This window comes from Oncorhynchus mykiss, chromosome 12, assembly GCF_057628025.1.
Source record: "Oncorhynchus mykiss isolate SJ-2025 chromosome 12, ASM5762802v1, whole genome shotgun sequence".
NCBI classification, from domain to species: Eukaryota; Metazoa; Chordata; class Actinopteri; order Salmoniformes; family Salmonidae; genus Oncorhynchus; species Oncorhynchus mykiss.
In genome coordinates this window covers 40,407,760-40,984,475 of record NC_143033.1, presented here as the reverse complement: position 1 = coordinate 40,984,475, position 576,716 = coordinate 40,407,760, and the positions used below count along the sequence as shown (strand labels likewise).

The following is a 576,716-nucleotide window of genomic DNA, read 5'->3' as shown; positions in this document are numbered from 1 at the left end:
TATACTTGGAGAAAATACTCAGTAATGGCATAAACAATATTCACAATACTAGTCTTACCTGTAATACCTGTAAAGTATTATACTCATTTAACCTTCACCAAATGTACATTGTGCGATTGCTCGAAATTCCGATAGATAAATGCCTGGTTCCTATTTTCCTTACACCATAGGTTCATGTACTTTGACGTGAAGCGGTCAAATTAAACAGAATGTTATTAGGAACTTATAAGGAGCTGTCATAAATCATTATAAATCCTTATCCTAGAAAGCAAATAGTTTATCTAAAACAGTTGAGGTGACTGTAAATAAACATCCAATGTATGAAGAATGTACTTATGTCAGCACACAATCTACATGGAACTACTACAACTACTAGGTTGCTAACGTTAGATCAAAGACTTATACCATATGTTTCCGATTATCTGGTAATCAAAAGAATTGGCACAACAATATATGTTTCTAATCCCTTAAAACATTTAGATTTGTTCAGATTTTGACATGGCAGAAAACCAACTTCATGCTTTCCTATACTTTCAAATTCAAGCGATTTAATTCATTCATTAGTAGGTATTTAACATTTCAGAGATTACACAGACAAGTTTTAAGTATCTGCAGCGTAATACTCGGACACACTATGTGAATGGCAAATGGACTATGTGAATGTCTAATGAGACACTTAATGCTATCATGAATATGATATGGATGCAAAGTTCATTTGTTTGAGGAGCCATTTTGTAAAAATTGGCTGTTCAAGAATTGTATAATTGTTGATCCATGTCTTGATATAAATCTGATAACTATTTGGTAGTACTGATAACAAATTAATTATTTCTGCCATTCTGTACAGACATGGTAATTCATTTTGTCCAAAACAGCAACCACCTTCTCTCGGTTCATATGCCTGATGAAAATGTTGATCAAAAACTTGATAAAAAATAAACTCTACAGAGACATGGAATCACAGTAGGCTAACGTTACCAACCATAACCAATACAATTCTTCATCATCTACCTTCCATGTGACATGACAAATAACCGGGGTACTGCAGGCTGCCTTTAGCAACTAAATTATCTTCTTCTGTGTGCTATTTTAAAATAATCGGTTCAATTCGAAGCAATTATTGGTACCATGATTGTCTTCAAAATATAATTTTTTTACACAAAGATTAACCACAAGGATTGGCATTTTCCCATTCACTATAATGGGTGATCCTGTTTTAGTTTTCGGCTAACAATGCCTGGAGTATCGCGGTCGGCCTTGAACTTCTGAGGCAACTTCTGTGGCTTCAATGAGAGTTGTTCTCCCCTGGTTGTAACCATTAGAGAAAAACTTCAATGACTACAACAATTCAATGGAGGAGAGGTAGGCTAATGTTCCACTGAATAAAACTATTGATTGACCTTGAACACATTTCCAAGTTATCAAAGCTTTTTTTTCACTACTAGCATTGATCAATGGAAACCATGTCGATTTAAGGATCAGAGACACTTATTGGATTTGGAATTGCCAACCAACTGAAAACAGAAAATGGAGAGTCAAATCCTCAGCTCATTCTCACTCACACTGGAAGCAGTGCCACAATCCAATCCTCTGCCTTCCTCTCACACCCACTCCATCTCACCAACAGATCCATAACAGATGGGGGAAGTGAAGCCTTTTGGTGTAGATGGAGTATTATTGGTTAAATCTCATAACCCTCTCTGCCCAACACCAGTTTATTGAATCCATTGATATCTTCTTATCATCAAAACACAGAGGATTCCTCACCTGAATTTGTTTTCCCCTTCCTCTTTCATTCATTCCTCAGTATCTTGCAGTGAATGCAGGGCCCTTCCTGGCTATACTAATGTAGAGAGTCGCCGTCAGTCTACCACTGAAAGAGGGTTACAAAATCATGTTTAATTTGCTGACAAGTAAGTAATAAGACACACATTATCTAAAGAACAGTTACATCTCCCAGAGGGTGGAAAGATAATTTGATACCACAATGAGTGGTATTCTCAATTGCAATATGATCACTATGGAGAGAGGAAGCTCTGGAGGGGAAGGGCTCTTAGACAAATTAAACCATATTGCCAAAAAGTTCTGATTTTAATTATTTCTGAAATTAGGCATATTCTGCTCTAGCCTCAGGGGTGAGTAAAATTATTTAATTCAAGCTCTTCAATGCAACCAGGATGATAGTATTTTCAGACTGATGGATGGCAACATTTTAACTCTTCTCTCAAAGGTCTGGCTATACAGATTAATTTGGGCTGATGGGACAGCCCCATCCACTCTAGACGTACACACAGCCACATCTTCATTTATATGCTATTCATCCTGGAAACCTGTACAAGCATCCTTAGTAATTGTCTCCTGATGTGTGGTGTGTGCCAAATACTGACAAAGATTTTAACATCCGCACATGCTAGACATACTGATGGGCAGACATACTATATAGTGGAAGGCCAGCTAATACAAATGGGCGCATGTTTGATTGGTCTCCATCGGGTCTATTGTGAAAATGTAATCTATTGTGCACATACCTTTTAACATCCCTCAGTGGCAGGGAGTTTAAACAACATTTTCATTATTGAGCAGCGTTATGCATGACACATGGGTGTGCCTCAACTGTACTTCTCAAATACTTTTCACAATATGCTGTTTTAGTTTTCTACTTTGTCCTGAGAGAGATTGAGGATGACCATACGCCTTGCTACATTTAAATTGACTTCACAGAGCCAAGGAATGATACCTGCCCCTAATTCCATATGCATTTAAGTTTGGGGTTTTAGGCTGGGTTTCTGTACAGCACTTTGAGATATCAGCTGATGTACGAAGGGCTATATAAATACATTTGATTTGATTTGATTTGATTTAAGCACTCTAGGATGGCACAATCGATGATAATCGGAGATCAAAAGGATACTGGCAGATACTTCCATTATCATTGCAGAATAAATTCCTCACCTCTTGACTGTGATTGTTTCCTATGCTACTCGCAAAATACCCTATAGGTCTACAACAAGTTAGGATTGGCTACCATTTGTTTCCCCTTTCTCAAATTTAATTAGACCAACTTCACAGTATTAAATAGATAAGCTATTTTAAGTATTTTGTTCTATGCAATTCGATCTGAAGCTCAGTTTAACTGTAGAACAGACTGTTCACCTTGTCCAATGACATTTGTAGGCTAAGCCTAAATACTTTAATGTCAAATTTTTCAAGCCAACAACAGTTCATTTATAAACATAATATATATACTGAATGCACAAAACATTAGGAACACTTTCCTAAAATTTCAGAAATACACAAAACTCCTTAGCCTGTTGCGAAATTGCATAGACTTCCTTGAAATTAAACTTCAAAATGAATTACAGATTTCTTGATATCTTGATTTATTCTGACGATGTAGTGGTGACTGTTGTTGCTAGGTAACATGATAAGATTCATGGGAAGAAGTTGCACCGAGTCGGCACAGGATGCCCACTCAATAAAGAGGCATCTGAAGGGTGCAATGGAACCCTCGATGTCTTGACAACTAGCGATTGAGATTGACTCAATTGATTCGTGAACATGCATATCGAGTGATCGAGTGCTCAAAGTGTTCGGTTTGAGATTCGGCCATGGTGGATTTTCTGAGCCACTTTTTGATATTATTTATTTATTTCACCTTTATTGAACCAGGTAGGCTAGTTGAGAACAAGTTCACATTTTGCAACTGCGACCTGGCCAAGATAAAGCAAAGCAGTTCGACACATACAACAACACAGAGGTACACTTGGAATAAACAAACATACTATCAATAATACAGTAGAAATGTCTATATACAGTATGTGCAAATGAGGTAGGATAAGGGAGGTTAGGCAATAAATAGGCCATGGTGGCGAAGTAATTATAATATAGCAATTAAACACTGGAATGGTAGAATGTACAGAAGATGAATGTGCAAGAAGAAATACTGGGGTGCAAAGTAGCAAGATAAATAAATACAGTATGGGGCTGAGGTAGATAGATGGGCTGTTTACAGATGGGCTGTGTACAGGTGCAGTGATCTGTGAGCTGCTCTGACAGCTGGTGCTTAAAGCTAGTGAGGGAGGTAAGAGTCTCCAGCTTTAGTGATTTTTGCAGTTCGTTCCATTGGCAGCAGAGAACTGGAAGGAGAGGCGGCCAAAGGAAGAATTGGCTTTGGGGGTGACCAGTGAGATATACCTGCTGGAGCGCGTGCTACGGGTGGGTGCTGCTATGGTGACCAGTGAGCTGAGATAAGGCGGGGCTTTACCTAGCAGAGACTTGTAGTTGACCTGGAGCCAAGGCTATGGCATGAGAGCGACCAAGGCTAAGTCTGTGAATGTGTTTCTATAGTAACATTTAGTTATGGACACATTCTTGGTCAGGTATGTCTTAAATATCCATATCCATCCATATCAGTGACATTTATAAAACATACAGTACCTTGAAACTTTCTCCACCAATAATGCTGTATTCTGTTTTGCTTTCAGCTCTGAATTAACCAATTAGACATTCCTACTTCACTGTCAGAAATGCTTTCAGCCAGCATCTTGTGTCTCGCTCTATTTGAAGCAGCTTTTGAATGGAATACAAAAATGGCATAGCTCTGGCCTCATGTACTCCATAGTCATTGATTCAAACATAAAAATTCTCAGAAGCAAGTATGAAAATAGCAACAACAACAAAAACAGAAATCATTAAACACCTATTCAAATGTGCTACAACGCCCAGACATTGGATTCAAATTATTCTTCTCTGTAATTAACCATCCATATCAGACAAAGAACTCTGACTTTGTGCTATATCTGCATGTGGCGCCAGTGGTACGCTCAGAACAATTTGTTGGCCTGGAAAAGGGACAGAAGAACAGTATCTACCTTATGGACCCAGTCCATCTTGAGTACACGCTGTGCATTAATGCGATACTGATTGCGCTCGCATCTCATTCTGAATGCATTACAATGTCACGTTTCCGTAGTCTATGCATTTCAATTAGCTTTTTGTCGGGGCACTAGCTTGGGCCAGATGAAGACAGCATTGGTTTCGGTGGATATTACTCCATATTGAAGGATGACACAGCTGTAGCCCAGCGGTCTTACATTAATAGGAGCTGTCAGTTCAGCCTCTCATGAACTCCCATGAGCTCCCATAACCACTAGGCTACCCAGCGGTTAGAGCGTTGGGCCAGTAACCCAAAGGTTGCTGAATCGAATCCCTGAGCTGACAAGGTAAAATATGTCATTCTGCCCCTGAACAAGGCAGTTAACCCACTGTTCCCCAGTAGACTGTTATTGTAAATAAGAATTTGTTCTTAACTGACTTGCCTAGTTAAATAAAAAAAATCAACTCTGGTTTTGAATTCAAGAGTACGCTACACTTTGAAATGGCGTGATATGTGAATTCTTCCACACAGCCATTACACAGTAGTGTAAAGCATAGCACGGAAATTTTTCACCAACCTTTACTTGGCAATACTTCCTCAATTCCCGACTAGGAAGACAACATGTCTTCTAAACCTCCATGTCTAGTTGCAAGGTATTGTCATTGACCGAAACAGATGAGTGTCATCATGACATGGGGCACTTGGGTGGACACCCACCTGTCTCAATCAATGAGAGAAGATTTGAAATACACAATATGGCAGCGTACAGAATGTTGGATTACTTCATGGAGCAAAACATCTATTTAATTTAATAATGGAGCATTTGCAATTACACAAGTCTTTATAATTAAGTGTTTGAATGGTTATGAGGTGGGTTGGATATTTAATTGGAAATGAAGAATGCAATTTGAGATTGAAAACGGAGGTCTGAGATCCTTAGTTTGCATTTCATATTCCAATGAATGATATGCGTCATTAAATTTAAAAATACATTAGAATTATTGTGGGAAATTGGTGATAGATTAGGCCCGTGCTTTTTCTTTATATATTTTAGCCAAAGGCAGTACAGTTTGGTGTCACTATTCCTATGTCAAAGCCAAAGGCACCCGCCTCAACCCACAAAGTTCACTGTATGATGCACATTATAGCTCTTGTGTGTCCCATATTCCAAGCATGAGTTGACTACATCAGGCTTGTGACTCTACAAACTTGTTTATAGTTCATTTTGGTTGTGTTTCAGATTATTTTGTGCCCAATAAAAATGAATAGCAAATAATGTATTGTGTAATTCAGTCACTTTTTCAGTCACTTTTATTGTAAAAAAATAGAATATCTTTCTAAACACTTCTACCATGGTTACGGACAATCCTGAAAGAATTGTGAATAATGATGATTGAGAAAGTCACAGAAAGTCCAACATCATACCCCAAGACATGCTAACCTCCCCTGCTATTAATTAATGGTGAGAGGTTAGCATGTCCATCAAAGTTGCCCATCACTGGTTTAGAGGGTATATTGCATTTGTTAACTTCAAGCAGGAGAGAGGCAGGCATGATATTTTATTTATGATAATTCTGAGTGGAGATTGACTAATTTCACTTTAACCTTTCATGCTTACCAATTTTTAAAAAATATGTTGCTGGTTATTATTACAGTAAAATTACTGTATTTTAAGTTGAAAATATTGTATTAAGTTTCAAACTATAGAGTATATAGAGCAGCAGTAGTAACAACCTGACATAGTGGAAGTGAGAAAAATACTACGAAAATACTCAGTAGCAGAGAAGGGTACAAAATTGTTGTTTAATTGAATATATCCACATTAACTCTTTGAGGGCATGGCAGATTTACGCCCCCTTTGGAGAAATTGGGTACCCCTAGTAAACTGAAAAAAAAAAAAATCAAAAATTGCTAATATATGCATATAATAATTATTATTGGATAGAAAACACTCTAAAGCTTCTAAAACCGTTGGAATTATGTCTGTAAGTATAGCAGAACTCACAGGGCATGCATTCTTCCAAACTAGTTTTGTGGTCATGAAAGTTGGAGCAACTTTGACGTCATCGCCCCCACCCTTCCCGACCACTTATGGATCTGGGGACACTTTCCATCTCTTCCACTAGATGTCCTCTTTCTGTAGAGCGTTTAATCGTTCAAATCGCGCGAGAATTGGCCCTATGGGAGTGATTTGAGTAAGTGCCGCGAGAAAAAAACCTGTGCGTTAGGGCGCGAATTGGTCACAGCCATTCCTTTGTTCCAGCACTCCTGGGAAGAGCAAACGATGCCCGGTTGAATTGAAATTTGTTTTGTGTGTTAAAAACATCATAAAGCTTGCTTCTGCACTTAGTTTGACCTGTTTAGTCGACATATAATATGTAATTTTGAAGTTTCCGGACCAGAGGACATTTTGGGTGCAGTCACATTGATATTTAGTACAGTATGAATGGCCATTGCCCTAAGACTGATTGGAATATACCAGAGTAAGTGCCCATCTGCAAGGGTTCCCTTAGCCTTGTCAATTTTCCAATTTGTAAGTATTTGTCTGTATCCTTTTCTCAAAAGGTACAAATTAATGGAGCATGTTGCAGTTTAAATGCAAGTTTGCTGCAATTCTGGGCTAAATGAGTGACTGTCAGTGACTAGCAGATTCCTTTATTGCAAAATAATCCCTGTTCTATATGTGCAACTTATGGTATTTTGGTTGCTATAACATTTAGTTTGAAGTGTTGTACCTCAGTTGGTAGAGCATGGTGCTTGTAAAGCCAGGGTAGTGCGTTCAATTCCGGGGACCACCCATACGTAAAATGTATGCATATATTAAATGGCATATACACTGAACGGGGTATGGTAGTAGGTGCCAGGTGTCTTGAGTTGCAAAACTGCTGGGTTTTTCACACTCAACAGTTTCCTGTGTGTATCAAGAATTGTCCACCAACAACTTGACACAACTGTGGGAAGCATTGAAGTCAACATGACCCAGCATCCCTGTTGAACGCTTTCGACACCTTGTAGAGTCCATGCCCCAATGAATTGAGGATTGAGGGTGGTCTGAGGTCAAAAGGGGGTGCAACTCAATATTAGGAAGGTGCATTCGGAAAGTAATCAGAACCCTTGACTTTTTCCACATTGTTACATTACAGCCTTATTCTAAAATGTATTAAATTGTTTTTTCCCCTCATCAATCTACACAATATACATAATGACAAAGAAAAAACTGTTTATTAGAAATTTTAGCAAATGTATTAAAAATATACGGAAATATTACATTTGCATAACCATTCAGACCCTTTATTTAGTACTATGTTGAAACACCTTTGGCAGCGATTACAGCCTTGAGTCTTCTTGGGTATGATGCCACGAGCTTGACACATCTGTATTTGGGGAGTTTCTCCCATTCATCTCTACAGATCCTCTCAAGCTCTGGCAGGTTGGATGGGGAGCGTTGCTGCACAGCTATTTTCAGGTCTCTCCATAATGTTTGATCAGGTTCAAGTCCGGGCCCTTGCTTGGCCACTCAAGGACATTCAGAGACTTGTCCCGAAGCCACTGCTGCTTTGTCCTGGGTGTGTGCTTAGGGTCCTGTTGGAAGGTGAACCGTCGCCTCAGTCTGAGTTCCTGAGCACTCTGGTGCAGGTTTTCATCAAGGATCTCTCTGTACTTTTCTCTGTTCATCTTTCCCTCGATCCTAACAAGACTCACAGTCCCTGCCGCTGACAAACATCCCCACAGCATGTTGCTGCCACCACCATGCTTGACCGTAGGGATGGTGCCAGGTTTCCTCCAGATGTGATGCTTGGCATTCAGGCCAAAGAGTTCAGCCTCATGTTGACATCAGACCAGAGAATCTTGTTTCTCGTGATCTGAGAGTCTTTAGGTGCCTTTTGGCAAACTCCAAGCAGGTTGTCATGTGCCTTTTACTGAAGAGTTGCTTTCATCTGGCCACTCTACCACAAAGGCCTGATTGGTGGAGTGCTGCAGAGAAGGATGTCCTTCTGACCAAGTCCCTTCTCCCCCAATTGCTCAGTTTGGCCGGGCAGCCAGCTCTAGGAAGTGTCTTTGTGGCTCCAATCATTTTCATTTAAGAATGATGGAGGCCACTGTGTTCTTGGGGACATTCAATGCTGCATACTGTTCTCCTTTCTCAGAGCTCTACCTACAATTCCTTTGACCTCATTGCTTGGTTTTTGCTCTGACATGCACTGTCAACTGTGGGACTTTATATAGACAGGTGTGTGCTATTCCAAATCATGTCCAATCAATTGAAACTGTTATTTTTATTTATTTACCCTTTATTTAACTAGGCAAGTGAGTTAACAACAAATTCTTATTTACAATAAGAACCTGGACGATGTTGGGCCAATTGTGTGCCACCCTATGGACTCCCAATCATGGCCAGATGTGATACAGTTTGGATTCGAACCATGGACTGTAATGACGCCTCTTACACTGAGATGCAATAGACCGCTGCGCCACTTGGGAGCCCTTATCACAGGTGAACTCCAATCAAGTTGTAGATCAATGGAAAAAGGATGCACCTGAGCTCAATTTCGAGTCTCATAGCAAAGGGTCTTGAATACTTATGTATTTGAGGTATTTCTGTTTTATATTTTGAATATATTTGAAAAAAATGTCTGCTTTCCCTTTGTTATTATGAGGTGTTGTGTGTATATTGCTGGATTTAAACAAATATTTAATCCATTTTAGAATAAGGCCGTAACATAACAAATTGTGTAAAAAGTTGAGGGGTCTGAATACTTCCAAAGGCACTGTATATTTTACATTAGTTCTGTATTTTTATTTTTTGGTTCCCACCCTTCAGCTGCCCTCAACCCCTCTCGCCTATCTCTAAAAACAATTCAATTTTGATTTCTAATTGCTATATATTTTTCAACTGAGCTGTGATGTTTCACAAAAGTTCAGAATCTTTCTATTCTCATAGTTTCTACAAATTGTAAATTAAAGATAAACATGTTTGCTAAGCGTACTATTATATTGTTGATCAATTGACTATGGCTTTTTAAGTCACCCAGCAGTGCTATTTGCAGAGTTAACTCCAGGTAAATGTTGCAATTCTTCAGCCATTCCTGAACCTGAGACCACAAATAGGCTAGATAAGGGCAGTACCAAAACATAAATAGACAGGTATTGTACTTTCCATGGTAGCAAGATATTATCTATTTTTTGCTGGCTTTCTATAAAAATCTATTGTAGTGAGATCCTTTCTTTCTTGGGATATGAATACCAAGTATATCCACTTCAACGTCAGACCATTTCATAGAAAAACTACACGGTAATGTAAAAGTTGTATTATTTTAATCCAATATGTAATATGGTGCATTTATAATAATTATGTTGTAATCCAGAGAGGTTAGACAAAGGATCTAGATCCTCTATAAGAATGTGCAGGGATCCAAATGTCAGATTTATAAGAAAAATATGAATTGTCGGCGTACAATGTTGACGTGTTTTTGTATTGTGTTTTGAGAATCTGCAGAGAAAAGAATGAGGTGGTTGTGTCATTATTGTTTTATTCTTGATTTTATACCTTTCAGTGTCCTTTGCTTGTTTTTGTCCCACAATCTTGTTGTGCTCCATAATCGCAAGGTGTGCCCCCTCCCTCAAAATGCTGCACCTTTGGGGTATTTTATTTTTGTTTTAAAAAGAGAAAAGGTAAAAAAAGAAAAGGGGTAGATTGATTACATGGTCTGGAAGGTACACTGTGGTCCTCAGGCTACACCTGTAACCCCATAACACAAACCCATACAAACACTACCCAATTCATATTTATGCCATGCTTACTGTAATATGAGCTCTTGTAAATATTTTTGACATCTTATTTGCTAATGTTAGCTAGCTTATGTTAGCTAAAGTTAGTCAAAGATACAACAACAAACATGTTTACTCTGCTGAAGGTATGGCAGTGACTACCATGGCATAGGACGGAATTGATTGACAGTGCGTATCCAAAGATAGCTAGCTAGTTATGTGATTTAGCTGATGGCTTTCAGAGTTCAATATGTAAGTGATAATCAATGATGGACTATGCGCTCTATGGAAAATAATGTGGAAAGTGTATTCCACAATGAGCTAGAGTTTCCAGAGAACGCATAGAGCCCTGAGTTGATTATCTATTTTATACCATGGCTATAACTTAACACATTTGCCGCTAGAATGATGTTAATTTGCCAGTAGTAATGTGTTCTACATCCACTGATAGCTAGCAAGTTTACTAGATAGTTACAGTAGTTGCCTTGGTAACCAAACAAACACGCTTGCTAGTTTAGCTAACTAAACCATCAGTCCTAGCTTGCTATTATGAAGTAGAATTCAACAATGCCAATAATGTTTTCAATCGACTTTTGCTTTCAAAGCAGCACAATCCTTGAACATGTAGGAATGAACTAGAGCCACTGAATTATACCGTGCTGATATTTTGTGCTAATGGGGATCCATAATAAATACAAATAGGGAAATAATGCACGCTCTAGAATGCACTTCAAAACAAAAAAATCAGAAATGAGTATTCCACAATGCCATGGTAAAATTAAGTGATAATGCCCAAGAAGCCGGTGTTTGGAGGATATATTGGCACGGGTGTTGTTAGGCCCGAGACACGTCGGTAGACATGAAGTGCTTTGAAAGGCTGGTCAAGGCTCACATCAACGGCATCCTCCCGGACACCCTAGACCCACTCAAATTCGCATACCGCCCCATGGCTACTGATGTGAGTGCCACGGGGCGGTAATCATTTAGCCAGGTTACCTTCGCTTCCTTTGGCACAGGAACTGTGATGGTCTGCTTGAAAAATGTAGGTATTACAGGGAGAGGTTGAAAATGTCAGTGAAGACACTTGACAGTTGGTCTGCGCATGCACCATAATTTGCTAATAAATTCATTAAAAATCCTACAATGTGATTTTCTTGATTTTTTTCTCATTTTATCTGTAATAGTTGAAGTGTACCTATGATGAAAATTACAGGCCTCTCTCATATTTTTAAGTGGGAGAACTTGCACAATTGGTGGCTGACTAAATACTTTTTTGCCCCACTGTATGTAAATATTTGTATGAAAATAACAAGATTCAACAACTGAGACATAAACTGAACAAGTTCCACAGACATGTGACTAACAGAAATAGAATAATGTGTCCCTAAACAAAGGGGAGGTCAAAATCAAAAGTAACAATCAGTATTTGGTGTGGCCACCAGGTGCATTAAGTACTGCAGTGCATCTCCTCCTCATGGACTGGACCAGATTTACCAGTTCTTGCTGTGAGATGTTACCCCACTCTTCCACCAAGGCACCTGCAAGTTCCCGTACATTTCTGGGGGAATGGCCCTAGCCCTCACCCTCCGATCCAACAGGTCCCAGACGTGCTCAATGGGATTGAGATCCGGGCTGTTCGCTGGCCATGGCAGAACACTGACATTCCTGTCTTGCAGGAAATCACACACAGAACGAGCAGTATGGCTGGTGGCATTGTCATGTTGGGGGGTCATGTCAGGATGAGCTTGCAGGAAGGGTACCACATGAGGGAGGAGGAGGTCTTCCCTGTAACACACATCATTGAAATTGCCTGCAATGACAACAAGTTCAGTCCGATGATGCTTTGACAAACCGCACCAGACCATGACGAACCCTCCACCTCCAAATCGATCCCTCTCCAGAGCACAGGTGTTGGTGTAACGCTCATTCCTTCGACAATTAACGCAAATCCATCATCCCTGGTGAGATGGTGGGTTTGTGCCCATAGGCGACGTTGTTTCCGGGAATGCCTGGTGAGGACCTGCCTTACAACAGGCCTAAAAGCCCTCAGTCCAGCCTCAGCCTATTGCGGACAGTCTGAGCACTGATGGAGGGATTGTGCATTCCTGGTGTAACTTGGGCAGTTGTTGTTGCCATCCTGTACCTGTCCCGCAGGTGTGATGTTCGGATGTACCGATCCTGTGCAGGTGTTGTTACACGTGGTCTGCCGCTGCGAGGACGATCAACTGTCCGTCCTGTCTCCCTGTAGCACTGTCTTAGGCGTCTCACAGTACGGGCATTGCAATTTATTGCTCTGGCCACATCTGCAGTCCTCATGCCTCCTTGCAGCATACCTAAGGCACGTTCACGCAGATGAGCAGTGCCTCTGGGCATCTTTCTTAGTGTCCTAAGTTTTCATAACTGTGACCTTAATTGCCTACCGTCTGTATGCTGTTAGTGTCTTAAAAACCATTCCACAGGTGCATGTTCATTAATTGTTTATGGTTCATTGAACAAGCATGGAAAATAGTGAAGATTAAAGTGAAGTTATTTAGATTAAAATTATCTTTGAAAGACAGGGTCCTGAAAAGGAGACCTTTCTGTTTTAGAAGTTTAGAAGCCAGGTATCAGATATTGAATGAAAATATGAAAGCATCATGCAACAAATGCAACGATTATACTCAGTTACAGTTCATACTGTGTAAGGAAATCAGTCAATTGAAATAAATTCAATCTATGGCCCACCCACTGGGGAGCAAGGCCCAGCCAATCAGAATGAGTTTTTCCACTCAAAAGGGTTTTACTACAAACAGTTTCAGATTCATCAGCTGTCTGGGTGGCTGGTCTCAGACGATCCCAAAAGTGAAGAAGTCAGATGTGGAGGTCCTGGGTTGGCATGGTTATACGCTGTCTGCGGTTATGAGGTCGATTGGACGTAGTGCCAAATTCTATAAAATGACGTTGGAGGCAGCTTATGGCAGAGAAATTAACATTAAAATGATCTGGCAACAGCTCTGATGGGCATTCCTGCATTCCGCTTGCCAATTGCACACTCTCTCAAAACTTTGACACATCTGTGGCATTGTGTTGCATGACAAAACTGCACATTTTAGAGTGGCCTTTTATTGTCTGCAGCAGAAGGTGCACCTGTGTAATGATTATGCTGTTTAATAAGCTTCTTGATATGCCACACCTATCAGGTGGATGGATTATCTTGGAAAAGGAGATATGCTCACTAACAGGATTGTAAACAAATTTGTTAACAAATTTGTGCACAAAATGTCAGAAAAATAAGTTGTTTGTGCGTATGAAAAATGTCTGGGATCTTTTATTTCAGTTAATGAAATCATGGGACCAACTCTTTACATGTTGCGTTTAAATTTTTGTTCAGTATATTTTAAATTGAGCCTTTAAAACTTCTCTGGTACAAGTGGGACGGTAGCGTCCCACATCGACAACAGCCAGTGACATTTCAAAAAGGCCTTACTGCAAAAGCACACCATGCGATTATGGTAGGTCAGCGCCTAGTCACAGAAAACCATACAGCCATTTTCCAGCCAAGGAGAGGGCTCACAAAAGTCAGAAATAGCGATTAAATTAATCACTAACCTTTGATGATCTTCATCAGATGGCACTCATAGGACTTCATGTTACACAATACATGTATGTTTTGTTTGATAAAGTTCATATTTATATCCAAACATCTTAGTTTACATTGGTGCGTTATGTTCAGAAATGCATTGTCTCAAACAAACATCCAGTTGATGATCTTCATCTGATTGCACTCCCAGGTCTCCATGTTAGACAACAAATGTTTGTTTTGTTTGATAAAGTCCATCATTTATGTCCAAATACCTCCTTGTTCGCACGTTTAGTCCAGTAATCAAAATGCACAAGGTGTGACCACAAAGTCTAGATGAAAAGTCAAAAAAGTTATATTACAGTTTGTAGAAATATGTCAAACGATGAATAGAATCAATCTTTAGGATGTTTTTATCATAAATCTTCAATAATATTCCAACCAGACAATTCCTTTGTCTTTAGAAATGTAAAGGAATGGAGCTTGCGCTTATGGCCGCGCGTGTGACTAAACTAATGGCTTTCAGCCAGACCCCTGATTCAAACAGCTCTTATTTGCTCCCCATTCACAGTAGAAGCCTGAAACAAAGTTCTAAAAACTGTTGACATGTGCTGGAAGCCGTAGGAAGTGCAATCTGACCCCATAGACACAGTATATTGGACAGGCAATCACTTGAAAACTACAAACCTCAGATTTCCTGGTTGAATTTCTTCTCAGGTTTTTGCCTGCCATATGAGTTCTGTTATACTCACAGACATCATTCAAACAGTTTTTAGAAACTTCAGAGTGTTGTCTATCCAAATCTACTAATAATATGCATTCCCTAGCCTCTGGGCCTGAGTATCAGGCAATTTACTCTGGGCACGCTTTTCATCCAAAATTCAGAATGCTGCCGCCTACCCTAGGGAAGTTAAAAATCACTAGGTCAATATATCCCCAAGCAACAGGAAGAGAGTTATACATAAAAACGAACCAATCTCTGAGTAAAACAACGCTGAGACTGGGACCCAATAAGCCAAGGCTTCACTTAGAGGAAAATACAAAGAACAACTTGGAGATGCAGAGCAATAAGAGCAACCAACAGCTGAAGGATATCCAAGAAAACATGGCTAAAATCCTCCCAATTCTCACAAAATAAACTGTTACAATCTGTTGTTTAAAAAAGTAGATTTGCTCGAAAGGAAAGTTGTCTATTGTGTCAGATATGCATACACAGGGTGGGCATTTAACAAACAGGACAACAAAATACTCCTTCTGGAAACAAAGGTGCAAACTTTAGAAGATGAACTGGACCAGCAAGATAACAGAATGAGACAAAACAAAATGAGAATATTGTCCCTACCAGAAGACGAAGAAAAAAGGGACCTTTCCACTTACATGATTAAGCTGATATCGGAGGAGCTTGGCATGGTACTCTTTAAGCTGTGGAACTGTCACACCAAAGTCAACATTCTAAGGGCACAGGGGGGAAAGGAGACCACGGTCCATGCCACGTCCATTTGATTCATCCAGGACCTGTCTGTTAGGTTGAGAAAAAACCTGCAAGCAATTTATTCCAATCAGAAAGTCATTAGAGAAAAAAGGAATCAACTCCCGATTCCCAGCAGAACTGTGGGTATGGAAGGGAACACAAAGAATGGAGTTCACAGGCGCCGATGAAGCCCTGAACTGGCTGCAGAGAACCTTTACAGTTGAAAGAGAGCTCAGTGCCCTGAGCAGAGGCACAAGCGGAAAAAAACAGATAAGCAAACTTGGTTACATACAGTGATGCCCAAAACCATCTTATAGTAAGTTTAGACAACATTCCTTTTCCCTCCCACCGAAACAATCTATTCTCTATTGTCCCCAAGTAATTGTTCACCTCTAGGAAGTAATAATAGAATTATCGGATGGCAATGATATACATGGACACTGACAATACCATAGAAAATAAGAAATATAGTACACACAGTGCCTTCGGAAAGTATTCAGACCCCTTGACTTTCTCCACATTTTGTTATGTTACAGCCTTATCCTAAAATGTATTAAATAAAACAAATTCCTCAGCAATCTACACACAATACCCCATAATAACAAAGCAAAAACAGGTTTTTAGAAATAGTTGCAAATGTATAAAACAACAAAACATAAATACCACATTTACATAAATACCATATTTCCATTGATTATCCTTGAGATGTTTCTACAACTTGATTGAAGTCCACCTGTGATAAATTAAATTGAAGGAAAGGCACACACCTGTCTATATAAGCTCCCACAGTTGAGAGTACATGTCAGAGCAAAAACCAAACAATGAGGACGAAGGAATTGTCTGTAGAGCTCCGAGACAGGATTATGTCAAGGCACAGATCTGGGGAAGGCTACCAACAAATGAACACAGTGGCCTCCATCATTCTTAAATGACAGAAGTTTGAAACCACCAAACCTCTTCCTAGAGCTGGCCTCCCAGCCAAACTGAGTAATCGGGGGAGAAGGCCCTTGGTCAGGGAGGTGACCAAGAACTCGGTGGTCACTGACAGAGCTCTAGAGTTCATCTATGGAGAGAACATTCCAGAAGGACAACCATCTCTGCAGCACTCCACCAATCAGGCCTTTATGGTAGAATTGTCAGACAGAAGCCACTCCTCAGTAGAAGGCCATGACAGCCCGCTCTGGTCTGATGAAACCAGGATTTAAATTTTGGGCCTGAATTCCAAGCGTCATGCTTGGAGCAAACCTGGCACCATCCCTACGGTGAAGCATGGTGGTGGCAGCATCATGCTGTTGGGATCTTTTTCAGTGGCAGGTAGTCAGAGTTGTCAGGTTTGAGTAAGGATGAGGCAAAAATGAACAGAGCAAAGTACAGAGAGATCCTTGATGAAAACCCGCTCCAGAGAGCTCAGGACCTCAGACTGGGGCGAAGGTTCACCTTCCAACAGGACAACGACTCTAAGCACACAGCCAAGACAACGCAGGAGTGGCTTCGGGAGAAGTCTCTGAATGTTCTTGAGTGGCCCAGACAGAGCCCGGACTTGAAGCCGATCGAACATCTCCCTAGAGACCTGAAAATACCTGTGCAGCAACGCACCCCATCCAACCTGACATAGCTTGAGAGGATCTGCAGAGAAGAATAGGAGAAACTCCTATTGTGCCAAGCATGTAGCATCATATCTAAGACCCTATGCTGTATTCACTGCCAAAGGTGCTTCAACAATGTACTCAGTAAAGGGTCTGAATTATTTTTTATACGTTTGCAAAAATGTCTAAAAACGTGTTTTGCTTTGTCATTATGGGGTATTGTGTGTAAATTGATGAGGGAAATATTTTAGAATAAGGCTGTAATGTAGAAAATGTCAAGGGGTCTGAATACTTTCTGAAGGGATTGTCAGTCAATAACTGTTGTGTTTGTGTGTGTGTGTGTGTGCGATGGGGCAGGAACATCACTGCCTGCTAAGCCCTCCTCTAGCCCGGACGACGCTGGGCCAATTGTGCGCTGCCCCTTGGGTCTCCCGGTCGCGGCCGGCTGCGACAGAGCCTGGACTCGAACCCAGAATCTCTAGTGCCACTGCGATGCAGTGCCTTAGACCACTGTGCCACTCGGGAGGCCCTTTTTTCTTTTTTTATGACTCCTAAATCTGTTATAAAATTAAAAAGAGTTCTGGACAGATAGGAAAGGATGCCACATTATTATTATGCCTCGTTTGTCATAACTAGGATTTAATGGTCGTTATTGGTGAGAATGGAGAGGGATTATATCTGGGGGATTGGGATGGGGTGACTGGGAGGGCATCAGATGCTTTTATGAGGTGTGTGGGGCCTCCACTCATCCCATTTCAGTCCCTCAGCGGACCCACTCAAGTAGACCCTCACAAGCCATTATACTTTAACTTAACTTATAAGGTAATACAAACCAACCACAGTACATAAGTGGCAGTCTTTCTTCAAATGTATGTACAATGTACAATACCAGTCAAAAGTTTGGACACAGCGACTCATTCCAGGGTTTTTATTTATTTTTACTATTTTATACATCGTAAAATAATAGTGAAGACATCAAGACTATTCTCTCAACCAGCTTCACCTTCCCACATGCTGAGCACTTGTTGGCTGCTTTTCCTTCACTCTGTGGTCCAACTCATCCCAAACCATCTCAGTTGGGTTGAGGTCGGGTGATTGTGGAGGCCAGGTCATCTGATGCAGCACTCCATCCCACTCCTTCATGGTGAAATAGCCCTTACACAGCCTGGAGGTGTGTTGGGTCATTGTCCTGTTGAAAAACAAATGATAGTCCCACTAAGTGCAAACCAGGTGGGATGGCGTATCGCTGTACAATGCTGTTGTACCAATGCTGGTTAAGTGTGCCTTGAATTCTGAAGCTGGTTGATAGAATGCCAAGAGTGTGCAAAGCTGTCATCAAGGCAAAAGGTGTCTTCGAAGAATATCAAATATAACATATTTTGATTTGTTTAACACTTTTGACATTACTATATGATACCATGTGCTATTTCATAGTTTTGATGTCTTCACTATTATTCTACAATGTAGAAAATAGTAAAAATAAAGAAAAACCCTGGAATGAGTAGGTGTGTCCAAACTTTTGACTGGTACTGTATTTATGCCTTAATTAAAAATATATATAAACTCTTAGCTTTCATTTGACACCAAATTGGATTGGTTGATAAGAGGGCTGTTCACCACAATCCCTGAGTAATGCCTGTTAGTAGTTCCATTTGAATTATTAATGCACATCGACTGTCCCACAGCCCAGCCAGACAATCTTCCCTGGAAAAAAACATCTAGACATTTTTCTAGCCTAGCATTTCGTTTGCAACATTTGAGGTATGTCTAAACCTTGCTGGCTGCCTCTCCAAAGTGTGCAACAATGTAAATTGTTGTTGTTGTTGTTGTGATTTCCGCTGTGCCATATAGAATGAACTTGTCCAGTAACAGGATCATTATAACGGATATATCCAAATAAATGGTAAAACAAACGAAAGGCACGTACTGTAGTCTGCTGTCATCCCCGGTTTCTCATGCTTTATTGCTTAAATAACACCACTGATGTACTATACGTTTTTTGTTGAGGACAGTGAAGGTCATGGACTGGTGCATGAGTCATTCTTGGATGAATACGGGTTTGGAAAGGAATCCAGGCTGATAGTACTATAATTGTATGTGGCTCTCAGTGGTACTACTCTCTAAACCTGCTCTTTGAGGTAGACACATCATATATGAAGATACCACACTTCTGTGACTACAAACAATGTTGTCTTCTTAACCCCGAGACATCTTATACAGTACCTGACACTGCAGGACATTGGACAGAGAGAGAGAGAGTATGTCAGCATTTCATCAGGCAGCCATGCTCAATAGGATCGAGTTCGGTTAGTGGGAAAGAACACTGTCTGTTGACATCATGACAGCTAGGGAGCAAGGAGCTGTGTTAGCAATTGGCTAAGATAAAGAATGATCACTTAGAGGTTTTCCCTGAAAGCGATAAAGGTCAAAGACACCCTACACTCTCCATGAGAAAAGCTACTATACTTACAGGGTTGAGTAGGTTACTTTCTAAAAGTAATCCATTACAGTTACTAGTTACCTGCCCACATTTGTTTTATCAGTAACGGAATTTATGGATCACCTAATCTCAGTAACGTAATCTGATTACTTGCAGTTCCTTTTGGTTGACCATCCCATTAAGAGGCATTAGAGAAGACAAAAATGATCCATTAAATGTATTTGGTGTGTCATCATAGTGGTCTCTGACTTGTGTTCAGACTCAATCAGGTGGAACAAACTTAATATTGCACCTTTTTTCAATGCTGAATTGAATGACATTCAGAAAACATTGTCATTGTGTATCCTTTTTAAATTGAAAAGTAATCCAAGAAGTAATCATCTAGTTTTTCAAAAGTATCTGAAATCTGACTGCAATATTTTTGCTGTTAATGTAGTTAATTACAGTTAGCTTTTTATAATCAGATTACATGGAACTGATTAATCAGTTATTCCCCATCCCTGTATACCTGACCAATTGTATTAACCCTGTGTTTTGATAGGTTCATGGTACCACACAAACACTGTTCCCTGGAAATGTCATAGGAATTGCTGATGAGTTTTGTCTATTCAGGAAATATAATCATATCTTAATGAATCTATTATTTACTAACTGAATACTGTACAATGATCAAGCTCCGCTCTCCAGACACCTCTTTGGACTTTCATGTTTGATTAAGCTCTTAAACAAAGGCATTTATGAATTCATTAAACCTCACTAAACGGGTATGAAGCATCTCTCACTAAACAGGTTTGACTCATCTCTCAGCAATTTAAAATCTGTCATTCACCTCTATTTTCCAAAGTGTACAGTAATACTCCAACATGCCTCTAGTCTTCTATTGCCACATCTGGTATACACTCCTGGGGTAGCATGTCTCAATGGAGAGACTTTTCTAAATACCTCCTAATATGTGTCTGAGACATCTGTCAGGAGCACGTGATAGGACTGTGGAGAGGAATCCCACAGCAGAGTATCATACTGTACCGAAATACTTCAGACAGTCAAAGAAACCTGACTCTTTCCATGGATGGATTACCCAGTTAGTCATTAGTGTTTTTCTTATTCCATCAGCCCTCTGCATCCCCTTACCATTATGCCACGTTGTACTGTATTCCGCCTCCTGTACATTGTTAGGCAGAGATGGAGAATGTTGGAAACAGGAACATTTTATAAATGGATGCTGTGTGTGCAAATGGCCAGTGGGGAGCAGTGTTCCCTCTGCACTGTAGTGAAAATATTGTTTTTTCTTTAATAATGAGGATCCTTTCACAGCGTTTCCATGTACAACCATCACTTTCAGAGATGTCTTGTCTATTCTTTCAGCAGTTTCATTGACTGACTAAGACACACCCATCCATATCCAAAATAATTGGATTTGAAGAATAGTCACTGTAATCCATTCACTCATGTAGTGTTCATATGTCCTTCCTGATTATTAAGCCAGTTTAATGCACAGACTTGTCAGATACTTATTCTACTAAGCAAGGAACTGCCAATTGAGAGTACGTTGAAGGTGATGGACTCCCTGGCAGTGCACTTTAACCTTTCAATTTAACAGGAACTTGATCCATCAGCGAGACAGTCTGGTCTGGGATCAGTAATCATTCAATTGGATTAGGCTGCCACAATTCCTAATCTAACTTGATTCCAGCCCAAAGAGCAATATTACTCACGGTAACGGCATTGCAAAGTGAGCTCACTAAAACAACTATGTGAACATTATAGCATATCTGATGACTGCTCTAAGGGATATTGTACATCCTTGCTAACTTGAGCGAAAACCCCCAGTGCATCTATTTTGTTCCACACAGTGGAGATTCTCTGCTTTGATGTACCCAATCCTTAGATCTACAATATGGCGCTAGGTCTATATGAAACATCCCCCATCTGAGGCTACAAATCGGTGTGCTTCCTCCAACACAGGACACAGAACACGTTTTTATTACACAAGGAATTTGTTTAAATGAAACAAACGAGGGCTGTGATCTACTAGATCAGCATTAGGATTAAATAACTCTGCAGGCTTTTGAAGCTCCAGAGCTTTGATTTACATTGAAAAAAAAACTGTTTTACTTAAGTGCAGAAATCCCACAAGGTATAAATCAATATCGCTGTTTCTGCAAATACAATGAGGGTAGGAAAAGCTGGTAAATTGTGTTCACCATTTCACTAATTTAACGTGACAAACCATTCTGAGATCTATGTCCATAGCTGATTATCTTTGAATTGTGGGAAGGGAAATGTATACTGTCAAGGTACAGTACCAGTCAAAATTTTGGACACACCTACTAATTCCAGGGTTTTTCTTAATTTTTTTTACTATTTTCTTCATTGTGGAATAATAGTGAATACATCAAAACTATGAAATAACACATATGGAATCATGTAGTAACCAAAAAAGTGTTAAACAAACCAAAATATATTTTATATTTGAGATTCTTCAAAGTAGCCACCCTTTGCCTTGATGACAGCTTTGCACATTCTTGGCATTCTCTCAACAAGCTTCACCTGGAATGCTTTTCCAACAGTCTTGAAGGAGTTCCCACGCATGCTGAGCACTTGTTGGCTGCTTTTCCTTCAATCTGCGGTCTAACTCATCCCAAACCATCTCAATTGGGTTGAGGTCGAGTGATTGTGGATGCCAGTTCATCTGATGCAGCACTCCATCACTCTCCTTCTTGGTCAAATAGCCCTTAAACATTGGGTCATTGTCCTGTTGAAAAACAAATTATAGTCCCACTAAGTATAAACCAGATGGTTGTATAGTGACACTAGAACTCTCACATGTCTGTCATGGGCGGATTTCAAAATGTATCGTAACGCAAAAACTTCCGTAGCTAAAGCGACTTACTTCAAAGTTTTATTCCCCTGGGAGGTATGTTATTACTTTGCAATTACTGCTTGCATAATATGTGTGCATGCCATATGCTCCTGGTTCAGAGGTGTGCTACAAAACAAGGAAACATTTCAATATAATTAATCTGATGTATGAGGTGTCTTTGTACAGCCTAATTGCATTATCATTTGACTGTAAGAAAAGTTAGGAAAGTTGTGAGCTATCTCATTTTCATAATAATTCTTGATAGCTGTGGTCAAGCTAGTCAAAGTCCACTGAATGATATAGAGCTCTCCAAACAAATCACATTTTTCAATTTAGAGCGGAGGAACCACTTTGCTAACACCTTTAAGTGATCATCTTTCATCTGCTCATAATTTCCTTCCACCTTTGGCCGCTAACGGTGTAATAATCCCATTACATGGCCCATATTACTTTACTGACTATATGCCTTTTAGAGCCCCTTAAAATGGGTCTGTCTAAATGTATTATTGGTGGAAAGTGAGAAGTTTCATAATCTAGAAAATATACACAGATTCTCATCATGCCACAGAAAGGCAGAAAAATACCTGATGCAGCATGAAATAAATTACATTTAGCAAAGTGGTTTGGGTACCTCGGTTCTCGATTGGCCATGGAGCTTGGCGCAGAAATCTATTTTCGTGAGAATAATCTTGCACTCCCAATTTCATATTTATGTATATTACTGTGGGGCACATTGTGTTCAGTGAATGGGAGGTACTCATATATTGTAACCTTATTGACAGAGTGAAAAGAAGGAAGCTTGTACAAAATACAAATATTCCAAAACATGCATTCTGTTTGCATCAATGCACGAAAGTAATACTGCAAAAAATGTGGCAAAAAATTAACTTTTTGTCCTGAATACAAAGTGTTATGTTTCCAACACAACACATAACTCTCATACCATATTTTCAAGCATAGTGGTGACAGCATCATGTTATGGATATGCTTGTAATCGTTAAGAACTGGAGAGTTTTTCAGGATAAAAAAAAGAAATGGAATGGAGCTAAGCACAGCTAAGCACACCTGGTTCAGTCTGCCTTCCACCAGACAATGGGAGATAAATTCACCTTTCAGCAGGACAATAACCTGAAACACAAGGCCACATCTACACTGGAGTTGCTTACCAAGAAGACGGTGAATGTTCCTGAGTGCCCAAGTTACAGTTTTGACTTAAATGGACTTGAAAATCTACAGCAAGAGCTAAGAATGGTTGTCTAGCAATGATCAACAACCAATTTGAGAGAGCTTGATGAATTTTGAAAAGAATAATGGGCAAATGTTGCACAATCCTGAAAGACTCACAGCTGTAATCGCTGCCAAAGTTGCTTCTACATCACCATGATCAAAGAGATATTTAATTTCTTTAATGACCCTTCAACCAATAGGTTCCCTTCTTTGCAAGGCATTGGAAAACGTATTTGGTCTTTGTGGTTGAATCTGTGTTTTAAATGTAAATGCTTGACTGGGGGACCTAACAGATAATTGTATGTGTGGGGTACAGAGATGAGGTAGTCATTCAAAAATGTTAAGCACTATTATACTCCTGAACTTATTTGGTCTTGCCATAGCAAAGGGGTTGAATACTTATTGACTCAAGACATTTCAGCTTTTAATTTTTAATTAATTTGTAAAAATGTCAAAAAAATAATTCCACTTTGACATTATGGGGAATTGTGTATAGGCCAGTGACCAAAATCTCAATTTAATCTATTTTAAATTATGGCTGTTTCACAACAAAATGTGATGAAAGTCAATGGGTGTGACTACTTTCTGAAGGCACTGTGTATTTCAAATGAGGTTAATATAATTTCAAATATTTGTGGGAAAAAAGTTGAGATTGTCCCGTCTTTAAAGAATCCCTGAGCTCTAAAACAGCAACATTTTCTCTCAGCCTTTTGGCAAAAATGTGTAAAATAGCATGAGATTAGCTATAAAAATCCACATTTTTTTTCTGTATGCCCCATGGTTTGGACCTTGCGGGGGACCCCGTAAAGCTGTTTTACACCATTGGAGTTAAGATCCATGTTGCATTGGGTCTGTCTAGAGCCTTGAAAAAGACACTCACCTTGGCATGTGGGAAGAATGGCGCCAAGGAGGTTTGCCGCTCTTAATTTGATTTCAATCAATTACTTGATGTTTTGGGGGATTTGTTAATGACTTAAAAAGCAGCAGATCTCATACTAATATGTGGGTATTAAACCTGTCCTTGTTTCCTGAACTATTATGTACCCAATGTTGCTATTTTGGTTCATATAATTATGTTTTCACAAGAGACATTTTTAATGACAGAATCTCAGGCGTATGGATAAATTCAGAAATTATATTGCTGATCAAGCACAATGTTACAACGTTGCCTCACAAACTATTATTTTGCAACTTTCAACACATTAAAACATTTTAAATAAAGGTAAAAAAGGAAATTAATAGCCTAATGTGGGACAGTTATGAAGAATTGGTGTGTGTGTTGCTATGCTATACTATACACAGTTTTTAAAGATCAATGAGAATTGGTGGGTTTGGTTGAGTTTTAATCTCAGTTGGCCCCTCCCCCTGAGGTGGGACAGTTTCCCTGAAGGTCAGACATATTAATCAAGCCCCGTCAGGAGTGAGCCATAATGCTCAGAGTGATCTCCCTATTCAGCATGTAATGATTAGATGTTGTTTTTAGAAAACACGCTGATGATGGGGATGATAATTACAACATTGTGTCGCATGATGGTAATGATAATGATCGAGATGATGATATAGGTGGTGGGTAAGACGATAAGGGTGAAAGTGGGGATGATGGTAATGTTAATGACAATTGTCGGCTGAAGAGAACACACAGTGTATGTATAGATTGAAACACCTGAGTACAATACAGACATTCTGAAATATGGTTAGTCGCCACTGCATGATTTATTTTTGAAGCACTGTGGGTTGTCTAGCCTTGGACAAGCTGTACATCATGCCGAGTACCTTGGAGACAGGATGCTCAACAACAAAAAGCAGATTGTGTCACCAACTCGGTTGGGTTTCAGCAACATTGTGCATTCGCAGGAATGATACTTCTCATTCCCCTCTCTGTACAGCACAGGAAATTCCTCTGGGTGAATACAGTGACAGCAACCTGAATGCAGTGGCTTGCTTATCCCCTATAACATAGAATATCACTACTGTGCATTTGAGGGTATCGTACCACATACAGTGCCTTCAGAAAGTATTCATACCCCTTGACTTATTCCACATTTTGTTGTGCAACAGTCTAAATTCAAGATGGATTTTTCTCACTCATCTACACACAATACCCCATAATGGCAAAGTGAAAACACGTTTTTATATTTGTAAATGTATTGAAAATGAAATACAGAAATATCTAGTTTGCATAAGTATTCACACGCCTGAGTCAATACTTTGTAGAAACACCTTTGGCAGAGATTACAGCTGTGATTCTTTCTGGGTACGTTTCTAATAGCTTTGTGGAACTCGATTGTACAATATTTGCACATTATTATATTTCTTTAATTCTTAAAGCTCTGTCAAGTTGGTTGTTGCTAGATAGGCATTTTCAAGTCTTGCCATAGATTTTCAAGTCCATTTAAGTCAAAACTAACTAGGCCACTCAGGAACATTCCATTTCCCGCCGAACTTTGAATTTGTCTCCCAATGTCTGTTGGAAAACAGACTGAACCAGGTTTTCCTCTAGGATTTTGTTTGTACCTAGCTCTATTCCATTTCTACTTATCCCCCAAAAAACTCCCTAGTCCTTGCAGAGCATACCCATAACATGATGCAGCCACCATCATGCTTGAAAATATGAAGAGTGGCACTCAGTGATGTGCGTGTTGGATTTGCCCCAAACATAACGCGTCTTATTCAGGACATTAAATTATTGTCTTTGCCACATTTTTTGCAGTTTTAGTGTTTTATTGCATACAGGATGCATGTTTTGGAATATTTTTATTCTGTACAGGCTTCCTTCTTTTCACTCTGTCAAAAAGGTTAGTATTATGGAGTAACTACAATGTTGTTGATCCATCCTCGGTTCTCCTATCACAACCATTAAACTGTAACTTATTTAAGGTCACTATTGGCCTCAGTGAAATCCCTGAGCGGTGCCTTTTCTCTCTGGCACCTGAGTAAGGAAAGATGCCTGTATCTTTGTAGTGACTGGGTGTATTGATACACCATCTAAAAAGTAATTAATAACTTCACCATGCTCAGAGGTATATTAATTAAATGTTAGCTTTTTTTACACATCTACCAATAGGTGCCCTTCTTTGCAAAGCATTGGAAAAGCTCCCTGGTCTTTGTGATTGAACCTGTGTTTGAAATTCACTGCTCGACTGTTAGGGACCTTATAGATAATTGTATGTGTGGGGTACAGATATGAGGTTGTCATTCAAAAATCAAATGTGGTAAAAGTCAATGGGTGTGAATACTTCCTGAAGGCACTGTAATTGGCGGCATGGATCTCTTTATGAGTTTGTCAGCTTGTTGGTGCTTTGAAGGTTTCAAAAATCCACAAATAGCGATTAAATATTCACTTACTTTTTGAAAATCTTCCTCTGATTTGTCATCCAAAGGGTCTCAGCTATAACATGTAGTGTCGTTTTGCTAGATATAAAGATGGATTTTATCCCAAAAAGTCTGTTTAGTTGGCGCCATTGATTTGAGTAATCCACTCGTTCAACATGCAGAGAAAGGAATCCAAAAATCTACCCCTAAACTTTGTTTCAACAAGTCAAAATACGTTTCTACTTACTGCTCAGATACCCTAAAATGTAATCAAACTATAATATTTCTTACGGAAAGAAGTATGTTCAATAGGAAACCGATTTTAGCAGGTGCGTCCTGTCTTCATGGTGTTTCGCAAACACGACTGTTTCCCTGTACTAAAACTGATATTTCTTATTCGTTTTTGAAGGTACAAGCCTGAAACCTTGAACATAGACTGCTGACACACGTTGGAAGCCATAGGAATTGCATCCAGGGAGCTAATTTTCAGTATGACCTTATACTTGCCATTGTAAGAGGATGGTTTCTCATAAAGCAATTCTGGTTGGTTTTTCTTTGGATTTTCTATTACATTATTTAAACATTTCTACAAACTTCCAAGTGTTTTCTTTCCAATGGTACCAATTATATGCATATCCAGGCTTCAGGGCCTGAGCAACAGGCAGTTTACTTTAGGCACGTCATTCAGGCAGAAATTGAGAAAAAAAAGGGCCTAGCCATAAGAATTAATTAAAAGATGGATAAGTAAAAAGAGAAAATAACAAATAACAAATAATTAAACAGCAGCAGTAAAATAACAATAGCGAGGCTATATACAGGGGGTACAGAGTCAATGTGCGGGGGCACCGGTTAGTTGAGGTAATTGAGGTAAGATGTACATGTAGGTAGAGTTAAAGTGACTATACATAAATAATAAACAGAGAGTATCAGCAGCTTAAAAGAGGGGTCTGGGTAGCCTTTTGATTAGTTGTTTAGCAGTCTTATGTCTTGGGGGTAGAAGCTGTTAAGAAGCCTTTTGGACCTAATGTAGAGAGAACAGTCTATAAACTTGGTTGACTGGAGTCTTTGACAATTTTTAGGGCCTTCCTCTGACACCGCCTAGTATATTCCCGTAGGTCCTGGATGTCAGGAAGCTTGGTCCAAGTGATGTACTGGGCCGTACGCACTACCCTTTGTAGTACCTTATGGTCGGATGCCGAGCAGTTGCCATACCAGGCAGTGATGCAACCGGTCAGGATGCCCTCGATGGTGCAGCTGTCAAACTTTTTGAGGATCTGGGGAACCATGCCCAATCTTTTCACTCCCCTGAAGGGGGAAAAGGTGTTGTCGTGCCCTCTTCACAACTGTCTTAGTGCGTTTGGACCATGATAGTTTGTTGGTGATGTGGACACAACTCTTTACATGTTGCTTTTATATTTCTGTTTAGTATAAATGACCCTGGCATCGTCAATGAAGCAGTTCACACGTTTGCTCGGCTATGATGAGAAATCCAGATGACCCAATGTCTGACAAAATACTTAAAAATCAACAGGAAGAAGAAAAACAACAATACTTATGAGACATGTGTTATTTAATACTGTAAGAGGCTGCATTACTTGTAGTGGTTATTGTTGAACTTTTATGAGACTTTCTAGTGTTTCGAAGAACCTTCATATTAATTAATGCTTAGAGTTGTACAAATGCACCCTTAAGTATTACTTTTGTCCCTTCGAATGTAGCATTGTGTGCGTTTGTTTTGATTTCTAGTTCATTATGTTGATTCATACATGCTTTGTACATGCATTGTAATTGCTTAGAGCCAGGGGTTTATTGATTTCTAACAACAGCACGGCTGACTCATTTATAACACAGTTTGGGGTTAAATCCAGCAGAAACTGCTTTGTTATATTTCAATATGAATGCATAATTAAATTTGAATAGCAAAATCTCCTACTCTCCAGTACTGAAAACTCTGTAGCACTGACACCTGTTGTTGTGAATGAGGTCTGTAAAAGGCAGTTACAGTATATTAAAAGTAATTTAGGCCAACATTTCTCATCTGCACTGTATGTTTTCGCTCACCTATAAGTAGTAAGGTTATGGTTATTTTAGTGCAGTGAAAAATCTTAGTTTTGGACAAGACTGACTGAATTAACCTATTTATACGTTGTTTTCCATTTTGACACTAGAATAAATATTTCTGACACATATCGATGCCACGTAGGCCATTTTCAAAACAAGAAGTTGCTTTATAGGGGAAGTCATTCTTTAATTATCACTTCGATTAGCCTAATCAAAATATCTCATATATTTCTACAAACAAACCCCTCTGGGGTGGTAGGCTATAACAGCTGTCAGTGCTCCTGGGCAACTTCACATCATTCCATCGCAATTTAATTTCTTAGAACTGCTAATTTAAAAAAATGTATTATTCCTTATTAATGTGTTCCTCTGTCCTATTCAGTGTTACTATTCAGACCAAAGCCCAGACAATGATGCATTCCCCCCATGTCGAAACTTTCTCTCTGTTGAGCACTCGGAATTGAAAGGAGCATCATGGCTAATTGCTCAAACGAATGTGAACTGTTCATGAACAACTGGAAAGGGTTTTGTCTGCGTGCTACACGTGAGTCATTTGGTAGGGTTTTGTCTGCGTGCTACACGTGAGTCATTTGGTAGGGTTTTGGAGGCCCAGGTTCAGTCATCTATGGCTCCAGACAGTCATGCAAAAAAATACCTCTGTTCTGTGGAGCTAATGCATATTTAATTTTCCCTCATTACACTGAAATGTGCTGTTAGTCCATGCTCGCTGTTTAATCATTTTCCATCAGGGTCCATTTGGAATAGTGGCCCCCACTTTGTCCCAATCCCCACCCCCTCAGACAGACGCTCACACAGCCACTTCCCAGGGACCTGGCCTAATGTTGTTTTAACCGTTCTTTGCAAGCCACATTGACTCATTAGAATGACTGCATTAATCAGTCACTTGGTTTGATGGATAGAGAACAGCCATCAGGACAATGCAGTGTGCTGCTTCAACACAGGAAGAAGTGTCAGACCAAGCCAATGGGTGTCAGTGATTGAATCCCGGCGGATCTCCTCACAAGGCTTTTTAGGGAGCATGACCTGGAAATTGCTTTAACCAAAAGTTTATGTAGGCTAATACATTTGAGCCTATTACTGCGTCATTTGCCGCCTGCCACATTTCACCATTCCACTCAGCTTGATCTTCATTGCCACAGAGCGTGACAGTTTTGAGGAAGACGACGGTCTAATTAAATGGATTTCCAAATCCGTTCATGTTGCTGGCAGTCTATGCAAACTAAATGACCTTGTTAGCTACAGTGTTTCAACTTACAGTCAGGTAAAAGTGTATGCATGATTGAGTCATATTTAAGTTAGTTAATATTACAATCCACCACTGACTAGTAAATGAGTACAGTGCAAGTCTCGAGCTGAGGGATATTACAATCATTTGCAGTAGTTCTTGCTTTTCTAGTATTTCACTGTATTCTCCTCTGGCCTTAAGCACAGGTATCAACCTGCACTCTACGATGTCTCTGCAATGAGTTTCGCATGTAGCCTAGAAACATAATAATGTCTTCATCCAGTGATCCCAGTATGCTCTGAACAATTTGAGAAGTAATAGAACGCCTTTTGATTTGTCTGGCTTTTTGTTATTCAGGTAACATCCTCTCCCATGTTGAGTTTGTGAAGGCCTCGGCATGCTATAGTTTCATTTTCAGCACACTTAGGTAAACCAACAATGATTAGCTGCTAGCTGCTGCAATATTTACAGCATCTGATCTTGTTTCATCATTTCCCCCAGATGCACACAGCAGCGGCTCGGCTGGTAAAATCACAGCTTTGCACTAATTGTGAATCTCACAGACGCTTTTCGAAAGGAAAGTACCCTTACACTCCTGCATCACAGTCTGCCCTGTGTGGCAGTGTGAGGCGCCACCATGAAAAGGATCAACATTAAATGAATCGTATTAGCATGACAATTAATTTGTGATTAATACCTTTAATCAAAGGCCCAAAGGGATTGGGGAAATCATACCTTAATGCCCAGGGAAATATGTTTCCATTTTGACAAGTGGACAGATAGGATATTTCCCTTCCAGCCATACCTTAGGACATTCAGCTGCAGGCAACATGGCGGATTCACCACCTGGCAATTCACCCTAACCCTCGGGCTTTTCTCAAGTTTCTCGTGGAGGGACTGTTTTTTTGTTATTGAAATGCCGAAGCAAAGACACATCACATTTGCCAAACACAAGTGCACTTGTATTGTATTGTATTGACTGTCAGCTGGTTCATGACAAAGTTGCTTGCTAGACAGTAAAATTACAGTAGTTGTAACTGTAGTGATGGACAATGCATGAGCAAGCAAGGGGGAAGGTGCAGTGGCATGGGGCATGTATACTGCCTTGACCTGTTGTATTGAATTGGAACAAAGAGTTTTGGAGATTAATATTGCCTCAATCTCTTTCTAGATTGACATTTTAGTGACATGAAGTCTGATGTACCATCGCCAGGGAATAGTTTAGCTAAATGTATTACACCCTGATCTGTTTCACCTGTCTTTGTGCTTGTCTCCACCCCCCTCCAGGTGTCGCCCATCTTCCCCATTATTCCCAGTGTATTTATACCTGTGTTCTCTGTTTGTCTGTTGCCAGTTCATTTTGTTTGTCAAGCCTACCAGCGGATTCCAGCATGCTGCTGTCTGTTTCCAGATTTCCCGGTTTTGACCATTCTGCCTGCCCTGACTCTGAGCCTGCCTGCCGTTCTGTACCTTGTCACACCACACTGGATTATTGATCTCTACCTGCCCTGAGACTGACTGCCATTCTGTACCTTTTGGACTCTGATCTGGATTACTGACCTCTGCCTGCCCTTGACCTGTCGTTTTGCCTGCCCCCTGTTCTAGTAATAAACTTTTGTTACTTCGACACTGTCTGCATCTGGGTCTTCCCTAAAACATGATAAAATGTGTACATGTCCATTGAAGCATTGTGAGATCATGTTCATATACAGTAGGTAACAACAGTACGTTCTGCAAAAGGACTGACGTGAAGTGAAGTGATTGTTGAACCCATTTCAGTTGCCCTCAAAGAAATTAACACTAAGTCATCTTATAATTAACAGAGTACTTTGGGTTTAATGTCATGTTTAAATCAATTTAAATAAGGTATTTGCATTTTCATATTTTTATAACTAGCATGTTTATATGTTAACACATGCATTTTTTTAAAAGATTTCATTTGAACCCTTTTATTGCGAGAACCATATTCACTTAATGTGTTCAGTACTACTTAATTAGAAGGTGAATAAGCTGGATGTGGAGGTCCTGGGCTAGCGTGGTTACACTTGGTCTGCGGTTGTGAGGCCGGTTGGATGTACTGCCAAATTCTCTAAAACGAAGTTGGAGGTGACTTGTGGTAGAGAAATTAACATTAAATTCTCTGGCAACAGTTCTGTTGGACATTATTGCAGTCAGAATGCCAATTGCATGCTCCCTCAAAACTTTAGACATCTGTTGCATTGTGTTGTGTGACAAAATTGCACATTTTAGAGTGGCCTTTTATTGTTCCCAGCACAAGGTGCACCTGTGTAATGATCATGCTGTTTAATCAACTTCTTGATATGCCACATCTGTCAGGTGGATAGATTATCTTGGCAAAGAAGAAATTCGAGAAAAATAAGCTTTTTTTCTGTGGTCTTTTATTTCAGCTCATGAAACATGGGAAAAACACATTTACATGTTCCATTTATATTTTTGTTCAGTATACATTTCCACTGAGTAATGTATAGAATGTATGTGTTCCCTAAATGTACATGCTAATGTACAGGTCTTTTTAGATCCATTTAAGTGCATTAGCCAAGCCACACAGTAAAGAAAAAATGAAGAAGGTCAGAATTTATTGTAATATTGCACAAAAAAGTGATGTTGGCTTAGCAAATAAATATAGCCCCATCTTTAGTTTACCTGTCAGGATGTCAGTGTTATCAGTTGACAGGTGAGCTTGCGTAGGTCGTGGTGGCTATTGTCTTGGTGTCTTCACACAGGGCTCTGGTTAATGAGGTCATAGGGCAGGGTTTAATTTGCCCCCCACCCCGTGTTCCTAAGTATTCCTATGCATATAGAAAGACACATGATCGTCAGTAGCAGTGCGTGGGTAAAATCACTGAGGAAGCCAAACCAGGAAAAATTGCATGTAAAAACCAGTTACATAACCTACAGGTCAATCAAGTTAATGTTTCCATCATTTTTGGACCACCAAACCACTATTGATTTAGAACAGCGGAGAGTTACCGCAAGTCATAAAGATACAGCAGCTGCCTCCACTATTCCAGCACCATTTCAACTTCAACATGTCAACATCAACAAATAACCTATGTTTAGTCTAATACAGTGACAACTAAAAGATTCCAAAATCAATTCAGTCCAATCAACGTAAGCTAAATATCATGTGCCTGTCCATGGTACTGACTTCTGTGTGTGAAAACACCCTACTTGTAGAGAAACGCCAATGCCATCATCCTCTCTTTCATGTTGGCGAAATGGTCTAAGACTGTCATATATGCTTTTAGTTTTAGTTTTCCTAGGCTACCTGGCTAAAAGGGCCACTTTAAGCTAGCTAGTTAGTCACTGGACGACAACAACACAACGAGATGCGATAATTCAAGTTATTTTCTGTCAATGACGTTTGGCGTGATGTGATTGGTCTGAAGTCAAATCCACACTGGCTTCCCTTCACACTTTTTTTTTGGTGTGCCAGAACCTTTCACAGTTGAGCTCACTCAGTTTAGCTCAACACTGATTGGCAATTTCTGCTAAAATAAATATATCAAGGGAGGCCAAATGCTTCCTGGCTCCCATTGCATTCAATGCTCCGGGTGGCAACAATATCATACTCTTTTTTCCAGACAGCATCAGATAGATGGGCTACCCATATAGAGACAGAGTGCTGCTGTTTCTCACACTCGGATGCTTTCTCAAGTGAGATACATTCAGACTTTTTCAAATTGAAGGACAATTATTAAACACAGAGAGACGAAAGATACATTATTTTAGATATTTTTCAAATTTTTTCTTGGTGCATTTTTGGAGATCAGTGGCTTCTTTTGGCATCCATGAATACACACCATTGGTGATCGTATACAAATGTAAGAAATGTTTAAAATGATTACGTTTTAGTCAAATATATAGCCCGCGGCTGAATCTAGTTGATGATCCCTGTCGTAAGGGTTTGGATGAGCTGTGTGGGGCTAAACAGGTGTGGGTATTCCTGCAGTCATCGGTGAGGAGAATCAATCACAGAAGCCTGTTTTCAAACGCACACACACACACATACACTTTACACATAATATGTCATCCAATGTCAACCTGTAGTGATTTACTATTTACAGATTTACTGTAAAGCCGCTCGCCGAGAGAGAGCGGCGGGTGGTGTGGCCAATTAATTTTCAATTAAGCCTAGACCAGGGGTAGAATTCTATCTAGCGGAGCAGTCGGCGGTGCTCATGCCTGTGGAAGACGCTCAGCCAAAGCAGAGAAAATAGGATTCGGCTAAATTTTTCAAGCACCGCTGTCGTAGTTGATCAATCACAGTAGAAAACGTAGCCTGTGTGGTGATACGTGAACAAGTACGTCCAACAGCAGGACCAGGTAACTTGCCCGCCATAGCTAGCCAGCTGGCTAACACTATCAGTCTACAGAGTCACATTTAACATCAAAAATCATTGTTTTTTTATGTATTTTTGGATTAATCATTTTTGTTGCATTGAAAAATGTTTTCATGCATGCTTATGATGTTAAAGCGATTCACTTTTAGCACATCCTATCTAATTGCTATGGTCAACGGCGGCTGTCACCCAGGTGTGTGAAAGCACTAGCCACTGACTAGAGGGACAAGTGGATACACTGTGGGGTACTCAGCGATATTCCGCTCGTTCTCTGAATTGCGCTTAATAGGTAGCATGAAGCTGTGGGGTGGGGCTGATGGCCAGCTAGTCATCAATACCACCTCAACAACAACACCTGTGCCTGCAATCAACTGAGGTTGGAATAAGTCTCCTCGGGGTCTCACAATTAGCTTTGGCCAAACAACACACAGTACTGTGTATTTCCCAGACCCTAAGTTAAAGGTAGACTCAGTTACATGACGTTCCCATGACCAGCAGCACAAATGTTGCAATGAGCAACATGCAAGACTATGCACTCACACAGTCACATACAGTCACACACAGTAGCTGTGCATGTGCACAGGTTTGCTTCACGCTGTTAGAATGTGGTAGCCAAAGGGCCAAAACAGTGGAGAAGTTTAGCATCGCGCTTCAAGTTGAGTTGTTTTGGAATAGTACCCACTATGCTATTTACTTTGTGCATCTACATCAAATCGCTGAGTCTACCTTTAAGCCACACACAGTCTGTCGTCATTGTTCAGTCAAAAGGGAAAGAAAACCTTTGAGTTATTTCTGCTCATAAGACGTGGTGTACTATCTTAGTACAATATGTGTTAAAGGTTCAATGCAACCGTCTCTTTATCTCAATATCAAATAATTTCAAGGTAACAATTAAGTACTGTACTGTGATTGTTTTTGGACCATTATTGATACACACGGGACACTGTTGAGCATGAAAAACCCAGCAGCGTTACATTTCTTGACACAAACCTCTGTGCCTGGCATCTACTACCATACCCCATTCAAAGGCACTAAAATATTTTGTCTTGCCCATTCACCCTTAGAATGGCACACAAACACTTCTCAATTATCTCAAGACTTAAAAATCTTTATTTAACCTGTCTCCTCCCCTTCATCTACACTGATTGTAAGGGATTTAACAAGTCAAATCAAATTTTATTTGTCACATACACATGGTTAGCAGATGTTAATGCGAGTGTAGCGAAATGCTTGTGAAAGTGTTGCACCGTTCCCGGAGGTACTGCAATACCGGGTCGATGCGTGGAGCGGACGGAGCAAGCCCCATTTCCGACTCCCTGTTCGAAAAATCCATTTAATATGTAGTCCCCCGATCGGGGACGTATCAGATATTAAACTGATAAGAACAGATACTACACTTGATCTGAGCCAAAAGGCCGAGAAGCGATGTGACACAAGTGACATCCATACGTGGTCATAGCATTCACCTGAGTTCACCTGGTCAGTCTCATGGAAAGAGCAGTTTGGTATACTCAGTGTATATAAAACACAGGCAAATCAGGTTTTTGACTGCACTCAGCATTTAAGAACTTTGAAGGGCTTGATATACTGCACTCTACTCTGTTTTTTGTGTATATACAGTTGAAGTCGGAAGTTTACATACACTTAGGTTGGAGTCATTAAAACTTGTTTTTCAACCACTTCACAAATGTATTGTTAACAAACTATAGTTTTGCCAAGTCGGTTAGGACATCGACTTTGTGCATGACAAGTCATTTTTCGGTTATTTTTTACAGGCAGATTATTTCACCTATAATTCACTGTTACACAATTCCAGTGGGTCAGAAGTTTACAAACATTAAGTTGACTGTGCCTTTAAACATTTTGGAAAATTCCAGAAAATTATATCATGGCTTTAGAAGCTTCTGATTCAATTGGAGGTGTACCTGTGGATGTATTTCAAGAGCTACCTTCAAACTGCTTGACATCATGGGAAATTCAAAAGAAATCAGCCAAGACTTAATAAAAATAATTGTAGACCTCCACAAGTCCGGTTCATCAATGAGCGCAATATCCAAATGCCTGAAGGTACCACGTTCATCTGTACAAACAATAGTAAGCAAGTATAAACACCATGGGACCACGCAGCCGTCATACCGCTCAGGTAGGAGACGCGTTCTGTCTCCTAGTGACAAACATACTTTGGTACCAAATACATTTCAACTCAGTTTTTCAGCATTCCTAACATTTAATCCTAGAAAAAGTTCCCTGTCTTAGGTTAGTTAGGATCACCACTTTATTTTTTGAGAATGTGAAATGTCTGAATAATAGTAGAGATAATGATATATTTCAGCTTTTATTTCATTCATCACATTCCTAGTGGGTCAGAAGTTTACATACACTGAATTAGTATTTGGTAGCATTGCCTTTAGATTGTTTAGCTACCTTATGGCCCATTCCTCCTGACAGCTGGTGTAACTGAGTCAGGTTTGTAGGTTACCTTGCTTAGACACACTTTCTCCATTCTAACCACAAATAGGACATATAGGATTAGGTCAGGGCTTTGTGATGGCTACTCCAATAGCTTGACTTTGTTGTCCTTACTTTGGAAGTATGCTGGGGGTCATTGTCCATTTGGAAGGCCCATTTCTAACAAAGCTTTAACTTCCTGACTGATGTCTTGAGATGCTTCTTCAATATATCTACGTAATTTTCCTTTCTCACGATGCCATCTATTTTGTGAAGTGCACCAGTCCCCTCTGCAGCAAAGCACCTCCACAACATGATGCTGCCACTCCCGTGCTACACGGTTGGCATGGGATTTTTCGGCTTGCAAGCCTCCCCACTTTTCCTCCAAATATAACGATGGTCATTATGGTTTTGGAGCAGTGGCTTCTTCCTCTGGAGCAGTGGCTTCTTCCTCGCTGAGCGGCCTTTCAGGTTATGTCGATATAGAACTTGTTTTACTGTGAATATAGATACTTACCTATTTCCTCCAGCACCTTCACAAGGTCCTTTGCTGTTGTTCTGGGATTGATTTGCACTTTTCTCAACAAATACGTTCATCTCTAGGAGACAGAACTCATCTCCTTCCTGAGCGGTATGATGGCTGCATGGTCCCATGGTGTTTATACTTGCGTACTATTGTTTGTACAGATGAACATGGTACCTTCAGGCATTTGGAAATTGCTCCCAAGGATGAAACAGACTTGTGGTCTACAATTTTTTTCTGAGGTTTTGGCTGATTTCTCTTGATTTTCCAATGATGTCAAGCAAAGAGGCACTGAGTTTGAGGGTAGGCCTTGAAATACATCCACAGGTACACTTCCAAATGACTCAAATGATGCCAATTACCCTATCAGAAGCTTTTAAAGCCATGACATCATTTTCTGGAATTTTCCAAGCTGTTTAAAGGCACAGTCAATTTAGTGTATGTCAACTTCTGACCCACTGGAATTGTGATATAGTGAATTATAAGTGAAATAATCTGTTTTGTAAACAATTATTGGAAAAATGACTTGTCATGCACAAAGTAGATGTCCTAACCAACTTGTCAAAACTATAGTTTGTTAACAAGAAATTTTTGGAGTGGTTAATAAAGCGAGTTTTAATGACTCCAACCTAAGTGTATGTAAACTTTCGACTTCAACTGTACGTCTGCTTTTCTCAAACCTAACATGCCTGGTATTATCACATTGTTCATTGTAGTAACTACCCATGTCCAGCCTACCTTCCTCACACCCCCTCCACAATGCTTGAACCGTCTGTGTATAAGATAAACTCTGGGTTTCCAACAGATGAACCATCAGAGAGCTGATCCAAAACCAACTCACAACAGTCGTGTTCAAGTAATGTGGTATCTGTAGGATACATCAGAGTAGCTGGATTACATGGTGTCTTTTCAATTATACCCATGTCCAATAGATATTTACTCACTATTTTAGTAGTGTCCATAGCTTCCTTGCTAATGGGATATTGTTTTGTGCAATGTGGGGCAACAACTGTCAAGCACACTAGTTCCATATCCACATTTCCACACTCATTTTTCTTCGTAGTCCAAATAGCATGGTTCTGAACTCTAGATTCCTGCATCAATGTTCATTGGACCAATATATGTTGATAATGGTTTGGCTTGTTTCATATCTGTCTTCCCCGCCCCCACTCCTGTTGCTCTCATCTTCTTGCCCATGTACTGAGGACATACAGTATATGTTTTGGATAAGATACGGGCAATACAGTGACATCAGCACCCGTATCTGCTAAAAAAATCTACTGCAAAGTTATTAACCATCATGTTCACATATGTTCCATCCGATTTCATATGTACACCAGCTGAGATGGAACGTAAAGAGGCGGTCTATTAGTTTATCTCCACAGCATCCAGAAACCTCTGCTGCTGAGAAGGAGAGATTTTCTTACATTTCTGCACAAGTATTGTCTCATTGGGGCTGTTGTCTTGATTCCATTTTCCCTTAGAAGGACCCTTCCTCTCCTGGCCACTTCTCATAAAATCACATTTTCTTGTCCGACATTCTCACTGCCAGTGACCAGAAATCCCCCAATAATGACATACAGTGGCTTGCGAAAGTATTCACCCCCCTTGGTATTTTTACTATTTTGTTGCCTTACAACCTGGAATTAAAATTGGTTTGTATTATTTGATTTACACAACATGCCTACCACTTTGAAGATTGAAATAGTTTTTATTGTGAAACAAACAAGAAATAAGACAAAAAAACTGAACTTGAGTGAGCATAACTATTCACCCCCCCAAAAGTCAATACTTTGTAGAGCCACCTTTTTTTGCAGCAATTACAGCTGCAAGTCTCTTGGGTATATCTCTATGAGCTTGGCACATCTAGCTACTGGGATTTGTGCCCACTCTTCAAGGCAAAACTGCTCTAGCTCCTTCAAGTTGGATGGGTTCTGCTGGTGTATAGCAATCTTTAAGTCATATCACAGATTCTCAATTGGATTGAGGTCTGGGCTTTGACTAGGCCATTCCAAAACATTTAAATGTTTCCCCTTAAACCACTCAAGTGTTGCTTTAACAGTATGCTTAGGGTGATTGTCCAGCTGGAAGGTGAACCTCCGTCCCAGTCTCAAATCTCTGGAAGACTGAAACAGGTTTCCCTCAAGAATTTCCCTGTATTTACTGCCATCCATCATTCCTTCAATTCTGACCAGTTTCCCAGTCCCTGCCGATGAAAAACATCCCCACAGCATGATGCTGCCACCACCATGCTTCACTGTGGGGATGGTATTCTCGGGGTGATGAGAGGTGTCGGGTTTGCACCAGACATAGCGTTTTCCTTGATGGCCAAAAAGCTCAATTTTAGTCTCATCTGACGAGAGTACTGTAAGGGTTTTCCTGTGGTGAAGGAGAGGTGGACCAAAATGCAGCGTGGGGATTATTCATGTTCTTTAATAAAGGAACTAGACATGACATAACTAACAAAACAATAAATGTGCAAAAACCTAAACAGTCCTATCTGGTGTAAACACAGAGACAGGAACAATCACCCACAAACACACAGTGAAACCCAGGCTACCTAAGTATGATTCTCAATCAGAGACAACTAATGACACCTGCCTCTGATTGAGAACCATACTAGGCCGAAACATAGAAATACCCAAATCATAGAAAAACAAACATAGACTGCCCACCCAACTCATGCCCTGACCATACTAAATAAATACAAAACAAAGGAAATAAAGGTCAGAACGTGACAAGTACCTTCTTCCATATGTTTGGGGAAGTCGACCACATGGCTTTTGGTGAACACCAAATGTGTTTGCTTATTTTTTGTCTGTTTATATGCCCGATTGATTTATCCTACGGTTTTGACTGTGTACAGGGAGAACACTGTAAGAACAGCCCATGTTCTGAGTTATGTTGCTGTACATTTCAAAAGTACTGAACAAATAGTTACATTGACTACGTCCGTTGATGCTTGCTAATTAATGTCTTAATCAAAATTACGGATTGCCTCTTATCCACTTGTCGTTCTCTTATGCCATAATTTGTGCATCTCAATTGTCAGTAGAAACAAGTCTGCCATATCAGCTATGTTATGGCCGTGTTCTCCTAGGTGCCGGGCGCACGGATCTTGTGGAACATCATTTCAACACCCGTCCAGGAGAAAAAGTGCGTAAACGGCCATACCGGATTCCAGAATCCCGGAGGGTGGCAGTCCAGCGGGAAATGGCGACAATGCTAAAAATGGGGGTACTGGAGGAGTCACACAGTGCGTGGTCTAGCCCCATCGTGCTGGTTCCGAAACCGTACGGAACCGTCCTCTTCTGTAATGACTTCCGGGGCCTGAACAAGGTCAGTAAGTTTGATGCCTACCCCATGCCCCAGGTGGACGAACTGATCGACTGCTTGGAGATGGCGAGATACATCAGCACCTTGGACCTGACGTAGGGCTACTGGCAGGTGCCACTGGTGGAGTACCTGGGCTATCAGATCGGGAGGGGAAATGTGAAACCCCAAGAAAAAAAATCGCTGCCATTAGGGGATGGCTGGTCCCTCGAACCAAGAGGCAGGTGAAGTCATTAGTGGGGTTAGCGGGGTACTACAGTAGATTTGTACCTAACTTTGCCGCAATAGCTTCTCCCCTCATAGACTTAACAAAGGCACGACTCTCCCAGACGGTGAGATGGACTGAGGACACAGAGGTGGCGTTCCAGGCACTGAAGGATGCGCTATGTTCGCACCCGGTACTTGTCACCCCAGACTTCTCGAAAAACCTCCTGGTCCAGACAGACGCGTCTGACACAGGGGTAGGGGCCGTTTTGTCACAAGAGCAGGAAGGCGAGGAGCACCCCATAATGTATGTCAGCAGGAAACTCCTCCCAAGGGAGAAAAAATACTCGATTGTCGAGAAGGAGTGCCTCGCCGTAAAGTGGGCACTGGACACCCTCAAGTATTACCTCCTCGGGAGGAAGTTCACCCTGATCACTGACCATGCCCCCCTTGTGTGGATGGCAAGAGGTAAGGACACGAATGACCGTGTCACCCGCTGGTTCCTGTCCTTACAGCGATTCTCTTTCTCTGTCATCCACAGGTTGGGGGCCCAGCATGGCAATATGGACGCCCTATCCCGGAGGGATGCAAACCTAGCCCTTAAAGTGCCTCCCTCCCAGTCAGGGCTAAGGGGGTATCCCAGGAGGTCTACTCCGGGGGATGGTAATAGAGGGGAGGTACGTGAGGCGACGTTGGCTTCCTCTGCTGGCAATACGGGAGCTGGGCACCCCAACATGGACAGCTCTAAGTGGAGGTAATTAGAAAGTGCCAACCAGTTGTGGAATGCAAATAAAAGGAGCAAGGTGGCTGAACGCAAAAAAGAACGGGGAGAGACTGACACCAAGCCACAGTAGAGAAGAAGGACCGAGCCAAACCTAAGTGATTTTCTTTTTTATGTTTATTTTCTGTCTTAGTAAAGTTGTTTTTGAGGACTAAGCCTCCCTGTCTCTGTGTCAATCTCTGCACGCTCAACCCAACACCCCACGGTTTACCACAGAATATACAGTGTATATTCATATTCTTATTCAATTGGAAAGGTAAAACATTTGTATTTCCATTTAGTCTATAGCTTTACTAAAGCTGTATCATTATTTAAACTTATGTGAATAAACCTCAAAATAAATTATCAAAGAGATCAAAAGTTGAACCTTTACAGCAAAAAAACAACAACATTTGAAATGCATAAGAGGAAAAGAGGAGCATGAGTCATTCACCAAGTCTACTAATTTTTTGCTGCTCTTGAATGATTCAAGCAGTCCTTGGTCCTTTTGCATAGCCAGAGAGAAGTCATTACATGACAAGTCACAGTTCACAGATGTTTGAAGTTCTGTGCTGTATCTGTTTCTTGACTCTGACCATTTAATGGTCATCAGAGAGAAAATCCTCTCTACAAAGGAATTTGAGCTGAGCACACTGAGGACAAATGAGACAATCCTGAACATGTTGATCAAGTTGGCTTTCCTAAGGTTTTGGAACACTGCCATCCACTTCTCATGGGTGGATTTTGTGGTATCCAGAATGGCTTTTGGGATTTCCTCCCGGCACAACACTCTTCATAGAGTTGGTCCATACTGACTGTCTCTGTCATTGAAGCAAAGCTCCTCATAGAGGCCTATCTGTTTCAGTTTCAACATGACATTTTTTGGTGAGAAATCAAACCACTTGTCAATTTATTGTAATGACAGTGTCATAGAACTTCACAAAGTCCTGCTGCTGCTTGGACCTTTGTGCTGACAATTGTTTGTCCATCAGCTGCTTGGTCTGGAATCCAAAAAAGCTGTCCTGTTTCCGCTGAAGCATCTTAATTTTGAACTTTTGGACTTCCTCGTAAACATCTGTGATGCAGAGCGTTGTTTCCTCCAGCTTTTTTTTTTACGAGTTGGTCAAAAACACACCCTACTTTGTGGAAAAAGCACAGATAAATCTCAGCAGCTTCCGTTTTTTCTTCATACTCAAAAATACTCTTCAGTGCCACAGGACAGGTCTCCCCAAGGGGCCTGAAGAATGAAGTAAGAGCTGGCAAGCTTTGCATGAGACGATCGACAGCTGGATGAAGAGAGAGCCATTGTGTGCAAACATGTTGCAGAATTCCATGCCACTAAATGTCTACAAAGGCACAAAATGCATGCAGTTCCTCTCTTCATTTCTGTGGATGCATGCTGAGTTAGGTCATTCTCGCCTCCATGTCCAATTGAGAAAGCCCGACGGCATAAAGTACAGAAAGCTTTCGTCGAGTCACCACTGACGGGCTTAACCCACGTCTTTTTTGCTTGACATTGTTTGTTGTAGCTGCACAGTCTTTTCTTTTGTGCAGGTTTATCCATATTTCCTTGATAGGCCAAACCGACCGAACAACAACAGAAATTACTTTGCAGGAAATGGGGCGTTTACGCTGTACTGTGATTGGATGAATATTCGGGACATTGGAGGTCCCATATGGAACAAACCAATTTAGCACAATATCAGGGACATCCCGGCTAATACGGGACAATTGGCAAACCTACATGCATCCAACATTTAATTTTTTTGCCCCACCAAGGTTTACATGCTAAAATTGCCACTGCAAATGTCATTGACAGAAAAACTTGAAGCAATAGTTGTTTAGTAGTCCAAAAATGTCGGAAACATTAACTTGATTAGCCATGTTGTAGGTTATGTAAATGTTTGTTACATGCAATATGCTTTGTGGACCCTGGTTTTGTGATGAAACAAAGGTGTGGTTGAATTTATTTTTCCACTGTGTCTTCTTATCGTCTCAGCCTTAGGCCTATATATCAGGTGGCAAGGCATATGAACTAACAGGTTGTAGAGCACAACACATAGTTTGGAATATGGATTTTCTTTCCTGGCTTGGCTTCCCCAGTGATTTTACCCACGCTACTGTTCCTGTATTGTGCAAAACGACTTAGGCTGTGACGTAAGCACTCGCTGTAATACCTGTGTTTGGTCTGCGATGTTAACACCCGGTTATCTCGGCAGACGTAATAATACATACATTATTAATTGTTCTCGACAAGACCCCGATTTCAAAAGGTCTCCCTGTGCTCTATTTTAACACTGGGATTTACGGCATTTACATATATTTCTGTTTCAAAGGTTGAGTGGAGAAAAACAGGGATTAGTGCGATATGAAACAGCGGGTCTCATCAATTCAGTTTATCTCTTCACAGGCTCCTTTCAGAGAGGCCCCTAATCTCGCCCCGCCTCACACAGTCTTCACATGAATTATCAACACTATTTAGATCAGCCTGAAATTGATGAGACAGTCTTTTGACTGAATAGAGAGCAATAGTAATGGCACCTTTTTGTAGGCACTAACTCTGCCGTGGTTCATTTAACAAAGCCTATGGGAAATAGATTTTTTTGGTGGTGAGGGGATAACAACCCATCAATCATTTTCTAGCCGAATTCAACTCTTTTCTCTAAGAATATACTAGAACATGGCTTGACCAATATTTTGTGACTAACACATTTATTGTTATTTAGCACTGTTTTCATAACTATTCCGGGGGGGCATGAAACTCTTATATGTTGTCTACTAAGCTAACATATGGAATTGTTTTAAGATGGTCATACCATGGATAATTTAGCTATTTGATTTGAAATTTTAGGACCCCTGCTGGTATCAAAATAAAATAAAAAATATTTGTTGAAATGATGAATTTGGCCATACTGCTATTAGCCCAGAGAAACGCATTGAATAACACATTCATACATGGAAAAAAAGATGTTTGTTTTGAAGTGACTGTCCTATATCTATGAGATATAAGCAACCTCTGACTCAGCTTTTTACAGTTTTGAATGCTGAACCAAAGCTTCCGAGTTCAAACTGCAAATATACAACAGTGCAATCATTTCCCAAAGCTATTTGTTAGTCTTATTAGCCTTGCACTGAACAGTACAACTATATAAAGATGCAACTTTAGTGTTGTCAAGAAAGTTTGGAAATCATGCTGTGTTGAGGGATATATTGTATATGAAAAGCCAACTGGTGGCCATCTCCAGTATAGATGCCAGTTTAGATTATAGGTGCAACTGTCCAACAGTCCCGATAAGAGGTCTGATAAACAAATAAAAAAGCATACATGTCAGTAGATATGTGCATCTTCCCCTTTCAAGATGATTCGAACACCTGCTCTTTCCATGACATACTGTAGACTGACCAGTTGAAAGCTATGATCCCTTCTTGATGTCATCTGTTAAATCCACTTCAATCAGTGTCGATGAAGAGAAGGAGACAGTTTAAATCATTATTTTTAAGCCTTGAAAGAATTGAGACATGGATTATGTATGTCATTCAGAGGGTAAATGGGCAAGACAAAAGATTTAACAGGGTATGGTAGTAGGTGCCACGCGCACCGGTTTGAGTGTTTCAAGAACTGCAACGCTGCTGGGTTTTTCACTCTCAACAGTTTCCCGTGTGTATCAAGAATGGTCCACCACCTAAATGACAACATTATCTGTACATGGAATTGTATTTGTTTAGATACATTAGCTCCAATACAATACATTTTAGGTTGAACCTAACCACACTGAGGATGATTACAGTTGAACAAGGCAGAGAATGTTGGCTAGCTCCAATATGGGGAAAATTCAGAGGTGGAAACTTTCCGTGGGAATTAACGGAAATATATGCAAATTAATAGTAATACCATTTAAATGTAGATGTTTTTTGCATTGGATATATTTGCCATATCATATGGAGACAGAAACAGAAACATTATGCCTTATCATAAGTAGACATACTTGCAAATTATAAAATCCTTCCAATAGAAGTTTCTAAAAAACTATTTAGTTACAAACTAAACTTTAATTAAATGAGTTGACTCTTCACATGGGATGATTTCATTGAACAACAAAAGAAAGGGATTATTGAATGATCCCCAATGATCCATCGCATCTCCCAAAAATGTTTTCAACATACATCTCTAAATTGATAGTCTAGAAACTAAAGTTTTGGTTGTCTTCCTCTAAGGCTTCCATGTCTTCTCCCTGGTCCTCATCAATGTCTACCTCTTGAACATCAGACTCTGAGGCCTCATTTTCACTGTCACTTTCCAACCTTGTTGAGGATGGCTTGTTGTCAGGCTCAAAAAGCCTTAAATTTGCCAGGATGGCCACTCATTTTTTAACCCTTGTATTTGTCAGCTTGTTGCGTTCTTTGGTGTGTGTGTTTCCAAACAAGGACTAGTTGTGCTCTGAGTCGCTTGAGGTTGGTGGAATTTGGAGGATGATGAGGCAACAGGGGAAGGAACCTTAGATACACATTCCCTTCCACCAGGTGGCTGATGAGATATGTTGGCACAACTGCCATATTGCATCTCCATCCCAAAGCCCTTGCATGGAAGTCTACTTCGCCAGACTGCCAATTTCTTGGAGACTCCTTCCCCTCCTTCCCCACCACCCCAACGGGTGTTGCTGAGCAGCTTAAATGTGGTGCTCTTATTCTTCTTACTTTGCTTGGTGAGGTAGATTGCTGTTTGATGACTTAACTTGATATGACCCTTCACATACCTAACCATTTCCTTGGCTCTTGGCTCTCTTGTAGAGTGTATCCATTGTTTTCAGTACCATGATGTCCTTGAGGAGCAGATTCAATGCATGAGCAGCACAGCCAATGGGTGTAATGTGAGGGTAGGACACCTCCACTTCAGACCAAGCAGCCTTCATGTTCGCAGCACTGTCTGTCACCAGTGCAAATACCTTCAGTGGTCCAAGGTCATTGAAGAGAGCCTTTTGCTCATCTGCAATGTAGAGACCAGTGTGTCTGTTGTCCCTTGTGTCTGTGCTCTTGTAGAATACTGGTTGAGGTGTGGTGATGATGTAGTTAATTATTCCACGAACATTCGACCACTCTTCAGAGATGATTGCAATACAGTCTGCTTTCTCTATGATTTGCTTGACCTTCACTTGAGCTCTGTTGAACTCTGCATCCAGAAAATGAGTAGATAAAGCATGTCTGGTTGGAGGGGTGTATGCTGGGCGAAGAACATTCAGAAATATCTTCCAATACACATTGGCTGTGAGCATCAGAGGTAACCCAGTTGCAAACATAGCTCGAGCAAGACATTAATCAGCATTTCTCTGACTACGTTCCTCCATTGAGTCAGGAAAAACTTCTGATCCCAGGAGGACCATGAGCTGTTGCTATCGATTCATCATTTGCACCTCAAATAGAAGTAGAGGGACTTTTGTCAGAGTTTGCTTGTTGTGAGCCGCTGAGGGAACTTTATGCACTTGGTCAGATGGTTCTGCATCTTTGTTTTATTCTTCACATATGATTTGGCACAGTATTTGCAGATGTACACAGCTTTTACTTCTAAATTAGCTGCAGTGAAATGTCTCCACACATCAGATAGTGCCCGTGGCATTTTCCTGTAAAGATTAGGATTTTTTTTATTTTTTAAACAACAAATACAATTCCATGTACAGATAAATAGATTAAACAACTTGTTTGTAAGATAAATGTTTTAAAATTAAACATATAATTGAAACAGGTGAATTAACACTCCTCAGTTAGCAGGTTCCAGCAAGCTAAAACCCACATGGTAGCAAAAACTAACTAGCAGAAATGGTTAACAAGTTAGAAATGATTTAAACACATTTTGCTGTAGGCTACTATTTACTAGCTAACAAAAAATAACGTATGTCATATAAAATATATTCACCCCACCCAGTATTGTAAACAACACTTACCAGAAAGCATGCAGTCCTTGGCTCAGACAGTGTAGTAGTGTGGGCTCAATAGTATCTCATTAGTTTGCAAGATCTTAAGAATCAGCTGTACATGTGATGGAAGAATGCACTGTGCATGCAGAGGGTTGCAATTCCATTGAATTAGGGATAGTTTAAGCAAAATATGCCACAAGACCTAGAATTGTGTATCACACAAAAAAAGGTCCACTGTTCACAGAAATTTACCGGAAAGTTTTCGACCCTTTGCAACCCTAGTGAGGAGAACTAGGTACAGCTTTGCCCAACAGCGACTGAAACGCTCATGCTTATTCAGAATTTGCACTGTGACCTGCAAGATAAGAAAGCACATAGATGGTCCAATGACTGCAAAATATACACTCCGGTCGTTTTTGACTGTGCGGTCGGAAAGCTCTCAGTATGCATAGTTAAGTGGAAGGGTACTGTTAGCCACGTGTGAATTGTAAGCTAAATGTAGTTGAGAGACTCATCAAGACAATCATAATTCTTCAGAGAAGAAAATTACCTCAATGTTTTTGTCAGTGAGGGCAGCAATGCCGAGGTGGTGGTGGAGGGCAAGTGTTCTGGAAAATACAAAGTAAGAAAGTTCATTATTTTTCTTTCGTTGTAGTCCAATTTCAAAATGATGCATCTACTATGAGGTGGAATCCAATTACATACCTGTTTTATGTCATCTTTGTCACCGCATACTCTGCCAGAGACACAGCACGGTATCAACAAAGATGCCACAATGCTGACTCATCGAGTTCCTGTGTCTCCACCAAAAGGCTGTGAACCTCGAGTCTGCCACCTGTAAGTCAGAAGAAACAATATGATTGAGTTGAACATCTTCATTCAGACCCGTTGGTTTAGAACCCGGAACACACAGGTTGCGTATTTAAATAAGGTGACGACTTATGGAGCAGACCAAGACTCAAGTTGTATGAATCCATCTGAGTCTGGCGCCATTGTGATGGGTACACAACGGTCCATTTACTCAGAACCCAGATGTTCCTGAAGGGAAGGGAAAGGCTTTACATTTAAGAGGACTATGTATTTTGAAAGATGAGATGTTGAGGATTATAGTATATACCGTTTTGATGTCATAAAGCAAGCCAAACACCAAATGTATACTTCACATTTCCATATCATAAAACTCATGTCATACAGTGTCAATGGTTATGAGCACTATATTTGATGTACAGTTACAAGATGACATGGCACAATACTCTGGGTTGTTCTGAACAGAATGAATGTTTGTCTATTGTGAAGAAAATTCACTGTGGAACACTCACCTGAATGCACTCATAATGACTCCTTTCTATGAGCAACAAAATGATTGTTTCCCTAAATTGCATTGTGAAAGACTAACACTGTAATATAATATGTTAAATCTTAGCTATATATATCTTATATCTTAGTCATGTTGGCAAAATAACAAGCTTTCAAATGATGCCCACCTAACCCAGATTGTGATTTATAATGGATCGTTTCTGGGTTGCATAAACAGTAATTGAGTGACGACAGGTTTGCATTTCAAACAAAACAACAAGTGTGCATGCTGTAGTTCCTCAATGGCACAGCTAGGAGAGAAAAAAAGCACCTTATAGTTGAAGACTCTTTTTCGAGTCATAAATGTGCATTGAAATTACTTAGGAACTGTGCACACTTTGGAGAGGTGTGGCCACCTGAAGACACCAGTTAGTACTCTCACTTAAAATAGATTTTTGAGGGTTTGTATCATTTGATTTACACAACATGACTACCACTTTGAAGATGGGGTCTCTATAAGCTTGGCACATCTAGCCACTGGGATTCTTGCACAATCTTCAAGGCTAAAGTGCTCCAGCTCCTTCAGTTTGGATGGGTTCCACTGGTGTACAGAAATCTTTAAGTCATACCACAGATTCTCAATTGGATTGAGGTCCGGGCTTCAAATAGGCCATTCCAAAACATTAAATTGTTAATTTAGCAGAATGCTTAGGATCATTGTCCTGCTGGAAGGTGAACCACCATCCCAGCCTCAAATCTCTGGAAGACTAAAACAGGTTTCCCTCAAGAATTTCCCTGTATTTAGTGCCATCAAACATTCCTTCAATTCTGACCAGTTTCCAGTCCCTGCCAATGAAAAAAAATGGCAGGGATGGTGTTCTCTGGGTGATGAGACATGTTGGGTTTGCACCAGACATAGCGTTTTCCTTTAGGGACAAAAAATATATATTTTAGTCTAATCTAACCAGAGTACATTCTTCCATATGTTTGGGGAGTCTCCCATGTGCCTTTTGGTGAACACCAAATGTGTTTGCTTACTTTTTTCTTTAAGCAATGGCTTTTTTCTGGCCACTCTTCCATAAAGCCCAGCTCTGTGGAGTGTACGGCTTCAAGGGGTCCTATAGACAGATACTCCAATCTCCGCTTTGCAGCTCCTTCAGGGTTATCTTTGGTCTCTTTGTTGCCTCTCTGATTAATGCCCTTCTTGCCTGGCCCGTGAGTTTTGGTGGGCATCCCTCTCTTGGCAGGTTTGTTGTGGTGCCATATTATTTCCATTTTTTAATAATGGATTTAATGGTGCTCTGTGGGATGTTCAAAGTTTCTGATATTTTTTTATAAACCAACCCTGATCTATACTTCTCCACAAGTTTGTCTCTGACCTGTTTTGAGAGCTCCTTGGTCTTCATGGTGCCGCTTGCTTGGTGGTGTTCCTTGCTTAGTGGTGTTACAGACTCTGGGACCTTTCAGAACAGGTGTATATATACTGAGATTGTGTGACACATAGATTGCACACAATTGGACTTTATTTAACTAATTATGTGACTTCTGAAGGTAATTGGTTGCACCATATCTTATTTAGGGGCTTCAGAGCAAAGGGGGTGAATACATACAGTTAAAGTCGGAAGTTTACATACACTTAGGTTGGAGCCATTAAAACTCGTTTTTTCAAGCACTCCACAAATTTCTTGCTAACAAACTATAGTTTTGGCAAGTAGTTTAGGATATCTACTCAAGTAATTTTTCCAACAATTGTTTACACACAAATTATTTCACTTATTATTCACTGTATCACAATTCCAGTGGGTCAGAAGTTTACAAACACTAAGTTGACTGTGCCTTTAAACAGCTCATTCCAGAAAATAATGTCATGGCTTTAGAAGCTTCTGATAGGCTAACTGACATCATTTGAGTCAATTGGAAGTGTACCCATGGATGTATTTCAAGGCCGACCTGCGTTCTGCGTTCTCTATGCGTTCTGTCTCCTAGAGATGAACATACTTTGGTGCGAAAAGTGCAAATCAATCCCAGAACAACATCAAAGGACCTTGTAAAGATGCTGGAGGAAACCATCACAAAAGTATCTATATCCACAGTAAAACGAGTCCTATATCGACATAACCTGAAAGGCTGCTCAGCAAGGAAGAAGCCACTGTTCCAAAACCGCCATAGAAAAGCCAGACTACGATTTGCAACTGCACATGGGGACAAAGATTGTACTTTTTGGAGAAATATCCTCTGGTCTGATGAAACAAAAATAAAACTGTTTTGCCATAATGACCATCGTTATGTTTGGAGGAAAAAGGGGGATGCTTGCAAGCCGAAGAACACCATCCCAACCGTGAAGCACAGGGGGTGGCAGCATCATGTGGTGGGGGTGCTTTGCTGCAGGAGGGACTGGTGCACTTCACAAAATAGATGGCATTAAGATTATGTGGATGTATTGAAGCAACATCTCAAGACATCAGTCAGGAAGTTAAAGCTAGGTCGCAAATGGATCTTCCAAATGAACAATGACCCCAAGCATTCTTCAAAAGTTGTGTCAAAATGGCTTACTGACAACAGAGTCAAGGTATTGGAGTGGCCATCACAAAGCCATGACATCAATCCTATAGAACATTTGTGGGCAGAACTGAAAAAGTGTGTGTGAGCAAGGAGGCCTACAAGCCTGACTCAGTTACACCAGCTCTGTCAGGAGGAATGGGTCAATATTCACCCATCTTATTGTGGAAGGCTATCCGAAACGTTTGACCCAAGTTAAACAATTTAAAGGCAATGCTACCAAAAACGAATTGAGTGTATGTAAACTTCTGACCCACTGGGAATGTGATGAACGAAGTAAAAGCTAAAATAAATCATTCTCTCTACTATTATTCTGACATTTCAGATTCTTAAAATAAAGTTGTGATCCTAACTGACCGAAGACAGGGAATTTTTAGAAGGATTAAATGTCATAAATTGTGAAAAATGGAGTTTAAATATTTGGCTAAGGTGTATGCATGCACAAATCACTTCACAGTTTTTTATTTTTCTACAATTTTTTTAAACAAGTTATTTTTTTCATTACACTTCACCAATATGGCTCAATTTGGTTCATCACATGATATCCAAATTCAACAAGTCAAAATAAACTTATTTCGGATCAGTGGGATGCTAGCGTCCTCGACAACATCCGGTGAAATTGCAGAGCACCAAAATCAAATTAAATTACTATAAATATTTATCTTTCATAAAATCAGAAGTGCAATACAGTCGCCGTGTCAGATTTCAAAAAGGCTTTACGGCAAAAGCAAATCATGAGATTATCGGAGGACAGCGCCCCGCATACCAACATATTTCAACCAGGCAGGTGCGACACAAAAGTCAGAAATAACGATATAATTCATACCTTACCTTTGAAGATCTTCTTCTGTTGGCACTCCAAAATGTCCCAGAAACATCACAAATGGTCCTTTTGTTCGATAAATTCCTTATTTATATCCCCAAAATGTCACTTCTTAATTTCTCAAAAGAAAAACATCAACCAATTTCTAAAGACTGTTGACATAGGAACTACAACCAGGTTCCTCATGAATACAGTTTCCCATAGAAAGCTATTGAAAACACAGTGACCTCAAAAAAACAAATCCTGGATGGTTTGTCCTCGGGGTTTCGCCTGCCAAATAAGTTATGTTATACTCACAGACATAATTTTTATCGTTTTAGAAACTTATATCTAAATCGACCAATTATATGCATATCCTAGCTTCTGGACCTGAGAAAGAGGCAGTTTACTTTGGGCACGCTTTCATTCCGGTTGTGAAAATACTGCCCCCTATCCTAATGAAGTTAAATTACAGGTTGTAATGCAACAAAATAGGGAAAACACCAAGTGGGATTAATAATTTTGCAAGGCACAGTACACTACCGTTCAAAAGTTTGGGGGTACTTAGAAATGTCCTTGTTTTTGAAAGAAAAACAATTTTTTTTACACATCAGTACCGGAGCGCCTGTCCTGTGCGGCCAGAGCCGCCCGTCAGTCCAGAGCTGCCAGAGCCGCCCGTCAGTCCGGAGCTGCCAGAACCGCCCGTCAGTCCGGAGCTGCCAGAGTCTCCCTCCTATTCGGGGCCCGCGGTGAGGATCCCCAGTTCGGGGTCGGCGGCGAGGGTCGCCACTCCAGAGGTGCCACCTAAGTGGGCCAAGACTAAGGTGGAGTGGGGTCTACGTCCCGCACCAGAGCCGCCACCGCTGTGAAATGCCCAACCAGACCGTCCCCTATAGATTCAGGTTTTGCGGCCGGAGTCCGCGCCTTTATTGGGGGTACTGTCACGTCCTGACCTTAGTTCCTTTTTATGTCTCTATTTTGGTTTGGTCAGGGCGTGAGTTGGGGTGGGCATTCTATGTTTTTCATTCTATGTTTTGTTCTGTGTGTTGTATTTCTATGTGTTTGTCTCTGATTGAGAACCATACTTAGGTAGCCTGTTCCCACCTGTGTTTGTGTGTAGTTGTTTTCTGTTTTGTGTATTGCACCTTGCAGAACTATTCATTTGTTGTTTTTGTTCAAGTGTTCGTATTTATTAAACGTATTATGAATACTTACCATGCTGCACCTTGGTCCTCTTCTCCTTCTCCCGATGACATTCATGGTGTCATGACTGTGTAAATTTCCTGGATCACATGCAATATAATTATAACAAGTTCAATGATCAACAATAAAAGTTTTCCTTGTACCCAAACATGAGGGGTGTCCTCATCTTCTTATGCTGAGGGCAGCATCATAGCCATAGGCTAGGCTGCGTGATTGTGCATGGATAGCGTACATGAATAATGAGCCAGTCATGGGGTTCCATCTGTCGGCTTTTCCCCTTGTGTATTGGGTTTGATGTGCTTCTCAAATACTAATTATTGAGCTTCCTTGGTAGAGGAAACCGTGTGTGTTGTGTACTGGAAAGCCAAGATAAGTTCTGCCATGTGATAAGGTTATCATGCGTGCTTGTTTTTCAAATCAGATTTGCTACTTTCTCAATAATGTTGAGAGCTCATTTGCTTGCCAGAAACATTATGCTTTTGAACAGGCCACCTATTGACATATCACACTGTCACATCCTGATTAGTTCAGACAAATCCTCTTAAAGTTCTTACAACCTTTGCATATCTTTCAGTATATGTAGACTATGAATTGAGTCTGGTAGTGAAGTGCGTATAAGGAGAAGTATGTGGCTATTGGCATTCTCTCAACCAGCTTCATGAGGTTGTCACCTGGAATGCATTTCAATTAACAGGTGTGCCTTGTTAAAAATCTATTTGTGGAATTTATTTCCTTCTTAATATGTTTGAGCTAATCAGTTGTGTTATGACAAGCTAGGGGTGGTATACAGAAGAAAGACCTATTTGGTAAAAAAAACAATTCCATATTATGGCAAGAACCGCTCAAATAATAGAAATGACAGTCCGTCCTTACTTTAAGACATGAAGGTCAGTCAATACGGAAAATGTCAAGAACTTTGGAAGTTTCTTCAAGTGCAGTCGCAAAAACCATCAAGTGCTATGATGAAACTAGCTCTCATGAGGACCGCCACAGGAAAGGAAGACCAGAGTTACCTCTGCTGCAGAGGATATGCTCATTAGAGTTAACAGTCTCAGAAATTGCAGCCAAAATAAATACTTCTCAGAGTTCAAGTAACAGACACATCTAAACATCAACTGTTCAGAGGAGACTGTGTGAATTAGGCCTTCATGGTCAAATTGCTGCAAAGAAACCACTACTAAAAGAAACCAATAATAATAAGAGACTTGCTTGGGCCAAGAAACATGAGCAATGGACATTAGACTGGTGGAAATATGTCCTTTGGTCTGATGATTCCAAATGTCAGTTTTTTGGTGAACGGATGATCTCTGCATGTGTGGTTCCCACCGTGAAGCATGGAGGAGGTGTGATGTGATGTGGTGGTGTGCATTGTTGGTGACAATGTCTGTGATTTATTTAGAATTCAAGGCACACTTAACCAGCATGTCTACCACAGCTTTCTGCAGCGATACGTCATCCCATCTGGTTTGCGCTTAGTGGGACTGTCATTTGTTTTTCAACAGGACAATGACCCAACACACCTCCAGGCTGTGTAAGAGCTATTTGACCAAGAAGGAGAGTGATGGAGTGCTGCATCAGATGACCTGGCCTCCACAATCACCAGAACTCAACCCAATTGAGATGGTTTAGGATGAGTTGGACTGCAGAGTGAAGGAAAAGCAGCCAACAAGTGCTCAGCATATGTGGGAACTCCTTCAAGACTGTTGGAAAAGCATTCCAGGTGAAGCTTGTTTAGAGAATGCCAAGAATGTGCAAAGCTGTCATCAAGGAAAAGGGTGGCTATTTTGAAGAATCTAAAAATCTAAAATAAATGTTGATTTATTTGACACTTTTTTGGTTACTACATGATTCCATGTGTGTTATTTCATAGTTTTGATGTCTTCACTATTATTCTACAATGTAGAAAATAGTAAAAATAAAGAAAAACCCTTGAATGAGTAGGTGTGTCCAAACTTTTGACTGGTGCTGTATTTGACAATGCTGAGCCATCTTTCACAAAGATTTTCTTTATATGAATTATACTGGTGACTCGTGCTATTTACAAGGGCAGCCAGTGTCACAGCCATGGCCTTTGTTTCTATGGAGACACAGGGCCCGCTGGTTTGTGACATCCATCACCACTGAACAGCCTTGTATGGCGACTCGGTTAGATACTATGAATGATTTGTGACCTCCCGAGACTCAAAACGCTCCGTCTGAGCAAATTGCGTCCTCTGTCCAAGGGAGTGCCAGATTACCTTCCACTGGCAGCAGCATCACCCACTCAGATGTTGTGACAGTGATGCTTTTGCCCAGCTAATATGACACCTCAGAATGCACTTCATGAAGAAGTATGAGGTGATTAAGAGGGGTGCAGCTGCAGCAAGTTATAATTAAGCAATAAGGCCCAAATGGGTGTGGTATATGTGCCTTATTGCTATTATAAACTTGTTACCAACATCAATAGAACAGTAGACAAGTATTTTTGCGTCATACCCATGGTATATTGTCTGATATACACACGGTTGGATTGTTGTTTCAGCAAATCAGCATCAGGGAACCAAACTAACCATAATGTGGGGTACTCACACTGTGTCTTTGGTACTGCTTAATTTTTGGGCCACGGCAGAGCAGATTTGAACAATTTAGCTGTCTTCTGCTTTAAGGCACTGTGGGACATCCCTCCCATTTGAAAGATACCAGTAGTTTTCTTAGACTTGATGAATAGACATCTACATACTGTGTGATAAGAAGCTGACTTTCGATTTTAGCCACCAAGATCCTGCCACTGCTTGAGTGTGTAGTGTATTGTAAAATTCACATGGAATATAAACCCATGTGTCATCCACTCCACAGATGGTTAAAATAATGCCAACATAAGGTCTAGTGGTTATTTGTTTGTGCAAATGAACCCCAATTAACATATAAAATATACTGTACATGTAGTACATATAGCATACCAAATACATTATTCTTCACACATGTCCTTTGAAATTGAAATTGAAAATGTTGAGTATCGCATTATTTTCTTTGACAATATTATATTGATACTCTGATTACAAGTCTAATTCCTTGCTAGATTGTTAATATTAGCTAGCGTTAGTCAGCTGTACCTGTGCCAACATGTAGGTATTTGTCATCTTATAGCTTTACTCAGCTTGTTCTGTCTTCTTTTTAAATGGTGAGCCAGCATGATTTCAGCACTTTTATTTGTGAGGTCCCTGGCAAATCTATCCCTAAGTGTCATTGACAAGAAATTCCATTCATAGTATTGCATTATAGCTTTCAGTACTGTTTTTCTCTGTGCAGTAGATGCAAATCATGAATAGCAATGGCTTATTTTTTTTGTTCCTCTGCCTTCTCCCAAAAGCACCACTCTACTCAGGAGAGAATGGCCTTGACTGTTTATTGCATAATGTATGGCATTTCTAATCCAGCATATGAAAAAAGCTTGACAGCAGGGACTGTATTTTCAGCCAGATTTAGCTTCCTTTGGATTTTGGCTGGGTCTCGGAGCCTCCAGTGTAACTGATTTTCTGATCATATATTTGATTACTGGAGGGATCTCTCTTTCTCTCTCGATCTCTCCCTCTCTCCCTGCAGACAAGTTTAAACCTGGCGCTGAGGGTACGATTTAGTGTCACAATATTGTCACAACATTTTTAAGACTGAGCTGAGCATTCTACTCTATGCAGTCTCAATGGGTTCTGATGAAGATTTAGTCTGAAGTGCATTACAGTGGCTTGGAAACACGATGATTTCAAAAGGAAGCATTATTAGCAGGACAAGTTAATGTCATCATTGGGATGTCGCCAGATTTACTTTAGATACAGCATAACTTTAGTTAGCTAGCTAAGATTGAGGGGAAAGCACCGGAATTGTAGCTAGCTAACATTAGCTTTGCTAGCTATTTCTGACCAACTTTGTTTGTTCATGGCAACATGGCCATCTCTCTAAAGTATACTGAATGGCATTGTAATGATGGCAAAGTTGTTTTCTACTAATTATTTGTTTACTTTAGCAATGTCATCGTATTTCCAGCCCACTACAATGTACATTTGACGAAACAGTCATTAGACCCCATTCAGAAAGATTGAGCATTAACCATCAGTCAGACATCAATATGATGTGGCATCTGTAGAACGTTGACAACACTGACAATGACGCGAGGTGCAACGGAGGTGCTACCCATGAATAGGAATTCACTGTGTAGTGCATCTGAGGCTAACTTTACTCATTATTTTGGAAAATAGCATTTCAATTGAACCAGGATCACTTACAGCACAACACCTTTTCAGTTGTTTGAAAGGGTTGTTTTTAAAAGGAAAACTGTAGATTTGGTTCTTAATTTGAAGACATTTATTTTCTCGGAAGAAGTGAGGAAACCCATGTGCACAACATTGTGACTTATTTCCTCCCTTTGAGTTGCTGGTTACAGTAAGATCAGTAGAATAGCTAATAAAAGCCTTCTTGTCTAAATTATATGCAGCATCACACTTAAAAATAACAGCATTGAGCATGCAACCTTAGTTAGAGCAAGTTTTATATTAATTTTGGTTCACAGGCTGACCAAACAATGTTCGACATACTGTATTGTGACACCTGCTTTTGACCTTTAGTTATAACCTATATGAATTGTTGAAAAAAGGAAAACCCATTTCAAGTGAAGAGTGCATTGTGGATAGAATGATGGCACAGAGTCCTTAGAGAACTATGCAGTATTTTTTTAGTTTTATGTATTATTTCTTACATTGTTAGCCCAGAAAATCTTAAGTGTTATTACATACAGCCGGGAAGAACTGTTGAATATCAGAGCTACGTCAACTAAGCAACATTAAGATCAGGAATATGACTTTCCCAAAGCGGATCCTTTGTTCGCACCACCACCATGGCTTTTGATCTGATTCCAGAGGCAGACCCAAAACAACGTTGCCGCAGGAGGTAGACGGAGCTGTCTTCTCGTCAGACTTCAGAGGTGTGTACACCACCCACCGCTTCTGAGTATATTATTTGCGAATGTCCAGTCTCTAGATAACAAGTTACATGAAATTAGGGTAAGGATTGCTTTCCAGAGAGACATCAGGGATTGTAACATACTCTGTTTTACGGAAACATGGCTCTCTCAGGATATGTTGTCGGAGCTGGTACAGCCACCGGGATTCTTTTATGCGTCGCGCCGACAGAAATAAACATCTCTCTGGGAAGAAGAAGGGTGGGGGTGTATGCTTCATGATTAACGACTCATGGCATAATCGTTCTAGAAGAAAAAGAAACGCACACCTATTAAGACAAGGTGCTGGCTAGCGGAGTAGAAAACTTGAAAATAAAAGAGAGCCGCACACTAGGAGCTCAGATGCAAAAATTTAATTACCAACGTTTCGACAGCCAAGCTGTCTTCTTCATGGTATAATCACAAACACTGCGGGATGACTCGTTTATATAGTGTCAAAAGACACAGGTGTCTGTAATCATGGCCAAGAGTGGCCTAATATCATTGGTTAATAATCAAATATTAAAATGTCATACAAAGAACAACATACAAACAACAAATGGATAGCATACGATCAAGCTTACCAACAATTACAATGGCAAAGTCACAATAATCACAAGAATGGCTTCAGATCAAAGTCTACGTTGAGACCGAAGGGCGCAAGGGTCTTTAAATTAAAGATCCAGGCAGCCTCTCGTTTTAACATTAAATTATCAAGGTCACCCCCTTTCCTAGGGAGGGTGACATGTTCGATGCCAATATAATGCAGAGACGAAATCGAGTGGCCTGCCTCCAAGAAGTGGGCCGCAACTGGATAAGTACATTTTTTTACACCTAATGGTGCTACGATGCTCTGAGATACGTACTTTTAATTCGCGCTTTGTTTTACCTACATAATTTTTACCACAAGGACAAGTTATAAGATAAATAACTGCCTTAGTGGAGCACGTAATAACACCTTTTATTGGGATCGATTTCCCTGTTTGTGGGTGTTTGAAGGATCTACATTTATAAGTGCCATTGCATTGAGCACAGCCATTACATTTGTAATTTCCATCCAGTAGGGGCGCAAATAGACAGGAATATCTTGGGGTGGTAAATCAGAGTTTACCAATTGGTCTCTGAGATTTCTGCCCCGCGAGAATACGACCAAGGGAAGGTCCGAAAACATATTACCGAGACTATCATCGGATTTTAGGATGTGCCAATGTTTGTGAACAATTCCCTTAATTTGTTCAGAGCACTTTGAATAGCGGGTAGTTAGAACGCAAGAATGCGTTGTTTTGTTTTGAATTTTCTCAATGGCAATATTAATCTGATCATTCTTGTAGCCCCTCTCCTTGAACTATCTTTGCGTCTCAGCCATATTTCTGTCGAAATCGGATTGTTTTTTGCAAATTCTTTTGATTCGACAGAATTGGCTGTAGGGCAAAGGGAAGTGGGTGACAACAATCAGCCCTCAACAAACTGTTACGATCAGTAGGCTTCCTGTAAAGATCAGTGTATAGAACATTATCTTCACACAAGATCAGTAGTAATCACTAGTTATAACTACTAATCCAGTTTAGCAGGCAATATTAACCAGGTGAAATTGTGTAATTTCTCTTGCGTTCATTGCATGCAGAGTCAGGGTATATGCAACAGTTTGGGCTGCCTGGCTCATTGCGAACTAATTTGCCAGAATTTTACGTAATTATGAAATACATTGAAGGTTGTGCAATGTAACAAGAATATTTAGACTTAGGGATGCCACCCGTTAGATGAAATACCGAACGGTTCCGTATTTCACTGAAATAATAAACGTTTTGTTTTCAAAATGATCGTTTCCGGATTCTACCATATTAATGACCAAAGGCTCGTATTTCTGTGTGTTATTATGTTATAATTAAGTCTGATTTGATAGAGCAGTCTGACTGAGCAGCAGCAGGCCCGTAATTATTCATTCAAACAGCACTTTCGTGCGTTTTGCCAGTAGCTCTTTGCAAGCACGGCGCTGTTTATGACTTCAAGCCTATCAGCCTAATGGCTGGTGTAACCAATGTGAAATGGCTAGCTAGTTAGCTGGGTGTGCGCTAATACTGTTTCAAACGTCACTCGCCTTTAGATTTGGAGTAGTTATTCCCCTTGGACTGCAAGGGCCGCGGCTTTTGTGGAGCGATGGGTAACGATGCTTCGAGTGTGGCTGTGGTTGATGTGTTCCTGGTTCGAGCCCAGGTAGGGGCGGGGAGGGGGACGGAAGCTATACTGTTGCACTGGCAATACTATAGTGACGATAAGAACATCCAATAGTCAAAGGTATATGAAATACAAATGGTATAGAGAGAAATAGTCCTATAAATACTATATTAACTACAACCTAAAACCTCTTACCTTGGAATATGTTAAAAGGAACCACCAACTTTCATATGTTCTCATGTTCTGAGCAAGGAACTTAAACATTAGCTTTTTTACATGGCACATACTTTACATGGCACACATTTTTACATGGCACATATTACTTTCTTCTCCAACACTTTGTTTATGCATTATTTAAACCAAATTCAACATGGTTCATTATTCATTTGAGGCTAAATTGATTTTCTTTATGTTTTATATTAAGTTAAAATAAGTGTTAATTCAGTATTGTTGTAATTGTCATTATTAAAAAAAAAATTGTAGAAAAAATCGTCCGATTAATCGGTATCAGCTTCCTTGGTCCTCCAATAATCGGTATCGGCGTTGAAAAATCATAATCAGTCGACCTCTAGTAGTGAGGTATGCACAACGCATCACCGGGGGCAAACTACCTGCCCTCCAGGACACCTACACCATCCGATGTCACAGGAAGGCCATAAAGATCATCAAGGACAACAACCACCCGAGCCACTGCCTGTTCACCCCGCTATCATCAGAAGGCGAGGTCAGTACAGGTGCATCAAAGCAGGGACCGAGATTGAAAAACAGATTCTATCTCAACGCCATCAGACTGTTAAACAGCCACCACTAACATTGAGTGGCTGCTGCCAACATACTGACTCAACTCCAGCCACTTTAATAATATAAAAATTCATCTAAAAAATGTATCACTAGCCACTTTAAACAATGCCACTTAATATAATGATTACATACCCTACATTACTCATCTCATATGTATATACTGTACTCTATACCATCTACTGCAGCTTGCCATCTTTATATAATACATGTATCACTAGCCACTTTAAACAATGCCACTTTTATATGTTTACATACCCTACATTACTCATCTCATATGTATATACTGTACTCGATACCATCTACTGCATCTTGCCTATGCCATTCTGTACGATCACTTATTCATACATCTTTATGTGTATATTCTTCATCCCTTTACACTTGTGTGTATAATGTAGTAGTTGTGAAATTGTTAGGTTATATTACTCGTTGGTTATTACTGCATTGTCAGAACTAAAAGCACAAGCATTTCGCTACACTTGCATTAACATCTGCTATGTGACAAATAAAATTTGATTTGATTTTGATATTTTTCACATTTTTTTAATACATATTTTTGATACTTCAAGGGATCTTAAAATTCAAAATCAAATAACAAGCTGATCCTTGATATGACCCCCCCCCCCCCCCCCCCCAGACCAATGACAGTTGTAGGTCTAGGTCATACCATGTAATGCAATTTATGGTGGAACTCAGTGGAGGTTGGTGACTTGAAAAAGTGAGGAGGATGGGAGACCCACATATAGGATAGAATATAGGAGCTGAATGCACGGACATGTTAAAGTCTGTTTCAAAAGTTATTTTAACCTAAAGCATTTAATAAAGACATTTATTGTACAATATTATGGGTAATGGGAATGAGAGGGCTACTTACACAGTGTTTGGAAGGGATCACAGCAGGGATTGAATGAGGGTTTGAGGCATGAGTTGAGGTGTTCAAAGGCTTGACTTCAGTAAAGAACAGGATTTGTCTGGGAAGACAAAAAACAAATACACAATACACTACACAGTTCGACCAAAGAGCTAAGAATGAGTTAGTCCAAGCAAGGAGTAAAATCATTGATGTGTAATAATGTAATTGTGTTTGTGTATGTGATTGACTCTACATAGAGTAATGAAAACAAATTGATGGGGGTACTCACAGTGCTTGGAGAGGAAACATTCAATGTGCCAGTGGATGAGCGGGCACATGAGACGTAGCTTCGGTTCATATCAGAACAGAGTTGACAATAGTACTAGAGTCATCACCTTTTAATCAGGGAACAGGAGGGAGGGGACAGCTGGAAATACAAATAGCAGATACATTCTATTCCAGCTGTGCCATCATGGTTTGAACAAGTTTCTCTGTTAAACACAGAGTTTACATCTCTCCCACTTGACACATGAAAGTAGCCCAAGAAACATTCCTGAATAACACCCTGGGGGGGGGGGGGGGGGGGGGGGGGGTGATTCTTCCACCCTGGGGCTTTTCCTTATCTGTTAACCTAACCAGGAAAACTCTGGACTCTGTAAGGTATGACAGTGATTAATCAGTTGTAAAAAGGTTTTGTAAGGGCAATCAGTTCACATGGTTTTAAAAACTGAAAACAACTCCTGGTCCTGGGGGGGATGAAACCCCTGTCAAGTTGCAGCAACCTTATACTTGTTCATATGAATTATGTTTAGACTAGATTAGGAAGGGGATTTCCTCTACCCTGACACAGAGACAACAACTGACAGACAATAGAACTGACAGTTGACCTTGCTTTATGAATGTTTGCATCATGTCGTTCTATGCAACTGTAGGCTTTATTACAAAAATGTACTCACATCTGTCATCATCATTATGTTGATTGATTAATTCCAGTTAATAATTTGGATTAAAAAACGTATTGGCAGCCTAGCCAGCCTAATTTTTAATATAAACCAAATTTGATCACATTCACATTTTCTCCTGACACACAAATGGACTATAAATACATAACGTTACTAAATACTTAACCCTGCCCAAATGGACAGTGCACATAGGCTGTATGCATCTGCTCTTATTAGAACCCTACAGTTGATCAGACTGAAAAATGGTCTAGTTTTCATCCCATACAGCATGTCAGATCTCTAATGTTTAGGTGTAGCCTAGGCTGCTGCAACATTTAGCTTGTGCCTGTCCGGAGTGATTATGTATTTTCATCTTTTCTAAATAAATACCAGAAGAAAGTGGAAAGCCTACTTGAGCACACGCAGAAAAATGCGCTGCAACAACCTCTCTCTTTAATCTAACTATTTATATTTTTTATTGAACAAACACAAGTATGGTGTATAGGTATTTTGTAGAAAAGACAAGTGTGCAATACTTATCTAAACATAAAAGAGCAGGCCTCTCTCATCTTTTTAAGTGCACAATTGGTGGCTGACTAAATACTTTTTGCCCCACTGTATGTTCCGGTCAGCCTCAGAGAATAACATCGACCTATACGCTGACTCTGTGAGTGAATTCATAAGGAAGTGCATTGGAGATGTTGTAACCACTGTGACTATTAAAACCTACCCTAACCAGAAACCGTGGATGGATGGCGGCATTCGCGCAAAACTGAAAGTGCCGACCACCGCATTTAACAATGGAAAAAGGTCTGGGAATATGGCTGAAAATAATCTGTGTAGTTATTCCCTCCGCAAGGCAATCAAACAAGCAAAATTCCCGATACAGGGACAAAGTAGAGTCACAATTCAATGGCTCAGACATGAGACGTATGTGGCAGGGTCTACAGGGAATCATGGACCACAAAATGAAAACCAGCCACGTCACGTGGCCAACTTGAGTAAAACATTAAAACTTGTTAAGCCTCGCAAGGCTGCTGGCCCAGACGGCATCCCCAGCCGCGTCCTGAGAGCATGCACAGACCCGTAGCACTCACTTCTGTCATCATGAAGTGCTTTGAGAGACTAGTCAAGGATCATACAACCTCCACCCTAGACCCACTTCAGTTTGCATACCGCCCTAACAGGTGCACAGACAATGCAATCGACATCACACTGCACACTGCCCAACCCATCTGGACAAGAGGAATATCTATGTAAGAAAGCTGTTCATTGACTACAGCTCAGCATTAAACACCATAGTAACCTCCAATCTCATCATCAAGCTGGAGGCCCTGGGCCTCAACCCTGCCCTGTGTAATTAGGTCCTGGACTTTCTGACTGGCCGCCCCCAGGTGGTGAAGGTAGGAAACAACTTCTCCACCTCGCTGACCCTCAACACTGGGGCCCCACAAGGGTGTGTGCTCAGCCCCCTTCTTTACTCCCTGTTCACCCACGACTGCGTGGCCATGCATGCTTCCAACTCAATCATCCAGTTTGCAGATGACACAACAGAAGTGGGCTTGATTATCAACAACGACGAGACAGCCTACAGGGAAGAGGTGAGGGCACTCGGAGTGTGGTGTCAGGAAAATAACCTCTCACTCAACGTCAACAAAACAAAGGAGATGATCGTGGACTTCAGGAAACAGCAGACGGAGTACCCCCCTATCCATACCGAAGGGACAGCAGTGGAGTAGGTGGAAAGTTTTAAGTTCCTCGGCGTACACATCAACGACAAACTGATAGGGTCCACCCACACAGAGAGTATGGTGAAGAATGCGCAACACTGCCTCTTCAACCTCAGGTGGCTAAAGAAATCCGTCTTGTCACCCAAAACTCTGACTAACTTTTACAGATCCAGAATTGAGAGCATCCTGTTGGGCAGTATCACAGCCTGGTACGGCAACTGGTCCACCCTCAACCGCAAGGCTCTCCAGAGGGTGGTGAGGTCTGCACAACGCATCACTGGGGTGCAAACTACCTGCCCTCCATGACACCTATAGCACCTGATGTCACAGGAAGGCAAAAAATATCATCAAAGACAACAACCACCCAAGCCACTGCCTGTTCTCAATGCTCCCATCCAGAAGGTGAGGTCAGTACAGGTGCATCAAAACTGGGACCGAGAGACTAAAGAACAGCTTCTATCTCAAGGCCATCAGACTGCTAAACAGCAATCACTAACTCAGAGAGTTTGCCTGCACTTTAACAAATGTATCACTAATCACTATAAACAATGTCACTTTAAATAATGGCACTTTAATAATGTTTACATATCTTACAATACTCATATCATATGTATATACTGTATTCTATTGCAACTTGCCTATGCCGCTCGGCCATCACACATCCATATATTTATATGCACATTTTCTCATTCCCCCTTTTTAGATTTATGTGTATTAGGTAGTTGTTGGGGAACTGTTAGATTTCATGTTAGATATGACTGCACTGTCGGAACGAGAAGCACAAGCATTTCGCTACACTCGCATTAACATCTGCTAACCATGTGTATGTGACAAATACAATTTTATTTTATTTGGCTAGATAGGCTCAATGGTGGAAATACTACCCAATTGTCATACTTGAGTAAAAGTAAAGATACCATAATAGAACATGACTAAAGTAAAAGTGAGTCACCCAGTAAAATACTACTTGAGTATTTGATTTTAAATATACTTTAGTATCAATAGTCAAATGTAATTGGTCAAATATACTAAAATTATAAATGATTTCAAATTAATAATATTAAGCAAACCAGACGGGACTATTTTGTATTTAATTTTTTATTTACGGATGGCCCAGGGGCACACTTCAACACTCAGACATCGTTTACAAACAAAGCATTTGTGTTTAGTGAGTCCTCCAGATCAGAGGCAATAGGGATGACCAGGGTTGTTCTCTTGATAAGTGTGTGAATTGGATCATTTTCCTGTCCTGCTAAGCATTCAAAATGTGATGAGTACTTTTGCATATCAGGGAAAATGTATGGAGTAAAAAGTATATTATTTTCTTTGGGAATGTAAAAAAGAATATACTTTTTACTCCATACATTTTCCCTGATATGCAAAAGTACTCATCACATTTTGAATGCTTAGCAGGACAGGAAAATTAAGTAAAAGTAAAGTAAATATTCTCTGCAACTGCGCAAGTGTGTGAGCTTGAGTGAACGACAGGGAGATCAAGCCAGAGAAAAGGGGAAAAACTTGACAAGACTCACCAAGGGATGTGTCCGTTGTTGGGTTGGCAGGACACAGGTTTTGCACCTGAAAAAAATAGGAAAGTTGAAAAAGGATGTATTTGCTTTATGAAGTGTACAGTCATTGTTAATATATGAATCGTTAGTGGTAAATACAACTTAATCAATCCTAGTATCAATCAAAGAGATTTCCTTAGTGGTGCTAATGATGATGACATACTGATTATCTGCTGTGCTTGTTTTGGGATAGTGCCTCCTTCACAACTGTGTTGGTTTAGTTGGATGCATTCCTCTCATATGACCATTTACACTGTGTCCTGGAAGTAGAAAGGTAAAAAATACTTGCCCTTCCCAAAAGAATGTGTCTGAATACAACAGTGACTTTATATTTGGACGTTCCAGTTTGGTAGAGCCAGGTGTTATACTGCATTGAAAACCAGACAAGGACAAATCAGGCTCTAATGTCTGGCACAAAGACAAGAAATGGGTGTAATTTGCCTCTGCAACTGTGAACTTGTGTGAGTAAAAGTGATTTACCTTGACAGTAGGGTTGATTTACTTTACTTTTGTATTTAGAACAAACTATTAATCTATTCTCAATGATTACTTGCTAATACTGTTGTTTATATGTATTATGTATCACTACAGATCATGTCATTCATAAATTTGGAGTTGACTCTGGACAATTTAAGGCAGCGATCCGGACGAAGCTGAGCGATCAGGGCAGGGTGTTATTTATGTACGTTTTCATGTTATTTATTTATGTCATTACAATTAACCTTGGAATTTTGGGAACAAAGTAAGTCATTAATTTCACATTTCCAATCATTTTTATTTTGTTTATTGCATTTAAGAAAATACACCCCATATATTTTAATTATGTGCAGAATCAGTAGTAGTGATGTCAAATTAAGCTTCAGATGGTAAGATTTTTAAGGCCACACATACACAGTTCTTCATATATGGATTCCTCCAGTCTTATTTTGGATTAATAGAGCTATCTCAAATAACTGTTTTTTTTCTCAACAAAGCCTAAACATTTCTAAATATCAGGTTAATGGCAGGGTAATTAGGAGTGAGCTAAATTTCCACAGTAATCAAACCTGCTTTATAGGTAAGGGTTTTTCATAGGAAGTTTGATTGCCGTTTATTGAGCTTTATTGGAGTTTATGCTTGAATTCATCGCACACCTGTTTTCGCACACCTGTTTATCCCTTGATGTTTGGCCTAGTAATAGCCAGCTGTTTCACATCCCATGAGTCATTGATGACTTCCCACTAAATATGTGAATGTCAAATCAAATTAAATGTTATTTGTCACATGCGCAAAATACAACAGTGAAATGCTTACTTACAAGCCCTTACCCAACCATGCTTTAAGAAGTTTTAAGAAAGAATTAGTGTTAAATAAGTAAAAATAGAAAATAAAAATAACAAATAATTAAATAACAGCAGAAAAAGAACAATAGCGAGGCTATATACATGGGGTACCGGTACAGAGTTAATGTACAGGGGGCACCGGTTAGTCGAGGTAATTGAGGTAATATGTACATGTAGGTAGAGCTAAAGTGACTATGCATAGATAATAAACAGAGAGTAGCAGCAGCGTAAAAGAGGGATCTCGGTTTTCAGTCTCCTGAGAGAGAATAGGCTTTGTTGTGCCTTCTTCACGACTGTCTCAGTGTGTTTGGACCGTGATAGTTTGTTGATGATGTGGACACCAAGGAACTTGAAGCTCTCAACCTGATCCACTACAGCCCCGTCGATGAGAATAGGGGCGTGCTCGGTCCTCTTTTTCCTGCAGTCCACAATCATCTCATTTGTCTTGATCACGTTTAGGGAGAGGTTGTTGTCCTGGCATCACGCAGCCAGGTCTCTGATCTCCTCCCAATAGGCTGTCTCATCGTTGTCCGTGATCAGGCCTACCACTGTTGTGTCATTGGCAAACTTGATGTTTTCCTGTTTGCTTATGGCCATATACAGCTCATTGAGTGCGGTCTTAGTACCAGCATCGGTTTGTGGTGGTAAATAGACAGCTACGAAGAATATAGATGAAAACTCTCTCGGTAAATAGTGTGGTCTACAGCTTATCATGAGATACTCTACCTCAGGCGAGCAAAACCTTGAGACTTCCATAGATTTCAAGCACCAGCTGTTGTTTACAAACATACATAGTTTTACCAGAGGCCGCTGTTCTGTCCTCCTGTAAAAGCTTAAAACCCACTAGCTGTATGTTATTCATGTTGTCGTTCAGCCACGACTCTGTGAAACATAAGATATTACAGTTTTTAATGTTCTGTTGGTAGGATATACGTGCTCGTCTATTTTATTATCCAATGATTGTACGTTGGCTAATAGGACTGATGGTAAAGGCAGATTACTCACTCGTTGTCGGATCCTTACAAGGCACCCCGATCTTCGTCACCGATATCTCTTTCTCCTGCTAATGATGGGATGAGGGCCTTGTCGAGCATCTGAATTAAATCCTTCCCGTCTGTCTCGTTAAAAATAAAAAGTATTCCTCCACTACGGGGTGAGTAATCACTGTCCTGATATCTAGAAGCTCTTTTTAGTCATAAGACATGGTGGCAGAAATATTATGTACAAAATAAGTTTCAAATAACGTGAAAAAAACCCACACAATTGGTTAGGAGATTGTAAAACGGCAGCCATCTCCTCCGGCGCCATTATCATCAATATGTTGTTAATGCATTTAACCGAGGCCCTGATGTGAAATTTCTAGGCCGTTAGTGCTAAAGTCACAATTTAAAACAATTTGTTACATCAAAGGTGTATTTAGCATTAATGAATGAGTAAATGACGGGGATAGTTCAGCTAAATTAAAAATGTATTTGTTAACTTACCTTGAAAGCAGTCTATGGACAAATATAGACTACAATTCACACTTTTATTTTCTTATTAAAATAGCCATGGCCACCAACTGCTAATATTAAATCCATGTAACTCAAGGTCCCCAGTTACAGTAGTATGCTTCAATGGTAATGCCTGAATCATCTCAAAGTAACTAAGTCACTGAGCCACACAATCCCTTTCAAAGATGATTCTGACAAGAAGAATTTCCTCACATAACTGTTTACAGCATTGCGTACATAGCTAATCTAGTTAGTTTATGGCTTGTAGCTTAGTATAATCTTTGTTTATTCTTTCTCACCCTTGTTTTCAAAGGAAAAAAGTAAATCCTCATCAGAGGGAAGACATTTTTATTCATCCACTTAAGGGTTTCAAGACATTTCAAAGGGTGAGCATCCAGAATAACTTGAATTGAAGTACCATGTATCTAATTGGACTGGCTAACCCGAATGTCCAGGCAGTCATATTCCTAAATTCAAATACACATTGGATGTGAACTTTCAGAAATAGATGGGTACAATAACATTTATTCCCAAGGACTTGTCCGTGGGAAAACTAGTGAGGAGGAAACTCTGGGGACAATCTGTGAGAAAATAATATCAACAGAGCGGTTTATACAATCACTCAGCAAAGATGGAGCTTAGGCCTTATCTCACAGGGTGATTTATATGTATGAGCCCATATGAAGTGCTCAGATGTCCCCTTAACTAAATACAAGATAAATATGTGGTCATTATCATAAATATACACGAGCAGTATTTTACATCAGATATCAATCAGAATTTTGTGTAACTGAAAAACTTTTTTTTTTTTTTCAGTTTTACAGTTTTGACTGTCAGAGAACTATACAAGGTCTCCACCCCCAACCACAGCTGTAGCTTTACCCCCAAAGAAAGCTCACAAGTAATTCAATACAACTTATCTAGGGACATTTTCTTGAAACCAGTTTACTTTTGACTACTGGACAGTTTTTGAAATACAAAACTGTGTTCTGAAAAATGCTTGAATGGAATTAGGCTACGCCTCAAGATATGCTAAACGCTTTTCTGCCATATATTCCGGCCTGGTGTCCAGTTATACTGCTTTGAAGTTTGGAAAGCCTTTGCCTCTATCCATCTGGATTTCATTTTCTCTCAGAGAACTACAGACCCACAATTCATCTCCTCAAAAGCTATCTCACAAAGTGACCATTTTTGATTCACAGTGCCATTGACTTTGAGGTTACATTTCATGTTGGTTGGGTTCTGGGCTACTGGCTCTACCATGTATCTGACATTTCAAAGGTATTAAAATATGGAGAGTTCCATTTGCTACGAACTATCATTTTCATGACACATTGCTCAAGGACAACCAGGATTTCAGTTGGTCTCTTATTCAATCACTTCACAATGCGTAAAAAAAAAATCTCTTTGGAAATTGAACTTTTTGATAAATAAATGCCATGGACATTTGTCTGTGTCTTATCATATGACCTCTTATTATGATTAATTCTCGAAGAGTCGGATTGAGGCTTATTAGTTTTTTGCACTAGATGTCATTTTAATTCAAAGTTACTTTATTTGGATTTGTGCTGGTATTAAATTGTATAAAACCTGCTGAAAATACATGTCTGGCACACTGGCTCGGTTTGTTCATGCATTTTACAGCATCTGGTTTCTCCTCATCTCTGGCTGGATTCTTGTCATTTTTCTTCTATCCAGCCTTTTGCACTTTCAACAATCCTCATTCTATGTTCCTACCAAGGTTCACCAAAAGCCACTGATCATTTCCACTAGCTAGGCATTTTGGGAGGGGGGGCTCGGGTTTCAGGGTTTGAACTTGTGTGTGGGCTGTAAATGTGTCGTTGATGAAGTGAACCCTGATCCTTGGGTGTGTCTATTGAAAGAGAACTTCATATGGGCCAGCTACCATCCTCAGCATGCATGTTCTTTCTCCTCAAAGTAATATGGTTCAAAGCCAGGTCACTCTGTCAAACTTCCGCCTGTCAACATAGTGGGGTGAACGTTTTGTTATTTTCAGTTTATACAGAAAAGAAAGGATCTTTTCGGTTCTTTGTGTTTTAAACCTCGGTGAAATAATACCCAATAAGTGTCAAGTGTTTTATTCTTATCTCATGAAGGGAAATGCATTTGCTTGTTGGGAGTTGAGAGGCAGTGGTTGAAAAAGTAACCAATTTTCATACTTGACTAAAAGTAAAGATACCTTAATAGAAAATGCCTTGAGTGGAAGTCACCCAAGAAAATACTACTTTAGTAAAAGTCTAATAGTATTTGGTGTTAAATATTCTTAAGTATTAAAGTCAATTTAATTTCTAAAATATACTTCAAAGTAAAAGTTTAAATTATTTTAAATTCCTTATATTAAGCAAATCAGACAGCAGAATGTTCTTGTTTTTTTTATATTTACGGACAGCCAGAGATGTTCTGTTGATACGTGTGTGAATTAGACATTTTTACTGTGCTGCTAAGCATTCTATCAGGATAAAGGTAAGACCCACACGCAGACCGTGTCGAAGCAACAATGTTTATTACAGCAACAGGGGCGAAGGTACAGGACGGCAGGCAGGCTCAGGGTCAGGTCAGGTAGAGGTCAGTAATCCAGAGGTGGGGCAAAGGTACAGGACGGCAGGCAGGCTCAGGGTTAGGGGCATGCAGAGTGGTCAGGCGGGCGGGCTCATGGTCAGGATAGCCAAGGGTCAAAACCAGGAGGACGAGAAAAGAGAGACTGGAGAAAAGCAGGAGCTGATACAAAAACCGCTGATTGACTTGGCAAACAAGTCGAACTGGCAACAAACAAACAGAGAACACAGGTATAAATACACAGGGGGAAAATGGGTAAGATGGGCGACACCTGGAGGGGGGTGGAGACAATCACAAGGACAAGTGAACAGATCAGGGCGTGACATGTTCAAAATGTAACGAGTACTTTTGGGAGTCAGGGAAAATGCATGGAGTAAAAAGTACATTATTTTCATTAGGAATGTAGTGAAGTAAAAGTACAAGTAAACAAAATTATAAATTGGAAAGTAAAGTACAGATACCCCAAAAAATGACTTATGTAATATTTTAAAGTGTTTTTACTTAAGTACTTTATACCACTGTTGAGAGGTAAGAACTATATCCATAGATAAAAGAATCACATTTTCTAATCAAATAATCCTTTCTCCATCTTGACTCGACTTAAGCCCTTGGCTCGGGTGCCCTTCATCTCACTTGGTTTGTGAGAAGTTAATCTAGGTCGCACCATTTCTCTCCATCCTGGCCCATACAGTATGTAAAATATAAATATCAAAATAAACAAAAACAGTCCTCTTGGGTAATATTTCTTTAAATACAGTATTTAGACACATATCCCTAGAAATGGAATGCAAGCTGTCATGATTGAGGCAATCCTTTTTGGTGGATATACTGAAAACCAGCAAGTGATATTAGCAAAGAGATAGCAAAGGCATGCTTTAGTATCAGGATTTTCTCTGCTGTGTCAATTACTTAATGTCATCCTATTTACTACCAGATTTTGAGTGTGAATTAAGCTTTCATTACAATGGAGTTACCCACATCCATCAACGTGTTCTAGAAAATCTACATAGTTCTGAATGCACCACTGATCCTTTGGGTAGCCAGCAGGTGTGAACTCTTTTTTTCCCTGCAGAAGTGTCTGTGTCGGTGTGAGTGTGTGTCCTTGCCTTCTTAAACAGTTTAGTTGCCAGAAGACATCAATTGCACTTTCCTAACCCTTTCCAGCATCGATCCTTGAATTTTCTACAAACTTACTCCGCTTTTGACAGGTTTCAGCTTCATCACTCTGCTTTTGAGTCATGCACTATCTCACTTTTATGTATTACCAGTCGATATCCAGACAGATGATCCGCTGCATTGCCTCTCAGCTCTGCTCCATCAGCCATTGTGAGAACTTATGCAGAGGCACGACTCCATATTGAACTGGGTGATAAGTAAACTTGGTGAACATAATGTACTATATAATGCATTATTCCACCACTAAGAGAGATCCCAAAACATGAATAGTTTTGATTGGTAAAAGAAGCTTTCTGAGAGATTTTTTTCTAATGATATTTTCTTTGCTTACATCTGACTACTCTTTTAGAGGCACATGGTTTAGGAAAAGGCTCTTAATAGAGACAGTCATTAGATCATTTATTTTGGTACTGTCCATATGTAGCTTGTTTTGGTCACAGGTCAATGGCTGAAGAATTGCAACATTTACCTGGAGCTAACTCTGCAGATATCACTACCGGGTGATTTGTAAAGTCGATCAATAAAAGAATAATACTTTAGCAAAAATCTTTATCTTTAATTTACAATCTGTTGAAACTATGAGAATAGAAATGTTCAGAATGTTTGTGAAACATCACAGAACAGATGAAAAATATATGGCAAATAGAAATTCCATATGGATGGTGTTAAGAGATAGATGTTAGGGGTAGAGTGGAGCTGAAGAGGGGGACAATAACAACAACATAACTAATGTAAAATATACTGTGTCCGTGAAATATATATAGGTTCAGAAAATTTGTGAAACAGCACAGTAAAAAAGATATGGTAAATAGAAATCAAACTGGATGGACATCAGAAATAGATAAGATAATTTAAGGGTAGAGGAAGGACAGGATAAAATCTAACTATTGTAAAATAGATAGTATCTGTAAAATGTATATAGTATGTATAAGCTGGAAGTAGAAGCTTAAGAAGTGTTGGTCATTAGTTTACTCCAATTAGGGGAGGGGTGGTAGGGTTAGTGGAAAATAATAAAGGAAAAAATATTTTTTAAAGATATGTATGTATATAAACATTACCAGTCAAAAGTGTAGAATAATAGTGAAGACATCAAAACTACAAAATAACACACATGGAATCATGTAGTAACCAAAAAAGTGTCAAAATAGATTTTATATTTGAGATTCTTCAAAGTAGCCACCCTTTGCCTTGATGGCAGCTTTGCACACTTGTGGCATTCTCTCAACCAGCTTCACCTGGAATGCCAAATAGGTCTATCTTCTGTGGTGGCATATTTCTGCTTTACCAAATGAGGAGAGTTACAAACTACACACCAGTCAGAGTTATGCTTAAACTACATATTTAATAATAATAAGCTTTGCAATAGCATTTGACTTTCAACAATTCACTATTTCTAATGAACCGTTGAGAAGAGACTACAGAAAAGTACAAAGATATTTTATCGCCAAGATACACCCATCTCAACTTGCACTGATGAACCACAGATCTTAGGAACAGTTCACAAAGGTTAAGATTTGTATGAAAGATATCTAAAAACTAAAATATATTTTGATTTACTTACTACATGATTCCATATGTGAGGTTATTACTGCATTGTCGGAACTAGAAGCACAAGCATTTCGCTACACTCGCATTAACATCTGCTAACCATGTGTATGTGACAAATAAATGTGATTTGATTTTGATTTGATGTCTTCACAATTATTCTACAATCTAGAAAATAGTAAAAATAAAGAAAAACCCTTGAATGAGTAGGTATGTCCAAATTTTTCACTGGTACTGTATATGTATTTACAAAGAAATATATGGCTGATTGGAAAAGATGCACACAATTACATTGATGGAAGCTACAATCTCTCTGCAATATTAAAGCTGATCTACCCCCAAAAAAATTAAATTAAAAAAATTATGAAAATTATTAGAGACAGACCAAAGATGCTCGAATCCAAGTCGGATGTCACCTAGAGGCCGTCATGGCCCTCAATTTTGCTGTCGGAATTTAGGGGGCATCGTAAATTCCACAGTGATCAAATGTGTTTTATTCCTCTGTGTTTCAGAGTCTATTCAATGTTTTATTGCCTCCAAGATCCACATCATAGGCAAGGGGGTCATTACAAAACAATCCATTATGCCCCTGAAGAATAAACTTGAAATGACAGATACATATTTCAAATGAGGATGTTTGCCATTGTAACTGTAATTTGAGAATAACAAAGGCTAAAATGGCCAGGGAGTTGGGCTATAATTATTGACAAAAGTGCTGAGCAATTTATCTGAAATTGAGTTTACTTTTCTACTTTTGACAACTAATTGACCAACATGGGTTATTTGAATACCATTACATTAGTTTTCTTTCTGTGAGCTCAATGCGCATATTGCAGTTCCTCCAGAGATGAATCAGATCCTACCTGAACTGTGCGATGTATTAAGGCATTGTAGTTTCCAACAGGCTAATATTCTACATAGTTTAGAGCATAAAACTTGGTAATTAACTACAATGACCATAATCCACTGCACATCTACTTTTCCGGACTGATACAGAAGAGACTGAAAAATGCGGGATCATGAGGTTATATAGAGAGCAGCTGTTGCTTGGCGAGGTATCTCTACCTAAAAATAAATGTTCTAAGTGATTGATAGTTGATATTCGGCAGACATAAAAGTAAGCTTTATGGACTTTGAAGAACTACAAAATAGTGATTTTGTCAGACAGCATAGGCAGCCGCTCTATAGAGATGAGATGATGACTTGGAATGAAATAATAAAGTCATCAACTAGAACAAATGTAATATACATAACAACTGAAATATTTTATTAAAATGGTTGCTCATGGGACTTTTTATTAATTGTTTTATTTTGTGTTGTTACAGGATTCAACCCACATAATGCATAGTGCATTTAATGTAAAATTGTTTTTTTGAAAACCAAACCGACCTCAAAAAGCACTAATCGCACTACTGAGCGAAGCTTACTTGTGGAGTGGCGAGAAATTCTGTTACTGTAAATCTGCAACTACAAAAAAAGACCTAAGTTCGCCACCTGTCATATTCAATCGTTATTAGTTACTAAACAGACCCTTCGGCTCAACAATATGATACTTGGAATGGAACACTAGTGAAATGGTCCACCCACAGACAGGAGGCTAGTCACTTGAATAATGTTTACATCCTGCTTTACTCATTTCATATGTATATTCTGTATTCTACTGTGTTTCAGTCAATGCCACTATGACATCGCTCGTCCTAATATTTATATATTTCTTCATTCCATTCTTTTACTTTTAGATGTGTGTGTATTGTTGTGTTGAGGCTAGGAACACAAGCATTTCACTACACCTGCATTAACATCTGCTAAATATGTGTATGTGACCAGTAACATTTAATTTGATTTACCTCTCAAACAATATTTCACTACACTACATTACACTACAATACACTTTTGGAGATACTAGTAAACTAGTCTTTAGCGAGATAGTCTTTGAAACAAATGGGTGATTTTCTCCCCTAATTTGCCCCTTCTCCATCACTATCGGGTAAAAAAAAAAAACATTTTGAAAAGAAACGGCATTTAGCTGAAGAAATGAGGTCAGTTAATTGGGACATCTCATAGATTGAAAAGGACACACACCTAAATATTATAACCAATATTCACAATTTTCCACATCAGCTGGAGCAAAATAAATCTCTCAAAGTAAATATTCCAGCAACAGTGAGATGGTAAGAAGCCACTGGGAAGCCAAAGAAGTGCTGGAAGTGTGTCTGTGACGATTTGGAAATTAAATCAGTCTTCAGCATGCCGACTGGCACACAACCTGCATTTCACATTCAACTTTGGGAAATGTCTATGCTGAGGTGCCGTTGATGTTTATTTCACTGTAGTTCCCTGGAGCCCTACCATCAGTCACACAGTAAACAGTTCTGTTCAACAACAGTTGGTGGCCTGATTATTATCTTTTTGAGATAATGAGAATTAAGATGACAGTAATCCTCTCGCTCTCAGGTTTTTAGCTCTGAACCGTCTTATCGTCCACAGAGGTTTAGGCCTGTATATCATTCCCAATCCTAGCACTGCACTGATAATGTAAGGTAGGCCTGTATGGTAAAAAATAGTTCAATGAAGAATGCAAAACCCTGCCATGTCCCACTCATTATAGTGGCAGGTTTATGGTAGAGGGCAGGGTCATGATGAGTTCACGACCGATAAATCTCAAGTAGCTGTATTATTAACGATAACCCTACATGCCCTCCCGCTGTGACAGTACAATATCCTGCAGTATAATGTTACCATGGTTACACATGTCATAAGGTCAAGATCTTTGAGAGGGTCAGATGTTTTTTTCTAATTTGCAGTCAGAGACATGAAGCTTCTTGATTTTCATTAGACCTTAGAGTCAAAGTCATATTCAATATGTTTTGAACAAAAACGAGGTGATCTGCTCCATTTAATCCTCTTGTTGAACATGTCAGCTTGGCTACAACATAGCCATCAGGTTTTCCTTGTATCCAGTAAGCCAATTCAAATCATTTCTGTAAGGCATTCATGTGTAAATAGAGCTGACGTTCAACCCAAAAATGTGAGTGGCACAGTTTCTAGCAACTTTCAAAGTAGCCTACAGTACATGCCAATTCAATCTGAAAAGCTTATCATTGTAGTCCTTTTAATCCTTTGAAATCCAAGCAGACAGAGCAAGTTACAGCCTTGTTTCCAAAATGGAAATGTTCTGTTAATTTGAACTGTCAATTATGCGAATTAATTACAATTAATTGTAATGACATTGGGCCTTTTTTTCAATGAGGATTTGTTCAAGTGGTGAATTGACCAAGACTGTGAAGGCCGGGACCATCTTTCCCTGCGCAGGGTATCACAGCAGCCAGGCAAGGACAGACCTCTTGGGTATATGTTTTGCTGTCATTGATGATTTCCTCGGGGTCTCTCAAGCATTAGATGGGAATCTCCAAATCCACTGGCTCCTGTCGACCAGAAACCATTCATGCTCGCAGGCCATAGTCCACAAAACTTTTGCACTCCATTTCAAAAATGTATGCCTTCGACTATCTCTTTCTCGCTGTCACCTTAAATCGACATCGGTCAGGTCAGTTTTTAGTACTCTGTATAGTTTGTTTTCAAACTGAGATTGTGTGTTTTGGATAACCTGACAAACTACTGTCAAGAGCTTAAACATGGCTTATGTGGCTTGAATCCAGAAACGTTCAGTCCCTGTCTTGAACATCACATTGACAACTTGCCAGTGGGGAATTTTCATGAGACACATGGTTCAATCAATGAAAGGATTTGAGTGGGAGCTTACGTTCTCTGTTTGTGTCTGCAATTTTCTGTTCAGGCAAAGTAACAGATGCAGTTGACAGGGAAATATTTTTCTTTGGCAAGAACATGACATGACAACAAGATATTACACAGAGATAAGGGGTTATTGGAGGAACACTTAGTAGGCTAATCATTTCCATTTTTATGAGCTCATAATAAAACATTGTAAGGGCCCTTTGGTTATAACCAGTCATATATTTAAATACCACCTGTCGACCGGATGTAAAGCAAGCTGTCAGCAATTTATGATGCAATATTCGTGGGCAGATCATAGATTAAATAAAATAAATAAAGCATTATAAACCATAAATTATTGGTGTGTCAGTGTCCTGAGTGAATAAACTTAATTAATGGGTTGTTTCACCCAGCATATAACATGTATGTAGCCTAGCAAAAGTAAACTCAGCACAGGACACAAACTAATTTGGGGTTGTTTATTCTGTCGAAGCTTACATTTAAAATAGGATAATGTAGGAGGTAAATCCCCATGAAGTAAAGTTCAGTCTAAATCACAATCAAGTGAAATACATCTGTTTAGTAAAGTGCATAAAAACAATCTGAGTACAATAAGAACAAAGGGAAATGCAAAAGCGGTAGTGGCTCTGCTTTTAACACACTGTCTAGGTGATACCCTTACCCCACATGGAACAGTAGATCCTCATCTCACCCATAGAGCAGCTTCAAATAATACACTGCTCAAAAAAATAAAGGGAACACTAAAATAACACAGCCTAGATCTGAATGAATGAAATATTCTTATTAAATACTTTTTTCTTTACATAGTTGAATGTGCTGACAACAAAATCACACAAAAATTATCAATGGAAATCAAATTTATCAACCCATGGAGGTCTGGATTTGGAGTCACACTCAACATTAAAGTGGAAAACCACACTACAGGCTGATCCAACTTTGATGTAATGTCCTTAAAACAAGTCAAAATGAGGCTCAGTAGTGTGTGTGGCCTCCACGTGCCTGTATGACCTCCCTACAACGCCTGGGCATGCTCCTGATGAGGTGGCGGATGGTCTCCTGAGGGATCTCCTCCCAGACCTGGACTAAAGCATCCGCCAACTCCTGGACAGTCTGTGGTGCAACGTGGCGTTGGTGGATGGAGCGAGACATGATGTCCCAGATGTGCTCAATTGGATTCAGGTCTGGGGAACGGGCGGGCCAGTCCATAGCATCAATGCCTTCCTCTTGCAGGAACTGCTGACACACTCCAACCACATGAGGTCTAGCATTGTCTTGCATTAGGAGGAACCCAGGGCCAACCGCACCAGCATATGGTCTCACAAGGGGTCTGAGGATCTCATCTCGGTACCTAATGGCAGTCAGGCTACCTCTGGCGAGCACATGGAAGGCTGTGCGTCACCTCAAAGAAATGCCATCCCACACCATGACTGACCCACCGCCAAACCGGTCATGCTGGAGGATGTTGCAGGCATCAGAACGTTCTCCACGGCATCTCCAGACTCTGTCACGTCTGTCACATGTGCTCAGTGTGAACCTGCTTTCATCTGTGAAGAGCACAGGGCGCCAGTGGCGAATTTGCCAATCTTGGTGTTCTCTGGCAAATGCCAAACGTCCTGCAAGGTGTTGGGCTGTAAGCACAACCCCCACCTGTGGACGTCGGGCCCTCATACCACCCTCATGGAGTCTGTTTCTGACCGTTTGAGCAGACACATGCACATTTGTGGCCTGCTGGAGGTCATTTTGCAGGGCTCTGGCAGTACTCCTCCTTGCACAAAGGCGGAGGTAGCGGTCCTGCTGCTGGGTTGTTGCCCTCCTACGGCCTCCTCCACGTCTCCTGATGTACTGGCCTGTCTCCTGGTAGCGCCTCCATGCTCTGGACACTACGCTGACAGACACAGCAAACCTTCTTGCCACAGCTCACATTGATGTTCCATCCTGGATGAGCTGCACTACCTGAGCCACTTGTTTGGGTTGTAGACTCCGTCTCATCCTACCACTAGAGTGAAAGCACCGCCAGCATTCAAAAGTGACCAAAACATCAGCCAGGAAGCATAGGAACTGAGAAGTGGTCTGTGGTCACCACCTGCAGAACCACTCCTTTATTGGGGGTGTCTTGCTAATTGCCTATAATTTCCACCTGTTGTCTATTCCATTTGCACAACAGCATGTGACATTTATTGTCAATCAGTGTTGCTTCCTAAGTGGACAGTTTGATTTCACAGAAGTGTGATTGACTTGGAGTTACATTGTGTTGTTTAAGTGTTCCCTTTATTTTTTGAGTGGTGTATTATCAACTCCACAACATGGTTCTGAGAGCACTGGTATTCAGCTAGCAAGAAGCTAACATCCTCATGTCAATCCATCTAAAGTAATGTTGGACCCACTATGAATTACAACAGCTTTCCAGTGTAATACTTGCTCTCACTCTTACACACTGCGCAGGCGCACACCCATAAGCGCTTGCACACATTGTTTAAGGATCTCTTAAAGAGACAGTGCCATCTAGTGGATATAAATTAATACAGCTATGTGTTTTTACCACCTGGCTACACTTATATTAACTGTGGCGGGATTAAAGAGAACGTAACACCTATTTCTCAATGTCATAAATTTAGAGCACCCCAAGAAGACATTCCCAAATTACACATTTAAATGAAATGTTATAATATTGTAATGTTGTTCTAGAAGTTTGGTTTGAGGTTTTCTCCAAATCAGCTCTAACTTCGGAAACAATGCCCTGCGGTCAGTGTCACATGGTGAATTAAAAACTTGTGAAAAAGTGGGATAGTATATCCTGTATATGCTGTCCCTACCATTAAGGTGGCATATCAAACAGACAGCAGCATCAGCGGAGATGAAGCTTTATCACTGTTATGGAAGTGAACCGTGTAGGTGGAAGAGCTAGCTTGCTACTGCTCTACTAACGTAAGCTAGCTATAGAGCTACCTCATTTAGCGCAAGTATTCCATCTAAATAACACTGATAAAACTAACCAAATGTAAACATGTCTGCCAGATGCTGGTTGCTAACTGCTGATGCTGTCATAGCCCACCTTGTACTGTACCAGTCAAAAGTTTGGACCCACCTAATCATTCAAACGTTTTTCTTTATTTTTACTCTTTTCTAGTGTCACACCCTGATCTGTTTCACCTGTCTTTGTGCTTGTCTCCACACCCCTCGAGGTGTCGCCCATCTTCCCCATTATGCCCAGTTTATTTATACCTGTGTTCTCAGTTTGTCTGTTGCCAGTTCGTCTTGTTTGTCAAGCCTTCCAACGGTTTTCCCTCGCTCCTGTCTTTGTCTAGTTCCTGTTTTCTAGTTTCCCGTTTTCTGCCTGCCCTGACCCTGAGACTGCCTGCCGTTCAGTACCTCATGTGCTCGGATCTGGATTAGTGATCTCTGCCTGACCCTGACCTGTTGTTTTGCCTGACCCCTGTTCAAGTATTAAACTTTTGTAAATTCGACACTGTCTGCATCTGGGTCTTCTCTTGAAACGTGATAAATAGTGAAGACATCAAAACTATGAAATAACACATATGGAATTATGCAGTAATCAAAAAAGTGTTCAACAAATCAAAAAAATAAGTTGATTTTAGATTCTTCAAAGTAGCCACACTTTGCCTTGATGACAGCTTTGCACACTCTTGGCATTCTCTCAACCAGATTCACCTGGAATGCTTTTCCAACAGTCTTGAAGGAGTTCCCACATATGCTGAACACTTGTTGGATGCTTTTCCTTCACTCTGCAGTCCAACTCATCCCAAACCATCTCAATTGGGTTGAAGTCGGGTGATTGTGGAGGCCAGGTCATCTGATGCAGCACTCCATCACTCTCCTTCATGGTCAAATAGCCCTTACACATCCTGGAGGTGTGTTTTGGGTCATTGTCCTGTTGAAAAATAAATGACAGTCCCAATAAGTGCAAACCAGATGGGATGGCATATCGCTGCAGAATGCTGTGGTAGCCATGCTGGTTAAGAGTGCCTTGAATTCTAAATCAATCACAGACAGTGTCACCAGCAAAGCACCCCCACACCCTCACACATCCTCCTCCATGATTCACGGTGGGAACCACACATGCGGAGATCATCCTTTCACCTACTCTGCGTCTCACAAACACCCAGCGGTTGGAACCAAAAATCTCAAATTTGGACCCATCAGACCAAAGGACACATTTCTACTGGTATAATGTCCACTGCTCGTGTTTCTTGGCCCAAGCAAGTCTCTTCTTCTTATTGGTGACCTTTAGTAGTGGTTTCTTTTTAGCAATCTGACCATGAAGGCCTGATTCACGCAGTCTCCTCTGAACAATTGATGTTGAGATGTGTCTGTTAATTGAACTCTGTGAAGCATTTATTTGGGCTGCAGTTAATTGACCATTTCTGAGGCTGGTAACTCTAATGAACTTATCCTCTGCAGCAGAGGTAACTCTGGGTTGTCCTTTCCTGTGGCGGTTCTCATTAGAGCCAGTTTCATCATTGCGTTTGATGGTTTTTGCGATTGCACTTGAAGAAACTTTCAAAGTTCTTGAAATTTTCCGTATTGGCTGACCTTCATGTCTGAAAGTAATGATGGTCTGTCGTTTCTCTTTAATTATGTGACCTGTTCTAGCCATAATATGGAGTTTGTCTTTTACCAAATAGGACTATCTTCTGTATACCAACCGTACCTTGTCACAACACAACTGATTGGCTCAAATTCACAAATACATGTTTAACAAGGCACACCTGTTGAGTGAAATGCATTCCAGGTGACTAACTCATGAAACTAGCTGAGAGAATGCCAAGCGTTTGCAAAGCTGTCATCAAAGCAAATGGTGGCTACTTTGAAGAATCTCAAATAGAAAATGTAACACTTTTTTGGATTCTACATGATTCCATATGTGTTATTTCATATTTTTTTATGCCCATGTAATGCTTTGTAGGTTTGCAGTAAAACCTTGAAATCAGCCCTAGCCTTAACAGGAAGCCAGTGCAGAGAGGCTATCACTGGAGTAATATGATCACATTTTTGGGGTTCTAGACAATTTTCTTGCAGCCATGTTTAGCACTAACTGAAGTTTATTTAGTGCTTTATCCGGGTAGCCGGAAAGTAGAGCATTGCAGTAGTCTAATCTAGAAGTGACGAAGGCATGGAAACATTTTTCCTAATAATTTTTGGATAGAAAGTTTCTGATTTTTGCAATGTTATGTGGATTGAAAAAATATGTCCTTGTAACAGTCTTGATATTTTTTTCAAACGAGAGATCAGGGTCCAGAGTAACGCCAAGGTCCTTCGCAGTTTTTTTTTAGACAATTGTTTCTTGGGACCTAGAACTAGCATCTCTGTTTTGTCCGAGTTTAAAAGTAAAACATTTGCCGCCATTCACTTCCTTATGTCTGAAACACAGGCTTCCAGGGAGGGCAATTTTGGGGCTTCACCATATTTCATTGAAATGTACAGCTGTGCATCGTCCACATAGCAGTGAAAGTTAACATTATATTTCCGAATGACATCACCAAGAGGTGAAATATATAGTGAAAACAATAGTGGTCCTAAAACGGAACCTTGAGGAGCACCGAAATGTACAGTTGATTTGTCAGAGGACAATGATCTAAGGCAGGCCATAACTTGTCCGTGTAGACCAATTTGGGTTTCCAATCTCTGTCCGATGGGATCCACACAGACTCGTTTCACCAAAAACCCCTGCAATGCAAAATTCTCTCTCATTTTATGAGGGAACATTGGCGTTATGTTCGAAGAAACCCACTGAGCACAGGCATCAGTTCAGCGTCTAGTTTTGATTTACATTTGGTTGAGTCAACTAATTAGAATTCATTGTGAAATCAACAAAAAAATGTTAGGTTAAAAGTTACCTTAAAAAATAGAAAATTCCCTTAGGTTAATGACTTTTCAAATCCAAATCCATTAATTTTTTGGTTGAAATGATAGTTTGACCCATAGGTTGGATGAAGGCGTCAACTTCAATCAGCTTTCTGGTTTATGTTCAGTGGAGAATGTTGTAGCAAAAGGTTTTGAAACATATATAATACACAACTGACAAAGCATAGATCATATTAAGAAGGAATAGTCTATCATCCCAAAGTTCTTGAAATCGAATTTGTGGCTTAATTGATTTGGATATGAATTGAAAAACTAATATCAGGAATATTATCAGGAATAATATCAGGAATATTATCTTTATTGATGCTAAAACATTTGGAGACCAGGTAAACAAAACCAAAGCATGGATTGCTGTCTTACCTTGTGTATACACTGAATGTACAAAACATTAGGAATACCTGCTCATTTCATGACATGACTGACCAGGTGAATCCAGGTGAAAGCTCTGATCCCCTATTGATGTCACTTGTTAAATCCACTTCAATCAGTGTAGATGAAGGGGAGGAGACAGGTTAAAGAAGGATTTTTAATTGAGACATGATTGTGTATGTCTGCTATTCAGAGGGTGAATGGGCAAAACAAAATATTTAAGTGCCTTTGAACAGGTTGTGGTAGTAGGTGCCATGCGCACCAGTTTGAGTGTGTCAAGAACTACAACACTGCTGGGTTATTCACACTCAACAGTTTCCTGTGTGTATCAAGAATGGTATCAAGGTGTTCCTAAAGTGTTGTACACTCAGTGTAGACTGCTAATCTTTTGTGGACAGACTATATAACATAAATGGTATCGTAACATCTGTCAAAAGACTGTTCAATGCAATATCTAGCGACCTATTGCCCACCTTCCATTTCTTGTTCTATCATTTCTCATTCATCTCCTCTCAGTACTTAATCAACAGTGGTGTTGTGGAAGGTAAAGGCCATTTACATATTTATTTTGCCTGAGCGCTTACCTACCTATTGTGGAAAAATGAATGGAAAACATAGGGAGCGTTACTGTATTTACCGCGGACGTGAATCAGATTTTATTCACCGCTTATTTTTTTACATTGTTTTACACTATATTGCTGTCAATTGGGTAGGTGGCGCAACAATTTTGTTCTGGGTTGATGAGATGAATAGACTGCTTACAGGGTAAGAAAACCAAAATGTAATTTTGTAATTTGGGTGACCTCTTTAATGACTTTTAAGAGGCCACACAGTTTGAAGAGTGCATGTGGTTCCTTACAATTTCACTTTCAATTAAGCATCTGTTGTTGTGCAGGTTAGTGGAATTGTATTCCCTCCGAGTGAAATGAAACGGGTTCATGCCAGTCCTACCTCAAGATGAGTCATCCTAGTTAATTAAGAAACTTCAAATTACCCCCTGTTTGGATGAATCTATTAAGATATCGGCTAATTAAAAGGATAGGCAATCCAAAGGTTACTACAGGATGATTGATTGTAAAACCTTAGAGAGTTTCAAAGACGATCATAGGTAGTCTGCAAGAGTTTTATTTGTGTCATTTGCATGGCTCTGTACAGTGGCTCTAAGGGGCTAAATAGTTTCCCCTGACTCAAGTCATGCTGAGTTGACAATCATCATTCCACATCATTAGTTGCCAAATTTTAAGGTAAAATCAGCAATATGACATCATTATAGACAGCAGGATGACTTCCTGCTCACAGACATCAACCACAACATAATGCAAATCTTCCAAAACGGCCTATATTGCCTTTCCCAAAACACTTGGAAAGTGGAGATGTCACAAACCGCATTAATGTAAACAAAACTGCAGACACCTTGTCAGTTTTGGAGACAGACTTTGCTTGCAAAGCGAACTAATGGTAAATAGCTAAATGTCTTCTCCCCACAGTTAGCCAAGATGGTTAGTTATCTATCTAAGGTTGTTTACATTTAGCAATCGCTCATACAGTCTTTTGCTAGCTATTGAAGCATTGTCGTATCCAAAAATGATGAGATGGTTCCAATTGTTAGTTTAGTGATTGTGACACAGCCTTCTTTCACTTTCCATGCGTATTTGTGCCCTTCCTTGAGGCATGTCCACATTGGGGAAGAGCTAGTAGTGGCAGTAGGTTTGTAATTATTGTATTGTTAGTAGGAAGTCTCCCCTGCTGTGTATGATGATGATTTGAATTTCAGACAGATGTTCTCTCTGTACCCAATCAAGTATTACCTGAATTTGGTAGAGAGACTTTAAAGGACCAATGCAGCCGGTTTTATTTCAATATTAAATCATTTCTGGGTAATAATTAGGTACCTTATTGTGATTTTTTTCTATTAAAATTGTCAAAAATAAACTAAAATAGCTTCTTAGCAAAGAGTCATTTTAGCAAGAATTTTGCTAGGACTGTCTGGGTGTGGTCTGAGTGGGAAGGGAAAACTGAAAACTAGCTGTTATTGGCAGAGAGGTTTGGAACTCCTTTTCTTATCGGTCTATTAACTAGGCTGGCCAAAACTCCATCCCCCCGAAACAGGCTGAAATTCCAGGCGGTCTTTTCAAACAGCTGTTATGTCATAGGGTTGACTTTAGCTCCTATATCAATAGAATTTACACTGACATTTGCATGCTCTCACAAATTATTTTCCTTATTTGGGCTCCCAAGTGGCGCAGCGGTCTACGGCACTGCATCTCTGTGCTAGAGGCATCACTACAGAGCCTGGTTCGATTCTATTCAAAAATCTAATGTATTTATATAGCCCTTCTTACATCAACTGATATATCAAAGAGCTGTGAAGAAACCTAGCCTAAAACCCCAAACAGCAAGCAATGCAGGTGAAGAAGCACCTGTATCACAGCATCTGTATCACAACCGGCCGTGATTGGGAGTCCCATAGGGCGGCACACAATTGGACCAGCATCGTCAGGGTTAGGGTTTGGCCAAGATAGGCCGTCTTTGTTTATAAGAATTTGTTCTTAACTGACTTTCTTAGTTAAATAAAGGTTAAAAAAAATGGATAGCATGTGTATACTGTGACATGGAGATTTGCTGTGTTTAATTGTATTAACTTTTTTAACCACCCTCCTCCTGTGATTGGAGCATCCCCTAAACTATTCCCTCTCTTTAATTGCAGTTCACACCCTCTGCCTCCTTTATAACCTGTGGCACACCTGTGTTCGAGCCAAGCACCTCTGTTAGGGCAGTGTGGGGAGCAGGAGCGCTTCCGTGATTTTAGACTGTAGTCCTGGCAACTGTAACCCACGAGATACAGCCAACTCAGAAAGATGAAAGCTGGAGCAGGTGGTAAACTTGATGCTGGTAAAAGCAAGGAAGATTGGACACTAGTCCAAAATAATGGAAAATGGACAAAAGTAGTGCTTGAAAACAAAACCGATAGTTCTGCTAATGCCGCTTCTTATCTTGCAGGAGTGCGGTTTGTTGAGGAGTGGCAGATCGAGTTGCCAAACCAAGGAATCCATTTGAAACATTAATAGCTGGTGGAAAGAGTGATGGGCATGCAAAGAGCATGCAAAATGCAGTGAGGATTACGAGATGTTTTGATTTTGTGTACTTCTGAGAAGCAGAAAGAGCTTGTGTTGCATTGTACACGTGTCGTGTGTAGCTCTTCGGAGCAGGGCACCCCTCAAGGGGGTAATATCTGGTGTTTCCTGGGAAGTCAAGATAGAAAAAATACAAAATATCCCTGGAGTGACTGATGCGTGTCGGATGAATCGTGTAGTTAATGGAGAGAAAGTGAAGTCTATCTGTGCTTTTGTTTTTGTCCCCAGATTGCTGTAGAGTGAGTGCTTTAGGACACGTGGCACGTGTATGTAGAAAAAAGAAGCAAAGGTGTGAAGGTTGTGGAGAAGATCTTATTGAGTGTAGTTTGAGTTTTGATTGTGTGAAATGCTTCAATTGTTGTGGGAACCATGTTGCTTCATCTTTAGAATGCCCGATGAGGGTGAAGGAAAATGTGGTGGCTAAAGTCAAGGCCAACCAGAACATCTCATATGCAGTGGCTGTCAAGAGTGTTGAGGGAGCGAATGTTTCGAAAGGGCCCATGGTGGTGGATAGGTATTGACTGCAGCCTCTCATCAGAGCAAGATCCAGATATTCTACAATATCCTACAATATGCAGCAGAGGTTTCTGGGATTGGAGGACTTCTCGGCGAAGGAGTTACATGAAAGGCTGTCATGAGCCGTACTACCCTCTCAGGCCCCAGAGCCTGAGTGGGGAGATATGGAGCTTCGAAGGAGGGAAGAAGTGGGACTGTTTTGTTTTGTCGACTATTTTAGTTGTGAAGAGTAAGTTAGTTTTCCCCATGAAGTATATTTTTATTGTTTACTTTGAATCCAGTTGTGGGTAGCAATACAACTTTTAGGATGTAGTCCACCCTAAATCCCCACCAAAGATGAATGAGCGCATCCGTGGAGCTAGAGTACAAGATGCAAGTAGTCGGTCCAAACGACAAAGGTCTGTTTGGAGCTATTTCTTAATGGCGCCCGTCTTAAACATAGTTTTCTCTGCATTAAGGGTTGTCGGCTATCGTTTGTTATTTTATAGTTCTTGCTCCAAGTGACATGATTTGATTTCCTAGGTATTTACTGAGTAGCATGCAAGCCACCATCCGGGTATGTATTGATTGATGATTGTTGTGATACTGGCTTGAAGAAAGAAGATTTCCAGTTGGTTTTTAACCTGTAAATGAACAGAGTTTATTGTAATAAAATGTTATATTTTTGATAAAGTTTTGCCTGGTCCATTGTATTGCTCATGACCCAATCCAATAGATGGCCTGTCACAAATGTGTGTCTTATACTGGTTGAGGTGTTCCCCTCATTTAACAAGAACTGGCATAGTCTGGTAGTTGAGCAATTTTAGTCACTGCCCCTCTTGGCCAGGGTGTGACACTTACACTAAAAGGCCCTTATTATTATTTCACAGTACTTTTCCAACCTCAGTGTGGAAATATAGTATATATAAAACACAGAAAAATCACTTTTTTTCTCTGCACTGGGCCTTTAGATATTTAGATTGTGCTTGAAAAAAAAATGTACGTTATCATACTTTAAACTTATTTTAATTTACTAGAAGACTTTGAAACTCAGATGAAAGCACTGCAGGGCACTTTAATTCAAAACATGAATGAAGTTATTAAAAAAGATAAATACTGAATACATTATGATACAATATAACTTTATTATCCCTCATGAGGGAATTACCTCAGACTACAAAAGAAAAACGAATGGAACATGTCATAAGTTGAAGTAATTTGCTCAGTAGGCCTACATATTTTATCTATCATGGCATACTATCCCAACTAATAGGAAGCCTTGCTTCTTATCATGCACTGTAGACAGCACTACTTTAAAAAATTAAACCGAGTGTGTTGTTCAATCGGGGATTGCTGTTCAGTAGTGCGAGAACAATGAGATGGCAAATAACAAGGCATACTCATACCAACCAATTAGAGAGGGAGAATCACATCTCCTCTTTAAAGAAAAGTCAATAGACTGCATTATATGGTGATGATATTAAACTCCATCACTAGGACTCTGGGGTGTATTGTATTATCCTTAATTGAAAATATTTGAAAAAGATGAGCTGTGAATCATAAGCATGCCCACTGTGTCTACTCTCTGACCAAGTTAATCAATTGACATGAATAAAACACAGATCCCACACTAATGGCATTAAAATGATGGCGACCACTGTTTTCATATTCTGCCTTTTCACCTTGTGCTATATTGCATTGCAGATTCCACTGTGCAGTTTGAACACGATGGTGAAATGCACTGATAGAATCATTTCTGAACCATCTATTCTGTGCATGTACTGACCAGCCGTCCTACAAACAGTCCCGAGTGTTTCATTGTTTTTCTTCCCTCCAGACATTGAGACGCAGGGCAGGGTAAATTGGTCATGGTCTGCACAGAAGCCATGGGTATAATACCTTGATTGCATGTTGCAATATATTTTTTTCTATAGAATTAAATGAAGTTATTTGCTTTCCTCCCATCACAAAATGATAGTATTCATAAGAGATTTGCCAAGTGCTTAGGTGCCCATCTCTGTTACTCAATCGCACAATCTTTCTGATGTGGTGGTTGTTTTGTTCAAGAGGAGCTCATTAGGGCGGTTGCAAGTTGAAACTACTCATCCCCCTACAGTGTCTGTCACAAGTTGTCCTGAAATGTATAACACAGAGATCCAGCACTGTGTAGCCTAGGCTATATACTTTTTATAGACTTGTTCTTTTGACAGGGTATGATATTATACATTATAGTTTATATATGATATAATAATTGTATATATAATATACAGTACATGCCATTTAGCTGATGCTTTCATCCAAAGTGACTTAGTCATGCATGCATTATTTATTTGACTCGTTTGGGTGGCCCCAGCGGGAATCGAAACCACAATCCTTGCAAGCACCATGCTCTACTAACAGAGCCACAGAGGACCACAAGATAATGATGAAAATGAGAGAAATAACATTTTAGTCAAGACTGACTGGATTTTCTAAATGTAATTTCTGCAGTTAGAATACACATAGATGTTGTTTTTTTTTTACCTTGGTATTGTACAATTGTCAAAACACTTGTCAGAAAGTTAACCACAGTGTTTGGCAAATGTAAAATTCTTATTTACATTTTTTGCACTTCAGAGGGATACTAACAATGTGGAAATGCAACCAATATTATATAAGGGACTTTGCAAAGTCTGTTCACGATGATAAGTCCCTTATATAATATGACAAGGTTGTTGCGTTCAACCCTGCCTTTTTCAGCGAGGACTACTTCTATCACCATGGCCTTGATATCCGCCTAGTGAAATCAGTCCCTAGCATAAAGCATGACATCAGATGTTCGTTAACATCGCCCCAGGAGAGGTCGGGAAGGTTCCCGTCAGACTCTATGATGGTATACCTTCCCGGATGCTGTAATGGTTCATAGGCCACAGGCTACAGAGAGTCACCAGAGACAATGATGAGAAAAAGGGCAGGAGAGAGAGGATACTCCAAGGCCATGTTGTATTTCAGTGATTTACTATTAATCATGGGTCTCCACATGCCTGGCATTGGGAATAGCTTTTTCAATTACCGTTTTGGTCCCAGTTGTCTTGGGTAAAATGTGATGCAACATTTAGAGTAAATAAGTGTACATTAAATACACTTGGTGCTCGTTGAGAATTCCTCAGTCAATAAATAGATCAACCACCAATCACCTGAACTGATTGAAATACTGTAGCTTACCGGTATTCATCTGAAGATATAAGCTTGGAGTTTTACCCTGACCACGGACCATAACTTTTAACCGTTATCTATCAGTGTTGCAAATCTCTGGGCTTCACCTTTCAAAACATAGAGGCACTTCTAGGCTCTTAAACCCATTGTAATTATATACGCTACTGTGATACCATCAGCCCTACCTCTGCACCAGATGGATCTTTAAAGGCCCAGCACAGTCCCCCCAAAAAATGTCAGTGTTTTTTTACCCCTCCCCACTCAGACCACTCATAGACAGTCCTAGCTAAATTCTTGCTTGATAAATAGTTTTTGCTAAAAATACATTTTTGCTCATTTTAATGGAAATCTATTAGAGTAAGGTACTTAAAAGGTCCAATACAGTCATTTTTATCTCAATATCAAATCATTTCTGGCTAACAATTAAATACCTTACTATGACTGTTTTCAATTAAAATTGTAAAAAAATAAATAAAAATAGCGTCTTAGCATAGGGCAATTTTGCTAGGACTGTCTGCAAGTGGTCCAAGTGAGGAGGGGAAAACTGAAAACTAGCTCTTATTGGCAGGTTTGGAACTCTTTCTTACTGGTCAATTAACTACACTGAATGGAAATATAAATGCAACATGTAAAGTGTTGGTCCCATGTTTCATGAGCAAAAAAAAATAGCCTGAAAAATGTCCATACACACAAAAAGCTTATTTCTCTCAATGTGTTTACATCCCTGTTAGTGAGAATTTCTTCTTTGCCATAATAATCTGTTCACCTGACATATGTGGCATATAAAGAAGCTGATTAAACAGCATGATCACTACACAGGTGCACCTTGTGCTGGGCACAATAAAAAAATGTCACTATAAAATGTGCAGTTTTATCACACAACGCAACGCCACAGATGTGTTTTGAAGTTTTGAAGGAGCATGCAAGTTTTGAAGGAGCGTGCAATTGGCATACTGACTGCGGGAATGTCCACGAGAGCTGTTGCCAGATAATTTAAAGTTAATTTCTCTACCATAAACTGCCTTCAATGTCGTTTTAGAGAATTTGGCAGTATGTCCAACTGGCCTCACAACCGCAGACCAAGTGTCACCAAGACACCCCAGAACCTAATGAATGAATTTAAATTGACTAATTTCGTTATATAAACTGTAACTCAGTAATATCTTTGAAACTGTTGCATGTTGCATTTATATTTTTGTTCAGTATAATTCACTGCATGGTGATGGAAGGCCACAATGGAAGGCCAAATCTCCATCCCAAAATCTCCATGTCTCATTGTCTTTTCAAACATCTCTTACAATTTCACATCATATTCCAACCTCAGTATGGAAATATATATAAAGCACTGCACTGGGCCTTTAATTGTTAACCAGAAATTATTTGATATGGATATGAAAATGGCTTCATTGGGCATTTAACACACAACATTTACTATGTCCTGAAGATTTATGTCAGCTAGGGTACTTTCTCGTCCCTATGAAATGAATACTCACGTTATTAGGTGCAGCAATAAATTGTGTAGGCTGAGAGATCCACTGTAATGGAAGGCCTGGTCCAATGTGCTTAATGGTTTACAGATGCAAAATGTTGGTCTTTAAAGCCCTAAGATGGAATTGGAGGGGAAAAAAGAGTTGAGTGCACTTTTGTAGCAAACGTGGGCAAGTCTCACAGCTTGTATTATTGAATTGCTCACTTCCTCACATAATTGTTTAATTCTGTCCATCTCTAACTTTCACGGCTGGCTGTCAACTATACATTTCTTGTTAGGTGTTAAACAGGTTTTTAGAAATTTTTACTAATGTATAGTTAAAAAAAAATAGGAATACCTTATTTGCATAAGTATTCAGACCCTTTGCTGAGACTTGAAATTGAGCTCCGGTGCATCCTGTTTCCATTCCATTGATCATCCTTGAGTTGTTTCTACAACTTGATTGGAGTACACCTGTGGTAAATTCAATTGATTGGTCATTATTTGTAAAAACACACACCTGTCTATTTTAGGACCCACTGTTGACAGTGTATATATATCAGAGCAAAAACCAGGACATTCAGAGACTTGTCCCAAAGCCACTCCTGCGTTGTCTTGGCATTGGGCTTCGGGTTGTTGTGCTGTTCGAAGTTTAACCTTCGCCCCAGTCTGAGGTCCTGAGGACTCTGCAGCAGGTTTTCACCAAGGATGTCTCTGTACTTCCCCTTTCCCTCGATCCTGACTAGTCTCCCAGTCCCTGACACTAAAAAACATCCCCACGGCATGATGCTGCCACCACCATGTTTCACCGTAGGGATGGTGTCACGTTACCTCCAGACGTGATGCTTGACATTCAGGCTAAAGAGTTCAAACTTGGTTTCACCAGACCAGGGCTGTTTTTCATGGTTTGGGCAGGGAAATCTTAACATTACAGCATACATTAACATTCTAGACAATTCTGTGCTTCCAACTTTGTGGCAACAGTTTCGGGAAGGTCCTTTCCTGTTTCAGCTTAAAATTCCCCAGTGCACAAAGCGAGGTCCTTACAGAAATGGTTTGTCGAGATCGTTTTGGAAGAACTTGACTGGCCTGCACAGAATCCTGACCTCAACCCCATCGAACACCTTTGGGATGAATTGGAAAGCTGACTGCGAGCCGGGCCTAATCGCCCAACATCAGTGCCTGACCTCAATAATGCTCGTGGCTGAATGGAAGCAAGTCCCTGCAGCAGTGTTCCAACATCTAGTGGAAAGCCTTACCAGAAGAGTGGATGCTGTTATAGCAGCAAAGGGGGGACCAACTCCATATTAATGCCTGTGATTTTGGAATGAGATGTTCAACGAGCAGGTGTCCACATACTTTTGGTCATGTAGTGTATCTACCTCAATTACATCATACATTGATTCAGTACTGGTACACTGTGTATATACCCCAGTTATTGTTACTCATTGTTTATTTATTATTACTTTTGTTATAACACATTTTACTTTTCTATTATTTCTCTATTTTTTTCTTTCGGCATTTTTTGGAAAAAAATGTAAGTACACTTTAAGTCTACACCTGTTGTCTCTGAAGGTCCTTGAGTGGCCCAATCAGAGCCAGACTTGAACCCAATCGAACATCTCCGGAGAGACTTGAAAATAGCTGTGCAGCAACGCTCCCCATCCAACTTCACAGAGCTTGAGAGGATCTGCAGAGAAGAATGGGAGAAACTCCTTCCAAATGTGCCAAGCTTGTAGCGTCATACCCAAGAAGACTCGCTGCCAAAGGTGCTTCAACAAAGTACAGAGTAAAGGGTCTGAATACTTATGTAAATGTTATATTTCAGGTCTTTATTTTTAATACATTTGCAAAAATGTGTAAAACCTGTTTTCGTTTTGGCGTTATGGGGTATTGTGTGTAGATTGCTGAGGGGAAAAAACAATTGAAACAATTTCAGAATAAGGCTGTAACGTAACAAAATTTGGAAAAAGTCAAAGGGTGTGAATACTTTCCGGATGCACTGTATGTCATTGCCAAAGTGAATAACAATGATGTGATTTCGGAATTACTCTGATATGGAAAGTTGGGACGTAAAACAAATCAAATTGTTCCGCAGGACTCCGGACTTGAAGTAATTCAAAATTAGTGTTTGCTGGATAACAATGCAAGCCTTTGGCTCTGAGACAGCTGTTGATAGCTCTCCCAGAAGCCACTGACAATAGCTGACATATTCTGTGCCCTTTTCCACAAAGTATATTAAAGCAGTAACATATAGCAAGCCTTGTAGTTGAGCAATGGTTCCACTTATCGAGGGGGAAAAAATAATTTCTACGAGTGAGCTATATATCAGTGCCAATATACAGTGGTGACAACACTGGAGAAGAAAGAAGAAAACAACATCCACTCAATGGAATGAGACACTAGATCATGGTGAATAACAAAATCTCAAAAGCCATATCTGCATTGAAAACTGATTGGATATGGATGCAGATTATTTTGATCCACTGCGGATGAGTTCATAAAAGGCCTGCTTATGTTGAATCCTCAAAGAGTGCCACAGACAGTGAATGGTAACAGATTTACTTTTGAATATGTCTAACTTAGGAAGATTTATTGGAAATAAACAGCAAAACCAAATGTGACAACGTCAACAACAATGGACCCAAACAAAATAATTTAGCTTTTCTCTCGGTCCGTATTTACTGTCAAATTACTGGTTGATCGCTAAAGTGTGGTGCGCAGCCACCAAAAATAATTTAAAATGTACTTAATTTCCCAGGATGCTCGTGGGAAGTCGCTGTGATTGTCACGTTGCTTTCAGTCTTTCAGCACGGCGTCTGGCCATTGATTTTGAAGGACCTGTATTTGATGTTTGCCCTGAATGCAAACTTGCCCAACTGTTTCTGAGCTCTATAAGTGACAGGGGGATAAGGCGAGAGTTGCTGACACAATGAGCCCCTTCTGGACGGCTCTGGCTGACCTCAGATAGACAGAGAACCTGTCTTTTCCATTCTCTCTGTCTTTTTTTCTTTATTTCTTACACTCTCGTCTCTCTCTCCTGCTTGATTCACTCTCATCCCCTCGCTGTCTCTCTCCCCCCTCTCAAAATATATTTCCCCTCTTCCTCCCTCTCTCTCTCTGTTCCAGTCTCCCTCTGGTCTTGTTTCTCTCCTGTCCCTCTGTCTTCCCTTCAACCACTCTCTGTCCTCTCCTCCTCACTGTCCTCCTCCCTCACCCCTCTCCCAGTTCTTCTGCCTCCACCCCTCCTCCCAGTCCTTCTCCCTCTTCCTGGCCATGTCACAGCGGATAAGGCCCCTCTGTGTAATGTAGTGAGCTGCGGCTGCACTCCAGTCACCTGCCCTTAATCCCAGCTTCAAACCACAATCCAGGGGCTCACTGTCACAGCCAATCTCCTCTGCCAGCAATGACTCCCTCCCAACTCCCATCCTCCCGCTTCTGACTCCTGCACAGCAGCTAGCACCTGGTTTATTCCATCTCACCCTTATCATTTGTCACATACTGTATACTGCGACAGACTCCTCTGTCTATAGATATCACTGATATCACACCTACAGTAACAATGTCACACTAACTGACACACACATTTACACACGCACACACCCCATACTGCTATACAATTACACTTTTTTTTCAGCCTCACACACACCATTCCCAATCACACACACACTGTTCCTGTTCACTCCACCCACACGTGATACAAACTTATCCACATCCCAACCTTCCTCTTTGTGTGTTTCATCACCCTTCCCTCCTCCCTCCCACCCCACCTCACAGAGTACCAGTGAGTGAGCGGGTTGTTTACTGTGGCTTGCCAAACTTGTCACCGGGTAGGCCTGCAGGGACTGTGCAGTAAATATGGTGACAGACAGAATAAAGGCTTGTCTTGTCTTGTCACATACAGAGACAGCTCGGAGCTAGGAGGAGGAGGAGAGGAGTAGGAAGGGGGCAGGACTACAAGGCAGAGAGTGAAATAACTGGACGTGAAGCCATTCCCCTCAGGAGGGCGTGTGTGCTGAGCCGGTGGTGCTCTCCTACAGCCTGTGCAGCATGTACCACCACGGGTGGTTTTTCAATTGATATGATATCTAATCCATTATGAAAATGCTCAGCAGAACCACTCATTTTTCTCATGAGGACACCACTGTAATATGGATTATGGTAAACACATTTGCCTTTATTGATGGAACAAGAAAGGCGACAACTCTTTCCGATTTGTGCTGACGTGCACTGATGGAGAGGAGGGGGAGAAAATACCGAACTCAGCATGAGGGTCTGCCCACTCTCTACTTAAACTCTGATTGGGGGAGGCTGCAAACGGAGGACTTTGGGAAAGTGATGGACTATGAAGTATGTCCGTGCAGAGCCCAGTTGCCTAATTTTGGAATGGCATTTTGGCAGTGACCCCAGTGGATAAGCTATATTTGCAATTTTGTTTCCCATAACAGAAAGTAGTTAGTCACATGGGTAACGTGACTGATAATGGTGCAAGAGCATCTCTAAAAGGTCATTTTCAGTCAGTATACTTAGCCGGGGTTAGAATGGAAAAACAGTCCTTAAAATTGGTAGCCTGAGATGGGAGATACACCATACTAACTGTGTCTGATCCACTGATCCAAAACCACGACCGACACTGGAGAGGCCAAGACCTAGGCCATGAGTGTACTTATGTGGCCATAACTATAGTTTTATTGTCCAAAACCATTTACCATGCAATACGAGCTTTCACGTCATTTGGGGGAAATGCACAGAGAGGAATGTCGGTAGGAAAAAGTAGTAAATACACAAACAAAAACATAGACAGGTGCTGGAGGAAAACTGGACTAAAGGCAGGGTCAAAGGTCGAAATAAGAAATGGAAGGGGCAGTGCAGTACAGTTGATGGAGTGTATATTACAGAAAGCATGGTTACAGTCTCTAGCATCCAGTCACCTGTTCTTATTCAAGGCAGAGGTAAAATAACTTTGAAGTGGTAACTGTATACATCATGGAGGACCAAATACAGTAAGAAGAGTTTGGCTTTGGGTTGGCTTAGCTAAATAAGATCAATTACGCTTCAGCAGCCCAGGCCTAAATATGATATAGTATGTGATAAACAGCAGCATCTTTCTATATGAATGAGGCATAGGGGATGAGAGGGCTGAGCATTTGGGTCTGTTAGTGGTATTTCCATGTCCCTTGGCACCGCACATACTGTATGGCAGGCAGCATTCTGAGTTTCCCGGTAAACCCAATCCTCTGTTTGATATGCCAGGGTCACTGCAATTCAGCTCAGCAATATTCTCGAAGGCAGTGATCAGTACAACATAGGCCCCATCTGTATCCACACGCTCCTAGCCTCCCAGCTACAGCACAGTCCAAGTCCAATTCATCTTTGTTGCAGTGCATTATTTAAGAAGCATTATTTTGAAAGTAAAGGGAGAGAAAGCATTGGGTGTGAAAGCACAACATGTTTTTTTATGCATATTTATAACGATGGCCTCGCTTTTCCGCTTCTTTAGCTCTGCACTTTAAATCTGTACGTTGCACATCCGCCACCTCTCGTTTGCTTGGGCCCTTCCATGCATACCAAAGCCTATGATTAACAAAAAACAAGAGACTTGGATGTGATCCAAGCAACTCTGTGCCAACAATGCACTAAAGTCATTGTTGTAATCTTCCTCCCTCAGATTGAAATAGGTTTTTTTTGATTGGCTTTTTGTCATGGGCTAACTTTTTGCTGATTTATTTTCAATGTGTGTCCATTCGAAAACAACAGCATAAAAACCTTGAGATTTAACCGCATTAGGTTGTTCACAGGTGTTCACTAGTTGTTCAATAATACATTTAGAAAACAACCTGAAACGTTTTTTTGTAATGCAATAAGCATGTAAGAGGAGGAATTCCTTATATAACGGCAAAATGAATGACCAAGTCGGCACTACCTGGAGAGAACATGCCTCATGAGGATGTGATGATGAAAGAGCAAAGCAAATCCACACATTTCTCTCTTGGTCCCCAGGCTTACCTACCTAGTCTGTATGGAGAAAGATTAAGTGCACCTCTAAACAAAGCAATAAGGCAGTCTTGTTCTCAGTATGGGGAGAAAAAGCAATTCATGCCAGCCTGATCCATCATAACCTTGTTAGTAGGAGTCCGGAAGCTTACTTTGAGTTGTGCCGGTGAAAACTAAAAGCACCTAATTCAGATTGCTCAGCAACACCGCCCACTCGTAGTCAGGAAGTCCAGTGTTTTACATTTCCAATTTACACACAGATATATGAGCAGAGCTTGTTTTACAGAGGATCTCCAGAGTCACCCTGTTTTGCAGAAGGGCAACATGAACAAGCATGGAATAAAACCTTCATGAATGCTCCCTGAACCCTTAAGAAATAAAGATATGAATATATGAAGAAAATGTATTTCAGAATAAAGCTCAAGAAAGGAATGAAGAAGAGAGAGGAAGAGATGGAAAAGCATGGTGGTGAGATATTCTGTAGCTTAAGTCAGGTAATGTGTCAGCCTATTAATTGTGAAAATATAAAAAAATGCCCCATTACTAGGCTATTCAAAACCAAATACAAATTCACTATAATTGTAGGCTAACTCTGTAAGCCAACCTGCACAATCAATGAACCAACAGCAGCAATGAAACAACAGCATCGCCTATGCCTATACTGTAAGGACAGACACTTGGAGATGAGAAGAAAGTACAGGGATTGAACATTTAATTAATAAACAGACATGAAACAGGACAGCGTCTGGACATGAAAAACATAACGATATTAATGCCGACACGGGGTAGAAACTGAGGAAGTGACAGATATAGGGGAGGCAAACAATAAAGTAATAGAGTCCAGGTGAGTCCCATGAAGCAATGATGCCCGTAACGATGGTGCCAGGTGTGCGTAATGATGGGCCACCTGGCACCCTTGAGCGCCAGAGAGGGGGAGCAGGTGTGACATATACATTCCTTCCCAGACTCATGTATATAAAGTTTGGAGCAAAGCATAAAGTAACCAGTCCTTCCAGTATGCATAATAATACAGTCTACACTCAATGCTGCTTACTAGAATTTGTTCAATTTTGGAGTATAGGCTAGAGACCAATTATGTACCAAATACATCTTAAATAAGTTTTTTATATGTTTTTCTGACTTGCATAATATTCGGTAGGCTATGTATTGTATAACTGCACAATCATTATTTGAATTCAGGGCTTTTTGGGGGTTTGGGCTCAATAATAGGCCTATGCATATGCATAAGCTCTATGAATATGGCTGTTTTGAATTAGTCATCACCTTAGAAAGCGCTGTCCAATTTGTAGTATTAGGCTTTGAAACAACATCCACAACGACCATGTTTTCCACTCAGTTTCAACCTGTTGGTGAACTTCACAGTGAAGTCACAGTGAAGTGAGTTTCAAAAGCACATACTGTTTTGATGATGATTTTTGATTGCATTTGCATTGATATCAGAGTGGTTAGAGGGACAATAGAGCCATGAGTACCAGTCCATTAGTGACCTGATGATATTTAACAAATGCATGTCCAGGGTGCATAAGAGGAGATTACAATGACTCAACGGTCACGTGGAAATTACTCATGACTGCCGGTGTGGCGGTAATCAATCAAATGTATTTATAGAGCCCTTTTTACAGCAGCAGTTGTCACAAAGTGCTTATACAGAAACCGAGCCTAAAACCCCAGAGAGCAAGCAATGCAGATGTAGAGGCATGGTGGCTAGGGAAAACTCCCTAGAAAGGCAGGAACCTAGGAAGAAACAAAAAAATGAACAAGGCTCTGAGGGGAGGTCAATAATAACATGGAAATATAGTCAAACGCAACAGCCCTACTTACGGTTCAAGCTGAATTTCCTGAGGTTGACGAGGTGCTTTTGTGCCTTCACCACGCTGTCTGTGTGAAGGGACCATTTCAGGTTGTCAGTGATGTGCACGCCGAGGAACTTGAAGCTTTTGACCCTCTTCATTGCGGCCCTGTCAATGTGGATGGAGGCGTGCTCTCTCTGCTGTCTGCTGAGGTTCACTATCAGCTCCTTTGTTTTGTTGACATTGAGGGAGAGGTTAATAATGGTTAATAAACAACTGAAAATTGTATATTTTCCACAAATTATGTTTTCTCAGTTGTATTTTTCCTGGATTTAGATTTTTGGGGTTTTTCACTCTCAAAATTACAATTGCTCATAGAAAACAAAAAAAGTGGATGTTCTGTCAATGGTTAAATCACATCAGAAGAAAACAAACATTTATTTTTAAGTGTAATTCCCCTTTAATTCTGCATCAAGCCCTTTAATTGCACATCTAGCGAGTGAGGAATGTGCCCTCTAGGTGTGTGTCGGTCTAGTGATGGTTCTGAACCGCTGCTGCTCATTTCAATGCAAAGTGTGCAAATAACAAATAATATATACAAATTATATACTTACTCAAGATCAGTGGAGGCTCATCAGAGAAGGAAGGGAAGGACCATCCTCAGTGAAATGTCATTAAAAAAATAAAAACATTAGAAACATTTTAAAAAGTAGTCATTTTTAAAATTAAAATATACTAAATATATTCATGTCACCAAATAATTGATTAAAATACACTGTTCTGCAATGAAGGTCTACAGTAACTTCAACAGCACTGTCTGGGGTATCACCATGGTGTAGCTGGAGGACAGCTAGCTTCTGTCCTCCTCTGGCTACATTGACCTCAATACAAAACCTAGGAGGCTTCTAGGCCTCGCCACCTTCCATAGACATACATGGTAATTATGACCACTTCCAGAGGATGTCTTCCAACCAATCAAAGCTTTTGCAGTATGAACTGACATGTTGTCCATCCAATCATAGAATTAGGATCAGAGAATGAACCTAGTGTGTTGTATTGAGATAGAACCCCATAATGCTTGTGGTACAATGTGTTGAGAACCTTGCTGACATTGTAGGATAGAGATTAAGAGTGAAGAGTGATAGTTGAGCATTTTTGGGATATTATTCAATTCAAATGAGTTTTTTCAAATTACAGAAGGTATATTCTAAATTGTTTTCTTGGTTTTAGAACTTTATTTTTGTGTCCAGTTAGTGCAATTTATTTAAAAATGTTTAAATGTTAGCCTTGATAACTTCAGTAGCTAGCTAGCTACCAGCATTAGTGTGCAGTTTTCTCCACCAGAATGGTGGAATGGCCAATGTGTCACATCGTGTATGTAGGTGGCAGGGAAGTCAAGCGCAGGAGAATCAAACTTGGTATAAATAGAGTATTTTAATAACTTAAAACAAACTCCAAAACCAAAATCCATAATAAAATAAATGTGGGTACAAGAACCCGTCGCACACCAATCCATAAAACATGACCATAACAATAAACAATCTCTGACTTGAGGGGAAACAGAGGGTTAAATACACATCATATAATGAATGGGATTGGAACCAGGTGTGTAAGAAGACCAGACAAAACCAATGGAAAATGAAGCATAGATCAATGATGGTTAGAAGACTGGTGACTTTGATCGCTAAGCACCGCCCGAACAAGGAGAGGCATCGACTTCGGTAGAAGTCGTGACACAACGCTGCCAAAAATGTTATGGGCTTTTTGTTGAAGAACCCCTTTTGTTCTCTGGGGTACATAGAACAAGTGTGAATTAAAAGTGAGGGTCGACCTCTGTCTGAGATCAATTTCCTAAAGAATGATGAAAGGTGAGGGCATTCAATATCAACAGGTGTCAAAAGTATAGCTGGTTAACAAGGAGCCTTTCATCAAGCCGCCTGTATTGCTGGTCTTGCCTGCTTTTTGGAAAGTCTGAGCCTTGGTTGAAAGGTGGGTACAGTGACCTGAAGAACATCGATCGTTCAGCTAAACAGCAAAACAAAAGCAGAGAGCATATAAATGCACACATCAGATTCAAGCTTCTGGGAAAAAGCTGCATTGATAGAGGACACGACTAGAGGGAAAGTTACCGCCAACAAGGTCAACAACAATGAGCTTGCAGAGGTAATTATGACGCTTTACTTGCTGAACATATCAAACTTTCGACTGTCTTTTCTAGGATGTCACAAACAATTCAGAATGATTTGATAGCTTCCATCGCATCATCCATTAAAATGTAGATTAAAGAGAGAGGTTGACGCAGCACTCAAGCAGGCTTTCCACTTTCCTCCGGTATTTATTTAGCAAAGATGATAACACATAATCACTCTGGACAGACACAAGCAAAAACTCTACACCGAAACATTAGAAATCTGACATGCTGTATGGCAGGTATTCCCAAACTGGGGTACGCATGGCGTTTTTTTTTTTTTTCAAACAGTACATTTATGTTTTCAAACTGGGCTATACATTTGGGTAAGTTTTTTTCTCTCGCCTGAGGAGCCTCACTTCACAGCCAAAAATACAAAAAAATAACAACACATTGTCAAATACAGATAGCCTAGTCAAATAATCAACATCTAATCACGTTAAATGTTACTCTCTCCCAGGAAACCTTCACTCTTGCACATACATTTAGAGTGGGAGTTTTTTGAGCGAGAATAAAGACGACTTTTGAGTAGTAAGACATGTATAAAAGCAACAAATACCATTAATAAGAAGGGGCTAGATGCGTCGGTGAGCTAGCGAGTGGCTAGTACAGGCAACACCCAGACTATTGTGCAGGATTTCATTATTCCTTCTGCCACAGATATGGCTGGGACAATGCTGGGGGAAAAGGCCAAAAAAACTATACAGACAATACCTTCATCAAACAACACTGTTTCACGATGCATCAGTGACATGGCGGGAGATGTTTTGTAACAATTAATGCCAACACAGAGATGGCACTAGTGGGGCACCTATCTAGAATATATAAACAGGTGCATTACGAGTGTCTGATTAGGATGTCGTGACCTGCAACATGTTATACCTGAGTAAAGGATTATGCTTGAACTTTACCAAACTCTCAGACGTGAGTTATTCACAAATACATAAAAACATGGTGTCAGAAGTGGGATTTGAACCCACACCTCCAATCGGAGATCAAAAACATGGTGTCAGAGAAATTAACCCAAAGTCAAGTGCTGTGGAAAAAAGGATACGGTATGTGGGCAGGGTAATCGTTGTCGGATAAATGCAAATAAGTGTGTCGTGCCTATGGCATCATTAAAGTGAAGACTGTTATTTTATCAAATCAATTCTCTGAAATTATTGTATTATTAAACTAATCATGTAAATGTAATTAACTAAGAAGCCAGGGCACCATGGAAAATCTTCAGTTTACAAAGTTATAATTTTCCTAATATAACTCTTCAGATATTTTAATATCTGATCAATAATTCTTCTAATTAAGGAATTATTCTTTACCTCACGTTAGTCTCATTCCAAACATTGTAAATTGTTGGTTATCTGCAAGACCTCTTGAGGATAGGGGAGACACTAGCATCTCAAGTGGCCAATTTCCAGGCGAAATGCAGAGTCTTTACTTTTACTCAAGTATGACAGTATCGCTTTAAATGCTGCACGGCCAATGCACACGTTGGATTGACCATGCGGCGCCTTTTACAGAGTGCATACATTTTCACATTTGTTAATCCTAGTCCCCTGTGGAAATCGAGCCCACAACCATTGCGTTACAAGTGCCTTGCGCTGCCAACTGAGCCACAATGGTTTCTTTCCTCTCCGACAACTGAGTTAGTGACTCTTTGTAGTGACTGGGTGTATTGGCCTACACACAATACCACATCATGTCAAAGTGTAAATATTTGTTTTATGTTTAGTAGAAAGGTTCGTCTGTAGTTATTTTGGTCTAAGGTTGTGCAAACAAGTACAAGCTCCAGGGTGCCAATCATTTTGTGCATGCCATTTATCTTTATTTTCACATTTTAAATTGTAAATGTAGGTTAACAAAAATAAAATTGGTTCTGCAATGTTGAAAATCCAAGGTGTGGTGAATTTATTTTAATTTCTATTTATTTTAGAAGAAATAGGGAATTATTCAAGAAAAGTGGAAGGGTGCCAAGGTATATTGTCAGATACTATGTCTCCATCTCCCCCTTCCATTCAGCTAACCATTAGTTTATTGCTAATGGGAGTAAGACCCGGCAAAGACTTATAAAACTTAAAGCCTTTCCCTACTCATTGAACATCAGCAAGCAGAAGTTATTGCACACTGTTAATAGTATAGCCAGATTGGCTGATGGAAGGGTTAGCTGTTGAAAGAATATTAAGGTGTTGACTGTAACGTCTGAATGATAATGTGTTATGGTACAATTTTTCCCTTCCTATAAATCAAAGCCAAGCAGCGGCATAGATTAGCATATTATTTTCACAAAGCCTGTATAGCATAAGATATGACATGTTCAGTATTTGAATTATGTATTAGTTGGACAGTGTCCCCAAGCATGCAGTGGGCTTTCAGGTATTTCATATCATAGCATCAGGCTCCTTATCCATTACAGGGAACATTTTTAGCTGATGTCTGGAAATATCAGAGGCAACCGTCTGAAACAGCTCCTTAATTAAATGCATTTATCTGGCTGCAGAAGGAAACGTTTTTCCTGTCCATTTCTGTAACGGGCAAAATTATGACCTACAACACACAAAAAGACAGATATGCCCCCTGCTAAAATAAAACTTGGTTTGCGCAATGTTAGTGATTTTAATTTTTGCAGTTGATTCGTTTAGTAAAAAACATTACCCTTGATCATTACCCTGTAAATATGTGGGTGCAGTGACCATACTGCATGTTTGACAAGTGATACAATTAGGTTAGAATGGCAACAGCTGTTATTAACGATGAACTAAGGCATAAATTCTGATTTGTACCTTCATTATTTTTTAAGTGAATGCCACTGGACATTTGTCTGTGACTTTGAATGATTGCAGTGTGCACATCACATCTGAAACAGCGACCAATGTCTCATGAGTTAAATGTTTTGAATCACAATGTACAATTCAGGAGACTGTTGTACTGGGGGGTATAGGATTATGGATATCAGAAAAGCCATTTTCTCTCTGTTGGTCAGGCAAGCTGCCTAGTGTATGATGTGTATGTATAATGTGTAGAAGATAGTAGTGAAGTGTAGTGAAATGTGTTGAGAATACTCCACACAACACCCAAACACACACACCAACACAAGCATATTATTGTAGTATTGAGTATTTAAGAGTGAAAGCCTTGATGATTGTTCTGAGTGAATTCATAAATCCACTTAAAGGTTTTGATAACTGAAACTGATAACCATCTAAGAGTATTAAAATTGACTGATTTCAGTGCATCGTCTAAACAGCTAATTAAGAACACAATTACCATAGCCAGCACTTCAAAGGCACATGAAAGAGGCATTTATAACAAAGGCAAAAGGTTTTGACGTATTCCATCTGTCTTTGTTCTGTTGATTTTCATTAATGCACTCTAAGTCATTATGTCTAATTGGTGGTGCAAGGTGGCCTTCAGCGGAACTGTAGGGAGCTTGGATGTGGTCCCAATTAATATGGCTTCGGCAGATTTGTTAGAATAAGTGCACGAGGCACATCAAATTGGTAATTGATTTGCTTCTCGTGGTTCCACTAACACTTTGCCGCCATCATGCAAGATTGTCCCTGTCCCTGTGCTATGCTATTATCGGGAGGACCAATTGACCACACTCAATCAAAACCGGACCAGGACAGTAAGAGATTAAGAAATTATGATAATTTTACCCCTTTAATTCAAACATGCTGTCTCATAGTGCAGTAATGACTATTCCTAGGGGTTCTGACCCCACCTTATGTAAGCACTTAGACATAAATGTAGCCATATCCTTAATGACATGTAATAATACCTTGTGATCCAAGAGTGGACTATATTTTTACTCCAGTCCCAACTATTTCCGCTGGGCGCTATTGGTTTCAGAGAGTTAAGAAATATAAGAATGTTGACACTTTGGGCAGTTAAGATTTTACACTTAACGTGCCTGAAAAAATATTGCGGAATCCATTGTGTGTGACTTTCAGACACCTGAAAGGTGTTTTTGACTTTCCACTACAAGGTGTTGATTTCCTAAATCATCCGAGGAGGGAAAACTCCTAAATCCCAGTAAATATTTGCCGGGGATGATCACTGCGCTATAACAGCGGAGCTGGAAACGACTTGGGGGAAATTCTCCTTTCCTGCACATGGACCTGGTCCAAAACCATCATAGTCCCATTAATCTGATAGAGCTATCCTGACTGACAATCTGAAGTGCAAGGGGGCTAATGCATTTTAAATTTCCCCTCAGCAAACACTGATAGGTCAAGCATGAGTCACTTTGGGCAATAAATAATAAAGCTTCAATATCATTCAATTAGAAACGCCAAACCTCTGATTATGCAGATATGACAGGGTTTTCTGTATTGGCTTTTGGCCTTCTGCTCCTTGGAATGCCCAGGAATGGACCTTAACCTTTCTTCCTGATGCCATTATAAATTAATTGTAAATGATAAAAGGCAATGGATTTTATCTGATAAGGTAAAGGTAATTTATAAATAATTTAGAATTTCCTGGTGTTTCTCCATATGAGAGATGCATAGCTAAAATAGAAAGAGATGAAAAGGCAAAGCGATTTGAACACAGTTCTGTTTTTGTCTGGCATCAGAGAGTGTCTGGGTTTGTTTTTGTGTGCCAAATGTTTTTTTCCCCATACAAACAACACCCGTCACTATTAACTCCAAAATTAGGACGAGCTCTGAAAGGACATCGTTGATGAAGATAAAACACAATCTGTCACTCGGGACAACATTAAGAATTGAACATTTCACAACGTATTACGCTCAACCAAGGACAAACAACACTGTTTGGAGTGTATTGGAACTCTGCACACAAGGCAAATACTATTATTAGCACTAAAACAGCCAACTGGATTTACTTTTAAAACAGACAGCTCCACAATTTGGGTTTGGCAGCCATCTTTGATGCCAAAATGTCCAAACCTCTGTTGGGAAGTCTGTTTTTGTCCTTATGAAGAACACATTCTAACCAGTCTAACACTGAGTGGTGGTTAGAAATGAGCACATACAAATGATTTTTCCCTCACAGTGGTTCATCACCTTGACAGCAATGCAATCCACAAACAACCTTTGATTTGAGCGCTGTCCATCTCAAACTCAACCACACTGTATGCACAGCAATTACAAAAATGGATTTACTCGTACATAGTTGTGAGTTTTCTGTGAATACTAAGGGTGTGTGTGATCTACATGACTCCCTCCAACTGAAAAAAAAATTGAGGTGTAATTTAGGACATGCTGTTTATTTTTTTACCATTATTTTACCAGGTAAGTTGACTGAGAATACATTCTCATTTACAGCAACAACCTGGGGAATAGTTACAGGGGAGAGGAGGGGGATGAATGAGCCAATTGTAAGCTGGGATGATTAGGTGACCTTGATGGTATGAGGAACAGCTTGGGAATTTAGCCAGGACACCGGGGTTAACACCCCTACTCTTAAGATAAGTGCCATGGGATCTTTAATGACCTCAGAGAGTCAGGACACCCGTTTAACATCAAATCCGAAAGACAGCACCCTACATAGGGCAGTGTCCCCAATCACTGCCCTGGGGCATTGGGACATTTTTTTTAGACCAGAGGAAAGAGTGCCTCCTACTGGCCCTCCAACACCACTTCCAGCAGCATCTGGTCTCCCATCCAGGGACTGACCAGGACCAACCCTGTGTAGTAGCTTCAGAAGCAAGCCAGCAGTGGGATGCAGGGAGGTATGATGCTGGCATAAATCGCTATCAATAAAGCTAACTAACCCCAGCACTTCTGGCTACCACATATCAGCCCTGATATTTTTGCTACCTGTCACATCGACACCCGCTCCTCCCCTCCAGTGTTCTCTGTCGCCGGTTTACTAACCACCGGTCCTGGTAACCATCATTACGCGCACCTGGCATCAATCATTACGCACACCTTCTCTTCATCATGAGGCACACCTGGAATCCATTACCTCACTCATTACCTCGCTTTACCCTGGCAGAACCGTTTCTGTGTTTCATGTCAAAACGCTACTCCTATGTTGTATGGTTCCATGTTCATCGAACAGCTCCGTGTGGCCCGGTTCTTTAACAAATTGGACCTGCATACAATCTCATCCGCATCCTGGAGGGGATAAAAGGAAGACAGCTTTTAGCATGATGTCTGGTCAGTACGAGTACTTGGAGATGCCATTTGGCTTAACCAATGCTCTGTCAGTGTTCCAGGCATTCATCATTGAGGTGTTCCGGGACATGCTCGGACACTAGGTGGTCGTGTATATTGACGACATCCTGGTCTACTCGGCTACCTTGGAGGATCACATCGCTCAAGTCTGAGTAGTCCTGGAAAGCCTCCTGGATAACCAACTGTTTGTCAAGGCTGAGAAGTGCCAGTTTCCTCAAGAGGCTGTCTCATTCCTAGGCTACCAAATCAGCCTGCAAGGAGTAAAGATGGACCTCAAGAAGGTATATGCAGTCAGGTCATGGCCAGTCCCAACCACCATAAAGGGGCTACAAAGGTTTTGGGGGTTTGCCAACTTCTACTGCCATTTCATCATGAACTTTAGCACCACAGCCGCTCCTCTCACCTCTCTTCTCAAGGGTGGTCCCCGTAGGTTGGTGAAAAGTCCAGCAGCTGACGAGGCCTTCCGCCTACTGAAGGGATGTTTTACCCCCGTCCCATTGCTCAAACACCCAGATCCCACAAAACCCTTTGTGATGAAGGTGGACTCTGTGTTTGTGATGGTTGTTTAACAATCTGATGGCCTTGAGATAGAAGATGTTTTTCAGTCACTTTATCCCAGCTTTGATGCATCTGTACTAACCTCGCCTATTTGGGTACAGGAACAATGGTGGTCATCTTGAAGCATGTGGGGACAGCAGACTGGGATAGGGAGAGATTGAATATGTCTGTAAACACACCAGACAGCTGGTTTGTGCATGCTCTGAGAACGCAGTTAGGGATGCCGTCTGGGCCGGCAGCATTGCGAAGGTTAACACGTTTAAATGTCTTACGCATGTCGGCCACGAAGAAGGAGAGCCCACATCCCTTGGTAGCGGGCTGCATCGGTGTATTGTATTATTCTCAAATCGGGGAAAGAAGGTGTTTAGTTTGTCTGGGAAGCAAGACGTCGTTGTCTGAGACGTGGCTGGTTTTCTTTCTGTAGTCCGTGATTGTCTGTAGACCCTGCCACATACGCCTCGTGTCTGAGCCGTTGAATTGCGTCACTTTGTCTGTGTACTGACATTGCGCTTGTTTAATTCGCTTGTGGAGGGAATAACTACACTGTTTGTATTTGGCAATAATACCATTAACCTTTCCATGGTTAAATGCGGTGGTTTGCGTGAATTCCGTCATCGTTCCACCCTTTTCTGGTTAGGGTAGGTTTTAATAGTCACAGTGGGAACAACATCTCCTATGCACTTCCTTATAAACTCACTCACCAAATCAGCGTATACTTCGATATTGTTATCTGAGGCTACCCGGAACATGTCCCAGTACACGTGATCAAAACAATCTTGAAGAGTGGATTCCGATTTGTCAGACCAGCGTTGAATAGTTCTTGACTCGGGTACATCCTGTTTTAGTTTCTGCCAAAAGGAGGGGAGGAGCAAAATGGAGTCGTGGTCAGATTTGCCAAAAGGGGGGCGGGGGAGGGCCTTGTTTGCATCACAGAAGTTTGAGTAGCAGTGATCAGAGTTTTGCCAGCCAGCGTACTACAGTCAATATGCTGATATAATTTAGACGAAAGAGGCAAAATGACAGTACAGGGACAAAATAGAGTCACAATTCAACGACTCAGACATGAGACGTATGTGGTAGGGACTCCAGATAATCACAAAATATAATGGGAAAGCCAGCTACGTCGCAGACACTGACACCTCGCTCCCGGACGAGCTAAACACCTTCTTCACCAGCTTCGAGGAAAACAACATTGAGCTGCCGACACACGACCCCGGCGCTCACAAAGAACGTGTTCCCTCATTCTCCTTGGCCGATGTGAGTAAGGCATTTAACCTTTTTGGGATAGGGGGCAGCATTTTCACTTTTGGATGATTAGCATGCCCAGAGTGAACTGCCTCCTACTCTGTCGCAGATGCTAATATATGCATAATATTATTAGTATTGGATAGAAAACACTCTGAAGTTTCTAAAACTGTTTGAATGATGTCTGTGAGTATAACAGAACTTATATGGCAGGCGAAAACCTGAGAAAAATCCAACCAGGAAGTGGGACATCTGAGGTTTGTAGTTTTTCAAAGCTTGGCCTACCAAATATACATTGAGATATGGATGAGGTTGCACTTCATAGGGCTTCCACTAGATGTCAACCGTCTTTAGAAACTGGTTTGAGAATTCTACTATAAAGGAGGGGCTCATGAGACCTCTATGAGTCAGTGGTCACAATCGCAGATTTTAGAGAAAGATCAAATGTCGATACATTTAAGTGTCTTATATCGGCTGAAAGCTTAAATTCTTGTAAATATAGATATATATATATATATATTGATTGTAATTATTCCTGAATGAGTGAGTGTTCATGTGCAAAGGATTAGCATTTCAATTACTAACTCATCATTTTATACAGTTCGTTCAAAAGGGTGGTTCCGTCAGGCTGGCAGGCTCTCTGACCTCACTCAAGGGGGAAGTGATTACTTACTGTGCACAATTATAGAAACAATTTCCTCTTATAGTTTCTAAAATGACATCCGTCTCTTAACAAAAATACTTTCAGAATTTTTCATATAGCATGCACAACACAGATGGAAACTTTGTACATGTAGTGTGTATACTTGTCAAGTTAGAGTATTTCCTTTATAACATTTTTAATAACATCACAAAATAATACACAACATGACATTGTTGTTTTAGGTTGCCTCTGACCATTTCCCACGTTCTATGTTAGAAATATTGTTCCAGTTGTTACATTTGAACGTGTCAGAGTTTCAGCGGGAAAAGAGTTCTTAAAACAAAGAACATAGGGTGAGACCCAGATGCAGACACGGGAGGCAGATGGTTTGAGTCTCTGATATTTATTAAAATCCAAGGGACAGGCAAGAGAATGGACAGGCAAAAGATCATAACAAGGTCAGAGTCCAGGTGGTACAGAGTGGCAGGCAGGCTCGAGGTCAGGGCAGGCAATATGGTCAGTTAGGCGGATTCAGAGTCAAGGCAGGCAAGGGTCAAAACCGGGAGGACTAGAAAAAAACTGAGAAAAGGAAAAAGCAGGCGCACAAAGTAACTCGCTGGTTGATTTGACAAAACAAGAGGAATTGGCACAAACAGACAGAAAACACAGGTATAAATACCCAGGGGGTGGAGACAAGCACAAGGACAGGTGAAACAGATCAGGGTGTGACTGAACATTTCTTTGGTGAATTTGGAGAGGGATGTCTGAGTGTTCTGTCCTTGATTTACAATAGGGAGTGAGGTGTTAACCCCCACCAGCACTCCTCCCTCTGCAGGTGAGAGTTATTTATTGCTATGCTGATCTGACCTATTTGGATCCTCACAGGACAGTCATGACATCAGACTGCAAAATGTTATTGTTTTTTTTAAATTTAAGGATAGCCAAGAGCACACTTCAACACTTTGACAATAATTTACATAATTATAATTTAATAATTTAACTAATTTAGTGAGTCAGCCAGATCAGAGGCAGTAGGGATGACCAGAGATGTTCTATTTATAAGTGTGTGAATTGGGCAATTTTCCTGCCCTGCTAAGCATTAGAAATATAACGAGTAGTTTTGGGTGTCAAGGAAAATGTATGGAGTAAAATAATATTATTTTCTTCAGGAATGTAGTGGGGAAAAGTAAAGATGTCAAATATATAAATAGTAAAGTAGCTTAGCCTTTTGTTAATCACCCTGTCATCTCAGATTTTCAAAATATGCTTTACAGCCAAAGCAATACAAGCATCTGTGTAAGTTTATCGATAGCCTAACATAGCATTTTGTCCAGCTAGCAGCAGGTAACTTGGTCAGAAAAGCAATCAAATTAAATCGTTTACCTTTGATGAGCTTCGGATGTTTTCACTCACGAGACTCCCAGTTAGATAGCCAATGTTCCTTTTTTCCAAAAATATTATTTTTTTGTAGGCGAAGTAGCTCCGTTTGTTCTTCACGTTTGGCTGAGAAATCGCCCGGAAATTGCAGTCACGAAAACGCCGAAAAATATTCCAAATTAGCTCCATAATATCGACAGAAACATGGCAAACGTTGTTTATAATCAATCCTCAAGGTGTTTGTTTTTTCAGTAGAACCGATTGGAATAATGGCTACCTCTGTATTTTACGCGAGATTCACTCTGGGAGCATCAGGTGACCACTTGCGCAATGTAGCCGCTTACGGGTATTCTTCAACATAAATGCATAAAACTACGTCACAATGCTGTAGACACCTTGCGGAATATGGAGAAAAAGTAATCTGGTTGATAGCCCATTCACTGCTCAATAGGGACGTATTGGAATGCAGCGCTTTCGCCTGCAATATCAGTTCTGTTATACTCACAGACAATATTTGTACAGTTTTGGAAACTTTAGAGTGTTTTCTATCCTAAGGTGTCAATTATATGCATATTATAGCATCTTGTCCTGACAAAATATCCCGTTTCCCACGGGAACGTTATTTTTCCAAAAATTAAAATACTGCCCCCTAGTCACAAAAGGTTATTAAGGGGTTGAGAAATGAGACACATAATTAATAAATTACTCCCCTACGATAATGGTTTCCTGAAGACTTGTCATTAAATACTTTAATGGTGACTTTGGCCATTGATGTCATCGAGATACTGCAGCGTGGCAGTTTCTAGCATAGCTTCAATAAAAAAAACGAGGCCCTTTGCTCCACTAAGAGCTTAAAGGAATAGTTAATGTCGTCAAATTAAAAGCTTTGGTTGAAATTTGAAAGTTATATATTGTTCAGGGTCTGTGATGGTCATTGTACACATTTGGCAACTGAATTAGCTTATTCTTGATTGATGTGATCAAATGATCTCTTCTACGTTACAATTAATGTATTGGTACAGTTTTATAACACTTATTTATTACTACTAAATATTTGGTGGTCATCTTATCGTGGACTGAATGTATGTAATGCACGTTTTGTTTGATCCTTCTTACTGCATGACACACTTGGGATGTCCGTAAATCAGATATGCACATAAGTTATCTATCCATTTTAGCATTATTAGTTTACAATCCTAATTGTGTTATATTGAAATATTTGAAATTAGTTGTTTTATTTTCAAGGTGAAATGAGTTGTTTCATTGTCAGGTAAACAAATGGCTTTAAAATATATTTTTCCAATCTGGCTACGATGACAATTAGATTGCGAGGGCAGGAAAGGTATACAATCTACCATTTGAATAAATTATTCTCGCTCTATGTCACTCTTAACTTTCCAATCTGGAAAAACAGAAAGTTAACAGAGGGGGAAAATCTATAAGTATCCCCTGGAGAGACACTAAGAAACCCAATGGTAATTTACTTTAGACCATAGTCTCATAAATTACCCAGCGTCCCCTCACTAACTTTGCCCCGATCAGAGTGTTGTGGGGCCTCCCCTGGTGTGTGCATTTTCAGCTCCACACCAGCACTGTGGCTCCACACCCCTCGCAACCGGAGACATCTGGAAGGAGAAGGATATGTGTGAGGGGATGGTGTTTAGGAGGGAGAGGTGGTGTGTATGAGTGTAACAGACTCCCACTTGGCCTCCCTGACAGCCCATTGACAAGTTGCAGCTGCTGGGTAGACTCTCCCACTGCTCTGGGGGCTACTGTTGCGCACGTGCCTGGAGTCAAGAGTCCTCCGAGTTCCATCACTTCCTGGCCAGCCAAGATTCCCTGCATTCCACTTTCTCTTTCTCTCCATTCATGGCTTTTTGGTGGCCTTTGTTCCCAAAAAGCCTTGCTTTGTTGAAGCGGGGAAGTTTCCACCAACTGCTAAAGTTAGCACTTAACAGCATTCAACATATTTTGTACTTAACTTTTTTGTTAGACGGGCCCCGCATGCTTGACGATCCATAATGTTTGCTGTTTTACTTCCTGAAGAAACACGTTAATAATCTGGTGTACAAAACATGTTAATGACCTGGTTTAAACATATTGAAGGGTAATAATAGGGGTTTAACTTGCTTTATGCATCTCCTCTCAGACCCACACAACTCAAACGAACACACACAAGGTGGTGCCTCCTATTTCACTTTATGGAACTTGAAATGACATCCCACACACAGTGCTATATTTTATCCTTAGTTCAAGTAGTCGAGCCATCTGTCAGATGCCTCTCACTTTAATTTCCTGCTTAGTAAGAGCAGTGCACTGGAGAGTCGCTCGAACCAGTGGCCCAGAGTTAATTTATGTATTATGCAAAATGGTCCATTTCCCTCTCTGTGCCACAGTTCCTGCATGTCACATTTGATTCATTCTTCGTCTCCATCCTAGGTCTGTGCAGTGCCATTCCTCCTGTGTGCTTGGCAGTTTTCGACATCCATCTTACTTGTGCGGGCATTAATCACCTTAGCCCATGGTTGCAAATCAGCAGGCTGGGGTTGAAGTAAAGTGGGCACCCTTTCAATGGAATAGGGCCACATACACTCATCTCCATGCTAGTTAGTTTATTGTTAGTTAGTTTCTTTTTGGAATGCGGAACAACCCAATGGGTGGTGTGTGTGTGTGTGTATAGTTGTACCATATCGTTTTTTTCTCTAGGGTTATTCTTGACATTACTACATTTTCACATGTAATCAAAGGCATTCAAGAGGGGTTACCGAGATACACCATTGCAATCTCCGATATTACATTACCAAGGTTTTTTCTTTTAGTGTTAAATGCTATTCTCCTGCTGCACTACTAGTTGTATCACTCCGTAAATGTGAAAATCACCAAATCCAAGGCTGCCCTACCATACCTCCTTGCCTGTCCAAATTAAATATTGAAATGTCAATGATTTATTTGACCGAGAGGAGAGCCAACAGAAAGAAGCATCAATCTCAGATAAAGCATCCGAGTGACCGAAAATGTCTGCACCCCACTGTCTCAGTATGTGTAGACCATGTATCTGATGCTGTCGGGGCAAAAACAATATGACATGTAAATACTATTTTTTGGCCAGACAAAGATCTCTGGTATCAGCTACTTGCAAATTGGAAAGGACAGTTGGCATGTGCACTGTTCAGATGCTGGTTTCCCCTAAAGTAAATGAGATTTTTTGTCAAAATGATGTAATAACTCCTGTCTAAATAAAATCATTTTAAATACTTCACCAGAGAACATGAGCATTAGCATCTTTAAAACCTCTCAAGGGTATGTGGGACAGTAGCGTCCCACCTCGTCAACAGCCAGTGAAAGTGCAGGGCTCCAAATTCAAAACAGAAATCCCATAATTAAAATTCCTCAGACATACATGTATTTTACACCATTTTAAAGATGCACTTATTGTAAATCCAGCCACAGTGTCTGACTTCAAAAAGGCTTTACGACGAAAGCAAACCAAACCATTATGTTAGGTGAGTGCCTATTCACAGAATAACACAGCCATTTTTCCAGCCAAAGAGAGGATTCACAAAAAGCAGAAATATAGATAAAATGAATCACTAACCTTTGATGATCTTCATCAGATGACACTCATAGGACTTCATACATGTATGTTTTGTTCGGTAAAGTTAATGTGGTCAGAAATACATTGTCTCAAACAAACATCCGGTGAAAGTGCAGAGAATCACATAAAATGACAGAAATGCCCATCATAAACATTGATAATCTATACAAGTGTTTTCATGGAAATATAGATAACACTCTCCTTAATGCAACCGCTGTGTCAGATTTTAAAAACGCTTTACTGCGAAAGCACACTTTGCGATTATGTTAGCTAGCCACAGAAACGCATACAGACATTTTCCAGCCATGGAGTGTCACAAAAGTCAGAAATAGCATTACAATTAATCACATACCTTTGATGATCTTCATCTGGTGGCACTCCCAGGTCTCCATGTTAGACAATAAATATTAGTTTTGTTCGATAATGTCCCTCTTTATGAGCAAAAACCTCCTTTTTGTTTGCGCGTTTTATCCAGTAATCCGAATGCAGAAAGCGCGTGCACTAATTCCAAGACAAAAGTTTTTATTAAAGTACAATAAAAGTTAGTAGAAACATGCCAAATGATGTTTAAAATCAATCCTCCAGTTGTTTTTGTCATAAATAATCAATAATATTTCAACCGGACAAAAGCTTTGTCAATAGGAAAGGAGAAACAAGAAAGGCGCGTTCACGATCAGTGCATGGCTGATGAATGGAAATTTCCACTGGCCACTGATTCAAAGTGCTGTATCTCCCTCATTTTTCAGAGTAAAATCCTGAAACAATGCCTAAAGACTGGTCACATGTAGAGGAAGGCACAGAGCTCGTGAACTGGGTCCTAAGTCTTTGTATGGAGGATAGGCGTTCAATGGAAAAACAGCCTTTCAAAGTAATAGTACTTCCTGGTTGGATTTTCCTCTGCCAAATCAGTTCTGTTGTACTCACTGACATTATTTTAACAGTTTTGGAAACTTTAGAGTGTTTTCTATCCAAATCTACTAATTATTTGTATATCCTATATTCTGGGACTGAGTAGCAGAAAGTGTAATTTGGGCATGCTTTTCATTCAAAATTCTGAATGCTGCCCCCTACCCTAGTGAAGTTTTAAAAAATTGCTGTGGATTGTTTCAAATCACAAGTGCGTAGGCCAATGCCTAATTGAGAAGCCCGCAATTTGGGCAGCGCACGTGGCAATAGGCCTAGCTGATCATTGAGTTGCCACTGTCAGTGAAAAGCATCTAAAATATGTGATAAGATAATGTGTCTTGAGTATAATTTAAAATGTTGAGACAAGAAGAAGGGGAGGGTATGTGGCGAAGATATGACATATCTCTCTCCAGAATGCATCCACTCAGCTCTCCAGAATGCACACAGCTGTCTCCCGCCAATTCTTGCGTGAATTGTTCGCTGTTCGATTTTTTGTTTTTATCAATTTCCCATTACATACTGTACGTATGTCATCAGCTGTAAATGTACCATTAATCCCCGTTATTTGGTTACATTCATTTCTAATAATGCATGTATTAATTACAGTAATTTACCGTTCTCATTATCGGAGTTGGCAGAGTTCACAACCTGCTACACCTGTGAGAATACATGTTTTGGTTTATTTCTTAACCATAATTTACGAGTTTTGCCAATCTTTTCATTGTCTTTTGTTTGGAAAGCTCCATGTGAGCAATGAGCATGTGCCTGGTTTCTCTTTCGTGATAATGTTGAGGGAGTGGGCGAAGCTGAGTACGCATAGGAGTACTCATAGAAGTAGGCCTACCTGGCATGCTGCGCAAATGTAGGAACGTTTCCATTTAGGGGATGTTGAATTTCTAATCGTGTTAACTCACAATGTCCACCACAAATAAGCTGAGCTTCTCAGTCATTCTTTCTTCAACACACAATAAATCAATGAAGTCTGTTTTTTAACATCCATTGTAAATGATAGACTAATAGTTCCTTACAGCAATTCTACACATTTTGCCATGACTTATACCATGTTAATATCTGAGTGAGAGTGACTAACAAAATCAATGGGGTCCCCTCTAGGTCAGGGCCCCTGGGCATGTGCCCAGTCGCTATTTGGCCTTGATTAATACAAGTTAAGATAGCTGGCTAGGCTAACTAAAAAATCTAAAAATTGTTAGCTGACATGGCTAATTGAGTGGCTGTCAGTGATTGACATAACAAGAGAAAAATTGCTGATGCACAACCACATTTCTAACTTTCACCTTGTGTATTCTACTATTCTAACTCTAAGTTGAAACCCCAACTGAGTTCCTTTTCTTTTTGGGACCTGGGTCCCTAAGCGACCCCTTATATTATGTAGCTTATGCCTGGAGACGGCCCTCGGGCCCTGCCTCACAGTATTCCAACACTCTCCTGGCCTTGATAATCACCAAAATACTGTGTGAAAGAGCACAATATTATGATCTGATGATCCCCTAAATCCAGTGGAAACGTCTTTTCCAAGCTTGCGCAAAAATAGCTGCTGTCCCAAGCTCACTGACGCAGGAAACTCTGAGGGCCCCGAATAGGCAAGTTGATACAAAGTTTGCTAGTGACAGCTTCGGGCCATATCCATTTGATTGATTTGATACAATGTTGCACTTCACTAACGATAGCTCAAGTCGAGACTTATAGAAAGTGAGGCAGACAGGTGAAGAAGAGAGATTAATGCAATTTGAAAGAACATGCATTTTCATCAGGATATTTTCTATAGTTTTTATGTTGGCTTTAGGCCTACTATGTAATAGACTTAGTTGATGATGGAAGTTATAGGCCTGCTGCTACATTGGCCTATAGTCTATCTCTGAGTTCCATGTGCTCATTTATTTAGCCTCCAATGGATCACGGTGTATCAATGTGTCCTTATGGTAGGGGCTGGTGCTCTCGTATTAGTTGAATGGACTTTACTATAACACCCATGAAATAAAAAAATTGCACACGTCGGCCCTACTCAATTTACAGTACTGCAGTATTGTTGTCAGAGAGACAACAATCCGGGTATTACTACTTCCATTGATAATTGCATTTTCACAGTCTTCTGTGCACAGACAAGCATACGGTACAGTCGGTCTTTGGATAGGAGATCAGATTCTGCTGGAAGTGGTGTTGGAGGGCCAGTAGGGGTCCCTCTGGTCTAAAGATCAAATCCCAACGCTCCAGGGCAGTGAAGGGGACATTGCCCTGTGTAAGGTGCTATCTTTTGGAGGCAACGTTAAACGGGTGTCCTGACTCTCTGTGGTCATTAAAAATCCAATGCCACCTAATCATCCCGCTCACTCCTAATTGGCATATATCACTCCTCACCTCTCCACCTCAAAGCTGATGTGTGGTGAGCGTTCTGGCACAAATTGCTACACATTGGTGGTGGATGAGGTGAGCATCCCCATTACTATGTAAAGCGCTTTGGGTGTCTAGAAAAGCTCTATATAAATCCAATCAATTATTATCATAAGTCTGTGTATGACCTCACGTAACATGAAGAGTACAGTTGAAGAGAGACAGGCCAAAATATTCCAGCAATTACTTGCACAACCTCTAGTGACTCCCCATCCCGCATAAGGGAGCGTAATGATCGACTGACACTAATTAGCATAACGCAACGGACATAAATATTCCTAGAAAATATTCCTATTCATGAAAATCACAAGTGAAATATATGGAGACACAGCTTAGCCTTTTGTTAATCACCCTGTCATCTCAGATTTTCAAAATATGCTTTACAGCCAAAGCTAGACAAGCATTTGTGTAAGTTTATCGATAGCCTAGCATAGCATTTTGTCCAGCTAGCAGCAGGTAACTTGGACACGGAAATCAGAAAAGCAATCAAATTAAATCGTTTACCTTTGATGAGCTTCGGATGTTTTCACTCACGAGACTCCCAGTTAGATAGCCAATGTTCCTTTTTTCCAAAAATATTATTTTTGTAGGCGAAATAGCTCCGTTTGTTCCTCACGTTTGGCTGAGAAATTGCCCGGAAATCGCAGTCACGAAAACGCCGAAAAATATTCCAAATTTGCTCCATAATATCGACAGAAACATGGCAAACATTGTTTATAATCAATCCTCAAGGTGTTTTTCAAATATCTATTCTATAATATATCCACCGGTACAATTCTTTTTTCTTTAGGACCGATTGGAATAATGGCTACCTCTGTATTTTACCGAGAATCTCTCTGGGAGCATCAGGTGACCACTTGCGCAATGTAGCCGCTTACGGGTATTCTTCAACATAAATGCATAAAACTACGTCACAATGCTGTAGACCCCTTGGGGAATACGGAGAAAAAGTCATCTGGTTGATAGCCCATTCACTGCTCAATAGGGACGCATTGGAACGCAGCGTTTTCAAAACATGAGGCACTTGGATTTTTCTCAGGCTTTCGCCTGCAACATCAGTTCTGTTATACTCACAGACAAAAATGTTACAGTTTTGGAAACTTTAGAAAATGTTCTATCCTAAGGCGTCAATTATATGCATATTCTAGCATCTTGTCCTGACAAAATATCCTGTTTACTACGGGCACGTTATTTTTCCAAAAATGAAAATACTGCCCCCTAGTCACAAAAATACAGCTTTCAAGCAACGTTAAATCCACTCGCCACACCTCCCACTTGGGTTGAGCTCTCCTATTCCTAATGATGGTGTATTTTCCATCAATTCACCCTGACATCCCATTATCTTTTAACCTAAGAATTATATAGTGACTTTACCGAACCTAATAAACTGTTGTAAAACATGGCTTTGTATTAGCTGTAGGGCCTAAACTGACAACACTGCTGCACTGCACATTTTTGTGGGGGAGCTCAAGAACATTTCCAAGAAATTATACTACTTACAGTATATAATGTTTACATTTTTAAAAAAGTCAGGAAGTGGTTTCAAGCTAAATATAAATATTTTTGTTCAAATGCTATACCTCAACCGTGAGGGGATGTCCCGCACAAACTCAAAGGATTTCCCGATACTTGAACTATTATAATAGTATAGGGTGTCTATATTAGAACAGCTTCAGAGTACCTGGAGATAAGTCTAGATTTCACATGATGTCTTGAATAATTTAGTGGATATTACACAGTTGTAGGCCTATGCACTAAAGTAGTGACAGACAACTGTTACTTTGCCAGAACTTTAACAGGCACCCAGAAGCAGTCCACTGGTTCGATAACTCCTGGGAGATTCACATGATCCAACCTACTGTAGCGACTCATCTGGAAGCATTTCCCCTGGTGGAGTTGCAGACCCCAGTCAAGGAAGGTCATGTGCGAATATATGATTTACGTTCACACGTGAACGCTTCCCAGTTTCAGCAGCGGCCATCAGACTTCCGTCTCTGACAGCCAACCCATTTGGTCCTGAAGTGTGGTAAAAACAGATCTAGAGAGATGGGGGAGGTAAGAGAGACAAAGAAGGAGGGAGGGAGGGAAAAAGAGAGTGAGGGGGCAGCAGTTTGTTGATGAATTGACAAAAACACACAGAAGCTGTCTGTCTGTGTCCATATCCTAGTGAGCAAAATACCTTCAGTCCAATTCTCCTTGGCCTGACCTGTCTCCCTGGTTTAGAGATGGGGAGTGGAAGGGAGGTGGGGGAGGTGGAGGAGGTAGGAGTGGTGAACTTCAATAGAGTGCATATGAGGAGGATGTTTTCTATTAGAGGGGCATGAGGCACATGTGACAGGATAGACAAGACGTGTTGGAAGGGAATGGGGGGGGGGATCTCCCAGATGGAGGGGAAAGAGGGAGGGAATGCTGTCAGATGGTTCTGATTTCACAGCCCAGTGAGCAGCCTCTCCGCAAACACACAGAGCCAGATCTGTTGTGAGGCAAGGCGGAGAGAAATAACAGTCCCTCCATAATTCATTCTAATTACCTCCGCTGTCAGACCTGGTTACTTATCAGTACAGTGAAAGCTTATTATTCCCCCTTATACTTTTATCCCTGGTTCCCAGCAGTGTATTGATAGTCACTTTTAACACTCTTTATTCTACTTTTCAACAGTGCGACGCTCATTCCACTCATTCCTCCTTCCCCATGACAGTTAATTACTATTTGAATGGTTAATTTGAGCAATGTGTTGTTACATTCCCTAAATTGTGTTTTAAATTGAAACGTTGTCAATTTAGCATTTGTGGGAAAAGTAATTACTAATTTAAAAGATGTGAGTTATGGAACTTAATGCAGAGCATGCAGGAGGATCAAGGATTGTTATTTGACTGAATGATTTGCATGATTTACTGTTTGAAATCTGATGGTCATTTTGAGAAATTGTAATAGGGGATAGGATTCGCCCACAGTGTGTAAATTAGCAACAATGTTTGACCACATTACCTTACAGCTCAATTTAGTCATTAGCACAGCTAGGATACCTGCTCCGTGGACAAAAAAAAAAGCAGCTAAGCACACTCAATATCATCTACCTGTTGCCATATACTGCAGCAATAATAAGAGCATAAAGTGTAAACTGCAGGTAAATACTGAATGAAAATCAATACCTTAAACAGGACCATTGAATATGTGAATACCTTTCAATTAAAGTAGTTAACTGGCCCGTTAACAACTCTCAGCTTTAAGATGCTGACTAGACCATTCTATTTTGAAACGCATAAACTATTTCAAGTGTTTTAATGCATTATGAACGGGGAGCACCTGATGGAGTGAGGTAAGACAGCTGTGCCATCCGCCCTCTCAGTTCTGGCATGCACCTGTACCTCCGCAGCAGAATCTGGCTCTGTTCATGAGGGCGCACTATAAAAGACAGCGCAGGTGTTGCACAGTCCGTGACACCGACTTTGTCTGAGGGGCAAACTGTAAGGATACACAATTCTGGACCCTCATCAAGTGTTGTTACCTACACAGCACTGTGGGAGATGGAGTGTAGGCACAGAGCTGTGGCTACCACTGCCAATCCCAGGCTCTGTCACACATCTTCATTACTCTCAATTAACCTCGATTAGCAGCTTTGGAATGTGCGGGGAGGCTGGAATCAGTTGGGCTTTCAAAAAACAATATTTCTCACTGAATGAGACAAGACTGTATTCTGTCTCTTTGAGTTGAGTGCATGTCTGATGAATATGTGAAGCTGTGTGACAGGTCTGTTTCAATCCAAACTAACATTGTTGGATCATCACTTGGGCCATTTCCAAAGCAGTGCACCAGAATCATTGGATGTTTAAGACAGCGTGTTATAATCACGCCACCAATTGTACTATAACACCTCTAAGACGTAGCTGAAACGAGCAACTGTGAAATGTTTTATTTATCCCAGTGAGTATGCCAATTCAATAAAGGTATTCAACATGTTGAGAAATTTGAAGAGTGCCTTGGAATTTTTCCAAATATGAGTTCTTCAAAACAAATAAAAGGTTTTAAAGCATGTTGATGTAGTATCCAAAGATGCAGCTGAGGAATTTGTGAAAAGAATGCACAGGTGCAGACCCTGGACCTTTAGCCTTAACCCAAGCTGGAGCATCAATAAATTATTCCCGTGGGAGACTGGACCCCGTACCACTTGAGTGAAATGACTACCAGATACAAAATAAGTGTCACGTTCTGACCTCTATTTCCTTTGTTTTTGTATTTATTTAGTATGGTCAGGGCGTGAGTTGGGTGGGCAGTCTATGTTTGTTTTTCTATGTTTTGGTCTAGTTCTATGTTCGGCCTGATATGGTTCTCAATCAGAGGCAGGTGTTCGTCATTGTCTCTGATTGGGAACCATATTTAGGTAGCCTGGGTTTCACTGTGTGTTTGTGGGTGATTGTTCCTGTCTTTGTGTTTGCACCAGATAGGGCTGTTTTTGTTCTCACGTTTCTTGTTTTCGTTAGTTTTGTTCATGTATAGTGTCTTCATTAAAATACGATGAACAACCACCACGCTGCGTTTTGGTCCGCCTCTACTACACAACAAGAGAACCGTTACAGAATCACCCACCTACCAAGGACCAAGCGGCGTGGTAAACAGAGGCAGCAGCAACAGCAGCAGCAGGAGCAGCAGCAGCTGCAGTGGGAGAGGCTGCACCACCTGGAGAAATGGACATGGGAGGAAGAACTGGACGGTAAAGGACCCTGGGCTCAGCCCGGAGAATATCGCCGCCCCAAGGAAGAACTGGAGGCGGCGAAAGCTGAGAGGCGCAGATATGAGGAGGCAGCACGGCGTAGCGGATGGAAGCCCGGGAGTCAGCCCCAAAAATTTCTTGGGGGGGGGCTAACAGGGAGTATGGCTACGCCAGGTAGGAGACCTGAGCCAACTTCCTGTGGTTACCGGGGGGCTAGAGAGACCGGGCAGGCACCGTGTTATGCTGTGGAGCGCACGGTGTCCCCAGTGCGGGTGCACAGCCCGGTGCGGTACATTCCAGCTCCGCGTATCGGCCGGGCTAGAGTGGGCATCGAGCCAAGTGCCATGAAGCCGGCTCTACGCATCTGGTCTCCAGTGCGTCTCCTTGGGCCGGCTTACATGGCACCAGCCTTGCGCACGGTGTCCCCGGTTCGCCTGCATAGCCCAGTGCGGGCTATTCCACCTCGCCGCACTGGCAGGGCGACCGGGACCATTCAACCGGGTAAGGTTGGGCAGGCTCGGTGCTCAAGAGCTCCAGTGCGCCTGCACGGCCCGGTCTATCCGTCACCACCTCCACACCCCAGCCCTCCGGTGGCAGCTCCCCGTACCAGGCTGTCTCTCCGGCCCATCCGTCCAGAGCCTTCCTCCTCTCCAGCTCTGCCGGAGCCTCCCGCCTGTCCGGCGCCTCTGCCGGAGCCTCCCGCCTGTCCGGCGCCTCTGCCGGAGCCTCCCGCCTGTCCGGCGCCTCTGCCGGAGCCTCCCGCCTGTCCGGCGCCTCTGCCGGAGCCTCCCGCCTGTCCGGCGCCGCTGCCGGAGCCTCCCGCCTGTCCGGCGCCTCCCGCCTGTCCGGCGCCTCTGCCGGAGCCTCCCGCCTGTCCGGCGCCTCTGCCGGAGCCTCCCGCCTGTCCGGCGCCTCTGCCGGAGCCTCCCGCCTGTCCGGCGCCTCTGCCGGAGCCTCCCGCCTGTCCGGCGCCTCTGCCGGAGCCTCCCGCCTGTCCGGCGCCTCTGCCGGAGCTTCCCGTCTGCCCGGCGCCTCTGCCGGAGCTTCCCGTCTGCCCGGCGCCTCTGCCAGAGCTTCGCGTCTGCCCGGCGCCATCGGAGCTTCCCGTCTGCCCAGCGCCGCCAGTGCCGCCCGTCTGCCCAGCGCCGCCAGTGCCGCCCGTCTGCCCAGCGCCGCCAGTGCCGCCCGTCTGCCAGGAGCCGCCAGTGCCGCCCGTCAGCCAGGGGCCGCCAGTGCCGCCAGTCAGCCAGGGGCCGCCAGTGCCGCCAGTCAGCCAGGGGCCGCCAGTGCCGCCAGTCAGCCAGGGGCCGCCAGTGCCGCCAGTCAACCAGGGGCCACCAGTGCCGCCAGTCAGCCCAGCGCCAGCGCCGCCAGTCAACCAGGGGCCGCCAGTGCCGCCAGTCAGCCAGGGGCCGCCAGTCAGCCAGGGGCCGCCAGTGCCGCCAGTCAGCCAGGGGCCGCTAGAGCCCCTCCGCCCGGAGCAGCTGTCCCTCTGTCCCGAGCAGCTGTCCCTCTGTCCCGAGCAGCTGTCCCTCTGTCCCGAGCAGCTGTCCCTCTGTCCCGAGCAGCTGTCCCTCTGTCCCGAGCAGCTGTCCCTCTGTCCCGAGCAGCTGTCCCTCTGTCCCGAGAAGCTGCCCCTCTGTCCCAAGCAGCCCCTCTGTCCAGTGGGGTCATTGAGAGGGGTGGGCATGGTGAGTAAGCCACGGAGGCGGACAATAAGGCGGACTGAGACAATGGCGAAGTGGGGTCCGCGTCCCGCGCCAGAGCCGCCACCGCGGACAGACGCCCACCCAGACCCTCCCCTATAGGTCAAGGTTTTGCGGCCGGAGTCCGCACCTTTGGGGGGGGGTACTGTCACGTTCTGACCTCTATTTCCTTTGTTTTTGTATTTATTTAGTATGGTCAGGGCGTGAGTTGGGTGGGCAGTCTATGTTTGTTTTTCTATGTTTTGGTCTAGTTCTATGTTCGGCCTGATATGGTTCTCAATCAGAGGCAGGTGTTCGTCATTGTCTCTGATTGGGAACCATATTTAGGTAGCCTGGGTTTCACTGTGTTTGTGGGTGATTGTTCCTGTCTTTGTGTTTGCACCAGATAGGGCTGTTTTTGTTCTCACGTTTCTTGTTTTCGTTAGTTTTGTTCATGTATAGTGTCTTCATTAAAATACGATGAACAACCACCACGCTGCGTTTTGGTCCGCCTCTACTACACAACAAGAGAACCGTTACAATAAGCCTTGTGGTTATGGTAAAACTCAACGATACGGAATTACTTTGTTTGCGGAAAGAATGACACCCACCATCTCAGATTGTTGTAAAATTATATCACATTTAGTAATGACTGAATGCATTTTAAATGTACAGTAACACTTTTGTGTGATTTAATACAATTATTTAATCGATAGGAGTGAGAAAAAAGGTGCTTAGGACCCCAAAGTCAGAATTAACGATAAGTAATAAAATAGATACGGCACTTTATTTTAAAAGCCTATTTCACACCATGGCCTGCTGAAATCGCAAGATTTCGGCACAAATTAAAATGTGGCACTGACCCCCTCATGGATTGTCTCAATGAAGAGGTCAGTTTTCGAATAGCCATGTGCGATATGCATGCACAGTTACAAGCCTGTTAGAGTCAACAGCAGGCGGACAAGCAATATCCACCGTCGTAGTATGGATGAAGCCTGTGCTGGAATATGATGCTAACTGTATCTGGTTAGCTTTAGAAAACTCCAAAAAGTTAGCATTTGTAACAGTGGCCAGGTAAACAAACCAAAGCATGGTTTCTGTCATATCTGGTCCATAGACTGCTTACAGGGTAAGAACACCAATATGTAAGTGTGAAATAATGGGGGGGGGGGGGGGAATTCTTTAAAAAAAACTAATAGCATGAACAGCACCATCTAGTGGTCAGAACCTGGTCATATCAGCATGTAGATTTGGACATAAACCCAACAGCTTCAATTACTAATTTCTCTGAACAAGGGGGGAAAACATCACCAAATTCACTGAGAATACATTACATAGGATGAAGAATACTCTGAATTGCAGCTCTATACTACTTGTCAAACATAGAGAACTGGTACTTTATACTCGTTGTTGGGGTCCGTGGATGGCTTTTATTATTAGATGTCTTACTCATTATTAGAAAAACGTTTGGTCCAAATCGGATGTTACGTACTATAATTATTGAATATGAATACAATATTCTATTAAAATGGCCAATTTGGGTGCAATCGATTAGCTTAATTTCTCAGAGATCAAATTCTATTTCAGCAAAAGAATGCTTCAGGAATGCTTATTTTATCGATATATGACACCCCAAACCGCACTTCTTAACACACGCCCGCTTAACCCGGAAGCCAGCTGCACCAATGTGCTAGAGGAAACACCGTTCAACTGACGACAGATGTAAGCCTGCCACAAGGAGTCGGGAGCCACCTTATCTGTTTCTAACTACAGAAACGATTTCAGAACAATCTGAGTTCGTGGGTGTCATGTTTTGCTGAAATGACATGGAACAAACGACCCATGTTCTATTTTGCCAGGGGACAGGTTTGCATGTCTCAATGAGAAAGCTCAATGTATGAAGATTTTATGGTTTCAGAAAATACATTTCTCCAAGTCTCCAAAGAGCGTTTTTAGACTTCCGTCCTTTATGATTTTACAGATAAAGTCGCCGTCATTTTTTGAAGTTTGAAGACTTCCTTAGTGCTTTCAAAAAGGACGAGAAAATCAGAAGATAATTGTAATGATAATGTGCTGGTTTGTGCAAAGTTTCAAAGTCCTGCAACTCAAAGTAAAAAAACACTGTGATGTTTTTTTATCTAACAAAATCCTTTCATGCGGTGACTCCAGAAGCAGGTCCCATTTCCAGTAATCTATTGTGTCCTCTAGGTGTGCACTGATTGCAGAAAATAATCTTGTTTGAAGTGGCATGTCACAGGCAAAGAAGTTTTCAGCTCCTGGAAACTGCCAGGTCAGGTCTTCATCAGAAAATTGGAGATGGAATTGTTTCGTAATAAAGGATATGCATATTTTGGACAGAGACATACTTACAAACATTGTTCTGTGAAAAAACAAACATTGAGTGACACATATAATACAAAGAAGAAGAAAAAGCTCCATAAAGTGATTATTTTTTACAACGTCACCTTCATAGCAGACAAATGTTCCCTGGCACACGATGACAATCCATGACCTCTTTGGCTGGAACACAGAGGGGACTGGCACTAGGGGTGATGTTCCGTGTAGAGGGTGTCAGTCAACCGAAGCATTTCACGGTGTCTCTCCTCTCACCCGTGCCAGCCCTTTACTCTCCAGAGCAAGGTTATTATAGTAAACGAAAACGAAAACTAATCATGGAAAAACTATTTAGTAAACTGAAATAAAATCATTAACAAATCCGTTTGAAAAACTAAAACCATACTAAAACTATTATCTTTGACTCCAAAACGAAATGAATTATGTTTAGTCTTAGTTTTTTTCCCTAAACTTTGGACCAAAGCCTAAGCAGGTCAATGGGGGTTTCAAGTTTTGTGGGTTTTAAAGCTACGGAATCGAATTGGTAAATGCTGCCAGGAGATGGCGACGTATCAAATAGGCATAGTTTGTATCACTATCACTAAAAATGGCTAGGTAGCTAACTTGATTCTTCTTACATGTACTACTAAAGTTAACAAGCATTGGATTGGTGTAAACATGGACGAGAGTTCCTTTCAGAATGTTTTTTTTTTGCACAGGTCTAAGCACTATTCATTTTAAATCCAAGTCACATTGAGATTGCCTTTATAATTTAAACCTAACCTATATATTACTACCCCCCAGTGGCAAGAAGTGACATCCCAAAAACACACAAAAAACTGTACAACACAAATGGCTCCTAGCCTCCCACGCATGCTTTCTCTCACTATCACTAAAACAAAAACATAAACTAAATTATATAAAAACGAAATATAAATATTTTAAATAACCAAAACTAAACAACGATTTGCAAACGAACTGTAGACTAAACTGAATTTCAAATAAACATCGAAAAACGAATAGAAATTTAAAGTAATAGAAAAAAACAAAAGTCTAATAACCTTGCTTACAGTGGTTCCTTCTTTAAAAGCTGCGAGCTTGCACCGCAGGACTTAGAGGTACCCAGCGTCACGCTTCATTGCTCCAGACTACCACAAGGGGGAGTTTTGAGGTGAGCCACCTGTGTTGTTTTGGTGTTCTTCAACAAAGATGACTGACAAAACATTACGGTGGAACCAAATGTAAGTTGTTATAACGTCATAACGAGTCAAGCAAAAACATTTACATTTGAGAGGAATATGTTAGTTAATGTAGAGACAAACATTTGTGCATGTCTTTTTGTCATAAAGTTAATTTATAAAAAATCGCCAGCTAGCTAGTGTTAGGAGATTTAATTTGTAATTCATGTTGATTAATGTTTTAGGGACTCCTGAGAAAACCAGCAAACTAGGCTGTTGTCTTGTGAAACTGTGGATGTAAAGAATCTAGCTAGCTAAAGCATTTACTGCAACTTGAATGTACAATTGTGTAAGCTTGCCTTGAATGGCAGCTGAAGTAACATAGCTAGCTAACTATTTACATGCTTATTGTGTAGTGGAGGATAAAAATAACTGTATGCCTATGGATGTGTAGCTAGCTACAGTATATAGCTGATCTGTGTATGGACCCTAAAACGTTAGGTTCTAAACTAATATTCAAACCAATCTATGAACCTAAGCTATCATAGTCTGAATGGCATTAATGAAGCCTATGGATAGAGTAGAATATAATAACTTAATTGTGCCAAGGTTGCAAGTCCTATATACACATGTACTGTAGTTATTACCATGCATGACATTCCCACATTGAGGCCTGTACATTGAATATATTCACTGATCATCTACTCTTCCTTGGCAAGTAAAGGTGTGGTTCAGGTATGAATCTCTGAGACATTATTGTTCAGTCATATCAAACTCCATTATTTGAATGATGCTGTGTCTGCATGTATGTATTACAATTATATATTTCAACAGTTGTGATATTGAACAATAAGCTGGGAATAGAATGTTCGGAAGGCAAGTTGGTGCCACAGTGCTCAATAGAACTAATAGGAGCTGTCAGGGTGACACATGCACTAAAATAAGGCCTGTTTTTGTGATTACTTCAAAACGACGGCAAGCAGCTGGGAACTATGGTCATATTATGAAACTGGGCTCCACGGCAGATGCAATGAACTAGTTTTTATCAGAAAAGAACATTGTTTAAAATGTCATGTGTCCAGCCTACTACAGTCAGAAGTTTACATACACCTTAGCCAAATACATTTAATCTAAATTTTTCACAATTCCTGACATTTAATCCTAGTAAAAAATCTACACATTTTCTTCTGAGGTCTTGGCTGATTTATTTTGATTTTCCCATGATGTCAAGCAAAGAGGCACTGAGTTTGAAGGTAGGCCTTGAAATACATCTACAAATATACCTCCAATTGACTCAAATGATGTCAATTAGCCAATCAGAAGATTTTAAAGCCATGACATAATTTTCTGGTATTTTTCAAGCTGTTTAAAGGCAGTCAACTGACTGTATGTAAACTTCTGACCCACTGGAATTATGATACAGTGAGTTATAAGTGAAATAATCTGTCTATAAACAATTGTTTACATTCAGACATATACAGTGGGGCAAAAAAGTATTTAGTCAGCCATCAGTTGTGCAAGTTCTCCCACTTAAAAAGATGAGAGGCCTTTCATTTTCATCATAGGTACACTTCAACTATGACAGACAAAATGAGAAAAAAAAATCCAGAAAATCACATTGTAGGATTTTTAATGAATTTATTTGCAAATGATGGTGGAAAATAAGTATTTGGTCACCTACAAACAAGCAAGATTTCTGGCTCTCACAGACCTGTAACTTCTTCTTTAAGAGGCTCCTCTGTCCTCCACTCGTTACCTGTATTAATGGCACCTGTTTGAACTTGTTATCAGTATAAAAGACACCTGTCCACAACCTCAAACAGTCACACTCCAAACTCCACTATGGCCAAGACCAAAGAGCTGTCAAAGGACACCAGAAACAAAATTGTAGACCTGCACCAGCCTTGGAAGACTGAATCTGCAATAGGTAAGCAGCTTGGTTTGAAGAAATCAACTGTGGGAGCAATTATTAGGAAATGGAAGACATACAAGACCACTGATAATCTCCCTCGATCTGGGGCTCCATGTAAGATCTCACCCCGTGGGGTCAAAATGATCACAAGAACGTTGAGCAAAAATCCCAGAACCACATGGGGGGACCTAGTGAATGACCTGCAGAGAGCTGGGACCAAAGTAACAAAGCCTACCATCAGTAACACACTACGCCGCCAGGGACTCAAATCCTGCAGTGCCAGACGTGTCCCCCAGCTTAAGCCAGTACATGTCCAGGCCCGTCTGAAGTTTGCTAGAGAGCATTTGGATGATCCAGAAGAAGATTGGGAGAATGTCATATGGTCAGATGAAACCAAAATATAACTTTTTGGTAAAAACTCAACTCGTCGTGTTTGGAGGACAAAGAATGCTGAGTTGCATCCAAAGAACACCATACCTACTGTGAAGCATGGGGGTGGAAACATCATGCTTTGGGGCTGTTTTTCTGCAAAGGGACCAGGACGACTGATCCGTGTAAAGGAAAGAATGAATGAGGCCGTGTATCGTGAGATTTTGAGTGAAAACCTCCTTCCATCAGCAAGGGCATTGAAGATGAAACGTGGCTGGGTCTTTCAGCATGACAATGATCCCAACCACACCGCCCGGGCAATGAAGGAGTGGCTTCGTAAGAAGCATTTCAAGGTCCTGGAGTGGCCTAGCCAGTCTCCAGATCTCAACCCCATAGAAAATCTTTGGAGGGAGTTGAAAGTCCGTGTTGCCCAGCAACAGCCCCAAAGCATCACTGCTCTAGAGGAGATCTGCATGGAGGAATGTGCCAAAATACCAGCAACAGTGTGTGAAAACCTTGTGAAGACTTACAGAAAACGTTTGACCTCTGTCATTGCCAACAAAGGGTATATAACAAAGTATTGAGATACACTTTTGTTATTGACCAAATACTTATTTTCCACCATAATTTGCAAATAAATTCATTAAAAATCCTACAATGTGATTTTCTGGATTGTTTTGTCTGTCATAGTTGAAGTGTACCTATGATGAAAATTACAGAGAATGAAATTACGTGCCACAGAATGCTGCAGCAGCACGCAATGTGTGCCACAGTAAGATTCAACTTTTGAGGAACCACTGTATGCAGAAGATTTTAAAAGTGCAGTGCAGTTAAAAACAACATTTTCCTGTTTTTTACACTATGTGGTTGACATAACGTTCTGAAGTTGTGAAAATAATAATAATGCCCTTTTTGTGTAAGAGCTGTTTTAAAATAATTCCTCAAATTTCAGCCTGTCCAAGTGGGATGGAGATTTTGGCCCAGATCATGACTTCAAAATCTGATCTGATTATAATAGACCAATGACAGATAGTCTTTGATATGCACATATACTCCTAGTCGATATTCATGTAATAATAAGGAATTTCTCTCGACCACACTAACGTACTGGGTGGAGTGGGTGAGAAGTCAGGTGCAGGAAGCAGAGAGTTCAGGGTAGTGCTATATTTAATGCACAAAACGGCGAACATAAACCAACCCCACGAAAACACAACAAAACAAATGCCCGAAATACGGGGCCTTAAACTGTCCAGCAAAACCCACAAAATGGGAAACACAAAACCCACAGATGTGCACACAAGTTACACAAAACAATCCCTAATCAGCCTAAAACACAAACACAAACAATTAGACTAATCAGCCTAAAACACAAACAGGTGAAACCAATAAACAGAAAGGGGAAAAAGGATCAGTGGCAGCTAGTATGCCGGTGACGACGACCGCAGGGCGCCACCCGTACAGGAAGGGGAGCCACCTTCGGTAGGAGTTGTGACAGTACCTCCCCCTGAAGCGCCGACACCGGCCTCGAGGGTGACCCGGAGGGCGAGGCGCAGGGAGATCTGAATGGAGGCGATGGAAATCCCTCAACAGTGACGGGTCCAAGATGTCCCCCACCGGTACCCAGCACCTCCCCTCCGGGCCGTACCCCTCCCAGTCCACGAGGTACTGCAGGCCCCTCACCCGGCATCTCGAGTCCAGAAAGGCACGTATCATGTAAGTCCAGAGGGGGCGGAGGGACCTCCGGTACCTCACCTTCCTGCAGGGGACCAGCTACCACCGGCCTGAGGAGAGACACATGAAACGAGGGGTTAATACGATAATAGGAAAGGAGTTGTAATCTATAACACACCTCGTTTATCCTCCTCAGGACTTTGAAGGGCCCCACACACTGCGGCCCCAGCTTCCGGCAGGGCAAGCGGAGGGGTAGGTTTCGGGTCGAGAGCCAGACCCTGTCCCCCGGTCCCCCGGGCCTCTGACTCGGATGCCAAGGTGCCAGGACTGGCTGGTAGCCCAACACATACTGAAATGGTGATAGGTTCGTAGAGGAGTGACGGAGTGAGTTCTGGGCCAACTCCGCCCATGGGACGTACCTAGACCACTCCCCTGGCCGGTCCTGGCAGACATGGGTAAATAGCACCTCCACAGTCTGTAGAGCTGTAGGGAGACCGGGCAACGGGAGGAGACGGCAGGACTTAGAAAACCGATCCACAACAACCAAGACCGTAGTGTTCCCTGAGACGGGGGGAGATCGGTCAGACAATCCACTGACAAGTGAGACCATGGCCATTGTGGAACGGGGAGGGGCTGTAACTTCCCTCTAGGAAGGTGCCTACGAGCCTTACTCTGAGCGCACACCAAACAGGAGGAGACATAAAACCTAACGTCCCTAGCCAAGTTGGACCACCAATACTTCCCCCTGAGACCCCGCACTGTCCTCGCCACACCAGGATGACCCGAAGAGGGAAGTGTGTGAGCCCACCGAATCAGTTGGTCACGAACAACAAGCGGCACGTACTTACGACCAGCCGGACACTGAGAAGGTGCAGGTAACGCCCGCTCGATGTCCGAGTCCACCTCCCATACCACTGGTGCCACCAGCCTAGAGGCTAGAAGGATGGGAGTAGGATCGGTGGGCCGATCCTCCGTGTCATAGAGACGGGACAGTGCATCGGCCTTCGTGCTCAGGGAGCCTGGTCTATAAGACAGAGTGAATCTGAATCGGGTGAAGAACATGGCCCACCCTGTCTGACGCGGATTCAGTCTCCTAGCTGCCCGGATATACTCCAGATTCTGGTGATCGGTCCAGATGAGAAAAGGGTGCCTAGCCCCCTCAAGCCATTGTCTCCACACCCTCAGGGCCTTTACCACTGCTAACAACTCCTAGTCCCCCACATCATAGTTACACTCCGCCGGGCTGAGCTTCCTCGAAAAGAACGTGCAGGGGCGAAGTTTTGGTGGCGTACTCAAGCGCTGTGATAGCACGGCAGCACCCACCCCAGCCTCGGACTCGTCCACCTCCACTATGAATGCTAAAGAGGGGTCCGTGTGCACCAACACGGGTGCATCTGTGAACAGCGCCTTCAACCTATTGAAGGCTCTGTCAGCCTCTGCCGACCACCGCAAACGCACCGTTCCCCCCCCCTTCAGCAGTGAGGTAATTGGGGCCGCTACCTGGCCAAAACCCTGGAAAAACCACCGGTAGTAATTGGCAAACCCTAAGAACCGCTCTACCTCCTTCACCGTGGTTGGAGTCGGCCAATTACGCACAGCCTTAATGCGGCCACACTCCATCACCACCCCCGAGGTGGAAATGCGATAACCCAGGAAGGAGACGGCTTGTTTGGAGAACACACACTTCTCAGCCTTGACGTATAGGTCATGCTCCAGCAGTCTTCCAAGCACCTTGCGCACCAGAGAAACATGCGCGGCGCGGGTGGCGGAATAGATCAGAATATCATCGATATAGACAACCACGCCCTGCCCGTGCAGGTTCTTGAGAATCTCGTCTACAAAGGATTGAAAGACGGCTGGAGTATTCTTTAACCCATATGGCATGACGAGGTACTGATAATACCCGATGTCGTACTAAACGCGGTTTTCCACTCATCTCCATCCCGAATACGCACCAGATTAAACGCGCTCCTGAGGTCCAGCTTTGTGAAAAACCGTGCTCCGTGAAATGATTCCACCGCCGTAGCGATGAGAGGTAGTGGGTAACTAAACCCCACCGTGATGGCATTTAGACCTCTATAATCAATGCACGGACACAGACCTCCCTCCTTTTTCTTCACAAAAAAGAAACTCAAGGAGACGGGTGAAATGGAGGGTCGAATGTACCCCTGTCCTAGAGATTCCGTGACGTGTGTCTCCATAGCCAACGTCTCCTCCTGCGACAATGGGTACACGTGACTCTTGGGAAGCGCAGCGTTTACCTGGAGATTTAACACACAATCGCCCTGTCGATGAGGTGGTAATTTAGTCGCCCTCTTCTTACAGAAAGCGATAGCCAAATCGGCATATTCAGGGGGAATGCGCACAGTGGAACCCTGGTCTGGACTCTCCACCGACGTGGCACCGATGGAAACTCCCATTCACCTCCCTGAACACTCCTCTGACCACCCCTGTCTCCACTAAATCCTAGGATTGTGACTAGCCAGCCAGGGAACCCCCAGCACCACTGGAAACGTAGGCAAATCGATAATGAAGAGACTAATCCGCTCCTTATGATTCCTCTGCGTTACCATGTCCAGTGGAACCGTGGCCTCCCTGACCAACCCTGACCCTAATGGCCGGCTATCTAGGGAGTGCACGGGGAATGGGGGATCTATCGGCACTAGCGGAATACCCAGCTTGATGGCGAGTCCGCGATCATTAAAGTTCCCCGCTGCGCCTGAATTGACTAGCGCCTTATGCTGGGAAGAGGGAGAAAAGTCAAGAAACAAAATCAATACAAACATGTAACCAACAGGGGGTTCTGGGTGAGTTTGGTGCTGACTCACCTGGGGTGACCGAGAATGTTCCGCCTGCCCTCTCGACTCCCAGACGGGCTCCCCCAGCTCCGATCGGCCGTGTGTCCTCTCCGACCACAGCTAGTGCAGGAGGAGCCTCCTCCTCCGGTACCCCTCGGCACGGCCCCCCCTAAATCCATAGGAATGGGAGCGGGAGTGCTAGGTGTTGGAACAGACAGGACCCTCTCAGAATGCCCGCAGGCAGCCAGCAGATTGTCCAGCCGGATAGACATGTCTATTAGTTTGTCAAGGGAGAGTGGCGTCCCGACACGCTAGCTCTCTGCGGACGTCCTCCCGGAGACTACACCGGTAGTGGTCTATCAAGGCCCTGTCATTCCACCCAGCCCCAGCGGCCAAGGTCCGGAACTCCAACGCGAAATCCTGCGCGCTCCTCTTCTCCTGCCTAAGATGGACGAGTCGCTCACTTAATTCTGGGTAGTGCTCCTTCACCGAGTCTGTGCCATTCCAGACCGCGTTGGCCCACTCCAGAGCACAACCCGTCAGGCAGCAGACGAGGACACTCACACTCTCCTCCCCCGATGGAGTTGGCCTCACGGTAGCCAGGTACAGTTCAAGTTGGAGCAAAAACCCCAGGCACCCACCCGCCGCTCCATTATAATCCCTCAGGAGCGCAAGACGGAGAGTGCAGGAGCCGGATGCGGAGGGAGGAGAAGGTGGATTTGTCGGAGGAACCGGAGGTGAAGAGAGGAGACCACTCCTCTCCCATCAGTCCATTCTCTCCATCATCTGATGCATCGCCGATCCTATCCGATGGAGGACACATTCCTCCAGCGATGGAAGGGGGTTGACAGCTGCTCCTGCTGACTCCATTACAGGGTGCGGGATTCTGTAACGTACTAGGTGTAGTGGGTGAGAAGTCAGGCGCAGAAAGCAGAGAGTTCAGGGTAGTGCTATATTTAATGCACAAAACGGCGAACACAAGCCAACCCCACGAAAACACAGGGTGCACAACAAAGCAAATGCCCCAAACACATGGCCTTAAACTGTTCAGCAAAACCTACAAAATGGGAAACACGTAACCCACAGACGTGCACACAAGTTACACAAAACAATCCTGCACAAAGAGCAGGCGGGCCTACTGGTAAATAAAGCCCGATTAATCAGCCTAAAACACAAACAGGTGAAACCAATAAACAGAAAGGGGAAAAAGGATCAGTGGCAGCTAGTAGGCCGGTGACGACGACCGCTGAGCGCCACCCGAACAGGAAGGGGAGCCACCTTCGGTAGGAATCGTGACACACACCCACAAGGAAAACAAACATTCTTTCCCATTGACCCCCGGTGTAAAAGAGACAACTTCATAGTCTCGCCCTGTGAGAAGAGCCCTGTTGTTTTGGACTATTCGGCGTGGGAGAGTGGGACATTTTTTGCACCTGATGTGCAAGTAGGCTACACATAGCTATGTGTGTGGAAAACATTTCATCACAGGTAAGACATTTAACTCGTTTAGTATAGTCTGTTTGTAACTCCACTCAGTATTTGCATCTGTATAGTGTATTGTTGGCCTTGGCTAGCTTTATATTTTGGTCGGTAGCTAGCTAGCACTCACTCACGCACCGGCATGAGGAATGTCCTACAATAAAAAACAAAAACAAGTAGTGAGAATGCAAGGGAGAAGGCGATGTTGAAAATTCATCTTTAGACGTTGGATTTTTCTTAAATGTTTTGTTATTGACTTAAACAAGCAGTCAACAAGAAAACTGCATTTTAAAAGGGTGAAGTTCTTTATGTAAGTCAATGAGTTAACCAAGATGACCATGGGTTATTTTCACCCAAGGCTGGCGGGGCCGAAACGTTCTATTTAATACCGACGGGGACTATCTTCATACACTTCTGCTGGCCCACCTTGGTCATATTGACATTACATTCCTAATTGTTGGCAACATGCAGAGTTAGGTTACCAAAGGCCTAAATATTTCTGGAGTTAGGCCTACTTCTTACTCTAAAGCAATGAGCAAAAGCAAGAGAGATTGTGCAGTAGCTGGCTGCCATCAGAGCAATCACTTTGTCTGATTTGGCATATGCACAGCACACTTCAACAAGGTAGTTCGCTAGCCACACTAGCCAGTGGATTTGCTAGCAGCATCCTGCATCAAGGTTCTATCCCATACATCTTGCATCCGGCAGCAACCTTTTAAGAAGTAAATCTACAGTAAATAGTTATTGTTTTCTCTATTTATTATTAAAAGGAAAGGAAATACTATTGTGCTGCGTCTGCTAGCTAGCTGCTACTATCCTCGATCGCAACTAGGATAGCTTTCTACTGATGTGACATGACATGACAGTTAGCTATATAAAAAGTAATGTCAGAATCATAAAGGGGAAACGCTGCCCTAGGGCCTAGGCAGACGTTGCCTCCCTCAATGTAAACAATGTACCCACATAGCCAACTACACTTTTCCCCTATGTCTGGGATTCAGCTAGTTAACATTGGATAGTATGTAGCTTGCTAGGTAGCTAGCTTCTACTGCAATAAGTGACATGTATCTACATTTCCGATTCTGACATTTATTTATTATGTACAGGTAGCTACCTAGATAAATGTATGTCATGTCAGTATCCTATTTGCGGTCGACGCTACCTAGGTAGCTAACTAGATGCTTGAATGCTCAGTCAGATTATATGCAACGCAGGACACGCTAGATAATATCTAGTAATATCATCAACCATGTGTAGTTAACTAGTGATCATGATTGATTGTTTTTTATAAGATAAGTTTAATGCTAGCTAGCCACTTACCTTGGCTTACTGCATTCGCATAACAGGCAGTCTCCTTGTGGAGTGCAACAAGAGGCAGGTCGTTATTGCGTTGGACTAGTTAACTGTAAGGTTGCAAGATTGGTTCCCCCGAGCTGATAAGGTGAAAATCTGTCATCCTGCCCCTGAACAAGGCAGTTAACCCACCGTTCCTAGGCCGTCATTGAAAATAAGAATGTGTTCTTAACTGACTTGCCTAGTTAAATAAAGGTATAAAAATAAAACATTGGCAAAATCGGTGCCCAAAAATACCGATTTCCGATTGTTATGAAAACTTGAAATCAGCCCTAATTAATTGGCCATTCCGTTTAATCGGTCGACCTCTAATCACAACTAGAGAGACAGCACTACATAGAGACCTAAGACAACAACAGAGCAAGGCAGCAACACATGACAACACAGCAGGGTATCAACACAACATAACAACAACATGGTAGCAACACAACATGGTAGCAGCACAAAACATGGTACAAACATAATTGGGCACAGTCAGCAGCACAAAGGACAAGGAGGTAGAGACAACAATACCTCACACAAAACAGCCACAACTGTCAGTAAGAGTGTCCATGATTGAGTCTTTGAATGAAGAGATTGAGATAAAACTGTCCAGTTTGAGTGTTTGTTGCAGCTCGTTCCAGTCACTAGCTGCAGCGAACTGAAAAGAAGAGCGACCCAGGGATGTGTGTGCTTAGGGAAGCTTTAACAGAATGTGACTGGCAGAACAAGTATTGTACGTGGAGGATGAGGGCTGCAATAGATATCTCAGATCGGGTGGAGTGAGGCCTAAGAGGGTTTTAAAATAAGCATCAACCAGTGGGTCTTGCGACGGGTTTGCAGAGATGACCAGCTTACAGAGGAGTTTAGAGTGCAGTGACGTGTCCTATAAGGAGCATTGGTGGCAAATCTGATGTCCGAAAGAACATCTAGCCGCTCAAGAGAACCCTTACCTGCCGATCTATAAATAATGTCTCAGTAATTTAGCATGGTCATCTGAATCAGGGTAAATTTGGCAGCTGGGGTGAAAGAGGAGCAATTACAATAGAGGAATCCAAGTCTAGATTTAACTAGACTTGAGACCTTGTTCGTCTCACGGTAATTGACCGTTAATTTAACATAAACACATTTAGCATCTCCTGGCTTCCACAAGCCACTGAAGCAGACCTTTCGAACATCTACATTTTAAAAAGTCTGATAAATGTAATATATCCATGTAATATAGCCTACACCTTGACAATAAATGTTGTCTATTTCAGAAGAACAGAATAGCACACTGAGTTGTCCTTGTGTTTGGTCCTGACCTGGCTATGCAAAATGGCTGTGCTCTACACTAGTTCATTTAGCAGACAAGATTTACTTAGAATTCCGTGGCATTATTTTATAGTATGAAGAATACAATTGAATAGAAAGGATATTTTCTCCAAACAATTTGATGGAGTGCACACACGCGGCTATTCTATGTTGAGCGGTAAATAAAGAAATAGGTACTCCTATATGCCTAATTTAGAGTTATTAATATAACTTTAGTTGTTCTACGAACATTGGGCTATATGTTTTGATTTTTAATACGTTGTAAGGCTGCATGATGCAAGTTTAATTATGATTTGAAAAAATTGCTTGACAGGCATGAGCTCTGCTTTGCACAGACTGTACACACTTCATCGCTTGATAATGCCTCGAATTCCATGGAGGCATCCCCTTTGTGTGGCCGTAATGGACCCTAAAAAAATCCATGCCCTTTGCGGCAAGTGGCCGGAATGCTGCATGGTGCCCTTCTCCCTGAGTGCTCGGGTCATTCTCACAGGTTACAAGTGAAGACAGACACATCAGGGGACGCAATTGCGCTCATCCTTATCCAATTCCGAGGTGCATATTGAAGATATTGGATGAACTGTCCACATTTACTTCTTGTCAGACAACAAGATGAGTAGGACTTATGAACAGCAAAAGCACTAGCCTATGTCAATCTACTATCTCCCATAGTACAAAAGTTGACCTATTCTGTGCGAGAAATCTATATATATATATATGAAATTTGTTTTGATTTAGAATAGACCATTATCATGCACCTGTCTCGAAACATGGGAATCGGGGAAAAATACATGTCATCTATGCACTTATAATAGCGAATGGAGGACGCTTTCTCGTAGTTCATTTTCATGCTATCCAGACAGGCTATACTCCTGTTGTAAAGATAAGCAATGTGATTAATATTAGGAAAGTTGAGAAATAGCCTATAGAAAGCTGATGTAATTTCACTCTGTTTTCTTGCGCAATTGCATAGCCTATAGAAATGTTGCACAACATGCACTTATGGGCTCTTATGAAGTGTTTGATTCGATTTTTGATTACATTTGCATTGATTTCAGAGTGGTTAGGGGGACAAAAGAGTGCTGGACCCAGGGAGCCTGTGTATGGCCACGGGAACCCTCCTTCAGATGATGACGACTGCTCGAGGCTCTCTGTGTTCCTAGTTCACTGGGATCATTGAGAGAGCTTCTAGGCTTCTGGGAATTCCTCTTCCTCTCCAGGACAAACCGGTGGTCCATCGGATTATTTCTCTCTCTCTCTCTCTCTCTCTCTCTCTCTCTCTCTCTCTCTCTCTCTCTCTCTCTCTCTCTCTCTCTCTCTCTCTCTCTCTCTCTCTCTCTCTCTCTTCTGGCAACACGACGAACCCCTCCCACTATAAGGTGTGCAAGTGTGTGCTCACCCTCTGCACTGTTACTGTCCCTCTCTGTGCCTCTGCTTGGTACTGGTGCTGATGTTACAATGGTAACATATTCCCTTTCGCACACTGCCACAGCAACAGAACAGGTTCAGCCCTCACACATCACAGCCCCCAACGGTGGTGCGTCAATTTATGCTTTTTGCATGGGTTTGAGACGGCCCTCTCGTAAACGCTCTCATACTATGTGTCCCACTCTTTCTGCACCCCAGCCTCTGAACACGGCAGTAACTGGGGAAACAGGGCCTTCTAGGTCACTGTTCCACTCTGTGCCTGTACCCAGTGCTGGAGCTGATGTTACCACAGCAACAGCCCAGGCTCAGTCTAACGGCGCCATGGCTGCCCACGGTGGGTCAGCCAATGATTACCTGACGCACAGGGTGATGGCGCACTCTGTCATGTCCGTATTGGGCTTCATGTCGGCGGCTAACACTGCTGGCACTTTACACATACACTGGCTTCACTGGTAGTTTGCCCACCTACGGCTAGACCCTCTGCGTCATCGCCAGCTGGTGATACCCTGCTCGCTCAGAGCAGATCTGGACCATTGGCAAGACCCACACGGCGTCCCCTTGGGCAGTGTGACCTCTTACATCCCAGTCTATATGGACGCGTCTCTGATGGAATGGGGAGGGACATGTCAGACTCTAGTGATGGGAGGTGTGTGGCCTCCGTCAGAGTGCCACATCAACCTCCTGGAGTTGGAAATGGTACTACTGGGTACTACATCAATTTGCCCCCATATTTGCATTTCCACCAACATCCTGCATTTTCACACTGCTGGCAAAGGTGAGGATGTCTTTCTGATAGCATCCGACCACCCGGGTGCTCCATGGTGCACCAAGATGATTAAATCTTGACTCTTTGGTCAATTCCACAATTCCAGTATGCTCTGTCTCAGGCTGGCCACAACCATAGGGCTGTGGCCCATACTCAGTGGCCAGCCTCTGAGGGCTTGGTCCCTGAGAAGGACAGTCTAGCGTGCCATGGCTTATCATCTGCCGTTATCGGCACGATACAGGAAGCGCAGACTAGCTCCATGTCCAAACAGTACTCTAGTAAGTGGAACGTGTTCACACGCTGGTGCGACAGCGAGGCAGTCGACCCACTATGTTGCCGAGTAGAGAACATTCTCTCCTTCTTTCCATCTCTCTTTGACAAACAGCTGTTAAGGTGTATACCTCTGTGACTTCAGTTCTTCAGCCATCCGCTCGTTAAGCGATTCCTGTTGGGAAAAACGGGCACTTAGCTTTAGTGCTCAACACACTCTGTGAGCCACCGTTTGAGCCTCTAGCTCAGGTCTCCTTGAAAATATTGTCGCTTTCCCTGACCTCTGCTAAGAGTGTCAGTGATTTGTGCTCTCTTTTAACGCATCCCAACTGCCTCAACATTAATGAGCAGGGTGGTGATGCATCCAAATCTGGCATTTCTGGCAAAGGTTAACAAGAGCTCATACACCACAGATCCTTGAGCTGTCTGCTTTCCCTCTCCTCTCTCTTGAGGGGGAGAGAGATGAGCGATTACATCGCCTGTGCCCCGTGCACGCTCTGGCGCACTATGTAGAACGCAGAGCAGCGTTTTGGTCATCACCTCAGCTGCTGATGTGCTATGGTACTGTGGTGCTAGGTAAGCCACTCTCCAAGCAGCGGTTGTCTCACTGCCTTTGCTATGGAATCAAGTTAGCATACGAGATGACCAGTGGTCATGCCTGTTAGCCTCAGGGCTCATTCCATCCATGAAATGGTGGCCTCCACTGACCTTTTTTGGGGAGCAAGGATCGAGGACATTTACGCAGCAGCGTAATGGTCGATGCCGTGCCGCTTTGTCCGTCTCGATCTGTTATGTCCTCCAACTCTCTCGCACAGTCTGTACTCAGCGGGGCCGGCGGGGCGTCTTAAACAGGGAGGAGGGTTGGGAGGGGGCCGACGATTTCGGATGGCCCCCTTATGGGAATTGTAGCCACAAGAATTGAGCCGGCCACCAGAATACTATAGTCACACTGAAGAAAATGTTCCGGGAAGCTGATTGTGTGGTGTAGCCCCCTCATATTGGGCTAATGTGTTCCCATTGGCAGGGGATTGTGTATTGTAAACCACAGTCACAAAACTCCATTGACAATTCCTACTAAGTCTGTCAAGGAGCATGGTTTAGCCACTATATGTACTGAAAAACAGTAATATATAGACCCAGGATTGCTCTGCTAAGGGGACAAAAGTGATATATACCGTATATGACTTTTTTCAGAGAGTGTAGTGGTTGAACCATGCCCCATAACCGATTAGTAGAAAATGTCAATGGGTAGGGGCTACGGATCTATCTGTGATTGACTGTATGACTATTTGAAAACACATCTGTAGTGTGTGTAGGGGAAGTGGTCACCAATCATCCTCCTGGAGATCTATCCTTCATTAGATTTTCAGCCCAACCATAGAAAAACAATATATTGAGGCCTCCCGAGTGGCACAGCGGTCTAAAGGCACTGCATTTCAATGCTTAAGGCATCACTGCAGATCTGGGTTTGATCTCGGGCTGTTTTGAGGCAACGCACAATTGGCCCAGCTTCGTCCGGGTTAGGGGAGGGTTTGGCCGGCCGGGATGTCATTGTTCCATTGCGCTCTAGTGACACCTGTGGCGGGCCGGGCACATGCACACTGATATGGTCGCCAGGTGTACGGTGTTTCCTCCGACACATTGGTGCGGCTGGCTTTCGGGTTAAGCGAGCAGTGTGTCACGAAGCACTGCGGCTTGGTAGGGTCGTGTTTTGGAGGACGCATGACTCTCGACCTTCACCTCTGTCACGCCCTGACCTTAGTTATCTTTGTTTTCTTTATTATTTGGTTAGGTCAAGGTGTGACAAGGGTGGTTTGTTTAGTTTTTCATTGTCTAGGGGTTTTTGTATGTCTAGGGTTTTTCTGGGTCTAGGTGTTTATATGTCTATGGTTGCCTAGATTGGTTCTCAATCAGAGGCAGCTGTTTATCGTTGTCTCTGATTGGGAACCATATTTAGGTAGCCATATTCCTTGGTTATTTTGTGGGTTGTTATTCTATGGTTAGTTGCCTGTTCTTTACTAGGCATATTGTGTCACGGTTCGTTTTGTTAGTTTGTTTAGTGTTTCATATCAATCATATTCATATTAGTATTCATATCACGCTGCGCCTTGGTCTCCTCTTTATGACGACTGTGACAACCTCTCCAAAGTCTGTACGGGAGTTGCAGCGATGGGACAAGACTAACTACCAATTGGGGAGAAAAAGGGGTAAAACATATAAAAAATAAATAATTGCCATTATTTATACTTTCATTATTACCTTGTTATATGATCTGTTTATTATGTTATGTAAATAACTGACAAGAGAATTTATGAAAAATGACAACCTTTTTATTACAAAAAAAAAAGTGTTTCACTTTTATTTAACCAGGTAGGCTAGTTGAGATCAAGTCCTCATTTACAACTACGACCTGGCCAAGATAAAGCAAAGAGTTACACATGGAATAAACAATAAACCAGCCAATAACACAATAAACAAGTAAAAAAAAAAAAAGTCTATATTTATTTATTTTTATCTTTATTTAACCAGGCAAGTCAGTTAAGAACAAATTCTTATTTTCAATGACGGCCGTCATTGAAACCCACAGTGGGTTAACTGCCTGTTCAGGGGCAGAACGACAGATTTGTACCTTGTCAGCTCGGGGGTTTGAACTCACAACCTTCCGGTTACTAGTTCAACGCTCTAACCACTAGGCTACCCTGCCGCCCCATATACAGTGTGTGCAAAAGGCATGAGTAGTTAGGCAATAAATAGGCCATAGGAGCAGATAATTACAATTTAGCAGATTAGCACTGCAGCGATAAATGAGCAGATGATGATGTGTAGTAGTCGTAGAGATACTGGTGTGCAAAAGAGCAGAAAAGTAAATAAAAAGTATGGGGATGAGGTAGGTGGATTGGATGGGCTATTTACAGATGGACTATGTACAGCTGCAGCGATCAGTTAGCTGATGTTTAAAGTTGGTGAGGGAAATAAAAGTCAGATTTTTGCAATTCGTTCCAATCACTGGCAGCAGAGAACTGGAAGGAAAGGCGGGCCAAATGAGGTGTTGGCTTTGGGGATGATCAGTGAGATATACCTGCTGGAACGTGTGCTACGGGTGGGTGTTGTTATCGTGACCAGTGACCTGAGATAAGGCGGAGCTTTACCTAGCATAGACTTATAGATGACCTGGAGCCAGTGGGTCTGGCGACGAATATGTAGCGAGGGCCAGCCGACGAGAGCATACAGGTCGCAGTGGTGGGTGGTGGGTGGCGAAATAGAAAGCCAATTTTAGATTTGATTCTGGATTGGAGATGTTTAATATGAGTCTGGAAGGAGAGTTTACAGTTTAACAAGACACCTAGGTATTTATAGTTGTCCACATATTCTAGGTCGGAACCGTCCAGGGTGGTGATGCTAGTCGGGCAGGCAGGTGCGGGCAGCGAACGGTTGAAAAGCATGCATTCGGTTTTTCTAGTGTTTAAGAGCAGTTGGAGGCCACAGAAGGAGTGTTGTATGGCATTGAAGCTCGTTTGGAGGTTAGTTAGCACAGTGTCCAAGGAAGGACCAGAAGTATACAGAATGGTGTCGTCTGTGTAGAGGTGGATCAGGGAATCAACCTTTCATTGCAGTCTGGTTTATTTATTTACTTTCAACAGCAGAAAACATTCCAAAATGTGTAATTCAACAGTTTACTCGTTAGAATTGTTTTTATAAATGAGATTTTCTCCAATATCATCACAAAGTCTGTTTCGTATAAAGGGTATAGGCCAGAATGGTCCACCATGCAAACAGGCTGTTCTGGACCTGCATTTTCTGGTGACCTATTGAAAACAGTACAACAATTACACACCAAATAACGATGCATTATGTATGCCTTTGGTTTTGATAATAAAACAAAGTAGCCTACACACCTGTGGAAGTTCGTTGCTTTCAGGGTCCAACTCCAGCTCCATCTGGTAGGTTGAATACCATGGGCCTTTGTTGATGATTTATTTGAATGGGTAAGGGGCTGGACTAGACTATTCTAGACTATTCTATCAGTCAATCAGGGCTGTATATGCAAATATATTCACATTTGTATCCCCACGCCCACACAGTTGGACTGAGCATTTCAGTGGCTCAGGGAAATAAATTATTGAAAATATATACACTGAGTGTACAACACATTAAGAAAACCTTCCTAGTATTGAGTTGCACCCCCCTTTGCTATCAGAACAGCCTCAATTAGTCAGGTCATGAACTCTACAAGGTGTCGAAAGCGTCCCACAGGGATGCTGGCCCATGTTGACTCCAATGCTTCCCACAGTTGGGCGGATGTCCTTTGGGTGGTGGACCATTCTTGATACGCACGGGAAACTGTTGAGTGTGAAAAACCCAGCAGGGTTGCAATTCTTGACACACTCAAACTAATGCGCCTGGCACCTACTACCATACACCATTCAATGGGGTATGGTAGTACCCCATTCACCCTCTGAACGGCACACAGTCCATGTCTCAATTGTCCCTTCATCTACACTGATTGAAGTGGATTTAACAGGTGACATCAATAAGGGATCATAGCATTCAAATGGATTCACCTGGTCAGCCTGCATTATTAAATAGCAGGTGTTCCTAATGTTTTGTGCACTCAGTGTATTTTGGAGTTATATAAAAAAAAACACACCCAATGATTTATTAAACATAAAGTGATGATTTAAACATTAAATTAAAAAGACTGCATGGGGGCTTTAAAAACAGAGCCTGAGACTAAGTACCTCTCGAAAATAAAGCACTCTCAACTGACAGCCCCTTAACTTATTAAAACCTCTAGGCTGGGCTAGGCTGTCTGAGACTGCGGCTAAATAAAGAGTGAGCGCTATCGAGAGGCTGGATATAACGTAAATGAAGGAGGGAGAAAGAGAGAGCATTGTAAGGATATCCGTCCCTATCACAAAGACACGGCTCTTTAGGGAATTCACAATGCCCCGCCAATGTGTCTGAATGGCAACTAGCCAGATGTCGTGCCTCAGTCCAGATGCCACAACAGACACCTTTGTAACTCTTAGTGTCTGACGAGGAGACATTGGGTACAACATTTATGTGCTTCAAGAGGGCAGCTGAAATGCTGGGATTTTTTTGATTGTATTCTTTGGTCAGAGACAGTCCATTTTATGAGTGTGGGAATATAGTCCTAACAGTCAGACAGTCACCGTCTATCCCAGTGGCCCAGAACGTTCCCTGGTAATACTTGACAATAGCAGAGGACATGCCAGCTGCAAGCCATAGAATTCATTTTATTTGTTGTTTACAATAAAACATGTAGGCCTAGAAGTCTAACACGTTTCCAGTCCTACTATAACACAGAAAATGTAAAGGGGCAATTTCAAAAGTAGGAGGTGTGGTGGGGGGATATGACAAGGGACTCAAATGCAATCACTCTAGCTCTCAAAAAGAGTCATCTCCCATTTGACATCAGTACTGTATACCTCATGTCATAGCACAAAACTCTTTGTTTTTACAATATGTTCCCCCGTTGTATTAAATGTGCATTTCTTGCTGCTCTGCTGACTGTCAGGGTTTTCTATTTACAGAGCTGAGAGTTAGTGTCTGGGACAAAATCAAAGCTCTTTTTCTCCAACTGTAATCCAGCTTTCGGAGCTAGCGGTTTATATGATGACTGCCCCAGATGCCACTGTTGCATCATGTTATTGATATCGTAAAAGATCTGTACCATGCTGAATAACAGTAAAACACCTCCTACACAGGCATCTTCCTCATTCCCAAACCTTTTATTGGGCTCTATGTTTTACAAAATACTTTTAAAGATGCAATATGCAGAAATTCAAATAGTTTGCCTAATTTCGGTTTGTGACAAAACTATCTGCCATTGTCTAGCAAATCATTGTGCCATCTAAACAATATGTGAAATATATTTTCCATAACCAAAAATATTGTATTTTCAGCTTTGAAGCTGGTGTACAAAACTGAATGTCAAAAAGGCCAAAATGAAACTTAAGAATGAATAGAAATTGCTTACATAGGTCTACTGCTTCTTATACTTGCTTTCAATGAGTGACAGATCTGTAACACAAATTTCTATGTGAATTTGGTCGGTTTGCCCAAAAAGTAACATATTGTAGCTTTAAATGAGAATCACTAATGTGTTTTTTAATGCAAGATTTCACATTTCTTTTTTTGAAAACCATAACCCTGTTTGGATTTTGTTTTAAATTAATTCAACACTTGCCTGTAAAAGTGAATAACTACGCTATGTATGAAAGCTCTGTGGGCTCCATGGAGTTCAAGCTGTTAGAGAAGGGAGTGAAAATAACCTCTTCAAAGCAAACAGCCTTATCTGGATAGTAACTTAACAAGGTCCAGAATGGCAAAGGGGGTCCATTTTAAGTGTCAAGGCAAATTCATCAATCTCTCTCTGTCTCTTGGTAGCCAGGCCCATAGGTGTCACGTAGTCAGCACAGCGTTGACAAGCAATGCATTAACATTGTTTTCCAGGCAAAGTAATTGGCCTGATCTGTATCTTGCTGCTCGTTGGCCACGTTTGTTTAAGGAACATGTAAGGTTTTTTCCCGGAGGATCGGGTCAAAACGTTCATCTTGTACTGAGAAGTAGAAGGGCAAAGGTCGATGTGGGGGAGATGAACCAACCTAAAGACTTTAATTTCAATTAGTTTATTCTTCCTTTAAACATTCTGTAAGGGAGGATTAAACAGTGCACTTTATTATTTGTGTTGATCCTTAGGGCCTAGTTTTTATGTGTTCGGATTTCGGCAATCGGATAGGATTAAATGCATAGAAATAGAATGAATAGAACGTGGCATCATTGACTTGAATGGGGATTCCCATCCTATTCATTAAATTGTTTTGCATTTAATCCTATCCGATTGCTGAAATCCGATCAGATAACTGTTGAAAAACTGGGTCCTGGGAACGCTGACAATATTGTAGCAAAGGCAACTCCCGAGTGGCGCAGCAGTCTAAGACACATCATCTCAGTGCTTGAGGCATCACTACAGATCCTGGTTCGATTCTAGTCTGTATCACAACCTGCCGTGATTGGGGGTCGGATAGGGCGGCGAACAATTGGCCCAGTCTGGTCCGGGTTAGGGTTTGGCCGGGGTAGGCCGTCATTGTAAATAAGAATTTGTTCTTAACTGACTTGCCTAGTTAAATTAAGGTTAAATAAAAAGCATACAGATTATGACAGTAAGGTCTGTGGGTTGAATAAAACCAGTGCTTCTGTACACAAGCACATGAGTTCACAGCATAGTTTTTTATGAATCAGTGAAAGACCTTGATATTCTGGACATGTCATTCTATCAAATAGAAAATCATTATTTGATCTGTAAGGAAGCAGATCTTGTCACGTTCTGACCTTAGTTATTTTGTTGTGTCATTGTTTTAGTATGGTCAGAGCGTGAGTTGGGTGGATTGTCTATGTTCCTTTTTCTATGATTTGGGATTTCTGTGTTTGGCCTGGTATGGTTCTCAATCGTTGTCCCAGCTGTCAATCGTTGTCCCTGATTGAGAACCATACGTTGGTAGCCTGGTTTCACTTTTGAGTTGTGGTGTGTTTGTGCCACACGGGACTGTTATGTTTATTTTGTTCTTTCACTTTGTTATTTTGTAATTTTGTAGTGTTCAGTTTTACAAATTAAAATGTGCAAATTGGTCCGATATCCCCTTCACGCTGCAAATTGGTCCGATATCTCTTACTCCTTGTCAGAAGAAAAGGACGAGCGTTACAGAATCACCCACCACCAAAGGACCAATCAGCGTGGTAACGGGCAGCAGCAGCGATCTCCAGACTCTTGGACATGGGAGGAGATCCTGGATGGCAAGGGACCCTGGGTACAGCCGGGAGAGTATCGCCGCCCCAAGGCAGAGCTGGAGGCAGCGAAAGCCGAGAGGCGGTGGTATGAGGAGGCAGCCCCAAAAGCCTGAGAGGCAGCCCCAAAAATGTCTTGGGGGGGGGGAGGCACACGGGGAGTGTGGCTAAGTAAGGTAGGAGACCTGAGCCAACTCCCTGTGCTTACCGTGGAGAGAGAGGGACCAGGCAGGCACCGTGTTATGCCGTGAGGCGCACGGTGTCTCCGGTGCGCAGGCATAGCCCGGCGCGGTACATAGCAGCGTCTCGTATTGGCTGGGCTAGAGTGGGCATCGAGCCAGGTGCCATGAAGCTGGCTCAGCGCATCTGGTCTCCAGTGCATCTCCTCGGGCCGGGGTACATGGCACGAGCCCTATGCATGGTGTCCCCGGTTCGCCAGCACAGCCCAGTGCGGGCTATTCCACCTCGCCGCACTGGCCTGGCTACGGGGAGCATTCAGCCAGGTAGGGTTGGGCAGGCTCGGTGCTCGAGACCTCCAGTGCGCCTTCACGGTCAGGTCTATCTGGTGCCACCTCCACGCACCAGCCCTCCGGTGGCAGCCCCCCGCACCAGGCTGTCTCTCCGTCTCCTCCCTACAGGTGCTCCCGCCTGTCCAGTGCTGCCAGAGTCTTCCTCCTGCCCAGCGCTGTCAGAGTCTTCCGTCTGTCCCGAGCTGCCAGAGTCTTCCGTCTGTCCCGAGCTGCCAGAGTCTCCCGTCTGTCCCGAGCTGCCAGAGTCTCCCGTCTGTCCCGAGCTGCCAGAGTCTCCCGTCTGTTCCGAGCTGCCAGATTCTCCCGTCTGTCCCGAGCTGCCAGAGTCTCCCGTCTGTCCCGAGCTGCCAGAGTCTCTCGTCTGTCCCGAGCTGCCAGAGTCTCCCGTCTGTCCCGAGCTGCCAGAGTCTCCCGTCTGTCCCGAGCTGCCAGAGTCTCCCGTCTGTCCCGAGCTGCCAGAGTCTTCCGTCTGTCCCGAGCTGCCAGAGTCTCCCGTCTGTCCCGAGCTGCCAGAGTCTCCCGTCTGTCCCGAGCTGCCAGAGTCTCCCGTCTGTCCCGAGCTGCCAGAGTCTCCCGTCTGTCCCGAGCTGCCAGAGTCTCCCGTCTGTCCCGAGCTGCCAGAGTCTCCCGTCTGTCCCGAGCTGCCAGAGTCTCCCGTCTGTCCCGAGCTGCCAGAGTCTCCCGTCTGTCCCGAGCTGCCAGAGCCGCCCGTCTGTCCCGAGCTGCCAGAGCCGCCCGTCTGTCCCGAGCTGCCAGAGCCGCCCGTCTGTCCCGAGCTGCCAGAGCCGCCGTCTGTCCCGAGCTGCCAGAGCCGCCCGTCTGTCCCGAGCTGCCAGAGCCGCCCGTCTGTCCCGAGCTGCCAGAGCCGCCCGTCTGTCCCGAGCTGCCAGAGCCGTTCGTCCGGTGCTGCCGGAATCTCCCGTCCATTCGGGACCCATGGCTAGGGTCCCCAGTCCGAGGTTGGCGGCGAGGGTCGCCGCTCTAAAGAGGCCACGGTGGCGGTTAAAGAGGCGGAGAAAGACTATGGTGGAGTGGGGTCCACGACCCGCGCCAGAGCCGCCACCACGGACAGACACCCACCCGGACCCTCCCCTATAGGTTCAGGTTTTGCGGCTGGAGTCCGCACCTTTGTGGGGGGTACTGTCACGTTCTGACCTTAGTTCTTTTGTTATGTCTTTGTTTTAGTATGGTCAGGGCGTGAGTTGGGTGGGTTGTCTATGTTCCTTTTTCTATGATTTGGGATTTATGTGTTTGTTATTTTTTATTTTTTTGTAGTGTTCAGTTTTACATATTAAAATGGACACTTACCACGCTGCAAATTGGTCCGATATCTCTTACTCCTCGTCAGAAGAAGAGGACGAGCGTTACAGATCCCTTATTCAGCTTTGTTTGATTTATGTCCATGAAGCAGGAGTGCTATACATAGAAGGTCACTTTAATTTATCTCTGTAATGGAAAGTTACGTTTTTTTGAATTTATGTGACAACTGTGGTTGTGTTATATCTAAATGTTTATTGTGTTATTTCATTTCTACAGTATGGCATCACCAGATGTTGTCAACCAAAATAGTTTGTTTTGAAATACCACATTCATAAGAGGCTTGAGAAAATGTCTGTAGTGCCTCTATTCTCACATTGGCAAACTATGCATTCACACTAGATCTGTTTTTGACCAGATTCAGAGACATTACATGCCATTATGAATCATGCTTCCATATTGTAACAGCCTAAAAGGGAGTTTGAGCAGCTGGCTTATCGGAGTCATTGTGAGTTACATATTTTCATATGTCACCTTTGACTTGCTGTTGCACTCCTCCATCTGCCCACAATGAAGGCCCTTGACCCCTCAACCATTAGTAATATTACACAATCGGAAAAGGCCTATTTGTTTTGACCCGAGCCACACTTCAGTAAATTTCACTCTTTGCACAAATGGCATAAAAACACCAGCTACAGTTTCGTGTGAAGGAGTCTACAATTCCACAAGCAATTTACCACTAACCACAAAACTAGAGCCAGCCTCGGTTGTATTTTACTAGGGTCTTGTTGCTAATCTTATGTATTTTCCAAAGGAATACCACAATATATATCCCATGCATTTCTCACCTTTACAATATCTGGCATAAACAAACTCGAAAATCAATGAGGATCAGAGTGAACATGAAAGTGAGAAGGCGAATGCAGCGGGATCAAAGCGAGCTTCCATGTACATGCTGGGATGAAAGGGGGTGTAAACATTCCTATTTATCTGGATAGACTGACTCTACTGTGTACCAGAACAAGAGGAAAAGTTGGGTGCACGATAACAAAGAGTGCTTGTCAGCTTCAGTATAGAATTACTGTATGTTGCCACTGTAGATTACATGGAGAAGAGGAGCAAGCAAAGTAGTGTGGCCTAGTTGACAGGTTGTGAGATACAGTATGTGGTGGCACAGAGATATGGAAGGAGCTCATTGTTCATTAACAGCGTCTCACCGGCTCACCCCGGCTGGCTTTGTGCCGCCAAATTTCCCCTTGCTGAGTTGCTGAATCGGGCATATGCAAAGCCTTTGTTTTCCTGTTGGGATTGGGGGGGATAATCCTGCCTGAAAATGGCAACCATGCAGTGTTGCCACAACCAGGATTCTGGTGAAAGCAGGCTAGCTGAGGGAGCATTGGGTTTCTGTGGTGGATTTCCTAGAAGACAGGCCACGAGTGGCCGTTTGACACAACATGTGACCTCCATAGCAGGGGAAATTAACACATTTATTTCCCCTTTGGAAGAGAGTTGTACTGTATGGGCTGTATGCTACCGTGAGCTGAAAAAAGGCCTGATATTATTGCTTAAACATCAGGTCACTGCTCTGAGTGAATGTGGAGGGAAGTGGGGGTGGATGTTTCATCAAAAAATGGCTTGCCCTCACATTGTTAGTATCTGCCATGTACAAATGGTTCCACCAAGCTTTGCATTTTTATTGAGCCATCCCTTCACTGTGAAAATGAAGTGTCTTTTCAGCATCATAAATATGTTGACGTGTGTCTATCAATCAGAATTTCATTATAGTTCATTGCAGAAACAGAGGGTCAACAGAAAATGTTTTATTGTACCTAGTTTCTTGAGTTCATGACTTTGGTTGAGAGAGTTTGGCTTTGAGGGCACAGTGGTCTTTGTTCAAATCTTAATTGCTCTAAAGTAGAGTTAAAGGTCAACTTCCCCTTAGAAACAACTTCTCTGGTTTTAAACAGACTATGCATAAGTCAGAAACATTTAATTATAGTGTCAAAATTGACTACAAGGTGTAAATAGGATAATTTTGTCAATAAAGTAATTCTCGTCCAAAAATGAATTTTGTAAATGAGTTTGTCACGACTTACTGGAGGGGATGGATTACTTACATGCCCACTTTTTCCAATGATGCCAAATTGCCCAGAGACAACACATTGTGGTCAGCCCCCAGCTGCCATGTGAACATTTGTTGCCAAGGTTGTGTATGGGTGCAACGCACGCACTTTTCGCTCGACAAATAGAAGTGAAAATGGGCTTCCATATTGGTCACTTCTACCGCCTGTCACCATTAAACTACCGGTGTTGGTGAGTACGTTAGCAAAGTAAATAGCTGGTACTAGCTAGCTAGTAGCTACTTAAGAAATAAGGCCCGAGGGGATGTGGTATATGGCTAATATACCATGACTAATGGCTGTTCTTATGCACGACGCAATGCGAAATGCCTGGATACAGCCCTGAGCCGTGGTATATTGGCAATATATCACAAACCCCTGAGGTGACTTATTGCTATTATAAACTGGTTACCAACGTAATTAGAGCAGTCAAAATAAATGTTTTTATCATACCCGTGGTAGACAGTCTGATATCACGGCCTTCAACCAATCAGCTTTCATCCAATCAGCATTCAGGGCTCGAAACACCCTAGTTTATAATTTTGGTTATACAACCTTATTTGATCTTTCTAGTGAGCCAGGCTAGCTATGATGCCACAGACGAAAGGGAAATGATACTGTAGCTAGCTAGCTATATGCATCTGGCTAATGTGTAATGTCATGTAGCATCTGAGGAAGATGTGCATAGCTCTCATAGCTAGCCACCTTGCTTACACCATTTAGCTGTAGCCCATTGCCAATTAGGGTCAATACATGGCAGGCACTTGGATACTAGCTCCCTAGCTCAAATCAAATTGTATTCATCACATGCTTTGTAAACAACAGGTGTAGACTAATAGTGAAATGCTTAGTTACAGACCCTTCCCAATAATGCGAGAGAAAGAAAATAGAGAAATTATAGAAAAGTAAAACACCTAATAAGTAATAATAAATAACAATGAGTAACGATAAACTTGGCTATATGCAGCTAATCATAGGTAATCTATGATTAGCCGTACAGTAATGTTTATACTCGAACTGGCTAGCTAACATTAGCTATCTACCCAACAAATGTAATCTTTGAAATATATATGATAACTAACTCAGATTTCCAAGTTAGGTAGCTAGATAGCTAGCAAGCATTTGGGGGCTTTGTCTGCTAACCCAAAACAACCTTACCTTATCTCATAATCATGTATTTACTAGGGCAAAAATATAGCTATAGCTATGGCTGCAAATATATGTAGCAAAACGTATCAGCAATCATTCAGCAACGTATACTGCTGGTTGTATAGTAATGGCGTCAGCATCACCGGCCTGAATCTATTCCGTAGTTACAGTCCGTCTACTAGCATATAAATGACTAGAAATAGTTATTTTTCTCGCTATATGTACAGTATCAGTCAAAAGTTTGGACACACTTACTCATTCCAGTTTTTTTTTACAATTTTCTACATTGTAGAATAATAATGTAGACATCAAAACTATGAAATAACACATGAAATCATGTAGTAACCAAAAAAGTGTTATATATTTTATATTTTCGATTCTTCAAAGTAGCCACCCTTTGTCTTGATGACAGCTTTGCACTCTCTTGGCATTCTCTCAGTCAGCTTCATGAGGTAGTCAGTCACCTGGTATGCATTTCAATTAACAAGTGTGCCTTGTTAAAAGTGAATTTGTGGAATTGTATGTTGAGAGTTGTATGTTGAGTATTTATTGACATTCCTGTCGTCTAAACAAGAGCAAAGCAGCTGCCAAAATAATGCAAACACTTAAGTAAATGAGGGATACAAAGTACATCGATAGCAGGTGCTTCCACACATGTGCGATTCCTGAAAATGTACTAATTTAAAATGGAGATAGCGTCAATGGCACTGCCCATGCTGTCACAGAAGCTATAATGTCACAGCTACAAAGATGATTCCTCTATCTCGCTCTGTCTATCTCTGCCCTCTTATTGGCTAGAATGGTCCATCCTGATCTTGTCTCACCTTCCATCTCTGAGGACATGTATTTCCATTGTTAGAGCATTCACTCTAATATGAAAACGATCTAAACCATATGCCACGGCCATCTTAGTCACCAGATCTCAACCCAATTGAACATTCGGAGATTCTAGAGCGATGCCTGAGACAGCATTTTCCACCACCATCAATGAAAAACCAAATTATAGAATTTCTTGTGGAGGAGTTGTGTCGCATTCCTCAAATAGAGTTCCAGACATTTTGTATAATTTATGCCAAGTTGCATTGAAGCTGTTCTGGCTCGTGGTGGCCCAATGCCCTATTAAGACATTTTATGTCGTTGCTTCCTATATTTTGGCAGTTACCTGTAGATTGGCAATGTGTTTGAGCACTGTGACCATTAAGCTGCCCCCCACATACAAGCCTGGCAGGACAGAATTATCGGTGTTGTCCCTAAATCCCTTTATTTTTCATTGCGACAATAAGAGCTCCAAACACAAAAATGTATGAATAAATCATACCTGCATGTAGAAACACTTGAGAGAGTCACTGCAGGGAAGGACAGGGCTAACTGCAGGCTATTAAAGTGTGACTGCACTTCCTGATTTGGCCTTGTTTTTCCATCAATGCTCATTAAGAAATGCTAGCGGCCGTGACTGAAAGTAAACGAGAGTTGTCTTGGGGGTGTGGTTTAATGTTGGTGTTTCTTGGGTGTGTCTTCGCCATTCAATCACAACAAACAAGGGCAGTAGTGAGTACAGTGAGGTAAGCTAAGCTAGCTTTGCTATGGAGAGAACTGGAATGGCATTTGCTATGTCTAACCAGAACTAGAATGGCATTCTTTTTAGCTGTCTAACCACAAACTGACATGCGCAGCTCTCTGGGTGAGGTTCTGTCTTCAAGTTTCCAGTGGGTGATTAAGTCCCTTACATCTATGTAGTGTATTACAGGTTATGGGCAGGTGCAGTCAGGTGGCAGGAGGGGTGGAGTGCATGATACTCCATCCTGACCTGGATATGAAAGCGTTTGCCCCAAGTGTTACAGGCAGATGTGTGACGCAAGAAGATCCAGGAAGAAGCTTTGCATCGGGCAGTAGCTGACTCACAGCTAATTCACAAGGGACAGGTGCCAGCATGGCACTGGCCGGTTGGCATTACTCACTCAGGCCCAGGAGTAGTCCATTGGCACAATGGAAGAGGGCACCTTCTTACAACATACAAGACACACATATAAATACAGCACTGATTATTATCAATGGGGGTGAATTTCAGGATAGATAAGCTTCCATGACTGGACAAAATAGTACCTGTCCTGGAATATAACGTGCCTCCTTTTCTGTGTTTTTTGCACCTGGTAGTTAACAGGTAGGCCAGCTACTCACTTATACCTGCACCTATATATCTATATGAAGAGCATACTCTACTGTATACTCATAGATTTTATGCATTGATCAGTTCATACAATACAGTACATCGTTGATCTTTCTTCCCATGAGGGCTGGAAGATAATCAGCAAGAGTCTCCAAGGTTGATGGTTTGAGGACTGTCTAACTGTCTGTAGCCTGTCATGCCAGTGGAAAATGAAGTATACAGTGCTTTGAATCAAAGGAATTAAAATCTCCTCTCAGTGCAGCACAAGTTTAACGATCTCATTTTGCCGGTTGTCATCCGATTACCTTGACAACTTATTGAGGGCTGCAGACATAAACAGGATCATTTCAACTGCAGTCGTGAGCTATCCATAAAGGGGGGCCATGAAATTATTGTCTAGAGCCTCCGATACACATTATTGCCATGACAACAAATGGATTCTCCTTCGTTAATATCGATTTATTTGTGTAGCCCATGCCCTTGTCCAAGGTGATGTTAAATGCCCACAATGAAATGGTTGCTTATGCAATCAAGCAATGTAACTACCGAGGTCATAGCTTTATATGCTTAAATGGAAAGAGACAATGTGTCTGGATGAGCTGTATGGGAAATTACACTGGTTCAGATTCTAAGAGACCAAACTTTTGTTTCTAAGGCCCTGGGTGTAACAACCTACTCAGACATAAGTGACCTAGCCTAGGTGAACTCCTTTGCGAGAGAGTGACTCAAGATGGTCATTTTCTTTTTTTATATGAGAAATTAAAAGGAATGAGAAAGTATGATAGGAAAACTAACTACAATCTCTAACATTGCAATTGTTAAATGAATCAGAGGAGGAGCAGACCTGGGTTCAAAATACTATTTAGGGTATTTAAATGACTTTCAACGACATTTGGAAGGAAGTATTTCTAAATGTTTTATTTGGAAAGACAAGTAGTTGAATATTGGAATGTATACTCCCTTATTTATTTATTTGTACAGTGAAGGTAAACCTTTTAATTTGACTCAATACTCCAACATTTTGGATTTGAGATTTAAAAAAAATATGTATATAAGTACCTTTTTATTTTAGGGTATGTTCATATATATCTGTTTACCGTTTAGAAAAGAAAGCACTTTCTCTATCCAGTTCCCCCATTTGAAGGTGTCATTAGTATTTGGATATAATTAAACTTATATCAAATCAAAGTTTATTTGTCACGTGCGCCGAATACAACCTTACAGTGAAATGCTTACTTACAGGCTCTAACCAACAGTGCAAAAAAGGTATTAGGTGAACAATAGGTAAGTAAAGAAATGAAAACAACAGCAAAAAGACAGTGAAAAATAACAGTAGCGAGGCTATATACAGTAGCGAGGCTACATACAGGCACTGTTACGACTTCCTCTAAAGTCGGTCCCTCTCCTTGTTCGGGCGACGTTCGGCAGTAGACGTCACCGGTCTTCTAGCCATTGCCGATCCACCTTTCGTTTTCCATTTGTTTTGTCTTGACTTCCCACACACCTGGTATCAATAACATGTTGTGTATTTAACCCTCTGTTCCCCACATGTCCTTGTCCGGTATTGTTGATTGTAAGAGTTTGTGCACGTTATGTCTGGCGTGCGAAGGGTTTCATCCCATTGTATTTATTTCTTGTTTTTGTTCACAGTGATTTTATTATTAAACTTGTAACACAGTCTTTGCTCTCCTGCGCCTGACTTCTCTGCCGCTAGTACGCACGCATTACAGAACCCCCGACCAAACTTATGGAGTCAGCAGGAGCAGGTACCCCGGGTATAGGGGTGGAGGAGCATGTCCGGGAGCACGCAGCAATGCTCCACCATCTTGGCACCGCCATGGACCTCGTTGTCCAGACAATGGACCGCTGGGAGAGACAGGGAGTTCTCCCAGTGCCTCCACCAGCACAGCCGGGATCTCCACTACGTGCCCCTTCTTCTCCTGGTCCCAGTGGGATTAATCTTTCCCTTCCCTAGGAATATGATGGGAGAGGGAGTCCAATGCCACATCATTGGACCAGTCTTCGACCACCCGCCCGAGGGTAGAGCGGCGGGTGAGCGCCTCTTCCATCTAAGGCAGGGGCTGGAGCGACAGGGCCCTGATCAACCATTATCGTTGCAGTCTGCGCGAGGACGTCCGTCCAGAGGTGGCCTGCAGAGACACCACCCTCACGTTCGACCAGCTGGTGGACCTGTCCATCCAGCTGGACAACCTGCTGGCTACCCGTGGACGTTCCCGGGGTCTGTTAGTTCCATCCCCACACACCCCCTCTCCGATACCCATGGAGCTGGTAGGGGCGGTGCGCAGGGAGACCGGAAGGGGTTCCAGCTCCTGCACCATCTGTGGCTGCAGAGGTCACACTGCCGGTTGGTGCCGGGTTGGTTCCTCCGGTGAGCCGGCACCATTCTCACCCAGAGCACTCTATTGCACATATGTTTGTGTATGTCACTTTCCCTGAGTTTTCCCCACATTCCCAGCATAAGGCGTTCGTCAAATTGTATTGATAGAGTGTTCGCCCATAGTTTAGGGATCCTCATTGTTCCTGTGGCTGTGCCCTTCCCCGTTCACGCATTAGATAGTCGACCATTATGGTCAGGGTTGATTAGGGAGGTCACCGCTCCTCTGGAAATGGTGATGCAGTGGGGTCACAATGAGAGAATTAGTCTCTTCCTTATTGACTCTCCTCCGTTTCCCGTGGTGCTAGGCCCACCCTGGTTAGCTTGTCATCACCCCACTGTTTCTTGGCCACAGAGGGCTCTCACGGGGTGGTCGCGGGAGTGCTCGGGAGGTGTTTAGGGGTTTCCGTTGGTGCTACTATGGTGGAGAGACCAGACCAGGTCTCCACCATGCGCATTCAAATCAAATTTATTTATATAGCCCTTTTGTACATCAGCTGATATCTCAAAGTGCTGTACAGAAACCCAGCCTAAAACCCCAAACAGCAAGCAATGCAGGTGTAGAAGCACGGTGGCTAGGAAAAACTCCCTAGAAAGGCCAAAACCTAGGAAGAAACCTAGAGAGGAACCAGGTTATGAGAGGTGGCCAGTCCTCTTCTGGCTGTGCCGGGTGGAGATTATAACAGAACATGGCCAAGATGTTCAAATGTTCATAAATGACCAGCATGGTCAAATAATAATAATCACAGGCAGAACAGTTGAAACTGGAGCAGCAGCACGGCCAGGTGGACTGGGGACAGCACGGAGTCATCATGCCAGGTAGTCCTGAGGCATGGTCCTAGGGCTCAGGTCCTCCGAGAGAGAGATAGAAAGAGAGAATTAGAGAGAGCATACTTAAATTCACACAGGACACCGGATAAGACAGGAGAAGTACTCCAGATATAACAAACTGACCCTAGCCCCCCGACACAGAAACTACTGCAGCATAAATACTGGAGCCTGAGACAGAAGGGGTCAGGAGACACTGTGGCCCCATCCGACGATACCCCTGGACAGGGCTAAACAGGAAGGATATAACCCCACCCACTTTGCCAAAGCACAGCCCCCACACCACTACTATATTCAACCACCAACTTACCATCCTGAGACAAGGCCGAGTATAGCCCACAAAGATCTCCATCACGGCACAACCCAAGGCGGGTGCGCCAACCCAGACAAGAATATCACATCAGTGACTAAACCCACTCAAGTGACGCACCCCTCCTAGGGACGGCATGAAAGAGCACCAGTAAGTTAGTGACTCAACCCCTGTAATATGGTTGGAGGCAGAGAATCCCAGTGGAAAGAAGGGAACCGGCCAGGCAGAGACAGCAAGGGCGGTTAGTTTCTCCAGAGCCTTTCCGTTCACCTTCACACTCCTGGGCCAGACTGCACTCAATTATATGACCCACTGAAGAGATGAGTCTTCAGTAAAGACTTAAAGGTTGAGACCGAGATTGCGTCTCTCACATGGGTAGGCAGACCATTCCATAAAAATGTTTGCTTAGAAATTCTAGGGACAATTAGGAGGCCTGCGTCTTGTGACCGTAGCGTACGTGTAGGTATGTGCGGCAGGACCAAATCAGAGAGATAGGTAGGAGCAAGTTCATGTAATGCTTTGTCGGTTAACAGTAAAACCTTGAAATCAGCCCTTGCCTTGACAGGAAGCCAGTGTAGGGAGGCTAGCACTGGAGTAATATGATCAAATTATTTGGTTCTAGTCAGGATTCTAGCAGCCGTATTTAGCACTAATTTAGCACTAACTTAAGTTTATTTCCCCCTGAATGTGCCGATTTGGCTCTCGCCTTCTCTAAAAAGAAGGCGACTCAAGTACCACCCCATCGACGGGACGATTGTGCGATAAATCTCCTGGTAGACGCTGCACTTCCCAGGAGTCCCCTCTCACAGGCGGAGACGGAGGCTATGGAAACATATGTCTCCGAATCCTTGCGTCAGGGGTACATTCGGTCCTCCACTTCACACGCCTCCACGAGTTTATTTTTTGTGAAGAAGGAGGAGGTAGGTCTGCGCCCGTGTATTGACTATCGGGGTCTGAACCAGATCACTGTGAGGTATAGTTACCCGCTACCGCTCATAGCCACAGCATTGTGTCAATGCACGGGGCACGCTTCTTCACCAAACTAGATCTCAGGAGCGCTTACAGCCTGGTGCGTATCTGGGAGGGAGACGAGTGGAAGACGGCTTTCAGTACCACCTCACGGCACTATGAGTACCTCGTCATGCCGCATGGGTTGATGAATGCGCCATCAGTCTTCCAAGCCTTTGTAGACAAGATTTTCAGGGACGTGCACAGTCAGGGTGTAGTGGTGTATATTGATGACATTTTGATATACTCCGCTAGACGCGCCGAGCATGTGTCCCTGGTGCGCAGTGTGCTTGGTCACCTGTTGGAGCATGACCTGTACGTCAAGGCTGAAAAATGCCTGTTCTTCCAGCAGTCCGTCTCCTTCCTAGGGCATCGCATTTCCACCTCAGGGGTGGAGATGGAGAGTGACCGCATTTCAGCCGTGCATAATTGGCCGACTCCCACCACGGTAAAGAAGGTGCAGCCGTTCTTAGGGTTTGCCAACTACTCCCGGAGGTTTATCCGGGGTTTTGGTCAAGTTGTGGCTCCCATTACCCCACTGCTGAAGGGGGGCCCTGTATGCTTGCAGTGGTCAGCTGAGGCGGACAGGGCCTTTAGTCACCTGAGAGGTCTGTTTACCTAGGCTCCCGTGCTGGCCCATCCGGATCCCTCTTTGGCGTTCATAGTGGAGGTGGACGTGTTCGAGGCTGGGATAAGAGCTGTGCTCTCTCAGCGCTCGGGTACGCCACCGAAGCTCCGCCCCTGTGCCTTCTTCTCGAAGAAGCTCAGCCTGGCGGAGCGAAACTATGATGTGAGGGACCGGGAGCTGTTGGCTGTCGTCAAGGCCTTTAAGGCGTGGAGACATTGGCTTGAGGGGGATAGACACCCTTTTCTCATCTGGACTGACCACTGTAATCTGGAGTATATCCGGGCGGCGAAGAGACTGAATCCTCGCCAGGCAAGGTGGGCCATGTTTTTCACCCATTTTGTGTTTACCCTTTCCTTCAGACCAGGCACCCAAAACGTGAAGGCAGACGCATTGTCTCGGCTGTATGACACAGAGGAGCGGCCCATGGATCTCACTCCCATACTCCCCACCTCCTGCCTGTAGTGTGGGAGCTGGACACGGACATTGAGCAGGCGTTACGTGCGGGCGCTCCCGTCCAGTGTCCCGATGGGCGTCTGTACGTCCTGTCTGCTGTTCGTGACCAGTTGATCTATTGGGCCCACACGTCACCCTCCTCTGGTCATCCAGAGATCGGTCGGACAGTGCGCTGTTTGAGCGGGAGGTACTGTTGGCCTACCTTGGCTAAGGACATGAGGGTTTATGTTTCCTCCTGCTTGGTGTGCACCCAGTGTAAGGCTCCTAGGTACCTACCCAGAGGTAAGCGACACCCCTTACCCATTCCACAACGACCTTGGTCGCACCTGTCGGTAAATTTTCTGACCGATCTTCCACTCTCACAGGGTAACACCGTGGTCCTGGTCGTTGTGTATCATTTCTCTAAATCCTGTCGTCTCCTCCCTCTGCCCGTCTCCCTATGGCCCTACAGACTGCGGAGGCCTTGTTTACGCATGTCTTCCTGCACTACGGGGTGCCTGAGCATATAGTGTCTGATCAAGGTCCCCAGTTCATGTCTAGGGTCTGGAAGGCGTTCATGGAACGTCTGGGGGTCTTGATCAGCCTTTCTTCAGGGTTTCACCCCGAGAGTAATGGGCAGGTGGAGAGAGTAAACCAGGATGTGGGCAGGTTTCTGCAATCCTATTGCCAGGACCGGCCGGGGGAGTGGGCGGTGTTCATGCCCTGGGCTAAGATGGCACAGAACTCGCTTCGCCACTCCTCCACAAACCTCTCTCCCTTCCAGTGCGTACTGGGGTACCAGCTGGTTCTGGTACCTTAGCATCAGAGTCAGACGGAGGTTCCTGCGGTGGACGACTGGTTCAGGTGCGCGGAGGAGACATGGGAGGCTGTCCATGTTCAACCTTCAGCAAGCCATGATGCGCCAAAAGGAGAATGCAGTTGTCCCGTATTGTTGATTGTAAGAGTTTGTGCACGTTATGTCTGACGTGCGAAGCGTTTCGACCCATGGTTTTTATTTATTGTTTTTGTTCACAGTGATTTTATTATTACTGCACCATTGTAACACAGTCTTTGCTCTCCTGCACCTGTCACGCCTTGACCTTTAGTATTCTTTGTTTTCTTTTTTATTTTGGTTAGGTCAGGGTGTGACATGGGAGATGTATGTGTTTTTGTCCTGTCTAGGGGTATTGTTTGTCTTTGGGTGAACTAGTCTAGGTGTTATGTATGTCTATGGTTGCCTAGATTGGTTCTCAATTAGAGGCAGCTGTTTATCGTTGTCTCTGATTGGGAACCATATTTAGGCCGCCATATTCCTTGGGTATTTCATGGGTTATTGTCTTTGGTTAGTTGCCTGTGTCTGCACTTGTTAATATATAGCGGCACGTTCGTTTTGTTGTTTTGTATACTTTGTTTAGTGTTTCTTCGTTAATAAATAGAAGAATGTATTCACATCACGCTGCACCTTGGTCTCCTCCATTCAACGAACGTGACAGCGCCTGACTTATCTGCCGCCAGTACGCACGCATTACAGGTACCGGTTAGTCGGGGTGATTGAGGTGGTATGTACATGTAGATATGGTTAAAGTGACTATGCATATTTGATAAACAGAAAGTAGCAGTAGCGTAAAAGAGGGGTTAGCGGGTGGTGGGTGGCGGCACACAATGCAAATAGTCTGGGTAGCCATTTGATTACCTGTTCAGGAGTCTTATGGCTTGCGGGTTAAAACTGTTGAGAAGCCTTTTTGTCCTAGACTTGGCACTCCGGTACCGCTTGCCATGTGGTAGTAGAGAGAACAGTCTATGATTGGGGTGGCTGGGGTCTTTGACAATTGTTAGGGCCTTCCTCTGACACCACCTGGTGTAGAGGTCCTGGATGGCAGGCAGCTTAGCCCCAGTGATGTACTGGGCCAGACGTACTACCCTCTGTAGTGCCTTGTGGCCAGAGGCTGAGCAATTGCCGTATCAGGCAGTGATATAGTGTATTGCATTTAGTCAAAGTATAATAGTTTGTCCCATATTCCTAGCACAAAATTACTACATCAAGCTTGTGACTCCACAAACTTGTTGAATGCATTTGCGGTTTGTTTTGGTTGTAGTGTGTGTATTGTTATTGTATTGCTAGATATTGTTAGAGCTAGAAACATACGCATTTCGCTGCACCTGCGATAACATCTGCAAAACTGTGTATGCAACCAATAAACCTTGACTTGATTTGATTTGTTTATATTCCACTAACCTGAGGGATGCATCTCTAAGTATAGTTTCAGGATATTCTATGTAGCCTACAGTAGGCCTATATTTGGATGTAATTAGATATTTAGAGACACATTGCATGTCCCTGATCAGTTTATTGGAATATATTATACAGCGACTAAATTGAACAAATATTATAAACAGATAAAACTAAATTAATTAAATATTTTGATTTGACAGGACCTGGCTCTCAGAAGGTCATTACAGTTATATTTTAGTTTTTAATGCAGAATGAGCTGGCGCGATCCACAAATACCAATCTCTCCCAGAAATAGGTACGATTTTTCTTTTAGATTAGCATTTCCCATCCAAAAACCATTGAGGATCCCACTCTACTATGAGTGTCCTGACAAGCTACAAAGTTCTATGTAACTATGTTAACCTAGATTGTAATTCCACAGTACTTGCCTGTGTAACTAACTACCATGTAAATACATTGGTATTATGGACATTTTGTATTTATTTATTGAACCTTTATTTAGCTAGGCAAGTCAGTTAAGAACATATTCTTATTTACAATGATGGCCTACACCGGCCAAACCCAACGAGGATGACGTTGGGCCAATTGTGTGCCTATGGGACTCCCGATCATGGCCGGTTGTGATTCAGCCCAGGATCAAACCAGGGTCTGTAGTGATGTGTCTAGCACTGTGATGCTGTGCCTTAGACTGCTGCACCACTTGGGAGCCCCTAAGTATAACGAAATCATAAAACGGCTAATTAAAAACATTGACAGGTCAAGGAATCAGCCTCAAATCTTCGTCAATGATTTAAAACGCCAATCGGGACAAGTTCCTCCAATTAATCTATTTTGTAAGGCGTTCCAAGCCGATGGCGCAGAGTACATAAAACCCCTTTGACCAAATTCAGTTTGGACATTTGGAACAGTTAGCAAGATGAAGTCCTGCGAACTTTGAGTGTACCCACCACATTTCTGAAGAATAAAAATGGTAGTAAAAAAAGCCTAAATGGCTTTGTAAATAAAAGTATACCAGTGATTGACAGCCTACGAGTGACTAGAGGAAGCCAGCCAACATTGGAATATAAAGTGCAGTGGTGCATAAGGGTTTTGCAGTTTAAAATAAATATCAATGCTCCATGGTAAAGGGTGTCAATTGATCTCAAACACTGAGCAGAAGCATTCACATATAAAATATCACCCTAGTATAGGCAGGAAGGTGGCGTGGCGGTCCTTCTTGTGGACAAATTTTGTCATCAAACTTGGTCATCAAAGTCTGGCATTACGGATTTGTGGTGCTTTTAAGACAACTGGGAACTCAGAGAAAAAAGGAGGAGTTCTAGAAAGAGGCCCAAGTTCCCGACTTGGAATTCCGAGTTGGATGACCGCTCAAAACGTGTTTTCCCAGTCTGAGCTCGATTTGTGTTCCCAGTTGCCTTGAACTCACTGAAGACTGATATTTCCCAGTTCCGAGTTTCCAGTTGTTTTGAACGCAGCAGAATTGACAGCATGGCCAATCTATTCAACCTTTTTGGCCCTTGGCATGTGTATGTATATCCTTGTAAGCTTGCAAAAAGGACTCTTATTCCCAGACTTGGACCACACACCTGCTCCACTGAATTGCAGGCTAGTGATTGCTGTCACGCCCTAATCTGTTTCACCTGTCCTTGTGCTTGTCACCAACCCCCTCCAGGTGTCGCTTATTATCCCCAGTGTGTTTATTCCGGTGTCCTGTCTCTCTGTGCCAGTTCGTCTTGTTTTGCCAAGTCAACCAACGTTTTTCCTAGCTCCTTTCTTTCCCAGGCTCTGTTTTTTCCTAGCCCTCCTGGTTCTGACCTTTTGCCTGTCCTGAAGCCGAACCCGCCTGCCTGACCACTCTGCCTGTTCTGACCTTCATTCTGCCTATCCCTTTGTACTGTTTGAACTCAGACCTGATCTCTGAACCCCTGCCTGTCCTGACTTTGAGGCTGCCTATCGCCTGGTACTGTTTGGACTATGACCTAGATTAGGAACTCTTGCCTGTCCCCGACCTGCCTTTTGTCTACCCCTTTTGTTATAATAAATATCAGAGCTCAACCATCTGCCTCCTGTGTCTGCACTTGAGTCTCGCCTTGTGCACTTATAGTACGAACTGGCCATGACAGACCCAGCAGACTTGGACCAGCTCCGTCACGCTGTCTCCCTGCAGGGAGCCACCTGAATCCGGAGGCTCTGTTTGACACCTTCCTCCACAGACTGTCGGAGGGGATAAAGGACGAGTCCCCTAATTACAATCACCCACCCACCTTTTTTGTGAGTCTGCTGTGGGGAGACCAGTCTAAGTCTCTCCGGGTGCTCATTGACTCTGGAGCTGATTAAAGTTTTATGGATGCTACCATGGTTTGTGAATTAGGTATTCCCACTTGACTTCTCTCTTTCCCAATGGATGCTAGGGCACTGGACGGCCGCTCGATTGGAAGATTCACCCATAGCACAGTGCCGTTCATATACAGGTATCAGTAAACCACAGTAGACCATACAGTTCCTCCTCATCGATTTAAAAAATAAAAAAAATGTATATTTTTTTCCCCCCCATGTTCCTGTGGTTTTGGGATTTTCTTGGCTCCGGAAATCCTGTTATTGACTGGACCACGAGCTCCATCCTGGGTTGGAGACCATTTTGTCATTCTCGTTGACTTAAAGCAGCACAGCCATCCTTGAGACATCCCCCTGAGGACGTAAGCAAAGCCTCTGATGTCTCTGCCGAACCCTTTGAGTATCATGGCCTCCTGTGGATCTTCAGTAAGGCACATGCTACTTCCCTTCCCCCGCACAGTCCTTATGATTGTGCAATTGATCTCCTCCCAGGCACCACACCACATCGTGGTCGGTTATATTCTCTATCAGGCCCGGAGACCAAGGCCATGGAGGAGTACATTGAGGATTCTCTGGCTACTGGAGGCATCTGTTCGTCTGCATCTCCTGTCGGCGCAGGGTTTTTTTTGTGGAGAAGGCCAAGACCCTGTGTCTGTGCATTGACTACCGGGGTCTGAATGATATAACGATCAAGAATCGTTACCCCCTACCTCTCCTCTCCTCGGCTTTCGAACCTCTCCAGGGGGCCACCATTTTTTTCCAAACTGGACCTTCGGAATGACTACCTTCTGGTTCGGATACATGAAGGAGATGAGTGGAAGACAGCATTTAACACAGCCATTGGACATTTTGAATACCAGGTCATGCCGTTTGGACTCACCAATTCCCTCATGTCTTCCAGGCTCTGGTAAACGTTGTTCTCTGGGACATGCTAAACCATTTTGTGTTTGTCTACCTTGACGACTTCCTGTTTTTTTTCTGGTCGGCCCAAGACCACGTTCTTCATGTCAGACAAGTCCTTCAGCGCCTCCTGGAGAAACAATTGTTTGTGAAAGCCAAGAAGTGCGAGTTCCACCGCTCTACAATCTCCTTTCTGGGATATATCATCGCTGATGGAAATGTCCAAATGGATCCTGAAAAAATGAAAGCAGTGGTAGATTAGCCTCAACCTACGTTCAGAGCGCAGTTACTATGTTTCCTGGGTTCGCTAACTTCTACCCCCATTTCATTCAGGGCTACAGGCACTCAACTCTCCAAAATTACCATTCACATGATCTCCAGCCGTCGACAGAGCCTTCGTGGACCTGAAGCATCGGTTCAACACAGCACCCATCCTCGTCCATCCGGATCTGTCCTGTCATTTTTTAGTAAAAGTTGATGCTTCTGATGTTGGAGTGGGGGCCATGCTGTCCCAGCGATCTGTCCAGGACCAAAAGCTCCATCTCTGTGCTTTCCTGTCCCATCGTCTCAATCCTGCTGAGAGGAACTATGACATAGGCAACCGAGAACTCCTGGCGGTCAAGATGGCACTGGGAGAGTGGAGGCACTGGCTGGAAGGAGCAGAACAGCAATTATTGGTTCTTGGTAAAAATGTGGAATATCTCTGTAAAGCCATGTGCCTCAACTCCAGGCAGGCCCGGTGGGCTTTATTGTTTACAAGATTCAACCTCACCATATCCTACCGCCCAGGGTCCAAAAATGTGAAGGCTGACGCCATCTCCCACATATACAGTTCCTCTGCCACACCCTCAGTCTCTGAAATCATTCTCCCTACCTCATGCCTTGGGGTATTGAAACCTTGGTCCACAAGGCACAACGTTCCCAGCCTGAACCTGAAGGGGGCCCGGCTAACCGGTTGTTTGTCCCTAACTCAGTCCGCTCCTGGGTCCTGGAATGGGCTCATTCCTCCAGGCTGACCTGCCAACCAGGTTCCCATCGTACCCTAGCCTTCCTCTGACAACGTTTCTGGTGGGCCACAATGGTTCCTGTTGTCTCTGTCTTCATCGTCGCGTGCACAGTGTGTGCTCAGAACAAGACTCCACGGCAAGCTCCTTCTAGCCTCCTTCAGCCACTAGCTGTCTCTTATCGCCCCTGGTCCCATATCTCTCTGGATTCCCTCTATCTGATGGTAGTGGATCGGTTCTCCAAGGCCACCCATTTCATCCCTCTCTGCAAACTACCCTCTGCCAGCTTCTGGTGCAAGTATGTCTTCCGGATCCATGGACACCCGGTGGACATGGTCTCTGACCAGGGTCCTCAGTTCTCGTCTCAGTTCTGGAAGGCATTCTGCACCCTTACTGGGTCGTCAGCCAGCCTGTCCTCCGGATTCCATCCCCAATCCAAAGGCCAGTCGGAGCGAGCTAACCAGGACCTGGAAACCACCCTAAGATTCCTAAACCTCAACCACGACCTGGAGCCGACAACTGGTCTGGGTAGGATATGCCCGAAACTGTTCAGCCACAGGACTCTCCCCTTTTTGAGTTCTCTATCATCCTCCGCTCTTCCCAGGTACGCCGCTGTCGACGTACCTGGAGAAGAGCTCGGGCGGCACTTCTCCAGACTAACTCCAGGTATCCTCGACAAGCACACCGCCACCGGACTCCAGCTCCTCCCGTCTTGTTTTGCCAAGTCCCTTTCTTTCCCAGTCTCTGTTTTTACCTAGCCCTCCTGGTTCTGACCTTTGCCTGTCCTGACGCCGAACCTGCCTGCCTGACCACTCTTCCTGCTCTGACCTTGAGCCTGCCTATCCCTTTGTACGGTTTGGTCTCTAACCTGATCACTAAACCCCTGCCTGCCCTGACCTCAAGGCTGCCTGTCGCCTGGTACTGCATGGACTGTGACCCGGTTTATGAACTCTCGCCTGTCCCCGACCTGCCTTTGTCCTATCCCTTTTGTTATAATAAATATTGGAGCTTAACCATCTGCCTCCTGTGTCTGCATTTGGGTCTCGCCTTGTGCCCTTATAATTTCTTTGCAAAGCTTGCAGTTAGACACTGATTCCTTCCAAACCACTCATTGTTGAATTTGCGATTTCCAACTTGTTGTGTATTGTTAATGTCCAATAGCCGATGAGCATTGATACGTTTTTATCTATACTTTCTCTTCATATGACAAGGATTTAAAAGAATTTGCCAGTAGATTGTTGACTTGATTCATGATGGTGACCGTTTACTAGCTTGCTTAGATTCTACTTTTTGCCACTGCACTTGAAGAAACTTTCAAAGTTCTTTAAATGTTCAGGCTTGACTAACCTTCATGTCTTCAAGTAATGATGGACTGTCATTTCTCTTTGCTTATTTGAGCTGTTCTTGACATAATATGGACTTGGTCTTTTGCCAAATAGGGCTATATTCAGTACTACCTTGTCACAACACAACTTATTGGCTCAAACGCATTAAGAAGGATAGGAATTCCACAAATTAACTTTTAACAAGGCACACCTGTTAATTGAAATGCATTTTAGGTGACTATATGAAGCTGGTTGAGAGATGCCAAGAGTGTGCAAAGCTGTCATCAAGGCAAAGGGTGGCTACTTTCAAGAATCTAAAATGTGTTTTGGTTATTACATGATTCCATGTTTTGATGTCTTCACTATTATTTTACAATGTAGAAAATATATAAAAAAAAAAAAACTAATGAGTAGGCGTGTCCAAACTTGAGGGTAGTGTAAATATTTTTGTTTTTTCTTTTTATTATTAGCTAAACAGGTAGGGATCAACTGAGTGACAGGTTGCCACTGACTGTGCTCTACATGTTAATGCGTAATTACTGTAGGCCTAGACCCCTTTATCAATCTGTTAGTAATGATAGCAATAAGTTCCATTGATCAAATTCACATCACTGGTGTGAATATGAGAATGTCTGCTCATGACAGATAGCTGTAAAAATGGCGTAAAATGCTGTTAAATGTAGCCAGTGTAAAATGCTGAGTAGCCTATTTATCAAATGGCCATAGAAATGCAATTCTCGGTTTTCTATGGACACCATCATGTTGTTGCACCTGCTATAATGATTTATTTGCTCTAGTCACCTTTGAAACATTAATAAATTAAATGTGGTTTGTAGACTCAGCATAAAGAAAGACTCACCACTTGAGGGATGAGGAGTCTGTTTTGTCCATTACTGCTTATACGGGAATACGAAACTAAAAATATAGTTAAGAGGGGACGTTGATGACACAGTGAAGAGGACACCTTATTTCTCGGGAAGAATCTTATAAATCAGGGCGCCGGCCGAGTGTCGTTGTCATGACCAGATGGTGAAACTGAACACAAAATATTTAATACGGACTGCAGGTTTCACGATTCATACCATTTATGGTCTAAAGCAGGTAATACCGTGTTTTAACTAGGTGTATGCTAAATACAAAACGTGGTAACCAACCAACAAGCTGCTTTAGGAATGCATGCATGCATTATGAGAACGGAGAATTAGTCATTTGGCGAGTCACATGCCCATAAATAATAGGTCGACTATGCGCAATTACGCACAATTGCACATTGGACATCTCATCTGGTGCAGATATTTTGAATGGCTGAACAAAACTGGGCAAAATAATGTTGGTTAAATATCTTCTCAAAATGCACTTCTATGTTGTACGGATCAATAGAGATTTCGTGAGATTCCTAATCCGAATTACTCCCAGTGGAGAGCGACTAGCTGAGCGCACTAGTTTGTGCCTGCATCCATTGCCCCTCTTGAGTGTGTGAGCACGAACATTTTGCCCAGGCGGATTAATTCGTGTTGTGTGTGTGCTACGGCTGCTAGTCACTCATTCTGCGAGCTGCTCTCGTGCGTATTCGGGTAGCTGCAAGGACCAACTCGAATATTGCTATCAGAATACAGTAGTTGGAAAACATACATTTCTTCAGAACACTGAAATCGTTGTCAAGTCTGTCCATCTATTCTTCAAGGAGAATATCTTTGAGATATTGCAATGCTTCAAACAAGGTATCTCATCTGGGCATTGCTCTTTGGCTATGCAGGTAAGATTTGTTTTTTTTTATGTTTTTTTTTCTAGAAATTATTGGATATTGCCAACTCATACATGTTACAATGCAAATTCTTTAAATTCTGAAAGTGCTTTGTTTTGTTCACAGTATAGCAGTGTCCGTATGTGTCCCATCCGTGCTAACTGCGTCTCAGCGAATGGACAGTTAGATCTATCATATTAGAGCTGTCGCTTCGGAATATAAACAGGCAATGGAAACCTGAGTTTCTCATAGATAAGAGACGAACGGGAAAGTATGGCTCTTCTCTCAGTAATGGCTGTGAAGCGAAATAAACGATATTTGAACCTTATTTCATAGTCGTATAGACTAAATCACAAGTAGGCTCTGTCTGTAGTTTACTGTTTAGGCTTCTAATTTTCTGCGTAATAAGATATCACTTGTCCGTTAATTGAGTCGTTGCATTGCCTCGTGGTTTGAATATACATGGTTTGAGCAGTTGGACAAACTGTTTTTCCTAACCTTGAGCTTTGTTGTTGCGGAGGAGTGGGTATAGCGCCAAGGAGGAGATGGATGCGTTCGGTCTTGGGAGGAGAGTCAGTGAAACAAGTATTGCCTTGCTGGTCCTTTGTGTCAGCAAAATCACCCAACAGTTAATGTGTTTGAATTATTGTCCATCACATTTCATTCATGGAACCAATAGGCTTACCCTTTTTTACAGTAGGCTAATACAAAGAGTTTGGTAGCTTTATTTATTTATATATATATATATATATAAAGCTACCAAACTCTTTGTATTAGCCTACTGTAAAAAAGGGTAAGCCTATTGGTTCCATGAATGAAATGTGATGTGTGTATATATATATATATATATATATATATATATATGAGGTGGCGCGCATATTGTGCTCTCAGCGTTGGTTGCCGATGGGGATGATTTGTTTCGGTCCTCAAACCTAGCACCTGCAAATATAATTTATGAACGCGGTAACTACGACACTTCTTGTTTGCGTAATAGTAGTCTAGGTTAAACGCGAAAGCCTAATGTTTTATTTTGTTTTCAATTAAACTTGTTTCAACATTTCTTTATCAATTCATGCGTAAATGTGAAAGCTCTAGGCTGATTCTCAATCGCAAAGTTGAAGCCTTCCAATAGGCTACATTGTATTTGATGCGTAGAGTCTACTCAGTGCAGACTGTGCGTGCTTGTAACGTGAGCCACATAGGGGCATAGTTAGCTATATCAATACATTTCACATGAATACATACATACCTAGCCCTTCTAGACAGGCTTATATATGCGACAAAGATTTTTTTCATCCCCGAACTGAATAGGCCTATAGATTTTGGGAGAGATAACAGAAAACAGACCTCCATAGACATAAAAGTAATTGGTAATATGCTACTATTATCTATACAAATATCTAAAGAAATGGGTCAGTCGTCATTATGAATCCCATGGTAAACAATGTTATCCAACCAGAGAGCGCGGACTCAGGCGGGGACCCGTTATATTGGATCAGTCCCCCCCCTCCCACACACACACACACACACATGCACACGCAGATACACACCACAAACAAACATATTTTTTTTCTTCTTCTAGAATGCATGTGTTTTTGCATAAAGATGTCTATATGTAAAACAAATGTATTGCTAAGCAAACACAAAACACTCCTTTGTCTTTGGTTGAACTAGGGGCGTGGCATTGATCTGCAGGGAGGTTTAGAAGGGAAGCTCCACTGGCAATGTGGGGAAGAAAGTTGTCATGAGGACTAAGCAACAGTAGGGGGAATATTAAGAGCACCTCAAAATCAGTAGCCTACTTCATTCAGTGTTCACTATAAATACCCAGAGACTGCTTCAGTTCTTTTTTGAGGAGGGAAAGTGTAATGGACTAGACAGAGATAATTGAACAATCGTGAATAACTAAGTCCTAACCCATTGCAAGGGAGTTAAAATAAGAAATTGATCACATTATTTGATTGGCCTGGGAGGTATTAAGTGAGTAATGACAGTACGGTGATGTTAGAAAGCAAAATAATTGTTTTTTTTCAGAAACAATGTAATTAAATATATTCATTTCCAGTTTGCTGACAATTACATTTCAATGCCAAGGGCTAATAAACTTAGAAGAAACCATGGCCACTGTCCAAGAAAATGCCCAATCACCGCTAGATTCTTTGCTGGATGAAATTCAATACAATTGTTTGAGAGAGAAACTAATTGAATATGAAAAGTGGCTTATAGTACTGCCTTGACATAAAGGCAGCGAGACAAAGACTTTGGCTGTTTGGGGGAGTATGAATAGTAACTGGTTCTGTGGAATGGAGGTGCATCATCACATCTGTTACCATCGGTGTATAGCCAGAGAGAAACATGGGGGTTCCAACCAGACAGACTGGGAGCTGTTGCTGGTTACATTCCATTCTCTGACTTAGTCAAGTACAGATGTTGGATCTTCATTTGATCACTATTTTGTTGCTGAGAATTTTCCTGGCACTTCAGGAAATGCAAACGTCTAGTGTATTTGAGTTTTAAAAAGGCTTCTAAAGTTTCATTTCCACATTGACATTTCAGACATGATTTGCCCTAATGAAAAATGTATCAACCCCAACAAAAATGTCCATTACTTATAATCCACATAATAATTCGTATTTCCTGCAAACTGGCTCCAAATAAGATCCTACATATGTAAGAAGCACATTGAGGACCACCTCCATTCTTTCTTCCCTCTTTTTTTATACATCACTTTTGTCCACCAGAGCTGTTTTAAGGAGGTTGTATAGTTGACTCCTTTCACAGTTTGAATATATATTACATTTGGGCGATGAGATTTGTGAAAAGGGGTAATGGTGCAGAAACTCTCCCTGTGCGGTTGTCATGTGTTGACATGTAAATGTTAGCATGCAGCTGCTCCTGCAGCGCTCCTTACCATTAAGTGCATGTGTGACTGCCAGCCAAAAGATGGCCCCGGGCCACACATTCCCATCACATTGGCGACATTCTCTGGGAAGCCCCTGGTGCTTTTTGCCAGGTTCAGGTCCCCATCAACATCAAAGAAATAAATCCAGGAGAGAACGCGCTTCAGGGAGTTCTTTAAAGTCAAGCAAATAAATAAAAGGGAGTGCAAAGACTTTCCAAAAAGCGTGTTTATGTGTGTCCGGCGTAGAGTTCACCTCAAGAAGAGGGCGAAGTTTAAGATTAGTCAACAGTTGGGGAGAAAATAAACAATTCCACAATGGTTAACATCTGGGACTTCAACTTCTGTGGCAAGTTCAAAGCCACTATGAAAATAGGATTGCCTATTTTTGAGAGGCGGAAGCAGTAAAAAGCAGCCTAACAAGGGAAAATTATAAGTCTTTCGGTCTGTTGCTTGGAATGGGATATGAATAAAACATCCAGCTGGATACTTCAAACCCCATCCCATTCTAGTTGGGTGAGAGGCATAGCGTTTAAAGGGATATACACGGTTTCAGACTTCTCTGTTGCCTTAACTCTGCAATAATGTAGCATTGTAAATATTATGGCCCTTGTTCCGGATTGCTATTGTTAGCACCTCCACTTTATGGTATAACCTAACTGTGTGTATCCACATGGAGGATGACTTTATCCCACCCAGATTGGAGGTAAATTATACTTCAAATTTGGCATAACATTGTTAGTCTTCAATGTAACACTACTGTTGTTTGTAATGATTGGCTACATCTGTGCGTATAGGTTATTCCTCCCGTACATAATGGCACGTCCGCCCTTGATCTCCCGGTGTGGGCCCAATGAGGCATTAATAGCAACCTCTTTTAAAGTTTATCATTCCATCTGGCAGCTGTCCCTTAGCAGATTTTGCAGTCAAGGCTGATTGTGTTCACCACAACATAGGAGAACCACTGTGTGTCTAGGATTGTTCAAAAGACTGAATGTGGAAATGGGCGGCAATTCAATTTAGTAAGGCGAAATGTGTTCATAGATAAGCTACATTTGGAAGAATTGATTTCATCCCAAGGATGAGTGTTCATGGAACATAAACTAAAGAGATCCCCTTTGAACCAATCCAGTCAAAAAGTATAAATTCCGCTATATTTAATTAGAGTAAGACAGCAAGTGCAAAAATAGACTGAAAGTGAAAAGGCTTAAATTATTTGCTCAACTGGCAGGCTAAAAAGTAATATGATTAACCATAAAACAGAATCCCATCGGTGAGTAATTTATTGCAGCGCCACTTGTTCCATTTGCTGAAACCTGATGAGATTGCAGATGTTTTTTTATTTATTTAACTAGGCAAGTCAGTTAAGAACAAATTCTTATTTTCAATGATGGCCTAGGAACTGCCTTGTTCAGGGGCAGAACGACAGATTTTTACCTTGGATTTGATCTGGCAACCTTTCGGAAACAAGTCCAATGCTCTAACCACAAGGCTACCTGCCGCTCCAATGTTATCCAACACTCTAAGAAAAAAGGGTTCCAAATTGGTTCTTGTGTAGCCCCATAGGAGCACCTTTTTTGGTTACACGTAGAACCCTTTTTAGTTCCAGGTAGAACCCTTTCCGGTTCTACCTAGGTTTGGGGGGGTATACTGTATATACTGTATACCGGGGTATACAGTATTGAAAAAGCCAATGCATAGTTTTTCAGTACCGTCAAAACTATTTATTTGAAGTGTTTCAATACATTTGAGTATTTGTTCTCTTAGGGGAAAAAAGGTGCTAGAACCTTAAACAGTTCTTCGGCTATCCTCATAGGATAACCCGTTGAAAAACCCTTTTTGGTTCCAGGTAGGACCCTTTTGGGTTCAATATAGAACAAGGAACCCAAAAGTGTTCTACCTGGAACCAAAAGGGTTATCTTATGGGGACATCCAAAGAACCCTTTTGGCACCCTTTTTTCTAAGAGTGCAGCTACTTAAGCTATTACCTGTTGTCAACTTGTGCAGTTCCTTAGGATTTGAAGCAGATTGTGTTCTTCATTTCACCTGTCACATTGTCAATTATGAAGCTTACCGTAGTTCCCCAGAACAGTTGAGCCAGTCACGTGTTTGTTTGTAAATGGGAAAAAGCAAGCTTGGTGAGTCCATAGCATTCTATCTCTCTCTGCGAGTCTCTGTTGTGCGGCGCACATCACATGATGAAGTTACACTTGTATGCAATTCACTACAAACATTTTGCCATCAGATATCTTATAATGGTTTTAAGAGCTTTGGATGAGTTATCTGTACAGCTGCCATTTTTTCGCTGTGCTTCCTACTAGCATTTTTTTCCCTCCTCCGTTCTTAACCCATCTGCTCCATCTATACATGCTGCTCTTCCTTCAGAAAAGCATACATAGAAACTGTGCAAATGAACAAAGTTCTCGTTCACTTTAAACATCCACACTCACCCAAAATGACATTCGGTAGCTACTAGCTATGCTTATATTACTTTATGAGCTGGATTTGCCTGTTTTTGCAGTTAGCTAAATTCTAACAAGCAAAAACAAACTAACAGTCTGTGATTTCGCTATTAGTTTGTAATAATTTTGTTAGCATTCTGGTAATAGAGGCCCAATGGTCTTTTGTTGCGTTTTTAGCGGCCCCTTGTGTGCTATGCCGTACGCCAGTAATACCGTAAATCCCGGAATGAGAGAAGGACAGTATGACAATATGAAACCTGTAACCGAAAGGGTTCTACCTGGAACCAAAAAGGGTAGGTTATAAATAGCACCTATTTTTCCCCAAGAGTGTAAAAACTACACTAATGTGTTCAAGTCAATGATATTTCTGTGGCTCTAGCGTAGTTGTAGGCCTGCATGGTGCATTGGAGTAGTTTGACTGTGAGACAGATATTGGGGGCTAAATAACCAGTATGTGCCAAAGATTCTCAATACCATGGTTTTACTGTCTCATAATACGATTAGTGAGTTGGAATAATTGTCAGAAACTGCAAAGTTATCATCAAAACGAAATGGTTTCATATTTCACTACTTGAATGAACCCAAAGAGCAAATGGATGAAAAATTCTAAATGACTACACTGGCAGCTTGTGTTATATTTTTCCATTGCTGACTGTTTGATAAGGATGGGCCGCCTTTGCATATTAATCAATCCATGAAAAGGGACTCATACTGATTTGCATTGTGTACGCTCTGAAGGCATCCTATAGAGTATTGGAGGAGAAAAAAGAAAGAGAAATGGGTTCGGGTTTGTCATGCTGAAAAGCAACCTCTCCCTCCCCTTGCCTCCCCGTCTCTGAAAGGATTTTTTTTTTTTAAATTGAAGTGGAAAGGCCTTCGAAAGTCGAGAGGACCTATAAAAGGCGACCCTGTATGGGACCCAGGACGTGCGGACGCACACACACACACGGCTGTTAGGGGGGGACACAAGGAGGACTGGGGGCATGTGCTGTACCCCAAGATCAGTGAATGACTCATCACTCTGATGTATTGGCACTTAATGGCACTTAGCTCATCCTGTGGGTTAGATGCATGCCTGCTGATTGGCTAGGTTGGTTTTATAGGTCCTATGGATGATGCTGCAGCATCTTTGTCTGAAGCTAAGAAAACATGGCCTCCACTGGGGGAGAAGAACATGACAGGATGTGTGCTAGTCTCTAGAATTGTTTACTCCTTAGTAGAACGGTGCTGCTATCGCCACACCTTAAGCACAGGCAATGTCAATGTTGATGCAGGACTATTCTTAGGTCATCAGAAAATAACTGATTGCTAAATGATCCATGATAGATTACTTATTACTAACAACAAGCCGGGACGGGACGATACCAGTATTGCGATAATGGGGAAAGGATACAAAACACGAAGGGGATTTAGCTTCTTTAGGAAACCATCCTTAATGTCAGAAACAAACATCATTATGTCGTCATCCGAGTCACATTTATTTATTTCCCAAGTTAGAGCACACAATATTTTACATACAGCAGGTTTTTAATCCTTTAGAATCCAAAGCTGCCTTCAACGGCCTTTCTTTAAATTGCTATAGCGGCTGCGAACGGCCTTGTTTTTCTAACTATAATATCTGTGTCAATATCGCAAAATGAATTTGCTAAAAACCTGTTGTCATCAACCAGAAAGAGGGTATAATGTCATTTGACTTTTAAAATAATAAATTACTTCATTACTCAATGACAGCAGCGAAGCGGCCACGTTGGTTGGTGATATGGACTCGGACATGTCCTTGCACTGTGGCAGCCCAGGGGAGTCAGAGGGTAAACTCACAATGAAAAAAGACAGCGGGAGACCGTTTTGCGGTGGTCAAACAAAAGTTGTTCTTTAGTAAAGGTTGGGGAGAACAGGGCAGGGAGAAATACAACTGAAAGGCCTCTCATGTAACTGGTGGGTCACTCCTTTGACCGCCTGTGTGAACGAACAAAAAAGAGAGAGCGATGAGTCCGGGGTTTCAATACTGTCCCGTATACACCCTCTCCGGCTTCTAGGTCATCAGGCTGCTGATTGTCCCACACACCTGTCACCATCGTTAAGCACACCAGCGCCTCACGACACTCACCTGGACTCCATCACCTCCTTGATTATCTTCCCTATATCTGTCACTCCCCTTGGTTCTTTTCTCAGGTAATCATTGACTCGGTTTCATGTCGGTGCGTTGTTTGTTTCGTTTTTATTAAAACTCACTCCCTGTACTTACTTCCCGACTCTCAACGCACTCTTTACAGAATAACACCTCACCTAAGGGAAGCATCAGGGAGTGTTTTTTTTGTATTAGTGTAAATGACGTCGGGTCCGGAAGCCGCTACAGGCTCTCCTGCCTCAGCCAGCTCGCCAAGCTCCCCTGCCAGCTCGCCAAGCTCGCCAAGCTCCCCTGCCAGCTCGCCAAGCTCCCCTGCCAGCTCGCCAAGCTCCCCTGCCAGCTCGCCAAGCTCCCCTGCCAGCTCGCCAAGCTCCCCTGCCAGCTCGCCAAGCTCCCCTGCCAGCTCGCCAAGCTCCCCTGCCAGCTCGCCAAGCTCCCCTGCCAGCTCGCCAAGCTCCCCTGTCAGCTCGCCAAGCTCCCCTAGCTCCCCTGTCAGCTCGCCAAGCTCCCCTGTCAGCTCCCCTAGCTCCCCTGCCAGCTCGCCAAGCTCCCCTGCCAGCTCGCCAAGCTCCCCTGCCAGCTCGCCAGGTTCCCACACTTCAGCAGGGGTGAGCGGTCCTCTCCTGATTCCCGGGTTCGTCCCCTTTGCCGGCGTCCTCCGGCTGGAGCCGCATGTCGGGGAGGGGGTACTGTCCCGTATACACCCTCTCCGGCCTCTAGGTCATCAGGCTGCTGATTATCCCGCATACCTGTCACCATCGTCAAGCGCACCAGCGCCTCATGACACTCATCTGGACTCCATCACCTCCTTGATTATCTTCCCTATATCTGTCACTCCCTTTGGTTCTTTCCTCAGGTGTTATTGACTCTGTTTCATGTTGTTGCACTGTTTGTGTTTCGTGTTTGTTTTGTTTATTTAATAAAACTCACTCCCTGTACTTGCTTCCCGACTCTCAACGCACTCGTTACAAATACTTTCAGGAATGGGTCCTCTTCTCCAGTTCTGAGGTCTAGGCGTACCAGTCTGACTGCACCTATACCCATCATAGGCTATACATTGCCTTGTTTTCCTATTATTTGACAGCTTAGCTGTCATGTTAGGGTAGATGCCCACACAGTGGATCTCAGATGATATTGAATTGCAGTGATATTTGTTTACATAACCTGCTAATTTAGCTTGTTTTGTCCTGTTTCTACCGGTGCAATTAATTTGGAAACTGTCCCAGCTTCGCAACTAATCAGCTAACTTTGGCGAACTCTGTAGGTCTGTCAGGCAAGAAAACGAGAGTTGGAGGCAACATTGTGCTTCGCTCGCAACGCTGTCACTTGATCGTCTCACTCCCTACAAAGACAATCAGCTAACTATGCCCATCTAAATAGGTGAAGAATTATTCTATTGCAAATAGTGTCATCTTAGGAAATCTTTTACTTTCAGCATCCTAAATAAATAGTTGTGTTGAATCTGTAAACCGGTGTGCCACAAACTTGACTTCTTACTAGATATGAAAACTAATCTGACCATGGGTCTATTTGTGTGCTCTATCCAGTCTGACATACTGTATATATGCACACCATCAACTGAACTAGCCACTAAGGACTTCATAAAATAAGGTTGATTGACTGAATGAAAGTGCTGTATAGCATCATGGTAATACTGTTGTGTGTGAGTGTGTGTGTTGAATGGGAGGCATGCAATTATATCACACAATTTATTATGGAAACTTTCTGCTTTTGAGAAAAAGAGAGGAAGGAAGAGAGCAACTGTATGAGAGGGCGAGAGAGATGTTCCTGACCACAATTGTATCCTATTTGTTGCTCTGCTCCTTTCTGTCTCTCTCTCCCTCTGTTAGTATGTTCCTCTAGGTCAGTTAAAGTGAGGGAAGTGATATGGAGACTCAGGGCTCAGCAGCCAAAGGCAAGGTGGAAGGACAGGAGGGATAGAGATGTCAAGCAAGGAGGAAGAGAAGGGAGGAGTGGAGCGAGAGGAGAATGGAGGGAAAAAGGAAGAGGCGAGTGAAGAGGAGTGGAGGGAGAGGAACATGGAGAGGAGAAGGAAGAGAGGGAGGAGGAAGAGGGAGAGCACATCCGAGAGGGGAGCCTGTTTCCATGTATTGCGTTGGCCCACCATTCACAAGGTATTGCCTGCCTCAGTTAGAGTACCTCATAATAAGCTATAGACCACACTATCTAGCAAGAGATTTTTGATCTATATTTTTCGTAGATGGTAAATAAACATCACAAACCAATGCTGGCACTAAGAAACCACTCAACGAGCTGTTTAAGGCCATAAGAAAACAAAAAAAATGCTGATACAGAAGCGCCGTTCTTAGTGCGGAGGATTTTAATGCTGAAAAACTTATATCCGTTTTACCTCATTTCTATTTAAAAAAACTCTAGATCACACACAGAGATGCGTACAAAGCTCTCCTTTGCACTCCATTTGGAAAATCTGACCATACATTTTATCCTCCTGATTCCTGCTTACTAGCAAATCTTGAAGCAGGAAGTACCAGTGACTCAGATGACACGATACTATACTACAGGACTGTTTTGCTAGAACAGACTGAAATATGTTCCGGGATTCATCCAATGGCATTGAGGAGTATACCAGCTCAGTGTGGCAGAGCTTGCAAACTATTGCGGACGACAAAGGGAAAGGGAGCTTCCCAGTGACGCAAGCCTACCCGATGGGCTAAATGCCTTTTATGCTCACTTCGAAGCAAACACTGAAGCATGCATGAGAGTACCAGCGGTTCCGGATGAATGTGTGATCACTCTTTCCGTAATTGATGTGAGCAAGACCTTTTAAACAGATCAACATTCACAAGGTCCGCAGGGCCAGACGGATTACCAAGACGTGTACTCAGAGTATGCACGGACTAACTGGCAAGTGTCTTCACTGACATTTTCAACCTCTCCCTGACTGAGTCTGTAAAACCTACGTTTCAAGCAGACCATTCTGTATACTTCTGGCCCTTCTTTGGACACTGTTAACAACCATCCAGGCGAGCTTCAATGCCATACAACTCTCATTCCGTGGCCTCCAATTGCTCTTAAATACAAGTAAAACTAAAAGCATGCTCTTCAACCGATCGCTGCCTGCACCTGCCCAACATCACTCCTCTGGACGGTTCTGACCTAGAATATGTGGACAACTACAAATACCTAGGTGTCTGGTTAGACTGTAAACTCTCCTTCCAGACCCACATCAAACATCTCCAATCCAAAGTTAAATCTAGAATTGGCTTCCTATTTCGCAACAAAGCATCCTTCACTCATGCTGCCAAACATACCCTTGTAAAACTGACCATCCTACTTATCCTCGACTTCGGCGATGTCAATTACAAAATGGCCTCCAATACCCTACTCAATAAATTGGGTGCAGTCTATCATAGTGCCATCCATTTTGTCACCAAAGCCCCAGTGCGACCTGTATGCTCTCGTTGGCTGGCCCTCGCTTCATACTCGTCGCCAAACCCACTGGTTCCAGGTCATCTACAAGATCCTGCGAGGTCCCCCCTTATCTCAGCTCGCTGGTCACCATAGCAGCACCCACTCCAGCAGGTATCTCTCTGGTCACCCCCAAAAACAATTTCCTTTGGCCGCCTCTCCTTCCAGTTCTGATGCCAATGACTGGAGTGAACTACAAAAATCTCTGAAACACTTATCCCCCTCACTAGCTTTAAGCAAACTTAGCCCAAACAACTACCTCTCCCCCTACTGTATTTATTTAGCACCCCATTATTTCTCTCTACCTTGCACATTCTTCCACTGCAAATTTACCAGTCCAGTGTTTTACATGTTATATTGTATTTACTTCGCCATCATGGCCTTTGTTTTGCCTTTACCTCCCATCTCACCTCATTTGCTCACATTGTATATAGACTTATTTTTATACTGTATTATTGACTGTTTACTCCATGTGTAACTCTGTGTCGTTGTATGTATCAAACTACTTTGCTTTATCTTGGCCAATTCGCAATTGTAAATGAGAACTTGTTCTCAACTTGCCTACCTGGTTAAATAAAGGTGAACTAAAAAAATAAAGACCACCATAGTCCCTGTGCCCAAGAAAGCGAAGTTAACCTGCCTAAATGAATACTGCCCTGTGGCACTCACGTCGGTAGCCATGAAGTGCTTTGAAAGGCTGGCCATGGCTCACATCAACTACATCATCCCAGGAACCCTAGACCCACTCAAAATCACATACCACCCGAACAGATCCACGCAATCTCAATCACACTCCACACTGACCTTTCCCACCTGAACAAAAGGAACACCTATATGAGAATGCTGTTCATTGACTACAGCTCAGTGTTCAACACCATAGTGCCCTCAAAGCTCATCACTAAGCTATGGGCCCACGACTACGTGGCCAAGTGCGACTCCAACACCATCATTAAGTTTGCTGACGACACAATGATGGTAGGCCTAATCACCGACAACGATGAGACAGCCTATAGGGAGGAGGTCAGAGACCTGACAGTATGGTGCCAGGACAACAACCTCTCCCTCAACGTGAGCAAGACAAAGGAGTTGATTGTGGATGTTACGAATCCCTTTTGGCCCGACAGTCTAGGGGAGATGGTAACGAGACCCGTAACATAACTCATGCAATTTAGAATAGTGACAAAGTAAAAGTGAGAACGAAATAACCACGACAACTGAAATCTACCGTCAAACTCAGGGTTTATTAGTAAACACACGGTAATGGGGGAGAGCAGGAAAAGGGGCTGAGCTGGACCCAAGGAAAGAAACAATAAGCATCCAAAAACACCCCTAAGCTAGACTAGCCTATTTCAACAACAGCTAACTAACCAAAAATACAGTGGGTGGTCCACCCAGTTCTAACTACGGTATTTAACAAAGTTTACCTACAGGTAGTGTATCCCCATGGGCGACTTGTCTTAGTTTCCCCCTTTTCCCACCAGCAAACAAACACCATAACCAAAAACAATACTCACAGGTGAGGACAGTGATATGGAGGTGCTCAAACAAAAGATAGCTCAATACATAAAGAGAGAGTGAAAACAGAGCGATCTACAGACATAGCATTTACAGAGAGATTGAGCTCCAGAGCAAACAACTGACAGGGTTTTTAAACCAAGGGAAAGGAACTGTGATTGGGTAGGAAACAGGAGGAGGTGTGTCTTCTGATTGATTATTGATTAGTGACTGATTGGGGAGTGATAATTTTCACCTGTGAGGGGAGAAGGAGAGAAAAGAACACAGGATACATACACACACACAGTGGACTTCAGGAAAGGAGGGCTGAACATGCCCCCATTTAAATCAACTTGGCTGTAGTGGAGTGGGTCAAGAGTTTCAAGTTCCTTGGTGTCCACATCACCAACAAACGTTCATGGTCCAAACACACCAAGAAAGTCGTGAAGAGGGCACAACAACGCCTTTTTCCCCTCATTAGACTGAAACGTTTTGGCATGGGTCCCCAGACTCTCAAAAAGTTCTACAGCTGCATCACCACTGGATATGGCAACTGCTCTGCATCCGACCGTAAGACGCTACAGAGGGTAGTGCGTACAGCCCAATACGTCATTGGGGCTAAGCCTCCTGCCATCCAGGACCTATATACTAGGCAGTGTCAGGAAGGCCCAAAGAATTGTCAGACTCCAGTCACCCAAGTCATAGACTGTTCTCTCTGCTACCGCATGGCAAGCGGTACCGGAGCGCCAAGTCTAGGTCCAAAAGGCTCCTTAACAGCCTCTAACCCCAAGATATAAGACTGCTGAACAATTAATCAAATGGCCACCCGGACTGTTTACAGCAGCATTTTAGAATTATATTTGAGTCTAAACGGTTAAAGGACCAAATAGTTGAGTCTGCTTTGTGTTTTGATTTTTGCCATTGAAAAACTATTCCCAATAGTTTTCCAATGTATTTTTTTTTACCTTTTCTAGAGGACATTCTGCTATGTACATTTAGCGTATTCTTTAAGCACATTATTTTCTGCACCTATAGTCAGTGCTTGACTTGGACTGAAATAGGTTCCGGTACTCATTTTGGGTGCCGGTATTGTTTATGTTTAGGTGAAGGAGCTCCACAATACTTTTGAGCTGAGAGGAATAGGAGCTCAAGCAGTAGAGCATTTTAGGTGCCAGTACTCAGCTCCAATTGAGCTCCTGCTCAAGTCAAGCACTGCCTATAGTAGGCTACATAACATGTTGCCAAAGGCTTCTCTGTATTCAACTGGCATGTTTTGCTGGGTTCTTTTTCAGAGCACAAGATGAGCTGAGAAGTTGAATAAGAAGTTAACAGCTAACCCAAAAGTAATTATTTGTATTTTATTTTATTTCACCTTTATTTAACCAGGTAGGCAAGTTGAGAACAAGTTCTCATTTACAATTGCAACCTGGCCAAGATAAAGCAAAGCAGTTCGACACATACAACGACACAGTTACACGTCGAGTAAAACAAACATACAGTCAATAATACAGTATAAACAAGTCTATATACGATGTGAGCAAATGAGGTGAGATAAGGGAGGTAAAGGCAAAAAAAAGGCCATGGTGGCAAAGTAAATACAATATAGCAAGTAAAACACTGGAATGGTAGATTTGCAGTGGAAGAATGTGCAAAGTAGAAAAAAAAATAATGGGGTGCAAAGGAGCAAAATAAATCAAATAAATACAGTAGGGAAAGAGGTAGTTGTTTGGGCTAAATTATAGGTGGGCTATGTACAGGTGCAGTAATCTGTGAGCTGCTCTGACAGTTGGTGCTTAAAGCTAGTGAGGGGGATAAGTGTTTCCAGTTTCAGAGATTTTTGTAGTTCGTTCCAGTCATTGCCAGCAGAGAACTGGAAGGAGAGGCGGCCAAAGAAAGAATTGGTTTTGGGGGTGACCAGAGAGATATAACTGCTGGAGCGCGTGCTACAGGTGGGTGATGCTATGGTGACCAGCGAGCTGAGATAAGGGGGGACTTTACCTAGCATGGTCTTGTAGATGACATGGAGCCAGTGGGTTTGGCGACGAGTATGAAGTGAGGGCCAGCCAACGAGAGCGTACAGGTCGCAATGGTGGGTAGTATATGGGGCTTTGGTGACAAAATGGATGGCACTATGATAGACTGCATCCAAAAGTCGAGGATTGGTAGGATGGTCAGTTTTACAAGGGTATGTTTGGCAGCATGAGTGAAGAATGCTTTGTTGCAAAATAGGAAGCCAATTCTAGATTTAACTTTGGATTGGAGATGTTTGATGTGGGTCTGGAAGGAGAGTTTCCAGTCTAACCAGACACCTAGGTATTTGTAGTTGTCCACGTATTCTAAGTCAGAGCCATCCAGAGTATTGATGTTGGACAGGCGGGCAGGTGCAGGCAGCGATCGGTTGAAGAGCATGCATTTAGTTTTACTTGTATTTAAGAGCAATTGGAGGCCACGGAAGGAGAGTTGTATGGCATTGAAGCTTGCCTGGAGGGTTGTTAACACAGTGTCCAAAGAAGGGCCAGAAGTATACAGAATGGTGTCGTCTGCGTAGAGGTGGATCCAAGACTCAGCAGCAGCAAGAGCGACATCATTGATGTATACAGAGAAGAGAGTCGGTCCAAGAATTGAACCCTGTGGCACCCCCATAGAGACTGCCAGAGGTCCGGACAGCAGACCCTCCGATTTGACACACTGAACTCTATCAGAGAAGTAGTTGGTGAACCAGGCGAGGCAATAATTTGAGAAACCAAGGCTGTCGAGTCTGCCGGTGAGGATGTGGTGATTGACAGAGTCGAAAGCCTTGGCCAGATCAATTATTGAGGCAACTAGAACAGAGATATATTAATGAGGTCTTTCATTTGATGAGGTAAATATTGTCTGTTAAAGCTTAATGAAATTGATATTGAGTTTGTGTCTACATGCAACGATTTGGATAGCCTGGTAATATCTCTCTTTCACCTGGATATATACACTACAAAAATTGCATCCATCTAAATTAATTCAAGTTGGAAGAGATAATGCTGCAATAGCCTCCCTTTTATTTACTTTTGCAGCAGCGAGCAACATTAGCAGAAGATTTGGCAAGGTTACTAAATCCATGCCTAGTTATCCCCATACTGTTTATGCCCCTTCAGCAGGCTGTGAAAGACATCTTTAAAAGCATTATCTACAATTAGACACATTTGCTGGCATTGCTGTGATGTTCAATCCATGCATCTCTGTATCAATGTTCTGTGCAAGCCAAGATTATGTTAGTAGAAGCCAAACAATAGATTTACAGTGGTGGTGGTGATGGGTTGCTGAGGCGCTACTGTCAACACGGAAATTTGGACACCTTAATCAACTCTGATTGGCTAAGACGAATGGTGGTGTTGTGTTCGGGGGTAGCAGGTGGTTAGTGGACTGATGTGTTTGATTTCCTGAGAGAGATTGGTAATGTCCCTCCTGTCCCAATGAATTGTCCTTGAACGACACACAATTCAACCAATGTCTGGGAAGAGTCCTATTTTTTACATTCTAAGATCTTGTGACCAATTTTTTACAACGTGTACCTTTGCAGACAATTTACAGATAAATTATACAAACTAAAATAATAAATAAAACAACATGTTACTAACCAACCAATCTGAGATCACATTCCATCATACTATATGAGGAAACCTTTGAAACAGTGTGAGACTTTCCCCATTTGACCCCTTCCAAAGACCATGAAGAAGGGCTTCTCATTATGTTGTTTATGGTCAAGCCGCAGGACTTCACAAGAATAGGGGAGCCTGTGATTTATTAGGGTTGTGGACTAAAAACAATATCAAAGAAGACCTCTTAAAGAAAAACCTGGTGCCCCTATATGCACCCAGTGAGAGAAAAAAAGAGAGGCAAAGGCAAACAAAGGTAGAGAGACAAGGTGGGGGGAAGGGGCGGAGGAATAGAAAGAGCGAGGGCACAATGGAGAGTGTCATCGGGGAGGGGCTGCTGGGCAGTCGAGTGAGCGTGCAGCTGAATTGATTGTGGTCCGTCGCTGTGTTTACAGCCCATCATCTGTAATATGCCTCACTCTAATGGTAGTTAAGGCTTTTTTCTCCGTACAACCACAAATCCCTTTATATAATCTTGGACCATGACCAATCCAGGCCTATTAAGATGCTTACTCTTTCATATTCCCTATATTAACTTGACCACATTTACACATGGACAATTCCATGTTAACAGAGTGACAGTGAGACTCATATTTTTCACTTTAAAATGTATATCATACAAAAACACAATGATTGCAAAGTTATACAAACCGTACAACTCTATGCACAAGGACCACTTCTAACAATATCCACTGAAAATTTGACAAAAACACATTTATTTGAAGAACACCGCACAACATAAGTTTGGTAACAGAATAAGCACAAACTGTCATTCTGTTACCAAACTTAGCATCTGCACTTTTCTTCAAGTAAATGTGTTTTTGTAAAATGTTGTATGGTTTGTTTAACTTTGCAGTCATTGGTTTTTGTTTGACATGGGCCTACATTTTAAAGTGAAAAATCTTAGTCTCAGTTTTACCATGGAATTGCCCACATCTGAACAAAATAAATGGTATAATGAACAGAAATTGTAAACCAATTTGTGTAACCAAAAATAGTGTAGCCGAGATGCTCAGGCATCAAATCTAAACCAGCAAACTCACTTGGCTGGAACATAAGGATTGATTATCTTCTCTAACTCGCTGCTCTTAAGCCAGTGTATAATGTTCTGATTACACCACAGCAAGTGTAGAACTGCTCAGATGACTGACAGCTGTCTCGTTTCATCTGCAGTGGTTGCTGATCAGTTAGCCATTGCAGCAAGGTTCTGCATCTGTACACATAATTAGTCTAGTAAGTGGGCTGAAAATATTGTATTTTCTGAAATAGTATGTTTAGCTCCAGGAAAACTACACCAATGTATTAGTGTTCCTAAACATGTACTGTAAGAGATGTATTACACTACATTGCCAAAAGTATATGGGCACCTGCTTGTCGAACATCTCATTCCATAATCATGGGCATTAATATAGAGTTGGTCGCCCCTTTGCTGCTATGACAGCCTCTAGTCTTCTGGGAAGGTTTTCCACTAGATGTTGGAACATTTTTGAAGGGTCTTCCCTAAACTGTTGTCACAAACTTGGATGCACAGAATTGTCTAGAATGTCATTGTATACTGTAGTGTTAAGATTTCTCTTCACTGGAACTAAGGGGCCTAGTCTGAACCATGAAAAACAGCCCCAAACCATTATTCCTCCATAGTGCCAATGGAAACCCATTGGCACTATGTGTTGGGGCAGGTAGCGTTCTCCTGGCATCCGCCAAACCCAGATGCATCCGTCGGACTGGCAGATGGTAAAGCTTGATTCATCACTCCAGCGAATGCATTTCCACTGCTCCCGGGTCCAATGGCGGCGAGTTTTACACCACTCCAACTGACGCTTGGCATTGCCCATGGTTATCTTAGGCTTGTGTGCGGCTGCTCGGCCATGGAAACCCATTTCATGAAGCTGTATGTAGCAACAGTCTTATGTAGCAACAGTATGTTCATTACATCATCTATCTAGGTGATGAAATCATTAAGGTAACATATTGACACCATAGGTTTATATCAGTCAGAGTTTGATCATAGAATTCATTATCTTTTCGCACTAGATATAACACTGATTTTGATTAGTATGCTAATGTAATAAATCGGCTATTGTAAGAACACAGGTGAGAAACGATGGAAAAACAGGAGTGATCTTCCTTTCAGGACATCATAGCATAATAGTCTATAATTTACTGTTGAACACAAGCATCAATATGCACAAAGAATTGTGCTTAAGTGACAAATGCACTCCCTAAATTCCTCCCCTTGTAAGTACATCTGACCAAAAGTTTGAGATCACTTTACTATAAATATATTCTGACCCAAGTTATCTGAAGGCCCTGCAAGAACCCGTTTAGATTTGAATTTAATGTCAGTATTAATTTATTTCATACCAAGGGGCCTTACCGGCAGAGAGAGAGACCTGACATTTCCCACTTGCTTCAAATGGGAATGAAGGTCTGAGCAGCACAGAGAATATTGTTATTCTGGCTTTTCATAATTCCCCACCACAGGGAATCAGAAACAATCAATCCACTTCTTCAGCAGACCTGCAATTTGAGTCACAAGCTCATGGCACACCTCTGATTGTACCTGCTCCTTTCATTGCTTCTGGTGCCTATACATGTCTTAGCCACCCTTCATCAGAAAGCAGTTCACTCTACTTATTCTACATATCATTTGGCTATCCTGCCAGTGTTTGCCAAAAAAACATTGAGTCATTGCAGCCAACCAAGTTCATCTTCAATAGGGCGCATCAAGCTTTCAGTTAGCCTCTAGTTAGCGGTTGACAAGGGACAGAGGCTGAGCGAGCTCTAGGCAGATTAAAAGGTGATGACCTCCATGCGCATTGCCATATCGGTGTATATTTGGGGCATTAATCTAGCCGCCAGCTGGAAACGAGTAAGCCGTTTTATTTCCCACCACATCTCCCATCGCTCACCCAATTCTCTTGACTAGGAAGGAGATGAGATGAGCAGGAAGGCAGATGTGCCGCTTCCTCAGAGAGTGGAGGATACCTCCAAGAGCTGCCGGCTCCCAGGGAGTGTAACAGATTAGAGTTATTTGCAGCAAAAATAGTCTGCGCCACCTTGTCTGTGAAAAGGGCTGCAGTCCACTGACCGAACCGAGCTGAGAAATAGATTTGGCCAAATTCACCATAGATGCCAAGTTGATGTCTCTTGGCATCTATGGACAGGAATAGACTAGTGGATTTGAGTCAGATTTTTTTTTTTACTCAAGAAAAGCCCTCATTCCTCTACATAACTTGCGACAGACTGATTGTAGAGGGAATATCAATGGAGATCATTCCGTCGAGCCCCTGAGGAAAGTTTACATTGTTTACATTGGAGGAACAAAGGGGGATGTCAGGTCACATATGATTGATACTTCCCCGCAATATGTACAGCTAGTTGGGCTGCACTCTGTGAAGTCAATAGGGGGGCGGGGGTTACCCTTTTACCAAAGCCAAGAAGGTCTGCTTCAGTTACTCAGTTGATAGGCCCAGGCCCAAAGATTTCAGATGTTTTTGGCAGGGCTCATTGGCTTTCTTGCCTCATTGATGTTGTAGTGAGTCTGCACATCAACGAGATTGGCTCATGATCCATAACATGATCAATATGGCATACAGTGCCTTCGGAAAGTATTCAGACCCCTTGATTATTATTATTTATTTTTTTACAGCAATCTAAACAATACCGCATAATGACAAAGCGAATTTTAGAAATTTTTGCAAATGTATACAAAAAATACAAATAAAAACAGAAATACCTTATTGTCATCGTTTATAGACCCTTTCTAATGAGACTTGAAATTGAGCTCCAGTGCATCCTGTTTCCATTGATCATCATTGAGATGTTTCAACAACTTGATTGAAATCCACCTGTTGTAAATTAAATTGATCGGACAAGAAAGACACACACCTGTCTATATAAGGTCCTACAGTTGACAGTGCAAAAAACGTTTTTCTCCCCAATTTCGTGGTATCCAATTGTTTAGTAGCTACTATCTTGTCTCATCGCTACAACTCCCGTACTGGCTCGCGGCAGGAACTGGGAGACTAGTCAGGATTGAGGTAAAGATGAATGGAGCAAAGTGCAGAAAGATCCTTGATGAAAACCTGCTCCAGAGCGCTCAGGATCTTAGACTGGGGTGACGGTTCAACCTTCCAACAGGACAACGGCCCTAAACACACAGCCAAGACAACGCAGGAGTGGCTACGGAACAAGTCTCTGAATGTCCTTGAGTGGCACAGCCAGAGCCCAGACTTGAACCTGAAAATGGCTGTGCAGCAACGCTCCCCATCCAACTTGACAGAGCTTGAGAGGATCTGCAGAGAAGAATGGGAGAAACTCCACAAATACAGGTGTACCAAGCTTGTAGCTTCACACCCAAGAAGACTCAAGGCTATAATTGCTGCCAAATGTGCTTCAACAAAGTACTGAGTAAAGGGTCTGAATACTTACGTGATATTTTTATTTTATTTTGCAAACATTTCTACAAACCTGTTTTTGCCTTGTCATTATGATTATTGTGAGTAGATTGATGAAACATATTTTAAAATCTATTTTAAAAGAAGGCTGTAACCTAACAAAATGTGGAAAAAGTCAAGGGGTCTGAATATTTTCCGAAGGCACTGCATATTGAGTCTCGCTAATCATTGTGTTCTGCTAATGATTTGTCAGATTCGTATTTGTCGTTCTTCTTATTGATATCTTCATGGTGTCGATTGTTTTCAATCCACGCATACATACCCTCATCTACCCTAAGAATGTCCAACTGGGGCCAATGACGCATAGTGAATCTCCCATGAAGATAAGTGTTTGTTGAATGATACAGCAGTTGAACGTTAATTAGACACCGTTGAACATCAGATCTAGTATACCTCTCCTGAGGTAGTGTAAACAGTGGAGAGAGGATGGGAAGCAACAGAGCAATAATTTGTGAAAGGTACCATGGTAAGTGTGTCCGTTACAGGACATGAAAAGGTATCAATTAGCAAAGTGTTTAGACCTAATCACTCTGCCATTTCCTGGTTGAAAAATGTCTAATAGTCTAATTTCTGTTTATGTGACAAAACAAGCAAGTATAGTGAAGAGAATCATTGTACCATCTTAACTTCTTTGTAATATATTTCCCATAACCAAAAATATTGTGTTTTCAACTGTTTGAAGTGGGTGTACAAAACCGAAAGTAAAAGATGCAAAAACTTTTAACTTAAGAATGGGAAGCATAGAAATAGCGTACATAAAACATATCTACCACTTCTTAGACTCACTTTCAATGTGAATGACAGATCTATAACACACATTTTGTATGTGAATTTGTTCAGGTCTCCCAAAAACGTACATATAGCAGCTTTAAATGCCTTCTGCAATACCTTCGGTTTGAAAAGGCAATAAAATAATCTTAGTTCACCCTTCTGTGAAAATGGGAATCTGGACTCGGGTGTCATTGACAGCTGTTTAAAACTAAACCAATGAATCTGGATGCTGAGAGCCCCTAAAATGGCTTCTGGACACATTGTTTATCTTTATGGTGGTGGATGCTCCTCATTTGTAAATCTATCGTGCAAGAGGACAGATGGTGGGTTGTGGGCGATATGTGGTGTGTGTCAAAAGACGAACCACTGGGATTGTTTTGTGTTAGTCACCCTCCCTTTGCAGCAGAATGTCCAACTTTGAAACCTCTGTCACACGCTCTCATATCTTTTCACCTGGCTTTGAAAGCATTGTCACGGTGTACCTTCCTCACATGTTCATACAAATTACCAGTTCTATTGCAGGAATGCAATACCTATGATCTTGCACTCTTATCGTCACATTATCACTGCTATCATTTTTCCTCTTTTATCGGACTGTCAATAGGCTCACTTATCAGCTTTTAACCTATTGCCAATTTAAAGACACACTTGAAATGCCACATCAGAGATATTTTCCACTAATTCACTGAAACTATTTCTTCCCCTTTTTACGAAAGCTTTAGGAAGCATATCATACTCTGTGAAGGCCAAGAAACACACTCAAAGTATTGACTCAATTGTTTTGTCAGCACCAATGCACTTTAATTGCATAGTGCATCACTTGGATACCATACCAGACACCATGTTCCATAGAAACCTCGGACTGTTGATTCCCAGGTTCTTTCCTCATTCTCTAGAAATGGGGACCAGGAAAGGCAGAGTCCTCATTAATCATTGTGTCAGATTTACCCTCGGGCAATTATAACCAAAATCATCCCCAAAGTGTCAGGAGGTAAAAAGGATGGTGTACATTGGAAATAGACTACTAGTAAATGAGAGATGGAGAGAGAAAAAGAGGGAGTGAGAGAGAGTTGCTGAGAGGGCTGCAAATGAGGCCGGATTTCTCTCTGGTGAGAATGGGCTGGTTGTTAGCTGTGCTGGCCTGCTTGCAGGAGACTGGGGAAGATGCAGTAGGCAGACATGGCCAGGTTCCCAAGGACAGGGCCTTTTTGGAGGCTCTCCTCCTCATTAGAGGAACAGCTTCTATTGTTTATGGACCGTAATGGGCTTCGCCACTACCAGGGAGAAAAATAAAGAGGAGTGAAGCGGAAAACACAGACATCGCCACCGCTCAGAATATAACATGTCTACTCTTCGAGAGGAGAGAGCTCCAAATCTCACCCCTTCCCCCCTGTTTAGTGTCGATGCAGACAGACACCTCTCGGGTCTGAAGGCTGCTGCCTCTCTCTCTCTCACTCTCTTTCCCTCACCGTGGCTCCCTTTCTTCACCTCACACACTCTCTCTAGTTTATTCTTTCTCATTACTGTTATTGGGACAGTCTCAGGGTACCATTTTGCCGAGGACATTTAAGAGCCTTAATTAGTTAATTCCCCAATATGGTGGTTCTTACTAGTTCAATGGTTTTTAATGCCTCCAGAGAGCCTTAAATGTCAAATTCCCTCTCACAGACAGAACCCTTAAACACAAAAAGCTAATACGGAGGCACCCTCGCAAATGGTAATGTTCAGTCTGCGGCATGCATTTATTTATAACATCTGTGCTCTTTTCCTTGGACAGATTCAGTTCAATGTGTGGTGCGCACAGATTTATGTCTCTTAACACTAGTAGGGACAGAGAAAGAAAAATACAGCAATTAACTTGGCAATGTATATTGAAGGGAAGTAGGGGAGGCTGCTGCGGGATCTGCATGAATACCCCAGGGGCTCTTCCTTTGCAAAAGATTTATCGCTGTGATCTTCGTTCTTGATTTGCAGTATTCAAAACACTGGGTAAATGCGGGAGGCTTGTAGGAGGGGGGGATCAAATGTTGAAAATGGGGGATACAGAGAGCAGGGTTAAAAGGTAATGAAAGAAGTTCCTAGATGAGTCTACTGTTTATATTCCTTTTTCTTTTTTTGCAGCAGCAGACAAACTGGACCGAAAACTTTGGTACAATTAGCATGGGTTGTTTCAACTTTCATTGACATGATGTCACGCCCTGACCTTAGAGCGTTTTTTATTTTATCTATTTGGTTAGGTCAGGGTGTGATTTGGGTGGGCATTCTAGTTTGTATATTTCTTTGTTGGCCGGGTATGGTTCCCAATCAGAGGCAGGTGTCTATCGTTATCTCTGATTCGGGATCATACTTAGGCAGCCCTTTTTCCCACCTTCAGTTGTGGGATCTTGTCTTTGTTTGTTGCATGTTTTTGCACTACGAAGCTTTACATTCATTGTGTTATTCATTGTTTTAAAACAATGAAGAAAGAAAATGTACTCCTACCACGCTGCACCTTGGTCCACAACATGAGTTGTGATGGTTTCTGAGGCGTAGCTAGAATTCAAGGCACAATCAAGCCTCTCCTATCGGTTGGATTTACTCTGGAAATTAAATAATGTGAAGCATAGAATGATGTTAGTTGTCTGATTGAATGGGAAATCTAGTTTGGAGGCTGTGACCGTCTCTGGGCAACAAGAGTGACAGCTGTGCATGCCTTTGTAACGGAGGGTGGGGGGCACTGGGATGAAAGCCCTGTGTCCATGGGAGCCTGGGCCGGGCCTATCGATGCAGCTGTGTTTGAATAGCCAGATTACACGTCGATCACAGGCCCCAGGGACCCCGTGTGTGATACAGTCTGAAGTAAAGAAAGAACTTTATAAGTTTCTCTTCTTGAATATTGCAAGAGTGAGGCAGTTGGCATAGCCCTAATTATCTTCAGAGAGTCAGGGGAAACAGGGGAGTGTGAATGACAATTAGACCAGGGGGGCTGGTATAAACCCTGTCTTTGAGAGATGACAATAGGCAGCAGATAAAGAATGTACGTTGCTTTGTCTTTAAAATGTAGGGGGGAGCCGAGCAAGAACCCAATCTAGGAAATGCTCACTGTCTTTTTGTTTATCGATTTGGATGGTCCAGGAGAGATTTTGAGCCTAACAGCAGCAGCAGCATGACGAAACAGGAGCTCACTGCAAGCACAACCTCATTAATCACTGACCTTTATGTCATCCAAATCAAATCAAATCAAATGTTATTTGTCACATGTGCCGAATACAAAAGTTGTAGACCTTACCATGAAATGCTTAATTAACAAGCCCTTAACCAATCATGTCGTTTTAAGAAAATTGAGTAAAGAAAATATTTACTAAATAAATATAAAAAAATTAAAAAAGTAATGAGGCTATATACAGGGGGTACCGGTATCGCGTCAATGTGCGGTGGTGCAGGTTAGTTCATGGCTGGACAAGGTGGTGATGTGAGTGGACGTGGGTGGGGTGTGGGGGACAGGATTTTGAGATGGGTGGTCGTCTGTACTGGGGTGTTCTGGGGGAATGGGTCATTGAGAGTTTGTGCCCCAAGCTCTAATGCCTGCCCTTCATTTGACATGCCATTAAGCCCTTTTACGCTGTGCCTCCTCATCAGTATCAAAACGAGGGGCCATTATCTGCATGGCACTTACGCCACATCAGCTGCCTATTTGCCTGTGGGCAAAAGGGTGTGTGCAGCAGGGGTCTGTCTACTTCTGAGTGACTCTCTATCCTAGTAGCCACAGGGGACATTGTGTGTATAATACAGTAGGCAAAATACTGTATATACAGCGGGTATAGAAAGTCATGAACCCCTTTCAAAATGTTCACCTTTTGTTGCCTTACAGCCTGAAATGAAAACATCAAATCAGACTTTTTACGCACAGTAACCCACAATATCCAAGTGGGGGGACTCAATGTATCAGAACTAGAAGAGTAAAATACCCTATTTGGATAAGTGAACACTTCCCTGAGTTAATACTTGGTGGAACCACCTTTTGCTTGAATTACAGCCATGAGTCTCTTTGAATACTTCTCTCCTTGCAGAATTGTTCAAGCTCAGTCAAATTGCATGGTGACCGCTTATGGACTGCACTCTTCAAGTCATCCCACAGATTCTGGATGGGATTTAGGTCGGGGCTCTGACTAGGCCACTCAAGGACATTCACCTTCTTGTCCTTCAGCCACTATACGGTTGCTTTGGCGTTGTGCTTTGGGTCATTGTCATGTTGAAACATGAACCATCTTCTCATTTTCAACTTTCTGGCAGAGGGCTGCAGGTTCTCCTCAAGAATTTTCCCCTCGATCCTGACAAGTGCTCCAATCCCTGCAGAAGAGAAACACAGCCACAACAGGATGCTGCCACCGCCGAGCTTTACTGTAGGAATGGTGTTCTTTGGGTGGAAAGATGTATTAAGTTTTCGCCAGACATTTCCTTTTGCGTTCAGGCTAAAAAGTTCTATTTTGATCTAGTTTGACCACAGCACCTTTTGCCACTTGGCCTCGGAATCTACAGTGTGCTTTTTTGACAAAGCTCAAACGAGACTTGATGTGGCTTTTTCTGCAGGAGTGTTTCTTTTCTTGCCACCCTCCTATAGAGGTCAGATTTGTGGAGCGCTTGTGATATTGTCCTCACATGCACGCATTGACCAGTCTTTGCCATAAAGGCCTGATGCTCCTTCAGTCGCCATTGGCTTCTTGGCAGCCTCTCGGATCAGTCTCCTCCTTGCCCGGTCATCCAGTTTGGAGGGACGGCCTGATCTACGCAGGGTCTGGGTGGTGCCATAAGCCTTCCACTTCTTAATAATGGTCTTGAAGAGTGCACTATGAATGAGCAGTCACTATGCAATTTGACTGAGCTTGAACAATTATGCAAGGAGAGAAGTATTCAAAGAGACTCGTGAATGTTTAATATGACTATTTATGTAGCGATCACCGTATGTTGTCGAATTTCATCCCGCTACCGGGTTCGGTGCGCAGAGAGGTTTTGACTGTGCTCTGAGGGACAAAGCCTTTGAAATCGTTTTATATCCATCCGCTGACTTGTGCCTTTCCACAATTTCATCTCGTAGATATTTTGAAACTACCTTTCAGCCCATAGTGGATTATTTGCTTTGAATTCCACTACTAAGCAGTGGAGTCCTCTATCAACAACTGCTTTTATTCTGAACTAGTCAAAGTCACTACAATTGATCACAGTTGGAACCCAATTAGCTTGTTTTGTGATCTGGAAGGTGGTTGGTTACACCTCAGCAAGTTTGCAATTGCAAATCTAAGGGGAGGGGGGGGGGGGGGGGGGTCACTTATCCAAATAGGGTATTTTACTGTTTAAATATTTAAAAAAATAATAATAATAATTTCACTTTAATTGTGGGTTACTGTGTATAAATAAAGCAGGAAATGTCAAATTGTATGTGTTTTCATTTCAGGTTGTAAGGGAAAAAAAGATGAACATTTTGAAAGGAGGTGGTGACTTTCTATACCCACTGTATGGCCTGCACAGTAACAGTTTTCTTTCAAACCCTAGACAAGTCAAGTCACTTGTCAAGCGCACCAGCTATCGCTGTGTTAAGATGTTTTATAATGGCACAGATTGTAGGTCAACTACTGTATTTTTCCCACATCAAAATCCAAAGCCCCTACTGTGATAATTGCTTGAGTGTGTAACTGTTTTCACATTCAGAGACAAGACGTTTGAAAAAGGGTTGGGATTATGTGATTATGGTTATTGAAAAGTATGAATGGCCACCACAGCATGTACTAGAGCTTGTGATTACGTACAGTTCAACTGTGAATAGTCCCATTCATAACCATCCACCATTTTCAGAAAATGTACACCAACCACACACCGATTTCTCCTAATCCTTTAAGGCTGAGGTCAACCAAATGCTTTGGTTTGTGAAACCTATATCGCATCTTAGTGTCTCAGAGACAACCTTGTGGTACATTTAATTTGGCACATTCACCATTCACAAATAATATTATATGCTTTTGTATGTTAAGATCGATTACATTAAAGAGCAAAATTGGTTTGACATGTCAGCTTGAAGACATGTTCAGAAGTGGGTAACAGATGAGTGCTAATAATGCTAATAATCAGTTTTGAATTATCAGAGAAGCCAGTAAACAAAACCAAATTCTAAAACAAAAAATGTTCCCCGTGGACTTTAGAACGGAGGCGCCATCTATCCCGCTGAGATGCCAGGCATCTCGGGGGGGGGGCAACAACGGTGTGATAAATAATAAATACAGAACCCGGTATTCCCTGTTCTGATTGAGGCATTTAGCCTGGCTAGGGTTATGGAGAGCCCCATTGTCACTGCGGCAGGGACTGCCAGTGCCAGAGTGGCGCCAAGCTGGGAGGCAGGGTGTGGCCACCATGGGGGTGGCTGGTTCCCCCTAGTGAGGTGAGGGTGGCAGATGGCGAGGCGCCAGGCTGGCGTGCGACAAACTCCCAGGAGCAAGCACAATGTAGCCCCCCTGTGGTGGGAGAGAGGGGCCCCACCACAGACAGACTGCCTGAGCCAAGCTAAGGGGCTCCCAGGAGCAGCCATCTTCTGCTTGAGACTCGGAGCCAGCCTAAAGGATTGAAGCAGAAAACGTACTGGAGGTGACACTGAGCCAAGAGACAAAAACAGCATGAACATAGGACCACACACAGACACACACACACCCAAGAACACACTCTCCCTTGAGCCAGCACTCATCAACATCCACTCATTATCTCTCTCTCTCCCCTCTCTCTCCCTCCCTCTCTTCCTCTCTGTCTCTGCGTCTCTCTCTTCCTCGCACACACACACTCTCTGGCCCCGGTCTGTCATTCTTTTTAGATGCCTCATTTTGTTCATTAGGGGGATATGACCAATTCCAGGAATCAAAATGAAATATATCTACCAGCTAAACCTGCGTACCCCCTGCTGTAGTACTGAGTCAGAGTGAAAAGATGTTCCTGTCATCGGAGTAAAGCAGCAGCTCGCTACTAAGAAGCATTAATGTAGGGGCTAGTATTGAATCAGCCTTGCTGACTGAACGAAGAGGTGTTTCACTGGGACCGTCCTCTCGAGGCTCTGCACATTGTTCTTGTTAGCCCTGTCTGGCGCCCCTTCCTCTCTAATGTCAGGTTCTGTCTCCTCTAGTAGAGCGCTGTTTGCTGCTGCTGGACTTCATCCAGAGTCCAGCATGTGAAAGATTACCCAGGCTTCTTTTGGCTACGATGTCAAGACAATTCCTAGTGAGGTACTATGATCGCAAAGGGATGTGATACTAGCCAAAAGCTTCCAATGGGGAACCTGACCCCTACTACTAGCATCAATGGTGATGACTTTTGCACAATTACTTAATGTATTAATCATTTGCTTGGCAGCAGCGGTTGTTGCTTTAAAGCGGCAATCAGAAACAATAACAAAGCACATTCCCCACCACTGTTTCAGTAAATAACAGGGGGATGGGGCAGGAGACATGTAACCACTCTCAAAGACAGCGCTGTGGATTCAAGGATTATTTTTTTTTATACCTTTATTTAACTAGGCAAGTCAGTTAAGAACAAATTCTTATTTTCAATGACGGCCTAGGAACAGTGGGTTAACTGCCTGTTCAGGGGCAGAACGACAGACTTGTACCTTGTCAGCTCAGGAATTTGAACTTGCAACCTTTTGGTTACTAGCCCAACACTCTAACCAGTAGGCTACCTTGACCATCCATGATATCAAAATGATATTTTTAACCATGTTTTATAGGTTATATCGTGTTTGTTTGCATGTACTCTGTTTAGAAACACTGGAGTAAACAAGTGTATAGTTTGGGTTCTGATGGGGTACGACAGATTTTTATTTTATTTTTTTAGTTCACCTTTATTTAACCAGGTAGGATAGTTGAGAACTAGTTCTCATTTACAACTGCGACCTGGCCAAGATAAAGCATAGCAGTGTGAACAGACAACAACACAGAGTTACACATGGAGTAAACAATAAACAAGTCAATAAAACAGTAGAAAAAAAAAGAAAAAAAAGAGTCTATATACATTGTGTGCAAAAGGCATGAGGAGGTAGGCGAATAATTACAATTTAGCAGATTAACACTGGAGTGATAAATGATCAGATGGTCATGTGCAGGTAGAGATACTGATGTGCAAAAGAGCAGAAATGTAAATAAATAAAAACAGTATGGGGATGAGGTAGGTAAATTGGGTGGGCTATTTACCGATGGACTATGTACAGCTGCAGCGATCGGTTAGCTGCTCAGATAGCAGATAGCATATGTTTAAAGTTGGTGAGGGAGATAAAAGTCTCCAACTTCAGCGATTTTTGCAATTCGTTCCAGTCACAGGCAGCAGAGAACTGGAAGGAAAGGTGGCCAAATGAGGTGTTGGCTTTAGGGATGATCAGTGAGATACACCTGCTGGAGTGCGTGCTACGGGTGGGTGCTGCCATCATGACCAGTGAACTGAGATAAGGCGGAGCTTTACCTAGCATGGACTTGTAGATGACCTGGAGCCAGTGGGTCTGGCGACGAATATGTAGCGAGGACCAGCCGACTAGGGCATACAGGTCGCAGTGGTGGGTGGTATAAGGTGCTTTAGTAACAAAACGGATGGCACTGTGATAAACTGCATCCAGTTTGCTGAGTAGAGTATTGGAAGCTATTTTGTAGATGACATCACCAAAGTCGAGGATCGGTAGGATAGTCAGTTTTACTAGGGTAAGTTTGGCGGCGTGAGTGAAGGAGGCTTTGTTGCGGAATAGAAAGCCGACTCTAGATTGGATTTTAGATTGGAGATGTTTGATATGAGTCTGGAAGGAGAGTTTACAGTCTAGCCAGACACCTAGGTACTTATAGATGTCCACATATTCTAGGTCGGAACCATCCAGGGTGGTGATGCTAGTCGGGCGTGCGGGTGCAGGCAGTGAACGGTTGAAAAGCATGCATTTGGTTTTACTAGCGTTTAAGAGCAGTTGGAGGCCACGGAAGGAGTGTTGTATGGTATTGAAGCTCGTTTGGAGGTTAGAAAGCACAGAATCAATGGATATATATAATGAATTTTTAAGTCCAAAAATGGATGTAGCAAGTAAGGATTCTAGCTTTAACCCGTGGCTATTATGAAGGTTTGATGTCCCAAGCTTACAATCAATGCATTGTTTCTGTTCCTCTTGTTCTGAGATTAATCATCACATTTGATATGTTATTTGTGCGGCTTGTCTCAGTCTTACAGTAAGAAGAAATAAGAAGGCCCATCTTACCGTTCCATCTTGCTGTTAAAGCCAGACATTAAGTTAGATAAGATCAGGCTTGGCTCTCAGTCCCACAGAGGACTCCGTGCACCAGCTCCCCCACGTCCTGAAGATCCCAAAATAGCGCCAAGGAGAGAACCCTGAAATGTGTCAAGGTTAGAGATTGGAACCGGCTGATCCCACCGAGATTAATCTACGTGACTTCTTTTTCCCGGGGTGATGTGATAAATCATAAGAGAGGGAAATATGGAGCACGGGATATTTGCGTGGGCTGCAATGCAGTTTGTCTCCCCTTTACTCTAATGAAAGTGTGAGTCATCACAGTTTATTGTGTTGGGAAGAGGGCATTATGACAATTGCAAGAGTGCTTGTTTATAGTCATAATATTAATCTTCACGGATGATTGGCTGTGCTATTTCTCTATTTTCCCAATTTAGGCCATTGCCTAGACTTTAATAAGCCAATATGAGAATATTAATAATGATAGTGGGAGTAGTAGTAGTAGAGATACAATTGTATCATTTTAGAGGCTTATCTCTCAGAAATCTATTCCAATTCATATTCACGTCATTATAAGACTTGAATATGACTCAAATACACATGGTAGGGATCATTATCTTGAGTCAGTTCTCTAGATGCCTGGGAGCCTTCAACCTTGTGAGTGTGTGTGCGTGTGTGTGCGTGCATGAGGTGACTGATTCCTGGATGAACCACACAGTTGTTTTAACAGTTTACCCTCTGTTTACCCGCCAGGCTCCAGGGGTACATACAGTGCCTTCGGAAATTATTCAGACCCCTTGACTTTTTCCACATTTTGTTAAGTTACAGCTTTATTCTAAAATGGATGAAATATGATTTATTTCTCAGCAATCTACACACAATACCCCTATAATGACAAAGCGAAAACAGGTTTTTATACATTTATGCAAAAAAAAGAAAAATTGTTTTTTTACATACGTATTCAGACCCTTTGCTATGAGACTCAAAATTGAGCTCAGGTACATCCTGTTTCCATTGATCATCCTTGAGATGTTTCTACAACTTGATTGGAGTCCAGCTGTGGTAAATTCAATTGATTGGACATGATTTGGAAAGGCACACACCTGTCTAAACTAGGTACCACGGTTGACAGTGCAAAAACCAAGCCATGAGGTCGAAGGAATAGTCCGTAAAGCTCCTAGACAGGATTGTGTCGAGGCACAGATCTGGGAAAGGGTACCAAAAAATGTCTGCAGCATTGAAGGTCCCCAAGAACACAGTGGCCTCCATCATTCTTAAATGGAAGAAGTTTGGAACGACCAAGACTCTTCCTAGAGAGAAGGGCCTTGGTCAGGGAGGTGACCAAGAACCTTGATGGTCCCTCTGACAGAGCTCCAGAGTTCCTCTGTGGTGATGGGAGAAACTTGCAGAAGGACAACCATCTCTGCAGCACTACACCAATCAGGCCTTTATGATAGAGTGGCCAGACGGAAGCCACTCCTCAGTAAAAGGCACATGACAGCCCATTTGGAGTTTGCCAAAAGGCACCTAAAGACTCTCAGACAATGAGAAACAAGATTCTCTGGTCTGATGAAACCAGGTTTGAACTCTTTGGCCTTAATACCAACCGTCACGTCTGGAGGAAACCTGGCACCATCCATGATGCTGACACCACCATGCTGTGGGGATGGTTTTTAGCAGCAGGGACTGAGAGACTAGTCAGGATCGAGGCAAAGATGAACGGAGCAAATTACAGAGAGATCCTTGATGAAAACCTTCTCCAGGGCACTCAGGACCTCAGACTGGGGTGAAGGTTCACCTTCCAACAGGACACCGATCCAAAGCACACAGCCAAGACAATGCAGGAGTGGCTTCGGGACAAGTCTCTGAATGTCCTTGAGTGGCCCAGCCAGAGCCTGGACTTGAACCCGATCGAACATCTCTGGAGAGACCTGAAAATAGCAGTGCAGCACCTCTCCCCATCCAACCAGAGCTTGATGGGATCTGCAGAGAAGAATGGGAGAAACTCCCCAAATGCAGGTGTGCCAAGCTTGTAGCATCATACCCAGAAAACTTGAGGCTGTAATCGCTGCCAAAGGTGCTTCAACAAAGTACTGAGTAAGGGATCTGAATACTTAAGTAAATGTGATATTTCCAGTATTTAAAAAGAACATAAATTAGCAAACATTTCAAAAAACTGTTTTTGCTTTGTCATTATGGGGTATTGTGTGTAGATTGATGAGAGAAAAAATCTAAATGTTATCAATTTCAGAATAAGGCTGTAACGTAACAACATGTGGAAAATGTCAAGGGGCCTGAATACTTTCCAAAGGCACTGTATGTCATTTTGGCTGAGATTCCGGACATTGCGAAAAGTTACAGGTGTATAGTGGATTTGTTATCACTCCAGCCCCAGATTGAATTTCAGTAAGAGGCTAGTAAGTGAGGCTAGTAAGGAAGAATAAGACTGAGATAATTTAGTAGTATGTTCTATCAAGGGACAATTAGACTGTACTGTGAGAAACAGTAATTGGATGAGTTTTTTTTACATAAATATTTTATCTTTTGCTCTTTTATCTTTTTCTGAAACACTGTTGGAACACATTACATCCAGTTAGGGCCAGCTTATCCGTATTCAAACGGCCTGTTATGACAATAGACCAAAAAAAGAGGATTCTTGCTGAACTTGGGTAGCATGCTGAGATTTTAGAGTGGTCCTTTCAAACCCCTTTTGCTCTAACCCTTTGAATGACAGACCAGATAGAGAGTGAACTCTCTTCTCTCGTATTCCCTGTGCTAGTAGCCTTTTTTACAGCCCTCATGTTACTTTGCACTTCTGACACCAATCTTCAACTCCAAATTGCTACTGACATTACAGCAAAGCCCTACTGGGTTGCCTCTAACCGGTATACCCCTAATGATACCTTCATGCCTGTTATTCGTTTTATGGACAGATGTATTTGGAATTTCCGGTGCATTTGGATTTGGAGTATTCCAGCAGTTGAGGAGAATACAGTAGCCCCCATTATCCTCAGCTGAAAGGAATGCTACTATTTAGCTTTTCACGCTCACCGAGCAGAAATAATGCAGAACATTATTTATTTACTTTTCGGTGGATGGAATAAACCCTTCCCGACCTTCCTCACCATCCACCCCAAACGGTTTTAAACATTTAGAATGCCCAGACAGTGGCACTGTGTGTTGCTGTCACACTGGCTTAAAGTAATTGCTTTTTCTCCAGCAGCACCCTGTACTGCATAGAGCCGATCACTGAGTATAAATCGCCTGAACTGGTGACACAGTCTATCTAGCTGGGAAGGATAACAGCTAGTCCTATTCCATTAAAGATGCATGGAGAAAACCCCTTGTCCCTTCAAAGAGAAGACCAAAAACAGCGGCGCACACAACCCCCCCCCCCTCCCCCATTTACTCTGCACATGTCTGCAATACATACAGTCGTCATACTTTTTGACATTCCGATATCTTCTCTACCGCTTTTTTTTACTTCAACTAGGCCTGATTTGAAACAGCCCACGTCTAGTTTGCTATTCACGATCAGCCCCTCCCCCCTACATAACTGCCAACTCTTGCTTAGCTAATTCATTTACATTTCTGTTAGTTCGAATTTATCATTGCGATTTCTTTCACTCTTAGCAAATTGGCTAACGCCAGTCTAACACTACATGTGACTTTACTGAGTGAAATATTGTGAATGTGGTGAGAAAGGTTGAATTTGCCCATGAACCCTTTTGGGCGTTGAAAAGTCGAGAGTGTGAAAGCTTGTTTGTCTAAGACCTGCATAAGCACACAGAATTGATATTGAAAAATGTCACTTAGAAAAGTTTGCCTGCAATGTTTGCACAACTGTCGGGGGTTGTAATTGGAGATTATAGTTGCAGTTGGTGGTCCTCACCATAGAAATTCCAAAATGAGGGGCATGCGTTGAGATCTCAGAGAGTTAATGTTGGGGAAGTGGGTTTGTGGATGCAGATGTTAAATTTCTTAGTGGAATGCACCATTGGTATATTTATGCTGTACTTCTGGAAAATGTGATCATGTGTAGTGTCATTTTTTGTTGACTCTTCATGCATCAGGTTAAGATGTTTGTTTCTTTTGTTTAGTGTCTTTTAATGCTTATAGACAGATTTCTTTTTTGTGTCAGGGCTTTTAGCATGCAGTGTTTATATTGTAGCATATGGTGTTGAAATCAGTCTACCCATTGTCGCCCAAGACACTATCTGTGTGTGTGTCTTTTAAGAGTTTTTGGCAAAAGGAAGTGCTATGAGATTTCACAAAAACATGTCCATATGCATGGTCTCATCTTAGACTATATTTCTTGGGTAGAGTCCCAAAACAAACTCTCAGCGGGCTGCCTGAAAATGAAAAGCCCCGCAGCCCCACACTTTGAGCTAGTGATGGTGAAGATCTTTGACGACTCGCAAAGAATGCTAATAGAAATCCGATTGAACGCTGAAGGGCAGATTGTACAAGGTACAATATCTGCTCTCATGCTGCTTTTGAAAGCAGGCCAGTCTTTCTTTGGGGATTCTCCTCCACTCACTGCTCATGTTATTTGCAGTAACTTATAGATGGGTAGTAGGCCCCGCTTATCTGTGTGTTTCAGCATTTACAGTAGTAGTGCTGAAGACAAATGGCATAAGGATGCCTTTGAGATGCAGGACAACAAAGGCACCATTGAGAAGTTGTCGGAAGTCCTACCAAGCCAGAGCAATGGACAGTCTCTGTGCAGCTGTTATGGAAACCACTGATGGTTGCCAGTTGAAGAGTTGGACTCTGGACCGTCTTGGACATGTTTCCTTCAATGTTAAAACCTTTTTTTTCAATAGCTGTTCATGTCTGGTCTGTGAATGTGGTTGCCTCACCAACACTGTCAGACTTTGTCATTAATGCCAACACTGTCAGACTTTGTCCTTAATGCCAACACTGGCAGACTTTGTCCTTAATGCCAACACTGTCAGACTTTGTCCTTAATGCCAACACTGGCAGACTTTGTCCTTAATGCCAACACTGGCAGACTTTGTCCTTAATGCCAACACTGGCAGACTTTGTCCTTAATGCCAACACTGGCAGACTTTGTCCTTAATGCCAACACTGGCAGACTTTGTCCTTAATGCCAACACTGGCAGACTTTGTCCTTAATGCCAACGCTGTCAGACTTTGTCCTTAATGCCAACGCTGTCAGACTTTGTCCTTAATGCCAACACTGTCAGACTTTGTCCTTAATGCCAACACTGTCAGACTTTGTCCTTAATGCCAACACTGGCAGACTTTGTCCTTAATGCCAACACTGTCAGACTTTGTCCTTAATGCCAACACTGTCAGACTTTGTCCTTAATGCCAACACTGGCAGACTTTGTCCTTAATGCCAACACTGGCAGACTTTGTCCTTAATGCCAACGCTGTCAGACTTTGTCCTTAATGCCAACGCTGTCAGACTTTGTCCTTAATGCCAACGCTGTCAGACTTTGTCCTTAATGCCAACGCTGTCAGACAAAGAGAGCACCTATATGGTTTGCAAAGAACACAACAGTCGAGCAGACACTGAATGCTCCTTCTTGTTCCTTGTTTGTTACTGTGAATTGGAGCGCAGCTAGTTCCAATTAGGATTGATTCCCTAAATTTAGGTCCTGCCAACAATAATAATTCATGCATAAAGTGAAATGTCTCCAATTTGACGACCAGGGAAATAGTGTGTTCTATTGACTGCACTATTCTGCATTTATTAATATTTCCATTTGTAACCTTGTGTTCCTGTGCTGATTTCTATATCCGCTGAATGCTCAGAATGCTCAGGATCGTCAGCACAAAGCCCAAGAAAGGCCTGCCTGCGTGTTCTGTAATTGGGAGATGCCTTCATCTGTCAAACAGGCTTGTTTCAAAATGAAGGACAGACCATAATACATTGCACTCCAGTCGTGTCATTCTTCCAATGATCAATCTTTAGCGTCTTACAGGGAATCATTTCCCCCCATGTATCTGAGGAGAAAAACAGAAAGACAGATTCTGTACATTTTAAGATATTCCAACTGCCAGTTCTTGGGGGCTTGCAGATCAAAAGCATACACTCGATCCTGTCATTTAAATTATTAACCATGATTTGAGGTGAGCTATTTATGGATTTGTTGAATACTTGAAGCTTAACTAGTTTACTGGAAACAACTGGAACATGTGGAGTACTCAGTTGACCACAGAATGCAAATTGACAGACATTGTTCTGAAAGATGATAATAAGGGTAATTTATGGTTGAGTAGGACCACTCATGTTCTGTTTCTCGAAGCAACACAACCGAAAGAATCCTATCATCCTTAGCTTCATAAAAACGTTTGGGGCAGGAGGAGAGGAGTGGATGCAGCCCTTTATTTTCTGAAAACGCAATGCATTATTAAATAGTTTGTTTAAAATGTACATACAAGAGAAAATAATTTGTCATAAAGAATGTTTGAGCAGCATCAATAAGAGAAAGTAACACATTTCAAGCATAAATGAGTCCAATGCACCATGATATGTGAGGGGAAAACTTGACTATCAGCGTCATCAAACTGTTATTTAAAAGCATGATGGATGGTGGCCATTTTGTAACTCATCATGAGGATCTTTCATAGGTGAATCATGGAATGGAATTGGAGGTCTTCTGATGGTTGCCTGCTGCGTACGGCGGCTCTGCTTGCTTCATCCTCACTTCAGCCCGCTAAGTGCGATTGATGTCATCTTCCTGCCTGACCTGTGTGCTGTTGGCTCTGCAGCAGGGCAAGGACTCAATGGGGGAGAGAAGCGAAGGGGAGAAGATGCCCACTTGAACTTTCTCAGAGTCACTGCAAATCAGTTTGCACCCCAGGAAGCATTCAGAGTGTACTGCTCACCCTTTGGCGCAGTGCCCACCAGGGCTTTGAGAGCCTGTGGGTCGGGGGCACTGTCTGGAGATCCTGCTCTCCACAGGAAGTCAGAGAGGCGCTGGATAATGGTGGGGGCTTTGTGTAGCATGTTTATCCCGCAGGCCCAGAGAGCAAGCCCATACATCCACCAAAACTCAGACTCGCCTCCTACTGGCTGGACTCACCTCTGGGGCAGGATAGTCATTGAGAGCCTCAGCGATGATCATAAGCAGTTAAAGGTTCTGTGTTCAGTGGTTAGACCCATCATAATTACCCAGAAGCCCTGCCCGCCTCCGCTCAAGGAGGCAACATAAGCTGAGTGACTTCTCAGAGCCGCCTGCCTCCCCAACCTTTCTGTAAACACTGGGGGAATGTGGGAGAATGCTCCTTCCCTGACCCCTCTCTGTGAGGGACCAGAGGGACACCTCCACAGCATGTCAGCGCCTCCACAAAATCCATTAACTTTGCAATGGTACCACAGGCTGACTTCGTATTTATGACATTTGAAATTGAACTATACATCTAGAAGTTTTCGAGCCTGCACCCCCATATCTCTTGGTAGTGAGTGTAATTTGCTCCCAGCCGACTTTAGGATGCAGCACGGAGAGGCCCGGTAGTAAAGTTTGTCATTCAGCCAAGGTTGTTGATAGTGGGGACACAACTTATTGGCCTTGTTAGAAGCTTGGGTTCAATTTCAGTACGATCAGCACAAGTCGTTCACTCTTAACGGCAAGTAATAGCAAGCACTTTTCAAGGTCCTGATCCGTATAGATCTGAGGAGTAATTCTTGTCTGTGGGGATGGCAAGAGTCAACGAGTGTTATTAGACTACAGCTTTTTGGGGAGTTCATTTCTGATGATTATAATGCAGTCAGGAAAATCCCTGAGGCTGCGATTGTGGACTGGCACAATGATTACTGAACATGTGGATATTGAGAACACACATACACCGACCGATCTTGGTAGTTGGATTCAAAGCCTTTGCAGTTAACATCGTAAACCTGACCATGCACTATAGGAAGTGAGTTTCCCAGAAACATTGTACGTCAAATCAAATGAAATGTATTGGTCACATACACGTGTTAAGCAGATGTTATTGCTAGTGTAACGAAATCCTGTGTTCCTTGCTTTGACTGTGCAGTAATATCTAACAAGTAATATCTAATCATTTTCCAACATGTAGGGAGAGCTGATCCCATTCACATTACATTGTCCTGTGTAACTCTCAACATTGGTGTACCGTAGATCTCCAATCCTGATTGGTTTGATGTTATGGTGTGTGTACGTGTCACGGGTGAGGAAGAGGGCAGGGGTGATAACTCACTGTCATGTTGACCAAGTCATCATAAATTTAGCTTGGTCAAGCTCCGAGCACAAGATTTTTGCTGGGGAATTATAGGACAGCTAAGCTCTCAAATGTTCCATCTTCTGTGGCTCTAATTAATCAGGGCAGGACTCTACCGTGGGGCTTTAACGTTCTCTCGTCAATTTGCAGCTCTCGCCCTGAGCACCCAATGCAGTTTGTCTAGTCCTAGTTATCATCCACTATGGATTTCAGACTCTCAGATCCCATTTGAGATACATGTTGATCAATCAAGGTGTCCAAATACTGTTTTGGATGCAATTAAATGCTATATTTAATTTGATGGTCCATAATCGAAAGAAAAGAAAACACACACACACACGCTAACAGCGCTTTGTAACTTGTGGTCCCAGGCCCTTTGTATGTGAGGGAGCTCCCGAAGGACATATACAAAATTTAAGCTCACTTATCTCGGAAGAGGAGTTGCTTCAACTGAGTGCTCAATTTGTGAAGCCTAATGTGGGAATGCGTTAACTCAAGTCACTTAAAAGGTCCGTCAGACACATTAATAGCCTTGTTTTCAGGAGGACTTGAAGCTAGTGCTAATCGACTGGCAGCTATGCCCCACTTCCTTTATCTTTTAATGAACTGCACTGTCACGGTCAGCTCGGTTTAAAATGGAGGCCAGTTGTTGTTATTGGTCAACTGCTAGTCATAGCGATGCCACAGACTACATGCCTCGAGCAGTGCTGTGTCCATTTTTGATTGACTATTGTGTGCGCTCATCTTCAGCTTCCCCCACCACCACACACATGCGTATGCACATACACATGCACACAAATTTCTTCCTGAACACTTCAAGGCTCACTGTAAAGGTAACATCTTTAGCCTTGCAGTGGGACTCGGCTTATGAGAGTCTCCGTGTCCCTGAATCGATACATCAGTGCTTTTTGAAAAGACCAAATCAAAATCGAATAAAATGTTATTCCTGTTGTGTTACTAATTTATGTATAACTCTGCATCGCTGGAAAGGACTCATAAGCAAGCTTTTCATGGTAAAGTCTACACCAGTTGAATTCAGCAGGGGGAGAGTGGGAAGCACACTCAGGCCAGGGCAGAATCCAAGGTACGCCATGATACCAATCACCTCATCCGCTTTTTTTGTTCTCACGATATACAGTACCAGTCAAAAGTTTGGACACACCTACATATTCAAAGGTTTTTCTAAATTTGTACTATTTTCTACATTATAGAATAATAGTGAAGACATCAAAACTATGAAATAACACATATGGAATCATGTAGTAACCAAGAAAATAATATAATATATAATATAATATATTTCAGATTTGAGATTCCTCAAATTCCCCAATTTCTTCCTTTGTCTTGATGACAGCTTTGAACAAAACTCTTGGCCTTCATGAGGTAGTCACCTGGAATGCATTTCTTTAAAAAAAAAATTAACATTTTTTATTTTACCCCTTTTTCGTGGTATCCAATTGTTGTAGTAGCTACTATCTTGTCTCATCGCTACAACTCCCGTACGGGCTCGGGAGAGACGAAGGTTGAAAGTCATGCGTCCTCCGATACACAACCCAACCAGCCGCTTCTTAACACAGTGCGCATCCAACCCGGAAGCCAGCCAATGTGTCAGAGGATACACGTGCACCTGGCAACCTTGGTTAGCGCACACTGCGCCCGGCCCACCACAGGAGTCGCTGGTGCGCGATGAGACAAGGACATCCCTACCGACCAAGCCCTCCCTAACCCGGACGACGCTAGACGCTAATTGTGCGTCGCCCCATGGACCTCCCGGACGCGGCCGGTTACAACAGAGCCTGGGCGCGAACCCAGGGACTCCGATGGCACAGCTGTACAGCGCCCTTAACCACTGCGCCACCCGGGAGGCCCCGGAATGCATTTCAATTAACAGGTGTGCCCTATTAAAAGTTAATTTGCGGAATTTCTTTCCTTCTTAATGTTTGAGCCAATCAGTCAATCTGGAAAATTTCAAGAACTTTGAAAGTTTCTTCAAGTGCAGTCGCAAAAAACGTCAAGCGCTATGATGAAACTGGCTCTCATGAGGACCGCCAAAGGAAGACCCAGTTAGAGTTACCTCTGTTGAAGAGGATAAGTTCCTTAGAGTAACCGGCCTCAGAAATAGCATCCCAAATAAATCCTTCACAGAGTTCAAGTAACAGACACATCTCAACATCAACTGTTCAGAGGAGACTGCATGAATCAGGCCTTTATGGTTGAATTGCTGCAAAGAAACCACTACTAAAGGACACCGATAAGAATAAGAGACTTGCTTGACCAAGAAACATGTGCAATGGCCATTAGACTGGTGGAAATCTGTCCTTTGGTCTGATGTGTCCAAAATGTAGATTTTTGGTTCCAACATGTCTTTGTGAGACGAGAGTAGGTGATCGGATGATCTCCGCATGTGTGCTTCCCAGTGTGATGCAAGGAGGAGGAGGCTTGATGGTGTGGGTGTGCTTTTCTGGTGACACCATCAGTGATTTATTTAGAATTCAAGGCACACTTAACCAGCATGGCTACCACAGTATTCTGCAGCCATCCCATTTGGTTTCCTCTTAGTGGGACTATCATATGTTTTTCAACAGGACAATGACCCAACACACCTCCAGGCTGTGTAAGGGCTATTTTACCAAGAAGGAGAGTGATGGAGTGCTGCATCAGATGACCTGGCCTCCACAATCACCTGACCTCAACCCAATTGACATGGTTTGGGATAAGTTGGACCACAGAGTGAAGGAAAAGCAGCCAGCAACAAGTGCTCAGCATATGTGGGAACTCCTTCAAGACTATTGGAAAAGCTTTCCAGGTGAATCTGGTTGAGAGAATGCCAAGAGAGTGCAAAGCTGTCATCAAGGCAAAGGGTGGCTACTTTGAAGAATCTAAAATCTAAAATATATTTAGATTTGTTTAACACTTTTTTGGTTACTACATGATTCCAAATGTGTTATTCGATAGTGTTGATGTCTTCAATATTATTCTACAAAGTATAGCAAAAATTAAGAAAAATCCTTGAATGAGTAGGTGTGTCCAAACTTTTGACTTGTACTGTATATACATTATCGTTCAAAAGTTTGGGGTCACTTAGAAATGTCCTTGTTTAAAAAAAAAAAAAAAAAGTCCATTAAAATAACATCAAATTGATCAGAAATACAGTGTAGACATTGTTAATGCCGTAGATGACTATTGTAGCTGGAAGTGGCAGATTTTCTATGGAATATCTACATAGGCGTACAGAGGCCCATTATTGGCAACCATCACTCTTCTGTTCCTGTGGCATGTTGTGTTAGCTAATCCAAGTTTATAATTTAAAAGGCTAATTGATCATTAGAAAACCCTTTTGCAATTATGTTAGCACACCTGAAAACTGTTTGATCTGATTAAAGAAGCAATAAAACTGGCTTGGTATGTGGTATGTGTTTGTAAACAGAGAGGAAGAGGCTAAACGAGATGTTTCACTCTCGCCAAAATCCAAAAGGCCAATGCATTTCTATGGGCTTATTTTTGATCTAGGCTTGTCGCCTGCCTTCCTGCCTTTGGGACAACGACTCCCATTGTTAGAGCGGAGACATGAGCATCTCGTCATTATATGCAGATCTGGTGAACCTTGAGAAGGTGCACACAGCACAGAAGGAGTGAAAGAGACGAGACCAAAAAGACAACATGAAACCAAGCGGACATAAACGCTCAGTAAAACGATTAAATAAAACAAACCTTGCAATACAGGCATTTGGAATATCGCTCAAAAACATACATTCTAATTAATCGAAGGAATTCGATATATCGCCCAGCTCTAATGACAGGACCACTCTAAAGTGCTGGATGAACAGACATTACCCATTATAGCTCCTCTACTGTGTGAGGAGTGTGTGTATAAATAAACTACCGTTTAGTCCGGTGGTAATGACACTTGAGTATTTGCAATAGGCTGCTGTGACGAAGGTTGAAAGTAGAAGCAAAATAAAACAAGCTACTACTAACATCTCTTAAGGTTCATTTAAGTTTCAAACCCCCACTCTATCCACCCATACATAACCTCACCTCAGGCAGACCGATTGTTGGATTCAGAAGTCAGCCACACTACTATCATTGGCAATATAAATCATCTCAGTGTTCTGGATGCTTTCAGAGGGCTTTCATTGGCTTCTGTACTTTGTGGACTGGCAGGGCCACTCACATCTGGAAGAAAGATGGACAGGTGGCGGCCAACGTTGAAATGATGATAAAAGAAGAAAAGAGGGATGATTCAGCCTGACTAACCGAGGTGGAAGGCACAAGATGGTTAAGAAGAGATAAGCCAAGGGAGAGAGCACTCTTGTTTACCAAAAGGATAGAGATATGGTGAGAGGCTTAAGGAAAGGAAGGAAGATGAAGGGATTTAGTGGCAATCTTCAGATCAACAAGGTTGGGGAGACTGATATTTAACCCACAATGGGTTTGGAGAGAAATAGAGTGTAGTGTAAAGAGGTTTTGTCTACGAGCAGAGCGCCATTCATTTCCTACCAGAAGAAGCAGGGCTTTGTTTTATCATTTCTTGTTGTCCTCTAATGATTGCTCTGAATTCATTGCCAAAGTGGAAAATGTATCACAGGTGGTGAGCTTGATTCAATTCACTGTTACCACCACTCAGACCTCTCCTGGATACAAAACTGTTGGTTGTTAAAGACTTCCTCAATAAAAAGTTATGTATGTGGCTCTCAGTACAATCATAGAAAAAATTGCCTCGCCAAACAACAGTAGGTCGGAAATGGGGCTTTTAAATCAGAGTTCTCCATCTCACCATAGCAGATATTGCTTGTCTGCCTCCACCAGCTCCTTTTGTGACAACAGGGCATTTGTCACCACACAAACCTGTTAAAACATGGTGCACTGAGCATGCACTTTTAGAGCGACGCACCATTAAATGTGTGATAGGTGTATTGGAGAGGCGATTTTATCACCCCAGGGTTCAGAACCCTACTCTTCGTGTTACATGACAGGTGACTGATGGGAATCACAAATATCTCTCGTCTGTCTTGGGGTAAATGTATTTTTTGTGCCAAATACAGCCCACGTCTTGTATTTCTGGCCATGGCAATTGAGATAGGAAGGTGCTTTTTTTCCTTGGGTTATTGACAAAGATCATGTGTTCCCTGCCGAAGCCCTAGCAGTGGGGTAACACGCATGGTCACTCCTTCGCTTTGTAATTTGGTATTTGGCTGGTGTTGACATTAGCTCTATCACTGTAAGCCAAGCTCCTCAACCAAACAAACTATAAAAGAGCCGAGTCAAGGGTCGCTTTCATCTGCCAGAGAAACAAAGGTGTCATTTTGCCCTCTAAATATTTAGATAATTTGAAACTGGTGCTATTTGTTTTCTCAAGTCATTCAATTCCTGCACATGTTGCATAGTCCCAAATTAAATCTCATAAATTCTGCGAACAAGTACAGTAGGAGGATGAAAGTACAGCAGGAGGATAGCAGCAGCAATGCTGTCCTCCATTAAGCACATTGGAAAACCAAGCACATGTCTGCTGGCTGAATAGATTAATCCAGTCTGTATAATGATAATAAAGCTGGACTCCATCTAATGGAGTGTTCGATGAAGAAATAGACTGGCCTCTTAAAGAGCAACGTATGTGTATAGGGCCTACAGATCAGTGGGCTAGGAGACAAGTGGACTAGGGCCCAGATGAACCACAGATAAGGAGTTAATGATGATGGTTATAATTCAACTCATCATTGAGCGAAACAAAAGATAGCAGGGGAGATAGTGTCTCCCATTAGGGTTCTGACAGTCTGTTGCAGCAAGGATTGTCTGTTCATGGGTTGAAGGGCAAAATGCACCGTGGTATTGATTCAAGTAATTGCGTTTTCGAGGTTCAGATTAGCATAGTTTTCAAAATGACCTCATACTTCAGACACATGAATTGGTGTAGACAATTTGTGTCAATTTTTTTCTCCACAAAAAAAACTGTTTATATTCTTTATATTTCATTGCCCACCTTTCTTTCCCTGGTAGCCTAGAACTTATTTGCACCCAGAGCTCATACATTATGTATGATGTAGGGAGCTCCACTCACTTTGTAGCAGGAGGATATTCCCTGGATTCTGTGTTGGAAATGGTTAAATAAAGCTGTCACTGGATTGAAACATGAGATCTTAATAGAGTGTGCCGATATGCCTCACCAGATATAGGTTTACTACCAAGTTTTTGTTCATTTCTGGTTAGAACGAAGGATTATCCATATTTCACGATTGGCTATGGTAAGGCACCATTCCGACTGTCACATTATGACACTCATGCGGTAACATCATACATTTATTTCCTGTGTTGTTAAATGACGTTCAGTGAGCTGTTAGCCAGTGTGCTTTTGGCTTGACATAAAACATTTTTAGCTTACCTTACCTCAACTTGTGCTAGTAGTGATGAAGAGGTGCCTCAGTGGGCCATTGTTGGGGCTCTTCAATCAATTTTACAAATGTATTTCATAAAGCCCTTTCTACATCAGTAGTTGTCACGAAGTGCTTATACAGATACCCAGCCTAAAACCCCAAAGAGGAAGCAATGCAGATGTAGAAGCACAGAAGCTCTTATCTGTTTGTAACTGCTTCTTTGGACTGTGCCTTGCCGGGCTAGCCCGCCCCCTTGAACAGTTGTTTTGGCATGGCCACAACTCAAGGAATTTTGCAGACACGTCTTCAGCAGTCAGACAGGAGGTTCATTTAGAGGCTACAGATTGCTATTGTTGACACAAAATAACCCCAGATGCTGAGATTGTCTCGAAGCAGAACTTCATTATTCCCTTGTTCCTACAATATCACTACTCTAAATGGCTTATGCTATTTCTCCACATTAGAAATGCTACTCACTTACAGAATCTGTTCATATTTTTGGAGTGCACTGCTGTGGAGAGACATATTCATGTTGAGTTTCTTTTTATCCAGTTCTAGAGATGGCACTTCAAATGAAAACAAACAGTTTGGCTACTTTCTCAGTGGACAAAGATCACAGACGTAAGAGTTGTGGCTCTGATAGAGAATTCCAGCCTCTGAACAACAACACCACCTCCAACCTGCCCAGTCAAGCCTTACACAGCCTCACACTGACCGTATTCCCCTGAGATGTTTTATTGATGTCTAAGCCTCCACCCCTACTCCATTCTTAGCCCCATCTTATATTGCTGGGTGGTAAAGAAAGAACACATGGATCCAGTATCCCCAACCTCCACTACACACACATCTTGTAGAATACCTGCCACCAGCTGCCAGTTCAAATTGACCCAGGTTTCTTTTGTGGAAGTGCATCCCGAGACGTTCACAGTTTAAGCGGCCTCTCTGCTAATCGACCCCGGCCAGGCAGTGTGTGTAAGTCCCCGCTGCAGTCTCCAAGGCCAACTCTGTCGGGGTTCAGTGCATGGCATAAGCTATTTCGAGGAGCGAGGCAGCACTTGCGGGTGACACCAATACAAATTTCTGCTCTTTGGCACTCCGCTCCGCCTGCTGCAAAATGAGATTGCATTAAGTGAGCAGTATCCCAGAGCATACAGCTCTCTCCATTAACCTAGGTTGATGGGTAGAGAGTAAACTACTGGAGAGCAGTGCAGACTGAGACCTGCTACAACCCATGAGGAGCTCATACGGATGTACATGAAACATCGATTACATCAGCTTAGCTGAAACAAACTGCTGAAGGAGGACAACACGAGGGGTTTCCTACTATGTAAATGTTAGTTAAGTTGAAAGAGAGAGAGAGAGACAAGAGAAAGGACTAGTAGCTGTTGATTATTCAAGCATATTTTCACATTGCTCAGACGGGAAGAAATTGCCCTCCCACATCGTGAGAGGCAAATGTGCCAAATGTTTATCTTGGTGGAACTCGATTCTCCTCACATCAGCGAGCCGCGCCGTCCTCTCAGATCCGAGCGGCGGGGAAGCTGCTCAGCATTCAGGAACCCGCCGTGTCACCGTTGAGAGGGACGGGGGACTCGGCACTCTCCACTGAATCAACCACTCCAAAGTTCACACAGTCCGACACTGAGAAGAGGCTCTCAGCTTTTACAACATTCATTATCATTAGTCAGAGATATGGAGAAGTGCACAGCTGCCTCTTGCTATGGCACTGAATATCTGAGCTCAGATATTAGAAGTACCAATCCAGATTTTGTTACTTATGGACAATGCCCAAAATGTCATTTTTTCTCAATTTTGGACAAAATTATTTCAAGTGCATATCCAGGTTAAAAGGGAGTAGAAGATCAATATGTTGCTAAATGTTAGCTTTAAAAGCTTTGGTCCCAGAGCTTTCAACGTTGGGCTGGCAACGTACAATTAAGACAGCGGGTGGTCTCTTTAAAGCACTTTACAGTGAATATCAATGATCTGTGTGTGTCAGCTTATGCCTCCATCTGTAAAGTAATTTGTGTTTTTGCTTGGCCCTTTGTACCACTATATCCTGGCAAGCACTAGAATAAGCTGTGCTAACTGCCACTTACAACGTTAAATGGAAAGTATGCTTTTTCAGAGATACAGTAAAACCTGGCATTTGTCACAGGCCTTTAGTTGTGCAAAATGCTATGTGTCCGATTGGCTCGGCAGCCGAGTATTCATTGTGAATCTGAAGTTCAGAGGATGAATGAGCGAGTGTTCTACGGTGTTGTTAGCTGGACTTTAGGAAGTGATCTGGAATGGACAAGGCTAATTGGCCAAGGGGCCTAAATTAGTCCCAACTCCCACCTTTTCCTCAATAATGATCCCCAGTGTTCTTCTGCAGAGCCTATTGGAGCTTTGGGTTATTTTGAATAATTTTCAACAATTAATAAATTAACAATAGACCAAACCAGACAGAGGAACTCCACTCTGAGGAAAGAAACATACAGCTGTGACCTTTGCACAAAGAGAACAAGAGCGCTTCTCAAATGACGTTCTCAGTGAAAACTTGCGAACGCTGAGCCAAAGTCTATGTTTGTTATTGTCGCTTATTGTCGCTTATTGCTATGCGCGGATCTCTGATTATAGTGTGACCTCGCCGCTGAAAGGATGCCATGTAACCTGAGATAGCGTTAATCTCTTAGACCAACACAAATTCAATTACTGGCAAGCAAACACTGGTGGTTTAGCTGCAGTGATTTTTACCATTCAGAGATGATGTATATCCATGACAACACCCTTCAAACCCGTCTAAAAGACACAGCTTTGTAATTCAGACAGTACGCCATGTCCTTCTCCTATGCGTCGTGATAAATGTGAGAATATGATTAACCTTGGGCGCACAGTCTTGATTCACTTCCATTCATTCTCACATGATGATGAACAATCACAAGATATGAGGACAGTATCTCAGTTAGCCATTCGATTTGAAAAGGCTACCTGAGACTCTCTTAGGAAGTTTTCTCATGAAGATGACCAGTGAACTTTGTTGTTTAATGGTACTGTATGTAGATATTTTCCGACCATTACTATCGTATGGAAATGTTTCGCAAACTGCACACCCGAATCAATGTGATTTACAACTTGTATGTTACCATTCAAATCATAAACCAATGACTAATTCAGTGTTTGGACTTCTCTCTTTCTCTCCTGTCCTCTGGATCCTCTGGTGTCTTGATGGGGTTTTCTTGGTATTCTGTCTCTTTCTCAAGGTAAGTCATTTATTGTTTACTAGTAACTTTGAACCTTTTAGTTTAGGTTACTTCTAAGGTGTATCCTACTATTTCTACTACTGTTTCACATCACTCCTACTTTTAAAAACAATCACGCAGGAAACTCCAGTGAGATGGATCCTTCATACACACTATTAAATAATGTGAATGATCCAGCGACCCCCAAGCCAGGTGGTTTAATGGGTCAAAACATAATGAAGCCCAGAAAGAACACACATATTCTGACACATTCATCCAAATCCCCTTTGACAAACACACACACACACACACACACACACACACACACACACACACACACACACACATACACACACACAGATGCAATTAGGCTTGCATCTTAAGACCCATAAACTGTACGAGCTTTTGGAGTTTTGTTTTCATCTTAATGCTCCAAATCTGGTTACGATTAAGCAGCTCAGCGAGACTCTCAGGAAGTCATCCATGCACTGCCTGTTCTTTCTAAATGCTCCCGTCTGCTCACTCCACTCCACCATTCACCATGGCACATTTCTCTAGAGGGGCCTCCGGCCTCCTGTCAGGGATGGGGCCTTACGTCTGAGCCATAGGGGAGAATACAGTGGCCACCGCTTGTAGGCTAGGTGATGCACAGCCTAGCTTTGTCCATAACACTCAAGTTTCACCCCCAGAATTTATCATTGTTTTCCCCAAGGGCTCGTGCAGGGCGGCTTTTCCCCCCTCATTTTTAGCTCTCCTTGTGGGAACTTCCAACATCAGTAAATGTAGGTATCATAAAATCTGCCTTGCATGTTTTTAATTGCTCATAATTCACACTTGGTCATAATAACCCACTAGTTACTCCTAGATTCACCTCGTTTATATGCTTAGCAATTGATTTGTATCTTTGATGATTTTCAAGTGCGGTGGTGCAGTGGAACACTTATTACCCCACATAAAGTCATTGTAGGTTAGAAACCTGCTGTTGTTGCTCAGTGACGGGGTATTGGATGATGGCAATATGAGAGTTGCTACAGACCTATATCTATCCTGCTACAGACCTATATCAAACTGCTACAGACCAAAATCTATCCTACCCTGCTTTTCTAAGGTCTTCAAATGCCAAGTTAACAAACAGATCACCGACCATTTCGGATCCCACGTTACCTTCTCCGCTATGCAATCTGGTTTCCGAGCTGGTCATGGGTGCACCTTAGCCACGCTCAAGGTCCTAAACATCAATGATGTCGCTCTTGCTGCAGGTGATTCTCTGATCCACCTACGCAGACGACACCATTCTGTATACTTCTGGCCCTTCTTATGACACTGTGTTAAGTAACCTGCAGATGAGCTTCAATGCCATACAACTCTCCTTCCGTGGCCTCCAACTGCTCTTAAATGTAAAACTAAATGCATGATCTTCAACCGATCGCTGCCCGCCCGTCCAGCATCACTACACTGGACGGTTCTGACTTAGAATATGTGGACAAATACAAACACCTAGGTGTCTGGTTAGACTGTAAACTCTCCTTCCAGACTCACATCAAGCATCTCCAATCCAAAATTAAATCTAGAATCGGCATCCTATTTCACTCATGCTGCCAAACATACCCTCGTAAAACTGACTATCTTTCGGCTTTTACAACTTCGGCTTTTACAAAATAGCCTCCAACACTACTCAGCAAATTGGATGCAGTCTATCACATTGCCATCTGTTTTGTCACCAAAGCCCCATATACTACACACCACTGCTACCTGTATGCTCTCGTCGGCTGGCCCTCACTTCATATTTGTCGCCAAACCCATTGGCTCCAGGTCATCTATAAGTCTTTGCTAGGTAAATCCCTGCCTTATCTCAGCTCACTGGTCACCATAGCAGCACCCACCCATAGCTATCGCTCCAGCAGGTGTATTTCACTGGTCACCCCCAAAGCCAATTCCTCCTTTGGCTGCCTTTCCTTCCAATTCTCTGCTGCTAATGACTGGAACGAATTGCTAGAATCACTGAAGCTGGAGACAGATATCTCCCTCACTAACTTTAATCACCAGCTGTCAGAGCAGCTCACAGATCACTGCATCTGTACATAGCCCATCTGTAAATTGCCCACCCAACTACCTCATCCCCATACTGTTATTTATTTTTCCTTTACACCCCAGTATCTGTACTTGCACATTCATCTTCTGAACATCTATCACTCCAGTGTTTAATTGCTAAATTGTAATTATTTTGCCACTATGGCCTATTTATTGCCTTACCTCCCTTATCTTACCTCATTTGCACACACTGTATATAGACTTTTTTTCTATTGTGTTATTGACTGTATGTTTGTTTATTCCATGTGTAACTCTGTGTTGTTGTTTGTGTCGCACTGCTTTGCTTTGTCTTGGCCAGGTCGCAGCTGTAAATGAGAACTTGCAACCAAATAGCCTACGTGGTTAAATAAAGGTGAAATAAAAAGAAAAAGAGGGGAGTGGAGACTCGGCAATAGCATTTCTGTCTGATGTATTATACGGAACAAAAATTTAAATGCAACATGCAACAGTTTTAAAGAATTTACTGAGTTACAGTTCATAGAAGGAAATCAATCAATTGAAATACATTCATTAGGCCCTAATATATGGATTTCACATGACTGAGCAGGGGCACAGCCATGGGTGAGCCTTGGAGGGCGTAGGCCCACCCACTTGGCAGCAAGGCCAACCCACTGGGGAGCCAGGCCCAGCCCATCAGAATGAGTTTTCCCCACAAAGGGCTTTATTACAGACAGAAAACTCCTCAGCACCTCTTCCCTAAAATGACAATGGAGGCAGCTTATGGTAGAGAAATGAACGTTCAATTATCTGCAACAGCTCTGGTGGACATTCCTGCAGTCAGCATGCCAATTGCACGCTCCCTCAAAACTTGAGACATATGTGGCATTGTGTTGTGTGACAAACTGCACATTTTAGAGTGGCCTTTTATTGTCCCCAGCACAAGGTGCACCAGTGTAATGATCATGTTTAATCAGCTTCTTGATAGGCCACACCTGTCAGGTGGATGGATTATCTTGGCTAAGGAGAAGTGCGCACTAACAGGGATGTAAACAAATTTGTGCACAAAACGTAAAAGAAATAAGCTTTTTGTGCGTATGGAAAATTTCTGGGATTTTTTATTTTAGTTCATGAAACATGGGACCAACACTTTACATGGTGCGTTTATATTTTTGTTCAGTGTAACTCTAGTCATTAGATGGACTTGGCTAAGTATCTCTGGGACTGCAGAGATCCAGAGATCCCTCTAGCCTGTGTGGTGTTGTGTTGATACCAGCCAGCAGGTTGTTTGTTTGTGTTGGTACACACACTACATGGCCAAAAGTATTCGATTCGGCTATTTCAGCCACACGTTGCTGACAGGTGTATAAAATCGAGCACACAGCCATGCAATCTCCATAAACATTGGCAGTAGAATGGCCGTACTGAAGAGATCAATGACTTTCAACGTGGCACCATCACAGCATGCCACCTTTCCAACAAGTCAGTTCATCAAATTTCTGCCCTGCTAGTGCAGGGCAGAAACGTCTAGGAGCAGCAACGGCTCAGCCGCAAAGTGGTAGGCCCCACAAGCTCACAGAATGGAACTGCCGAGTGCTGAAGCACAATAACTGTTTGTTGCAAACTTCATGAAATGGGTTTCCACGGCTGAGCAGCCTCACTCAAGCTTAAGATCACCAATGCCAAGCGTACGGCTGGAGTGAAGTAAAGCTCGCCGCCATTGGACTCTGAAGCAGTGGAAACATGTTCTCTGAAGTGATAAATCACGCTTCACCTGGCAGTCTGACAGACAAATCTAAGTTTGGTGGACGCCAGGAGAACACTACCTGCCCAAAAGCATAATGCCAACTGGAAAGTATAGTGGAGGAGGAATAATAATCTGGGTTTGTTTTTCATGGTTGGGGCTAGGTCCCTTAGTTCCAGTGAAGGAAAATCTTAACGCTACAATATACAATGACATTCTAGACAATTCTGTGCCTCCAACTTTGTGGCAACAGTTTGGGGAAGGCCCTTTAATGTTTCAGTATGACAATGCCCCTGTGCACAAATCGAGGTCCATACAGAAATTGTTTGTCGAGATCGGTGTGGAAGAAATTGACTGGCCTGCACAGAGCCCTGACCTCAACCCCATCGAAACCTTTGGGATGAATTGGAACGCCGACTGTGAGCCAGGCCTAATCGCCCAACATCAGTGCCCAAACTCACTAATGCTCTTGTGGCTGAATGGAAGCAAGGCTCCACTGCAATGTTCCAACATCTAGTGGAAATCCTCCATATTAATGCCCATGATTTAGGAATGAGATATTCGAGAAGCAGGTGTCCCTACACTTTTAGCTATGTAGTGTATATATACCCACGTACTGTACATGTACCAACCCATACAAACACATCTCCAGCTCTAGATAGTGCATCTTCAGCTCTGGATGGTTCCACTGATAACACATTCCTGTGGTGTTAGAGAGGAGGATTAAGTATTGCCCTTTTAGTTTGAATGATCTGTACTGTATCATCTCTATCCTCGTCTAGCAGTGATATACTGATATTGAGATTACTGAGATTTATCCAAGGATAAGCTGTCAATGTAGCTTTCCAATAAAAAAAAGATATTACAGAGATGGTACCCTAGGTTACAAAACTTAGGGAAAACAGTATCTAAATCCAATACGTTAATATTATTGAATTTACTGTACACATTCATGAGTATGACAGTCACTTATTTAAGGGGTGTTCAAACATTTATTTCCAAGAGATAGTTAAAGGGATAGTTAGAGATTTTGGCAATGAAGCCTTTTATCTACTTCCCCAGAGTCGGATGAACAGGAACAGCTAATATAATTGTTTCTTTTTGGGGGGGCGGACCCCCTGCAATACCTTCACGGACGGTACTCTGCGGACCCTACTGATTGAAAGTCTACAGGAATAGTTAGCATGCTAGCTGTTCCTGTTCTTCTGAATCTGTGTAATTAGATGAAGCGCTTCATTACCAAAATCTCAAACTATCCCTTTAATATGGAGGAAATTACCATCATTAGAGCTAATTACAATTTTTTTCCTGTGTAGACAATTCTTAGGGGGGCCATCTAATTTGGTAATTTTTGGGATGGAAAAACAGTTTCAGTGTCAACATAAATGACCAAAATGAGATAGAAAGCATGCAGAAAAGATATTGAACAACTCAACTAACTCAAATAATACTAGGAGTCAGTTTGAATCCCCCTTGCTTCGTTAACTCAAAATGGCTGGCTTCATAAGGAAACTATTAGAAGACACTTTTGAGAAAACCAATCAAGGTAGCCTTGGCTGAGGCATAGATGACCTGGCAGGCATGCTTATTGCTATTCTTAACATGGGCGCTCTTTAAATGCTCATTAAATATACTTTTTTAATTAGGGTAGAGCCAGGATGGGAGGCTCCTGGTGCGGTAGGCATCATCACTGAGATGTCTGTTTGTCTTTTCAGTTTCCTGCTGGGACACTACTTTAAAGACATGTAAAATGGCAGAACTGTAACGAGATTAGAGGAGATTCTGGACATGATATAATTGCCGAGACAGAGTATCCGAGGCGCACAGAGCTATCAAAAAAATATGGAGGAAAATGCACTTAAAGGTGTTGAACAGCATGGCACTTTTCAAATGCCAAATGCATTATTTAACAGTTTTGACAGCTGAGGTATCTTTAGGAAAGGAATATAGTCATGATGTCTGGTGCATCTGAAGTGGAGTCATATGATGAAAACACTGACTTCCTAGCAATAGAAGGATTGTGTGTTCAAGGCCAGTCTCTCCTCTCGGTTGTTAATTTATTTACAGCTCTTGTCTGAATCCCGGCTCCTCTGCCTCCACAACATACCTCCGGAAGTTCACCTCTCTTTCCTTCCCTCTCTCTCTCTTCTTTGGATACTTTTTGACTCGATTTTGCCTTAAGTGTGAATACCTGAAGTGCTAAGAAGAGCCAAATAACCGCTAAGAGTAGAAGGTCTTAGACAGCCACAAAACAAAACACCCCTCTGTCGGTGTGTCAGCGCTGCAAGCTAAGTCTCGTCTGCCAGTGTCAGAAGGTCTGGGAGAGCTGGCGTAGCGATGAGGATGTTTTCCCCGCTCCACATTCCCAGGAAAAACGCTCCGCTGTGCTCTACTCACGGCCTGCTAGTCTATTTCTGTAAACCCTGATTGGCTGGCTGGGAGGGATCGGTGTCGGCAGGCTGGTTGTGGCACATGGCATTCCCTATCATCTGTTGCCCGTGTGTTGAGCTGGCTGGCAAGCAGGTCGACCCCCTTTGCAGCTCTGTTTGGTAATGACTCCCCAACCCTAAAGACATTTCAACAATTTCCAAGATACTCCTTGAGTTGGCACATCCTGCACTGGCAGCCAGGAAATGCTCCAAAATGGATGTCAAATGTCCAAAGACCTAGTGGTATTTCCAAAAGGTCCAGGGTTTTTAATGACTACGAACCAGGCCTGGTTCAAAGCCAACCACACTACTCACACTCCAAAAAAAGGGGCAACAGAGGGCCGCTGCCCTCGAAATTACCCTGGAGCAGCCACAATTACAACCTTTAGAGCGAGGCAGAGTTTTAAAAAGAGCAAAGAGGGGAGGAGAGTTCGTTTTTAAAAAGAGGTCAGATGAATGTGAATCAGGGATTTGACTGGTTTTGTGAAGGCTTTCATCTCCACGGCTATTTTAAGAGCATGTCATTTAAACACTGAGGGAAGAGTATGCCATTTGAAAAAAACATATGCTTAAGCTCTGTGTTGTGATGGCTGTTTGTTTACTTTTTTATTTCATGAAAGCCTGAGATTACCATGGCCTAAGCATCTTAAAAACATCACGGATGGAATGCACGTATGAAGAAACCTAGAAACATGGAATCGTTGCATTCAAGGCGTGAACACAGCAACTTCCCGCATACATAAAACAATGTTTCCTAACGGTGTACCCCATTAATTAGTTGATAGTTAATTGCTTTACAGATGAAGCATTAATATCTCAGCTTGAGCTGGCATTTTTTTTAATCTTCTGGACCTTTTATGTACTTATACAGTGGGGCAAAAAAGTATTTAGTCAGCCACCAATTTTGCAAGTTCTCCCACTTAAAAAGATGAGAGAGGCCTGTAATTTTCATCATAGCTACACTTCAACTATGACAGACAAAATGAGAAAAAAAATCCAGAAAATCACATTGTAGGATTTTTAATGAATTTATTTGCAAATTATGGTGGAAAATAAGTTATTTGGGTCTTTGGCCCATTCCTCCTGACAGAGCTGGTGTAACTGAGTCAGGATTATAGTCCTTCTGCCCACACATTTTCTATAGGATTGAGGTCAGGGCTTTGTGATGGCCACTCCAATACCTTGACTTTGTTTTCCTTAAGCCATTTTGCCACAACTTCGGCTTGCAAGCCTCCCCCTTTTTCCTCCAAACATAACAATGGTCATTATGGCCAAACAGTTCTATTTTTGTTTCATCAGACCAGATGACATTTCTCCAAAATGTACGATCTTTGTCCCTATGTGGAGCTGCAAACCATAGTCTGGCTTTTTATGGCGGTTTTGGAGCAGTGGCTTCTCCCTTGCTGAGCGACCTTTCAGGTTATGTCGATATAGGACTCGTTTTACTGTGGATATAGATACTTTTGTACCTGCTTCCTCCAGCATCTTCACAAGGTCTTTTGCTGTTGTTCTGGGATTGACTCACACTTTTCGCACCCAAAGTACGTTCATCTCTAGGAGACAGAACGTGTCTCCTTCCTGAGCGGTGTGACGGCTGCGTGGTCCCATGGTGTTTATACTTGCGTACTATTGTTTGAAAAGGCGTTTGGAAATTTCTCCCAAGGATGAACCAGACTTGTGGAAGTCTACAATTCTTTGGGCTGATTTCTTTTGATTTTCCCATGATGTCAAGCAAAGAGGCACTGAGTTTGAAGGTAGGCCTTGAAATACATCCACAGGTACACCTCCAACTGACTCAAATGATGTCAAATAGCCTCCCAGAAGCTTCTAAAGCTTCATTTTCTGGAATTTCCCAAGCTGTTTTACGACACAGTCAACATAGTGTATGTAAACGTCTGACCCACTGGAATTGTGATACAGTGAATTATAAGTGAAATAATCTGTCTGTAATCAATTGTTGGAAAAATTACTTGTGTCGTGCACAAAGTAGATGTCCTAACCGACTTGCCAAACTATAGTTTGTTAACAAGAAATTTGTGTAGTGGTTGAAAAACAAGTTTTAATGATCCAACCTAAGTGTATGTAAACTTCCGACTACAACTGTACATACTTATAAACTACAAATTGGTGGCTAATATGTGTACCTTAAAATGAAGTGTTACCAATTGAGTATTGAATGTTATCGATGGACGCAGCTTTGGGCTGTGATGGACACAAAACCTAGGATACACAGCCTGCTTCTGCTCAACATTCAAACTCGAGAACGAATCAGGGGGCTCCTGCAGTTCGAGAACGATATGTGCTTATCTCCCTCTCGTCAGTCAAGTCATTCCACAAAGAGTCATTCACAATCTAGTTTGGTTACGATAGCACCATGTTTTCTAAGAGTGTAGACATTGTTTCAAAGGTAGCAATAAATACTATTATTTATATGCTTAGCAGTCACAAATGTACATTGTTTGAAGTACACTTTTATAAGTCTCTTAGTCACATCTCTCCAACCCCCTATGGCGAGAATCACGACTCTTTCGAGTTTTGAGTTCATCGTCCGCCAGTAGGGCTCTGGGCATTTCTGAATCAAATGAAAATGTGTTATTTTGTTGAAAAGATCAGAGTCAGTAAAAAAAAAAAACTGAACTTCCCATCACTACAGTGTTGCCTCTTCGCCCTATAACATAGTAGGGGGAACTTTATGGGGTCAATTTAAATGGCCACCATAAATCAAGGATTCCTGGTTACTAAATGGGTGGGACCCTTTATGCAAATGAGTCCTTATAAACCTTTTCTAGTGTCACGACTTCTGCTGAAGTCAGCCCCTCTCCTTGTTCGGACGACGTTCGGCGATCGACGTCACCGGCTTTCAAGCCATCGCCGCTCCATTTTTTTCGTGTATCCATTAGTCTTGTCTTGTTTCCATACACACCTGGTTTACATTTCCCCAATTAAACTACTTGTATTTAACCCTCTGTTTCCCATCATGTTTTGTGTGTAATTGTGTTCATGTTAGGTAGTATTAATTTACACGCTCTACTTTTATGTTACGTTTTTTGAGCACGTTTGTTTCATGTAGGTGTGCCCTCGTTTTTGGAACTATAATAAAAGTGCGCCTGTTCATTGTATCTGCTCTCCTGCACTTGACTTTGCCTCCAATACACCATCCTGACATCTAGAAAAGATGCTTCATCTGTAGATGCTATTATATATGTATTGGTCTTTATGAATTCACAAACTAGTATGTCTGGGCTCTACTGTAAGGCTTCAGTGTGCTTGTAGGAATTCAGCCTTTCAGTAAAAACTGATAAAGAAAACATATTCAGAGTGGCGCAGTGGTCTAAGGCACTGCATCTCAGTGCAAGCAGGCATCACTATAGTACCTGGTTAGAGTCCAGGCTGTATCACACTTGGCCGTGATTGGGGAGTCCGATAGGGCGGTGCGCAATTGACCCAGCGTCGTTGGGGTTTGGCCAGAGTAATGCAAAGCAATGCAGGCCGGAACCTAGGAAGAAACCTAGAGAGGAAGCAGGCTGTGAGGGGTGGCCAGTCCTCTTCTGGCTGTGCCAGATTCTTGTAAATAAGAATTTGTTCTTAACTGACTTGCCTAGTTAAGTAAAGGTTAAATAAACCATTTTTTTAAGGGCTGTTGGCTCATTGATAATGAGGAGGTCAATGGGCCAATTCACCTCTAATGAATTGTCCTCCACTGTAAACATGAATGGTGGAAATTTTAGTAGACCACAGGTCAGGATGACTATCTATTATGGTGTCTGTTGACAGAGTGAAACAAAGAGAGAGAGAGAGAGAGAGAGAGAGTTGAGCTTCTTTAGCTGTCAAGACATTGCAGATCCAACCGCTCAGAGGGGTACCTCTGCTCTGAGTGTGGCTCAGCCAGGCAGGTTTAATTGTATTGAGGCTAATATCAGTCTAATGCAAAGCAGCTGCAGAGAGGGCTGACTAACATAGAGATGGTTTACATTAAGTACTTGGTCACAGGGACGCCTTGCCTTCTAACACTAACATGCATGTCTGTGTCTCGGACTGCCAGGGGTAAGCAGCTCAGTCAATATACTTCTACATCACATAGAGAAAAAAACAATTTGTTGGAAGGAGAAGAGGAGTGAAAGCCAAGGAAGCTCCAACTGCCTTCCAGTCCCCCCCCCCCTTCTCACAGGGAACTGTGTATGAGATTCTCAATAAGCATTTCATCTTTTTTGCTTTCTTGTTCTCTCTCACACTTACTGGTTTACTGTACAATTCATCTGAGCCATTTGGTGTTGTGTACACTGAAGTGGTAGAACATTTGAGCTCTCATCAGAAATATGGGCTCCTGTTGAATTAACTGAGTGTTGATCCACAAGCACAGTATTGGATCGAAAGCCCCCCCTGAACAGCCTGGTAACAGCCTGAAGGTCTTATGTCGATGCTTTCTCCACATTTGCTGCTTGAGTTACCATGAAAAAAAGACAGCAAAGGAACGAAAACAGAGCAGACTTACGGCGCTGAGGTAGGCAAGCCAATCTTCCTCTTGAAGAAGTGTAAGTATTGCAGAGGCTGGCAGGGGCTAAAGTGATTGCTGAAGCCATATGGCTCAGCCAGGCGCCAGGCAGAACGGTGGAGATCAATGTGTTCAGGGAGCCTCTCAGCTGCCATTTTGTGTCTGTGCCTCAGAGAGAGAGAGTAGGGGTAGTAGACAGGCCCCATCCATCCCATCCAACACATTGCATCTAATCAGATCCCTGCTCGAGTGTCGCAGAAAGTATCCCATGCTGTAATGCTTATGTGTTTATTGCTACTGCTGTGATTCATTAAGGCACTACTCTCTCATTCTCCTCCCACCCCCCACACTCTTAACAATTTCTGCCCATGAACGGGTACACCATGACTGGATTGTAGACCATGTGAGAGCTGGGTAATCGAGGGAGCCAGGATGCTTTTTTAGAAGATTCCCCAGGTGCCTAAGTGCCATTGTTTGTGGAATTACCCTTGCAGTTGTCCTTTTGAAAATGAGGGTGAGCCCATGCCAGCTTTCACTGCAGACAGTAATCAGGCAGCTTTTGATGTGCACCCCTGGTTTTACCCTCTCCTAGGTTTTTTCCTCCTGTCTAGACATTGTTGTGTGCCAGACAATCACCATTGTCGAGTCCTTTACAACACAGTTGTACTATGAGGAGCGTCAACAAGCACATTTTATTAGGACCATTTATTGAATTGCAGCTGCTATTCATCTGTCCAACAAATAAATTGATATGTTATCGGCTCTACTGAATCAAAACCCCGATTTGTTGGAGGGTTTTCAATACCACCACTTCAATAAACATATCGAAGATATCTCAGACTGCCTTTGGTGTTAGACAGTAAAGTACAGCAAATGAAAACGACACAATTGTGTTATATTTCAGTTGTATTTGAAATAAAAATGATTCCATCTGTTTGAGTATTAAGGTGATTGACAGTTACTGTGGCTTTAACGTTTTTAATGCTGATGAGCTTGACCATTGGGACATTACATTATTATGCCAAGAAATGCAATACCCATTAAAAAAGTAGTCTCGCTGGATTACTTTAATTCAGGGGAATACATGTATTGATTTGCTGTCATAACTAGGCCAACTGTAAGACATTTCAGCCCATTACACATAATGGCCCATAGATTAAGTTAATCAAATGAATTGTAATGACTGCACCGGATTTGGAGCAGCTATGAGAGCAGGTGGCATAATGTTGTGCCAAGTGTCCAAAAGGCAGAAATAAAGTATCAAAATTGAAATTGTTGTGCCGAAATCTAAAACGTTGTTTGAACGGCTTGAACTGTCTGTGAAGAGAGAAAGTGATCTCTCAAGACATATTTTGGAGCGGCTGCATCTTTCAGCTGTGAAGAAATTGTTTCTATGTAAATCGAATTCTCTCTTCGAAATTGCAATCAAGTGCAATCTAAATTGCCAAGTGTTTGCAGTTGAGATTTGGAGCGACAGTCAACTATCCACTCATGGTTGTGCTCACAGCTCGGACAATGTGCGCAGTATATCTAAACGCTGTACTTCCGTAGATGTTGCGACTTACTAGCTGGAGCCACAGAACCAGACAATGCTTTCAGTGACTAGATTACTGGCAGTTGTGGTCTGCTGATAGTCAAGGTAACCTGAACCCCCAACAGATTGCCTGGAATTGAGGCTTCTGAAATCTTGGGAGAGGTCATTAGCATATATCGGATGTAACCTTTGTTTCTAACCTTGAACACTTCCATGATAGATGGAATAAACCAGAGAAGAGGGTGCGTTGCAAAGCAAATGCGTGCAAAGCAAGAAGAGCATATCTACTCTTGGTGGGTGTTGGTTGTCATGGCAGTATCTTAGGACTGGGAATTGCCAGGGACCTCCCGATATGATATTAACACGATACTTAGGTGCCGATGCGATATGTATTGCGATTCTCACAATTCTAAATGTATTCGCGATTCAATACTGTGATTCTATTGTGATTGCATGGTCCAAACTTATTTCTCACGATATGTCTGCTGCAGAGGGACAAGAGAGAGCCATTAGAAAATTTGTATTAATCGGTCATGAAAATAAAAGTGATGAAAACAAATAGGTTTATTTTGGTGCAGGTACAGCCAACTACAGAAAACATTTTCTTGCGATATTGTCAAAACAATACAATATATCGTAAAAAATAATATCCTGAAATGTAACTGTAGCAATTATTTTCCCTGCATCACTACAGTATCATGGCTAAAAACACAACAGCAGTTCATGAGGAGGCAAGGAGAGGTATTCACCCAAACAGTCAGCTTTTCGAATCTAGTATGTGTGCCGTGTGTTTGAACAACTTTATAGACTCAGTTCTCATTGGAGGACCTCGCCAGTAATCTAGTGGTCAGGGTGAAAATAGTGTCACATGCTGTCAACTGGGTCGTATTCTATTTCCATGGCAGTGTATGATAATCTTCACATACTGAGAAATGAGCATGTCTTAGACCAGTGTTTCCCGACCCTGATCCGCGAGTACCCCTAAAAGTACAAGTTTTCATTGTAGCCCTGGACAAGCACACCTGATTCAACTTGTCAACTAATCATCAAGCCCTCAATGAGTTGAATGAGGTGTGTTTGTTCAGGACTACAACAGAAATGTGTACTATTGGGGGTACTCGAGGACCAGAGTTGGGAAACACTGTCCTAGACATGTACTTGAGACTCATGGTCTGTCGCTGAAACATCTCTAGGTCAAACATCCAACTAGGCTTTACATGATTATGTTCATTGATCCCATCTAATGAATGATCATGAAACGATCTTTGCGATCGTGGCACTGCTATTTGTGTGAAAGGTGAGAAGACATTCACTGAAAGGCCTCTTTAGAATGCAGCAAATAAGTCTTCCCTTATTTTATGTTTCTACACTGCTCTGTCCCATTTTAATGGGCCCAATTCATCTCTTTGATCCTTGAAAGGCAATCTACAAAGACCTATTAGCACTCCCCTAAATCTGCTTATTCAAGGGGAACATCCTCACACGCAGAAAAGCCCTGTTGACTGTTTCAGTACCATTCATTTGTAAGTAGCAAGTGTTTTCTTTCTCTCTTTTTTTTTTGCTGCCAATTTATTTATTTATTTTCCCAGAGGCAGTTGACATACGAGTCTGTCTAATTGGCAGGGGGGTAGGGAGGAGAGAAGACCCCCCAGACAGTGAGATTGCGTTAAGATTAAATAATTGTATGCATAAACATTAAGCCGAAGGCTGCTCATCGATTGCTGAATGAGATTTCATTAGCATGAGTCACGCGTTGCCCTGAACACATTGAGACAGAGAATTGAACCCAGTGTGCTGAGCTAGGGTGTAAAAAGAGAGAAGAATAACAGGTTGGTAAAGCCCCCAAAAAATACTTCATTAGACTTCTGGATCTCAATCGGTGCATATTAAATGAGCTGGCTACACAGTGTACTAAGAGTTTACTTTAACTGACACAAAACAGTGACCCATAGGCTTAGAGAGGTGAAGGTGGCAGCCTTTTAGCTCCTCATCACTTCTCTAGTGCTCGGGGTGGGTCAAACCCGGAGGATTTAGCAACCAACCTCTGAGATCATACTGTGAAGGATTGTGCTATAACTCAACAAGTACGATCAGGGCCTTGTCAGCAGTACTATTAGTGCCCCCTGCACACTCAGCAGTTTTAGAAGAGAACTACCCTCTTAAGCAAACTGGACTTTCAGAGTTGAAGGCACCCCCAAGAACAATAGCAAATTCCTTTAGTCGTGAATCACCTATTGCTACTGAGTACACATGGATCATATTCCTAGATTCTGTTCCACAAATACTCCTATTTTAAGTCTCAGCACAGTTCCCCTCCAGTGGTCATCTGCATGGTGTTTTTTTCCAGCTGTGGTCTCAGACTTGGCAGTGAATAGATTTCCCTCATGTGCTCTACTAAAGACATTCAGATGCCTTTTCCCCCTCTTGGCTCGGTGAACAAAGCAAAAGAAACCTTAGCTCCTCCAACCTTGAAGTTGCCCAGGAGTTCAGGCTTGATAGTGTATCTGATAAACATTTAAAACCTTGAAGTTGCCCAGGAGTTCAGGCTTGATAGTGTATCTGATAAACATTTAAAACCTTGAAGTTGCCCAGGAGTTCAGGCTCGATAGTGTATCTGATAAACATTTAAAACCTTGAAGTTGCCCAGGAGTTCAGGCTTGATAGTGTATCTGATAAACATTTAAAACCTTGAAGTTGCCCAGGAGTTCAGGCTTGATAGTGTATCTGATAATCATTTAAAACCTTGAAGTTGCCCAGGAGTTCAGGCTCGATAGTGTATCTGATAAACATTTAAAACCTTGAAGTTGCCCAGGAGTTCAGGCTCGATAGTGTATCTGATAAACATTTAAAACCTTGAAGTTGCCCAGGAGTTCAGGCTCGATAGTGTATCTGATAAACATTTAAAACCTTGAAGTTGCCCAGGAGTTCAGGCTCGATAGTGTATCTGAGAAACATTTAAAACCTTGAAGTTGCCCAGGAGTTCAGGCTCGATAGTGTATCTGATAAACATTTAAAACCTTGAAGTTGCCCAGGAGTTCAGGCTTGATAGTGTATCTGATAAACATTTAAAACCTTGAAGTTGCCCAGGAGTTCAGGCTCGATAGTGTATCTGATAAACATTTAAAACCTTGAATTTGCCCAGGAGTTCAGGCTCGATAGTGTATCTGATAAATGCTTAAAGAGTTTAATCAAGCTCCCGCACGGACAGTCTCTTTTTGTTCTGAGGAGCTCAGAAAATGAAATGAAGTGACAATACTTAGCCACACGCCTTAACTGATGTCTTTATCTCTTTCCTTCTGCTCTGGCAAAAGTTAGTAACTACAGAATTAGTTAGAAAGAAAGTGAAAACTGAGGAGAAGTGTGCTTTCCCGGCTATTGTCATGGAAATATGCGTCCTAACCAAATGCTTGTGTATATCCATCCCATTAAGCACGTTTTAGTAGTGAGAGACAAATTGGTTTGACACTAGTAGAGACACACATCCTCTTCGCTAAGTGACAGACTCTGCAGCTTGATCGATGAAGGGAAATGGCCAATCCAATTAGATTTGGATTGGTTTAACATGAGCATTATTGAATTAAAAGTCTTTCAGCTTTCCCATTGATCCTGCCAGAGCTTAGGCCGAGTAGGCACTGTACATATCTAGGCCACGCCCTCTTTACAGGACAATACATGTGGATAAGAGCCCGGTGTAAATTGTAGTAATGGGTAAAAAAAGCTATACAGTTTACATATCGCAATAGTTTTGGGGGACAATATGGGACTCGTTTCAGGAAACTAGGCATATGTCGCAAGCCACTACTTCACAGAAGAGGCATTAGAATGTTTAATTTTTTTTATCAAAATGATTTTTTTTGGGCAGAATGCCTTCTGGACCACGTGAACCTTAATAAGAAACTTGCATGCCATCTGTAAATAGGAATTAAAAAAAGAATAATCACAAGCCTAGATGTTTTTAGCCACAGAAAAAGGAGGGAACCTTCCCGCTAGACATGATTGGCTGAGATAATGAATGGGCTGGACAAGCGATGAGATGATTTCGGATTGATCGACCATGTAGCACATTCTGTCTATAACATAGCCTGCTCGCTATGTGTAGATACTCCTTTCTACTGCAGTTTTTTTTAAAGATATTATCGAGGTGTTTCTCCAGATTACATATTCAAACTAAGGGCAAAAATGGAATCCGTGACAGAGGGAAAAAGATCTGATGAATCTTATGGCATTGCACACGGTCAGTGTGAACCAGAGCGATTTGACACAACGGGCCAAGCAAGCTGTACAAATGAAACGGAAACGACACAGGACGTCCAATTTAATGAAATGGGTTGCAGTCTGCCGTGAACCGTTCATCTATGAATACGGGTAAGAGTCCAGCTACATTTTCAGATATTATACATTTCAGGAATTTAGTCAGGAAGTCGTTTTCATTGCAAGTTAAAGCCAGCTAGCTAACATTAGTTGGCTGACTCACTAGCTAACATTACGTTTATGATCTGTGTATTAATATTATCTCATGAAGCCATTTGCATTGCTACTTATAGCCTAATGTTAGATGGCTAACTTACTTTGAACCTAGTTCGTTAGCTTTAACTAGCTATGACAATCGGTTTGTATTGCTTGTACTCTATGGGTTGGGGTTATGGGTCATTGTTTAGCTACCTACATGTTTAAACAAGACTCCACTTCGGCAGATGATTACATGACTAATCAAGTTAGTCAGGTGTGTTTGGCGGTGATTACGGCTATCTATTGTATAATAATGCTAAGATATTTGTATCTGGAATTTGTCTTTCAGCATCTGTAGAACACGCCAGACTCTCTTCCACCAGTCATACAAGGAGAATGGTCTAATGCCTCATCAAAAAGAGAGCTGGTCCAAGCAAGCGCAGGTTACACCTGAAGCATGAGGACTTGCAGCGAGTTGTGAACAACAACTATGCCGAGGATAATGCAATAGTATTGCCACGATGCCACCCAGGACACAAACACTTTGGTGGAAAGCTGCTGCCATCCCATGTGACAGAAGCAGCAGTGTGGTGTCTCTACAAGGAATCGATGACAACACTTGGTATGTAAAGCATAAATAACCCATATTTTTATTATTTAATTTACCTCCAACATGATTGGCACTACTTTTATTAATCTCGCATTATTTGTTTATTTTTCAGAGGTACGTGTATTCGGGCTTTCTTCCTTCAGGAATCTGTGGAGAGATTGCTGGTGTGGTGAAGGACAGCACTGTGACGGGACAACATCCCACTGTTGGTTGGACTGGAGGTTGGTATGGTGCTGGTGTAAGGCTGTGGCTGGCAACAACACCTGACTCCTTACTTCAGGTGGCTGCCACAGATCAAGCAGTACCAGCACTTCAACTGAATATCATTTTCATTGCATTGTATGAGGTTATTCTTCTTATCTAAACTTGGGAGGTCAATTGATGTTATGCAAGGTTGTAATGTCTTAATTTTTTTTGGGTCTATTTTCCTGTTTTACAGCTTTGATGCTCTGGAGCCTGGTGTTGTTGTCGCCAAAGGAGCAGCGACCCAGTCGGGACCAGGTTTCAGCTGCTGCGCAATGCTGATGTCCTTTCTCCCATAGATGGTCTGCCTGTACAAGCACCACCTGGACACAACTAGACAAAGATATATTTTTGAGAAGATTAGGGAATTTTGCGACAAGGAGGCCATGGACATCAAATGTCCTGCACCAAAGTAAAGGGCAGGACAGAAACAGGCTCTCCAAATATAGATGCCCTTGTTCATGCGTGGTGCTGATGGACCAGTTCATCACTGGAGGCCGAGTTCCCATTCATCCGGACTCTCTCTAGTAGCAGCACATTCACATCACTCTCCCCCTAACACACAAACACGCATACGATACGTTGCTGCTACATTTAGTTTTTATCACGCTGCTCAGCCACTTTACCCCTTATTGTATGCATATAACTTCATTGTCTATCAAAAGTATCACTGATATCGTTATTGACATTGTTCGTGTACATACTGTATATTTTGTTCTTTCTCTTACTGGCACTTTGACACTTTTGTTTATTTATTGTTTATATTGACACTTTCTATTTTTGATATTGCTACTATGCAAGTAACCATTTCACTGTATCGTGTACACCTTCTGTACACTTAACAAGATGTGACTGGCATTTATAGCATTTCATTCACAGGACCCATCAATTTAGACATTTGTCTGCGGTAAGCATCATCTAATATTTATAAAATATATTTTCTGGACACCTTTTTTTTTATATTGCTACTTTACAAATATGCATGTAACCATTTCACTGTACCGTTTACACCTTCTGTATGTGACAAATAAACGTTGATTTTGTTTGATATAGTGTGTGTTTACGAGAGACGGTAATGGGAAGACCAACAAGACCTGCACCTACAGTAAATCAGATTAGGATATAGGCCAAGGACTAGATAAAGTGTGTTTTTACCTGGAGTTTTTCCTTATTGTAGGCTACTACTTTTCATCTTGAAATATTTGGTTGTTTACTATACTATTTAGCACATGGCCTTACATGTGATTCCTTAAAGACATGGGTGGGCTAAGGCTTCACAGGGTGTGAATATGCTGAATGTGTTGTCAAAGAAGAACTCTCCAGTAGGTGTACCAAAAATTCAAGGGTTCATTTCACAAATGGGGTTACAAGTTTCTCAACTTCCAAAGCAGAATTACTTTCCCATTGTTCCTCAACAACAGTTTATTATATACCATATTCTAGCTCCAAGTCTCTACTTTTATCCATTGTAAAAGTACAAAAGCAAAAGTTCCTCTGTCCGGTGTCTGCGTTCTTTTGCCCATCTTAATATGTTATTTTTATTGGCCAGTCTGAGATATGGCTTTTTCTTTGCTACTCTGCCTAGAAGGCCAGCAACCCGTAGTCGCTGCTTCACTATTGATGTTGAGACTGGTGTTTTGCGGGTACTATTTAATGAAGCTGCCAGTTGAGGATTTGTGAGGCTTTTGTTTCTCAAACTAAACACTCTAATGTACTTGTCCTCTTGCTCAGTTGTGCACCGGGGCCTCCCACTCCTCTTTCTATTCTGGTTAGGGCCAGTTTGCACTTTTTAGTGAAGGGAGTAGAACACAGTGTTGTACGAGATCTTCAGTTTCTTGACAATTTCTCGCATGGAATAGCCTTCATTTCTCAGAGCAAGAATAGACTGCCGAGTTTTAGAAGAAAGTTATTTGTTTTTGGCCATTTTGAGCCACAAATGCTGATGCTCCAGATACTCAACTAGTCTAAAGAAGGCCAGTTTTGTTGATTCTTTAATCAGATCAACATTTTTAAGCTGTGCTAACATAATTGCCAAAGGGTTTTCTAATGATCAATTAGCCTTTTAAAATGATAAACAGCTGACACAACATGCCATTGGAACACAGGAGTGATGGTTGCTGATAATTGGCCTCTGTATGCCTATGTAGATATTCCATAAAAAATCAGAACTTTCCAGCAACAATAGTCATTTACAACATTAACAAGGTCTACAATGTATTTCTGATCAATTTGATGTTATTTTAATGGACGGAAAATTTGCTTTTCTTTCAAAAACAAGGACATTTCTAAGTGACCTCTGACTTTTAAACGGTAGTGTATATCTGTTTTTTGATGTTTAATAATTTTGCTAGCATTTCTAAGAAACCATTTTCGCTTTGTCATTATGGGGTAGTGGGTAGATTGATGAGGAAATTATTTAATTTAATCAATTTTAGAATAACGCTAACGTAACAAAATGTGGAAAAAGTCAACGGGTCTGAATACATTCCAAATGCACTGTATAGTGTGCAATGTTTGGAACATCAAATGGCAATAAAATACACTATTTAATCACAATACATCTAGAATCGTGAGAATCGCAATACATATCGTATCTGCACCTAAGTATCGTGATAGTATCGTATTGTGAGGTTCCTGGCAATTTCCAGCAATAGTAAATTGCATTTGGCCTGCTTGCAATGCTTAAATCAGAATGCACTCTGCCAGAGGGTAAAGTGACCCAGTTTTAAAAATGTCCGATACGGTTGCGTTGAGCACTTACAATATTTATTTTTTCATGAGAACCATCAGGACATGTTATTGCTCAATGCTCAAGCTAATTCATAAAAATAGTTCCTTGGCTGAACCCGCCACTCGTGTTACAGTTGTTCCCTCACAAAGAACCTGTTGTTCTTCGGTGCCTTTCGCCACTGAGTTTTTGTTACTGTGTTTCATAAGTGTCATCGCCAAGTCAAAGCTATTCTATTTTCTTTCATGTCCACATCTGAGGTGGCTGGAGTGCTGTGTTAACACTGGCCAGTTGCCCCTTACAAACGCCCTCACCCTTATCCCCTGCATACAGGAACCTTTCGAAACGTGTTGGGGAATAAGGTTACATTACTGAACTATACCCCTATGGAGAGCTAGAAACTCTAAAGAAAGCTGACTCGGATACATAATTAATGCTGAACTTAACTTGGGACAGGTTATAGTTGTAGGATATTGCTTCGCTCAACAAAGTGGCTCTAAGTTTGTCCTTCATTACCTCCCTCCTGCCATTTAAAGCCTATATGGCCTGTCCTTTTGTGACGGAAGCCTGGTGTCCAGTTCTACTTCTTTGGCTTTACCCTCCATTTTGTGCCGCTTTTGTCTAGACAGCTGTGGGCAGCCGGGGTCTTTGTGTTCTTGCATTGAGCTACCATACGTTACAAAGTGAGGGGAGATTCCCCTTATGCTACCAGTTGCCAGAAACTCAGCTGCCACTGTAACTGAATCAGTGGCCGTCCCAGCAATTGCCTGATTGGTTAGATAGGATTCAAAAAGCATCTCTTTATTTGGGAGAAATGATGACCGAAGTTGGGAGTGGGCTAGGCTCCCTGGCTTTAAAGTAATTCAAAAAAGTGGCTTTACATATTTCTCTGCATTCTTATCTTATTGTTGTGAGGCTGACTGGAGATGTTTAATATGGTTTAGTCATGCTGGTGGGCTATGCATCCATTATGTATGACTGCACTATATATGGTCGTATTCACAGCCTGTTCGTTACAAGGGAATAATCCCCAGCCCAGCTGCATGGACCACACGCTCGCCCTTTTAAAGAGGGTCCTTTATGGTAGAAGGCCTCTCTTAATTTATGGCTCCTGGTGGGCCTCTTAAATAGCGTATGAACCTGAGAAGAGTAGACAGAGACGTGGGCAGTACATTGTGTCGTCTCATTCCCCACATAGATTTAAAAGCCCTCCTTGGCTATCTGGTGCAGACGGACAATCAGTTGGAATGTCTGTCCCACCAGCACAGTATGGCTCGGTCACCCAGCTCTCGTTTAGTATCTAATTCATGCTGTTCTTCAACACCCATTTACGCCCAACACGTTTTATTAGATCTTTACATATTTCGAGGCCTCATTTGGGTCCTTTTGGTACTATTCGCCAGTCCAGACTCCAAGGGGGCTTTATTTGGCTTCCTTTCTGCCTGTGTTAAAAAACAAAAACAAGACCTTAATCAAACCCCACCTTGAAGGTTTGAACTCACAGCCTGCATTCAGTTCTTCCTGATTAAAAATATAAATATTCTATTTTGATATGAGCCATGATCCCTACTGCGAGAACCATTTATTGTAATGATTTCAAGCCTGCCATAAAGTGTTTGTATTTCCATGCCAATTCTCATTTCTGCATGTGGGGAGAAAATATGCTCACCTCGGTTCATTTGTTTTTAATATCACAGATTGTGGGCCACTAACCTAGGCTAATGCTGGTGAGCTATAGATGTTTGCCTCCCATACATTTTGCACGAAGCAGCGTTGGTCCTTGTGCGTCCCTGGATGGGAGACCAGATACTGCTGGAAGTGGTGTTGGAGGGCCAGTAGGAGGCACTCTTTCCTCTGGTCAAAAATAAAATATCCCAGTGCCCCAGGGCAGAGATTGGGGACATTGCCCTGTGCAGGGCGCTGTCTTTTGGATGGGACATTAAATAAAAGATCCCATGGCATTTGTTGCAAGAGTAGGGGTGTTAACCCCTGTGTCCTGTCTAAATTCCCAATCTGGCCCTCATACCATAATGGCCACCTAATCATCCCCAGCTTCCAATTGTAAATGAGAGTGTTGTTAGTCAACTTACCTGGTAAAAAAAGGATATACTGTATATATATATATATGTATATATACAGTACCAATCAAATGTTTGGACAGACCTACTCATTACAGTTTTTTTTTGTTGTTGTTGTATTTTCTACATTGTAGAATAATAGTGAAGGCATCAAAATTATGAAATAATGCAGTAACCAAAACAGTATTAAACATATCAAAATATATTTTATATTTGAGATTCTTCAAAGTAGCCACCCTTTGCCTATTTGGTCTGGCTAGACTGTAAACTCTCCTTCCAGACTCATATTAAGCATCTCCAATACAAAATTAATCTAGAATCGTCTTCCTATTTCACAACATAGCCCCCTTCACTCACGCTGCCAAACATACCCTCGTAAAACTGACTATCCAACGAACCTCGACTTCGGCGATGTAATTTACAAAATATCCTCCAACACTTTACTCAGCAAACTGGATGCAGTCTATCACAGTGCCATCCGTTTTGTCACCAAAGCCCCATATACTACCTACCACTGCGACCTGTATGCTCTCGTCGGCTGGCCCTTGCTACATATTCATCGCCAGACCCACTGGCTCCAGATCATCTATACGTTTTTGCTAGGTAAAGCTCGGCTTTATCTCAGCTCACTGGTCACCATAACAACACGCACCCGTAGCATGCGCTCCAGCAGGTATATCTCACTGGTCCTCCCCAGTGATTTGGCTGCTTTTCCTTCCAGTTCTCTGCTGCCAATGACTGGAACGAATTGCAAAAATTGCTGAAGTTGGAGACTTATATCTCCCTCACTAACTTTAAGCATCAGCTATCTGAGCAGCTCACCGATCGCTGCAGCTGTACACAGCCCATCTGTAAATAGCCCATCCAACAACCTACCTCAGCCCCATATTGTTTTTATTAACTTTTTCTGCTCTTTTGCACACCAGTATTTCTACTTGAACATCATCATCTGCACATCTATCAATCCAGTGTTAATTTGCTAAATTGTAATTACTTCGCTACTATGGCTTATTTATTGCCTTGCCTCCTTACTCCATACTGTATATAGATGTTCTATATTTAGTGACTGTACTTTTGTTTATCCCTGTGTTGTTGTTTTTTGTTGCACTACTTTGCTTTATCTTGGCCAGGTTGCAGTTGTTCTCAACTTGTTCTCAACTGGCCTACCTGGTAAAATAAAGGTGAAATAAAAAAATGAAACAAAAAAATGACAGCTTTGTACACTCTTGGCATTCTCTCAATCAGCTTCATGAGGTAGTCACCTGGAATGCACTTCAATTAACAGGTGTGCCTTGTTTAAAGTTAATTTGTGAAATTTATTTCCTACTTAATGTGTTTGAACCAATTAGTTGTCTTGTGCCAAGGTAGGGGTGGTATACAGAAGATGGCAAAATACCAAGTCCATATAATGGCAAGAACAGCTCAAATGAGCAAAAAGAAACAACAGTCCATCATGAAGGCCAGTCAATCTGGAAAATTTCAAGAACGTTGAAAGTTTCTTCAAGTGCAGTCGCAAATACCATCAAGCACTATGATGAAACTGGCTCTCACAAAGACCGCCACAGGAAAGAAAGACCCAAAGACCCAAAGACCTCTACTGCAGATGATAAGTTCATTAGAGTTACAAGCCTCAGAAATTGCAGCCCAAATAAATGCTTCACAAAGTTCAAGTAACAGACACATCTCAACATCAACTGTTCAGGCCTTCATGGTTGAATGCTGTAAAGAAACCACTACTAAAGGACACCAATAAGAAGAAGAGACTTGCTCAGGCCAAGAAACACGGGCAATGGACATTAGAACGGTGGAAATCTGTCCTGCGCTTAGTGAGACTATAATTTGTTTTTCAACAGTACAATGACTTGTGTAAGGGCTATTTGACAATGAGAGAGTGATGGAGTGCTGCATCAGATGACCTGGCCTCCACAATCACCCGACCTCAACCCAATTGAGATGGTTTGGGATGAGTTGGACCGCAGAGTGAAGGAAAAGCAGCCATTAAGTGCTCAGCATTTGTGGGAACTCCGTTAAAGACTGTTGGAAAATAATTCCAGGTGAAGCTGGTTGAGAGAATGCCAAGAGTGTGTAAAGCTGTCATCAAGGCAAAGGGTGGCTACTTTGAAGAATCTAAAATCAAAAATATATTTTAATTTGTTTAACACTTTTTTGGTTACTACATGATTCCATATGTGTTATTTCATAGTTTTTATGTCTTCACTATTATTCTACAATGTAGAAAATAGTAAAAAAATATATATAGAAAAACCCTTGAATGAAAGACAGGTTCTGAACTAATATTCATACTAAATGTTTTAGGATCCATACACAGATCGGCTACATACTGTAGCTAGCTAAACATCCATAGGCACACAGTTATTTTTATGCTCCACTACACAATAAGCAAATAAATAGTTAGCTAGCTATGTTACATCAGCTGCATTGCATGGCAAATATAAGCAAGGCAAGCTAACACATGTACATAACATTTTCAGGAAATGCTTTCGCTAGCTAGATTCTTTACATACACTGTTTCACAAGACAGCAGCTTGGTTTGGTACTTTTCTCAGGAGTCCCTAAAACATTAAACAACACGAATTACAAATTCTTACTCATGTCATAACACTAGCTGGCTAATGTTACCTCTACGTGTAAGCTCGCAACTTTTAAAGGAGGAACCACTGTAGGTGTGTCCAAACTTTTGACTGGTACTGTATATAGTAGGCAGACAAAGTGAGCATTTGCACTCCACATTACCTTAAATCAGAGCCATATCTGTCTGATATTATTCAATCCTTTTTTAGAGAGGTATTCTTTTTTCCCCTACTTTCAGCAGTAGTACTTTAAAATAGATAATGGAGTAGCATTCTATTTCCATACCCAACCCCATCTAGCTAGGATACCGAAGTGGGAAATTACATTGAAGCCTTGTTCTGTCACCATCAAATCGGCCATCACTGAAGAATGAGATCATTACAAAGCAGCATTGGTTTGTGTATCTTTGGGCGATTGGACATGGTGCACAGTTTGTTATAACACTGTCAATGCTTGTACAAATGCCATTCAAACTATACTGAACAAAAAATATAAATGCAACATGCAACAATTTTTTACTGAGTTACAGTTCATATAATCAAATCAGTCAATTCGAATAAATTCATTACGTCCTGTAAAATTAACTGTAACTCAGTAAAATCTTTAGAATTGTGTTTTATATTCTTGTGCCGTATAATATACCAGACAGAAATGCTATCCCCGGGTCACCACTCCCCTCAGCTCCTGTTTATTAACTTGATCTGGTGTCACGATCATCCATTGGCATGTCAATGAGCAACAATAGCAGGTTTTTAACCTACAATGACTTTATGTGGGGTAATAAGTGCACCCCTGGACTTGAAAATCATCAAAGCTACAAATCAATTGCTAAGCATATAGACGAGGTGAAACTAGGAGTAACTAGTGTGTGTTCGAGCGGAAAGGCACATTTGATTTTTTTTAAATGATGATGAAATTAAAAACATGCAAGACCGATTTTATGTTACCTCTGATTTTTTCCACCACAAAAGGGGTTTTTACAAACAGAAATACTCCTACTTTACATGTTGCATTTATATTTTTGTTCACTATAGCATGTCATTCCTCACAGCCAGAATGAATAGGGATCTGTGTTTGTGTAGCTAGATTGCAAATGCAGGTATAATGCTGCTCATTTAGCAAATTTGTTTGGAAACTAACTGAAATTATACTCAAGGGTATTTCACAATAATGATATGGAATGCACTGTGCAGCAGCACTAGAGTGCAGAGAGATGTTTACTTTCTACTGCTTCTGACTCAGATAATGGTTTTATACACTGAGTGTAAAAAACATTAGGAACACCTTAATATTGAGTTGCACCCCCTTTGCCCTCAGAACAGCCTCAATTCGTCGGGGCATGGACTCCATAAAGTTTTCGAAAGCGTTCCACAGGGATAGTGGCCCATGTTGACTCCAATGCTTCCCACAGTTGTCAAGTTGGCTGGATGTCCTTTGGGTGTTGGACCATTCTTAATACGCACAGGAAACTGTTGAGCGTGAAAAACCCAGCAGCGTTGCAGTTCTTTACACAAACCGGTGCGCCTTGCACTTACTACCTGTCACGTTCTGACCTTAGTTCTTTTCTTATGTCTTTGTTTTAGTGTGGTCAGGGCGTAAGTTCGGTGGGTTGTCTATGTTCCTTTTTCTATGATTTGGTATTTCTGTGTTTGGCCTGGTATGGTTCTCAATCAGAGGCAGCTGTCAATCGTTGTCCCTGATTGAGAACCATACTTAGGCAGCCTGTTTTTCCCACTTGAGTTGTGGGTAGTTGTTTTCTGTCTTTGTGTGTCTGCACCAGACAGAACTGTTTTAGTTGTTTTCTTTGTTGTTTTGCTATTCAGTGTTCAGTTTAGATTAAAAAAGATGAACACGTTGCACCTTGGTCCTCTTCTTGCACCACCAACGGCCGTTACATACCATTCCCCGTTCAAAGGCACTTACAACTGTTGTCTTGCCCATTCACCATCTTTAATGTGTATATTGTCTATTATGTTTGTCTATACCTGCCTGTCGTATGTGCTTGTTTTTGTATTTTGGATGCTCATTTGTAAAAGAGATTTTAGTCGCAATATGACTTCCCTGTTGAAATAAAGGCAAATAAAATTCACCTGGTCAGTCTATGACATGGAAAGAGCAAATGAAATTAAATCATTTTTCAACCTCGTGCCCCCGCAAGGCTCTGACATACAGAATTCTGACGTCTGCTCAGCAACAGACGACACACAGTAAATACCAAGAAGACCAAGCCCCCATTTAATCTTCAACTATAGTGGGATATTATTTGCTAAGGTTTTTTACATCTCTCTTAGTCTCATTGACTTCACAGCTGTGCACACTTAACCGGATCTCACGTCATCTTCCAGATCGCGCAGACGTGGTTTTATATCACAGAGAAGAATTCTGGGATAGTGTGAAGACTTTAACAGATGACACGGTGGAAATGAAATATGAGTCTGCTCCGTTGGGCTGGGGGAACTTCAAACGACAGACCTATAATCATTTATCCAGTGCTTTACGGCGTGGCGGGTTGACTGTTCCAGGTTCCGCCTTGCTGCAAGGCAGGCAGGCAGCCCTCGATCCTCCTCTTCCACAGATAGGCCAGTGCCAGACCTCATGGAGTATATAGAGTTTGGTCTAGTGAGGGGTCAGGCAGGGAATGGGGTGGAGGTGGAGAAGAAAGGGATGTCCCTCCAGTCCACTTGAAAAAGAGTGCTTCTTCCTAACCTCTGTCTAGACACAATTAACATTCCAGACAGTCAGCCCCTGATATGAAGGAGGGTCATCCGGAATATATATGCACCTCTCACGTGATCTAATTGGGATTTGAGGCTCCGTTTTCAACCCTGTTAGATAACTATAGGTGTATATTTGCTTCATTGATAAATAACGTTTTGACTAGGTCACTATGCGTTCTTGCGGAGGTGCTTGTCAGTTTAAATCTGTCGATTTCCCTCCTGTAGTTGTCACTCCTTCCACCACCTCATGTATGATTTAGTCGGTCTACAAGGAGCAATAACTTTGCATCATGCATCATGAAAATCTCCCCCCTGTTGTTTAAAACTATTTACAGAACAGACGCTTAAGAAAACAGATTGTTTTAAGATATGTAGTGGCTCTAAAGTGAATGTTGCCATATTCTCCCCATGTAGACTTCTAAGGAGAGTTGGTTGTGTTAAAAGAGACTCCCCGAGGCACAATTTCAAAATGCTCCCCCTCCTTTAAGACATTATGAAACAATAACAAATAAAGACACAGGAGGAGTTCCCAGGAGCATTAGCGCTTGTCACGCTTAAGTCTTAGCCTCTCTCAAAATTGCCGGCAGAGTAGCGTCAAACTAAAAAAAAGTGTGTGGAGGCTTCCAGTACCCTGGGCCTTCTCCTCTCCCCTTTATCTTCCGAGTAGACACAGAGGAGAGGAGAGGCCAGCTACCTACAAAAGCTCCCTGAGAACCACAGAGGAGGAACGGGGTCACCTGGAGGTTAGAGCAGGGACCCCCTGAGCAGGACGACGCCAGTGTGCCCTGGGAAACAAAAACTCCAGCGATCATTTCACCTCAGAGGAGAGGAGTGGGGGAAAGACATAGTCAGACATGGCCATTTCTCACCTGGAGACACTAGTGCATGACTTGGTGCCAGTTTGTTTCAGAATTGCCAACGGAAACAAAATGGTTGGCCTACATACACAGTGAAGGCAACACAATTGAAATCCTTGTTCCACATTATCATGAATAGCCAGTCAATATTATCTTGTGGGATTGCAATAGCGGGACCCCACACAGATCACAATTGCGACGGACAGACTGTGTCATTGGACGGTGGACCTTTGAAGCATAGTGTGCTTGAATGAGGGTCGCGACCCCACAATACCGTCTGAATGTGAAGCCTCATGAATTGTTAGTGGAATTGGCTATGCAGCTTTGCAGCACCCCAGTGAGCACATACAGAGAACACGCTGTGGTTCCAGGCTCTCTAACCCTCATACTGTTGTTCGGCCAGCATTTTTACATGCAAAGCCTGACAGTTGGAGGGAGAAAAAGTGTACTTTACAGCGGCAGCCCTGATGTGTAAAGGCTGGCTGAACATTTCAACAATGGATCCCATTGTGGTTCCTCTTCCCTCCTCCATTTACAGGACTCAAGGCAGGGTACAGTTCATGTTCGCTAAGGCTACTGAGCCCTCTGACTCATTCTAGTTGGCTGTCTATGGACCCTGAGCTACGTGCGAATGCAGATTTAATGCAGCATGTAATTAAGGGACTGCTTAAGCATGGACATTTGAGCATTCAGCATTCAAGCCCGGGAGCGGTCAGGGAATCGAAATAGTTGCGCAAGGACAGGCTTGCCTTTCTCCCAAAACAGAATTCTATGTGAAAAAGCCTGTCAGAAAACTGGCTGCCATTATTGTGACCGTCTCAGCTAGACGGAATGTGATTCGTGTCGGTCAGCTTCTTTTCTTCTCCAGACAGGCCTCTTCAGATGACAGACCCTAATACGGCTGAGGATGTGCACAGTATGGCAATGGAAAGGTGCCTATGCTGTGTGCATGGTATTTTGGTCTCCATGCGCAGTCATCTATTGCGCTTCTTGATGTGGTACATGTTGAAAGTGCTGTGATATGGGAGAAGGTAGAGAGATCCGGATTGTGAAAGGTCATCGATGTGTGCAAATGTTTGTTAGCGGTTTGTTGGACCACCAACAGTTGTAATTCATTCACATTTTACTCGGACACATTTTTTGGGCTTGCCAGAAGGCCAAGGGAATTTATTTCAGGACGCCATCACATCTTGAGTCTGCAGCATACATTCAGTCTGAAGTGAAATGCCTATCACGTCCCAGTGTTTATGCTGCTGGTTGCCATACACTCAAGAGGTAAATAATCTCTTGTAGAGGATTACTGGCAGCCTCTATGTCGTGTCATTCATTGAGAATGTGTCAGGCCTCTGGTGTACTGGGCTTTACGGCCACCTGTTGTATTAGAACCCAAGGATTTTAGAACCTCCCTCTGATGGCATGGCATTTACCTCAACAGACAACCTTTTCCTTTCTACTTTTCAGCCATGCCCAGATGATGCCATTTTGTGGCACTATGGAACTGGTTAACCCATATTAAGGATTGTAATTGAAAATGTCACCGCTAATAAGCTATAGCATGACCTTTCTATCAAGAAATGCATGTATGAGATGTACCCTTTATGCTTAATGCGATAATAGCCTGTGAGGAAACTAGGCTTTCCCTTAGTCCACCTCTATAACAGTAAAGAGCCGGAAGTAGAAGTAAAAAAAACAATGCAAATCTGAACTTCACCTTTTGCTGTTGCTAAGCTATCTATCACGTCGCCCACAACCCGCAGTCCATGAGACGTGCTCGCCAACAGATTAGCAGGCCCCTGGTGGTTTATAAATGAGCGATGGAATGGAGGCTCAGCGAATAACACTCCGTGTTGGACATGGACGCCTTATTTCAGCATGCTTAGGAGCGCTGGAGTTTATCACTCACCATCAGTGACATGTACACTCCACTCTGAGATAGATCCATCTCTTCTGACAGGACGGTTCTGGATGGGTGAGCTGTGGTGCAGGCTCTACAGTGTGATTCTTGGGCTTGCTCGAGGAATTGATGTCATTTCCCTCCAAGTCTCTGTCTCCCTGGTTAATGGGTAATTAAGAAGACTCCAAAGGTCGATGAGACTGACATAAGCTAGACTTACTGATGACAAAGAGGCATGGCTATTTTTAGTTTTTGAAAACAATTTGTGTGAAATTTCCCAGATTTTATTTTCATTGTTCTATCTTGATAGCATTTCCTACTGATGGTAAACATACAAAGAACATGATGCAATGGGTTCAGGGAGTTTTGAGGAACTCTGGAGTTCTTAGATAATCATTTTACATGGTGTTCTCTTACCCTCCCTGTCTACATAGCTGCTTCATATTCTGCCCATTTATTTTGGGGGTAGATCTCAAGTGTCCGAGTCATGACACCGGGGGTAAATAGCACAATAAAGGAAGCAATTGAACCCGTGAACTCTGCTACCACACACCGCATACCTAACCTAAACCACAGAAGAGCCATTTCTCAGAAGAGCTCTCTAGACAATAAGCCATGGCTGCAGAACAATACTTACAGTTGATGTCGGAAGTTTACATACACCTTAGCCAAATACATTTAAACTCACTTTTTCACAATTCCGTACATTTAATCCCAGTAAAAATTCCCTGTCTTAGTTCAGATTTATTTCAGCTTTTATTTCTATCATCACATCTCCAGTGTGTCAGAGGTTTACATACATTCAATTATTATTTGGTGGCCTTGCCTTTAAATTGTTTAACTTGGGTCAAACATTTCGGGTACCCTTCCACAAGCTTCCCACAATAAGTTGGGTGAATTTGGGCCATTCCTCCTGACAGAACTGGTGTAACGGAGTCTTGTTTGTAGGCCTTTTCAGTTCTGCCCACAAATTTTCTATAGGATTGAGGTCAGGGCTTTGTGATGGCCACTCCAATACCTTGACTTTGTTGTCCTTAAGCCATTTTGCCACAACTTTGGAAGTATGGTTGGGGTCATTGTCCATTTGGAAGACCCATTTGCGACCAAGCTTTAACTTCCTGACTGATGTCTTGAGATGTTGCTTCCATATATCCACATAACTTTCCTGCCTCATGATGCCATCTATTTTGTGAAGTGCATCAGTCCCTTCTGCAGCAAAGCACCCCCACAACATGATGCTGCCACCCCCATGCTTCACGGTTGGGATGATGTTCTTTCTCCAAAAAGTATGATCTTTGTCCCTATGTGCAGTTGCAAACTGTAGTCTGGCTTTTTTTATGGCGGTTTTGGAGCAGTGGCTTCTTCCTTGCTGAGCGGCCTTTCAGGTTATGTCAATATAGGACTCGTTTTAATGAATATAGATACTTTTGTACTCGTTTCCTCCAGCATCTTTACAAGGTCCTTTGCTGTTGTTCTGGGATTGATTTGTACTTTTCAAACCAAAGTATGTTCATCTCTAGGAGACAGAACGCGTCTCCTTCCTGAGCGGTATAATGGCTGCGTGGTCCCATGGTGTTGATACTTGCATACTATTGTTTGTACAGATTAATGTGGTACCTTCAGGCATTTGGAAATTGCTCCCAAGGATGAACCAGACTTGTGGTCTACAATTGTTCTTCTGAGTTCTTGGCTGACTTCTTTTGATTTTCCCATGATGTCAAGCAAAGAGGCACTGAGTTTGAAGGTAGGCCTTGAAATACATCCACAGGTACACTTCCAATTGACTCAAATGATGCCAATTAGGCTATCAGAACCTTCTAAAGCCATGACATAATTTTCTGGAATTTTCCAAGCTGTTTAAAGGCACAGTCAACATAGTGTATGTAAACTTCTGACCCACTGGAATTGTGATACAGTGATTCATAACTTAAATAATCTGGCTGTAAACAATTGTTGGAAAAATTACATGTCATGCAGAAAGTAGATGTCCTAACTGACTTGCCAAAACTATAGTTTGTTAACAAGAAAGTTGTGGAGGGGTTGAAAAACGAGTTTTAATGACTCCAACCTAAGTGTATGTAAACTTCCGACTTCAACTGTATGGGTGTCCACCCCCATACTGAAGACTTGATACATACAACTATTTTACGACCACTTAACATTTATCTGGGGTATTTGGTAAAATCAATATTTGGCTTTCAAATAAATAAAAAATAACTGGCTGTACACAGGGAATGTTCCCTATTGCTTTATTTTCGGGAAGATAATAAATATTTTTAGAGGCCGCATTCCACGGAGTAAAAACACAAGAGCTTTAAGAAATTGTCTGATTTTAATCAGGGCTATGAAACTTTGGATAACCTTAAATCCAATCTGAATCGGTGCAAGCTTTGACTAGACAGCTTTATTTAGTATGAAACTATTTCTACTGAAGGAATACACTATAAAATGTCTCTAACAATTAAGTCCCCATTGAGGTGAAATTTCTAATTGCTGTGAACTCAAAGTCCTCTTTACTAAAGATGCCTTCAAGCAAACAACTTTGTGGGCTGTGTCCAAGCCGTCCAAGTGTTGTCGTGATTCGAAACATTTTGTTTAAACAGTTTCTTGAATGCCTCTGGTATTGGAAGCCAAATATTTGTGGTGGAATGCTGTCTCCTCTCCCAAATTGAAATTGATCATCATTACATTGTGGTTAGTCTATGCTGTTGTTGTTTTTTTTACACTGATATGTTGGTTCTCCACTCTGCTGCAACCTTCATCTATTCTTGTCCTTGATATTTGGCAGTTAGTTCTCTGTTTACTCCTTATTTATTTAATCTTTATTTAACTAGGCAAGTCAGTTAAGAACACATTTTCATTTACAATGACAGCCAACCCCAGCCAAACCCTAACCTGGACGGCGCTGGGCCAATTGTTCACCGACTCCCAATAATGGCCAGTTGTGATACTGCCTGGAATCGAACCAGAGTCTTTAGTGACGCCTCTAGCACTGAGATGCGGTGTCTTAGACCGCTGCACCACTCGGGAGCACCTAATATAAAATCACACAAACCTACTTACTAGTTTTGGTATTAATGACATTTTGTAGGGAAAATGCCTTCCATGGAATTGTACTCGTCAGATGTATTTGCCTTGTAAATACAGCTGATTTTAAGCTCCTACATAATATTTTAGGGTTCTACCTCATCACATTGCCAAAGAAGGGCTAAGTTGACCAGTTAAGATAGTATTGTAACAACAGTCAGCTCTCGTGCCGTCCTGCACACATGCCAGTATTCATAAAACTTTTCCGTGACGAAACGTTGAATAAACATGGCAGTCTTTTGTCTTTGTAGTGACTGGGTGTATTGACACACCATCCAAAGTATAATTAATGACTTCACCATGCTAAAGGGATATTCAATGTCTGCTTTTTTCTACCAATAGGTGCCCTTCTTTGCGAGGCATTGGAAAACCTTGCTGGTCTTTGTGTTTGAATCTGTGTTTGAAATGCACTGCTTGACTGAGGGACCTTACAGATAATTGTATGTGTGGGGTACAGAGATGAGGCAGTTATAAAAAATATTGTTCAACACTATTATTGCACACAGAGAGAGTCCATGCAACTTGTTAAGCAAATGTAACTTATTTAGGCTTGCCATGGCAAAGTGGTTGAATACTTATTGACTCAAGACATTTCAGCTTTTCATTTTTTATTAATTTGTAAAAAGGTCTAAAAACATACTTCCACTTAGACATTATGGGGTATCAAATCAAATGTATTCAATATACGTTTTTTCAACTTGGTGTGCGCTGTCCTTAAAAAACATAAGAGCTAATGGGCTTTCTTGAGTGAGTGACCTGCCCGCCTGACTAGCATCACTACTCAGGACGGTTCTGACTTAGAATATGTGGACAACTACAAATGCCTAGGTGTCTGGCTAGACACCAACATCTCCAACATCTCCAATCCAAAAATAAATCCACATCGGCTTCCTATTTCGCAACAAAGCCTCCTTCACTCACGCTGCCAAACATACCCTCATAAAACTGACTATCCAACCGATCCTCGACTTCGGCGATGTCATTTGCAAAATATCCTCCAACACTCTACTCAGCAAACTGGATGCAGTCTATCACAGTGCCATCCCTTTTGTCACCAAAGCCCCATATACTACCCACCACTGCGACCTGTATGCTCTTGTCGGCTGGCCCTCGCTACATATTCGTCGCCAGACCCACTGGCTCCAGATCATCTATAAGTCTTCGCTAGGGAAAGCTACATCTTATCTCAGCTCACTAGTCACCATAACAACACCCACCCGTAGCACACGCTCCAGCAGGTATATCTCACTGGTCATCCCCAAAGCCAACACCTCTTTTGGCCGCCTTTCCTTCCAGTTCTCTGCTGCCAATGACTGGAACAAATTGTGTTATTGACTGTACTTTTGTTTATCCCATCTGTAACTCTGTGTTGTTGTCTGTTGTCGCACTGCTTTGTTTTATCTTGGCCAGGTCGCAGTTGTAAATGAGAACTTGTTCTCAACTGGCCTATCTGGTTAAATAAAGGTGAAATAAATTGTAAAAATGTAAAATAGGGCGAAGAGGCAATACTGTAGTGATGGGAAGTTTAGTTTTTTACTGACTCTGATCTTTTCAACTCATTCATTCAAAATAACAAATATTTTGACTAATTCTGTTAATTTGATTCAGTAATGCCCAGAGCATGCAGGACCCCCTACTGGCGAACCATGAATTGAAAACTCGAAAGAGACAGGATTCTCACCATAGGGGGCTTATTGTTGGAGAGATTTGTGACTAATAGACTTCAAACAATGTTAATTTGTGATTGCTAGGCATACAAATAAGATTATCTATTGCTACCTTTGAAACAATGTCTACACTCTGAGAAAAAAAGGTGCTATCTAGAACCTTAAATGTTTCTTCAGCTGTCCCTATAGGATAACCTACATGGAAACCAAAAGGGTTCTCCTATGGGGACATCCAAAGAACCCTTTTGGAGTGTAGTTGCGGCCACAACTGGACTAGATTGTTTACGACTCTTTGTGGAATAACTTGACTGGTGTGAGGGAGGTTAGGACATAATTTATTGAACTGCAGCAACCCCCCCCCCCCCCCCCCCCCCAAATGATTAATTCTTGAGTTCAAATGTTGAGCAGAAGCAGGCTGTGTAGCCTAGATTCTGTGTCCATCACAGCCTATAGCTGCTTCAATCGATAACATTCAATAATCAATTGGTAACACTTTATTATAAGGTACTCATACTGTATTAGCCACTAATTTGTGGTTTATAAGTATGTACAGTACCAGTCAAAAGTTTGGCCTCACTACTCATTCAAGGGTTTTTCTTTATTTATACTATTTTCTACATTGTAGAGTAATAGTGAAGTCCTTCAAACCTTGAAATAACACATATGGAATCATGTAATAACCAAAACAGTTATAAATCAAAATAAATGTTATAGATTCTTCAAAGTTGCCACCCTTTGCCTCGATGACAGATTTGCACTCTTTTGGTATTCTCTCAACACAAAAAAGGCTTTATAAGTTACTTATATACATAATTATAAACTACAAATGAGTGGCTAATATGTGCACCTTAAAATAAAATGTTGCCAATCAATACATGTCATTCTTGCACCATGTGATCAATTATCAGTTCTAAACAGTATTTTTCTGCCTGCAGCATGATACATTTTTCTGTGCGCACACATGATAGACAGTTGGTGGTAGGAGCATGTCTCCAGAGCCGGTGAGTCGGGAGGAGCACGTATTCATCCTGCTGTTGAATTAGTTGCGGCCAGCAGGTCAAACAATTACTAAAATTAACGAGTCACTCGGAAGAACGAACCATGACTCTTGAGTCAGTAAAAAATAATTTTCCAAAAAGCACATCACTTCAACAATGAGAGAAAGAAACTGATTTGTGTAGATAAAGATTTCTCAGAAGAGTAATGGGAAGTTTAAAGACTACGTCATAGTTATCTACTGTATATATTTTTTTATCTATTGAGGGGATAGGCCTACCCTTAAATTCCATTTATTCTACTAAGAATACCCTATGTGTGTGTATTGTCACAATATAGCCACCACACTGAATTAGCATGTTGGTCTCATTGACTTTGTTCATAATGCCCAGTTTTTAGTAATGAAGTTTCAATTGTTCATCAGCTGGAGGGCTCAGATAACACCAAAATGCTAACAAATGGTACAAGCACACCGAGACACTCGTGAAGGGGGCACGACAAAAACTATTCACCCTCAGGAGAATGAAAAGATTTGGCATGGGTCCTCAGATCCTCAAATGGTTCTACAGCTGCACCATTGAGAGCATCCTGACTGGTTGCATCACTGCCTGGTATGGCAACCGCTCAGCCTCTGATCGCAAGGCACTACAGGGGGTAATGCGTACGGCACAGTACGTCACTGGGGCCACGCTTCCAGGACCTCTATACCAGGCGGTGTCAAATTGTCCAAGACTCCAGCCACCCTATACATAGACTATTCTCTCTGCTACTGCACAGCAAGCGGTACCGGAGATCCAAGTCTAGGTCCAAGAGGCTTCTAAACAGCTTCTACCCCCAAGCCATAATACTCCTGAACATCTAATCAAATGGCCACCCAGACTATATGCATTGCTCCTCCCAAACACTATTTTACACCGCTGCTACTCTCTCTTGTTATCATCTATGCAGAGTCACTTTAATAACTCTACCTACATGTACATATTACCTCAACTAACTGATGCCGCCGCACCGGTACCGCCCTGTATATAGTCTCGCTATTGTTATTTTATTGCTGCTCTTTAATTACTTGTTACTTTTATTTCTTATTCTTGTTCACTGCATTGTTTGTTAGGGGCTTTTAATTTAGCATTTCACTGTAATGTCTACACCTGTTGTATTCGGCGCATGTGACTAATACAATTTGATTTGATTTGAAATGTCATGGGAATACTCAGCCATTTTGTGTCTTGTCCTGCGCTTGTAGACATGTATGTGGTGTGAGTTGAGGTAATGGTGGCTGGGTTAGGAGCTAATGCAGAGCGGGGGTCTCTGTGATGCTGAGCAGCCCGGGCCAGTGTGTGCCTCCCAAAGACCAAAGTAAATCAGTGAACTCCTGTGGCAGATCTGGAGAAAGAAATTGAATAACGCTCCACTCTCTCCCCTCTGGCCCTATTAATTTCACACTTGATCGCCTGCCGCCGTAACATGTGGCCTAATCCTCCCCAGCCTTCAACTTCAGGTATCAATGGCTTGTACGTTTTGTCAGAGCTCCACACTCCCTCCGCCTCGCACCGAAGGTCCTTCGCATCAAGTGCTGTCATTTGTGGGGAGGTGTCGGTGGGGATGCTTCAGTGAGCTCAATAACACCTAATGACTTAATTACCCTACACTCTTGTCACATTATTTACTGTCCACGTGTGGAGAGACAGAGCAACTCCTCACTCAGTGAGGATACTGTTGTCTTGCCTCCCTTGTGGCTCTTTAGCTAATGCCAATGCATGGTGTATAGGTTAAAGATGTTTTTTGGTACTTATCTTTTTTTCTCTTCTCTTTTCTCCCATGGTGCTGTGTTGACGTTGGCTGTACTTTTCATCATTGTGATAGGTAAGAGACATATTCTATTCAACATCATTACATAGACATGCAAGGTGTTTCCTTGCTGTCAAACACAACAGCTCATGAAATTCAGTACTATTGATATATACATTATAGCCTATTGATTAGCAAGTTATCTTAAATTCATCATTTGATCATGAGTTATGCAACTCCTATTGTGAAGACCATCTTTGGTAATGTGTTGTCAACATCCAGGCTGTATCACATCCGGCCGTGATTGGGAGTCCCATAGGGGCGGCGCACAATTGTCCCAACGCCATCCGGGTTTGGCCGGGGTAGGCCGTCATTGTAAATAGGAATTTGTTCTTAACTAACTCGCCTAGTTAAATAAAGGTTCAAATAAAATCCTAAAATCCAAATAATAATCATAACATACCCTAGTTTATCATTCAGCATAGGATTATAGCGACTATGACATTCAAGACACAGAAGGTATGTCAGATAAGCACGGAGGAAGTAGGCCACGGGCTCTATACCCAGCCTTCTGCCTATGCCCTCATCACAGGTTCAGTAGCAATGACAACTCTGGGTTCAGGTCTGGGGTTAGCTTTAGAAGGATCCTTGAACATCCTCCTCCCACAAGCTCCAGGGAAGGTTTGATGTTCAAAGGATCCCCCTGAAGCCTACTGCTATACTTCCACAGAAAAGAAGGAGAAAATGTCCCTCTTTCATTTTGTTTTTCTAGCTGTCACACTTGCCTCATATTCTGCCGGGGCTGAGAAAATGGACACTGGGGTGGACACTGGGTTTTTAATTTATCTTGATACTGCTTGGCGTACTGGTGAATCTCCTGGAAAAGTGTTGAACAACGTTTGTGTGTATGTGTCTGTGACAGCCTCTGTGTGTGTGTGTGTGTGTGACAGCCTCTGTGTGTGTGTGTGTGTCTGTGTGTGTGTGTGTGTGTCTGTGTGTGTGTGTGTGTGTGTGTGTGTGTGCGTGTGTGTGTGTGCGTGTCTGTGACAGCCTCTGTGTGTGTGTGTGTGTGTGTGTGTGTGTGTGTGTGTGTGTGTGTGTGTGTGTGTGTGTCCATCCGCTCAATCCCGATGAGTGGAAGTGAGAAATTCAACAGAAGTGTTTGCCCAAGGCTATATCCATTGTCATCAGCGAGAAGCCACACATGGCGTCAGAGCCAAGGCCATTGTTCCAACATTGTTTCAGCTCCAGCAATGCAGCCAGATAGCTTTGCTAAAAGGCACTTCTATGTCCATAGGCTTGTTTACTGCATCACAGCCTTTTCTAATGCTCTTTTATGTCTCCACGTGCAATAACTGAACACAAAGACATTAGTGCTACCAATCTATTTCCCTGTCTTTCCCCATTGCTCCCTGTTCTCACTAGTTTTTTCTCCTCTATTGGATTGCACTGTGAATAAGCTGAGGTCTAGTCTTCTGTGGATTAATAGTAGTGCACAACTGTGGAGTCTGATGGGAGGAGCTATAGGAGGACGGGGTCATTGTAATGGCTGGAAGTAAATGGAAGGGAGTCAAACATGTGGTTTATGTTTGATGTGTTCAATACCGTTCCATTCATTCCGTTCCAGCCATAACAATGAGCCGTTCCTCCTATAGCTCCTCCTGCCAGCCCTTCTCTGGTGCACAGAGATACAGATGTAAGCATAATGAATTGAACAAAAACAAACAGACAGTTAGCTAATATGTGCTCCCAGTCATGTCGCAGGTGGGAGCTTAGGGCCTGTCTCGGGAGTCTAGAGTGGCTGCCTCTCCTTGTGTTCTCTTACATTCATCCCTTTTTTCGCATCAGCGCAGACTAGGGAAAGAACACAAGGAGAACACACTTACTTTAGAGTAGACGATCGAGAAGCACTCGCACTGTCTGCTTTCCTTACACGTTCAGGGCTCTCTGCTTTCCTACCCTTAGCCATGCTAGTCACGCTCCCAATGAGCTGATAGCACAGGAATTTGAAACGTTGAAACGGAACTGATATATTTATTTATTACCATCGTTTTTTTTGTCATGAAGATTTATGACAGGACATTTACAATATTAATGACGGTGTTTGCCCAGGTAGGCTAGGGACCTCGGCAGAGGATGTCGGCAGTGAAAAGATTCCAGGTTCTCTTATTACTCCTGAACGGTTAAAATGCCAGGGGAGCAGGAACGTCGACGAGACCACTACTACAGAGGATAGATTCCTCAGAAGAGGAAGTGGTGGGAGGGGGTACACACATTGCCTTTAGTGATGTTTTTGTGGCTAGGCGGAGTGTAGGAAGAGCAACACCACAAGTGTTAGGGACATTTCTTATCATTGCAGGCTCGTTTTAACTCACTGAGCCGCCATTTTGGATGACGAAGAGAAGACACTAGCAGGGTTGTGTACTACTGTACTAGAACACATCTCTCTGTACTGTAACATTTGTCACTCCTGTACACTGGGAAAGTCCTTGTCCCTGACCTTGTTCTCCATTCCCCATTTCTCTGAGGTGCTGTGGAACAGAGGAGTGGGGCCGAGGACATCTCCTCTGGTCTCCGAGAAACAATAGGCCAATTCTGTGCTAGACATACCGAGCATTATCCCTCTCTGTCCCATCTCCACCCCTCCCCTAATAAGAGCTCTCCCCTTCCCCGCTGTTCTAGTGGATGAAGGGCCCTCATTGCAGATGTTAGTAGTCTATTGTTGAGCGTGATGTAGTGTCTGCTCAAGAGGGGGAGAGTGGTGGGGATGCGAGCCAGCCAGACATAGACAGGCGAATGGAGGGGGAGGAAAGGGGAGGGATAAACATTCCCGCTGAGATGGCGTTACCTCATTCTCACCCCTCCACCCTCCCCTCCTCCCCTGCCCCCGGGCACCCAGACAATGTTTTGCCATGCATATGTGCCTCCCCTCCCCACCACTCCCCTACTCTTCTCTTCTTCTCCTTATATCCACCAACCCTAACCCCTTCCACCATTACCATCAACAACGCTCCTGGTCCTCTGGGAAGAAGGGGAGAATCAATTAGAAAATAGAATGGAAGGAAGAAGCGGGACAAAGAAGTCTGTAATGCAATACTAACAAATTAAGCACTTTGTAATGGGGGGCTCCCCGCTCTCCCTCCCCTGCCGGACTCCTATTGAGCCAATCCAATTGTTTCATTATCTAGACTGGCAGTGGTAATGGGGAGAGTGGGACAGCTTTGGCTTCCTTAATGGAACACTGCACACTAGTATAGAGCAAAATGTGGCAACAGTCCCAAAGTCTACCTTGACAGGGGTCTGGAAAAGTACCCTGATGGCTCTACTAATGATGGTGCTGAGCACAGGAGCTTATCTTGTGGCTGCTGGTCAACAAGTTAAATGGTCACAGCTCTCCTGGAATGTGATTTGAGAAGGATATAGGACACTGCTCTTTCCCTCCCATTAGGGAAATGGTATGTGATTATCATCCTTTCTGGATGTCCATCTTAAACAACTGCCACAGGGCGACCAATGGCCATCTGATGCTACAATCATGCCACTCTGGTGGAAGCATGGATAATCTGATTATTATTGCCGAATAAAAGCATTTGCATTAATTTGGAGTTAGTTGATTATTCTGGAGTAAAGGCTTGCTGAATGATGACGCAAACTTTTTCGTTGTTTGCACATCTCCCCTCAGTTCTATCCCGATAATAACCACATGAATATGAAATATTAGATTTAGTAAATAAGCTCAGTTTCTACTCAAGTAAAATGTACTATGCTATTGCTTGAGGATCTATTATCTTTAAACGGAATCTGTTGCCAATCCAGTTGGTGATTTCTTAGGACTGCAGCCAGAATAAATGGATTTCCAGTGGGAATGGAATAAAGTATCAGAGTTATCTATCCAGATTAACAATAACCCGGTTTATCATTGCCCTCCCATTTGAAGCATTGCAGGTCATGCATTCCACCAGGTTAGTGTGTCTTTCTAAACACAGGATAAACAGAGGAATTTATTGTGAATTCCTTTATGTGTTTATGACCTAGCAAGAGATGCTTGATTTATAGTGGGGGGGAAGTATTTAGTCAGCCACCAATTGTGCAAGTTCTCCCACTTAAAAAGATGAGAGAGGCCTGTAATTTTCATCATAGGTACACTTCAACTATGACAGACAAAATGAGAAAAGCAAATCCAGAAAATCACATTGTAGGATTTTTAATGAATTTATTTGCAAATTATGGTGGAAAATAAGTATTTGGTCAATAACAAAAGTTTATCTCAATACTTTGTTATATACCCTTTGTTGGTAATGACAGAGGTCAAATGTTTTCTGTAAGTCTTCACAAGGTTTTCACACACTGTTGCTGGTATTTTGACCCATTCCTCCATGCAGATCTCCTCTAGAGCAGTGATGTTTTGGGGCTGTTGCTGGGCAACACAGACTTTCAACTCCCTCCAAAGATTTTCTATGGGGTTGAGATCTGGAGACTGGCTAGGCCACTCCAGGACCTTGAAATGCTTCTTACGAAATCACTCCTTCGTTGCCCGGGCGATGTGTTTGGGATCATTGTCATGCTGAAAGACCCAGCCACGTTTCATCTTCAATGCCCTTGCTGATGGAAGGAGGTTTTCACTCAAAATCTCATGATACATGGCCCCATTCATTCTTTACTTTACACGGATCAGTCGTCCTGGTCCCTCTGCTTCACAGTAGGTATGGTGTTCTTTGGATGCAACTCAGCATTCTTTGTCCTCCAAACACGACGAGTTGAGTTTTTACCCCAAAAAAACTCAACTCGTTTTACCAAGTTATATTTTGGTTTCATCTGACCATAAGACATTCTCCCAATCTTCTTCTGGATCATCCAAATGCTCTCTAGCAAACTTCAGACGGGCCTGGACGTGTACTGGCTTAAGCAGGGGGACACGTCTGGCACTGCAGGATTTGAGTCCCTGGCAGCGTAGTGTGTTACTGATGGTAGGCTTTGTTACTTTGGTCCCAGCTCTCTGCAGGTCATTCACTAGGTCCCCCCGTGTGGTTCTGGGATTTTTGCTCAACGTTCTTGTGATCATTTTGACCCCACGGGGTGAGATCTTGCGTGGAGCCCAGATCGAGGGAGATTATCAGTGGTCTTGTATGTCTTCCATTTCCTAATAATTGCTCCCACAGTTGATTTCTTCAAACCAAGCTGCTTACCTATTGCAGATTCAGTCTTCCCAGCTTGGTGCAGGTCTACAATTTTGTTTCTGGTGTCCTTTGACAGCTCTTTGGTCTTGGCCATAGTGGAGTTTGGAGTGTGACTGTTTGAGGTTGTGGATAGGTGTCTTTTATACTGATAACAAGTTCAAACAGGTGCCATTAATACAGGTAACGAGTGGAGGACAGAGGAGCCTCTTAAAGAAGAAGTTACAGGTCTGTGAGAGCCAGAAATCTTGCTTGTTTGTAGGTGACCAAATACTTATTTTCCACCATAATTTGCAAATAAATTCATAAAAAATCCTACGATGTGATTTTCTCTATTTTTTTTCTCATTTTGTCTGTCATAGTTGAAGTGTACCTATGATGAAAATTACAGGCCTCTCTCATCTTTTTAAGTGGGAGAACTTGCACAATTGGTGGCTGACTAAATACTTTTTTGCCCCACCCTATGTATGGCACATTTTATACCAATACATATAAATGCTGTTTATTTTTCCTATTTCAAATTTTACATGTGGGAAAAAAAACGTACATCTGAACGGTTGTAGAAATTCTATACCTGTAGCAGACAGTAGCACCAGGACTAAACAAGCAGATCTGACATTTTCATCAGCCAGTCATGATGGATGGCCTTGAAAAGCATCACTCATGTCACTGCAACAACATTTTGAAACCAGGACAGTCCAGATTCTTTCTTTGTTTTGCCATGGCTGTCTTGGAAGGTAAGTCAGTTTCAGGTCATAAATTAACATCACTGTAAGGTGAATCCATTTCAGACAGCCAGGGCCAGCATCCCCTGACGCCTGTGACTGGTCAAAATAAAGAGTGTATTTGTAAACTGTCAAATCCCCCTTTGATGGATGCAGAAGTGGGAACACAACTGATGGACGCAGAAGTGGGAACACAACTGATGGATGCAGAAGTGGGAACACAACTGATGGACGCAGAAGTGGGAACACAACTGATGGATGCAGAAGTGGGAACACAACTGATGGATGCAGAAGTGGGAACACAACTGATGGATGCAGAAGTGGGAACACAACTGATGGACGCAGAAGTGGGAACACAACTGATGGATGCAGAAGTGGGAACACAACTGATGGATGCAGAAGTGGGGAACACAACTGATGGACGCAGAAGTGGGAACACAACTGATGGATGCAGAAGTGGGAACACAACTGATGGATGCAGAAGTGGGGAACACAACTGATGGACGCAGAAGTGGGGAACACAACTGATGGATGCAGAAGTGGGAACACAACTGATGGATGCAGAAGTGGGAACACAACTGATGGACGCAGAAGTGGGAACACAACTGATGGATGCAGAAGTGGGGAACACAACTGATGGACGCAGAAGTGGGGAACACAACTGATGGATGCAGAAGTGGGAACACAACTGATGGACGCAGAAGTGGGAACACAACTGATGGATGCAGAAGTGGGGAACACAACTGATGGATGCAGAAGTGGGAACACAACTGATGGATGCAGAAGTGGGAACACAACTGATGGACGCAGAAGTGGGAACACAACTGAGAGGGACGAGTCTGCTTGCTCTCTCTCTTTCTCTCTCCGCCGCTGTCTCCTAGAGATGAACGTACTTTAGTTTGCAAATCAATCCCAGAACAACAGCAAAGGACCTTCTGAAGATGCTGGAGGAAACAGGTAAAAAAGTATCTATATCCACAGTAAAACGAGTCCTATATTGACATAACATGAAAGACCGCTCAGCAAGGAAGAAGCCACTGCTCCAAAACCGCCATAAAAAAGCAAGACTACGGTTTGCAACTAACTGCACATGGGGACAAAGATTGTACTTTTTGGAGAAATGTCTTCTGGTCTGATGTAACAAAAATAGAACTGTTTGGCCATAATGACCATCGTTATGTTTGGAGGATAAAGGGGGAGGCTTGCAAGCCAATTAACACCATCCCAACCGTGAAGCATGGGGGTGGCAGCATCATGTTGTGGGAGTGCTTTGCTGCAGGAGGGACTGGTGCACTTCACAAAATAGATGGCATCATGAGGCAGGAAAGTGATGTGCATATATTGAAGCAACATCTCAAGACATCAGTCAGGAAGTTAAAGCTTGGTCGCAAATTGGCCTTCCAATTGGACAATGACCCCAAGCATACTTCCAAAGTTGTGGCAAATTGGCTTAAGGTCAACAAAGTCAAGGTATTGGAGTGGCCATCACAAAGCCCTGACCTCAATCCTTTAGAAAATCTGTGGGTAGAACTGAAAAAGCGTGTGCGAGCAAGGAGGCCTAGAAACCTGACTCAGTTACACCAGCTCTGCCAGGAGGAATGGACAAAAATTCACCCAACTTATTGTGGGAAGCTTGTGGAAGGCTACCCGAAATGTTTGACCCAAGTTAAACAATTTGAAGACAATGCTACCAAATACTAATTGAGTATATGTAAACTTCTGACCCACTGGGAATGTGATGAAAAAAATTAAAGCTGAAATAAATCATTCTCTCTACTATTATTCTGACATTTCACATTCTTCAACTAAAGTGGTGATCCTGACTGACCTAAGACAGGGACTTTTTACTATGATTAAATTTCAGGAATTCTGAAAAAATGTGTTTCAATGTATTTGGCTAAGGTGTATGTAAACTTCCGACTTCAACTGTAACTGATCTCCAAGCAGCAAGTTTCTTCAATGCGGATTAGTAAGTAGTACTGTTGCGCTGCACATTATTCTGCTCCAGTCTACTGTGTATCCGGCGTGGTATGAGTCACCTGTCAGTATGATTTTGAACTAGTTATGTTGTCATTGCACAAAGGCTCTGTAAACCTACTCAGTCCTTCCTTTGTGAAACACAAGGTAGCATGACTGATTCATGTTCAGATAAAGTAATCAGAGTCAGACATTCTGTAACCTTAGAGGTGGAGTCACCACCACTGTATAGCCCACAGGTCTTCTCTTCCTCTCGAGGCCAATTCCGAAACAGAGATCGTCTCAGTCCAATTAGTCTCCCTCCGTCACATACAGTAGATCCCACATTGTTTTTGGTTAAACGGGCCCTGTAAAACCAGCCACACACATTTAATTGCAGCTTTATTGTGGTTAAAAAAGCTTGCCTTAGTTTCTCCTCAGTGTTGGGGGAGGTGTTGAGTGCTGGAAATGTATGTATACAAAACCCATCGATTAGATGGGCTGTAGCCAGCTTTCCTCCTCTCCTCCATTCGCTCTGACTACTGCACGAATTACCTCTGCCTGGCAATCACAATAGTCATCCAATAGTCTCACAATCACTGTGTGTAGGGAAATTATCTTGAAGAAACACACCCACCTTACCATGACAAGTTCAGAAGGCCTCCTTGTTATTTATTACTCTGCCATTATATGCCTCGATTCATGTTATTAGCGGTGTACTGCACTTAAAGTGGATGAGAATATTCAATTTCTAACCCTATGACACTACAGCTCCATCAACATGAAAGGGTAAACTCTGCATTTGTTACATTACGAGTTACATTACGTTAATTAACAGTTTGGCATCACCAAAATTAAATTAGGCTGCCTAGGTAAGTCTGAAACAGCCCTCATTTCAGGGGGCTTTGTAAGTGGAGGTTTCTGTGCAAAATCACAGCTAATATACTCCTCGTTCAAACAAGTTGTAAGGACGTGCCAGTAATTCATCGGACTGGTAAATCAGAGTCAGCCTTTCAACCTTGTAAGAAATCTTATTAACCTAAGTGCTACCTGACACCGTCCTTGTCACCATGCCCGCCCGGGTGCGTCGGCGAGTTAAAGAACCTCTCACTCTCGTCGAACCATACCTTTCCTACACGCAACAGCCCAGCAGCCCTCCAAATCTGTAGCCTTTGAAACGTTTTATTACAATAGCCCTCTCATTTATACACTTCGCTTAGTCTGATAGCGTTCAAGAAAAGACTGTTTCGGTGCGCTTGCCACCTCACCCGGCCTCTATTAACAACGGATTCCGTTGACACGCTGAGTCGCAGTTGTTGAAAAAGCAACAAAAGAGATCATCTTTGTTTATGTCTGCTGTGTAAGATGAGCAAAGGTGTAGGATCATGCTGTAGCACAAAGGCTGGTGGGCAAAAGGTAGGATGAGTGACAGTAGTAATAATTCCTAGGTACTTTCTGTTCCTGTTTTGAGCTCTATAATATCATTGTTCTGATATTTGACATTTTGACTGTTACTTTGGTACATTGCAAAAAGCACATAAGTTAAAAGGTCTTTCTTTAGTACTTAGAAGTGCAGCTTGGAAAATAAATAACATTGGATATGTTTTAACCTCTGATAAATATAGGCCTAAATAGCCAAAATGGAGAAAAGATCGCCCAGAATCGCTCAAAAGGTCCTGCCACAACAGGATAGTGAGCGCAAAAAATGATTAGTCTGGTGAAAAACTTCCCACCATTCTCTGTCAGCACTGCCCCCAATTGTTATTCAGCAAGCGTGTTCCCGGCTCTCTCAGCTGCAGAAAGTTACCATGGCAACCAGCACAGCCTCCTGTTGCTGATGTTGATCAAAATCTGTGTGCGCGAATGGTGAGGAGTTCTATCCTTTTACGGCCTAGCCCAAGCCGGAGGCCCATCGAAACCACTTTGATTGCCAATGATCTAAAACAATTGATGTCTCCAATAATCTCGGATTAGGATAAAAAGGATTGTGTAGAAAGAATTGTATCATTAACACTCGAAAGAAAGAGACAGATATTATTTTTTTTAAAGGACAAAAAAAGCTCTGATACAACAGCGACAAGGCTAAAAAATAGCCTACACCTGAAAATCTCGCATGCATTTGCATGTGTGAGATGTTTTCGAGATGGTCTCTTGTAGAGCGCTCTGGTTATGTTCCCTAACCTGTCTGCTGCTAATTAATTTACTCTCGTAAACAGAGCGTTTTTTTATGAGCTTTAATTTGTTGCGTCTGCACCTATTAACCGGTGAAAAATCGGAATATGTTTTGTCCAATGAGACCAGATTGGTCTGATTCATGCCATTAGAGGCCAATGAAACCTGAGCGCTGACACCGGGTCAGTGGAATTCAAACCAGACCTCTGGGTTTCAGACTCTAGCTGTGGCTATCTCTCTCTCTCTCTTACCGTTGAATGGAGAGGCTACTTTTAATTCAGCCCATTTTCCTCCAATGCCCACTTGGTATGTTTTATCTGTCACCAGGACAGCTTCCTGCTGAGAGCTGTATGAGTTTAAGGACAGGCATTCGGAGCATAAGCTTTCCAATAGAGCCATAGCCCGGGCCCTATAACCAATAGCAGATGGTTTATTTTTAAAGTGACAGACGTGGCAAGATTGACTCGAATATGGTATCTGTTACTCCTTTAATGTAGACATCATGTACAGTGCATTTGATTGTGTATTTCTAAGGGGTGGATGTAGTCACTCTGTACTATTTTTGAGGAATTTCCTCCGTTGAAATACTTTTTGTTATAGAAAATAATTTTCTTGTTAAATTGTAGCCCCAAACTCCTGTCCTTAGGTACAATGTCTAAATGTAATAGCAGCATTACAATAATGAGGAGGATGTCTACCTAGTGTTTATCTATTTGGCCTAGAGGTAAAAAGTTATGCTAAAATCAGAACTGACTGAACTCTGAAAGTTTATGGTTAAATTCAATAATTGAGCTGAACCCATCAGGGTGTTTCGAGGTCTCGTTAGGGTTTAGTGGGGGGACTATAAATGGTGGTGTCTGTGGTGGAATATGGCTCATAAGCTGCAGGCTAGCCCTCCCCGGCCTGGATCAATGGGAACAGGGCAGCACAAGCCCATTAATGGATTACCGCTAGCTACCTCACATCCTCCCATCTCTCCACTCACCCACTTTATTTATCTGCTCTGTCAGATCAATCAATAGCTACTGATTCCCAGTCAGAGGTGCAGCCGCCCCCCCTCCCGGCATTTATGAACACGCTGCTGAAATGAAATGAGTTTTTGGACTAGGCTAAATGAGCCGAGTTTTCAGTATCATACAGACTGGAGGCGGTTGACTTAATCTATTACGCAGCGAACAATGTGTTACTTATTAAGGTGCTATGAAGTACTAGTCAACTGCCATTCTCTCAGGTTGCAGGAACTTCATAACCTTGGTTATGCCCTTTGAGGTTGCTTGAACCCCTTAACCTCTGCACTGCAGTGTCTCCTACACTCACATGGTAGAAGAGGGAGAGTTGAGTGATTCCCCTTTACCCCTGCATACCCTAGGAACTCCTCTACCCCTTATGTGTTTGAATAATGTCCCTCACTTAGCATGCGCCGCTACAGTGGTGGGACACCTCAGTGTTGTGGGGTCAGTCCAGAGAGCAGACACCTTACAAAACAGGCAACAAGCACCATCAACAACAACACGCCATGAGAGAGACTATACCAGGCAGCTTATGTGAGACACATGCTGAATAATGTTTCTGCTTGCTTCTTCATCTCATCCTGTGTAGAGTCTAGTAGTCTATCTCCAGGGCCCCGCTTTGGCCTTCAGTCTGAAACTTTTCTGCTGAGTCATGAATAACTCTGTGCTGAGTCATGGATAAGACCAGGACAGCATTGTTACACTCCCATCTGCATAGATTAGATTTGTAGATATATGGACAATGACAAGTAAATAAGGTTTTGATTTTGCTGCCGGCCTCAACCCCCTTTATCGATCAGGCCCCTGTTTGCTGTGCTTTTACAGCTCTTTAAAAATGTTACCATACTACCATACTATTACCATACGAAACAGGGATCACAAGTCAAGCAGAAAATGTGGAGTGGCCCAAAAATGGCACCTGTGTGGGGAGATTTTTAACACTGGGCTGATAAGTGCCCTCAAGGTTAACTTTTGACCACTAATTGAAACAGCCGAACTGTATGATTTTTGGGGGTTTTTCCTCCCACATATCTGTTCACTGAGCTGTCTGTGTGTGTTAGGTGTGTGTGTGTGTGTTGGAGACAAACTCTATTCCCATGCCCAAACCACATTGGTATGAAGGTCAAAGACTGTTTTTAATTTAATTTTATCTCCCGCATTCCAACTCAAATGAAGATCAGAGTCACTACTGATCGTTAAAGTAGCCCAACTTCAGAACCTAATTTATTCCTCCCATCTAATGCATAGGAGATTAGGGCTGAGTCAGGGCACCTGAAACATCATGGAGGGCAATGGCAGGGACAGTTAATAGTGTTTGTGAACTTCTATTCCACTCACATCTGGCCCAGAAACAAACATGTGTGTAGTAGAACCATGTTTTAGGGGGCTTTGTAGGTTCAAACTTCAGAGGGTCGGCTGCTCAAGCTTTTGAAGTTATGCCTGAAGAAATTTGAAAGCACAGGTACAGTAGCCAGGCAAAAGGAAACATACATCCCATACAATGCCTCACTGTTAATGTAGGACGACATAGCAAGCCAGTGTTATTTTGTCTCTCCCTCTCATTATCTATATCCCTGTCTCTCTTCCTGTCTCCCTCTTCTCTCCCTCCAAACATTATTTCTACAAGAGACCCAGAAGCTCCCAAATGTTGTGCTCCAGATTTTATGCATCTCAGTTCAAATCATCCTTCTATTAATTTAGTGACGCAATCTTTTATTTATAGGCCACGCAGCTCTGTTGGTAGATTGTGGCACTTTTTAAGTAGAAGCCATGTTGCTTTTATGGAAAACTGTATCAAGAAAAATCATTCTTATCTTCAAGGACAGATCTTTTCAAATCTAGAACTGTTCCACTCATAGCACAGAGCATTTGACATTTTCTATTTGAGTTGCATTAAAACAGTGATCACCAACCGGTCGATCTCGATCAGTCTATCTTCAAGGCATTCCTAGTTGATCACTAAAAATGTCTGTAGAAAAGCCGATGATGAAGCCCTTCGCGTCCTATTTTGTCTTGCGCTGCTGGCGGTAGGTTTTTGGTATTTTATTAGGATCCCCATTAGCTGTTGCAAAAGCAGCAGCTACTCTTCCTGGGGTCCACACAAAACATGACATAATACATAACATTAATAGACAAGAGCAGCTCAAGGACAGAACTACATCACTTGATTCAGAAGCCCTGCATGCCGGGTAGGCAAAGTGTTCCCATTTTGAACCATTTCATTTGTCTGGAGGGACAAACTCCGGCGTACCAGAAGAGCTAAATCAAGTGCGCCTACTGTGCTGGTCAATCGGATGGCTCAAATCACCAATCACTTTTGTCCATTTTGGCTATTTAGGCCTATATTTATCAGAGTTTAAAACATATCCAATGTTATTTATTTTCCAAGCAGCACTTCTAAGTACTAAAGAAAGACCTTTTAACTTATGTGCTTTTTGCAATGTACCAAAGTAACAGTCAAAAGGTCAAATACTGCTTCCATGACCCTACTGCAAAATGTTATACTAGCCTATGTGAGACATCATAACTTTTAAAACCATCACTGTCAAAGAATACAGCAAAGAGCTGTTTATAAGTTTTTATTCAGCACTGTCGACAATGTTTTTATTCAACACTTTTACAAAACATAAAATGTGCTTTTCCCTACCATTCACGCTACAACCAACACTGCAGCTTTCTGCAATGAATAAGTAGCCAAGTGTATCAGTAGGCCTGCATTTTTATTATTAGCAGCTATTCGTGTAATATTTCACTTTGTCTGGTCATAGGAACAACATGAATTTGTGCATTTTTATTTATTTAACCTTTATTTAACTAGGCAAGTTAGTTAAGAACAAATTCTTATTTCCAATTTCGGCCTACCCCGGCCAAACCTTCCACTAACCCGGAAGATGCTGGGCCAATTGTGCGCCGCCCTATGGGACTCCCGATCACAGCCGGTTGTGATACATCCCGGGATCGAACCCGGGTCTGTAGTGATGCCTCTAGCACTGTGATGCAGTGCCATAAACGGTTGCGACACTCAGGATCCCTTGAGTGCATGAGGCAGAAATAATGTTGTTTGACTCGAGTTTCGCCATTAGGTTGGAAGACGGTTTCCCCTCTCTCTGGTCAGTCTCACCGGAGGAAAGTAGAGAGCAGGGACTATGACAGGCTGACCCTCTATTGCTCTATCCCTCCCCTCGCTGAAACTGACCCTCAGATGCAGGTACAATCAGTCCAGTAAAATAAAAAAGCCAATTATTTGTCAATTATTTCAATTTATGCTCAGCTGTCCCTTGCAAGTGACACAACACCTGATCTATTTTAACAAAGCTTCAAGCTTTTAACAAAGCTTGAATTTTGAAATATAATATGGTCTGCGAAGAACAAAATTGGCAGGCCAAGCATAGACAATATGCTGTGATAATGTATAAAGCCTACTGCACAAACCACAATCCTACAGAGTTGTGTTTATTAGGTTAATGTTGCATAGGCTTAAAACAAAATCATGCTTTTTGACTCCGAAAGTGATCTTGACTCAGAAAAGGTTGGTGACCACTGTATTAAAAAAGTACACCGCCAGTGTGCCAAACAAAGACAAAAGTACATTGTGCTAGATTCTACTCTCCCTGTCCAGCTGTAGAATGTGAATTTCATCTGCTAATGTGCCTAACAGAGACAGTAAAAGCACACACCATTGACCATCCCTGTCTCCCACCACATGTACCTTCTTTGTTCAATTTTTTTTATAGTTTAAATATGGAGCGATCAATATTTTTCATTAGCAGCAGCACTGAGATTGGATGATTGTGCGTGGGTCACAGATGGGCACTGTAACCAGAGGAGTTCCAGGGAATAAGAGCAGCTGCTCCACTGCTAACACAGAATAGATCACATAGCCCCAGGCCATTTTTACCTTGTACTAATGCTAAATTATAGGGGTGTAAGCCCCACCCACCCACACACACACACACGCGCACCCACCCACACACACCAGAAAGTGCTTCTGCAAAGTGCATAATAATTTAATTAAAACAACAGCTGCCCAAGGTTATAATATTACCAAGTAGCAAATGTACAGGCTGGGGGAAAAGTGGGAATCCTCTCCTCTAATACTCAATCACAATGAATTTATGGCACGCAGGGACTGCCACATTAGTCTTAAAAGCAACGGTCTGATATTTAAAGCAGTAAATTTACTTTAAACTTGTATATATTTTCACCTAGTAACGGTGCTGGATGTTGCGTGCATGGCTCTTTCCTGGGGTGGAGGATAAATTAGAGACGCTGTCTGAAGTCCGTATAAGGCTACAGAAGGAGAAACAACCTTATTGAAACAACCTTTATTTATTTCCAGGCCTGTCCCGCAGCCATATGAAAGCCAATGAGACGATGACGCACCTCTAATCCTGCCCAATGGGCATTAATAAAGTGAAAGTAAAACTTTTCCGGGGCGTAAGTCTTCACAGAGGAAATTTCTAGTTTTATTAGTCGTATTTATGGGATACACATGGTATACACTGTCCAACCAAAAGGCTTACTTGCAGGTTCCTTCTCGATAATGCAACAACAATAACAAATAATAAAGATAACAATACGAACATAAAGTAGAAAATAATAAACATTTAGCATTAGTATAGTCCAAGTCACAATTTATAGTACATGTTTTACACATGTTTGGGGGAAGGAGGGATTGGGGGACAAGTGTTTTAAATTAGGCAGTATTAGCAATAGTAAATGCGTGTGTAGCATAAATGTACAAATGCACTTTATTAGGTACCCCACCCCGTTCATGAAAATGGTTTGCTCCTACAGATAGTAAGTCATGTAGCCGTGGCTTGCTTTATAAAGCAGGCAGACAGGCATCGAGGCATTCAGTTACTGTTCGATTTAATGTTAGAAGAGGAAAAACGAGTGACCTAAGCCAGGCTCGCCAGTTCCAGTATCTCAGAAATGGCCGGCCTCCTGGGCTTTTCACACACGACAAGGTCTAGGGTTTACAGAGAATGGTGTGACAAACAAAAAACATCCAGTCAGCGGCAGTCCTGTGGGAGAAAACAACTCGTTGATGAGAGGTCGAGGGAGAATGGCAAGAATCGTGCACGATAACAGCCAGGCAACAAACAGGCAAATAATATCTTAGTACAACAGTGGTGTGCAGAATGGCATCTCGGAACGCACAACTCGTCGGTCCTTGTCATGGTTGCAGCAGTTTTCTACAGCCTGCTGTGTGAACATGTTGAAGATACAGTATCATTAGGGCTGTGACAATTATGGCATTTTTGTTAACAATTAATTGTCATGCAAATGTCTGTGGTTATTTTCATAATTGTCATTTTTGTAAAAAAAAACATTGTTGGGGCTTGTAATGTATCATAATGCATATTTGAAAACTAGCTATGGCACACCTAATAAATACAACACAGCTTTGGTGAGACCAGTGTCTCAAAAACGGTTTTGAAAATGAAGCTTTTCCTCCCAACCCTGCCATTCTGCTCATAAAATGATTAACTTTAACCACTTCATGTAAAAATTAAAAACTGCTATTGGGTAAACTATATCTATCTAGTGGTTCTAAGGCACTGTATCGCAGTGCTAGAGGTGTTGCTACAGATCCAGGTACAATACCGGGCTGTGTCGCAGCTGGCCGCGACAGGGAGACCCATGAGGTGGGGCACAATTGGCCCAACGTTGTCCGGGTTAGGTGAGGGTTTGGCCGGCCGGGATTTCCTTGTCCCATCGCGCTCTAGCGACTCCTTGTGGCAGGCCAGGCGCCAACTGGACGGTGTTTCCTCCAACACATTGGTGCCACTGGCTTCCAGGTTAAGCGAGCAGTGTGTCAAGAAGCAGTGCGGCTATGCAGGGTCGTGCTTCGGAGGACGCATGGCTCTTGACCTTCGCCTCTCCCGAGTCCGTACGGGAGTTGCAGCGTTGTAACTACCAATTGAATATTACGAAATTAGGGAGAAAATGGGGTAAAAAGTACACAAAAAAATGTTTACATTTAAAAAATGAGTCTTAAGACGATTATGATGAGTATTGTTTTAAGTTCACGGTTTTTGTCCATTAGTAGTGCTTTGCTTGAGACTGGAGACTGTTTTGCCGCATTTGCTATCAAAGGCCTTTATTGTATTGGATACACTACAGGATAGTACATGGATAAGTCATCATACTTGCAGTTGGATGATTGAAGCTGATTTACTGTAGATGTGACGTGAATTTTAAGGCCCTCTTATTCCAAACAGGTGTATCTGACACTGACACCCCCGGGGGACAGAGGAAATTGCATAAAATACATACAGATAAAAGTAAAAGGGAGAGAGTTGAGATATTGAAAGTCAATAATGTAACTCAGTGCCAGACAAATACAATTTGTTATGGGACTATATGCTTACGTTTCAACCCCTGAAAGATCTACTGAAATGTATAGTATAGCCTATTACATGTATTGTGATCGTAGGCCCACATTTGAATCTAGTCTCTCACTTGTAAACATTAAGAGACAATCCAAATAAACATGTTTGTCCTAGAGCACGGACAAAATGGAGAACATGGTATTATTGTGGCTATTCGGCGATATGTACATATGCTATCAATAAGAAGGAAAGACGTGTGTGTGTGTGTGTATGTAATCAGGTGTATGTAATGTGGTGAATAGTCTGTTAGAGTAGTTCAATCTGAGTATGGAGGCGCCATCGGTTCATCCATAAACTCCAGAGAATGGGAAGAATGGCAGGGGGACGGGGATCATTAAAATATCTCTGTAGTGAATGAACCGCAAGTCTCTTTTCAGAGGCAGTGTGCTGCTGTAAATTAATGTTGGCATTTGCTGACAATGGAAAAATCGTCTCCTAATGTCGGCTAGATGGGGCTGACCTGGGACAAGAGGTTTGCAATTGGGATTCAGCAGTGCCAGCAGTGACAACACACACGCTGCTCATCGCCAAATAACACATAATTGTCTCTCTCTTCCCTATTATTCCCTGTTGTCAATTAAATTTGTCAAAGTTTGTCGCTGAAACATGCAAAAATGGTGGCGTACACTTCCTTCCAACGTCGCTTTTTGAAATATATGTGGATTGGTGTGAAAACAGTACGTGCTCTACCCCCTCCGATCCGTCTCGTATTTCAGCAGAGACGTACTTGGGGTCGAGACGCCACACAGCTAATACCTCCATCTGTTAAAATACAGTTCCTGGAGTTTTTTTGTTTTCTCCCTCCAGACTTCTGTTGCTCTAATACCCGTATATAAAAAGCAGATGGGCTTAATTAGAAACAAACGTGCAAAATTTAGGGAGGTATAGGAGCCGTAATCCAACGGTCTGAGAGAACTGAGAGAACCTAATCCTGAGACAAAGAATGCCTTTTATCAGCCATGCATAAGTACGGGGGGATAATGTATTCTGTTTGTTTATGTTTGCTGTCCGTCTGTTGAGAACGAAGTGAAGGCCCCTCTTCTGTTTTGTGGGCTCCCTAGCTCCATTTACTTTTCCCTGACTCCATTTACCCCAAGCAGGATGGCCTTTGTTTCCTTGCAGCAAGATCCACATGGAGCCTTTGTAGCAAAGACACAAAGTATAAAATACATTAATGGGAAGAGTTTGAAGGAGAAAGAGTAGGCGTATGGCTAGTGTGACTAGGAGAAAGAGTAGGCGTATGGCTAGTGCGACTAGGAGAAAGAGTAGGCGTATGGCTAGTGCGACTAGGAGAAAGAGTAGGCGTATGGCTAGTGTGACTAGGAGAAAGAGTAGGCGTATGGCTAGTGCGACTAGGAGAAAGAGTAGGCGTATGGCTAGTGCGACTAGGAGAAAGAGTAGGCGTATGGCTAGTGCGACTAGGAGAAAGAGTAGGCGTATGGCTAGTGCGACTAGGAGAAAGAGTAGGCGTATGGCTAGTGCGACTAGGAGAAAGAGTAGGCGTATGGCTCGTGTGACTAGGAGAAAGAGTAGTTTTATGGCTCGTGCGACTATGATGACGCTGATGAAATTGACAACCATTAGGAAAATAGAAATGACGTGCAACCGTCACCTACATAATGATTCAAAGTTGATCAATCTTAGTGAAGCATGTGGTCAATGCTGACCACACATTTTTATTTGAGTGAGTACACTCTGGAAACCGGCTGAGATTTATTCTGTCTTGCACAGTGCGGATGGTTAATTCACTGCTGTATTAGACCATATATTTACCCTACGAATGAAGGTTATGAATGAGCTTCTATACTGAACAAAACTATAGCAACATGCAACAATTTCAATGATTTTACTGAGTTACAGTTAATAAATCCCTTAGGCCCTAATCTATGGATTTCACATGATTGGGCAAGGGCACAGCCATGGGTGGGCATAGGCCCACTCACTGGGGAGCCAGGCCAAGCCAATCAGAATTAGTTTTTTCCCACAAAAGTGCTTTATTACAAACAATAATACTCAGTTTTATCAGCTGTTCAGGTGATCCCACTGGTAAAGCAGCCAGATGTGGAGGTCCTGGGCTGGCGTGGTTACACGCGGTCTGCGGTTGTGAGGCTGGTTGTAGGTACTGCCAAATTCTCCAAAAATGGCATTGGAGGTAGAGAAATGAATATTCAATCCTCTGGCAACAGTTCCAGTGGATATTGCTACAGTCAGCATGCAAATCGCACACTCCCTAAAAACTTGAGACAGCTGTGGTACTGTGATGAGTGACAAAACTACACATTTTAGAGTGGCCTTTTATTGTCCCCAGCACAAGGTGCACCTGTGAAATTATCATGCTGTTTAATCAGCTCCTTGACACACTTGTCAGGTGGATTAATTATCTTGTCAAAGAAGAAATACTCAGTAACAGGGTTGTAAACAAATGTGTGCAAACAATTGCGAGAAATAAGCTTTTTGTGCATATGGAACACACACACACACACACACACACACTTTAAACCACCTATGTTCCATTGAGACCCTTCTTTCAAAGTCACATTAGATCTCTTCTTCTATACATGGTAGCCAAAATAATGGGCAACTGGGCATTTTTATAGATGACCCTAAGCACGATGGGATGTTAATTGCTTAATTAACTCAGGAACCACACCTGTGTGGAAGCACCTGATTTCAATATACTTTGTATCCCTCATTTACTCAAGTGTTTAATTTATTTATGCAGTTACCTGCATGTCTGTCCTCACTGTTCTCCTGCACAATAATGCACCTCCGCTGGCCTTTCAGCTACTCCTAACCTCTTGGTGAGTCGCAGGAAAACTTGTTGGTAAATTATCTAGATTTTTTTTTTTTTACTGTTTGCCTGTTCGAGACAGAAGCAACCTTGCTTTTGCATGCTGAATGTAAAATACAGCATAGTCCAAATTAACTATCAGGAAAAGTTTGAAATGAGAGCGATCACAATGGTGTGATCACTTTGCTGGTGATGATGAATGCATACATTGTTGCCCTGACAGGATGCACAGGACAGGCAGAGATCAGTATGGCCTGCTATGATAAATAAGATCAAAAAGAGGTTACAGCCATTAGAAAAATAGAAATGACCTGCAAACCCCTTGAGCAATGAGCATTAAAGGCTATCATAAATCAACATTCCAAAATTGTTCTGTCCCGTCAGTGATGTAATAATGTGAACAAAAAAAACATGGTGATTTACAGTTAGCTGGCTTTCTAGAATCTAGTTTTTCTGTTCCCCTTTAACTGCCCCGTTGGCAGAGAAGAACCTGACGTTGAAAAACAAGTATTGGAATGTCTACAGAAAGTTAAGTGTGAAATCTCATCGATCCAAGAATCTTTGGGCTTATGAATATTCAACAAACCTATGTGATAATGTTTCTTGAGCTTCCCAGCATTAATCGGCTGATAATGGTTTCCAAGATCCTAGTAATTAAGTATTTCACTTGGCAAGGCTCATGTTAGATTATACTCCACTTATACCCCACTTTTTCCAGTATGCCATCAATGCACATTTTAAGTTTGCACCCACAACAGAGAGTAAGGAACACTATAGGCTTCAAATAACTCAAGGCCTTTAGATCCTAGTCATAACTGTCAGAATCATTACACATCTGGACCAAAGGAAATTAGTTTTGACCAGTAGAGTGCTTATGTTTTATTTTTCTGCCATTGGCCAATACATTGAGGGTATGCAGGAAGGAAACTTTGAAGCCTGAAATATGGCAGCTATGATAGTGCGTTACACCACAAAAATTCCATAACTATATTCAAGGCTGAGTGATTAGCATATATAAACGTTTTAACACGAACAGTTCTACTGTAGCTCTAAGACCTGTGTAGGCTATGCAGTGTGAGGATGTGACTCATGTGTCAGTGAAGCCACAAAAGCTGTATTTGTGGCACGTTTTAGGAAACTAGGCGTAAATTGCACATCACTACTTCACAGGAGAGGAATTTGAAAGTAAACATGTATTTTTTAATCCAAATTATTTTTTTGGCATGTGCCTTAATAAAAATGTGTATGCCATCCTATAAATAAAAATACAATTGTTAAATTACGAGCCTAGTTGGTTTAGCCACGAAAAAAGACAGGAACCTTCCCGCTAGCCATGATTGGCTGAGGTAATGGATAGGCTGGACATGCCGAGAGTGAGTTTGGATTGGTCTACCATGTAGCACGCTTCTGTCTATAACATGAGCTGCTCAGTGTAGGTAATCCTTAAAATATCACGAAGAACTGCAAAAGTGTTGCTAATGCTCTTCACATTCTGGATGACCCCGTTTCGAAATCAGTGGAGTGCCTGGTGGAAGTGTAACAGTTTAGCTTCTGTTCCTCTCCTCGCCCCTACCTGGGCTCGAACCAGGGACCCTCTGCACATATCGAACCAGGGACCCTCTGCACATAACAACCACCCTCGAAGCATCATTACCTATCGCTCCACAAAAGCCGCGGCCCTTGCAGAGCAAGGGGAACAACTACTTCAAGGTCTCAGAGCGAGTGATGTCACCGATTGACATGCTATTAGCGTGCACCCCGCTAACTAGCTAGCCATTTCACATCGGTTACAGAAGCAGAGTATGATAGCTAAGGAGATGGAGAAAATTCTGTTGTTTGATTGTAAATATGCGGAGGGAGTCGAAAAGAGAACACACAGAAGGCTGTTGTATAAAACACCTGTCTCCGGAGTACGTCTTCAAACTAAGGGAAACCATGGCATCCATGACAGAGAGGGAGAAGCATCTATCCATGTAAATCCATGTAATCCATGTAAGAGAGTCTACCTAGCTATTATAAGATATTATAAGTTTCTAATTTTGTCAAGTTCGTTTTCATTGCAAGTTAAATTGTGCTGTTGGCTAGCTAGCTACATGTATAAACTGTATAAAAATATTATTCTTATCTTAGAGCCATTTGCATTCCAAGTTATAGCCTAATGTTAGCTAGCTAGCGAACATTGAACCTAGTTGGTTATCTTTAGTTATCTTTGGTTATCTTTAACCTAGTTGGTTACGAGTTGGGATTATGGTTCATTTCGAGTAACCAATCCACTATACCTGTACACCTTCTATATCCTGTGCATGTGACAAATAAACTTTTTTATTTTATTTGATATAGTGTGTTTACCAGGATGGCAATGTGAAGAACAACATGACCTGTACCAACGTCAAATTAGGATATAACGTTAGGCCAACGAGACAGTGTCCAAGTTCTAAAATAGAATGCCCTGTTTTTATTTTGTCACATTAACAACTGTAAGCTATTTTCTGTAATTAGCACGCCATTAACTTGTAAATAATTATATTTGTGTGAGTTCATTTTTCTGTAATAATGAGTACAATATGATATGGTCATTATTTGAACTGGCTAGCCAACTAATTTAACGTTAGCTAGCTAGCTGACAAGCTAGCTTTTAGTTGCCTGGCTTGCTAGATTAACACATGATAAATTCATTTTTAAACAGATTGGATTATTGGTGTTAAAATACACCACCATGCTGCTGATGTCAAGCAGCCTGTTTTTTTGTGTTCATACTTTATCATAATGACAACGACAAGTTTGCTGTCGGACGACAATAGAATGTTCATGATGCCACTGCGACAACTGTGACTCGTTTCAGGGAACTAGGCATATGTCGTGCATCACTACTTCACAGGAGAGCCATTTGAACGTAAACTTTTTTTTTATCAAAAAAAGCATGTGCCTTAATAACAAACTTGTATGCCATCTGTAAATATGAATGCAATTGTTAAATTACAAGCATCGTTGGTTTAGCCACAGAAAAAGACAGCAACCTTCCGGCTAGCCATGATTGACTGGGATAATGAGTGTGGTGGGCCTGCTGAGAGATGAGTTCGGATTGGTCTGCCATGTAGCACGCTTATGTCTATTTAAGCTGTTCAGTATGTGTAGGTAATCCTGTCTAATGCTGCTTTTATTTTATATTGCGTAGTAGAACTGCATAAGTGTTGCTCTCCACTTTCTGGAGGACCGAGTTTTGAAATCAGCAAACATGGCATCTGTGACAGAGGGAAACTCGTCCATGTATACAGGTAACATAGTCTAACTAGCTACATTTTCAGATATTACACGTTTCTAATTTGGTCAGAAAGTTGTTTTCATTTCAAGTTAAAGTGTACTGTTAGCTAGCTGGCTAACATTGTGTGTATGATCTGTGTAGTAATATTATTCGTATCTCAGAACTATTTGCTTTGCTAGTTGTTAGCTAGCTAACATAGAACCTCGTTGGTTAGCTACCTGCAGATTCATGCAGGGTAGAAATGTCATGAGATTATGGTTCATTATTTAGTTAGCTAGCTCCATGTCTTAACAAAAGACTCCACTATGCAAGTATCCATTTAAATAGAACGTTCATGGTGTCACTGCGACACGACAGCTGTTGATAGACGTAGCTGGTAAATTCACTCTGGCTGTCTACTCCGATTTCAGAGCACTCTCGTCTGAGTGTGCCAGAGCGCAGAACAACTGATGAATTTACAAACGCTCAACACCTGTTGAATATGGTTGGTGTCAGTAAACTTTGCCAAAAAAACGTAATTCAATTGTTGCCAGCAGTACAGTTGCAGTCACCAACGCTCTGGATAACATAAAAACAGCCTATCCAGCTTTGCTAGGGTGAGTAAAATGGTCAGTGAGCTGTTCTCTCATTTGTGTCTTTAATTAGTTAGCAAGCTAGCCAACGTTAGCCATTTAGCTTGGGTGCATGACTGCTGTTAGCACAGAAAGCTTGGATCAACCCTTAAAGAGATGGGTGGAGGCTTAAGAGGGTGTGAACAATGTTGAATGTGTGTAGACAAAGAAGATCTCTCCAGTAGGTGTATCAAAACATTCAAGGGCTATTTTCTCAAAGTAGGGTTACAAGTTTATCAACTTTCAAACCAGAATTTTTCTCCCGTTGTTCCTCAACTGTAGTGTATGATATACCAGACTTTTATCCGATGTAAAAAAAAAATTGAGTTTTGCTACATAATATTGAGTCGGTCGGTTACATTTAGGCTTTGTCTTTTTTGATACACAAAAAGCCTGATGTGGAGTTTAATCTGATTTTGAAAGATGGCCTGAAAACACCTCATGCCATCAGGATCCCCCTATGCTCAGTTTTGCTGTGTGGGCTTTTCCAGTCAGAGAGCACGAGTGAGCGCTTTTTGGAAATCTGAGCAGGCCAAATGGTGACCAAAGCTGGGAGAATGCTGAGCCAACGGCAGTGCCCTCATCCTTCAGCAATATGAAACTACATGAGCCAAGCTGTCAGGCCTTGCTCTATAAAGAGTCATTAGAATCAGAAAGTCTAACTATTTACAAAGGTTGAATGGGAGTGCAGCTCCTATAGGAAATGGTCTCATCACATAAATGCTTGTACAAGGCTTGCCTTAGTTCAGCTATAAATTGGAAGCAGATTCAGACCACTTGAGCTAGTTGTCAACATCAGACATCGGGCTTTGCCATTTGGAGAAGGCTCCACACAGCTGTTGCAGATGGACACTGTTTTTGACTGACATCTCACTTGTCCCCATGTATGCCTGCCCATCCTATATAGTTTCCAGTGCATTTGGAGGGAAAAAGATTCCAGTCATTTTACAACATTTGGCTGTTTGGAATCTGAGTCAACTAATTTGTGTTCCCTGACTTATGTAATCAATGTGAAATGACTTGTGTTATCGGCTTGTAAAAAAAGACCGTCTGGAAGACTGCCGTTTTTGTTGAAGCCAGCAGTAAAGATAAGTGTTGTCACTCCTGTTCCTCATCATTGTTGGGCCTCTTTATTGGGCTTTAAAATCTGATATGCCAACATCGGAGAATGTTTACCGTACTCTGACAAGACTTTTGCTGTGAAATAGTGCATTGCGAGTTGTTTTCCAATTAGTTTTTGCATTAATGTATTTATAAACCTCATTTGCAATTCAAATGAGGCATGATGCACAATCAAGCTATAGTCAAAGCGAAAGCCAGCAGACGGACTATGAAAACTCTTCTGTTTTATTGCATTTAAAAAAAAAACATAAATATGCCCACCATGCACTCTCATAACAAGATACGTGTTGTGCTTCATTTTTCAGTCGCTCATCCAACAATTGACGAGGCAGTTGTTAGAATCCAGACATATTGCCTGGTCACCAGAGGTTGTATCATCTGGCCCTTGCCTATGTTCCCTTAGCCCCACTTTGTCGTGATGGCAATACACTGCATTTAAACTGTAATGGCTTCCTCCTTCATTTGTCAAAATGTCTCTATCACCCCAAGTGTTAGCCTCTGCAATAGCTCAAAGCTAACGGCTATCAATTAACAGTGATGAGTTAAGAGCGAGATGTCAGTGAATTAATATTTATCTTGGGATGCAGTTGTGGGAGAGGTGATATTCTAGAAGGAAAACAATAAGCTTTTGATTCATTGGTGCAAGTTTCTTCTTCAAGATTCTTCAAGTATTATAACCAGTCTGCGTTCTAGGACCGTCCTCCTAGTTTCTTGAGCTTTCAGGTGAATCTTAGGACAGCTCGCTGTTCTCGTTCCAGGCACCAACAAAAGGCAACGAGTGAGATGGTCCAAGAGGACCCAGAGGAAGTGATGACCATGGAAGTGTTTGGCACTGTTCTGTGGTGAATAAAAGGCCCCAGCTGAGAAGGGGGACTGACTATGTTTCGTCCCAGGTGAAGGGCAATATTTGTCTTTCATGCCAGGGAGGCTCAGCAGGGGTGTGACAGCAAGGTGGAGGGAGGGAGCGTGTGGGGGATAAGAAGGGAGGGGGGGGGGGGAGAAAGACACTTCACTGATTCACACAGGCGATGGTTGTATTTGTCTGGAGACTTCCTCTTACAACCTCCCTTCACAAAGAGAGCTAGCATCAACATGTTTTCATCTATTGATTTCTCAGATTTGAACATCTTGTCAGGTAAAAGTGTACACCTAAAACAATGCAGGGGTGATACCTCCAAGTCAAGACACTCCACTCTTGACTCGACAAGGAAGGCAACATGAGTATAAAATGCTTAGCTCATTGATTACTTCAGGCACCTTTCCCTAATTTTCACCAGGAATAATTAGCTCCGTTGCCATGGCCCCGTCGCGAGGCCCTAACGGTTTGTAACCGAAGCAGCATAATGACATCAGCTCCGGTGTCCCCGAGGGGTTGGTGGTCCAATGAAAGGTCTTTGTTTTACCAGTTCATTAGTGCAGTGGGTGGCAATCTGGGTCCCTGAAGGACTTCCACGGTTGCTTTTGTGACTACGGAAAAGTGGATTTGAGACTACCTGCTGCCATACTTCAGTAAGGGTCTGAGCTCCAATAACAAGGGGACCAGGGAAGTATGAAAAATGTAAAGGAGAGCCGCACACTCTAGGAGCTCAGATGCAATAATTTAATAACCTAATAACCAACGTTTCGACAGACAAGCTGTCTTCATCAGGGTATAATGACAAACACTGCGGGGTGACTAGTTTATATAGTGTTAAAGGACACACACAGGTGTCTGTAATCATTAACATTGGTTAATTCCCAGAAAGGATAGCATACGATCCTTCAAACACCCCCAAACAGGGAAATCCCAATCAAAGGTGTTATCACATGCTCCACTAAGGCAGTTATTTATCTTAGAACTTGTCACTGTGGTAAAAATGATGTGGGTAAAACAAAGTGCCAATTAAAAGTATGAATCTCTGAGCATCATAGCACCCTTCGGTGCAAAAACTCTGCCCACTTTTTGGAAGCAAACCACTCGATTTCGTCTCTAAGTTATATCGGCATCGAACATGTCACCCCCCTTGGAGAAGGGGTGACCTCAACAATTTATTGTTAAAACGAGAGGCTGCCTGGATCTTTAATTTATAGACTCTTTCTCCCTTCGGTCTCAACGTAGACTTTGATCTGAAATCATTCTTGTGATTACTGTGATTTTGCTATTGTAAATATTTTGTAGGCCTATGTAGCCAAATTGTATCTATGATCGTATGCTATCCTTTCATGTTTTTGGTATGTCTGAGAATCTGAGAATTATCTGAGAATTAACCAATAATTTCAGGCCCCACCCGGCCATTATTACAGACACCTGTGTGTGTCCTTTGACACTATATAAACTAGTCACCCCGCAGTGTTTGTCATTATACCCTGATGAAGACAGCTTGTCTGTCGAAACGTTGGTTATTAGGTTATTAAATTATTGCATCTGAGCTCCTAGAGTGTGATCTACTCCACTAGCCAGCACCTTGCCTAAATACTGTAGGTGTGCGTTTCTTTCGTCTCTAGATTAGCCAGGGAAGTATGGCCACTCCTTGGTTGCCAGTCAAAAAAAGTGTTTATGCTGTGAAAAACATGTTGCATTCGTGCTGTAGAGATGGCCTTTCACAGGTGCATTACACAAACGTTACATAAATAGTCCCTAGTGGCGCTGACGTGATTTGTTGCTCAATGTGTATGTCACATCTTCCACAGCTCACGAATCTCTCCACCAATTATCTGCCAGAGTATTTATAGACACTCCAGCTATTTTTCCTGTTGAAAAACAATACCCCACATATAAACACAGTAATGTACACACACTTAAGGGTAAAAAAAAGTGCCTCCTCCAGTACAGTCAGTAAAGTGCATTGGCCCCATATTTCACCTGTTACAGAAAATAAACTTGCTGCACCACAAGTTTGAACCAAACTTGGTATTCACATTGTACTTAATACATACATTGCACTCTATTTTTGAAAAAGCAGATAGCGCTCTGGGACTTTTCTTTTGAAAAAACAACAACAGATAGCACGCTGACACTCAATTCCTCATTCTCCACCTGTCGCGTGTGTGTGTGTTATCAGAGGAGGACCTACATCCCCCCCCAATCCCAAGTGCTCTGCCCCCTTTTCTCCCCGAGAGACAATGGGGTGTAGGAGTGTGGAGACAAAGGGAATTAAATCTCTCTATCTCTGGGGCTCCCTGGAAGAATGACAGATATACAGTACACAGTACCACAGAGCCGTGTAATGGAGGCCGCTGGACGCCAGATGTGAGAGAGGATGTGTCCTTGGGGGTGTTAAATAAGTCTGTGTATGTGAGTGAGTGAGTGAGTAAAGCTTAACATATGCTTCCCAGTTGAAACTATTTGCGCTTATATTATGACAACATGTTACGTTTTTGTTTGTTTTGGCGTTCAGCAGCGTTCTGCATTTTTGGTTTTGAGCACATCTTTTTCTTCAGATAAGCCGAAGTTCGGCAGCCGAAGTCTATGTCCCTTTGTTGGTGATTGATCAAGAGTAGGGATTCTTCAATGACGTGTGTGTCATTCAACGTCAGACGATTAATTTTCATGCACATTTTTTTCACTTGAGAAATAATGCACCAAGCATCGTAGATGTAAAATTGACAACCTCTGCAAAAACTTCAAAATGAATTACAGATTTCTTGAGTTAGATTAATTCAGACTATTTTGAGGAAGTGTACTGCTATGGCGTCTCGAGGGACAAACAGTAATATTGCTGCTTTTTTCTCATTTTTCAAGCGAAGGTATTTTAAGGGAGTTCTGCCTGCGGCTATGGAACCCTGACCTGTTCATTGAACGTGCTACCTGTCCCAGACCTGCTGTTTTCAACTCTCTAGACACAGCAGGAGCAGTAGAGAAACTCTGAATGATCGGCAATGAAAAGCCAACTGACATTTACTCCTGAGGTGCTGACCTGTTGCACCTTCGACAACCACTGTGATTATTATTATTTGACCCTGCTGGTCATCTATGAACATTTGAACATCTTGGCCATGTTCTGTTATAATCTCCACCCGGCACAGCCAGAAGAGGACTGGCCACCCCTCATAGCCTGGTTCCTCTCTAGGCTTCTTCCTAGGTTCTGGCCTTTCTAGGGAGTTTTTCCTAGCCACCGTGCTTCTACACCTGCATTGCTTGCTGTTTGGGGTTTTAGGCTTGGTTTCTGTACAGCACTTGGAGATATCAGCTGATGTAAGAAGGGCTTTATAAATACATTTGATTTGATATACAAGCACAGACGTTCACTTCGCTTAGGTTTGGTTTGCACCGAGCAGAACCTGGCTTTGTATGTGGATGTCTTAAGTGGAGTGAGTGTGTTAGGGTTAGGCAGCATCCAGATTTTCATATACTAATACCGTCCTCTCTCACACCAGGATTTATGGTATTACCGGTTTAGTACACAAGGGGGCACCAAAAATATGCAAAAAAGCCCATTGGGTGTCTATTACCAGAACGCTAACAAAATTTTCACAAGTAATAGGAAATTTCCATGGAGGCTGCTAGTTAACAAGCGCAAATGAAAATCAACAAATTGCAAAGACAGGCAATCCAACTCATAAAATTATACATATATAGGTAGGAGCTACCAAATGTAATTTCTCCTGAGTTTGGACGTTTTACAAGCGAATGTGAACGTGAGGCATTGTACAAATGAACAGTTTTGATGCATGCTTGTCCGAAGGAAGAACTGTACTGTGGACCTGCTTGCTGAGAAAAACGCTAGGAAATCAAGCTGCAGTGGCAGCTGTACAGAACTCATCCAAAGGGCTTTGACTTCTCAAACACGGCGAAAGCTAACACAATATGATGCCCCGTGACTTTATTAATTCAGCCACTTACTTAGATAACTAGCAAGTTAAGGGTCGCCCTAATACAAAATTGTGTTTTCCATGCAGAAAAAAATATGCCGCATAAGAAATATCTTTCTGTATTTTGTAAACGCTGATCTAAAATGCTTATTGTAAATTCTGCTCAGCATCACACATTTTGTGCTTCAGACAGCGTTCTGACTGATTTGCAGATACTTTTCTCCTGTATTTTTCTAGGTGTAGCCAGCCTACTTTTCTCCTGTAAAATGCAAGATTAACTTTAATAAACATTAGTAATATGATTGCCATGCATCGTTTTATTAAGCTGCCAGCAAAACAGTGTTGCGCTTTATTCATACAGTACATTTCAGACAAACACATTGTGTTGCATTCCATTACAGGAAAAAAACAATCAGTGAAATAAAAGCTGAAATATGTGTGTAATAAATGAGATTTTTTTGATGTGAAAATGACAAACTGAATAACTAAAAAGCACCCTAAGGAAAATGAAAGCTAAAAATGTTTTAAAATATGTCCACAGTTTCAGCCCCCCTCAGGTTCTCTGGCAGGCTATTACGGAGGCTGGGGGCATAATAAATAAAGTCTGCCTCTGTCACATTCTGACCTTAGTTCTTTTGTTATGTCTTTGTTTTAGGTTGGTCAGGGCGTGAGTTGGGGTGGGTTGTCTATGTTCGTTTTACTATGTTGTGTTTTGCGTTTGGCCTGGTATGGTTCTCATTCAGAGGCAGGTGTCGTTAGTTGTCTCTGATTGAGAATCATACTTAGGTAGCCTTTTCCTACCTGTGTTTTGTGGGTGATTGTTTTATGTCTTTGTGTATGTCACCAGACAGGACTGTTTCGATTTGTGTCATTCTCTTTGTTCTTTTTGTTTTAGTGTTCTGTGTTTAATAAATTAATCATGAACCGGTACCACGCTGCGCATTGGTCCTCCGATCCTTCATACTCCTCAGACGAGGACGACGAACGTTACAGTCTCTGTTACGGTTTTCTTGCGGTGAAGGAGAGGAGGACCAAAATGCAGCGTGGTTATTATTAAACATCTTTAATGAAAGATGAAAAATACAAACATACAAAACAAGAAATGTGAAAAACCGAAACAGCCTTATCTGGTGCAAACAAACACTGAGACAGGAACAATCACCCACGAAACACTCAAATAATATGGCTGCCTAAATATGGTTCCCAATCAGAGACCACGATAAACATCTGCCTCTGATTGAGAACCACTTCAGGCAACCATAGACTTTTTTAGATAACCCCACTATACCACAATCCCAATACCTACAAAAAAACGCCAAGACAAAACACACCACATAATTAACCCATGTCACACCCTGGCCTGACCAAAATAATAAAGAAAACACAAAATACTAAGACCAGGGCGTGACAGCCTCTCCATGCCTCTTGGTCCTAGGCTTTGGGATAGTTAAAAGGCCAATGCCAGAGGACCTGAGTGACCTACTGGGTACATAACTTAAAAGCATGTCTGGCATGTATTGGGGTGCATAATTGTGGATTAATTTAAAAACCAATAGAACAATCTTTAAATTAATTATAAAACAGGCAGCCAGTGCTGGTCTTGGTCAGTATCTGTGCTGCAGCATTCTGTATGTTTTGCAGTTGACCAATGGCTTTCTTGGGTAGACCAGACAGGAGAGCATTACAGTAGTCAAGACTGCTTGTAATAAAAGCATGGATGAGTATCTCTATATCAGCCAGAGAGAAAAACAGCCGCACCTTGGTAATATTACTCAGGTGGTAAAAAGCTATTGGTCACATTGCTAATTTGTGAATCAAAATTTTGTTCAGAATCTATAATAACATTTAGTTTTTTTATGTGGTGTTGTATCTTTACTGCCCGTGAATTAAAATGTGCAGCTAGATTCTCTCTCTGCTTTGACTCCAACAATAAGTACCTCGGTCTTGTCTTTATTTAGCTGGAGAAAGTTGTGAGCCATCCAAGTATTTAAATCACTAATACGGTCTAATGATTTATCCGTGGAGCTAAAATATTCTGGTGACACAGAAATGTAAAGCTGTGTATCGTCTGCGTAGCAGTGAAAATGCTGCCAAGGGGTAACATATATATATATATATACAGTGCCTTGCGAAAGTATTCGGCCCCCTTGAACTTTGCGACCTTTTGCCACATTTCAGGCTTCAAACATAAAGATATAAAACTGTATTTTTTTGTGAAGAATCAACAACAAGTGGGACACAATCATGAAGTGGAACGACATTTATTGGATATTTCAAACTTTTTTAACAAATCAAAAACTGAAAAATTGGGCGTGCAAAATTATTCAGCCCCCTTAAGTTAATACTTTGTAGCGCCACCTTTTGCTGCGATTACAGCTGTAAGTCACTTGGGGTATGTCTATCAGTTTTGCACATCGAGAGACTGAAATGTTTTCCCATTCCTCCTTGCAAAACAGCTCGAGCTCAGTGAGGTTGGATGGAGAGCATTTGTGAACAGCAGTTTTCAGTTCTTTCCACAGATTCTCGATTGGATTCAGGTCTGGACTTTGACTTGGCCATTCTAACACCTGGATATGTTTATTTTTGAACCATTCCATTGTAGATTTTGCTTTATGTTTTGGATCATTGTCTTGTTGGAAGACAAATCTCCGTCCCAGTCTCAGGTCTTTTGCAGACTCCATCAGGTTTTCTTCCAGAATGGTCCTGTATTTGGCTCCATCCATCTTCCCATCAATTTTAACCATCTTCCCTGTCCCTGCTGAAGAAAAGCAGGCCCAAACCATGATGCTGCCACCACCATGTTTGACAGTGGGGATGGTGTGTTCAGCTGTGTTGCTTTTACGCCAAACATAACGTTTTGCATTGTTGCCAAAAAGTTCAATTTTGGTTTCATCTGACCAGAGCACCTTCTTCCACATGTTTGGTGTGTCTCCCAGGTGGCTTGTGGCAAACTTTAAACGAGACTTTTTATGGATATCTTTAAGAAATGGCTTTCTTCTTGCCACTCTTCCATAAAGGCCAGATTTGTGCAATATACGACTGATTGTTGTCCTATGGACAGAGTCTCCCACCTCAGCTGTAGATCTCTGCAGTTCATCCAGAGTGATCATGGGCCTCTTGGCTGCATCTCTGATCAGTCTTCTCCTTGTATGAGCTGAAAGTTTAGAGGGACGGCCAGGTCTTGGTAGATTTGCAGAGGTCTGATACTCCTTCCATTTCAATATTATCGCTTCCACAGTGCTCCTTGGGATGTTTAAAGCTTGGGAAATCTTTTTGTATCCAAATCCGGCTTTAAACTTCTTCACAACAGTATCTCGGACCTGCCTGGTGTGTTCCTTGTTCTTCATGGTGCTCTCTGCGCTTTTAACGGACCTCTGAGACTATCACAGTGCAGGTGCATTTATACGGAGACTTGATTACACACAGGTGGATTGTATTTATCATCATTAGTCATTTAGGTCAACATTGGATCATTCAGAGATCCTCACTGAACTTCTGGAGAGAGTTTGCTGCACTGAAAGTAAAGGGGCTGAATAATTTTGCACGCCCAATTTTTCAGTTTTTGATTTGTTAAAAAAGTTGGAAATATCCAATAAATGTCGTTCCACTTCATGATTGTGTCCCACTTGTTGTTGATTCTTCACAAAAAAATACAGTTTTATATCTTTATGTTTGAAGCCTGAAATGTGGCAAAAGGTCGCAAAGTTCAAGGGGGCCGAATACTTTCGCAAGGCACTGTATATACATACACATGCTAATTCAGGGGGAATGACAACCAGGTATGCGTAATGAGACAAGACAGTCCGGGGTTGGTGGTAATGAATCCAATGCAGTGATGTCTAGAAGGCCGGTGACAGACCTCTGGAGCTGGTGAACGGAATGAGCAGCAGTACCTGGGGGATCCATGACAGAGCTTAAAAGATTAATAAATTAAATGGCCTTGGGGTCAGTCTCTTTGTCAACATGAATATTACATTTGCCCAACACAATGATTTTATCATAGTTCTCAAGGACAATAGACAATAGTTCAGATAGATCAGTAAAGAAAGTGGGGCAGTGCTTTGGTGGTCTATACAGGGTTATGGCCCACACTGGTGACTGACATTTAAACAGTTTATCACGATGCTCAAAAGACCCAAAGTTGACAAACGAAATGTCCTTACAACCGAGAGCATTTAGTACAATCTTTAGAAAAAATTGAGGCTGTCCCCCCACCCTTTTTCCCAATTCTAATATAGTATGAAAAGCTGTAGTCTGGCAGAGGCTTCAATAAGAGTGGCACGACAGTCTGATGACTGAGAAGCAATCAACTTTGTGCTCAATATTGAGATCATTCACCGGAAAGGTTTTACCTGTGATAGCGCTAACATTTAAAAGCACCATATTCAATGAGTGTGGGCCACTCTGCCACCGGGGCATCTGCCTCGAGGTAACCAATGGAATAACAACCAAATTATGAACGTTACCACCACGTTTTCTGACCGTCTCCAATCTCTATCACAATGGTAGGAAATAAGTTTGTATAAACTCACTAGAAGGCAGAGTTAACCCTTTGACGGGTACCAACACACGGGTGTGATCATTCCAAATTGGCCCCTGTAGCATACGCTCAAACCGGTGTGATAAGAACGCTTATTTAGAACGCCCAGTTTTGATCGACGCAACAGTCTGTGTTTGGCTGGTAACATTGTTTTTCACTGAAAAGTTTTGCACAAACCAGTTTATTTCTGGATGCAATGTTCAGACATTCACAGTAGTGGTGACAGCATAACCCAATCATCCAAACTGGAAAATGTAGGCTACATTAATCCAAGCGCTAACTGAGGAAAGATTTGACAAGGCTAAATGTGACCACTTGTGTTAACTCTCAGCTGACAGACACCATAATATGAATTTCCTAATAGAAATGACTATTTATAATTCATCACATCACGGGTGAGCTCACCATTGATCAAAATAATTGAGTTAAACACAAACACTCAAAACATCTGAAGTAATATGACGATGGGTAGTTTGTGCGTGCCGCCATATGTGACACCCAGAATGCATTGTATAATGTCAACAAACATGGCGCCACACATAGCTGGCAAATAGCTATGTGTGTACAACCTTTAAATAACTATTTTACACACGTGTCCATTACAATCTATGCAAGAATAGGTACTTGAAAACATGAAGGAAACAGTAAATACATTATGCTCCATACATACGGTATGCTACAGTAGAAACGACAACACAATATACAGAAAAAAAGGCACTTACTTTGATTAGAGCACACACATGTTCAAAGTTATTATTTGTAAAGAAAACAACAATGAACAGCAGCCAGAAAATGTGCCAGTGTAAGGGATTTCCTCCTCTTCGTCTGAAGAGGAGAGGTGAGAAGGATCGGAGGACCAACATGTGGCGTGGTAAGTGTCCCTGGTTCTTTTAATAAGAAATACTTAACATGAACACAGCGGAATACAAAAGCAATAAACGTGGAACGAATGAAACCCAAAACAGTACCGTGTGGTGAAAAACACAGACACGGAAACAAACACCCACAAACAAACAGTGAAACCCAGGCTACCTAAGTATGATTCTCAATCAGAGACAACTAATGACACCTGCCTCTGATTGAGAACCATACTAGGCAGAAACATAGAAATCCCCAAATCATAGAAAAACAAACATAGACTGCCCACCCCAACTCACGCCCTGACCATACTAAATAATGACAAAACAACGGAAATAAAGGTCAGAACGTGACAGCCAGGGGAAAAATGTTTGTGCTAGACTGCGCAAATGTCTGCATACTTTATCTGGGGAAACACTGGAGAGGTGCTTGGGCAAGTTGAAATATAGCCTATGGGCCTCCCAATTGGTGCAGCGGTCTAAGGCACTGCATCGCAGGCAGTGTCATTACCAGCCGTGACCGGGAGTCCCAAAGGGCGCCGCACAATTTGCTCAGCGTCGTCCGGGTTAGGGGAGGATTTGCCCTGGGGGGCTTTACTTAGCTCATCACGCTCTAATGACTTCTTGTGGTGAGCCTGGCGCCTGCACGCTGACTTCGGTCATCAGTTGAAAGATGTTTCCTCCAACACATTGGTGTAGCTGTTGTCGTGTCTTTGGCTATGCCGGATTAAGTGATACGACATGCTATTCTATAAAATAATTTCTCCATAATTAATATCACCTGATTGAGCTAATCATGTAAATGTAATTAACTAGAGAGTCGGGCACCACGAAATAATATTTATAGAGCTGGTATCTTCCCGAATAAACTCTTAAAGACCTAGTAATATTTTACATCAATAGCAGTCAACATTAATCTTCATCTTACTTCAGTCTCATAATCTGAAAGTTGTAAATTCTTGGTTATCTGCAAGAACCCTGGCTAACAATTTGAATCAGCAATACAAAATTGGGTTTAATTATTTATTTACTACATACCTAATTAATCACACAGAATTCACATACACACAATGAATCATAACTTGATTACAAATTACGTCATAAAGGAAAACGTCCCTAGCGGACGGAACAGATATAACCGCTTGTTACACAAAGGAAAAGGGGATGGGTTGGAGTGAAAGAGCGGGAGACTGAGGAACAAAGGGAAAAAGCTGTGCTATCGTAAATACAGTATCTTATGCATTCTAAATTACCGGCCATTTGGAAAAGGAAAATGCAATAAATATTTACTCTGAGCTGCGCTTCAGTAGGTTGGTGGTAGATGGAAGGCCATGTTGCCAAACCTAGTCCTCTGTCCTTTGAAGAATGTCTCAGGTTGTCAATTGGATACGTTGTAGTAACGTCGTTGTGTGATAGACGGGATACTCTGTCTGTTCCTTCCTAACCTGCGTTTGCAGCTGCGGTCGCTAACTCAACAGCTAGGAGGTATCACTTCTGTAGTGAATAAGAGTTCAAAAGTTCATACCATTCGCAACCAAAGCTCATGCTGATGTTGGCTTCGTTCTGTAGTTATTATCTGAACCATTCTGACATAGGACCGTCATCCTACCTCATCGGAACAGGAAGTTCTGGTGTCATCAAGGCTTTATATAGGAAGGGAGAAGAGGGAGAGTTTGAAAAGTTTTATAGCCCATGTCCCTACACAGAGGCGGGCCACTGATTGAGCAGCCTTTTCTTCTGAAAATCCAAATCTCTCATTTTAGAAACTAAAATCATTTCATCCCATCACAAATAATTTCATATTCAAACATTTAAATTGAACTCCATGTGAATCCGATAACTGATGTGTAGGCTTTCCACTGTAGAGTTTGTCATCTGATCATTGATGAGAATGTCTCAGATGACAACCAAACTGACATCATATTCATTAAGTACCCCTGCATATGTTCAAATGTTCGGATTACCAGAATATAGTTCATTTCCCCCCACATTCTGACGTTCCCAGAATCTCTATGGTAACCAAGGGTTTTGCAAATGTAACCTCAGTAGGGAAAAAGGGGGGAAGAGGTATTTATGACTGTCATAAACCTATCCCCCCCAGGCCAACGTCATGACACTGTCTTCCGGGTTAAGCGAGTGGGTGTTAGGAAGCGTGGTTTGGCGGATCATGTTTCAGAGGGTGCATGACTCGAGCTTTGCCTCTCCCGCGCCAGTTGGGTAGTTGCAGCGATGAGACAAGATCGGAATCACAACATTTGGAAGAAATAAGGAGGCATAAAAATACTCATGCTGGGGTGACCGTAAGAGATATTTGGAACTCACACGTGAAAACATCAAAGAAACATAAATTAGGTTACTCACAATAACCGTAGTGCCATTTCTACAGGAGTTGATGTGCTTTCCAGGACCTATGTTGCTTATTCTGACAGGGAGAACTGGAGCACTACCAGACCCTGTCCATCAGTCTCTAAAACAGTTTACGATGTTGCAGTTTGCCATAAAAACGTCTTGGTGCACCTATCCCTTTAGTGGGATAATTGTCATCAATTTCCACTGAATTGCAGAGCGCCAAATTCAAATTAAATACTAAAAATATTAAATTTTCATGAAATCACAAGTGCAATATAGCAAAACACAGCTTAGCTTGTTAATCCACCTGGCGTGTCAGATTTCAATGTAGCTTTTCGACGAAAGCATAACAAGCGTTTATGTAAGAACATCTCTCTCAGTAGACAAAATATTACAAACAGCTAGCAGCCAAGTAGATTAGAAGCGAAAGTCAGAAAAGCAATAAATTAAATAGCTTACCTTTGATGATCTTAGGATGTTTGCACTCAAGAGACTCCCAGTTACACAGCAAATGTTCCTTTTGTTCCATAAACATAATTTTTATATGCAAAATACCTCCATTTGTTTGGCGGATGTTCAGAAATCCACAGGCTTGAGCGGTCACGACATTGCAGAAGAAAATTCCAAATAGTATCCATAAAGTGCGTAGAAAGATGTCAAATGTTTTTTATAATCAAACCTCAGGTTGTTTTTACAAGATGTAATCGATAATATGTCAACCGGAATGTAGCTTCTTCCATAGGCGAGAGGAAGAAAATGGCTGTTGAGCATGAAAAACTCTGCTGGCACCCAGCCAACCACTGACGCAATGGGTTCTTTCTCGCTCATTTTTCAAAATAAAAGCCTGAAACTATGTCTAAAGACTGTTCCCAGCATGAGGAAGCCATAGGAAACGGAATATGGTTGATATCCCTTTAAATGGAGCGAAGGCAGGCTATGGAACATGGAGCTTTCAAAATAGAAGCCACTTCCTGGTTTGATTTTCCTCAGGTTTTCACCTGCAATATCAGTTCTGTTATTCTCACAGACAATATTTTGACAGTTTTGGAAACTTTAGAGTGTTTTCTATCCTAACCTGACAATTATATGCATATTCTGGAATCTAGGCATGAGAAATTGGCAGTTTCATTTTGGGTACATTTTTCATCCAAAAATCTAAATACTGTCCCCTAGTCTCAAGAGGTTTTAATCTATTTCCTGCCGAATATGTTACACTAATGTATTTTCTGTGAAGGAAAACTATAGTTGCACGTCCATGATCACTCTACTGACGTAAAAAAAATACTGACTTTCAATATAAAATGCGACCCCTGTCAATACACAGCTGGAGTCATCTGCTCACGCTTTCTCCCATTGTGCTATTTGTGACCCACAACCTGGATTCAGGCTTTTGTAGCAACATTTGAAATTGTGTTTTTTACATTAGATAAAAGTAGAGACTCAGATCTAGAAAATAGTATATCATGTATGCAGATATGGAACAATGGGAAAGTAATTCTGCTTTGAAGTTGGTCAACTTGAACCCCCCCCCCCCCCCTTTTGAGAAAATGACCCATAAATGTTTTGGTACACCTACTGGAAAGCTCTGCTTTGTCAACACCCATTCAACATCGGTCACACCTTCTTAAGCCTTAGCCACCCCATCTCTTTAAGGATTTAGATGTGAGTCCATGTGCTAAACAGAGTAAATACGCTAGTGTAGTAAACAACAAAATATTTCAAGAGTAAAAGTGGTGAAAGTAGTAGCAAAAAGTAGTAGTAAATATAAATAAAATCACATTTTTATTTTTCACATACACATATTTAGCAGATGGTGTAGTGAAATGCTTGTGTTCCTAGCTCCAAATGTCCAGTAGTATCTAACAATACACACAAATCTAAAAGTAAAATAATGGAATTAAGAAATAAATATTAGATTGCTCAATGTTGGAGTGGCATTGACTAAAATAGAATAGGATACAGTATGTACATATGAGATGAGTAAAGCAGTATGTAAAAATTATTAACCTCTCTGGCGCAGACGTTCCGCTAGCGACCCACCTCGACAACATCCAGTGAAATTGCAGAGCGCCAAATTCAAAATGAAGAAATACTCAAAATAAACATTCATAAAAGATATGTGTTATACATCGGCTTAAAGATGAACTTCTTGTTAATCCAGCCGCTGTGTCAGATTTCAAAAAGGCTTTACGGCGAAAGCATACCATGCAATTATCTGAGGACAGCGCCCCGCTTACAAAAGCATATTATCATTTTCAAGCCAAGTAGAGGAGTCACGAAAGTCAGAAATAGCCTTTACCTTTGATCTTAATCTGGTTGCAGTCACAAGAGTCCCTATTACACAATAAATGTTTGTTTTGTTCGATGAAGTAGCTCTTTATTTCCCAATAACTCCGTTTTGTTGGCGCGTTTTGTTCAGTTTATAATTAATCCTCAGGTTGTCTATTGTCTAAATAATTGCTAATATTTCAACCGGACATTAGCGTATTCAATAGAAAGGACAAACAAAGAAAGGGCGCACAATCTGTCACGAGCGCAAACCAGCTCTGCTTCATTCTACAGTCCACTAACAAAATGTTCTCATTCTTCCTCATTTATCAGAAAACAAGCCTGAAACCATTTCTAAAGACTGTTGACATCTAGTGCAAGCCATAGGAAGTGCAATCTGGGTCCTAACCCATTACATGCTGTATAGGCATTCAATTGAAAACTACACACATCAAAAATATCCCACTTCCTGGATGGATTTTCCACAGATTCTCGCCTGCCATATCAGTTCTGTTATACTCACAGACATTACTTTAACAGGTTTGGAAATTTTAGAGTGTTTTCTATCCAAATCTACCAATTATATGCATATCCTAGCTTCTGGGCCTGAGTCACAGGCAGTTTACTTTGGGCACGCTTCTCATCCAGATGTCGAAATACTGCCCCCAAGCCATAACAAGTTTTAAAGTGACAAGTGTTCCAATATTAAAGTGGCCAGACATTCCAAGTCTATGTATATAGGCCAGCAGCTTCTAAGGTGCATGGTTGAGTAACCGGGTCATAGCCGACTAGTGATGGCTATTTAACCGTCTGATGGCCTTGAGACAGAAGCTGTTTTTCAGTCTTTCGGTCCCAGTTTTGATGCAGCTGTGCTAACATTGCCTTCTTCATGTGTACGCCGAGGAACTTGAAGCTTTCCACATTCTCCACTGTGGTCCCGTCGATGTAGATAGGGGCATGCTCCCTTTGCTGTTTCCTGAAGTCCACGATCAATTCCTTTGTTTTTTTGCCGTTGAGTTGCGAGGTTATTTTCCTGGCACCACACTCCCAGAGCCCTCACCTCCTCCCTATATTTGTATTTATTATGGATCCCCATTAGCTGCTGCCAAATAAGTAGCTACTCTTCCTGGGGTCCAGCAAAATTAAGGCTGTTTATACAATTTTAAAACAAACATTACATTACAGGTTGTCTCGTCATTGTTGATGATCAGGCCTACAACTGTTGTGTCATTTGCAAACTTGATGAATGAGTTGGAGGCGTGCATGGCCACGCAGTCATGGGTGAACAGGGAGTACAGGAGGGGGCGGGGCCCTAGTGTTGAGGATCAGCGAAGTGGAGATGTTCTTTCCTACCTTCACCACCTGGGGGCTGCCCGTCAGGATGTTCAGGACCCAGTTACACAAGGCAGGGTTCAGACCCAGGGCCCCGAACTTGATGATGAGCTTGGAGGGTACTATGGTGTTGAATGTGGAGCTATAGTCAATAAACAGAATTCTAGGTATTCCTCTTCTCCAGATGGGATAGGGCAGTGTGATGGTTATTGCATCGTCTGTGGATCTATTGGGGCGGTAAGCAAGTTGAAGTGGGTCTAGGGTGTCAGGTAAGGTAGAAGTGATATGATCCTTAACTAGCCTCTCAAAGCACTTCATGATGACAGAATTGAGTGATACGGGGCATTAGTAATTTAGTTCAGTTACCTTTGCTTTCTTGGGTACAGGAACAATATTGGACATCTTTGAGCAAGTGGGGATAGCAGACTGGGATAGGGAGAGATTGAATATGTCCGTAAACACTCCAGCCAGCTGGTCTGCGCATGCTCTGAGGATACGGATAGGGATGCCGTCTGGGCGGCAGCCTTGTGAGGGTTAACACGCTTAAATGTCTTACTAACGACGGCCACGGAGAACGAGAGCCCACAGTCCTTGGTACCGGGCCGCATCGGTGGCACAGTATTATCCTCAAAGCAGGCGAATGTGTTTAGCTTGTCCGGAAGCAAGGCGTCGGTGTCTGCAATGTGGCTGGTTTTCCCTTAGTAGTCCTTGATTGTCTGTAGACCCTGCCACATACGTCTCGTGTCTGAACTGTTGAATTGACACTCCACTTTGTCTCTGTGCTGACGTTTTGCCTGTTTGATTGACTTACAGAGGGAATAACTACAGTGTTTGTATTCTGCCATATTCTCTGTCACCTTGCCATGGTTAAACGCTGTGTTTCGCGCTTTCAGTTTTGCGTGAATCCTGCCATCTATCCACGGTTTCTGGTTTGGGTAGGTTTTAATACTCACAGTGGGTACAACATCTCCCATCTTCCTGATGAACTCAGTCCCTGTAACTGTGTATTCGTCAATGTTATTCTGAGGCTAGCCGGAACATTTCCCAGTCCGCGTGATGAAAACAATCTTGAAGCATTGATTCTGATTGGTCAGACCAGCTTTGAATAGACCTTAGCACGGGTACTTCCTGTTTGAGTTTATGCTTATAGGAAGGGAGGAGCAAAATGGCATCGTAGGCCTTGTAGGCATTTCGAAAAGTTGAATAGCAGTGGTCCAATATTTTACCAGCAATGTGTTGGTAAAACTTTCTGTAGCGTTTTCCTTAATTTGTTTTGTTAAAATCTCCAGCTATAATAAATGCAGCCTCAGGATATGTGGCTCCCCGTTTGCATAGTCCAGTGTAGTTCTTTGAGGGCTGTCGTGGTATGGGCTTGAGGGGAATATACATGGCTCTTGGGAGATCATTCGGTCTGCATTTGATGTTGAGTTATTCTTGGTCGGGTGAACAAAAGGACTTGAGTTTCTATATGTTGTCATGATCACACCATGAGTGGTTAATCATGAAACACCCTAGCCTTTCTTCTTCCCGGACAGTTCTTTATTGCTGTCTGTGCGATGTACTGAGAACCCAGATGGCTGTATGGACGGGGACAGTATATCCCGAGAAAGCCATGTTTCCGTGAAACAGAGTATGTTACAATCCCCCGCAGGCGGTGTTTTGGAGCAGCCTCTGTAATAAGTTCAATTGCCCTGGGGGTACGACCCAAGGATCCAATTATGGAAAGTCGTATTCCTGGTCGTAATGACGGTGAGTTACCGCTGCTCTGCTATCCAAAAGTTATTTTCCGCTGAATGTAATAACACAAAACATTTTCTGGGCTAATGATGTCAGAAATAACACAAAAAAACTGCAAAGTTGCTGAGGAGCTAGAAGCAGAGCTGCCATATCTGTCGGTGCCAGAGCTGCCATATCTGTCCTTGGCCTATATCCTAATCTGACTTTGGTGCAGGTAATGTTGTTCTTCACAATACCGTCTCTGGTAAACACACACTATATGTAACCGGTGTGAAATGGCTAGCTAGTTAGTGGGGTGCGCTCTAATAGTGTTTCAATCAGTGACGTCACTCGCTCTGAGACCTTGAAATAGTTGTTCCCCTTACTCCGCAAGGGCTGCGGCTTTTGTGGAGCGATGGGCAATGGGTAACGATGCTTCATGGGTGTCAGTTGTTGATGTGTGCAGAGAGTCCCTGGTTCGAGCCCCGGGCAGGAGTGAGGAGAGGGATGGATATAATACTGTTACATTGATGCTATTCACCCGGATCACTGGTTGCTGTGTAAAAGAGGGGTGAGCGTAACCGGTGTGTAATGGTTAGCTCGTTAGTAGTTTAGTGTTTCAATTGGTGACGTCCCTCGCTCTGAGACCTTGAAGTAGTTGTTCCCCTTGCTCTGCAAGGGCTGTGGCTTTTGTGGAGCGATGGGTAACGATGCTTCGTGAGTGTCAGTTGTTGATGTGTGCAGAGGATTCCTGGTTCGAGCCCAGGTAGGGGTGAGGAGAGGGACAGAACCAAAACTGTTACATATATCAAATATAATCGAAGTTGGTTTGTCACATGCACAGGATACCGACGGAGTAATGGTTACTTGCATAGTGGGGTCTTTTGTTTAGACATCTAGTTTATACATAAATTGTCCATAGAGCTCCTAGACAGAATTGTGCCGAGGCACAGAATCTGGGGAAGGCTACGAAAACATTTCTGCAGCATTGCAGGTCCCCAAGAACATAGTGGCCTCCATCATTCTTAAATGGAAAAAGTTTGGAACCACCAAGACCCTACAGAGAGCTGGCCGCCCGGCCAGACTTAGCAACCAGGGTAGAAGGGCCTTGGTCAGGGAGGTGACAAAACCTGATGATCACTCTGACAGAGCTCCAGAGTTCCTCTGTGGAGATGCGAGATTCTTCCAGAATGACAACCATCTCTGCAGCACTCCGCCAATCAGGCCTTTGTGGTAGAGTGGACATGACCGACAATTTGGAGTTTGCCAAAAGGCACCTAAAGGACTCTCAGACCATGAGAAACAAGTTTCTCTGGTGTGATGAAAGCAAGATTGAACTCTTTGGCCTGAATGCCAAGCGTCACATCTGGAGGAAACCTGGCACCATCCCTACGGTGAAGCATGGTGGTGGCAGCATCATGCTGTGGAAATGTTTTTCAGCGGCAGGGATTGGGAGACTAGTCAGAATGAAGTGAAAGATGAATGGAGCAAAGTACAAAGAGATCCTGCTCAGGACCTCAGACTGGGGCGAAGGTTTACCTTCCAACAGGTCAACGATCCTAAGCACACAGCCAAGACAATGCAGGAGTGGCTTCGGGACAAGTCTCAATGTCCTTGAGTGGCCCAGCCAGAGCCCAGACTTGATCGAACATCTCTGGAGAGTCCTGAAAATAGCTGGGCAGCAACGCTTGAGAGGATCTGCAGAGAAGAATGGGAGAAACTTCCCAGTTGCAGGTGTGCCACACTTGTAGTGTCATACCCAAGAAGACTTGAGGCTGTAATCGCTACCAAAGGGGTTTAAACTAAGTACTGAGTTAAAGGTCTGAGTATTTATGTAAATGTGATTTTTCTGTGCCACACTTGTAGTGTCATACCCAAGAAGACTCTAGGCTGTAATCGCTGCCAAAGGTGCTTCTACAAAGTACTGAGTAAAGTGTCTGAATACTTATTTAAATGTGATATTTTTGCAAAGATGTCTTAACCTGTTTTTGTTTTGTGTGTGTGTGTGTGTTTGTCCTGTGAGTGGACCCTGACCAGGAGATCCGATCTGTATACTGTTAACACATGAATTAATGAAAAATAAAGACAACTTAACGGTGGCATATCCATTTCTTGTTTAAAGCATATGGAAATGAGTGTACAGAACATCATGAGGTTAAGTAGACACAGATGAGGTTGGCTGGGAGCTCCGTTCTGGTGGTGTAATACGCTCTGATTAGCTTAGCGCTATGCTAACGGAGGGGAAACAACACTGGAAGCTGTTGGTGCTGGGGCCCGACCAGTCCTGACGGAGTCTCACTATTCCCTCAACAGTCATAAAGTGACTAAGGCCCAGTCCTCCCCTCATATTTCATACTTGGTCCCATGTTGCATTTTAATTCTTGTTTAGTGTACTTTACACCACTGTAAACGGCGTATGGTCAAGAACCGTAATGCTGCTGGGTTTTTCAAGCCCAACAGTTTCCCATCTGTATTAAGAATGGTCCACCACCCAAAGGACGTCCAGCCAACTTGATACAGCTCTGGTAAGCATTGGAGTCAACATGGGCCAGCATCCCTGTATCCCATGGGCCAACTGTGGAACGCTTTTGACACCTTGTAGAGTCCATGCCCCAACAATTGAGGCTGTTCTGAGGGCAAAAGGGGGTGCAACTCAATATTAGGAAGGTGTTCCTAATGGTTTGTACACTCAGTGTATATGCCACTGTTGTTGTTGTGTACATAACTGTCCAGGACTTTTGTGCCGAATCAAAGTCTGCCAAGTACTTAAAGGACTTCTTATTTCATGCAGTTTATAATACATAAGGTTGTCGTCCTAAAGAATTGCAATGCTACCCAGGATGTTGCTCAGTGTTTGTTTGTGGTAGGGGGGTATAGTTTGGGGTTGCTGTTTGTGAGAGAGACAATGGGTAGCTGGGGATTGTAATACAGTGTGGGTTTGTTTGTGGCTGTCAAGCTGCCTTATGGAGAGGAAGTCCGGGGGAGGGGGTAATTAACTAAAAACAACACCCCAGTCGCAGTGCTAGCTCAATTGTTTTAAGCTGACAGCGTTAGGAGGTAAAAATCTATCCTGAGACCTACTGTACTGTGGAGGAGGACATGGTCCGTGATGCCTGTCATCATTACCCAGGGAGCACCTGGGCCATTCTGACATGCCATCAATGATTACGATCATAATGAGAGCATATCTAGCCTACGACAGATTATTTGGATGTCAATTTGCATTATATATGACAGGCATGAATTTCAAGGGCTTTCAATTTATTTTAAATGTGGATCCATTAAAATTATATGATACTTAGATGCAGGCTTTCTGTCGTTATTCGATTTTGGCTTGATAAATGGAATGCTCCCTTAGAATTGGGTGCTTTTCTGTCATTGCATGATCTTGCAGAGTATCTTGCAATGGCATGCAAATGAACTGCACTGAGATTATTATTATTTTTGTACCTGTAATTTAGGCCTACTGAACACAGTGGAGCCGTTACCTTGGTAATGAAGAGAGATGCTAGGTAAAATTGTGGGGGTTCTATAGTTTAAAAAAAAATACCACTTGACTAGTCCGTTCAAGATAAATAGCATGTGCTCACTAAATTTTCACAATGTACAGCTTCAGTGGACTAAAGAAAGATGATGTTGTCTCTTGGTTTAGGAATTATGTTATCTTTTTTTCACAACGTCAAGAAGTGGTCTCTGTCAATGAGAGGAACACTGTGGGTTTTGCTCTCCCCGCTATGACAATTGAAGGAACACAATGGAAAAGAATGGAACTTTCCGATAATGGAACAGCGATGTCGCTACTCCGTAACCCATTATGACTAGTCAACCAGGGCACTGCTCCTCCAACGTGGCTCACTCACTCTGCTGGCTGGGAAGCATCTGTCTCTCTGGATTGGGATTTTTCCTTTTTTGTCTCCCATTGATCCCCTTCCTTGTCAAGTCTCCAGCCTCTATTATCCCCCACCAGCACATCACACCATCCTCCATCTCTCCCTCCCTCATCCTTCAGCAGATTCCGCCCTCCTGTTGCCTATCGGGAGAGACATGATCCTTGGACTTCCTGCCAACGTGGAGGGAAAAATGGGCCTGGATTTTTGGGCAGAACATCTTGTGCCAATGTGGGCATTGTGCCTGGGCTTTTTCCTTCCTCTCTCTCTCTCCGTTTGTCACAGTGGGTCTGCCGGGAACACGGCCTCAGACGAGAACTTGGAGAGGAGTGTGGTAATCTCCTTCATAACGGTGTTGTTCTAGCAGCGTGTTGGGACCAGGGAAAGAAAGGGTTGGAAGAGATGACAGGGCAGTAGTTGCCACCTCTACCCCCTATTCCACAAGGACAGTCGGAGACTCGCTATTGTTGTTTAATCCCAAAGATGGGAAGATTTAAGATTTTGTAGACAACAAGTGCTTGCCAAAATGTTTAATACCACAAATACCTACAATTTATACCGATTATACTGTATATTATGAGTATTTGAAATAATTTAATTTGAAGTCGAAATCCTGAACAATACCTATGTATATTCAGAGTAATGTAATTTATCACAAGTCCAAAGTCCTTCAATGTCCCTGGTGTATTTGCACATGTAGTCATTGGTAATCAGTAGTTATTGGTCAGAGTGCCTTTCTTTAAAGATATATTTCTCCTGCATATTACGAAACATTACAATGACATTACAATGACATTGAATTACATTCTGCAGGGCAGTGCCCTGCTTTTCCAACCTCCTATAGATGCCGGAATTCATCTCTAACCCTTTAAGTATGAATTGATTTTAGGCTAGGTGACTATCCCTGTGTCAAACCTACAAAAATATAGCACCAGCCTCATTCAGTCGATGCAGGAGCCATAAGATGAAAAATATTATTCTATATTTACTGAGAAATATATTGGAGTCTGAAAAGCCCGATAACAGAACCTGCCGACGCGGCTTTTGTCTGGGGTGACCGGTCTCTTCCAGCGGAGGAGAACACCATCCATCCATAGTCATGAGAAGACTCGGGACACACACACACACACACACGTGTTCTACACATGTTGAAACATCGCCGACAGTAGTAGATCTCTGAGACTGATATTTCGCCACAATCGTTGGGTTAATATGCGTTTTCAACGTGACCAAGATGAAGTATGTAACCCATGTCACTGCATAGCAATGGATTAGAAATTAAAATGTCAACAAGACATCATTCAGTTTAGGAGTGTGTGACAGGGGACTTAGTGTCTTTTAAACTTGTGATGGTTGCAGTCATAATTCACAGTTGATTAGTGACCTATAACTTAAGTTGCCTATAACCATAAAAGTTGCCTAAAAATAATCGGTTTATTTCATCCATCGTTGATTGATGGCACACGGTAATCCGAATAATCTCACCCACTTTAAAGTTAATCAAAAACCTCATATCTACCAAAACTCTCGATTTGAATTATAGACTCATCAGCAAGCCCGCAGTATCCTAAAGACGGCTAATGGGAGTGAAAAGTGAATGGGAGTGAGTAAGGACCTTCTCCACCTGTTGCTGGTGAGAAGCTAGCGCTTTGAGAGAGAAAATTAATTGGAGGTATGGGAGAGAGGAGCCTGCTGTCTCCAATTGTCCTGATTAATTCATTAGTGCCACAGTTGTAAGGTGTACTTAGGAGGAGTGAACCACTCTACTATAGGGGGAGGCTCTGCTTAGCACATGGGGCCTGATTTACTAAGCAGTTCAACTAGTGCAAAGTTCTCACATGGGTCATATTCATTAGTGAACAAAACGTTTTGAAACAGGAAAAGAAAATTGTGTTTCCTTTTGGACGAGCTCAGATAGCCCCTCCCAGTATCAGCCAGTTTGGTACCTAGTAAATATGACCCTGTTGATCTAGGATTAGAGACTGCTCAAAAAATGTGAATATAGGTGAGAACAAGGGATGAGATTTCCAGGTATTGTTTAAATCTTTGTTTTTGTGTTTACTCCCTTCTGAATATAAAACCTGCACATTTTCCACAGGTGTGAATGCTTTGTAAATCAGCAACCTGTTAAATCCAGTGGGGCTTTCAGGGGGGTTCACATATTACTCAGTACATACATTTAAGCATGTGTTTCCCAAGGCAAGTTTTTTCCTACCTGTTAATTTTCTGCTCTCCATTATACTGAGAGAAGTTAAAGATAGACATACAGTGCATGTATGTCTATCTGAAGTCTCAATCTGAGAGCTAAGAAGAGCTTTTTGTTGTTGTCTTTGATCTGCCAGTGTCTTGTCTGCTAAGTTGGCTTCCCTGCGCAGTTAGGGGCAGAGGCCGGCGGGCGTCTGCTGAGCAAATTGACTGAATATGGTCAAGACTAGCTGGCTCCAGGCTGGTATTAGAGCTGCATAGCCGGTGGTTGGATTTTGAGGGAGGGGGGGGGGTTAGCGCAAGAATTCTTCTTACACTTTGATTCTGCAGCTTGAGGATTCCCAGTAACGGACAAGGCTGCTTTTCCTCAGTTGGGCCGGCCAGTGGAATTTATATTAGTCTCTCCGTTTGGTCATTCAAAGGCTCCGTCAAGGGTTTTTGAGCGAGCTCATCGACAACAAACTGCTTATGTCATTGCACAGTCTGACACCCAACCACATATCAGCCATATTACCATCTCATATCTAATGTATGACACTATATCTCTATTATTGCAGCATTATTTGCAGACACACACTGGCAAATTGTAATGGGCATAAACCCAAGCAGCAGCCCTAGTCAGTTTTTACATCCTAATAATCCTGCAGGTCCTTCTCTTCCCTGTAAAATAACAAGTTACAAATCATCCTTGATGGGACAGCATTTCACTGAGAGATGTTTAGACGGCTGACGAGGAGGCAAAGCAATGAAATCCTGGGGGCAGAGTGAGATATCCATGGCAACGGCAGTACCTAGACTCTCCTACTAGGGCCAGAGCACGTGGATAATGAGGTATTAATATTTTCAACACGACTTGGTAAACAGATTAACAGGACGCTTTATGTTAATTAATCAAGATTAGTTGATACAACGCCAAGGAGAACAGTTTTCAGAATTCAGCACTCGACGACCTCTACAATCTGCAATATTTGTCAGAATTCCAACTTTAGCCCTGAACCTGCCTAGCTGCATTTTGGATGACTCATTCTCTCCATTTAAAGTGGCTGTCGAATTACACGGTGACCCAAAAGCAATCGCAGAAAAAAAGAGGTGGGAACCTTTTTTTAAACAAGGACGGTCCTCGTGCTAAAAGGCCAATCAGGCAGTGTATCCCTAAAATGGAAGAACTCAATAATTCAGAGGGAAATCACTCCTGCGAAGCCATTGTGAATAATTCAAAGTATTATGACTTAAAAGATTTACCATCTGTATTGAGAATGGAGAGAACAATGATTAATTCAACATCTGGATTAATAGAGTTTCAGTCTGAAGTTTTGATTTACGTTGGCCCTCTTACTGTCTGCTCTCCTATTATATTACCTACTTTGACGAGAGAAGAAAGGGCTTTGCCCGAACCTATATTTCGACTGCGCAGCAGGCATAGTGCCCGTTTGTTCATTCATTCCAACAGCACTATTTAAGAAAAAATTTAAATTGTGGGTGAGCTTAAAGTATGCGTCTCTGCAAGCATGGTTTTCTGTGGGTAATGGTGAGTTGGAGGCGAATTTACTGTCTGTCACTGAAGACAGATATGAGGTTGAGATAATTGGAGAGGACATGAGTCTCAAATGGCACCCTATTACCTATGTAGTGCACTAGTTTCTGGTCAATAGTGCACTACATGCAGTAGGGAATAGGGTGCCATTTGGGAGGCAGCCTCTACACAGTACAGTATGGCCCTGTGGTTTGTGAGAGAATGTTGAAGAAAGTGACTCCATTCTTTGTCGTGAAAAAACTCTGCAGCCGCACTGGCCACCTTAGTCGGTTTGTCCAGCTATTTTCGATGGCGCAAACATATTTTACAGTTTAAAACGCTGTAGACGCTGGGGTACAGTATGATGTGACTACAAGGAATGGCAAATGGAAATCTTGGACGTCTGATCATAACGAGGCGTGGAGTACGGTGTCCATATTAGGAAAGTATCTCAAATAACATATCGGAGTAAGCGTTTTATTTTTGTCCAAAGTCATTGGTTTCGTGTTGAGTCATTTGTTTGCAAATGTTGGTTAACCTACTAATAAATTGGATAATCCAGATGGTTCTGTGTGGAGCATTTGAGGTCATGCTGTCTTTGAAACGTCTGCGCTCACTCTCCTACTGATGCAGTCACATAAGATACATTTGGTTTTTTGGAGACCATTTCGTAACCTTGGCACCCAGCTTGTATTGAGTACACCCACAACTCAAATCAATACAAGTCAATACAAACAATGCAATCAACTCCTATTTTGGCATAATATCCATGTACTGGTTTTGATCCAATGTATCGATATGTCAGTGAGGGAATGTGTGTGAGCGTTAGGGGTTGCATTTGCGTGCAAAGGTTCAACTGACAGATTTAGTTTACTCCCCCCCCAAAATCAATGACTCCCCTGCGCACACGCAGACACACATAATCCATGATGTGTCACGTGCAGAGTGCAGCCAATGACAAAGCTCTTTCCCACACTTCGCATGGATCCCCTGTTTCTTCTCAAGGTCGTCTCATGCCATGGGCTCCTTAGTGTGTGTGCGTACAATTCTTATCAGGGCAACTCAGATCTTTAACTGGTCATTAGGTGCAGTATAGCCTCTGTCGGTGGACTCATTCTCTCACCTATACAGTAGCACTGTCTTCACAAACAATTCCACCCTCTCGTAGATTAGTCAAGTTCAAACACACAGCTATTCCACACGGCCAACTTTATCAAACTGACTCCTACAGACTTGGACTGCCCTGGTTCTGCTCCTCTCCGTGCAGTCCATTGTTCGTTCATAGCTGACAAAACTGCTGTGACATTTCAGACCCAAAAAAGCCCAGAAAGTAGATGATCTTGATCTTGTGCTGTTGTTGAACACGCCCAGCTGGCTGTGTGTGTGTCTTTGTGTGCAGACAGGAGCAGGGTTCTCCTCACAGCGTATTGTGTTGTTACCCATGCTGTATACTTGGGCAGAACAGGGAGAGGAAGAAAGGAGTAGATGGGAGACCCCGTGTCAGAGCCAGCCCTCTTTAGATGAAATGAATGCAGACATGCATACGTAAATAAGGATGGGGGCCCGGGGCGGCTCTATTCACAAGGCAACCCGTGTTGACATCCCTCCCTCCCTCAAGTCTCTCTCCCCGACCGTTGCTGTAGCCGAGTGCTAACCGATTGGAGCGATACAGGAGGGGGAAATGAAAAGTATTTTATTTTCTCCTCTTTTCTTATTTCTCACTTTTTGTTCTTTATTGTCTCGGAAATCGCTCGCTTTGCGCTATCGCTTTTCTCTCGGCAGACCAAGGCTTTATGTGCATCAGTGTCTTGATCCGCGCGGGTATAACCCTCACTTTTATAATGAGTTCACTCCCTTTGTCACTATTGAGATCGGCTGAGATATATATATATATATGTTTTTTTTTTAAGGGAGATCGTGTTGCAGTGAACACAGTCAATTCTCCGTGTCCTCCAGTGCTCAGGCCATGCTGAGATTATAGAACCATAAATTGGATTTCTCATGGATTACAAGTATTGCTTTGCAGAGTTGTTTTTTTTCATGACCTCCTCAGAATAAATAGAGAGGGAGAGAGACGGAGGAAGGAAGAGAGAGAACAAGGACCACAATGGAAATAAGGCCCAGACTTTGTTATCCTCTGATTTTACTTATGTATATGTATGGCTTTTTTAAGTATTATGTGAGCTTGTTTTTTAAAATGGTCAAAAAGAATCAACTAAACTATACTAAACAGTTATTTGGAGCAAGTATTCAACATTTCTATATCTTCTTCCCCTCGTCTTTTTCTGTTTAACTCTCCTTTTTTCCACCTTTCCTTTTCTCCCTCTCACCCCTCTTCTCTCTTCCTCTTTTTCCCTTGCACTCTCTCTCTCTCTGCTTCTCTTTTTCTATCTTTTTCCCTGTCGTAATCTCCCTCCCTCTCGCGCACTCTCTTATATCGGTCAGATGTTTAGCAGCTGAGGAGGCGTGGCCCTGTGAGCATTCCAGGTCGATTCGACCGCTGTTAGATAATACTGAAATCACATTGGTGGATGAGGCTTGTTAACCACAGGGGAAGGCAGTACAAGCACTTCACATGTCTATTCCTTCCCCACTCTTCATCGGCCTACGTTCTTGATGTTGTTTAGCACTCCATCCATTACACACATGTTCTTTTACACACAGATGGGCCCAACATCAATATCCACTATTGATGTGGATGTGGGAAATCTGTTGAACATCTGCGACTTGTATTTGCTTCAAAAGAGCCGTCTGTGCTGCAATTATATCATAACAGCGAACAAATCGGTGTATTCTCAGAGTAACAAATATGGCTGCCCCAGGGTTCAGAACATACTCGGATGCAAGGGGTGAATTTAAAGGCATGCGCTCCTTAGAGAGTAGAATATTCATTTGAGAAACCCTTTTCCCCTCTTCATTCCTTACATTCAAGGATGTTTATCAATGAGGTCTATTGGGAAATCCTTTTTTGTATTTGTTGACTTGTTTATTTTGTGTGGATGGGTTAAATGCTGCTTATGGTGACTTTGGCCTACTGTTTCACAGAGGCTATGTTGTTGTTGCTTCTGTCTGAATAATAAAGGCACAGCGACCACCCACTGGTAACAATGACACCACACAGTAAAGCCTCAGTTTATACACAACATTATGAACACCTTCCTAATATTGACTTGCACCCTTTTTTGCCTTCAGAACAGCCTCAATTTGTCGCAGCATGGACTCTACAAGGTGTCCAAAGCGTTCCACAGGGATGCTGGGTCATGTTGACTCCAATGCTTCCCCCAGTTGTGTCAATTTGGCTGGATGTTGTTTGGGTGGTGGACCATTCTTGATACACACGGGAAACTGTTGAGCGTGAAAAGCCCAGCAGCGTTGCAGTTCTTGACACACTCAAACCGGTGCGCCTGGCACCTACTACCATACCCTGTTCAAAGGCACTTCAATCATTTTTTGCCCAGTTTTGCCCATTCACCCTCTAAATGACACATATACCCCAGTCTTGGCCTCAGTCTTGGGGGCGGCGTGTAGCCTTGTGGTTAGAGCTTTGGACTAGTAACCAGAAGGTTACAAGATCGAATCCCAGAGCTGACAAGGTACAAATCTGTTGTTCTGCCCCCAAACAAGGCAATTAGCCTGCTGTTCCTAGGCTGTCATTGAAAATAAGGATTTGTTCTTAACTGACTTGCCAAGTTAAATAAATAAATAAAAAATACACAATCCATGTGTCAAGGCTTAAAAATCCTTCTTTAACCTGTCTTTTCCCTTTCATCTACACTGATTGACGTGGAGTTAAGAAGTGACAAAAAGGGATCATAGCTTTCAGCTGGTCAGTCTATGCCATGGAAAGGGCATTTGATAACAAGCTATACATTTTTATTGATGCCTCCAACACTGTCTTCTACCTCATTTCTATCTTAACCTTAAACTCTGTTGCTTCAATGAAGCCTTGCGAAAGTATTCGGCCCCCTTGAACTTTGCGACCTTTTGCCACATTTCAGGCTTCAAACATAAAGATATACAACTGTATTTTTTTGTGAAGAATCAACAACAAGTGGGACACAAGCATGAAGTGGAACGACATTTATTGGAAATTTCAAACTTTTTTAACAAATCAAAAACTGAAAAATTGGGGGTGCAAAATTATTCAGCCCCTTTACTTTCAGTGCAGCAAACTCTCTCCAGAAGTTCAGTGAGGATCTCTGAATGATCCAATGTTGACCTAAATGACTAATGATGATAAATACAATCCACCTGTGTGTAATCAAGTCTCCGTATAAATGCACCTGCACTGTGATAGTCTCAGAGGTCCGTTAAAAGCGCAGAGAGCATCATGAAGAACAAGGAACACACCAGGCAGGTCCGAGATACTGTTGTGAAGAAGTTTAAAGCCGGATTTGGATACAAAAATATTTCCCAAGCTTTAAACATCCCAAGGAGCACTGTGCAAGCGATAATATTGAAATGGAAGGAGTATCAGACCACTGCAAATCTACCAAGACCTGGCCGTCCCTCTAAACTTTCAGCTCATACAAGGAGAAGACTGATCAGAGATGCAGCCAAGAGGCCCATGATCACTCTGGATGAACTGCAGAGATCTACAGCTGAGGTGGGAGACTCTGTCCATAAGACAACAATCAGTCGTATATTGCACAAATCTGGCCTTTATGGAAGAGTGGCAAGAAGAAAGCCATTTCTTAAAGATATCCATAAAAAGTGTTGTTTAAAGTTTGCCACAAGCCACCTGGGAGACACACCAAACATGTGGAAGAAGGTGCTCTGGTCAGATGAAACCAAAATTGAACTTTTTGGCAACAATGCAAAACGTTATGTTTGGCGTAAAAGCAACACAGCTGAACACACCATCCCCACTGTCAAACATGGTGGTGGCAGCATCATGGTTTGGGCCTGCTTTTCTTCAGCAGGGACAGGGAAGATGGTTAAAATTGATGGGAAGATGGATGGAGCCAAATACAGGACCATTCTGGAAGAAAACCTGATGGAGTCTGCAAAAGACCTGAGACTGGGACGGAGATTTGTCTTCCAACAAGACAATGATCCAAAACATAAAGCAAAATCTACAATGGAATGGTTCAAAAATAAACATATCCAGGTGTTAGAATGGCCAAGTCAAAGTCCAGAACTGAATCCAATCGAGAATCTGTGGAAAGAACTGAAAACTGCTGTTCACAAATGCTCTCCATCCAACCTCACTGAGCTCGAGCTGTTTTGCAAGGAGGAATGGGAAACAATTTCAGTCTCTCGATGTGCAAAACTGATAGAGACATACCCCCAGCGACTTACAGATGTAATCGCAGCAAAAGGTGGCGCTACAAAGTATTAACTTAAGGGGGCTGAATAATTTTGCACGCCCAATTTTTCAGTTTTTGATTTGTTAAAGTTTGAAATATCCAATAAATGTCGTTCCACTTCATGATTGTGTCCCACTTGTTGTTGATTCTTCACAAAAAATACAGTTTTATATCTTTATGTTTGAAGCCTGAAATGTGGCAAAAGGTCGCAAAGTTCAAGGGGGCCGAATACTTTCGCAAGGCACTGTACATGGAAGCCAGCTAGTAGAGTACTTTTAAATTAGCACACATCAATCAATATCTTTCAGACCCTTTGTAGCTGTCTGTAGTAGTTTTATAGCATCACAGAAGTGCTCATCAGTTAATCAAGGCAAAGCATAGAGAATACTGTTTCTATGGGGGAGAGTGTTACATAACAGGGAGCACTGAGTTGTCATGAAGGCAGTGACCTCACATACTGTGTTCTCACATTCTGCCCTCTGGGATGACATCACTCTCCATCACCATAGCATCAGCAGCCTGTATCTGTAACACTGCCTGGCATATATCACGTTAGCCACAGCTTCATCCTCCCACAATTGATCTCTGATTGTGTCTCACGGTGAGAGATTTGATTCTCACTGCCTCTTTCAAAAGAACATTTCCTATGTTGTATTAATGATTCTCTTCCCCTCTCTCTCTCTCTCTCTCTCGCTCTCTTTCTCGCTCTCGCTCTCTCCTTTACTCCTTCTCACTCTCCTTTACTCCTTCTCGCTCTCCTTCCTTTGTGGCCTGGTGATTGGTGCATTCCCTTTCCCTGCCGCTTCGCCACGTCTGGCTGAAGGTAAGAGTTGTGTGCTTTTAATCGGCTACATAGACAGTAGAATCCCCTGCAGTAAATACCTAGCCCTGATCACAAGGAGACATAAACCCACCCCTTTTTTTTACAAAGGAACTGATTTCTTAATATAATGAAATACTCTTGTCCAGTCCCCTGTGACTGTGTTATTGCTACGTATCCGGCTTATTTCATTAGTTTAGCCGCACAGAATGACAGGAATTCATAAACAAGACTGAGAGCTCCACTGCCATTGCCAAGTTCTGTTAGGCCCCCATTGACTGCAAGCTGAAATACACACACCACAAAATATCCCACAAACACTTCCTTCCTCTTGGCAATGCATGACATTTGTCACTGTATTTGCTCTCCTCACTCTCTCTTTCTCGTTAGAATAAACATTATGTCGGAGAAAAAACAAAGCGTAGACTTAATCAGCCCAATGCAATTGGAACGAGAGAATATAAGAGGAAGAATATGGTAAAAGGAATATGGCTTCCCTTTGTACCTTATCTCCCCAGAGCCCGCTGTAGCGATCCTCACGCTAATCTTCTTTTTGTTTTGACACTTTTTTTATTCTGCAGTCTTTTCTACTTCACTGCATTATCTCAGATTTAGGGAAATGCACACAAAACACCTTACAGAGAGAGTGCGTATTGAAAACAATGGATACGAAATGTGTTTAGCCATCGGGTATAATCGTCCCTTTCACTCGCTCACTTGTTCATTCTCTAATGGCCTGTGGTGGCTGAGGTGTTTAGTTTTTAAGGTGAACAAAATGGCTACATGGCTAATTAGTGAATTATTACCACCACCCACACCTCTCTCCACTTCCTCAACCTCCCTTCTCCTTGCCCTTCACGTGAACACAGTTGACGTGATGATGCAAGGTACAACTAGGGGTCACATGACCCCGACCGTCTCCTCCCATTCGCGGGATTGATTGGTGTCATGGTAATAGCGGGTGAACACAGGGTGGTAATGACAGAGGGGGAGAGCTCCTAATGACAGCACTCTGTGGCAGCACTACTGAGGCCCTGACTAGCTACCGAGGCCCTGACTGAGTGGCTCTTACTTGGCACTGACACCTGTGCGCCAAACCTCTCATAGCAACCCAACCAACGGCTACAGTACAATACAGGAAATAGAGTGCATCTGGGGTTACATTGGAAACAGCCCCCCTTCATTTCCATACCGTGACCCATTGATAAGCACTGTTGTCGGCATTGTAAACAATGCCCAATGCTTCTCTGAATTAGTCCTGTAAATGTAGTTTTTTTTCTCATAAATAAGCACCCTGTGTTTGGGGTATGGATCCTGTTTGTTGAGCACTTCTCCCCTGATTGTTCTAGTGAATTAATGCTGAGAGCTGAATCCACCTTTAATTGTAATATGTGAGCGGTGGAAGCGAAGTTAGATAGAACCTGAACGGAGCAACCTTGGTGGATTGAATCAAGAATCTACAAGCACAAAATACATTTGTGTTTGTAAACACACCCAAAACCTTGACTCTCCACCTCTCCTCACCCCCGTTATTTGTTTTTGATGGGATCCTGAATATTTAAAACCCTCTTAAAAATATATATATATTTAAAAAACTGGTGGCACGCCAGTGTGTTTGTTTGTAAGGGGGCCTCCTGAGCGTATAACATGCTTCAGCTTGCTGCCTCCATGCTAAGCTGTTTTCCCCCAAAGCTTTGCTCTCACATCCTATTCATAGTAAGATTACCAGCAAGGAGGGGGGAGAGAGGAGAGTGGAGGAGAGAGAGCGGGAGGGAGGCAGGTGTTTCCATAGCAACCCTGAGCAGGGAGTACGAATGCAGTTTCTGCAACAGCATCATCAGCAGCAGGAGTGTGCAAGGGACACAGGGCCTTGTCTTCACAACTAACCTCTGTTCCAGTGTTGCTGCCTAGCACTACGGCTGGATCCTTGCATATGTCTTACCACTCTCCTCCTCACTTTGTCTCTCTCTTTCACTCTCTCACTTCATTTATCTATCTCTCAGGCCCTTTCTGTTTTGACAAGCATTTTCTATATATTCTCTGTCTGCTTGTATTATCTTCTGAAGGAAAACAAGGGTTTCTCTAACTCCAACATGTTGATTTGTTTCCCGATGGTACCTATGAATTTTTCATACAGCCGCTTTGATTTCTTTGTCACAACCAGTAAGATGTTTAGAATCGCAGTTAGAGACGCTTCCAGCAAACTGTAAGCTACCTCCGGCCCCCATGCTGTTCCTTCCCAGGCTTTCTGCTTCCTGTTTCCTGTCATGTGACTGTGACCGCTAATGTCACCTCTCAGCAGGTCTCAGCGTAAGCATGCAAAGTGCTAATCATCTTAGTCCTCCACTGGTCACGTTTGCCAGCAGAGGTGTATCTGTCACTCATTGGAGTAGATAGTGAAGGCAATCCCCTTCCCTGAAACCTCCAAGGCAGCAGCCAGAGAATTAGCAAACCCATGAAATCATTGTGTACGGTTTTAAAGTTGGTTATGTTGGCACACTAGTGGTAATCAAATTACCGGGTCTGTTTTGAATTGGGATCTTCTCTCTAATTAATTAAAAATGTTGTATAACACGTTTCCAAGGAGGTCAGGTTACCACTAAGCAGATAACAGATTGTTGCAATCAAGTGGATGTGAAAGTAATGGAGATTGGGATAATGAGCCGGATGTTTCATCCAGTCATTTGGTGTTGAAGCCAGAGATGGTGTTGGATAGTTCAGTTGAATGTTTTTAAAGGAAGGAATTTATACTGAAGAAAAATACACTACATGACCGAAGTATGTGAACACTAGGGCTGTTGCGGTGGCCGTATTACTGCCACACCGGTGGTCACGAGTCATGAAGGCAGTCAAATAATTATGCTTCTCCAGGCTCTGATGCTGCTGCTGGTCATTAGTAGCCTACCAAACTTGCTAACTGTTTGGCACTCAGAACTCTATTGTCCCTCCAATCACTCTGACATCAATGCAAAAGTAATAGAAAATCGAATCAAACACTTCATGAGAGCCCAGGAGCTCATGTTGCGCAACATTTCTATAGGCTATGCAATTGCGTGAGAAAACAGAGTGATGACCTCTATTAAAAAGAGATGGATCCCATCAGCTTTCTATAGGCTAGGCCTACTATATTTATTTCTAAACTTTCCTAATATAAAGCACATTGTTTATATTTACAACAGGAGTATAGCCTACCTAGCTGGCATGAAAATAAACCACAGGAAAAGCGTCCTCCATTTGCTATTTAAGTTCAAATGTGACAGTCTGGAGACGCTGTGGAGAACGTTCTGCTGCCTGCAACATCCTCCAGCAGGACCGGTTTGGCGGTGGGTCAGTCATGGTGTGGGGTGGCATTTCTTTGGGGGGCCGCACAGCCCTCCATGTGCTCGCCAGAGGTAGCCTGACTGCCATTAGGTACCGAGATGAGATCCTCAGACCCCTTGTGAGACCATATGCTGGTGCGGTTGGCCCTGGGTTCCTCCTAATGCAAGACAATGCTAGACCTCATGTGGCTGGAGTGTGTCAGCAGTTCCTACAAGAGGAAGGCATTGATGCTATGGACTGGCCCGCCCGTTCCCCAGACCTGAATCCAATTGAGCACATCTGGGACATCATGTCTCGCTCCATCCACCAACGCCACGTTGCACCACAGACTGTCCAGGAGTTAGCGGATGCTTTAGTCCAGGTCTGGGAGGAGATCCCTCAGGAGACCATCCGCCACCTCATCAGGAGCATGCCCAGGCGTTGTAGGGAAGTCATACAGGCACGTGGAGGCCACACACACTACTGAGCCTCATTTTGACTTGTTTTAAGGACATTACATCAAAGTTGGATCAGACTGTAGTGTGGTTTTCCACTTTAATTTTGAGTGTGACTCCAAACCCAGGTCTCCATGGGTTGATAAATTTGATTTCCATTGATAATTTGTGTGTGATTTTGTTGTCAGCACATTCAACTATGTAAAGAAAAAAGTATTTAATAAGAATATTTAATTCATTCAGATCTAGGATGTGTTATTTTAGTGTTCCCTTTATTTTTTTGAGCAGTGTACTTTTGTGTGTGTGTGTGTGTGTGTGTGTGTGTGTGTGTGTGTGTGTGTGTGTGTGTATATATATATATATATATGTCTTTAAATGCAACATGAAGCAATTTCAACGGTTTTACTAAGTTACATTTCATATAAGGAAATCAGTCAATTTAAATACATTTATTAGGCCCTAATCTATGGATTTCACATGACTGGGCAGGGAAGCAGAGAATTACAGACAGAAATACTCCTCATTAGCTGTCCAGATGGCTGGTCTCAGACGATCCCGCAGGTGAAAATGTCGGCTATGGAGGTCCTGGGCAGGCATGGTTACACGTGGTCTGCGGTTATGAGGCCGGTTGGAAATGCTGCCAGATTCTCTAAAATGTTAGCGACTTACAGTAGAAACATACAATTTAAATAACATAAAATGACCTGGCAACAGTTATGGTGGACATTCCTGCAGTCAGCGTGCCAATTGTACCCTCCCTCAACTTGAGACATCTGTGGCATTGTGTTGTGTGACACAAAACTGCACATTTTTAGAGTGGACTTTTATTGTCCCCAACACAAGTTGCACCTGTGTCATGATCATGCCCTTTAATCAGCTTCTTGATATGCCATACCTGTCAGGTGGATGCAAGGTCTTGGTAAAGGATAAATGCTCATTAACAGGGATGTAAACTAATTTGTGTGTGTGGAACATTCATGGAATCTTTTATTTCAGCTCATGAAACATGGGACCAACACTTGATATGTTGTGTTTATATTTTTGTTCAGTATAATTTGTTTGTTCTCTAAAATAGGCTGTCGTTGTGTGTAGTTATTAGATAACCTTACTATTTTAAGCAAGTTTAAGGTCATCAGCCAATAGCATAAATGTGTTTCCAAAACGAAAGCACTGCTGAACTGTACTTAAAAACGTGTTACTGAAAAACACTTTTATAGCCCCCTTCTTCAACACAAAGACATTTTGTTTTATTCTCATGTGCTGAAAAGTTACACAAAAAAATTAAGCTGACCTTGTTTCAGGAATATTCCTCCGCAGGATGTTAGGAGCAGATGTGAGCAGACAAGCTGTCTCCTCCACCGAGATTGATGAGGTGTATATTCTTGAATATCAGATCATTCCTAACCAAGGGCCTGACTTTCTCTCTACTATGCTGGTGGAGACTCTGCGGCTGTGCATCTCTGCTCACCTTTATCTCGCTAACTGATATCCAAATAGCAGATAGGAACCAGGATAACTAAGATTGGAAAAAAATAACCAAATCAGATTTGACACGATATTGACACCTGGCTGAATGTCATTTTTTCCTCATGCTGACAAAAAGATATTGGGCCTTGGAAGATTGTGATCAAACAAATCTGTTTGTAACAGGATATCTGTCATAGTTTTAGCAAAAACAGAAGGGGTAACCCAGACACGTCACAGACGCTATATTGCTGAAGCATCCGTTTTAGAATGCTTTCTCACCACCAAATATGGTAGGGTGAAGAAGTCCAGTTGCTGGTAGTGGTAGAGGATGGAACTAGGTGAAACTGGGTCAACGTTCTGCTAATTTCCGCATCAATTGAATCCTACAGACGAAGAACCATATATGTGACAATTTTTCAATTTTAAGATAATCAGTTATTTTTATATTATTAATTGTGTGTACCACATTAGGTGTTTTATGGTTGACAAATAATTCACCATACCATATCTTCCAACAACAATTAATATTTTTTTGTTATTTATATCTCCAGTGATGATTTCAGTTTGTAGAAGAACAGTATATCTCCAGTGATGATTTCAGTTTGTGGAAGAACAGTATATCTCCGGTGATGATTTCAGTTTGTGGAAGAACAGTATATCTCCAGTGATGATTTCAGTTTGTGGAAGAACAGTATATCTCATCACTGGTGATGATCTCAGTTTGTGGAAGAACAGTATATCTCCAGTGATGATTTCAGTTTGTGGAAGAACAGTATATCTCCGGTGATGATTTCAGTTTGTGGAAGAACAGTATATCTCCAGTGATGATTTCAGTTTGTGGAAGAACAGTATATCTCGTGATGATTTCAGTTTGTGGAAGAACAGTATATCTCCAGTGATGATTTCAGTTTGTGGAAGAACAGTATATCTCCAGTGATGATCTCAGTTTGTGGAAGAACAGTATATCTCCAGTGATGATTTCAGTTTGTGGAAGAACAGTATATGTCCAGTGATGATTTCAGATTGTGGAAGAACAGTATATCTCCAGTGATGATTTCAGTTTGTGGAAGAACAGTATATCTCCAGTGATGATTTCAGTTTGTGGAAGAACAGTATATCTCCAGTGATGATTTCAGTTTGTGGAAGAACAGTATATCTCCAGTGATGATTTCAGTTTGTGGAAGAACAGTATATCTCCAGTGATGATTTCAGTTTGTGGAAGAACAGTATATCTCCAGTGATGATTTCAGTTTGTGGAAGAACAGTATATCTCCAGTGATGATTTCAGTTTGTGGAAGAACAGTATATCTCCAGTGATGATTTCAGTTTGTGGAAGAACAGTATATGTGACATATTTGTTTTTAATTCATTCAGATTAAAAAAGGTTCAAATGATCACACACAAAATAATTCTCAACAGAACACATTGTACATAACATTTTCTACACTAGGAACAACATCTTAAAATTTAATTAATTCAATATATTGTGCTGGTTCACACATACACAAAATGATTCACATAGAAAACACCAACTATACATTTCATTTCCTACAATATGGGTGACATGTCTTCTGAAATGTATTCAGATTCAACATACTACAGTATACAGGTTCAGGGGATCATAAACTCACAGAAAAAAACGGTTAATTATGTAGCTTGGTTTAACAACAAATTATTCACTCTGCAGTGATTCATAAAAAGAGTGTGCAGCAGCTGGCAAGTAGTTGAGCAGGTCATCAGATCTTGGTACTTGTTTTTTTTGATGGGCAGAGGACTCTCATATGCTCCAGGGTAGTGGCTTGCAAAATAGGGAGGTTGAGGTGTAGCTCCTTGTTTTGGTTTGGAGATCAGCCACGACTTCCATCCCTCAAATAGACTGTGGCTCTGTCTGGCGTACAGATTCCAAGGATCCTCAACTGAAATTAGAACAGAAACATTTTAAGTTCCTGACATCAATAAACAACTTTCACACTCAAGCATTAGTATATTTTATTGTTAGAACAACATGTTGCATGTTGATGGGATGTTACCTATTGCTATGCTTCCCTCTTCCATCTTCTAAAGGAGACCTAGCCACAGTAGCCTAATCTGGAGAACCTGCAACCTCACCTGCCTCAGCTAACTTTTCCTGAATAACCTGACCAAAACAATTACATTTCAATTAGCAGGTTATTAAAAACTAGTACAGAGAATACAAAATGTTTGTAATTGATATTCATATAGACATTAATTCATATTTTCACTTGCCTGAAGACGGCTGTTGGTTAGCTGGAACACAGACATGAAAGTCACCTTGCACACATTCAATCTCTGGCCTGCTTGCTGTACATGGTATTTGAAGGTTTGTTTCCGTCGTTTGTTCTCCTTTGTATCCTCAGGTTTACGTCTCCGTTTCACCTCATGCTGCAATAAAAATTGACAATGATGAATTCAGAATTTAATATACTGTAGCACATTCAGGATATTGCTTGATCAGGACCTCCATCTTTCACACACTCCCAACCTATACACAGAATGAGTTTGTATTGCACCATGCTTGCGCTCATCAGTCAATTTTCCACAATCCTTTCTGCACGTCGTGGAACACGCTCTTCCCTGCAGGATACAGTGTAACGAGCTACTGTAGCCATGTCGAATCATCCGGTGGATGGAGAAAAAGTAGCTAGCTATGTTTCTTCTATAATCTAGCAATAACATTTGTAACGATAATGTATGAGTTAGTAGCCAACGAACTTTAGCTAATATGTTTTCTCTATAGTTACAAATTAGACAACCCAGAACATACATGTTAGTTACTGTACTCTATAGCTAGCTAGCTTGATTGTTTGATATACGGTTCTTCCACATACCTCTTTTGGAGAGCTTTTCCCAGTTTTTTCTTGACCCTTACGATTTGTATAGGGTTTTCCCGCATCCCGTAAGATCTTCCTTTGCCTGTCTTTCCATTCTTAGTTTTGTTTTACGTTTCTTTCCCACATTTCTGCGATTTTCATCAGCAACAGAAACGTTGTGCGCTTGTCCGTCCATTCTGAGTGGTGCACATAAACGGTTATTCCACCAGAGCCTATCTTTACATTTAAAATGATTGTTAATTGGCGCGCGGAAAGCTTGTGAAACCGGTTCACTATAGAAAAAGGGTGTCCTATAATGATTTTTCATGTATATCTCTTTTTTTTAAATGTCACATATATGGTTCTTCGTCTGTAGGATTCAATTAAACATCTGATCTCAATATTTTTCTGTTCCCAAAAGTAGAATCTGTTACGAACACTGCCCACTGAGTTTTATAGACTTGACAGTTTGCCAAAGTAAAAAAAAAAAAAGTTTTTTTATAGAAGGAGTGCAAAGTTAAATTGAGTTTGTGCAAACGCGCACTTCAGAGGAGGCGTTCCCTAATGGAAATATGCAAATACATGCTACAACGTGACAATAGGAGGTCACCAGCTCATGCTTGGCCCACCTTCTTGCTTGTTCTGCCCATTTATGCTTCACAGATGAACAATCTTGGCTTAGTTTTAAATATCTTTGGTTTTAGTGAAAGCTGTAGAACAGAGCAATAGCCTACATACTGTACTGTGACGCCATTTGTTATGTCACAATGTAAAGTTGGCCTCAATGTTCTTTGTGCACCAACCATGCATTATTAGTTTAAATCAAATTTTATTTGTCATATACACATGTTTAGCAGATGTTATTGCGGAATGCTTGTGATGTGTAGTGGATGTGTAGCAGATGTGTAGCGAAATGCTTGTGTTTGTAGCTCCAACAGTGCAGTAATATCTAACAAACACACAACCTAAAACTAAAATAATGGAATTAAGGAATATATATAGATTAGGATGAGCAATGTCGGAGTGGCATACACTAAAATACAGTAGAGTAGAATACAGTATATACTCGCCTTGCGAAAGTATTCGGCCCCCTTGAACTTTGCGACCTTTTGCCACATTTCAGGCTTCAAACATAAAGATATAAAACTGTATTTTTTTGTGAAGAATCAACAACAAGTGGGACACAATCATGAAGTGGAACGACATTTATTGGATATTTCAAACTTTTTTAACAAATCAAAAACTGAAAAATTGGGCGTGCAAATTATTCAGCCCCTTTACTTTCAGTGCAGCAAACTCTCTCCAGAAGTTCAGTGAGGATCTCTGAATGATCCAATGTTGACCTAAATGACTAATGATGATAAATACAATCCACCTGTGTGTAATCAAGTCTCCGTATAAATGCACCTGCACTGTGATAGTCTCAGAGGTCCGTTAAAAGCGCAGAGAGCATCATGAAGAACAAGGAACACACCAGGCAGGTCCGAGATACTGTTGTGAAGAAGTTTAAAGCCGGATTTGGATACAAAAATATTTCCCAAGCTTTAAACATCCCAAGGAGCACTGTGCAAGCGATAATATTGAAATGGAAGGAGTATCAGACCACTGCAAATCTACCAAGACCTGGCCGTCCCTCTAAACTTTCAGCTCATACAAGGAGAAGACTGATCAGAGATGCAGCCAAGAGGCCCATGATCACTCTGGATGAACTGCAGAGATCTACAGCTGAGGTGGGAGACTCTGTCCATAGGACAACAATCAGTCGTATATTGCACAAATCTGGCCTTTATGGAAGAGTGGCAAGAAGAAAGCCATTTCTTAAAGATATCCATAAAAAGTGTTGTTTAAAGTTTGCCACAAGCCACCTGGGAGACACACCAAACATGTGGAAGAAGGTGCTCTGGTCAGATGAATCCAAAATTGAACTTTTTGGCAACAATGCAAAACGTTATGTTTGGCGTAAAAGCAACACAGCTCATCACCCTGAACTCACCATCCCCACTGTCAAACATGGTGGTGGCAGCATCATGGTTTGGGCCTGCTTTTCTTCAGCAGGGACAGGGAAGATGGTTAAAATTGATGGGAAGATGGATGGAGCCAAATACAGGACCATTCTGGAAGAAAACCTGATGGAGTCTGCAAAAGACCTGAGACTGGGACGGAGATTTGTCTTCCAACAAGACAATGATCCAAAACATAAAGCAAAATCTACAATGGAATGGTTCAAAAATAAACATATCCAGGTGTTAGAATAGCCAAGTCAAAGTCCAGACCTGAATCCAATCGAGAATCTGTGGAAAGAACTGAAAACTGCTGTTCACAAATGCTCTCCATCCAACCTCACTGAGCTCGAGCTGTTTTGCAAGGAGGAATGGGAAAAAATTTCAGTCTCTCGATGTGCAAAACTGATAGAGACATACCCCAAGCGACTTACAGCTGTAATCGCAGCAAAAGGTGGCGCTACAAAGTATTAACTTAAGGGGGCTGAATAATTTTGCACGCCAAATTTTTCAGTTTTTGATTTGATAAAAAAGTTAGAAATATCCAATAAATGTCGTTCCACTTCATGATTGTGTCCCACTTGTTGTTGATTCTTCACAAAAAAATACAGTTTTATATCTTTATGTTTGAAGCCTGAAATGTGGCAAAAGGTCGCAAAGTTCAAGGGGGCCGAATACTTTCGCAAGGCACTGTACATATGAGATGAGTAAAGCAAAAATATGTAAACATTATTAGAGTGATCATTGTAGCCAGTGATTTCAAGGCAGCAGCCTTTTTTATTTTTACATTTTTTATTTCACCTTTTTTTAACCAGGTAGTCAAGTTGAGAACAAGTTCTCATTTACAATTGCGAGTTGGCCAAGATAAAGCATTCCAGTTCGACACATACACCAACACAGAGTTACACGTGGAGTAAAACAAACATACAGTCAATAATACAGTAGAAACAAGTCTATATACGATGTGAGCAAATGAGGTGAGATAAGGGAGGTAAAGGCAAAAAAAAGGCCATGGTAGCAAAGTAAATACAATATACCAAGTAAAACACTGGAATGGTAGATTTGCAGTGGAAGAATGTGCAAAGTAGAAATAAAAATAATGGGGTGCAAAGGAGCAAAATTAATAAATAAATAAAATAAAATAAATACAGTAGGGAAAGAGGTAGTTGTTTGGGCTAAATTATAGATGGGCTATGTACAGGTGCAGTAATCTGTGAATTGCTCTGACAGCTGGTGCTTAAAGCTAGTGAGGGAGATAAGTGTTTCCAGTTTCAGAGATTTTTGTAGTTCGTTCCAGTCATTGGCAGCAGAGAACTGGAAGGAGAGGCGGCCAAAGAAATAATTTGTTTTGGGGGTGACCAGAGAGATATACCTGCTGGAGCGCGTGCTACAGGTGGGTGATACTATGGTAACCAGCGAGCTGAGATAAGGGGGGACTTTACCTAGCAGGGTCTTGTAGATGACATGGAGCCAGTGGGTTTGGCGACGAGTATGAAGCAAGGGCCAGCCAACGAGAGCGTGCAGGTCGCAATGGTGGGTAGTATATGGGGCTTTGGTGACAAAACGGATGGCACTGTGATAGACTGCATCCAATTTGTTGAGTAGGGTATTGGAGGCTATTTTGTAAATGACATCGCCGAAGTCGAGGATTGGTAGGATGGTCAGTTTTACAAGGGTATGTTTGGCAGCATGAGTGGAGGATGCTTTGTTGCGAAATAGGAAGAAAATTCTAGATTTAACTTTGGATTGGAGATGTTTGATGTGGGTCTGGAAGGAGAGTTTACAGTCTAACCAGACACCTAGGTATTTTTAGTTGTCCATGTAGTCTAAGTCAGAGCCGCCCAGAATAGTGATGTTGGACAGGCGGGCAGGTGCAGGCAGCGATTGGTTGAAGAGCATGCATTTATTTTTACTTGTATTTAAGAGCAATTGTAGGCCAAGGAAGGAGAGTTGTATGGCATTGAAGCTTGCATGGAGGGTTGTTAACACAGTGTCCAAAGAAGGGCCAGAAGTATACAGAATGGTGTTGTCTGCGTAGAGGTGGATCAGAGACTAACCAGCAGGAAGAGGGTGCATTGATGTATACCTTTAACCTCTAGCGACGAGCAATCCCGTATCCGGGAGCGTAATCATAGCCTCAAGCTCATTACCATAACGCAACGTTTCCTATTCATGAAAAACGCAAATGAAATGAAATAAATATATTGAAACACAAGCTTAGCCTTTTGTTAACAACACTGTCACCTCAGATTTTCAAAATATGCTTTTCAACCATAGCTACACAAGCATTTGTGTAAGAGTATTGATAGCTAGCATAGCATTAAGCCTAGCATTCAGCAGGCAACATTTTCACAAAAACAAGAAAAGCATTCAAATAAAATAATTTACCTTTGAAGAACTTCGGATGTTTTCAATGAGGAGACTCTCAGTTAGATAGCAAATGTTCAGTTTTTCCAAAAATATTATTTGTGTAGGAGAAATCGCTCCGTTTTGTTCATCACGTTTGGCTAAGAAAAAACCCGAAAATTCAGTCATTACAACGCCAAACTTTTTTCCAAATTAACTCCATAACATCGACAGAAACATGGCAAACGTTGTTTAGAATCAATCCTCAATGTGTTTTTCACATATCTATTCGATGATAAGTCATTCGTGGCAGTTTGGTTTCTCCTCTGAAGCAAATGGTAAAATACACGCAGCTGGAGATTACGCAATAATTGCAATGGAGGACACCAAGCGGAGCACCTGGTAAATGTAGTCTCTTATGGTCAATCTTCCAATGATATGCCTACAAATACGTCACAATGCTGCAGACACCTTGGGGAAACGACAGAAAGTGTAGGCTCAGTCCTGGCGCATTCACAGCCATATAAGGAGACATTGGAACAAAGCGCATTCAAAATCTGGGGCATTTCCTGTTTGAAATTTCATCTTGGTTTCACCCGTAGCATCAGTTCTGTGGCACTCACAGATAATATCTTTGCAGATTTGGAAACGTCAGAGTGTTTTCTTTCCAAAGCTGTCAATTATATGCATAGTCGAGCATCTTTTCGTGACACAATATCTTGTTTAAAACGGGAACGTTTTTTTATCCAAAAATTAAAAGAGCGCCCCCTATATCGAAGAAATTAACAGTACCTACCTGGCAGTGACGGTTTCTTATATCATGGCCCAGTGGTTAGCCTTGAGATTGACTATCTGGACAAACCTCTGGGCCAGTGTTGGTACTGCTGGAGATTGTAAAATTGTCTAACCAGGAGTGTGGACATACCTGCCACACTCCTGGATTTACCTGCCCCTGTTCCTCCCGTCTGACGCATGAGAACATTTCATGGATTAATGCAATGTTATAAAGGAAAGATATGTACTTTTCAACCATTTTGAGCATGGAGACTGATCCGAACTCACTGACTCTGGTGGATGGGATACCTCCTCGGTGGCTCAGACAGTTGATGGTTCCAAAGTAATTTAGAGAGGTAAATTGAAGAGGTACATTTTTATGAGCTCAGCATAACTACCATTTCTTGCTTTCTCAAATGTCAACCAAAGCTTAACATACTTTGTCTCACGGGCTTCACCGAAGTGTTGTGTGTCAGCGCTTCCAGTGGTCGGCCATCCAACTTCTCCAACTGGAGAAGATTGTTGGCTTCCACCAAGGTAACCCTTATGAAGACATAAAGATAAAAATGTCAGTGTTAGGAAAATTAAAACATGCTTCAGGTTATTTTGTGTGCAAATTCATATAAACTCAGCAAAAAAAGAAACGTCCTCTCACTGTCAACTGCGTTTATTTTGTGTAAATATTTGTATGAACATAACAAGATTCAACATTTGAAGCATAAACTGAACAAGTTCCACAGACTTGTGACTAAAATGTAATAATGTGTCCCTGAACAAAAATCAAAAGTAAGTCAGTATCTGACCAGCTGCATTAAGTACTGCAGTGCATCTCCTCCTCATGGACTGATTTGTCAGTTCTTGCTGTGAGATGTTACCCCACTCTCCAACCAAGGCACATGCAAGTCCCCAGACATTTCTGGGGGGAATGGCTCTAGCCCTAGCCCTCCGATCCAACATGTCCTAGACGTGCTCAATGGGATTGAGATCCTGGCACTTCACTGGCCATGGCAGAACACTGACATTCCTGTCTTGCAGGAAATCACGCACAGAACGAGCAATATGGCTGGTGGCATTGTCATGCTGGAGGGTCATGTCAGGATGAGCCTGCAGGAAGTGTATCACATGAGGGAGGAGGATATCTTCCCTGTAACACACAGCGTTGAGATTGCCTGCAATGACAACAAGCTCAGTTCGATGATGCTGTGACACACCGCCCCAGACCATGACGGACCCTCCACCACCAAATCGATACCGCTCCAGAGTACAGGTGTGACGCTCATTCCTTGGACGATAAACGTGAATCCGACCATCGCCCCTGGTGAGACAAAACCGCGACTCCTCAGTGAAGAGCACTTTTTTGCCAGTCCTGTCTGGTCCAGCGACAGTGGGTTTGTACTCATAGGCGACGTTGTTGCCGGTGACGTCTGGTGAGGACCTGCCTTACAACAGGCCTACAAGCTCTCAGTCCAGCCTGTCTCAGCCTATTGCGGACAGTCTGAGCACTGAAAGTAACTCGGGCAGTTGTTGTTGCCTTCCTGTACCTGTCCCGCAGGTGTGATGTTCGGATGTACCGGTCTGCCACTGCGAGGACAATCAGCCATCCGTCCTGTCTCCCTGTAGCGCTGTCTTAGGCATCTCACAGTACGGACATTGCAATTTATTGCTCTGGCCACATCTGCAGTCCTCATGCTTCCTTGCAGCATGCCTAAGGCACGTTCACGCAGATGAGCAGGGATCCTGGGAATCTTTCTTTTGGTGTTTTTCAGAGTCAGTAGAAAGGCCTCTTTAGTGTCCTAAGTTTTCGTAACTGTGACCTTAATTGCCTCCCGTCTGTAAGCTGTTAGTGTCTTAACGATCATTCCACAGGTGCATGTTCATTAATTAACACGTCTCTACTTCCTTTCATCATTCTTCCAAACCAAGTATTTCGCCAGGATGTCAAAGCTCTTGGTCATCTTCTTGATTCTTCTCCGGTAGCTCTCCTTCTGCTTATCCTGCTCCTTTTCTATGTTCAGTCTCACCTTGATTGATAACAGTAATAAATGAAAATATATTTAATATTATTACAAATATATCTCTTGGAGGGCCAGAAAATAAATGAACAACAGACAATTTTTACCTGCTCAAAAACCTCCATGTCCTTCTCAGCCCGTGCTGGAACGTGGTCCTCGAAGGCATTCTGATCTTAAGTCAATCACAAATTTGAATGACTGCAGTATATGATTTAATTGTATATACAATTTCATTGCTTACCTCAGTCAACAGCTGCGGCTCCCGTCCATACAGCAGGCGGTAGGGTGAGTACTTGGTGAAGGCCTGGACACTGCTGTTGTGTGCAAAGAGAATTACCTTCAGGTTGTCCCACACCGTTCCTGGCACTCGTCAAGGGCCTTGCCCATGGCAGTCTTCAGGGTCTGGTTGGTCCATTCATCCAAACCTGGAGGAAGGGGTAGGAAAGGGATATTTATTGACAATGTAAGATATTGAAATCTGTCTGACTATGTACCATGGAAAGTCAATAAAAAAAAAAAATTGTTAAAAGAAATTTAAAGAATAAAATACATTGGTCTGTGGATGACATGCAGCGGACACCCGGTGCTTCACCCCCCAGTCCTCAAACATAGCTTTGTTGGTCTAAAGAAAATCCCACATCAGTAAATAAACTTGCCTATTTATATGGTGGTTAGAGCGTTGGACTAGTAACTGAAAGGTTGAAAGTTCACATCCCCAAGCTGACAAGGTACAAATCTGTCGTTCTGCCCCTGAACAGGCAGTTAACCCACTGTTCCTAGGCCGTCATTGAAAATAAGAATTTGTTCTTAACTGACTTGTTAAAGGTAAAATAAATATAGTTGTTGACAGAATATAGCCTATAATATTACCCTGTTCCAGAATTCATGACCTCGGTCACTCAAGATGACCTCAGGAGCATTGTGGGTGTTGAAGATGTCCATCATTGGAGGTGGCCTCACCAGTCTTGTCCTTGATGGGTATCATACAACATGAAATTGCTTTTTTGGTTACAAGCACCCTTTTTAATGGGTTACAGAAGACATTTAGAGTTAACTTCTCTGGTATAGGTGGCAGTATTTTCAAATCCGGATGAAAAGCGTCCAAAGTAAACTGCCTGCTACTCAGGCCCAGAAGGATATGCATATTATTAGTAGATTTGGAGAGAAAAAACTCTGAAGTTTCTAAAACTGTTTGAATCATGTCTGTGAGTATAACATAACTTATTTGGCAGGCGAAACCCCGAGGACAAACCATTCAGAAACAAAACATTTTGAGGTCACTCTCTTTTCATTGGGAATACAGATTTCTAAGGGACTTTCTTGCAGTTCCTATCGCTTCCACTGGATGTCAGTCTTTAGAAATTGGTTGAGGTTTTTCCTTTGAGAAATGAAGTAGCACTGTTCAGAACGAGGCTAGAGAGAAGTTTACTCTTTGTTAGAGGCGAGTGACCTGAAAAGCATGCTCCACTTTGTTTTCCTCTGGTATGGAACACAGTTAATCCTGTCTTAAATTTTATTGATTATTTACATTAAAAAATACCTAAAGTTGTATTAGGAAAGTAGTTTGAAATGTTTGGACAAAGCTTACAGGTAACTTACGAGAAATTTTGTAGTCATGTTGCGCGAGTTGGAACCGGTGTTTTTCTGTATCAAACGCTCCAAATAAATTGACATTTTGGATATATATCGACGGAATTAATAGAACAAAATGACCATTTGTGATGTTTATGAGACATATTGGAGTGCCAACAGAAGAAGCTCGTCAAAGGTAAGGCATGAATTATATCTTCATTTCTGCGTTTTGTGTCGCACCTGGAGGGTTGAATTATGGTTGTCTGTGTATGTTTGCTGGGGTGCTGTCCTCAGATAATAGCATTGTTTGCTTTCGCCGTAAAGCCTTTTTAAAATCTGACACATTGTCTGGATTCACAACAAGTGTAGCTTTAATTTGGTGTATTGCATGTGTGATTTCATGAAGGTTTAATTTTTATAGTAATTTATTTGAATTTGACACATTTTCACTGGATATTGGCCAGGTGTGACGCTAGTGTCCCACATATCCCAGAGAGGTTTTAAGTACATTCTCTTGTTTTACTGACCTTAATGTGTATTGCCTCCACCCACTTGGTGAAGTAATCGGTCGCCGTCAGACACCAGCGTTTGCCATTTCTGGATTTCGTGAAGGGTACGATGAGATTACTTTATTCTTACCCGTATTTGTGTCATCCAGTATGCAGTTTTCATATTTGTATGGATACTGACACACACACACACATATTGAACTTTGCTGTCGTCAAATAAAGCAACCATTGAAAAACAACTTATCAATGCAAAATTTGAATTGTGACACACCATGTACCATGGTGAACCACTTTGATGGGCTTCAACTCCGGCGCCACAGTCTTCACCCTCAACTTCTGGCAGGCTAGACAATAGGCTAATAAACCTAAAGTGACAAATTGAAACACTGTGTGCGCTCTGACATTCATCAAAATCACAATAATTTCAAATATAATAGCATGTGATTGATAGACAAAAGGTTATTTCACTTACCCAGCTGTCCACATCCTTGAAAATCCCACACCAGAAGAAGAGTAGGTTGATTTTGGCAATCATGCGCTTCACTCCGAAATGTCCAGCATGCATCTCTGTCAGCACGACCTCCTTCTCCTTCTTAGTAAAAATCCCCCTCCTGTGTGGCTGGCCATCCTTCCCCTGTAGGTACATGTGATTGCCTAACAAGTTGGAAGACGAGATGTTGAAATACTAAAGTCTAAGTAAATTTGCACTGCAAATTGGAAGTTTACATACACTTAGGTTGGAGTCATTAAAACTCGTTTTTCAACCACACCACAAATGTATTGTTAACAAACTATAGTTTTGGCAAGTCGGTTAGGACATCTACTTTGTGCAAGACACGAGTAATTTTTCCAACAATTGTTTACAGCCAGATTATTTCACTTATAACTCACTGTATCACAATTCCACTGGGTCAGAAGCTTACATAAACTAAGTTGACTGTGCCTTTAAACCGCTTCGAATATTCCAGAAAATTATGACATGGCTTTAGAAGCTTCGGATAGGCTACTTGACACAATTTGAGTCAATTGGAGGTGTACCTGTGGATTTATTTCAAGGCCTACCTTCAAACTCAGTGACTCTTTGCTTGACATCATGGGAAAATCAAAAGAAATCAGCCAATACCTCAGAAAAATTGTAGACTTCCACAAGTCTGGTTCATCCTTGGGAGCAATTTCCAAATGCCTGAAGGTACCACGTTCATCTGTACAAACAATACTATGCAAGTATAAACACCATGGGACCACGCAGCTGTCATACTGTTCAGGAAGGAGACGCGTTCTGTCTCCTAGAGATGAACGTACTTTGGTGCGAAAAGTGCAAATCAATCCCAGAACAATAGCAAAGGACCTTGTGAAGATGCTGGAGAAAACAGGTACAAAAGTATCTATATCCACAGTAAAATGAGTCCTATATCGATATAACCTGAAAGGCCGCTCAGCAAGGAAGAAATCACTGCTCCAAAACCGCCATAAAAAATCCCAACCGTGAAGCATGGGGGTGGCAACATCATGTTGTGGAGTTACTTTGCTGCAGAAGGGACTGGTTCATTTCACAAAATAGATGGCATTATGAGGTGGGAAAATTATGTGGATAAATCAAATAAATAATCATTACAATTATGGATATTAAATATTTAGGTACATGTCTTATATCGGTTAAAAGCTTCAAGTCTTGTTCATCTAACTGCATTGTCCGATTTACAATAGGCTTTACAGCGAAAGCTTGCCAATCGATTGTTTTGAGGACAGCGCCCCACATCAAAAACATTTTTAATCATAAAATAAAATCACAAATAGCGATTTTAAATATTCACTTACTTTTTGATAATCTTCCTCTGATTTGCAATCCAAAGGGGCCCAACCACAACATGCATTGTCGTTTTGTTAGATAAAATCCTTTTATATCCTGAAAAGTTTAGTTGGCGCCATCGATTTGAGTAATCCAGTCGTTCAATATGCAGAGAAAGGAATGCAAAAAGCTACAGCTGAACTTTATGCTGGTCATTTATGAATATTTGAACATCTTGGCCATGTTCTGTTATAATCTCCACCCGGCACAGCCAGAAGAGGACTGGCCACCCCTCATAGCCTGGTTCCTCTCTAGGTTTCTTCCTAGGTTTTGGCCTTTCTAGGGAGTTTTTCCTAGCCAACGTGCTTCAACACCTGCATTGCTTGCTGTTTGGGGTTTTAGGCTGGGTTTCTGTACAGCACTTTGAGATATCAGCTGATGTACGAAGGGCTATATAAAAACACATCGAATCCCATTGTGACGCAGAGGGACACTATTTAGCCAGTGGACACTATTTGGCATGACAGGCCCACAAATCAAAAAGGCAGTGTTTTTTTATATATTCACTATCCATTTTCCTCAATTAACAGCCTCACACTTTTGTTGGGGATCAAAGAGAAACTTGGCCAGGATGTGAAGGGTTTGGGACGCAACGAAGCACAAAACACAGTCCATAGGACTGTTCTTTCTAGTAGTATAGCTTTTTTTATGCCAGTGTCTTTGAAATGTACACATTGTCAAAAGAATACTGGGGCACACTCTCGTGTCTGGGGGGAGTACATGGGCTTGAACAGCAAAAAATATATTTATTTATTGTTTTATATGCCTACATATTTAATTGGTGTAGGGAGTTGCCACGGCAACAGCTATGACCCAGAGTAATTCCTGACAGGAGCCGAGTCGAATGGCTCTGAGAATTGGGGAGCGCTCCACATAGCCATGGAAAAGGGTAAATTTAGCTGGTCTGAAAAGAGGGAACAGTGAAGGGAAATAGCACTGGCATAGAGCGCTCTCTCTTTCTCTCTTCTAGGCCATCTGTGCAGAGAGAGAACTCCTATGTTGGGCGCCTTGTTTATTGGTCCACTATAACCAGAGAGGAGTACAAGGCATTCTCCATAAGATGACATCTCCCACACGCAGCCACTCCACTCTACAAATGTGCTATATACTTGTTATTGCCGAACATGGACGGTAGTGCTCCTTTTGCTCTTTTCACATCATGGGCTGGAAAAAATGTGTAGTGCTTGGGCGAAAATGGCCCTCCTAGCGTGCAGGCAGTGTGGTTGACAGTGTTTTGTAAAGCTATTGTCCCAGTTTCCCAGATCAGTTGTTGTTGTTTGTCTACTTGCTTGCGTTTTCAACCCAGGTTTATTTCACCACAACCATAAGGTGCAATACATTTCACAGATGAAAAGACCTGCTTTATCCTCAATAGCAGCTACTGGATGGTACTCTTTGTTGATGCTTTTCAGATAAGGAGAACGTTTTCAGCTGTAGAAGATGGAAGCAGAGGGATGTTTTTGATCTAGCTATATCTGGTTACCTACCCCCTCAGAAGAAGGGAAAAGGGGGTGGGGAGTGTGTGTGTGTGGGTGGGGGGAGGGGGGGTAAGGGGGGTGTTCCGTGACAGACAGGCAGCATTTGATGAAATGTTCTCCCTGCTTTCGTATGTACATCTGGACTGCTCAGTCCCCTTTGTCCCTGCGCATAGGAAGACAATGGCCACTAGCTAGAGCCTGCACCACGGGTCTCCACTTACCATGACAAAAGCTGGGGGCATCAGAGGGCCACTTAAACCTCCAATCCACACACAATACTCCAAAGCAACACACTCAGCAAACCACAGATATGTTGTTGCACACAAACACACACACAGAACTGAAAGACAAAACAGCTTTCATCCTCAGGAGATTAGCAACATATGTCTGAGAGGCAACTTAGTGTGACATTCATAAACATTTGAAAAAGGAGGAGTTATCCGCTAACGTCCGCACAACTCTCGCTGATGGAGGCTTTCTGACACCGCAGTGCCATTTTCCCCTTAGTCAGCGATATTTGGAGAGGGGCTAATGCAACTCTATCGCCGCCACCTCTCTCTGATTTACAGTTTCCCATTGTTCCACCGACGTGCCTCGTTTGATAAGGGCAGCATTGTATTGATGATCCCCGCCGCCTCATGCATTTAGTTCGGAAAATAAATGGACAAAATTAACTGATGCCACTGGGCGGACTGGGACTGCCTATTTTCTTATTTTCTCTGTTTTATCACACGCTCTTTGAATGTTAAATCCTCCATGACTGCGTGAAGACTAACTGGCCTCATTTGTCTCTCTCAGCACGGGTTCTCTTTCCACCAAAAGCAGCCATTGTACACACTTTTCAAAGCCCCAAAGTCTGAGGCGCAAAGAGAGAAGAAACCCAAATCTCCTCCTCCCAGCAGCCCCACGGTAAAGATTTGCCTTGAAAGAAGATGGGATGGGGGGGGAGAGGGGCACCAGATAGAGATTGCACAGACATTGTTAAATGGATTACAGAGGCAATTATAGCTGCCGGGCCTACCTCTGCTAATCTGGAGCTGTCGCTCTCTTGGTGTCAGCAATTTGACAGACAGGTGTAATCTGGACCAGGGCTAAAGTTCACCTCTACTCTCCAGTAGCACAGCACAGCACGGTTAACAGTCCAACCACCTCCACTCCCGCTCTATACTAGAGCTGGGCGATATGGACAAAGATCCATATCACAATAAATTGACTGAATTATAATGATACATTTAATGATAAATTTATAACATGAATGTGCAACACATTTTTATTTATATTACCATTGACATTGCTACAACTACTTTGTTAATGGGACAATTGATAGCTACAACATTCAATCACCTGTATTAGCAAACTTATTTAATTTCAAGCTTCACATTTCTCAGTAGGGCCCTATAGGTTTTTTTTATTAGAATGAACGATACCAGCAAAATGTCCACAATACTGTAAGTGGTCGGTTTGGTCAGTGTCGATCATTTTTGGTTTATTGTACCAGCTCTACTCTATACATTGAGAGAAACCATGTTTCATGTCTTTTTCCAATACTAGCTCATGCTATATTGCTGATAGTATTGTATCAATATACTTGTGTGTGGATGCACTGGTAATCTCAATTTCACATGAACCCAAGGTCATTTCATTATAGTGGATCATTTTCTATTCATCATCGCTATGTGGGAATATGTAGTTGCTTCGAACAGATATTGGTTTGTAGGCGTCAGCCCTGGAATTCCTGCTGACGTATCACCCACCTCTGTGTTAAGAAATGGAGGCGTTGAAAGTCCTTCAGAAAAAAATAAGTGGACGAGCTTATTTTAGCTGTTCTCCTGCCTTCTGTCACTGGTTACACTGAGCCATCTGCTCGCTTATCTTTTGATGTAGCACTGTGTGATAAATAGTTCTTCCCTTTGGGCCCTTTTCCCTCTTGTAACAGTATTTTTTATTGGAATTTCGCAATTTTCACCCATATTAAGAGATACAACAACAGAGACAAAGCAACAAAAAAACAGCCCTCACTTACACATACCTGTGTGTATATATATATATATATATATATATACATGCATACACGCATACATACATACATACATACATACATACACACACGCATACATACATACATACACACACGCATACATACATACACACACACACAAATACATACATACGCACACGCATACATACATACATACATACACACACGCATACATACATACATACATACACACACACGCATACATACATACATACACACACGCATGCATGCATACATACATACATACATACACACACGCATACATACACACACGCATACATACACACACGCATACATACATACATACACCATTTTCCTCTCGCCGCTCGGCGCTTCTCTCACCACATCCCCATCATTGCATCTCTCAATACATACATTTTAAATAAACTTACAAACAGAAATTAAACAAAAAAGCTCAGTTTAAACCAAAAAGTTAGGTTCCACACATGGAACGTACAGTGTAATTCTGAAATACATAGATCCCCACCATTCTAAGAGAATCCTTGCAGCATAATAGCTGATACCTCGGGTTCTAGGGAATTTAGATAAGGTTCCCATACTTTGTAGAACTGATCTGTTTTAGAATGCAATGTACATGTCAGATATTCCAGAGGCACCCATTCAAATAGTATATTATGGCAATTTTTAATAGAAGGAACCTTATCAATAATCCACTGTAAAATGATGTTTTCCTCGCTGCGAAGGTAAGGATGTTGTAAAGCCTCCTCTCCTCTTAAGTAACATGCCTACTAGGGAGACCCAACAGTAAAGAAACTAGGTCCAATTCTAGATCAACCCCTAGGATCTTTTCAATTTCTTGCAGAACACCAGACCAGTATCTTTGTATTTTGGTACATGACCATAAACAATGTGTTAGGGTGCCTGTATCAGTTTTGCATTTAAGACACTGAGGAGAAGTGGGGCTAAAAGCATGTCTGCGATTTGGGGATATATGCAATCTGTGTATTATTCTTAATTGGATTACTCTAGTACGATTACATATAGATATTGTTTTTGCATATCTCCAAATGTCCTCCCACATCTCTTCGTCAATAGTAACAGACCATTCTTTCTCCCACACTTGTTTCACTCTCTGTGTGTTGACAGCAGAAAAGGACCTTAAAGCATCATAAAACAGACTTACAGACATTTTCCTTTGTGGGAAAAAAAGCATTCTTCATTCTTTCAATGACAGACATATCGGGGTTACCAATTAAGGTGGTGCTCTTCAGAATATAATTTCTTACTTGTTGGAAGCGGAAAAAGTCCTGCTTTGGGAGTCGATATTTCTTGACCATCTGCTCAAATGACAATAAAATCTTATCAGCAAATAAGTCATTTAGTCTGCATATGCCCTTATTAAGCCAAAAGGTAAAGCCAGCATCCAGCAATCCTGGAATAAAATCTGGGTTGTTAAGAATTGGGGTAAGAGCAGAGTTTGGACCTTCCCAGGAAGCGTTGAACTGACCTCCATACTTTGAGTGTGTTAAGTGTAATAGGATTATTGCAAGTTTTCTACAGACTTGAAACGTCCGAAAAATGAAAGATCATTTAACGGGTGTTTTGAAAGAGAAGTCTCAATGTCTAACCAAATAGAGGAGTCATCGTTTGTGATCCAGTCAGAAATATAACATAGGTGGTGGGCACACCATTGATAGAACCTGATATTAGGCAGGTCCAAGCCGCCCATAGAACTTGGCAGCTGCAATATTGCCATCTTAAGTCTTGGCTTGCGTTTACTCCATGTAAAGGAACTTATTGGAGAGTACTGGGATCTGGGATCATTTGGATTGGGTAAAGTAGTCTTGGTAAAATGTTCATTTTCAAGAGGGATATTCTACCCAAACAAGAAATCGGGAGAGAGTTCCAGATCCTGTCTTATTGTATCAAACAAGGGAACAAAATTGGCTTTGTACATTTGCTGGAATTTAGGAGTTACAAATATACCCAGATACATAAAACCTGGGGGAGACCATTTAAAAGGGAAGGGGGAGAAGTATTAGGTACAGAGTGAAGGTTACCAAGTGGCATAGCCTCTGATTTAGTTAAGTTAATCTTGTAGCCTGAGAATTCGCTGAATAATTCAATAATATTAATAAGAGATGTAATTGAAGTCTCGGGACTAGAGATGAATATCAGGACATCATCAGCATACAAGCTTATTTTATGACAAGCTTATCACCAATGAGCAGCCCCTGTATAGCAGGTGTTACCCTGATGGCCTCGGCCAGTGGTTCCATAACGAGTGCAAATAGGAGAGGGGACAAAGGACAGCTCTGTCTGGTACCTCTGTATATTGAGAAGATATTTGACCTTAGACCATTAGGAAGGACAGCAGCATGAGGGTCATCATATAAAACTTTCACGCATTTTATAAAGTTGTCCCCTAGACCAAATTTATTTAGAGCAAAGAATAGGTAAGACCACTCCACAAATGCTTTCTCAGCATCTAGGGAGAGCACAAGACCATCCATAGCGCTTTGTTGGTAGGCTTGAATTACATTAAGAAGCCGCCTGACATTGTTGCATGACTTACGGCCCTAAATGAAGCCAATTTGGTCTCCTTTCACAATTAGTGGCAGTGAGTCCTCTAATCTTGTGGCTAGAATTTTAGAAAGCAATTTTCTATCCACATTCAGAAGGGAAATTGGTCTGTACGAGGAACAAGACTCCTTGTGGGACATTTTAAAGAATAAGTGATATGTAGGCTTCTCTCAGCGTTTGAGGGAGCTGGTCATTTGCAAATGAGTGGTTAAACATATCACGCAATTGCTCAAGGATCAGGCCATGGAACTCTTTATAGAACTCACTACAAAACCCGTCTGGTCCTGGGGCCTTACCATTTTGCAGATTCTTAATTGCGAACATTATCTCTTCCTCGGTAATAGAGGCATTAAGGAGAGACCTCTGTTCTTCGGAGATAGTAGGGACCTCAATCTTAGAAAAGAAGTTCTCCATTAATTTGGGTGCATCATTTGGCAGTTCTGAGGCATAAAGGTTTGCATAACATTTCTTAAATTAGTCATTTATCAATTTATTTTCATATAAATGATTGCCATCAGAATCAGTAATAGTAGCAATTGACTGAGAGTCAGCTCTCTTTTTAGCTAGGTATGCCAAGTACTTTCCTGGCTTATCGCCATGTTCATATAGCTTTTGCCTGACAAATCTAATTTTCTTTTCAGCGTCCTGTGTCCAACATTGATCTAAGGACTGATATTTCCTTTAATTGGGCAGGAGTGGGAGTTTTTAATGTAGTCCTTCTCTTTAGTTCCTAATTCACCCTCTATTGTTTTTGCTTTTCACGCTTTTTCCGTCTCTTAGTGGCTGTGTATGACATAATCAGACCCCTGGAGTACGCTTTACAGGTTTCCCAAAGGAGTGAGGGGTTATCTGTTGATTGAGAGTTAATAGAGAAAAATGCTTTAAACTCTGTAATAAAATATGATGTGAATGTATGGTTGTATTCAACCTCCAATGTCTTGACCGATTGAATGCCCCGTTGAGTTTTATGTCCAGTTTTATGTGTCAATTATAAATATCACTTATTTATGTCCAGGATCACCTCCGCATGATCAGATATAACTATGCTTCCTATCCTAGCGGATAAAACAGACTGCAACGACGTCCTGGGCATAACAAAGTAATCTATTCTAGTCTGACATCTATGAGATGCAAGAAACAAGTGAACTCTATGTTGGAGGGATGAAAAGTTCTCCAAACATCAGCATACCCCAGATCATCACAAATAGCTTTAAGTGACTTAGCTTGAGGAGAGAGTGAAGCTATACCGCTGGGAAACTTATCAATAAGGGGGTTCAACAAACAATTATAATCTCCTCCAACCACTGCAGTGTCTGAGTTTAATTCTGAAAAGTCTAGAAATACCTTAGTGAGGAAATCAGGGGGGGTGGGCAGGGGGGAAGTAAATATTCATTATGGAAATGTTCTGCCCTTGTAAAGTACCATTAATTATAACAAAGCGACCAAATTTATCTTTCACACAATTCAAGACCTTAAGTGGTAAGTTCTTTTTCACAAGAATTGCTACACCTCTACTTCTGGATGTAATTGATGAGAAAAACACTTGACCAAACCTCCCTTGTTGTAATTTCAGGTGGTCCTTATCATCCAAATGAGTTTCTTGCAACAGGGCAATATCAATATTTTATTTTTTATCACTCCCTCTAATATTCCATGTACGCAGTCTGTTACCTGCCATTACACGTTGACCATTCAGTATCCAGACTGAATCATACTGTAAAAGTGGGGTGGTACCTTTTTCCATGTGTTGAACTCTCTTCTATCTCACCCAGTATAAACAAACGATATGAACCCTGAACTCGAACTATTCTAAACCCCAAAAATAAACATGTAAAGATCCAAAAGGGGGTTTTCCCACTAGCTAACATGCAGGGGATTTCAACTTTCCAAAGTAGACTTAGGTCCGCATTGCCACTCAATAGCCTCATCCTTTATATACATGGAAATGAAAATCAATAGAAGAAGATTGAGGCTCTTCCACCTAAAACCAAGCCTGGGCACCAATATAGATTCACACATATCTCAGCCTGAGCTATAGCGGCAGTTACTTTAGCAAGAAAAATAATAAAGATACGAATATTACTGAACCGGAGCACGTGAGAACTCACACCACTGTTTCATGATCAGATTCAAATAAAAATAAAAAAGTTATCCAATGCTGCGGGGGTGCAGCTTAAAGTTATTTACCCGAGAGAGTCAATAAGCGCAGCAGTCTCTTCAGGTGTGTAGAGTTTTCTAGGCGATCAGTTGATCATAATCTTCAATGTGTCATGTGTACAGCAGTGCGTAGTCCATCTTCATTCTCTTGAGTCGAGCCTTCGCCTCATCAAACGCTATGTGTCTTCGTACAACCGCTGTGGAATAATCATTGAAGATTGAGACCTTTGGACCTTTACGTTGACTATCATCAGAACCAATGTTTCTAGCCGTATCCATGATGCGCTGCTTGTCGGTGAAGTTGTGGAACTTTATAACCACTGGCCATGGGCGTTGGTTGGGACCGGGTATCGGTGCTTGAGAGCGATGGGCTCTGTCCAGCTTCACACGACCAGCCTTAGTGTCCATTTGTAGGTAGCCAGGGATCCATTCCTCAAAAACAATTACTGAACGTGTCCCTTCAGAATTCTCCGGGAGTCCCACAACACGAATATTGCATCTGCGTCCTCGATTATCCAAGTCGTCAATGTGCTCCGCCATTTCGCGCACCTGTTTCTCAAGTGCCTTTATCTTAGTGTCCATAGATGTAGTTGAAGTTTCCACTGTAGCAATTCTTCCTTCCGCCTCATCAACACGTTTCACAACCCTCTGTAGTTCAGCTGAATGGCCTGCTATTGCTTCCAAGACCGTTCTTATCTTAACATTACTGAAGTGATCAATGTTATCAGTCATCTTTTGAATCACCAGTTCCATTGTGCCTGGATCCGCAATAGTGTTAGCTTCGCTTACGTTAGCTAGCTCCTCCTGCACATCTACAGGGATGGTGGTTTTGGTCGAGTTCTTAGTAGTTCTGTTGGGCATGTTGTCAGAGATTTTTGAGAAATAGCCATCAAGACTCATTGTAGGATAACTTATTTAGCCAATTCTACCACTTTTTCAAGCTAATATAAATTTACAAATGCCATGGGAGCTCGCTGAAATACAGTGTTCTCTCTACGGCGCCATTTTGTCCCCCCTTTTCCCTCTTAATGAAGCACTCACGCTCCTGTTGCAGCCAGCTAAGGCGCGGTGCATGGTAACTTGTTAATTTATCGCAACAACCCGGTGGGGATGAGGCGATGAGCAATAGATAGGTTGGTGGCTTTGTTGATAGCGCTGGCCAGTGTTAGGGGCTAGTTGTGTATTAACACGCAAGATCGGGGTTTCTCAAACTATGGGTCGGGACCCATGAGAGAGATATGAGAATACATATATAATAGCACACAATTTATTTTTAATTGGAGGATGATTTGGGTCACAGGATGATCAATCAATCAAATGTTGGTCTATTGTGGGTCTCAAGCTCAAAAACTTTAAGAACCCCTGCACTAGATCACAACATCAGATTAAGGAGATGCAGGGCAGCCAATCCAGGAACAATCTGTTGTGACGACACAGGTGGTCCCTTGTATCTGACAGCATCCTAGGATTTTATCAATTAAATGCCCTTTCAGGTTCTCACATACAGCACATGCCTGTTTCCTCGGGGTCAATTAAAGAGCAGCCGATTCAAATCCCTTTTATGTGGTTAAAGCCGGCATGAAAGGTTAAATTACAACATTTCTTGTTAACTTTTTATGGAACTTCTGTTTAACCCAGAAATCTCATTGAGGTAAGAAGACCTCTTTCTTAAGGGGGACCTGGTGCACAACTGAAGCTAGGTCCAGAACAGGAGGGTCTCCTTGAGTCATGCGTAGCACATTGAGTGGCAGCAAACAGCTTTGTGTGTAAGTGCGTCCCCTGCAGAGGTCAACTATCCATGATGGGTGTCCTCACCCCCAAAGCCATGTATGGTCAATGGGCTGAAAAAGGTTGAGAATACGTGGTTCTGAGCCCAATTTGCAACTGAACACAGCTGTCTCTACATTTGAGAGAAAAAGTACTCGTCATTACAGGAGACAATGGTATAATGGCGATAGTCATTCTCCTCCAAAACACATCCCCTAATAATACTCTCCACACAGTCTCTGTAACACAGGCTCTCTGAAATCGATGTGGCACGCTAGCCCCCTAGTCATTGCTATATATATCTGGATGGGGAGTGAGTGAGCGAGCCATCGAGGCAATGATTGGGCGCTCAGGCACTCTGCACTCGCCCACCGGAGTTGTCAGCCTAGTTCTGGACTCCCGTTTTTCAAGGACAAGGCGCCTGGTAAACAGCTTCTTACACCGCTGCCAGTGGAGCCGACAGGAGTGGCTGCCGCTGCCTCCCTCCCTCCCCTCTGCTCTCCTCCTTCCCCCTCTCCTCTGACGCGGTGTGTAGTCTTCCCTACCCACTGCCAGGAGGCCATGTCATGGTGGCCATGTTATGTCATGAATTATTTAACAAGCAAAAAAAAGGAGAGAAAAAAATGAAACTTGGCTAACAAGCAAATCCCCTCCTACAGTACTCGGGGAATACTGATGGTAATGGTGATCTGTATTCAGGGGATGAGTGTCAATACATATTCATGAGGACAGACGTGTCATGCAGCACAGTGGGGTTGGAGATGCAGCACCGTGGGATTGAAAATCAGGTAAATAAGTGGTGTCCTTATTGTTTGTTTGCAGACATTGCTACATGATTCAAACATACATGTGACCGACCAACTCGATTCTGTCTTAGGTAGCAAAATTTGAAATTGTGTTTTTAACATTGGACAAAAGTAGACTCCGAGCTAGAAAATGGTGTATCATACACTACAGTTGAAGAACACTGGGAAAGTAATTCTGCTTTGAAAGTTGATAAACTTCTAAACCCACTTTTGAGAAAATGGCACTTGAATGTTTTGGTACAGCTACTGGAGAGCACTTCTTTGTCTACACCTATTCAGTATCGTTCACACCCAGCCTTAGCCCCACCCATCTCTTTAAGTATTCACTTGAGGCCATGTGCTAAACAGAGTGAGTACAGTAGTGTACTGAACAACCAAAGATTAAGACTAAAGGCTGGTTTATACTACGTCTCTCTACATGTCTGTAGACAGTTGTCGCAGTGACATCATGAACATTCTATTGTCGTCCAACATCGTACTTGTTGTTATGAAAACGTATAAACACAAAAAGGACAGGCTCCATAACTTCAGCAGCCTGGTGGTCCACAATAGCATAACTGGTGTATTTTAACACTAATAAACACCCATCCGTTTAACAAATAATTTAGTATAAGTCAATCTAGCAAACCAGGCAACTAAAAGGAACTTTCTAAACAATGGTCAATGTTTTGGTTCATTTCCAGCTTGTTTGTTAGCTGCCTAGCCAGTTCAAATAATTACCATTTTCATAGCTTTAGCAACAAACAAAGAAAATATTATTACAGGAAAAGAAACTCACAACAAGATCATTATTTACAAGTTAATGGGGAGCTAATTACATAAAATAGCTTATGGTTGTGAGTTTGGCGAAATAATAAAAGCAGGGCATTCTACCGGATATTTAAAAAAAAAACTTGGACACGGTCTTGTTGGCCTGACGTTAATCCTAATTTGACTGGTGCAGGTCATGTTGTTCTTCACATTACCGTCTCTGGTAAACACACTACATCAAATCAAATCAAAGTGTATTTGTCACATGCACAGCATACAAAAGGTGTAAACAGTACAGTGAAATGGTTACTTGCATATTGGAGTGTTTGATTGATTTTCAGAGTCAGAATGGCATGATCATCCTCCAGAAAGTAAAGAGCATTAGCAACACTATAGCAGTTCTTTGTGATATCTTTCAAAAAAGCTGCGTTAGAAAGGATTACCTACACATACTGTGCCGCTCATGTTACAGACAGGGGCATGCTACATGGCAGACCAATCCGAACTCATCTCTCGGCATGTCCAGCCCAGCCATTATCTCAGCCAATCATTGCTGGCGGGAAGGTCCCTATCGTTTTCTGTGACTAAACCAACTAGGCTCGTAATTTAACAATTCTATTTGTATTTACAAATGACATACAAGTTTGTTATAAAAGCCAATGAAAGTTCACATGTTCCAGAAGGTATTTCAAACAAAAAAAAACTAATTTTGATAATAGAATAAAAATGTTTTCGTTCAAATGCCTCTCCTGTGAAGTAGTGACGTGACTCATTTGCCTAGTTTCCTGAAACGAGTCACATAGTTTTTTTAGTCCTCTCTCAAATGTATTTTCATACAAAGCCTGTTGACTGGCCTTGTCTAGATGTTATTACTGTCTCCCTGTATAGTTTGACATAGGAAATATGGTACATCACTATGCACTGCGTGTCCAGGATGCTTGAAGCAATGCCACTTTCATCTGAACCTGCAGTAGGAAGAGTCTGAGGAAAGCGAGGGTTAGAATGTGTCTCATGCTTGTTACACTGTATCTTTGATATGTAGCTACACCAGAATGATACATTTGTTTATCTCTTCTGCCGACGGCAACCATGTGCCTCATATTCCTGACCTATTATACAGTATATCCTTGACATAAAATCTAATGCATTTTTTATGTTCTGCAATATCCTAATGTAGTCAGGTATCGGTAACATCCTCCATAAAGGTCACTGAATCATATCACACAACCTTGTGTCCCGAGAGCACAAATGCCCCATGATCCTAGGCAACAGAACAGGTGCCCTTCACTGCATTCATATAGACATGACACTCACAAACATATGTGAACGAAACTCTCACAGGTTATAACCTTAGTGGTTAGATTGTTGGGCCAGTTACCGAAAGGTTGCTAGATCGAATCCCCAAGCTGACAAGGTAAAAATCTGTCGTTCTGCCCCTGAATAAGGCAGTTAACCCACTGTTCCTAGGCCGTCATTGTAAATGAGAATTTGTTCTTAACTGACTTGCCTAGTTAAACAAAGGTTAAAAAGGAGAAAAAAATTAGCAGAGAGCAGACTCAAAATAAAAGGTGCTTCTATTATTTCTAACATTTCCATACATTGCCTTCTACTGGCTTTTTTTCACGCATGTTTGTGAACGGAATAAAAAAGTTAATGTAGTTGCCTTTCCCTATTTGATATTCATGAACCTAAGAGTGACATTTGCAGTGCACTCAGTTTAAAGAGCTTTCATAGGCTGTTGTAGCCCTCCTGTAATGACAATGGAGCGTGTCAAAGTACGGAGCCGTGTGTGAGGTACTCTGCCGACATGGGTGGTGACACGATATTGACTCCAAGTTGAGCAGGTCGAGATAAGTGACAGGGAGCCTTTGTCAATACATGCCCGGTGACAAGGACACAATTTTCCCTTTACAAGAGTTGTTGTCATCTGTCATGATGCTGTCTATAGGGGCATTTGCTAGCACAGTGTACAGTGGTGCTATCAAAATACTGAAGCTCATTTTATCTGAAGCTCCTTCCATTTTTAACAGGCATTCAGAGAATATACATTTGTTGTTCGTACCATAATGTAGAACATGATATCAACTATATGCTAATAGAATACTGTCTGTTGCTGTAGAAAATATATAATGCTATCAACCCCGATTCCAGAAAATATCAACTCCAGCAGGAAGTGCAGCATCTGTGCGCATTGCACTCTTAATTCATCCTCCATCTGTAATAGACTGAAACATCCATTATGTTCATGATATATGCCTCTCCAGATATGAAACATTCCCTTTTTCTGAATTACTGTTATTACTTCTCCATTAGCCACAATTAGTTACTGACGGTACAACTAGTAATGTATTCACTTCATCGTTTTTTGCCTTTTGATATCTGAATTTGTGCGGGGGGGGGGGGGGGGGGGGGGGGGGGCTAGATTTAGAGTAATTGCCCCAGGTAAGGAGTGATTATTATATTCTATCAAGTTCATCAGACTGTGCCAAGGTATTGAACAGGCAGCTTTTACTATCAGCGCTATGTTCCGCAGTGGTCTCTTTACGTTGTGTAGTTGGGCTTCTCATGTTCTGCGGATGGGGAATTTCTTTTGTCAGTCACGGCACATTAAAATCATGCTTGAACATGGTGGAAATCAGATTGGACATGAAAGAAACAGGCTTGAGTCGTGAAAGATTCATTCAAATTAGTTTCATAGCATTACAATTTACAGAACGAATCAGCCTTTGTCTTTGACAGCAAAGAGATTTATCGAGTACAATATAATCACAAAAAGATATGCTGTGGTGTTGGCTTACTTATATCTATCATATATATAATATACTGTATGTGATATATATATATGTATGTATATGTATGTATATATACATATGTATGTGTATATGTGATTATTCTTGAACTAGCATGTATTTAGGACACAGCCAGTGCCGTCAGCAATTTTTATTGGTATAAACAGGCCCCCCAAGCAGTCTTGAGTCTGAACCAGCGATGGATGCTGTCACACAGGAGGAGTGAATAGCAAAGAGAAATCCAATTGGAATCAAATGTCTCTCAATAACAAAAGTCTGTTGATTGAATACGACGGGGCAGGCAGGCTCTCTTCGACTCACCAGGTGACTTGCAGATGGTCGTGCACTGCCGTTTCCACGCATGACAAGACAAACTCATCTATTCCCTGTCTGTCCTCCACCCTGATGTGTCATCGAGCTGTAGGGGAGACCGTGGGCAATTGTTACAGGGGGTAATTGTAACACCTCCAATTTCTCCAAACAGGAACAATATAGAGTGATAATCATTCAGTACATTTAGGTTATCTCCCTGCTTGAACAGTTTCAGACAAATATCTCACAATTTTTAGGGGTGAAAGTAGTTTTTTTCACCGGCTATATTTTTCTTATACTGTCCTGACCATTTATGTCCAAGAATTCACACCAGCATAATTTTTATTACTATATGTTGGCTAAACATTTACACTATTGTTGTCTTTTGCTTGGCACATGAGATTTTGTCATGGCTGCTGGTGTTGGGGGAAATTGTAACGCAATGTTAAAATGACCCTGAACCAAGCAGCCAAATTATGAAAAAGAGATTTTAACATAAATAAATTACAAGAAAATAAACTTTAAACTTTAAATAGCCTTCAAGTCCTGTGTAGAAAAAGTTGTAAAAATATATAATCTGGGCATCGTCAGACTATTCAAGATATTATGAAAGGAACCAAATGGTCATGCACAAACAAGTGTTAGTGTAAAAATTGGTTACTTATTTGTATATTTCTTACAAAATCAGTACATATGTCTCAAATCAAATTTTATTGGTCACATAGACATGGTTAGCAGATGTTAATGCGAGTGTAGCAAAATGCTTGTGCTTCTAGTTCCGACCGTGCAGTAATATTGAACAAGTAATCTAACAATTTGTTAGACAACAACTACCTTATACACACAAGTGAAAAGGAATGAATAATATGTATATATAAATATATGAATGAGTGATGGCCGTGCGGCATAGGCAAGATGCAGTAGATGGTATAGAGTACAGTATATACATATGAGATGAGTAATGTAGGGTATGTAAACATATAAAAGTGGCATTGTTTAAAGTGGCTAGTGATACATGTATTACATAAAGATGGCAAGATGCAGTAGATGGTATAGAGTACAGTATATACATATGAGATGAGTAATGTAGGGTATGTAAACATTATATTAAGTAGCATTGTTTAAAATGGCTAGTGTTACATTTTTTACATCAATTTTTCTGTTATTAAAGTGGCTGGAGTTGAGTCAGTATGTTGGCAGCAGCCACTCAATGTTAGTGATGGCTGTTTTAATGGCCTTGGTCTTGAGATAGAAGCTGTTTTTCACTCTCTCGGTCCCAGCTTTGATGCACCTGTACTGATCTCGCCTTCTGGATGATAGCGGGGTGAACAGGCAGTGGCTTGGGTGGTTCTTGTTCTTCATGATCTTTTTGGCCTTCCTGTGACATCGGATGGTGTAGGTGTCCTGGAGGGCAGGTAGTTTGCCGCCAGTGATGCGTTGTGCAGACCTCACTACCCTCTGGAGAGCCTTACGGTTGTGAGCGGAGCAGTTGCCGTACCAGGTGGCGATACAGCCCGACAGGATGCTCTCAATTGTGCTTCTGTAAAAGTTTGAGTGTTTTCGGTGACAAGCCAAATTTCTTCAGCCTCCTGAGGTTGAAGAGGCACTGTCTGTGAGGGTGGACCATTTCAGTTTGTCCGTGATGTGTACGCTGAGGATCTTAAAACTTTCCACCTTCTCCACTAGTGTCCCGTCGATGTGGATAGGGGGGTGCTCCCTCTGCTGTTTCCTGAAGTCCACAATCATCTCCTTTGTTTTGTTGATGTTGATTGTGAGGTTATTCTCCTGTCACCACACTCCGAGGGCCCTCACCTCCTCCCTGTAGGCCATCTCGTCGTTGTTGGTAATCAAGCCTACCACCGTAGTGTCGTCTGCAAACTTGATGATTGAGTTGGAGGTGTGCATAGCCACGCAGTCATGGGTCAACAGGGGGTATAGGAGCACGCACCCTTGTGAACACGCATCCTTGTGGGGCCCCAGTGTTGAGGATCAGCAAGGTGGAGATGTTATTTCCTACCCTCAACACCTGGGGGTGGCCCGTCAGAAAGTCCAAGACCCAGTTGCACAGAGCGGGGTCGAGACCCAGGGACTCAAGCTTAATGACGAGTTTGGAGGGTACTATGGTGTTAAATGCTGAGCTGTAATCGATGAACATCATTCTTACATAGATATTCCTCTTGTCCAGATGGGTTAGGGCAGTGTGCAGTGGGATTGCGATTGCGCCGTCTGTGAACCTATTGGGGCATTAAGCAAATTGGAGTGGTCTCCAACTCGTCTCTTGACTAGTCTCTTAACTTAAAGCACTTCATGATGATGGAAGGGAGTGCTACCGTGTGATAGTCATTTAGCTCAGTTACCTTAGCTTTCTTGGGAACAGGGACAATGGTGGCCCTCTTGAAGCATGTGGGAACAACAGACTGCTGTGTCCGTAAACACACCAGCCAGCTGGTCTGCACATGCTCTGAGGACGCGGCTGGGGATGCCGTCTAGGCCTGCAGCCTTGCGAGGGTTAACACATTTAAATGTTTTACTCACGTTGGCCGCGGTGAAGGAGAGCCCGCAGATTTTGGTAGCGGGCCGAGTCAGTGGCACTGTATTGTCCTCAAAGCAAGCAAAGAAGTTTTTGAATTTGTCTGGGAGCATGACGTCCGAGTCCGCGACGGGGCTGGTTTTATTGTGTAATCCGTGATTGACTGTAGACCCTGCCACATAGGTCCTGTGTCTGAGCCGTTGAATTGCAACTCTACTTTGTCTCTATACTGACGCTTAGCTTGTTGGATTGCCTTGCGGAGGGAATAGCTACACTGTTTGTATTTAGTCATGTTTCCGGTCGCCTTGCCATGATTAAAAGCAGTGGTTCACGCTTTCAGTTTTGCGCGGTTTCTGGTTGGGGAAGGTTTTAATAGTAACCGTGGGTACATCACCACCGATGCACTTGCTAATAAACTCACTCACCGAATCAGCATATGCATCAATGTTGTTGTCTGAGGCTATCCGGAACATATCCCAGTCCACATGATCAAAGCAATCTTGAAGTGTGGAATCCGATTGGTCGGACCAACGTTGAGCAGACCTGAGCATGGGCATTTCCTGTTGTAGTTTCTGTCTATAAGCTGGAAGCAACAAAATGGAGTCATGGTCAGATTTGCCTAAATGAGGGTGAGGGAGGGCTTTGTATGCATCACGGAAGTTAGAGTAGCAATGATCCAGAATGCTGTCTATGATAATTACAGTGCCTTGCAAAAGTATTAATCCGCCTTGGCTTTTTTCCTACTTTGTTGCATTACAACCTGTAATTTTAAATAGATTTTTATTTGTATTTCATGTAATATACATACACAAAATAGTCCAAATTGGTGAAATGAAAAAAATCAGTTCTAAAAAAATTCTAAAAAACAGAAAAGTGGTGCGTGTATACTGGATGTATTTACCCTTTGCTATGAAGCCCCGGTGCAACCAATTACCTTCAGAAGTCACATAATTAGTTAGATTGCACACAGGTGGTCTTTATTTAAGTGTCACTTGATCTGTCACATGATCTCAGTATATATACACCTGTGCTGAAAGGCCCCAGAGTCTGCAACACCACTAAGCAAGGGGCACCACCAAGCAACCGGCACCATGAGGACCAAGGAGCTCTCCAAACAGGTCAGGGACAAAGTTGTGGAGAAGTACAGATCAGGGTTGGGTTATAAAAAAATATCAGAAACTTTGAACATCCCACGGAGCACCATTAAATCCATTATTAAAAAATAGAAAGGATATGGCACCACAACAAACCTGCCAAGAGAGGGCCACCCACCAAAACTCACAGACCAGGCAAGGAGGGCATTAATCAGAGAGGCAACAAAGAGATCAAAGATAACCCTAAAGGAGCATGGTGGTGGCAGCATCATGCTGTGGGGATATTTTTCATCGGCAGGAACTGGGAAACTGGTAAGATTTGAAGGAATGAATGACGACGCTAAATACAGGGAAATTCTTGAGGGAAACCTGTTTGTCGTCAAGAGATTTGAGAATGGGACAGAGGTTCACCTTCTAGGTAGGACAATGACCCTAAGCATACTGCTAAAGCAACACTCGAGTGGTTTAAGGGGAAACATTTAAATGTCTTGGAATGGCTTAGTCAAAGCCTAGGCCTCAATCCAATTGAGAATCTGTGGTATGACTTAAAGATTGCCGTACACCAGCGGAACCCATCCAACTTGAAGGAGCTAGAGCAGTTTTGCCTTGAAGAATGGGCACACATCCCAGCGGCTAGATGTGCCAAGCTTATAGAGACATATCCCAAAAGACTTGCAGCTGTAATTGCTGCAAAAGGTGGTTCTACAAAGTATTGACTTTGGGCAGGGTGAATGCTCAAGTTTTTTTGTCTTATTTCTTGTTTGTTTCACAATAAAAAATATTTTGCATCTTCAAAGTGGTTGGCTTTGTGGTTGGCAATCAAATGATATAAAGCCCCAAAAAAATCTATTTTAATTCCAGGGTGTAAGGCAACAAAAGAGGATAAATGCCAAGGCGGTGAATACTTTCGCAATCCACTGTAATAACCTTGAATGTTTTTTCAGTTTTTGGTTTATTTTGTAGGTCTTATATTTGACCCCAGCTACTGTTATAATTGCCCCTGGCACAGGGGCAAATGTAACGTCAAGACTGTTTGGATTCAAATCAATATTGTGATCGAACAGTCTTATGTAAAGACCTATAAATGGTATGAATGATTAGGAGACATATCTATTTTTCTTATAAAAAAATAATTCATGGCCTAGTGCAAGTGGTCTCTGAGCAATCAAGTAATGCCAGTCATACACTACCCGATTTCGCCACGGGTTTGCTGTCCCAGATTAATTTTCATGATCGGGGTGAAATCCTTATAATTTGTGCCAGGATTAGTACGTCAGGCTCGCGTTGTTTGAGCGGGTCAAGGGCGTACCAGTGATGGCTGTTCCGTTCTCCAGACCCCTGTCGAATGTACCAATAACTCTCTGACAGGTCAGAAATGTTGGTTGTGCATCTTGTAGTATGAGCAGTGCTATGATGTGATTTGGCAAGGACTACTGCCAATAGCCAATGAGCACTCATCATGTGAGACCAAAACAAAGATGGCTAAGAGAAAAGCTACAACAACATGCACTGTGTGGACCAGGTGATGGAAGACAGATTGGTGAATAACATTGTGAGGAGAATAGAGTCATTTGTCTTTGTCTGAGACGGCGGGACAGGATGTAGGGGAGACCGGGGGCAATTGTTACACTTTTTGTCAACCGAGAAACACAGGGCAGGATCAACTAGGGAATCATCGTCTAATGTGAGCACCCCACGTCCTGGGGTTGAGGATGGACGAAATTAAAGATTTGCGACAAAGAAATCGGGAAATGTGAGCACGTCCAAGTTGTTACTATTTTAGAATCGTGTAGTGTATGCCCTAAAAGACGAAAACTGTTACAATTGCCCCCAGTCTTCCCTACATCCTGTCCCTGAGGTCAGGAGGATGCCCGCCATCTCAGAAAAAGACAGATGACTCAGTGAGGAAGATAATGTTATTGTGTATGTTTAATCTAGACTTCTAATCTCACTTTTGTTTTTTGGTTTAACGTACCCCAAATATTATGGAAAGATTGGGTATGACAGATAAAAAGACTTTGACAATGAGCTATGTTGTTGTTACTTTGATCAAATACTGAAGTAACTTTATAGTTGTAACTGTTTTAGCCATCTAATGTTCCCTCATAAATGTACAGGCCCCAAGAATATCTGTAGTACAGTATACTCGAATCCGAGCCTTAAGGTCGGAAGAACTGCTGTCTTTATTTTCTAAATGTGTAACGATTTTCGTTGGTGGAAGGAGAAGAGGACCAAAGTGCAGCATGGTACGTATTCCTAATGATTTTAATATAGATGAATACTGGAACAAAAACAACAAACCGACAAATGAACAGTTCTGCAAGGTGCAAAAAAAACACTAAACAGAAAATAACTACCCACAAATCATAGTGGGAAAACAGGCTACCTAAGTATGGTTCTCAATCAGAGACAACGATCGACAGCTGCCTCTGTTTGGGAACCATACCAGGCCAAACACAGAAATACAAAACCGATAACAAAAACATAGAATGCCCACCCCAACTCACGCCCTGACCAAACTTAAACAGAGACATAAATAAGGAACTAAGGTCAGGATGTGACAAAATGGTTATTTCATGGACCTGGAGGCACAGATTTGAGAGGGGGATCTCTACACGATACAAGACACATGGCAGCCCACAACTGACCTCGTTAAATGCAAAAGTTGGTGCTTGGCTGTTACACTAATCCACCCCAAATAATTACTCCCACTCCAATGTAGATTCTATCTGCAAAAGAGGATTGTGCAGATGGGGAGTAGAGCACTGCACGGGCATTAACTTTAAGCCTGAGCACCACACATGCCCGTGATGTTCAGGCCCTGCCAGGGCCCGATTTGCTTCTGTCAGATTTAAGGCCTGAAACCTGAAATAAGAAATAACTTCCTCCGTTAGTAAATCCATTAGCTGCTCCTCTGTCTGTCACTTGCTCCCTTTGTGCAGATCGCTCTGTTCATGACGGCTCTGAGAGTATCCGTTAGTAAATCCATTAGCTGCTCCTCTGTCTGTCACTCGCTCCCTTTGCGCAGATCGCTCTACTCATGGCTGCTCTGAGAGTATCCATAGCAACAGCTCCGCTTGGGCTGCTCTGCTCAATGAAGAGACATGAGAGAGCAGTTAGTTGATATTAGCTACTTTTCATCAATAAACTCAAGGAAAATTATTTTCTGTGAAATAATCTTGTCTTCTATTTGACGAGGTTGAAGCACTTCTACACCATGTTATGAATCTTAGTCAGATATGACTGTACTGTGCAGCAGAGCACAAGGAAATGGCACAGCTTTAAAATGTTAGTGATCAATTTAGTGATAACTGAGCCCTGCCCGTACCCTAGTTAATGATGAAAAAACAGGCTGGCCCTAACCCAATGTATAATGTCGGGTAGTAGAGCTCTAGTGGGAAGGTAGCCTATTCTATAAATGCACTTTCAAATTTAGACTTATTCATTTGAAGAAAGGGGGGGCTCCAAGCATGTTGATAGATCTAGGAATGATGTGCGATGTAGATCTAGGAATTATTATTAGCATAGTAATGATTAGTGATTTATCCATCAAGCTTTTACCCCTCTCTTGTGTGTGTTAGCAAGTACTGTACACTTGAAGACAGACAGTCAGGGAGAAAACATTGCATAACAATACATGGTTGTGTCTCAGCAACAAATCAATGAAAGATGTCATCTTTGCTAGTCAAGGTGACATGGCTTGCCACCGTCATGAAACTGTGCCAGGCAATCGGAGTCAGAGCAGCTCTACATGACTTAACAGGCTATTGCACACCTTACTACTGTGTTAGTGGAGCTAATTTAGTCCCCTAAAATACTGTAGTACTATTGAAGGCTATAATGTTCAGACTAGTGCAAACCCATTACTGCAGGTTGATACGGAATGAATGTCTAATAGACGGGTTGCCTGACAACATCACGAAAATGATGCACGCTCATCGATGGGACAGAAGGCTGTGTGGTGTTATGATTCTGAATGGTCAGATAGCTAGCAACAATGACAAGAAGCTGCAATGTGGGAATCGTAGGTGATTTGTTTAATCTTGTTCTTAATTAATTAATTAATTAATAATTAATTTCTTGTTCTGACTGATGTCACGTTTACGCCAATATGGCAAAAAAATTGCTAGCTAGCTAACCAACAACAGTAACAATGTATTTGAGAGACAACACATGCTCATTTGGTTTTTCAATAAACATTTGGATACAAAATATAGTTTACATGTTGTTAACAATCTAAGCGAACCATGTCTGTTTTCCCCCAAAATTGCACATGCATCAGTTTTGTTGCTTAACAACCAACCCATCTATAGTCTCTCTCTTTCTCTTTCTCTCTCTCACTCACTCATATTGCAGTTTCCAGGAAAGGTGATACTCAATAGTGATATTGGATTATGTTTTAGGCCAATACCTCACTTTTAGTCATATTAGTGAGTAACTGTTGTTTCTGCTTCAATATTTTTGGCTTATCCCTCCCATTACTGTAATGATCAAAAATTATGTATTTTCATTTGTGCCTTGGTCTCCTGGTCAGCAGTAATGTGTTCATCTGATTTTAAATTGTTTTGCTCTGAATGTGCCCGAAATTACACCACAGCAATATTCTGATTCTCCTGATGAAACTCAAAAGGAGCAATCGATGGGGGTTCAGCCATGGCTAGTACAGCGAGGATCCATTTTGATTTTCTTTTGCCACTCGCTTTAAAATAAGCTTGGACAATCTCATTCAGAAAGCAGTTTGAGGAGGAGTAGCACAAATCGTTGTTCCTAATGTTAGTATAGTGCCAGCTTAGCATTCAGGAGGCCCAATACTACCTGCCTAAGGAAACCCCTCGATTAAAATCATTAAACTTCTCAAATTAGCTACCATTGGCAACTTGTCATTTGGTTCTTGTGTAGCCAGAAACAATGTTGTTATATCCAAACAATTTAATGTTGATGTATTTTTTTTCTAATTCGCATTACTTCCTCAGGGACAATAGTCTGGACAAAGCCCACATTCTCCTCTTGATAATTTTTTCTTAACCAGTTCCAGGAACATCTAGAATGTGCTCCTCAGGACAGCAGTAGTTTTTTAGCGGGCCTTAGTGGGTACCTTAAGAAAACATGGCACACACCTACAGCGTCATCTCTCTCTCAGCACACCATTACGCCATCACACCATCACACCGGGCTCTGGGGTGATTTAATGACATGGAGAGCTGCCAAAAACGCCAGCTCCCCACATCCACAGGCGCTGATTGATGACACAGGGGCCTGGCTGGCGGAAGCAATCATTTTTAGGAATGGTCCTACAAATCACAGCAGAGAGCACAGCAGAGGAGGTGCAACTCACTAGGAGACCGGCCATCGAAGAAGCACCACCACAAATCTTTCACCAAAAATAAAATAAGAAATCTAGATAGTCACTCGGTGGCATTTAACTGCTCTCTCTTAATTCATCCCTGTCCTGCCCCCAAAAATGCCATCAGAGCTCACTAGGTACTGGAAGTCTTGGAAACCCCATGAATTACCCTGGCATGAATTCATTTAGGTTGTAAATGTCACCGGGGTGTAATTGTATGACACCTGGGTGACTCATAATACAACGAGGGAGGAAGATCTGTTGTTTGGTTAATGTTGTTATGAGGTAGTGTCTCCTGACAGGCGCAAAGTACTTTTGTTTTGACTCATGGACTCATCCTCTAGTCTGTGGCATCGTGTGCAGACGAGAGTGTCACAGCAGTGAAATCTGTCACTCTTTATTCATGTCAATCACGAGTGATGCTGCCACATAGCCACATCTAGGTTAATGCTCATACACATTCAAAACAAACTCAAGAAAACTCGAGATTTGGCTGAATGCATCTGATAAACATCAACACAGCTGCATCACGTTGCACCAAAACACCAGATCTCACCTTTGCGTAAAGCGTACCCATCGGAAATCCTTTGTTTCCGATCAACAACCCCCCTTCTCAACCTGATTTGAAAAAGTATTAAAACGTACAGTGCCTTGCGAAAGTATTCGGCCCCCTTGAACTTTGCGACCTTTTACCACATTTCAGGCTTCAAACATAAAGATATAAAACTGTATTTTGTTGTGAAGAATCAACAACAAAAAGATATAAAACTGTATTTTTTTGTGAAGAATCAACAACAAGTGGGACACAATCATGAAGTGGAATGACATTTATTGGATATTTCAAACTTTTTTAACAAATCAAAAACTGAAAAATTGGGCGTGCAAAATTATTCAGCCCCTTTACTTTCAGTGCAGCAAACTCTCTCCAGAAGTTCAGTGAGGATCTCTGAATGATCCAATGTTGACCTAAATGACTAATGATGATAAATACAATCCACCTGTGTGTAATCAAGTCTCCGTATAAATGCACCTGCACTGTGATAGTCTCAGAGGTCCGTTAAAAGCGCAGAGAGCACCATGAAGAACAAGGAACACACCAGGCAGGTCCGAGATACTGTTGTGAAGAAGTTTAAAGCCGGATTTGGATACAAAAATATTTCCCAAGCTTTAAACATCCCAAGGAGCACTGTGCAAGCGATAATATTGAAATGGAAGGAGTATCAGACCACTGCAAATCTACCAAGACCTGGCCGTTCCTCTAAACTTTCAGCTCAGACTGATCAGAGATGCAGCCAAGAGGCCCATGATCACTCTGGATGAACTGCAGAGATCTACAGCTGAGGTGGGAGACTCTGTCCATAGGACAACAATCAGTCGTATATTGCACAAATCTGGCCTTTATGGAAGAGTGGCAAGAAGAAAGCCATTTCTTAAACATATCCATAAAAAGTGTTGTTTAAAGTTTGCCACAAGCCACCTGGGAGACACACCAAACATGTGGAAGAAGGTGCTCTGGTCAGATGAAACCAAAATTGAACTTTTTGGCAACAATGCCAAACGTTATGTTTGGCGTAAAAGCAACACAGCTGAACACACCATCCCCACTGTCAAACATGGTGGTGGCAGCATCATGGTTTGGGCCTGCTTTTCTTCAGCAGGGACAGGGAAGATGGTTAAAATTGATGGGAAGATGGATGGAGCCAAATACAGGACCATTCTGGAAGAAAACCTGATGGAGTCTGCAAAAGACCTGAGACTGGGACGGAGATTTGTCTGCCAACAAGACAATGATCCAAAACATAAAGCAAAATCTACAATGGAATGGTTCAAAAACAAACATATCCAGGTGTTAGAATGGCCAAGTCAAAGTCCAGACCTGAATCCAATCGAGAATCTGTGGAAAGAACTGAAAACTGCTGTTCACAAATGCTCTCCATCCAACCTCACTGAGCTCGAGCTGTTTTGCAAGGAGGAATGGGAAAACATTTCAGTCTCTCGATGTGCAAAACTGATAGAGACATACCCCAAGCGACTTACAGCTGTAATCGCAGCAAAAGGTGGCGCTACAAAGTATTAACTTAAGGGGGCTGAATAATTTTGCACGCCCAATTTTTCAGTTTTTGATTTGTTAAAAAAAATCCAATAAATGTCGTTCCACTTCATGATTGTGACCCTCTTGTAGTTGATTCTTCACAAATAAATACAGTTTTATATCTTTGTGTTTGAAGCCTGAAATGTGGCAAAAGGTCGCAAAGTTCAAGGGGGCCGAATACTTTCGCAAGGCACTGTACGAAATGCACTCACTACTGTAAGTCACTCTGGATAAATGACTCAAATGTAATGTAAATGGCTGAGTATCCATTATTATCCATTGTCCCTGAATTCCAAATGTTCTGGTTAATTACACAGCACAAAGCACGGACACATCTCTTCAAGTCTGGGTTCTCTTGATTTTTCTTGTACTTGTTTTCTAGTTTTCTTGATTTCCAGCTTTTTACTAACTGAATGCATGTCAAAGCATGGGCATGTCTTACAGTTGCTGCTGTCTTACAGTAGTTAGCTTGATCACTGGCTTTTTATGAGTATGCAAATGTTCTCTTGCATCTAGGCGCGACAGAAAAAGACATAGACGGGAGACGGATTAAGATGGTTTCTCACAGCTGAGGGATAACCAAGTTGCAGCTGTTTGTGCGTGATATTGACAATGTCTCTGCCGTTAAAGAATATATTTTCTCTAAGGGGATTGGTATCATAGACCAGCACAGCGATAGGCCTCCAGTATCATTCAATAAGAGACAAGTTCCTATTTTCTTGGCCAGCCTTCTGAAAGACACATTGACTGTGTAAGAAATACTAACTCAACAGCCAAGTGTTCCTTGGGACTAAAGTATCTCTGTTTGGTCTTAACGTACAAAGACCTTGTGCTATAAGTTCATGGTCAGTGTGTGAGGATTGAGAAGGGAAATTGTAATGAGCCAAAGAGCTTTGTGCTATCTCAATCAACCAGGATGGGTTCCCATCAGATTTGCTGCGAGCCATTCCACACACATTGGTTATGAGTTCTCCATAACATTCTTCGCCTTCATTATTCTCGCAGTGCTATGTCCATAGAGGGATTAATTGGAATGCACCCGCGCTCTTAAGTCAAGTCTGTTTGTGAGCGATATAGAACATCTTGCCGAAGCGTCTTTGGTATCTTTTGAAGAATGGTGTGAGAAAAAATGTTGAAGAGATTTACTTGGATTTAGAGTTACCTTTGCTTCATCCTGCAACGAGCCATTGTTTAGACTCATTGCGGAAGCTTCTGTAGCCTGGCATCCTTAATCAACCAAATATAAACTATTCGGTTCCACCAATTAAGGTCCATTCTAGAGCAAGCAGTCACGTGAGAGTAGGCTATCACGCAATCACCCACTTCTACAGGCGGAATAAGGGAGACCCTGGATAAAAACGTGTTTAAAACGATTATTTGACAGTGAAGGACACGTTCAAGCCGACAAATCGTAAGTATTGTTCCTAGAGATATTGGCTATGCCTCTAACGTTAGAACGGTATTTTAGTGAAACCGAATAGTTTAATTAAGTTTGTTTTATGTCTAAACAATGGCTTGTTGCAGGACAAAGCAAGAGTTACCTCAGACAGTGTATGCTGTCACTGTTTGAGTCTATGCAGTGAGCCTACTATTGCAGACCCCTGTCTGCTGGACATAGGCCAAGTGTTATTCCTCTGCCAAGCAGAACAGGTAGCTGGTGCTAATAGGGAATCAAAGTCTGGGCTTCCTCCGGGGATAGCAGGACAAATTTGGCACCGTCTATAAGAGCTAGCTTGAGCAGCTCCCATTTTTCAAAACTAAAGTCATTTTCTATGGCTAATGAACACATCAGAGACTTGAGGAGATTAGGCCTGGAGCTGGTTTCATAATTCTCCTTGGAGAAAAGTAGGCGCAATCCTCTATTTCTCCCTCCCCTATCTTTGAGATACCTCCCATCAATACTCAATTTGACATACCCCTCACGCACAGCAACCATCGCACTGTATGGCATGTTGCTAGGCAACAAAGGAAAGAGAAAAAGGCTCCTAGACCCGAAAGGTCAACCTTAAAGAGGAGGCCATCGGCACATGGATCTATCGGGCTGATAATGGAGAAATCTTCTCCCGAGGAGGGCTTTCCTGCCTGGGAGAGAGAAGATGAATAGATAAAGACCCTTCTTACAGTTTATCCCCCCCCCCCCCCCCCCGCCCCTCCTTCATGAACTGTCTGATTATTCCCCCATTGATAGAATGCTCATACGGAAGAGTCAATTCACCGCAACGCCCAGGTTTTGTATTGGAATTACAGGTTACCACATTGGTATTAATGGTTTGGATAGAATCGACTTTCAAATGGCAGTTCTCCAGGACATTACAGAAAAACATTATCCCTTGGTACCTAGTGTCAGCAAAACTGTGCATAAGGTTGCCTGCAGATCTCCAAATCGATTATGTCAAAGTAGAACTCTCAGTTTCTGACAGAAGAGTTGCCTCTGTATCTAGGGATGCTTTGGTTCACATGTGAAGGGAAGAGGTTTTCTTCAAAGAACTAGCCATGCTCTGGTGCTTCTTCCATGTTCACGCTGTGCTGGGCTGCAATAGATACCCTCTTGAAGGGCTCATGATGACAAACTGTAAATTGAGCTTCTTTTATGCAGGCCTTGCACTCGCAGCACAACTTCCTCAATTGCAGCGAGTTTACCTTAGCCACTCGCTGCCGAGACAGCCGCTCAGATCATTTAGCCACTGTCAACATTTGGATGAGATTGCTGGCCCATGAAGGATAACACAACAGTGTCTCCCCCAGCCTCTTATCACGCTTGGAAACATTTTAACCGAGAGGTACCCTTGCATGTGAATCGGTAAACACTCAGGCCAAAGTGGTGCTACCAGTTCACACTTTTGTATTAGCGTAATTTGTCTCACTCATGTTATATTCCTGGTGGAACACAAAGACCTCGGCACAAAGATTTGGAGGATACTTAAAGTCCCAGTGCAATAAAAATATTAATATCGTATTGTACAACAGCTGATGAACTAACACTAAAAGTTGCTGGTTGAAAATACAATCTACACAATACCTTCTAATCAGTACGTTTGCATGGGCGGAAGTTTTCTTTCCATGATATCCCCATGTGGTAAATTTGTTAAAGGCCCAATGTAGCTGTTTTTTATATCAAATCATTTCTGATTAAGTACCTTTAATACATTTTTATATAAAAAAAACTATTTCTCAATCAAGAATTTTGTTAGGACTCTGAGTGGTCTGAGTGGGGAGGGGGAAACTCAAAACTACCTGTTATTGGCAGAGGTTTGGTACCCTTTTTGTTATTGGTCTATTAACCAATTTACCACTTGGGGATGTTACCAGGCAAGCCAAAACTCCTGCCCATGCAATCAGGCTGATTGAAGAAGATCCGGTAAAGATTGTATTTTCAAAGAGCAACTATCAGGAAATAACACTGATCAAATTTGTACAGTGTAAGTTCCATCAGCAGTTGTACAATATGATATAAAACACAGAAAACCAATACTTTTGACTGTACTGGACCTTTTTAATAGGACAATAACAAAGTGAGTTCCAAAACTTCTGCCAATAGGTTTTTTTTGTTGGTATTCCCCTCCCCACACAGAGCACTCCCAGACAGTCCTAGCATTTGAATGGAAATCTATTACGGTAAGGTACTTAATTGTTACGCACAAATTATTTGATATTGATACAAAAACTGCTTCATTGGGCCTTTCATGGGTTATCACTGCTCCCCTGAAACACACAGAAAGCCAGCTCAAGTCAGCCAGATGCACTTAGATTTGGTTGATTCTCATAACATACTTCTTCTCTCAAGTCCACACTCAAGCATGTGATGTGGCTGCAGAGGGAAGAAATGGTCTCATCTTGGTCAAATAGACAGATGGAGGGTTTAACTACAAACATGATTATGGGACTATTCTTGGCCCTTAGCAAGATTTACATAAAATCTCAACATATTCAATTACGCATATATAATGTGCTCTCTTGGAGGCAAATAAATCTCCTGAGGAACAAGCCTGAGGGAAAGATGGGAACAAGCCCCAGGAGGTGCCAGCCTGGCCAAACTCAACCTCTGCCGGGCATAACAGTCACAGGAACGAAAGGCGGTGACTGTGGGGAACTCTGTGTCCCTGGTTTGAGCATGGAATTCTAATAAGGACACAGGGCATGTCCAGCCAACCAGGGAGGGGGGTTGGGAGTCCATTTGTTCATTAGTTAATTAGAGTGCAGGCCTGAGATTTTGTTCACTCACACAGACACTTTGTACCGGCTTACCCTGTTCCAGAGAGAGAATGCGAAAGAGAGAGAATTGGTGAGAGTGAAAGAGAAAGTGAAGGGAAAAAGACAGAGGGGACATGCACACACTCTGGGCAGTGTTACTGATGAGGTGACATTCCGAATGCTGACACCATTGAACTCCAGGACCAGAGTACCTCAGTTAGGGTCATATGGATGGCCTGCAGCTCTTACATCAGCAATTCAATGTGCCATCTCAAGTTCACTATGTACACTGTTTCTAGTTTCCTTTCTTGAAATGTTTGGTATGGCAAGTTGGAGCATGTAGTGAGCCACAGTGGCGTTGGAAGCAATGATATTTACCCATTGATTAACATCTCTTGGAAGTTGTAAAATAAAGGGGTCACTGCAAAACATGTTTAACCAAGAGCCATAATTGACTTTCACAATGGCATGTTTCTTTCTGACTTCACTCTTACAGGGCATTTAGAGACTCTTTTCAAAGTGAACAGTCACTTCAGAGTTGCTGGCGTCACCAGACTCCCCCCTCCCCTGTTGCTCAGCATGGCCGTGTTCTCAGGCTCTTGGATCGCCTTCTGTCCTGCATTTTGTTCCACCTAGGCCATTGTTAAAACGCTTAGACCCAACAACCTGTTCTAGCACACATTGCATCTGTTAAGTGCCCTTGTATTTAATAAGGCTTTGACATTGGTCCTCTGTTAAAAGTCAGTGACCTCATGTCAAACCAGATGAACGCCAGCTTTTACCATCAGTCAATTGTTAATGCATGAACAGTTTAAAGAATGGAAGCTTCACTATTTGCAATGCATGTTTGAGGATCACTGGAAGAGTTAGCTGATGCTTTTCCTTTACATTTTGTTAACTGTGTTAGGTCCAATGCATTAGTATATAATTCTAGATTCTACAGATGCTGTACCTACAGTCCATTTGCATATCTTCAGACTAAAGCAAAAAAAACATGTGAAATTGAGTTTGAGTAGGCTATATCAGGCTTTGGTTTGAATCTCCATTGGGCTCTGATTTGGATCCGTAAAGCCCTACGGAGGAGAGGGGCATCAGTATTCGATAAGCTGGCCAACATCAAAAGATGTGTACTGGTGCAGGAGTCTTTTTAATTAGCTGGGCATCGATAAGGTAACGGATTCTGTGTGACTTAATTTAAGAGATATTTTTTTAACTTTAGTGGGGTTTTAGTACTGATAATTTTTAAAGGTGGGTCTTTTCCCTTTTTCCCAGTAGATTTTGGAATAGATGTTTATTTTGTTAACATAATACCTAGGCAAAAGCCTTCCTGGCCGACATACATTTTAGAAATTCATTGAATGTTTTTTAATGTCAGACAAAAAAATTAAGCTCCTCATTTCAGTCGTTGGTATTTTGTAGAATGGCTGTGAAGATGAAACTTGCACAGTATGTCTACAATGCGCATACCATAATTTAGAAAGAGATATGAAGATTGTGGAGTTGAGGCTACTCCAGGAGCCTAATGCCTCATCACACGAGGGGAAAAGAGAAACTGATGGCTTTGCTAGTCGCCTTGGCCTAACCCCAGGGTCATACAGCGCTTAGGATTCAGGCCCTGTCACCATTTTCCCCTGTACATACCACCCATCATAATAAATATGTCTCCAAATGTGTTTTTCCTTGTCTCCTTGGGAGTTTCCTCCATGGATATGGGGACCTTTAAGATAAGCACGTAGCAATCCCTCATGGCTTCGTCTTGAGTGGAGTTTCATTTTTTCTCTCAGCTGACCTTGACATATGGTATTCCCCTCACATGCTTTCCACCCATTACAAGGTGAGAGACCCCTGACCAGAGGCCCACGGGGAAATAGTTTGGGTTCCAGGTTGAGATATTTCCGTGCACAAAATTCTTCAAGGTCTGTCAAATTGGTTGTCGATCATTGCTAGACAACCATTTTCAGGTCTTGCCATAGATTTTCAGGAACATTCACTGTCTTCTTGGTAAGCAACTCCAGTGTAGATTTGGCCTTGTGTTTTAGGTTATTGTCCTGCTGAAAGGTGAATTCATTTCCCAGTGTCTGGTGGAAGTGCACTGAACCAGGTTTTCCTCTAGGATTGTGCCTGTGCTTAGCGCCACTCGTTTATTTTTTATCCTGAAAAACTCCCCAGTCCTGTACGATTACAAGCTTACCCATAACAAGATGCATCCACCACTATGCTTAAAAATATGGAGAGTGGTAGTATTACTACCACTATTGCAGTATTACTTTAGTGCCTTGTTGCAAACAGGATGCATGTTTTAGAATATTTTTATTCTGTACAGGCTTCCTTCTTTTCACTCTGTCAATTAGGTAAGTATTGTGGCATAACTGCGTAGAATGTTGATCCATCTTCAGTTTTCTCCTATCACAGCCATTAAACTCTGTTTTAAAGTCACCATTGGCCTCATGGTGAAATCCCTGAGTTTTTTTTCCCTCTCCGGCAAATGAGTTAGGAAGGACACCTGTATCTTTGTACTGACTGGGTGTATTGATACACCATCCAAAGTGTAATTAATAACTTCAACATGCTCAAAGGGATATTCAATGTCTGCTTTTTCTATTTTTACCCTTCTACCAATAGGTGCCCTTCTTTGCGAAGCATTGGAAAACCTCCCTGGTCTTTGGTTGAATCTGTTTGAAATTCACTGTTCGACTGAGGAACCTTACAGATAATTTTATGTGTGGGGTACAGAGATAAGGTTTGTGACGACAATAAAAAAATAATTTTAAACCCTATTATTGCACACGGAGTTCATGCAACTTCTTAAGTGTATTATATATAATATATTTACTGCTAAACTTATTTAGGCTTGCCGTAACAAAGGGGTTGAATAATTATTGACTCAAGATATTTCAGCCTTTTAATTCTTTATTAATTTGTAAATGTCAAGGCGTGTGAAGACTTTCTGAAGGCTGTTCCACTAACCCAGCACAGAGCATTTTTTGTTTGTTAGCTACTGTAGGGTTATACTGTGTCTTCATTGTTTCAAACACAACTCAGAAAGTAGGCCTTCAACATATCGGAGTGGGTGGGCTAGCAGTATTCTGTACGTAGTGCTTGGCATACTTCCCTGCAAGCTTCCAGACGGCCCTTGGCTGTCAGGTCCTAATCAAGCTGTAGGAGACGTGTCAGCCCTAAGCCTGTGTAATGCCAGAGTCCTTCACTTGTTCACTGCCACTTTGTCTGGATTACCGCCTGTACCATCACTCTCTTGGCTGTAACAAGTACAAAACTTAAAGGCCCGATTTTTATAGTCCTCTCATCAAAAGGAACAATCAGCTTTAGTCTGAGGGCTTCCAGGAAGTAAAATGTAACTTTGTCGATTGAGCCAACTACAAGAAGCTTCAGGTCATTAGTTGGTCTCGTTCTGCCCCATGTTGGAATGCTAATTCTTGTTGTATTGAAAGACGCAGAGTTGAAAGCCAGTCTCTATATTCTGGTTATTGTTAACCGATTTGGGATTAACACTTCAATCAAAACATTTCTGATTTGAAGAGGAGATTCTGTTACCCTGTCTGTGTGCGGCGGAAACTATAAACTAATTTGTAGCCAATGCAATGCTACTCAGTTGTCTTGTGAAGATCAAAAGCTGGATGAAATTGGGGAGAAGCCATGAAATTGGGGAGAAAAAGGGCAACAACAAAACATTTCTAAAAATGTTTTATTCAGGTTAAGCTCCAAATCGCTTCCTATGTAGAATGCCATGTAGAGCGCAGGTTGAAAAATGGCCGAGGGGGCCCAGGGAGAGGGGAGGGGGGAAAACAGGTTATTTTAAGCAACCTTCAGGGGAAACCTGCTTTGGATTAACCTTTTTCTCAATTTTGGCATTCTGGCCACCAGTCTCAATGACTTTCAATAACGAGTCAATTAACCCTAATTATGGCCCCCTATGTGGGGGCCCCATACTGAGAATTCCCTATTAATCTGGTTCCACAGCTTCTCCCCCTCCACATCTTTATCCACACAAACAATCTCTCTGGTACTGTGTTAATTAACTATTCTCACAATGTCATTATCTATATCTTGAGTTATCAGGAAGGAGGAAAAGCTCCCCTTGCCTCGGCTACATAAACCACACTATCAAGCTAGCAGGAAATGCTAAGCGCTCACCTAAACTCTGAGTTTGAAGCCGGGGTTGTTGTACTGTTGAAGAAGAAAACAACACTTAGGTTCATTTGTTTAAGTCATTTATTATTTAAACTGCTGTGGGAAAATGTGCTAGTGCTGTGTTATTGACAGAACCATACCTCACACAGACAGAGCTTGACGTCGCTAACTAGCTCCAGTGTCTGAGTTCAACCACCTAAATCTCCCCAACTCTCTGCAATTAGAATCCCACAGGATCCCCAGACTCGTGTCAGTGGAAGGAAGACACACTTCCATTGAGTGGAGAGGGCAAACTGCAGAAATCATGATCATTAATGCTAATATTACGGAGGCAGTAATTTGGGAGGAGAGGACTTATTAAAAGATATTGTGAGAGAGCGAGAGAGAGGAAATAAGTGTCTTAATTAGGACGAGAGGAAGCATTCCCTGAAATTTTGGTCACCCAGAACGTTTTTTGATGCTTTGAAGGACAATATTGCCATCGCACGTGTGGTAATGATATGTCAATGATGTGCACTAGAAAGAAGGGGGGATGGGGGGGGGGGAAGAACAATTTGCCGTTTATAATCGCTGCTTCCCAAAGCCGGCAAAATGACTATTAGGCATGTTAATGAGACAAGGGCATTGACCCCAAATGAGAAGTGCTGGTTTCAGCTTGATTCAATGACTGAAGTGGATGCCATCGTTAGCTCCAATTGCTTTTGCGTTATTCATTTGCAACCCATTTTGTGGTTGTTGTGCAACCCAGGAGTTTTAAGTGCATTCTCGACAGATTAGCCATTCGAGTGCTACACAATTTTTGCTCTCCTTTTCTTTTCTCCAGTAGCCTTGGATTCATTTATTACATCTGATTGTTAGTTTCTTGGTCAACCCTGGGCCTCTCAACTCATCCGAAATTGCATCAAAACCTGACGTGCATCCAAACAGACAGAAATGTCACAATGAATCGGTCTCTTTTCGCTCGACCCGCCTCTTCCCTTGGCACCCCCATCTCTCCCTCTCTCTCTACAGCCCAGATCAGAACGCTGTGCCTCCAGCCACTCCTCACCCCCCACTTCCCACCACCTCCCACTGCCATCACTTTTATCTCTGTGCTCCTCCAACGTGGCGGAAAGCCTATCTCCATCAAGTGAGAAGAGTTTTTGGCTCTCTTCAGAGAGACTCTTTATCTCTGGGTTGCTGATGCGTCCACTGTGACTCGTCAGTGTCGGGGAACCCCGAGGGTCCCTGGCTCTCTGCCCCCTTTCCAGTAGCTCCTCTATCCTTTCTGCCCCAGTGGCTGACTGACACATGCCATCCACACACAGAGCACTGATGGTGGGATAAGGTCAAAAACAACCCCTCAGATCACCCTCTGATTTATGTTCCCCTTGGGTGAAACTGGCCTCTGATCACTGGTTTAAAGTTCAAATGCCTTCTCCTAAACAACAAGTGGATATTTAAGCCCTCAAAGGCGTTGGTGGGAATTGTTTCAGGGGTACAGACGAGGCGCTATATTCAACCGTTGTTTAAAGGAAGTGTTGTTTCAGTGACATGGATTATATTTTACAGTATTATAATCCATTTAGACCTGTTACGGATTCATTAAACCACATATCTGCCATTAGAAACACACAGGTTCCATCTCCTCAATTTATTTATTCTTGTGGACTCTGTTTCTGTGTGTGTGTGGGTGCGCATTATAAAGTTTAGTGAAAACCTTTTTGAAAAGGTCATTTTCATTGACCTCAGAGAGAACCTGCGCACATCCATAACAATTAGTTTAGTTTGAAAATGCTCATTTTCACAATTGTCTTTATTGGCATATTCATTAAGGTGCAATAATGCATGATGGTCATCGCTCCCCCTCGCCTTCATTGATCCCCTCCATTTCTCATGCTGTAATTGTGCGGGCCTCCTTTGACAGGGGAAAGCGATTGCCATTGGTGCGCTTTATCTCCACCAGCTCTTGCCTTTGATGCAGTTAGTCAGGCTTGACGGTGCCTGAAAGTAGTCTGGATGGGCCAAGTATAACACAAAGTTATGAGCGCACTAGTAATTGCACCGAAGACAGAATTGTGGCAGTCCCTCCATTGTGGTGACTTATTCCTGTTAAATGAAAAGAGGAAAAACAAAACTCCAGACAGCATTGCATTGTGGGAGCTCAGAGGGTGATAATAGGAGGGCCCTAGAATGCAATTATCAAGAGATGTGAGTGGATGGATGGTTGGGAATCGCTGGCTGTATCTGTGGCTATAGTGCCTCTCCTCCTCATTATCCTGTCTATAATGGAATAGTATAGCGATAGTGCCAGCTACACTCACACAGTGTACAAGTGGAGAAATGCATAGCTGCCTTATGAGCTTGACCGTTTCTATCGCGGTCAGTGTTCTTTCCGATTATCAACTTTTTCACTCAGGCCCCACTTCCAGCATCGGGGAACATCCCGTCCACCACGTCTATTTCTATGGACATAAGCACTGTTCACGACACAAACTGTTCACACCCCTCTTGTTGGCGGAGAGAACATTTTACAGGTTTAAGCTAATTTCCTGCAATTCTATACATTTTGCCATGTCTAATGTGTATTCATGTGATATATGAACGAGTCGAACATTACAACAAATCTATGGGCTTAAAAGCATAGCTAAAAACTTTAGCTGACATGGGCTAGTTGATCTGGACATTTCTGACAAGTTATAGATGGCTTTCTAAGGTATTAATTGACTGACAAAACAAGAGAAACTCATGATGCACTACGCAATTTCAAAATTGCACCTTGTGCATTCTACTATTACAACTTGCAATAGAAAGACCCTTTTGAAAAGCCCCTTTTGCCTTCAGAACAGCCTCAATTTGTCGGGGCATGGACTCTACAAGGTGTCGAAGCTGTTCCGCAGGGATGCTGGCCCACGTTGACTCCAATTCCTCCCACAGTTGTGTCAAGTTGACTAGATGTCCTTTGGGTGGTGGACCATTCTTGATACACACGGGAAACTGTTGAGCGTGAAAAACCCAGCACTGTTGCGGTTCTTGACACAGACCGGTGCGCCTGGCACCTACTACCTACCGTACCCAGTTAAATCTTTTGTCTTGCCCATTCACCCTCTGAATGGTACACAATCCATGTCCGAAGGCTTATAAATCCTTCTTTATCCTGTAGGGAAAATAATACATTTGTGTGCCAGTTTTAAGCAGTGTGAGACAATATCAACGGGGTAAGACTATTACCAGCCCTATTGTCAACGCCGGCTCCTTTTTCTCCCTTGTCTTTTCCAAGGATACGGCATGTTGCTGCTGCATGGTTGGCGCATCCCGCACACCTAGTTGAAGAGGAACAGTGGAAGTGGAACAGTTGGGAAAATATCTTATTGGGTCGAGCCCTGCCAGGGAGGCCGTTAATGAGGGCAACCCTTTCCCCCGTTACCCCACGTGGCCCTCGCTTCCTGCCACCTGACACCATTTTTTTTATAAATGAAAAAGATTGCCCACTCTTTGTTCTCTCCTCCACCACACTGACCTACCAGTTGCCCACAGCTCATTGGTTTCTATGGTAACCTGCCAGAGACTCAACCCCCCCCCTTCCCCACCTGTTAGTGCGTGTGTGTGGAAGTGTTGAGAGCTTCAGTGATGTGTGTGTATGTGAGGACATGACTGGAATATTAAGCTTCAACAGCTGGCTGTTGTGGAGTTCTATTGTAATGAAGCCTGTCTCAGCAGCTGCCAAGCTCAAATTAGGCATGCATACTTCTACTGTGGCGATGGAAAACACAGTCTGGAACTCCAGTCCATCCCCAAACTGGCACTGGACGAGTTCTTTCACCACAGACCACAAGGTTTCTGACATGCCCACTGTTGCTATCTTTTGACAGGTGATTGTTCTGAAGATTAGCAGCACCACAGAACTTTGTTCCTTCTAAAGAAGGGTTCCCCAACTGGCGGCCCGTGGGCCTTACTTGGCCCCTCAAGTTTTCTGACCAACTTTTTTAACATAAGTCAGTGATTTTGAAAGGGGAGTGCTATTCTAAGCTAAGTTTTTCCATTATTCCAGCCAAATAAATTACTTAGGAAAATGTGTGCTGTAATGAAATGTTGCAGGGCAGGTGCACTTGAAGGAGAAGAAATACTGTGTGTAAAGTAGACAAACTTGGCAGTGGTCACTCGGCAGCACGTGTTGGATCGACTACTAGCTGTATAATGGCATACTGGTGAACTAATATGGACAGTGAGTAGTGTTTACTCATAATTAATGGGGATTACCAATTCAGATAAGTGGAGACTCAGTCCATTTAGCAGTGAGTGCCTCCGGGGAGGAGAACCTAAATGTACAATTTGGAAGTGCATGAAGTTTAGCATACATCAGAATGTATTTGCTAGGGGTGTGTGTGTGCTTGTATATGTGCGGGGGTGTGTGTTTGTCTGTGTGTTTTTAATCCTGTGATGGGAAATCTACGCAGGATCTTGCCCATGCTCTTTGATCAGTGCATCGTGGCCTGTCTGGCGTAGCATTCTAAAGCACCACGTTCCCACCTGAAAACAATGCCGAAGTAAATTCTCTGGTTGTTTGTTTTGAAGTGTCTGTCATATATCTGAGAGATCTAAGAGAGGGCAGGAAATTATTGGGAAAAAAAATTGGCCCATATTTAACCCCTTTTTTTAAGGCACTAAACTGGTACCAGGCTGCCTTTAGACGAGTCTTGTGAGGCTTGATTTGCTGCCTCTGATTTGTACATTGCCAGAGCCTCCTGTCTGGCAAAGCTTAATAGGTCATATGAGAGAAAGGATTAAAATTTAGCGACCAAATTACATCATTGTATCATGAACCAAATCTACCCCTCCCACATTCATTATGTCATGTCAGTGCCGATCATTTATTCCCAACCGTGAATATTGTTGTTCATCTCTTGCTCTCATACACCTTTTCTGTGTTGACTTGATTGTTTTAGCATGCGTCGAATGTTCCATAAGTGAATGGCGGGTAGAAAGAATGGTGAAGGCCAATTGAACAGAGATATGTGAAAATCTTAAGAGTTTGTTTATGTCAGAGTTGATTCACGTGAAAACCTTGATGATTACTTATTTTCATGATGAATTGATATGGCTGTCTCCGGTGGAAAATATGCTCTGTGCGATGATAAACAGGTATGAGCAAAAGCACACATGGGCTCATGTGAATTTACAGGTTCACTGTATGGCCTGCGTTCATTTGGTACCCAAGATTAATGTTCTTGCTTTGTAGTAAGGTTGTCATCCAATGTATATGAAATTAAAAAGGAAACGTGTACACAGGAATGACTAGTGTGTGAATGATATGTTTGTAACATTCTGTAGTGTAATATCTCTTTCACCATGATATAAGGAACACCATGGAGAAGTTGCACCTGTTTCATACTTTAAATGGAACATAGTCTATGTCCTGGTTTCCATGTTGACCACATCATTCTCCTAAGAATGGAGACACAGCCCTGTTTGATTACAAGCTATTAGCAGTTGAACATATCTATTTTTTGAAGTTAAATCTCATTTAATTGACCTTGAGTTATTGAATCTTGTTTAATGGAAATGAGGAAGGCTTACAACGTGTTTAAATCATAAGCTTTTATTTAAATTGGTAGGGCAACTTTTATAGGCAGTCTCAGGTGTGCTCTTTTCACCAATATGGATATCTTCAGGGGGCTTCCTCAACATTTACAGCTGTCCAATAAACTGCCTTATTGTATCTGCTCCCTGCTCCAGCAATCAGCTTTTACCACACTTGTACAGCCCATGCCTGTGTGCATATTATGTTAGGAGTTTTTTCCTAGGCCGTCGTCGTTCAGAAATGCAGATCCAGGATAAAACGCTAGAATTATCGCTTCATTAAATTATGGGCAGAATTGCTTGGTGTACAGGGACTTTGCTCTGGGCCCTATGTGCCAGAACATTTAGGCAGAAACAGGAGCGGCAGCAGCAGTAGAGGCTGAAGTGTTTAAAATGTGTTTTGTAATTAAGCTTATCGATATCCCGCCCCATTATGTTTTGTGTGCTTATTTGTTTGCTATGTGCTTTCAGCAAGGACACAGCAGCTCACTTTTTGCTGTGTCGACGGTTGGTAGTGTACGTGGGTCAGAAACTTTACTCTGTTACCGCATTCACTCTGGAGTTTCAAGCTTCAGCCTCAATTTAAAGAGTTTGAAATCCAAAACACTAAAAATAGCGTTTTTACCCACTTGGCCTGAAATACATTTGTCCTCAGAATTGGGATCTGTGGTGAGGTTTCTCCTATGCCCTACTTGGTAAGAGAGGAAATAGGAGCTGTTATTTTTGTTCTTGTGTGGTACCTCATACCAGGCACAGCGAACATGCTTTAGACAGCTCAAATTTCACTGCCTCTGATGATGGCTCCATCTTACAAAGCACCGATCATGTTTATGGCAGAATCCAGGATTTTTCTGAAAATATACAGTGGGGAGAACAAGTATTTGATACACTGCCGATTTTCCTACTTACAAAGCATGTAGAGGTCTCTAATTGTTATCATAGGTACACTTCAACTGTGAGAGACGAAATCTAAAACAAAAATCCAGAAAATCACATTGTATGATTAAGTAATTAATTTGCATTTTATTGCAGGACTTAATATTTGGTACAGAAACCTTTGTTTGCAATTACAGAGATCATAAGTTTCCTGTAGCTCTTGACCAGGTTTACACACACTGCAGCAGGGATTTTGGCCCACTCCTCCATACAGACCTTCTCCAGATCCTTCAGGTTTCGGGGCTGTTGCTGGGCAATAAGAACTTTCAGCTCCCTCCAAAGATTTTCTATTGGGTTCAGGTCTGGAGACTGGCTAGGCCACTCCACGACCTTGAGATGCTTTTTACAGAGCCACTCCTTAGTTGCCCTGGCTGTGTGTTTCGGGTCGTTGTCATGCTGGAAGACACAACCACGACCCATCTTCAATGCTCTTACTGAGGGAAGGAGGTTGTTGGCCAAGTACTCGCGATACATGGCCCCATCCATCCTCCCCTCAATACGGTGCAGTTGTCCTGTCCCCTTTGCAGAAAAGCATCCCCAAAGAATGATGTTGTACTCATCCTTCTTCTTCCTCCAAACACGGCGAGTGGAGTTTAGACCAAAAAGCTCTATTTTTGTCTCATCAGACCACATGACCTCCTCCCATTCCTCTTCTGGATCATCCAGAGGATCATTGGCAAACTTCAGACGGGCCTGGACATGCGCTGGCTTGAGCAGCGGGACCTTGCCTGCGCTGCAGGATTTTAATCCATGACGGCGTAGTGTGTTACTAATGGTTTTCTTTGAGACTGTGGTCCCAGCTCTCTTCAGGTCATTGACTAGGTCCTACTGTGTAGTTCTGGGCTGATCCCTCACCTTCCTCATGATCATTGATGCCCCACGAGGTGAGATCTTGCATGGAGCCCCAGACTGAGGGTGACTGACCGTCATCTTGAACTTCTTCCATTTTCTAATAATTGCGCCAACAGTTGTTGCCTTCTTACCAAGCTGCTTGCCTATTGTCCTGTAGCCCATCCCAGCCTTGTGCAGGTCTACATTTTTATCCGTGATGTCCTTACACAGCTCCCTGGTCTTGGCCATTGTGGAGAGGTTGGAGTCTGTTTGATTGAGGGTGTGGACAGGTGTCTTTTATACAGGTAACAAGTTCAAACAGGTGCAGTTAATACAGGTAATGAGTGGAGAACAGGAGGGTTCTTAAAGAAAAACGAACAGGTCTGTGAGAGCTGGAATTCTTACTGGTTGGTAGGTGATCAAGTACTTATGTCATGCAATAAAATGCAAATTAATTACTTAAAAATCATACAATGTGATAGGTCTATAATCAATAATAACGCTCCCTTTTCTTTATATCCTTCTTATTGTTATTATTACTATTGCTATGATCCTAAGTAAAGTCATTATCATTAGTAGGCTTAATATAGCAGCCTTGTATAACCAGCTGTAGGCATAAGAGTGCATCCTGTTTAGTCTTATAGGCTACTGTATCAATCAATCATTCATTCATGTCATCACACAGCATACGAGTCATTAATGATTTAAAATACAATCAAGCATTTTAGTTTTAAAATAAAGCAATCCTTGAATAAATAGCTTAGTCGTTGCTATAATAAAGGCTTAACAACAACAACAAAAACTTTATAACAGACTCTGGTACGGTTAAAGTATTGTTGTTTACATTGCTCCAAACGATCTGGGAAATTATATTGTAATCTACACAGCACCTGTTTGACACACATATCTACACAGCTCTTGCTCCTTACCTTCTTTTTCTTGATCTCCATTATTTTTCACAACTAGTTAAATTTATTCCACACATCTGACTTTCCCTTTGCCTCCTGAGCAACCACAAAACATTCCCCCGTTTTGAGATTATTTGTCAGGTCCTCTACATCTACATTTGAAGTCGGAAGTTTACATACACCTTAGCCAAATGTATTTAAAACCTCTTGGAACTACCCATCCCGGATCCGGGAGAATTGTCATCAACTACACTAATTAGCATAGCACAACGGTCAAAACATATTACTAGAAAATATTCATATTCATGAAATCACAAGTGAAATATAGCGAAACACAGCTCAGCCTTTTGTTAATCACCCTGTCATCACAGATTTTGAAATCATGCTTTACAGCCAAAGCAAGACAAGCATTTGCATAAGTTTATTGATAGCCTAGCATAGCATTATGTCCAGCTAGCAGCAGGAAGCTTGGTCACGAAAATCAGAAAAGCAATCAAATTAATAATTTACCTTTGATGATCTTTGGATGTTTTCACTCACGAGACTCCCAGTTAGACAGCAAATGTTCCTTTTGTTCCATGAAGCAAATTGTTATACCCAAAATACCTGTTTGTTGGTCACGTAATGTTGAGAAATCCACCCGAATTTGCTGTCATGACAAAGCTGAAAAAAAGTTTTTTATAATCAATCCTCAAGGTGTTTTTCAAATATCTATTCGATAATATATTTCAGTATGAGCGAGAGGAAAAATGACCTCTGCCTTTTACATTGTTTAACTTGGGTTAAACGTTTCAGGTAGCCTTCCACAAGCTTCCCACAGTAAGTTGGGTGAATTGTGGTCCATTCCTCCTGACAGAGCTGGTGTAACGGAGTCAGGTTTGTAGGCCTCCTTGCTCGCACACGCCTTTTCAGTTCTGCCCACAAATTTTCTATAGGTTTGGAAGTATGCTTGGGGTCATTGTCCATTTGGAAGACCCTTTTGCAACCAAGCTTTAACTTCCTGACTGATGTATTGAGATGTTGCTTCAATATATCCACATAATTTTCCTGCCTCATGATGCCATATATTTTGTGAAGTGCACCAGTCCCTCCTGCAGCAAAGCACCTCCACAACATGATGCTGCCACCCCCTGTGCTTCACGGTTGGAATGGTGTCCTTCAGCTTGCAAGCGTCCCACTTTTTCCTCTAAACATAATGATTGCCATTATGGCTAAACAGTTCTATTTTTGTTTCATCAGACCAGAGGACATTTCCCCAAAAAGTACAATCTTTGTCCCTATGTGCAGTTCCAAACCATAGTCTGGCTTTTTTTATGGCAGTTTTGGAGCAGTGGCTTCTTCCTTGATGAGAAGCCTTTCAGGTTATGTTGATATAACACTTGTTTTACTGTGGATATAGATACTTTTGTACCTGTTTCCTCCAGCATCTTCAGAAGGTCCTTTGCTGTTGTTCTGGGATTGATTTGCACCTTTCGCACCAAAGTATGTTCATCTCTAGGAGACAGAATGCGTCTCCTCCCTTAGCGGTATGATGGCTGAGTGGTCCCATGGTGTTTATACTTGCATACTATTGTTTGTACAGATGAACGTGGTACCTTCAGGCGTTTGGAAATCTACCATTTTTTTCTGAGGTCTTGGCTGATTTATTTTGCTTTTCCCATGATGTCAAGCAAAGAGGCACTGAGTTTGAAGGTAGGCCTTGAAATACATCCACAGGTACACCTCCAATTGACTCAAATTATGTCAATTAGCCTATCAGAAGCTTCTAAAGCGATGACATCAATTTCTGGAATTATCCAAGCTGTTTAAAGGCACAGTCAACTTAGTGCATGTAAACTTCTGACCCACTGGAATTGTTATACAGCGAATTATAAGTGAGATAATCTGTCTGTAAACAATTGTTGGAAAAATAACTTGTCATGCGGCGGGGTAGCCTAGTGGTTAGAGCATTAGACTAGTAACCGGAAGGTTGCAAGTTCCAACCCCCGAGCTGTCAAGGTACAAATCTGTCATTCTACCCCTGAACAGGCAGTTAACCCACTGTTCCTAGGCCGCCATTGAAAATAAGAATTTGTTCTTAACTGACTTGCCTAGTTAAAGGTTAAAAAAAATAATAATAATTAAAAATGCACAAAGTAGATGTCCTAACTCACTTGCCAAAACTCTAGTTTGTTAACAAGATATTTGTGGAGTGGTTGAAAAACAAGTTTTAATGACCTAAGTGTATGTAAACGTCTGAATTCAGCTGTATTTTGCTGTCATGTGTCAGTGTTTAAAGTTTGTTATAGCCTATTTATTGATGTGATTATAATCTGCTATAGGTCAGGCCCTATTTGTAATGTGCATGTGATGCATTCATGTGTCACGTAAAGAGAGCAAAGATTGAGGGATTAGGGAATGTTTTTCATAAACAAGGGATTTCAGGAAACAGAACTTTTTAGTCAGAAATGGCTGTAATTATTTTGCAGCTTCAGCAACACAGACAGAGCGATAAACACTTTGATGTTCTGTGGTGGTCTCTGTAGCAGGGAGGAGAGCGAAACAACGGGTGCTTGTCACACAGTCACTCCTTGTCTTTTTTTATTTAACACAGTGCAGCAAGTCCGGCCCGGCACAATCAAATCAATTGCTGGTCGCACTCCCTCTAGTCACTTGTGTGTCTTAGTTATTTAATCAAACAGTGTGCTTAAGGCGTCAGACAAGCTCAGTGAATGTAGTTGATTTTATTAAAACACATAGGGTGTGTCAATATATGGAAAAAATACATGTTTAAACATTTTGACAAATGAATTGGTCTAAAGAACCGACGACTCTTGATCGACCAAGATTTTTTAGTCGGGGACAGTCCTAGTCCAGTGATTCATTACAAAGTAAGAAGCCTGAAGGGCATTTTGGAAACCTGTCAGGTAACACTTTATTTGACACCTAGTGTCATAACACTTTATATGACACGCTCATTACCATGTCATAATATCAACAGATGACAACGTGTCATAACCTGTCATAATATGATCATAACGCTGTCACGAACCATATTTTTACACCTGATATGCATTATTTTTATGGCTGTTATGACACCTGCATAAGTATGTCAAAACCCACATTTATTCAAATGTGTTTTTTCCCTGACAAACTTTAGTTTGAAAGTGAAATCCTTTGTTGGTGTAATGAATTCGCTAAAGTAATGTTTTTACACATTATGACACTGTCAAGAAGCATTATGCCCATCAGAATCATATAAGCCAGATAGGCCTATCACGTACATGCCCTTATGTCAGATATCTGTCAAAAAGAGGGTGTCTTGTCCTGCTCCTGAAATATGCTCCTGCATTCATCTCAGTCATCAGCAAGAGAGCATTTGGGGTTGGTGCATGTTTGACATCAATGTGTGCGCAATTACAGTGATAATTCAATATGGTACATTTCAGGAAAAAAAAGTAAAGGGTTACCAAATGTCACAATGTATAATGTAATGGACTCTGTTAGATACAAGGAAAGGTATTTTCTTGTTTTTATTAAAGCTGCAATATGTAACTTTTGGATGACCTGACCAAATTCACATAGAAATGTCAGTTATAGATCTGTCCTTCTCATTGAAAGTAAGTCTGAGAAGCAGTAGATCTGTTCCATGTGCGCTATGTCTATGCTTCCGTTCTTAAGTTGCGTTTTTGCATCTTTTACTTTTGGTTCTATACACCAGCTTAAAACACCTGAAAATACAATATTTTTCTGTTATTGAAAATATATTTCACAGCGGGTTAGATGGTACAATGATTCTCTACACTACATTGCTTATTTTGTCACATAAACTGAAATTAGGTTAACTATTCTAATTTTAGCAACCAGGAAATGGCGGAGCAATTTCTGCATATTGCACCTTTAATGTCTGTTCTCCCCTGTTATTTTAGCTGAAGTTTAACAGCCCTGTCAGTCTGCCATACTGTGAGGGAGGGTTTAAAAAGCACAGCACAGACAGCCACCGCTGTGTCCCTCCTAGTCGACTATGTGTTAGCTTTAGCATTATGCGTTGGTGGTTGCTGCACAGCCAGTTTGAGGTACCAGCCCAGAATCAGGTCAGTTGAATGCAGCTGAGCTGAGTATCACCTGGGTTCAACCTGACATCTATCAGGGTTGGTAGAGAGACAATGTATGAATAGTGTCATCCTAGTCATGGTAAATCTTATGTTAAATTCATATTAGGATTCAATGTTGTATCGGCTTTGCACTCTGTGCTTCACTCTTGAGGCACAGATCTTGGCAGAGAGAGTGCCTGACCTGTTTTGTGAGGAGACCATTTCCAAAATAGGCCATGGCAGATCAGAGCACTTTTGAAGAAAGAGTCCTCTGCTGTCGTCCCGGCACACCTAGGGTTAAGATTATGTAAATCTTTCAGGTATGAAAATGTTGAGTATATCTCTCTTGTCTCTCACCAAGTTTGGAGTTGATTCCTCTTTAATTTATCCAGCAAAGCAGAAGAGAACAAACAACAGCTGCTTCTCTCCGGTACATTCTAAATCTCATCTGTGTCACCTGCTTTAGCTGATGCAGAAAGATGAAATGTATTAGGTAGCATCTCAAGAAGCTAATACGCTATGATTTATGGAATTACACTTCCTGAGTGTGCAGTCTGTGAAAGATGAAAAAGAGATAACACTGGGATACCTCAGTTAGGTGACTTTCATTAGTCTTGAGTGAAAATCGAGGCTTTAGGTGCCATTTTAGATCAGCAGGTAAGGGTGCTCTCGAGCAGCTTGATGTTCTTTACCATTCGGCCATCAGATTTGCCACCAATGCTCCTTATAGGACACATCGCTGCACTCTATACTCCACTGTAAACTGGTCATCTCTGTGTACCCGTCGCAAGACCCGCTGGTTGACGCTTATTTATAAAAACCCTCTTAGGCCTCACTCCCCCCTATCTGAGATATCTACTGTAGCCGTAATCCTTCACATACAACACCAGTTCTGCCAGTTAAATTCTGTTAAAGGTCCACAAAGCACATACATCCTTGGGTCGCTTGTCTTTTCAGTTCGCTGCAGCTAGCAACTGGAACGAGCTGCAACAAACACTCAAACTGGACAGTTTTATCTCATTCTCTTCGTTCAAAGACACAATCAGGGACGCTCTTACTACTGACAGTTGTGTAATGTATTGTTGTCTCTACCTTCTTGCCCTTTGTGATGTTGTCTGTGCCCAAAAATGTTTGTACCCTGTTTTGTGCTGCTGCCATTTTGTGTTGCTACCATGCTGTGTTGTCATGTGTTGCTGCCATGCTATGTTGTTGTCTTAGATCTCTCTTTATGTAGTGTTGTGTTGTCTCGTCATGATGTGTGTATTGTCCTATATTTATTTAATATATTTTTAATCCCAGGCCCCGCAGGAGGCCTTTTGGTAGGCCATCATTGTAAATGAGAATTTGTTCTTAATTGACTTGCCTAGTTAAAGGGTTAAAAAATGAATAAAATATCATCAAGTCGCCGGACCCCTGAGTAATTGCCACTGAGGTATAAAAGAACTGGAGACTGCGTCCAAGATGTCCGTTGTTTTCAACTAAATCTACTCACGTTTGCATACGTCGATTCTTGGGCCGTCTAGAGTATATCCGGGTTGCATCTGGTTTACACAGCCCAATATCACATGCGCACTAGCAATGCTGGGACCTTGCCAAGTCTCTGACAATTTACACATCTAGAGGTCCAAAAATACATGCTACTGTGGCCTACAAGCCTACAATGTGGGTTTATGTGTTTCCATTTGTTGTCTTGGCATACCAACTCTGACTTTGTCATGCAAATAATAAAATGCTTGTTTGTCAACAAAATCCAAATAACGGCATAAATGCAGCATCATATGGAAAAGTGAAAGGTGGGAAACGGCTCATCTCAGGTTGATCAGCAGCAGATGTTCAGTCAAATTGTTGATGCATTCAAATGTGTGTCTTGCCTTGCCTCACTGTGCTTTGCCCCTGTGTCATCCTGTCATAGTCGTTCTCCCCTTGAGCACAACTGCTCTAGGACCTGCTCTTTCTAAACAAATGTTTACTTTAACTGTTCTGAGACCTGCTCTCTGTGTTTTTCTCTTCCAGCCTCCCTGCAGGTGGAGATCACCCCGATGCAAGGAGAGATCAGTATGGGGGAGTCAAAATTCTTCCTCTGTGAAGGTAGGTGTGGTACAGATACCATCGCCTCCACAACAGCAAACCCACACTTAGCTACTGTATTCGGGCAGAGGATTCCAAATAAAGTGCAGGTGCTACAGCAGTTTTCATGGATGCAGTAGCATGGGCTTCCCGGGATGCTAACCTGCAACTGTGGTTGTTACAACCCCCCCCCCCCCCCACTCCTTCTCCCCCACACACACACTACTGGCAGACTGCTGCAGGTCAGCGTCCTGTTGTGGAATAGCAAAGACAGAAGAGAGGCTCAACATGTCATGGTAGAAAGATGAAACCATCTCACTTTAATGATGTTTCCTTTGAATGAAAAGAACTGTGGCCAGCTGTGTACTTCTTTTGCAGTAAAAAAGTCTGCAAAATACTGTTTTTCTCAACACTTCTTTATTCCATTATGAATGAGGAGGGAGTGAAAGAATCCAGGACACGTGACTTTGCTTTGCCCTTTCAAAACATCAATGGTGGAGAATGCGATAGAACTTCTCAAGTTTTCATTTGTAATTTTATTTTATTTGAGGTAGTACATCATCTGAGCAAATATGTAATAAAAAATGCATGGAGTCCTTGAAGCAGGTAGCCCTAGGGAATGCTGGCCTAGTATTAATCCATTTGTACCAAAACAACGTTTACTCGGTCTAGTTTGTCAGGATATTCACGTCTTTGTTAAGAGTGAGATGTTGTGACATTATGCCTACTATACTTTTTAGGTTTTATCTCATGTTCATGACAGATGACTTAAACAGCATTAGGATGGATGTTATTTTGCTAAGTAGAGAAGCCTGTTAACCTTAAAAAAAAGCTATAATGCATACCTCAGACACATCTCGCAAAGCAGCACATTCTTCTCTGTTGTCAATCATATTAACTGCTGTAGACACATAAACAGTGCATTCGCACTCTACTCACACGTCCACCCTGCCTCTATTCGTCCCTCAGTTGTCGGAGATGTAAAGGACATTGATTGGTATGCCCCGAACGGCGAGAAGCTCCTACCGAACCGACAGGACATCCTCGTGAACCGCAACGACGAGTCCTCGTCCACTCTCACGATCTATAACGCCAACGTGGACAATGCCGGCATCTACAAGTGTGTTGCCAAAAATGGAGACAAGGAGTCTCAGGGCACCGTCAACGTTAAAATCTTCCGTAAGTTCCCTCTCAAACTGCTTGAAACAAGGTCCTATTCTTCATTGTACTTTAGCGGATTACCACTAAAGGAAATCCTCTCACTGTATATTTGTGCATATTTGTGGAGTGCACAATGTAATTTTGAAGAATGTAATTTAAAATGATCTGCATATTCTGTTCATATTTGTTTACTTCAATTGGCCTCCCACATTATTTATTTACCTTTATTTAATCAGGGAGTCACCATTAAGACCAGTGTCTCTCTTTGTGAGGGAGCCCTGCATATGCAATTGCATAAACTGCATAAAAAAGCAAATACAATATGAAACAAATTATAATAAAGCACAACACATATTGCACAGACAAAGACAAATATACACAATACACAGAAAACACATTCAACTAAAACAAACACATTCTTCATTATAAAAAAATCCTCTGTCCTCTGCCTGAACTGCCCTAGGGACACTAAAGCATCTATTCGAAATGCGTTTTGGAGATCATTCAAAACATGTGGATCAAGAAATCTAAAGGATAACTTACTTAATTCTGTGAACGCCAAAGGGGTGTCCAGAGTTAACCAACCTTGTGAATGGGTTTGATAACTTGTCATTTTAAATTTTAACAGTGAAGTTAGGTAAGTCAGAAGCTTGTGGAGCAGGGCATTGTAAACAAACAGAGCATAATTATGAAATCTATGTGAATTCAAAGGTTCAGCACAACATTTTGGGAAAGAATACAGTGATGAGTAATAAAACTGTCTCCTGTAATTAAAAGCAAAGGCCGCTATGAAAAACATCATCCAGGAATTTAAGAGTAGACGCAACTGTACTTTGATAAATAGTATCACCATAATCAAGAACATACAAAGGTTGACTGCACCATCTGCTTCCTACTAACAAGAGAGACTAGATCTGTTTCTCTAAAAAAAAAAGCCCACTTTAAATCTTAGTTTCTTAAAACCTGTAAGGGATCGATGTCCCTATACTGGGACGATTGAGTTAACGTGCGCTGATGTGATTAACACATCAGTAACAGCAAACTTTCCAGGACATAGACATGTCTTACATGGGCATAAAGCTTCAATTATTGTTAATCTAACCGCACTGTCCAATTTCTTTAGGATTTGGCCGTGTTGGCACAGTTATCATCTGAGACAGGTTTAGCTCAGAGTAAATATATTTCAGCGTATCTGACCCTGGAGTCTTCTAATTAATATTAAAATTGACCATAATGAATAGTTCAGATTACCATACTTAAATTTCAGATGAATTGGTTAAGAGCACATGAGGGAGCAGAGGGAGGGTGATACACTCCTACTAGTGTCTGCTGGTTATTATGACCACGGCCCACATTAAGAGCGAGCCGATCAAAACGCTTAGGGACAGAGGTAGCAAGAAATACAGAAACATCAAAATTGTCCTTTGTAAATATGACAACACCCCCACCCCCAATTCTGTCTAATCTGGAAACATTATAAACTGACAGACACATCAGCAAGTTTCAGAAATGACCAGAATGCCCACATTGGATCGATTCCACCTTTGAAATCAAACTTCTTGCATTTACATTAACAAATCCAAGACCGCAGCTGCGGGACTTAAGGTCAGATGAAGTCTCTAATACAAGCATGCTATGATCAGTAGGTAACCCCTTATTTGAAAATGCCATAGGATTGGTTTGAATTGGTATAGGTACAAGATTGTCTAGAACTGAACCATTGGGCTTATGCATCGAGCGAGGACGTGAGTTAAAACAAGAGTCAATGAGGGTTACCTGTTGCAGGTCTGCAGTATGCTGATAATTTATTGTTGGGATTACCTGATACTGACTTGGAGTGGTGAGCAGGTCTTGGAAAAATAATATACGGTATTGTTGATTGTATCTTTGCCCTAGTATCATTGTAATGGTATCCAACATTGTATCTTCATTTAGAGAACCAGCATATACAACTATACTAACTGTATAGTATGAAGTATATTCTTTCTGAACAGATGGAATGCCACTACAGTTAGCACTCTTTCAAATGCATAGACTGGGTAACAAAGAAAGTGCTTGCCATAGAACATGTTGGTTAATTAAGTTTGTTGACTGGTTCAGGAAATCCAGTTGACGGTGGACTTCTATTCTTCTCCCCTACAGAAAAGATAACCTTCAAGAACGCCCCTTCCCCACAGGAGTTCAATGAAGGAGATGACGCTGACATCATCTGTGACGTCGTCAGCTCGCCTCCTGCTGACATCATCTGGAAGCACAAAGGCTCAAAGATCCAGGTTGCAAAAGACGGTAAGGCTTGTGCACAGTTCGATGTGCCAATGTGTGGGTTGCCTACTGCCAGAGTCATGCGGCTCTCCCCTTTACCATTTTTTTATTTTTTTATTTGCTTTCATCTATCTGCCAACTTTTTTTCATTCACCCCCCCACTCACTTGCTCCCTCCCTAAGTGCACAGCCCTGCCTTTTGGTAATTCAAGTGTTCTGACATAATGGATGAAGAGAGAACAGGAAACAAGATATTTTTTGATCAGGAGGAATGGTTGTTGTCGGTTGTGAAATAATTTTTGAAGGGTTCATATTTAGACTATTTAGTCAAGTCGAGTGGGATGCTGCCTGAAGGATTTTGTTTCTCTCCATATTGCACTATTTTAACCTTAGAGCACCCCTCCCTCTTGCAACCACTGGGAAGCAAAGGGTGACCGCAGCGCTCTGGTGTGTGGTGTTTTCTTGGACCCTGGATGGGTTGTGTTTTTCACTGGAAAACCACTAATTGTAGCCCAGATTGAAACCCATACTGCTTATGTATATACCATTTTCCACATTGCTCCAGTTAACCTTTTCCTTATCAAAGCTGCATGTGCTTATAGCTCAAATTACAAGTATTTTTCATGAAAATATGTGTTTCACAGCTCAGAGAGCTATTTAAAAAGTCGAATTCAAAGCTTTTGCCCAAATACACATTCAGTAAACCAGATATACATCTGGCACCGCTTCAGAAGAGGGTTAACAGAACACAGTTGCCATACAATATTTATACGCTGGCTGCCAGATGTTTGAACTTAGAGGGTTCATAGAATATTTACATAGTAGAGCTTTGATGACGCAATTCAAGAAGTAGTAGTGGTTTCAGCATCTGTATGTTTACATTGCCATGTTTTACCACATTTACTACAGTATGGATATAAAGGATATAGAATTAGACACGTATTCTCGTATACAACGCTGTTAGAGGCACCATGTCATGGCAATGCTCTGTGGAGCAATGTAAAGAAATATCACAGTGAAAAGTATGGCATTTAATTTTTCTAAATAAACATTGACATAGGTAAATAGACATTATTTCAGTTGATGGAGCTTTCTTTTGATGAATTTATGCCACTAATATTACAGATCAATCTATTTCTGATGGTGAGTTATGTACCCTATCATATGGTCCTATTTAAAAAAGGTATGTTCTCTCCACCCCTCCTTATGTTTCCAGCCACCAGAAATAACTCATGCAATGCATTTACATTGTTAGCTATATTGCTGCTGAGGATACAGCATTCCTCTGTAACGGAGACCATGCCTCCTGAAGTCGCACAGTATGTGTGCTTTTACCATGTTGCCTTGTCTTAAACCTACACCACCCACTGTTAAGGATGAATGACCCTTCTCTGTTTCCTTCTTTTGCGGTTTTTCAAAGTTCGATTTAAGATCCTGACCAACAACCACCTCCAGATCCGAGGCATCAAGAAAACAGATGAAGGGGCGTACACCTGTGAGGCTCGTGTAATGACCAGGGGAGAGATTGACCTAAAGATCATCAAGGTCATCGTCAACGGTGAGTACCACATCCTCCCTCTCACCCTACCCCTCGTTCACCGCCTATGCTCTCGCAATGGGATTTGCATCCGAGCACAATTAGAATATAGTGTAGTTATAAATGCAACACTGTGCTGTTATGAGCACCATTACAGAATTATGACAGAGAAAATAAGCCTGTATCAAGCATACAGTAACATGTATTTTCTCCTATCATACTTAATCAACCAGTATAGTGAATCATGATCTGATTATACATTTTAAGACTTTTTACAAGCATATAACACCCTTAAAATGTCTTATCTTAGTATCATCTTAGTATAATTTATTTCCTACTCACGTGTGACCTCTGTATCTTTGAGTAATGCTTGTATCCATGTCTGTCTGTGTTTCAGTGCTCCCTAGCATCCGCACCAGGCAGTCAGAGATGAATGCCACGGCGGACGTCAACCAGTCTGTGATGCTGGCCTGTGACGCTGACGGCTTCCCTGAACCCACAGTCACCTGGGCCCGGTACGTCACACTGACCACCTTGTCTTTTAATGAGCATAAATAAACTGGCTTGTTGTGACTGGTTGAGGAGGTGACTGTGAAGTGAATAAGGGTTGTTTATTTTAACTTTTTTTCCATTTTTTTTGGTCAGCATTCTCATGATAATAGGATGTTAAACAGTATTGAATTATATTTATGTAGTACCTTGAAGATGGCCAAAGCTCATTTGTTTGATATATCCTCAGCATAACTGTTGACACAACGGGCCCTCTAGTATAGTATGAGAATAATTCCAACACTGCTTCTCGAGCTCCTCTTGGAGTGTAAACGAATGAGAAGGATAGGAGGATGAGGAGATGAATCCGTAAGGGCTGGGCCTCGCCAGAGGAGGAAGGAGACAAGCGAGGTAGGGTGAAGGGAGGGAGTAGGGGGGCAGAAACTCCTAACATTCTTTATTTATTTCCTGGCCGCCGACAGGCCTGTCATTTGGTATCCCTTAGAGGCTGCTTCAGGATTGAAGCTCTTAGAAGCATACAGATGTGGGACCGCAGTCCAAACTCAGTGTGTGCACATCTGATTTAGAGTTCAAGGGAGGCTCAGGCATGTCATGGTTCAAAGAGAGTGCTCGGTCAAGAGTGCCGAAGAAATTCCTTAACTTGACATCATACAGTGTATCACCATCCTATGGATGTAGTCCCTTTGTAAAACAGCCATGATGCAGCTATGGTAACAAAGCAGAGCCAGAGAAACAAAGAAAAAAACATATTTTTTTCTGTCCTGGATGTCTGGTCAGTAGCTCTAAAGACATTGGTTTTATGTGTCACGGATCCCTCTGGAACTTTCCTTGCGCACACCTTGCACCTGTTCCCAGTGATTGTATTTGTATAGATGTGCCCTTTGTTCACCATGGTGCTGTCGATTATTGTCACAATGTCCGTTGGTGCGTGTGAGTACCTGTGCTGTGTGTTTTGGCTTTCTTGCCCTTGTGGAGTGCGGAGATGATTACGGGTCTTGTCCGGTGTGTTAATGTGTGTTTGTTATTTATTCAAGGTACTCCTCGCTCTGTTTGGGTTTCAACCCTGTGTTTTTGTTACGTGTTTATTTGGTCTTCGTCCCCGTGCCTTTACACAGCATGCTGTAATTTGGAGTATAATTTTAAAAACTATTACGCATTCCTGCGCCTGTCTCCCGAATCTCTTCATGCCAAAGTGACAGAATAATCGACCATTGAGGGAGACAGCGGGAATGGCCCGTCCGACGACGGTGTGACTGTCCGATGGCGCAACTTCAGCAGCAACAACTGGCCCATCCGACACCACCACAACCGGTCTGTCCGATGCTACTGCTCGCAACTCCGCCGCAACTTCGGCAGCTGCATCGGGTCCTCATCGACCCGCACTGCGTTCCTGTGATCGTCACCAAGACCGGTGTCGTTGCGCTGCAAGCAGGGGGGGGGGTACTGTCATGGATCCCTCTGGAACTTTCATTGCGCAAACCTGGCCCCTATTCCCACTGATTGTATTTGTACAAAGGGAATATATGTGCCCTTTGTTCACCATGGTGCTGTCAATTTATTGTTACATTGTCCGTTGGTGCGTGTGAGTACCTGTGCTGTGTGTTTTGGGTTTCGTGCCCTTGTGGATTGTGCAGATGATTACGGGTCTCGTCCCGTGTGTTATTTATTCAAGGTACTCCTCTCTCTTTTGTTGGGTTTGGGTTTCAACGCCGTAATTTGGGGAATAATTAAAAAAAACTATTACGCGTTCCCTGCGCCTCTCCCGAATCTCTTCATGCCAACGTGACATTATGGTTCTGAGCCAGGCCTTTTGTTTACCAGCTGCTCTACTGAGATACGGCCCCCAAAAAGATCATACTTTCAGAGTGAAGACGACTATTTTTACCTTCATGTTGTGGAGACAGACATCAGTGACGTGAACTCTGCATTTCTGCCTTTCCCCCCTCAGTAACAACATTGTCCTTGAGTCGGACGATAAGTACGGCCTGAACAACGACGGCTCAGAGCTGATAATAAAAGATGTCAAGAAAGTGGATGAAGGAGATTACACATGCATCGCCCGGAACAAGGCCGGGGAGAAAGAGGAGGAAGTTAGCTTGAATGTGTTCGGTAAGAGCAAAATAATTACTATTAACTGTGGTAAAATAATGTTGTGTTTTTGCTTTAGAATTGGTTTTACTATAGCAATGTGCATACAAGTAATGTATTCCATTGTCATCCATCAATATATTGTATTTTTACCTTCTCTAGTGCAACCTAAGATCACCTACCTGGTCAACCAGACTGCATCAGAGCTGGAGGAGCAGATCACCCTGACCTGCGAGGCCTCAGGAGACCCCACCCCCACCATCACCTGGAGCTTTGGCCGCAGGATCTTCACAGAGGGAGAGCAGGTACTGGTGTCTGGGGACCAGGGGAGGCTTGCAACCAGGGGCCTGAGCTGTGATGGACAGGGTATGTCACTCAGAGTGCCTACTGACCGATCCATCACTGTCCTGAATATTGATAGGAAACCTAAAAAGCAAGCACAGCTCTATTTCATTCATGGCATTATACAAAACCTGTTCAAAATTAAATTGAGCAAGTCCAACATTAAAAGCCAGTGGACATGTACTAATCTGTCCTGATGGTTTCATGCATTGGTTTCTCCTTCTACAGGAGCCTCTAAACAAGAATTACCAGGTATGATATTCAAATGGTCAGGTAATGAAACTCAATATATGTTGGGTTGTTGTGACTATACACTGTACAGTATATCCACCCAGATTTGATTGAGAAAAAAAATCTGATACAATCGAATAGATCCAAATCCGGTCATCCGCTCGAATTCCTGTAATTTTTTGACCCGCTTAAATTCTGATCTTATCAGGGTTCTGTAGTTTGATTTTGCTGTTTGCATAGTCACTGTGAATGCATAGATTGCACTCAAATCCCCCCCCCCCGCCTCTTGTGGTGCAGTTCACATTTTGGGATTGAAAACCAAGCTTTTGATTGTCTTTGAAAGCCCTTAAACAACCACGTCTGAACCAGTGTTCATTTCGAGGCACGTGTTTCAGGGAATGGTCCTATCTGACGTTGCACCGGAATACTGTCATATTCCTTTACTACCAGCCATTCCAAGTCATTGTATACTCAAACAATGAAAGAAATGCAGCAGCAATTGCTGAACCCCAGGTGCAGCTGCATCTCAGCATATTTAAGGTAATTAGTAATTGCGCAGCAGTTGCTTTCCATAATTTCATGTATTCTCATCCAAACAGTCAAGCAATATCCATCGACAACTGCTAACAGCTCTCATCAATATTCAGTCATCAAACCAAATGTTATGTAACTTGTGCCAAATACAACAAGTGTAGACCTTACAGTGAAATGCTTACAAGCCCTTAACCAACAATGCAGTTAAAAGCGATGCTATACACAGGGGGTACCGGTGCGGTGGCACCGGCCAGTCGAGGCAATTGAGGTAGTATGTACATGTAGGTAGAGTTTTTAAAGTGACTATGCATAGATAATAACAGAGTAGCAGCAGTGTAAAACGGGGGGGGGGGGGGGCAATGCAAATAGTCTGGGTAGCCATTTTATAAGGAGTCTTATGGCTTGGGGGTAGGTGTTTAGAAGCCTCTTGGACCTAGACTTGGCGTTCTGGTACTGCTTGCCGTGCGGTAGCAGAGAAGTCTATGACTCGGGTGGCTGGAGTCTTTGACAATTTTTAGGGCTTTCTTCTGACACCACCTGGTATAGAGGTCCTGGATGGCTGGTTCGTACCATTACCATCTGTAGTGCCTTGTGGTTGGAGGCTGAAAAGTTGCCATACCAGGCAGTGTTGCAACCCATCAGTATGCTCTTGATGGGGCAGCTGTTGTACCTTTTGATGATTGAGGACCCATGCCAATTCTTTTCAGCGTCCTGAGGGGGAATAGGTTTTGTCGTGCCCTTTTCTAGACTGTATTGGTGTGCTTAGACCTTGTCAGTTGTTGGTGATGTGGACACCAAAGAACTTGAAGCTCTCAACCTGCTCCACTACAGCCCCGTCGATGAGAATGGCAGCATGCTCGGTCCTCCTTTTCCTGTAGTCCACAATAATCTCCTTTGTCTTGATCACGTTGAGGGAGAGGTTGTTGTCCTCGCACCACACGGTCAGGTCTCTGACCTCCCTATAGGCTGTCTCGTCATTGTCAGTGATCAGGCCTACCTACCACTGTTGTGTCATCGGCAAACTTAATGATGGTGTTGGAGTCATGCCTGGCCGTGCAGTCATGAGTGAACAGGAAGTACAGGAGGGGACTGATCACATCCCTGAGGATCAGTGTGGTGGATGTGTTGTTAGCTACCCTTACCACCTGGGGGTGACCGTCAGGAAGTCCAGGATTCAGTTGCAGAGGGAGGAGATTAGTCCCAGGATCCTTAGCTTAGTGATGAGCTTTGAGGGCACTATGATGTTGAATGCTGAGCTGTAGTCAATGAATAGCATTCTCACATAGGTGTTCCTTTTGTCCAGGTGTGAAGTGCAATAGAGATTGCATGATCTGTTGAGGCAGTATGCAAATTGAATTGAATCTAGGGTTTCTGGGATAATGGTGTTGATGTGAGCCATGACCAGCCTTTCAAAGCATTGCATGGCTACTGACATGAGTGCTACAGGTCGGTAGTCATTTAGGCAGGTTACCTTAGTGTTCTTGGGCACAGTGACTATGTTGGTCTGCTTGAAACATGTTGGTATTACAGACTCAGACAGGGAGAGGTTGAAAATGTCAGTGAAGACACTTGCCAGTTGGTCAGCGCATGCTCGGAGTACACGTCCTGGAAATCCGTCTGGCCCTGCGGCCTTGTGAATGTTGACCTGTTTAAAGGTCTTACTCACATTGGCTGCGGAGACTGTGATCACACAGTCATCCGGAACAGCTGATGCTCTCATCCATGTTTCAGTGTGACTTGCCTCGAAGCGAGCATAGACGTAATTTAGCTTGTCTGGTAGGCTCGAGTCACTGGGCAGCTCTCGGCTGTGCTTTCCTTTGTAGTCTATAATAGTTTGCATGCCCTGCCACATCTGATGCGTGTCGGAGCCGGTGTAGTACGATTCGATCTTAGTCCTGTATTGACGCTTTGCCTGTGATGGTTCGTCAGAGGGCATTTCTTATAAGCTTCCAGGTTAGTGTCCCGCTCCTTGAAAGAAGCAGCTCTACCCTTTTATCTCAGTGCGAATGTTGCCTGTAATCCATGGCTTCTGGTTGGGGTATGTATGTACAGTCACTGTGGGAACGACGTCATCGATGCACTTATTGATGAAGCCAGTGACTGTGGTGTACTCCTCAATGTCATCGGAAAAACCCTAGAACATTTTGCAGTCTGTGCAATCAAAACAGTCCTGTAGCTTAGCATTTGCTTCATCTAACCGCTTTTCTATTGACCGAGTCACTGGTGCTTCCTGCTTTAGTTTTAGCTTATAAGCAGGAAACAGGAGGACAGAATAATGGTCAAATTTGCCAAATGGAGGGCGAGGGAGAGCTTTGTACGTGTCTCCTTGTATGAAGTAAAGGTGGTCAAGAGTTTTTTTTTCCCCTCTCTGGTTGCACATTTAAACTGCTGGTAGAAATAAGATAAAAGGGATTTAAGTTTCCCTGCATTAAAGTCCAGGGCCACTAGGAGCGCCACCTCTGGATGAGCGTTTTCCTTTTTGCTTATGATTTATTTCAGCTTTTATTTATTTATTTATTTCATCACATTCCCAGTGGGCAATGGTAGCATTGCATTTTAAATTGTTTAACTTGGTTCAAACATTTCGGGTAGCCTTCCACAAGCTTCCCACAATAAGTTGGATGAATTTTGGCCCATTCATCCTGACAGAGCTGGTGTAACGGAGTCAGGTTACTAGTCCTCCTTGCTCGCACACGCTTTTTCAGTTCTAATCACACATTTTCTGTAAGATTGAGGTCAGGGCTTTGTGATGGCCACTCCAATACCTTGACTTTGTTGTCCTTAAGCCATTTTGCCACAACTTTGGAAGTATACTTGTGGTTATTGTCCATTTGGAAGACCCTTTTGCAACCAAGCTTTAACTTTCTGACTGATGTCTTGATGTTGCTTCAATATATCTAAATCATTTTCCTCCCTCATGATGCCATCTATTTTGTGAAGTGCACCAGTCCCACCTGCAGCAAAGCAACCCCACAACATGATTCTGCCACCCCCGTGCTTCACGGTTGGGATGGTGTTCTTCGGCTTGCAAGCGTCCCCCTTTTTCCTCCAAACATAACAATGGTCATTATGGCCAAACAGTTCTATTTTTGTTTCGTCAGACCAGAGGACATTTCTCCAAAAAGTACGATCTTTGTCCCCATATGCTTTTTTATGGCGATTTTGGAGCAGTGCAGTCTTCCTTGCTGAACGGGCTTTCAGGTTATGTCGATATAGGACATATCAACATATGTCCTATAGGATCTGAAGAAGGTTTGCATGGAGGAGTGGGCCAAAATCCCTGCTGCAGTGTGTGCAAACCTGGTCAAGAACTACAGGAAATGTATGATCTCTGTAATTGCAAACAAAGGATTCTTTACCAAATATTAAGTTCTGCTTTTCTGATGTATCAAATAATTATGGCATGCAATAAAATGCCAATGAATTACTTAAAAATCATACAATGTGATTTTCTGGATTTTTTTCTAGATTCCGTCTCTCACAGTTGAAATGTACCTATGATACAAAAAATACAAAAACCTCTACATGCTTTGTAAGTTGGAAAACCTGCAAAATCGGCAGTGTATCAAATACTTGTTCTCCCCACTGAAGGTACTTTTGTACCTGTTTCCTCCAGCATCTTCACAAGGTCCTTTGCTGTTGTTCTGGGATTGAGTTGCACTTTTCACACCAAAATACGTTCATCTCTAAGAGAAAGAACGCGTCTCCTTCCTGAGCGGTATGACGGCTGCGTTGTCCTGTGGTGTTTATACTTGCGTATTATTGTTTGTACAGATCAACGTGGTACCTTCAGGCATTTGGAAAATGCTCCCAAGGATGAACCAGACCTGTGGAGGTCTACATTTTACAGCGCCAATTGACTCAAATGATGTCAATTAGCCTATCAGAAGCTTCTAAAGCTATCACATAATTGTTGGAAAAATGACTTGTCATGCACAAAGTAGATGTCCTAACTGACTTGCCAAAACTATAGTTTGTTAACAAGAATTTGTTGAGTGGTTGAAAAATGAGTTTTGACTCCAACCTAATGTGTATGTAAACTTCTAACTTCAACTGTTGTTAGCAGATGTTAATGCGAGTGTAGCGAAATGCTTGTGCTTCTATTTCCAACAGTGCAGTAATATCAGCAAGTAATTGAACAATTCCACAACAACTACAGTGGGGCAAAAAAGTATTTAGTCAGCCACCAATTGTGCAAGTTCTCCCACTTAAAGAGATGAGAGAGGCCTGTAATTTTCATCATAGGTACACTTCAACTATGACAGACAAAATGAGGGGGAAAAATCTTTTTTTTAATGAATTTATTTGCAAATTATGGTGGAAAATAAGTATTTGGTCAATAACAAAAGTTTATCTCAACACTTTGTTATATACCCTTTGTTGGCAATGACAGAGGTCAAACATTTTCTGTAAGTCCTCACAAGGTTTTCACACACTGTTGCTGGTATTTTGGCCCATTCCTCCATGCAGATCTCCTCTAGAGCAGTGATGTTTTGGGGCTGTTGCTGGGCAACACGGACTTTCAACTACCTCCAAAGATTTTCCATGGGGTTGAGATCTAGAGACTGGCTAGGCCACTCCAGGACCTTGAAATGCTTCTTACGAAGCCACTCCTTCGTTGCCCGGGCGGTGTGTTTGGGATCATTGTCATGCTGAAAGACCCAGCCACATTTCATCTTCAATGCCCTTGCTGATGGAAGGAGGTTTTCACTCAAAATCTCACGATACATGGCCCCATTCATTCTTTCCTTTACACGGATCAGTCGTCCTGGTCCCTTTGCATAAAAACAGCCCCAAAGCATGATTTTTCCACCCCCAAGCTTCACAGTAGGTATAGTGTTCTTTGGATGCAACTCAGCATTCTTTGTCCTCCAAACACGACGAGTTTAGTTTTTACCAAAAATTTATATTTTGGTTTCATCTGACCATATGACATTCTCCCAATCTTCTTCTGGATCATCCAAATGCTCTCTAGCAAACTTCAGATGGGCCTGGACATGTACTGGCTTAAGCAGGGGGACACGTCTGGCACTGCAGGATTTGAGTCCCTGGCGGCATAGTGTGTTACTGATGGTAGGCTTTGTTACTTTGGTCCCAGCTCTCTGCAGGTCATTCACTAGGTCCCCCCGTGTGGTTCTGGGATTTTTTTGGGGGGGGGTTCTGGGGTGAGATCTTGCGTGGAGCCCCAGATCGAGGGAGATTATCAGTGGTCTTGTATGTCTTCCATTTCCTAATAATTGCTCCCACAGTTGATTTCTTCAAACCAAGCTGCTTACCTATTGCAGATTCAGTCTTCCCAGCCTGGTGCAGGTCTACAATTTTGTTTCTGGTGTCCTTTGACAGCTCTTTGGTCTTGGCCATAGTGGCGTTTGGAGTGTGACTGTTTGAGGTTGTGGACAGGTGTCTTTTATACTGATAACAAGTTCAAACAGGTGCCATTAATACAGGTAACGAGTGGAGGACAGAGGAGCCTCTTAAATAAGAAGTTACAGGTCTGTGAGAGCCAGAAATCTTGCTTGTTTATAGGTGACCAAATACTTATTTTCCATGTGATTTTCTGGATTTTTTTTCTCATTTTGTCTGTCATAGTTGAAGTGTACCTATGATGAAAATTACATGCCTCCCTCATCTTTTTAAGTGGGAGAACTTGAACAATTGGTGGCTGACTAAATACTTTTTTGCCCCACTGTACCTCATACACACAAATGTAAAGGAATAGAATAAGAATATGTACATATAACTATATGGATGAGCGATGGCTGAGCGCCATTGGCAAGATACAGTAAATTGTATAAAATACAGTATATACATATGAGATGAGTAATGTAGGATATGTAAACATTATTATTAAGTGGCATTATTTGTGACTAGTAACTAGTGAATCATTTATTAAAGTGGCCAATAATTTGAGTCTATGTAGGCAGCAGCCTCTGTTTAGTGATGGCTGTTTATGTTTTCAGTCTCTTGGCAGGGTGAACAGGCAGTGGCTCGGGTGGTTGTTGTCTTTAATGATCTTTTTGGCCTTCCTATGACATCGGGTGCTGTCGGTGTCCTGGAGGGCAGGTCGTTTTCCCCCGGTGATGCGTTGGGCAGACCGCACCACCCTCTGGAGAGCCTTGTGGTTGTGGGCAGTGCAGTTGCCGTACCAGGCAGCGATACAGCCAGACACGATGCTCTCAAATGTGCATCTGCAAAAGTTTGAGGGTCTTAGGTGACAAGCCAAATTTCTTCTGCCTCCTGAGGTTGAAGAGGCGCTGTTGTGCCTTCTTCACCATATTGTCTTTGTGGGTGGACCATTTCAGTTTGTCCGTGATGTGTACGCTGAGGAACTTAACTTTCCACCTTCTCCACTACTGTCCCATCGATGTGGATAGGGGGGTGCTCCCTCTGCTGTTTCCTGAAGTCCACGATCTTCTCCTTTTTGTTTTGTTGCCGTTGAGTAAGAGGTTTTCCTTACACCACACTCCGAGTGCACTAATCTCCCCCCTGTAGTCTGTCTCATCATTGTTGGTAATCAAGCACACTATTGTTGTGTCTGCAAATTTGCTGATGATATCGTGCACCAGCGGCTGTTTACAAATACACATAGACCTTCACCCCTTGTCTTTCCAGAGGCTGCTGTGCTATCCTGCCGGTACAGTGTATAACCTGCCAGCTATATGTTATTCATGTCGTCGTTCAGCCATGACTCTGTGAAACACAAGTTATTCATTTTTAATGTCCCGTTGGTAGGATATATGTGCTTTAAGTTCGTCCATTTTATTATCCAGCGATTGTACGTAGACCAATAGTACCGATGGCAAAGGCAGGATAGCCACTTGTTGTCTAAACCTCACAAGGCACCCCGAGATCCTTCCACGAAACTGTCGTCTTTCTCCTGCGAATGACGGGGATGAGGGCCTATTCGGGTGTCTGGAGTCAATCCCTCTCCTCCGACTCATTTAAAGAAATATTCTTAGTCGAATTCAAGGTGAGTAATCGCTGTTCTGATGTCGAGTGGCAGCAACATTGGTGAGAAAGTCTTTACCCACTCTTCACGCTCATTTATAATCTCACTTTCACACTCTTCCTCTGCTTTGCTCTTTTTTTCTCTCTAGATCTCTCTCTTACTAGGACAAAGTCTTACCAAATCCCCCTGCAATTACTTTGCACCCCTGCAGTTCCTCTGTGTTGCTAACAGCACTCTTAGTAATCATTAGCACTTTTTAAGGGGGCTTTGAGGTCCATGGAATGATTGGGGCAGAAGGCATTTTATAGAGGGAGGAAATAGGTTTTATATGCAATTGGACTCAGTGGAAAGTAGTATTTATTTATTTTCCACTCAATCCCTAGATCCATGCAAACCTTATTTTGCATGTCATAGTTTGGTTTGGACGTTTAAATGGAAACCTGACAAGCAAGGTATTGTTAAATACTTTGTGAATAAGACAGTGCTTTTTCTTAACAGCATTAGAATTTTCTTCAAAGGGCAGATTTGGTTCCAGATTGTGTGTCTACATATATTTATGAATCTCTGTCACCCCTAGCGTTACGCTCCTGTTCTCCTTTTATGTCCTTGAATAATACTTTTACATTTGGACTCCAACTGCCGATCAAAGCTTACGCTTTAAGCTTTGATCGGCAGAATGATATATTTTTTATTTTATTTTATTTAACCAGTTAGGCTAGTTGAGAACAAGTTCTCATTTACAACTGCGACCTGGCCAAGGTAAAGCAAAGCAGTGCGACACAAACAACAACAGAGTTACACATGGAATAAACAAACATACAGTCAATAACACAATAGAAAAAAGTCTATATACAGTAAATAGGCAATAAAAATATGCAATAAATAGGCCATAGTGGCGAAATAATTGCAATTTAGCAATTAAACACTGGAGTGATAGCTGTGCAGAAGATGAATGTGCAAGTAGAGATACTGGGGTGCAAAGGAGAAAAAAAATAACAGTATGGGGATGAGGCTATTTACAGATGGGCTATGTGCAGTGATCTGTGAGCTGCTCTGACAGCTGGTGCTTAATGCTAGTGAGGGAGATATGAGTCTCCAGCTTCAGTGATTTTTGCAATTCGTTCCAGTCATTTGGCAGCAGAGAACTGGAAGGAAAGGTGGCCAAAGTAGGAATTGGCTTTGGGGGGTGACCAGTGAAATATACCTACTGTAGCACATGCTACGTGTGGGTGCTGCTATGGTGACCAGTGAGCTGAGATAAGGTGGGGCTTTACCTAGCAAAGACTTATAGATGACCTGGAGCCAGTGGGTTTGGCAATGAATATGAAGCGAAGGCCAGCCAACGAGAGCATACAGGTCGCAGTGGTGGGTAGTGTATGGGGCTTTGGTGACAAAATGGATGCCACTGTGATAGACTGCATCCAATTTGTTGAGTAGAGTGTTGGAGGCTATTTTGCAAATAACATCGCCTGAAGTCAAGGATCGGCAGGATAGTCAGTTTTACGAGGGTATGTTTGGCAGCATGAGTGAAGGATGCTTTGTTGCGAAATAGGAAGCCGATTCTAGATTTAATTTTGAATTGGAGATGCTTAATGTGAGTCTGGAAGGAGAGTTTACAGTCTAGCCAGACACCTAGGTATTTGTAGTTGTCCACATATTCTAGGTCAGAACCGTCCAGAGGAGTGATGCTGGATGGGCGTGCAGGTGCGGGCAGCAATCGGTTGAAGAGCATGCATTTAGTTTTACTTGCATTTAAGAGCAGTTGGAGGCCACAGAAAGAGAGTTGTATGGCATTGAAGCTCGTCTGGAAAATGTTAAGTGTCCAAAGGGCCAGAAGTATACATAATGGTGTCGTCTGCATAGAGGTGGATCAGAGAATCACCAGCAGCCAGAGCGACATCATTGATGTATACAGAGAAAAGAGTCAGCCCGAGAATTGAATCCTGTGGCACCCACATAGAGATTGCCAGAGGTCCGGACAACAAGCCCTCCGATTTGACACGCTGAAGTGAGTCTGCCGATAAGAATGTGGTGATTGACCGAGTCGAAAGCCTTGGACAGGTCGATGAATACAGCTGCACAGTATTGTCTCTTATCGATGGTGATTATGATATCGTTTAGGACCTTGAGCGTGGCTGAGGTGCACCCATGACCAGCTCGGAAACCAGGCTAGTAACAGGGGTTGCAACAATTTCGGCTGATCATTTTAGAAATAGAGGGTCCAGATTCTCAAGCCCTGCTGATTTGTTGGGGTCCAGATTTTGCAGCTCTTTCAGAACATCAGCTATCTGGATTTGGGTGAAAGAGAAATGGGGGAGTTTTGGGCAAGTTCCTGTGGGAGGTGCAGGGCTGTTGACCAGGGTAGGGTTGGCCAGTTGGAAAGCGTGGCCAGCCATAGAAAAATGCTTATTGAAATTCTCAATTATTGTGAATTTATTGTGGTGACAGCGTTTCCTAGCCTCAGGGCAGTGGGCAGCTGGGAGGAGGTGCTTTTATTCTCTGTGGACTTTACAGTGTCCCAGAACTTTTTGGAGTTTGTGCTGCAGGATGCACATTTCTGTTTGAAAAAGCTAGCCTTTGCTTTCCTAACTGCCTGTGTATATTGGTTTTTAACTTCCCTGAAAAGTTTCATATTGCGGGGGCTATTCGATGCTAATGCCGTACGCCACAGGATGTTTTTATGCTGGTCAAGGGCAGTCAGGTCTGGAGTGAACCCCGGGCTATGTCTGTTCCTGGTTCTACTTTTTTTTTATGTGGCATGCTTATTTAAGATTGTGAGGAAAGCACTTTTAAAGAATAACCAGGCATCTTCTACTGACGGAATGAGGTCAATATCTTTCCAGGATACGCGGGCTAGGTCGATTAGAAAGGCTTGCTCGCTGAAGTGTTTTAGGGAGCGTTTGACAGTGATGAGAGGTGGTCGTTTGACCGCAGACCCATTACGGACGCAAGCAATGGGGCAGTGATCGCTGAGATCCTGGTTGAAGACAGCAGAGGTGTATTTGGAGGGCAGGGTGGTTAGGATGATATCTATGAGGGTGCCTGTGTTTACGGATTTGGGGTTGTACCTGGTAGGTTAATTTGTGTGAGATTGAGGGCATCAAGCTTAGATTGTAGGATGGCCGGGGTGTTAAGCATGTCCCAGTTTAGGTCACCTAACAGCACGAGCTCTGAAGATAGATGGGGGGAAATCAATTCACATATGGTGTCCAGGGCACAGCTGGGGCAGAAGGTGAGAGACTTGTTTCTGGAAAGGTTCTAAAGCAGTGAATAAAACAAACTTAGGGATGAGGCTTCTAATGTTAACATGCATGAACCCAAGGCTTTTACGGTTACATAAGTCAACAAATTAGAGGGCCTGGGGAATGGGAGTGGAGCAAGGCACTGCAGGGCCTGGATTAACCTCTATATCACCAGAGGAACACTGGAGGAGTAGGATAAGGGTACGGCTAAGGGCTATAAGAACTGGGCGTCTAGTATGTTCGGAACAGAGTAAAAATAGCAGGTTTCTGGGCGCGGTAGAATAGATTCAATGTATAATGTACAGGCAAAGGTATGGTAGGATGTGAATACAGTGGAGTTAAACCCATTTATTGAGTGACGATGAGAGAGATATTGTCTCTAGAAACATCAATTAAACCAGGTGAGGTCACTGCATGTGTGGGAGGTGGGACAGGAGGGTTAGCTGAGGCATATTGAGCAGGTCCGGAGGCTCTACAGTGAAATAAGACAATAATCACTAACCAAAACAGCAATGGACAAGGCATATTGACATTAGGGGAGCGTAGCCGAGTGATCATAGTTGTTGTAGCCCCCTCATGCTGTTACGTCGGCAGACCAGTCATGATGGATCAGCAGGGGTCCGTGTAGTAAAAGGGTCCAGGCCAATTGGCAAAATAGGTATAGTAGCCCAAGAAATTGACTGATGGACCACTTCATCTAACAGTCCGGTATGCTCTAGACAGCTAGTGGGCCGCAGCTAGCAGGCTAGCAGATGGGCATTCAGGGGACGTCGCGCCGTAGGAGAAAAAACCCCTCGGGCAGATTACCTCGGGCAGTCCAGTCGTGATGGATCTGCGGGGCTCCGTATCGGCAATAAAAGGGGTCCAGGCAAATTGGCAAAATAGGTATTGTAGCCCAAGGAGTGGCTAATGGACCTCTTCAGCTAGCCGAGAGATGGGCCTGGCTAGCTCCAGACTAATTGGTACTTTCTTCGGGACAGAGACGTTAGCCAGGGGAAGCCAATCGGATAGCAGCTAGCTAGCTGCGATGATCCAGGTGAAGAGGTTCAGAGTTGCAGTAGGAATCCAGTGATATGGAGAAAAAGGAGTCCGATAAGCTCTGGATTGAAACACGCTGTACAGACTGGCAGGAGTTGTTCTGGCTAAAGTTTAGCTGATGACCGCTAGCAGCTAGTTAGCTGGCTAGCTCCTGTTGTGGGTTCCGGTTCTAAAGTAAAGAATGATACATTACACATCCAAATCTATACTGTATATGAATAGTCCGCCTCTAGGTATATTCCTATCATGCAAGGATGTCAGAATGAAAGGCATTATCGCTGTTCTGCGTTTTAGAGTAAGGCAAATAACCTAATTTCAAGCCTATTGTTGTGCTCTTATGGCTGCATTCAGGTGGTTTCTAATGCCATCTGTTTGTGGTCGATTCTGATTGAATTGTGTAAGAAAAGTAATAGGTATAAGGGGACTGGCTGACTCACTCCACCGTGTGTCAGTAATTTTCCCTTGAATAACACTTGGAAAAGTTGCCCTCTACTTCTTGTATAGAATCTCAAAGCATGTTTCTCCACAGAGAACTCTATCCAGTTGAAGTCAAGTTTACATACACCTTAGCCAAATACATTTAAACTCAGTTTTTCACAATTCCTGACATTTAGGATAGGATCACCACTTTATTTTAAGAATGTTAAATGCCAGAATAATAGTAGGGCGAAGGATTTATTTAAGCTTTTATTTCTTAAATCACATTCCCAGTGGGTCAGATGTTTACATGCACTCAATAAGTATTTGGTAGCATTGCCTTTAAATTGTTTAACTTGGGTCAAACGTTTCGGGTAGCCTTCCACAAGCTTCCCATAATAAATTGGGTGAATTTTGGCCCATTCCTCCTGACAGAGCTGGTGTAACTGAGTGAGGTTTGTAGGCCTCCTTGCTCGCACACGCTTTTTCAGTTCTGCCCACAAATTCTCTATAGGTTTGGAAATGTGCTTGGGGTCATTGTCTATTTGGAAGGTCCATTTGCGACCAAGCTTTAACTTTCTCACTGATGTCTTGATGTTGCTTCAATATAGCCACATCATTTCCCTCTTCATGACGCCATCTATTTTGTGAAGTGCACCAGTCCCTCCTGCAGCAAAGCACCACAACATGCTGCCACTCCCGTGCTTCACGGTTGGGATGGTGTTCTTCAGCTTTGTCAAATTTGCCAAATGGAGGGCGAGGGAGAGCTTTGTACGCTTCTCTGTGTGTGGAGTAAAGGGGGTCTAGAGTTTTGTTTTCCCTCTGGTTGCACATTTAACACGTCGGTGGAAATTAGGTTGTACAGATTTGTTTCCCTGCATTAAAGTCCCCTGCCACAGGCCTTTTGAATGAGCGTTTTCCTTTTTGCTTATGGCGGTATACAGCTCATTGAGTGCGGTCTTAGTGCCAGCATCGGTCTGTGGTGGTATGTAGACGGCTACCCAAAATACCTATGAAAACACTCTAGGTAGATAGTGTGGTCTACAGGTTATCATGAGATGCTCTACCTCAGCCGAGCAAAACCCTGAGACTTCCTTAGATATTGTGGACCAGCTGTTGTTTACAAATATACATAGACCGCCATCCCTTGTCTTACCAGAGGCCGCTGTTCTATCCTGCTGATACAATGTCAAAACAGCCAGCTGTATGATGTTCATGTCGTCGTTCAGCCATGACTCAGTGAAACATAAGATATTACAGTTTTTAATGTCCCGTTGGTAGTTTAATCTTGCTCATTGGTCATCAATTTTATTTTCCAATGATGTCATGTTTGCCACTTGCAGTGGGGTTTTACTCGCTCGCCTACGAATTCTCAAAAGGCAGCCCGACCTCTGCCCACTTTCCCCCGTCTTCTTTTCACGCAAATGACAGGGATTTGGGCCTGTTCCCGGGAAAGCAGTATATCCTTCTCGTCGGACTCGTTAATGGAAAAAGCTTCCTCCAGTTTGTGATGAGTAATCGCTGTTCTGATGTCCAGAAGTTATTTTTGGTCATAAGAGACGGTAGCAGCGATATTATGTACAAAATAAGTTACAAAAACGCAAAATAACAAACAAATTAACAGTTTGTTAGGAACACGTAAAATGTCCACCTATCCGAGTTGAAGGATCATGAAAAGCAATTGCAAGCCATTGCTATTCCAACAAACACAGAATACATAGCAAATTGCCAACCTAGCATTTATCCTCAGATGACCTGGGACTAGTGGTTGCCAGGCTTGAATAATACATTTTCGAAGATTTCTATTGGCTTCTTTGACAGCACCGGTAGCTGGAGGCTTTGGTGTTTAAAGAGGATGTGTGAATGTCCTGCAGCATTTCCCTCACTTAAAGGTCATGCTTGACTCCCTAATAAGTAGCGAGGTAATGCTTTATAGCGGGCTGGCTGTGAAGGAGGCACATCATGATGATGGGGGGTGACGTTTCCTCAACTCTGATCTTGGGTCAGTTTTGTATTTTCCTCACTAATGGTTAAAGTTAGTATTAGGGGAGGGATAGCTGATACTAGATTTGTATCTAGGGTAAACTTCACCCCAGAGCCATCAAGATGAAGTGGGGAAGGGTGTCAGAACACCTGCTGTACCAGCTCACACTCCCTTCAATGACCACATAACCATACCTTGCTGGAGATAACTGGAAAAGTTCCACCATGCTATATTTATCACATATAATTTGAACAGATTTTCTAATAATAATAATATTACTGACTATAAAAGCTTTATTGTCACTTGATATTCTGGATTGTATTGTCATATCTGGCCTATCTTCCCTTCCAGTTAGGTGTAGAACTCGTATAACTCTGTCCTCCCCTAACACGAATGATCCACGATCCACCTGGATAACATTGCTCAGTAACGCCAGGGTCTATCCACTTTGTATCTGTCTGCCTCTTTCTTTTTCCCCTTTCCTAGTGTCACAGAGGATTTGATTTAACGCCCTTTGTAATGAGAAAATCCTGCTGTTCCTGTGATAAAGGCTTTCAAAGATTCTATTGGTTCATTGTCATTCCCCCATCGATCATTGGACTAGTTCCCCTCCGCCTCGCTCCATCTTCCATTCATGTCCCTTTTGATATATCAGAGTTGTGGATCAAGTCTGTGAGACCACACACTACGAATGCATATTCATCATGACACTCAATGGCAGAAATGTCATTTTCCACCAAAGAATGAATCTATTGATTCCTAATGTATCTCAAACTAAAAGGGACTGCTTTTTGAATCTCACCCTGTCCTGTCCAAATGACTTGAGAATAGATCCCATTTTTGCATGATAACCACCTGGCAAGGCTGTCGGTGTTGGACAATCTTTCAATGTAGCAAGCTTCAGGGGTTCTATAAGAAATTATTTTAGAAAGAAAAGTTTAGAAAAGGTGTTCATTTAAATGTGACATTAATTGGTATTAAAGTTGGTGGGGCAAACTCAACCATTTTTTTTCAGATGCGTGCCAGCAAAGCCGCTACACTACTCTTAAACAATACATTAATTGCACTATAACAGTGGCAAACGGTAGCCACAAACTGTTAGGGCCTAATAAAGCTGTCCCGACAGAAGAGCTTTCCTTTCAGCACCATGGAGTGAATCCTTACCACCGCTACACCTGGCTACCTGGCAGCGAAACAGTTAATTCACCTCATTTACTGACTTATTAAAAACTATAGCTGGTATGGCTGACGTGTTTAAGTAAATATGGTTTCTACTGACTCCTTGTGGATTTGTGTAACTCGATAAGAACATTCTCCTTCAATAACAACAAATGCCGATATGATTTTTGACTCTTGAACCAGACACACACACTACTCAATTTATGTTTAGTGAATTCATAATCTTTGTTCTTATCATTAGCACTTATCTCTAAGTATAAGCAAGTGCAAGCAAACGAGCAGCGACGAGGTAGTCCTATTTGTTCAGCACTTTCAAAAAGGACACCGACAGATTCAGACATTTTAGTTCAGATAAATTCAGTATGATGTTGAGACCTTAACTTCCTCTCTCTCTCTGCGGGGGAGGGGGACAAAGCGGGGGGGGGGCCCACTTTTATAGACAATATATTGACGCATAGTCAGCGCATTGCTCAAACACAACTACCCTTGCAATCTCAACTGGAAATACATGGGTCAATTACTGAACCATATGTTGAAAATAAAATATTTGAATGGGAAGAGACTCACTGGCAAACATGGTTGCAGACCCAAAAATATTTATATAGCATCCCCTCCTCGTGAAAACCACATTAGCTAATTATAATACACAAAGTAAGCAAAACAATGAAATGCATCATTCCAACATTGCCTAAAATGATGAACGATACTAATGACATGGACCTACAGTTTATAAGCAATATAACAATTAAGATGTACAAACTATGGCATAAGGAAACAATGAATGGATAAGAGGCAAGCTGCAATTTTGATTGAAGACGAGCGTGCTAAGACAAACGTAGTCAATATGCCTATTTGTTCAGTACTTTTGAAATGGACAGTGACAGAATTCAGCTGTTCTTACAGTATTCTCCCTGTACACCAAGTCAGAACCGTAGGATAAATACGTTTTTTTGAATGTCACTGAAGTCATGCTGGATTGACAGCATGACCAAGTATTCAACCTTTTCTGACCCATGGTGTTGCGTATGAATGTTTATCCCTTTAAGCTTGGAAAAGAGACCCTTTCCGACAATGTTTTAAATCTTTAAACCCAGACTTGGACCACACACCTCCTCCACCGAATAGCAGGCAGGGGAAGCAAAATAGTAATTGCTTTGCAACACTCGCAGTTTGTCACTGATTCCTTCCAAACCACTCACTGTTGACGTAGTGTCCCCATGAGTGACAGAACACTGAGCCAATCATGGCTCAACTAGAGAATATTACCAACACCTACACTCTGTATTTTCGCTGGCTGCCCCTCCACCACAGAAAGCATTGAGCTAGGATAAAACACCTGCATTTTGGAGCAAGAAAGAGAACATGTTTGTATACGGCTTTATTAACTCAAGGATTATTAAAACATTTTTACATTGTTTTTAAACTCATGTGACACCAAAATAACATGCAAAATAGGCCAAATTCTATTTTTTTTAATTATTTTTTTGCTAAACTGGTGGGGTCAATGACGGCCCCACCTGCCCTGAATGACGGGTCGCCACTGACTAAAGGTAATAATGAAGATGTACAGTATATTATTCTGATAACAATATAACAATATTGGCTACTATTTAGCAAAGGAAGTCCAATCGGTTACCCATAACGACTTTCTCATAATTAGCCTCAATGGCCTTTGTCTCTTTCCCTGCAGATGCATGAAAAGTGATTTAGAGCCTCCCATAATGTATTACAGAGGACGCCATGGTTTGGCATTTGATCACTTGTCAGCGTACATGTCCCGTTGTGCAGGTGGCCTTTCACCCCCTCCCAGACATGTCTCCTCCTGAATAGTAACCATGTAGGAATGCTGTTGGCATGACACCCCTCGTCACAGAATATCACAAATTCCCCCTTCAAATTCATTTTTTCATCATTTTCAAACCTTGAAACTGTATCCAGTGTCTGTCCTTTGGTTGTTGATGATGCTGTTGTTTTGTTATCGCTTGTGATGGGATGGTAACATGGAAAACAACTTAAAGCTGAAGCTCTTGGCATTGATTAAGCTGTTGAAAGTAATAATAGCATAATGTTTGAGGGCAATTTTAAAACGAAATCTATAACAATATTGTGCTCAAGTAATAGCCTTAACTTTGCCTGAAGACCTACAGTGTTAGGCTCTGTTGTTCAACTGTGAGGGTTTAATCACCTGTGTGAGTAAAGCTTCTTTAACATGTATTCTCTCGTTACATTTCATGCATCTTTGTTTTGAACATGAGCTCATTTCACTGGACTGCTACAGGTAAAATCCAGCCTGCATTGGCAGCATCTAACATGTGTGGCGTTTGTCCCCTCAAGGCTTCTTGGACTCGGCCTGAGACGTACGAGGTATGGCTACTAAACGCGTAGCCAGATCCTAGATTCAGTGCCTAACACCTAGCCAGTCTCATAGTAGACTAACCCTGTTCACTACAGAGCATTCGTGTTGACTTTCTCTCCAAAGTCTTTCCTCAAACTCCCCAAAATCTGGCACCAATACGATTCCAGACTAATGAAGTCAAATTCAGGAATATGAAATGAGACGCTTCCTTTTGAAAGATAATTTTTCATTAAATGTTTTGATTGCTAATTTACGACTTGCCCTCCAGTTCAGTCCCTCATATTGATTCCGCTCATACATTTGGTTTCATAACCACTTATTATGAGGGTGTCGACAGTTCCCACAAAGCAGTGCCCCAAGAGTCCTGTCAAGAGACTGGGGCTAGCCAGGCACCATTGGAAAAACCTAAAACTGCCAACACTGTGCTCTGCCGTGGACCAAGCCCAGCCAATCTAGCTGTGCCTTTTTTGAAAACACTAACCAGCCTAACTGTAGACTGCATAAATAAAACCCTAAAATAGAGATGTGCCTTAATGCTGTCTAATCCACTGCTTGAAAGATAGAAAGGACCAGGATAAAAGCCAACAAGATATTTTATAGTAATGTGATGCCAAACAAAACCAAAACCAACACATGAATTCAACAAAGGCTATTCGAGGCATTTACTCAACCACCGCAATTCCTCTGTCACACAAGGCATAACTGTTGTTTGGTTCAGTGTATGAATATTCATCAACATGTGTGCTGTGTTTATATGAATGATTCAGTGACATATGGATGGTGTGTGTGAGTGATGGGGAAAAATAGGATTCCCAGAGCTCCAGATTAAAACTAGTTAATCATCTTGCAAGCCGTTATAAACCTTTCATGAATCCCACTGCCTTCACAAAAAAATACTAAGTTAAATTCACTGGAAAAAGTATATTATTCATTCAGGTCTCAGGTGATCAATACTCTAGCATCCAACCATGAATTCACATCAGAAAACTGACTGTCAGTTTTCAATCTCAGTTCAAAAAATGGGACTGCAACCATGTAGCCTAGATAATTGCCCCACAGCCAGGATAACTTTATAACTGAAATGTTGATCTGTCAGAATTAATATAATTTTGGTTCTCCTAGCTTAGCCAATTTTGGTTTAGCTTCAGTAGATAACTAGTGTTGCTAAATGTGTCTTTCTAGATGCCACATAGTATTCCACCAGTCTTAGTCTCTGGTATTCTAGACTCGTAGTTTGTAGGAAAAGCAGTTTGCATTTCACATAATGTTGTGGCATGTATTTTACTTTTGCTATTTCTAATGAGCTGCTCTGATCTTTTCATCATTGCAACTGGTTTGAGGCAACTTGCATTAACAGTCCAATGTGTGGGTTGATGAGAGGGTTGGTGTGTTTACACATAAGCTTCCATTTTGGAAAAGCTGTAACATAGGGCCAACTTGCACCATACATGTTAGGAGTGTCCAAGACTCACATGGTGCTGTGGGTGGAGGATTTATCCATGCTTTCCTAAGTTCACCCTTCATACGACAGGTCAGTTTGGCAAAATCCCATTGTAAGTGTGCCACACTGTCCACATCACACTCCAGTCCGGCCTCCTCCGGACATGATGCCTTTTGAGAGAAATGAGACTCCCGTCCCCAGCAGGTACGACTGCTTCTGAAGGCTGAGAGAGAATCCGAGCTGTGTTTTTCACTCTTGTACCCGGGCTCAGCCAGCCGTTCTATTTTCCTTGAATTGAGTGGAATGAGAAAAAGGGCTTGGTAGAATGATGCTTCTGCGCTTTTTATTAGAGAAGATAAGAGCCAGAAACAGAATTACATTATGGGGCCCCGCTGCAAAGCCTCCCTCTTGCAAAAGCTCCCTCTCTCTCTATCCTGTTTCTCTTGATGTGACAACACAAGAAGAGCTGCACAAGGTGAGGGTGTGACATGAGCCTCGCCAGCGACCAACCCTCACAATGTAAAGTGGTGTGCACACTGCTTATATATGACATTTTCTCCCCGCCTCGGAACACATGTAATGCAATAGGCCCTGCATGTACAGCTTACCACCAATTACTAAGTGAGGGAAGCTGCTCTGTAGACAGCCTTGTATACTAACAGGTTAAGGATTGTGAGACGGAAACAGGATGGAACCCACGCTTCAAAAAGCCTGTCAGTAATTTAAACCACTCAATGCCTTTGGCTCATGACTAAGCCATCCCACCTTAAAATCGACTTACTGAATAGATTGAATTGCAAAGCCCCAAACGTGCGATACAGACCAAATCCCCTCTGGCCATCACACAAGTAATTTGTAGACTTAAGAAGACCTTCCAAAGGTGTCACAATGTCATATATAATAAAGAAGTTCTGGCTCAGGGACATTGACCAGAAGATCAATTGCTGACTTTTTCCCACCACTGGTCCAATGATTAGATTATCATGATGCGCAGGGTTTTTCTTTATATTTACTATTTTCTTCATTGTAGAATAATAGTGAAGACATCAAAAACATGAAATAACACATACAGAATCATGTAGTAACCAAAAAAGTGTTAAACAAATCAAAATATATTTGATATTTGAGATTCTTCCAAGTTGCCACCCATTGCCTAAATGACAGCTTTACACACACTTGGCATTATCTCAACCAGCTTCATGAGGTAGTCACCTGGAATGCATTTAAATTAACAGGTGTGCCTTGTTAAAAAGTTCATTTGTGGAATTTCTTTCATTAATGCGTTTGAGCCTATCAGATGTGTTGATGACAGATGACAATGTGTGGGTAAAATATTTGGTAAAATATCAAGTCCATATTATGGCAAGAACAGCTCAAATAAACACAGAGAAATGACAGTCCATCATGAAGGCCAGTCAATCCGGAATATTTCAAGAACGTTGAATGTTTCTTCAAGTGCAGTCGCAAAAACCATCAAGCACTATGATGAAACTGGCTCTCATGAGGACCGCCACAGGAAAGGAAGACCCAGAGTTACCTCTGCTGCAGAGGAGAAGTTCCTTAGAGTTACCAGTCTCAGAAATTGCTGCCCAAATAAATGCTTTATTGAGTTCAAGTAACAGACGCATCTCTACGTCAACTGTTCAGAGGAGACTGCATGAATCAGGCCTTTATGGTTGAATTGCTGCAAAGAAACTACTACTAAAGAACACCAATATTAAGAAGAGACTTGCTTGGGCCAAGAAACACGAGCAATGGGACATTAGACCAGTGGAAATCTGCCCTTTGGTCTGAGTCCAAATTTGAGATTTTTGCTTCCAACCACCGTGTCTTTGTGAGATGTAGAGTAGGTGGATGGGTGATCTCCGTATGTGTGGATCCCACAATGAAGCATGGAGGAGGAGGTGTGATGGTGTGGGGGTGCTCTGCTGGTGACACTGTCTGTGATTTATTTAGAATTCAAGGCACACTTAACCAGCATGGCTACCACAGCATTCTGCAGCGATACGCCATCCCATCTGGTTTCCGCTTTGTCCCACTATCATTTGTTTTTCAATAGGACAATGACCCAACACACCTCCAGGCTGTGTAAGGGCTATGTGACCAAGAAGGAGAGTGATGGAGTGCTGCAACAGATGGCCTCCACAGTCAACCCGACCTCAACTCAATTGAATTGTTTTATACTTTTGGTTACTACATGATTTCACATGTGTTATTTCATAGTTTTGATGTCTTCACAATTCTACAATCTGGTAAGTAGTCAAAAATAAAGAAAACCCCTTGAATGAGTAGGTGTGTCCAAACTTTTGACTGGTACTGCACATGTCGCTGCTATTGCTTTAGGGAGAACGTGAGACATAGACTTTCCATATAAGTAATGATGCTCCCTTTACTCATTAGTTTTGTTAGGGTCAACACTTATTTTGAGACTGGAATCCTGCTTGTCATGTAACAGCGCGCTACTAACACTACGATCATGATTAACATGTCACATCTAATGACAGCTTTTGTAATAGGGTGTCAGCTGGCAGGACTAAAAAAAATCAATTAAAGCGTGTCATGGAAGGGTCTCCTCTTGAACGGTTAAAACTGGTCACATTGGTCCAGTGAGTTGTGCGCAGTCAATTCACGTTCATGTTTACCATGATATCAGCATGTGCCATTCATTATTCAACCTGCCCATTAAATGTCATATTGAATGTCTGTACCATTCTGATTTTGTAATTGAAATAGCTCTTTATCATAGAGTAATGAAAACAGTCCTTTGCACTTCGGTTTGCACTGAAACATCAATCTGAACATTTTGTCTATTGGATCAAGCTTTAGATGTTCAAATACCTACAGATGTAGGATCTTGATCTTGATCACCCTGTTGCAGGAGAACTTTAAAACTTGTAGTGTATTTGAGGTTTAAAAAGACTTCTGATGTTTGTAATTTAGGGTTAGGGTTACTTCAGACTTGATTTTCCCCTAAGAAAAATGTATCAAACTCTACATAAATGTCCATTAATTATAATATTCCACATAATAATTATAATTTCTTGCTGCTGAATTTTCATGCTGTAGCAAACTGGCTCAAGTTAAGAGCTTACATCTGTATTGGACCATCAGCTTTTTCCAGTTTATTATAATCGGAACAATACTACCCTCTGTTACCTTATTTCTATACAGGCTCATAAGACACAGGAGCAGATGCTTGCTCTAACAGTCCCTTAACACAAGATTAATGTTGCCCTTTGAGAAGGTTGTAGGACACGCCTCAGCTCCTCAGCCAGCTCGGTTTTTAAAGTGCTGCACAGCCATTGTCACTACACGGAGAACATAACACAATAGACGCACAATTAGGGCTTTTTGTTTGCTCAGATTAGTCACGTCAGCCAGAAAATGGTACGTAGCATGGAGCTGTGCACTATTACCATCAGAAAGATGCACAGGTGTGTGAGAGCCAAATCATGCTTAATCTCATTTCACACATTCCAATGTTCCATGAATATGAAGAAGGGAGAGCGAATGAAAAAATACGTACCAAATAATAAACGTCTAATTGGATGAATTTTCCTTGCCCCCAAAACGCAGGCAATCTGCTCTGAACCTGATAGCATCACAATACACAATTGATAGGATTGTAGGGACTAGCGGTTAGCTGGAGCCTGGCTAGTGAAAAATCTGTTTGTTAGTTCAGGAATGTTCAGTTCAGTGTTAGCCAATAATTAGCTATTAGGAAAGGTGCTTTGTCTCAAGCAAAACGCTCTCCCTCCTAGATTATACCCAACCAGATTGCAGAATCGGGACAGTGCGTACACACAGGATGATGCCGGTATTGACACTTAAAGTACTAAAAACTCTTAGTTGGGAAGTCCACACAATAGGGAGGGGTGTCACATATAAAATCTTGATCTATTATTAAAATAAAGCAAAAGCTGAAGTGTGATGCTGTTTTATAAAATAGTCCTAGAGAGTTAGTAGTTTAGCAAGTAGATATATTTCTGCCCATTGGTGTGAAGCTGTGTGTAGCCCAAAAGAAGCTGGGAAAAAAGTTGTTAGTGGATTTTTTTTCCAGCCATGCTTTTAGAACCTGCTGCATTGATGTGCTCCATTATTGATGTGTTTGGTTCTCCTGCCACTTCCTGCAAAGCAGCCCAGAAAAAATACCTAAATATCTGTCTCAGTCCGATGGGAGCTTGCCGTATTTATTTGGCAGCATTTTGTTAAGGAATTGAGTAGAGAAAACAAATCTATTAAAAATACAATTCTGTCCAAATCTGACAGGTGCACAGAAAAAAATATATATATAAAACCGAAGAAAGAAGGTTGCACCTTGAGTGGTCGAAGAAGAATCCCAAAACATTAAATTGTCAGTGTTAATTGTGTTTCTTCTCTGTTCTTCCTCGTAGAGTCTTGATGGGAATGTTGTGGTGCGTAGTCACGCACGGGTTTCCTCTCTCACCTTGAAGTATGTCCAGTTCACCGATGCCGGCCACTACCTCTGCACTGCCCGCAACTCCATCGGTCAAGACCAGCAGACCATGTACCTGGAAGTCCGCTGTAAGACACCCATCTGTCTGTCTCTATTAGCTTGTTGTCAGCGCTTTTTCACATCACATTTCACTAATACCACTTTTTACCTGTATCTTCAAAAGTTCCATGAGTTGTCACCTTCTATTTGAGTATAGTAATTTTTGACTAAATCGAAGAGAATGTCCTGAAGTGTGATAGTCCAAAAGAATTCTAGATCAGAAAGTTACCAAAAGACGCATACACCTTGACTTTGACACAATTTTACCCAGAAGCCATTGACCCAATGACCTTGACCCATTGATTTTTCCTTTATGCTGTGTCACTAGAGTTCAGTGGATTGTTCAATATCTAGCACTGTGTAATGATGGCTTTGTAGCCTTGCCAAAGATTTTATTGAATTTTCTGCCTAACCAATTGAGTAGGGGCCAGTAAGTTTCAATGTTAACAAGTTCCAGACTCACAGTTAGGGCTTTTTTTTATCAGATTAGTCACTTCAGCCTGTTAACGGTACGTAGCATGGAGCTGTGCACCATTACCATCAGAGAGATGCGCAGGCAAGGGAGAGCCAAATTGTGCTTAATCTCATTTTGCACGTTCAAATGTTCCATGAAAATGAAGGGAGAGAGAATGAAAAAAATATGTACCAAATAATGAACGTTCAATTAGATTAATTTCCCTTGCCCCCAAAACACAGGTAATATGCTCCTAAAATCAGATAGCATCACAATACACAATTGATAGGATTGTAGGGACTAGCGGTTAGCTGGAGTCTGGCTCGTGAGTAATCAGATTGTTAGTTCAGTAATGTTAGTTTAGGGTTGTTCAGTGTTAGCCAGTAATTAGCGATAAGAAAAGGTGCTTTGTCTCTCGCAAAGCACTTTCCCTCCTAGATTAAACCCAACCAGATTGCAGAATCAGGACAGCATCTACACATAGGATGATGCCGGTATCGACACGTACAGTACTCAACTCTCAATTGAGACACTCACTTCATATTATCTGTAGTATGCGCCGTGTGTTTGTGCTACTCATGTGCTGATATTAAAAAAATCTGTCTTGCCCTTTCGGTTGGTAAAAATATCTTATGAAAACAATGATTGTTTTAGCTCTCCTCTCGATAAGCGCAGGGTTTATTTTGAGAAACCCATTTAGCTGTAATTGAACAGCGGGGTTCATTGCAGAGTCAGACAGTGGGTTGAGATTTCAGAGAGGGAGCAAGGTCTTATCGGTGGAGCAGGGATGGAGAATCTGCCGACTCGGCGATGTCCATCAATCCCAAAAGCTGGTGACCGCAATGCTATCAAGTGCCCAGTGTCAGACGTCGGAACCAAAGCTAACAGCATCAGGGGAGGCGTCAGTATCAAGGACATATGAGAGAGAAGAACAATATTTTACACAGCTTATATGGGCCCAGGGAAGCCCAGGGTTATTTTCTTACAATATTAAACATGATCAACTAAAACCGTTTTGGGGGGTGTGTGGTAGATCAATAAATTGTGGTAGCTTTAATAGCAGTTGAGGTAGTGAAGGGAGAGTCTGTGGCGCTAAGTCAACAATACTGAATTGGTTACAGCAAGTGTGTAGAGTAGCAATATGTGAAAGTGAGTGCAGTCCACACACTGTTGTACAGAGAGTTTTACTGACAACTGGTTGATTTATGCTTGCCATGTGACATTAAAGGCCAAACAAAGAACCATAACCATAAAACAACAAATAAGAATAAAATATAAGTCCTTCTTACACGGCAGCTTATTTATTATTCACATTCGTGTCCATAAAGCACAAATTGCATAATAAAACAAATTGATAGTGTAGTGGTGACTGGAATGAAGATTCAGCCTCTGTCTTATCTAGTGTTATTTTTACACAGTTGCTGGCTCATCACTTTTACCCCTGAATGCAACTTACCACAGCAGCCTTTATGATTTTATTTCATAGTGTAGCACAACGTTACTATGCTCACCATATGATATATACCACTTTATGTCCTCATAGAAAGACAAACAGAATTGTTGTTAAACTTTTTTTTTATAGTGGTTAAACCTAGGTATTGTGGGAGACGTATCCAGAAAATAACACTAGAAACCACACCCTGAATAATATACTACACTGCTCAAAAGAATAAAGGGAACACTTAAACAACACAATGTAACTCCAAGTCAATCACACTTCTGTGAAATCAAACTGTCCACTTAGGAAGCAACACTGATTGACAATAAATGTCACATGCTGTTGTGCAAATGGAATAGACAACAGGTGGAAATTATAGGCAATTAGCAAGACACCCCCAATAAAGGAGTGGTTCTGCAGGTGGTGACCACAGACCACTTCTCAGTTCCTATGCTTCCTGGCTGATGTTTTGGTCACTTTTGAATGCTGGCGGTGCTTTCACTCTAGTGGTAGCATGAGACGGAGTCTACAACCCACACAAGTGGCTCAGGTAGTGCAGCTCATCCAGGATGGCACATCAATGCGAGCTGTGGCAAGAAGGTTTGCTGTGTCTGTCAGCGTAGTGTCCAGAGCATGAAGGCACTACCAGGAGACAGGCCAGTACATCAGGAGATGTGGAGGAGGCCGTAGGAGGGCAACAACCCAGCAGCAGGACCGCTACCTCCGCCTTTGTGCAAGGGGGAGCAGGAGGAGCACTGCCAGAGCCCTGCAAAATGACCTCCAGCAGGCTACAAATGTGCATGTGTCTGCTCAAACGGTCAGAGAACACCAAGATTTGCAAATTCGCCACTGGCGCTCTGTGCTCTTCACAGGTGAAAGCAGGTTCACACTGAGCACATGTGACAGACGTGACAGTCTGGAGACGCCGTGGAGAACGTTCTGCTGCCTGCAACATCCTCCAGCAGGACCGGTTTGGCGGTGGATCAGTCATGGTGTGGGGTGGCATTTCTTTGGGGGGCCACACAGCCCTCCATGTGCTCGCCAGAGGTAGCCTGACTGCCATTAGGTACCGAGATGAGATCCTCAGACCCCTTGTGAGACCATATGCTGGTGCGGTTGGCCCTGGGTTCCTCCTAATGCAAGACAATGCTAGACCTCATGTGGCTGGAGTGTGTCAGCAGTTCCTGTAAGAGGAAGGCATTGATGCTATGGACTGGCCCGCCCGTTCCCCAGACCTGAATCCAATTGAGCACATCTGGGACATCATGTCTCGCTCCATCCACCAACGCCACGTTGCACCACAGACTGTCCAGGAGTTGGCGGATGCTTTAGTCCAGGTCTGGGAGGAGATCCCTCTGGAGACCATCCGCCACCTCATCAGGAGCATGCCTAGGCATTGTAGGGAGGTCATACAGGCATGTGGAGGCCACACACACTACTGAGCCTCATTTTCACTTGTTTTAAGGACATTACATCAAAGTTGGATCAGGCTGTAGTGTGGTTTTCCACTTTAATTTTGAGTGTGACTCCAAATCCAGACCTCCATGGGTTGATAAATTTGATTTCCAATTATCATTTTTGTGTGATTTTGTTGTCAGCACATTCAATTATGTAAAGAAAAAAGTATTTAATAAGAATATTTCATTCATTCAGATCTAGGATGTGTTATTTTAATGTTCCCTTTATTTTTTTGAGCAGTGTATTATAGTATTCATTATAGTGTTTTAGCTATGTACAGATATCTAGTGCAGACATAACATGCCCCTCCCCATGTTGTTGCAGATGCTCCCAAGATCCAGGGCTCGGTGACGGTCTACACCTGGGAAGGGAACGCAGCCAACATCAGCTGTGAGGTGCTGGCTCATCCGGGAGCCTCAGTGGTGTGGTTCAGAGATGGCCAGCAGCTGTCTAGCACTAACACCACCAACGTCAAGATCTACAACACACCAGCTGTCAGCTACCTCGAGGTATGGTACAATAGGGATATGAGGGCCCCAAAACTGTGTGTAGAGTATGTGATGAATGATATCACATTTTTAAGAATGCACTCCATACAATGTAATGCCAAACATTGTCTGGTTCCTGCATAGCATGCATGGCTAAAACAAACGAGACTCCCTTGCAGAACCCTGACATTTCTGCATGCAGTGATTCAGTAACAAGTTTGCTGAAAGCTTCATTTTAGCTGTAATCCAACCAAAGTAGAGTACCCATTTAACATACTGAAACTTCCTAATGATACCAGGGAGTAATTGACTGCTCAAGTTGAGACGTGCTTAGGCTGACCAATTAAGTATGACAGTAATGTTATCTCGCAATTAACTGTCAGTGAAATGATAGCACACGGATGTTATATCACCATAATACACCGTGGCTATTTTGTGTCAAGGTCCCTGGAGAGAGAATAATTGTTGATGGCATAATTCTTTCTGAGGTACTTTAGAGACGCTTTTATGTAACGTGAAATACAATAATACAACTGGATTTATACTGGTATGTGTTTTTTTCCTGAACCATTTTGGTTTAAGTGCCTTTCTCAAGTTAAATAAAGGTTCCATTTTTTTTTTAATATCATAAATAAGTGCCTTTCTCAAGGACTGTAGTTGCAGTTAGAGCGTTGTAACCGGAAGGTTGCTGGATCGAATCCCCGAGCTGACAAGGTAAAAATCTGTCATTCTGCCCCTGAGCAAGGCAGTTAACCCACTGTTCCCCAGGCGCCGAAGACGTGGATGTCAATTAAGGCAGCCCCCCACCTCTCTGATTCAGAGAGGAAGACACATTTCAGTTGAATATAATCAGCTGGACAACGGACTAGGTACCCCCCTTCCCCTTTCCTCCTGAGATTGACAACTACCTGTTGGTTTATACAATTACCAGATGTTAAAACACAATTCACCTAAGGCAAGCTCAAACTGGGTAACGCCTGCAGCACGTATGTGACCACATTTCCCAGTTGAGACTTATGTACCATTTCCAATATTGGCTTTTCTGTACACTTTACAAAAGCACAGACTCCGAGCCTCAAACGGGTATATCATACACTGCAGTTGGGTGGAAAGTGGAACAAGGGATAGATGGCCTTAGCATCCCCAGGCACACCTGGCTACATAATCATCTGGCTAAGTGGACTCTTTTGTTTAAACATGTAGCAAGCTAGCTAGCTAAACAAGTTCATGAACCATAATCCCAACCCATACAGTTTAGCAATACAAATGGATTTCTGACAAAATGAGATACGATTTATAACGTTAGCTGGCATTAGATACCAAGCAACTAACATTAGCTAGCTAGTTAGGTTTAATGTTGGCCAAAACTGTTGATCTTCCTTTCTTCCCCATCACTGTCATCAGAAAACTCTGCATTGTCTGGTTCAATGACAGTTGTTTAGTGACATTGCTATTATCTTTTCAAAAAATCTGCGGTAGACTGCTGATCAGGGATACCTCCCAATTATATTATAGACCAGGGGTCTCCAACATTTTCTAGCATGAGAGCTACTTGAATACATTTCTCTTTAAAACATATTTTATAGCTTTCAAATAGGCACATTCATCTCTTCTCTGGGTCCTAGGTGTACAAGCGATGTGTTTTCTGTCAATATACCTGGTAAAATAATGGTTAATAAACAACTAAGGGGCCCTATCAAATGATCTTTTGTATTTTCCAGAATTTTGTTTTCTGTTAAATTTTTCCTGGCTTAAATTATTTAGGTTTTGACTCTCAATATTACAATTATTCATAGAGAAACAACAAAAAATGGGTCCATGTCAATGCTTAAATCACATCAGAAGACCAATTTTGAGGTCTAAACAAAAAAAAACTGAAGAAAAATATTTGAGTGTCATTCCCATTTAATTACACATTTCGAAAGAGAGGAATGGGTCAGTCTAGGGACGTTTCAGCCTACTGCTGCAGCACGTGTCATGGCAGAATTTGCAAAATGATGACCACCCAATTGATACAAATAATCATGATATCTTTCTGTTATGTAAGCCCACTTTGCAGTTAACATTTAATTGAGAAGGTTTTTGCAGAAAGTCTTTCTGTCTACCCACAAGATGTTTATCATTACTAGCATTCCTAACTGGCTACATACTGAGTGATAGACAAATGCGCACACAAAACAGACAGACCTGCTGGATATTAATTGGCAGATTTGTTACGTTTGGCTTTTTAAGGCAATAGTGGCTAACCAGGTGTGGGGTAATGCCAATGTGGCTTTGTTTGGATAGTAGCCAGGAGCTTGTTTAAGAAAGTTTGCAATGGGACACGTAGAAAATGCATGTACTTTCAGAATTGCTTGGCGAGCCACTCATATGTGGGCTGCGAACTACTGGTAGCTTGCGATCTACCTGTTGGAGACCCCTGCTGTCAAGTGTCAGTGTGCAGCGGTGAGGACGGAGTCAGGCGCAGGACACAGAACTGAGTAAAATAACGTACTTTACTTGAAAAGAAACAACCATACAATTCCACACAGGGAAAACACACCATAACACAGAAGTCTACTAACACTCAACAAGGAAAAATCACGCACAAAACATATTGGGAACCAGAGGGTTAAATAGGGTAAAAAATGATAACGTAATGGGAACCAGGTGTGTACAATCAAGACAAAACAAATAGAAAAAGAAAAAGAAACGTAGACCGGTGGCAGCTAGAAAGCCGGTGATGACGACCGCAGAACGCCGCCCGAACAAGGAGAGGCACCAACTTCGGCTGAAGTCGTGACACCTGCCTGTTATAGACAGTAGCCAGTGGCATAGTAAAACAATCAGAACCCATCTCTCAGCATGACCAGCCCCTCCATTATCTTAGCCATTCAAGGCTAGCCAGGAAGGATCCTTAGTTTCTCTGTGAGAAAAAAAACTAGGCTCTTAATTTTAAAAAATGTTTTATTTACAGATCACCTACAAGTTTATTGTTAAGGCACATGAAAGTTCACTTTTTTTTTTACATCTCACTTGAGAGCTCCAGAAACACATTGTTACCCTTACAAAAAAAACGAATGTCAAAATCTAATTTTCACATGTTGTATTTAAATGTCACGTATTTTTTATTTAGAGTTCACCACACATGTGAATTGCTGTTTCACATGTTAAGAACTTGTGAAAATCAGATATGCAGTTTCATGTGTGAGAAACTCATGTGAAAATCTCAAATTCACATGTGTAAATCTAATTTGCAGTTTCATATGTGTAATTTGCAGTTTCACATGTAAAGAACATTCACATGTGAAAACTCATGTGAAAATCTCACTTTCACATGTGGAATTGCAGGTTCACATGTTTTGGTGAAATAGTGTTATTCTCCTCACATGTGAAGAGGTAGTGTTAACATGTTGCTGTAGCAATGCAATTGCTATTTGTAATGTAATTCTGTTAAGGTAACTTAACCTACCTGAGTATAATAATTCAAGTGTGTTAAAAATGATTATTTTGTATTTCTGAGCCATCCATTCGGATGTGTTACTGCTGCAAGCGCACACCTCTCTTCAGACATTGGTCAGTAACTGTTGGAAGAAGCTCAGTAAAAAGAACAGAAAAGCGAAGGCTATCTGTTTCCCTATTTATCATTTTTAACATGTAAGAATTTGTGCTGTCAGTTAATCCAATTAACTCAAGTTAGTGCACACATTATTTTTTTGCGCATTGTCTGAATGCGTTCAAAATACACTGAAAACATCCAACATACATAATCTATACAAGTAGAAACAACAATGCGATGACAAAACAAGTTGACTTTGAGGTTAAAGAAAGTGTGCTTGTCAATTTACCAGATTTTGCTAATTGTTACTTTGGACAAAATCAAAACGGCAATATTCTTGTAGTGCTTTTTGTATTAATTTAAATAGAAATTACAGCTCAGTTTGAGCAAATTATAAATGTGTGATTAGTCACAGCAAATCCTGCGATAAACTAGATTACATTTGAATCGTTTGACAGCCCTAGTTGACATTAAAATGTGAAAAAGCTTGTGAAAGTTTAGCGGACATGCGTCAGTCATGGTTGCTCATGGTCATGTGATGAGGTAGCCCTGCCTGCAACTTAAACATTAGTGTTGGCCCACTTGGGCGGGTGGTCAAGACATTGGCACGTTGAAGAATGAGACAGATATTTCACTGGAAGTATAAATGTGAGGCATCCACTTACTACCAAATATCATAGTGAGAGGATGCCCGGCAGTGGTAGAAGATGGATTTTGACTGACATTCTGCAAGTTCTCATCGATGAAACATTTGATCTCAATACAAGCTTTGTAGAGAGAGCATCGCTGCGAAGGTGGAGTCATGCGTCCTTCGAAACATGACCCGCCTAACCGCGCTCATAACACCTGCCAGCTTAACTCATAAACCAGCCACACCAATGTGTCGGAGGAAACACCATTCAACTGATTCCTGGCCACGGCCGTTTGTTTGCACAGCTCGGAAATTAACTCAGGTCTGTAGTAATGCCCCTAGCATTGCATGTGATGCACTGCCTTAGACCGCTGCGCCACTCTAGAGGCTCTCAATACAGGTTTTTTTTATTCCCAAAACTAAAATCTGCTATGAACAGATTGGACTAAATTGCGTTGTTTAGGAGTGCAAAGGCGAATTGAGTTATTGCACACTTCACGGAGTAGGTGTTCTCTAACGGGCAGATGCATGCTAAAACGGGCCAATAGGATCTCACTAACTCGTGCTTTGTTCTGCCCACCACCTTGCTTGTTCTGCCCACTGTGACTCATGTGTCCCCATTGGAAACGACAGGCTGTGGTCGATCTTGGTTAAGTTATAAAAATCTTTGACAGTGGCGTCTGCCGTGGGAGACCCGGGTCCTAAATCTCGACATTTATAAAAGCACACGTGAAACTTGTTGGGAAACCACAGTCAATGGTTGCGTCCCAAATTGCACCCTATCCCCTATATAGTTCACTACTCTTGACCAGAGCCCAAGATTCTAAGTAGAGCTTTATAATGAGAATAGGGTGCCATTTGGTACGCAAGCATTGAGTCTGTTCCCAGGACCTGGGTGGACACAGTCAGCATGCATAACCTTCTGTGCGGAATCTCAGGCAGTGAGTGTGCCCATTCAAAAGTGGGTTTCATGCCCAGTGTCCCCTGAACCTAGAACGCTCTCTGTGGCAAAGAGGCCTGTATGACCCGCTGGCACATTTACCTTAAGATGCCTGGTTAATGGTGCCACCAGAGGGGCCCACTGCCCCTGTTACTCGATCATTTTCGAGCAAGACGTACGCCAGCGGTGAGGAACAAAGAGCGCTGCTAGCACCACGGCGATGAGATCCTCAGTAATCAACAAGACCATCTGGGGTAAATCAGATCATTGAAGGAAAAAAATAAATCTTCTTCCAGGTCACCCCAGATTCCCAGAATGACTTTGGAAGCTACAACTGCACAGCTACCAACATGATCGGAGCAGAGTCCAAGGAGTTCCTCCTGATCCCAGCAGGTCAGTCAACAGGGCTTACTCTGTGATACTGTACACTGATTTCCCTTATTCAGATGATTCATATGTATTCATTATTAAAACATTTGATACTGTATAGCTGAACAAATATGGCAATAGAAAGTTTGTATTTTAGTTAAATGGAAGGTGCATATAGTACAGCCACACAGTGTCGTTAGCACACCTTACGCAGCTTCAACCAATTATTTCTGGAACAGTTCAGAAGTTTGGTCTCGATTTTACTTCCGAAACCACAAGTATTTCTGTGTCAGTTTCATACATCACATCTGGAGGTCAACATAGGGCTTTTAGCTTCAAGATCAGTTACTTTGCAGTTGTTAAGGTGAAATGCAATTGTGATTTAAAAACATAATGGGTGTAATTTCCAGGGCGTTTACAAAGACATTTTGGCGTTAAGTACACATTTAAGGCTGCTATTTTGGTGGACTATAAAGCAGTACAGACGTCAAGGGTAGTTGGACAAGCGTTATTTTATTCATCTGCAACACAGTGGTGACTGCCACTTTAACACATTTGTTAGTGAAGTGGCACTGTGCTTGTGAGTGCACCAATGGAAGAACCATTCTTACATTTTTTTAAAGCTAGTTGTGAAAAGATATGGCAGATTTGGCTGTTACAATTGTTTCCCTGTGTCCAGTGTCAGTAAACCATGTGTGTCTCAGAATATCACCCCAACATGTTCTTGCCAATATAATTTGGAAGATGTCATTTGGATAATTCCCTTGCAGTTGGGACATCATTTCACATGTAGCCTGTAGTATCATAAAACCTTAAAACCGTGATTGGCTGATCCCTTCATATATGGCCTTTTGACTGGGTGAATCCGGGCACATTTCTCGTTGAATCCTTGAGTCTGATTGGCTGCACATCCCGTGGGTCTCGAGGGCCAGGATTTAACCGGTATGTCTCTGTGGTGTTGTGTAGATGTGCCGTCGGCACCCGCCATCGAGCGAGTGGAGCCCTTCTCCAGCACTGCCGTTGTGGAGTTTGAGGAGCCCGATGCCAGCGGCGGCGTTGCCATCCTCAAGTACCGGGCAGAGTGGCGCATGCAGGGTGAAGACTGGACCGGCAGGGAGTACGATGCAGAGGAGGGTGAGTTGTACACACACACACACACACACACACACATACAGACAAACACACAGACAGACACACTGAGCAGCCCACCACAAAATGACATTGCCAGTAGGACTCCAAGTAGACTAGTTTATGCCAGATGGTTGAAATGTGAACGTCAGCCTTCAGTTGTGAATAAGGCCCGTTTGTTGAAACATAACCTAGTGTCAGAGCATAATTAATACCTTTCATATTGAGTCTTAGCCAGTGTTTTCTTGGAAGGGACAAATCCATCTCAATGGGATAAATAACATGTAAATAAAATATCAAAACCTATGTGAGATGTTGGGGTTGATATTAGAATTTAATTGTCAGCACAGTGATTCAGCCGAAATGACGACAAACACAAAGATGCACTAAATAACAAATCTGTCAGGGGCTGACAGGCCCTCCTTCCTGTCGAGTATATGTGGCACTGTGTCTATCTGTTGGTCTGTCTGTCTTATCCATGCTCACATGGGATATGTCAGCAGATTGTTGACAAGCTGTTCTGTCAGCCTTGAGCCCAGCCTGACACACGCACACACGAAAGAGCTGGCTGACACACACACACACACACACACACACACACACACACACACACACACACACACACACACACACACAGGAATCCCTTCTAGCACAGAAGCACACAAACTTAAAACAACTTGGTTCACACACAAGTTACTGCAATTCTGCAGACACACATATATCAAATAAAATAAAAGTTTATTTGTCACGTGCGCCGAATACAACAAGTAGACCTTACAGTGAAATGCTTACTTACAGGCTAACCAATAGTGCAAAAAAGGTATTAGGAGAACAATAGGTAAGTAAAGAAATAAAACAACAGTAAAAAGACAGGCTATATACAGTAGCGAGGCTACATACATACACCGGTTAGTCAGGCTGTTTGAGGTAGCATGTAGATATGGTTAAAGTGACTATGCATACTGTATATGATAAACAGGGAGTAGCAGTAGCGTAAAAGACGGGTTGGTGGGTGGCGGGACACAATGCTAATAGCCCGGTTAGCCAATGTGTGGGAGCACTGGTTGGTCGGCCCAATTGAGGTAGTATGTACATGAATGTATAGTTAAAGTGAGTGTGCATACATGATAAACAGAGAGTAGCAGCAGTGTAAAATAGGGGTTGTTGGGGTTGGGGGGTGCACAACGCAAATAGTCCGGGTAGCCATTTGATTACCTGTTCAGGAGTCTTATGGCTTGGGGATAAAAACTGTTGAGAAGCTTTTTTGTCCTAGACTTGGCACTCCGGTACCGCTTGCCATGCGGTAGTAGAGAGAAGAGTCTATGACTGGGGTGGCTGAGGTCTTTGACAATTTTTAGGGCTTTCCTCTGACACAGCCTGGTGTAGAGGTCCTGGATGGCCGGCAGCTTAGCCCCAGTGATGTACTGGGCCATACGCGCTACCCTCTGTAGTGCCTTGCGGTCAGAGGCCGAGCAATTGCCGTACCAGGCAGTGATGCAACCAGTCAGGATGATCTCGATGTTGCAACTGTAGAACCTTTTGAGGATCTCAGGACCCATGCCAAATCGGTTTAGTTTCCTGAGGGGGAATAGGCTTTGTCGTGCCCTCTTCACGACTGTCTTGGTGTGTTTGAAAAATTCAAGTTTGTTGTTGATGTGGACATCAAGGAACTTGAAGCGCTCAACTTGCTTCACTACTGCCCTGTTGATGAGAATGGGGGCGTGCTCGGTCCTCCTTTCCTGTAGTCCACAATTATCTCCTTTGTCTTGGTTACGTTGAGGGATAGGTTGATATTCTGGCACCACCTGTCCAGGTCTCTGACCTCCTCCCTAATGGCTGTCTCGTCGTTGTCGGTGATCAGGCCCACCACTGTTGTGTCGTCTGCAAACTTAATGATGGTGTTGGAGTCGTGCCTGGCCAGGGAGTACAGGAGGGGACTGAGCACGCACCCCTGGGGAGCTCCAGTGTTGAGGATCAGCGTGGCAGATGTGTTGCTACATACCCTCACCACCTGGTGGCTGCCCATCAGAAAGTCCAGGATCCAGTTGCAGAGGGAGGTGTTTAGTCCCAGGATCCTTAGCTTAGTGATGAGATTTGAGGGCACTATGGTGTTGAACGCTGAGCTGTAGTCAATGAATAGCATTCTCACATAAGTGCTCCTTTTGTCGAGGTGGGAAAGGGCAGTTTGTAGTGCAACAGAGATAACATCATCTGTGGATCTGTTTGGGTGGTATGCAAAATGGAGTGGGTCTAGGGTTTCTGGGATAATGGTGTTGGTGTGAGCCATTACCAGCCTTTCAAAGCACTTCATGGCTACAGACTTGAGTGCTACGGGTCTGTAGTCATTTAGGCAGGTTGCCTTTGTGTTCTTGGGCACAGAGACTATGGTGGTCTGTTTGAAACATGTTGGTATTACAGACTCAATCAGGGACATGATGAAAATGTCAGTGAAGACACCTACCAATTGGTCAGCACATGCCTGGAGCACACGTCCTGGTAATCCGTCTGGCCACGCAGCCTTCATATCAAATCAAATTGTATTTGTCACATACACATGGTTAGCAGATGTTAATGCGAGTGTAGCGAAATGCTTGTGCTTCTAGTTCCGACAATGCAGTAATAACCAACGAGTAATCTAGCTAACAATTCCAAAACTACTACCTTATACACACAAGTGTAAAGGGATAAAGAATATGTACATAAAGATATATGAATGAGTGATGGTACAGAGCGGCATAGGCAAGCTGCAGTAGATGGTATTGAGTACAGTATATACATATGAGATGAGTATGTAAACAAAGTGGCATAGTTTAAAGTGGCTAGTGATACATGTATTACATAAAGATGCAGTAGATGATATAGAGTACAGTATATACGTATACATATGAGATAAATAATGTAGGGTATGTAAACATTATATTAAGTAGCATTGTTTAAAGTGGCTAGTGATATATTTTACATCAATTCCCATCAATTCCCATTATTAAAGTGGCTGGAGTTGAGTCAGTGTGTTGGCAGCAGCCACTCAATGTTAGTGGTGGCTGTTTAACAGTCTGATGGCTTTGAGATAGAAGCTGTTTTTCAGTCTCTCGGTCCCAGCTTTGATGCACCTGTACTGACCTCGCCTTCTGGATGATAGCGGGGTGAACAGGCAGTGGCCTTCCTGTGACATCGGGTGGTGTGTATGTTGACCTGTTTTTAAGGTCTTACTCACGCCGGCTACGGAGAGCGTGATCACACAGTCGTCTGGAACAGCTGATGCTCTCATGCATGCCTCAGTGTTGCTTGCCTCGAAGCGAGTATAGAAGTGATTTAGCTCGTCTGGTAAGCTTGTGTCACTGGGCAGCTTGCAGCTGTGCTTCCCTTTGTAGTCTGTAATAGTTTGCAAGCACTACCACATAAGACGAGCGTCGGAGCCGGTGTAGTATGATTCAATCTTAGCCCTGTTTTGATGCTTTGCCTGTTTGATGGTTCGTCGCAGGGCATAGCAGGATTTCTTGTAAGCTTCCGGGTTAGATTCCCGCAACTTGAAAGTGGCAGCTCTACCCTTTAGCTCAGTGTGAATGTTGCCTTTAATCTATGGCTTCTGGTTGGGGTATGTAGGTACAGTCACTGTGGGGACGACGTCCTCGATGCACTTATTGATAAAGCCAGTGTACTCCTCAATGCCATTGGAAGAATCCCGGAACATGTTCCAATCTGTGATAGCTAAACAGTCCTGTAGTTTAGCATCTGCTTCATCTGACCACTTTTCTTTATTGACCTAGTCACGGGTGCTTCCTGCTTTCATTTTTACTTGTAAGCAGAAATCAGGAGGATAGAGTTGTGGTCGGATTTACCAAATGGAGGGCGAGGTAGAGCTTTGTACACGTCTCTGTGTGTGGAGTACAGGCAATCTATATTTTTTTCCCCCTCTCGTTGCACATTTAACATGTTGATAGAAATTTGGTAGAACTGATTTAAGTTTCCCTGCATTAAAGTCTCCGGCCACTAGGAGCGCCGCCTCTGGGTGAGTGGTTTCCTGTTTTCTTATTTCCTTATGTAGCTGGCTGAGTGCGGTCTTAGTGCCAGCATCTGGCTGTGGTGGTAAAGCCACGAAAGTATAGCTGAAAACTCTCTAGGCGAGTAGTGTGGCCTGAAATTTATTACAATATACTCTACTTCAGGTGAGCAAAATCTAGAGACTTCCTTAGATTTCGTGCACCAGCTGTTGTTTACAAATATGCACAGACGGCCACCCCTCGTCTTGTGTTGTTCTATCGTGCCGGGTCAGCGTATGTCCCGCTAAGTGAATATCCATGTCGTCATTCAGCCACGATTCAATGAAACATAGGATATTACAGTTTTTGATGTCCCGTTGGTAGGATATTCGTGATCGTACCTTGTCTAATTTATTGTCCAATGATTGCACGTTGGCGAGTAGTATTGACGGTAACTGCAGCTTTCCCACTCGCCTTCTCCGGGTCCTCACGAGGCATCGGCTCTTTGACCTCTGTACCTGCTTTGCTTCCTATTGCAAAAAACGGGGATGTCGGCCCTGTCGGGTGTTTGGAGAATGTCCTGCTTTTTGTGGAAAAAAATCTACTCATGGACTAGAAAATACACACATACACACACAGAAACAAACATAACCAACCTCAACATATGACTTTCTCGCACACCCTCGCCCCCACACACACAGGGTCAAGCAATACACCTCCCCACACACTCACTCAAACAAACGAGGACGAGCCTCCACGCTCGCTCATACACAAGAAACAGTCATGCCATCACACCCCCTCTCCGCTCACAGTCTTCTCCACCACACTGCCTTGCTCCTGGAAAGAGAGGAGATCAAAATAACAGCCAGCACTCTGTCCTGTCCTCTGCTCTTTTAAGCACAGGCCCTACCATCGCATTACTCTTCCTAGACCCATCCAAGACATGGGTTTCATCAGCCAGCTGGGTGACTGGGTCCGTGATGAGTAGCTTTAATAGAGCTTTCTAAAACCCTTTTTCCTCCGACAGGCCTGAGCATGATCACCATCGTTGGCCTGAAGCCCGAGACCTTCTATGAGGTCAAGATGTCCGCCATCAACGGCAAGGGCGAGGGCGAGAGCAGCCCTCCCCAGAACTTCAAGACTGAGCCAGTCCGTAAGTGCCTCCCTCCTTCCCTGTTCCCTCCTGCTCCCTCCCTTTTTCCCTGTCCCTCCTGCAGAGCGATAGCACTCACCTGACCGTAATGCTTTTCCTCCCCATCACCACCTAGTGCAGTCTAGCCATCCAGCCACGACCACCCCAAGCCCCCTGCGCCAAAAGCATAATGCATCCCCCTTCCGATCTCTCTGATAGACCAGCCACTCCACTCCGGGGATGCATTACCAACTGACCCCAGACTGCGTGTCTGTTTGCATGGAAGGGTTGGGGAAGGAGGGCTAGGGACCTAGTGCTTCATATAATAGAGGGTGAAAGGGGGGTGCAATCCTAGTTTCTGTACCCCCCCCCCACACACACACACACACACACACACTCTGCTCCTTGTGACCATAGTGTCTGTGTGTTTGTCACGGTTCTTCATGAGGACAACTGAAGTTATCAGAGCATAATCCTTTGTCATTTTGAGATTTTCTCTCGACAGATATTTGATGGATCAATGAATGCTACTACCTAATAATTGATTGAAAGGAGTTTTGTGTGTACATCACTTTGAAGCATCACTTACTACACAACCATCACTGAAGCATCACTCCTGAAAATTCTTAAACTTCTAAAGCATAGTGAATTTGGAATAAAACCATACATTATACATTTGCCAATATAGTGGAATATCGTATGGAATAATGGTATCTTCAGATAAGTCAACACTGAGGGTTTGTTATTCTGAATCTCAGATGCCGTCACGAGTAAGAAGAGGTTGTTTCTGCACATTCTCGCTACGGAAAAATCCAAAAGTCAGGCAGTGAAAATATTGTTATACTTGTAGAGTAGTACGGGCATAGTTAGAGACAAATGTACTTCCTGATTAGTTTATAATTGCTCCTCTTTTTGGCTGTTTTATTAAGGCCACTTTACACAAATTAAGTAAGTGGAAAAAACTTGGAAGAGCTGCTTAATGAAATAGCATAATATTAATCTGGTGAGATTCACACACTGCGATAGCCATCCCAAAACACAGGTGCTGAAGGAATTAGAGAGTTGGAATGGAATAGCGACCCCATCTTTTCTCTTCTCCTTCCTAGTTTGCCAGTCATGCTGCTTGAAGTTGCTGTGCTGGCTAGTTAAAAAGGTTTATTCCGTTCTGATTCAACACATTGTATTTAAGGCATGAATCAGTCTGATTCGGTTCTGCTTCTTGCCACGCTTCCATCTGTGCTTTAAACCTTCTGCTTCTGCAGCAGTCACCCTTAGCTGCCACTTGGATTTACCCTTTTTTTCAGTCTGAAGTCTAGAGGGATGCCTTGTCCTGGTATTACTTCATAATTTCGAGCATTGACTACCTTTTTTTTATCTGATAAACAGTGATTTCATGGTGCTCTTTATGTTTTCTTAGCTTAAAAGTACAGTGACATTATTTTAAGTCTATCCAGAATCCTTAAAGAGCAACTCCCCCACTTTTCAACCTCATATTCATTATCTCCAGAATCAAACCAGTGTTTACATATATGAAAACAGCGTATTTGTTTTGTAGGAAGAAAAAAAATACGTTAGAATGTTATACCGAATGTCATCATCAAAGGTTTTTTTTTTTTTTTAATTAAGTGATTTTCAAACACTGAGATTCGCGGTGACGTGGGAATCAAGAAAAAAAAAACTCCCTCTGGCTAGAAACCCTTTCCAGGTTTTGAAAATCCCTGTTTTTTAAAAACTTTTAATCCTACCCTGTGATTTCACAAAGAAGTATTTTTTAGGACCTTATATTTTTAACCATAGATCATTGAAACGTGCCATTTTTACAAATGTAAACACTGGTTTGGTGCTGGAGATGAGGAATATGAAATCCAAAAGTGGTGCAGTTGCCCTTTAACATGCCTAATTGATGATAAAGTACATTGATTAGGTATTTTTATTGAGTTCTCTAAATTTAGAATACTTGCTTCTTTTTTTTACTGGTTATATATATATATATATATACATTCTATTCTCCAAGATCGCATAGCAGTTCAGACGTCTTTTGTCCTCGTCTTGTCGTGTCCTGTATATATATATATATTTACAACTTTTTTTCACATACATTTTATTTTTATTTTCCATCAACTCATCTTCTAAACACTCTCCTGCAACCAGCCTCACCAATTTATATTTATAAAAAAGTATTATTTACCTCAGATCTGCAATCCTTCAGGAAGCTAGCCAGAAACTCCAGGAGGCTGGCCAGAAACTAGCCAGAAGCTAGCCAGGAGCTAGCCCAGAAGCTAATCAGAAGCTAACCACGGTTTGTGGTCATCGGCTGTCCTTTAGTTCGAAAATCTATCGAAAATCTATCGCCAGTTTTGTACGGCGCAGCGCGGCTCGGGAAACGGAACATACCGGACCATTTTTTTTTTCTCTCCATGTCCCTGGATTTCAACTGCTCTCTGGACGTTCATACCCGGATCTCACAGCTAGCTAGCTGCTATCCGTGTGACAGTCGGCTTTCGTCGATTCCGGAGCATACATCGATTGTTCCGGTGCTAGCCAGCTCCGTCAATCACGCCTGAGTTCCATCATTCACTCCTGGGCTGCAGTCACCTATCCGGACCCGTTTCACTGCCTACGCGGAGCCCCACCGGGCCTTCACAACCGGACTGCCGACGTTATCTACCTGAAGGAGATCCGGCTGGCTCCTCTGTCGCGACGTTACCGGAACGCCCATCTGCGGCCCGCTAACCGTTAGCTGTCTTTCCGGCTGCTATCTGAATAGACAATCGGACAATTTATTTATTTGAATTATTATGTTTTCTTCTCGGGCCTCTATAACTATATCTATTGTTCTTATTTTTGTTGTTGTGTGATTTGGATTAATCCCCTCTACCACACGGAACCCCACTAATCTACTGACCGAACGCAAGAGGTGGCTAACAACAGACTCCATCCTATGCTAGCTTGCTACCGGTTGGCTTGGCTAGCTGTCTAAATCGCCGTGACCCTAAACCAACCTCTCCACTCACTGGACCCTTTTGATCACTCGACTAAGCATGCCTCTCCTTAATGTCAATATGTCTTGTCCATTGCTGTTCTGGTTAGTGTTTATTGGCTTATTTCACTGTAGAGCCTCTAGTCCTGCTCACTATACCTTATCCAACCTATTAGTTCCACCACCCACATATGCAATGACATCTCCTGGTTTCAATGATGTTTCTAGAGACATTATCTCTCTCTTCATCACTCAATACCTAGGTTTACCTCCACTGTATTCACATCCTACCTTACCTTTGTCTGTACATTATACCTTGATGCTATTTTATCGCCCCCAGAAACCTCCATTTACTCTCTGTTCCAGACGTTCTAGACGACCAATTCTTATTGCTTTCAGTCGCACCCTTATTCTACTCCTCCTATGTTCCTCTGGCGATGTAGAGGTGAATCCAGGCCCTGCAGTGCCTAGCTCCACTCCTATTCCCCAGGCGCTCTCTTTTGACGACTTCTGTAACCGTAATAGCCTTGGTTTCATGCATGTTAACATTAGAAGCCTCCTCCCTAAGTTTGTTCTTTTCACTGCTTTAGCACACTCTGCCAACCCGGATGTTCTAGCTGTGTCTGAATCCTGGCTTAGGAAGACCACCAAAAATTCAGACATTTTAATTCCAAACTACAACATTTTCAGACAAGATAGAACTGCCAAAGGGGGCGGTGTTGCAATTTACTGCAAAGATAGCCTGCAGAGTTCTGTCCTACTATCCAGGTCTGTACCCAAACAATTTGAACTTCTACTTTTAAAAATCCACCTTTCTAAAAACAAGTCTCTCACCGTTGCCGCCTGCTATAGACCACCCTCTGCCCCCAGCTGTGCTCTGGACACCATATGTGAACTGATTGCCCCCCATCTATCTTCAGAGCTCGTGCTGCTAGGCGACCTAAACTGGAACATGCTTAACACCCCAGCCATCCTACAATCTAAACTTGATGCCCTCAATCTCACACAAATTATCAATGAACCTACCAGGTACCTCCCCAAAGCCTTAAACACGGGCACCCTCATAGATATCATCCTAACCAACTTCCCCTCTAAATACACCTCTGCTGTCTTCAACCAAGATCTCAGCGATCACTGCCTCATTGCCTGCATCCGTAATGGGTCAGCGGTCAAACGACCTCCTCTCATCACTGTAAAACGCTCCCTGAAACACTTCAGCGAGCAGGCCTTTCTAATCGACCTGGCCGGGGTATCCTGGAAGGATATTGACCTCATCCCGTCAGTAGAGGATGCCTGGATATTTTTTAAAAATGCCTTCCTAACCATCTTAAATAAACATGCCCCATTCAAGAAATTTAGAACCAGGAACAGATATAGCCCTTGGTTCTCCCCAGACCTGACTGCCCTTAATCAACACAAAAACGTCCTATGGCGTTCTGCATTAGCATCGAACAGCCCCCGTGATATGCAGCTGTTCAGGGAAGCTAGAAACCATTATACACAGGCAGTTAGAAAAGCCAAGGCTAGCTTTTTCAAGCAGAAATTTGCTTCTTGCAACACTAACTCAAAAAAGTTCTGGGACACTGTAAAGTCCATGGAGAATAAGAACACCTCCTCCCAGCTGCCCACTGCACTGAAGATAGGAAACACTGTCACCACTGATAAATCCACCATAATTGAAAATTTCAATAAGCATTTTTCTACTGCTGGCCATGCTTTCCACCTGGCTACTCCTACCCCTGTCAACAGCACTGCACCCCCAACAGCAACTCGCCCAAGCCTTCCCCATTTCTCCTTCTCCCAAATCCATTCAGCTGATGTTCTGAAAGAGCTGCAAAATCTAGACCCCTACAAATCAGCCGGGCTAGACAATCTGGACCCTTTCTTTCTAAAATTATCTGCCGAAATTGTTGCCACCCCTATTACTAGCCTGTTCAACCTCTCTTTCGTGTCGTCTGAGATTCCCAAAGATTGGAAAGCAGCTGCGGTCATCCCCCTCTTCAAAGGGGGGGACACTCTTGACCCAAACTGCTACAGACCTATATCTATCCTACCATGCCTTTCTAAGGTCTTCGAAAGCCAAGTCAACAAACAGATTACCGACCATTTTGAATCTCACCATATCTTCTCTGCTATGCAATCTGGTTTCAGAGCTGGTCATGGGTGCTCCTCAGCCACGCTCAAGGTCCTAAACGATATCTTAACCGCCATCGATAAGAAACATTACTGTGCAGCCGTATTCATTGATCTGGCCAAGGCTTTCGACTCTGTCAATCACCACATCCTCATCGGCAGACTCAACAGCCTTGGTTTCTCAAATGATTGCCTCGCCTGGTTCACCAACTACTTCTCTGATAGAGTTCAGTGTGTCAAATCTGAGGGTCTGTTGTCCGGACCTCTGGCAGTCTCTATGGGGGTGCCACAGGGTTCAATTCTTGGACCGACTCTCTTCTCTGTATACATCAATGAGGTCGCTCTTGCTGCTGGTGAGTCTCTGATCCACCTCTACGCAGACGACACCATTCTGTATACTTCCGGCCCTTCTTTGGACACTGTGTTAACAACCCTCCAGGCAAGCTTCAATGCCATACAACTCTCCTTCCGTGGCCTCCAACTGCTCTTAAATACAAGTAAAACTAAATGCATGCTCTTCAACCGATCACTACCTGCACCTACCCGCCTGTCCAACATCACTACTCTGGACGGCTCTGACTTAGAATACGTGGACAACTACAAATACTTAGGTGTCTGGTTAGACTGTAAACTCTCCTTCCAGACCCATATCAAACATCTCCAATCCAAAGTTAAATCTAGAATTGGCTTCCTATTTCGCAACAAAGCATCCTTCACTCATGCTGCCAAACATACCCTTGTAAAACTGACCATCCTACCAATCCTCGACTTTGGCGATGTAATTTACAAAATAGCCTCCAATACCCTACTCAACAAACTGGATGCAGTCTATCACAGTGCAATCCGTTTTGTCACCAAAGCCCCATACACTACCCACCATTGCGACCTGTACGCTCTCGTTGGCTGGCCCTCGCTTCATACTCGTCGCCAAACCCACTGGCTCCATGTCATCTACAAGACCCTGCTAGGTAAAGTCCCCCCTTATCTCAGCTCGCTGGTCACCATAGCATCTCCCACCTGTAGCACACGCTCCAGCAGGTATATCTCTCTAGTCACCCCCAAAACCAATTCTTTCTTTGGCCGCCTCTCTTTCCAGTTCTCTGCTGCCAATGACTGGAACGAACTACAAAAATCTCTGAAACTGGAAACTCTTATCTCCCTCACTAGCTTTAAGCACCAACTGTCAGAGCAGCTCACAGATTACTGCACCTGTACATAGCCCACATATAATTTAGCCCTATCAACTACCTCTTTCCCAACTGTATTTAATTTATTTATTTATTTTGCTCCTTTGCACCCCATTATTTTTATTTCTACTTTGCACATTCTTCCATTGCAAAACTACCATTCCAGTGTTTTACTTGCTATATTGTATTTACCTTGCCACCAAGGCCTTTTTTTGCCTTTACCTCCCTTCTCACCTCATTTGCTCACATTGTATATAGACTTGTTTATACTTTATTATTGACTGTATGTTTGTTTTACTCCATGTGTAACTCTGTGTTGTTGTATCTGTCGAACTGCTTTGCTTTATCTTGGCCAGGTCGCAATTGTAAATGAGAACTTGTTCTCAACTTGCCTACCTGGTTAAATAAAGGTAAAATAAATAAATAAAAATAAAAATATATATATATATATATATATTACAAAAGTGAACTATCCTATTATCACTGTCGGTCTTGGTTCATAGTCAATTCTGAAGTGACAGGACAGTCAACTTCTACCATTCTGTTCTCATTGTTTCTATTTCTACTGATTTTGTTATTCATGTTTACCCATCTCTTTTTGTTCAATTTGACTTCTCAGGCTATGCTTTCACAAGTAAGTTCTCATACCCTTCATTTTCTTTGTCTTTGTTTTCATTTCATCCATTTATTTTAAACATTCATTTCTGAAATCTTTGTAAAAAATACTGAATTAACTATTGGTGGTAGTAGTAGTGTAGATAAAGTGTTTCCCAACTTCAGTCCTCGAGTACCCCCAAATGTTTGCCCTGGTCAATCCCTCGATGAGTTGAATCAGGTATGTTTTTCCAGTGCTACAACAAATAAAATGTGTTCTGTTGAGGGTATTCAAGGACTGGAGTTGGGAAACTGGTGTAGATACATTTACTTTCAACAATGGAATTTGGTCTGTTATGTCATTGAATTAAGAATTTACTTGACCATTGCCTCAACCTTTTGATTGGGGCATTTTGGTAGAGTATTTGCCTTCAAGCAAATACTCACGCAATATCTCTTGTCTCATAAAACTTTCCAGGTGGCATACCATTTCATTACTCTAACGTGGACTCAGGTTTGTCTTAGTTGTTGTAGTTTCTTAACATAGACATTGAATTTTTAATAAGTGAGTGACCATGTACCATAGCAATTCCATAGTTCCATAGATCATTTATAGTACTTGCTTCTCCCCTGTGACTTGTCCCCTTTCCCTTTGTACAGTGAACTGATTGACCCCTGATTGACTGCAAATAGTCACTCATCCCTTAGCCAATTGTACATATACGCAGTAATTAGTATGAACATAAGGAGAAATAACAACATGTTGGGAGAGTGTCATTGCTAATACAGTAGCATTTACAAACAAAGGCCTGAGCCGCAATGATGACTCATGGTTAATGCGGAACAATTTTAATGTAACTTGAGAAATCGGCAACAGACAGGATTCAGCCTCGGTTCAGCCTCGGCTGATAGTTTGTTGCCGTTATTAAGGTATCCCTAATTCGCCAGACAATCTGCTTTTCCTCTGGGTTTATAGCATCTCTGTTCAGCCATGACAGTGTGAGGCCCCATTACTGAGAAGCCTATTTTTCCCCTCATAAGACTCTGATACAGAAGGCAGAGAAGCGCAACAAAGACCATATCTCTAAATGATACGGATTCTCTTGGAGGAGATGGATCGCATCATCTGTTTTTGTAGTGGAGGTGAACCCGTCTGGATGGGAGAGGTGATTGGTGGGATAATGGTCCGAACACTCAACACTCACTTAACATTCATCAGGGCCTGCGTGAATAACCAGGAGCCCAGGGATGTCATCAACTTTAGTCTTCTCTAATGCTGTATGCAGTTACTATACTATTTCCAGTGCAAGGGACAACTTGTAAATGTAGTCCAAAGCTGTTGATGTTAAATTACATTTAATTAAGGAATTATTTCCTAATTATTATTATTATTATTTAAGTATTGAGCTAAGTAGATGTATTCTGGTTATACAAGTTAACTCATCTCCTTTAATTAGGTTGTGTGTGCAGGTGTGTAGGTCATAGTGAGTGCTCACATGTACATTTGTGTCATGCCATTGTACTAGGTTCCCGTGTGGCTCAGTTGGTAGAGCATGGCGCTTGCAACATCAGGGTTGTGATTTCCATTCCCGCGGTGTACCAGCATGAAAATGTATGCACTCACTCTGGATAAGAGCATCTGCTAAATTACATAAAACCATTCCACACAGTGTATTCATCAGTTGAGGACAGAAGACAAGTCTTAATTTAGAAATATAGTGACCCAGGTGTCCATATAACCTGCAAAGGGATATGATGAGTCCCTGAGGGCTGACCCAATGCTTGAGGTTGCTGTAACTTACCAGAACCCCAGGACATTTCAACCAAAGAGAGTACAGCTGAGGACCAGGGAGGTGTAGTCATGGGCACCATGTCAAAGACAGAGGACACTACCCCATGTATTGAGGTCCACCTAACAACCTACAGAGGGCAGCACGAATGTCCAAGGTACAGTATCACAGCTGTTTCTGTAGCAGGGCCCCTCCTTGTTGCCATGACCACACTGAGCCTCCGTCCAGCCAAGGCAACAGAGACCCTGTGACCCATGGCAATAGCCCTGAGAACAACATTGTAGGTGGCATGGATGAGGAGCTTTTTAACTCTGTAGGTGGAGTCACCAGTGAGCCAGCCATGGTGATCGAGGCTGAGTTGGTGACGGAAGTTTGGAGACCCCTGAATTCGACTGTTCTAACATCAGCAACCGCACTTCAAATTACATGTACAACAGCAGCTACCACACAAAATGCTCCCTACACACTCAGGCTGGGAAAAAGGAAATCACTGGCAGCATAATGAGCAGCAGTCCAGCTGGTGACCTGACGTAATTGGACAGTGAGTACGCCTTTCTAGGGATGTCTCAGCCTCTCTTGGCATTTTTCAACTAATTGGTTTTTCAGAAACACTTCTAACATGATTTAGGTGCCTTGGCTGGGGCACTGCAGAAACTTGGCTATAAATACCTTGGCTGCCTCTTAGCTTTTATGCAATTGCGCAGACATTTTTTAAATTGGTAATTTTTTCTTGTTCTTTTTTTGTAATCTTACATCATTTTCGGTATATCCAATTGGTAGATACGACCTTGTCTCATCACTGCAATTCCCCAATGGTCTCGGGAAAGGGGTAGGTCAAGACATGCTGCTTCTAAACCCGGAAGTCTGACGACCGAAGTCAGCTTGCAGGCGCCCACAAGAAGTCGTTAGAGCTCCCCTCCCTGACTTGGTCGGCGCTGGGCCAATTGGGACTCCCGGTCACTGCTGGCTGTGGTGCCTCAGCACTGTGATGCTGTGCCTTAGAACTCTGCACCACTCGGGAGGCTATTAAATTGGTTCTTATCTAGCTAGCCAAAATGTCCTAATCCCTATTAATAATTAAAAGGTTAAAAAAAAAAAAAAATCCTTAAGTAATTTTCCCCATTTTCTCAAAACATATCTTCCCTGGAATTTACCACAAATATGTCATTTGCAATATCTGCGCATTGCCAGACAAAGTTGCTGGCCTGCTCATGCAAGACGGATTATCACTCAACTTCTCACCGGTGAAACAACTCTATTGTGAGTTTCTGATTGTACTTCTGTTTCTGAACTGATGAGAGTTTACAGGGAGTCAAGCAGTGTGATGCTTCTTTGCAAAGTCGATGGCTTTTGAGCGGTTCTTGCAAATATCATGTCAAAAGTGGACATGCTTTTTTTCAAAGATTTGTGGAGTGGATTATTGCTTTCTGCAATACTGCACTAGTTTCAAATTAAAACGATTCTCCTTTTAAATTGACTGTGTTCTACCAAGCGTTCTGTCAATGTTGCTTTTATCACTTTAGTGTCTTTGTCTGCCATAACATTTCTCACCTCGTGTGTGTATCTAAGGAAGGCCTGACACCCCTGGAACAAAAACTCTGGTTACCTTAGACAGTTCTACCCCCACTTGTGTACAAACCAGCCTAGCAAACTAGGCTGGTTTGTACACTGATAGTCTATTTCATGGTTCCCTTACACAATATGCTTTTGTCACTAATAACACGATGTGTATCATACAAGAGAATAGTTTCTAATCTCACTCTTTTCAGCTGACAAACAATGATACATTTTTCATTGAGTCATCATGAGTCTTTGTACAGATCTGTGGTTCTTACAAGGACACCTACCTTGTGGGTAATGACTCGTGATTATCTTGAGAAATCAGCTTAGTTGGAATGAAATTAGTTTGTTGATAAAGTGGGTTCAATCCTATTGATGATTGTCGAACAATGACAAACAGCTATTCTACCTGCTTTAAACAAGCCTTGTGAAAACTCATCTGCCCTTAGGAATTGTGTGGGGAATGTGGGGAAGCCAATTATGTATTTAGAATTTACGGGGCAGTACATGTGCTACCTGCTGGTGTTCCTAATGAAGATAAGAATCATTTTTGGTGTGAAACTTTAGTTTATTGCTGTACAATGTAGATTCCAGCTGATTTTACTGATAAAAACACAGTAAAATACACTGCTCTACATTCCATGGTAGAAGCATCTCAGAGAATGGCATGAATAGACCTGTGATATGACATACTCTTATTATGAATGTGATGTTGTCCCGTACATCATGATTTTAAAGTGCTCGTGAGGTGTTTCATGCTGCTCAGCATAAGCCTTATGTGAAAGTCGAAATTACGCTCTGTGGTGTGTTGGTGCCAGTAGATGACTGATGTGTACCGAGGTGGTGCTCTGCCATCAGAACAGCCAGTCGTCTGTAACACTAACGACTGGCACTGCCCTCTCTGGGCAATCACGGGCACCTCTCACCATGTTTTCACCATCTTGCAGTTTCGTCAGTGACACCAACCTTCATTCCTTCAACAAGTGCAGCCCTTAGTGAGTATGCCGGCAGTATGTGGTGTGTCTCTCTCTCTACCCCCGATGTCCCTCTATGTCTGCTTGGTCTTACCACTGCTTAGTGCTACGTCATCACTCTGTAGAGCGAACCGGTGTAGTGACAAGGAGCTACTGATGTACTGTTATTAGTTAAAGGGATGTGATACAGAGAGACAGTCACTGACTCTGCTCACTGCCTCGATCCTTAGTAGAGTTCCACTGACTAACCTCCGCCTGCGAGAAACAGGTTGCCCCTCTACTGCCTCTACTATTTCCCTCTAATTTACTTCCAATGAACGCATGTATTCATCAGCAATATTCACACCACTGTGCATTTAGCATCGGCAGATGCCACAGTTTGCGTGCGTTTAATTTAGAGTGGAAACTTCCGATTGGGCTTTACAGACATTATTTATTTTTTATGTCAAAGCAGTGCAGCATGCAGCACCCATTTTATTAGGGGATTGATCACTGTAACATTAATGATCACTGCTGCATGTTGTCTGATTAGTCTAAAGAAGGAAGTGAACATCCTTCCATTTAAATAACATCGCCACCATTAGCGTTAGCACACCAAGAGCTTCTCTGCCCTTTAGATATATAACTAGTCTGCTCATTCTATCTCTCTTCCTGTCTGTGTGTCTGTGGCTCCTCTGCTAAGCCAGGTGCAATGTTTGAACACTCTTCTAAGATGTAGTCAGCTCCCTCCCCTTCTCTCTTTCCCCTGGTGGCTATGGTATTGACAGTGACGTCAGGTAACATTCCGGGTGTCCCATGGGTAACCATTACAGCATGCGTTACATATACCTGTCGAGAATAAGGGAGCCTGGTTTGACAGACAGCGAGGCGAGACAGATTATTCTGACAGACCGGAGGTTTTTGAAAGAGAACCATTCTGTGATGAAATTTTTTTTTAAAAGAGGGTGACGGTGTCTGCTGCCTACAATTGGACAATGTTGCCTAGCCATGGGCATGCTGTGCTTTGAAGGATGGCCACAGGGATAATACAGTAAACAACATGAAGATCAGACTGCATAGAAAAAAAAGACAGCAGTATTTTGATTTGACCAATATTTTAAACAAACTAATGAATGCCAAACCGTAGGGATGTGAATCCATCCTAACTTAACTCCTGTGCTTCATTAAAAGAGAAGGATGGAAAGGGAAAAGGGGAGGGATAAAATAAAAAAAATCTCAGGTGGTGAAGAACGAGAGGCATGAAACTTCCTTTTATATGATAAAGCTATGTTATCTTATAGAATTGTACTGAGACTCATGGTTGTTGATGTCACTTACTGATGAGATTATTTTGAATTGACTAGGAAAGTTGTGGTTTGTTGTTTAAATTTTGAAGTTCCCACATGTGTAGCCTTTTCATATGTTTAATGCTCTTAAGAATTTGGATACATACATGTTTGGGAAGGGCAAATCGGGTATCCCTAAAGTATTGTTGGGATAAGCATGGCTGATTTGATTGGCTGAATGCTTTGATGCTGCTATGGGTCAACATTGGGCCCTGGTGTACAGTATAGTTGTGTTCATTGTGTGTGGCTGTGCTATGGGTCTGTCAAATTGCTGTTATCTGTCTAATGTAGAAAATCTAAGGATACCTGAGGAACAATATACATCATATAACAGCTCTAATATAACAGTGCTCTATTAGTTACTAATTTGATTTTGACTCACTTGTAGAATATTACATTGCAGTGCATATACAGTGCATTCGGAATGTATTGAGGCCCCTTGGCTTTTTACACATTTTGTTACGTTACAGCCTTATTCTAAAATTGATTAAATACACATTTTTCCTCATCAATTTACACACAATACCTCATAATGACCAAGCAAAAAACAGGTTTTTACATTACTTATTTACATATGTATTCAGACCCTTTGCTATGAGACTCAAAATGTAGCCATGGTGCATCCTGTTTCCATGCATCATCCTTTAGATGTTTCTTCAACTTGATTGGAGTCCACCTGTGGTAAATTCAATTGATTGGACATGATTTGGAAAGGCACACACCTGTCTATATAAGGTCTCACAGTTGACAGTGCATGTCAGAGCAAAAACCAAGCCATGAGGTCAAAGGAATTGTCCGTAGAGCTCCGAGACAGGATTGTGTCAAAGCACAGATCTGGAGAAGGGCATCTAATATTTCTGCAGCATTGAAGGTCCCCAAGAACACAGTTACCTCCATTTTTAAATGGAAGAAGTTTGGAACCAGCAAGACTCTTCCTAGAGCTGGCCTCCTGGCCAATCGGGGGAGAAAGGCTTTGGTCAGGGAGGTGACCAAGAACCTGATGGTCACTCTGACAGAGCTCCAGAGTTCCTCTATGGAGATGGGAGAACCTTACAGAAGGACAACCTTCTCTGCAACACTCTACCAATCAGGCCTTTTTGGTAGAGTGGCCAGATGGAAGCCACTTCTCATTAAAAGGTACATGACTGCCCGCTTGGAGTTTGCCAAAAGGCAACTAAAGACTCTCAGACCATGAGAAACAAGATTCTCTGGTCTCATGAAACCAAGATTGAACTCTTTGGCCTGAATGCCAACCGTCATGTCTGGAGGAAACCTGGCACCATCCCTACAGTGAAGCATGGTGTTGTCAGCATTATGCTGTGGGGATGTTTTTCAGCGGCAGGGACTGGGAGACTATTCAGGATTGAGGGAAAGATGACTGGAACAAAGTACAAAGATCCTTGATGAAAACCTGCTCCATAGCACTCAGGACCTCCGATTAGGGTGAAGGTTCACCTTCCAACAGGACAACGACCTGAAGCACACAGCCAAGACAACGCATGAGTGGCTTCGGGTCTGAATGTCCTTGAGTGGCAAAGTCAGAGCCCGGACTTGAACCTGATCAAACATCTCTGGAGAGACCTGAAAATAGCTGTGCAGCGACACTCCCTATCCAACCTGGCAGAGTTTGAGAGGATCTGCAGAGAAGAATGGGAGAAACTCGCCAAATACAGGTGTGCCAAGCTTGTAGCGGCATACCCACGAAGACTTGAGGCTGTAATCGCTGCCAAGGTGCTTTAACAAAGTACTGAGTAAAGGGTTTTCATTTTTTTACTTTTTATTAATTTGTAAACATTTCTAAACCAGTTTTTCCTTTGTCATTATGGGTTATTTTGTGTAGATTGATGAAGAAAAAAAAACCAATTTCATCCATTTTAGAATAAGGCTGTAAAGTAACAAAATGTGGAAAAAGTCAAGGGGTCTGAATACCTTCCGAATGCACTGTAAGGTCTATGTAAATCATATTAAAAGATTTAGTCATTTATCAATACTGATTGCCTTCATGTGTGATTAGTATTCTAGCTGGCTAAATGTGAAATATGACATGAGGAATTTGCCCTAAAGGTTTCAGGTGTGTTTGCATGTGCATACGTTAAATGTATTTGACACCAGCTAATCGGAGTAAGTATGTTTTATGTCTAGTGGTGTGTTTAGAATTCATAAAATGAAGTTCAGAGTTCATGTTTCTTTCCTCTATAAACATATTAAGCATAATATCTTAAAGTATGGGAATTTATACTATGGTATGGGTTTACACTGCATTCTCATACTTCGTGACCATATCTTTTGACAATATGGCCTTAGATACAGTATGCAATTGTACAATGTGTGACTGAATGTCAAATGTGTCCCAAATACTTTAACCCCCCCCCCCCCCCCCCCCCCCCCAATGCTTCATGTGGTCATACAGTAGTTGTCATATCGGCATACCATATTTCATTGCGCATGTAACATTTTACAATGTGCTTTGTCAATCAGTATTGTTAATACTGCAGAGTTTCCTCTGTTTTTCTTTTCTTTTACACAACTGTCTTGGTTGGAGCCAAAATGTTCAATTTATACAGACCACAAGGCTGTATGAAGACCCTTTATGGTCAAGAGCCAAAGTATAAGCGACAGTCTTATACAAAGCCACTATTTTTTGTGTGTAGAAATAGTATCGAACTGATTTTCGCATTAATTCCAGTCCAGAGGAAATACTGTTTCAAAGAAAGATGCATGAGGCAATTTTAGACAAATAGCATTTCATGGAATTGGTATCCAGTCAAATTTGTGCATATATGAGTGAACTTATTTCTTGTCATGACATCTTTTGAATACACTAAAAACCTGCACTTGCAATCCTGAAATGCTTCATGTATCTAATTGCTGTACATGTTTTCTATGTCTATTTGATGTGCAAAGAAGTTCTGTTCTGAATGTATGTATTTATTTTGTCATGTGTTTCTGTTTTGAATCATTTTGTCTATAACATTCTTATTATTTTGTTCCTTATCCATGTTTACATAATTTTTAAAATGTTTTGTATTTTCCATGTGACCCCCCCCCCCCCCCTTCCACTTTTCTTTCAACCAATCATGTGCGTGCGTATCATATGACTATGTCATGTGGCTCTTGCATGGTGCTGATGATGTCGTCTTCGCTGGTGAACAGAAGGTAATTTTTTTTGTTCTGTTTGGTCCGATTCATATTATAGCAATAAGAAGCAGTGGAAAATTAGACATGGATTCAAGCTTAGATACGCTACTTTGATAGCCATTAAACACTTTTTTTTTGGGTCAACTTGCATTCTATCTACCTCCAACCATATTAACACAATTACATGCAGATGTGTGTGCTTACTTGGTTACCCACTAACAGAGGTATAATTCACGTTTTTTTCTGAGAGGTGCAGAGTATTGTAATGAAACCGTCAGGGAGCAGGTTTTGAACCCTCTACCTTCTAGTCCGAAGTCCAGCGCGTTATTGACTGTACCCCAAAAGCATGCTCAAGCGGGCAGAGTCGATATCCACGCATACACTACTCCCTCCTTTCAAGCACACACACTGTCATGGATACGGTCCGATCACTTCTGTCACCAATGTAATGAACTGGTAGGGATCAGGTCTCGAACCAGAGTCGATATCCGCTTTTATAACCCCAAGGTCGTTACAGTATATTTCCCTAATTTCTATAGCTATGTCACATATTTTTAAAATGTACTTGTTTTGTTGCCAAATCACATCATCTCAATAGCAGCGTTGAAACCATCGCCTTTAGCAACTGCATCGCACGCTCATTGAATTGTGTTTACCTGGAATGACGTATTCATCCTTGGAGTTAACTCCTTTTCAGTCTGTCTCCCAGAATGCTTTTCTGAACTGACTAACATTGTTAATCACTCCACATTACTGCATGCATGTTCACTCCTCTTTCCTTAAACTCCTTTGTTTTCTTTACTGTCTCACCAGACAGAAAGGTCTGGCCTTTCTGCATGTCTGTCCCGTCTGTGATTGTCTTCCAGAGTGCCTCTATGTTATTCACATGTATTGATATTGACTGAAAAATGACAGTCCCATTTACAATTCAGGAGTCCTTTAACTCATCTGGTGTGACAAACTTTTCATTGCATTTGGGCACAGCAAACCAATAAGCTCATTGGTTCACACATGTTTTTAAAGGGCTGAAAAAAGTGAATAATTTGTGTGATTCAGTACAGGAAGGTGTACATACACCACTGTGCAGACAAACTTAAGAGTAAAATTACTGTACAATATTTACATCAGGTTTAACTAGATAAGACAACTTTTGGGGAGACCAATGGAAAGTTGAGTTATTGTTGCATCAGATGAAAATGGGAACGATCATGGGACTGTCACAAAGTGATGTATCGAAATATACCCAAATCACTACATATTGAATAAAAGCGGTGTTTGCATGATAGAGCATGTTTTTGTTAATATCTCTAATTCACATAACCCTAATGGCTCTTCTTTCTTCTTAACATTTGACAATTCCTCACCTAACTGGGAATGACGCTCACGACTGGATAAACTCCCTATATACCTCCCTGTACATGCCACCGTTTTGACGGGTTTTTCTTATCACTAACTCTGTTTATATCAAATCATGCTTACTCCAATACTTTTGAGTCCAATGCATTTGAGGAGAATTTAATCAGATAAGCACCTGAGATCAAGATCAAGTGCCTTCACGCATGTCTGATTGACTAATTGTGTAATCACCACTGAAGTGAATGCTTGAAGTGTCATTAATTAACAAGATTCAACGTCAATTTAAATTTAGAATACAACCGTAAACATTTTTTTAAAAACAGTTCAACTGCAGACATGATCTTTTATACATTTTATGAATGATTGAAAATTAAAGACGGTACTTACCTTTTCAGGTCCAAGGTAGAGGATAAATAGGAGCAGACACTGAAAAATATTATCCAATCATAGGATTCAATCAGGCTGAAGTCAGGGAGCTTTAGGCCAAGATCCAATGGATAGCGTGAGCAAAAGTGGAGCAGGTTTCATCTGTCTGTCTCTCACCCTATTATTGCTTATCGTTCTTAACTCATTTTGGCTGAAGTCAAAGGAGGTGATCCAAACAGACTTCCAGGCTGGAGTATAGGTGAAAGTCCAACATTACTATTCCCTGCTGCACTTCCATGGATTACTTTCAGAATGCCTGGCAGGATTGCTGTTGTCTGCTGCTCTTTCACTGCCCTCTGTGGGAATAACCTGCTCTCAGAGTTCATTGGTGGATAAATATCATCAGGGTGATCAAGGGCAACAATGATCCCTCAAGCATGGCAGTGAGCTTCAAAGCTTGTACCCAGTGTGACTCAAGGTCAGGGCGTCAGGCTGCAACATTTTAGAAAAAAACTAAATCGGGACAGTAAATAATCTCCTTTGATCTCAGCCAAAAACAAACAAATCAGTGTGCATTGCAGATGTGCTGTAGCAGCAGCCATTTGAAACCTGATACCACCTTTTTGGGGCAGTTAGTGATGGTGTGTAGTAGAATACTGGAGCTGTATGTAACATGCTGTGTTCTGCTAATTATTTTATAGCAAATTCACACTGCTAACTGTGTGTAACCAATGTTCCCATGATTAATGAGTTCTGGTGATTAGAGTCTCCTCCCTACACCCTCTGTGACTGAGGTGTCATGGCTGTAAATTTGAACACTAACATCATTAGACACAGACACACTCAAAAGGCAAACACACACACACTGTACATACGATGTAACACACCGACCCTCCCCTCCCAACGGACCATGATAATGTTATTAAATGTAATAGAGTAACATGTCCAATCAAGACGAGGAGGATAATTAGCCTGTTCCCTTTTGTCTGGAGGAGAGGACATGTAACGAGCTGCTTCTGAACGAGAATTATCTCCCCACTGGCTCTCTCCCTCACCCCACCGCCCACTGCCCTCACTGTCCCTCCATCATAAAACTGTCCTTGAGTCTATGAGGGTCAAGACTGAATTTTATCGTCTTGGAACGTCCTCTGCCTCTGCCACCGTCAAAACAGTCAATTTTTTCTCCAGATGTACTACATTTATAGCAGTACTTACACAAAAACCAGAGGCAATGGATTGAAATGAAGTGAGAATCCCACAGCGGCTTGGGCTTGTTAAGAATTATAATCCCACTCCTGAAGCGAGAGCAGATTTAGTGATGTAGACTGTTCCTCCGACAATGGGAGTTAACGAGGGACAGCTGCATTCAGCCATGCCACCTAGGTTAAGGGCCCTGGGCAGGAGACTGAGCTGAGCATGTAGGCCATCACCATGGTAACTGACTGACCGCTATGTCCTGTGTAGGGGAGCCCAGTCCCCCTAAACTGGAGGGCAAGCTGCAGACCATGGGCAACGCCCTCAAGGTCAACTGGATCAAGCAGGACGATGGAGGCTCGCCCATCAAACACTACCTGATAAGATACAGGGCTGTGAGTATGACGGAGCATGGAGGTTTAACACTGTGTATACCAATTTGCTTCCTGGTTTTCCCCCAAGAGAAGCTATTCAGCATGTATTGGTTACATATCTCTCCGGTTTTATCGCACGTTCATTATTTCAGATTAGGAAAAAGTGAATAGACTCATGGATATTTGAAAAACATGATTTGTAAAGATTGACAGATCACCATTGTGTTTTATGCCTAGATTGATAAATGGTTAGTGATTCACATAGGAAGATTAATGGATGACCAAATAACAAGTGTGAATGCATGGAAACATTTACAGTGATATAAAGTGATGGGCAGTTTTCTGGAGTGTCATAGCCACGGATGTCTTACCGAGTCAGGTCGTTTGAGTGTCTCTCTTTTTGCGACCCTCCCTAGAAGCATGTTCCGGACTGGAAGCCGGAGATCCGCTTGCCCAACGGCAGTGAGTACGTGGTGCTGAACAGCCTAGACTGGAACACGGAGTATGAGGTATACGTGGTGGCCGAGAACCAGCAGGGCAAGTCGCAGCCCGGCACCCTCTTCTTCAGGACTGCAGCAGAGCCCACCGCCATCCCAGGTACTGCCCACCCCCACCACCACCCTGCACTGCAAGGACACATACACTTCCAACAGAGAGAGTGCCACCGTGACCCAATGTATACTGTGTTTACCCCTCCAGTTCTTCACCCAAATGGACTTCTAGTCAAGTTTTGAGACTACCTAAGCCCTGACACTTCACAGATGTAGATGTCACTCCTCTGTCCTGATGTTTCAGGCTAGCCTGTTAGGGCAATTGATTGGTTTGAACATTTCTGCTGGTATTTTCATTCGGTCTTGCAATTGGCACACCCTCATCAAGTTTGTTCATTCCAAAAGAAGGTTGGAAAAAGGTCAAAGTTAGACAGACAGAAAACAGAGTAGCAAAGTCATCTTCTGACTGTCAGGGCTACATTTTAGAAACACTTTGCCCTCTGCAGTCCGCCTCAAAGCCTCAATTCCAGAGTTTGTCGCACCATTGCACAAGGCTTTGGGGTGATAAGAATTGAACAAAGACTGTGGCAGTTTGTCTCGCTGTTTGTGATGGAATAGTTTTGCACACAGTGAGTCTTTGTTGCTGTAGCGTGAGATTGGTCATTTGGTCTCGGCCTATAACCTCTCTGGCTGACATTGTTGCGCAAGTTCAGTGAGCAATAATGTCAGGACAGATGATATCGGTCAGGCCTCAAACATTCTCTTTATGTCCATAGCAGTGCCCCTACCCTGGTGGTCACGGTCAGCTGGTGCTCTGTTGACAGTGTCATGGTCTGAGAGGTCTGAATTTCAACTTGGGCTGCCTCCCCACTGACCAAACCTGAGCTTGGAACCATTTCCTTACTATTTCTCTCTTTCTCATAAATCCCTCCTTGCACTGAATCGTTCTCTCTTTCTCATAAATCCCTCCTTGCACTGAATCGTTCTCTCTTTCTCATAAATCCCTCCTTGCACTGAGTCGTTCTCTCTTTCTCATAAATCCCTCCTTGCACTGAATCCTTCTCTCTTTCTCATAAATCCCTCCTTGCACTGAATCGTTCTCTCTTTCTCATAAATCCCTCCTTGCACTGAATCGTTCTCTCTTTCTCATAAATCCCTCCTTGCACTGAATCGTTCTCTCTTTCTCATAAATCCCCCCTTGCACTGAATCGTTCTCTCTTTCTCATAAATCCCTCCTTGCACTGAATCGTTCTCTCTTTCTCTATATGTTATTGTCTCTTACTTTCCCACCAGCACTTCTCTCTTTCTTATGTGTCTATCAGTAGTTCTATGCATCTCTCACTTTCTCTTCACCTTTAGCTCTTTTTCCCTATCTTCCATGCTTCCTCTCTCTTTCCATTTCCCTTCATGTCATGCACATTCTCTCTCTGACTTTTTGATGTTTCAGTGAAAGAGCATCAAAAGTCTGTGTCTCCTTCTCCTCTCTGTTTCTCTCCCCTCTTTCTCTATCTTTCTCTTCCAAAGCCAGGTTTAGTCGGTCTCAGTTCAGGCTCACTGCTGTATTTACTGACCTGAATGTGTGCCTTGGCTCAGTGGGGATGCAGCCTTCAGTCTTGCATGGTGACGCGTCAACAGGATTAATGACTTAATGCTTTACTGGAGACCTAACAGGCATCTGCCAGTGCATGGCACAGGGACTGACTTTTTCTCATCCACTTGGTGGGAACCAGCCATATAGCAGTGGGAGGTTTGGATCACTTATTATTCTGTCTGAGCAGGTTCACGTGGACACCGTCCAAGGTCCCTTTTTATTTACTTCTTTATATATATATATATATATGTGTATATATATATATATATATATATATATATATATATATATATATATATGTGTGTGTCCCTTTGCCGAGCTTAGCTACACATGTAGCAGTGCCAGTAATTTTTATGCGAAGCATGTGGGTATTTGAGGAAAAAACAGAGTATTATTTTTAGGCTCAACATCTGCACCGACTTAAGGTCCACAGCTGTTCTTAGTAAAGATGGCCAAAAACAGGGTTGTTCCATGAAATGGTTGCCTTTTGGACATGCAAACTGTTTAGAAATTAACTTTTAGAATATCTCTTCTTTCAACATTCAGTTGCATGGAGGATATGTTTAGCTTACAAAAAAAAAACATTTTCCCATCTCTGGCATTGAAATCCTATGAACTAAGAGCATTTTATCTACACGTACCACACTGGCCATGTTTACATGCGCACAGTATTCCGGATAGTAGCTCATATCCCACTTAAGATCTTATTCGGCATAAGCTGTTTCTATGCACCTTTGATATCCCTGTATCCATGAATAAACAGAATATTTCTCATTTTAAAATCATATTGGTTAAGTGGAATAGAAACCGAAATCTGGACACTGATTGTAGGCCTATTTCACATGTAGCCTAATATAATAACTCCTGCAGAATTATGCATTGCTTGAAGTAAAATTATACAACAAATGTACATTTTGTTTAGGGAACAGGAGTGGAGAAGTACGATTCCTTTCTTTCAGCATCTCTTGAAAATGTGAATATGCGTGTAACTTGTTATCTTTGACACTGTAATGCAAGCGGACAGTGTTTCAACCACATAAAATATGCACCCAAGCCAACTGAAATCTTATCAGAAACGTGTTTCATCGTTTTCTCAGCTTTTCATTTCCTTAAAACCGGTCAAACTGATGACATTTTGCACGGGAAAAATCTTTCCACAGTTTTGGAATTATTGTGTTTTCTCCCCGGTCCTTAATTGAAACTGAAGTTAACTAGATTACGAATGCATTCATTCTATTGACGTAAGACATTACTCTTGGGAGCACTACTTTATTTAGTTTCTAGGCCAGGGCAACAAGTTATGACAGAAGAGAAGCTGCATTTATCTAACTATATTTGACAAACAAATGGCATAGCAAATGGTGGAAATTATAGTATGGCCTACCAAATGTTGGAAATTATAGTATGGCCTACCAAATGTTGGAAATTATAGTATGGCCTACCAAATGTTGGAAATTATAGTATGGCCTACCAAATGTTGGAAATTATAGTATGGCCTACCAAATGTTGGAAATTATAGTATGGCCTACCAAATGTTGGAAATTATAGTATGGCCTACCAAATGTTGGAAATTATAGTATGGCCTACCAAATGTTGGAAATTATAGTATGGCCTACCAAATGTTGGAAATTATAGTATGGCCTACCAAATGTTGGAAATTATAGTATGGCCTACCAAATGTTGGAAATTATAAGCAGAGACCTGTCTAAATTAGGCGTGAAAGTAATCTAAGCCATTAGCCTATATGGTCCAGTAAAGTGTACCAGCAAAATAAATTATGGAATTATTATGGTGGATCGAACTGTACAGGTATAGCCTACTTTTTTAAGTGATTTTGATTTGACATTCAGATGAAAACATCATCACACAACACCTATGATATGCAAAACTGAGCACGCACAGACCTCAGAAAACAACCAAACGGGATTCGTTGACATGCCATAGTATTCCGTCTAAGATCAGCATATCCCAGGCATCTTATCCAGGTTTCTCATAACCAGGATACAAGCTTTTTGGTTTTATTGTAAACGGGATATGGTGTTTATATGTGTCAACTCAAAAACAAAATACTAGAATATTCCCAAATAATAATGGGGTATTGGTGTGCATGTAAAAGGTGGTCACTGTCTGTTAACCCTGTTACGGACGCCGATGTAACTGCCAACATTTTATCAATGATCAAGTATCCCTTGTACAAATAAACTCGCATATAATATCAAACTCATGAAGTTACCATTGGGCCTCTAACAGGGTTGACAATAATGGGGTTTACGTAAAGACCGGCATTACTCCTAATGTGGTGAAGAGCATGGTGTTCATGAAATTAGGAACTATACGTATGTTCCACACATAATGAAAGTTAAATCAAATTCATGTTTTCCTACCATTGACTGAGTGAACAGGGTTGACGGGTTGAGCTCGACCACCTCAGTGAAAGATGAGAGGACAATTATAAATAGACCAGAAAGAGAGTGAAGACTGACTTATTTTTAAACCATGCTGTTCAGAAAACCCAAACGATGTCACCTGCTGTGAATAATTTAACTTGGTGGAATGGTCCATTGTTTTAAAGGGGTAAATTGTTTGCATAACAGGCTTGGCCTTAAAATGACCGACAAGACGTAAATTAATCACTAATATAACATGACATCTTCCTAGAAGTGACACGGGGTTGACGGAGGGACATGTCAAAAGGCACTTCAGCAAACCTTTATTCACATGAAGAATCAGATTTATTCAATTCTCCATGTGGTCTATATTAAAGTGCACTTCGTGTAATATAGCAGGCTTTTAAAATTCAATATTGGTGAATCATTTCTACTTGAAATATCAAATGGACTCAAGGCGCCCATTTCGTGGAACGACCCAACAGCTGCTGTGTCAAAAATCCAGACTCTCTCAGTGTTATATATTGGCACTGCAACATATTAGATAAATATAGGTGAGTGCAGATGATATGAAATGTACTTTCCTTTTTTGTTTACTTACTGGGCATATATACAGTGAGCTCAAAGTATTGGGACAGTGACAATTTTGTTGTTGTTTTGGCTCTGTACTCCAGCACTTTGGATTTGAACTGATGAAGTGCAGCCTGTCAGCTTTAATCTGAGGGTATTTTCATCCATATTGTGTGAACCGAAATTACAACACTTTTTGTACATAATCTCCCCATTTTAGGGGACCAAAGGTATTGGGACAAATTCACTTATGTGTATTAAATTAGTAAAAGTAAAAAGTATTTGGTCCAATATTCATAGCACGCAATGACTACATCAAGCTTGTTGATTGCATTTGCTGTTTTTGGTCATTTTTAAGATTATTTTGTGCCCAATAGAAATTAATGGTAAATACTTTAAAAAAATAATAAGAAGAAGAATATCATGTTTCTAAACACTTCTATATTAATGTGGATTATACCATGATTATGGGTAATCGTGAATGAATCATGAATAAGATTAATGAGAAAAGAGTGAGAAAATTACAGATGCACAAATATCATACCCCCAAGACATGCTAATTACAATAACATGGGAGGTTACAAACTTTCTCACTTATCATTATTCACAATTCATTCAGGATTATCTGTGATTAAGGAGCATCATCATTAATGTAGTGTACTTAACTTTTTACTCCTTTAATACACACATAAGTGAATTTGTCCCAAAACTTTTGGGGGACTATGTACAAAAAGTGCAATAATTTCTAAACCTTTCACCCAATATAGATATATTTATAGATAGAGAGATAGATAGATACAAAGTATGTGGATATCCCTTCAAATTAGTGGATTCAGCTATTTCAGCCAAACCCGTTGCTGACAGGTATATAAAATTGAGCACACCGCCATGCAATCGCCAAAGACAAACATTGGCAGTAGAATGGCCTTACTGAAGAGCTCAGTGACTTTCAATGTGGCACCGTCATAGGATGCACCCTTTCCAACAAGTCAGTTTGTCCAAATTTTGCCCTGCTTGAGCTGTACTGGTCATTTGTAAGTGCTGGTATTGTGAATTGGAAACGTCTAGGAGCAACAACAGCTCAGCCACAAAATAGTAGGCCACACAAGATCACAGAACAGGACTGCCAAGTGCTGACGTGTAAATATCGTCTTTGCAACACTCACTACTGAGTTCCAAACTTCCTCTGCAAGCAACAACAGCACAAGAACTGTTCGTCGGCAGCTTCATGAAATGGGTTTCCATGGCCAAGCAGCCGCACACAAGCCTAAGATCACCATGTGCAATGCCAAACGTCAGCTGGAGTGGTGTAAAGCTCACCACCGTTAGACTGGATCAGTGGAAACGCGTTCTCTGGAGTGATGAATCACGCTTCACCATCTGACAGTCCGACAGACGAATCTGGGTTTGGCAGATGCCAGGAGAACGCTGCCTGCCCCAAAGCATAGTGCCAGCTGTAAAGTTTGGTGGAGGAGGATTATCGGTCTGGGGCTGTTTTTCATGGTTTGGGCTAGGCCTCTTGCTTTAAGAGAAATCTTAAAGCTCCAGCATAAAATGACATTCTAGACAATTCTGTGACTCCAACTTTGAGGCAACACTTTAGGGAAGGCCCCTGTTTCAGTATGACAATGCCTCCGTGCACAAAGCGAGGTCCATACATAAATGGTTTGTCGAGATCGCTGTGGAAGAACTTGACTGGCCTGCACTGAGCCCTGACCTCAACCCCATCCAACACCTCTGGGATAAATTGGAACGCTGACTGCGAGCCAGGCCTGCTCTTGTGGCTGAAGGGAAGCAAGTCCCCGCAGCAATGTTGCAACATCTAGTGGAAAGCCTTCCCAGAAGAGTGGAGGCTGTTAATAGCTGCAAATGGGGGACCAGCTCCATATTAATGCTTACAGCTGGTGTCCACATACTTTTGGTCATGTAGTGTGTATACATAGAAGTTTACTTTTGTGGAATATATATATATATATATATATATATGTATGTGTGTGTGTGTGTGTGTGTGTGTGTGTATATACACACACAGTGGGGCAAAAAAAGTATTTATTCAGCCACCAATTGTGCAAGTTCTCCCACGTAAAAAGATGAGAGGCCTGTAATTTTCATCATAGGTACACTTCAACTATGACAGACAAAATGAGAAGAAAAAAATCCAGAAAATCACATTGTAGGATTTTTAATGAATTTATTTGCAAATTATGGTGGAAAATAAGTATTTGATCACCTACAAACAAGCAAGATTTCTGGCTCTCACAGACCTGTAACTTCTTCTTTAAGAGGCTCCTCTGTCCTCCACTCGTTACCTGTATTAATAGCACCTGTTTGAACTTGTTATCAGTATAAAAGACACCTGTCCACAACCTCAAACAGTCACACTCCAAACTCCACTATGGCCAAGACCAAAGAGCTGTCAAAGGACACCAGAAACAAAATTGTAGACCTGCACCAGGCTGGGAAGAATGAATCTGCAATAGGTAAGCAGCTTGGTTTGAAGAAATCAACTGTGGGAGCAATTATTAGGAAATGGAAGACATACAAGACCACTGATAATCTCCCTTGATCTGGGACTCCACGCAAGATCTCACCCCGTGGTGTCAAAATGATCACAAGAGCGGTGAGCAAAAATCCCAGAACCACACGAGGGGACCTAGTGAATGACCTGCAGAGAGCTGGGACCAAAGTAACAAAGCCTACCATCAGTAACACACTACGCCGCCAGGGACTCAAATGCTGCAGTGCCAGAAGTGTCCAGGCCCGTCTGAAGTTTGCTAGAGAGCATTTGGATGATCCAGAAGAAGATTGGGAGAATGTCATATGGTCAGATGAAACCAAAATATAACTTTTTGGTAAAAACTCAACTCGTCGTGTTTGGAGGACAAATAATGCTGAGTTGCATCCAAAGAACACCATACCTACTGTGAAGCATGGGGGTGGAAACATCATGCTTTGGGGCTGTTTTTCTGCAAAGGGACCAGGACGACTGATCCGTGTAAAGGAAAGAATGAATGGGGCCATGTATCATGAGATTTTGAGTGAAAACCTCCTTCCATCAGCAAGGGCATTGAAGATGAAACGTGGCTGGGTCTTTCAGCATGACAATGATCCCAAACACACCGCCCGGGCAACGAAGTAGTGGCTTCGTAAGAAGCATTTCAAGGTCCTGGAGTGGCCTAGCCAGTCTCCAGATCTCAACCCCATAGAAAATCTTTGGAGGGAGTTGAAAGTCTGTGTTGCCCAGCAACAGCCCCAAAACATCACTGCTCTAGAGGAGATCTGCATGGAGGAATGGACCAAAATACCAGCAACAGTGTGTGAAAACCTTGTGAAGACTTACAGAAAATGTTTGACCTCTGTCATTGCCAACAAAGAGTATATAACAAAGTATTGAGATATAAACTTTTTTTATTGACCAAATACCATCATTTGCAAATAAATTCATAAAAAATCCTACATTGTGATTTTCTGGATTTTTTCCAGTTGAAGTGTACCTATGACGAAAATTACAGTCCTCTCTCATCTTTTTATGTGGGAGAACTTGCACAATTGGTGGCTGACTAAATACTTTTTTGCCCCCTCTGTGTGTGTGTGTGTGTGTGTGTGTGTGTGTGTGTGTGTGTGTGTATATATATATATATATATATACACTCACACTCACGCACACACACACAGACAGACAGTAAACTTCAATCGATGTTCCTCAGTGCAGGTCAAGTAAAAAAATAAGGAAAGGATGAATAATTAGAAATATTGACCCACGTGATTCATTGGTTTGAGCATGCTCAATACTGTGTGCAAGGACCACTGGAGTTCTAAATTGACCAATCCAAATCTCCCCAGCTAAGGTTGACATTGAGTAAAGCTATAAAAAGCAATTCACTTTTGCAGTTTTAGTAACATTAATCCATTCCAAATGCCATCTGATATCGCCTTGACATTGCACCAGTTTTTGAATGTGTGTTTTGCTTGGGCAACTCTACCTGCCATGGAAAATTTGATTTGATCTCTCTTGGATGTGTGCTCACGTTCAGGGGATAGCCCATCATTTAATTGATACAAACATATGTGTTTATGTATGCGTCTTTTTCAACATTTCCCATCACCCAGCACCTTTGAACTTTCTCTGACCTTTCACCTTTGCTTGCTGTGATACACGTCATGTGCTGTGCTACTAACATACTTTTTTAGTATTACTTTGATCCTCTAACTTGCTTGGATTTGCTTTTTTATTCCTTTTGTTTATTCTCAATGAATATTTCAAACTTGCGTTTTTGTATTTATGACCTATTTTCTATCTCTTTTTTTTCTCTCTCCCTTTCCCTTCTTCTCTCCCACCTCCCCTTCTGTCCTTGTCCTGTCTTCACGTGTAATGTTGGGCACTATGTGGACCATAACATTTGTCATACATACTATTTTGTTGTATTTTTTTGTTGTAAAATTGTATTTTCCTATTTTTTGCTGTGAATATCTCTGTGAACAATCTTTGGTGTGTTTTGGCCTCAGCTACCCTTGGTTCCTCGTGTGTGACGTACACTCTGGCATCTCTCATGCTCTCCACGCTGACTGTGTTCTTGCTCTCATAAACTGTGTCTCGCTCAATGAGAGAGGATAGCTTGGCCTTTCAGATCTCGGCCAGACCCCTTTGTTTTCTATGCCTTTTGACCCTTGTGCAGACACACACACAAGATGAAGAATCAAGATATCAGTTTCATGTTAAATGGTTAAAATGGGGTGCTTGATACTTATATCATTCTGAATGTTAATTTTTTTATCATCAATGTTTATTTTGCATAATGAAAAAAAATGGATTTGAATAAGGCAGCATTGTTTGTGAAAATGTTTTGTCATACCACAGAATGGAATTGAGTCCTATTGGGAAATTGTGAAAAAAAACTGTGCCTACCTTATGTGTGTCTGGATACAAGCTTAAATTGTCATTGTTCCCATTGTACATAAAAGGGAAGGCACACGTTTCAGAGGAATTTTGTATTGGTTAAGATTGGTCATGAAGATGAAGACATCTCAAGTTTTTTATGTCTTCTTTTCATAGTCACAAGGCTCATTTTGAAAGGGATGGCTATATGAAGGACGAGCTACTGCCTTGTCTGTTTGACGGTCATTCAAAACATGTTTTGTGTACATCATCTTTTCAAAAGTTCAAAACTAAATATAGGCTGTTCTTTTGGTTGTTTCTTTTTGCTCTTCTTTTACCTGAAAACAGAAAATGCTTAACATTTATGCTACAGCTGTTTAATACAAATCTGTCCGTCATTTTCAGTAATGTAATAATAATGATATTATATGACACATTTTTGTAAGTACATACCAGTGTGTTTCCATGCTGTAATCATTGTAGGTTTTAAGAAGATATGACAAAATAGTGGTAAGCTTTTTCGACATAATGACGGCTAGATCTCTAGACTTACATTCTGAAATGCAAGTGTGTGACACAGTGCTGAATTCTGTTGACTGTTCATCCTCAGAAATGCCAAGGTTGTTTTATCCCATAATCTTGTGCTTGTCTGAAGCTTTAACAAAGTGTCTTATATTGTGGCGGCCCATTCTGGGGTTGTAAACTAAGGTTAGGACTGTCCCTAAAGCCTGGCTGCACTTAAAACACCCTGCCTTGGGAAAGAGTGATAGATGTCCTTTGTTCAAAACTCAGATTAGCATTTTGTGATGAGTCTTCTCACAGTTTTGGTCTCCCCCACCATTTTAAATTGACTCGGAAGGTAATAAAGTGATGCACCGGGAGTTTGGCTCCTGGATTCGCATGTGCCAATCACATTGTTTGGTTCTTTTTTCATACAAGCAAGTGCCACTCCTCAGAAGCATCTGGCAAGTTTTCATAGGTGACTGCCGGTTGAGATCGAGTTTGATAGTTGTGGCTTTCATGATATCAAGTAGGAAGAGCTAACTGTCATGAGATAACAAGCACAATATGTGCATAGTTTAGAACCTCTGTGGGTACCCATATGTTCACTTTTTTAATCCATGCAGTACCTTATAAGCTTAACCATACTGTACCACTGTGCTTCATACAATCGGAGTCACACCCAGAGGGCAAAACTGGTTGCAATGATGTCAGGCCAACGTCCTTGGTGACATACATGGTCATGTTTCATACTGACTGTAAAGGGACCAGTGACCATATTACAACCAAAATATTTTGTCTTTTCCAGGCATTTTGATGCCATAAAAGATGTCTTAACTTTGCTCCAATTTGACCAGAAAACCAGTTTACAATCAGAAAACGACAACATTATGACATCCAATGCAAAATGTTGCGCGCTGGGTAGGACACTGATGCTTCATACGGTAATGACTATTACCGCTTGGAGAATTTTTTTCAATTGGCTTTATTGACTGTGTTTCTGTCCTACTTCCTGTATTCTGTTTGTTATCTGCAAGATATGAAAAAGGTGCGTCAAAAATATATTTTATGCTCCTTGTTGACACAGCATGGCTCTGTTTCTCCATTTCCGAGAAAGCTTTGTGAGGCGGCCCCTTCGGTGTTAAAATGTGTGATGTGATTTATCGCACTTCTTAAGATGCAGCGGGAAAACAAGAATTGTCACCCTGCCCAGCAGGTAGATGCTTATGCTCTCTCCCACTCTTAGCAACAGCAGTAAATAAAGAGCTGCCGGTCGGAGCTATTGCCGCCACAGAGGTTGACTCAACTTTATAGACTTTCAGAGAATGTGACGAATCAATGTGAGAGGAAATAACAATTGGCCGCTCTGCTGTACTCTGCCTTTCTTTAGAGGTCTTATGCCTTACAGCTAATTGCTGCTCACTGTAGCTTGGAGCCAAGCCAGGACTTTGTTTAAGAGTTGTTCCCCAGCACTGCAGCAGTCACTGAAAAGTATTTTCCTATCAGCTCCCTGGTGCATGGTATTAATAATTCAGCTGCCCTCCAATGCATTAGCTTTACCCATATGAGGGGTATAATTAAGCAATAAAGCCCGAGGAGGTGTGGTATATGGCCAATATACCACAGCTAAGGGCTGTTCTTAAGCACGCTGCAACGCGGAGTGCCTGCCCACAGCCCTTAGCCGTGGTATATTGGTCATATACCACAAACCCCAGAGGTGCCTTATTGCTATTATTAACTGGTTATCAACATAATTAGAGCAAGAGAAATACATGTTTTGTCATACCCATGGTATACGGTCTGATATGCCGCTGCTGTCAGCCAATCAGCATTCAGGGCTCGAAACACCCAGTTTATAATGAGGGTTATATCAACAACTGTAATTTAAAGCCGTTTCATCAGAGGCAGAAACACTTCGCACTAGATTTATAGGAATGTATACCACAGGTATCCATTTTGGCTCAAATCTGGTGACTCACTTAGATGATGACCTTTTTGACCATTTACTATCATTTCCCAGATTAGATTTTGATATGATTTGAAAGTTCCATTTGCAACATACAGTATTAGTATATATTGCATGGTGCTAAATCTTTGTCAAATATTGCCAATTAATATTTGTTTTACTTATTGTTATATCACCCCTCTCTATGCTTAATGTAGACTGGTGAAATTATAGAATAGCTTTCTATATTTGCCTACAACCAAACCGTATGCAGTCAACAACATTATTTCAAAGAAGTGACAGATATAATACACTCCGGTCTGACAAGACGATTACATTATACAAATACATCAATCAAGTGTGTGTGTGTGTGTGTGTGTGTGTGTGTGTGTGTGAATTTGTGTTTCTGCCACACAAAGTATCCTCCCTCTCAAGGTACCAGTGTATATAGAGTGGATTTGCATAAAGATGCACATCCTCTTTGTGCAGCCGAGTCTGTCTCCTTACACACATTTGTAAGCCAGTGATACTGGAGCCCAAACGTCGGCTACTGTTTGCCAAAATCACTGTGTGTGTTACTGTAAGATAAGACCCAGGCTTCCTGGTCGTTTGGAGGGAACGCTGGAATACAAGACGGAGCAAAAACCTCAACACATTTCAATGGGAATGAGCACTTTGCTGATTTTTATTTATTTATTTTTTTAAATGAAAGACTTCCTTCTTGTGCATTTCATTGAACTCAGAAAGGGAACAATGTCAATGCAATTACATGATGGTTCATATGACCCAAATAAATGCCTACCTTGAAGCCTACCCTGTTTGATAAGTGATGGTTTTCCAGTAAATCATAGAATTATTCAAGTACATTTTGTTGCATTGATTCTACTGTGAATACTGTGTGGTGTGTGAGTCTGACATTTGGACATCCTGATATTCTCAATATGACAAGAGCAAAGAGTAAGTCCAAATCGAGGATTGCCTGTGTGTTGCTTTAATTCAGAATATAAACTGTCTCATATTTGACACCTAACAGAGCTAACAAAAACTGGAATAGAATTTTGTTCTGTCATCATAATTCTATCTAACCTGCTTGCCATGTGTAGAGCATTATGTGTCAAATCAACCATACTCCAAATGCTCTGGTTTGATTTGAATGAAGTTTTAGATTATTCTGTTTCATCAAATCTCCGATCTCATTGTGTGTCTGTTTACTGAATGCAAATTAGCTGCAAATGATTTCCAAATTTGATTGTGTGAGATTGATTTGACACAAAGCATAGTAATACTTTTTTTGGTGAAACATTCATCTGTTTAACAGTTTTGCGGTTGGGTTACAAGCTCGTATTAATTCTGTTCATGATCATGTGTGGTGTGTGTGTGTCGAAGGCAGAGTATTAACAGTGTGGAGACATGGTCATCCATTGTAGTGGAGAGATACAGTGCCTTGCGAAAGTATTCGCCCCCCTTGAACTTTGCGACCTTTTGCCACATTTCAGGCTTCAAACATAAAGATATAAAACTGTATTTTTTTGTGAAGAATCAACAACAAGTGGGACACAATCATGAAGTGGAACGACATTTATTGGATATTTCAAACTTTTTTAACAAATCAAAAACTGAAAAATTGGGCGTGCAAAATTATTCAGCCCCTTTACTTTCAGTGCAGCAAACTCTCTCCAGAAGTTCAGTGAGGATCTCTGAATGATCCAATGTTGACCTAAATGACAAATTATGATAAATACAATCCACCTGTGTGTAATCAAGTCTCCTTATAAATGCACCTGCACTGTGATAGTCTCAGAGGTCCGTCAAAAGCGCAGAGAGCATCATGAAGAACAAGGAACACACCAGGCAGGTCCGAGATACTGTTGTGGAGAAGTTTAAAGCCGGATTTGGATACAAAAAGATTTCCCAAGCTTTAAACATCCCAAGGAGCACTGTGCAAGCGATAATATTGAAATGGAAGGAGTATCAGACCACTGCAAATCTACCAAGACCTGGCCGTACCTCTAAACTTTCAGCTCATACAAGGAGAAGACTGATCAGAGATGCAGCCAAGAGGCCCATGATCACTCTGGATGAACTGCAGAGATCTACAGCTGAGGTGGGAGACTCTGTCCATAGGACAACAATCAGTCGTATATTGCACAAATCTGGCCTTTATGGAAGAGTGGCAAGAAGAAAGCCATTTCTTAAACATATCCATAAAAAGTGTCGGTTAAAGTTTGCCACAAGCCACCTGGGAGACACACCAAACATGTGGAAGAAGGTGCTCTGGTCAGATGAAACCAAAATTGAACTTTTTGGCAACAATGCAAGACGTTATGTTTGGCGTAAAAGCAACACATCATCCCCACTGTCAAACATGGTGGTGGCAGCATCATGGTTTGGGCCTGCTTTTCTTCAGCAGGGACAGGGAAGATGGTTAAAATTGATGGGAAGATGGATGGAGCCAAATACAGGACCATTCTGGAAGAAAACCTGATGGAGTCTGCAAAAGACCTGAGACTGGGACGGAGATTTGTCTTCCAACAAGACAATGATCCAAAACATAAAGCAAAATCTACAATGGAATGGTTCAAAAATAAACATATCCAGGTGTTAGAATGGCCAAGTCAAAGTCCAGACCTGAATCCAATCGAGAATCTGTGGAAAGAACTGAAAACTGCTGTTCAAAAATGCTCTCCATCCAACCTCACTGAGCTCGAGCTGTTTTGCAAGGAGGAATGGGAAAACATTTCAGTCTCTCGATGTGCAAAACTGATAGAGACATACCCCAAGCGACTTACAGCTGTAATCACAGCAAAAGGTGGCGCTACAAAGTATTAACTTAAGGGGGCTGAATAATTTTGCACGCCCAATTTTTCAGTTTTTGATTTGTTAAAAAAGTTTGAAATATCCAATAAATGTCGTTCCACTTCATGATTGTGTCCCACTTGTTGTTGATTCTTCACAAAAAAAACAGTTTTATATCTTTATGTTTGAAGCCTGAAATGTGGCAAAAGGTCGCAAAGTTCAAGGGGGCCGAATACTTTCGCAAGGCACTGTACATACAGTGCCTTCAGAAAGTATTTCTGTCCCTTGACTTATTCCACATTTTGGTGTGTTACAGCCTGAATTCAAAATTGATTAAATGTATATTATTTCTCACTCATCTACACACAATATCCCATAATGACAAAGTGAAAACATGTTTTTTTTTTTAAATGTTTGCAAATTTATTGAAAATGAAATACAGAAATATTTGATTTACATAAGTATTCACACCCCTGGGTCAATACTTTCTAGAATCACCTTTGTCAGCAATTACAGCTGTGGTTCTTTCTGGGTAGGTCTCTAAGAGCTTATTTGTATTCTGTTCTTTTCAATCTGTCAATTAGGTTAGTATTGTGGAGGAACTACAAAGTTGTTGATCAACCTTAGAGTTTATTGGCTGTGATGGGAGAAAACTAACTGTTATAAAGTCACCATTGGCCTCATGGTGAAATCCTTAAGCAGTTTCCTTCCTCTCCGGTAACTGAGTTAGGGCGAACGCCTGTGTCTTTGTAGTGACTGGGTGTATTGATACACCAGCCAAAGTGTAATTAATAACTTCACCATGCTCAAATGGATATTTGTTTGCTTTTTTGCTTTTTTTATTTTTACCTATCTAATTATTATTATTATTATTATGTGATTTGTAAGCACATTTTTACTCCTGAACTTAATTAGGCTTGCCATAACAAAGGAGTTGAATACTTATTGACTCTAGACATTTCAGCTTTTCCTTTTTTATTAATTTGTAAACATTTCTAAAAACATAATTCCACTTTGACAAAAAATCTCAATTGAATCCATTTTAAATTCAGGCTGTAACACAACAACATGTGGAAAAAGTCAAGGGATGTGACTATTGTAAATTCTTATTAATATTGTAGTATTTTACATAGTCCTGGATATTAATTTTCTGGTAAGTACTGTTGCTTCATGAAAACACAATCCATCGCCTTTGTTTTGTGCCCTTCTTATAGGCTTTATTTCCGCATTGTTTATTTGTTTGTGTGCAGGATTCATCTATGTAAAAGAGATTTAAACATATTTGCATAATGATTGATTGATTTGACTGTCTTTCCACTGCCTTTTGCTTTGTCTTACAACTGTCAACAATAATGAGAGTGGGTAAGCGACAGACCCATATGGGGTTATAAAGGCATATAGACCCATATAGGAAGTGATGATAAAACAAGCATCTTTATTTAATGAACCAGGTGCTCCAATGGTTGACTGTTTTATGATTTTTCGATTGATGCCCCATTTAGACTTCCTTCATGTTCTGATGTTTAGATATGATTAGTGTAGGATGTCGTGATGGACATGTCTGGTGTGTGAGCCTAATATGGGTAATATATTTATCTGCTCACCTCTTAATATAGTACCTTAGATGGCTGATACATGTTGTGTGTCTAACATTAACTTGGATAGTAACTGACCGTTGTTTATTGGTTGAATGCAACTAATGCAATGCGTTGTGATTTCTCTCGGCCCAAGTGTGTATTTTTTGACAATCTGATTATCAACCTATTTTTAGAGTCTTAACAGATCAAAATGAGTATTTTCTTTCTGTGTAGCATCACTCTGATGTATTTTTAGTAGAATATGTAATGATTTGGCCCAGAGCCTGTTCAAAGAACAACAACACACTTGACACCTGGAGAGAAGCAGTCTGACAGTATGAAGTTATGGATGAAAGGGTGGAGATTAATACGGACCCTAATGCAACGTTTCTGTCTCTATCTCGTCCTCTCTCTCCAACGTTCTCTTTAACTCCCTCTCTCCCCGTTTCTCTTCCTCCCTCCAACTTTCTCTCCACGCTTTCGGTCTCTATTACTCTCTCTCTCTTCCTCCCTTCGTCCTTCCCTCTCCTTCCTTCCAGACACTATGCATAGCGGCTCAGGCCTAGGCACAGGGGCCATCGTGGGGATCCTCATTGTGGTCTTTGTGCTGCTGCTGGTGGGCGTCGACGTCACCTGCTACTTCCTCAACAAGTGCGGCCTCGTCATGTGCATTGCCGTCAACTTCTGCGGCAAGTCCGGACCCGGAGCCAAGAGCAAGGACCTCGAGGAGGGCAAGGCGGCGTTCACGTGAGTCTCTCTTCTTATCTGCTCCCTGGCTCCCGTGCTCTTCTCTCTGTAATGCTGTATGCAATTTGAGTGTCCTGTTCATCCAGCATCCCACAGTAGCTGCTCTCAGACAACGGACCACAGTTTGACAGGGCAGAAGTGCAGGATTTTTAAAACAAAAATGACTCACTACAATGTGCTTGCACTGCACCAGCATTTATTTAAAATACTTTTTCCCATTACAGGAAGGATGAGTCCAAGGGGCCCATTGTGGAGGTGAGGACGGAGGAAGAGCGCACTCCTAACCATGAAGGAGGGGGGCCTACAGAGCCTAACGAGACCACCCCTCTGACTGAGCCTGAGTGAGTACTCAGCACTGGCTGTGGGTAGACCCCCTGCTCTGGGGTTACCCTACACTGGCAAACCCATACTAATCGTGTAATATGTCTATGCATAAAACATACTTCTTATTCCATAATGACAGCAGTTGAGTGTTTTGATCATGTGTTTGCTGACATATTGGCTAAACTAATTGTTCAAATAATGGGAGAATGGAACATCAAAACCTGATACTGAAGATGTGCTCGGATGTTTGTTGTTTACACTGATGGTAGCAAAAATAGTTGTTGTACTAACAGCCTCGAACATTTAATAACTTGGACCCTAAACCCTTAAGCACCTGTTTTGATTTAATTTTCTTTAGTTTGCTTAAGATGGTGTCTATGTCAAAACCTCACTCCACTTTAACATTTTGAATCTCTAGTTCTTTGCTTTATCACTGCATGTAGCACTCACTCTGGATGTCTGTCTGTGCCTTGGCCTCACCCCCCTACCCCTCCCTGCTCTCTTTTTCCTCTCACCTTCTTGCGGCTCGATGGCTCTTCTCTTTCCTGCTTTCCTCTCTTCACAGGCCCGCTGCTGACACTACCGCCACGGTGGTGGACTTGCTCCCTTCTGTCGCCACTAACTCTGAACCTGTCACTGAGAGCTTTAGCACAACCCAGAACAGCCCAACTAGCGAGAGCACCACTCTCACTTCCAGCACAGCTGGCCCAACCCCTGTCCCGGCTGAGTCCAAAACTGCCCCCAAAACCTCCCCTAAAAGCAAACCTGCCCCCGTCCCCCAGTCCAGCACGGCCAAACCTAGCACCCCCGCCTCCCAGCGTGCCACCCAATCCGACGTAGCTCCCCTCGTTGACCTAAGCGAGGCTCCTAAAGCCACACCCTCGTCTGACCCCAAGCCCCCGACCCCCACAGCCCCATCCTCGAAGCCAGTCAAGGTCCCCTCCAACCCCTCCTCTGCCACAGCCGATGCCGCACCACAGAGCCAGCCCGAGTCTGTCCAAAGCCCCTCTGCCACCAGCAGTCAGAATAAGGACTTACAGATAGACGGCCTGGCCAAGGATGTGTTTGATGCCCCAGGCAAAGGCTCCAAGGCCCCGGCAGACTCCACTGCTGCACCCGCCCAGGACGAGTATGACCCCCCCTCCTCCTCCTCCTAGTCTGTTTTACTGTGTCTGTCCTCGCTCACCCTCTATCACCACCTCCTACTGTGTCCTGTTCTTATAGTGATGGTCTCTCTCTCTCTCTCTCTCTCTCTCTCTCTCTCTCTCACACATCAGAAGTTTTACCAAATCTGATAGATACGACGGAATTATGGTCCTGATATTACTGCCACAATCATTTCTGCGGTTGTTATCTCCTGAAAACAATCTTTCTTCGCAACAATACAAAGCCATTTCGATCAGCGCCGTATGAAAAAGCTTTGTTCTCGGCGGAAGCTCGTACATTTCAGTCTTATCTCAGGCAAACCCTAAGGATGATCAGGCGAGCTCTGTAGAGCGGTATTCCAGGAGCTTGCTCCGATTGCACCCTCTCTCTTGTCCCATGCTTTTCACCCATAACACCCCAAACATAAAACAGAGATCAGTGATGAATGTCAGGACTTAATGTATCCGTTCGTGGCAACGGGGCTCTCGTCATCGACATGATGAAACATGACTCTTGAACGGGCAGATATATCTTCATAAGTCTAGCGGGTCTGACGCATCTCCTCCTCCCCGGGCTCCACAGTGATTTGTCTGCCACACGACAACCAACCAGTCTTGCCAGGCATCTTACAGGCTTACAAGATTCCTGAGCTTGTCCACTGAGGACACCTTCTTCCTCTCCTGCGGAGGTAGAATATTCTCCTCCGCAGGCTGTGCTACAGAATACTGATCCCTCTGTACATTCAAAGGACTAGTGTTAGACTATGCCAGCCTTGTTATGTGGACAGTCCTTAGATGGTACTTTTATTTGACTTAGCTGTCCGACTTGTTTGACAGACAGCCCTGAAGGCTGGTTTCGAAGGCCACCCCAAGAGATTGACCTTGGACACCCTCGGATCATCAACGTTTGAAAGCCCATTGGGCTCTTGCTTTCCCCATTTCCCATGCTTTTCCCTCTTGCTTTTCCCATGGTTCCCCTCAGCCAAAACATAGGCACTTAGTTTATCTTCATTCTGGCTGTGGCGGGCATGCATAAACACCAGCCTCTTTAGTACCTGGGACCTGCCGAACTTGGCTGCAAACATAGATGTCCACAGGGCATGAACAGGAATGGGGACTATTCAAATATTTACAAGACACTTTTGTTTCTCCCTCCCCCTTCTCTTTTCGTTGCTCAACAGTTTGTTCGCCCCCCCCCCCCCTTCCTCACCTCCCTTTGCTGCCTTTGAGTATTGGGCTCACGCTTCTATGCCTGCCGCTGTCAGCTCTGAGCCCAGGGCCCCATGTGCGAACTGCTTTAATCAGTGGAGAAAGCAAACAGAGCCGCTACGCTCTCCCATCTCAGAATGGAGGACTGTTTATATATTAAGGCAGAATGAAACTGCGGGACTGCAGGATGATTTGGCCCCCCACAGCATTGTACACATACACAGACACACAGCTCTCCCCTCCAGCTGACATGTGCGCACACACACACAGCTCTCCCCTCCAGCTGACATGTAGCTACAGTAAAGTGCAGCTGGCAGATGTAACTGCTCCTCCACATCTGGGTGCTAACAAACAGACAACTACTCGGTTCCTCTGTTTTCATCCATTATATCGTTATATTGGACAGATATCGAGTTCCACTGAGATTTATCTTCCTTGCCTCCCAATATTATCCACACCAAGGTTCCCATAGCAACAGGGGCAGAGTTCACCCTCCAGCCAGTCCAGACCAGGCTAGCCTAGTTTCGACCCCTTGAACTTTGCGACCTTTTGCCACATTTCAGGCTTCAAACATAAAGATACAAAACTGTATTTTTTTGTGAAGAATCAACAACAAGTGGGACACAATCATGAAGTGGAACGACATTTATTGGATATTTCAAACTTTTTTAACAAATCAAAAACTGAAAAATTGGCGTGCAAAATTATTCAGCCCCCTTAAGTTAATACTTTGTAGCGCCACCTTTTGCTGTGATTACAGCTGTAAGTCGCTTGGGGTATGTCTCTATCAGTTTTGCACATCGAGAGACTGAAATTTTTTCCCATTCCTCCTTGCAAAACAGCTCGAGCTCAGTGAGGTTGGATGGAGAGCATTTGTGAACAGCAGTTTTCAGTTCTTTCCACAGATTCTCGATTGGATTCAGGTCTGGACTTTGACTTGGCCATTCTAACACCTGGATATGTTTATTTTTGAACCATTCCATTGTAGATTTTGCTTTATGTTTTGGATCATTGTCTTGTTGGAAGACAAATCTCCGTCCCAGTCTCAGGTCTTTTGCAGACTCCATCAGGTTTTCTTCCAGAATGGTCCTGTATTTGGCTCCATCCATCTTCCCATCAATTTTAACCATCTTCCCTGTCCCTGCTGAAGAAAAGCAGGCCCAAACCATGATGCTGCCACCACCATGTTTGACAGTGGGTATGGTGTGTTCAGGGTGATGAGCTGTGTTGCTTTTACGCCAAACATAACGTTTTGCATTGTTGCCAAAAAGTTCAATTTTGGTTTCATCTGACCAGAGCACCTTCTTCCACATGTTTGGTGTGTCTCCCAGGTGGCTTGTGGCAAACTTTAAACGCCACTTTTTATGGATATCTTTAAGAAATGGCTTTCTTCTTGCCACTCTTCCATAAAGGCCAGATTTGTGCAATATACGACTGATTGTTGTCCTATGGACAGAGTCTCCCACCCAGTCTTCTCCTTGTATGAGCTGAAAGTTTAGAGGGACGGCCAGGTCTTGGTAGATTTGCAGTGGTCTGATTCTCCTTCCATTTCAATATTATCGCTTGCACAGTGCTCCTTGGGATGTTTAAAGCTTGGGAAATCTTTTTGTATCCAAATCCGGCTTTAAACTTCTTCACAACAGTATCTCGGACCTGCCTGGTGTGTTCCTTGTTCTTCATGATGCTCTCTGCGCTTTTGACGGACCTCTGAGACTATCACAGTGCAGGTGCATTTATACGGAGACTTGATTACACACAGGTGGATTGTATTTATCATCATTAGTTATTTAGGTCAACATTGGATCATTCAGAGATCCTCACTGAACTTCTGGAGAGAGTTTGCTGCACTGAAAGTAAAGGGGCTGAATAATTTTGCACGCCCAATTTTTCTGTTTTTGATTTGTTAAAAAAGTTTGAAATATCCAATAAATGTCGTTCCACTTCATGATTGTGTCCCACTTGTTGTTGATTCTTCACAAAAAAATACAGTTTTATATCTTTGTTTGAAGCCTGAAATGTGGCAAAAGGTCGCAAAGTTCAAGGGGGCCGAATACTTTCGCAAGGCACTGTACGTTTATGTCACCGTAGCAGGATTCGTGGAGAAAAGCCTTTCAGGCTCCCAGTTTATCTTCATTGTCTAGCACAGGGATGGGCAACTCCAGTCCACAGGGGCCTGATTGGTGTCACACTTTTTCTCCATCCCTAGCAAACACAGCTGATTAATCAAATTGCATTCTAAACTGAAAGTCATGATTAGGTGATTATTGGAGTCAGGTGTGTTAGCTGTGGTTCAGACCCTCAAGGACTGGAATTGCCCACCCCTGGTCTAACGGCTAATTTGCCTGACCTGCTATTTGTTTTGGTGGTTGTTTTGCTACACAAACTTTATTTGTCCCCGTTGATTCCATTCCTGTGCTACTCTCTACTGCCAAGGTCAGTCAGTGCTGAGATCAATGACCCTATAACTTCCTCCGGCAGCCAACCTGGCCATTTTATGAGGACGCTACTCTGACACGTTCAACCGCAGGGCGATACAGCACCAGACGTCTGACAGGGAACGCTAACCCTGAGGTGACAAAATATCCACTGTAATAGTCCTTTCCTTGCCAGGTTGAAGGTGGCCTGAGGTTTCCCACTCTTTCACAGTGGCCGGCAGAGTGCTTTGGCCCTGACACTGCCAAAGAGGAAAGCATATTTTCACTGATGCTACTAATCCCCGCTGAGCCGCAAGGCGGTGGGTGGTGGTCTTGAAACATGCATAGCCAGCCGGGCGGTCACCCACTGTGGCCAGCAGCAGCAGTCCTCCCAGAGAGGTTTATTATGGACAAGGTAATGGAAGTCCTGCTGCTGTAGTGATCAAGCCCAAATCTCTGGGATCAGTTACCTGTTGTGGAGTCTGGCTGACAGTAGGAGCCAGATCCCGGTGGACTCCAACAAAGCCCAGTCCTCCGGCGGATGGTGTAGATAGTAACCTAAGACCCTTTTCGCTTTGAGGCCGCCATAATGACCCACAATGCATCTGTCACTAATGGAGACTCACGTCTTTATCAGCAATCATCAGTTACCCCAGTTCCTTGTTGACTCTGTCACTGCCCTTTTATACAGGGGCTGTTCATCAATGAGTTACCCTGGTAGTAGAATAGATGGTTTCCCAGGTACGATACGATGCCATGGTAGGTGAAATTCTCCAACATGGTTCTTTGCCGTACAGAGTACCATATTACTCAGTTAGCCTGGGAGTCCTAGGGCTTAGTTATTACCAGAGAGAGGCCAAGTCCATCCTCATTATCTAGCCCATAGTCATTATTCATCACCTGAAGTGTTTATTTGAAGAATATAATTTGAACAGGAAGGCACGGTACCAGAGGTTGATGAAAAGCATAGGTCAACTGAGGCACAACGCGCCAATGAAGACTTATGCCAATTCACTCCAGAATTCTCAGCTCTACAGCTTGATCCGTTTTGATCATTCATTAGCATTTATGATTAGGCTGACAGATACAGGCCCAAAAGTTAGTTTTTTTCCCTTGACAGTCAATCAATACAAACTAACCCCAGACTAATCTTAGAGGGAAAAGCAATTTGCAGACTAGAGAGGACTAGACTGCTCTGTCACATCTGATGATATACAAGTTAGGCTTTATTTCATTTAATTATCAAAGTGTGATTTGCATGACTTGTGAAACTGCACGACTAGGAAAAAATGTCTGGCCCAGTCACAAAGCTTATGTACTTTACTGCACTTTTGGATAGAATGAAAGATAGTAATCAGTGACACATTTAGTGACCACCAGACCAAAGGGATAAACGACAATGAGGTGTAATTTTGTTGCAGTCTTGAAGTGGATGTTATGTAGAACAGTCAGTGACTTAATGTTGGAAGTTTTTTCTCCATTCTCCGTTTCTCCCCATTCATCATTCGCTCCTCCTTCGAGTCAGACCATCTGTACCGCCTCCCAGTATTGCTTCGTATTGATGTTCTGTTCCAGTGTGCCGTTCCCTCATGTACTGTATCTCTGCTCTCTCAATATAATATAACCATGCATTCTCCCATGAAACGGCTGTGACATCTGCGTGACCGTCTTTGATGTCAGGATAGGATAGCAGGAGCAGATCCTGTTATGTGTGAAATGCATTTGGTTCCAGGGGCTACACGTTGCCTCAAAAACCTGAAGCAACTGTTTTTTTCCTTTTTTTTAAAGACGAAATGCCGTTTAGAACAGACATTTGTGTGCTGCAAGAGATTGGTATTCATCACTTAAAGAATCTCTCTTTTTGTGTGGTTCTCTCCTTCCCTTCAGCGGTAAAATCATGACCGGCGATAAAAGTAAAGCCCCGGAGACAGCGACAGAGGTGAAGAAAGCCCTGTCTGAGGTTAAGACAGTCCCCAACGAAGCTGCAAAGACAAATGGCAACGAGAGCAAAGCATGATCCCGACAGCGAGAAGGGAGGGGGTCGGGTGCACCACGGTCACGGACCTCCAGAGGGAAAGAAAACGTCACACACCACTCCGTCAAACAACAAAAAGCTCAATAAAAGGGTGTTTTTCTTCAGTGTCTTCTATGAGTTCTCAGAGCAAAAGATGAGTTTCTTAGACATGTAGAGCGGGAATAAGACCTAATGCACCTGCTTTAGTGTTTCTTTATCTGTCATTCCTTTTGTCATTTTCTCTGTGTTCACGTGAAGGAAAATCCTTACCTCTAGTTCACTCTCCTTGACCTCCTTTTATATGTAACAGCAACGTTACCAGTCTTTTAAATGGGACAGAAGCTAAGTATCATTGGCACAGATAACCATGGGAGTTGTAGCTTTACTTCAGAACAATGCCTTTACGATGTGCACACACCTGACCCACACACTATCTCCAGTTATGTTATTTTTTGTTATACAGTAATGCCATCGTTATTTCCACTGCTAATGGATTTTTGGGTACTTTTTTCATGTTTTTGTTGTGTGTTTAAATAATGTGCAGAAGTAACTTGCATGTTATTGTATCTTTATTTTTCATGTATAATTTGAGAACTAGAGAGAGCATATTTTTTCTTATGTGGTTGTCTTTTGTTTTATTTTTGTTCTTGAATGTTTACATTGTGTTTACTCTGTCCCACGATTGTGTAGACACAACAGAAACAAAAGAAGACACAGCAGAGAGACAATGTTTATTCCACAGTTATAGAGGTCGGAGTTGGCGGTTAGCGTTACGCAATTTAGCGTCTCTAAGATTAAATGTTTTGGTTAATTTGTTTTGGCAAATATATGAACACACTTTCTCTAACACACAAATACACACACCTCTATATCTTCTTAATGAATGATCCTATTAGATGAGCTGTGGACCTGTTCCACTCCAGGGGTTTCAGGGCTCAGCTTTAACCCCGGAAATGTTGCAGGTCCCAAGGGGTCACAGGAAGAGACGGGCATACAGAGTAGCATGGCTTATGGGAGAATGATGTAATCAAAGGCCGGATATGAGTGGTAGCAGCTGAATGTATGAACAGAAGTCCTTAAAATAGCCTAGAAACAGTCTTATTTATTCCCCCATTTGATGGCTTTGTCCCATAACTTCAGAATACTGTGCCTGTTGCGAACAGCACTTCCAATTTAGTGATTGATTGAGCTTCATCTCAAAATGCAAGGGAATAAAAATGTATGTTTTGTGTTTTTCAGCATATTTTATGCATATAAACAAATGTAATGGCCGGATTTATACATTTCTTATTTAAGCCATAGTACTCCGGTGTGGATTTGTTCAAATCAAAAAATATTAAATCTGACCTTTTTGTACAGCGTTTCTCATACTTTAGACTGCAAGCTTGTGCACTGTGAATGCGTGAATATCCTAGTGTGAATACGTGTTCTTTGTCATAGAATTCAAATATGCATAGTTTGGTTGTGAAAGGTATAGCTAATAGTACAGACAACAAAAAAGTTCCATGAAAAACCATGAAAGCAATGAGCAGACGAAAACAAGAAAACAAAATAAGAAGACGGTGCCTTCTGAAACGTCAAAATGGCAGCACGCGTTCCATCCTGCTCAGTGTCTGCCTGTTCTAGGAGGTGACAGCATAAGGTTTCGTGTCCTAGTTCTGTCCATTGCCATTCCTTCACTACACAGTCCAAGGAAAACACACAGGAAGAGTACTGACAATGTAACTGGTTTGTAAACTGTGAAATGACTAAACCGCTGCGTCATTGTGTTAGTGCATAAACTCAGCTCGGGGGGGGGGGGTGAAAATGGAGGTGGTCAGTTGTGTCCACATCGTTTTCACAAGGCTCCTCATTCACTGGTTCTCCATGTGACTAATGCAAAATAAAATGTTATCCCCAAACAAACAAGGAAAAACAACATCCATTCCAATGATTAACTCATGATCACTACACCAAAAGTTCTTTCACACAAACACAACTTTGGACATGATCAAATATTTCCAATCCCAATTGGCTCAAATGACTTGCAGTCACGGTTTGTCTTCAAAACCGAACATCATTAATGAAGAAAAAAATATTTTTTTCTTGACCTGAAACAAGCATGCAATGTACTCTTATCTTGGATTTCATTGGTGTGGCAGCACTGAAAAGTTCCTGAGAAAGGAATTGACCAAGGCTTTATCTGTTGTACATTGATCTTTTGAAGTGTTCTGTAAACTGTCTGTTCCGAACTTTTTTGTTTTCTTCAAAATAGACATCAAGTGCTTTTACTCCACAAGGCTCTGTAATGTAAAGAGGTGTGTTCAAATGACACAGTTTCTGATTAAATGTGTATAAACCATTCCTAACCATGTAATAAAAAAAAGATATGGGTTTCTCTTGACCCCAAAAAAGCTGGACTGCTGTGGCTTTTGACCTGTATGTTCAAATGCTATGATAATGTGGGACCAATTCCTATGTACGTTTACATTGACGTTTTCATTAGTGTTCTGTGCCATGAAACTTATTTCAGGAAAGAAGTCGGGGGAACAAAAAACGATTTTCAAAAACTTTAGAAGGGAAAAACGCTCTTTCTCTCTGACTTCCTGAAAGTAACCACTCACCTGACACCGTTGGCTTGGTGAAAGTGAGGTGTCACCGTATTGCTTCCACCTCACCAATCATGCCAGTTTATTTCAAGGAATACAGGAAGTACGGAAGCGTTTTTTCAAGTATTTGAATGGAGTCTAGGGCCATGTTCAGTACGAAAACATTGTGGAATGTTGCAGATAGAATTGCCATGATTAGAGATTACGTGATTGCTTAGTCTATATAAAGATAGGTATTTTTGTTCTACATCATACATTTCTATCTGAACGTTGGCCAATGTTGTGACCTGCTGAACATTGCCCAGGCAATCCAATAAGGTTTGGAGTCTCTTACTCCGATAGCCAAACAACAGTTGGTAATGTGACATTTTCAGTCAGATAAGGGCGTTTTCCCCACCAAGATGTTTCCCATTCTCATTCTTACCCACCATTCCCTGCTTTTGGGGCCTTCTCTCTTGTATACAGATTTTTACTAAGTGAAACATTGGTACCACCTCTCTTTCCACTGTCACTGGTGTAAATACTGAGTACTAACCGACAAAAAAACAGTTTGACTTTGCATTCTGTCAGAAATTGTGTTCAATAAAGTTAAAGGAAAAATATCATTGCGTAATTGACTTTTACTTAGCCACAACAATGACAAGAAGTCCATCAAAGAAAGTATTCTGACAATGTTTTGTTGGAGTTTTTGTTGGTCGTGACTTTCAGTAATAGTGTCAATAAAAAACAAATATTTTATGGTAGTTTGTAGTGTACCGCTTGTTTGAAATTTGGAAATGATGAAGGATGCACTTTGTTAACCAAAAAAATTTAATGACAATTTGAGTGAAGGGCTCAGATTTACCGGAATCCATTGTTGTTTACAGGATTTACTCAGTCACTTAAGTAAACAACAATGGGTTGAAGTACACAGCTAAACACATCTGAGTAAATATTGCCATCCATGATATCATAATATGCTGTACCACAACCAACCATACATTGCCCACACACTACAACCATGATGCTGAGGATTATAACCACTAGATGGTAGAAAAGGGCAATTCCATGGTAATGGATTTACACTGAGACTCCTATTTTTCACTTTAAAATGTTTGCTAAACAAAAAACATTGATTTCAAAGTTTAACAAACTGCACAATACTATGCACTGATTACTTTTAATATTTTACACAGAACATTTACTGAAAGAACTGTGCAGATGCAATGTTTAGTAACAGAATTATAGTAAAATCTCTCTAAAAAAAAATTATCCGACCAAGTTTCCCAAAAACGGTTAAATATCTGCTCCAAATTAAGATGCAAAGATGTCAGAAAGAATGGAGTGTCATGACACATTGACCTTGAAAAAAATATATTTTGGTTATTAAACTACAGTAGGTGAAGTGGATTTACATCCGGTCACGGAATTAAATAGCGATGTAACATTCACCGGTCCCTGATTTTAATGTTTAAGATACACGTGCATCGGTCTGCGGACCCCAAACAGATCCAAATGTAGCATGCATTGGTCAAATGATACAAATCGACGGTTCATATTACTTTCTTTCTACCTTCCCGAAAATACCTAATATTTTGTGACAACTGATGCGTCCTCTTCTTCAGTGTCGAACTGCAAGTGTTGACCGCCATTGATCCCCAAGCGATATCAATAGCCTGGTCAAATGCGCTCTGTGCCCAGCTTCGTGGCCTGTTCCTGATCTTGCACATCTGCGTGGCACCTTCAGCATGGTAAATGGTCAAATCTCTTGCGTGATATTGGGCTTGTCACGGTGTGCGCTACTGGTGGAGAAGTCAGGTGCAGGAGAGCAGAGAGTTGTGAACAGGCGCACACTTTATTAAGGCAGAAGCAAATAAAACAGACAGACGCCACTGCGTCAAAACCTCCAGCCAAAGGTAAAAGTGCTATGCACGAAACTGTCACAAAAATTGAGCAAATGTTGTATAATAAACATCCTTCGTGAAAAGTCACGGAATAACGGGGGGAAACCCAGCCTGGCGCGTACACACGAACATATAACAAAAACAATTTCACAAAAAGACATGGAGGGGAACAGAGGAATACATACATGTAGTGTGATTAGGGAATGAAAACCAGGTGTGCAGGGAACAAAACAAATGGAACAATTGAAAAATGGAGCGGCGATGGCTAGAAAGCCGGTGACGTCGACCGCCGAACGCCACCCAAACAAGGAGAGGAAGTCGTGACAGGGTTTTATTAGTGGAGTGACAACCTATGTCATTTGCTAGGTTTATTTTTATTTAAAAATTTAAACTATGGGCTGTTGAAAATGTTGTTTTATCGGAATAAAAGTAAGCTACAAGACACAAGTCACATCTGGCTATACCTAAGGCTTCGAACACACCGACATCGTTTTGCGCGAAATAGTACGCAGCATCATCTGGATATTTTTTTAAATATTTTTTAACATTTAACTAGGCATGTCATGATTATTTACAATGAGGCCAACCCCTGCCAGATGTGATATAGCCTGGATCCGAACCTGGGACTGTAGTGACGCCTCTTAGACCACTGCACCACTCAGGAACGTTTGTATGCAGCAAAAGTTCAACATTCATCTTCAGCTACCATTTATGTCAAGCCGTCTACACATATGTTTGATAAATCCAACATATGCACCACACCGAACGCACTGCAACTGCCTTTGCAACGCAATGCTGCAAGGCAAACGCAGCGTTTCATTGGAAATTAATGTAATTCTGGTGTACCAAAATGCAATAATGATGTTGGTGTGATCGAAGTGGCAAGGCATGCAGTGCTAGAGGTGTCACAACCAGCAGTCATCAGGAGTCCCATAGGGCAGTGCACAATTTGCCCAGCGTCGTCTGGGTTTTGTATTTTACCTTTATTTAACCAGGCAAGTCAGTTAAGAACAAATTCTTATTTTCAATGACGGCCTAGGAACAGTGGGTTTACTGCCTGTTCAGGGGCAGAACAACAGATTTGTACCATGTCAGCTCGGGGTTTCGAACTTGCAACCTTTTGGTCAACGCTCTAACCACTAGGCTACCCTGCCTCCCCAAGGTAGCACTACACTACTTTTCTAGTAGTACTACTGGCCAGAAAAGTAGTGGTGTTGCATGTGAATGCTATCCTTTTAAGCTTGGAAAAGAGACCCTTAAAACCAGACATGGACCACACTCCCTCTCCACCAAATAGCAGGAGGAGGGTTTGGCCGTGGGGCTTTACAAGTAGGTCGTCATTGTAAATAAGACATTTGTTCTTAACTGACTTGAACCTTAAGTATAGGTTCAATTAATAAATAAATAAATAAAAATGAAAACAAGCCATACAATATCCTTTATTTTGATTGTTCAGGTTCACCATCAGCAATAGTTTTGGTAGTTTTACTCTACACAATCAATGCATTTTTAGATATTGCCCCACTAATTTGATAGTGGTAGTGGGATGGTCGATGCCGAGCCTCCTTTATGGCTCAGCTCAGGTGCCTACATAGTGCAAACCCCATAAACATACATAATGTACACAAACTCAAGTCTGCTCAGACAGACCCAGCTCAGAGGCCCAGCTCACGAGCTCCATCAGAACCAGATTTTCATGTATATATACTGGAAAATGTGTGTTTATGCAACAAATGTTAGTGCATTAAATCATATCACATCAAACCAAATCGCGTCGATTCATTCTCTACTCAAACCGAATCGCGTCGATTCATTCTCTACTCAAACCGAATCGCGTCGATTCATTCTCTACTCAAACCGAATCGCGTCGATTCATTCTCTACTCAAACCGAATCGCACTGAAGCGTTTCAAACTAAAAGGTATGGTTCCTGTATTGGCTCTGATACGTATCGAATCGTCTTTGAAAGGGAAAGATGCACATCCCTATTTAAAGAATGGGTCCCTGATCTGTATTATACAGAAATGCATCATTATGGATATGAATATCATTGTCTTCATGGTGATGTATCCTGAATAGGTACACCAGTGTCAATTTTAGCATGTTAATCTTGGTGGGGCAAACTCCCCAAAATGTTGGAATGCATGCCAGCAAAGCCACAACACAACACTAAACAATACATTAATTGCACTATAACGGTGACAGACGGTGCCCACAAACTGTTAGGGCATACATAAATCTGTCTAAACAGCAGAGCTTTCTTTTCAGCACCATTGAAACTATCCTTACTACCGCTACACCTGGATATCAGCAGAGCCTGGCGGCGAAACAGTTTATTTAGCCTCATTTACTGCCTTTTTAAAAAACATAGCTGATATGGCTGACTTGCTTAAACAAATGTGGTTTCTGCTGACAATTGAGATGTACAAACTATGGCATAAGGGAACGATTAGCGGATAAGAGGCAATCCGTAATTTCGATTAAGATATTAAGGAGAGAGCTAAGACGGACGTAGTCAATATAACTATTTATTCAGCACTTTTGAAATGTACAGTGACAGTATTCAGAACATGGGCCGTTCTTACAGTATTCTCCCTGTACACCAAGTCAGAACCATTGGATAAATAAAGGGGTATATAAAAGCAGACAATGAAACCTCTTACAATATTCAGTGATGAAATTTCTCTAGAACAGGCTATAGGCTAGATGTGCACCACCAAGTCAGAACAGTAGGCTAAATTATGAGGGGGAAAGGGACCAAATTATTAGGGTGAGGCAGATGGGCTATTAACAGCTTACTGCACTACTTTTCTGGCCCATGGTGTTGCGTGTGAATGCTATCCTTTTAAGCTTGGAAAAGAGACCCTTAAACCCAGACTTGGACCACACTCCCTCTCCACCGAATAGCTTATATGTGGCTTTATTAACTCAATACATTGTTGTCGTTGTTTTTTTGTTTTTTTTACCCCTTTTTCTTCACAATTTCATGGTATCCAATTGTTTTAGTAGCTACTATCTTGTCTCATCGCTACAACTCCCGTACGGGCTCAGGAGAGACAAAGGTTGAAAGTCAAGCGTCCTCCGATACACAACCCAACCAAGCCACACTGCTTCTTAACACAGCGCGCATCCAACCTAGAAGCCAGCCGCACCAATGTGTCGGAAGAAACACTGTGCACCTGTCAACTTTGGTTAGCGTGCACTGCACCCGACCCGCCACAGGAGTCGCTGGTGCGCGATGAGACAAGGATATCCCTACCGGCCAAGCCCTCCCTAACCCAGACGACACTAGGCCAATTGTGCATCGCCCCACAGACCTCCCGGTCGCGGCCGGTTACGACAGAGCGCCCTTAACCACTGTGCCACCCGGGAGGCCAAAACATTGTTTTTATAGTGTTTGCAAACTGATGTGACACGTATTAATGCCAAAATAACAACAACAAATTGCTAAACAGGTTGGGCTCAAAACAGGTGGGGCTCTGCCCTACCTGCCCTGAATGGCAGGTTGCCACTGAGGTACACAAAGGTAGGAATATGCAATATACTACTTTTACATATTTGGGTATTATTCTACACAGTGGCTATTATTCTAATGAGCTCCGACTCCAAACAAGGTCACATTTGGTTGGTCCGGACCAGACCAAATCTGAACCAATCATAGACATCTATGTTTCATGAGTTTGTACAGCACAGTAGAGCACAGTAGAGTACAGTATATACAGTGCATTCAGAAAGTATTCAGACCCCTTGACTTTTTACACATTTTGTTACATTAAAGCCTTATTGTAAAATTGATTAAATTGTTCATTAAAGCAAAAACAGTTTTTGGGGAATTTCTGCAAATGTATCAAAAAGAAAAAACTGAAATATGACGTTTTCATAAATATTCAGACCCTTTACTCAGTACTTTGTTGAAGCACCTTTGGCAGCGATTACAGCCTTGAATATTATTGGGTATGATGCTACAAGCTTGGCACACCTGTATTTGGGGAGTTTCTACCATTCTTCTCTGCAGATCCTCTCAAACTTTTTTGGGTTGGATGGGGAGCATTGCTACACAGCTATTTTCAGGTCTCTCCAGTGATGCTCGATTGGGTTCAAGTTCGGGCTCTGGCTGGGCCACTCAAGGACTTTCAGAGACTAGTTCTGAAGCCACTCCTGTGGTTAGGGTTGTTGTCCTGTTGGAAGGTGAACCTTTGCCCCAGTCTGAGGTCCTGAGCGCTCTGAGCGCTCTGGAGCAGGTTTTGATCAAGGATCTCTCTGTACTTTTCTCCGTTCATCTTTGCCTCGATCCTGATTAGTTTCCCAGTCCCTGCCACTGAAAAACATCCCCACTGCATGATGCTGCCACCACCATGCTTCACCGTAGGGATGGTGTTGGCCAGGTGATGAGCGGTGCTTGGTTTCCTCCAGACATGATGCTTGGCATTCAGACCAAAGAGTTACATCTTGGTTTCATCAGATCAGAGAATCTTGTTTCTCATGGTCTGAGAGTCCTTTGGGTGCCTTTTGGTTAAGATTTTGTCCATCCAGGGCAGACTGACCAAATTTGAACATCTTTTCAACGTTTTTGGAAGTCTAGTGTCAGTCGATGCTCAGTGGGTGAGGATGCTCGTTACAGTAAATAGAAAAGAGAGTAGGTGGTAGGTGTCATGGTAAGTGTCAGTTAGAGCCGGGAAAGGTGACATTAACTGAAGAGCGAGAGCGGCAGAGAGAGGGAGCATGAGAGCGAACGGTTTGACCACCAGACAACAGAAAGAGAAAGAAAACGGTTATAAGCAAACACAAACGTATGCCAGTGGAAGGGAGGACAGTAGCTGGTGACCGAACTGGTTTGTGACTTCAATGATTTATCATTGTAGCCAATTAAATTTGGTAACAGAATTGAGTTTTAACCCCTTAATAATTCCTAAACAGACTTGATATCAGTAAAAACACTAACTAATTGGTAGGTCTACCTTTACTTGATACTTCTGTGAACTTTCATAATCCTCCCTCCATGAAGAAGAGAAATGAAAATGATATTTTAAAGATATGTGGGTTTTTGGTAATGTAATTACAAGGCAAAAGGAAATGTTTCTTAAACTTACAGAATGCAAATAATTTCTCCAAAACAAAGTATGTGTTGATATTCGTTGGCAGGGGGCTTCACTTCAACATTTTGGGGTTTTGATGTATCTCTAATACCTTTTTAAGAGTTTTTCTGGTAGATGTGTCTAAGACCCCTTTTCCATCTGTTTGACCTGAAATCAAAGTCTTTGCTTAATCCTAATTTTTAGAATGGAAAATGGTTGAAAATATTACAGTATGCCTTAATTAAAAAAAAATATATATATATATATATATATATATATATATATATAGACGCTTAGCTTTCATGACACACAATTTGACATGCTCCCATGAACTTCACGTTGGTGGTCATGGGTCCTTTTACACGGAAATGCCCCATAGTTACACTGTGCATTTAATGAAGATCAAAGACAAGTCCTGTTTATTCATCCATTTGGCAACACTATTTTAATAGTACCACTGTAGATGTAACAAACTGTCCATAAACGCCCAGTAATAGAGTATGTCAACTGCCTATCCTTTGACATCAGACTAATACGTTTCAAGTACTTGAATAGCCTACATCTGTTAATATTTGCCTGACTAACCTTGTCTAATAGATGCTTTCCTTTTACAAGTCAACTGAAATGCAGTTGACATGTTTGAGAGTTAGTTTGTTGTGCATCATTTGCTCTACAAAATGCTATATATTCTCTTGTGCTTGATTTGTTACACTGTACAATAACATTTAAAATGACTTTTAAATCTAATAATGTACGTTTCAAATGTACCACTTAATTTTGATAGCCCATCTGTAGATGCTCTACAACTATCTACTAACACTAGCTCTAACCTTAACCCTTATCCTAACCCTAAACTTAACCCTAACCTTTAAACCCTACCCTGACACTTATTCTAAACCTAACCCTAACTGTAACCTTAGCAAGCAGTTGCTTATCAACAGTTTGTTGATGGTATGGTCTTCTGTAGAGCATTTACAGATGGAAAATTTGGACTATCCAAATCGTGTCTTGTCCGCTCATGTTCCACAAAGGTTTATGATTATGTAATATTTCCTGTATACAATGTTAAGATAATATGAACAAGGTAACAGTAATGTCTGCCTTGGGCCAATCAGCGTAATTTTGTAAATACTGGATTTCAATGACAAGACGCATCATTCACCCAAGTGTCATCTAAATCATCCCAGTGCTATCTGAGATATTGCATGTGACTAACGTACGAACGAATAAGAACTAACAGAAACAGATCCAGAGTCCCTTCACCGATTTCATTGTGGGGGACAAGTGTCAGGTATACGTCATGACAAATGTATGCTAGATTTGAGTGATGCTCACTGTGCTGAAGAGAAACCATGTTAGATGAGTATAACCGTGTGGATGCATTTCTAACTCTTATCCACTAGATGGCAGAGTGGTACTATTTGTCAAATTTGCTGGCTCTTAGGCTGGATTGATCCTGACTGGCTTGTCTTAGATGCATACAGCCATAAAGTACAAATTATACTTTATATGTATCAGCTTTAAAATCTATTGGTTTCATAGTTTTGACCAGTGTTTGGCAGTCAATATTGGCCCTTGAAAGGTTAAACTATGTCTAGTACACCTCCAGCCTCAGTCATGGAGAATCACTGTCACATTTCACCAGACAGTACCAGACCAGGTCTGTACCAACACCAACCCACTTTCACCACACTTTGTGAACTCCGATCTGGCAACAACAAGATATTTTAATAAACACTTGAATGTCAGTTGGCTGAGAGGTAACATTTCTGTCTGACTGACTGAATGAGAGAGAAGTTAATGAAGAAGTGAAGTGTAATGATGACAGTGGATGAGATTGTGACGTGTCTGTCTGTCTAGCTGGTGTGGCTGTCTAAAGGCCAAATTTGGAGTTCAATAGAAGCTTCTGGTCTGGTGCCTTGTTATGAAACAATCTGGCAGATACAGGAGAGACGAAGAGAGGGGGAGACAGACAGAAAGAGCGAAACTGAGACAGAGCGAGAGAGTAGTCCCAAAGGTTTTGCCACAAATCTGTCTGGCTAGTTCAAAATGTTCCCTCAGAGGAATGCCACTGGCCCATCTCTGCTGTTCCCTTCCTTTGCAGTGAGGAGAGAAAGAGTGAACATGCATGGCTTGTCTCTTTCTTTCCCAACACTCCTCAGAGTTAAGTGGCAGTAAATAGGTTACAGGAACTTGTCCCTATCAAGTGATCCCTGTTTATCCACTTGATAATGGAAATACATGGTAATGACTTAATTATAAATCTGAAGGAGAAATACTGTATATTCTTATTACTTTATGTTCTCCTGGAAATGTGAACTCTGTCATTATCCCAATGTTAAACTATTTAAGAAGGGGACTTTATAGCCATGTGTGTGTGTCACACTGTCACATAAGCAGTCCTGTGACCTCCATAGCCACTATTATTGCTAGTCTCCAAACCATCCCACTAACCCCTAACCTCACAGGCCATAAGATTAGGGCCCTTTCAGTGTGGCCACCCCTCCCCCTATGTACAACAATGGACCAGTGTAGGCCCAGCCCAGAGTAGATCTCACACACAGATAGTAGTGACAGCCTGGGCCTCATATACTACCTGTCTAAACACTGCCTTTGTCATCACTACTATAGCACTACAGACTACACTAGCAGAAAAATGCTATCGGTTGCATGCATTTTAGTTGATAATATGTTTTGTAAAATGCACAGATTGGCTGTTTATGTCCTAGCTATTGGCTATTTTAGGCTAGTTCCTTGATTTTCGGTAACTGTTTGTTGTTGATATATAGCATACAGTGCCTTGCAAAAGTATTCACCCCCTTTGGCATTTTTCCTATTTTGTTGCATTACAACCTGTAATTTAAAGGGATTTTTATTTGGATTTCATGTAATGGACGTACACAAAATAGTCAACATTGGTGAAATGAAAAAAATAACTTAACATAATTAGTTAAATAAAGTCCACCTGTGTGCAATCTAAGTGTCACATGATCTGTCACATGATCTCAGTAGAAATACACCTGTTCTGAAAGGCCTCAGAGTCTGCAACAACACTAAGCAAGGGGCACCACCAGGCAAGCGGTACCTTGAAGACCAAGGAGCTTTCCAAACAGGTCAGGGACAAAGTTGTGGAGAAGTACAGATCAGGGTTGGGATATAAAAAAATGTCAGAAACTTTGAACATGCCACGGAGCACTATTAAATCCATTATAAAAAAAACGGAAAGGATATGGCACCATAACAAACCTGCCAAGAGAGGGCTGCCCACCAAAACTCACAGACCAGGCAAGGAGGGTATTAATCAGAGAGGCAACAAAGAGACCAAAGATAACCCCCGAAGGGTATCTGTCCATAGGACCACTTTAAGCTGTACATTCCACAGAGTTGGGCTTTACAGAAGAGTGGCCAGAAAAAAAGCCATTGCTTAAAGAAAAAAATAAGCAAACATGTTTGGTGTTTGCCAAAGGCATGTGGGAGACTCCCCAAACATATGGTAGAAGGTACTCTGGTTAGATGAGACTAAACTTGAGCTTTTTGGCCATCAAGGAAAATGTCTAGCGCAAACCCAACACCTCTCATCACTCCGAGAATACCATCCTCAAAGTGAAGCATGGTGGTGGCAGCATCATGCTGTGGGGATGTTTTTCATCGGCGGGGACTGGGAAACTGGTCAGAATTGAAGGAATGATGGATGGTGCTAAATACAGGGAAATTCTTAAGGGAAACCCGTTTCAGTCTTCAAGAGATTTGAGACTGGGACAGAGGTTCACCTTCCAGCAGGACAATGACCCTAAGCATACTGCTAAAGCAACACTCGAGTGGTTTAAGGGGAAACATTTAGATGTCTTGGAATGGCCTAGTCAAAGCCCAGACCTCAATCCAATTGACAATCTGTGGTATGACTTAAAGATTACTGTACCCCACGGAACCCATTCAACTTGAAGGAGCTGGAGCAGTTTTGCCTTGAAGAATGGGCACAAATCCCAGTGGCTAGATGTGCCAAGCTTAAAGAGACCCCAAGAGACTTGCAGCTGTAATTTCTACAAAAGGTGTCTCTACAAAGTATTGACTTTGAGGGGGTGAATGGTTATGCACGCTCAAGTTTTCAGTTCTTTTGTCTTATTTCTTGTTTGTTTCACCCCCCAAAAATATTTAGCATCTTCAAAGTGGTAGGCATGTTGTGGAAATCAAATGATACAAACCCCCCAAATGTTTTACTTCAAGGTTGTCAAGCAACAAAATAGGATAAATGCCAAGGGGGGTGAATCATTTTGCAAGCCACTGTATGTCTGATCATTATTGTATGTTTAATTACTGATACTGACACCTATCTTTTGAAGTTATTTTGTATTTAGTCTGTTTGTTTTTTCTCCTTTTTGTAATTTGCAGTGGTTGGTTTTGGTAGCACTATAAAGTATCCACTACTGCCACCCCACCCCATTCCGATCTGTTCCTAAGAGCCCAGGCAGCATTCCCATCAAGAACACTTTGCCCCATCTCTGGTTCCCAGCCTTTAATCACGTAAGAGTTACATAACAACACATTCAGTGATATTCTCTTCTAGGCTGCCATGCCAAAATATCCAGTTCCAGTATGCCCTCGCTCGTATGTGTTTTTTTTGTTGTTGTTGTGTTACTGGTAGAGGAACTGAGAGGACCGTTGGCCTTTGACCTGCAGGATGTGCATCCTCCTGCAGATGCCTCACAAGTCCTCAATTGGCAGCTTCATTAAATAGTACCCGCAAAACACCAGTCTCAATGTCAACAGTGAAGAGGCGACTCCGGGATGCTGGCCTTCTTCTTTGTTTCTTGCCATGTTGAGCCTGTAATCGAACTCACAAATGCTGATGCACCAGATACTCAACTATTCTAAAGAATACCAGTTTTATTGCTTCTTTAATCAGACCAACAGTTTTCAGCTGTGCTAACATAATTTCAAAAGGGTTTTCTAATGATCAATTAGCCTTTTAAAATTATAAACTTGGATTAGCTAACACAACGTGCCATTGGAACACAGGAATGATGGTTGCTGATAATGGGCTTCTGTGTGCCTGTGTAGATATTTAATTTAAGAAATCTGCTGTTTTCAGCTACAATAGTCAAGTACAACTTAAACAATGTCTACACTGTATTTCTGATTAATTTGATGTTATTTTAATGGACAAAAAAAATGCTTTTCTTTCAAAAACAAGGACATTTCTAAGTGACCCCAAACTTTTGAATGTTAGTGTACATGTTCCCAGGGAGACAGCAATCTTACTCTGGTCCCGGACCAGCTGTCTCTCTTGACCTCTTGGTCTGCCAATGCAAGCGGATTATTATTTATTGTGTTGTCTATGTTGTAACAAAGGAAAACATCTCAGTCACCAATATCTATTATATACTTTTTCTCTTTATTTTCCATAAAACATCCTTAAAACCCACTGATTCCCACCGTAATGCCAGCACGTTTTGGACATTTTACACATTGTGTGTTTGAACTCAGATAGATGAAAATGCTGGTTTTTGCAGGGGCCTTCGGGATAGGGCTAAAGAGACCAATATGTACACTATAAATACTAGAGCTTTAGTTACATAACCTGACTACAGAGACCCTTAACTCTGAGATAAAGCCATTCTCAAAACCAGAAACCAGTCTTAAACCAAAACTATCAAATTCACTGCTCTACACTAAGGTAATTTCTTCCTGCCAAAAGTCTCTGACTTGACCAAACCAAGGGACAACCTGTAACCCCTTTGTTCTAAACTGAGAAACCAACCATTCACTCGGCCCATGGTCATAAGCACCAAGCTCCATCTGATATGTAGCCAGCTGTAAGAGACTTGGAGCAACCACCACCAGGGACAAGTAAACGTCGACCACAATCTTTCTCCCCTGTATGCAGCCCTTCACTCATCTGCTGTTTCAAAATTGATATTTCCTGTTCTAGCCTTGCTATTTCCTACCAGTATTCCTCCTATTGACTGCTTCTGTGGGGGACAGGACTCCCCCACAGAAGAAAGCCCAAATCAGAAGAGACCAATGTGGTTGATGAAGTGTGTGGAGGCCCAAGTCTGGTTGTGTTTCTGCATCGTCATCAGAGTGCTCAGCTGAACACTGTATACTGGAAACACTCAACAAACATTTTAACTGAAACATAACCAATATTTTGTTAAACATAAATAACAAACTTGTTTTTGCATGGATTACGTGATGCGGTTGGCTTTTAACAGCTAGGGCTGCTATTTCTTGTCCCAGAATCCCGCTTAACTGTAGGCTAAAGTCTGCTTGAAAGAGCCACTAACCTAGCTAAGCTGCTAACGTTAGCCAACGAAGTTAGTCCCAGATGAGTTTTCTAATGGAGCCCTCGTTGTCTGGAGAAGTAAATGTATGGTTCCAGCCCTGTAGGAGCTGTATCAATTAGGCTTGTTTCGGGACAAAATGGGGGTTGGGGGTACCTGTGTCTGCAAATGCTGTGCTTACTCCTACTCCTTCCCCTATGATTTTGAAGTTGACGTCGGCAACCTTTTGTCCCTGCTTTGGATCGAAAGGGACTTCTCCATCTGTCGGAGGCCTGCACCATCCTGTGAAGCGTGGGAGTGGGCGGATTTCTTTGTTCTTCTTGCCAGCGGTGATTTTGGGCAGCTCCATGGTAAGAAATGTGACTGTTCCTGGTGCAAAAACAGAGCCCGGAGCTCAGGTAAATGACATTACTATGCTGCTCCCGAATGTACCACGCCAGGACATCAATTCTACCGTAGTCCATCTGGGTTTTAATGACATTATGAAGGGCTAGCAAGGTATTAATTTCATGAACCTTGTTTCTTAAACAACATATGTTAAAGTGGGCTATTTTGAGCACTTTTCTGGGATGCTTGCTTGTTTTCATTGTTTTACTGGGAAGCTTAGCAGGAGTAGATATTCTCATGTTATTTATGTTAGTGCAGGGTGAGTTGCACACAGTGGACTTCCTACTAGAGCACACCGCCTCAGTACTAACAGCATACATCTGGTTCATAGGCACATGATTGCTGCATACAATAGCTGTAGGATCAGCAGAGGCATTCAGGGTAGTTAGATGGACATAAATGAGGTTACTTACATTGTGTCTACAAATGCCCCTGGTATAATATACATTTGCTAAGCATTATGATGACTCTGAGCTGGGCTGGGCTTGGGTCATTGACAAGTCATTGTCTCAATGTAGCCTTATAATGCTGTGAAAGGATCCAGGAACCCAAATGATTTGGGTGGATCCCCATCCTCCTTATAAATGTGTTTTGTTTTGTCAACAAAAGTTACACCCACTGAGCTGCAATAATCACGTAGACAGTTGTGAAGAGAAAGAATCCTGCTAAAGTGTTCAATGCCACGATTTAGAGAGGACACAGGGCCAGATATGATGGGTCTTTTAATAGTGTCTAGCAGAGAGTCAATCAGCTCTTTGAAATCCAGTTTCAACTGTTCAGAGCTGCCCGAATATTTCTGAAACTCACATAGACAATACCTTTGATGATACAATGGTAGAAATACAATGTTATAACATTTACAGAAAATACAGAAATGCCATTGGTAGAGGTGTTGTTGTTTATATTCAGAACCACATTCCTGTAAAGATTAGAGAGGATTTCAAATACTATTGAAGTAATATGGCTACAGGTTCATCTGCCTGACCTAAAGCCCATTCTTGTGGGAAGCTTCCATAGACCACCAAGTGCGAACAGTCAGTATCTGGATAATATGTGTGAAATGCTTGATAATGTATGTGATATCAACAGAGAGGTATATTTTCTGGTTGATTTAATTTGGGCTAGGTGTCCCGTGGGACAACTTCCGGTGAAACTGGAGGGCGCGCAATTCAAATAAATAATCATAAATATTATGGATTTTAAACATTTATGTATATCAGCTGAAAGTTGAAATTCTTGTTAATCTAACTGCACTGTCCAATTTATAGTAGCTATTACAGCGAAAACATGCCATGAAATTGTTTTAGGATATTTTTCAACCAGTACAGGTTTCATACAATCACATATAATGATTAAATATTCACTTACTTTTTGAAAATCTTCCTCTGATTTGTCATCCAAAGGGTCCCAGCTATAACATGTAGTGTCGTTTTGTTAGATAAAATCCTTCTTTATATCCCAAAAAGTCTGTTTAGTTGGCGCCATTGATTTGAGTAATGCACTTGTTCAACTTGCAGAGAAAGGAATCTGAAAATGTATCCCTAAACTTTGTTTCAACAAGTCATAATATGTTTCTATTTACTCTTCAGATACCCTAAAATGTAATCAAACTATAATATTTATTTCGGAAAGAAGTATGTTCAATAGGAAACCCATTTTAGCAGGTGTGTAATGTGTTCATGGCACGCGCAAACACGGATTTCCAAGACTGTGTCCTTCTACTAAAACTGATATTTCTTGTTAGTTTTTGAAGTTACAAGCCTGAAACCTTGAACATAGACTACTGACACCCTGTGGAAGCCATATGAATTGCATCTAGAGGAGCAATATATTCAATATGACCTTTCTCTTGCATTTCTAAGAGGATGGTCTCTCAAAAAATAAAATGTCTGGTTGCTTTTTCTTTGGATTTTCTCCTCCCATATCTATTGTGTTACATTCTCCTACATTATTTTAACATTTCTACAAACTTTTAAGTGTTTTCTTTCCAATGGTGCCAATTATATGCATATATGCATATCCTGGCTTCAGGGCCTGAGCTACAGGCAGTTTACTTTGGGCACGTCATTCAGACAGGAAGTGGAGAAAAAAGGGGCCTAGCCCTAAGAAGTTATTAAATCTTGACTGGCTTTCATCAAGCTGCCCACTCAAGAAAAAGCTTCAAACTGTAACCAGTGCCTGCAACCTGGTTCAGGTTATCAGTCAACCTACCAGGGTGGTAACAAACAGTATTGACCACATCTTTACTAATGCTGTTGAAATGCGCTTGAAAGCAGTATCCAGATCCATCAAATGTAGTGATCGTAATATAGTTGCCATATCTAGGAAAACCAAAGTTCAAAAAGGCTGGGCCTAATATAGTGTATAAGAGGTTATACAATACGTTTTGTATTGATTCCTATGGTGTTGATGTAAAGAATATTTGTTGGTCCATGGTGTGTAGTGAGGAACAAACAGACTTGACACATTTATGAAATTTCTTATCGCAGTTATAATAAGCATGCACTCATTAAGAAAAGGACGGTAAAAACTGTTAAAGCGGATTGATGAGGAATTGAAAAATTGTATGGTTGAGAGGGATGAAACAAATGGAATGGCAAATAAGTCTGGCTGCACAACCGATTGGCAAACATACTGCAAATTGAGAAATCATGTGACTAAACTGAATAAAAAGAAGAAGAAACTACACTATGAAACAAAGATGAATGACATAAAGAATGATAGTAAAAAGCTTTGGAGCACCTTCAATTACATTTTGGGAAAAACTCAGCTCCATCATTCATTGAATCCGATGGTTCATTCATCACAAAACCGACTGATATTGCCAACTACTTAAATTATTTTGTTCATCGGCAAGATTAGCAAACTTAGGCATGACATGCCAGCAACAAACATTGACATAACACATCCAAGTATATCTGACCAAATTATAAAAGACAAGAATAGTCATTTTGAATTCCGTTTTTGTGGGCATGGAAGAGGTAAAAAAATTATTGTTGTCTATCAACAATGATTAGCCACCAGGGTCTGACAACTTGGATGGAAAATGACTGAGGATGGTAGCAGACAATATTGCCACATCTTCAATTTAAGCCTACTAGAAAGTGTGTGCCCTCAGGCCTGGAGGGAAGAAAAAGTCATTCGCTAACTAAGAATAGCAAAGCCCAATTTACTGGCTCAAAGAGCTGACCAATCAGCCTGTTACCAACCCTTTAGTAAAGTTTTGGAAAAAATTGTGTTTGACCAGATACAATGCTATTTTACAGTAAACAAATTAACAACAGACTTTCAGCACGCTTATGGGGAAGGACATTCAACAAGCACAGCACTTACACAAATGACTGATGATTGGCTGAGAGAAAATCATGATAAAACAATTGTGGGGGCTGTTTTGTTAGAATTCAGTGTGGCTTTTGACATTATCGATCATAGTCTGCTGCTGGAAAAATATATGTGTTATGGCTTGACACTATGATAATGTTATTGTGGATAAAGAGTTACTTTGTATAATTGTATAACTGCCTTAATCTTGCCAGACCCAGGAAGAGTAGCTGCTGCCTTGGTGAACAGAACATTGACTGGTTATCATCTACAGTTGAAGTCGGAAGTTTACATACGCTTAGGTTGGAGTCACTAAAACTTGTTTTTCAACCACTCCACAAATTTAATTTTAACAAACTATAGTTTTGGCAAGTCGGTTAGGACATCTACTTTGTGCAACAGTTGTTTACTGACAGATTATTTCACTTATAATTCACTGTATCACAATTCCAGTGGGTCAGATGTTTACATACACTAAGTTGACAGTGCCTTTAAACAGCTTGGAAAATTCCAGAAAATGATGTTATGGTTCCAGTATTTATGCTGCAGTAGTTTATGTGTCGGGGTGCTAGGGTCAGTCTGTTATATCTGGAGTATTTCTCCTGTCTTATCCGGTGTCCTGTGTGAATTTAAGTATGCTCTCTCTAATTCTCTCTTTCTCTATTTATTTCTTTCTCTCTCTCGGAGGACCTGAGTCCTAGGACCATGCCTCAGAACTACCTGGCATGATGACTCCTTGTTGTCAACAGTCCACCTGGCCGTACTGCTGCTCCAGTTTCAACTGTTCTGCCTGCGGCTATGGAACCCTGACCTGTTCACTGTGATTACTATTATTTGACCGTGCTGGTCACTGACGTTGGTCCATTAGGTCCGGCTCGCAGGCGGCATTCCAATTCATCCCAAAAGTGTTTGATGGGGTTGAGGTTAGGGCTCTGTGCAGGCCAGTCAAGTTCTTCCACACCAATCTCGACAAACCATTTCTGTATGGACTGCGCTTTGTGCACGGGGCATTGTCATGCTGAAACAGGGGGCCTTCCCCAAACTGTTGCTCCAAAGTTGGAAGCACAGAATCGTCTAGAATGTAATTGTATGCTTTAGCGTTAAGATTTCTATTCACTGGAACTAGGGCCTAGCCCGAATAATGAAAAACAGCCCCAGACCATCATTTCTCCTCAACCAAACTTTACAGATTGCATTATGAATTGTGGCAGTTAGCGTTCTCCTGGCATCCACCAAATCCAGATTCGTATGTCGGACTGCCAGATGGTGAAGCGTGATTTATCACTCCAGAGAACACGTTTCCACTGCTCCAGAGTTCAATAGCATTGCGCATGGTGATCTTAGACTTATGTGCGGCTGCTCGGTGGTCTGAGCCGTTGTTGCTCCTAGACGTTTCCACTTCACAATAACAGCATTTACAGTTGACCGGAGCAGCTATAGCAGTACAGAAATTTGATGAACTGACTCGTTGGAAAGGTGGCATCCCATGACAGTGCAACGTTGACTGTCAATGAGCTCTTCACTAAAGAAATTATACTGTAAATGTCTGTCTATGGTATTGTGTGGCTGTGTGCTCAATGTTATACACCTGTCAACAACGGGTGTGGCTGAAATAGCCGAATCCACTAATTTAAAGCGGTGACCACATACTTCTGTATATATACCAGTAGTGTATTTATAAGAAATCATACAAAATCGTTTCTTAGGATTCTTTGGTTGAAGATGTAAAAAATGTTTGTTGGTCTATTGTATATAAAGAGGAGAATCCAGATGCACCACTAAAATTATTCTTGCCAATTGTTGACAGACATGCATGCACCTGTTAAGAAACTAACCGTGCACATTGTTAGAGCCCCCTGGATCGATGATGAATTGAAGAATTGTCTGGTTTATAGAAAATATGCATAAAAGGTGGCAAGCAAGTCATGCTGCTCAGCTAATTGGTTGAAATCATGTCAATTGAGAAAAAAAACATGTTACCAAAACAAGATAAATTACATTAAAAAACAATGGGAAAATACTTTGGAGCAAAAACCCAATTCATCTCCATCCTTCATTGAAGTTGATCGATCATTTATAACAAAACATTTTGATATAGCCAATCATTTCAATGACTATTTCACCAGTAAAGTGGACAAACTGAGAAGTGAAATGACAACATTGAACAGTGAATCATCATCAATTGTGCATTGAAGATCTAATAATGAAAGAGAAGGTTTGTATTTGGTCAAGTTTGTGTGGAGGAGGTGGAAAAAGATTGTTATCCATCAACAATGATAAGCCACCCGGTATAGACAACCTAGATGGGAAACTATTGTGAATGGTAGCCTAAAGCCTAAGGGAGTGTGTGTCAACAGGCGTGGGAGGAAGTAATTCCACTACCTAAAAATAGTAAAGCACTGTTTGCCTGCTCAAACAACCGCCCAATCAGTTTGCTGCCTGTTCTTTGTAAACTGATGGATAGAGTTGTGTTCGAAGAAATACAATGCTATTTGTTAAATAACAAGTTAACTACTGACTTTCAGCATGCATATTTATTATATATATATTTTACCTTTATTTAACTATGCAAGTCAGTTAAGAACAAATTCTTATTTACAATGACGGCCCACACCGGCCAAACCCTAACTCTGACGACGCAGGGCCAATTGTGCGCCACCCAATGGGACTTCCAATCATGGCCGGTTGTGATACAGCCCAGGATCAAACCATGGTCTGTAGTGACGCCTCTAGCACTGAGAAGCAATGCCTTAGACTGCTGCGCCACTCGGGAGCCCTTCTCCAGAAGTTGACGTCGGTAGAAACTGAATGAGACTCTTGGAAAAAACATTCATCTGTTTTAAGCTGTTTGGCAAATAAAAATAAGGCTTTGCGCTTTTACATTATTTCTTAAACTCCTAGAATTGAGTGAAACTATAGACAATGACAAAGTGGAATATAGAACAGAAAGTACTACAAGCTAAACAACAATTGCAAATCGAGTAAAAATTAAGGAAAAAAACAGTGCTGCACACCATATAGATTTAAATGATTGAATGAGAATAGTTTAAGCATGACAAAGGCAACTGTCAGACCAAGAAACAACAAAGAGCTTGCTCACTGCCTGCGTATACTGCAGCTAAAAATAGCAGAAGTGAGAGAAAAAATAAAATAGTAAACATCCATTACTCCAGTAGTCCTCTGCAGTTAGACCGAAAAAGAGATCTGCTCACATATAGGGAAGGGCACTGACTCAGATGACTGATGTTTGGCTAAAATAAATGGATAATAAGATGGTAGTTGGAACTATATTGTTAGATTTCAGCGCAGCCTTTTATGTTATTGATCATCATTTGTTATTGAAAAAGCTCACTTCTTCTGACTTTACATTACCTGCCATCACATGGTTGGAGAGTTACTTATCCAATAGAACTCAGAGTATTCTTCAATGTAAGCTTCTCTAGCATCAGATATGTACAGTGCAGTATCCCTCAGGGCAGTTGCCTTGGGCCGTTAGACTTCTCTCTTTTTACAAATTATTTTCCACTTGTCTTACAAGAAGCTAAAATGACTATGTTTGCTAATGATTGCACACTGTACACATCAGCACCTATAGCCATTGAGCTCACTGAGACTCTTAGCAAGCAAGGAGTTACAATCAACTGGTCTTATTAAAAATAAACTGGTCTTAAATACTGTAAATCTAAAACCAAAAGCATTGTATTTGGTTCGAAGCATTCTCTTAGAGCTAAACCTTCACCGGAGTTGTCCATAAAGGGTGTTACCATCGAAAAAGTTGAAGAAACTGAACTCCTATGAGTAACATTGGATGGTCAGTTATCATGGTCAAGTCATATTGACAAAGTTGTTGTGAAGATGGGGAGAGGTATATCTGTTCTAAAAAGATGTTCTGCGTTTATGTTCAGTTTTTTTTTGATCTTGTCCCTTTTTGGGTACTCTATCTTTTTAAATATATACTTTAACTGTACTGTGTATATGAATATGAATATTGTGTAAATAGTATTATTGTTGTCTTTTTTTCTATGTTTCCTATAAATAGTGCAAGTCAAAAGTTTGGACACACCTACTCATTCAAGGGTTTTTCTTTATTTTTTATTATTTTTACATTGTAGAATAATAGTTAAGACATCAAAACTATGGAATAACACATATGGAATCATGTAGTTAGCAAAAAAGTGTTAAACAAATCAAATTCAGTACAACGCATCCCAAACCAACTCTATTGGGTTGAGGTCGGGTGATTGGGGCGGCCAGGTCATCTGATACAGCACTCTATCACTCTCCTTCGTCAAATAGCCCTTACACAGCCTGGAGGTGTGTTTTGGGTCATTGTCCTGTTGAAAAACAAATGATAGTCCCACTAAGCGAAAATCAGAATGGATGGCATATCGCTGCAGAATGCTGTGGTAGCCATGCTGGTTAAGTGTGCCTTGAATTCTAAATAAATCACAGACAGTGTCACCAGCAAAGCACCCCCACACCATCACACCTCCTCCTCCATGCTTCACATGGAGGAGGATCATCTGTTCATCCAACTCTGCGTCTCACAAACCAAAAATCTTGAATTTCAAAATCTCAAATCAGACCAAACGACAGATTCCCACCGGTCTAGTGTCCATTCCTCATGTTTCTTGGCCCAAGCAAGTCTCTTAATATTATTGGTGTCCTTTAGTAGGGGTTTCTTTGCAGCAATTCAACCATTCAACCACTGGGGTGGCAGATAGCCTAGTGGTTAGAGCTTTGGGTCAGTAACCGAAAGGTTACTAAATCCAATCCCCTGAGCTGACAAGGTAAAAATGTGTCGTTCTGCCCCTGAACAAGGCAGTTAACCCACTGTTCCTAAGCCGCCATTGTAAATAAGAATTTGTTCTTAACTGACTTGTCAGGTTAAATAAAAATATATATTTTTAAATGAAGGCCTGATACATGCAGTCTCCTTTGAACAGTTGATGTTGAGATGTGTCTGTTACTTGAACTCTTTATTCGGGCTGCAATCTGAGGTGCAGTTAACTCTAATGAAGTTATCCTCTGCAGCAGAGGCAACTCTGGGTCTTCCTTTCCTGTGGTGGTCCTCATCATAGCACTTGATGGTTTTTGCGACTGCACTTGAAGAAACTTTCGAAGTTCTTGACATTTTCCGGACTGACTGACCTTCATGTCTTAAAGTAATGATGGACTGTCATTTCTCTTTACTTATTTGAGCTGTTCTTGCCATAATATGGGCTTGGTCTTTTACCAAATAGGGCTTTCTTCTGTATTCCACCCCTACCTTGTCACAACACAACAGATTGGCTCAAACGCATTAAGAAGGAGAGAAATTCCACAAATTAACTTTTAACAAGGCACACCTGTTAATTGAAATGCATTCCAGGTGACTACCTCATGAGGCTGGTTGAGATAATGCCAAGAGTCTGCAAAGCTGTCACAAGGCAAAGGGTGTCCACTTTGAAAAACTTTTATTTGTTTAACACTTTTTTTGGTTACTACATGATTCCATATGTGTTATTTCATAGTTTTGATGCCTTCACTATTATTCTACAATGTATAAAGTAATAAAAATAAAGATAAACCTTTAAATGAGTAGGTGTGTCCAAACTTTTGACTGGGACTGTATGACTCTTATTGTATTTTTATTTTTTACATTTAATGTAATATCTTATGTTGTTCTTGTCTATTACTGTTCTGTACGTTTTATGTGGACCCCAGGAAGAGTAACTGCTGCATGTGCCGTATCTAATGTGGATCCTAATAAACTAAACTAAGCCCCAGACCGATGGCAAGCACTCACTCCACTTTTCCCATAAGGTATTCACCACCTCTGCTATTGCAACCTCCAGCATTTTTGCCACCTGACCTAACTGATCCCTCGTTACTTTGAGAAGACCCCAGCTATCCTCTACCTTAGCACGAAACACTGCTGACTCAAACGCCACTTAGTCAAAATCACCACGCCAAACACAAAAAATAAATCAACTGACAAAGTCCTGATAGCCACTTGCACACCGCTAACCAACCAATACATGCACGCTCTCCAAGCCCTAGAGATAACTACTTATAACAGGCAAAAACCAAACCACCATGCCATGCTCAAAAGCTACAAACCATAGCCACAGTTAGCCACTAGCGTAGTGCTAATACAAACGCATGTGCCATTTCCTACAGACTCCAAACTGGGAAATATAATCCTGCAAACAGGACTAGCAAAAGCTACTAAAACCATAGCCAAAACAGTCAACAAAATGTTTCCGGCCCACGAGCAAAACACCTCATCACCCCTACAGTTGCTTATGATTACCAGCTGCCATAAATGTACTGCCATGGCACGCACAGCGACACCAAACATTTCTGTTGACCAGAGCCATCAGCTATCTTCAAACTCACACTAAAACTTCTGCAAACCACTCCTAGCATGCTAACTCAGCACAAACACCTGCTACAGACTTTGTCAACAAATGCACTGAACCGTACTGGTTAAATATCATTAAGGACTTAACATGGTCCACACACACCGCACAGTCATGAAGAGGGCATGACAGCACCTCTTCCCATTCAGGAGAATGAAAAGATTTGTCATGAGCCCTTGGATCCTCAAAAAGTTATGTATCCGCACCATCGAGAGCATCTTGACTGTCTGCATCACCTCGTGTTAGACCGCAAAGCACGACAGAGGGTGGTGCAGACAGCCCAGTACATCACTGTGGTCGAGCTTCCTGCCATCCAGGACCTCTATATCAGGCGGTGTCAGAGGAATGGACGAGAAATTGCCAAAGGCTCGAGCCACCCAAGCCATAGACTGTCCACTCTGCTACTCTCAAGCAAACGCTACCAGAGCATCGACTCTCGGACCAGCTGGCTCCGAGACAGCTTCTACCCCCAAGCCATAAGGCTGCTAAATAGCCATAAGACTGCTAAATAGTTAATTATTGGTTACCTGGACTATCTGCGCTGACACTATCTTGCACTGGCTCTCTGCGCAATCTCAAGACTGTACTGTATATACACACTATACAGTGCCTTCAGAAAGTATTCATACCCCTAGACTTCTTCAAAATGTTGTTACATTTATCAAAATGGATGAAAAAAAAACACAAAAAAACATCTAAACACAATACCCCATAACGACAAAGTGAAACATGTTTTTAGAACATGTTGCAAATGTATTGAAAATTAAATACAGAAATATTTAATTCGCATAAGTATTCACACCCCTGAGTTAATACTTTGTAGAAGCACCAGCTGTGATTCTTTCTGGGTAAGTCTCTAAGACTTCTCCACACCTGGATTGTGCAACATTTGCCCATTTAATATTTTCTAAATTCTTCAAGCTCTGTCAAATTGGTTGTTGATCAATGCTAGACAACCATTTTCAGGTCTTGCCTTAGATTTAAGTCAAAACTGTAACTTGTCCACTCAAGAACATTCACTGTCTTCTTGGCAAGCAACTCCAGTGTAGATTTGGCCTTGTGTTTTATGTTATTGTCCTGGTGAAAGGTGAATTTATCTCCCAGTGTCTGTTGGAAAGCAGACTGAACCAGTTTTTCCTTTAGGATTTTGCCTGTGCTTGGCTCCATTCCGTTTATTTTTTATCCTGAAAAACTCCCCAGTCCTTAACGATTACAAGCATACCCATGAGATGATGCAGCCACGACTATGCTTGAAAATATGGAGAGTGGTACAAGTATTGTATAGTATTGGATTTAACTAGAACATAACACTTTGTATTCAGGACAAAAAGTTATTTGCTTTACCACATTTTTTGCAGTATTACTTTAGTGCCGTGTTGCAAACAGATGCATGTTTTGGAATATTTTTTATTCTGTACAGGCTTCCATCTTTTCACTCTGTCAATTGAGGTTAGTATTGTGGATTAACTACAATGTCATTGATCCACCCTCCCTTTTCTCCTATCACATTCATTCAACTCTTTAACTTTTTTTAAGTCACCATTGGCCTCCCTGAGCAGTTTCCTTCCTCTCCGGCAATTGGGATAGGAAGGACTCCTGTGTCTTTTTAGTGACTTGGTGTATTGATACACCATCTAAATTGTAATTCATTAGTTCACCATGCTCAAATGTATATTCAATGTCAGATTTCTCTGCAAGGCATTGGAAACCTCCCTGGTCTTTGTGGTATCTGTGTTTGAAATTCACTGCGCGACTGAGGGACCTTACAGATAATTGTATGTGTGGGATACAGAGATGAGGTAGTCATTCAAAGATTATGTTATTAAACACAATTATTGCACACAGTGTGTCCATGCAACTTATTATGTGACTTGTTAAAGAACATACTAAATGTGTTCTGAGAATGTTCTTGTAACATCAGATGAATTTTTTTACACCCTAAAATAAACATTGTATAATCCTCTGCACAACTGGAAAGTTGTTTGTGTTTTGGGAACATATCTTTTGCGATGTCCCCACAATGTTCCCACCAGACTGTTCCCAGAACCTAATAAAACATTCTGGGAACCTTAAAAGAACAGACAAAATGTGTTCTGGGAATGTTCTTGCAACTTCAGGTAAATGTTTTATGCAAACATTGTATCATCATCAGCACAACTGAACCATTTTTGTGTTATGAGAACATTTGCTGCAACCTAACGAATGTTCTGGGAACTTTCACATAACTCATTTTGGTTTGCTGGGAAAGCATTACTGGTACATTGTGTTATTACATTACCTGGAAGCTTAATGAGAACTTTTGGGAAGTGTTCTGTGGTGGTTGTTACAGATGTTATGTGTACAACATTTTAATGAATTTTAGGAGAACATTCCAATGATATTTAATTTAAAGCATAATTATTATTATTTTTAAAGATTGTGTTATCAAAAAAAAAAATGTGTATCATCCTAATGTTAGATAAGACCCCAACTAGAACTTAATGGGAATCTTAGCTAATGTTTTGGGGGAATGTTCCCGGGAGTGTGGAAATGTAACCTGGATAGTGTGTTTGTCTATGTCTTAACACTAACCTTCCCACCATATTATGGCAACTGTATATGCTATGCAAACTGTTATTCTGATATGAGCTGTTTTCGGAAAATCCCAGGTGCGTTCAGACAGATTCTGAGGCTACCAGTTTTTGATCATAACTATTCCAGGGGGCTTCTTCAAAGAAATAACTTCCCACTTCACTTCCTAGTCGGAACAAAAAGTCCTCTCGAAATGAATGGCTTTTGCTCACAGCATGTGGCCGCAGCTGGCAGTATTGTTGCCCACTCTCTTGCTCCGGCCAGAGAACGAGGGAGAGAAGGCCACGCTACAGGTACACACATGAAAGGAGTGTAATTATACCCTGGCTTCCTTTAAACACTGTGTTCACTGCTCTGCTTTGTAAGAGTCGCAGTTTGACTGTTTGAACATTGTTGTTTATAGGTGGGATATTCAATTGCAATTTGTATCATTGAACAGAAGCAACGGATGCTTACTTGATGACTACTGTGTTTTTCATGGTCTTGAGATGTGGCCACGGAGGGTTGGATTCCAAGCTGCTGATGATGATGATGATGGTATGATGACAACTACAACAAAGAACTGGATATTCAGCCAGCAGAAACTCTCACAGCATGCATGTAATCCTCCATCAAAAGAGGTCAAACATAAAGATCACCAATGTGTCAATAAGATATTGTTGTAAGCTGTTGTGGTGCATAAAACAGATACTCTCATCAAGCATGAGCGGTCTGTGTGCAGTCCCACTGCATTAAAAACTGTACACAGAAGCCTCAGTCAAGCATAAAGTCCCTACACTGTCACAAAGGGTTTATGAATCACTACTAAACAGCATGTGCCTCAGAACGACAGCAGTCATGTGACAGGACATCATGCTCTCTGATCAATGACATGACATCAGCTCCTGGGTAGTGCATGGCACATCATGTCATATATCACTTATCATATACGGCCAACTGTCAGGAAACAGTACGTAAGTCATTCATACAGTATATGGCTCCTGTTGAGTAACACCCCGTGGCTATAACTTTTGGATAACACAAGGTGAGTTATGTCTGGTGATGGTGACATACTTCAAAGAATGTACATACTGTAACTTGTACATCAAATGGCATTTGGCTGTTTTGAATATGTGATGTAGGGGAAAGGTTTTGTCCTTCCCCTTAGGTTAGATTTTGCACATACCGTTATGGTTAGGAATGAGGAAGCTATTTGTCTTACAGCAAAGTATGTACTGTATCTAGGTGCTTTGGTGGTACTGGTGGGTAAATTGTGCAGGAGGCATGCATTCTATGAAGGCACTCTTTTAAGAGAGAAAGTTAATGGTGGCTAGCTGATTTCCTCTTTTTTTGTATTTACTCGTCCCACATTTACTAAAGAGATCCATATGCTCCCCACACACAGTCCCTGAGTCTCCAATGTACATCATAGCCATTCTACTATCCTGGAAGGTAAATAGCTCCAGGGGATCAACATTGCAACTGACGTTGTCCTCCTCCTAAGTATGGTTTATGTTTAAGTTTTGCAAGCAGAGCAAAAATACACATTTCCATTGTAAATATTTCAGGGACTTCCCCCACGCTACCCTTGATTGACTTTCCAATGACCCAAACTCCACCCAAGCAAAAATAAATGTCTGCATTGTAACATGTGGAGGATTACATACTACTAAGAACTATTCCATATTCTAGTATACTTTTCTATTCTAGACAGATACCTAGTTTCTACTATCACTTACAGTCTAATTCAATCAGAGTGCTGGAGAAGTTCCAGTGTCACCTCCTTCCTCCCTGTATCTCCCCTGTGTTACAGTAGAGGCTCTATCTTGGGTTTTGTTTATTATTCAGACAGTGGCTTCCTCATGTATATTTAATGAGCATCAGGCTCATTTTAATACCACTGGACGTGGTTCAGGGGTGGTAAATCTACACCCGTGTCCCACTAATGTGTTTAATTAGAGGTGATTTATCACACATATTAATTATTGATAATAAGGCTATGTGGTGTGCAGTCAATGGGGTGTAGAGAAATAGAGCGCAGGTGATGAGGGGACCCAAATATAATGGCACATGAGATGTAGAGGGCAACGTCTTGCAGAAGTACTTCCTGACCTGATAGCACACTCTGTCTGTTTGTGTGTGCGCGTGTGTTTTTGGGTGTGCTCAGTCCTAAAATATATTTACAGTACAGGCAATATGTGTACAGAAGTGTTTATGTAAATGTAAATGTAAAAGTTTATGTAAATGTGTATTAAGTCCAGCAGAGTGGTCACTGCAAACACACATCTTAGTTTTCACAGCGTTCATTGAACATCAGTCACCTCTACACCTCTCTAAAAAAGGTGCTATCTAGAACCTAAAAGGGTTGTTCGGCTGTCCCTATAGGAGAACCCTTTGAAGAACCCTTTTTGGTTCCAGGTAGAACCCCTTTGGTTCCAGGTAGAACCCTTTCCACAGAGGGTACTACATGGAGGCCAAAGGGGTTCCACTTGGAACCAAAAAGGGTTCTGCTATAGGGACAGCTGAACAACCCTTTTGAAACCCTAAGTGGAAATACTGTATGTGCCTCTGGACAGACAGTGTGTATGTGTACTCTTACTGTATATCCAGGTGAATGACTAAGGAGGGGAGGGATCCAAGGTAGTGGAGCCGACATCCTTGAGCGGTTAAAGGATCCTCCGTCTCCAGAACTGCTCTGAAAGGCTGGGATGAAAAAGGGAGAGAGAGAAAAGCCAGGGATTAACCAAAGGAGCTTCCCTGTGGCTAGCTGTCCTTCTTTCCCAGGAACACTGTAATATGATTACTCTGTTGTTTGCCATCGGTCCAGTGGTTAAGCACTATGGAGAAGAGGGCTTGACTACCTCCACTGGGGAAGTTTTGGAATTCTGCTCCACTGGGAACAGCTGGGTTCTTACACTGGGTGAGCGAGAGGGGGGGGGGGGGGGGGGCAGAGAGAGACACACACACACATACACCTACTGCTTTTCACAGCACCGAGGAATGCGCAGTACTCCACGACCAACCACTCATTGGCTAATGGGCATTCTTAGTTTGGCCCTGGCCCCTTTCTCTTGGTCTGCCCAGCTGAAAGAGTGGATGCACTCCTAGAGAATGGAGCTATGCAAGACATCCCACAGAAAAGCTTTATCTCAAGTGGTCCAAGGAAAAAGACCACATGGATGGACCCTCCAGGCCTCCATAGTTCTAACTTTCCACATGGATATCGCTCAGGGACACTTGAGGCTGAGCTAGTGAAATGGACTTCTGACCTTTGATTGTCCTCCAGGTTTTTCATCATAGTTGGAAATACAAGTGGATTCCATACTGATTTGTAAATAAGGACTGTGTCAGTTAAAAGTAGATGTCAGTGCGATGTCTTAGATGTGACTCTGTGCATGTGCGTGTGTGTGTGTGTGTGTGTGTGTGTGTGTGTGCGTGCGTGCGTGCGTGCGTGTGTGTGTGTGTGCGTGTGTGTGTGTGTGTGTGTGTGTGTGTGTGTGTGTGTTATACACTGAGTGTATAAAACATTAGGAACACCTTATTGAGTTGCACCCCCTTTTGTGCATGGATTCTACAAGGTGTTGAAAGCATTCCACAGGGTGGTGGACCATTCTTGATACACACGGGAAGCTGTTGAGCGTGAAAAACCCAGCAGCACTGATCATCATCATCATCATCTACACTGATTGAAGTGGATTTAACAAGTGACATCAATAAGGTATCATAGATTTCACCTGGTCAGTCTATGTCATGGAAAGAGCAGGTGTTCCTAAGGTTTTGTACACTCAGTATATGTACAAGATTAACACGACTATGTCTATGATTTATTTCTGTGTGCGTTTGACAGTAGGTGTCACGCAATGCTATATTGACACGTCACATAATTTACAAACACAAACTGCAGCATATTTAACTTGCCTTCTATTGGGTCCCTATTGTTTGTGTGGGGCGGAGACACACACGTGAAATACATTTTATAACATTTTCGCTGAAAGAGAACGCCTTTTAATGGGCTTGGTATTCATTGGGCCCTTGACCAAGCAAGGGACCCAGGGCTCCTTCTGTGAAAGGCAGCCCAACTCCTGAAAGGACCTCAAAACCTCATTAGCCAACGGAGGAGCATCTCTGAGATACGAGATAGGTTGGTGGACCATGTGGAAAGGTATAGGAGCGGTAAAGGGGAGAGAGAGACTGACCGAGAGAGAGAGAATGACAGAGAGAGAGAGAGAGAGAGAGAGAGAGAGAGAGAGAGAGAGAGAGAGAGAGAGAGAGAGAGAGACAAAGACAGAGAAAGACAGAGAAAGAGACAGACAGACAGAGAGACAGAGAGAGAGAAAGAGAGAAAGAGCTCATCTAGAACAAGACGCGACAGGCATGTACTGTTGATGTGTCTCTATGACTACCTGTCTGAAATAACTGGCCTCACATGACAATGGATATTTTTTGTGTATATCATAGAAAGAGTTCTGTCTTATGAAATTAAATTGTTAGATAATTACAAGGTAATCACCTCATGATTACTATTTGGTGTCTTTGTAAATCAGTGAATAAAGCACAATTACAATTCCATCAGGATTGTAAATAAAGTGCCACCTCGTCTCCATTTCTAAATGCATGTTCTTTTTCACAAGCAGTTCTGGTGATTTTTTCGCTTTTGTGTCCATTTAACATTGAACCCCATCAGCCATTACTGTGATGTCATCAGATTAGATGTGTATTTATTTAGTGGGAATATTAATGTCTGGTCTCTTCTTGATTATCATCCATGCAACAGATGCAACAAGTGGCTAATTTTCAGGCTTATCGTAGATCATAACAGCTGCTAATTGACTCTCTCTCTCTCTCTCTGGGCATAATTCTAGTGTGGCGCTCTCACTAAAACAGTAATTAGTCTGTTGGAACACTAGCAGGCATTTACAAGGCCCATGCCACCACTGAAAGACAATAACTACTATAAGAAACTATTGGTCCAATTACTGTCATATTTGGTTGAAAAACGTTCAACTGTAGTTATAGATCTGTAGTAATAATGCAAAGTTTCAAGAGAAATGCATTGTCCTTGCAGTTTTTGAGTTAGTTCAACCGGGTCATCACAATCGATTTAAATGACAAAAATGTAAACGTGATACGTATGAGAATTATCTGGAACACAAACACAGGAACAGCTTAGAGTTGGGAAGGCATGGGTCCTTTCAAATGATGTGCATTGAATCAGGGTGCTATGGTGCTGACTAATTAGTCACATGGTTAATCAGTCTCTCTGGTTGAACTTCCGAAAACTCCCCATTTATTGGATAGGCCACATTCCTAACCATCGCCTTGGTGAGGCGCTCCCATTGGACCGTTGTCTTTGTAGTGCCAGCGTACAGTCAAACCTAAAGACGTCTCAGTGCCTCAGTCTGTGAGAGCCCTGGGAGAAGAATTTATCTTTCTTGAACGCAGATTGAGTTATATCCCCTCAGAGCGCATTTATTGTTCCCTGATTGGCTTAGTCCAACCAGCCAAAGAGCTCAACTAACACCAGTGAAATGTTTAAATGGGTTTAAATATGTTAATTATTAATGAAGCAATTATCTGGGTTTGGCGTGGGTTTGGCGTGGGTTTGGCGTTGTTTTGGTGCTCTCCAGTCCCTCTGTCTGCCTATCACCTGTCAAAGACAAAGGAAATCACTTCCTGTGGTTAATTAGTGTGGGGAATTCAATAAGAAAGGCATATTTGAGAAACGTTATTGAAACTACGGCGCTGTACAATCTTGACAACAGTGTGGGGTCAGTTGAGTCTCCTCCTCCCCCTCCCTCACATGGATGGAGGATTGATGGTGAGACCATGGAGACCCATTACATTATCTATTTAATTAGGTGGGTGAGACCGCTTAAAGCAGAGAAGTTTGGTCAGAGAAGTGAATTGATAACATAAACTATGCTGAGACAGGTATGGATTTACTGTACCCGAGAAGACGACAGTGTGAGTGTATTAGAGAACGTTATCGCTCTGTCCTTTTTTGTCGTTTATGATCTTTTCATTATTAGCGTTCCTCTTTTCTAATCTCTTCTTGGGAGCCAGTGTTCAAAGCAGTAGTGAGTCATCATGTAGTGTTGGTAGAAATAGAGAAATACCATGCTCTGGATGGAACGCTGAAAACACCCAACTAGGTCTGTCGCAGTCAGGAAGACAAACTGATATGCTGCTCTAACCCCTAACTGGACATTCATGTAGCCATGCACAAACAGACATGAACACAGACACAATACCCTCTCTCACCTCAACATAGTGTCTTGAACTGAACTAGCCTTTCATTGGCATCTGCCTACATGTCTATGTGGATTGGACAACGGTCTACTTACATCCAGGGTTTAACTTTCATAACACCACTATGAGTAATGTAGTCAATAAATGCTCTGATCTCTTTCCAAACCCACTTATATTACAAACTTTCAACCATAGTCTTTTTCAGACTTTATTTGTTCTGTTTTTTAAGCCAATGCTGATTGGTTCTTTCCCCAGGCCTCAGCCCAGACGTTTGCACATCCAGACATATGATGACGGAAGTGTGTTCACTACAAGCCTGCAGCACTTCATTAATTAGTTATTAACCCATATCTATTTCCACAAAATATGACATGCATATTTATCTAATGGTCAGAGTGAGATTTGGACGATCGAGCTGAGTGGTGATAGAGAACGGAAACTTTCTGAAAATGTTGGGGGTGAGGACAATAGGCTTTTATTTTCCAGACTTTTCCAGAGTGCTTTTATAGTTTCCCCGTTGCCAACATTGTCAAAACGCACTGATCATGTTTCAGCAACATTATTATAGTTCTTAAGAATACTTCCTCAACTAAGGTCATTATACTTGTCACCTGAAACTGACCAAGCAGCCTTGTTGGTACAACTGCCATTCTTCTGGTCTGACAAGACAAACAGTATTGATTAGGGATCATCTTAACTGAGGCACTTTGTCTACTGACCAGCCAGGTGAAGGCTGAAGCCTTAGAATGGATGGGTAAATATGCACTTGGTCAACAAAACACCTAGGTCACCCATTAACCTAACCTAAATGAAGAAGACCACTGTTAAAGGAAGGACAGTGAAACAGCACTGTCGGTTAGGGGCTTGTAAGTAAGCATTTCACTGTTGTATTTGGCGCATGTGACTAATACAATTTGATTTGATTTGAATAGCCTACAAGGAATTCTGCAACCAACTCGACAAACAAATATACATTTTGAGTGTTGGTTTTTTGATAGATTATTGTTTGATTTTGGATTATAGTGCAATTTGGGGTGGCAGGTAGCCTAGTGGTTAGAGCATTGGGCCAGAAACCGAAAGGTTGCTAAATCGAATCCCTGAGCTGACAAGGTAAAAGTCATTCTGCCCCTGAACAAGGCAGTTCACCCACTGTTCCTAGGCTGTCATTGTAAATAAGAATTTGTTCTTAATTGACTTACCTAGTTAAATTAAATACAAAATATAGGACAGCATCAAGCTTTTCATGTAAATTGTAGAAATGCAAAGACAATGTTATGTTATAGTCTTGTGGCTATCCCTGTACATAAACCCGGGAAAGGCTTGTTTTAAAAGTAAGTTCCACACGAAAGTATGGTGTAGCATGATAGAGATTGGTAAATAGAGAAAACATTTATTTTTGTTTTACGAAATTAAATGAATGCATGTAAGATATGTTGCTCGTTACTATTTTTGATTTCATACTGTTGTTGGTTTTAGAGAAGAGTCACTGAGAAAGAGTAGTTGACTTCAGCACATGTGAACGGCAATGTGTTCAGGACTAAATCCACTGGTGGTCAGAGGTTGGGGTCAGGGGTCAGAGAGGCAGGCTCCAGTCCCGGAGAAGCCCCCAGATTTATACAAGTGTAAAAAAAAGGCCATTCAGTCTCAGTGTGTGTGTGTGTGTGTGTGTGTGTGTGTGTGTGTGTGTGTGTGTGTGTGTGTGTGTGTGTGTGTGTGTGTGTGTGTGTGTGTGTGTGTGTGTGTGTGTGCGCGCATGTGTGCGTGTGTGCTTGCGCTTGTGCGTGCTCTCGTGCGTGCGCGCGCACCTGAAACCATTTCTGAGGTGGAAACATTGACACTCGTCAGCCATATTGATACTGACTAGACAAACAAATGCAAGAGAGAAATGGCTAGGAGGAAATGAATGATTTCAGACACTCGTGCTTAGTTTGACAGCCAATCCCTCTCGTGCGCTCTTCAGGACAAATCTGGTATTTATTCTGTGTTCGATAATTCTGATGGCTCTGATTATCTCTGTTTATCAACCGGGATTTGGGCTTATCACCGTAATTAACCCGATACTTTGAATGAGAAAACTAGCAATTACTGTGGAAAGTCACTATCACTCCCCAATATCGCACAGATAAGCCCCAACCATGGTCTGCTAGTTAAATGAAAATGACTTAATTTATCAAAACAAACTAGGGTTAAAGGGTATGTCTCAAGATTATTTGATATTTTTTTCTTTCAGATTTTGTCCCCCAGACTATCTGAAGAAGTTATATATTTCCACACTATTCACAGTCTGTCCCATGTTTATAAAAGTCAAATGTAGTCAAAAATGTGATTTTCCTGTGTTTTATATATATTTCCACACTATGAGGTTGGAATAATTTTGTAAAATTATGATAATGCCCTTTTCGTATAGGAGCTGTTGGAAAAGACCACCTGAAATGTCCGCCAGCTTTGGTTGGAAGGTGTTGTGGCCTGCCTGGTGACGTTACAAGGCAGGTACATTTTTAAATGTATTTTATTTAACCTTTAATTAACTAGGCAAGTCAGTTAAGAACTAATTCTTATTTACAATGATGCCCTACCCCGGCCAAACCCTAACAACACAGCTATTTTTTTTCTCCATTTTTGACAATGTTTATTAAAAACAATTACAGTAAGGTACTTGTTACCCAGATAAAAACGGCTGCATTTGACTTTTAAAGATGGACAGTTAGCCGTGAAGTGTGAAAATGCTAATATACAGTGCATTTGGAAAGTATTTAGACCCCTTCCCTTTTCCACATTTTCTTACGTTACAGCCTTATTCTAAAACTGATTAAAATAAATGTTTGTCCTCATCCATTAACACACAATATCCCATAATGCAAATGTTTAAAAAATAAAAAACAGAAATACCTAATTTACATACAGGGTAAGTATTCAGACCCTTTGCTATGAGACTCCAATTGAACTCAGGTGCATCCTGTTTCCGTTGATCATCCTTGAGATATTTCTACAATTTGATTGGAGTCCACCTGTGGTAAATTAAATTTATTGGACATGATTTGGAAAGGCACACATCTGTCTATATAACGTCCCACAGTTGACAGTGCATGTCAGAGCAAAAACCAAGCCATGAGGTCGAAGGAATTGTCAGTAGAGCTTCGAGACACGATTGTGTAGAGGCACAGATCTGGGGAAGGGTACCAAAACATTTCTGCAGCATTGAAGGTCCGCAAGAACACAGTGGCCTCCATCATTCTTAAATGGAAGACGTTTGGAGCCACCAATACTCTTCCTAGAGCTGGCCCCCGGCAAAACTGAGCAATTAGGGGAGAAGGGCCTTGGTCAGGGAGGTTACCAAGAACCCATTGGTACCTCTGCCAAAGCTCCAGAGTTCCTATGTGGAGATGGGAGAACCTTCCAGAAGGACAACCATCTCTGCAGCACTCCACCAATCAGCCCTTTATGATAGTTGCCAGATGGAAGCCACTCCTCAGTAAAAGACACATGACAGACCACTTGGAGTTGGAAAAAAGGCACCCAAAGGACTCTCAGACCATGAGAAACAAGATTCTCTGGTATGATGAAACCAATATTGAACTCTTTAGCCTGAATGCCAAGCGTCACGTCTGGAGGAAACCTGGCCCCATCCTTATGGTGAAGCATGGTGATGGCAGCATCATGCTGTGGGGATGTTTTTCAGTCAGCATCGAGGGAAAGATGAACAGAGCAAAGTACAGAGAGATCCTTGGTGAAAAAAATGCTCCAGAGCACACAGAACAACAACCCTAAGCACACAGCCAAGACAACGCAGGAGTAGCTTCAGGACAAATCTCTGAATGTCCTTGAGTGGCCCAGCCAGAGCCTGGACTTGAACCTGATCATACATCTCTGGAGAGACCTGAAAATAGCTGTGCAGCAATTTTCCCCATCCAACCTGACAGAGCTTGAGAGGATCTGCAGAGAAGAATGGGATAAACTCCCCAAATGCAGGTGTGCCCAGCTTGTAGTGTCATACCCAAGAAGACTTGAGGCTGTAATCCTTTGTCATTATGAGGTAATGTGTGTAGAATGATGAGGTAAAAAAAAATGCATACATTTTAGAATAAGGCTGTAACGTAACAAAATGTGAATACTTTCCGAATGCACCGTAAAAACCATTGACTTGTATTGGATTTGCAACACAAATGCTAAAAAGTTTGCATTTGAAACAGTGGCTAGGTAAACAAAACTCAAGCATGGATTGTTGTCATACCTTTTCCATAGACTCCTTACAGGTTAAGGAAACCAATATATAATTTAGTAATTTGGGTGAACTCACCCTTTAAATTACCACTCAACCATTTGCTTGGACAGTTGCAGAGTCACACCATGTGCTGGCAAGTCCATATCACATTAGAGTTGAACATTTAACAGCAACCTCTGTATTGTTTGTAGTGCAGTGATAATAATATAGTGTTATAATTTACCACTTTATTTCCTTTCCCCCAGTAAAATGGGGATTAAATGGAGATTAAGGCAGTGCCTTTTTTCTTTATCCATGGGTAAGCCAGCACAGCATGCAGCTCGAAGGTGATGAAGCACTCTGTGATCCTCACACAGATGGAGCTAAAAACTTGCCATGCACCGCTGCACATTCAAATACTCTACTTACGAACCACATCTATCTCATGTTTCCCATCTTAATATATTTTTTCAATGTAACCATTGGTCAGTATGAGATGACAGACCTGTTGCTTGTGGCTTGTTTTGTGTGAGGGGATTCAACATGCTAGCTAGATGTTAAATGTAACTAATGAGAAACTATTTTCTGCACACAGTTCCGGGGACATTTTGACTATTAGGTAAATAATAGAATATGTTATTATTTTGGTTTAGTTGATGACAACCACGTTCTTCCCATAAGGGTTTGGCAGCATCTTGCAGTAGTCAATTCATATAAACAAAATATTTGAAAACGTTTGAAAATGACAAAAATATTGCTACCACAATTAGCAAAATACTGTGTCTTTCCAAAAAAAATGATAGGCCCACCTTCTCTATTGTGTGCCTGGCTATGCATGTGAAAATGCAAATACTATGTAACACACATACAGACTGGTATTTCTTGGTCCAGCACAACTAGTTATAGCCTAGGGGCTATTACAGTATAAAACAAGTTTTCCCATCGCAGTTTAAAACACAATTGGTCAGTCGTTATTATTGTACTGATACAGTAGCAGTGAGTGTGTTTTAGTGCATACAGCAGCCTATACCTTGTCACTCGCAATAGGCCTACTGTAGACAGCTCAATGCCTGTTGGCTACAAGCCAACATGTTGTAAAAACACAAGCTGTAGTCAAGTGGCACTGGTGGGACTAAATAAAAGGAATATAAATGTTATATTTTGATAATTGATAAAGTAGATAGATATCTATTTTTCATCAGTAAATATTTATATTCATTATTCATACACTTTCTTGGACAATTATCCTCAATATTCTGCATGTACTTGTTAATTTTCTCTTACTATATGGGTTACCTAATTACATAATGATTTCGACTTTTAAAATGTTCAGATTTAGAAAATTACTCTAGGCAGGTGGTGGTAAGCCTAGTGGTAAGCGCGTTGGGCCTGTAACCGAAGGTTGCTAGATCGAATCCCCGAGCTGACGGGGTAAAAATATGTCGTTCTGCCCCTGAACAAGGCACTTATTATTGAAAATAAGAATTTGTTCTTAACTGACTTGTCTAGTTAAATAAAGAAAACTACAATAACCTATTATCACCTTCGCTGATAATTGTATCAGTTCTTATAATTCCCCTACTGCCTACACTTAAAAAAAAATCGTCAGCCCCCTAGGTGTCTCACTTTCGCAGTGTTTGCATGGATTCAAGAGAGGGAAGAGTGACTCGGTTCGTTGACGTCACCATTGTGTTGATTTGCTAACCCGAAAGAACAGAGGAGTTAGTGCGTGTGAGAGCGGGCACTGTGAACTGCGTTACTATGCTGTAGCCCAATAACCACACATTCGGAATCAAAACGTGCAATTTAGGTGAGTACTGATATGGGCGCCCAGCTTTCATGTTGCAGTGACAGACCCGCTTCTCTGCATGCTTACAGTTGTTTTTCCTGTGTACTCTAATATTGTGAATGCTTTAATAGTATGTTTGCTATCCTCACTTCAACCCTCATCAAGTTACAGTTCCTATAGCGCTACAATGTGGCAAGGAAAGTTGATGAATCAATTCCTGTTTGCGCTGAAGTGTTTTAAATTGCATGTATGTAGCTGTCAAATAAAGCCAAAAGTCTGAGCGGGCGAAATGTGTTTAAGTTTCCATGAACACTTGGGCTTCATTGGCCATGTAAAGATGTTAGGTTGACGTAATTGTCTGTTTTAGTATTCGGGAGATCGCAACAGGAGAACGTGAGGTCTGAGGCTTACATTGCGAACCAGACAGGGTGACGTTCGTCCATGTGGTTTATTCTGGAAATAGTGTTTCTGTTGAAATGAGAATACAGTACGCTGACACCTTATGCCGCTCTTATATTCCTGGAAGTTTTAAAAAGCGAACAAATGACGCACTTGAGGAGCTCGTGCAGCGGTGATGACAAATCATCTTAAACACAAGGGCAATAATCTGAACTGTGTCCATCTATTTATTCACTGACTGATGTACATTGTAGGCCTACACCAGAGACCCACATAGATAACTGGTCGACTGTTGCTTATTTCTTGATTCTTAATGAAATATTGCCTCCTCTTGACGCAAATAAATAGAACATTGTTTATAGACGGAATGGCAAATTGAATTGCTATCGATATGGGTTATCTCTTCCAAGCTCAATCATAATGACATGTCCAAATAAAATGCTCTCAAGCTGTAATGATTTCACATCAAACGATTCCACCTGTGTGCTAATCAGAATAGCAGGCTAGTGAATTTAATCATTGTTGCAACCAGTCCCGGTTGAGATCATGTATTTGGGTCTCATTCGACCTTATGTACTTTAGTAGACGCTGTTGAGAGAAGTGTGAGTATACTGTTTGTTCTTGAGCAAAATGTGTTTGGATACGATTTCCACGAGCATAGGTTTTTATTGTCTCAGATTTATAAACATCAGGACGCATTGAACATAATGCTAAAGAGATGCGCGCTTCGGACAGACAACTGTCTTCGTGGATACAGTTGGTCCTTAGAGGGTTCTCGTATGATTGCGTTATGTTGGCGTTGATATGCCGTCAATACAGCATAACCTATTGATTGAAAATAATAATTAACCCTTCAGTGGTGTCTGATCACACGAGTGCGTGAAATTATTTGGTGACATTAACGCGCCGTCTCGACGCACTGTCTTAATCCAGTTCCTCATACAATTTGTGGGCTTTAGGTTACCTATCCTTATTAGGCAACTTTCGATTGTTTCCTATGGTAAACCTGGGGCACTAAGCTAATTACGGAGCGCTATAGACATGGACCTATTTACTGGGTCATAAATTAGCGATAAATTGTTATTCGTGTCATAAAGTAACATTTGTTGTCATTTGTTAGACGTCCACCACGTCAATACCAAATCTATACAGTCTTGAACTGCTCTGTAATATAGGCTATCTGAAATTGAATAGAATTTTCATTGAGTATTTCCAACGATTGCCAACTGTTGACTTCATTTTTATGAGAGCCGCTGAGTATATTGTTAGCCTTGTCTACCTGTTTAGGAATTGCGGATGCATAATGTTAGCATAAATTAATCGGTTTTAATCTGCGCTCTTTATCGATATCCTTTCGGAAAATTTTAAAAAGTCTGTAGCCTACCGTTTCTGATTCTTGATTAACTCTAATGGAATATTTTAAAATGTAAATTATAAAATGACTTGCCTAAAATGAGTATAAACTACTGTAACGACCCTGGGTAATAATGTTAATTGTAATAGGCTACTGAAATAACATTTTATATTTATAATAATAACGGTGATTATATCATAATTTAATATTATTACATTACAGGTTATTCCTCATGTGGTCTAATCTTTTGTGAGAGCGGGCAATGACATGCCAACATGCATTCAAATCATTGATCGCCTAGCCTACTGTACATTCCATAGACATTAAAACCAGGTACATTCCAAGTAAAAGCAGTAATGGAAACTATTCTGTCCTAGTATAAACCTGCGCTTCTTTTAATAAATTGTGTTTTCAGATCAGATTACAATAGAATTGTAGTCGTGTAGAGCAATGTATATTACGTAACCAAGTTAAAGAGGTGTCCAAAGCAATGACTCGTGCGTTTCTTTGGCGTATGTAATATAATCTTGTTGGCGCTACATGGCGTTTTCTTTTTTTTGCGACTTCCTCTGTTCCAACTATTCCTGGCACGCTGCTCGCTCCCTTCTGTGCTCACTGCTCTTCTCTGTGATAAGAATACTGAATAAGATGCCATTTCATTTCAGAATGGGTGTTGATGGTCTTTGTGAACCAAGCATCAACGCATTCTAACAAAGACTAGGGTGTTGCAAGGCTCTCAGTGGTCCATATTTGTTGCTGTTCATGTTTCACATAACTAACTATACATTGAGTGGGAAAAGATGGGGTATTTTTTTTTAACGATTTTAATTTAGGGTGATTTGGTCTGCTTGGCGTTTGACTTGTGTTATTTAGCTATTGATAATTTGCTCTTATGGCCACTCATTTCAACTATGATGCCATTGCATACAATTCTTACCATCCCAGTAGGGTTGTATGTCCATAGTTGTATGTATTATGTACAGAACAGCTCAGTGTCATGTGCATAGACCTGTTTTCATTTTATGAAGTGTGCAATGTTAATGTAGCCTATTTGGATGAGAGGTGAGAACAATTTGATTTCAAAATGCCCAGAAAATAAGGATAAATTGCTGATCTTTATCTAATTGAAATCAATTATTATAAAAAAGACATAACATTTGTGGTTTGCAATGGCTTTTCAAATAATCTGCAGTAATTCATACAACAGCAATTGATTGTTTTAACTTAACACTGCAGAACTGTTTGGATTTTTTTATATAAAAGTGTAGGTTTAAATATTGATCTGTTATCTTATCTACCACAGTTATTTGAAGTTTATTGGGCTAGGACCAAATATGATATATAGTTGAGAAGCCAACAGTTGTTTTCATATATTATAAAGTATTTTCCTAAAATATTCTGATATGCCTGATCTTGTTCTCTCTTCAGATTGACTTTATCTTGTTTACAAAGATAAGTGAAGAAACTGCTGAGGAGGGAAAGCGAGCCTCATGAGTTGGCCTGGCGGATCTCAGCGACGTTATGGATTTGACTAAAATGGGTATGATCCACCTCCAGAACCCCAACCACCCCACGGTCCTGCTGCAGAAGGCCAACCAGATGCGTCTGGCAGGGACCCTCTGCGACGTGGTCATCATGGTGGACAGCCAGGAGTTCCATGCTCACAGAACCGTGTTGGCCTGCACCAGCAAGATGTTTGAGATTCTGTTTCACCGTAACAGCCAGCATTACACCCTGGACTTCCTTTCACCAAAGACCTTCCAGCAGATCCTGGAGTACGCCTACACTGCCACACTCCAGGCCAAAGTGGAAGACCTGGACGACCTGCTGTACGCAGCAGAGATCCTAGAAATCGAATACCTGGAGGAGCAATGTCTCAAGATCCTGGAGACCATCCAGTCCTCGGATGATAATGACACGGAGGCCAATATGAACGATGGCGGCACGGAGGAAGAAGACGAGCGCAAGGGCCGGCAAGGAGGGAAGAACGCTAAGAAGCATTCCATGGAGGGGAGCTTCCTTTCAGCCACCCAGCAAGCCTCTGCCCTGGACCAGAGCCCCTCCGTCTCCACATCCTTTGGGCTCTCCACCATGAGCCCAACCAAAGCTGCCGTGGACAGCCTGATGAGCATTGGCCAGTCCCTCCTGCAGCAGGGCTTCGGGGGAGAGCACCTGACTCACGGCAACTCCCACCGCCAACTGATGACCGAGATCAAGACGGAGATGATGCAAGTGGATGAAGGCGGAGGCCACGAGAGCCCGAGAACCATGGAGTCCAGCGCCTCCAGCAATGGTGAGAGGAGCGGCGAGTTGGACAAGAACCGTGACGGCCCAGGGACCCCGACCAGGAGCAGCGTGATCACAAGTGCCCGCGAGCTGCACTACGTCCGGGAGGATGGCATGGGCGACCCCCAAGCAGATGGTGGCCAAATGGGTCTCGAAGCCATGGCTGGCATGACAGGCATGACTGAGAAACAGCTGACCTCCCTGTACTCTCTGCCTCCCAATCATAAAAACGAAGTTATGCGATCCATGCCGGCCTCCATGGCCTCTTCTCTCCACATGTCCCCTGCCCTGGCCATGTCCATGGACTTCAGTGCCTACGGGGGACTTCTGCCCCAGAGCTTCATCCAGAGGGAGTTCTTCAACAAGCTGGGGGAGCTGGCCGCTGGCATGAAGCCAGATGGCAGAAACCAGCACGAACGCTGCAACGTGTGTGGCGCAGAGCTACCAGACAACGAAGCTGTAGAGCAACACCGGTAAGGTCAACTTTGTGAAATTTTTTCTCACTAGTTTGATTCTATTAACATTTGTAAACTTCTTGATCTTTGCCAAAAACGTTTTCTTCAAATCAATGATAAAATATAAATAAAATCTGCCTACAGTGTTACTTCATTTAAGTTTACTGATAGACGTACATAAAATATAGATCTACATTTTTCTACATTTTCATAATTCAGGAATCTACTTAACAAAAGTTTGAGTCCTTTTTTTCTGTTGAAAATGTTTTGGTTTTTTGCGTGTGCTAGCTAGCAGCTTAGTAAACTCAACTCCGTGTCGGCGGAATGTACCACAGACTACATCGAGACGCTATCAGTTGATACCTGTAAAAATGTTAATTCTTTAAGGCTTTCCTTGTCCCAATGTTTTGTCCTGTAACAAGCTTTTTCTTTGGGTGCTGAAATCTGTATTTTTTTGTAAGTCATTGCATGGCAGAATTTTTTGATTTCGCAAGGGATAGAAGGCAAATTAGAAGGCAAATTATCATAGAAGGCAAATCAAAACGGTGGATTCCAAATCCAATTGACAACTCTAATAATCAGGACAAGCATAGGTACACAGTAAGAATGAAATAATGGATATCAAGTGGTGGTGCACGCTTAACTTCCGGCTCAGTTGGAAACAGTGAATTAAAGGGTGCAGTTTTTATAAGAACTATGGATTTCAGCATCCAAAGAAAAGCATGCAGTTAAACAGGACAGACATTAGTACAAGGAAAGCATTACAGAATTTACAAGTATCGAGTTTTAGTTGCGGTACACCCTAATGGGCGCATCCTGTATGGAAGATATCCATATTACAGGGATCTAAACTAGAGCTAACAAGCTAGATGACTATTAAGCTAAAATCCATGAATTACAGTTCCTTCAGAAAGTATTCACACCCCTCAAAATCTTACACATTTTGTCAAAATCCTGAATTTAAAGTGGAATTATGTTTTTTGAAAGTTTTAGAAATTAATTTAAAGTAAAAAGCTGAAATGTCTTGACTCAATAAGTGTTCAACCTATTTTGTTATGGAAAGTCTAAAAATGTGCTTAACTAGTCATGTGATAATTTGCATGAACTCAGTCTGTATGCAAAAATATTGCTTAACATGATTTTTGAATGACAACCTCATCTCTGTATCCCACACATACAATTATCTGTAAGGTCCCTCAGTCAAGCAGTGAATTTCAAACACAGATTCAATCACAAAAACCCGGGAGGTTTTCCAAGAAGGGTTTCTATTGGTAGATGGGTAAAAAAATAATGTGTATCAATAAACCCAGTCACTACAAAAATACAGATGTCCTTCTTAACTCAGTTGCTGGAGTGGAAGGAAACCGCTTAGGGATTTCACAATGAAGCCAATGGTGACTTTAAAACAGTTGCAGTGTTAAATGGCTGTAATAGGAGAAAACTGAGGATGGATCAACTTTGTAGTTACTCCACAATACTAACCTAATTGACTGAGTGAGAAGGAAGACTGTAGAGAATACAAATATTCCAAAACATGCATCCTGTTTGCAACAAGGCACTAAAGTAATACTACAAACAATATGGCAAATGAATAGATTTGTTCTGAATACAAACTTATGTTTGGGCCAAATCCAATACAACACCTTACTGAGTACCACTCCACGTTTTCAAGCATAGTGGTGGCAAGCATCATGTTATGGGTATGCTTTTAAGCGTTAAGGACTGGTTTTGCGGATTGAAAAGAAACGTAATGGAGTTAAGCACAGGCAAAATCCTAAAGGAAAGACCGAACCAGGTTGCTTTCCACCAGACAATGGGAGAATAATTTCTCTTTCAGCAGGACAATGACCTGAAACACAAGGCCAAATCTACACTGGAGTTGTTACCAAGAAGACAGTGAATGTCCCAGAGTGGGCAAGTTACAGTTTTTACTTAAATCTACTTGAAAATATATGTCAAGACCTGAAAATGGTTGTCTAGCAATGATCAACAACCGATTTGACAGAACAAATGTTGCACAATCCAGGTGTGGAAAGCTCTTGGAGACTTACCCAGAAATACTTTCTAAAGGCACTGCAAATATAAACGTTTGAGATTTTACCCCTCATTTAGATATTTTTCTCGGCCAAGAGAAAATGTTGAATTCTGATGCAATAGATAATTGTCAGGTTAGCTTCTTGTGGTCAAGATCGCCTGCTTTGATGATACATTCCTAAGAAGAATTTAACCAATCAATATGCCTTTTCACTAGAAATTGTTCAATTCATAGTTTTTTTTGGTTACATTTTTGTAACCAAAGGTAGAAAAAAAGTGAGGTTTCATGGAAATAAGTAGCATATTTTCCATTAGACTACTGGTATCTGCATTGGATTTTATGGTTGTCAATTTTCACCCGGAATTGGGAAAGAGTTACTTTTTCGAACATGTGTTCTAAAGTCAATAATGTAGGTACTTTAAAGGGCAATTCCGCCACTTTTCAATCTAATTCATTCTCTCCAGCACCATACCAGTGTCTACATGTCAAAACGGAGTTTCTAGCCCAGAGGCAGGGTATTTTCTTGCTCCCCACATCACCGCGAGTCTCTGTAGTGTCTGACGGTCATTGTGAAAAATGATAACTTTATATGTTTATGTAAAGTGTATAATTGCACCATTTTCACATATGTAGATACTGGTATTGTGCTGGAGATAATGAAAACGAGATTGAAAAGTGGTGTAATTGTCCTTTAGGCATTGTAACTCAATGGACGGGTTGGTTTGGTTATTTAGCAACAAAACCGACTAGTGCGTAACTATGGGGTAAGACAGACAGGGTTGGCTTAGATTGTTGATAACATGCTAACTATATTTCAACTCCATTGTAAACAAAGTTGCACAATGAGTGCTGGTCTCTCTCATACATCGTTACAGTTGTTGGTTAGCTACCAAATTTTTGCCATATTAGCGTAGACGTAACATCAGTCAAAACATGGTATCAATAACAAGATCAAACAAGCTGAAACGAGCCACTTATGGTTCACCTCACGCAGTTTCTTGTTATTGTTGCTAGCTATCTGGCCATCCGGAACCATAACACAAGCCGTTTTGACCCTTTGAATTGCGCGCATCATTTTTGTGGCGTTGTCAGCTAACCCGTCTATGCCACCAGGTTACTTGTTGCTGTTACTACATGACACTTGAATATTTGCTTTCATATGATTTTTAAAGACATGCTCTGGAACTTTGGCAACTAAGTATTTCAACTTCCTACACTTTGGGCTGGATGTGTCAATGTGTAGTTCATACATGCATAATCTATGAGCAGAATTAGTCTTTCCTCAATTAGCCACAAAATCCCTAGTTTGAAAGTCACTGTTTTTCTGGAAGTTGTGCTCCCCTATTTCCCAAAAATGTTCCCCCACATGGACCAGCCCTCTAGCAATTTGAGTTTAACCAATGAGCTTCAGTCCGTCAACATATGAGTGGCAGCTATCAAGATACAGATGATGCACATCAGGAGAGTGAGAGAGAGCAATGCCTGGTGCACATATGTGACATAGTATGCAATTTTCAGGTGCCATATTTGGCTTGTGAGCTCTACTTTCAGAACTACTGGCCAAAACGTATACAAAAGTACAGGTGAATCCCTTTTTAAGTTTGAAGTAGGCTATCATATCAAGACAACATTGTTGTCGCTCTCTCTGAAACCATCAAGTCTGTGGTTGGCGACCGACGCTGAGGTCCACTCTCCTGATGACTTCCAGGCCTGTCCGGGTGACTAGCGAGCTGTCCTGCCGTGGCGCTGGCTGAGCCCATTAGTCGCACCTGGTGAAGGGGGCCAGCTAATAAGAAGCAGCCCCCCCCCCCCCCCTTCCTCACACCCATCTCAGCCCACCCCTGACCCCTGTGGTGTGGCCAGTGATTGAGAGTTTGGGGCCCCCAGCAACCGGGGGGACAAGGAGGGCCTTATTAGCTTTATAAGTGGTGCAGACTGTCCAGCCCAGGAAATGAGGGCTGTGCACAGGACCCGAGCCCTGACCTCTGCAGCCTAACCTTTCGGCCGCTCGGCTGGCCTCTGCTTCTCGTCAGCATAGCCAGAGGGCGGTGGTGGTAGTAATAGTAGTAGTGTGGATGTAGGACTGCAAAGGAGGGGGAGGGTTGGGGGATTTGAGAGGTATACAGCAAGTAAATCCACGCCAGGTGTGCACCGCTGTTCAAATCCCACCATGCACTCCTGTTGTAGACCGGTCAGCGTGCTGTTGTCTGCACATGAGAAATGTTGCTCAACTTCCAAAACTGTCAAGGAACTGTACTAGTGTCTCAAAATTTGGGAAATAGGCCATTATCTGCTTTTTAAGAAACACTCCGTTTCTGCTAATGGCCTACCACTCTCGCACATAGCCCAACACCTCATTAAGCTTGTAGGATTTGGAATTGGTCATTTCCATGTAAAAGGACCAATGAGCACCATCTTGTGAAGTTCATAGGAACATGTCACATTGGGTGTCAAACAAATGCTACGAGTCTATATTTGTGAGTAAATAAGGCATGTATACATTTTTTTTTGGATTTCTTGTCAAACAGATAGAAAAGGGGTCTTAGAAAACATCTAGTAGAAAAAGTCTTAAAATGTATTAGAAATGCATCAAAACACAATGTTGAGCTTCCCGGGTGGCGCAGTGGTTAAGGGCGCTGTACTATCAGAGACTCTGGGTTTGCGCCCAGGCTCTGTCGTAACCAGCCGCGACCGGGAGGTCCGTGGGGCGACGCACAATTGGCCTAGCGTCGTCGAGGTTAGGGAGGGCTTGGTCGGTAGGGATGTCCTTGTCTCATCGTGCACCTGTGGCGGGCTGGGTGCAGTGCACGCTAACCAAGGTTGCCAGGTGCACTGTGTTTCCTCCAACACATTGGTGCGGCTGGCTTCCGGGTTGGATGCGCGCTGTGTTAAGAAGCAGTGCGGCTTGGTTGGGTTGTGTATCGGAGGACGCATGACTTTCAACCTTTGTCTCTCCCGAGCCCGTACGGGAGTTGTAGCGATGAGACAAGATAGTAGCTACTAAAACAATTGGATACCATGAAATTGGGGAGAAAAAGGGGTAAAATTCAACAACAAAAAAACACAATGTTAAAGACCCGTGCCAACACACATCCATATTTCGTTTTGGAGAAATGATTTGCCTTCTGTAAGTTTAAGAAACATTGCCTTGTGCCTTGAAATTCTCTTATGAAAACCCACATCTTTTTAAGAAATTCTCTCCCTCATGAGGGAGGATAATGAAAGTTCACAAAAGTAAAGGTTAGTTAGTGTTTTTACTGAAATCAATTTTGTTTATGAATGATTAAGTTAATTAAAACTCTAAATTATTTTGTCAAATCGGTAACAGAATTTCAGAAAAAAATCGAACAAAATTTCTGCAATTGAATTGGCTTCAATGATTTCCCATTGTAACCACAGTTGGGTCATGTGCTACTGTCCTACCTTCCACTGGCATACTGTTATGTTCAGCTGATAACCGTTTCCTTTCTCTTTGTCTGGTAGTCAAAGCAAGAGTATGAAAAATCGGGACAACCAATCCCTCTCTCTTTCCTTCCTCTCTCTCTCTCTTTCTCTCTCTCTCCAATTAATTTCACCTCTCCTGGCTCTTACTGATACTTACCCACGAGACTCCTCTCTTTCCATTTACTGTAACCAGTATCCTCACCACTGAGCACTGGATGTAATGGACATAGAAAAGTAGTTGAAATTTGGTCAGTCCGCCCTGGCCTTGATTTCAACGTCAACAGATGTTGATTTTTGGTCCACTCCGGACCAGCTATGATTTCAACTTCCACAAACGTCTAGACCAGGTTTCATTTGGCCCAAACATAGACATCCATGATTGGTTCAGATTTGGTCTTGTCCAGACCGGACCAAATCTGAAGTAATCATAGGACCATATCATAGATGTCCATGTTTCACAAGTTTGCACAGCACAATTCCGTTACTGTGGAATTGCCGATTTTGGGTTTGACTCAGTGTGTCAGAATTGATTGAGAGCTCACATTTCCAGTTGCTTAAGATTATACCGAGACAAGGAATGGGAGGGGAGCGGGTGCCCCTGGTGAGTTTACAGGTCCTAGGTCATGTTTGGAACTCCAGGCTTTTACGCAACATAAAAGAGTCGGATGACATTTTAAAGATTCCAAAATCAAGATGACTCATACTTGTTGTGCTGAAAAGTTTTTACCTAGTAGTACCCTGATCTTGTACACATATCTTTTGTTGTTTCTATCATTTTTGTGCTCTGCTGAACGTTGTTGTTACTGTACATTAAGTTTATGTAATGCAATAACACTGAATGTGTCCAAGTTAAATTGGCTGCCAATAAAGAAGGAAAGAGAGCACTTCCTGGAATTGAATTGCATCACTACTACATGCACCGTCAGAATGTGTTTCTTTCTTCTACCGACCGGCCTCTTTTACCTTGAGTGGACCTGCTCAGCTTGAAATTGTTGTGCTAATCAGATGGAATGCGCCACGGTTAAGGTTCACGTGAGGATTCTGTTTCAGCAGCCCCTACCAAAATATTGGTATGTCTACAGCATGGCCGAAGCTTTTGTTAAATCAGTCTATCTAATTGGCAGATTTGAGTGTGTTCCGTCTCGGTTACTCTATATTCCCTGAATGAATTTTGGAAGAAATACAGAATTACTTGTTCAGAGAGATGGCCTTGTGTACCTTTACCCACTGTCCTTAAAATTACTGAGGAATTGAATAGAGCCTTTGTAAGCCATAATAAACAAAAACGTTAGTGTTTTTGGATTTATTTGCCATGAAATAACTTGGGTTAGTGTGAACAAAATGGCAAACAATTTAATTTTGCGGTGTTAAAAACAATGGTTGTCTTTAATAAATCATAATTTATCCTGAATGTCTTTCAGGTTTAGGTAAGATCTATTGAATGCTTATTTAATTATTTAATGTGAAAGCTGGAGTGTGTTTAACGTCAAAGGACGATTTTTGTAATTTTCAGGATACGTCTTTTGCCTGGATAAATTGAGTGGTGAGGTTGCCTGTTTTTCAAAAGTTTTATCAATGTGACCATCCCTGGTTGTGCAAGAGATGGGAAATCTAGGATCAAAAGAGATTTCCAAACCGTTTCATGCATTGATCTGTTGGCTGCCCCAACAGAATACTAATGGGTTCATTTAGATTAGTAGATGTTCCATGACATCCCTAAATATTGTAAGCCCTGTTCTAAAGCTTCCTCAAACAGACTTCAGACATTTGAAGTATAAAGTCAAACATTGCGTCATGCATCGCCTGTTTTATCATCCGTGTATAATGAATTGCCGTTGAATCCAGAAAATGTCTGCCTTTAAATATATGCAGATCCCTATCTTCTTATGGCTCTAATTTATAAGGATAAATTGCCAGAATTATGAGTCATGATTTGATTTAATATGATTTTCTGATTCCCTTCTGTTTATTATCAGCAAACCTGTACATTCTTTCATCCGATTACTTTTTTTTATGTCGGCGCAATTGACAGAAATCGTGGTTCCCCAGTTGATAGACCTACGTGTTTGTGTTTTCTAAAGATTTGTCAGAAGCTTTGATTGTTGACAGCTCGCAGCACACAGAGCAATGGTTCTGGTTGTCTAATTACAGATTATATCCCAGCAGCCTTGTGCCAGGGTTGCTGCCATCTCCAGTTACAAACGTGAAAAATATTTCAGTCTGGGAGTTCATTTGGTGCAAACAGGTCAAGTTAACCGGCCATAATTGTTTCCAGACGTGGCACAGGTCCTTTGTGCGTGTGTGTGCACAAGCGAGAGTGTGTGTGTGTGTATGTTAGAATGAATGCATCAGTAAGTGCTTGCTTCCTGTATAATTTAGCCTGCTCCATTCATTCGCCCATGCCCTGGGTTCTATCGTAAAGCCTCAACAACTGGATGAGATGTGGATTGGCTCCACAAATGGAGCGAGGGGGTATCCCTTGAAGTAGCCCCCCAGAGTCATGTATTGATATCTCCCGGAGATTTATGAGTGAGGGATTGGTAAATGAAGGGCTGTGTTTGTTTTTCAATCGCCCCAGGTTTCCTACAGGGGCCAAATCAACGCTCCATCTCACCACAACAACAACAACTGCATTTTTTTTCTCTCCCTTTCTCCAAAGCCGGGACATATTTGACAGGCTCAGATTTATTTCTTGAAGGAAGTCTGGGTGAGTGTACTCGTGGCTTTAGGGAGACTGGATTACAGCAATATTTTAGTAACCCCGTGATAAGCAAATAATAATCTGGCAAGGCTGAGTGATTTATTAGACAAATAAATTAATCGTACAGGGACTAACTCTAAGGAAGAGAACTCTGCTTGATATTCCAAACACAGCATCCTATTCAAAGACCCATAGCCTTGGGTTTATCCCTTTCACTTAACACCCATTATCATGCAGATGCCTGGCCTCTAATGTACTTACAACCAAACAAGAATGCCCCCTCCAGAACCCTTTCAGAACATAGCTGTTAAACATAACTAACTGTCAATGTTTGAACCATCTCTTTCATATCCAAGCCACACAGTGTATGAATGAGCCCCTGTCAATGATTGTCCACCTCTCGTCGGCCATCTTTGACATAGAAACCTTTTCCTCAACAACTGACTCGGATATTCAATTTCCTTGGTTGTCCTCCGTCGTGGCGAGGTGGGCGGAGAGGGCATAGTCAAACGCAGTCGGCGTGGTTCTAATACCCAGGGTCCCTAGTGTTTAAACAGGAGTCTGGGGCCTTATCTGTGCATATCAGGAGGACTGATAACCACGCGTGCTCCTCTTCAGTAAACCAAGAGCAGATAGGGCCTGATAACGGCCATAGCATTGTCGCAGGATATAACACACAACCTGCATCCTGAAATTATGTGTAGGGAGGGAGAGAGGGACGCACATCAGAAGTTGCCCTATAAGGTGAAGCACACCTGATATCTTATCCACCACCAAGAACCACAAGGCTGTTTTAGGCATAAACCTTAACACCAACGGTCAAGATGACCTATTCCCTCCCCAATATGTGGTCCCAGATACAAATTAAATGAACATATCGTTTCTAAGGGATTTAGTTATTTTACCATATTTTATTGATAGGCTTTTGTATGTCAGTGAGCGCTCTTTTTTTTTTCCTCATTGTGTTGTGGGTGCTTTGTCATAGTCTGCATTATGGTGGGAAAGAAAGTACAGATTCATTACCTAAGCTTGGCTCAATGTAGAAGCTTTTTATTGCAAGCTAAACTGGCAGAGGAACATCCATTACATGGAGCAGGATTATCCCCCCCATTTAAAATCTGTGAGCGAACTCCCCTGGAGAGCACTCCACACAGGTACAGTAGTACATCAAAGGGTAATAACCAAACAGCACCACATGTGCCCGGAAGGTCCTCATCTTCCAGAACAGGCCAAATTTGAGGACGGGGAAAACATGAAGCGTTAGGTTGTCCTCCCGGACTAACTCTTCTTCATAGTCTCCGAGTCTTGATGCCTTGTTGACGTAGTGTCTGGTGTCAGTGTTTGTTTATGCATCTGAGGATAAGCTATTGGCTGGCCAGACGCTGCAGTAGAGCAGACCCGAGCCGAGGCAGCTGGCTGACGCCCAATTATAGACAGGTTCTAAAAGGCCCTGGTTGAACTGTAAAGATTTACACCGCCATCTCTCTGATCTCAGATCTGTGCTCTGTCCGCACTGTCATGCCGGGAGATGTATCGATTAAAGACTTTACACTGGGTTACATCATGTGGATGGACTGCACACCCCTGACTACAACGACAGATTATCACAGAGGCATGTTCTCTATCAGAAGGAGCCCCCCCCCCCCCCCAAAAAAAAAAATGAATCGCTATCGAATCCGCTCATACCGTCATCACCTCATGCAGTTATTTTTTTAATAATTGATGAATTAAAGTCGTACACAGATTCAACAACACAAGCAACCTTTGATTTTAACAAACTAAAAACAGTAAAAATCGAATATATATCACCCCAAAAAAGAAGAACCAGATCACACGGCTTATTAACCAGATAAGCATCGTTTGGCGCCGGGTGCATAGACTCGCTACTGTTGCGCAAGCCTCCTCCTTTCTTCAGTGCTTTGGCTCCTGTTATCTTACCGCTGCAACTGGAGATGGCCGGATTACAGGCGGGAGAGCGTGGTGCAGACTCGGTACAGAGCCAGGTGGCACAACACCTCTCGCCTAACATCTGAAATAGCCGTTTTTTGGACCCGGGGAGAAGAAAGACCGTGGCCATGGCAATGGGGAATCAACCGAACATCGGACAGACAGAGATAAGAACGAGGGGAGGGCTGTTGTGTAACATTAGTGTCTGTTTTCTTGGCCCAACCTCGGCCCTGCCTCTGCGTGGCTAAACCTGGCTAGTGCTGAGAGCGCGGCGCCTGGCCTCGTGGTCAGGCAGGCTGTTATGAAACGTGCGAGCCGAGGCCCCTATCTTTTGTCCTTCTGGGGAGCTTGTGGTCAGAGGGAGGAAGGTGCTGGGGACAGCCCACACTCTTCTACGCCTGCCTACCTGCCTTGGTGAGAGTGGAAACACACCAGTGGTTAGCAGTTACAGCCAGTTATCAAGTGACATGTACATTTATTATCTGGCCTACCTTCCTGATGGCTTTCCCTCTCCACGTAGCCCAGCTACACTGATGTCTGCCTGAAACACTTGTGGAGATAAAATGTTAAACACTTTTCTAGGATTATATTCTGTCATTGGCTCTTGAAGAGAATATGTTTAGTTTTTTTGTTTTTCCTTGAATTTTGAAAACCCATTTTGGGGTTATTTTAATTCTATTTACCACTTTACCACTCTTGTGCTCACGGATTTTCTTTCTTACTGAAACTAAGCACAAGCAACTTTCCCATTAAAAAACAATTGAATTACAATGATCCACCTGAAAACCTGGTTTTAATTTCATGTTCATAGGGCCGCTCACTCTCTGCCCCTCCCCTCTGGACCTGAACCTCTCCACCCCCTTCTCTGGACCTGAACCTCTCCACCCCCTTCTCTGGACCTGAACCTCTCCACCCCCTTCTCTGGACCTGAACCTCTCCACCCCCTTCTCTGGACCTGAACCTCTCCACCCCCTTCTCTGGACCTGAACCTCTCCACCCCCTTCTCTGGACCTGAACCTCTCCACCCCCTTCTCTGGACCTGAACCTCTCCACCCCCTTCTCTGGACCTGAACCTCTCCACCCCCTTTTCCGGACCTGAACGCCAGTGTTTTAATCCTGTCGATATCCCATTAGCATCTCCTTGCCGGGTCCTGCCACATGAAAGAAGACGTGTCGGTTCCCCCTCGGTGGTTCTAACGCGCTGCCAAGCGCTGAGGAACAATGAGCGGGGTCCCGAGCCAAAGGGCCAACCCAAGCGTGCACAAGGCCTGTGTGAATGCGGCCGCCGCGGCTCCTAGCCTCCGCTGGAAGTATCAAATCGGAGCCCTCCGCGGGCTTCCACCGAGAGAGACTCTAATTAGCCTCTTTGTTGCCTCCTGAATGGGGTGCCAGAGATTGGCAAGGGGCCCCAATGGAGTGATACGAGCGTGCTAAGAAGAGGGTCATAAAACTCCCATCATAAAGGAGCACTCAGGTAGGGGACTGGGTTGTGCGGTAGGCTGGACGGCACCACATAGGTCCTGTTTACTACTCAGCCATCTCCCTCCTCTCAGGACCCTAGCCAGGTTATGTCCCATAATAGACACACAAATCTAATCAGGCAGGTTGTTGGACAGCTTTTTGCCAGTCTGCATTCCCGTCTGCCAATTTTTTTGTTGAAGTATACTTTCTTGTGGTTTTGTTGACCGGCTGTTTGGTCACATATAGTTTAGTTCTTCGCTGCTTTTGCAAGTTAACCCTCTTAGCTCTTGGAAACACTCTTACATTTTTTCCCCGGTTTTCAATGGCTCTTAACATCGCATTTTAAGGTATACATTATGTCTGCCCCTCTTTCAGACTGCTACTAGCAGGGAACGCCGAGTGCGGTCCAGAAGGGTTTAGCTCGAGACACATTTTAAGCCTTACTGTAATCCAGGGGGGATCAGTTGGGTAAATCATGGCATCAAGCTTAAAACCATAATTGATTTATGTATTTGCTGACCGAAGACGTCCAGAGAGATTAGCAGTGGCAGAGAGCTGAGGATGGATAGAATGGCCCTTGGAGAGGCCGCATGTCAACTGTAGTCAGTCGAAGGAGATGAGTGATGTTTGACAGGTTTATTCTGTACAGTTTGTATTATTTGATCCTTTAGGTTGAATGAAATTTACATTTGGAGATTTATATGAGTTAGTTTATGCTATTAAATCTCATAATTTGTATTAGTAGGTGTATCAAACTCTTTTTCTTGTTTACGATCTTGCTGTCAGTTTCCCCCCAAGGTCTTTCTTTTTTTAAATCAGATCGGGATTGTTTTGTGTTTGTCTGTGGTCCTCAAATGCGGAAAAAAGCCATTCCATTTCCTGGACGGATCACCAAAGCGGGAGGCTCTGACATGTCATGAGTCAAACGGCATCATTTCTGCCACTCCTGTCTCGGCCAGGAAGTTACTGATGATGCTGTCAGGTCTCGTCGAACGCCATTAAGCATAGTGTAAAATAGGCCTGGATCTCCTCCCCACCCCCCTCCACCCCACACGCCTCACTTCCATATAAGGGTTTGCTTGTCCAGCCAGCAGTTTTACACCCCCATGCTCCTGCTTTGACCTTCCAGCTAAGGAGACGCCCATTGATTCTCTGTCTCCGGGTTCATTCTGGCGTCCTCTCTCAGAGCTTTTTTTTTTTTTTTTTTCTTTTTTTCTTACTGGCATCTGGTGCATTGTCTATGGCTGCAGCACACGAGGAGCTGGACTCCCTAACAGGTGCTTGGGTCCTTATCGCCACGTCACACCTTATCTCGGGCCCTCAGCTTCCTGCATCCCCTCACATACCTCAGTGGGGAAATATTTGACTTAGCCTCTGACCTGACGCCCCCCACACCACCACTTTTTACACTCTACTCTACACACACACACACACACACACACTGGTCGAAAAAGAGACAGGACTGTGAAAGTTTCACCATCAACGATACCGATCTGCCATAGTGGCCAGTTTTTTGTTTTTTTCTCATTTTTAGTATCTTATTATAAAGAGCAACTACTCTAGGGATTTAAATACTGTAGTTCCATATGTATTTGTGTGTGTGATTTATTTGATCAGTTTATACACTTTCTTTTTCTCATTCTGACAAAGTTAATCTTCAGAGCCTCATGCAAAGGAAAATCAAACAGTCACGTTATTTCCCTTGTTTGGATCTATCAAATTGATCTGGCCTATTGCTCATATCCTTGGACGTAGGGTCCCAGGGTTTAGTGTGTCCCCTTCTCTCCCAGTCCCTGGTACTGCACAGAGGGCCAGAGGACAAAGGCTAAAGTGTCTAAGCTGGGTGGGGGACACCCTTGGAGTCGCGGGTTGGTGAATCTGACAGGGGCGCTCTTTTTTTCCTAATCCTGCCCTCAGTGGGTGTAGAGGCAGAAAGCTGGGGGTCTTAGAGCCATGAGAGCCACTATTGTGAGAGGTGGGCTCTGTTACAGTAGAGTGGATGCAGGGGTCTCGGCCCAGACAAAGGCAGGGTCAAACAGGCCCCCATTTATTTACAGTAGTCCCTTTCATTGCCCGAGTGAAATAGGAACCTGCACAGGCCTTGTGGGAGGACCACTGTTTTTGCTAAGTCAGGCCTCCGATAAGGTCAAAGAGCATTGGGGGTGGGTATGTATTTGGAGGCTGGCCCAACTTCCAGTGGATGCTGCTTCATAGAGAAGAGGTATTTTTATTGTTCAGCAAATCATTTTGTCACTCAGGCAAAGTTTTCGAACAATAACAGTGCGTCTGTGGTGGGCGTGAGGAAAAGTGCAGCGTGGCTGTGAAAGATGGGGACCTTAAGGTTTCCACATGCTTGGCTGGCACCTAGCCGAACTCGGCTAGTATTGTAGAACCGAACGAGTGTGCTCACATACTCCCTTAAAATACCTTAACTTGAAAAACAAAAACAACAAAAACAAAAAGTAAGCAATAGTGCTTTGTCCATCTTGTGGCTGTGCATGAGAACGAGTCTATCGTTGAATGACAACAAACACTTCATTGAAGAATCCCTACTGTTGACCAATCACCGACGAAGGGGCGTAGACTAATGCTTCTGAACTTCGGCTTGCCTCGAGAAAAATATTGTGCGTGAACTGCCGAAAAAACCCGTACTGAAGACCAAAACGAACAAAAACATGTCGTCATAATATATCCACAAACTGTTTTGGATGGGAAGCCTTTACTGTCTGTCAGCAGATTAATGCTCACAACAATGGAGGGAGCTTTTTGTTGTCAGGGTGTTATTTAGGCAAGTACAATTCTATACCTTGTGGACACCAACTCCGCGGTACATTACTTAAGCAACCGCTTTGAGCCACTGTAGTACAGTAAATGTCAAATTATTTGACTGTAGCATGTAACCTAATTCTCTGTATCCAGTTAGGCCATTATTGATACCATGCATAAGAATAAACTCACTACTCTGCACAATCAAGATATTCAAAAACTAAAAGCATTAGTAACTTTGCACGGCTTGTGCTTAAATAATCCTACTCCACTGCTGGAATTTCACCCAAGCAGTTTGATTTCAGTGTACTTGATATGTTTATTTAGCTTCATCTCAATACTGGTGCATCAATATCATATACAATTTTATAGGACTCAATGATCAAATCCTCTTTGGCCCTATTAATGAATAAATAAAAAAATTTGACAAAGAAATGGAAAGTCACCCGAGCTCTTAGCAAGGGGGAAAAAGGCACCATCTGCCAGGAGAATCCTCTAATCTTGGCATAATCTTGTTTTCACCGTCGGCGATGAGAAACGGATGCTTGGTGAAGAAGGACAGGAATGGCCGTACAATATGAATAACTAAAGTCTGTCGGAACAGATTTTATTATTCTTAGGGACACAGTGACCCTAGGGTCAGAGGTTGCCTGGCCTGGGCCTTTACGGGGAGGGGTTGAGGGCAGGAGAGGTCCTGGGGTCTGGGTTAACCCCCACTTCTCACCCCATTGTCCTTAAGAACACAAAGAGGCCTGCCATCCAACTGGTCAGTCCTCTCCTCAACCCAAGCCGTGTTTGACAGAGTCATTGAATTTGGATGACTGAACACCAGTGAGTGAGCGAATAAGAGAACCGTTTTATTTCCTTCATAACCGTGACAATATGAACAATGACAATATGGCTGCCGCTGATATTCAGAGGAATGTCCCAAAAACGGAATGACCTCATTTGGCTGAATGCCGAGTGGGCAGAATTTCTTTGTGGTTTGAAGATTTTATGAGTTGCTTTGATATTAAATAGTTTGAATTGTGGCACTGATCATGTAGTGTCAAAATATGACATTTTGAAATGAACTACATTTATATATTTGACGTTAGTCTTGCAAATTAACCAAGAATATACAATAAATGTTCATTTTTCTGCAAACTGATGCGCTGAATATATTTCAGTCCTTCTCCTCTCTCAATTTTTGGCAACCCTATTTCCTGTCAAATTCAGCATGCATTGGGCCCGTCAATAACATTCTACCAACTTTTTCCCACCAATTTCACCGCAGCATTGCCTTATCTGGGTAGTATAGTTTCTATGTGGACTGGTCAGTTGAAACAGAGTTGTAACAGAAGGGGTTTCTGCCCTGTAATGGTAGAGATACTGGGTCTCCTGCCCTCTGCTCTCTCTCTCTCCCTTCCTCTCTTTGTCTCGGCATGCTCTTCTCTATCCCACCATTGTGATGAAGTAGTGGCTCAACTTCATTCTCTAGCTGTCAGCCGGTCACTGTTGTCCACTGTGGTGGAATGGTTAAAAATAAACCTTTTGTATTTACCACAAGAAGAGAACAAACACACACTGCTTTAAAAAAAATCAAACTGAATGCAAGTAGGTTATTGACAGAGAGACAGACGTGCGCACACACACACACACACACCATAGTGAATTGAATAGCACATTGAACCACCGTAAATGGGAGAGAATACACACTTTGCATGCAGAAATGTAATACAGTACATACAAAATTTTACCATGTCACAGATGAAAGCCATGGAAACCATTAGACAATATTCATGTAACATGACATGAAATACGTATTTTTCAGTAACATTTTTGTAGCATGTCTACAACAACCGGCCTTAAATTAAATATAAAACAGCACATTTAAAAAAAATAAGAGATTTTGCCTGCGGTCATAGAGAAATATCAAACAGAATCCATTTCCATCTTGAACAGATGTGAGTCTTGGCCTGTTGAATATGTCATTTCTTTGAACTGCAGCTAGACTATACTTTTTTGTATTGGGTATTTAGATTATTTTGATAATGCCTTTTTAGATATGAGGGGGAAAAAGTTGAATATGGTGTTTGATCAGAAAGGTTATATATCATTCATGTTGTGATTATGGTTAGTGTAAAAAAAACATCTCTAAGCTTTTGTTGGAGCTGAATGTTGCCTTGAACAGGACAAATGCATATGTCAGCTATTTGTTGTAAACCAGAGTAGTTATTCGTCTAACTGATCTGGTGACCCATGAGAACGAGACGGGCGTTTACATCAAAACCCCTCGTGTGGCACATGAAAGTCACCGTGACATTTTGAAAAAGTCTGTCTGAATGTTGTGGATCAGAGACCCAGCTGCAATGTGAAGAAAGGGGGTTTGCATTACAATGTCTCCCTGCCTCTCTTAGTCTTTCTCTCCAAATACCCTTGACATATCATTGAGGAGATCCAAAGCCCACAGTAGTGTGTGTGTGTGTGTGGGGGGGGGGGAGCCTTGCGAACGAATGAACGAATATCTAGTGCCCACATTTCTGTCTTCTTCGCTCGGCGTCATTGTTTTTCGTCGTTATTGTTATTGTTGTTGTTTGGTCGACACCCAGCTTCACAGGGCTCCATTCTTTTCTTCCTCCTTCCGAGTCGGGAGTGGTGACATTCTCCTCGCCGTGAACCATAACAAATGCGACGGAGGCCTGCCTCCCTATTGCAACCCCAAAGGCCAGCACAGCGCGGCCAGTGTGTCTGCAGAAGCATTCCGAGTCCGGGGAGGTACAGCTTTCACATGGCCTCAAGGTCCCGACCCCCACCTTTGTTCAGTGTGTTCGCTTTTCCACACCGAGAAGAGGGCCCTTTGAGCCAGCCCTCGACCCCCCGCTGAGCCCGCTCCTTCAACACATTAATAGTGGCACTGGAACAAATTGTGAACCTTAGATGTCTTGAGACCCAGATTGCCTCAACACCACCACCACTGCCCCCACCCCACCTCACAAAAGAGAAAACCACGAAGAGAATGTTAAAATTGGCGGTCCATGGCCTCAAACCTTTTTTTGGTGTTATTCAGAGCGTCTGAAAAAACACTAGTGTGTGCATGTACTGTAAATGTGTATTTACACACAGTGTTTTCAAAATGGCTCTCTGATTTTTGACGGTTGACGATTTTGGCTCTCCTAGACGTGAGAGGAAGGCTGCTTTTACCATTCTTCAGGACCTTGGCGAGACACATGTTGTTGCTTCTATTTTTCGAACGCATTCACTGGTTGAAAACATTATTTTTGTTATCTGTGTATTAATCTCTACTGTTATCCCAATATGCATTTCCAATGCGTACATTTGCACACGGTGTACAAACAGAGTGACTGGGATAAAACTAAAGTCTCGAGCCAGACAGCTGTTCATCTCTTGGTGTGATCTCTTTGATTGTGCCCGTTTCCCTCAAGTGGGAAGACCCTTTACTTTATATTTTATTGTAGCAGAGTATGTGTGTTGATGTGCATGTATCTGTGTTTAATCCTCCACATGCATATACATGGACACAAAGCAAGCGCATGTTGAAAGGTGTGACAGAAGTGAGGGTTGGTTGTTTTTAAAAGCTCCTTGACCATTCCAGTTGAAAACAAATAAAAGTACCTTTCTTACAAAACAGAAACTCAAATCAACAACTACTGGCTGTAGTCTCACAGTGAGTCACAGGCTGCATGGGCATCACGCTGGTCACATCAACACGTCCGTGCTCACTCTGCCTCTGTCAACATATATCCCAATAAAATCCTGCGACCTCTCCATCACAGTCAGGAGCCTTGTGTGTGAAGATGGAAGCACTCCCAAAGGTGCCCAACACACGCATGTGTGCGCACTTCGCGCGCACACACACACACACACACACACACACACACACACACACACACACACACACACACACACACACACACACACACACACACACACACACACACACACACAGACGAAGGGGTCAAATAAAAAATGCTAACCGTTTGTTGGAGGACAAACGGCAACAAAGGGGGTCAGTCATCGGTTAATGATCTTTCACAACATTAGGATAAACAAACCTTGGGGCTGAGCTACTTCAAAGCCTAACTGACGATATCAAACGTCACATACAGTAGCCACGCAGCACAGTCTGCACTCTCTGAATAGCATCTCTGGAGACTGTATGTGACTGTGCGTGTCTGGGTTTCAGAAAGGCTCTTAGACATCGTGGTTTGAGAAGCCATAGTATTGTCTCCACCTCAATAACAAACATCTCTAGAGGAGATGATAGGGAGAAAAGATGCTTCTGAACCCAAAGAGGGAGCATTTATCCTACATGGGCAGGAGGATTTTATAACTCCATTGATATACATGACCTTCCTCATTGAGGAGTTCATATCTACAGTATTATAACATTATTCATCTAGACTTGGGTTCATAACACTCATACTGTAACACGAGAGCAGATGCAATTCATTTCATAATGCTTCTGTACATGATGAATACATTTCCCAAAGTATTTAAGTATTTTTAGGGAACATTTTGGGTGTTCACTTTTGCTGGATTGTTGATCTGAAGTCTTTTCGGTGGGAGTAGAATGCAAACTTCTAACGAACTGACTCGAACTCAGCATTACACATGCATTCTAGGCCTACATAAAACCAAGTAAAAGCCATAGAAATGCTAGTAAGACTTTTATAAGGAATGTGTTGTCCAAAAATACTTATTTTACGGGCCTGTAATTAATTCAGAAAGGTCATTAACGATGCCAATTAAGCAGACAGGAAAAGCAAAATGCCAACTTATTTTCCTGCACCACAGATATTAAACTGTAAACATCAGCGCTGTAGGGTGACTGTAGTATACGATCTGCATTTTCCGTGTTTCAGTGATGAGTCATATGAATTATTACAGGCTGTTCAGACAGATTTATTATTAAACGACTGAAGCAATTGTTGTCTTGACCTTAGAGCTGTAACGTCTGAAAGATGTTGTCTTGACCTTAGAGCTGTAACATCTGAAAGATGTTGTCTTGACCTTAGAGCTGTAACGTCTGAAAGATGTTGTCTTGACCTTAGAGCTGTAACGTCTGAAAGATGTTGTCTTGACCTTAGAGCTGTAACGTCTGAAAGATGTTGTCTTGACGCCCCCTTACCCAACCACTTCTTACAATGGCATATCTCTGGTGAGCGATGATATTATGCCAGTTCGGAGTTGGCACATGCCAGGGGGAAATTGATTGCACCTGGGCATGAGGGACATAGCAGAGGAGTGGAAGAGAAAGAGAGACTGGGGGGGGGGGGGGGGGGGGAGAGAGAGTGTCGTCTTATCCCCAGCCAATTTCTGCTGCCACATTTTCCAGCTCCCTTGTCCACATGATAGAGGTCTCTCTTTTCTAGGACAGTCTCTGCCCACAGAGAATAGCTGTTGCTCTACTACCTGTTATATGTGTCATATGATAACTCACTCTTGCACTGGAGCTTTGAGTCAAACTCTGTGAGCCAATATTTACCTCTATTGAAATTGACCATCATTCCTTCCATTCAATGATGTGTATGATGAAGTAGAACATCCATTCAGACAAAAGTGGTCACATTTTCTGTTGCCTGCTGTTATAAGATCCGTAGCTACCTATTGCTCAATTAGTTAAACAGGCAAATTTAGAAAAGCACACGTGATTGTCATAAGTAGTTATTGATGGCTTAATATAATAAACCATCATTTGCTGAACGATCAATACCCAGTAATGAGATGTGAGTTCAACTACACTTAATCTTATCTCTAACATTTTGAAGTTGCACGTTAACCAAGAATTTGTCATTTAACGATCAGTTCTAGTTCATTGAAAGTGAACACACACTCACACACACACACTCTGCACTCTTTCACGAACACACACAGTCTGTTACTTGAGTACAATTATGGGGGATGAACAAAGTCCTCAGAAGAGACACACCAGGCAGGTTTTGTGGACCTGGGAGCAATCTGAATACATTACCTCTGGCTTGGTGTGTCAACACTATTCTACAGTGCCAAGGCCTAGAATAGAACTAAGGCTTTAGAAAAAAACAATACTGAGAAAAGGTGTTGAGGCTGCGTTTAGCTACAACAAGTATCTGCGTTTCTCACAGGAACTTTAGCGGATATATGAAACATAAGGTGAAAGTTCAGGATTGATTTGCTTTTGGGCATTTTTTTGAAGTATTTAGACATTGAATGTGAGTCTTGCTTGTCTACAAAGTAAATGTGTAATAATCAAATGATGTTTCCCAATGCAATTGTCATTAGAGCACATAGTCAAAACAACCAGTCAGTCTTGTAACTGCTTTGAGAACTTCCCCTGGTTTAAAGCGGCTGTGAGTGGGCTTACACGATACAAATTAACCTCTCATTTCATGGTAATCATGCCATTAGCACCCAGCGACACTTGTGAACAGTTGTAAGTAGCCTTGCACAGGCCTTGGCTTGTGTGAGCTGGAATGGCTCCTGCTCTTATCTCCTCCTGTTTCTGTAGTGTGAGGCAGCTTGATGTACAAGTACACCACCTGGACAGGATGCTCGTCTATCGCACGGCTTTACCCCAAAACTCCTTTAACCCAATGAGTCCCACCATAACGCCGGTGCCTTTTGGACTAACCCCTTTTAAACATTGTGTGTCGGGAGTTACAGACTTCTGGGTTGTACCGTTGGATTCCCAGGACATAGTGTCCATAATACTGTAATAACCTCACATAGTTGCTGTCACAAACTCCAAACTCCAAAGTTGTCACAGATTAGTTCATTTCCCAGTCAGCAAACAATTTCTGAACTTACAGCATTTGTGTATATATACATTTTTATCAGGTTTTTGCTTTGGCGGACCTTATTTTTTTTATTTATTTGTCAATAAAACTCATGAATGCAACATTGTCAAACTTTTGCTGGAATCTCAGGACTGATAGAGTGAATGTTGAGTGCCAAGCAGAAAAAGCATTAGGTCCGATTTTTAGTCTATGGTATGACTCAGCCAGGGATTGAACTCTCAACCTTGTAATCTCAGGGCATATACTCTAACCACAAGGCCACTGAGTTGTAACAGGTGTGGAGGAGCGAAACCCACCTGGATTTCCCTCTTCGCGTCTGTCTGTCTCCACTCCCCAGTGCCTATTGCAGTCACAGGTTATAGGACCTGATGTTGCAGATTATGTAGTTAATGTATCTGTTCATTTCGATGGCTCTTTACACATTTTCATTGTTATAAATGAAAGGCACAAAGGGTGGTGGATCCACATATATTTTTTTCTGAATAATTAGTTGAAGTCTGAAGTTTACATACACTTAGATTGGAGTCATTAAAACTCGTTTTTCAACCACTCCACAAATTTCTTGTTAACAAACTATAGTTTTGGCAAGTCGGTTAGGACATCTACTTTGTGCATGACTTTGTGCATTTTTCCAACAATTGTTTACAGACAGATTTATTTCACTTATAATTCACTGTATCACAATTCCACTGGGTCAAAAGTTTACATACACTAAGTTGACTGTGCCTTAAAACAGCTTGGAAAATTCCAGAAAATTGTCATGGCTTTGGAAGCTTCTGATAGGCTAGTTGACATCATTTGAGTCAGTTGGAGGTGTACCTGTGGTATTATTTCAAGGCCTACATTTAAACTCAGTGCTTCTTTGCTTGACATCATGGTAAAATCAAAAGAAATTAGCCAAGACCTCAGAAAATAATTGTAGACCTCCACAAGTCTGGTTCATCCTTGGGAGCAATTTCCAAATGCCTGAAGGTACCACCTGGCACCATCCCTACGGTGAAGCATGGTGGTGGCAGCATCATGCTGTGGGGATAGTTTTCAGCGGCAGGGACTGGGAGAAGATGAACGGAGCAAAGTACAGAAAGAACCTTGATGAAAATGTGCAGGTGTGCCACGCTTGTGGCGTCATACCCAAGAAGACTCAGTGCTGTAATTGCTGCTAAAGGTGCTTCAACAAAGTATTGAGTAAAGGGTCTGAATATTTAAGTAAATGTACAATTTCAGTTTATTTGTTTTAAATTTGCAAACCTTTCTATGGGGTTTTGTGTGTGGATTGATGAGGGGGAAAACATTTTTTTTAATCAATTTTAGAGTAAGGCTGTAAAGAATTTTTTGGGGAAAAAAGTCAAGGGTTCTGAATATTTTCAGAGGGCAATGTAGGTGACATTTTGCTCCACTGGTGTTATCAATGGAGACAGTCTGTTTTAGGGACACAGGCCTACATCACAAAGCTCTGTGCTCATAGTCCTCCAGAAACGTGTGTTTTTTTTTAACAATATTGTCATACTTGTCATGTCTTACCAGGTCAAGGTATCTAACGTGCATTGATTCTACTCCCTGGTTGGAGGATACAGAGCTGTATATTGCCTGGGCTTAGGCAGTGGAGTGTATTTGCGCTGGTCCATTAATGTATACCTTCACAACAGTGACGACAACAGCAAGCTCTCCTTTGTAACAGAGCTAATTAAATAGGGATATTGTTATGTTCCAATGCCAGCCACCGTTCTCTGCCTCAGTTGCTTTTTGTTTGGTGGCCAGGATGTTGCCAACAGGAAACAAGCAAGACACTTCTTGAAAGGATCTCATTTCAATGCTTCTAAAGACCCCGGAACAATTACTGTTGTATTTCTGTTATTGAAACATGGTAGCGGATTCGCCAGCAAACACCAGCTGAACATGGCCCATTTTGCGGAGGAATGCGGTGTAGTGTCAATTTAATAGAACAATTGGCTTGGAAATGCAGTCTTGAGGAGGATTTATTTTCCAGCGTGGTTCGGTCGTAAGAATTAATCCCTTTTCCAATCAATTATTGTGTTTTGTTCCAAGAATAGACCTGCTTTGAGAAAAGCCCACTTTTTAATAGACATTCGACTATAATAATTGCGCGTGTGCTTATGTGCGTGCCTCTGTTTGTGAGTGACACATACTGTATGTCGGTGTGACCAACCACTTCCTGTGTCAGCGACGTCGTGCCATGCTAGAGCTGTGGAGAGGAGAAGCTGCTGACGAGCCTTCGGCAGGCAGGCAGGGTGGAAATAAGGAAGGGGTAGTGAAAGAAAAGAAGACCCGCTCTCCTTTAGTATTGTTAGCTGGTGTAGAAACGGATGTCACATAGCATACTAGAGATCACTGGTTGCATGACTTACAAAAGTCCAGGCCTTTAGTATTTCCATATTTTATGAATATATTTTAGGTCACTGTTCAACACTGATTTAATTGCGGTCGACTGTGCAATCTTTAAATGTCAGTCGACTTGTAAATACATGAAGTAATTCCTAAAAGTCCAGGTGACCTCTGGAAAGAACCGTTTCTGACTATTCACTCCACCACACATGCTTACCATTGCTCAGCGGAAACCAACGACGGTGCCAAACCACCTGAGTGAAGTGAGATTGATTCTGGTATTTGGCTGGTGCCAGATAGTGTGCGTTAGGGTTAAGGGATGTGGCACGCTCAGTTATCAGCTCAAGAGACAAGACCTTGTCACCACCTGCCCTCTACCCCCACCCCAAAAACAATCCCAAAGACCCAGGCCCTTGTTCTGTACTGTCACGCACACTGAAGATAAGTAAACGCCGGCGCCGATACCCAAACAGGCTCTCAGGGAGTGGTGAGTGTCCGGACGACCCCCGTGACCCCTTATTTAGATCCAATTGACATGTTCGAAATGGATGCCTGCCTTGCATTGTCCGCTTGTGGCTATTCTCCCTGTGACGAAGATCATTTCTAGTAACAGAATAAAGCCTGGTCCATTAGGGCATGGCTGATGAATGACTGACCACTCTGGCCAATCCCTGACCCAGTTTGACTTTAAGAAGAGCTCGAAACTCTGGCCCCTAAGAGAGTGGAGGATTCCAGTTGGTCAAGCTTTTACTGTATCTGTTTGCCCAGGGGCTGGTATCAGGCACACACAGGATGCTTTCAGCTCTTATCTCTGGCTTTTAGGCTGACTGTTGAATGCTAGGGTTCACCTCTGACCCCCAGACCTCCCCTCCATAAATTCCTTCCCCCTCCAACTCCAGCAATGGAATTTTTTTTGGTGTGTTGTCTTGTCCATGACCCATTAACATTTTAACAATTTAGGATACAGACACTTCCTTCAGTAGCTGTAGGTGGTAATGGCTGTTCTGTTTTATTTGTATTAAAATTTTATTTTTTATTTTTTATTGGCTAAATAATCAGTACTCATCTAAACATTCACTTCTGATATATTTGCCTGTTATTTCACTATTAAACAAATATAGATAATGACATCAACATCAAAATGGCATGAATGTATTTAAATGTGTGTTTTACCCTGTGTGGTGGAGGTCTCTTTAGGTCACAGGAATGAAAAAGGGAGTAAAAAGGGGCTTTATACGTCCGTCCGCTCACTCCTTCGTCAGCGTTTGTACTTACTTAGCCCCCTCTGTGGGTGAGCTCTTCTCCCACCCTTCTCTTCCTCTCTCTCCCGCCCTCCCCCCTCCGACCCTGACTCATTTTAACCCGTTGGTTTCCTGAAGGGGATAGGGGCGGCTAAGTTTCAGCCCAGAGGGCACTACTGCCTTCGACATGACCACCACAGCGTTCAGTTTACCTAAGCCTCAACCCTGACCTGAACGCATAGAATGGGCATATTGTCCACATAGAATGGACAATACCGACGGGGAGTGTAATCCATTGATAAGCTGAATGGGCCTCTCTCAGCTTAGTTTATAATTACTGCGTCTGAGGATCTTAAATTGAAATAAGCCAGCTCTTCTATTATAATTGTTTTCATGCAGATTATAGCATGTCAGAAGGATAGGTATGCAATTACACATTTTCATAACAAATTAAAAGTGAAATTAATTAATTTGGTCCTTGTTGTTTTATGAGATCTGTTTTTAAAACCACTGGCTCATCTCTGCGGTATGGAACATGTTATGATCTCAGTTTATTCTTCCTGTTTAAACTTTCACCCTGAATGTATGCAAGTTGTTCTTTTCCTGTACTATGATGTATTACTGTCATGTGTGGCCAATGGCAGCTTCATTACTCCCCCAACACGCAGTCAGTTGCCTATAATATACATCCTTAACAGTGCAACCGCTATCCATCAGTTTAGACCGATAGAGCCACGCGTCTGGTGGTAAGCCCACTTGAACTTTAATTGTTGTCTTTCTCCACGAACACAATTCTCTCATGCGCTGAGCGAAATTGATATCAACGTTTTGAGCTACTCTTGCGTTGAAGACAATAACAGAGAGGGGAGAGAGCGCAAACGGCACTTGACTGCTCTTGACAATACTGCCGGCCGAAATGCACATTGATGAATTAATTAGAATCCCTTATTAGCAAATTGACTGTCTCAGGTGATTATCAAATTTGGCTTCTTTATTTGCATCAGCTGCTCCCTCCTACTGTGTTATCTAGTCAGGCACATTGCCCAGGACGACTCAGAGACATTATAGCAGGCATCAAGCTTGTTCATAGAGAATAGTATAGATCCCACTGTCAGAGTATAGTCCAAGCATCCCTATTCCCTACAGATGTGCACAGTAATGATTGGCTCACATGACATTCCATGAGAGCCAGGTGTTGCCTCTAATGAGCATTCCTGGAATGAATTTCAAGTGGTACATTTTTATCTAGGTGTATTCTGCACGTGTGAGGTGTTTTTTAAGTGTGTTTGCACTTTTAAACATTAGGTCAGACTTCTCACATTGCTTTTGTGCATTGTTCATAACTGACCAGTGGGTTGTTTATTGATTTACAGAGTCACGGCATCACACCACTCCACACACACACACTCACAAATGGCCCTATTCACCCTGCTTGCGGCAGGAAAAGGACCAGGGCGCACGCATACTCGCACGCTCTCACACACACACACACACACACACACACTGATTGGATAACAGTGGAAATGGTTGACCCCACAGGAGCAGATGGATATCTAGGTGCTGGGCCCACTCAATGAAAGGCCACTGTGTGAGCCCGGGCCTGGCCATGGGACTTGGCTGTGTAGGGCCATTGTGGCCAGTGGCTTTGTCCAGATGGTTCACATACCTTTAGTCATGCTTTGGGTGAAGAATGCACTCCCTCTGGAGGGCTCGCCGCCTAGAAACAAGGCCAACATAAACATCCTTTCTTCCGTGCCCCCCAAAATAATCCAATCGAGGTCCTATGCACCAAAAGAAAGAAGAGGGGGGTTGGGGTGAGAGAGAAACCCTAACACAAAAGAAAATCCATCTTGGAACATTTTGGCATGACGTGATGCTCCAGAGGGTTAATAAGTGCCTTCTCACAGGAAAACCCCTTCATCATAATGTGTTCTCCAGACATGTCAACAACAAAAAAATCCCAGGCAAACTAATCAGCTCAATAAAATGTGTTCTTGCCTTTAAAACAGTAATAATACCATTGGCCAATAAATGTGTATTAGCAAAACTACAAACAACAACAAGGCTTTGTTAGAAGCAACCATTATTTGCAGCTGTCTTGTAATGTGTGGTCTCTATCAATGAGCTTGTTCCATTACATCAGTCTTTATTTTCATAAATGAATTATTTGTAACAAAAGTTATTTATAAATGCAATATTTCGGCAAGAGAAATGCCACATGAGCGGACATTCAACTGTTCCCAGAAGATAATTGTTTCATTTTTATTTTCTCGGAGGAGTAGCCACTTGGAAGCAGACAGGAAAATACAGTGTTCTTGTATTCTAACCTTAACATTGTTGGGCATTTCTGTAAATATGAACCTTTCCAGCGTTGTGTCTTTGTAAAAAAAAAAGCATGTTTTTGTAAAATCATGTATTTTTTTTTCTCCCTGAGGTTTGTGACTTGTCCCAGATGGGGGAAAAGTCAAAATGAGAGATGGAACAAAACATTTTTAGACAACCAAGTGGTAGAACATCTCGTACTTGGCTTCCAAAATGGACAACGTGTAAAAAAAATAAAAATAAAAAAAACTTCTAAATCATTGTCAAGCTCTCAGCAGCACTGGCATTGCTTCCCTCAGTTGTGCTTTTGGGAAAAATGTATTCCTTTTTCATTTTGGCTTTAAGGTCTCCCACTGAGAACTGGTCTATGAAATGGAACAGTGTCCACGTCCATTGAGGCTGTACTGGTTTGTGTTCTGTATCAGTCACCAAACACTCTGGTCGTTATCAGTGAGAGGGAGCCTCAATTACAACTTCTCATTGAGGCTGTACTGGTTTGTGTTCTGTATCAGTCACCAAACACTCTGGTCGTTATCAGTGAGAGGGAGCCTCAATTACAACTTCTCATTGAGGCTGTACTGGTTTGTGTTCTGTATCAGTCACCAAACACTCTGGTCGTTATCAGTGAGAGGGAGCCTCAATTACAACTTCTCATTGAGGCTGGAGGAATGTGTCTGACACCCATTTTGACACCCATTTCTCTGCGCGACTCGGGCCCCCACAATGGAGAGAGAAACATATCCGGACTCCTCCTCATCCCCCAACCCCCTTCTTCTCACCGGGATCCGGCATCTGTCGGCACGTATCCGCCGCTCAATCGCTCTCTCAGTGCGCTGGGTTCCCTAACAGCTCAGTATCGCTCTTTCATTAATCAAAGACACTTCCAGTGTCCCATTACAGAAACACAACTACTCGCCCTGTCTGAAGTAGACAGCTCGCCAATTCATCTTCTGAGGGAAAAAAGGCGGCCTGGTGCCTACCTGTTCAAGCGAAGCTGTTAAGACCGCAGGAAGACCCTTTGAAATTGTTTTCTCTAGGTCAGGCAAACAACAAAAAAAGGTAAATTGCTTGTCTCAGGTAACATTTCTCTCTCTCTCCAGCGGAGGAGGAGGGGAGGTTGGGAACATGTTTGTTAAGATGCTGATTTAAATGCAGCGGGGGTCCATCAGTGCTAAAACACAGTCGCCACGTTAGCAGCCCACTAAAGCATCATGTGGCCTTGGTACCCTCCCCAGAGTCTGGCCAGCACTAAATACAACTGTTTAAATCTGATCAGCACCCTGAGGGGAGATACTGAGGCGGCTGGAGCCATTGTGCTATGAATATTGGCGAATTATGCAACACCTTTGAAGAAATTGAGAATCTTTTACTATGGAATATTGTAGATGAATAGAAATTGCCTTCGAGAATAACAGTAAAGGCAAAATAGTTCCTCACAGATATGTTACCCTCTTCAAATAGCCTTCTATCATTGGTGGCAGGGAAGAATAAAAACAATCTAGGAAAAGGAAAGCTGGTGGTGAAACCTCTGCAACTGGGGTTTGTGGCTTGGTGCTCATGGCTGGTAAACCAAGCAGATTTTTAGTTTTGACAAGGGCAATTGTGGCCAGCAACGACTAAGCCGACGTTTAGTGGATGAAGCTGTGTACGAGGCGCCTCTCTGCCATCGCACGGGTCAATATCAATATGTAAAACCTTCTCCACTCTTGCAAATTGTGTAAAAGAGGCATGAGCGAGGGCTGTGTGAATGAAAATCGACAGTCTAGCCCACCTCGCTCTTCCCCCTGGCCCAACCCCTCCCACTGAACCTCTGTTTGATTGGCATAATTAGGTGAAGCGTGGCCTACAGTAAAGTGGCCAGGGCCCGCTGCTCCTGGGAGGCAAATGGAGACATATTGTGGCCGTGTGTCTGTGAGAGAGAGAGATTCAGACAAGCTGGCCCACTGTGCTATTAATTACCTATTCTGTAACGTGGCATCTGTTGAAAGACGTGACACAGAGCAGCGGGAATGGAGTGGTCGCTCATGCGGGCACCACCACAGCCAGCCGCCGCCCAAGGACCCCAGGTGCATTCTCCCATCATGCTTATTGGATTCATTGTACATATGATTGATTCAAGATCGGGCTCTGTTCTTTCTTTCACGACGACACACAAAATAAAAAATGCCCCAGCTGGCAGATATTTAACCAACCCCAAGGACATTTGGAGACTCCAACTCTGTTCGAGTGGATAGGAAAATATACTGCCCTTGTGTCGCTTCTGTCACTTCCTCAGGAGAAAACTGTTGTTTTCTTCATTCACATAAGGAACTGTGGGACAGATTTTTGATCAAATGAATCAGCATTGAGGGAGTTGTTAATGTTCCTAAATTAGGATTTATAGGAACTCTTCTACAATGCAAGTTATAATGGACTTTTCGGTGCCATCAGAACATCTCCTTGTCATACAGAATAGCCTTCCTCTGAATCTGCTTTTATCTAAAAGCACAGAAATACTCCCACACTTTCTCCATTTACCTGGCCGTGTCTTCCCATTGCCTTTTAATACTTCAGCCCCCCACTCATCAGGCCCTATGGCAGTTTGTGTTGTTACCAGGCAGCCCAGCCAGTGGTGCTCCCAGCCCTGTGTGCTCCAACCTGCTCTGCTACAGCTCTGTCCTGGCCTGCTGTGCCTGTGCCTGGCTCTCTCTATCAGAGCACAACCGACTGACACGTCTGTCTGGAGGGCAGCCTCACTGATAGTTATTAGTTTTGTAAAGGCGTCCGTTTTGATACCCCCCCCTCCCACCGCTGCCTCCACGCCCGGCCAAAAGGCACAGTGGCCAGTGACTCACAGCAGCCGTATCGATTTCTCCTCACGCTTCTCCCTCTTGCCCTTTGCCTCCCTCCAGCAGACCCCCCCCCCCCCCCCCCTCCACACACACACACACACACACACACCTCACCCCTCCCCTCTACCATGCTGCTTAGACTGGGGATGAGTTTACCCCCCCTAGACCCCCCCCACACACAGTCCTCAAAGTCGTTTCTTAGAAACACAGGGTCAGGGAAAGTCTGCTCCCTGACTAGGGAATGACCCTGGCCTGTCATACAGAGGCATTTCAGAATTCCGCCCCTCCGGCCAAAAAGCTGTCAGCAGTTTTCCCAGATATTTTTTTCCTTCTCTTTCTCCCAAAGAGCTACTTAGTCCCTGCCACCCAGAGTGAAATGGCCGAAATGGTTCTGCTCATATTATAACTAATGCAGTTTAACAGACACCATGCGCCGCCACATTATCCAGCCAAACAGAGCTAAAGCAGCCCCTTTGTGCCATACAGAATGTCACCGGACACAGCATCATTAACTTATATTTCAATGGCCCCCTCACATATGAATGTAGGTCAGTATGGAATAGCATATATTCAATCTGGCTGACACTCCTGGCATTGCCCTGTTCTGACTGGCTGGCTGACTGTCGCAGGTCTTTTCGCTGACTGTTTTTCTCCGTCTGTCGACTCGTGTCATAAAGGGCTTCCAGTAGTGGGTGATTGGTAGTGAGTGGTGACTCTGCACGTAGCGGTCACTGGATTTCATTCCACCCCACTCCCTCCTCCCTGCCCAGGCTAGAGGGACTTGTTTACTGCAGCCTCTGTGTGCTCTGGCTGGGGCTATTTGGGACCTCGCGGGCGCTCTTGGAAAGCGGACGTGCGGGGAATGACAGTGCAGATACCTAGCATTTTGCCACGGCTGTGCCACTGCCACCTGAACCTCCCTGAGCGACCACGAGGCACAGCAACGAGAGGGCATAATATTTACCACACACACACTGTTACCGAGGTCAGCTGCGTCACAAACATTCTGCCCTGGACATCTCAAATATCAAAATATGACCTATTAAATTGATCTTTGTAAAGGCTGTTTTCCAAGAACGGCCTCTTAAGATACATTCAGCTTTTTTTGTTGCAAATAATGGCTGCATTTGTGGTACTAAGTTCGGCCATGCCCGGCTATATGCTTTCTTAAAATGCGCTCAACTCTGGGCTACACAGAGGTCTACAGTAAATCAATCCAGAAGGCATTGCATAATATTTTGAGAGTTACAGCCAAAAGTTTGAAATAATGGCCTCCTTGTCATACTGGTCTGCGCTAGTCTCTCTGGCCTCTCGCTCCGGTGACCCAGAAAACACGATAGACAAACAAACTGTTTACAGTGAGTGTCATACACTGGTTCTGACACTGATATGAACTGATCTATCTGGATGGAATGTAGCAAACCATAAACAGCATCTGTGGAATAGCGTAGCCTGAACAACAACATTGCTCGTGATTGCTCCATAGGTCTGTCCCAAAAGTTTGTCTCACCGTTTAGCGAGCTCGTTTTTTGGAGCACTCTGCTGCGTTGTACAGGTTGTTGTTGTTGAATGTCATCTTTATGGATGTAACAGGTGCTGGCGCTCGTTATGACTGAGCTAGAAAGACGAGGGGGAGAGCGGGAGGGAAGATAAGACATCTCTCTCTTTCCCTTAAGCATCGTAGATGCAAACTGCAACACTCAAGAGGGTACAAGTATTTGATGTCATCTGAACCGGGAATAAATTATACACATCAGCAGCACAGAGGGAACGTTGCCTCAGCCTGGCTCCTCTTGTCTTCCCCTTTTTCAAACACACAACCTAAAGTTAGACATCCTTGAGGTTTCTACCACTTGATGGAAGGTGATGCCCATGAATAATGCATGGCAGAGGGAAGACTCTGGGTCTTTTTATAGCTCGGGCCCCGCTCCCGCTGCACTAGCTCTAGCACGTCACTAACCTCTCAGATCTGAAGGATCAAGAAATGGGAACAGAAGAAAACAAGAACATAACAAACTGCGACATAGAAAAAGACAACGTCTATTTTCAGATGGCGGGTGGCGAGGAAGATTCTGGTTGCTTTTGAGACCAAACAGAAAGAGGGGGGTGTAGCTGTCATTGCTATTTTACAGTATTTAGCCCAAAAATCGGGTGGGCTTGCAGATATAGATGTCTGTGATCTCTCGCATATGCCGTTGTTTCCTTCATTCCATCTGGTTGTGTTGAACCACTGTGTTGAGGCCTTGATTAAATGACAAGGCTATTATCCTCGTGTCAGGGAATGTCAAATCATGGCATTCATTTGTGAACACAGGTCTCTGTTTCACGCATGTATTTTCAACCAGTACTCATAATGGCAACTGCAACTATTTGAATGTGTTGCAGTTTTTTTCTTTCAAAAATCCTCACATTTCAATTATGATTAAATCGAATCAAGCCTGGTTGTTGTTATGTTGTGTTGCTACCATACAGTGTTGTCGTGTATTGCTGCCTTGCTATGTTGTTGTCCTAGCTCTCTTTATGTAGTGTTGTCTCTCTTGTTGTGATGTGTTTTTTGTCCTATATTTATATTGTATTTATTTATTTGTATATATTTTTTTTCAAGGCCCCTGACCCCCACAGGAGACCTTTTGCCTTTTTGGTAGGCAGTCATTGTAAATAAGATTTTTTTTCTTAACTGACTTGCCTAGTTAAATAAAGGTGAAATAAAATACAAAAATAAATAGAATATAGGGTGTTCACTCACTGCTCTAGAATGTGGTAAAATAAGGTTAAATTCAAGAGGGTGCCCTATGTTATTATGAATCACATACAATTAATCATCAGATTGTTCTCTACAATATTACAACCTTTAATATGCTTGTACTTAACAGTGTTGATTAAATAAGAACGTTAGTTTGTTGTGACCATTTGCTAGGGGGGCATCTCCATTTTCTGCATTGGGACATTTGAGGTGTTTTCACTCTTTGGACCAATCAAAATCAACTTGATACCCTTGTCACTTTCGTCACCAGATAGGTGGCTTTCTATTGCTCTAACCCTGGTCAATCAATGTTGAGAAGGACCGTTTATATGGCGATGTAAAGGGAACTAATCACACCATGAAAATTGGAACCGATTTTCTTTGGGGAGGATATACAGTTGAAGTCGGAAGTTTACATACACTTAGGTTGGAGTCATTAAAACTCGTTTTTCAACCACTCCACAAATGTGTTGTTAACAAACTATAGTTTTGGCAAGTCGGTTAGGACATCTACTTTGTGCATGACACAAGTAATTTTTCCAACCATTGTTTACAGACTATTATTATTTCACTTATAATTCACTGTATCACAAGTCCAGTGGATCAGAAGTTTACATAAACTAAGTTGACTGTGCCTTAAAACAGCTTGGAAAATTCCAGAAAATGATGTCATGGCTTTAGAAGCTTCTGATAGGCTAATGGACATCATTTGAGTCAATTGGAGGTGTACCTGTGGATGTATTTCAAGGCCTACCTTCAAACTCAGTGCCTCTTTGCTTGACATCATGGGAAAATCAAAAGAAATCAGCTAAGACCTCAGAAAACAAATTGTAGACCTCCACAAGTCTGGTTCATCCTTGGGAGCAATTTCAAAATGCCTGAAGGTACCACGTTCATCTGTACAAACAATAGTACACAAGTATGAACACCATGGGACCACGCAGACGTCATACTACCGCTCAGGAAGGAGATGAGTTCTGTCTCCTAGAGATTAACGTACTTTGTTGTGAAAAGTGCAAATCAATCCCAGAACAACTCTGTGGTCCAACTCAACCAAAAACATCTCAATTGGGTTAAGGTTGGGTGATTTGTGGAGGCCAGATTATCTGATGTAGCACTCCATCACTCTCCTTCTTGGTCAAATAGCCCTTACACAGCCTGGAGGTGTGTTGGGCCATTGTCCTATTTAAAAACTAATGATAGTCCCGCTAAGCGCAAACCAGATGGGATGGCTTATTGCTGCAGAATGCTGTGGTAGCCATGCTGGTTAAGTGTGCCTTTTTAATTCTAAACAAATCACAGACTGTGTCACCAGCAAAGCATCCCCACACCATCACACCACCTCCTCCATGCTTCACGGTGGGAACCACACATGCGGAGATCATCCGTTCACCTACTCTGCGTCTCACAAAGACACAGTGAATGGAACTAAAAATCTCAAATTTGGACTCATCAGACCTCAGGACAGATGTCCACCGGTCTAATGTCCATAGCTTGTGTTTCTTGGCCCAAGCAAGTCTCTTATTATTGGTGTCCGTTAGTGGTTTCTTTACAGCAATTAGACCTTGAATGCCTGATTCACGCAGTCTCCTCTTAACAGTTGATGTTGAGATGTGTCCGTTACTTGAACGCTGAAGGATTTATTTGGGCTGCAATTTCTGAGGCTAATAACTCTAACTTATCCTCTGCAGCAGAGGAAACTCTGGGTCTTCCTTTCCTGTGGTGGTCCTCATGAGAGCCAGTTTCCTCACAGCGCTTGATGGTTTTTGCGACTGCACTTGAAGAAACTTTAAAAGTTCTTAATGTTCCCGTATTGACTGACCTTCATGTCTTAAAGTAATAATGGACTGTTGTTTCTCTTTGCTTATTTGAGCTGTTCTTGCCATTATATGGATTTGGTCTTTTTACAAATAGGGCCATATTCTGTATATCACCCCTACCTTGTCACAACACAACTGATTGGCTCAAACGCATTAAGAAGGGAAAAAATGCCATAAATTAACTTTTAACAAGGCACACCTGTTATTGAAATGCATTCCTGGTGACTACCTCATGAAACTGGTTGAGAGAATGCCAAGAGTGTGCATAGCTGTCATCAAAGCAAAGGGTGGCTACTTTGAAGAATCTCACATTTAAAATATATTTTGGTTTGTTTAACCCTTTTTTGGTTACTACACGATTCCGTATGTGGTATTTCATAGTTTTGACATCTTCACTATTATTCTACAATGTAGAAAATAGTACAAATAAAGAAAAATCCTTGAATGAGTATAGTAGGTGTCCAAACTTTTGACTGGTAATGTGTGTGTATATATACATATACACTGAACAAAAATATAAAGGCAACATGTAAAGTGTTGTTCCATGAGCTGAAATACAAGATCCCAGAAATGTCTCAAATTTGGTCTGCAAATTTGTTTACATCCCTGTTAGTTAGCATTTCCCTTTTGCCAAGACATCCATCCACCTGACAGGTGTGGCATATCAAGAAGATGATTAAACAGTGTGATCATTACACAGGTGCACCTTGTGCTGTGGACAATAAAAGGCCACTAAAATGTGCAGTTTTGTCGCACAACACAATGCCACAGTTGTCTCAAGTTTTGAGGGAGTGTGCAATTAGCATGCTGACTGCAGGAATATTAACCAAATCTGTTGCCAGAAAATGTGCTTTTCTTTTCTCTCGCATAATATACCGTAGTTTGAGAATTTGGCAGTACATCCAACCGGCCAAACAACCACAGAACACGTGTAACCACGTCAGCCCAGGACCTCCACATCGTGCTTATTCACCTGTGGGATTGTCTGAGACCAGCCACCCAGACCGCTGATGAAACTGAGTGTTTCAACAACCGAAGAAATTCTGCACAAACTGTCAGAAACCGTTTCGGGAAGCTCATCGGCGTGCTCGTCGTCCTCACCAGGGTCTTGACCTGACTGCAGTTCGCCATCGTAACCAACTTCAGTAGGAAAATTAATCTGTGTCGTGCAGATGGCAGATAGCGTCTATGGCATTGTGTGGGCGAGCAGTTTGCTGATGTCAACGTTGTGAACGGAGTGCCCCACGGTGGCAGTGGGGTTATGATATGGGCAGGCATAAGCTATGGATAATGAACACAATTGCATTTTATTGATTGCGATTTGAATGCACAGAGATGCGTGAAGAGATCCTGAGTCCCATTGTCGTGCCATTCATCCGCTTCTCCATTCATCCGCCGCCATCACCTCATGTTTCTACATGATAATGCACAGCCCCATTTCGCAAGGATCTGTACACAATTTCTGGAAGCTTAAAATGTCCAAGTTCTTCCATGGCATGCATATTCACCAGCCATGTCACCCATTGAGTATGTTTGGTATGCTCTGAATCGACATGTAGGACAGTGTGTTCCAGTACCCGCCCTTATCCAACAACTTCGCACAGCCATTGAAGAGTGGGACAACATTCCACAGACCACAATTAACAGCCTGATCAACTCTTTGACAGATAAGTGTTGCACAGCGTGAGGCAAGTGGTGGTCACACCAGATACTGACTGGTTTTCTGAACCGCACCCATACCTTTTTTTTAAGGTATCTGTGACCAACAGATCCATATATGTATTCCCAGTCACGTGAAATCCATTGGTTAGGGCCTAATGAATTTATTTTGATTGACAAATGTCCTTATATGAACTGTAAATCTTTGAAATTGTTGCATGTTACATTTATATTTTTGTTCATCGTATGTTGGCTAAATTCTTTGTTTTGTATTCTGCAGATTTCTTTTTTTTTTTAAAGTCCTGTTATCGCATGCAATCCTGCAGCCACTACCTAGCTTGTCAGTTGACGTTTGTGCCGTTCTGCCCGCAGAGCAGTGACGGAGTTCTATTAAACAGCAACAGTCTTTGACCATGGCCGTAATTACATTCTATTCACTAATCATGCTTAATTCTCTGAGTAAATTATCTACCTTTTGAACCATACATGGTAGAGGCATAGGGTTTGGATTATTGTTTTTCTGATGCAATTCTCTATTGAACAAAGTATTTATATAAACCTAATAGTATACCTCAGATGGTAAATTCTTGAGAGAAAAAGACTGGGGGAACCCAGCTTCTAAGCTTGGCGGAGATTCGGGCATAAAACCTGGGATTAGGCGGAAATGATGTGTCTCTGCCCAGGTATGGCTACTAGGAGTGGCGGTCCTATGTCGGGGCCCTGTACAGAACCAATGTGTGGGGCTAATACTCCAGTTCTGCCTGTTGACTACACAGAAAAGAGGCTTCAGCCAGGGATAATGAAAGGAGCGCTGTGTCGCGTTCCCCTGGACGACATAATTGAGCATTGTTCAACGCCTGCAGTCTCTCTCTCCCCCACCACCAATACACCTCCACTGTCTGGGACTGCTGCTCGAGAACCACTCTTTCACGATGAGAGGCACCGAACAGCAGCGAGCCAGTCAACACGGTGATTATTTAACCAATCTCCCAGCAGAAGCCATGTTAGAGCCACGGTTTTGGGTCTGTAATGATGACATAGAGCGTGATAATGATGGCAGAGTGTGAATGGGAATTGATTAGTGCGGGTGGTTTTGAGTCGACCACTAACACTGATATTACAGGCAATAACTCAATTGATAACATTGGGCCATTATGGAAACGAATATCCTTTTGGCATTCAACAGACATCTCCCTTAATGCCGCGCTATTATGCTCCCCCTCCCCCCAACCGCCCACCCTCCCTTGTAAATTCATTTAATTTAATATATTTCCCTTTTTACCTCAAGAATATTGTCTTGCTGTATCTATCCCTGTACCCCCAGGCACATTTGGGGGTGGTAATCTTTGGGTATTATAAATAACGCCTCTGTACCAGGGATGAAAGGCAGTGGCGCTCTCTCTCTTTTTCCTCCCTCCCTCCTCTCCCAGCCTGCCTGCTACTTGTCTATGCTTAGCACGTAGCTTGCAGCATGTGTGAGTGTGGCTGGGAATTCATATGAACGTCTCGCAGCGGGGGAAAAGGGGGCTAGTCATTGACATGTGTAGGACGGCTCTGGGCTAATAAGAAATGGATGTGGCATTTGTTTTTATGAATGCCATTAAAATAGGGCCCGAGCTGTGATGGCGTTCGTTTTGTTTGTTTTTCTGTGTCCCTGTTTTCTCTTTTTTTTGTTTTTTTATTTTTTTTTTTATCCCTTTGTATTATCGTGCTCCAATCTCCCCCTCACGCTGTCTGATGGTCGTCATCTGCGTGGCTCGCCTGGTCCTAATGGGCTGGAAACGCCTGTGGAAAAAAGACCCTCGCCTCACCGCACGGCTCTGGAGATCGGGGAAAGAATACCAAAATAAAAACCGCTGGCAGAGCCAGAGGCATCTCGTAGCCACTTATGGCTGCATTAGGATCATCTACCGATGTGTCATCTAGCCGTCACTTGCGTTATTACAGTTTTGTTCACAAGTGCTCCCCCTCCCACATGTTGTTATATCAGCCTCTGGATGTAACAATGTCTGGTTTCTTTAATATCATAGATGGTTGTTTTACCCTTGTGTATATGAGGCAAGGAACAGCTAACCTTAGCCACCACTAAAGGATAGCTCGGTGGAAGAACCCAAAAAAGTGCAAATGCCACTCCGTCAATTAAGATTAATCATCATTATGCAAATGTTTTGGCAGAGCGGTGTCGACACCTGACTGAGATCTCTATTAAAAAGCAGCTAGTGAGGCAAATAGACGGACAGCTTGAGCTCCCCTTCTTCCTCCCTCTTTCTCTCCCTCCCTCTCTGTTCTCCCTGCCACATTGTTGGCCCCCTCTTTTGACAAATACCTTAATCTGACTGTGTGTGCACATGGGACGGATGGCGTGCGTGCTTCTTAGGGCCCCGAGTGAGAGACCCCCCCCCCAGAGGAGGAGACTAATGGGACTGGCTCCCCCAGATAGGCCACTCAGCCTCTCCATTTCCAGGCACATTGAGGACAAACACTCACTCTACAATTTATCATTTATTTTATGGTGACCCTGCCCCAATCTATACACATGCCTCTTTCTCCTCCTTTTCCAATGCCGTCTCGTCTTTTCCTCTCCTGTTCTCTCCATTTGCCCCCTCGCCTGTATGCCAAGTATCATCTCAAGTTGTTTTAAGAATGCCGTTGAGAAGGGAGGCTAGAGAAGGATTGGAAGGATGAAAGGCAATAAAGGAGGAGGGCAATGTTCCTGGGTTTCGGCGGAGAGATGTTTTGAAGTAGCTGTAAAGGCGTAAGCGCAGCAGTCAAGTTTCTTTTTGTATTCGGTTCATTTCTTTTGATTGGACTCTTTGTTTTGATGAGCTGACGTGTAACGTTAATATTAACATGCTGATGTGCAATAGTAGGAAAGCCTTTGTCGACTCCATCCAGGAATATAAAGATTTTAAGGACTTGCTATATTTAATGCACTTCCAGAATGTTTCCATACTGATGACGTAGATTATTATTAGATTATTCAACCGCTTAACCAAACAGATGACTAAACTGTTGTTGTGGCAGTTCAGTTGAGTATACTGTTGTTTTAGTGGTACTGAAGCTTGTTTCAGTTTTTTCTTTTAATGGCGTCATCTAGCAGAGACCCCTGCGTTGAGGGCCGTCCCCGGACAGGAGAACTCCCGGCTATGATGTAGAGCCAGCGTGGTCTACTGGCGAGTGAAAAAGTTCAGGTTTATACGAGGCACGCTGTAACAGCTCAATAACACAGGCCTGTAATCTACTCCCGTTTCAAACACTTCCCTGATTTACGAGCCCGCGCACCACTCCAGCGCCGAAATGAGGTGTTCAGCGTATGTTTTGTTTACATACATTTTTTATTTATTGCCGTTGTCAAAACTGACTGCTGGACAAAGTCGCTTATTAACTGAGTAAATGGCTTGAGTTTTTTTATGTCAGCTTCCTTAATGACTACAGTCAGTCTGTTTCAAACGAGTCCCCCCTAACCCCCTCCCCCCCACACACATATACACTACCACCCCCTCATGTCCTAAGAGAGGGGTGTGTGTGTGTGTGTGTGTGTGTGTGTGTGTGTGTGCATAGGGAGGGAGGGAGTCCTGAGGGGACTGGGAGCTGCCACAGTTCACACATGGAGAGGAAAGGGAGGGCGAGGGGGTCTTTTGTGCAGATACATCTGGTGGAGGGGTCAGAGCTCCTTTGGTCAGAAAGTAGAACTTGTAATAATTGCTTGGTCGTTTCGGCTTTCCGCCTCCGTCCACCGCCACCCACCCCCAAATAAACTGCTTTTTATCCAGGCTAATGGACCTGCCACCAGCACCGAGACAGGAGGCTGTTAGCACAAGTCCCAGGATGGGCTGCCAGGCTGCTGACTGCCGCTGCGCTAAATCACCAGCAAGGGTCACTCTGAGTTTCTGCCGCCTGTAAAATTAAGTAGCTGTAAAAAGAAATGCTTCCATAAAAAAACACAAAGTTAATGGTAATGTTAACATTGTGTGGCTCTCTGCCATTAACTTTTTGTGGCAGGAGGGTGTCGTTTCATTCAGTCATTTTGAATCTTAGCAGTGTTCACATTTGTCGTGCATGCTATTTTTGGGGCAGATAGCATTACATTGTGTACAGTTGAAGTTTACATACACTTAGGTTGGAGTCATTAAAACTAGTTTTTCAACCACTCCACAAGATTCTTGTTAACAGACTATAGATTTGGCAAGTCAGTTAGGATATCTACTTTGTGCATGACACATGTAATTCTTCCAACAATTGTTTACAAACAGATTATATCACTTATAATTCACTGTATCACAATTCCAGTGGGTCAGAAGTGTACATACATTGTGCCTTTCAAATTCCGAAAGTTATGTCATGGCTTTAGCTTCTGATAGGCTAATCAACATCATTTAAGTCAATTGGAGGTGTACCTGTGGATGTATTTCAAGGCCTACCTTCAAACCCAGTGCCTCTTTGCTTGACATCATGGGAAAATCAAAAGAAATCAGCTAAGACCTCATTAAAAAAATTGTAGAACACAGCAAGTCAGGTTCATCCTTGGTAGCAATTTCCAAACGCCTGAAGGTACCACGTTCATCTGTACAAGCAATAGTACGCAAGTATGAACACCATGGGACCACGCAGCTGTCATACCGCTCAGGAAGGAGATGCGTTCTGTCTCCTAGAGATGAATGTACTTTGGTGCGAAAAGTGAAAATCAATCCCAGAACAACAGCAAAGGACCTTGTGAAGATGCTGGAGGAAACCGGTACAAATAAAACAAGTCATTTATCGACACAACCTGAAAGGCCGCTCAGCAAGGAAGAAGCTACTATTCCAAAACCGCCATAAAAAGCCAGACTACGTTTTACAACTCCACATGGGGACAAAGATCGTACTTTTTGGAGAAATGTCCTCTGGTCTGAACTGTTTGGCCATAATGACCATCGTCATGTTTAGAGGAAAAAGGGGGAGGCTTGCAAGCCGAAGAACACCATCCCAACCATGAAGCACGGGGGTGGCAGCATCATGTTGTGGGGGTGCTTTGCTGCAGGAGGGACTGGTGCACTTCACAAAATAGATGGCATCATGAGGCAGGAAACTTTTGATATATTGAAGCAACATCTCAAGACATCAGTCAGGAAGTTAAAGCTTGGTCGCAAATGGGTCTTCCAAATGGACAATGACCCCAAGCATACTTCCAAAGTTGTGGCAAAAATGTCTTAAGGACAACAAGGTATGGGAATGGCCATCACAAAGCCCTGACCTCATCCTATAGAAAAAGTATGTGTGAGCAAGGAGACCTAGAAACATGGCTCCGTTACACCAGCTCTGTCATGAGGAATGGGCCAAAATTCACCCAACTTGTTGTGGGAAGCTTGTGGAAGGCTACCCGAAACATTTGACCCAAGTTAAACCATTTAAAGGCAATGCTACCAAATACTAATTGAGTTTATGTAAACATCTGTAAACATTCTGACATTTCACATTCTTAAAATAAAGTGGTGATCCTAACTGACCTAAGACAGGGAATTTTTACTAGGATTAAATGTCAGGAATTGTGATAAACTGAGTTTAAATGTATTTGGCTAAGGTATATGTAAACTTCTGACTTCAACTGTAGGTATTCTCAGCTTTCCAAATAGAAATGCCACAATAGGGATTATTCCGTAACAATTGCAATAGCCCTTGCTGAGCATTCTCAATTGCCCAGCCTAATTTGGTTTTAAACGCAAAACTCCTTAAGCCCAATAGCGAAGACGTACCATGTTGCAACTATTCCCTAGTATGCTAAATATATAGAGCCCTATAAACCACTGTCATTCTGTCTGCCTCTGTCTGTCTGGTCGAAACACCATCAGGTTCCTCTCTGCTTTAGACGAGTTGGTCCTCTGTTAGATTCAGCTCCATCTCTCTCCCCTCCAGATGGACAGAAGCCTCCCATTTCCAACACCTCCCTGGCCTCCATGCGTATAAGGTTGAGTCGGTACACATGCTCCCCTCTCTCCAGCCCCTTGCAGTCCCCTTAATAAGTCCATCTACTCTTCATCAGCTTTCTGTACCAGGGGACAATGGCCAGATTGAGGGGCCACAACAAAAGGCCTTTGAAAAGTCCCCTACAGTAAGATGTTGTGTTTGTGTGCATCACTCAGTGTCCCCAAGGTGCGCGGACCCCTGGTCTTTTCCCAGCTCCCCTCCTGCCACAGCCGCTCGCCCACCATCGCGTTTTGAAGTGGCCCTTTTTTATTTTTGGAGACGTTTACAGGCCTTTTTAATTACTTACAGCTTGCCAAAGGGCTTTGCTGCCTCATTCTTCCTTTTGTTTGTCGAGGTCTTTCCACAAATCCTACTCTTGTTAAACCAGCCATCAGGATTTTGTAAGGTTTCTAGATGTTTTCTCACTCTCTCTCTCCCCTTTTCCTTTTGTTTATTTTGATTTGTGATTTTTCACTCTCTCCCTCGGTCCTCAAAGCGGTTTTCCATCAATTAATCTTAATTGAAGTCACACCAGACTTCCTTGCTTAATAATTCTTGCCACCATTGTCACAGATGGCTTGCTCTCGTTTGCAGCAGGAGCTGTAAATCAATTTTGATTTGGCGTTTGACATCAATCAATCGTCATTTTACTCCCCAAACATCCTCTGCTCTTTTGTGAGACGCCAAGATGGATCGCTGTGTCAAGTTTACGAAGTTCAGATCTCCTTATCAAGGGTATTGTTTCCCTGAGAACTCACACACTAAGACAATTTTTTCCGTCGTCTGATTTGATACTGAGACAATCCAGCTTGAAGTGCTCTGATTATCACTTCATTCAGGCATACAATGCACTCGACACAAAACCGCTCCTCACCTGAACATAAAAAGGAAACTATTTTGGTGCATTCTTCTCACTCGCATCCTTTTTTACATACCATTTTCTCTCAGCTTTTGACAGTTTGGTGACTAGTTTAATTGTGCACAAACAGGAATGTGAGAACCGGAACATATGTCTTTTGTTTCCCATTCTGAGACGTACAACAGTTGGCGCCGAGGTTCAACCATTGAGCTAATTACTTCTCTGGTAACAATTCCAGAATGCTGTAATCATGCTAATAAAAATACATTTGGCTTACCATTTTTAACAAATTGCCAGCGGTCTTTGAGCCGGTCAGTGGGCTCCGGCGAGGCCCACTTAGGCAAGAACATCAATAAAACAATAAAAGGGCATACCTGCTAGGGGTGAATGTTTGTATATTTTATGGGGGGGGGGGTGACCTGAGCATTCTCTCTGAGTGTTGTGTTCTTAAGCGCGGCATTGTTTGAAGTCGTTCTGTGTGTGTGGACTGTCAAGCCAAGCCTTGATCTGCTTATCTCTTCCTTGAAGGATGCAATATGTCTTAAAGATAACGGCCAAACTACAGTGTGTGTGTGTGTGTGTGTGTGTGTGTGTGTGTGTGTGTGTGTGTGTGTGTGTCGTTCTCGAGGGGCTTAGCGAGGCTATCTGCAAAAATGGCAATTGTTTGCCAATCTGTGTCCTTTAATTGCTTCAGAACAGATTTAGATACATCTGAACAAAAGCTAATTTTGGATCTGCCCCTGGGGTGTTTGAGGATTTTGCAACAGATTGAGTTGTCAAGGTTCCTACCACATCGCCAAACTGAAATCTTCACATAGGTTGTCCAAGGTTGCCGAAGGTTGCATAGTTATCTAACCCCCATTTTCCTTTTCTGTGTAATTAAATAGTTACCCTTAGTTTAGGCTTGACCTTCTGGGCCACAACCATGTAGCTCTGCACCAACGCGTGTTCCTTCAGGTGGTGGCCATTTTGACTGAGCCATAAAGGAGCCATTTCCATAACAAGGGTCCAAAATAATAGGAATTGACAAGGGGACTCAAAACTGGCACGGTATAATAAAGGCTCATATTGTAAACCGGCTTCCCTTGTACGTCTCTCTGTGTAAATCATAGTCCACTTTATAGGACCTAATCCATCCAATGTGCGTCAATTCTATGACGGGTGTGCATGCTTGCCACAATAACACCTCCAGTGGAATAACATTTAGTGATTTTATAGCTGGAATAAGGTCGAGCTCCGTTTACTGTTATGCTTTGATGTACTGATTCATGGTCGGTGACGCCGTCTTACCAGTATCTGAGAAGCAAAGTGTTTGACAATACAAGGATATCATTGTGAGCAACACTGAACAGTGATGTAGGCAGCTGAATGGCAATTCACAGGTTTCATTCATGAATGTATATCTCTGACTGATTTTGATATTGACTGTAAAATCCAGACGACGTCCTGAAGATATGCTTCTCCCTCGTCGTTACAGGAAGCTGCACAGCGGTATGAAGACCTATGGATGTGAGCTGTGTGGGAAACGCTTCCTGGACAGCCTACGCCTTAGGATGCACTTGCTGTCTCACTCAGGTAAGAATCAACACTTGTGTGTCTGTATAGATATCTATACTGCATGTATTTACAAAAACAATACTGTACATGTAGAGATTTTTCATCCTGTGTTTAATACTGTGTAATACCCTATTTTAACAATGCATAGCAAAACAATTTTACTTTTTTTGTTTACATTCTACACTATATTAGAACATGACATTATGGACTTTGATATAGTCCCAGTTGGTATTGAATAGAACTCTGCGGTCCCGTACGCCTTGGTGGGAAAACAACCCATGGGTTCCTATCACAACGCCAACGTTACCCCAATGTGCTTGTTGAAGTCAGTTACATAACTTCATTCAAGAAAAGTACATGTCTAAAGATGACTTTTCAACATGGCCTGCCCCCGAGTGTTCTCATTACGTAATATTGTAGAACCTCCCTCATGCCCCTTTTCATGACGGTGCTAGCAGCCACGTGATTGCTAGCTACCAACCAGAACATTAAGCTAGCCAAGACCAACATCACCAAAAAAGAGATTATACAGATGCAAGTAGTGAGTGGAGTTAAACGGACTAGTACGTGTAGCCTACCTGGACACCAGGTCCCCACAATTTCCCACGCCAAGTAGCCGGAAGCCACAGGGCTTTTCGCGCAGGCTCTATATCCTTAAGTGGGAGCATTGCGAACCGTAGGTTGGGACTTTTGACCTGGTTACATGGTACATTGAACAACACAGCAGCTTCTCGGCATCTTTTGTTACTTCTGTCTTACAAAAATTTTTTACAACGAAGTTGGCTCTTTTACACCGGGGGTTAATGGGGTAGAATTTGTTGTTTTTTTCCTAATTTGTGGGCGTGTGTCACGGTTGTCGTAAGAACGAGACCAAGGCGCAGCGTACGTAGAGTTCCACATCTTTCTTACTAAGAAAAACTTCAGCAAAACAATAAACGAACCACAAAACGTGACTAAGTGGTGCACAAACACAAAACAATGTCCCACAAACACAGGTGGGAAAAATAACTACTTAAATATGATCCCCAATTAGAGACAACGATTACCAGCTGCCTCTAATTGGAATCATATAAAACACCAACATAGAAAATATAAACTAGCCTCTAGCCTCTAACTACCCTCTAGTCACGCCCTGACCTACTACAACAGAGAAACAAGGGCTCTCTATGTCAGGTGGTGACATCGCGGTCTAGGGGAATTCCTTACTATTGTGTGAATATCGACTCAGGGTATTGGCTGTGCATTGTACAGGCTTGATATTGAAATGGGATAACTTCACTGAACAAAAGTATAAACGCAACAATTTTACAGTTCATATAAAGAAATCAATCAACTGAAATCAATTCATTAGTTAATAATCTATGGATTTCACATGCCTGGGAATGCAGATATGCAAATACCTTTAAAAACAATAGGGGCTTGGATCAGAAAACCAGTCAGTATCTGGTGTGACCACCATTTGCTTCATGCAGCGCTACACTTCTCCTTCACATAGTTGATCAGGTCGTTGATTGTGGAATGTTGTACTGCTACTCTTCAATGGCTGTGCGAAGTTTCTGGATATTGTCGGGAACTGGAACACGCTGTCGTACACGTTTATCCAGAGCATCCCAAACATGCTCAATGGTGACATGTAGCGAGTAAGCAGGCTATGGAAGAACTGGGACATTTTCTTTTTGTAATCATCATATTATGAAAATGTTATTTTACATAGACAACCAAACAAAGTACAATCAAAGGAATACGGATACAGGAAAACATTACACAAAAAGGCAGTCATAAAATGTAGAAAATAATATATACAAACATCACAATTATAACATGGGGCATTTATGGGAGCTGTTCTACATAGGACCATAATGGAGACCAGATTTTCCAAAATGTATCAGACTTTAGTGTAAATCAAAGGTAAGTGCCTTCATGGGTATAATAGCAGACGCTTGAGAAATACACATTCTCGCAGATGGTACATCAGGCGTGGACCATAATGACAATATACACGTTTAGGCTAAGTAAACAAGGGTATTGAACAGATGTTCAGAGTCCGGGTCAAACGCAACATTTACAATCAAAGTAGAGGAAAATATACATTCGGTGAAAAAGCTAATTGCAGATATTCTTTGTGTAAATGAATATCATTCCAATAAGACTGGATTCTGCTACAGTACCAAACAAATGTGTGTGAAGGTGCAAGTATCCTGTTTACATTTGAAACGTAACTGTGATGCATTGGGAAACATTTTATGAAGGCAGACAGGTGTAAAGTAGGTTCTATGAAAACACTTGAAATGTAGTTATTGTATGCTTATGGAGGTGCATTTGGGGTAGACCCTTTCGCAGATAGAAGCCCATTCTTCCTCACCAAATGCATGTCCAATGTCTCTCTCCCAAACATGTCTCAACGCGTCATAGGATGAGGCACTTCTGTTCGCTAAAATAGAATATATGTCGGAGATTAAAACGCTCTAAACAGTACGATTCTTAAATAGTTTTTCAACTTCAGTAATTTGAAAACATAGTATATCGACTTTCTTCTGACTCTCTATGAAGTATCCAAGTTGTAGGTACTTAAACAAATCTTTGTTGGGTATGTCAAACTCAGTTTTTATCTGTTGAAACGATTTAAGAGTGTCCTGAGTAAATAAAGGCATAAGGTCAGCAATACCCTTCGTCTTACAGTCCAGAAGTCCAATACTCCTTTTTTTGGGGGGGGTGGGATCTGAATTAAGGGCAATCGGTGACCAGAGTGATGTGGTCGGGAATCTGCAAGTACCTCCTTGCATCTTTCAAAGCTAAGAGTGTATTATGTACTGAAAAATCCCACTCCTTTTTCTATTCTGGTTAGAGACCGTTTGCCCTGTTCTGTGAAGGGAGTAGTTCACAGCGTTGTACGAGATCTTTAGTTTCTTTGACATTTCTCGCATGGAATAGCCTTCATTTCTCAGAACAAGAATGGACTGATGAGTTTCAGAAAAACATTTGTTTCTTGCCATTTTGAGCCTGTAAAATCGATCCCACAAATGCTGATGCTCCATATACTCAACTAGTCTAAAGAAGGCCAGTTTCTTTTTTTCTTTTTGCTTCTTTAATCAGGACAACAGTTTTCAGCTGTCCTAACATAATTGCAAAATTATTTTCTAATGATCGATAAGCCTTTTAAAATTATAAACTTGGATTAGCTAACACAACTTGGCATTGGAACACAGGAGTGATGTTTGCTGAAAATGGGCCTCTGTACGCCTATGTAGATATTCCATAAAAAATCAGCCGTTTCCAGCTACAATAGTAATTTACAACATTAACAATGTCTATACTGTATTTCTGATCAATTTGTTATTTTAATGGACAAAGAATGGGCTTTTCTTTCTAGAACAAGGACATTTCTAAGTGACCCCAACCTTTTGGTGTGGTGTTTGTGTGTGAGTTAAGAACACATTCTTATTTACAATGACGACCTATCCCGGCCAAACCCTAACCTGGACGATGTTGGTCCAATTGTGCGCCGCCCTATGGGACTCCCAATCACTGCCGGTTGTGATACAGCCTGGAATCAAACCAGGGTCTGTAGTGATGCCTCTTTCACTGAGATGCAGTGCCTTAGGCGGCTGCAAAACTCGGTGGGGGATCTTAATCAGATATTTTGGCATTTCATTGTTCGATCTTGTACATTGTGAAGTATAAAGAGATTTATAGAAGTCGCAAAACGTATTATTGATAAGCAATGATCATAAGAAGTGGAGCCATCTGCCATCCATATAGACTTAATCAAGCCATCTGCCATCCATATAGACTTAATCAAGCGTTCATTCTGTTATTTTTTAAGTTGGTGTGCAAGTAGACGGCTCAGACTGTTACCAAACTCATAATATTTTTGCTTGGTAAAAATCAACGTTTTTTTGTTTTTTTTACATGCTTTGTATGCTCTAAATTGAGTTTGGCCTTAGCACAAGCTAGTGAATTCCAGTTCACCTGGGTTGATTATTAAGAAGTTGTAAATGCTTTACAGCCTCCAATTTGTTCCTATTTTCCATTCTAAGCTTCTTGATGATCGAGGCTTGGGAAATGATATGACCCCTTATACTTTATTTAGCAGCATCCCAGATAGTTGCAGCTGAGACAGGAGAGAGTTGATTGTCGAGACAGTAATGTGATCATTTATCTTTGATCACAGTGCAGAATCCTTCATTGTTAAGCAGAGACATCTCATTTTGGGGATTGTTTTGCCAATTTCAATATCTATATACACTGGGGCATGGTCAGAAATGACTATAGAACCAATAGCACATGACTGGACAAAATGCTAGTAAGTAGAGGGCCTAAAAAAAATAGTTACATCTAGAATATGGATTATGGGGTCTAAAGTAGAAAGTATAGTCTCTGACATTAGGATTTAGCTCTCTCCATACATTATGTCTACTAAACCAGATGAATCACAGATGTATTTGAGGCTCAATGATTCGAGACTGGAGCAGTTGATGATTTATCCAATTTACCCAAAGTACAGTTAAAATCTCCTGAAATAAACCCAAGTCCCTTTCAGTATTGATTAAATAATAAAATCATGTCAGACATACATTTGAGGGAGTATAGTAATATGTTGAAGTATATTACCTGTAATCAAAATAAACCGTCCTTCATGGTATCTTGGTGCTCAAATATATAAATTGGACATTTCCTTTTATTTAATACATTTTTTTTTAACCCGTTTTCTCCCCAATTTCGCTGTATCCAATTCTTTAGTTAGTCTTGTCTCATCGCTGCAACTCCCGTACGGACCCGGGAGAGGTGATGGTCGAGAGACCCGTGCGTCCTCCAAAACAAAACACAACCCAACCAAGCCGCACAGCTTCTTGACACAATGCCCACTTAATCCGGACGCTAGTTGCACCTTTGTGTCGGAGGAAACGCCGTGCACCTGGCGACCATGTCAGCATGCACTTCACCCAGCCCGCCACAGGAGTCGTTAGTGTGCAATGAGACAAGGACATCCCTGCCGGCCAAACCTTCCCCTAACCCGGACGACACTGGGCCATTTGTGCGCCACCCCATGGGTCTCTCGGTCGTGGCCGGCTGCGACAGTGCCTGGACTCGAACCCAGAATCTCTAGTGGCACAGCTTGCACTGCGCTGTAGAGCCTTAGACCACTGTGCCACACGGGTGACTGACATTTTTATTTTCAAAGATGGCAGTGCCTCTTTTGTTTGAACTAAAAGAAGAAAAGTACCCAGTCCCTCTTCAGCTTAGCGTGTTCTGTTGAAGATAAATGGGTCTCGTGTAGCATCGCAATTGAAACCCTTTCCTTTTTTAAGGATGTTAGTATTTTCTTAATCTTGACCACATGCCCACTACCCCGAACATTCCAGGAGACTGCTTTAAATGAACTGTTTATGTTACAGTGGTATTAGACTTAACCCAGAATGAGTAGTGCATCACAAAAACAAAACAAAATTAATAACACGCTTGTGTAACCCTAAAATAAAACCTGCAAATAAAAATATAACCCCACTGCCAAGTCTCAAAATGAAACGACAGAACCAAAAATAGTACCTACACTATTTTCTGTCACGCTACTAACAGGAAGCCCATTAAGTGTTTGTCCTATGTTGAATAATGGCGAATTAACATAGATCTATGGACATGTGAATGAAAAATGAATAGCCTAATATTTTAAATTGTCCTAAACATTATCACTATTGCACTCGTGCTGAACACACACACCATAGTCACATGTAGCCTCGCCTATATACTGTAATAAGAATGCCGCCCCATTTTGATAGTTAAAAGGTTGAAACCGAAACGTTTCAGCCCTGAGTGGAGAGGCCTCAGAACATGTCTTTACGTAGCCATGTTGAAACCGCACCCCCGAACTGGGACATTTTCAACTTCCAGGAATTCTCTACAGATTCTTGCGACATGGGGCTTGTGCATTATGTTAAAACATTTGGTGGTGGAGGTGCATTCAAATTCCCATCAATAAAATCCAATTGTGTTCATTTTCCGTAGCTTATACATGCCCATACCATAACCCCACCGCCACCATGTGGCACTCTGTTCACAAAGTTGACATTAGCAAACCGCTCGCCCACACGATGCCATACATGCTGTCTGCCCTCTGCCCGGTACAGTTGGAATTTGGATTCATCCGTGAAGAGCACACTTCTCCAGTATGCCAGTGGCCATCAAAGTTGATCATTTGGCCACTGAAGTTGATTACAATGCCGAACTGCAGTCAGGTCAAGAACCTGGTGAGGACGACGAGCACGCAGATGAGCTTCTCTGGGACGGTTTCTGACAGTTTGTGCGGAAATTATTCGGTTGTGCAAACCCCCAGTTTCATCAGCTGTCCGGGTGGCTGGTCTCAGATGATCCCACAGGTAAAGAAGCCAGATGTGGAGATCCTGGGCTGGCGTGGTTACACTTGGTCTGCGGTTGTGAGGCCAGTTGTACGTACTGCCAAATGCCCTAAAACTACATTAGAGGAGGCTCATGGTAGAGAAATTAACATTCAATTATCTGGCAGCAGCCCTGGTGGACATTTCTGCAATTAGCGTGCCAATTGCACGCTCCCTAAACTTGAGAGAACTGTGGCATTGTGTTGTGTGACACAACTGCAAATTATAGTGGCTTTTTATTGTCCCCAGCACAAGGTGCAATGATCATGCTGTTTAATCAGCTTCTTGATATGTCACAACTGTAGGGTGGATGGATTATCTTGACAAAGAAGAAATTATCACTAACAGGAGAGAAATAAGCTTTTTGTGTGTATGAACATTTCTGGGATCTTTTATTTCAACTCATGAAACATGTGACCAACACTTTGCATGTTGCGTTCATATTTGTGTTCAGTGTAGTACTCACGGATATGATTTAATGAACTGATAAAGACCCATAACATGAGATATATTTCCGGATTTACAACGGGCTGCAGTGGTTTTAAATCAACATTCAGTGGAGATTTTGGCCCCATTGGTTTAGAGCCTGGGCCATGGCATTAGCCATCTAAAAGCCATGTAATTCAACACACAGCGGCTATTGATCCAGCCAGGCTGACACTGGCCACGGTCAGCCTGTGGATTCAGGGCCTACTTAGTGCAGTTGGGCTTTTTTCTTTATTGGACTCCTCTCTTCCTCGGGCTTTAAGTGCAGATGGTTTATAGACGGTCTGTAAAAGCCATTGGACTCTGGGTTCCCTGTTGTGTAGGTTTCCCCTTACCCCTCCACGTGTTGGCCTGATCCAACCTCCTGCCCACCCACACGACATATGGGACTCCAGCCACCCTAGTCATAGACTGTTCTCTCTGCTACTGCCCCTCAAACGGTAGTCTAGGTCGGCACACTAAGTCTAGGTTCAAGAGGCTTCTAAACAGCTTCTACCCCCAAGCCACATGACTGAGGGAGAACAAACAACGGTGACATGACATCTCTCATTTACGTATAATGGGAGAGAAACGAACAACACTTGACTTGACTGACTGTTGTGTTTCCAGTGTGGAAGGAACATTATGTGGTCGTATGTGGAAACATATGTAAATCAAATAAAATTGTATTTGTCACATGCGCCAAATACAACAGGTGTTGTACAGTGAAATGTTTACTTACAAGCCATTAACCAAAAATGCAGTTTTAAGAAAATATCCCCCCCACTCCTGAACATCGAATCAAATGGCTACCCAGACTATTTGCTTTTTTATTTTGTATTTTTTACCCCTTTTTCTCCCCAATTTCGTGGTATCCAATTGTTTAGTAGCTACTATCTTGTCTCATCGCTACAACTCGCGTACGGGCTCGGGAGAGACGAAGGTTGAAAGTCATGCGTCCTCCGATACACAACCCAACCAAGCCACACTGCTTCTTAACACAGCGCGCATCCAACCCGGAAGCCAGCCGCACCAATGTGTCGGAGGAAACACCGTGCACCTGGCAACCTTGGTTAGCGTGCACTGCGCACGGCCCACCACAGGAGTCGCTGGTGCGCAATGAGACAAGGATATCCCTACCGGCCAAGCCCTCCCTAACCCGGACGATGCTAGGCCAATTGTGCATCGCCCCACGGACCTCCCGGTCACGACAGAGCCTGGGCGTGAACCCAGAGTTTCTGGTGGCACAGCTGGCACTGTAGTACAGCACCCTTAACCACTGCGCCACCCGGGAGGCCCTCCCAGACTATTTGCATTGTCCTCCCCCCCACCTCTCTCTACACTGCTGCTACGCTGTTATTATCTATGCATAGTCACTTGAATAACTCTACCTACATGTACATATTACCTCGACACCGGTGCCCCCTTATATAGCCCCGGTATTGTAATTTACTGCTTATTTGTTATTCTTATCTCTTACTTTTTTGGGGGTGGATATTTTCTTAACTGCATTTTTGGTTAATGGCTTGTAAGTAAACATTTCACTGTAAGGTTTACCTACACCTGTTGTATTCGGCGCATGTGACAGATAAAATTTGATTTGATTTACATATGTTTCCACATACGACCACAATGTTCCTTCCACACTGGAAACACAACAGTGTTGTTCGTTTCTCTCCCATTATATGTAAATGAGAGATGTCATGTCACCATTGTTTGTTCTCCCTCAGTCATGTTTCAAAGGGGTTTTGAACAAACAAATTAGTATCTCGCAATTAATGCCGGAGTCTGGGGCCTCAGGATGTAGCAACACAGGTTTTGATTTGTCGCCGAGGTGGCTCTCCCGCCATGTTGCGGCGGGGAGATGAATGACGCCTCACGCTGTGCCGGTGAATTGGCTCTGTGCACGACTCAGCATGTAAGAATACAGCTTTAAGGAAATATATTATGTTTATTTTAGAATCCCCTTCCAAATCCCCACTACTACACATTCGCTAGTCGGAAAGACCACAAACACAGCTCTTGTTTGACATCCATAATAAAAAGCATGTCTGTATTAAAGCTGGCTGTGACATTTATGACTACAACAGTGTAATAAACACACTGCAGGTCGGAGACCCCAACACATTCTCCCAGCCTCCCCAGTTTCTCAGATCCTGGAGCCAAAATCCCATGACACAACATTGAGTTTCTTCTTCTCTCTGAAATTCAGCAGAGTTTGTATTGTACACTGCCACCTCAGGCAACTCCTGCTGCGACAGTAAGACGGTGCGTGTAATCAAGCAATCCTTAGGGGAAGAATTATTGCAATGTGGAAGTTTTAAAATGAGTCGGGTAATCCCGGACTCAGCCGCTTCTCCTTGCCTCAGAGAAAGACTATAGAAGACTTCAAAAGAGGGTTTTACTATGGCTTGCTTAGCTCCCGGGTGCCTGTGGAAACGAGTCTTCAGCACCTAGGCTGCATAGTAAAGGCAGACCTGGTTGGCCTTAGTTTCCCCATCTTGATTGAGTCCAGATCTGGTCTAGCATCATCATTAACCAAGTCATTCAGGAGATCATTGGTCCAATCATTATCAGAGCTGTGAGTCATGACGAGAATGAAGTGGTTACTGGATGATAAAGCTGACTGCTTTCAACAGGTGAGTAGGTAAATACTCGACCTGACAAATTCTTGGCCACCCTCCAGAAATATTCATTGAAGTTGTCAATGGGTGGCAAGCTAAAAAAGGAAATGGCAAACAACCGTCTGCCTGCCTTTTCACACACATTTGAAACTCTAGGAAGAACCGCAAGAAATTATTCCCCTCAACAATGAAAAGTGAGTGAAGGATGTGGGCAGTGTATTTTTAGCTCAAGCGCTGAAACTTTCGCAGGGCTGGCTTGCTTGACGCACAATGCCAACCTGTGCTGTGTACATGTCAGTGTTGACTCATTGGAGCTTTGGTCTGGCGTAAAGCAGACAGGCGCTTCTATCAAGACAGCGACGGTTAGGGAGAGACGAGCGACGAGCCGAGGCCCTTTGATATTTTTTTTTGCCTCAGACTTTCAAATTCTTTTCCATCCCGACCTCGGTGCGTGTCTTGATTTTTATCATCTCTCTCTCTCTCTCTGAAATGACAGCTCACAGGTCCCTGTATATGCCCCCTCCCCCCCCAAACCAGCCCCCACCCTTCACCTAGCCTCAGACATACAGACAGAGAGTGAAAGAGAGATGGAAGGCGAGAGGGAGGAGGACGAGGAATACTTGTTGGTATGCACAGTGTACTGTGTGGGGATGTTTACCTTTTCAGCCGTCGCTGTCCCTCCCCTCCCCGCTCCAGTCCGCCAGTGCAGCCTGTCTCACTCACATTCTCTTCTCTCTCTCCCTTTCTCTCGCTCTCTCTCTCTCTTTTTCTCTCTCTTTTTCTCTTTCTCTCTCTCTCTCCCTTTCTCTCTCTCTCTCCCTTTCTCTCTCTCTCTCTCTCTCTCTCTCCCTTTCTCTCTCTCTCTCTTCTCTCGCTCCCTTTCTCTTCTCTCTCTCTCCCTTTCTCTTCTCTCTATCTGTCTGTGTCTCTCTCTCTCTCTGTCTGTGTCTCTCTCTCTCTCTGTCTGTGTCTCTCTCTCTCTGTCTGTGTCTCTCTCTGTCTCTGTCTCTCCCTCTGTGTGCTTGTTTTATCGGGGACTTGGCGGCTCGCCAGTCTGGGCTGCCTGCCACAGCCGAGGGTACAGTATGTACAGTGAGTCTTGTGCCAGTTTTTTTTCTAGTGTTTGTTATGAGTGGGGATTTTTTTATGTATTATTGTCTGTCGAGCAGTTAGTGTTTGCCGTGGCGGTGGTTGAGCCATCAGAGTAACTGTTGAATGTAAGAGGAGTCTGGTGGATGTCTAGCACCGATATGGTAAGCTGATGAGTGGGCCTCTGTGGGCCGTGGGCCCAATAAAGAAGTGGCGTGTGCCTGTGTTTTTCCCCAAGTTATAAGGTCACCGCGTCCTGGGAGCCCGCGAGGGGAAGGCAGAGTGGCCTGGAGGAACAGTGACTCAGCTGTTTGGGAACAGGGAAGGGAGAAACTCTGGCCCTTTAGGAGGTGTGATGTGAGATGCCCTGGTATCCCTTTTGGTAGAGTGTTGTGGAATAGTCTTGGGACCAGTTGGCCCACAGACTTAGATGATTTATAGTTACATTTTTTAAAGCACATGGATGCTTTATATGATGTAATTATTCCTCTTCTCCAAACCATGGCTGTTCAGGCTCAGTGAGCGAAAATAATGCACCATCAAAGCAAGTTTTTATCTCAACGTCTTTTTTAGATTCAAAAGCTCTAATCCTCTGTTTACAGTAACAGCCAAGAGTTCACAGATTAACCAACTGTATAGGCTGTGAAGTGGCAGAAATGAAACCCTATATGAGCTTTGGCTTGCAAAGCCAACTAAACTTGTACTGAGAGAAATGGAATTGATTGATTGAATGTTTTAATGGACAGACATGCTGTGCGCACACACATGCACACACAGAAACTAGATTAAATGACATACAGTAGACAGACACACACAGGGCCACGTGTGCACGCCGTCCAGACTCCCAGGGCTGTGTCATTAGCAGGCCTGTCCTGGCTGCCCCGGCCTGATTAAGTCTGGGCTCTATTCTCCAGGGAGACCCAGCTCTGGGCCTCACTTGACTTCATTAGCTCAGCCGTCTGAGCTAGGCTAGGGAGCAGTCTCGTCCGGCAGCAGGCCCCCTCCCTCACCACGCACAGACACACACGTTGCAAATACACACGCATGCACTCAGAAACCCACACTGACTCTAATACAGACACACAAAGGCACGTTACGTCCAGACGGCGAGACCCAGCCAGGATCACATGGGGGATATTACTGCCGGTGGACTATCAGGAAAAGAGTGTCATGTTTGCTGGAACATGACAGTACAGCTTGCCTCCTCCACTCTGAGGCTACGTGTGTATACTGTTATTTTCACTCTGCCATATTATCCCCCCTCACTGACACTTAAAAATGTCTCCAAAGCTTGTTTTGCTGGTTTCAAACTCGGTTAGCCAGCCAGCCACACTCAGGAAGGACAGTCACCTGTTTTGGGGTTGCCAGATATTTCTGCGATGGCTCACTGTTTGTCCCACGGTATCAGCCCTGGGGGATTCT

General features: G+C 42.2%; 2 protein-coding genes, 1 long non-coding RNA gene and 1 other non-coding gene across 20 annotated transcripts in view; 3 read left to right on the top strand and 1 right to left on the bottom strand.

The window, feature by feature from the left end:
- Positions 1-36,010: 36,010 nt before the first annotated feature.
- Positions 36,011-36,201, bottom strand: LOC118937980 (U2 spliceosomal RNA). Its single transcript, XR_005035384.2, has one exon. It is a non-coding gene; the product is annotated as a U2 spliceosomal RNA (small nuclear RNA).
- A 136,439-nt stretch (positions 36,202-172,640) lies between these two features.
- On the top strand, positions 172,641-478,240 carry ncam1a (neural cell adhesion molecule 1a). 16 transcript variants are annotated; one of them, XM_090192493.1, is made up of 23 exons: positions 172,724-173,556; positions 384,099-384,173; positions 385,122-385,331; positions 387,456-387,599; positions 388,995-389,132; positions 389,509-389,626; positions 391,570-391,730; positions 391,872-392,014; positions 409,960-409,989; positions 415,817-415,967; positions 419,613-419,797; positions 425,182-425,278; positions 426,221-426,388; positions 431,390-431,515; positions 438,414-438,428; positions 438,867-438,902; positions 442,686-442,733; positions 450,362-450,486; positions 450,882-451,062; positions 467,739-467,946; positions 468,171-468,287; positions 468,836-469,399; positions 474,926-478,240. In XM_090192493.1, exons 1-23 carry the CDS (start codon positions 173,508-173,510, stop codon positions 475,053-475,055), a joined length of 3,219 nt encoding a protein of 1,072 aa, XP_090048619.1. In that variant the 5' UTR covers positions 172,724-173,507; the 3' UTR covers positions 475,056-478,240. The 16 variants fall into 16 exon arrangements, with proteins under 16 accessions (XP_090048622.1, XP_090048620.1, XP_036793474.1 ...); XM_090192495.1 differs by lacking the exon at positions 468,836-469,399; XM_090192496.1 differs by lacking the exons at positions 409,960-409,989; positions 468,836-469,399 and having other exon boundaries at positions 172,641-173,556.
- LOC118937672 (uncharacterized) lies at positions 237,896-240,456 on the top strand. The gene is made up of 3 exons (XR_005034984.2): positions 237,896-239,179; positions 239,280-239,388; positions 239,607-240,456. It is a non-coding gene; the product is annotated as an uncharacterized LOC118937672 (long non-coding RNA).
- Positions 478,241-515,645: 37,405 nt separating the features above from the next.
- Positions 515,646-576,716, top strand: part of LOC110537608 (zinc finger and BTB domain-containing protein 16-A) — a 121,812-nt gene continuing 60,741 nt past the window's right edge. Inside the window, exons 1-3 of one of the 2 annotated variants that reach the window (XM_036937566.2) lie at positions 515,646-515,800; positions 518,961-520,291; positions 564,645-564,742. In XM_036937566.2, coding sequence (XP_036793461.1) covers positions 519,054-520,291; positions 564,645-564,742 — 1,336 coding nt within the window. In that variant the 5' untranslated portion in view covers positions 515,646-515,800; positions 518,961-519,053. The remainder of the gene's footprint in view (positions 515,801-518,960; positions 520,292-564,644; positions 564,743-576,716) is intronic. The other variant, XM_036937568.2, reaches the window with a different exon arrangement.

What these genes read in the sequence shown, in the direction of transcription:
- ncam1a (XM_090192493.1), top strand. Translation starts at nt 173,508, where the DNA reads ATGCTTCAAACAAGGTATCTCATCTGGGCATTGCTCTTTGGCTATGCA. An exon ending in GATCCAGGTTGCAAAAGACG is followed by an intron (nt 387,600 to 388,994) that starts GTAAGGCTTGTG and finishes GGTTTTTCAAAG; the next exon opens with TTCGATTTAAGATCCTGACC. An exon ending in CAGCTGTCAGCTACCTCGAG is followed by an intron (nt 419,798 to 425,181) that starts GTATGGTACAAT and finishes ATCTTCTTCCAG; the next exon opens with GTCACCCCAGATTCCCAGAA.